At 43.6% G+C, this 545,236-nt stretch overlaps 4 protein-coding genes and 2 long non-coding RNA genes across 27 annotated transcripts; 3 read left to right on the top strand and 3 right to left on the bottom strand.

Moving 5' to 3' along the window:
• The first annotated feature begins 1,001 nt into the window (after positions 1-1,001).
• On the top strand, positions 1,002-9,469 carry LOC144310894 (uncharacterized). The gene is made up of 2 exons (XR_013376552.1): positions 1,002-1,104; positions 8,954-9,469. It is a non-coding gene; the product is annotated as an uncharacterized LOC144310894 (long non-coding RNA).
• A 12,724-nt stretch (positions 9,470-22,193) lies between these two features.
• On the top strand, positions 22,194-27,859 carry LOC144310895 (uncharacterized). 3 transcript variants are annotated; one of them, XR_013376553.1, is made up of 7 exons: positions 22,194-22,430; positions 22,671-22,841; positions 22,978-23,134; positions 23,314-23,450; positions 24,237-24,566; positions 27,253-27,463; positions 27,669-27,859. It is a non-coding gene; the product is annotated as an uncharacterized LOC144310895 (long non-coding RNA). The 3 variants fall into 3 exon arrangements; XR_013376554.1 differs by lacking the exon at positions 27,253-27,463; XR_013376555.1 differs by lacking the exon at positions 22,671-22,841.
• A 14,382-nt stretch (positions 27,860-42,241) lies between these two features.
• Positions 42,242-229,669, bottom strand: LOC144310896 (uncharacterized). Its single transcript, XM_077892587.1, has 5 exons — positions 229,582-229,669; positions 217,244-217,381; positions 205,276-205,398; positions 171,188-171,268; positions 42,242-44,626 (listed from the first exon to the last, which is right to left on the bottom strand). Exons 3-5 carry the CDS (start codon positions 205,343-205,345, stop codon positions 44,445-44,447), a joined length of 333 nt encoding a protein of 110 aa, XP_077748713.1. The 5' UTR covers positions 205,346-205,398; positions 217,244-217,381; positions 229,582-229,669; the 3' UTR covers positions 42,242-44,444.
• Positions 229,670-229,958: 289 nt separating this feature from the next.
• On the top strand, positions 229,959-250,641 carry ELAC2 (elaC ribonuclease Z 2). 2 transcript variants are annotated; one of them, XM_077892589.1, is made up of 24 exons: positions 229,959-230,219; positions 230,681-230,731; positions 230,894-230,964; positions 231,717-231,781; positions 233,535-233,592; positions 234,368-234,436; positions 236,001-236,108; positions 237,031-237,089; positions 239,255-239,313; positions 239,424-239,496; positions 240,055-240,167; positions 240,465-240,560; positions 241,455-241,593; positions 241,707-241,792; positions 243,401-243,519; positions 244,798-244,894; positions 246,399-246,537; positions 246,911-246,949; positions 247,084-247,193; positions 247,790-247,889; positions 247,966-248,080; positions 248,212-248,290; positions 248,707-248,851; positions 249,547-250,641. In XM_077892589.1, the coding sequence occupies exons 1-24, from the start codon at positions 229,987-229,989 to the stop codon at positions 249,781-249,783; spliced, it is 2,460 nt and encodes an 819-aa protein (XP_077748715.1). In that variant the 5' UTR covers positions 229,959-229,986; the 3' UTR covers positions 249,784-250,641. The 2 variants fall into 2 exon arrangements, with proteins under 2 accessions (XP_077748715.1, XP_077748714.1); XM_077892588.1 differs by having other exon boundaries at positions 229,960-230,219; positions 247,960-248,080.
• Positions 250,610-419,236, bottom strand: ARHGAP44 (Rho GTPase activating protein 44). Of its 6 annotated transcripts, XM_077892592.1 has the most exons (22): positions 418,766-419,236; positions 328,634-328,673; positions 328,132-328,236; positions 316,237-316,313; positions 308,923-309,034; positions 306,792-306,868; positions 299,175-299,292; positions 291,990-292,058; positions 289,491-289,572; positions 288,896-289,023; positions 285,192-285,303; positions 284,696-284,777; positions 281,778-281,858; positions 278,897-279,010; positions 278,171-278,262; positions 276,229-276,409; positions 264,775-264,792; positions 263,802-264,026; positions 259,739-259,896; positions 256,195-256,572; positions 254,304-254,354; positions 251,846-251,985 (listed from the first exon to the last, which is right to left on the bottom strand). In XM_077892592.1, the coding sequence occupies exons 1-21, from the start codon at positions 418,816-418,818 to the stop codon at positions 254,347-254,349; spliced, it is 2,310 nt and encodes a 769-aa protein (XP_077748718.1). In that variant the 5' UTR covers positions 418,819-419,236; the 3' UTR covers positions 251,846-251,985; positions 254,304-254,346. The 6 variants fall into 6 exon arrangements, with proteins under 6 accessions (XP_077748716.1, XP_077748717.1, XP_077748719.1 ...); XM_077892590.1 differs by lacking the exon at positions 254,304-254,354 and having other exon boundaries at positions 250,610-251,985; XM_077892591.1 differs by lacking the exons at positions 254,304-254,354; positions 264,775-264,792 and having other exon boundaries at positions 250,610-251,985.
• Positions 419,237-434,449: 15,213 nt separating this feature from the next.
• MYOCD (myocardin) lies at positions 434,450-534,415 on the bottom strand. 14 transcript variants are annotated; one of them, XM_077892606.1, is made up of 16 exons: positions 534,042-534,414; positions 531,411-531,564; positions 497,124-497,189; positions 492,869-492,895; positions 487,848-487,903; positions 486,336-486,411; positions 483,286-483,447; positions 469,445-469,620; positions 466,648-466,773; positions 460,718-460,965; positions 459,005-459,158; positions 449,468-450,412; positions 446,502-446,645; positions 445,367-445,498; positions 442,782-442,839; positions 434,450-440,296 (listed from the first exon to the last, which is right to left on the bottom strand). In XM_077892606.1, the coding sequence occupies exons 6-16, from the start codon at positions 486,349-486,351 to the stop codon at positions 439,743-439,745; spliced, it is 2,715 nt and encodes a 904-aa protein (XP_077748732.1). In that variant the 5' UTR covers positions 486,352-486,411; positions 487,848-487,903; positions 492,869-492,895; positions 497,124-497,189; positions 531,411-531,564; positions 534,042-534,414; the 3' UTR covers positions 434,450-439,742. The 14 variants fall into 14 exon arrangements, with proteins under 14 accessions (XP_077748732.1, XP_077748731.1, XP_077748729.1 ...); XM_077892605.1 differs by lacking the exon at positions 531,411-531,564; XM_077892603.1 differs by lacking the exon at positions 492,869-492,895.
• Between the last annotated feature and the right edge of the window lie 10,821 nt (positions 534,416-545,236).

Raw genomic sequence — 545,236 nt, forward strand, 5'->3', positions numbered from 1 at the left:
TCCGGGGTCGTAGGATCAAGTCCCACATCAGGCTCCCGGTTACTAGAGAGCCTGATTCTCCCTTTCCCTCTGCTGCTCCCTCTGCTTGTGTTCTCTGTCAAATAAATAAATAAATAAAATCTTTAAAAAATAAATTTAAAAAAATATAATGCTTATGACTTTTTAACATTCAACTTAAGACATACTAAAGCCTACTGTGGCATAATTTTCCCAAAAACCTCTGAGTAAAATTGGTACTGTAAAAGAAAGTATAGTAGTTATCTTGTGTCTGGCATGGAATGATCCTCAAGCTCTTTTAAAAAAAATGGAGTGCCTGGCTGCCTCAGTTGATAGACCAAGTAATTTCTTGATCTTGGTGTCATGAGTTCAAGCCCCACATTGGGTCTGAACCTACTTAAAATAATTAAAAAAAAAAAAAAGAGGGGGACAAAGGAAGGAAGGAAAAAGGAAAGAACAAATGGAAGAACACATGAAGTGTGTCCTCCGTTGATATCATACCATCAGCCTCCCAACGTGGAACCACTTTCTTTTGTGATATTCTTCTATTTCCGATATACATTTATTTAATATTCATTTAATATTTTCTAGTATCCTGTTCTGGGCTATTTTCTTCTAATTATTCAATGCCTCTCCTCTCTTTCCACTTCTTTCTTTATACTTGCATCTTCCCATGAGATTATATACACTGCATCATGTTAAAATATAGGTTCATCTATTTCATAATTCCTTATTGCGCCCTACTTAATTCAATGCCAAGGAGTTGGCTGGCCATAGAAATACAGCAACAGTCAAGACAAATCTCGTCCCTGTCCTCATAAAACTGAAGAATTAGATGCTTTGGGCAGTCCTTTGATTTCTTTAGACACCCTCTGTGTTCCTCTTCAGGATTATCATAATGGATATCACCAGAACTTTGGATCTGAAGAGTCACCCCTCAGCTATCACCCCATTAAATTGCCACCAGCTATTGAATCATAATTGCACATTCTCTGAAAATCCACCCAAAGTGCATTCTAAATTCTGCTGGCAACTTTCAAACATTCCTGTGTGCTCCTGACTGAGAAATAGTCCTACATCAGCAGAAGGTAGATGAGCTGAGCTCAGGTGAGGTAAAACTGAGAAAGGGATCCCTGAGTGAACATCCCTGTCCATAAACATAAGACCCTTCTCAAGACGTGCTTCCTTCTCAACGAAGGCAGGTTGTGTAAAACAATTTACATGATGATTTTCCCAGCTGGTAGCTGTTTGGAAAGGAAACCCTGCCATGCTATTTCTTTCTGAACTACAAATTATTTCAAGGGGCTCACTGTATTACTAGGACGACTTTTATCATTGTACTACAAATGCTCTCTGTAGCAATATTTGAAAATATAAATGGAAAAACAAGAGAAAGTTAAAATAAACTCGGGATAGCCACTGCCAGAGATACCAATATATTGGTGTAGATCCTTCCACATCAAGACTTCTAAAATTATGAATACATATTATGATTGTCACTTCATACTGTTTGGTAGGAGACCATAATACCCTACTATGTTTTTCCTCCTCCAATACATGACTATTTCCTGTGAAGTACATAGTTTTCTAAAATACAACAATAATGAGGAAGGGTTCTGCTACACCACAATTTATTTTAGAATGCCTTAATATTAAACACCGAAGCAGTTCTCAAATTTTTCTATTATGAATATTGATCTGATGAACTTTCTTACAGTGATATCATAACATAAATCGGTAAATATTTTCTTTGATAAATTCCCAGTGGCAGAATTTATAAGTAAATTTCTAAAGCTGTGTATGCACATTTTTAAGGATTTTGGTGCCTTTTCCCAAATTACTCCCTAGGAAGTTTGTCCTTTATTGCTATAAAAATATTTTGGGGGATCCCTGGGTGGCTCAGTGGTTTGGCACCTACCTTTGGCCCAGGGCGTGATCCTGGAGTCCTTGGATCGAGTCCCACATCAGGCTCCCGGCATGGAGCCTGCTTCTCCCTCTGCCTGTGTCTCTGCTTCTCTCTCTCTGTGTGTCTTTCCTGAGTAGATAAATAAAATCTTTAAAAAAAATTTTTTTTGATCAGGGCACCTGGCTGGCTTAGTCAGTAGACCATGTGACTCTTGATCTCAGAGTTGTGAGTTCAAGCCCCATGTTGGGTGTACTTCAAAAAAAATTATTAAAAATTTTTTCTATCTGATAAAACACGATAGCTCATATTTCTTTTGTGGATTGTTAATTATTTTATTCTACTAGGGTATCTGTCTTTTAAAACGTCTTTAAATGTATTATACACTATTTTGTTTTTATTCTTCTATATTAAAAATATTAATTTTTTCATTGTATATACATTGTAAGTATGTTATCAGATTTCTGTCACTTGAATATTAATTTTATTTACAATGTTTTGGAGGATAGCTATTATTTATTTTCATTATAGTAAAATATATGTGCTTTTTATGTTTGCATTTTATGTAATGTTTGGCTCTCATCTTTAATTCTTTCTCTCCAGAAACCTCATAAAAGAATTAGATAAATGGGTTTGTGTGTGTGTGTGTTTGTGTGTGTGTGTGTGTATTTTTAGTGTACTGGAGACTAGAGAAGTATGAATTCCATATGTTAGAATTTTCAAAATATATGATAGAAATATAAAAAATGTCTATAATATAGAATACAAACAAGATCACTTTGAACAAAGACCTGGGCAGGCAATGAATTCTACACAAATTGTGAGGAAATACCACAAATTCAGGTCTTAAGTGGTCCAATTATATATGTTTAAAATTTTGTCCCTTGTGTTTTCCAAATTTTCTTTAGGTAAATATGTACTTACATTGTGATAGAAACAAAAATCAGCAAAGTAAATGAGCAAGGTAGACCGCAGAATCAGCATGAGGTGTTTATGAAATAGGTCTGTGAGTAATGGGACTATCTCTTTACAGCAGAGGGGGTCAGGTTTGAGCAATGCTTATGCCTATGACTTTTATCTATATAGAGCTGTGGCTCTTAGGAGTGATTTTGTGCCCCCTCTTTCAGGGACACTTAGTGACGCCTGGAGACACTTTCAGTTGTCACAGCTGGGGATTCCACTGGCCTGAAGTGGCTAGAGTCCAGGGACAATGCTAAATATCCTATAATGCACAGCCATGCCTTCCATAACCCACAATTATTTGGCCCAAAATGCTAATAGTGCCAAAATTGAGAAACATTAGTGTGCAAGTTTTTAGATGAGTGATCTCTAAATTGGGGTGCAGGCAACCCAGGAAGTTGCACAGATAATACTTTAGAATGAAAGAAAAAATATTAAAATCTCAATTCATATTCATTTTCGTTCCAAAAAATCATATTAGTTTTTAATGATACTTGTGTAGATTGGCACTATTCCCCTCATGTAGTCTGAAGGTCCCTCCAGTCACACCTGGCATCCAGTCTGAAATGCCATGAGGGATGACAAAGGAACATAGCACAGAGAGGCTGAGTGCAGCACCCCATTTATTTGTTGACTTTCAGCCTGCCATAACGTTCTGCAGCTGACATGTGCCTCATCAGATACATTTATGGAGAGTGGTATGCAATTTTGACTGAGCTACCTATCACAGCATACACAAACACCATGAAAAGATCCTGTAAAGAGACCAAATTGAATGAGGACAGCATGTATAATGCAAACACAAGCCAACAGGAACATAATGGCTGATATCCATCTCAGAGCAAGCTCTTTGAGACTCACATTATAGTAAGAATAGACAATATACTCAGACTTATGCACAGCGAAGGGTGGGGAGGCCCTGTAAGGGACAGCCAATGAAGAGTCATTATCCCTTCTTCCAGGCTTCATTCCAAACTGTGAAGAAGGTGTGAGCCAATCCAAGGAGCCTGACTTTATTTGGATAGACTCTTCAGAGAACAATCAGTTGTCCCTAATAGCCCAAGGTAATTCCAACAGAAACTTTAAAAACCAGAAGCTTATTTGGGGTATCAAGCTAAGAAATCATGGAGGAAGAGCCTGCTAAAATCATAGTAATTCCTGGTGGTTTAGGGAGATTATGTGCATGCCGAGACTTTGTATGCCCTCTCTGCAACAACAGGAGTGGGACTTTCTCAGCTGGTAGTCAGTAGTCAATGGTCACATGGGATGATTGTGCTCCAGAACTATGCAAGCAGTCCTCAAGCCACATATAGATGCAATGGTAAAAGATGAACACCAAACTTACTCAAGGCATTTAACTTGGGCAATAGCTAAATGGAATACACTGGATGTACTAAGCAATAGAAATTTGGGGTGCCTGTGTGGCTCAGTCAGTTCAGCATCTGCTGTTTGCTCAGGCCATGATCTCAGGATCCTGGGATCGAGTCTCACATTGGGCTCCCTGCTCACCGGGGAGCCTGCTTCTCCGTCTCCCTCTGCCCCTCACCTAATCATGCTCACGTGCACGCACTCTCTCATAAATAAATAAATAAATAAATAAATAAATAAATAAATAAATAAAACTTTTTTTTTTTTTAAGAGTTTTAAATGATAGAAATTTATCTTTCCATAGTTCTGAAAGCTGGAAGTCCAAGGTCAGGTTACCAATAGGTTCAGATTCTGGTAAGAGCCTTCTTCCTGGCTTGCAGAGTGCCTTCTTATTGTGTTCTTACACAGCTTTTGCATGGTGTGTGCACATGTTGAGAGTGACAGGGAAAGGGAGAGAAAGAGAGAGAGCAAGCAAGCTCACTGGCATTGTTTCTTATTAGGGCACTGATCCCTTTGTGAGGGACCCCACTCTCATGACCTCATTTCACCCCACCCTCATGACCTCATTTCAATTATCTCTGACAGGCTCCATCTCCAAACACCATCATATTGGAGGTTAGGGCTTTAATATACACATTTGGGGGTAGGGGAGCACACACAAATGTTGAGTCTAAAACAGAGGGTTTAAATATAGCCTCTGACCAATCAGTGGCTGACTGATCAGCCAACTGATAGTTAAGCCATGTTGACCTGGCAGCCAGTCCCAGGAAACCAGGCAAATGTAGAGACACAGAAAGTAAATTAGTGGTTGCTCAGGGCTGGGCGTGTGGAAAGAGTAAGACAGCAGAAAATAAGTAGAAGGTTCCTTCTTGGGGTGATGAGAATGTTCTAAATGTTTAGAAGTTAAATTACGGGAATAGTTATACAACTCTGCAAATATACTAAAAGCCACTGAATTGTATACTTTATTTTTTTAAATAATAAATTTCTTTTTTATTGGTGTTCAATTTGCCAACATACAGAATAACACCCAGTGCTCATCCCATCAAGTGCCCCTCTCAGTGCCCGTCACCCATTCACCCCCACCCCCCACCCCCGCCTTCCTCCCCTCCCACCACCCCTAGTTCGTTTCCCAGAGTTAGGAGTCTTTATGTTCTGTCTCCCTTTCTGATATTTCCTACGAATTGTATATTTTAAATGGACAAATCCTATAATATGTAAATAACAACTCAAAAAAGTTGTTTTTTTTTTTAAATCAGATGGAATAATTACAAACCCAGATTCACTCCCAAAGTACAATTTAGTTAATTGTCTATATCACTGGAGAGTAAGTAAACTTAAAATTTTGACCAGGAGTTAGCATGACTTGATATGAGCCTAGGCAATTAAATTTGGCCATGAAAAGGTTTAACATTTTGAAAAGTAAAAATACTGAAATAAATGAGTGGATCCATCTCTATGTATAAAATTGTTATATAGGTCATCAGTGAAATACATGAACCTAAGTTTGAAGGTTGGTGGAATCAAGTCACAAAATTGTAGAAATATGTCTTAGAGGGGCTGGTAAGAGAATCATAAAGCCTATTATCAGTGCAAAATGAAAACAAGGTATGGAAGAGAAACTGCCTTATGCAGTGCCTATACATATCCATCAACTGGAAATTATCTATTAAAAGCAGAAAAGATTTTTTAAATATACCTTGACAGCAATACCTTCTCTCAAAGCTGATAGACTTCAAGGCTTTACTACAAAACTACGGTAATCAAGACTGAGAGGTATGGGCATAAAGCCAGACCCAGGAATCAATGGGATAGAACTGAGAGTCCAGATATAAACTTATGCATGTGGAGCCCATCAATTTGCAGCAACCGTGCTAAGATAATTCAATGAGGAAAGAGTAATACTTACAATTAATGGTGAATAGAAGAACCACATGCAAAAGATTGAAGCTGGACCCCTACCTCACACCATATGCAATAATTAACCAAAAATGGATCAAAGACCTAAATATAAGAACTAGGATGATAAAACTCTTCTAAGAAAACATGGATGAAAAATCTTTGTGACCTTAGGTTAGGCAGTGTGTTCTGGGATCACATCAAATGCACAGATAATGAAAAAAATTAAAAGGCTGATGACTTGGGCTTTGTGAGTACTCACTCATAGTATAAAGGTTGCTTTTAAATGAAAATATTTGAACTAAAGAACACACAGAAATTTGGGACACCTGGGTGGCTCAGTGATTGAGCATCTGCCTTTGGCTCAGGTCGTGATCCCAGGGTCCTAGAATCGAGTCCCGCATCGGGTTCCCTGCAGAGACCCTGCTTCTCACTCTGTCTCTGCCTCTCTATGTATGTGTCTCATGAATAAATAGATAAAATCTTTAAAAAAGAGAGAAGACCCAGAAATTGTTCTGAACTTCCCTTATCTGACTACAGCAGAACCTCCAGAAAACACGACTGCCAATAACCCCATGGGGGTTTCCTGTGAATTCAACTGTACCAAGATAAACTGCCCCAATCCATTAGTATCAAAAAGTCCAAAAGAACCTTCCATACTTCCTACTAAAGCTGTAAAAACAAAATAAAACTAAACAAAAACACCTTTAAGTTTTGCATATAACCCTTTTCTCTTGTTAATGAGGAAGATACTCTCCACGAGTGCATAAACCTTGCCTTTTCTCCTCTTAATCTGTCTGCTGCTCATTAATTTGCATGCCCAAACCGAAACATTTCCCTCTTAACAACCTCATTCAAAATAAAAATGTCTCCATTTCAAAAGACACTACTAAGAAAGTGAAAAGCCAACCCAAATAAGAGGACAAAATATTTACAAATCATATACCTAATAAGAGTCTACTATCCAGAGTATGTAAAGAACTCATACAATAAAAAGACAACTAGCCCAATTAAAATTGGCAAAATATTTGAATAGATATTTCTCCAAAGAAAACACACCAATGGCTGATAAACACCTGAAAAGATGATTATCCATCACTAGTCATCAGGGAAATGCATTTCAAAACCACAGTGAGATACCACTTCACACCCACTAGGCTGGCTGGAATCGAAAAGACAGACAAGTATATTTGGGAATGTTGAGAAATTGCAATCCTTGCCCACTGCTGGTAGGAATGTAAAGTAGCAAAGCTGCTAGGGGAAATAGGTTGGAAGCTTCTTAAAATGTGAAATAAAGAGTTACCATATGACACAGCCGTTCTACTCCTAGGTATATACCCTAGAGAACTGAAAATATATTTTTATACAAACACATATGCACTTACAAACTTGTTCATCACAGCGGCATCATTCATAATAGCCCCAAACTGGAAATAATCCAGATATCCATTAAGGGATGAATGGATAAACAGAATATGGTATGCCCATAAAATGGCATGTCCGTACAGTCATACAAAAGAATAAAGTACCAACATATGTTCCAACATGGATGAACCTTTAACACATTGTACTAAGTGAAAGAAAAAAACACAAAAAGCCACATATTGTAGGTCTTCATTATATAGTGCTTTAATATGGGTTTTATTATTATTCAGGTACAGTAGAGTTAAGAAAGCAAGTCAGCTGGCATTGAGAAAAAGAGTTTGTTCCTCACACTTTCCAGGAAGGGGGGAGACACCATACCTCAGGAGCCACAAGAGAAAACTCAGATGTGTCAGGAGGCAGAGAGAGGGTGGGCAACCATGAACCAGAGTGGTGGTTGAGGTTTCCATGGGAAGGAATGGAAAACAAGCTTAGGACTTGGTAGTGTGAATAATTCCAGCAGACCCCGGGGGTAGGACCTGTCACTAGTTGTTTGGTACCTGGCCCTGGGGTAATAAATGCAGGTAGATAGTGGTCCACTGTGTGAGGGCTCATTACAGGGGGTGACTGGAGGTGTGGTGTTCTGGATCTGTTGGTTTGCATTTGAAAAGCATACTCCCAGGTGAGTTGTTTACTATTTCTAGGAATTAGTTTACCCCTGGAAGAGGCAGTCCCTGGGTGGCTCCTTTGGAAAAAAAAAAAAAAAGAATACAGAAAATAAAAGGCATGACTAATCTATACAAAATGTCCAGAACAGGGAAGTCCAAAAAGACAGAAAGATTTGTGGTTATCCAAAAACTGGGAGTAGAGAGGATTGAAAAGTGACTGTTCACAGTTTCTTTTGGGGGTGACGAGAATATTCTGGTATTAGATAGTAGTGGTGATTAGGCAACTCTGTGAACATACTAAAAAACACCAAAATGTACACTTCCCATGGTGTACGTCCATGTTCACTTCACAATGGTGAACCTTGTGCTACATGAAATACATCACAATAAAAAAAAAGTTACAATGGCAAGAAAAGCCATGCTGTAAATTTATATAAGTGCCCCTAAAGTCAGCTCCTTTAGGAAAGCCATTTTTTTTTAACTTTCATTTAAGGCATAGGTGGTTTAAAACCACAGGTTTGGGATGCCTGGGTGGCTCAGCAGTTGAGGGTCTGCCTTCAGTGCAGGGCATGATCCTGGAGTCCCAGGATTGAGTCCCACATCGGGCCCCCTGCATGGAGCCTGCTTCTCTCTCTGCCTGTGTCTCTGCCTCTCTCTCTCTGTGTGTCTTTCATGAAAAAATAAATAAAATCTTTTAAAAAAAAAACAACAACCATGGTTTTAGGTTGGACTTTAAATAAAATATGGCTTTCGTGTGGAGTGTAATAGATATTCATTCCCCGTATTTTTGTTACAGAACTCCAGGTACTGAGAGGTTAACCATATCTCCAGTTTCAAAGGGAACATGTGACCTACAGCTGACCAATAGAGACATCATATTACCAGAGACATAAAGATTGATTGAGCCACTCAGACCAAATTTTCAGTTAAATGAAGCCACTCACACCCAATTCTGAGGTGCCTGCATGAAGAAAAGAGTTGCATCTCTTGTTAGTGGAATTGAGCCTGGTGGAATAAGAACTTAGAGAATAAGGTCAACACAGAGACAACAAGACATGGAGACATATTAAATCCTTGTGACACAGTTTATAAACCTGGATTAAGCCATGCCTGAAGGTTATCTGCAGATATTTCAGTTGTGAAAGATAACTTTTTAATTACTTGTTTTAAGTGAGTTTTAATTGTGTTTCCTGCCACTTCTCATCAAGTAAGTCCAAGAGGAAACCCCGAAAATGCTTTCAGGAAAAAAAAAATTCAAATAATCTAATCCCCTATATGATCATAAGGAAATAAATGAGCTAGTGTTTATAAATTGCTTAATGGCTTTATTTGATCTGATCCTAGCAACCATGTGCATTATTTTGCTCCTGTGTTATTAGCCACCTTTGAAGCATAGAGTTTGATATCTGTGACTACCATTTTTCTTAAACTCAGAATGAAAAAAAAAAAAAAAAAAGGATGCTACTGGGGAGGAAAAACTTTTCCTCTACCCTTTTAGGTTGGTGCTTGGAGTCCTGCAAATTAAATTGGCACTAGACAGGTTGGCAAGAGAACAGATTTTTACTCAGGTACATATGTATGCAGGAATTTACTAAAAAGTGGCTCAGGGGGTGGTTAGAATTGGGGGCTTATATACCAAATTAACAGGTGTGGCGTTAGGGGAAAAACAAATAACTTCTTCTGAAAGACAAATGGGCTCTAAGGAGAATGCAGGGGAGGTAGGATAGTTCTGTGACAGTGTCTGTTTGGGTGTGATACTGACTGCTTGTCTCAGAGAAGAGAAAATCAGAGTTGCTCCCGAAAAGGGGATTTATGACATTTGAGTTCTTTTGGGGGGCGGTCTCTGCTTTGAGGCAGATAAGGGATATTAGGAACACAAATGCCTTCAGCTCAAGATCATGTTTATGTCACAGTGGCTTATTCCAGATCCCTTCAATGCAAATTATTTGACAGTCACATAGCTAGTTAAGAAGCCAAAGAAAAGAATGAGAATCCACGTCCTCTGGCTCCAGTTATGAACCGAATAGTCTCCTCGATAAGCTAAAATCATCTCTTCTTAGCCTTAAAGCCGTTGAGCAAGTCCCCCCAAAGACATTCATTCAGCCCTTGGTTTCGCTTTGTAAAGAAAAAGAAAAATCACGGCCCAAGCATGAATGTAACAGCTCTCTGGGTCTTTAAGCTGCTCCCGAATGTCAGATATTTTGGTGTGTGAAAAGTTCCAGGCATTTATCTTATTATGGTCACCTTTTGCTTTCTGCTTTTTTTTTTCTTTTGGAAAAATATTTGAAGGAGGGAAAAATAGAGAGAGAGGGAAGGAGGGGAGAAATATGTACCTTTCCAGCCACAGCAGACTAGCCCTGGGTGTTTGTCTGCGGCCCTTGCTGTGGGATTGACAACCCCAGCTGTTGACAGGCTGCAGCAAGACAGGAGAGAGAAAATGCAATTCGTCAGGATGTGGGGCAAATGGGCATGTCTTAATGTTACCATTTTCCTTATGGTCATAATAACCCCCTGCAGAGCACACTTGGAATAATTTAACTGAGTTTGACCGATCAGTTGAGAAATTATTCAGAAAGTATGCACTGTCTCTTTTTCTGCCAGGGGTTGGTGGATTCAACAGCAGGCAGCCAGAGCATGCACTCCAACATGTGCAGGCATGTTGCTGCGAGGGGGTCACTATCATCCAAAGGGTGCCTTCCTGTCTCTGACCGTGGTAGCCCAGCCCCCGATCCTTTAGGCAGTGGGCACGAAGTTCACAGACCGGCTGCAACGAGGTCTGTGTTATTGTTTTGGTTTTCGATGGGGAATTCACTGCCATCACATAAAATTCAGGTGTTCACACTAGAAAGCTTCAATTCTGGCTTCTCTGGAAAGATCAGAAGGTTCTGTCCAACGGGGCTTCTCTTTTCTCACAATTGTTGGCTGGAGGTGGGTGGTGACTCTCATATTTAGACACGAAGTATGCCTTGCATGGTACATGGTCACCACTGCCACCTGACATCCAATTCTTGCACTTATGCTATTTGCTTGGGCACTGGAGTTATTTGAGTGTGCTCAAATTTCTCTTAGCCCTAAGAGAACTGGTCCAATTTCTCTTGGACCTGCCCTAGGTCCATATTATGACCAGTCGCTGCCTTTGGTAGGGTTGGAACTACTAACTGTTCATCTAGATGAGATTGTGGAATTGTTTCTAATTTCTTCCTCCACCATCTCTCTCTCTCTCTCTCTCTCTCTCTCTTTCTCTCTCTCTCGATAAGTAAGTAGGTTGGTGGGGGGAGAGAGAGGGAGAGAGAGAAACACACACATACTTATTTTTATGTCTTTCTTTTCGACTCACTGAGAAATACCCAACATCTAGCTTAGCAAGCCCACATCTGAAAGGGATGTTTGAAGCAATGATCAGTCATAGACTGATTCTTTATCTCAGTCTCACAAATGGAGAATGTTTCTTGCTATCTCCAGCCATGTGTTAATGGTTTCTCTGAGGTCACCTGTACAGATAGATCTTTTGAATTTCACTTGGAACACATGTGGTTTTAAGCTAGATGTTAATTGGAAACATTTATAGTGTCAAACATTTGATTAATGCTCTGGGTTTTAATTGAAAGGAATAAGCATTTCTTAAATCAACGCTTCACAGTAATGTAGCCTTAAAAAAAAAAACGATTCCTAGGATGGGTTAAACATTTATTTGACAACTAAGTAATATTAAAAAAAAATCTTTATCATGTATACTGATTTGCCATTAATACTGATTAAACAAGTATTTTGAGGACAGTTATTAGTTGATTGATGATTTAAAAAATAAGAGGATGCTAATAGACACAACACTGCTTTTGGCTGATGACCACTCAAAATTCAGAAACATACCGAAGGTGATTCTGTTCTAACATTAAGTTTTTGGTGTAATATAGAACATTCTACATCTATCACACTTTGAATAAACACGGTCTACAAGAGGGAGACCCAACTGTCTCCACAATGAGAGTTGCTGTGTGTGCCTGGGACCCTCTAAATTGAAACAATTAAGATGTGGTTTGGGGACTGAGCATAGGGTAATATTCTCCAGGTGTGAGAAGTCCAAAAGTGGGACTCAGTGGAGTTCAGAAGAAGGTACATTTTGACTTTAATTTTTGTTCCTAAAGAACCCAAATTGGGTCTCCAGATGGTGCCCTGTAGACATAATTAAGCATTGCAATAAATCACATGCCAGTGACATGGCAATTATTCTTGGGCTCTCAACCCCTCCCCTGTCAGGTGCTCAGAGAGGCGCATCCAGGCATTCCTTCAGGTGTTCTGGAACAACGATGTGCCACCTATTAGGGGCCTGAGGGGGGATGCCGCTGTTCTCTTTCTACTGTCAACCAGGGCAGTTAATAGGTGCAAGATGTAGTCTGGTGTGGAGATATTAGCTCTCACTGCTGCCTTGCTCTCAGTATAGCAGAGAATCCAATGGGGGGGTGGGGGTAGGGGAGGTGGGTAAGGTGTCACAAGGCCATACCTACATAATTGCCCTGTTTGAAATGGGAAAACTTAAATATGCCCACTAGGTCTTTGATTTTTCACATCACCAAAACAACTCGCTTTACTTTTTTTCTCCCACTGAATCAACTGACTGTTTTGGAAACACTTATTCTTTATCCCTTTGTTCATTCAATGCGTGTGTCTTTAAAAAAAAAAAAAAAAAAGGTTTTATTTATTTATGAGAGAGACACACACACACAGAGGTAGAGACACAGGTAGAGGGCAAAGCAGGCTCCCTGCAGGGAACCCAATTCGGGACTCGATCCCAGGACCCTGGGATCATGCCTGAGCCAAAGGCAGATACTCAACCACTGAACCACCCAGGCGTTCCTCAATGTGTGTGTCTTTCAACATCCCTCAAACCCGAATAATGAGGGACCCTCTCTACAACTTCCAAGAACCTGTTCCTAGACAAACCCGGGGATACGTGGGCATTGGCTTAACAAACGCTGCCTTCAGAACTTACACTCATACTCTATGCACATGTGTTATTATGAAGAATAATTAAAGCAAAATGGAAATAAATTTCATTTCTAAGATGGGCAAAAAATATATATTTTCTAATATTTTTAGTTCATGAAACACACAAGACTTCCCTAATGTTCTCTTTAGTTTGGGCAACTCCTGTTTTATGAAATACTTACTGTGTCTCAGATACCATAACACACCCTGGGCCTACAAAACTCATTATAAGGATTGCCCTGGTCTTCCAAAGGATAGAAAGAAGACTCTAGCAGATCATTGGTGTTCCTACAAAGCCTGTTTATGGCTCTGAGCCTCGGGGTCCCCTAAGTGGGGGGCTGCAAGGCTCCCCACTGCCTTGTAGGCTATTGAAAACAGAAATGAAGTTCTCAGATACTGGGGAGGACAAGCTGTAGTTATAGGGTCTATTCCCTCCAGTGTTAACTGGGGCCTCATATGAGTTTTCTTGTGGCTGCTGTTATTTTACAGCTATGGGAGCCAGAAGGCTGCAATCAGTTTCACTGGGCTAATGGCAATACATCAGCAGGGCTGGACCCTTCTGGAGGCTCTGGAAAACCTGGCCCTCACCTCCAGCTTCTGGAGGTGGCCTGCGTACACTGTCTTCCAATCCTTTCTTCATATCATTCAACCTCTTGCTTCCATCGTTTCATCTCTTACTCCCTCTGATCTCCTGTATTGCCCTCATGAGGACCCCTCAGATTGCATCAGGCCCACTAGGAGAACATATCTCAAGATCTTAAGGCAGTCATATCTGCAAAGTCCCTTTGTCCACTTGCTGTACATTCATAGATCTGGGGGTTAGGATGGAAACATCTTGTGTGTGTGTGTGGGGGGGGTCATTATTCACCCTACTGCAAATCCTCTGGGATCCAAACCCTTCTCCAGCCCTGACCTCTCACTGCAGGGTTCATGGCATTAGTCATACAGCTTGACTTCACTGTGACATTGCTTCTTGTGAACAAGTCCCAGGGCAGCTCGTTTTCTCTCCTCTAAAATCTGCCCCATGACTATATTTCCCTTCCTTTGGAACAACACTGTCATTCCACTTTTCTCATGGCTTTGAAATCCTTGTGCCAGTCCAAAAATCAGCATATTTCCTTTATCCCCTCTATGCTCTTTGCCTCTCAGGAGCCAACACTTGGCCTTTCAAATGCCCTCCCAATATTATCTCTTCACTCATCTCAGCTGCTACAGTTCCCTCTGTAGCAGTCAATGGTCCTGATAAGGACTGCATAACATTTTAAGTGAGATTCTTATAACTTTGGACCAGTGTGCTTTTGATTTAAGTTGATAGGACCCAAGATAGAATGAAATTTAGGTCAAAAAAAGCTTTGCCCAAAAATTGGTGGGATTTGTGATAAAGGGTAAGTGAAAAACGTTGGCATCATTTCAACTGCTCCCTCACTGGCTCCACAATCTTGTTTTTCTTCTAAAACGCCTTTGATATGGCAAGTGCACACTATGGTAGATAACTTTTATCCACTTTAGAGCTTCTTGACACTGACGTGTCCCCATTGTCCATTGTGACAAGTCTGAAACTTGCTCCTCCATTTCTATCCCGTGTGTTACTCACAGGCAGGCAGTGGCAGTAGGGGTGGGGTCTTCACATCTTCCACTCTTTTTATTCATTGACACAAAATATTAGCGCTCAGCTTCATTCTCATCCTTTTTAGCATGTAATTTTACCTCCATTGTTAAAAGAGCAATCTACAATAATTTCTGCCAAACAAGCTTTGCTCTTAATGAATCTAAGATGCTATATCCCTGCAAGTCCCATATGATCCAACCCCACAGAACCCTCAGAAACCAGCATTAAACATGGAATAGTTTAACAATTGTGATTTAACAATTTCTTGGTTGAACAACTTGTCTCCTCTATAAGGCTGGAAATTCTTTGAGGACAGGGACTATGGTCATACATGGTAAATACTATTGCACACTGAATCAAGCTAACAAGAAGCATTTGTATTTATGAGAACTTGAATCCAGTGTTGGTGAGGAAGCTGATCTCAGAATATATCTAAATTCCTACCAGCCATGAGCAAAACACATCTTTGTAAGAAATGGATTCTTACAAAATAACGTCCTTACAAAGTAACTCTCACGTACCCCTTTGAGCACGTAAAATTTAAGAGGATCACAGTTTTTCCATAATCTGCTCAACTTGGCTCCTTACTGCTCTCCTAACCCAGTTGCTGCTTCAGAGGAGTAGCACATAACTTTAATAATGAATTTTCTGTGTCTCAGTGTTATCTTTTTTAAAGATTGTATTTATTCATGAGAGACACAGAGAGAGAAGCAGAGTCATAGGCAGAGGGAGGAGCAGGCTCCCTGTGGGGAGCCCAATGTGGGACTCGATCCCAGGACCCTAGGATCATGACGTGAGCCACCCAGGTATCCCTGTCTCTTGGTTTCAATTCATAATCTTAGCTGCTGTATAACTGGAATGATGTACTCTGCTAACAATGGATTTCTATCTCTTTCTCACATAACAAAGAAATTAATGCCTTGGTTTAATTTTCCCTTTATTACCTAAGAATATACCTTGAATTTTTGCTTCTACAACCACAGGGATTTGTTCATTTCTCCTCATTGAACCACCTGTAAATATTAATTTTGAAAAATGCAACTTTGAATGCATCTCAGGATAGATTTCTATTCTAAGGGTATAGTGTTTGTGTTTGTATGTCAGGAAGCGGCAACGCATCCGACTTAATGCTTCGCTGATTTGGGATATCAGGTCTTCTCTACAGTTGGCTGAAGTGTAAGAATAATAGGTTTTACAGGAGCTTAGAGAGGTCTTCCCTTCCAAAATTCTTTTTAGGAAACTGATTGATATTTCCTTAAAGTCTTACAAAGCTTCAAATGAAAGAACATATAAAATTTTTTTTTACAATGAAAAATAAGAATAACATTGAAATTCTCACCTAGTACACCTCCTTTTGTCAGTAAGCTGATTTCTCTTCTTGTACCACATCATCCCATTGAGCCAAGAAGTCTACAGTCCTGGGAAGAAGTATAGGAGGTAGAAGGAATCTTGTTTGACAGGCAGTAGAAGTCTGGCTGCTTCCGGTCTAGAAGAATATAGCAAGAAAGCAACTGAGGTAGGGTGAGGAGACTTAAAGCCTCTCCTCCACACCCTTGGGGCTGATTTCTAAGGAGAAGAGGTTGTAGAAATGTCCATGTGGGTGTGGGGAACCCTAGGAGGTCAAGGCTAGTGGCCTCTTTCTCAGTTGTGCCCTGGAGAAGACCACACACTTCTAGACGAAAGGTCACCAATGGTGCGGCATTAATGGATGGAGACAACTAGACAAATGAACTTGAACCAACACTACTGAATGTGGCCCATGTCCTAAATACTGTTGCAGGGAATCCAGAAGTTTCTGCATCCCCACTGATAATGCCAAGGTGCTAAAAGGGTCAGGGCACTGCTGTCGACTTGGATTTAAAATGAAGACACAGAATGTTGGGAATTAGTTACTGGAGATAAAAAGCCAAGATCATAGACTATAGCTCTGGGTCCCCAGGAGGTAACCGAAATGCTCAAGATTCACCTACACACGAGACTAACCAGTGCAAGGGTCAACAGATGGCTCTGAGGCCTCCCCTCTCACAGCCATGAAGTCACACAGAGTCCTTATATGTATGGAAAAAAGTGGGTGGGGGAGATGGAACTCTAATAGAGCATCTATCCCTAAAAGAGCTAATAACTGTAAAAGGACTGTTTAAGGGATGCCTGGGTGGCTTGGTGGTTGAGTATCTGCCTTTGGCTCAGGGCGTGATCCCGGGGTCCTGGGATCAACCCCTCCATCAGGCTCCCCACAGGGAGCCTGCTTCCCCCTCTGCCTGTGTCTCTGCCTCTCTCTGTGTGTCTCTCATGAATAGCTAAATAAAACCTTAAAAAGAAAAAAAAAAGGGACTATTTACACTCCCGAGAACTGAACTATTCATTGGTAAGCTTAGATGCCACCTTCTGCCTTCAGGCAACATACAGAAGGATGAGGGCTTGTCAGAAAGATTCTATCAGTTATAGAAAATCAAAAAAAAAAAAAAGCTACCTTCTTTTTGTTCATTGAGCAGTAGAGTTTTGAATGTTTCTACCTCTCTACATACATGTAAGGTTTCATTTATGGCATTATTCATGCCCAACATCAGAACAGTATACACTGTATACACATGCTTAATAAATATTTGTGAAATGTCTTAGGAAGCCCTGTCAGTGATTCAGTGTTACCGAGGGCAATAAGTGCCAACACCTTCTCTTTTCTCATCAGAACCAAGAGTATGTGATTGGAGGTCTGGACATGATATTAGCACATTTCCACAGGAAATGCACATATACTTTATCTTTATTATCTCCAAATTCTTCTTTCAAGTTCTCAGTTCCAAAGAAGCATGCAAGATGGAAACTGATAAGCTCAAGACTCAACTATGGAGGGCAGATGAGACTTCCAGCCACCATCTTACCGGGAACTGTCTCCACTCCAGAAGGAAAAGGCGCACACATCAGAACGGTGGAAGCAGATCTTACAAGGGACCCTACAGACAGAAGAGAATCACCCAGGGATGAGTTCCTTGTCAAGAAGGCATTTTGGAACCCTCACTCATGAACACAGAGTCCAAAGAAATGGGCTAAGACGGCATAGATAATTCTTCAAGACAAGGACGGCGACCTCATGAGGATCATCCAGTAAAAAAGACTTCTCTCTTCTCTCTCTTACTTTCCAACCACAACTGGCGAGGAAGGAGGAGGGCAGGCAAAAAAGAGGGAAGGGGAGCTGTGGGAGAGCAGACCACCCAACCCAGTCCTTCTTCTTCCTAAGCCACCCCAGCCACAGGTTTAGCCCACCCAGGCAGGAGGGAAAAGACAGAAATTATTAGGCATCAGATTGAAGGCTTTAAATAAACAGGACCGACTCTTCAGAACTCAAATGAGACACTTCAAAAAACCAGAAGAGACTGAAAAGTCATAGACTCTAGCTGAGATGTCATTAAACATCCCTACTGCCCAGAATAGAGAATGTGGTTGTGGAGGTTATTAGAAAAAATAAAACAGTTTTCATGCTGGTCCCAGGAATCATTTAGATTCCTCAATAAACTGGTTATATGAGGCTCATGACTCCTACATCTTATGGTTGCTTTGAAATTTAAATGAGCTAATAATTATGAGACCAGTGCTCAGGAGACACTTAATAATAAATGCTACTAACATTCCTCTGTCCCCCCCTAGATGGCTTCTGATGTATTTTTACCTTTATCTAATTCAAGGAGATAGTTATTTACATATAAGTGTATAGATATAGAGCCATTTACATAAAAGTCCTAACATAAAAATATGTGATGATGCACATGTGCCCGTGTGCATATGACTGTGTGTGTGTGTGTGTTTAAAAGAAATGGAAACTTACTGTCATCCTCCTCTCTTTTCTAGGATACAAGCCTACATCTCTTTATCTTAACCCAGGAGCAACTTTGGTCTCAAGTTGCCTTAGGAAACTCAAAGGGAGATGGATCATTCTAGACCAAAAAAAAAAAAAAAATTATGAGTTGAGTCATGAAATTGGTAATGAGCACAGTCTCTTGGAGATGGATAAGAGACCCAATCAAACTAAAGCAGATGGTTCCCCCTGTGGTGGGTAATAGAAGACACCCAGAACTCCTAAAACTCCCTCTACAGAAAACATGGTTTAAAAAAAAAAAAACCACCAGTCTGTGCGGTGCCAAACCATCGGAATTTATTAAATAGCATGGTGGTTAGATTAAAAAAATCAGCATTCCCCAAAACATCAACTTGGTGAGAAGGTGACAAATGCCATGGAGGGACAGTGATTGCACTTGGTGGGGTGACTCTGCTTCCTACAGCTTCTCAGAGCCCTGGGACAGCTGCATGTTCAGGTCCATGACACAGGCCTCTAGTAGACCACCCAAGTCAGCAAGCTTGGTTACTTGCATGGCAGAGGAGAAAAATGTGGGTCCCCGTGCGTCACACTTCACACCTGTCATTCTTTCCCAACTGCTTGCTCTGCTGAGATCAGGCTCCAACATCAGAGCCAGAAGCAACACATGTGCATGCACTGCTTAACCAGCTCTCACCACATGGGCAAGTCAGATCCCCAGAATGAATAAACCCCTCTATCCCTCACCTGGAGTTCCTGCTTCGGTACCAGAAGCCTGGGTAGCGCCCCCAGCCACGGTGGCAGGTGGTAACCTCTGTTCGTAGCTAACGGATTCTAAGATCCTGGGGGGCCTTCCAGGTGGAGGTGTCCATTTGGACACAGAGGGCTGAGATTCAAGGGCGTAAGATCTCTTGATCCTAGTTTAGTCATTTTGGGGACCACACAGGGGCTGAGGCTGGGGGGTCACCCAGACAGAACCTGCCATGGGAAGGCAGATTTCTTGTCTTGACTGTTTCAGACTTAATCTTCCCTTACAATTCAGCGGTTGCTCAAGCAGTCTTGCTTCCCTCTCTGAAAGCAGGAAATACAAGGTAAACTGCTATGGGAAAGGGTTTGGGAAGAAAAGGAACAAGATTCACTGTGCTTTCAGGAGATGGTAACCTCCTCATGTCACACTGTGCATGTTCCATGTCATGAGCTATTCCATTCATCGAGCCCATCAATAAATATTGGAGTCCAGATTGTGCCAAAGCCCCTTTTCTTCGGTTCTCCAGTTCTTACCTGGCCATAATAGATTAAACCTCATCAATAGCTGACTTCAGAGCCAACGCCAGGCCCCACAGTGCAGGACACTCACATCTCAAAGGCCAATGGATAAATGACCATTAAACAGAGAAGACAATAGAATTTCCTGGGTGTGGAAATCCTAACCCAAGCAAGGGAACAGTGTGTGGTGGGAAGAAGGTGATAATTCATGCAATTTTGACTGAAGTCTTCTTGAACAAAACTGCCTATTACCTCATTAATTATCCCAACAGTTCTCCACCTTCCTCCCCTGCACACATGATGGATGGCATGTGGGACCCATTACCACAGGCAGGCTCCGTGTCATGCAGGGTTTCCAGGCACTCGCTGGAGCTCCGTACCTTTCTGTCAGGCTCATGGAAGTGTATTGGCATCCCAGTGAGAGAGAGAGATAGATAGATAGATAGAGAGATAGAGACCCACACACACACATATACATACATATATACATACACATATGTATGTATATTTTAATATATGTATCTTTAAATATATAAAATTTTTAGACATAATATATTTTTAATATATAAAAATCTTTCAAATATAAATTTTTATATATAAATTTTTAAATATAAATATAATGTTGAATCTACTCAAACATGTTTTTAAAAAGTAAATGATTGACATACATTAACATGAAAACACTATTATCGGCACCACATCTAACAGCCTGTTACAGGAGACAACACTAGTTGGCAACCCCCGGGGGAAGGGGTGCTGAGAACTGGTGGCTTATAAAACAGAAAACTAACCCTGTTAAGATTTTAGAAGACCACCTAGATTGCCAACTCAGCCGGCACAAGGTGTCCCGTTAACTGAAAGCATCCTGGGTCTGGATAGATCCTCACTGCTTTAGCAATTAGCCTTCCAAAAACACACGGTGGGCCCTTGCTGGCATCTTTACGAGACCCCCGAAGCACCTGCATGGAGAGGCTGAAGATACTGTTTGTTCTGGAAAGGCCAAACCTTGGATGATGAAACAGGCTTGCGTAGACGAAGCTGTAAGGAAAGCCTACTTCCCCATGGGCATCTGCTCTTGGCCAGTCCTCAATAAAAGTGACCATTAAAGGGCCAAATAACACCGAGGCTGACAGCACAGATGTGGAGGGCAGAGGTTAGTCACGTCCAGCTCACACCTGTGGGTCAGCTCCCCCCACCAGCCCCCGTGTGCAGAGAAACCAGACCCTCAGGAGTGAAAGATCAAAAAAACGCTCCCCAGCTCATTTCACCCAGTCCCAGGCACCAATGCCAGGGCTGCCCTCCTGTTCCACTTTGGAGGGTCTGGTGGTGTGAGTCTGGGGTGAGAACAGCCTTCCCTGGGATCATACTGCTGGGGCATTAGGAAGTCTTCATCTCCCAAGGGGGTAAAGTCGGTACTGTACAAACTGCAAGAGTTTTTAGATGTGCAAACCCCTTACTTTCAAGGGGCTCAAACCACTGTCTCTGTGTATACTCTTAAGGAAAAGAAAATTCTCGTGAAACAAAAACTGACTGCAGCTGTGTCTGCTTTCTTGGCCGGTGACATCATTTGTCGTCTGGGTAAATAGTTCTCTCGCTTCAGCCTGTTTTGGGGCATCTTAAAAAATGAAGACCCATCGACACAGCATGGATGAGTTAGCAAGAGGTCAAAAGTATGGATGTGCATACGTATATGAAATATCTGAATTGCTCCTAAATATGGGAGAGGGATTTTTAGTTTTCTTGGGAAGTCAGAGGGAAGACTTCAAGGATCTGATGAAAGGTAAGAGGGAAGTATAAGAAATATTTAGAGCAGTGGTACTCGAACTTTTGCTGAATGCTAGAATCAACTGGAAACCTTAAACATGCCGATGATCTCACCCCATGTGCCTAACTCTGTAGAGATTTGAGGGGAGGCACTGACCAAGCCATTTATATTCAAATGTTTTAACATTTAAAGGAAGCCAGGAGTGAGCAAGAGCTTGAGAATGTCCAGGCAACAAACAGTTGGGTTGTCCAGGCTACAAGGGGAAAGTGACTTTGGTGATCATGGTGCAGAAAATACAAAAACAGAGGGTTTCTGGGTGGCTCAGTGTTGAGTGTCTGCCTTTGGTTCAGGTCATGACTCCGGGGTCCTGGGATCAAGTCCTGCATTGGGCTCCCTGCAGGGAGCCTGCTTCTCTCTCTGCCTGGGTCTCTGCCTCTGTGTCTCTCATGGATAAATAAACAAACTATATTTTTTTAATTTTTTAAAAAAGAAAATATCAAACAGAAAGGATTCACACTCCTGGGAGCCCCTAGCGGAGGTGAGACGAGAGATTAGGCATTGTGAGCCTCAAGCCTAAATTCTTCTCACTGGATTCTAGAACCCCATGACCTGATGCTCACGCTCCGTCACTGCCATGATGTTGATTAAAACTGGAGCTCTGGAAAAACAAAACGACTTGGCATAAACCAGACTTGGCCTTCGAAGACTTACCCCTGGGGATGTTTATGTTCTAAAGTAGATTATTTATTAATGATCCCACGTGAACTCAGACTGTACGATCATTACCGATTAGCCACGTTTCTTGTTTGTTTTCTTAAGGGAAAGAACTTTGCTTTGAGGTGAGCAAGCAGGGGTAGAGACATAAAGAATATGAATGAACTTCAAGTGAAGTAACTATTGGCAAGTCACAAACAGCCCTGTTCAGAGAAGGTTTTTATTAAAACCATATTCAATTTATTATTATTTTTTTAATGAGTCTTTAGGCAAAACTGACCCTGGGTTCTCCAGTCACAATTTTTTTAACTTATTTTTTCCTCCTTCCTGGCCTTCTTTTTTTTTTTTTTTTTTTTTTTTTTTAGCTCTGTTCTGCAAAATTCACAGAAACCAATTTTAAATCTTCAGGATATCATGTGTTCTAAATTATCTTCTTTACCTTTACTGAGAACTGCGTCTACAGAGAAGCATGAAATCAAGCGAGGCAGAGATGAGATAAATGTGAAAGCATCCAACTCAGACATGGCACAGAGCAGGTGCTCCACAAACTAGTACTTCACCCACTGACAAACAAACATCCCATGTTAACAAAGCAATACTTTGTGCCTCTTTCTGGCTCTCTGCTAGGTTTTTATATTAATGTTCTCTGTATTTATGTTTAATTTTGTATAGCTTTTGCCAACATTTTATTCCAGAAGGGAAAGCTTTGCCAATGTAATGCAACCACGGAAATGATAAAAATATATAAAGAAAAAAAAAAGACTTTCTTCCTAACCTCTTTGCTTTCTGACACTTGCCTCGGTATCCAATGTTAACAACCAGATGCCAGGTAAGGAGGAGCTTGTTTTATTTTCTTTACCAAATTGGGTCATACTATATATTTAAATGTAACTTGTTTTTCTCCCTTAAAATATTCATCTAGGTTAATACATATGATCTAATCACTCTATTTTATTTTATTTTATTTTATTTTATTTTAAATATTTTATTTATTTGTTTGATGGACAGAGCATATGAGCAGGATACAGTAAAGGGAGAGGGAGAAGCAGACTCCCCCTAAATGGAGAGCCTGATGGGCTCAATCCTAGGACCCCGAGGTCATGATCTGAGCCAAAGGCAGACGCTTCACCAACCAAGCCACCCAGGTGCCCCTCTTTTATCATTAATGTTGTTTGCTTTGGCCATTACAGTTTCCAAAACATATACATGTACTTTTAGGTGTAATCATTGTAAATGTGGTTATAACAACCTGTTGAGAGATAAAAAGGAAAGAATTTTATTTTTGTAGTAACTACTCCCAGCTGTGCTCTGTCAGATTCCCCTTTCCACAAAACCCCCATCACAGTTTAGTAGCTTTTGTTTGATTCGACAGCCTCATTTGAGCTCAGAAGAGTCGATCTCTTCTAAAATTTGAATCGCACCTTTGAATCCAAGCTGTGCTTCCCGTCTTGTCCTCCCCATGTCCCAGTACAGGCCACATTTGTGTCGCCGGCCAACTGCAAGTGAATAATGTTTCCAGTGAATGCTGAGCTGAGAAAGAGGAGTAACTTAGCCCTTTTGATCTCAACTAGGTTTTAACCTTGGGAGAAAAAAAAGAAAGAAAAGAAAAGAAATAGTTACTCAGCCCCCATACTATCCTGGGAAATATCCTAAGCCCTAAGTCTCTTATTTCTGTAGACTAAATTTGCAGAGATATGCTGCTGGGCCAAAGGATGTGTATTTTTATTGCCGTTATTACTAGATTGCTTTCCTAAAATGCCAAACCGATTCACTGTCCCCAAGGCAGGGTTTCAGAATACTGTTCCCTTGTGTCCTGGCCATTGGTAGATGTTTATAATTTTCACTTTTATGCCAGTCATCTTGATAACGCATCAATACACAGTATGCTAAAAAAAAAATGTATTCATGGTTTCACCTTTGGACCTCTACAGGACTGAAAAAAGAATCAAAGGCATTGAATACATGGGCATGAGTCATTGAACAAATATTTAGTGAGATCTAGGTGTCTTGATTTACACAGTGAAGAAACTAAACAGCATGCCTTTCATTATCAGCTCTTGAAGATTCTGATAATCATGACTCTCCTTATGCAACTGGGGACTGCTTAGCCAAGACCCTGCTCCTGGAGAGTGAGCAAATAAACACGTTTATAAGAAACAGATGGTAGTACGGAGACTTTTCATTGTAACAAATAGTGTGTCAAGATGATGACTTTCTTCTCAAAGAATCGCAAAGAACTGGGATTTCCTTTGGTGTGAGAGGTAGGTGTTGCCAGGCATCAAGCAGACCTCCAATCTGAGTGCACAAATGATGAAGATAAGGATGGGGGATTGCCCACATATTTTAAATACCAACGGTAAGATGGTCTCCAGATCTGACTGCATCTGAAACGAGACTTACTCACGTTTCACCATCTTCCCAGTTTGGGTTGCATCTTCTTTGAGAGCTGATTGGTTTTCTATTCTCAGACGTCCTTTTGATAGATGTGTCACTTTGGAAACATTCTGGGTTTGAAAAGAGAAATCAGGGTATTTCTAGGGAGTTATACCAATAAGCTTCTGGTATTGATAGCAGTGAGGACATTTTTAAGGAGTTTCTAAGTACAAACAGTTAATGGGGGTCAGAATTATTTATGTGCCATTGAAGATGATTAAAACGCTGCCACTCATATAATTTAAGTCCCATCTACCCCCCTGATACATGGTCTGACCCCTTCCTTCATTTTCTTCCCAAGTACTGTGACCCAGATCTTAACAGTGGAAAAACCCTTTTTAGTGACAGTAGGAAAATCAGGGTTTCATCTTCATACAAATTAGAAATTTGGAATTTCATAATTACAGAGTACTGCAAGGGGAAGCTTCACCTGAATACCTAGGTTTGAAATTCCAACCCGTTCCAAGTATAGACTAAATGGACTACTTTTCCCACTCCTAAGCTTAAAAGGTACTTTTCTAGTGAGTTCTAAGAGGGTTTTAATCTCTGCTTTCAGTCTGGTTGCCATTCCTACCATATCGTCCTGCCACTTTGTAGGATTATTTTCATTCCTGGATTCTACAGGCATCGCTTACCAAATATATATATATTCTCTTTAATAACAAACCAAGAAAAAAATCACAATACTGGAAACTGGCAGGCAGGCATTTCTAGAGGAGTTTCTACTGGATGTAAGATCAATGGTTGGATTGAGCAAAAGATACTGATTTATTTTGAGGGGCACCAAGTATCTCTTAAAAAATCAGAGGTGACATGAAAGAGAGTGGCTCATAGTGATCCTTCCACCATTTTTTGTCCCAACATTTACGGCAACCAGGAATCAATGTAACTAATCTTCTACCTCGAGCATAGGAGATAGTTTTTGACAGGGCCCGACAAGGTAGAAAATACTTCCTACATAGTGGAAAGAGGCTGACTTTACAAAATCAATCAAAATATAACCCACAATGAAGAAAAGTGTTATGAGTATTTGGATGCTCAATCACAGACAACCAGTACAAGTAGAAAGCAAACACCAAGAAATTAACAGAAACATATTCTATGAGACTTTTTATGTATTTTTAGACTTGCCAGATGAATTGGACACAGAAAAAATAACATAGCAAAGCACATTGCTAATTAAGGATGATTATGTTTTTAATATACTGTATTATCTGTTCTAGAAATAAAGAGCATAATTCATTTCTCAAACATCTGTAGAACATTTATAAAAACTGATCATATCTGAGGACATTAATAAAGGCTTAATGAATTCCCAAAAGTGAAAAGTATACAGATTAACAAAAAGTACCAGAGAAATATTGGTTCATGACAACGAAAGGTTTAATTACAGAGGCTCTAACCAATGAAAACTTTAAGTTCTAAATGATTCTTGAGTAAAAGAAAGTTAAAAGAAAATACAACTGTAGGAAAAAGGGTCCCTGGGTGGTTCAGTGGTCGAGCATCTGCCTTTGACAGGTTAAAGAAAACCTATTTGGGAGCCTGAATTAATAAGGAATTCTCAGCCAAATTTGGGCTAAGGTAGAAAAAGTAACAAGGTTTATTTCTACAATTTTTTTGGCCTTAAAAGTCCTTGTCTCTAGTGATAAGGATGTCTTTTTTGCTGCTTAGTACAGTGAGGGTGACTTCCACATGGGAGATTTATTTCCTCCTTTAGGAAGAGAAGGATCTCATTGCCCTGGCACTGGCTGTTTCCCAAGCAGCTTTAGTGCAAAATAATCAATACACTATCGGGGGCTTGCCCTTGGTGCCTATAGTTGATTAGCTTGGAAGGTCCTCCAGAAAAATCTAATGGAGAAAAATAAAACCTCTTATTTATTTATTCATGAGAAACACAGGGAGAGAGGCAGAGACATAGGCAGAGGGAGAAGCAGCTCCCTGTGGGGAGCCCGATGTGGACTTGATCCCAGGATCCCAGGATGACACCCTGAGCCAAAGGCAGATGCTCAACCACTGAGCCACCCAGTTGCCCCAGGACCTCTTTAGAAATAAATAAAATGTGTATGGGGAGCATTGGGTGGCACAGTCAGTGAAGCGTCCTGCTCCTGGTTTTAGCTCAGGTCATGATCTCATGGGTTGTGAGATCGAGCCCCACATCAGGCTCTGTGCTCAGCATGGAGTCTGCTTACTTGGGTTCTCTCTCTCCCCTGTCTCCCTCTCCACAGTTTGTGCATGCACACTATCTCAAATAAATAAATAAGTTAATTAATTAATTAATCTAAAAAAACTATATTATTTTCTTACCTAATTTCTAAAGATTGTCTTCTTATTTTCTTCTTTCCTTCTTCTTTCCTGTCTTTTCTTTCTCTCCTCCCTTTTATTTAAACAAGCATCCTGCTTTGCCAGGTGTTGATAAGCAATATGATTACAGATGTGACATAGTATTTATACACATAGTCCTAATTCTGGGGAGTTAGCAGCAATTCATTTATGTGCCCATTCATTGTTTGACAGTTACTGACCGGATGCACACTGTGTGCCCAAACACTGCTCTAGATGCTGAGGATAAAAGAATAAAATCAAACAAAAGCCCCTCTTCACGAAGCTCACATTCCAGTGTAGCAACATGAACATCAAAGAAATGAACAAATCAATGTATAATAAAATGTCAGAAAGTGACCCTCAAATTGGCGAGGATTGCTTATATTAGAGATGCCAGAATATGGTGAGATTTCACTTCCCTACATAATGTCTGTCTGTAATATTTACATTGGATAGTAGGCATGTATTTTATTTGTACAAGATAAAAATAGCTAGGATTAATCAAAAGACCAGGATAAGCACTGTAGTTCCATTTTATAAAAATACAGTAAAGGTATTAAGATTAACTTTTGTTTTCCCCTTATATTCTTTTTTGAATTATCTCATAGATAGGATTATAACTTCTACCATCAGAAGAGTGCTTTGAAGCATGAATTTTGCATCAGAAAGACATCATCCATGAATGTGTAAGACAGCATTCACAGCTCCCTTGGTCTTTCCAGCTTTGAGCTAGCTTCCCAACTTTTCCCACTAAATCACTCACTACGCAGGCCCCTTATTTTACCTCATCATAAAGATCCTGAACCACTCTGGTTCTCTTTTGAGTGCACTTTTTTTGGTAATTTTGTTGTGGTGGTTAATGAGTCTTTTAAAAAGTTTTCCAAAATCAAAAGAAATGCCCCAAAGGAGTCCTGATGTGAAGAAGGCACAATAATATTATCTCCTAAAATTCATACAAATTCATTTGCCTTGTTAGTAGTGATAAGTCAGTGAACAAATAAGTGATTTACGCTAAGTCCTATTATGTCTGCCATCCTACCAAGTAAGAGTGGGATCCCAAGATGTTAACTGTCTGGAGTTCCGTTGTGCCAAATTACCTTTGGCCTGATTGCATCAAATACAATTGGTAATACTCAGCTAAAATGTGGTTAGAAACCAAGCCCTCTTTGGATGCCTGGGAGGCTCAGTGGTCGAACATCTATCTGCCTTTGGCTCAGGTCTTGATGCCTGGGTCCCTGGATCAAGTCCCCCGCGTCGAGCACCCTGCAGGGAGCCTGCTTCTCCCTCTGCCTGCATCTCTGCCTCTCTCTCTGTGTCTCTCATGAATACACAAATAAAATCTTTAAAAAGAAGAGAGAAAGAAAAAGAAAGAAAGAAAGAAAGAAAGAAAGAAAGAAAGAAAGAAAGAAAGAACCAAACCCTCTTGCGTAGCTGCTAATGTGGAAATGATCTCAGAACCATGGCTCATCCTCTTGTTTTCTCCACATCTAGGCAACTTGATACAAATCTCCACCATGTACAGAATTGGTCCTTTGACCAGGCCTGAGAAAATCTATTTCGCAACTCTATGGACCAATCATAGAAGCTCCCTTTGATTTTAAAAGGCATCAAGCTGATATTTTCCAATGAACCACCCACTTTCAGATTTACAGCTGAGAGCAGTTGGTCTTATTATAAGGCAGATTTATAAGTCTCAGTCTCCAATTTTTCCAAACTCTGGGGCCGAATTGGGATCCGTGAACATTTGAAAGCAATGGACTTTCCGTATTTTTCGAGACTCCATGACACAACTTGAAAGAAAAGAAGGGGAAAAGGGAGACTCTGATGAACTTAGCAGAATGCCAAAGAGAGAGAAATGAGGAGAAAGAGAAATAGGAATGTGTGCAGAATGATGAATTGACTCCACGTCAAATGAAATAGATTTTGAAATAACTGTGAAAAGTATAAAATGTCTGAGCATAAAGAGCCTGCCACTGACAAAAGATGAATAAATGGGGCACTTCAAAGCAAGAATTTCCCAGCTGTGACTCATGGGAATCTTCAAAAGCTGTTCCATATGAGATAGCAGGAAAATATTTTAGTATAATAAATAGAAACAAATAACGGTGTGTAGGGCTATCAGTGCAGCAGTCTGGAGAGAGCTGTCTCCTATATTACAATGGCCAGGTAGAGGGGATGCTGGCTGTCTTTTAAGACATTTATGTTTTCAATTCTTGTCCCTTCAATAAGTTCAGACAATAGGATCTCAAGTGGGATTTGCATGTGCGTTCCCAGGAGAATGGGAACTCTTCCATAGTGGTGGGGGGATACCTGAGAGACCACAGAGAAAGTTAGAGGAAGAGATAGCAGAGCACAAAGCACCCGATTTGGGCAGAAAGAACAATGTTTTTATGTGCTTCGGGATGAAAAGGATGAAACAGATCTCCCAAACATGAGCAGGGGCCCAAGTCCCTGAAACTGGATATGAGGTCTCAGTCCCGGATCAGGTGACAATTCATCTGCTCCCCTCAGTTCAGAAGATGATCCTTCCCTCTTCAAGCCTCTGCCTGTCAGGGCTGTGCAATACTCATCGTTCACGCAGCAGGGCCTCCACCCCCGTTCCTGGAGTATCTGATCACCTGTTGGAGCAGGAAATCTGTCCCCTGCTGGGGGCTGGCTTTGTCTTCTCCTTGTCAAGTGTATGCCCTCCACTGGGTGTTCTATTCCAAACCAGGCTGGCCGGTGACCAAAGAATGGCCATCTCCTTTGTTTTTCCTGGAAAGACTTTATGCCAAAAGCCATTCAGCTCGTTAGGCAGTCACACAGCCCCCCCCCCACCCCGTGCTCAAAAGGGGCCACCCCAGGTGTAAGGTTCTGCAGTAGTTCTGCTAATATTCTCCATAAGTTTGTCTTTGAATTGCTATTTTTTTAAGTGAAGTCTGATGGGGCCAGGGAATGTGTTCCAGGGAGTTGGGAGCATCCATTCATACTCGGTCTCACCACCCCCCAGCCTCCCAGACTCCCCAGCATGAGTTCCTGCCCTGTCTTCTCCCTCAGCCCTCCACCCATGGATTATGCCACCCAAGTGGCAATGCTACCAAGTCTACAGAGGGTGGGCTGCCTTTTACCATCACCTTCAGCCCCACTTGTGCCCTCCTGTTCCTGGGGAAGGGGTAAGGTGACAGCCATCCCCAGTCCAGGCAACTCCTAGGAGCTTCTCGTTTACCCCCAAACCAGGTATGGAGCATGTCCTAAGCTGCAGGCTGCCATCCTTCAGGAGTCATGCAAACACAGTGGATCCGGGCCGTAAGAGAAGGACATCTCTGCTCCTGGTGGAAGCCACAAAATGATCTAGCCAAACCTGAGGAATCCCCTCTACCACATCTTTACCAAATGGTCACTCGGTCTCTGATGAGATGTCTGCAAATAACAAGGAATGGATTACTTTGTGATGTAGCACACTGAAGCCCTGGGGAGTTGAAACTGAAAAGTGCTTTATATTAAGATGAAAACTGGGGACGTCTGGGTGGCTCAGTGGTTGAGCATCTGCCTTCGACTCAGGTCGTGATCCTGGGGTCCTGGGATCGAGTCCCACATTGAGCTCCCCGTGGGGAGCCTGCTTCTCCCTCTGCCTACATCTCTGCCTCTCTCTCTGTGTCTCTCATGAATAAATGAAGAAAATCCTAAAAAAAAAAAAAAAAAAAAGGGTGTGATTGCCACTCACAACCGCTAGTTCTGCTATCTAGGACAAGGCAAAAGGACTCTGTACACCTCATCAACAGAACAGCTTCCAATAATTGAAGAACTCACATCACTTTCTTCCTATTTTTCAAGTGGAACATTCTTACTTCCATCAGTTTGCTTAAATATATCTTGGTGTCAAGGCCCCTTTCCACCCTGGTTCAATTCCTTTGGAACCACTCTTGAGAAGGTCACCTCGAGTGATGTACAGCATGCCAGGTACCATTCTGACAAATATCTGGTTCAATAGGAAGATTTCTACCATAGAATTCACATTGTCACATGTAATAACAACCTTACAGTAATGGCCAACATAAAACTTGTAGTTAATTACAAGCCCGGGACCCACATAAATTCAAATGCACCCTCATTTTTTTTTTACTGAAACAACTTCATTTTTTTACTGAAACAACTGATTTTTTTTTTTTAACTCCGTGTGCTGGGCTAGGCTTCTATTTCTAGTAAGCTTTATGTTTCATGATTTGACCACCCTCTCTAGCCAGATGAGGACTTTTCAATCCTGATTTTATTTCTATTGGATTCATCCCTAGCTCTGTGTCAACAGCCCATTATAAATGTCTTTTCATATAACTGCCACATATTTATTCATCCAACAATATATTGAATTGCTCATAGGAGCCAGAACTGCACTGGGAGTCAGCAACGAGCAAAGACAGCAGAGGCACTAGCCTATGGAGGGTACAGACTAAACCAAGTATCACACAGGCTAGTGGGGTCCCTTGTGAGCAGAGGCCATGAGAACATACGATTGGAGGAATTCATCTAGGCAGGGAGGTCAGGGAAGTCTTCCCAGAGAAGTGAAGTCTGGGTACAGAACTAGGTCCATGATGTCCTGGAGAGATACAATGTGAGCCACAGACATAATTTTAGATATTCTACTAGCCACATGAAGATGAATGGGTAAAGAAGATATGGTATATAGACAAAATGGAATATGACTCAACCATCAAAAAAATGAAATCTTACATTTACAACAATGTGGATAGAACTAGAGGGTATGATGCTGAGCAAAATAAATTAGAGAAAGACAGTTATATAATTTCACTCGTGTGGAATTTAAAAAACAAGACAGAGAATCATAGGGGAAGAGAGGGAAAAATAAAATCAGATGAAATCAGAGAGGGAGACAAACCATAAGAGACTCTTAACTATAGGAAACAAACTGAGGGTCGCTGGAGGGGAGGTGGGTTGGGCGGACAGGGTAACTGGGTGATGGGCATATGGAAAGCACACGATGTAATGAGTACTGAGCATTATATGCAACTAATGACTCACTAAACTCTACCTCTGAAACTAATTATACACTATATGTTAATTAGTTAAATTAAATTTAAAAAATCACTGATGATGTTAGAATATCAAAATGATACTGACATTCTATTGAAGAATGTGACATTCAAATAAAAGCTTCAAGTACTATAAAAATATATTTAAGGTTTTATATATATATATATATATATATATATATATATATATATATACACATATATATTTATATATATAGTTTTCGACCCTTGGAGATATCCCCAGTTGTCTGGTACCTGGCCCTGAGATGATTACTGCAGGTGCACAGAGGCCTAGAACAGAGGATGAGGATGCGGTAAAGGAGGCTATGGGCTCTGATTGGCCGGTTTGCATTTGAAAGGCAAGTTGTTGACTGGCTCTAGAAATGATGAATCCTGGGAGGAGCAGTTGCCCCAGGATCAACAAGGCTGATGCTGTCAAAGCATCAAAATATAGAAAATTAAAGACATGGCTAATGCAGATATTTAGCATATTCCTCTACATATAGAGAGAGTAGGAGGGTTGGTGCACAAAATTGGGAAAGTCATGCTACTTTTCTTCTCCATTAAAGTAAATCTGACTTAGGAGCTCCTGGGTGGCTCAATTGGTTAAGCATCTACCTTTGGCTCAGGTCGTGATCCTGGGCTCCTGGGATCAAGTCTCACATCAGGCTCCCCAGAGGGAGCCTGCTTCTCCTTCTCTCTATGTCTCTGCCTCTCTCTGCGTCTCTCATGAATAAATAAATAAAATCTTTTTAAAAATCTCACTCTGCCTTCCATGTTTCTGCATAAATTATTGGTAGAAGCACCGAGTTCTATGATCAACCAGAAGCCTGACACTAATTACTGTTTAGACTGATGGCAACTCACTGAAATATAAGCTCCAAAAAGCCAATCAGGTCCACAATGCTCACCATAGAGCTGCCACAGGGTCGGCCTTCAATATGCATCTGTTGTATAAATAATGAATAATAACTGGGATCATCCCCAGTGGACCCCTTTCCAAGCACACATGGTTGCTGGAAGTCAGCTCAGCTGTTTCCATACAGAGCCAGTGGGTCCTTCCCTGGCGCTCCCAAAATCATAGGTTGCATTGTCCTGTCTCAGCCAGCATCCCTGACTCACCCCATAAAAGCTCTTATTTCCTTCTCCGGAGTAAAAGCTTCTGCCCCTTGCAAAAGAAATGAACAAACTTAAAACCATTAACCCCTTCAGTGTTATCAGAGCAACTCCCCCTTCCCACACCAAGTATCTTTTGTTTCAAGATTTGGGACACTTCGTCCTATTATATCAAAACCACTAATGACTCACTGAGATGAGACCAGAAATTCAGAACACAGAGTCCCCTTGACTCTCTACAGTCTCCCACAGAGCCAGGAAGGAAACACACATTAACATCTCACAGGTCCTCTGGTTGCCCAGGGGTAGCTCGTAACATCACATCTGATTTTCACACGTCATAGGGAACCTTGCAATGTGCAGGGGAGGTGCTGAATGCCTTGTACACATTTTCACTTTTGGTATCAAAAGAGGAGATATGTTTATATCTTTTCATAAGAAAAGTTGGGGGAAGGACAAAGATATTTGGAAAGCACCCATTGTATCTCATCCTCAAGAGCCAGTTTTAAGCTCTGAATATAGAGATCAGGGACTGAAGACAAAGCAACTGTGTTTCTAAACCAAGTTTGAGTTTCGGTCATATGCTTCATGACTCTTTAGACCCATTACAAGAATGAGACCTCATGGAAGAGGGTCTTTTTTTTTTTTAAGATTTTATTTATTTATTCATGAGAGACACACACAGAGAGAGGCAGAGACACAGGCATAGGGAGAAGCAGGCTCCCTGCGGGGATCCCAGTGCAGGACTAGATCCCAGGACCCCAGGATCACACCCTGAGCCAAAGGCAGATGCTCAAGCACTGAGACACCCAGATGTCCCATGGAGGAAGGGTCTTAACAAATCCTGCCACAAACCCCAGAGCCCTGGGGCCCCTGAGAGCCAGGAGAGTAGCCTCACACCTGCAGAGAAGCTGGGGTTGGTGGTGGGAAAGAGCTGGGCCATGGCAGATTCTTCCAGATGGTACTAGGAGCAGAGCCTTCAAAGTGGCCAACTGTCCCCAGGGTGACCAAGGCTGATGGACGCTCATCTGAGGCAACCCCAAAAAATAAGATTGCCAAGAAAAATATAGGACACTCATTAAAATTTCAGTTCTTGATAAATCATGAATAATATTGTGGTGTAAGACCCAAAATAAATATTATGTGCTGCCTTGACATTAAAAACTATAAGAATCTTCAATGGCCCACCTGCAAATTCCCCTCCTTGTTATGCTCCTGAAGATAACATTCCCTAGCCAGACAACCCTCTTCAGCATGGCTTCAGTTCCCCTCTAACTCATGGAATTATTCAAACAAGCCAATCACATCCCCCCATGGGAGCCAGGGGTCACTCCACTATCTTAATACTATAAAGGCTGCCTCCACAGCCCCTGTTCTGTTCACTCTGTGGCCCCATGTGGCCCTATGTGATGTTCAGTGTCCCACCCTGGGCTAGGAGTATACATGACCCATAAACTGCTGCCAATCTCAACTGTCTAGTGTCAGGTGTCCTACATCTGCCCCTTGGTAGGAATCTGATGGATTCCCTGACCCTGAGATAACCTTAGGATAATCCTGGTATGCGAATTCCACCATCCCCAGTGGGATGAAGAGGAGGTAATCCAAACGGATATCCCATTTGGAATGTACCTACACTAAAAAAAAAAAAAAAAAAAAAAAGAAGTTCATTGTTATCAGAAGTTCATATTTACCTGGACATCTTGTAATTTTTTTTCTTTGCCAAATCAGCCAACACTACCTGGAAAGTGCCAGAAATCATTGAGGTTGGGCTTCAGAGGGCTTGGAATCCCAATAGCCTGGCAGCTGGGGGCTCAGCCTTGAAGCCTTGAAGGGTTTTGGGTTTTAATACCACTCAGACTTCATTTGCACCCAGTCCTGTGACCTCTGGGAAATTTAGGTTATACTCACCTTATGGTCTTAATTCTTTCCACGCACCCCAAGGGATAGATGCTCTGAACTCTTACTGAGATGAGGAAATGTAGCTCATACTCACTTATTCATGGACTCCAAGTTGATATAAGAACTCCAGATTCCTAAGCTCAAATGCCCTTTCTCTTAATGACAACCTACTCAAAGCTGGAAGAGCTTTCACCTGCTGCATCTCATTGGAGCACGGTAGCTTCACACCAACCGCAGTGGAAATGGAACTCAGTGATAACCCATCTCCCATGTGCCCTGTCCTTTCTATGTTGTCACTATGCACTGTTTTCAAGCCTATTCCTACAATCGACCATTCTGAAAACATCTACGAGGCTAATTTCCCTAATGCTCACCTCTGAGTTTTGTCATTTCCCATCTCAAAACAGTAATTCACCCACAGAATAAAAGTCAAAAAAAATTTTTTTTAAGATTTTATTTATTTATTTGAGACAAGGAGCAGAGGGAGAGAGGGAAGCAGGCTCCCCACTGAGCAGGAAGCCCAATGTGGGGCTGGGTCCAAGGACCCCCGGATCATAACCTGAGCCCAAGGCAGATGCTTTACGGACTGAGCCACCTGGGTGCCCCAAAAGTCAAATTTTTTTAAACTGACATTTCAGATTTGGTAGTATCTGGACCCACAGTTTATAAATCCCCCAAATTCCTTTATATTCAATATAAAGGAACTTACACTCAATATAAGTTCCAACTGTTTGCTACAGGCTGTACATACTTTGAGTTCCTGTTTCGTGATTCTTCTGCTAGATTTTTCTGCACGCAGCTTTCACACTCTGCTCTACAGCAACACTGTCCATGATATCAGACCTCACTAAGACTCACCTTGAGTATCTCCATGGTTGAGTGAAAACTCTCTCAAGTGTGAGCTTCCAGTGCACTTTTTCTGCTCTTGTGGTTGACACCAATGCATAGGTCATGTGATGTCTCCATACATATCTTTCCCTCCCCACCAGATGAAAGCTCCTTGAGGCCCAGACCCACATCCAGTATCTCTTGAAGAATCCCAACACATTAAATTGGATTTGGTTTGGGTTTTATTTGTACTAAACATTTTTATGAAATTTTAAAACACTTTTTTTTTAAGATTTATTTATTTATTTTAGAGAAAGAGAGAGCATGAGCGGGAGGGGCAGAAGGAGAGAGAAAGAATCTCAAGCAGACTCCGTATGGAGCATAGAGTCCCAACTGGGGATCAATCTCACGACCCTGACATCACGACCTGAGCTGAAAGCAAGAATCTGACACTCAACTAACTGCACCACCCAGGTGCCCCTGAAAACATTTTCTTCAAAAATTTTCACTAAATAGTTTCTTGTTTAAAAAAAAAAAACAACAACCTAAGTACTTTATATAACTGTAGGAATAATAGTTGAAAATAATCTACACTTTGAAATTCCTGAAAATGTGTTATAAAAGAACTTACTGAGCATCTTTGGGGAGGGCCCAGGAGACAAAGCTCCAGCCCCCTCCTTGATTCTCGAAAATAGGACCCCACATTCCTCTGCTCCACTGGTAGGTTTCCTTTAACATTCTGTCTGTAAAACAAAATAGGGGGTCACCTGGGAGCTCAGTGTATTAAGAGTTTGCCTTTGGCTTAGGAGGTCATGATTCCAGGGTCCTGGGATGAGCCCCGCATCAGGCTCCCTACTCAGTGGGGAGTGCTTCTCCCTCTCCCTCGCCCGTCATCCTTGCTCATGCTCTCTCTCTCTCAAATAAATAAATAAATAAATAAAATCTTAAAAAAAAAAACCCAAAATGAAAATAAAACAAGAAATTCTTATTATATTCCGAAATTATTTGCAGAACACCAAATTAAAGACCCTCTAGTCTCTTTGTCTGGTGCCAATGGATGAGTCCAGATTTTCCTGAAGTAGTCTCTCTGGCTTTCGGTTCCTTCCTGATCAGAGAGACTCTCCAGGGCTAGAATGTTCTCATGTCCTCATCTTTGAAAGCCCCAAGCATTTTGTTGCTGTTGTGTGTTGGTTTGCCTTCTTGCCGGGCTAGGGGAAACACTTGGCCCCCCTTCAAGCCACTATCATCTGTTTGTTCAACACTTAGAGAAGAGGCTGGTGTGGGAGAAAAGCTGGAAGGATCTGTCTGCTAAGCACTGTCTCCTCCTGTTACTTGGTATAGTCAGTCTTGACCTGCAATTTGCACACTCTGGGCAGGCAGGAAGGAAGAAGAGTCCTGTAGGTAGCGGGGCATGCCCTTTTGAAAGGCAGCTAGAGCATGCTCTCAGACAGGTCCCTCCTCACCCCTGATAGTTTTCAAGCCCCTACCTCCCTGTTTCCGTCATTTTCCCGACTTGTATACATACTGTGTATTCTTTGGAGATGCGTGCTGTGCAAGCGTGGAAAAAGCACAACCTGTGAGTAGGAGGCCATATCCACACTTTGGTTCCCAAGGCTCTCAGCCCAGACCCAATTCCTGCCATGACCAGTGACTTGATGGCTACCTATTCCCAAGGAGGCACAGAGAAAGGCATAAAGCCAAAGCAAGGAAATGTGTTCCTAAGCTCTGTTCACTTTGTACTCACCGCAGAGACTCTGTCACCTGGATTTCTTCCAGAAACTTCTGACACCTTTAATTATTTCTGCTCGTCATCAGGACCAGGCCAGGTGCTACTAATGGAAGGCTCCAGGCTTTGCATTTGCAGCGAGCTAACGAAATGCCAGCCAGCAGATCTCTTGGAAGTGAGGGATTTGCTCTCAGCTGACCCGAGTGACCTCTGCCAGCATCTCCCCTCTGGAATGGTTGATGAATCGTTCATAGCTGAGATCTCATTTCTTCTCTTCCTCCTTCTTAGGTTTCAGGTGGGACTGGCATCTTCCCCTAAGTTTTTAGCAACAGCAAATAAAACTCTAAAATGGTGTCTGGCTCATGAGAGAGCCAGTTGGCCAAACCTTGTCATTCTTAGGTGAGGGGCAATCGTGGTGGTGGCAGCGCTAATTCCAGGGATATTAAGTATCATCAGGAAAGCAGGGTCTCCACTCCCCTCTGTTGGAAGGGTGGGAGAGTCATTGTCTTTGTGTTAAGAAAATTTCTAACCCTTCTACCCAAGCTCAGTTTACAGCATGTTTACATCTAGTATATTTGCTCCATTCCCAGTGAAACCAGTCAGCTTTGTTTATTACCAACCTTCCATTTTTAGCCGAAATGTGACTCTTCTGAGCTTTACAGCCTCATTACATGATATCCTGTCCGGTGCAATGCTGTAAAGAGGGATGAGATCACGTAGGTTAGAGGGTCATTCTAAGGAAAGAAATTATTTGTGTTAATACCAAGTTTATATTGGGCTCCTTTTTTTTTTTATTTAAGAATTTCAGAAAACAATCCATCTTGAATGCTTGGCAGGAATGGATACAGAAGCATCATGTTTCTTTTTCTGAATGACCCAATGAAAACTAAGCCCGGGATGTCTCAGGACATGGCTTTTGTAAAGCAAAAGTAGAATCAAATGCTATAAAATGTGGTTCCGTTTTATTTCACGGATATTCAAGTTTCGGTTCATAGGCGTCCTTCATTTTTCTCCCTCCCTTCCTCGTGAGATTGTAAATTTAGGGCCTGGTCTCCTGGAAGATTGCTGCCATGAACTTTTAAAAATGCAACTTCATCTCTATATCCAACTGGGCACCTGTGTGGTCTTCCTTTAAAAGTGTATTTTAAAAGTTCTTTTGTTTCAAGAGCTCACTTCGTACACATTGGTAGAGAACCAAATAGGAAATTTCTGAATTTTGTTTATAGGAGTAGAGGGTCAGAGTCAATAAACAGATCTCCAGCTCATGAATGAATCACGCTAAGTGTTACAGTGGAAAACAGAGTGGGAGATTGAATTAAGGAGCTCAGTCATATGCTGTAATTAAGAAGCAGCACAACGTGAGCCAAGAATGAACCTGAGTTACACGTCACGGAAGACTTTCCCTGGTCCGAATTTTAACTCTCCGGAATTTTGTTAACACGTTGTTCCATTGACTGGCACTTCATAATGTTTATAGCTTGTTCTTGGATGTAAGTCTTAGCTTTACAAACGCTGGGGGTGGCAAAGGATTTCTGGAGAATTTCCAGATGGGTCTGTCCCACTTTTATATTACAAACTTGCTACATTAATCAGGCTACAATACAGAAATATGCTCTCCTCCTCTCCCCCACTCTCTTGCTCCTTTCACCCATTTATTCACTGATTCAACAAATATTTGTTGGTACTCGAGTGAGTCAGGTACCAGCCAGTTGGGTGCCAAATGGACAGGACCTAAAAATTATTCATCATCTCTTAGGTAATATGTGTGAAGTCTCTACGTTTTCTGGAGTCTGTCATCTAAAAATATGTCCAAAATAATTTGTTTTCAGCTTTGAGTAAATTCACTCACCCTGTCCCACTTTACAATCACACTTTGGGAAGCCAAAACCGTCATAATGTTTGGAAGAACAAGGTGCCCTCCTCAGTTTTTCTGTCTAAGATTCTAGTGACCCCAGGGCTTAGATTCTAAGGCATTGCCTTTTTACCAAGCCTATGAATTCTCATGATTGCAAGTAAACATGAATGCTCTGAAATGACAAAGGATTTCTATGGGTTCTCCTGGGAAGGAGGTATCCAGAGAGAGGGTTGGCCTCAGACCTGGGTTGATCAGCATCCATAGCAGCATGTCTCTGCATATCTATCTATCACTTTTGCCTTCAAGCAAACAGGCTTCCAGTTGTGGAGGAATGATGACTGCCCCCAGGAAATCAGGATACACTTTCTAGTTGAAATTCCAAGAGAGGGGCACCTGGGTGGCTCAGTGGTTGAGTGTCTCCCTTCAGCTCAGGGCGTGATCCCAAGGTCCTGGGATCAAGTCCTGCATCCGGCTCCTTGCAGGGAGCCTGCTTATTCCTCTGCCTGTGTCTCTGCCTCTTTCTGTATCTCTCATGAACAAATAAATAGAATATTTTTTTTTTAATTAGGCATACATTTGAAAAAGCAGTTCCCATCAGAGCCAACCAGAGTTCTTTTGAAAAACACAAAATCCTGTGCCAAAGCCCAAGGCTTGCTGGGTCAGTCTCAAGGGGCAGTATATGAGAACATGCACTTTTATGGAGGTTCCCACTATCACTGATAATAACACAGAGGTTGAGTAAACCATCATTTAGTTTTCTGTGCTATTTTGTATATTGGCCTTCATTAAACCTGGTTCAAAAACTGTTATTTGTGGGATAATGAGTCCTTCATCCATTTTCATAAACAGATGCTGTATTTGTATATAAATTCCTGCCTGTTACAAGATCTGGGAGAAAAAGCACAGACGCAGGTCTCACATACAAGATTGTGCACTATGTGTTAATGTGTAATCATTGTTAATGTGCATGATGTGCTGTTATACCCCCCAAAATAAGAAGTACCAAATTAAAGTTGAGATTTGGTGAGATTCCGTCTTTATAAGGTCAAGCCAAGGAAGGGTTTTGGCTGAGACAAGATATTTCTGGGGGATACCTTGGAAGAAATAGGCATCTCAGGTATACTTGGCCAGCTGACTCTCATTTCCTTTGCAGGGCAACCCTTCTCTACTCATCTCTTGCCTTGCCTCAGAAAGCTCTGGAATGTTCCCTGTGATGGGAATATTGGAGAATAAGCTGCCACTCTGTTTCCCATGCTTCCACAGCTCTTCCTACAGGAGAGAAATCACTTTATCTGACCAGTGAAAGAGGACATTTATTGAATGAATGGCATGGATGAAGCTGGCTCTGGCTTGCAGAGCACATCTGTGGCACAGCACAGGAATGCTGCTCTGAATCTCTCTCTTTCTCCTTGTCTTCATCTTTCCATTTCTCCCTTTTGTCCCCTTTGCTTGTCTTCTGCTTGCAACAAGGCACAAGGCAAGCTTTGAATGTCAACTAGGGATTTTCCTGGAGAGTGGACATTTTGCCAGTGTGTTGTTTCCCCAAGGAAAGTGTCTATAGAATTAACTTTATGAATTAAATTACTCATTGATTTATCTTGAGATCTGGGTTGGGGCTGTACTGGGGAGAAGGAATTGGGAATTCCCATTTCGGCCTGAGGTCCAAGCCACATTCTGCAATCCAGCTCTACCAATGGGCGGGGGGTGGGGGTGGGGGGGTGGGGGGGTGGGGGGGTGGGAGGGAATAATCATATGATCAACAATGTGGGGATTACCTCATTTGTATTTATTTTTAACTTGTATTTTGACTTTTTCAAGCATACACAGAAGTAGAAGGGATTGTATAATGAACTAGGTCATTGATTCCTGTTCTAATCTAGTATTTCCTTCTGCCCGTGTGCTTTGGGTTTAGTTTGCTTTCTTCTTTCTGGATTTTTTTTAAGATTTTAATTATTTATTCATGAGAGACACACAGAGAAAGGCAGAGACATAGGCAGAGGGAGAAGTAGGCTCCTGCAGGGAGCCTGATGCGGGACTCCATCCCAGGATCCCAGGATCACACCCTGAGCTAAAGGTAGACGCTCAACTGCTGAGCCACCCAGATGCCCCTTAACTCACATTTTAATAAAATTATTGATATGGTTAGTTTTACATTTATTGTAATGTACTTACATTGAATTTACAAGTATTTTGCTCTTTTGATCACTGTCTCTTTAGGTTTTTCTATGTCCTTTGTTTTGTCTCTTTGTGTTAAATAGTTTTTTTTTTTAGTATATCATTTTATTATTTTGTTCTTTTATAACTAAATAAAATGTTAGTTATTTTCTTAGTATTCTCTTCAGGAATTATATATGCATCTTAGTTTGTCACAGTCGACTTTAGATTAATACAATTCAAGTTAAATATAGAAATCCGTGTTCACAGCTCCATTTCCTTGCCCTCCTTTGTGCTCTCATTATCAAATGGTAATTGATAATGTGCTGTCACTATCAAATGACTGCATCTATATATGTTATAAACTCAAAGCTACAATGTCATAATTATTGTTTTATGCAATTTTACATAAATCTTTAAACAAGTTAAAAGGAGAAAAAGAGGGCAGCCCTGGTGGCTCAGCGGTTTAGCGCCGCCTTTGGCCCAGGGCTTGATCCTGGAGACCCGGAATCGAGTCCCATGTCAGGCTCCCTGCATGGAGCCTGCTTCTCCCTCTGCCCGTGTCTCTGCCTCTCTCTCTCTGTGTTTCTCATGAATAAATAAACAAAATCTTAAAAAAAAAAAAAAAAAACAGGAGGAGAAAAAAAGTACAATGTGTATTTATACAATCTTTTATGTTAACCTCGTTCTTGGGTCCTTTTCATTTCTTAACATGGATTTGAATTATCATCTGTGACTCTTTCATTCAGCTGGAAAGATTCCCTTCAGTATTATATCTAAGGCAGGCCTGCTAGCAACAAATTCTTTTATTCATATTTTTGTCAAGGAATAGTGCTTCTCTTTCTAAAGATGACACAGGAGGGATGCCTGAGTGGCTCAGCAGTTGAGCTTTGGCCTTCAGCCCAGGAAGTCATCCCAGGGTCCTGGGATGGAGTCCCGCATCGGGCTCCCTGCATGGAGCCTGCTTCTCCCTCTGCCTGTCTCTCTCTCTCTGTGTGTGTGTGTGTGTGTGTGTGTGTGTGTCTTTCATGAATAAATAAAATCTTAAAAAAATAAAAATGACACAGGAGGGAAGACAACCAGTCTCCCTAAGTGTTAATATTTAGTTAGGAAGAAAAATAACTTTATCTATGTATTAGTTTAATTTAGAGCTATATTCATACGAAACACTTTCAATACAGTAATTGGTTATAGGGTGTAAGGATACAAGATTAGTGGTTTAAAGAAATATTTCAAAAAGGGATATTTTGTGGGGCACCTGGTTGAGTGATCATACCAGTTTGAAGAACCCACACTCTTCATTTCGGCTCAGGTCATGATCTCAGGGTCTTGAGATTGAGCCCTACCTCAGGCTCCATGTTCAGCACAGAGTCTGCTTGAGATTCTCTCTCTCATTCTCTCTCTACCTTTCCCCAACTCTTGCACGTACTATAAATAAACAAACAAATAAATAAATAATAAAATCCTTTTTTTAAAAAAAGATATTTTGTGTCAAATTGCAGTGCTGGTTTAGTTATTTGACCAAAGCATATGATTTTCAGAATCTTCAGAACAAATCCTTCCTCATAGCAGCTTAACCAAATTTCAACCAAGTGCCTCAGAAATATTCCATATAGGAAGACCTACAAGTGATATGATAGTATAATTTCACAATGTCTTTATTATATAATCAACAGAGCCAACCTTTAGCTCTGTGTGCATTTCAGATCATTTTTTTAAAGATTTTATTTATTCATGAGAGATACAGAGAGGTAGAGACACAGGCAAAAGGAGAAGCAGGCTCCCTGCGAGGAGCCCGATGGGGGACTCAATCCCAGGACTCCAGGATCATGCCCTGAGCCAAAGGCAGATGCTCAAGCACTGAGCCACCCAGATGTCCCTGCGTTTCAGATTCTAAACCAGAAAAGAACAAAAACTAGTAACAATCAGAGTAAATATAACTCTGAAATTCTATTGAAAAAAAAATCAGGAAAAAAGCTAAGAAAAACAAACTGAAATCATTAATCAAAATTAGAATATTAAACTGATGGTCTTATTTGAAAAGGTGTGTGTGTGTGTGTGTGTGATAAATTCAGGAATAATCCATGTGAACTATGTACTCCACTTTATGGGAATTACCTGTATTACAGATGCTGGATGGATTAATGGTTGTTAAAAAATCTGTTAGTTTTACTTCCTAAAGCTCATTTTTCCTTGTGCTGTCATATAATAGTTCATCTTCGATAAGTATCTGTAACTTGGGACAAAGGCCTCCAGGGGCTTGGCTCATAATTTATAACAATAATGGAAATGGCATGCTCAGTAGTGATAGCCATGGGACCCCTGCATATTTGGAGGGAAGGAGAAGTTATATCACCCATGAAAAGGCTAATGAGATAGGCAGATTTCAGGAGAAAATGATCTTTTCGTCCTGGCCTTAGACCTTGTCCTACCAGGGAAACTCGTGTCTGAAGGTAATGATTCCAGCATGTTCTTTCTGCATTTGAGATTATATGACATACGGCGTGAGCTACTCAGAAGTCGGAGCTTTCTCCAGTAAACGCCACTTTAATTGGATGCCTTCATTATGTCACCTCCACTCTCAGGACCTACCCCCAGGGACAGTTTGAGGACTGATTTTCACTTCAAAACATCAGTCTCTGGTCCCCAACTTCCAAGTCAGGCTTTCCTAACAGAAAGCTATTGTCTCCTGAAGCTTAGTATGGGTTTGGCAGTTGGAAACAGAGTCCTTGGGTCCAGGAGGGGTTGTGGGGAAAGAGATCTGGGAGTTCAACTACGTCTAAACAAGGTCGGCCTGTTTTACAAGCCAACTCTGAACCTCTTCCTCTTCTTTACTCAGCAGCTGGGAGTCTTGGAGCAGGTGGAAAGGAAGGATGCTATTGGTCGCCAACAATGACTTCCCTCTGTATCCAGATGTAGCAGTTCTGCACCGTTTCCAGATGACCAGAGAATCCGTTACTGCTGCAAAGTGACCAAAGAATTACTCTTCCAAGAGTTTCTGAAACCCAAGGATCTTAAATCCATTCTCCAAGCTAGCAAGGTACCAGCCAGGGAGACCCTGGGAACTAATCAGAGTAGAGGGGCATTTGGGATGCATTAGAAATTCAATATCAGCTTTGTAAAGTTGTTAATAATTAGCCACAGCTTTTGTCTCTATCCCTTCAGCCAGTGACATGAAAGTGATTAGGTCTCTAAAAAACAGATTATGCTTACTACATGTATGAGGCAACAAGGATTTTAATCAACAGTTTACTGATTCCAGCAGGACAGTTTTGAGAACAAAAGGCTCTGGATGCTGGGGGGCCTGATTTGTTGACCAGTTTACTGGCCACTACTTTAAAAAATCAAAGTAATAGATATTTGAGAGGAAATTGTGGAGTTGTTGTTTTGTTTGTTTGTTCCCTTTGGTAGTAACTCCAAGACAAGAAAAACAAGTAAACACAGGACTCAAAATGATATTCTGATATAAAACCAGTTTGGACCTCTCCTTTCTCCCCAGATTTACTAGTTTAGATAAAAGAGGGTAATGATGTGTCACTTTTAGAATTAGTACTCAATAAACACTTATAGAGGTTTCCAATTTAAAATAATATCACTGGGGGGAGCACCTGGGCGGCTCAGCAGTAGAGTGCCTTTGGCTCAAGTCATGATCCCAGGGTCCTGAGATCGAGTCCCACATCACGCTCTCACAGGAAGCCTGCTTCTCCCTCTGCCTGTGTCTTTGCCTCTCTCTCTCTGTGTCTCTCACAAATAAATAAATAAAATCTTTAAAAAAATATATCACTAAGGCAGCCCACCAGAACCCACTGAAACTTCAGAAATATAAAAATTTGCAACTATACTAAAAATGATAGGCATCATAATGCCAGAAACCCATAGGCAACGTAAGGTCTGAAACTTGGAAGGATTATCCTCTAACTCTGGGGTAATAGAACTGGACTGAGAAAGATGTATTCTGTTTTTTTCCACAGGAAACACACACCTTCTGCAAACAGGCTGGGGATCCGGTGCTATAATGAGAAGAAACAGGTAGCCACTTTCTATAGAGCGGGGGTTCATTTTGGAGGCATTCCCACCCCTGACCCCTACGTTCATCCTGGTTGGCTGCCTGCATCCATTCTGGGATGGCAATTCACAACATCTAGAAGTGGGAAGTGTTGTTACACTGTGTTACCTCAACCCAGGACTTAGGTGATCCTACCACCGGCAACAGGGGTTCCAAAGAGACAAAACCGAGAAGATGGAGAAGAAATGATCCAAGCAGAATTTTTCAGGGCTGAAAAGTCACAAGAGACATAAATGTCTCAGACTTAAAAAGACCTCAGTTTGTCACATAGGCTGCAATACAGACCCCTCCATGTATTTTTGAGAGGAAGAGAGAGCAGGAAATTTTGCCACTGTCGTTCTTGGCTGGAGTTGGAATTGTGACAGTCTTTGCATTTGCCATTATCTATATTTCTATAGTATTCGGATTTATTCTGACAGTGATGTTATTACCCCCAAACTTAAAATATTTCGATTTAAATATGACAAAAGACTCACTCTAAGAGACAAAGGAAATTTGGAGTCAGGAATGAGGCAGATATGGTATAAAAGGCTTACAGAAGGGGATGCCGGGGTGGCTTAGCTGGTGGAACATACAATTCTTGGTTTCAGGGTCCTGAGTTCAAGCCCCATGCTCGGTGTAGCGATTACTTAAAAATAAAATCTTAAAAAAATTCACAAGTAAGAAAAGGCTTTCTAAAGAATATAGGAAAATAAATAAACACAGGGGAGGGCCAGTTTGTCATAAAAGTGCAAAAGTAAGCATAAATGTAAAAAGTTATTCTTCAAAGAGAAAATGTATGATGTAGTAAATAATCCCAGATGATCTGAACTTTCTTTAAAAAAATGTATTAGACAGGGAAAGCAGGAAGAAAACACATAAATTGTTTCATTTCTCATCTTTTCTAAGGGCACTTGAAAATCTCTATCATTGCTTGACTCTGATAATAAGAAAAATAAAAGGTAGGCAGTGATTTGTCTTTAGGATTTCAGTGTCAGATATAATATATATCCTTTCCAAACAGTGACGAAGATTTAGGCAACAACAACAGATCCGTATAGACAAAGACATCAATTAAAGGAAATAATATAGTATATAGCAAGGCTGCAGAAGCAGGACCAACCCATTTTAATCATCAACAAATATTTTATTTTATTTTATTTTAAAGATTTTATTTATTTTTTCATGAGAGACACACAGAGAGAGGCAGAGACACAGGCAGAGGGAGAAGCAGGCTCCTACGGGGAGCCCAAAGTGGAACTCAATCCCAGGACCCTGGGATCACGCCCTGAGCCAAGAGGCTCAACCACTGAGCCGCCCAGGCGCCTCTCATCAACAAATATTTTAAACTTAAAAGTTTTCAGCCTCACTGGTCTTGGCCTCTTGGAAATACATGACATTACTTTTTTTTATTATTATTATTCCAGTGTCATTAACATACAAGCATACAGTATAGTGATCCAACACTTCCATTCATCACCCAGTGCTCATCACAATGTGTGGACTCTTCAGCCCCATCACTTATGCTCCCCATCCTCCCACACACCTCCCCTCTGGCAACCATCTGTTTGTTCTCTATAGTTAAGAGTCTGGTTTTTTGTTTCTCTCTTTTTTTTCTTTGATCGTTTGTTTTGTTTCTTAAATTCCACATATGAACGAGATCATGTGGTTATTTGTCTTTCTCTGACTGACTTATTTCACTTAGCATTATACCCTCTAGGTCCATTGGTGCAGTTGCAAATGGCAAGACCTCATTCGTTTTATGGCTGAGTAATATTCCATTGCATATACACCACATCTTCTTTATCCAGGCATCTGAAGTTGAAAACTTCGGCTATTTCTGTTTAGTTTGAATACTTGACATTACTTAATCTTTTTCCTCTTAAGACACTTCCCCCGCCCCTTGACTTTCACGATGTCACCTTCTCCTGGTAATTCTTTTTCAGATATGTCTTCTTCTTGCAGGCTGAAGCTCTAACATACAGACAGTAAATGCTGGAGTCCACATGGTTTGGGCTTAAACCTACTCTCAACACTACAAATGATGTGAAGTCAAAGGCCTACACACCCAAGCTCCAGCTACCATCTCTATAACAGTGTCATTCCAAAGCAGATCTTTCTCGTGAGTTCCAGACCCTCACACACCTGTGCCCACTTATCCTGTTTTAGAATGTCTTGAAGTCCCCTCAAACTCAGTGTTTGAAACTGAACTTCACTCCCACACCCACTGTTCTTCCAAGTCTTCCTCTTTCCGGGCATGCCATCACCAGCCCACCCAACAGCTCAAGCTCGAAACCCCAAATCATCCTTGATGCTTCTTGCTGGACTTGGTGAGACTTTCCTAAATATGCCCACTGCCACCATGTAGGTCATCGCCTCTCGCGGGGTCTCCTGCCCAGTCTGTGTTTGAGTCTTCTTACTTTCAGTCAGATCCTACTCTAAATGGGTCTCCAGGCTTCAGCCAGTGCAATCTTTGGAAAAACAAGTCTGATAAATTAGAGTCGCTTAAAACCCACCAGTGACTTCCTAATCTTTTTGGGACAAAGTCACAATACTTTAACATGGCCTACAAACCCTCATTGCTCTGCCTGCTGCCCTGCTTCCTTACCATCTTCCTTCTCACTATCTCCCTGCATTTACACTGGCCTTCTCTCATGAACAATTAGGGCCCTGGTCCTTCCTGCCACTGGGCCTTTGCATATGCTGTTTCCTCTGTCTAGCATGCACTTCCCTCATCCCTTCACTTCATTAAATATCATTTAGGTTTCTAATCAAATGTCATTTCTCAGCAAAAACTTCCTTGACCCCCAGACAGTACAGGTAAACTGATAAACACCCTCAAATAGCACTTCCACTTTCCCATTGAAACATTCATCTCTGTAGCAATTATATACATGTCTACATGTCATCAGAATAACATCTCTCTTCCCCCTATACATTGAAGCTCTCAGTGGCCAAGGAGCATTTAGGAAAGTGCCTGACATACAGTATGAACACATTGTGTCAAATGAATTTATCTAAATATATAATATATTCTTTTAACTACTTGTTCACTTGTGAAATGCTCTTGTGTTCCTTTGTAAATAGAGTAGGAGCTTGGACTCCATGTACTTCTAAATAAATCAGGATTAGATTATATTTCTTAAATACAATTTCTTTTTCATCCATAAACAGTTTTTGCAAAGGCAAGGGGATTTTGTTTTAAATGACTCTCTTCTCTCTGAAACTAGAGCAAATCAACAGCTGGAGTATCCATGGAGTCCTAGGGTCCCTTTGTTTAGGGATGGTAAACATCTGCCTTGCAGGGCTTCTTTCTACTTTATATTTGGGCCAGTGCCTAAATGCCTTATTATCCAAACACATGCCACAAATCAAAACCAATGGCTGTTTGGAGAGGTACATTTTTACTTTCACATCAGAGACCAACGAGAAATTCCCTATGGCTATCCCGGAAATGCAATTTGCAAATGTACCTTTGTAAAAATGAAGGACACCTCAAAAATGTGGTGTTGTCACCAAATGCTTTGAATCTTGCATTTGGATACTGTGGCCATGAAAAATGGAGTTTGTGCAACTACCTACAAGGGCCATGTTGGGGTCCTAGAACCTGTCTCTGACCAAAAAAAGTTGGGAAAAGCATATAAAAAACTAAGACAAAATTGATTGAATACTGTGTTGTAACATTATGCCAGCTTACTTTCCAGCTTAAAAAAAAAAAAATCCATGATAGCCTTCAGGAGCCATGAAGATAAAGGGAATGATTTCTGTTGTAGAAGAAACTACACAGTTCTATGGGATCCCTGGAGGAGCTGAGGCATTCTTTGTTGGGTGGAACTTATACTAGGTACCCTTCTAGTAAATCTGATAAAATATTTAGCATCACAGCTGACAGTAGAATGATTAAATGGGAGCTACAAAAATAGATCTTTTGAAAAAATAGAAATTTGTAAAATGCACATGTTGAAAATTTATTTAAATAAATATTTAATAATTTAATATAATGTAATATATACATATATATACACTTCTATGAAAATGTGTCACGCTATTATAAAAAATTAACTCCAAATGGATTATAAGCCCCCAAATTATAAAATTTTTAGAAGGAAATATTTGAGACTTGGGGTTAGGAACAAAATTCTTTTTTTTAAATTTATTTTTATTTTTATTTATTTATTTATTTTATTGGAATTCAATTTGTCAACATATAGCATCACCCAGTGCTCATCCCATCAAGTGCCCCTCAGTAGGCACAAAATTCTTAGGTAAAACATCAGAACTACAATCCACAAAAGAACAAAGTGAGCAACTGGACTTCTAGTATTTAAAATATCTGCTCCTTGAAAGATACTACTGAAAGAAAGAAAAGACACTGGGAGGAATGATTTGCAAATCACAGATCTGATAAAAGATTTATATACAGATTATATAAGGAACTCTCAAAACTCAGTATTGAGAAAATAAACAGCCTAATAAAAATCCAGGTTGGTTTTTTTGTGTCAATAGTTCATCCATTTTTATAGCTGGATAGTATAACATCTTTATTTATCCATTGCCTGTTAGAGGAGCATGAATAAAACTGCTGTAAACATTTGAGTGCAATTCTTCATATAACCAAATACACCTTCACAAGATCTTTCACGTGGCTTCCTAAAGTAGTCAAATCTAAAATTTACACTTCATTATCAGTTCTCTGAATAGAGTCACCCAGCTAAGCTGTGCCCAGAATCCTGACCCACAAGAACTGTGAGATGTTAAATGTGTGTTGTCCTATGCCCACTAAACTTGTAGTAAATCATTACTCAACAAGGGGAAATTAATACAATACTAAATCATGTATTCTTTGTGGTCTTTTACGATGTGTCATTATCATATACACTGTGGGATTCAGTGGCCACCTCTGGTTTCTTCAAGCCCCCAGGACTGAAGTGGCCTCTTACCTCATTAATATCACAGAATTATCATTGGCATAAATACATCACAAAGCAATTATGCATGCCAGATTGTGACTTAAAAAACAAAAGGAGAAAAAAAAAGGAGAGCTGGTGGTAGAAAAGGGAAAAAGTACTATTCAAAGATAAGAACAATAAAATGAGCAGAGAATTCCTATAAGGGAAAAAACCCAAATGAAAGGTTAAGTATGAATGATGCTCAGCCTCCTTAGTAACCAGGGAAATACATGTTCAAGCAATAATGAAATACAGGCTCACACTCCAAAGACTGGCAAAGCCTAAGAGTCTAACAATGTCAAAATTTGACATGAACAATGACAGTTCCAGGGGCACCTGGGTGGCTCAGTGGTTGAGCGTCTGCCTTCAGCTCAGGTTGAGATCCCAGGGTCCTGGGATTGAGTCCCACAACAGGTTCCCCACAGGGAGTCTGCTTCTCCCTCTGTCTATGTCTCTGCCCTTCTTTCTCTGTGTGTCTCTCATGAATAAATAAATTAAAAATCTTAAAAAAAAAAAAAAGAAAGAAACAATGACAGTTCTTGTAACTGATTATGGAGTACAAATCAGTTCCACCACTTTAGGAAGCCACATGAAATATCTCATAGACCTGAGAGTGCTATACCAATGACCCTGGTAATTTCACTTTTGAATATACAATCTGGAGAATCGTTCAGGTATCCACATAAAGACATAAGTGATGGTCAGTTTTAAGTGTCAATTCAGCTAATTATTCAATCCAAATCTAATGTCGGTGTTACTAATCTGAAGATACTTTGCAGCCATGATTAAAGTCCATAATCTGTAGATTTTCACTGAAAGAGACAATGTCAGGTAATCTGGGTGGATATAATTTCTTCTCTAAAGAAGAAATTTTGCCTGAGGAAAGAAGGGTCAGCCTGTAGCTGAGATCTCTAGTCTGCCCTTTCTGGCAACCTGCCTCAGCAGGCCCTACAACTGTGTAGACCAATCATTTACAAGAAATCCCTTAATATACATCTCTTACCGGTTTTGTTTCTCTGATTGAACCCTGATAGATACAATATACATGATGTTAATTTTAAGCCTAGTTTATGAAAAAGAAAGAAAGAAAGAAAGAAGAAAAGAAAGAAAGAAAGAAAGAAAGAAAGAAAGAAAGAAAGAAAGAAAGAAAGAAAGAAAGAAAGAAAGAAAGAAAGAAAGAAAGAAAGAAAGAAAGAAAGAAAGAAAAAAAGAAAAAAAGAAAAAGAAAGAAAGAAAGAAAGAAAGAAAGAAAGAAAGAAAGAAAGAAAGAATAGAAGGAAGGAAAGAAAAGAGAGGGGGAGGGAAGAAGAGAGAGGGGGGTAAGAGAAAAGAAAGAATGTCCTTGAAGGGAGAAACAAACCTAGCATATGTATCACTGAAAACTAGGTATCCAACCATACTTCAAAAATACATCTTTGAATGAAATTAGAAAATAATTAACATGGAATAGGATTTAGGTACATTTTCAAAACATTTAAAAATTGCCTATCACTTCAGTATACATAGATATCCAGGCCAATGGACTAGACCCATTCAAAGTCACAGTATTTGTTGCCACAATATAACAGAAGAAAGTAATTTCAACTGGAAGAATCAACAAAAGTAAAGAAAGGGGCACCTAGGTGGCTCAGTGGTCAAGCATCTGTCTTCAGCTCAAGGTATGATCCTGGGGTCCTGGGATCAAGTCCCACATTGGGCTCCCGGCAAGGAGCCTGCTTCTCCCTCTGCCTGTCTCTCTCTCTCTCTCTCTCTCTCTCATGAATAAATAAATACAATCTTTTTTAAAAAAAAATTGGGAGTTGAGTGCTATGCAGAGTTGAAATAAATCAGACACACATTCCTTCACTCTGAACATTTCCCAAAGTAGAAGCAAGGGCTTGCACACCCAGACAACCCAATGAATAAGGTATAAGCATGCAACCTGGGTTTTTTCAATCAAATTTAGTCAGGAGAGCCTTAGCAGAGATTTTCACAAACTAGTCAAAAAGAATTGCACCCATGGACATGCAGGGTGAGTGTGGCCAAAATACAAGCCCAGAGTCTGATTCTGGGGTTTGCTGAATGAGTTATAGGGAAGGTGGAGCTCATACCTTCATCATTCTCCTCATGCGGTGTCTACAGCATTTGCAGAGAGGATCTCCTGTGGAGTTCTCTTATTATTGCAATTTCCTTTGGCAAAAGTTAATAGAAAATTGTAGAAACTCCAAATACCCAGGTTTGCCAAGGTTAAAATCCCTTCCCCCCTTTCTTAAATGAATGTTTAGGTCACCCTCTCAGGTAAAGAATTCTGACAAAGTGAATGTTTACTAAGGCAAAGGAGGCCTGAAAGAGGTAGTGGAGGAAAGCAAACACATACAAACTATAGCTTCGTGATCACCGTCTACTCTTTGCTAGTTCCTATAGCACATGCTGCTGGTGGTGAATTTCACAATGTAGTATGTTGGTTACAAATGACTAAAAAATATAGTGATTGAGCTAGGGGAGGAATGACCAGCACCCAGAATGCCTATAACCTTCAATGCTCCCTTTTGGAAAAGATATTCAACTTTTGCTGATATGAAAAACAGTTGGATTATTTTAGAAAGGAGTGTGGTTCTTCTTCCTTGGACATATAAGCCAAGGGGTACCCTAGATGGGGCACTTTTATGTCCATCCAACATCTTTGCTCCTTTTCCACATTAAGTAATAACACCTTCCTAAGGTTGAGCCCAGAAATCACATGTTCATATTCCTTTGTCGCAAGGATTTAGACACAAGGTCTAGGTTTCACCAATTAGAACCATCCATAACACATTTGGACTGAGATGTAAGTATCAAGAAAAGGCAAAATTCATACCCACAGAGCCATCTGCTAGCAGGCATGATAGCAGAGGTATCCAGTTCTTCAAGGTAGCAGTATCAGAGACTTTGACACTTACTCTAGAATTAATTTTTAAAAATATTTTATTTATTTATTTTGTTGAGAGAAAGGGTGTTTGCACAAGTGAGGGGGAGGGGCAGGGAGAGAGGAGAATGAGACTCTCTGCTGAGCAGGAGCCCAACACAGGATTCAATCCCAGGACCCTGAGATCATGACCTGAGCTGAAGGCAGACACTTAACTGACTGAGTCACCAAGGTGCCCCTGGAGCTAATTTATTTTTACTAGAGCAGAATCTTGGCTCTCCTGGAGGTTCTGCAAGCTACTTAACATCCTTTTTTTTTTTTAAGTTATTTATTCATGGGAGATACAGAGACAGAGGGAGAAACATAGGCAGAGGGAGAAGATGCGGGACTCAATCCTAGGACCCCAGGATCACCTCCTGAACCAAAGGCAGATGCTCAACCACTGAGCCACCCAGGCACCCCTACTTAACATTTAGTAGATATTTCTACTTAAATTAAACATACAGGATTATTTGTGTACGAGTAAAAACTCTGAATTATATACTTGAATAACACACTCAAAAAAATAGAATGTACAACAGTTGCATTAGACTATGTCTTTCATTTTTAAAAAAAATTTTGTGTGTGACAAAATATGTCAACAATGAAATTTTTAAAAATCTTATGGAATTCTGAGTGATACTATTTTGTTGCTGTTTTGTTTCATTAAAATTTTATTAATATAATTATCAATTCACATAGACCTGTAAGAAATAATACAGAAAGAACTCTTCTACTTTTTGCCCAGTTTCCCCTAATCACAATCAGGATATTGACAATCACACAGCATGTAACCTTTGGCATTGACTTTTATTTTTTACTAAGCATAATCCCCTGGACACTCATCCAGATTTGGGAGCAGATCAACTGTCTGTTGCTTTTTATTGCTGAGTATTATTTCATGATATGGATGTACCACAATTTGTTTAACTATGCACCAGCTGAAGGACATCTGGGTTGTTTCCAGCTTGGGAATATTATAAATGAAGCTGCTATGAACATGCATGTACATGCCTTATACATAAATATCAGTTTTCACTTCTCTGGAATAAATGCCCAACAGTATAATGGCTGAGTTGGATGACAATTCTATATTTGGTATATCAGAAACTTTTTATCAGAAACTTCCAAACTGTACTCTAGAGGGACTATACCATCTTATGGATTCACCAGCAATGTATGAGTGATAATCTCCCCACATTTCATGTTGTCACTTTCTTATTTTAGCCATTCTGCTAGATTTCCAGTAGTATGGCATCATGATTTTAGTGTGCATTTCCCTGACGGCTAATGATGCTGAACATCTTTCACATATTCATTTGCCATCTGTATATCCTACTCATTACTACAGCCTATGGTTCAAGTCACCATTATTGCTTAACTAGATACATTTCTCATGCACTGGCTCATGTTTCTGTGTCTTGTTACAAGTCACCTAAAATCCATTATTCCCCTCCCAGTAATGGTAGGGCAGCTAATCACAGGTCAGTTCCTCTTCTGATATTAATCACAACCCCCTCACACACACAAAACAAAAGCAAAGAAATCTATTAGAAGTCTTAAGGGAGCTACTCAACCAGGATGTCTTGTAGGACCGTGACCTCAGAGAGAAGGGAAATGCAAAGATTATAGGACTAACATGAAGCAGTAGCTTTCCCTTCAAAGTCCTGGTGAACAACTCTAGATTTCATTGTGTTCAAAAAGTATGGGTAAACAAGAACTATACTAGCCACTAGTGTTCATACAGACTGGAGACTAGTCTTATCAGCTCAACCTCTGATTAGATTAAACTGATCTTTTCCTAAACTAGTTGCCTACTAGAAACAACTTAGTCCTAGCTGGAATAAAGAAATCCCATCCTCACAAAAGCTTCAAAATGTCTCTACAATACATCAGAAACCAATCACCACTCAATAACCATTACTCTACCAGGGGGCCAGACACAAAAGGCCAAAAAATAAGAGAGTGAAAAAAAGATGACAGATCCAGATATTGGTGTTATGAAGACATGGATTTATTTTTTTAAGATCTGGGAGTTCACTTATTTTTTTAAAGATTTTATTTATTTATTTATTTATTTATTTATTTATTTACTTGAGAGATCATGAGCCGGGGGGGTGGGAGGGGCAGAGGAGAGGCAGGGTCCCCACTGAGCAGGGAACCTGATGCAGGGTTCCATCCCAGGACCCCACGATCATGACCTGAGCTGAAGATAGATGTTAATTGGTTAGCCACTCAGGTACCCCTAAAATTTTATTTTTAAGTAATCTCTACACCTAATGTGAGGCTTGATCTCATGACCCCAAGATCAAGAGTCCCATGCTCCACCGACTGAGCCACCTAGGTGCCTCAAGACATGGATTTTAAAATAAATGTGATTAGTTTGTTCAAAAATTCCTACCTAGAAAGTTTAAGCAGATAACTGAAAACTATGAAAAAAAAATCAGTTAGAAATTGTGTAACTGAAAAAAATCATAGCTGACATGAAGAACTCAACAAATATACTTAACAACAGATTGGCCCAGGAATTGGCAAACTTTTTCTCTAAAGGTCCAGACAGTAAATATTTGAGCCTTGCAGACTAATATGCCTGTCAAAACTCCCCAACTTCACCCACTGCAGTTCAAACGCTGTCACAGGCAATATACAAATGAGTGGTCATACTCATGTTCCAACAGAGCTTTACGTACAAAATCAGACTACATAATCACAGTAAGAAACAAAGATGGAAAAGTCAGAAAAGATTCCAGGGGACCTATGATCCATGATAAATAGTTACAAAAAAAGAGCAGGGATAAAATGAAGCAGGAGCAATATTTGAAGACACAACAGCTAAGAATTTTCCAGAGTTTTTCCAAAAAACTTCAGAAGTTTTCCAGGAAACTTCAAGCTGAAGACCCAAGAAAGAATACAAGCCCCAAGCAGGAGATACAAGTAGGACAACTCACCTCTAAGACATGCTCCTCATCAGAGCCAGGGTAATTTCTAAAGCTCAACCCTAATTATGGCACCTCCTTCTGGAGAAACTTTCATTGGTCCCATAACAGTACTCAGGATCAGGTCAGCTCCTTAGCACACCCTACATAATCCTTCAGAGCCCAGCCCCAATGTGTCTCTCCAACCTCCTCTGTCTGTGGTCCCCACTCTGGACTCTAGCCATCATGAACTTTTAACAATTTCATAATTCACCCAGGGCATTTTCACTGGCCTTTAGTAAACGTTTTTTGTTGTTTTTTGTTGTTGTTGTTGTTTTGTTTTGTTTTGTTTTTTTGCAGAGAGAGAGAGAGAAAGAGTCCAAGTAGAGACTCTAGATCTGCAGACATCATTATTAAGGCCAGCTACTGTCCAGTGTCAACCACTCTGGTTATGGGCAGTACAGAGCACAGCAGGACACACACTCCTGAGAAGGGAGGGAATTAAATGGACAAAACTATGGTATTTTCAAATGATCTTCAAAATGAGACCAAGTGAGTAAAGCCTCTCCGCCCCCACTCACTGTGACCATCATCCCACAAAGTCCCTTAATTCTGTTCCTGTCAAATTTGTCCAAGATGGGTATGGGCTTACCATCATTTTACTAACCAAGAAGCTGAGGCCCAGGCATCTTTGACTAAGATCATGGCTAATCAGAGACAGAGCTGTGCTTTTGACCCATGTCAACCTGATTCTAAAGTCCATGGATTTTTGGTTTTGTTCTTGTTATTGTTTTGGTTTTTGGTTTTGTTTTGTTTTGTTTTTTTCTTTTTGGGGTGGCGAGGGGTTATGAGGGGTTTTCTTGGTTTTGGAGGGAGGTTTTTTGTTGTGGCTTTTTTTGGTTTGGGGTTTTTTTTTTTTTTTTTTTTTTCCATGCTGTCTTCTGCCCTGGAATTAACTCTCCTTGAAAACTGAGACGTAGCCCAGGCCACTGGAACTTCTTGAGCATCAGAAGCATATAAAACAATTCTCCATGGTTGCCTGTCTTGAACTGTGATACCATTATCCTCTTACGGATCGATTGGTGTGAAATCAGATCCTGCCTGGGAGTAGGAAAAAGAATAGAATGGGACGACTCTGGCTCCAAGCTCAGCAAGACACAAAACCTTACTGGAGTTCTACAGAGGTCTGTTCAGAGTCTGGGTATATACTGTCATTTGGCAAGAATTAAATAGAGCCTTGTGTCCTCTAAGATTATTCTGTTACCTTCAGGATTAGGTTACCTATCATTATATTCAACCTATGGGAAAGGCTGACACGAAGCTGTGCTAAAGATGTAATAGGAAGCATATAATAAAGAACCCTCATGTCAAAGAGATACAAATTTCCCACAGAGAGCTGGTGCTGAATGAATTCTTTCTGCTTCTGCCTACCATCCCTGAGGGGGACTCGGCCTCAGAGGCCCAAAGGGACACAAGAAAACCACCCCAGCCCCTCTGGACAGATACAGGTGCTCTGGTTTTATTCACTCGTGAGGTGACTATGCAGAGGGGTACAGGAAGAAGAGAGGGGACTTTAGAGCTGACCTTATCTTGCTTAATCTGTATGAATTCCAGAAGGCTCTGGGGAACCTGAGATTCCTAGACTTTTTGCCTTCTCATATTTCCTACTGGAAATCCCTCCAGCTGGTGGGATGCTAAAATAGGTACCATTTAGCTGGCTAATGAAGTCCATATGCAATTGTTAGAAATATAATTGACACTTCAGACGTGGGACCTGCATTTTGCTTTGTACAGTTTTCTGCTGCCCAGCGCGGCTGCCTGCTGGGAACGCTTCTGTTTTCCCAGTTTCTTTGCCCAGCTGGAATTAAAAGGAGACGCTTGATGTGCTAATGTCAGGTTATAATAATACCTATCTGTTATGCTGATTAAATAAAATAACATTTGTAAAGCAAAGTGCCAGACACACAGTGGGCACTCTCTAAATCATACCATTATTTACAACCTGCCCCCTACCCAATTTTTCCAGGCTCATTTCTCAAGACCCTGTTCCTCCCCGAAGGCCCAGCCCAGCACACCTTACTGTCTCTCGGCATTGAAACGGTCATTGTTCCCAGCAGACATTAGATCCCTTCATGCCTCCATGACTTCCCCCATGCCTGTTGCAGAGAATGTGCACTGGACCCAGGATTTATCTCCTGAGCAATAAAGTAAAGGTGCGTGAGGGTCAAAGAATAGTCTCCATGAACTTGGACCCACTCTGTGATATTTAAGTCTTTTGGCTTTGGGGACAGAGTTGGCACTCAATAAATACTTGTCAAGTGAATGAATGCATAAAGGAAGAGGATTCAGAATGATCTTGAAACATCATGTAAAAAATCACCAAAGAGGCTCGCTAAAATTAGTCTCTGCAGTGCTTTCCCTTACAGATAAGGGGCACAGACATGGGAAATTCAAGCCTCTGAGCTTTACATGCAATAGTGTTTGCATGTGCATGTAGGCACACGTGCGCATGCACACATATGCAAATTGATTAAATACATAAATATTATAAGCACCTATTTTTTTAAAAAAAATAATAGGGTAATAGTGTATGATACTGCAGAGAAAGATACCATTAGTTTTTGGTTGACAGCCTCCAATCACTGGGAGTTTAAAATAAGATCATAAGGATCTCTCCATCTTCTTTCTAGTCTACATATGGGAGACATTATACTCTCAGAAAGCAATAATATATAAACAGCAATTGTTTCTATCTAGAAACAATACTAAGGACTCTTCTTGAATTATGCTGTGACTGCTTACAAGAACTCTTTGAAGAGCAGGTAAGGTTACACATGTTTGTGTGTGTGTGCATGTGCACATGTGCACAGAAACCAATCTTGCAAGTAAACCTCAGAGAGGTTAAATAACTTGATTAACACCACAAAGCATCAAGTCCGGACTCAATCCAAGCACTCCCCACCTCCAAACCCTGCACTCTCCAACCACAATTCTCTGCATCATTTTCCGATGTTAAAAAGTGAGGCCACGTGTGGACAAGCCCCAGCTCACTCCAAGTAATTTGATGGGTTCCTCCACAGTTTTTAAATACAGTGGCCCAACTCCTTTGAATTAGAGCATGATCTAATTGTGAATTACACTTCATGGTTTTATGCCCAGATGAATTCTGTTCTCAAAGCCACCACAAACTGTTTACACCATCTGAGTGTTCCTTGGATTCATAGGGAATGGGAAAGAATAATGAGGAATAAGAATGCTCCCATACTGAGAGTTTACTATGTACAAGGAACAGAGCTGAATATGTAACATGCTGTGTCTCCTTCAATGAGAAAAGAATGAGTGGAAATACTGATCTGATAAGAACAAAGAGAAAAAGCTTCTTCGCTGCCTTATTCACACTCTTCACCTGATTTTCCTTAGAAATAAGAAAGGCATGTTTTATTGACAGAAGCTCATTTATAAAATGTCTCACATCTCAGAGGAGGTCCCTGAACTAAGTCCACACCCTCTGTCCTCATCTGTATGCTCCATCTGAAGATCCATAATTGCAGAATAGAGTCTTTGCTTTAAAGTTCCTATCTGCTGATAAAGTATCAACACCCCGGAGGACAGTAGAGTAATCTTAGAAATATTTTTCTGAGATCAGAATGTGTGACGCTAGAAGAACCCATCATGAAGTCTGGGTGCAGACCAGAGACTATGCAAGGCCACGACTGAGGTACCAGGGATGCCTGCAAAGATGCTGAATCACTCTGCCACATGGTCTGTTTCTGGTCCCAGGGAGAGAATTGTCCATTCTCATTCGTTCCAGACCTCCTCCCTACTGCCATGTTCTCGGCCCCCAAATATACTCCTAAAAAGTAAGTTAGTATTCTGAAGTGCCAGTTTGCAGACTGGGTATGGAAGGGCCCCTTGCGGGAGATTTTTGGAGAAATATACATTTGTGCACCCTGCCCCCAAATCCTTCCATCCGGTGGCTCTGGATGGGCCCTGGAAGCTGGGTTGTCAATAATTCTCCTGAATGATGCTGAGGCAGTACCAGCTTTGCAGCCTTGGGTGACCTTGCAAAGAGCAGTGCTAGAGAACCTGCTTCAGTCCCCTCGCAGGGCCCCAGAAGCATCAGTGGAGAGTCCTTGTTAATGTTTTATCTCTCTTAAATCAGTTTCCAAAAGACATAAAATATATATATTGGCCTACTGCACAGGGTGGCACCTAGGTGCACTAGAGCCTGGGTTTTGCTGCATTCCTTCCATCTGTCATCTTCCTGCCACCTGAAAAGCAAAGATATTATTTAACCACCCAGACTATCCAGCTTCCTGGGCTTCCCTGGTCATATTTTTAAATCATCCAGCCACCCTAAATGATCTACTAGTTCAGCCTCATCTTCTAAACTTTCTTCTCAATCTCACACCTTATAAACCTAGGCTCAGGGGCACCTGAGAGGCTCAGTGGTTGAACGTCTGTCTTCAGCTCAGGGCATGACCCCAGGGTCCTGGGATCGAGTTCTGCATCAGGCTCCCCACAGAGAGCTTGCTTCTCCCTCTGCCTATGTCTCTGTCTCTCTCTGTGTGTCTCTCATGAATAAATAAATAAAACCTTTAAAAAAAAGGAAATGAAAGAAACCTAGGCTCAGAGTCAGAGACACTCTCATCCTTCCTTTAGTATAAAATCTGGCATCTTTTCAAAGGGGAAAGGAAGCAGGTCCTCATACCTGGTTCTCCCAAACACCCTCTATTTTATTTGAAACCTTAACCTAAACAGACCAATGTTTCTGTTCATAGAGACACCTTACAATAGACCCCACAAGCTGGTGTACCCCAAACAACGTGGAAGATGGTAGAATGTATTTTGGTGCTCATCTATCCAGCAGTATCTTAGGACCTACTCTCACTGGCTCATGAAAGCCAGCTCTGTACATCTTCCAACATCAGTGTTCAGGGACATCATCTTGGAGCTTGAAGAAATACTTACATTATGATGATGAGCAAAATGCTACAGACCAGGACTTCTTGATTCAGAAAGCTGGTTTACCATCACATCACCACACAAACCTTCCAGTATCATCTGCTTGACCTCTTAATAACTCTTGTGTGGCAACCTTCAGAGTCAGAAAGCTGGGGCTTTGAAGACTCACAGACCTACTCTTCCACAAATACTCCAATCGTCACCGCCTCATTTTGTCTTAATTTGACCCATTTGTTGGAAAGCATAAATGCAGAAAACCATAACAAAAATTAATAAAAGGAAGCAAACTTTGGTGACCATCATCTGAGTCAAGAACTAGAATTTTGCCAATGATCCCTGAAGCCGTTCCATTGTGTCTCATCCCAATTTCAAGCCTGTGCTCCCCTCAAAAGTAACCACCATCCTGACTTGTACAGGAACTCCTCCCTGCATTTCTTTATTGTATTATCTCCCATGTATACATTGCACTCCCATGTATACATTGCACTGTACTTGCTAAGTTTTATAAAACTGATATGCCTGTTTTTTCTAATCTACCCCATATTTCTTCCTCTATTTTCCCTAAAACTGCTCTATTGAGGAACCTAAGGCTTTGATACGTAGATTTCCCCCCAAGCCCTGATTGTATAGATTGCATCCTCATGGCACAGATGGGCTTACTCCTTTGCTTTCTGTACATCTTGTACACTAACAGATGACAAAAAGTCTGTCAGACGAAGGTTTGATAGCTTTGACAAGAGGTAGGTGCTACCATGGGTTTGTTTTTTTGTTTTTTGTTTTTTTTTTGTGGGTTTTTTGTTTGTTTGTTTGGTTGGTTTTTGTTTGTTTTTTTGGTTTGTTTATCAGAAGACATGTAACAACTGGTTGGTCCTCCTCTTGCGATGTTCACCCACTGATTCCCAATGCCTAGATCCATTAACTTAATGGAGATTGCAAAATAGTGGTATTCTATTTCTCTCATTTCTTTTTTCATTAGTCAGCTGGGATATTATAAAGAGGGATGCCTCCTCTCACCTACTATTTGGTGACCTAATGGTACAGATCAAATAGGAGAGCTAAGGTAAATGGTTGAGTCTTTCCCTTTCTTTGCCAACTTTAGAGGTGAATTGATTGCCTATTTTCTTTTCTAATTAAAAAGAAAATGTAACTGTCTTATAATAAGTTAGTAAAATAGAGAGATTCACAGATACTAAAATATCCGTGAGATAGATATCTCAATCCAAAAGCCAGCATCATTCCTTAATGAAAAAATACTAAAAGAGTTTGTATCGAAATCAGAGATGATTTAAAAAAAAAGTCCATTGATGGTGAAAATGAACATTTATTTATCTTCATTCTGGAGGTTCTGGTCAATATCATTAAACAAGAGTGAAAAATCAGAGGTATAAATTTTGAGAAATAGGACATAAAATTGTCACTTGTAAGTGATATGACTGAGTTCCTGAAACATACCAGAGAATCAACCTAAAACACTGCAATATGAGAACAGAGTAAGTATACAGAGTAAAAATTAATACACAGAAATTAGTAACATACAGGTGGAAAACCAATTAGAATATATAATGAAATAAAATAGTCCATGAATTTTCAAAAGCAAACATAAGTAAATAAAATACATAGGAATATACCTAGGAAAATGCAATTTCTCTTGGGGCGCCTGGGTGGCTCAGTCAGTAAGCATCTGCCTTCAGTTCAGGTCATGATCTCGAAGTCCTGATATTAAACATCAACAGGATCTTATGAGGGAATTGGGCACTTTGCTTCAACAGTTAATATATAGGCAAAAAAAACAAGCAAGGGTAGTGAGGAAAATTCTGGAAAGGAAGACTAAGGCTGCAGGCAAGAGGCAGTACAGGAGGGAGCTGTTGCCTCACTAAATCACTAAATATTAAAACATATTATAAGCTTCAGTATTTGAAACGGTATTTTTCTTAAGATTTTATTTATTTTTTTCATGAAAGACACACAGAGAGAGAGGCCAAGACACAGGCAGAAGGAGAAGCAGGCTCCATGAAAGGAGCCCGATGTGGGACTCAATCCTGGGACAGCGGGATCACGACCTGAGCCAAAGGCAGATGCTCAACCACTGAGCCACCCAGGTGTCCCCAAAACAGTTTTTAAATGAGCAAAGTCTGTGAATAAACTTCAGAGAATAGGAAATACAAATGATTCTTAAAATGTGAAAAACTGTTCACCTTATTCATTGAAGTGAAATTTAAAACATCGCAGAATATTTCCATTCTATTTACACATCTAAATGTTTCAGATAGGGCATCTAGAAGCTTAGCCTGAGGTGAGGAGATTCTCATGATGGTGATTTAGGGGAAGAGGTGCTCTCAGGAGAAAGGGAGTCAGGGGAGAGGATGGGTTATAGGAAGAAAACGGAGTGAGGATGTGGTCTCAGCTCCAGACTGGCTTCTGCCTGGAACACAAGTCCCACCAAAGGTGTGGTCCCATCTCAAGGCAAGAAGGTGATCCTTCACATTCCATGTTAATCAGTCATTTACTTCTGGCTGCCTCTCCTCTCTGCCCCCCAGGGTAAGGAAGGACACCTTCCCCTCATCAAGATGCCCCCTCCACTGAGTATGGTCCCTGGAGAAAGGGCTGGTGTGAGCCATTAGGAGTCACCACCCACACTGGCTAATGATGAGGGACCGCCCGTCTAGAGAAGGGGATCTGGGCAGGGCACCAGCTGCATCCACTACACTAAGTCCAGCCTTTGCTCATCATATGGTATATAAAATGAAACATTCAAGTAACAATTAAAGAACTATAAATCCAGGGGGCATCTGGGTGACTCAGAGGCTGAGCGTCTGCCTTCAGCCCAGGGCATGATCCCGGGGTCCTGGGATCAAATCCCACATCGGGCTCCCCGCAAGGAGCCTGCTTCTCCCTCTGCCTGTGTCTCTGCCTCTCTCTGTATGTCTCTCAGGAATAAATAAATAAAATCTTAAAAAAAAAAAAAAAGAAGTATAAATCCAAAACATTTAGACACTTGGTTCACAAATGTTTGCTGTCTGGAAGGCAGGCAGAGTCCAGACTACAGACAATTTTAAAGCTGCAGCTCAGTTACTATGACATAGAAGTATCCAAGTTCAGACTAAATTTTCTCTTCTGTGAAACACATAGAAGTTTTCTAATGCCCATCTTATAGGATAGCAGCAAGGATTAAAAGGGACCATATATCAATATGTGGAGCATATTGCCTGGATATGAAACAAGCCCACAAATGTTAGCTAAGTGTTCCTTTGCTACTGTCTAATCCAATTAAGTTTGAACTTTTAATCAAAAGAGCAAAACAACTAGACAAAGTTCATGCCTAACAATATTGCTCCAGCCCCAGAGTTGGTGTTTTTCACTACAAAATGTCTTATCCCCTGCCTCATCCCCTTTGCACCTGCGAACCCCAAAACACATTATCTACCCCAACCCTGAAGCACTTCATTATAAAATAAGTGAAGCCTACTCATTAAGTATTAAAACATAATAGCATTTTCCAACATCTCTTATGGCCAGGATGTTATTTTAAAGGGAATTTGGAGGTACTAAGGTCCTTCCTTTTATAATGCTTGGAAAATATATTAATAAAATTACATTACTAATAATTTCCTCAATTCAAAAGCATTGTATATACATTGCCAACATTTAGAAAACACAAATTAGCAAAATAAAGCAAAAGTAATCCAAATCCCATCATGAATAAACACTCAATCTTATTGTTCATGCATATCTTTCTGGACCTTAAGTGTATAAATATTTATCACTAGAATATATGAATACAAATCGTACCCACAGTGATTATAATGTTTTGTAACTTTCTTTTATCATGTCAGAGGATTGCAAGTCTTTCTAGGTCATTCAAAGTTTTCACATCTCCTTTAAATGGCACAGAATACCAAAATATTAGATGCAGATCTAAATACAGATACAGTTATGGATCTCTATATAAAGAAATATATGTATAAATATATAGGTACAAATATATAATCTTATCTAATATATACGTATGGAGAGAAATGAGTTTATATATAGTATGTAAAACACAGACTTTATCTTTAAATAATCAAATCCATTCATCTTTTCTAGCTTTTCTGTTCGCCACTGTGATTCACGTCCTACACATATTTTAAAGTACAGAATGACTGTAGCCTTTTGAAAATATATTTTAAATCCATTTAACAACTGCTTTTGGCACCTGCTGGGTGAAAAGCATGATAGGTGTTACCAAGATGAATAAGAAACAGATGCTGTCAGATTCTCCCAGTCAACTCAGAGAGACAGGTGTGGGCACAAATAATTACACGAGTGATAAAACTTACAATTATGACACCCAATGCAGAAAAACACAAAAAGAAGAAAGAGATCATAACTTCTGAAGGTAAGAGAGAAAGATCAAGAAAGCTATCACAGAGGAAATGGCTTTGCATCAACATTTGCTGGGTGGAGATGGGGGGGGTGGTTATTTTGGCTGAGGGTAAACAGGAGATAACAGTGAAATCAGATTCCCAGGGAGCAGGCTCCCCATATGCACTCTCTAGCTCATTCCAAACGCTACACCAGAGCAAAGCATTTCCTGAGTTGCACTCGGTAAGAGACACCAGTTGGGCAAAAATCTTCCATGACATCTTTGAGATGTCCAAAGCCCCTTTGGAAGCTAGAGGACTCCTCTGACTATATAGCTTCTCTTTGGAATAAAAAGGTAGGAAGTACTGTCACCTATTGATTGATCCTCAAGCAACTGTAGAAACTGTCTTGGGTATGGGTGTGATTACTCTCCCCCTTACGAGAATAGCTGGACAGAAATGTGCTTGCTGGAATTCTCAAGCCATCCCGAAGTTCGGAGTACAACTAAATCCCCTATTAGAGAGCCAATTTGTTGTGAGGGAAATTAAGTTATTATTGCCTCTTGAATGTCAGCTGGCAGGCTCCATCTCTGGCTAATGCCTGTAATTATACAAACAGCCTTCTGAGCACAACCCGTATGGCAGCTGCATATGGCGTTTACAGTTGTTATAATAACACAACAGCCAGCCAAGAAGCACAACACAAGCGCACCTCTAACCCGCAAGTGACCTGCTAATTAGCAGCTGTGTGGGGTTAACAGAAAGAGCACCTTCATCTAGGGTGGTGTGTTATTAATGTAAACACTGACCCTGGTAAATGGGAAAATATATGCCAGGAGGAGCTTACTCATTCCCGCTTGTGTTGGTCAAACAAATGAGAAAAGCACACACTCGAGAGAAAGAGCCTGCAATATTAATAAAACACTGAGAGGAAGGAATCTGGTGTCTCTTTCCCACACCTCTCTTGCAACCCCTGAATTGCAGCTACAGAATTCATCTTTGGGTTTGGATCTGGGGGCTAAATGAGTCCTGTCTCAAGACCCCATCTCCGAACTAGTTCCGATGGCTTCTTCTCCCGAACCATTGGGTTCTTCCATTTGTGTTTTCCTGAAAGCTTCTCTCTGTTCCCCATGTGGAAGTTTGGTTTGTTCTGTTGGTTTCACCTTGGAAGGCTGTTGGTTAATTACACTATGATTGAGATCCTTAATGAAAAGTAAAATACCTCTAACACTTCTCTCTGTCCCATCCAACTGCTTCAAAAACCCATGTATCTGCTTTGGTCTAAGTCCCCTCTAATGCAGATTCTGCTCTAACCAAACATTTGAATGTTGTTCTTAGTAATTGTCACTTGCCAAGGTCATTTACATATAAACATATTAGGCAGAACAAACAAAGCACTTATGGGGCCTAAGGGCTGCACACAGAGCCTCTCTTCTCACATTTTCATTTTTATGTCTCATCCTCATATTTGTTATTCTTACTATTTATCCCTAAGAACGTTAAACTCCTTTCTCCCTTCTCTTGTACAACGTGTATCACTCATGATGTCACAAAGCGAAAGGGTGCCAGATTCAACGATTAGTAGCTACAAAAACAAACACTCTTTGGGTGTGCAAGTAATTCAATCTGGATGATGTGATTAGTGGTAACAGCAACATTTATTAGGTTATGACCATTTACAGCACTGTGCTAAACACTTTACACAGATAATCTCTTTCTAGTCTCATGACAACTGGACTAAGCATGTTCTATTGATCATTTTAAAGATGAGAGAATGGGGTGCTGAGAAATTCAGTGCTTGCTCTCAATCTCCCAGCTAGTGGGAGAGCTGGCATCCAACCTGACCCATCTTACTGCAAAACTCTAGTGCTTCTCCACAAGTCAGCCAAGAGCTCTCTGCTCAGAAACCTGGTCTCCTTGGATGTAAAGGAAAGGAATTCAACAAAATGGTCTCCCTAAAATAGGAGAAGACAGGCAGCCCCCGTGGCTCAGCGGTTTAGCATCGCCTTCTGCCCGGGGCGTGATCCTGGAGTCCTGGGATCGAGTCCCACATCGGGCTCCCTGCATGGAGCCTGCTGCTCTTCTCCCTCTGCCTGTGTCTCTGCCTCTCTCTCTCTCTCTCTCTCATGAATGAATAAATAAATGAAATCTTTTTAAAAAATAAAATAAAATAGAAGACTAAGAAATATCAAATGCAATCCGTAAGAGGTTCCCACCTATGAATCAGAAAATAAAGGCAATTGGGACGCATGGGTGGCTCAGTGGTTGACCATCTGCCTTTGGCTCAGGTCAGGATCCTGGGATCCTGGGATCCTGGGATTGAGTCCTGCATTAGGCTCCCTGCAGGGAGCTGCTTCTCCCTCTGCCTGTGTCTGCCTCAATCTGTGTCTTTCATGAATAAATAAATACGATCTTTAAAAAAAGAAATTAAACATAAGATTGCCAAAATATAATGCCAGTGGGAGGACTGGGAGGACTGGGAGGACAGAGTAGGATATTTCTACAAGATAGCTCAGAATGGCAGAGGGAGACAATGAAGAAAACACATTGAGTCTCAGCTCCATGAAGTTCAACATCTTACTAATGAAAATTACCAGAAAGGAGCTCGGAGAATGGAGAGAAAATTATCAAATATGAAACATAAGCAACCCAAATAAAAAGTACAAAAGTCTTCAGAATAAAAAGGCTGTAATGATCAAGATAAATGATAGCAGACCACATCTAAGAGACTATCATGAAACAAGAACAGCATGGATTTAACAAAATAAATAAAGTCTGAAAGCTTCCAGAGGAGGAAGAGAAATTCTATCTTCCAAAAAGGAATAACAATCTGATTTCTCATGAAGACCCACTGGCTATTAGAAGAAATTGCCTACAAGGGTGGCTCAGACATTTAAGCATCCAACTCTTGATTTCATCTCAGGTCTTGATCTCAAGGTCTTGAGCTGAGCCTTGCATTGGGCTCCATGCTGGGCATGGAACCTACTTATAGAAGAGGAAAAAGAAGAAGAGGAAGAGGAAGAAGAAGAAGGAGGGGGAGGAGAAGGAGGAGGAGGAAGGGAAGGAGGAAGGGGAGGAGGAGGAGGAGGGGGAAGGGATTGCCTTCAAAGTTCTGAGGACACTTTTTAAAAATGGTCTTTACTTTAGAACACTTGTACTTTGACAGACAATTTGGGAAAATAGTATAGAGAGTCCCTATAAACTGAGGACCCTGCCTCCTCCATTATTAGCAAATCTTACAATCTTACAATTCTAGAGAAAGAGAGAGCATGCAGGCAGGAGGGCGAAAGGGAGACAGAGAGAATCTTAAGCAGGCTTCACACTCAGTGCAGAGTCTAAGGCAGAGCTCGATCTCATGACCCTGAGATCGTGACCTAAGCTGAAATCAAGAATCAGATGCTTCATCAACTGAGCCACCCTTGGGCCCCATAATTTACAATCTTATATCAACATGGTATATTCACTACATTTAATGAACCAGTGTTGATACACACTTACTCAGATTTCCTTAGTTTCTACCTAATACCCTTTTGCTATTCCAGAATCCCATCCAGGGTATAACATCACATTGACTTGTCATGTCTCCTTAGGCTCCTTTTCACAGTGACACTTTCTCAGGCTTTCCTTATTTCTGATGATCTTAACAGAACAGTTTTTGAAGAGTACTGGTCAGATATTTTGTAGAATGTCCCTCTAGTGGAACCTGTCTGCTGTTGTATTCATGGTTAGACTGAGGTTATGGGTTTGGGACAGGAAGGCCACAGAAGTCAAGTGCCATTCTTGTCCCATCAGGAATAAATACCATCAATATGACTTATCACTGCTGTTGCTGCCCTTGACCATATAGCTTGGGTAGATGGAGGTCATATTTTTCCACCATAAAGTAACTTTTTTGTTCCCCTTTCCATATTGTATGGTGCACAGCTCACACTTAAGGAGTAGAGACTTATGATCCACCTCCATAAAAATAGAGTATCTACATAAGTTATGTGAAATATTTCCATATGGGGCCTTAATCTCTTCCTCTCCATTAGTCAATCATGTATTTATATCATTACAGACTCATGGACATTTATTTTATACTTTGCCACATTTTTAAAATAGGCTTCATGCCCAACGTGGGGCTTGAATTCACAGCCCTGAGATCAAGAGTTGCATCCTCTACCCACTAAGCCAGCCAGGCACCTAGATTTATTTTATACTTTGGGTTGTACTCCAATGCTGCTTTATTTTTGGGCCCAAATGGTTCCAGTGTTGGCTAAATTAGCTCTTTCGGTTGTCTCCTTTGTCGTAATCCTATCAATACATATTGGCTGTACTGGGGGGTTTTGTTTTGGTTTTGGTTTTGTTTGGAGCACTTCTTAGCTCTCTGTGGCTACACAATGTTCTAAGCTCATCTTGCATATTTGCTGCCCCAGTCTTAGAATCAGCCATTTCTCCAAAGAACCTCGCCTCTTTTATGGAAATGGTATTAGGAACCAAGATCTAAGTGCCAGGTGTGCTCATAGCTTCTGAGGTGTTCATCACTCCTAGGCTCTCAAAGCTAACAATACAAGGAAATATATGTGTGTATAGAACATGCAAATGTACAAATATCTATAAGTATTTCCTTTTTTAAGAGATTTTATTTATTTATTCATGAGAGACATAGAGAGGAAGAGACACAGGCAGAGGGAGAAGCAGGCTCCCTGCAGGGAACCCGATGAGGGACTTGATCCCAGGACTCCAGGATCACAGCCTGAGCCAAATGCAGACCTCAACCACCCAGGCATCCCTAAAAGTATTTCTCTATGTAAGCATCTGGATCCATATTAAGCTAAACATGATTTCATACTGATGTCTCTAACCATACTCCACTATCACATGGATTATTATAACCTCCTCCATTGCTTATCTGTATATCACCATGTCCACAATGAAAATCCTGGTTCCCACCATTTTCTGCCCATCTATATAATTGGTCAACTCCATGATACATGTATACAGTATCAGATTTGTTCACTCATACACCCATGGGAAACAACTTAGTCACCTGTAGTATGGCACATATGTGCAGTTCCTTTTGTCTTTAGAATTTCAGATTCTGGGGCACCCGGGTGGCTCAGTGGTTGAGCATCTGCCTTTGGCTCAGGGTGTGATCCTGGGGTCCTGGGATCGAGTTCCACATCGGGGTCCTTGCGTGGAGCCTGCTTCTCCCTCTGCCTGTGTCCCTGCTTCTTTCTCTGTGTCTCTCATGAATGAATGAATAAAATCTTTTTTTGAAAAAAAAAAAAAAAAAGAATTTCAGATTCTACTCATTCCCAGAGTTCCTTAGATCAGCACCTTTTCCTCTGGTTGGACTGTTTTTTATTTTGCATATGTGAAATTCACTCTGTATTGTTATATTCTATGATTTTGACAAATGTATGCCATCTTGTATCCACAATTACAGTATCATACAAAATAGTTTCACCACCCTAAAAGAATCCCCTGTATTTCACCTATTTGATCCTCCCACCTTTCAGTCCTCTGACATAGATCAGAATGACAGGCGTAGATAGAATGAAGAAAATAGATTGAGTCCATTCCATGCAGCTCAACATCTTATCACGGAAAGTTACTAGAAAAGAGATCAGAGAATGGAGAGAAAATGATCAAATATAGAATGAAAGACACTCAGAGATGAAAAAAAATACAAAATCCTTCAGAATAAAAAGACTATAATATAATGATCAAGATAAATGATAGCAGACCACATCCAAAAGATAGTCATGACACAAAAACAGCATGAATTTCTCACTGTTAAATATAATGTGAGCTTTGGGTTTAGGGTTTTTGGTAGATATTCTTTATGAAGTCAAAGTTCTCCTCTATTTCTTGTCTGCCAAGAATTTGTATCATGAGTGGGTACTGGATTTTGTTAAATGCTTTTCTTGCCATTGACATGAGTAAATGATTTCTTTTCCTTAGACTGTTGGTGTGGTGGATTATATTAATTTATCTTTTTTTAAAAAGATTTTATTTATTCATGAGAGACAGAGAGAGACAGAGACACAGGCAGAGGGAGAAGCAGGCTCCTCACAGGGATGCCCAATGTGCTACTGGATCCCAGGACCCCAGGATCACACCATAAGCCACCCGGGTGCCCCTTAATTTATCTTTTAATGTTGAACGTGCACGTGGAGTAAAGCCCACTTGGTTGTGGTGTATATTTCTTTCTAAACATTGCTGGATTCAGTGTGCTAACATTTTGTTGAGGATCTTCCCATCTATGTTTATTTGACATTTGCTCTCTAAAAAAAAAAAAAAAAGTTGTGCAAGTATTGGCACTAAAACAATATACATTTATTATCTTAAGTTCTAGAAGTCAGAAGTTTGAAATGAGACTTACAGGATAACATCAAGATGTCTGCAGAGCTCCATTCCTTCTGGAAACCTTGGGAGTAATCCACTTCTTTGCCTTTTATAGCTTCCAGGGGCCCACTGCATTCCTTGGCCATTGACCTCTCCCTCTATCTTCAGGAAATAGCCCTCCAACCTCTTCTTGTCACACATCTCCTCTCTCACTCTGACAAGACTGTCTCCCTCTTAGAGAGGGAATGGTTACATTGTGGTTACATTGGGACCACCCAGTTAATCCAGGGTAATCTCCTATCTCAAGGTCCTTAATTTGGTAACATCAGCAAAGTACCTTTTACCAAGTAAGATATCACAGTTACAGACTTCTGGGATTTGAATGTGGACATCGTTGGGGAGAGGGGCATAATTCTGTCTACCACCTGTTCACAAGAGACATTGCTCAGTAATTTATCTTTCTTCTAATGCTTTTGCATGGTTTTAGTATTAGGGTAATGCTGGCCTCATAGAATGAGTCAGGAAGTGTTACACCTCTTTCCATTTTCTAGAAGAGATTGCAGAGAATCGGCATTATACCTTCATGTTCGGCAGAATTCACCAGTGAAACCATCAGAACCTGGTACTTTCTTTCTTATAAGGTTATTAATTATTGTTTTAATGTTTAAGTAGACACAGGCCTATTTAAATTATCTACCTTCCCAGGGCTGTCTTAACCAACTGAGCCAGGTTGGCTCAGATCAAATCAAATCAGGTCTCCATTTCAGCTCAGATCATATCTCAGGTCATGAGATGGAGCCCCATGTCGGGCCCTCTGTGGGGAGTCTGCCTGAGATTCTCTCACTCTACCCCTCCCCCACTCATGCTTAGCTCATGCTTGCATGTTCTCTTTCTAAAATAAGTAAATAAGTCTTTAAATTATCTGCCTTTGCTTGTGTGAGTTTTGATAGCATATATCTTAAGGAATTTGTTTATTTCCTCTAACTTCTCAAACTAATGAACTAAAGTGGTTTATAGTATTTTTTTATCATTTTTTTAATGCCCCCATAATCAATTGCAACAATCTTTCTTTCATTTCTGTTATTAGTAATTTATGTTTTCTATCTGATTTTCTTGGTTATCCTGGCAAGAGGTTTATAATTTTATTGATCTTTCTAAAGAACTAACTTTTGGTTTTGTTGATTTTCATTATTGTTTTCCAATTCATTGATTTCTACTCTAGTTTTTATGACCTTTCTTCTGCTTGCCTTAGGCTTATGTTGTTCTTCATTCTCTAGATTCCTAAAGTGGAAGCTTAGATTATTAATTTTAGATTCTTCTTATTTTCTATTTTTTTTATGATAGGCACACAGTGAGAGAGAGAGAGAGAGAGGCAGAGACACAGGCAGAGGGAGAAGCAGGCTCCATGCACCGGGAGCCCGACGTGGGATTCGATCCCGGGTCTCCAGGATCGTGCCCTGGGCCAAAGGCAGGAGCCAAACCGCTGCGCCACCCAGGGATCCCTCTAAGTCCACCTTTAAATGACATTATGTTACTTCATGTGTAGTACAGTACACTTTATAACAAAGTGTTCTCAGTTCCTCTCTCCTGTCCATTATGAAATGCTATCATTCATTTTACTTGCCCATATGCTATAACTGCCCAATACATTGTCATGATTGTTGCTTTCAATAAGTTTACTTCAGATAAATTTATAATTTAAATTAATAAGGGTTATTATTCTACCTTCATTTATTTCTTCTCTGATGCTCTTCTTTTCTTGGTATAGTTCCAAGTTTCTAACCACACTTTCCTTCATTTTCCTTCTGTCTTCAATTGTTTCTTTTAACCTTTTTTTTTTTTTTTCAGGATAGTTACATGGATGATAAATTCCATCAATTTTCTCTAAAAAAGTCTTCATTTCTCAATTTTTGACGAATAATCTCTGGGTATACAATTCTCGGTTGGTGGATTTTTTCTTTCAACACCTTAAATATTTCATTCCACTATTTTTTGTTTTGCTTCAATGATAAAAATCCCACTGTAATTCTTATTTTTATTCCTCTGTGGGTAAGTTATTTCCTCCTCTCTGGCAATTTTTGCAAGATTTTTTTTTTCTTTATCTTTGGTTTCCTGCATGTTCCAGATTTGCGGGTAGTCTGGCCTGAGACCTCAGTTTTCTAATGGTACCAAGAAAGTAATGATTTTCAATGTGTTCAGCTCTTTTCTTGTTATAAGCACAAGATGACCTCCAAGCTTTTAAATTTTGGAGTTGAAATCAGAAATCCAGGCCATTTATTTTGAACTGAGATTCAATACCCAAGCAAACCACCAGTCAAATTTGAGAGCAAAATAAAGACATTTTTAGACTCCAAGTGGCTCAATTGGTTAAGTGTTCGACTCGTGTTTTGGGTCAGGTCATGATTTCAGGATCATGGGATTGGACTCCACTCTAAATGGGTAGTCTGCTTGAGATTCTCTCCTCCCCCTCTCCTCTTGTTCACATGTTCTCTCTCTCTCCAAATTAAAAATAAAATACATTTTTAGATGAGGATAGACTCAGAAATGTCCAATAATTAGTTCATTAATGAAATGACATAGAAAACAGAGAAACAAATAAAATATTAGAAGCCACTGGATCTAGGAAATAACAGATTCACCCTAGGAAGTGAAGATTGGAGATATTAGGATGACAGCTGGAAAGTCACTGGTCCATAGTGGAGCAGACACAAGGTTCCAGAGTCTCCAAAGAATGGCTGTGAAGGAAGTAGATCACATAGAGATATGAATCATGGGCCAAATAATTTGAGAATATCATAAGGACACACCATTCTCTTGTCAACAGGAGAAAATCAAGGCAATTAGAAATCCTGGTGCAGGGCCGGGAACTGTATAAGAAAGTCATGGTTGATTTCTGGTTCCAGTAATAACCTGCCTAACCAAGCAGCAACAAAATACCTTAAAATGATCATTTTACATGTGTTGCTGAGCTGGCAAGAAAATAAGGAAAATCCTTAGAGGCCAATTACAGAGCTAATGCATGAATCCAGTGAAGTGAGCTCTGAAGCTGCTGAGTGCCCAAAGGGCATCCGCATTACTCTGTTACCCAAATATTCACTTTTTACAATTGCCCAGGGAAAGGAGACTAGGTCTAGGAATGTGTTTCCTTCCCACAAAATGCCCTTTACCTAACAAAGAAGCGGTACAAAGTACAAAAATTCCTGTGGATCTGAGACATCTTCAGTGAAACAGAATCAGGAAAACCATCCCACCAAACAAACAAAAAACAACTAAGATCAACGCCACAAAAGGAGACATCAAAGGAAAGGGCCAATCATTACCTTGTCTTTGGGTGAAGAGAAAAAATATCTCGCTTCATAATTTGCAGCTCTGGACTGGCTTTGATACAGATTTGAGGTCTGAACTATGCAGTGGGAATATTCTAAAAACAAGCAAAGTAAATAATAAATAAACTGAGAAGTTCATTGAAAGTGATTCCCAGGAATTTACAATCCTCCAGGCAGGATCAAACACAATCTTTTTCAGAGGAACTGCCCTTAATGGAGACCACAAAGAATTCCCATTATCCTACTGATAAATTTCCAATAAATACAAGCTCACCATAAAAGCAAAACAAAACAAAGACCTAAAGACAAAGCATACAAGGCGAAAGACATCATAACTGAGAATAAGCCAATAAAACAAAGAGTGGAATCAGACCTAAAAATACCCCAGAGATTGGTTTTATTAGATAAAAAATATGTGTAAGAATGTTGAAAATGATTGCAGGAATCGTATGGAATTTTTTTCAGTATGAGTAAGGAACAAAAGACTAATAACAATGAGGGGAAGAAGGATAAGAAAAAGAATCAGCTAGAACTTACATAAGTGAAAAAAACAAAACAAAACAAAAAAAAAACACCAACCCTGATTTGTTACTTGATCGTGAACTGAGAGAGCTATTTTACTAAAGGTCTATAAACTTTGGGCACAGGAATTTTTGCCACGAGACATGGCAAATTAAGTTTAATGGGAGACTTGGTGGTAGCAGTGGAAACACTGTGCAAAACACCTAGTCAGCACATTCAGAAGAGTAGGGTTTGGTTCAAGCCAAGTTTCTAAGGAGCTGCCAGGGCCTTCGACCTGGTTTACAATTTTATTTTAGGATTCTCTTGGCCAGGGCAGTGGCAACTCTCTGGCTCCAGCTCCAACATTTCACCGATTGATGGAACCATCAATTTCCCAATCCCACTGCATCTACCATCTACTCCCAGGTTACTTTCTAGACCTGCAGTGCCAACTCCTTAATCATCCAGTCGTCTCTCAGCCACGTTTCCTATCTCAATGACATCACCTTCTCCAGTGGCTCAGGTCAGAAAGTTGAATCATCCTTCTCTCCCCTCTTCCTCCATCCCTAACCCCTCCTAACATAAATCATTCCAATGTTACCTATTATACTCTGCCTGGAAGAAAAGATGCAAGAATCAATTATGTCTTTCTTTTTCATTCTCACTGACACACCCTTTCTGGTCATCCCAATGAGTCTTCTTCAGGCAGGGTCATTTCAGTCCTTTGTCACCTTGGCTCCCATGCAGTTCATGGAGATCAGGAAAGTTTATTTCATGTGTCCTCACATGTGCCAGCCCCTTTCAAGGCTTGGAAGGAGCCCTGGTGGTATGTTCATATGGCCATGTAATTTACAAAATTTACAAAGCTAAGATGCTTTAACCACAACTAGTTAAAACTATTGTCTCTCTGCACCAACATCACCTACTGTCACATTTCTTCTTGTGGCAGGTGGGGCTGTGGATCAAGCTAGTGAGAAGTTGGGCTGAGATGATCCTTGGTTGGAATTCAGTTGGATCTGTGTACCTGGTTTTCAGTCTCTCTTCCGTATGAGAGTGAGTTATTATTTATTGCTTCGCTATAAGAATGAATTCCAGGGCCACCTGGGTGGCTCAGTTAGTCAAACGACAAGACTCTTGATTTTGGCTCAGGGCATGATTTTAGGGTCATGAGATCCAGCCCTGTGATGGGCTCCATGCTGAGCATGGAGCCTGCTTGAGAGTCTCTCTCCTCTTACTCTCTCTCAGAAAGAAAGAAAGAAAGAAAGAAAGAAAGAAAGAAAGAAAGAAAGAAAGAAAGAAAGAAAGAAAGAAAGAAGAAAAAGAATGGCTTCCAGAAATACTCAATGCCTACTCTCCTAGAATCATGACATAAAGCCATCAGAGACAAACTGGATAATTAGGGTCACCGATTCAAGAGTATTTATATTAGTAACTGCACAAGAAAATTTGATATGCCATCTCAAAATCTTATAGCTCATAATATGTGAAATAAACTTTTCAAAGTTTTCCCAAATTTTACAAACCTAAAAATGTGATGTGAGACCGCCAATAAATTGTGAAGATAAAAGAAAATCCTACACCCTCAATAAAAAATAAAATTTCCATTGACACTACTAAGGATAAACTACAGTATCTTCCTATTCCATCAATAGTAAGTGATATGACCAAATTATCATATAAAGAAGTAAACAAAGGGTTGATGTCTACAAACAGGGGAAGTGTGTTGGCAATAAATTAATAATATAGGTTGTTTTTCTGGATGTTGTGATTTTTCTTGGCATTTTTTAAAAAGATTTTATGTATTTATTTGAGAGAGAGAGAGCACAAGCAGGGGGAGGAGCAGAAGGAGAGGGAGAAGCAGACGCCCTGATGAGCAGGGAGCTTGACTGGGGGCTCAATCCCAGAACCCTAAGATCGTGACCTGAGCCAAAGGCAGACACTTAACCAACTGAGCCACCCAGGGGGCCCTCAGCATTTTTAAATTTCTAACTTGTTGTGGTCTCTTTTCTCATTTTAAACAAATAGTCATTTTCATATCTAATTAAGTACTTTCAAATTCATACTATTTTATTCTTAAAAAGAGACCCCCAAATTCCATATGCATCCTGCCCGCAAAACCTGGTCACACCACTGCTGTTATTAGAGGGATCATTCCCAAATATAAATTTAGTTAAGTCATTCCTCATACCTCCAGGATAAAAATCCAAATTCCATAGCACACTATCTAATGACTCACGATCAAACTCTGTCATACACTCCACCACCCCAAGATTGCCTCTATATTCCAGACGCTATCCTGCTCAGAGTTAGCAAAAATTGCAACTCGCCTCCTTACCCTGCATCTGTCTGCACACTGGGCATGTGCACACTCTTCTCCTTATCCAGATCTCCCCTGATTAACCAACCCATAAGCAGTGCATTCCACAATGTTCTTCCCCACCACATGTTTTCCTTATGCATCAGAACTTTTACCACATTTGTCAACATTTTACTTACTTGCTTTTACTTCTATTTTCGTGTTTTATATTTTACTCAAGAGACTCCAAACTCTCTGAGAGCAGAGATTATAACCCTCTTAGGTAGTGTATCAACCTGGCATAAAGGAGGGGCTCAGTAAGTATCTATTAAATGAATGAACGAAGAGTGACGTTGTAGCAGTGAAAAAGAGCATACAATGAACTGGAATCAAAGGAGGTTTATTTCTGGAGGAGTTTCTGAGCAGCAGGTGAAGATAAATACCCTGAATAACCAGTGGGCCAAGTACCTGTGATTTTACTATATCCCCAATGACATTGAAGAATTGCCTGGGGAAGTACCATTTATACTATTCAACAGAAATATCTATGTGCCAGGGTACATATTGAGGAATAAAGGAACCTAGACACAGGAATAAAGAAGACAAATGGACAAGAAGGAAGGAAGGAAGGAAAGAGACTAACAAATAAATAAGGTGGGGGACAAAGGAAGGAAGGTTATTATAGACAATAAGAAAACCCAGGTAGCAGGGCACCTGGGTGGCTCAGTGGTTGAGCATCTGCCTTTGGCTCAGGTCATAATCTCGGGGTCCTGGGATCAAGTCCCACATCAGGGAGCCTGCTTCTCCCTCTGCGTGTGTCTCTGCCTCTCTTTCTGTGTCTCTCATGAATAAATAAATAAAATCTTAAAAAAAGAAAAAAGAAAAGAAAATTCTAAGTGGCTACTCAAGCAAAATTACTTATTTCTCAACTATAAATCATGTGGATTTCCAATTATAAGAGCCAACCCCCATCACACATGTAGATTATACACACACACACACACACACACACACATATATGGTTGTGATTAATATAAAACCCTAAAGAAGAGAGAATATGGGACAAATGGACCAATATAACAACATACTACTATCTTTTGAATACATAAAAGTTTCAGTTTTGATTCTATCATTAACTCTGGAGCCTTAGGAAAATACACTGGTCATGCTACCCTATATTTGAAATCTCTAACATGGCCAAAGCCTTAAAGAGATGTGGTCTGCACTGATCACTACCCACAGTAAAATCTCCTTAGAAATACCTGCTATATCTTCAAATCTAAAAAGAACAGCTAGCTGCTATTCCAGAATCTTTGAATTTTCGTGTAGAAAGGACCATAAGAGGTGACCAGGTTCATTTCCCTTCCTACAAACGTACACAGTTCCCAGATCCTTGGCAGTGTTGCCTCAGCCCTACTGAGTTCCAGAAAAGTTCATGCAGTCTTGCTTGACAGCTTTATCAAGGATCACTATGATAATGCTTTCCCTTAGATTTCACTCACTACTCCATGCTATGGTTGGTTCCACCATTACGATAAATAAATAACCCAAAATGTGCAGTGGCTTTGGAACGAGGCAGTGGGCTTTGTGGAGCAAGTTGGTAAAAACTTCAAATGTTTGGAAGAAGCTGTTCATCTTCAAAAAGACTACAGTCAAAGGCCTGTGCAAAAGTGAAGAAAATCTCAGTGGACCTGGAGGAAGAGAAATCTTCACAAAAAGTGGCAGAAAGTGGGGGCCTCGGGTGGCTCAGTAAGTTAAGCACCCAGCTCTGGATTCGAGCTCAGGTCATAATCTCAGGATCATAAGATCAAGCCCCATATCAGGTTCTGGGCTCACTGCAACAACTGCTTGAGATCCTCTCTCTCCCTCTACCCCTTCCCCACTTGAGCGCTCTCTCTCTCTCTCTCTCAAAGAAATAAAGTCTTTAAAACAAGTAAACAAACAAAAAAAGAAGTGGCAGAAAGCTTAGCAACACTGTTGTCTGGAGTCGTGTAGAAAGTAGGAAACCTGCCTAATGAACTGGGAATGTAGCTGAGGAGATTTCTAAGCCAGTTGTTAAAGGTGTCACCTGTTTCTCTCTTGGTGCTAAGAGTAAGCAATTGTGAGAGAGAGAAACCGAGGAAAGGACCATTGCACAGAAATGAACCAAGACTGGGTGGTTTTGAAAATCCTCAGCTCCTCCCAAGGGCAAACGATGGCTTTAAAATTAAGTCATGGCTTCTGAGCAAAGACCAAACCCAGAGCACTTTCAGGATACATGGTACAAAGATGAAGTCAGTGAAAAATACAAAATACAAAAAAATATTTTCTTAAGATCTCAGAAGGATTAAAAATGATGTCCTGGTACCATTCGGTCAGAAAAAGAAAAGAGAAGGGATCCCTGGGTGGCGCAGCGGTTTGGCGCCTGCCTTTGGCCCAGGGCGCGATCCTGGAGACCCGGGATCGAATCCCACGTCGGGCTCCCGGTGCATGGAGCCTGCTTCTCCCTCTGCCTGTGTCTCTGCCTCTCTCTCTCTCTCTGTGACTATCATAAATAAATAAAAATTTAAAAAAAAAAAAAAAGAAAAGAAAAGAAAAGAAAGAAAAGAAAAAAAAGAAAAGAAAAGAAAAGAAAAGAAAAGAAAAGAAAAGAAAAGAAAAGCCCTCTAAAGAGATTAAAGGTATGCCTCAGTTTCTCTCAAGCAACCAATAAGGCTCGCCTTATCAAAGAGATTTATGAGTGTGATGTTTTATCTAATAGACTGTACCTCAAGAACATTTACTGAAGAGGCACCTGGGCAGCTCAGTGGTTGAGCATTTGCCTTTGGCTCAGGTTGTGACCCTGGAGTCCTGGGACTGAGTCCCTCATCAGGCTTCCCTGCAGAGAGCTTGCTTCTCCTTCTGCCTGTGTCTCTGCCTCTGTATGTGTGTGTGTGTTATGAATAAATAAATAAAATCTAAAAAAAAAAAAGGAACATTTACTGAAGATCCACATACTTCTTAAAAGACCAACCTACGTAGAAATATTGTCAGTTTGGACTGAAGGAGACAAAAGATAATAAATGATAAGAGGGCTTTGGGGCCACAGAATTCTCCCAGCAAGAAACAGAGAGAGAGGTGCTGAGCTACAAACACATGTGATCTCTTCCAAAAGAGGAATAACTACTCAGCATGAAAAGCCTTGAAGGAAGAGTCAAGAGCCATGGAAAAGGTTCCCAGGCCTTCAGACCTAATCAAAGACCTTCCACCATTTCCCTGAGGTGTCACAATTGCCACGGACCAGTAATTTCTCTGCATCTCATTTCCTTCTTTTGGGAATGGGAATTGATCCAATGCTTGTCCTGCCTTTATCTGTTCGGCATGTGGGGAGCAGATAACTGGTCTCTCTAGCTTTGCATGTCTACAGATCAAGAGAAACTGTAGTCAAGGAGCAGGACTCGAAGAATTATACTCCAGGAGCCTCATGTACACCTAGACCTGGTTTAGATGATGATGTTCTAGACTTTGAGATGGTCCTGTAATGAGATTATACTTTTCACGATGTTAGGAGAAGGTGAGTATGTATTTCTTTCTTTCTTTTTTTTTTAAGATTTTATTTATTTGCTTATGAGAGACACACAGAGAGAGGCAGAGACAGAGGCAGAGGGAGAAGCAGGCCCCCTGTGGGGAGCCTGATGTAGGACTCAATCCCAGGACTTCAGGATCATGCCCTGAGCCAAAGGAGATGCTCAACTTCTGAGCTACCCAGGCATCCAGTAAGTATGCATTTCACGTGAGAGGAGCCAGAAGCCTGGGAAAGGCAGGCTCTACAAGAGCTCCTGACAATTCCTCCCTCATAGTACTCACACCTTCATGTAATCCCCTCCCCTTGAGTGGGAGCTGAATGTCTTGATTCACCACCAAGAAAAAGAATATGGCAGAAGTAATGAGTAGACTCTCTTTCTCACTCTCAAATCTACCTGGAGAAGTCAGCTGCCATGTCATGAAGTCCTATAAAGAGACCCATGTTGTGTGGGACAGAGGTCCAGCAACAATGGTGTGAGTTCCCATTAAACCATCAGATGAGACCACACACCCAGTCAACAGTTTGACACAACCTCATGGAGGACTTTGAGCCAGATGTACCCAGCTAAGCCATGCTCAGATTCCTGACCTATTAAAAATAATGAGATAAAAAATATTTGTTTTCAGCCTCTAAATTTAAGGGTAATGCATTACATGGCAATAGATAACTAATATAGATCTTTAGAAAAATGTTAAGATTGTCTCTTCTGGCACATCCAGAATAGCTGTATGGCCAACAGAGAAACAAATGGGGATGAAGTGTAGAAGGAAAAGTCTGCTGTATCTCTTCCTCACCAAGGACATGCATGTGTGCACATTTACACACATACACACACACACACAATCACATATCCTCACTCACTATGTTCATATAACTGTAGAGGTAACAATAATTCTCCTCTCCACATAATCCAGAGAGTGGACACCTACCCAAAGTTACTTAGAGAATATGGTTGGGCACATAAGCGTAGTCAGGGGACAATGAGTTGAGGAACATCTTGCTCTGAGGGACAAATGAAGAGAGTGTATGGTTGTCACTCATGGAAGAGAGAAAAATGGGAAGAAGTGAGGGCAAAAAGGAAGAAAACTATACCTTGTTTAATTATGAGGGCCATGACACTCATGAGCTGAGGTTAAATTCATAGGAGAAATTTCAAGAAACATTTTCTAGAATATTCCATACGTCATGTGCATTAAATTGGTATAACAATCTTCTCAGGAACTGTCAGCAAACACATGGATGGTGAAGGATTGCGACCAGACTTAATGTTTTGTTCCTTGAGGTATAGTTCTGCATCAAGAATTCCAATGGATAGCGGCACCTGGGTGGCTTAGTGATTGAGCATCTGCCTTTGGCTCAGGTTGTGATCCTGGAGTCCTGGGATTGAGTCCCGCATTAGGCTCCCTGCAGGGAGCCTACTTTTCCCTCTGCCTAAGTCTCTGCCTCTCTCTCTATGTCTCTCATGAGTAAATAAATCTTAAAAAAAAAAAAAAAAAAAAAGAATACCAATGGATAAAACTGACTTTTTGGGGACAGCAAAATTGAACAAGTGGGAAGTACCTTGGGGGAACATTTGGTTTTATTCACTAGAGGAGTAAAGAAGGTGAAACCCAGAGAACTAAAGTTATACACCGACGTCCTCACAGCTAATGAGGGGCAGAGCTGGACAAGAGGAGTCCAGATAGTCTGACTTACTTTTCATAGGATCACTAGATCAGGATCACAGATTTGGGAAAAGAGACATTTTTAGCAGCAAAAAGAACATCAGGAGACCGGTTGTTGAAAATGGAGCAAGCGGCATGATTTTCTAAACTCGAAAGAGAAAAAAATGTAATTGCCAACATCATGAGGGTAGAAATAATAGATATTAAAACTCAATTTTACTCTTCTATTGATTTCAAGCAAGGGTAGGATGGTTTTCCCTGAGGATCCTGGCATTCAGGCTATGTGATCACTGGTATAAAGTAGCCTGTAAAGTAAATATTCATTTTGCACAAATTAGAAGAGAACTGATTCTCACTGCAAACTGTTTAAAAAAAAAAAAAAACAAAGAGGCTAAAATTCAGCATTAGTGCCATTAGCTATAAATATTGGCATTCTGGAAACCATGCAAATGATTGATAGAGCAAAGCCCCAAATTGGAATGTGCTCAGTGATGTGTTTAACATATTCTGTGGCTTTGCTTATTACTTCAAGGAAATGGTCAGCACATTCTAAGCAAATGGCTCATAGAGAAGCACATTCAGAATTAGTTTGGGTTTGGTTGCTATTTGTAAATTGCCTCGATGTTTGCAAATGCTTGTATGCTTATGTGTGTGTTCCTTGAGCACAAGATGGGATCAAAAAGACTGGGGACACTCCTGCCAGTCCTCAAACAGACATTGAACTTGAGATCAATACCACAGCCCTCTGTTTTACAGCCCCAAACAGAGAGATTGAACTTCAGCAACAGCATTGCTCAGCGGCCAGATTTCTGAGTCATGGATAAAAATCCATCTTTTTGTTTGTTTGTTTTCCTTGTTGTCTTATTTTTGTGCATTATTGAAGTCAAAAAACTGATCTTCTCCACATGGTTACAGGATCCACAAAAATGGTCACAGAAAAATCTCTTGAGGAGCATCCTCATATCAAAAGTCTGCAGGTTACTGAAATAAGTGAATAGATCTCAGGTGGCCCGAGTGTCTTTATTATTAGCTTCACGCCACCAGACAAGACACTCTGAGATTATGCATCTCCATGCCTTTGACAGGAGACCATTTAGTCTGACTATAGACTGAATTTCTCCAAAAACTGAGCAAGGGACGAGAGCCAGCTAACTGGAATATTCTGGAAACACATGCTTCCCCCAAAGGGTCAAAAGACACACAAGTGCTAGGAAAATATATCAACCAGGCTACCTCTTCAGGCCCCCAAATGTTTATTTACGTTTAGCATCTCACTGTTTTCATAATCGAAGCCCTAACACCCGTGTTGAAATGAGAAGAATTTGCTGGGGAGGATTGTCACAATAAGGCGAATTTTAACAGAAACATAAGACCTTAAAACTCCTATAAATATGCTGTATAGGGAGGTCAGGACAAAAGTAGAAGGAATGAGGAGAATTTGCCTGGCACGTTCCCTGCAGACAATAATCTCAAGTGGGACAAGTCTAGGGTATATTTCATTCTCTTGTGAAAAACATCGAATTGGGGCTCAGATAAGATTCTAAACAGACTTCATTTGACAGCTTTTGCAGTAGGCAAAATACTTCCAATTAATTAGGATGATGAACCCATGTGTGTACATATACAAAATGCAGATGTGCAGAAGTAAGTACCATCCTGGGCTGGCCCAGAGCCTTATGTGACCTAAAAACCTTCGTAATTTTAGTGGGCTCAAGTCTGGAAAAGTGATTAAGTATCTAAATGCAAGTGTCACTGCTCTGTGCCCCCCCAGGGGATGTTGGGAGAGAAAGGAAGGCTCTTATATCCTAATTAAAAGTCCAAGCTTTTGCCCCATGGAATGCAAAACGCCTTTGGATACAGGAAACTGTTCTTTATCCAGCTACACTCATAAAGCTGTCAATAAGTTGAGAAAGTGGCCTTGATGGTGTGGAAAAAAACACTTCTTTGAAAGCGCTGGCTGCTAATAAAAATCTTTTCTGTTCAATGAAGTCCAACAAATCATCTAGGATCATATAAATAGCAAATTTAACAGCAAATTAGCAAGGCTTATAAAATATATGACCACTTAGGCAGCCAGGAGAGCTAAAAATCAAGGTTGGAGAATTACTAGATTATGGTTTAAAAGATTTTTTTTCTTTTTATGCTTTACATTGGAAGACCTTAAAACTGTATTTTGAATGACTAAACTGCCTTTAAAAGGGGATATAATTAAACTAGCTGCTTCTGTGAGGGTCAGGCCTCTCACACTTGATAACCACCAGAAAATGAGTCATGATCTGCTCACCAAGAGGGTTCAGTACAGAAGATTCCAGCCTCGTCATATCTGGCATATCTAATCTTCGGGTTATCTGGTAATGGGTGTTAGACGTGTATAAATATATAGTGACTGCAGTTATAGGGAAAAAATGATCTTATCATCTCTACAGACCCTAATGCTTGCAGAGAAATAAAGTAGCTTTCCTTTGAGATTCTGATAAAGCTAGGAGTCAGGGTTTGCTTTGCAGAAGTCATTAATATCATCAATATTCAGCCTGTAAATTCACAATTGTCTTCTTTCTCCCAGTATAGGGATTCCTTATCCTGGTTGTGTCCTGGGACAGACATAGGTACTAAACTGGCACATTCCCAATGTTTCATAGAAGGTTACGCGGACTCCTCACTGAACGTAAATTCTCAGAGCTGGTAACTTTGCAGTAAAAAGTCCTTTTCACCAAATTTTGGCTCATGCAATCCCAGCTTGGCTCTGAAACATTTTTAGGAACATTGGAAAGCGGGGGGAAGAAAAGCAGTACTTTGGGAGTTTCCATCTTTACTAAGTATTAGAAGAGTTGACATGTTTAAGATGATTTCTTGCCTGGTAATTTAAAGCTATTGCTGTCCTGAACTTCTGTTTCTCAGGACGCTTTTTCCAGAACATCTGGATAGATGACAGCTGAAAATAAGCATCCCATTTTTTTTTTCTTCATCCTCCCCACCTCTTAAGAATTAAGGAAAGAGATAATCAGCAATGCAAAGCAGGGAAGAGACTGTGTGTTCTTCTCAAGCATAGAGACAAAGAAAGTGTATCTTCTGGGTCCTGCAGCCTTGTATTATATGCACCGGAAGTGGAGAGCACACCAGGAATGGAGATGGTTGGGAGATGAGCATAGAGGCTTCAGAGCACCACCGTCCAGCCGAAATACAATGCGACACAAACATGAGCCATGTAGGCAATCTTAAAATTTCAGGTAGCCACATTATTTTATTTTTAAGTAAAAAGCTGGTGAAAGTAATTTTAAAACATTATATTTAACACGAATATAGCCAAAGTATTATTATAGTAGCAACGTGTGATCACTTTCTAAAAATCATTAATGAGATCATTTACATTCCTTTTTTGACCCGAGTCTTCAAAATCCAGTGTATATTTTATATTTACAGTGCATCTCCACTGGACTAGCACATTTCAAGTGATGGGTGGCTACATGTGGGTACTGGTTACCAAAGTGGGGAACATGGATTTATAGGACAAATTCAACTACATCAGAGACCAGGGATATGAGACTTCTCCTTAAAACATCTTTTTTTTAAAAAAGATTTTATTAATTTATTCATGAGAGACACACAGAGAGAAGCAGAGACACAGGCAGAGGGAGAAGCAGGCTCCTGGTGGGGAGCCCCATACTTGATCCCAGGACCCCCCGGAGATCATGCAGATGCTCTACACTGAGACACCCAGGAGCGCCTCTGAGATGTTTTCTATAAGGGCATTAATCCCATTCACCCTCATGATGTAATAACCTCTCAAATGTTCCCTCCCCTTATATTACTACGTGGGGGTTAGGATTTCAACAGATGAATTCTGTGCAGGATACAAACATTCACTCCATGAAAAGGGGCCCTCAGAGCCACTCTCCGTTTTAATAATTCACTAAATGGACTCAATGAACTTCACTGAAAGCTGCTATACTCATGGTTATGCTTAATTATAGGAAAAGGATGCAAATTAAAATCAGCCAAGGGAAGAGACACATAGGGCAGTGTCTGGAAACTTCCAAATGCGGGGTTTCCAATCGTTGCTTCCCTGTGAGGTAATGGATGATGTGAACTCCTCCCAGTCACTGTGGGTGAGAGTATGCAGGGAGGGTCACTGACCAGGGAAGAAGTTCACCCCAGCCTTTGGTATCCTGAGTTTTCATTAGGACTTATACCTATACTGCCTGCATGGCGGACTCCTAGTCTCCAGGGCCTTCCAGAGGTCAGGTTAATGTTCAGCCCCCGGTCCCTCCAGAGGCCAGAACTGATCCCACAGGGCCCAAAGGGCCCCAACATCAACCAGAGTACTATAATGAACAGTGCCAAGGCCTCCAGGAAAACAAAGACAGTTCTATGAGACAGACTCTTCCAAGTGTCTAGAGATCAACTCCCAATGGCTTTGTGGACAAAAGCCAGGCATGTCTTTGGATAAGGTTAATTCTTCACTAGTCAGAGGGGACAGAAGTTGTCAGAATATGGGAAGATCAGTGTGTATGGGAGGAACTGGAAAGAGTAAGGGAGTTTTATTCAGTACTTGAGACATTGCAGTGAATTGAATTGTAATACAAATGGAGGAGCTTTAGAGACCCTTGATCAGGGGAGCAGGAAAGTGCCCAAATAAGAGTGTTTCTGAAGATGAGTGCAATTTTGACCTCTGCTTCTCTCTTTCTCTCTCTCTCCACTCTCTTCCTAGGGAATCATACCCAGTCTCATGTTTTTAATAAGGTGGTAGCATTCTAATTCGTACCTTCAGATTTGAACTCTACCTGGAGCTCCAGACTCAGATGACCTACAGTCTCCCTGATGTTTCCACTGGGATGTCAGATGGGCATTTCAGCATGTCCCAAGAGAACTTGTGATTTTTCTTCCCTGCTCTTAACCCCCTCCCTTGTCTCAGTATGGCACCACAGGTGGCCCAGCTGCTCAAGCAAAGACATCAGCCTATTTCTAATCCCTCTTCCTCTCTCAACCAACATCTAGTCCAGCAGCGATAATACCCCCAATCCTTATTATATCTTAAGTCGGACCACATCCAGCCACGCCTACTGCCTGTGGCTACCCTGCCACAAGCCAGCTTCATTTCTCATTTAGATTCCTCTGATACAACCTGCTCAGCAGCTGTCCTCTTGCCCTGCACAACCCACTCCCCACGCAGCAGCCCAAGAGATCTCTTTAAAGCCTAAATCATATCATGTGACATCTCTGCTTAAAGCCCTTCAATGGAGCTCTCCAACTCATTTAAAATGATATACAAATTCCCACCATCACCTTCAAAACCCTGCATGGTTCCACTGCTACTAACTTCAAATCACATGGCTCTTTCTCTTATTCTCTACCCTCACCAGCTTTTCTCCTGAACACAACAAGCTCCTTCCCATCTCTGGGCCTCTGCATGCTCTTCTCTCAGAATCTGCCATGGCTGCTATCTTCTTATCATTTCAGTCAGGGCTCAAAAATAAACTCCCCTGAGAGGTCTTCCCTGACCATCCAATCTGATTGGCAGCCACTTCTAATCACCATCAGAGCACCTTATTTTATTGCTTTAATATTATCACTTTAATATTATCACTCTCTTGACTTGATTTGTATATTTATTTTGTATCTGTTTACTTGGGAGGGGGGCTGTGTTTTTTTATTTTATTTTATTTATTTGAATGAGAGAGGGAGAACAAGTAGTGGGAAGGACAGAGGGTGAGAGAGAAGCAGACTCCCTGCTGAGCAGGGAGCCTTATGTAGGTCTCAATCCCAGGACCCTGAGATCATGATCTGAGCTGAAGGCAGACGTTTAACCAACTGAGCCACCCAGGAGTCCCTGTTTGTTTACTCTCTTTCTCTCTTAGAAGAATGCAAAACTCAAAAAAGTAAAATTTTGCCCATTTTCCTTGCTTCTCAATTTCCAGTCCTTTCCTCAACGCTGGACTCATAATATGCACCTCATCAGATACCTGTTGAATGAAAAGTAATGGGCTTCAGGATTTACTATACACATTCAAAATCGTTAAGAAGAAAAAGTCTGCCTTTTCAAGTTTCCTTTTGTCAAATTCTTTTGTGTGTGTATGTGTGTGTGTGATGCTTCCTCTCTAACAATAAATTATAATAAACTTTATCCTCAACCTTATCCTAACTTTTTCCTTCAAAGAAGCTAAGGTCCTATTTGTTCTTAAATATAAATGACTGATAAAGTTAAGGCTTTTGAAATTGGGATGAAGTGTGAATCTGTGATTTTTAGCTCATGGCATCCCTAAACAACATCAGATGAAGTTCTCAGTACTTCAATTCATCCAATTTTTCTGCTGCAATATTTTTTTCATGTTGAGCCCTCCAGAGTACACAGTCACCTAGTATCTTTTCTCCTGAATAATGCTCATACAAGTAACTTCACAGACAGGTGCAAGTGGAATGTAGTCCATCTCTAGCCATCTAGTGCAATGGTCACATTTCTAGCCAGCTGAGCTGGAGGGTCTGGGGTCTGGAAGACTTCCCCAGTGGCCTTAAAATAGCTACCCATTCCACCTAAGTATACAATAGCCCTGGTTTGAGAAATAAGAAAATAGAAGTACAAAGTATTTCAATATTACATGTGAGGGATTAGTGAGATCCTAACACTTTAGGAAGCAGTGGGAGTCAAAGGGATGAGATATTTTCAACAAATCAATAGCAAAAAGCAACTGCTTAGATATAGAGAGCAACAAAGAGAGTAAAATCTCAAATATGATGCCAAGATACTGAGCCTTGTTGCAAAATGAACAAAAGAAAGCCCTGATGAGAACAGAATTCTGGTAAGCATGTCAAGTTCGAAGTAATGGCAGAGTGGCTATCCTCAAATGTCAAATAAGCAATTAGCGAACTTGAGGATGGAGTTCTGTGGTAGTTTGAGGCTGGTGATCAGACGTTGGTAACCAATGGCCTCACTTGCACCTGCAAAGCCCCTAAGTTATATAAATGAGAAACTCCTAGGTCCTGAAAGAGACACAAAGGAAGATACCATAGTTTGTGGTATTGGCATCAAAAAAAAAAATCATTACATAAATATGAATCACCACGTATTTAAGGACTCAGAGCCCAGATATTAGGTTTGGGTGACATAACTTTCTGAGCAGCAGAATCACCAGAGTAACACATTATTCCTGGGTCCTGGTGTGCTTTTCTAGCAGGAGAAATAATAAAACTCTGGGAGTCCCTCATTCAAGTCTCTTCAGATCTGACAACTCTGAATAGCTGTCAATAGTCACCACTATCCTGGGTGCGTGTGTTCTCGTGAAATTAAAAAGGAAGCAACAGTGGGGACTGACTGAGACACAGCCTTTCTGTATACTGGTTTATTATCATCTTTTATTTTGAGTAAAGCTAATGAGTAGAAATGAAAACAGTCTCTGGTTTTGATTTCTAAGACAGTTAAATTCAGTGTGTGTTCTTCAGGATCCAAGTCCTAAGACACCGAAATTTTTACGTGAAAAGCGATGAGCCATTTTTATAGTAAAAGTAACAAAACATACAACCATCAGAAAAGAGACATAAGCAGTAAATCCATGCCCTCAACTTTCTAGATCTATGAATAGGCTCCTGCTAGCTGTTTGCTAAAATAACTCCATTCACATTGAACTCTGGCTATTTCTGATCTTTTGCTATTGGGGGCTTCAGAATGAAGCTTTTGGTTGCCTGCACTTTGACTTCTCAGTAACTTTACTGCCTGTTGTAGGATGATGATCGTCATGGGAGAATGTTCCTCTGATGAGTCCGCATTCTTCTACTGGAGACCAGGGTGGGTGTTCCACTCTCCTCATGGAAAGAGCTCTCTCCCTGAGTCCAAGGGTCAGTTCTCATTGCCTTTGCCACCCATCGGTGGAGCTGGAACCCAGAATTCATATTCCTGCAACTGCCCAGAAATTGCTTCCCAGACTAATTGTTGCTAACAACACACACACTTCCCCTGGCCTCCCTCAGAAAGTGGAAGATCAGGGTCTCAGTGGGCCAACATCCATGTACCTAGGGATAGTTCACTCTCCACACTAGAACCATCCCACTGGACTTTTGTTCAATGGTCCCTCAGAAAGATTATGAAACCACCCCTTGCCCAAGACCAAAGATCAGCCTCATGACTTGTTCCAGAACTAAGCACATTTCAGGGTAACTATGCAGTTTAAACAATGTCCTACACTCAGACATTGTCATCTGAATTCCTAGAACCTTGCATATTACCGCATAGAGGAAAAGAGGACTTTGTAGGTGTGATTTAGGATTTGAGAAAAGATTGTCCAGAGTTATCAAGACAGGACCTAAATGTGACAACATATACTCTAATAATAAGAATGAGGCAGAGAGAGATGACAGCTCAGAAGAGAGGAATCCAGGTGACCACAGAGATAGGAGTGAGATAACCACAAGACCAAGGCATGCCAACAACCACCAGAACCTCGAAGACGCAAGGAAGTGATTCTCCCTTAGAGTCAGTCTCTGGAGGGAGGGCAGCCTGGCTGACACCTTAATTTCAGCCCTGTGATACTGACTTCAGATTCCTGGCCACCAGAATGATGATGAAATTAATTTCTGTTGTTTTAAGTCACTAGGTCTGTGGTAATTTGTTACAATAGCCACAAAGAACTAATAAGGTGCTTGAAACATTAATAATATGGACTCCCTTCAAAGGAAATCCCCTCCCCACCCCTGCACCTAACCGAACAAATACCAAATTATCCAATACTTATGTATATATAGATATATATATCCCTGATACTTAATTTGCATTATTTAAGGTTTTCATTTAATTTTTAAAACTATATAGCAAATATAATTCTTTTTTTTTCAGATTTTATTTACTTATTTAGAGAGAGAGGGAGGCAGAGGGAAAAGAGAAACTGAGAGAGGAAATCTCAAGCCCACTCTGTGCTGAGCACGGACCCCAATTTGGGGCTCCATCCCAGGATCCTGAGACCATGACCTGAGCTGAAATCAAGAGTTGGACGCTCAACCAACTGAACCACTCAGGCATCCCTATGGCAAATAGGATTCTTATAAGACTGCTTGGTATTTAAGACGTTGTTTTTAATATAAACTATCTATCCACTACTGGCTCAAATATTACCCAAAAATTACTATAGTATCTTCTGATTACAAAAGCAGCATCTGTGTTGGAAACTACAGAAAGGCTCTAAAACGGAAAGTGGCATTATAAGTGATTTCTGTGCCATGAGATAAACCTACTTAATTTATTTTCTGAAATGTTTTCTTCTGGCCTCTGCATATATCAATATTTTTATTGCACAGTAGGGATTGTATAATACAAACTCTTTCATAATCTTTTCGTTGGAGGCTTAATAATTTTTCATGCTTGTGATTATTTTCCCTTGTCATTGACTATTCCTCTACATCATGCTTTTTATATCCACATAGAGTTTATCACATTTGGACGGAAAATGAGGATTTAAATTTTTATATAATCCACTGTCAATCCATTTACATATGTATTTGCCACTGAAAGTATACTTAGAAGCCCACTATATTCTTTTCTAGCATTTTATGGTGTCCATTAAGGCATTAATCCACCTGGAATTTGTTTTTTGTTTTTGTTTTTAAAGATTTTATTTATTTACTCATGAGACACACACACAAGAAAGAGAGAGAGAGGCATGAAACATAGGCAGAGGAAGAAGCAGGCTCCATGCACCGGGAGCCTGACATGGGACTTGATCGTGGATCTCCAGGATCACACTCTGGGCTGCAGGCGGCGCTAAACTGCAGCACCACAGGGGCTGCCCTGGAATTTGTTTTGATTTGGTATTTGGCAGGGGCACCTGGATGATTCAATCAATTAAATACCTGATTCTTGTTTCAGCTCAGGTCATGATCTCAGGGTCATGAGATCAAGTCCCACATCAGGCTCCACGCTCATCAGGGAGTCTGTTTCAGATTCTCTCTTTCCCTCTCCCTCTGCCCCTTCCGTGTTTGAGCTTTCTCTCTTTAAAATAAATAAAATAAATCTAAATAAATAAATAAATAAATAAATAAATAAATAAATGGTATTTAGCAGGCCAATCTAATCTTGCTTTTGTTCAGATGGCTCACTAGTTCTGAGTCCAAAAATTGTGCTATGACTTTTAAGGAATAATTGTTCTCTCCACCAATTTATCATATACTAGCATCTTATTTATTATTTTAGGTTTGGTCCTAGATACAGTGTTCTTTTCCACTGACCAGTTTTATTCCTCATGTGAAAAAATTATTGAAACTTTATACAATAGAGACCCTCTTTCCTCAAAATTGTTATTTTTCACAATCATCTCAGCTTTGCTCAGGCATTCAATTTTACCAACGTAAATATTTTCTTTTTTTTTTTTTTAATTTATTTTTTATTGGTGTTCAATTTACTAACATACAGAATAACCCCCCGTGCCCCTCACCCATTCACTCCCACCCCCCGCCCTTCTCCCCTTCCACCACCCCTAGTTCGTTTCCCAGAGTTAGCAGTCTTTACATTCTGTCTCCCTTTCTGATATTTCCCACACATTTCTTCTCCCTTCCCTTATATTCCCTTTCACTATTATTTATATTCCCCAAATGAATGAGAATATATAATGTTTGTCCTTCACCGACTGACTTACTTCACTCAGCATAATACCCTCCAGTTCCATCCACGTTGAAGCAAATGGTGGGTATTTGTCATTTCTAATAGCTGAGTAATATTCCATTGTATACATAAACCACATCTTCTTTATCCATTCATCTTTCGTTGGACACCGAGGCTCCTTCCACAGTTTGGCTATCGTGGCCATTGCTGCTATAAACATCGGGGCCCAGGTGTCCCGGCATTTCATTGCATCTGTATCTTTGGGGTAAATCCCCAGCAGTGCAATATTTTCAATGTTAAGAGTTTCATTGGGAAACTACAGAGGTTCATTGGGAGTTAACAAGATATATTTGCATATTTCATATCTAAGAGTAATTTTTCTAATTATTTATAAAAGTTCCCTTCTTTTTCCTATTCTCAAAAGTTTCCTCCAGCAATGATTCCCTCTCTCCTGCAGAATCAATGAATGTCCTCATGGATGATTTTCATCACCAAATAAACATGATCTAGTTTCTATCTTCCTTGGGGAAAAAAAAATTATCCCAAACCTTATATCCTCCTATCTCTCCTTCCCTCCACATTAAAACATTTGGGAAGAGCTGTCTGCCATCACTGATTATACTTAGCTCCCATTCACTATTCAACCTACTTAAATGAGATTCTTCTCATGATGGTCTATGAGAATGATGCCTCTAAGGATACCAAAAAACTCCCTACTGTAAAATCCAGAACATTCTCTAGCCTCCTCATTTCTGACCCCTCAGCAGTACTCACCTTTCTCCTGCCTGAAAACATCCCCTCTGTTGGCCCAAAACAGGTGATCTTCCTCCAACCTCACTGACAGTCCTTTTGGTGATCCTCTAGCTCATTCACTATGGTTGGTGTTCATTGGCATAAGCCAAGGGGTCTTGGGTCTTTTCCTTCTCCTCCTCTCTCAACATTTTCCCATCAATTCCTTCTGTTCCAATTTCACTAACTTGTCACTGTCTACAAAACCAGCCCATTAGCATCACAAACATGCTGTTATTTCCATCATCTTGCTTGACCCCATTCCCAATGGCAGCTACAACCACATCTTTCTTCCTTCAGATCACTGAGACATTTTTTTTAAGTCTTAATTTGCAACCAGCCATCTTCTGAACTTACTTACTAACTCCAGATGGTTTTAGTTTTATTTTTTATTTTTCAGGTATGCATCCTTTTATTGGCTGATAAATTTTCTCTTTATTTCTGATAATTATATCTTCTCCTGTTGATGTTTTCTTACTTCAGTGAATTGAGAAAAACTTTCAGAAAAATTGTGGGCAAAAGTGGTCATACCGGCATCATAATCTGGCCTCTGACTTGAAGAATATCTCTAGCATGACACCATTGTATGATAGTGTAGGATAGATGTTCTTTATGACATTATAAAAGTTGCCTTCATTTATAGTCTTTAATCAATAGTGAATGATGTTAATTCTATCTACCATATTTTGATATTCAAATAGAGGGTATCAAATTCAAAATCCTCTGATTTTGCATAATTATCAAGTATCTTAATAGTTTTTCTATTATTTTAAGTGGGCTCCATGTTGGGAATGGAGGGGCTTAAACTCATGACCCTGAGATCAAGACCTGCGTGATATCAAGAGTTGGATGCTTAACAGACTGAGCCACCCAGACACTCCTAGTTTTTCTATTATTTAACAGTCTTTGCAGTCTCATGATAAATCTCAGTCACATATCATTCTGCTTCAAATGTACTGGCATATTTAATTTGTTGGCATTTTATTCAGGATATTTGTTCTTTTATACTAATTAATCCTTACATCCTAGTTTTATTTTATATGTGTTAGGCTGTAGGATCAGAGTTATGAAAGCTTTTAATTTTTTTCCTAAAGATTTAGCATACTTTATAACATGAATAAAGGTCACACAAAAATCAAGAACTGCCTTGTAATACTGTCTGTGGTTAGCTCCTTTTTAAAGGAGGTAGAGGGTTTTTCCTCTATAAATATTTTCTTCTCTTTTTTCTATGGCTATCCAAGATTTATTATTGTGAATTTAAATTTTTTTAATTTGGCAACCTCTACTTTCCTAGAATTTAAACATTTCTTCAACACTGAAATTTACTGTCATAAAATGTTATGTTGTGTACTTTTCATTATCCTTAAAATCCTGTTTTTACATCCCTTCTTCCTATTGTATATTTTTTCTAATTTCTACATTCATACCACCTTAACATTATCTGTTTTATTACCTCTTTCTAAGAACTTTCTCTTTGACAATTTATCAATTCCATTATCTGGTTTATTCATTTCTGCTCTTATTTTATTATTCCCTTTCTCCTGATTCCTCAATTTACTCAGTTCTTAATTGCTGTTTTTCTAGTTTCTTCTACTGAACACTGAATTTTTGTTAACTCTTCTTATTTAGTAAGAACATGTAATAGTAATATTTTCGCATCTATTAGTAGGCTTTCTCATTTTTGCCCTTCTAAGGCATAGCATTCACTCCAGTCTCATTGAGGCATCCCACCTGCCTGAGAGGTAATCAGAAACTGCTGCAAAGTAAATTCAAATGAAAAGACTGAAGCCATGGACATTCAGCTTCTGACAGTGAAGGCTAGGATTTTTCAGCAAAACCTATGTCTGTCTTGAGAAAAGATTGTCTAACATCCTTCTTCTCCTCTCTTATCATATCAAATGATAGGCTGCAGGGTATTTAATAAAGATAGTCTTAGCTTACAGAAGAAAATGGAATAGGTTATACCTTTCCTGCCACTGGGAGAACAAGATGTGGCAAAAAGATGAAAGCAGTTGGGATGTGTCACCCACTCTCCCTACTTCTCACTCTCATCCAGAGAAAGAGAGATGGCTGGATAAAACATTCTTTTATAAAACTATAATTGCAGTTTTTACTTTCACATTCTAGTTAAGAAAATATTTTTAAATTTCTATGTATTTTTATTGTTTCATACTTGCCTTATCCATTTGTTACTCATTTCTTTTTTTTAAGATTTTATTTATTTATTTATTTATTCATGAGAGACAAAGAGAGAGGCAGAGACATAGGCAGAGAAAGAGGCAGGCTCCCTGCAGGGAGCCTGATGCAGAATTCAATCCCAGGACCCCAGGATCATGATCTGAGCCAAAGGCAGATGCTTAACCACTGAGCCACCCAGGCACCCCTTGTTACTCATTTCTAGTTTTATTGCAAAGTGGTAAGAAATTATGTCCTATATTTCTCTTTGCAATTTTTAAAAAATTTCTTTGAAGTCCAGAAGGTGACAAGACATTTTAGCATTCTGTTGGTGGCTTTTGACCTTCATCTAACATTTATAAAGTATATTGCGTTTTTAAATTCAGCAACCATATTTTTCTTACTAGAAAAAGTTCTGACCTCATGTTAGTTCCCATTCCTTCTTTTTTGTTGTTTCAGCTTCTATAAGGTATTATTAAACTTACAAAGATGAATTAACTTCTTTGATGGTTTTCTTTTCCAACAAAAGTCTAAACTTAGGTTCCATTTTGAAATATATTAAAAGTTAAGAGTATATTCAAACGCTTTTATCAAGATTACTTCATTTGCTCCTCCTCATGGTCTCATAAGTTTAACAGGGCAATTTATATAAGAGGTAATTTAGAAATAAATGGATTATCACAGATTTGATATGAATGAGCATGGTAAGAATTTAGGGAAATGAAAGAGGAAGTGAATGTATAAAGATGGAAAATTCAAAGTCTCAAAAATAAATGAATAAACTAAATATTGTGCCATTTAATAAAAGTTTATTGAATGGATGAACAAAACTCTTTTAGCTGTACGCTGGAACTGGCAGTTGGAGATAATTAAGCAATCAGTCCAGCAGCCTCATTCTGCCCTCTTATCTTGGATTAAGGGTCATGTGACAATTCTCGGGCAAGAAGCTGAAATTCAAAAACCCAAATGAATGTTCCAAATAGAATAAGAAATAATATTTCTTTCAGATTTTTGCAATTTTTTTTCTACTATCGTCTTCTTACACATCTTACTTATAACATTTGTCTTCTGTTTCATTTCTATAATAAATCAACTTCAATTTTTGGGCACACTGGACTTCACTGTCATCAATACTAGTTTTCATCTTTTCATTAACAAGCTTAAAGGCAACAACAAAAGCTAAATAACCTTCATCTTTCGATTAAAAAACTGTGTTGCAATAACCCTTCAATTTCAGGTTCATCTTCTCCTGCAATTCAGCAGCCAACCTGGAGAGATGATCATGGGTCTCCATTAGGGGTAGCCTGGAGGGTGGTCCACATGAGCAAGGTTGAGGTCATTGCAGGGGCAGGGTGAAAGGTCAGGCTTTCCCTCTTGCACCTGGAGGATTTATAAATGGGGATATTTTAGTCTCTAGCACAGGCCACTCCTTAGCCTGAGAGAGCACAAATATTTACAGAAGGAAAACCAAATAGGAACACTGCTGCATTGCCGGGCTGTGCCGCTGAACTTAATGGAGGGTTTCTTTCCCCCTATGGATTTCAAAGCAGCCTGAACTAAGGATCCTAAAGCAAACAGCATATCTGAGATTTAATGGAAAGGAAAACATGCACGTAGCATAAAAGCCCCATTATTATTCCTTAGGAGTTAATTCTAGGCAAAGTGCACTGCAGTGACTTTTTGATGTGACATTCTGTCCCCCTGCCTGTGAAGGAGGTCAGCTGCTTAAGCAGTGATATGGTTGGATGACATCCACCACGAGCCTCATCCTCTTGAGGACCAGGAAGCAGTGATGTGCGGCTAGATTAGATGGATTTATGGTGCAATGACACCTGTGAACAGTGCTGGGTGACAAGTCCTACCATCTGAGATGATCACTGGGAAGCTGTGTGCTGTAAAGGGAGAGGATAGGGCTGGAGCCAAACAGAACTGAATGTGAACCCAAGGTCTACCAGTTGTTCTGTAACCAGGGGCTTCAACTTCTTACTTTCTTTTCTCCTTCAGTGTTTTTGTTTTTTTCAATTGAGATAATCTGCAAATGGTATAAGGCACATGATACCACTATACAGAGCAAGGTAGAAAACATTTCAATCTCCCCAGAAAGCTCCTTGAGTCCTTTTGTCATTTCTCCCTAGTAACTAACTACTATTGTGATGCTGATCACCATGGATTGGTGATCACACCCTTTTGTGCTTGGGCCTTTTGCAACCAAGGTAATGCCTGAGATTCATCCATGATAAGGTGCATATCCATAGTTGAGTCTTTTTTATTGGTGACAGTATTCTTTATACAAATACATCACAGTCTATATATTTATCCATTCTCTTGGTGATGGGCATTTGGACTGCTGACAGTTTGGGCTATTACAGTAGAGGTGCTTTGAACCCGTTTTGTGCCAATATCTGTGGGAATGTATGTGCTGATTTCTCTAGAGCTGGAATTGCTGGATCAGGTAGGGTAGGAAAATGTCTAACTTCAAAAAAAACGTCTACACGGTTTTCTAAAGTGGCTGAATCAATTTACCCTCCCAATAACGGTGTACGAGAGCTTGTTGATCAACATCCTTGACAATATTTGGTCCTTTTTTACATTTTAGTTTTATTAAAGTGTATTAAAATTTAAACTTAAATTTTAACTATTCAGGAGGGGATGGTATATAGTAGTATCTCATTGGAGTTTTAATTTCCATTTCCTTGATGAGTAATAATGCTAGTCATCAATGTTTCATATGCTTTTTGAAAATTCAGATCCCTTCTTTTGTATAGCACTGGACTGAATCTTTTGCCCATTTTTAATTGGTACTTTAGTTTTGTTTTTAATTTGTAGAATGTAGCATTCTGATGAGTTCTTTGTTAAATATATGTATCATTCAAATATTTCTTAATTCTGTATGCTCATCTATAAAATGATGGTTAACATTGGTTATGAAGATTAAATGAGTTTATGTATTATGCCTTATGTCACTTCCATTTCTATCCTTCTGAACACATAACTTCCAGGGCAAACACCATTTGTTATAATTAATCAAAATCAAGTGATGTATGAGTGGGGAGAAAATTCCTCATTCCCAAAGCAGGAAATTAAGAGAAATTATCTTTAAAAATAAAGGCATATAGGGATTACAAATCTGTACTTTTTAAAAGTAACTGGTACAACGACATCTTTCCAATGCCTAGTAAAATCACCCACAGAACAAAAGACACAGACCACATAATGGTAGGTTTTAAAAGCTACAAAACCAGAAAATGTATTATGAAGTATATAACATAATTAAGACCAAATCTGTATCATATCATTAAATGAAATCTACTACATGCATTCTTCAGGCACAAAAAGACAATTCAGTTGGATTACAAAACAAATGTTCCAGATATAAGACACAGCTGAAACACGATTCAGCAAGATTGGCTATAATGAATTGGCAACAGAAGGAAAAGCAGTTTAGGAGTAACTCTTACAAACACAAAGCAAATTTATATTCACAAAGCAAAAACTATGAGAAAGATTATGAGAAATAAATAGAAATATATTGGAAGGATGCTTTCATTCATGTATTTCAGTCCATAAGAGAAAAAGTTGACAAATCATAAAATAAGAAGAGAGAAGACAAAGAAAATAGATCTTTCACGTGAAAGTAGTATTTTCAAAATTTGGCCATTTATTAAGCCATAAGAAAATTTCAATATATTTCAAAAAGATGAAGACTGCAAATTAATATCAAACCAGAAAACAAAAGCCCTACGTCTAAAAAATTTTCAAGCACTTCCTAATCAACTCTTAAATCAAGAGGAACTCTAACTTGATCTGTAGAACTTCAGAAAATGAACAGTGAAAATGTTACGTATCAGGCCCAATGAAATACAGTGAAAGCAGTGCTTGGAGGAAAACTGGTAGTCTTCAAAACGTGTTTTAAATGAAAGAATGATAATGTATGAATTAGGCATTTAACTCAAGAAATTATAAAAATTACCACCAAAAAATGCATAAAACAAAAAGGAATAAATTAAGATGAAAAAAGAAAATAATGAATTAGAATACAGAAAATGTAATAATTAATAAATAATTCCAAGATCTAGTTCTTTGAAATAGAAAATAGAAAATGAATTAACTTTCATCCAACTTAAAAAGCAAACTCAAATAACAAAACAGAAATAAGAGGAAACAATCACAAATACAGAGAGGAATTCTTTAAAAGACAAATAGCTACTTTCGTATAAATTCAGTTGAAAGCTTGAATAAAATAAATGCTTTCCTGGGAAAGTATGATTTATTAAAATCGACGCCAGAAGATATGAGAAGTCCAAACACATCAATAACACATCAATTACAGTAGAAGAAACAGAAAGAGTTGTCATGAGCTATACTCCACAAAACACCTAAACACAATTAGTTTCATAGCATAGAGCTTCCGAATCTTTAGAGGACAGATAACTGGAATTTTATTTAAACTGTTCAAGGAAAAAAAATTAACTTTTACGGGAAAAAGTGATAAATTGAACTACCTACAATCATAAATTATTGCATTAAAAAAACCATGAAAGTCAAAAGACAACAAATGGAAAAACACATTTACAACTCCTATCACTAATGTTATAAATTTCTTCCAATCAATATGGAAAGACAACAACCTAATAGAAAAGAGTAAAGTATGTGTGCACAGTTCACAGGACGTACATGTGACTGAAATACATTCATATATCCTTAACCTCGCTCATAATAGAAAGTTAAATTAAAACTAGAATCAAAGAACATTATACATAATTGGATTGGCAACACAAAGATTATAAACCGGTGAGGTTTACTGCTTGAGTAATGGCAGTCTGCCAATTAAAGGAATATTTTTCAAATATTGGATTAATTTATGTATATTTTAACAGATAAATAATCAAAATTTTAAATATAGTATAAAAGAACTGACCATAAAAACTCTTCCACCTGGGGCACCTGGACGGCTCAGTGGCTGAGGATCTGCCTTTGGCTCAGGTCATGATCCTGGGATCCTGGAATCGAGTTCTGCATTGGGCTCCCCATAGGGAGCCTGCTTCTCCCTATGCCTATGTCTCTGCCTCTCTGTGTGTCTCTCATAAATAAATAAATAAAATCTTTAAAAAAAAAGTCTTCCACCTAAACTTGGCCACCCAATTCACTTCCCCAAAGCCAACTATATTATCAGTTTCTGAGGTAGTCTTCCAGGACTTCTTTAATTATATTCATTCAGTCATGTATTTATTCAGTTATTCATTCAAAAACACTGAGCCGCTACTATGAGAAGGCATCGAAGGTTCTTGTAAACATAAAGCTTTCCTCAAAAGGATTTTGCCCTCCTAGAGTTTTCATTCATTCCAAGAGGGGAGACAGGAAAATATATTTTTTTTAAGTAAAATCATAAATAATGATGAAGAAAAACAATAAAATAGAAAAGCTGGATGTGAAACTGTGCTCTGGGAGTGGTCTGAAATATTAGAAATGCAGGTCAAGGTAGACTGTGAAAATGGCTTTTTAGTCAAGAGTTGAAGGAACCAGAGAAACCAACTATGCACCAGGAAGAAATAACAGGCAGAAAAACATGGAAAAAAGAACATGTCCAGCTTGCCTGATGGATTCCAGGAAGACCGTATGGCCATTCAATAAGAGAGAGGGTTGGGGGAGTGAAAATCCTGTAGGTCACTGTTAAGGACTCTGGCTTTTACTCTAAAGAAGATGGGGAATCTTTGAGATGCAGAAGAGGCATATAATCTGACACGCCTTTCAAGAAAAACAACTGTATGTTGACATTCAAGGAGCAAGGACAGAAGCAGTGACCCGTTCAGCCACACCTGTGAGAGATGGGGACAGTCTGAACCTGAGTGGTGGCAAAGAGGATGGCGAATTGAGTTGAATTCCAGATATATTTTGGAGGCTGAGCAAACACGTATGGATTCCCTGCCCCCAATCCCTTCTTAGTTCACAGATGCTAGTGCACCAGGCATTCTGTTCTAAAACAGCCTTTTGGGTTTCACACTAGAACTTGGTAATTTTTCCACTTGAATGAATGAAGAGCTTTCTCATCGTTCTTATGACTATACTGCATTCCATTCCATAAATGTTACCATAATTTATTTAACCAGTCTCATTTGATGGATGCTTCATTTATTTTCTGATCTTTTGCTCTTACTACTCTGCTGAAATGAACAATCTTGTATATGGGTCAATATTAGACATATGAGAGTATGTCTACAGGACACATTCATAGAATGGAATATGTTTTGTCAATGGGCAATTACGTTCATAATTTTCACATACATTTTCTCATTGCCACCCATCAAAATTGCTCAAGATGACACTCTCACCAGAATGCCTGGGAGCTGCTCTTTCCTCACACTCTTGAGGTTGGATCAAAGATCAGAGGTGTTCCTCCTACTTCCAACTCAACAACAATTTACCAAACATCACCCAGCTTTTTGCTCTGTATCTTAATGAAAAGTGAATATTTATGTATTATTGTAGGGGATTTGCTTGGGTACATACAAGAATAGAAAGGTGGTTCCCATTTTTAAAAGGTATTGGTCTAATAATTATTACTCCAGGTTTAACATTTGATAAAATTCAGTATTGGTACCCAACATAAAGTAAATCTTAACTCCATATCAAAGGCACCTTTTTATTACTTGAAAAGTAGTATCTTTTTGAAATCAGAAGTACAATTTTAATATGAAATATTAGAGGCATTCCCATTGACATCTGAAATAGGGCAAAACGTCCTTTATTACTGCTGCTATTCAACATTTCTCAGAGTGTCCCTGACAATGCAAAAAGTGCAATCAAGAAAGAAAACGAAAGCACAAATCTGTCATTTAAAAATAACATAATGACCTACATTAAAAAAAATAGCTACCAAGGTAAAGCTTTTGGAAGTTCCTTCTATAAAAATGGAAATATCTGACATTATTGTAAATTCTATTTGAATTAAATTTAAAAGTTAAATATTTAACACCAAACAGTTTAGCTTACAGTCATTATATGGAGAACACATTGAAATGGAGCACAGCACCATGGTGAAAATAATATGTTTGCTAAATTAAGAAATCTAGGAACAGAAATGTACTTGAAAATAGCTTTGGTGCACACATCATTTCAAAATTGAATTCAAACAACCTGTGGTATTCTATTAATTGAAACAGAAGCTATAGTCAAAATTTACCAATGTTTAACATAAGAAAATAAAAAGAGTCACATTAAAAAAATACTTTTGGGGGGATCCCTGGGTGGCTCAGCGGTTTGGTGCCTGCCTTCGGCCCAGGGCGTGATCCTGGAGTCCTGGGATCAGTCCCACATCGGGCTCCCTTCATGGAGCCTGCTTCTCCCTCTGCCTGTGTCTCTGCCTCTCTCTCTCTCTCTCTGTCTCTCATGAATGAATATATTTTTAAAAAAATCTAAAAAATACACTTTGGGGGCACCTGGGTGGGTCAGTGGCTGAGCGTCTGCTTTTGGCTCTGGTCATGATCCCATGTCCTGGGATCAAGTCTCCTATCCGGCTCCCTGCATGGAGCCTGCTTCTCCTTCTGCCTGTGTCTCTGCCTCTCTCTCTCTGTGTGTCTCTCATGAATAAATAAATAAAATCTTTCAAAAAAATACATCTTCAGGGAAATGTCAGTGATAGAGTATTAGAGAGAAGTCTAGAAAATGGATCATTTGAATATGTATCAAAATATTTATTCTGTTAATATTCATTTTAATTTTCAAACAGTCTATGCTTGTTCTGACCCAGAGGACTCCTCTCAGCTGTCTTAATCGCCAGATTTCTCCTGAAAACCAGCCACTCTACCATCTAGGATGTACCTTCATTAGATCCATGAATCTCCATGAATTCCCCACACCACGACCTTCACTATTTTTCAAGGTGCTTTTGGGTTTAAATACTTGGGTAAATAAAAAATGTGCAAAGGAGCTCAACAGACATTTCTCCAAAGGAGATACACAAGTGACAGACAAGCATATGCAAAGATGTTTGACATCATTAATCACCAGAGAAATGCGTATCAAAACCACAATGAGATAGATACTACCTCACACTCACTAGGATGAGTAGAATCAAAAAGTTAGATTAAATAAATGTTGGCAAGGATATGGAGAAACTGAAACCCCCACACATTTCTGTCCTGCTGCTTTGTAAAACAGTCTGGCAGTTCCTCAGATAATTAAAAATTGGGTAAATATATGAATGGCATTTCCATTCATAGCTATTTGCCCAAAACAAATGAAAATATGTATTCACATAGACACTTGTACATGAATGTTTATAGTAGCATTAATTCAAAACTTCCAAAAGATGCAAAAACCCAAACACCCATCAATGGATGAATGTATAAACAAAATGTAGTAAATCCATTTGATGGAATATCATTCAGCAGTAAAAAGGGGAAAGGTACCAATAACCCATTACAAAATGGATGAACCTTGAAAACATTATACCATGAATCAATTCTGTGAATATATGTTTCAAAAAACATTGAAACATAATATTTAAATTGATGAGGGGAGCCCGGGTGGTTTAGTCGGTTGAGTACCTAGCTCTTGGTTTCAGCTCAAGTCCAATCTTGGAGTCATGGGAATGTGAGCATGCCCAGGAGGGTCCAGAAGCCAATGGAAAGAGCACTCAATTACCGAAAACGAAACAATTTGTGAAATGAAGCAACTAAGTATTGCATTAGAATCCAGTTTAAAATCACAAGCCCTTACCAATATAAGCAAAGAAATGAATAAATCAACAAATAAAAACATGGAGGAAAAGAGAAAAATTTCCTTTCAGAAGAATTTTAAATAATATATGCAGATACTGCCCCCCACCGGGAAGGTGAAGTGTAATCCCCTTCCCAAAAGCAACTGATGAATTATTGAACACTACATCTGAAACTGATGATGTACTATATGTTGGCTAATTGAATTTAAAATTTAAAATATCAAAAAATAAAGAAATAAAAGTTAAAAAAAATACACTCTGAGATCCTGAATTGGATCCTGCATCAGAAGGACACTAAAGGAAAAACTGGGGAATTGCAAATATAATATAAACTGTAATTAATAGCAATGTCCCAGTGTTGGTTTCTTACTTTGGGTTAATGTACTACCATTATATAAAATATTAACAATGGAGAAACTGGGTGAGGAATATAGGGAAACTCTCTGTATTTTCTCTGTAACTTTTCTATAAATCTAAAATAGTTCATAATAAAAAGTTTATTAACAAAGACATAACAGGCCCAGATGGAAAAACATAGGCAAGTTTTTCCAAGCCTACGAAGAACATATATTCCCTATTTTAAAGGAAATTTCTAGGAAGTAGAAAAAGGCGGGGGGGGGGGGGGGACTGACTCATTTTATAAGGCCATATGACTCTGATACCAGGATCTGATTTAGACTGGTAAAGATTATTATAAATAATAATTTTATCTAATAATAAATAAAGATTTATTTCTTTAGAAAATAAAGAAAACAGTCTTACTTATGACCATGGGCTTACCAGTTATAAATAAATCCAATTTTGATGCAAACTATATCTCAAAATGTACAAAAATATAATGGCCAAGCTGCATATATCTCAGAAACAAAAGTATCTTTAACCTTAGAAAATCTATTAAAGTATACTATCAACAGATTAAAGAAGGAAAAAAAAAGCTTGATCATTTTATTTTTTAAGATTTTTATTTATTTATTCATGAGAAACACAGAGAGAGAGGCAGAGACACAGGCAGAGGGAGAGGTAGGCTCCCTGCAGGGACCCCGATCCCAAGACCCTGGGATCACGCCCTGAGCCAAAGGCAGACACTCAACCACTGAGCCACCCAGGTGTCCCAAAACTCGATCGTTTTAATAAAGAAAGAAAAAGCACTCGATAAAATTTAGCATTAATTTACTATTTTGAAGAAGTCCTAGCAAATGGAAATTATGAAGGGAATTACGAACCTGGAAGAGTATTTAACAATTATCAGTTATCATACGTAAAAATGAAATGTTAGAAACATTCTTTTACAATCAGAAATCAGACAAGGATGGCAGCTGTCACCCCTACAACATTTATCAATATGAACATTTATCAATAAGGGAACGGTTCAATAAAACAACTTAAAATCATACCAAATGTAGTAGTCATTAATTGCTGTGTAACAAATTACCCCAAAGTTTAATGACATAAGACAACAAACATTTCTTATGTTGTAATTTAATGGTTCAGAGATGAACCATTAAATTGGAGATGGCCAAGCTAGGTGGTTCTGGTTCATGGCTTCATGAGGTTATAGTAGGATATTGGCCAGAAATGCATTCTGGTGAAGGCTTAATGGGCCCTGAAGCCTCCCTCATTCACATGGCTACCAGACGGTGGTCCAGGATCCTCTGAACTAGGACACCTCCAGAGAACTGCTGAGTGTCCTCGTGACATGGCAGCTGGTTGTCTCCAGAGAAGGGGATCCAAGACAGAAGAGCAAAGAGGAAGTCCCAATGCCTTTGATCACTTACTTTATTACTCTGCTTTATTCTATTAGAAGAACAACACTAAGTCCAGCCCATGCAAAACAGGAGAGGAATTAAGAACATCTCTTGAAGAAAGAAGCATAGAAGAATTTGTGGGGCACCTAGGTGGCTCAGTTGGTGAAGTGTCTGCCTTTGGCTCAGGTCATGATCCAAGGGTCCTGTGATCAAGCCCTACATCAGGCTCCCTACCCAGAGGAAGAATCTGCTTCTCCCTTTTCCTCCAGCCCTCCCCACTGCTCATGCTCTCCTTCTCTGTCAAATAAATAAATAAAATTTTAAAAAAGAGAAAAAGAAAGGAAAAAAAAATAAAAAGATTGTGGACAATTTTTTAAAATACCACATTAGGTAAAACTATGTAAAAATAATCCTGTTAAACAAGATAACAATTCAAATGTATGGATATAGGAAGATACACAAGACATGTTAGGATTGTGCATACTTCCTGCATGATATCATTTATATTGAGTGCATATGTGCAAACCTCAAAAATGGAAGTACAATTTTCTTTACACATGTATTGTAGAAACATAGAAATATGAATCTAGAAACATCTAAAATGTCATGAGTCATCATCTCTGGTTCCTAGGAATGCAGTAGGATGGCAAATGATGTTCTTAATTTTATCTGTACTACTGCGTATGTTTTTTTGTTTCTTGTTTTAAAGATTTTATTTGTTTATTCATGAGAGACACAGAGAGAGAGAGGCAGAGATACAGGCAGAGGGAGAAGCAGGCTCCACGCAGGGAGCTCGATGTGAGACTCGATCCTAGGTCTCCGGGATCACGCCCTGGGCTGACGGCGGCGCTAAACGCTGAGACACCCGGGCTGTCCCTGATTATGTTTTACAATGAGAAAGGCATTCATGTATTATTTATACAATCAAAGATGCATATATGTGGTGATGCCTGGGTGGCTCAGTGGTTGAGCATCTGCCTTTGGCTCAGGGTGTGATCCCAGGGTCCTGGGATTCAGTCCCGCATTAGGAGCCTGCTTATCCTTCTGTCTGTGACTCTGTCTCTCTCTGTGTCTCTCATGGATAAATAAATAAAATCTTAAAAAAAAAACGCATGTATACATGTACACTCATATGTGCAAATAAAATTCATGGAAGACAGAATATACAGTGGAAAAGACATAGGATCATATAAAGATTGGGTAAATGTGATTGTGCCTTGAGGGTTGGATTAAATCCCAAAACTCAAGGGTCACTCCCAAGACTAAGGTGAATGCAACTAACTGTTCTTCCCAGGTGAGTCCTTCTGTCTTAACTCCTTTTCACAACTGGTTACCTACCATGCACGTGGGATAATGAGAGCAGCTTTAATAAGCACAGGTCTCTAGCAGAGCTCTCTCTGCCAACTTCAGGATGGGCCAGTCTGCCCCTAATCATGAATGGGCTGCCAAAAAGCACCTTCGGTGAGAAACTGACCAGCACCTCAACACTGGGAAGGTCTACAAGAGGTCAGCAAATCCAGTTGGCCAAACCAAATATTCACCTTATAGTCCTCCTGAGTGAGAGCAAAACGCATCCATTCTGTGGTCTCTCATCTTCTGAGCCTGGAGGGTGTGATGTAGTTAGGATTTTTCTCGTTTAGAAAAAGAGGACTGAATTCTTCTAGCAGAGTGATGCCGTTTATAGAGGATGCTTTCAAGGACAAGTACCAGAACACCCAATGACCACGGGCTTTAATAAATAAGGGTATCTTTGTCTCTGCATAACAAGTTGGCGATCCAGAGCCCCTGTGTCACTGGCCACAAATGAATCCCTTGGCAACCCCTGGGGCACAGGGGACTGAGAAAATTAGTCCTGGCTTCTCTAGATGCCATGGTGGAGCCAGCAGTGGAAGGGAGTGTCAAAGGTTAGGAGCCAGCGCTGCCTGCCAGAATGACAGACTCTGGGATCATGACCCGAGCTGAAGGCAGACACTTGAAAGACTGAGTCACCCAGGCACCCCTCTCCCAAGCCTTTCAAGAAGTCCTCCAGAAGATGCTTCATTAACTCTATCCTTGATGAAACTCTACTTCCAGGTGGATGCAGTCATATGATTTGTCTTGAGGCACACTTGTGGCACATACTCTCCGCTCAGTGCACTCAGTTTCACAGAAAAAGTCAGTGCTTCCTGTACATGAATGTCTTGTAAGACCTCCCCCACTTTTAACTGTATTCTGGTGTTCTCTATATAGTGGAACATGACCAGAGTGAGTGGAATGGTGGCCCCACAAAAGATACGTCTACATCCTAAGCCCCAGAACCTATGAATGGGACCTTAATTTGGAAAAAAAAAAAAAAGATTGGACCTTAATCTTTGCAGACATAATCAAGTGTCTTGACATGAGAATCATCCTAGAGCATCCAGGTGGCCCCGAGTCCAATGATAAGTGTTCTCATGAGATAGGATTGAGAAGACTAAGAAATGAATGCCACATGAAGACATAGGCAAAGATTAGCCACAAGCCAAGAAATGTCTAGAACCACCAGAATCTAGAACACACAAAGAATGCTTCTCCCCAAGAGCCTTCAGAGGGAGCAAAGCCCAGCTGTTAGCTTGATTTTGGACTTCTGGCCTCCAGAACTATGACAGAATAAATTTCTTTCATTTGAAATCACCAAGTTTATAAGAATTTGTTGTGACAGTCCTAGGAAACTAAGTGACCATCACACTTTTGCTTTTGCCATCTACAAAGTCAACAGATGTCCAGAATTTTATATATAGAACTTAGAGTTCAAGCCACATAAGCTATGGTTGTTCTAATTTAGATTTGGAAAGTTGATATGAGTCTTTTTTTTTAACATTTTACATCAAAACTAATCCTGAATTTTTCTAAGTCTATATGATATATTCCAATTTATCAAAAAGGAGCTTTTGTCCACTAATCTTCCAAACTGTGGATTCAGTTCCAGCTCATTTCCCACTCACTGATGCAGTGAAACAGCTCTATCATGCTGTTGATAAATTCCAAATTCACCTGAATTGTCCCTTTCACTGAACCTTCTTAGGTAAATTTTTTTTTTAATGATACCAAAGTGCATCCTTCAAGCTCCTTCTGAAAATTTAACTCCATACCAAAGAGGGGTGACCCAAGATGATTTGAACAAATTGAACATCCCAGTTCCACATTTGGTCCATCCCTATCTTGGTGTCTCACAGATTTTTTATTGAAGACAATAAATCACTAATCATTGGCTTTTTCAACCCCAACTGCAGGTTATCCCCATGATAGCAATACATCCTGAAATGGCTTTTTGAGTGAGAAGGAGAGACAGGTTACAGATGACACTTCAAAACCACTGATATTCATATAGAAGCATGTCACTGTGTGACTCCCCATGAAGTCTTCTTGAGATTCTCTCTTCCTCTCTCTCTGTCTTGCACCCACCCTACTCATGCATTATTAATTAATTAATTAGTTAATTAATTAATTCTTAAAAAAAAAGAACTTCAGTTCATGCTTGGTGAGTGGACTTCTGTGGGGCCACAGTCCTCCATATACCCTTACACTCCCAAATCTCTGAGGTTCTAGAATACTTCCAGCACTTCTAACATTCCCAACAGGACTACTATCACCCAGATGTTCGAGACTTACTTATTCATCAATCCATTCATTGATTTAATGTCTACAGTGTTGTAAGCAGCACAGCAGGTGACTTGGGTACAAATATGAGTAAGACCTGGACGCTGGCCTCAAAGAGCTTGAGATGATGCTAAAGTTGACCTGAATCACAGGTCGCATTTGAGGCATGGCAGAGAGGACGTTGGAAACATGAGCACTGGCCAAAGTACGAGGGACTCTCCAAGCCAAGTTGAAGCCAGAAAAATGGGCTGAAACAAGAGCCACTGAAGGTTTAAGACAATGAAATGATCATCCAATAGGAGGACAGGGAAATAGCCCAAGTGAGAAGGGGGGTATAAGCTAAGGCAGGGCCAGTGAGGATGGCATGTAGGGAATGGACACAAAAGTCTTTAACGGTGGAGTAGACTAGATATTCCTAAATGTCCGACAATACAATTAGGAAGACTTTGCCAGACTTTTTCCTCCTCTGCTGGCTGAACACCAGATAATCTGGAATTGCTGGCGCAGAGCATTAGGCTAACTCACGAGTGATGACATGACAGCTGAGACAGGGTCACGTCCAGCAGGGAGAGGAAATACGTGGCCCTGGGCTTCCACCCCCAGACACCATTCATGGCAGGCAACCCCGATCAATCACAACACGCCTGCTCATTGAATTCAGATGTACCTTCAGAGGCCTTGTCAACACAAGGCTCCGGGCAGAGAGGACCAAATCCATCAGGGTTGGTGCGCTAATTGAAACCTACTCACCAATGTTGGTGCTCAGCTTCGAAGAATGCCAAGAGACAAAGTTTGGTCATTATTCAATAGGCAACGGGAGGCTGCTGAGGGCTTTTGAGGGGGGAAGACTGATGTACAGAGGACATTATTTTTGGTAGAAATGTGAAAAAAAAAAAAAAAGGCTAGAGGAGTAAGTGACTGCAGGCAGGCAGATGGGTCAGAGCATTATTTCACAACTTTGATGGCTGGCAACCAGGAGAGGAGGAAATATGCAGGGACAATTGGGCCACAGTGAACCCTCATATTTGCCAACACATCTCTATTTCATGATGCCAAGGCCCCCATTCCTTGTTGAGTACCTTATCTCTGAGTTGCATACAAGCCGTGATTATGTTTTGCATCCGTCTGCATGGATGTACACACAGCACATGTCATATTCTATTTTTTTAATATCTTTTTTAAGATTTTATTTATTTTGAAAGAGAGAGAGAGAGTGAGCAGGAGGAGGGGCTCAAGGGAGCGAGGATCTCAAGCAGACTCCAAGCTGAGTGTGGAGCCTGACTCGGAGCTCTGCAGGTGGCTCTGCATGGGGCCCTCCCAGTGCTCACATCTGGCCCGACCTGCCTGCAGCTCTGGATCTGAGCATCTCAGGGCATGGACTTACCTTTCGCTTGCTGAAGTTGTCAGGGAGGCCATCCAGGGGGGTAAGAAGGATACGGAACCAGAAATCTGGAGGCACAGGCTCTAAGCTGTGAATCAGGGATGGATTACTCACCCTCTCTATCCCTGTTCCCTGACTTGGAAGATAGCAGCGTTGGAATAGATGTCTCTAAACCCCCTCATTTATCCCAACTCTCTGACATGAAAGACTAACATGGGAGTGGCCATCAGCTATCTTGAAGAGAAGAAAACATGTTCAGTAAAAAAATAAGACCCTCCAGAACGAAATTCTGGTCACCACTTTGCATTTAACATCTCCAGCTATCCCCAGACTGCTGGCCATGGACTGAACATTATGCCAAGATCCCAAAACATCTGGGGTCGTTCCAGGGCACTGAAATCACAATTTATATTCTTCATAAACAGTCCGTTCTTGGAGTGTGCCTACACATCTCCTCTGTCCCACAGAATCAGGAAGTGTTTGCCATCAGGACCTCCAACCTGATGAATGATGAGGCCTTAAACAATTTTTCCCGACTCTTTCAGAGCCTGTAAAGCAGTCCGTGGTTCATCCCACACTGCTCTATCACGACAACCAAATCAGCACCACATGGTGGATGAGACCAGATTACAGGAGACAGGGCCTGCCTTTGAGGACATCTGGAAGCTCTTTAATACATGCACTCAGAGTGACTTGAATGGATCATTTATAGCTGCTCCTAGGCCTGTGTGCTAGAGATACCATCACTGTGCTTTATCTGGCATGCAGTGGGCCCCCTTAGCTAATCAGAGACCTTCCCTTGCTCAAACTATGTTTTCATTTTGCTTTTATCATTTCTCTGTCTTAGAGAGTTTGGTGTTGCCTGGAATTTGGGATCTCTTTGTGGCGAGTAGCTCTGACCCCCCAAAATTCAGGGTCGAATGGTGTCCAATGTCCACAGTTGCATTAATGCAGACAAGAACTAGAAAGCAGTCTCAAGACATCTGGGGCCATTGATACTTACTGAGGTTTCCCCAATCAGGGAGAGAGTGAATCACAGAGTACATAAAAGGAGCCTGGGCACCAATAGATATAATTTAGTGTTCAAGTTTTTGTGGGAATTGGAAACTGGTACTCCAACTCGATGAGCATTGTCCCTCTGATTGAGGCGGTACACTTGGCTTTGTGCTCCAAAATTTTAAAGAACACCTAATTTAAAAAAAAAAAGATTTATTTATATCATTCTCGAGAGAGAGATAACACAAGAAGGAGGAGCAGAGGGAGACGGAGAGAAAATCTGAGCCCAACACAGGGCTCAATATCACAACCCTGAGATCACAGCCTGAGCTGAAACCAAGAGTTGTATGCTCAACCAACACTGCCACCCAGGTGCCCCTAAAGAGCACCTAGTATTTTACTCTTGCACTGGCCAATGTGCCATGAGGATATTTTGTGGACATATACACCACACACACAGGCCAAAATTCATAACTACTGTAAAAATAAAGACCAACAAGCGATATATCTCCAGAACCCAAGACTACCAAGACCATTAGTTCCCCTGTTACACCATTTCTGTGATAAAAGTAAAGCAGAAAATTCCTTAAATTTAAAATGAATGAGAAATATTTACTAAGTGCAATAGTAAACTCAACAATGCCCCTCAAAGATATCAGCTCCTAATCATCCCTGACACCTGTAAATGTTACCTACTGAGAAAAAGAATCTTTGCAGGTACAATTAAGTTAAGGATCCAGCGTTGGAGAGGTTGTCCTGAATTGTCCAGATGAGCCCTAAATGCAGTCAGGGCTGTCCTTTTTTTTTTTTTTTTTTTTTAATTTTATTTGTTTATTCATGAGAGACACAGAGAGAGAGGCAGAGACACAGGCAGAGGGAGAAGCAGGCTCCACGCAGGCAGCTTGATGTGGGACTCGATCCCAGGACCCCAGGATCAGGACCTGAGCCAAAGGCAGATGCTCAACCACTGAGCCACCCAGGTGCCCCACGGCTGTCCTTAATAATACAGAGGCAGAGGGACACAGGACAAGAGAAGGAGGCAGTGTGACCCCAGAGGCAGAGACTGGAATGATGCTCCAGCACAAGGAACACCAGAAGTCGCCAGAAGCCACCAGGAACTGGAAGAGAAGTAGATTTTCTCCTAGAGCCTCAGGAGTGAACTCAGCCTCTCGTACACCTTGATTTGGGCCCAGTGAAACTCATTTCACACTTCTGCCTTGCAGAACTGGGAGAGAATCTATTTAGGTTGATGTAAGCCACCAGGTTTGTGGAAATTTGTTACAGCAGCCAGAGGAAACAGATATGGGTACACCAAATTATTTGTTGTAAAGTAATACTCTTTCCTCAAACTGATTTGCCCAAAATGTACTGTGGCAGAGGGGATACATGGTTCTCTTGTATCACTTTCCTTCTTAGTAATACCTTCTTCCACTTTATAGAAGAAAAATGTATTTCTCACCTACCCCGAATTTTACTGTACTACCCAGGGCCCTAGGCTGGGAACACATCCCAGGGGACATTCAAAATGTTGGTGTCTGAGAAACTTCTCCTAATCAAGCCACTGTAAACATTCAGTTGTGGGATATTTGCCATCTTTGTACTATTTCTGTTGGAGTCAAAGCATGGTGCTCTGGCCTGTATTGAGATATTCCATATTCAGATATATTGTGGATGAGGCAGCAGGACAGATGGTCATTGTCATTGAATGACTGTACCTCTTCTATCCTCTGACTGTTATCAATGAATACATCACTCCCCAGGGAGAGTCTGGTGAGAGTCAAGTGGAGAAACTGTCCATGTGAAATACTGAAGGCAGTGGAATCTTAGTTTCACAAGGTCACAAACAGGTCAAGAATTCACCCTTATCTCTTTCTCTGTCATACTGTTAGAATAGCAGGGAGCTGTGCACATGCACACACACTCACACACACACCAGGGATACCCCAGTCACCTAAAGGCAAGTCACCTTCACTGCATCTCCAGTCCTCAGGAAAAAGAAAATATTTAATGACTGTCAGGTGTATATTTTGTATCATTTCAAGAGGAAGGAAGTGAACACTCCCGCTTCTCTCAGCAGATTGACGTCATAGCTTTGGGTGAAACGAGAATAGATCAGAAGCAACATAGAATTTTATCTTTTCTTGATTATTTACTCAGGCTCATGGGAGAAATAATTTTGTTGACTTTTGTCAAGAGGCTATTGTAAATCTATGTTTGTGCTTTACCTGGTGGCAGGTCTTCTGGCAACTGCTTTCCAACACCTCTTGTGCTTTTACTTTGGCATCGTGGTTCTCAGGTTTGTCTTAGCATCACTGGAATATAACACAGCACTTCACCACAAGCACCTGCTAACTTACTAGGGACCCCAGCTCTTCTTTATCTGTACTTTACTCCTACAAGTAGATTCAACCCGTCTTTTGCATAGAGAACATCCACTAATGAATGGATGCATGAACAAAGCATGCCAATGTGCAATCTAACAAATGCCCTTAAGTTTAGAAAACACCTTTGCTTCATCTGAAGTACTTTCACCTGCTAAAATTATACATATATACAAAATTATATTTTGATTCTGTCTAGTTGTTTTCAATCACAATATGAACTTGAGAATATCTGTGTGTGCACAAACAACTTCAAGTGTCTGGCTATCCTTTGTAAAGGTATTTTATCATAACATGAAAAATTGGATTTTGAAATAACACTGCCCACAGTCACATAGGAGGAGATAGGAAAACGCAAGAGATTCCAAATTTCACAGGGTTGTTTCAGTTCAGCTCCATCTAATTTTTGCTTTTACCAAAGGTGTCTATAAGTATCACAAGTAAATTGTATATCATCTGGTCAGTCTCAGCGAGGACATTTTTTTTTTTTGCCTCCTGGAAATTAAGAAGGAAAATTATGAATGATTGGACCAACACATTTTAGGTCAGAAAAAATTTTAGTTCTTGGGGCACTTGGGTGGTTCAGTGGTTAAGCATCTCCCTGTTCCTCAGGGAGTGATCCTGGGGTCCTGGGATCGAGTCCCGCATCGGGCTCCCCAAAGGGAGCCTGCTTCTCCCTCTGCCTGTATCTCTGCCTTGTCTCTCTTTGTGTCTCATGAATAAATAAATAAAATACTTTTTTTAAAAAAGAAAATTTTAGTTCTTATGGCTAGTAATTATTTATCAAGATTGCAATATGTTCATCTTTTTGATCAATTACTTGCTAATAACTATAATGATAACTCATTCCAGAATAAATATTTACTACTTAATGCTTTATAGTCAAAAAAGGAAAAAAAATTGATTTAAACATATATATATAACATATATGTAAATGGATATATAGATACACACATATACATATGTATCTGTATTACATCTGGTTTTTTTTTTAAGATTTATTTATTTATTTTAGAGAGAGAAAGAGAACATGAGCGAGTCAGGAGAAGGGATAGAGAGAGAGAGAATCCTGAAGTAGACTCCCCACTGAGCATGGAGCCCAACACAGCGCTCGATCCCAGGACCCTGAGATCATGACCTGAACAAAGATCAAGAGTTAGATGCTAGACCAACTGAACCACCCAGGCACCCCTACATCTATTTACATATACATTTATAACTACATAGATATATAGAGGTATATATACGTACACCCTTTTCTTTTTGCAAAGACATATGACAAGGTCATTGATAAAGCTTTCATGCATAAAAATATTATACTGCCCTGCACTTCTGGTTTCAGGTCCAGCATGTAAGAAGCTTAGAAGCCTTCACTCTGTACTCACAAGCAAAAAGTTGAACTGAAAAAAATAATAAACTCTCAAGTTTGTCACAGAAGTAACATCACAGGGCAAGCTAATAGTTCCATAATGAGAGAGACAGACAGGCAAATACGGAGAAGCACAATTTACCAGGGCAGAAACTGCAGAAACCAGCACCAGGACAGGAAAACGTAACCTATAATGATGAATGGCTGGAGGCTTTGCGTGGACAGTCAAAATGTTAAAATCTCCAGGGCTGCAGTCATCAGAGAGGACCCCATGTTTTTCTAAGTATTATGTTCAGGACCCTCATCAGGTGCATCTTACAAGGAAGATCAGGGAAAAATTGGAGAAAGTAACCATTTTTAAACATTGCAGAGCATTCTATTCTTCCTAGCAAGGGCTGGCTTCAAGAGAAACTATTTTCCCAGAGCCTCAACTCCTGAGGGTTTTTTCCAGAGCCTACCTGGCCTGGAGGAAGGAATATACCTAATTGCACCTCCCTCTAGTCTTCTGTGCATGAAAAGGGAAATACCTAATTCCAGCCCACTCTGGCCATCCTGTCCCACCTAAAGGGAAAAAACAAAACTGAAAAGCATGGGTGACATTCACAGGACAGGAGCACGAGCTCACTACAGAGCTGAGGCCTAATCACAGAACTATGGAACGCTTCCCATCCCTGCACCTTATTACCACATCACTACAGGCCTATTTGCTATAGTGCCCTTTAGCAAGCATGTCATGTCCAGCTATCAAGAAAAAATTAGGCACACCAGAGATGAAAAAAAAAAAAAAACAGCTCAAGAATACCCAAGAACTATGGGACAGGGGCACCTGGGTGGCTCAGTGGTTGAGTGTCTGCCTTCGGCTCAAGTCATGATCCCAGGGTTCTGGGATTGAGTCCTGCATTGGGCTCCCCACAGGGAGCCTGCTTCTCCCTCTGCCTGTATCTCTGCCTCTCTCTCTGTCTCTCATGAATAAATAAATAAAATATTTTTTTTAAAAAAGGAACTGTGAGACTACTGCCAAAGGTATAACATATATACATATACATAATAGGAACACCAGAAATAAAAGAAAGAGAAGACAATACAGAAGCAATATTCAAAGCAATGATGACCAGGAATTCCCTCCTAGATTAATGTCAACACCAAACCATAGATCCGGGAAACTCAGAGAACACTAAGCAAGATATATGCAAACACACACACACACACACACACACACACACACACACACATCCTCTACACCTATGCATATCATATTCAAACAGCAGAAAATCAGATAAAGAAAAAAGTCCTGAAAGAAGCCAGAAGGAGGGGGAGAAAAACCTACCTTATCCAGACAGGAGCAAATATAAGAGTTACATCCAACTTTTTCTTAGAAATCATGCAAGCGAGAAAGAATGGAATGAAACATTTAAAGAGTCGAGAAAAAAATCCCACCAACCTAGAGTTCTGCATACTACAAAACTACCTTTCAAAAGGGAAGGAGAAATAGGGGCACCTGGGTAGCTCAGTCGGTTAGACCTCTCCCTTCAGCTCAGATCATGACCCTGGGGTCCTGGGATCAAGCCCCACATCAGATTCTCTGCTCAGCGGGGAGCCTGCTTCTCCTTCTCCCTCTGCCTGCTGCTCTGCCTGATTGTGCTCTCGCTCTCGCTCTCTCTCATTCTCTGTCAAATAAATAAATAAGCCTTTTAAAAAAAGTGAATAAGAAATAAAGACTTATTCAGAAAAGCAAAAATTGAGAGCATTGTTTGCCAGTAGGCCTGCCTTGCATGAAATGTTATAAGAAGTTCTTCAGAAAGAGGAAAATAATGTAGATCAGAAAGTCAGATTTATATATAGAAAGAAAGAGCACTGGAAAAGGAATAAATGTAGAGGGAATAAAAACTTTTATTTTTCTCATTCTTAATTGATCTAACAGGTAACAGTTTGTTGTTTGTTCAAAATAATAATAGCAACTACATAGTTAATGACTATAGTTTACATATAAGTGAATATAATGACAGCAATGATATAAGGGAATTAGTGATTAGGAACATTTTGTTATTATATGGTACTTAAACTATTCATAAAGAAGTATAATATTTTTTAAAGTGAACTTGGAGGGATACCTGGGTAGCACAATCAGTTAAGCACCTGACTATTGATTTTAGCTCTGGTCATGATCTCAGGGTCATGGGATCAGGTCCCACATCAGGCTCCATGCTCAGCAGGGAGTCTGCTTGGGATTCTCTCTCTCTTTCTCTCTCCCTCTACCCTCCCCCCCCCGCCTCTCTCTAAAATAAATAAACCTTTATTTATTTTTTTTTAATTTTTTTATTTATTTATGATAGTCACACACACACAGAGACAGAGAGAGAGAGAGGCAGAGACACAGGCAGAGGGAGAAGCAGGCTCCATGCACCGGGAGCCCGACGTGGGATTCGATCCCGGGTCTCCAGGATCGCGCCCTGGGCCAAAGGCAGGCACCAAACCGCTGCGCCACCCAGGGATCCCATAAATAAACCTTTAAAAAAAAGAAAGTGGACTTGGATTAGTTTTAAATGTATACAGTCAACTCTAGACATTAAAACAAGCTTTTTAAAAGTATAATTGATATGCTAAGAAAGGAGAGAAAATGGAATCTTATAAATATTCTGTTAAACCCACAAAAGGCAGAAAAGAAGACAAAAGGAGGTAAAAAGAACAAAGTCAATGTATAGAAAACTGTAACAAATATGGTATATATCAATCCAACAAGATCACTAGTCACTTTAAATTCTAATGGTCTAAGACACCAATTAAAATAAGAATTAAAAGTCAGAGTGGATGAAAAAACAAGACCCAACTGTATATTGTCTACAGGAAACCTATTTTAAATACAAAGACCAGAAATCAAAAGTAAAGGGATGGAGAAAGACACACCATGCTAACACTAATCAGAAGAAAGCCAGAATAGCTACCCTAATTTCAGATAGAGCAAACTTCAGAGCAAGGTAAATATCAGGAATAAAGTAGGGTATTACATAGGGATAAAAGTTTCAATGCTCCAAGGAATCATAACAATCCTTAAATTGTTAATTTGACAGAGGGTCAAAATACATGAGGCAAAAACTAACGAATTGAAAGAAAAGATGTATTCACTGCGAATCCATTGAATGCATATATCAGCTGGAGACTTCAGAACCCTTCTATCAGAAAAAGAAGAGATCAGAAAGCAGCAAATCAGTAAGGAGATAGTTGAACTCAACGGCACCATCAATCAACTGGATAAATGGATGTCAATAGACCACTTTGTCCAGTAACAACCGAATACACATTCTTGTCAAACTCACATGGAACATTCACCAAGACAGACCACATTCTTGGCCATAAAACACACTTTGATGAATTTAAAAGGACAAAAATCACTCAAGTTTGTTCTCAGACCATAATGGATTTAAACTAGAAATCACAAAATTTTAAAAAGGAAAAAAAAAATAATGCTATGAAATTACCAAAATACTTAAAGATTAAAAAACACACTTCTAAATAACAACACATGGGTTGAAGAAGAAATTGTAAGAGAAATTTTTAAATATTTTGAACTAAATAAAAATGAAAGTACAACTTACTAGAAACTGTGGGACATAGTGGGATGCCTGGGTGGCTCTGTCAATTAAGTATCTAACTGCAGCTCAGGTCATGATCTCAGGGTCCTGGGATTGAACCTCATGTCAGGCTTCCTGCTTAGCAGGAAGTCTACTTGTCCCTCTCTCTCTCTTGCCCCTCCCCTGCTTGTTCTCTGTCTCCCTCTCTTTCTGTCTCAAATGAATAAATAAAATCTTTTTTAAAAAATTGTGGGACAGGGATCCCTGGGTGGCACAGTGGTTTAGCGCCTGTCTTTGGCCCAGGGCACGATCCTGGAGACCCGGGATCAAATCCCACGTCGGGCTCCCGGTGCATGGAGCCTGCTTCTCCCTCTGCCTGTGTCTCTGCCTCTCTCTCTCTCTCTCTGACTGTCATAAATAAATAAAAATTTAAAAAAAAATTGTGGGACATAGTAAAAGTAGTGTCTAGAAGTAAATTTATTGCATAGAACACATATATCAGAAGAAAAAAAAAGATTAAACTCATTCATCCAAGTTTTCAGGAAACTGGAAAACAGAGCAAATTAATTTCAAAATAGGCAGAGAAATTAAATAATAAAAAAATAAAGCAGAAATCAATGAAATTGAAAACAGGAAATCAACAGAGAAAACCAACAAAACTAAAAGCTGGTTGTTTGAAAAGATCAATAAAATTAATAGGCCACAGGGCACCTGGATGGCTCAGCAGTTGAGCATCTGCCTTCTGCTCAGGGCATAATCCCACAGTCCTGGGATTGAGGCCTGCATCAGGCTCCCTGCATGGAGCATGTTTCTCCCTCTGCCTCTGTCTCTGTCTCTCTCTCTGTGTCTCTCATGAATGAGTAAATAAAATCTTTAAAAAAAATTAATAAGCCATGCTTATTAGTCAGGCTAAGGAAGGCTAAGGAAAAAAAGAGAGAAGACATACATTACTAATATCTAATGAAAGAAAATACAGACTACATGGACATTAAAAAGGTAATAAAGGAGTATGATAAACAACTCTATTCCTACAAATTTTTTAAAGACTTTTTTTAAAGATTTTATTTATTTATTCATGAGAGACACAAAGAGAGAGGCAGACACAGAGACAGAGAGAGAAGCGGGCTCCTCACAGGGAGTGCAATGCAGGACTTGATCCCCAGACCCGGGATCATGCCCTGAGCCAAAGGCAGACACTCAACTGCTGAGCTACCCAGCATCCCTATTCCTACAAATTTGATAACCTAAATAAAATGGATCAATGCTTTGAAAGATACTGTCTGTCAGAACTCACAGAAGAAGAAGTACACCATCTGAACAGATCAATATCTCTCATGAACAGTTACCAAAAATCTTCCACTGGCAAATCATATCCAGCAACTATTAAAAGAATCATCCACCACAACCAGGTGGGATTTATCCTGGGTATGCAAGACTGGTTCTACGTTTGAAACTCAGTTAATATAATCCATCACATCAACATGCTCAAGAAGAAAAAAAAAATCACATGATCATATCAATAGATGCAGAAAAAACAAAGGACAAGACTCATCACCTATTCATAGTAAAAACTCTCAGCATGCTAGAAATATGAGAACTCTCTCAATGGGACAAAGAATATCCACCAAAACCCTGCAGCTAATATCATACTTAATGGTGGAAAATGGCTTTCTTAACATAGCTGTTGAGAACAAAGCAAGGATGCCCCCTCTTACTACTCTGTCAACATAGTACTAGAAAGCTATTAGCTAGGAAGCCAATGTAATCAGACAATAAAAGGAAATTAAAAGTATACGGAGTGGGATGGAAGAAATAAAACTGTCTTCATTCACAAATGACATAATCATCTATGTAAAAAACCCAAAATAACTAACAAAAAAAAAACCCTGGAAGTAATAAGCAATTATACCAAGTGTAGATATAAGGGTAATATACAAAAGCCAATCACTTTCCTATACATTGAAAATCAAAAACCAGAACTTGAAGTTAAAAACACATTACATTTACATTACTTTATAAATAAAATACTTAGGTATAAATCTAACAAGATATGTTCAAGATCTACATGAGGAAAACTATGATGGTCTTTTTTGGTTTGATATGTTGAATTGCTCAATTGATTTTCAAACATTAAACCAACCTTGCATTCTCAGGATAAATGCCTGTTGGTCATGATGTGCTATTCTTTTCACATATTACTGGATTTAAATTTTCCCATCCAAATACTAACCAGGCCCAACCCTGCTTTGCTTCCAAGATCAGATGAGATTGGGTGCATTCAGGGCCTGAAACTTTGAGAATTTTTTCATCTACTTTTATAAGAGAGAGTAGTCTGTAGCTTCCTTTCCTTGTAATACTTTTCTGTTTTTTTCATCATGGTAGCATAGGCCTCATGGAATTAGTTGTCTTCTGAGAGAGTCTGTGTGAGATTGGTATTATTTCTTTCCAAAATGTTTACATAATTCACCAAACAAACTAGAATTGAAGTTTTCTTTGTGGAAACTTCTTGTCCCAAATGACATTTCTTTAATTTATATAGATCCTTCTGAGCTCCCTATGTCTTCTTAGATAAATGCTGATGATTTGTTATTTCAAAGACTATAAAGTCAGGCCTCTTATCACAGAGAATAACAACAAAGACAGCCATGAACTTTTTTGCAGACAAGTTTATACCACAATCTCACTCACACAGCCCTAATTATCCTTGATCACTATAAAAAATGAGACACTCTCCTTATCCTTTCTGATACACTCATGTCCATATTGTCATATTCCCCACCACTATTCTCTCAACCCAGCATCTCGATTTTCTCTCAATAGAATGTTTTGGAGTGGTTTTGTTCGTTTTTTTCCATTACTTCAGGACACATTATTTGACCTTGTTAGGAATTAAATTCCTGGACTTTTTCCACATCTGCTTACTCTTTTAGCCTATTCCTGGTTCTTCTTCTCTCTGTATCCCTCCTCTGTCTATTGCTCCTGTTTCTTACAGTGACCATCTCAAACCAACACCATAGAATATGTATACAGTACACCCCCCTTCCTGTTCTCAATAGATGATTGACTTTCTACTTCAGTAAAATAGCAATAATAAGATGGAAACTTAGCTGCCATCCCCTCAGCAAACTTACCAGCATCCCTTAAGGTCATGTTCACTTCCTAATAGCTCAACAGGAGACCTGTCTCTCCTCCTGCATGAAATTAATCCCTCCACTTATGATCTTGATCCCATCTTCAACATTTTCTTCAGAGATTTAATTCTATCAATGATTTCCTTTCTCACCTGAAATATCAACATTGCATTCTATTCTGGTCTTTCCAATCAGCACTTAAATGTGTTTCATTCTTTCTCAAAAAAAAAAAAAAATTAGATTTAAGAACTCTCATGAATGCATGTCCCTCCCCTCATCCAAGCTTAATCACTTCGGATCCTTTTTGCAGATAAACATGTGGAAAGAGTTGCCTGTAGCAGCTGCCCACACAGCCCACCACACTGGGCACACTAACATCTGGCACACCCAAGCTGGTCACAAGAACTCTCTTACTCATGATTGTCAATGAACTACTTGTTGCCAGTTCGAGTAGACACATTTGTTTGTTTGTTTGTTTTGTTTTTATTTATGATAGTCACACACACACAGAGAGAGAGAGAGAGAGAGAGAGAGAGAGAGGCAGAGACACAAGCAGAGGGAGAAGCAGGCTCCATGCACCGGGAGCCCGACGTGGGATTCGACCCCAGGTCTCCAGGATCGCGCCCTGAGCCAAAGGCAGGCGCTAAACCGCTGCGCCACCCAGGGATCCCCGAGTAGACACATTTGTATCATAATTGACAAAGAGTTTCAAAAAGTTTATTATTGATAGAGAAGTCACAACTGAATTGAATATTTGTGGTTGCAATGGGATGAGATGGGATAGATTGATAAACATACAAAGTAAAAATTGCTTGTAATGTTAGTGGAAAAAATTAACAACAAAAGAAGTGGAAGGGTACCTGGGTGATTCAGTGGTTGAGTCTTTGGCTAGGTCATGAACCTGGGGTCCTGGAATCGAGTTCTGCATCAGCTCCCTATGGGGACTTTCTCCCCTGCCTGTGTCTCTGCCTCCCTCTCTGTGTCTCTCATGAATGAATAAATAACATCTTTAAATAAAAAGAATAGAAAATAAAATTGTATGTGAGAAAGGGGCTTGAAACCACGGATACAGAAGAAATATAAGTTGCTATGTATGCATTTACTAGTAGACATGATAATTTTAATGAAATAAATATTTTCCATCAAAAACTAAAGTTCTGGGGCATCTGGCTGGCTTAGTTGATAGAGCATGTGACTCTTGATCTCAGGGTTGTGAGTTCAAGCCCCACAATGGGTGTAGAAATTACTTAAAAATAAAATTAAAAAAAAAAAAACCCTAACGTTCCAAATTGACGCAAGTTTAAAGACAGAAATAACTACAAAAAAAAAAAAAAAAAGCTTCATGATATTAAAGAATCCCCAGATGATGCTGTGCGCAGGACATTCACCAGTGAGTTCTAGCTAACATCAAGAGACAGATCGTTCAAGCAGCATTTTAATTGTCCCAGAGCCAGTAAACTGACAGAAAGCTAGCATAATCCTGATACCAAAACCTGAAAATAATTGCCTTAAATCAATTTTTAGACATTTTTTTAGTTATGGATATAGACAAAGGGAAAGGGAAATATTAGCAAAGTGAACCTAGCCACATAGTAAATAAATCACACACAACAAAAAAGCACAATAGTCTTTCTCCAGAATTGCAAAAATGCATCAATCCTTAGGGGAAAAAAATCTATTAACATAATTAACTACATTTTTAAAAAATATTTTTTATTCATTTATTCATGAGAGACACAGAGAGAGAGAGGCACAGAAACAGGCAGAGGGAGAAGCAGGCTCTATGCAGGGAGCTTGAAGTGGGACTCAACCCCGGGTCCCCAGGATTACACCCTGGGTCAAAGGCAGTGCCAAACCGCTGAGCCACCTGGGCTGCCCCCATAATTAACTATATTAATGGATTGAAGGAGATTTTCTAAAACCTATAATCATACTTTTAGTTGCTAAAAAGACTTTTTTAATGGAAAATATGCTGCTAACTTCTCTAAAACTTTGGCTGTTTGTAGAATAAAACTAGAAGGATATTCAATGAATTTAAAACATGATATCTATCTGAAACCAACTGCAAATATCACTCAACTCTGGAGGCCTTCTATTAAAGTCTGTAGTGGCAGGATGGCAGCAATCTTGTTAGTCAAAGTAAATTCAGAACTCCTTGCAAATACAATCCGGAAGAAACATGTGTGTGTGTGTGTGTGTGTGTGTACATGAACATATTTTTAGGTAAATATGTGTATATGTATATATGTTAGAATTATGGAACATTATCATCATTCACAAATGAAGTGCTTAATTAATTCTTGAGGATCCAAAAGACCCAAATGAAAAAATTTGAGGGGTGCCTGGGTGGCTCAGTGGTTGAGCATCTGCCTTTGGCTCAGGTCATGATCCTGGGGTCCTGGAATTGAGTCCCGCATCAGGGTCCCTGCAGGGAGCCTGCTTATCCCTCTGCCTATGTTTCTGCCTCTCTCTCTGTGTATCTCTCATGAATAAATGAATAAAATATTTTTTAAAAAAAAGAAAAAAATTTAAAATAAATGATTTTGGTTTGGTCACTTTAACAGAGACCTATTATAATCAATAGATATTCTACATTCTATAATGACCAGTATGCCAGGATGGTTTTGATTGCACATGACTGAAATCATTCTGGACTAAGTCAGGCAAAAGAGACCTTTATTGGAAAGCTATTTCATAGCTCAGGTGAGCTTTGGTCCTTTGGTCTTATGAGATTTCATGGAACGTCAAGCACAGCTAAGAGCTCCCAGGCCTCTAATCTCCAAGCCTGGATGGTCTCTATCCACTTCCTATTGGTTGTGATCTGTGCACCAACTTTGTATGTTGCCTTGAAACTTGGGTTCCTCCACCTGGCTTGAGACATGGCATTCCCAACTCTCATGTTTTACCTCCCATGAGAGGGGTGGTGGGATTTACTACCAAAACAGACTTATTCTCTAGCTCCCAAGTTTCAAGATAAGGGAAAAGAGAGTGGCTATCCTTGCCAGGTGGGGGATGCCCACCTTTTGTCCAATAAACTGGACAGTGTGGTGTATTAAAACATGACAGTTCCTGCTGAATCATACAACTGGAACAGAGACGATCAGCACCCACCCCCTTGCAATAATAGAATGCAAACCCATAAGAAAATGCAATGGAAAAGAAAAGATTGACTTCAAAATAATAATAATATGATAAAAATAACAATAATGAAAAATTTAAGGACTTAAAAATCAATGTAAGGAATATTTAGAGGAACACCTGGGTGGCTCAGTGGTTGAGCATCTGCCTTCAGCTCAGGGCATGATCCCAGTCTGGGGATCAAGTCCCACATTAGGCTCCTTGCAAGGAGCCTGCTTCTTCCTCTACCTATGTCTCTGCCTCTCTCTATATATCTCTCATGAATAAATAAATAAATTAAATAAATAAATAAATAAATAAAATCTTTTTTTTTAATACATAAAATCTTTAAAAAAAAAAAGAAAAAAGGAATATCTAGAAATATCTGAAGATACCAGCAGAACCTTACAGAAGGGAAAGAAAAGAAGACCGGCCAAGAATTTTTCTTTATACAATATCATTACCATGTTAAAATGTATTTTAAACTAACAAAGAAAAAAGGTACCAATGAAGAAATGAGCAGATTAATAGAACGGGATAGAAAGTCCAGATGAAACAAAAGGGTTATGATGTTCATATATGAAAGAAACGGCATAGCAAATTGTATCAGGAAAAAAATTATATTAGGATAGTAAACGCACAAAACATAAAGGAAACCACTAATATATCTGGTTATATAAAATAAAAACATCTTGTGAACAGATAAAAAGAATCCAGATATAACTAACTCAAATGGTTAATATCTTTAAAACTAATTCCCTTTTAAGGCTGAAGGTCAAGGAGGTTTAGAACCAAATTTCCTCTGTAGCATCTTAGCTCTAAAATGTACAAACTACATATGTTTTTGGCCAAACTTCTTAAGCTGCCTCAGTTTCTCCACCAAAAAAACAATGGAATTAATCACTGTACCTACCTTATAGAAGGTGTGAAAGAGTTTCCTCAGGTGAGGTAAGCATTGCTGCGAGCCACCCAGAATGGGGTGTGGAGGACATTGAGGAATGAGGCTGGTGCATGTGTTCTGTTTCAATTCTCAGACACCATGGATTTTGGACTTTTGTCAGTTGTACCCTCCCCCACCCCACCTCCTGGAACACATCCTTCTACTTTGGACTGGAATAGACATATAATGTGACATCTGTTAGCTAAACAGCCAATCTTATAGTAGGTAGTTTAGCTCTGCCAGCACCAATCATAATTCCTACTAAACAATATATGAACTCATGTAACCCTGTGGGTTTTGCCTTTATCAGTCTGCCCTCTGCTCTCCCCAAATTAGGGCATTTGTGATTTTAGTCCCCTCTGTGTCTGCTAGATTACAGTCCCTAACATCCCAAATAAACACTTTTAGTTGCTTCACTAAAGTGTAAAGCATTGTCATCTCAACTGACAAAGGGTCCTAAGGCTTCGCAAAGATAATATGTGGAAAAGCCTAGAACGGTGTCCAGCACAGTGTAAATGCCAAACAAATATCCCCCATGTTAAAGTGTTAACCATGGGTATATAAAGGGTCTTTAAAACTGAGTAACCAGGAGCACCTGGGTGGCTCAGCAGTGGAGCATCTGCCTTTGGCTCAGGTCGTGATCCTAGGGTCCTGGGATGGAGTCCCACATCAGGCTCCCCACAGGGAGCCTGCTTCCCCCTCTGCCTGTGTCTCTCATGAATAAATAATAAAATCTTTTTTTAAAAAGTGAGCAACCAATGATTAAATACCCCAATAGAAAAACACAGGAACTAGTAGCTCACATGAACTAGTAGCTAGCAATGTTATAATAATCAATGAAGACAGTGATTTATCCAACCTTATAACTAATAAAACAAATGATGATGAAGTTCATAATAAAATGACATTTTTCATTTTAATATCTTTCCCAAAATTGATACGAACAGAAAGAAGAAACAACAGTGGTTGGTATCTTTGGAAGAGTAATTTTGTCAGAATACATGTTTTAGAATTTCAAAGTGTACACACCCCTCACTCTAGAAAATCCACTTTAAAATGTTCATCTAGAGGTGCCTGAGTGGCTCAATCAGTTAAGCATCTGCCTTTCGCTCAAGTCATGATCCCGAGGTTCTGGGATTGAGTCCCTAATTGGAACCTGTCCCTCTCCCTCCCCTCTTTCCCCTGCCCACTTGTGCACTGTCTCTTGCTTGCTGTCTCAAATGAATAAATAAAAATCTTTAAAATTAAAAAAAATATCATCTGAAGAAAGTAATTAAGCTTGTTCACAAAGTTTTATCTCTAAGCGTTCATAACAGCACTGTTTAGGACAAGAAATACTATTTATCTAACTGTTCAAAGACAGTGGAGGGCCCTTGGATGTGAAATGCTACACTGCTCTCACAATTAAGGCTGTGGAAGTACATTTCCTGTGTGAAAAGATTTTTCAAAATATAGATTTTAAAATGCAGATTAGAAATTTGTAACAAAATCCTCTTTTTAAGAAGCATGTGTGTGAGTAAACCTATGAATGGCAAGATACATACCAAGTAGTATTGTTTATTTATTCTCTTGGCCTATTTGTATTTTTCTTTGACGAGCCTATTCTGCTTTTGTAGTAAGGGAAAAAGGAAAAAAGACTAAAGATCTAAGGAATGGAATTCAAAGAAATAATTTCTATGGCCCATGTTACTACTGTGGCCAAAGTTTATTTTAAAGAGCAAGCTGTAGGGAATGCTGTAACCACTGTCCCCCCATTCACCAGATCACAAAGGGAGTTCAAATATGATGAACCTCAATTAAAAGCATTGTTACTGTTATAGAAAACCTACCTCTGTGCTCCAGAGCCGAAATATGTAACATGAAGACAGAATTTGGCTGTAAAGAAGGAAGACAGTTTACCACTTTCCCAGGCACAGGAGGCGAGAGCAGACTAATACCTCCAAGACTACAAACCTGCCCAGGGTAAAAGGCTGAGGAGTTTTATAGGAACGTACAGGATCTGGGCAGTTTCCATAGGAATCTGGAACATGCTGCCAGCCGTGTGTCACGTCTTCCAGGTGGTCTCACAACTAGCACTGCCACCTGCCATCAGAATCTCTTTACTATGTATATACACTGAGGTCAGTGAGGTGTCAATATCAATACCAAGTTCCAAGAACAAAGGATTCTACAGAAAAACAAATGGGGGGTGTTTCAAGAGTGAGGAAGAAAGAATCATATTCAGTTGAAAGTCAAGCCTTGCTGAAGCACTTGTATGTCCATCTTAATTTCCATCCGTTGTTTCTACAGTGGTTTCATGGCCACAATAAAACACAGAGCCACAGACACCAGGACTCTGCAGATGGCAGGGCATTTTATGTGTAGGCTTCACGCTCTCAACTGAATACATTCCCGATTCCACAAGCTCCCAGAATTGTTCAGCATGCACCCCTCACCAACCTTCCAAAACTTCCACCTCTTTTGAGTTTGAGAAACAGTATCTCTTGCTCTTTGAACTCTCTTGTTCTTTTTTTTTTTCTTTGATTATTTGGCTCTAAATTGGGGAGGAGGCAAGAATCCCAGCAGAGTTCTCTAAGAAATATCATTCCAATTAGACTTAACATTTTATGACACCAACCATTTGTTCTAAGTCATTGAAATCCACAGATTGAATGTTTCATATTTGTATCACCCTTTTAATGTTAAATGTTTCTCTGTAGAAGCAAGAGTTCTCAAGATACTTACGGAAAAGGTCGGCAATTATTTTTCCAAGTGGGGAGGGGGATGTTAAATGAGACTTGAAGATCTCCCTCTGTTGAGGGAGAATGTCAGTGTCATTAACACATAAACTGGAAGTGAAAGCTGAATTGCAGAAAGAGATGAAACCATTCAGTTGAGGGTAATGAAGTGGGGATGGGGGGACAGACTTCCAAATAGATTTTTGGGAAAGACAAGTAAGGATAAAAACAGAAACATAAGAGAAAGACTATGACCCTCCAAAGACTTGAGGTTACTTTCTGTATAAATCCATAAAAGTGGATGAAAACCTTAAGACAATGCATAGGAAGAAAGACCCCAAAGCAAAAGTTTGACACTGAAGAAAGTCTATGACCCAGTAGCAAAAGAAGAAAGAAGAGTCCAAGATGCCAAAGAAGGCCTGATCAGGGAAAAGAAATACACGGGGTAGACCAGCAGTCTCTAGATCCACAACCATTAATGAATAATATGCAAAATAATGTTCTCTGGTCAACTACTTGAGGGAAACCCAAGGGTGAACTGAATCAAGAGACTTATTGACTCCAGGATAATAAGATTTTATATGGCCTTACAGCCTGAGATTTGTCTGGGGTTTTAGAGCATGTTGCAGCATTTCCAAAACTGAGAGGACCACAGAACACTTATTCAGAGTGAAACCTATTGACTTTTCAGTGAAATGAGTGTTCCAAGATACAGAGTTGGGAAACACTGGTGTAAAAGTATGGCAACCAGAGGAGGAAACAATTTTAAGAGGGTGTGAATAGTCATCCCATAACCATGCACAGACATGCACGGCTTAATCGCTGAATGACTTAGAAGCCTCCTTACTGTCCAAACACAGCCAGAGTTCTTTGCAAGGTTAGTTCTCTTCCTCGAATGTCTAAAAGTCATATCTATAGGGAGAACCTCAACCTTTAAAATAGTATCTGAAGGTGTATTTGAGTAGCACTGGTCATATAGTAGTAACTGAAGTTCTCCATTTGCTTTGTAGCTAAAGCCCATTGTGACTAAGACATCTAGCAGCGACTGCAGTATCCTGGTGAAATTTGGATGATGTTGTATTGTTCCCAAGCCCTTTTCTCATGCAGAAGAGAAGAGAAAAATGGAAAGAAAGAAAAAAAGAAATGGAAACAGGAAGGGAGAGGGCGGGAAGGGTAGGAAGGAGGAAGGATGGAAGGATCGATGGATGAATGGAAAAGGAAGGAAGGAAGGAAGGAAGGAAGGAAGGAAGGAAGGAAGAAGGATGGATGGATGGTTAGATTGGTGGATGCATGCATGCATGGAAAGAAGGAAGGAAGGAAGGAGGGAAGGAAGGAAGGAAGGAAGGAAGGAAGGAAGGAAGGAAGGAAGGAAGGAACTAAATTTTTTTCTGACTGTAACCTGCATGCAGAGAATAATTTGTCCCCAACAAGTCTTTGTTGGTTACAAACAAACAAACACTTGAAGAGTTGGAAACAATGGTTACAGTTCCAAATGTCCACACATTTTGTTTTTCAGAGTTTTTCATTGTAGACCCCACGTAAATCTGATGCCAGGAGAAAACACGGAGAGAGGTCATACGGTCCCATCTCACCTCCCGGGCCCAAAGGCTGTGGCTTTCTCCATCCACCTCCCCCCCCTCGGATTTTCCTGGCACGTAATTTGAAAAGAATAAAACTCTCAAGGCAGATAAGTCAGGAAGTGTCCGCTGTGGTAATGGGCGGCACAATGCATTGATCTGAGGTAGGACATTGGCTGTCAAACTGCCACCGAGGCTGCAGAGAAGGCCAGTTGTCTTTGATATGGAAATCCAAAGGGTGAGACTCCTTCCTTGAATGGGCTTATACCCGCTCTGCTGCAGACAAAGAATAGAAGCAGAATCAATAAAGTCCTATTCTTACTCCTGGAAGCAGCTCAGAATTCAGCTTCCTGTGAGCCGGATCCTTTTGATTCTACTGACATCTATGGGCTGTGACTTAGCTGTGATTTTTTTTCTCTTCTTCACATACCCATTGTCCAAATGCGCCTATTTGTTAAGGTTTTATATGTAACTTTTTCAAGGCAGTGGCGTAAACCATTCAAATGGGGTGCTCCAAGGACTGCCTGTCCCTTCCCCATGGGCAGGTGAGGAGGAAAAAATTCTATCAAAAGCCACACCCCAAAGTTTAGGCCCTTCCAGTTCTTTCTTGGCAGCTGGCACAGTCCTTGAGGTAGATTGGAAAAGACTTTCCAAACTTCAATGATGCCCACCCCACTCTGGATTTGCCATTTTGAAGCACCTGACTGTTCTATGCTCTCCTGTCCTAACATCCCATTTCCACTGTCTTTGTTCCCTTCTATAGAGCTTCTGTTGCTTTTGTAACGAGGTCCCCAATCAGTGTCACCAACTCCAATTATAGACTCAGACCAGTGACTCTCCATCCCCAAAGTGATTTCCACTCCAGCCTGTAGCACCGTGCACGACTCGTGTACATCTGTGCTTCCAGCCTCTCCTGTCTTTGATTTGAGACCCCACATTTCTGAATGCAGCACACTCCACCCCGTTTTTCAAAAAAGATTTTATTTATTTATTCATGAGAGACACACAGAGAGGCAGAGACAGGCAGAGGGAGAAGCAGGCTCCCTGCAGGGAGCCCGGCGTGGGATTCGATCCCAGTACCCCGGGATCACAACCTGAGCCAAAGGCAGATGCTCAACCACTGAGTCACCCATGTGCTCCTCCACCCCTTTTCAAATGTGCTTCGCCACTTTTAACTTTTAACTCCACAAGGAAGAAGAGTATCTTCCTGAAGCAAAGAGCATAGCTTCTTTAAACGGCACTGGGTGTAGCATGAATCTTGCGTCTGAGGTAAGAAAATTAGCCAATCAAATATGTAAATGTGAAAATAGCATGTTTTAGTGGGCCAGGCCCCCCCTGAGAACTCCAGTGGCCCACAGCCTCTGATCAATGCTCGGTGATAGTCGAGGATGTGCTCGCCAAATGCGGAGACACTGACTCCTCTCCTTTCTGGAGCATTCTGTATTCACAAACAAGCACAACAAAGACTCAAAGGTAACTCGAAAGTAAACATGTTCTTGCTTTAAAATCCACCTAAATGAGAGAAACTATGGGACAAAGACGTGTGTGTTTTCTCTTTATTTGGAGGCATACTGTAGGAGAAAGATCACGGGCTGTGGGGTATGAGAAAGCGAAGTTCAAACCCTGGTTCTGCTGCTTACTCTAGGGGCGAGCCTGAGCAAATCATTTGCTTTATCTTAGCCTGACATTTATCAGCTGTAGAATATAAAAGACAAGAATTTGAACAGCACAAATATTTACATTTCTGACATAAGCCACACTTTTTACAGAGTCTCAAACTAGCCATCTTAGATCTTAAAATGTGGTTTTAAGGACGCCTGGGTGGCTGAGTGGTTGAGCGTCTGTCTTCAGCTCAGGGTGTGATCCCAGGGTCCTGGGATAGAGTCCCACATTGGGCTCCCTGCAGGGAGCCTGCTTCTCCCTCTGCCTGTGTCTCTGCCTCTCTTTCTGTGCCTCTAATAAATAAATAGATAGATGATAGATAGATAGATAGATAGATAGATAGATAGATAGATAGATAGATAATCTTTTTTAAAAGGGTAGTTTTACTAAGAAAAGGCCAAACCATCTTAAGACCCTCTGCTACATTCTCTGTGGGATCATCTTCTGCCCCAAGATACTCTACATCAGTGGTTCCCAAACCTGGCTGACCACCAGCCTTAAATGTAGAACTGTTATGATTACCTGTCCCTGAGCCCTACCCCTTGATATTCTGATGAAGTCTAGTTTAGGGCCAGGAATGTCTATCTCCAATAAGCAAGTACATGGTGATGTTGAATTCCAACTAGGTTTGGGAGTTACTGCCCTCCCTATAGAGCAATCTAGTAATTCTTTTGAGCTCAGGCATTTACCCCAATTCCCTTACTCCCAAGCTGCTAAAACAAGAAAACTCTCCATGTGAGACTGCCTCACATTTGTATATATGTAAGAAAAAACAGACTACCATTTATGGGTTCTCTGAGGTCAAGGGGTGCAAAGGAAATGTAAAGGGCTCTCTCCTCGATCCCTTAAGTTTGAATTTTTTTTTTAAGATTTTATTTATTTAGTCATGAGAGACACAGAGAGAGAGGCAGAGACACAGGCAGAGGGAAAAGCCGGCTCCCTGCGGGGACCCCAATGCAGGACTCAATCCCAGGACCCCAGGATCATGACCTGAGCCGAAGGCAGATGCTCAACCATTGAGCCACCCAGGTGCCCCTTGAGGTTGATTTCAAACCAGCGCTAAAGCCAATCATTGTCACTCAGGTAGGTTAACTGAGTTGTCAGTACAGACCAAATGTCATTCTCAATTCTTAGAGGAACATCGGGCATCCCTTACCTTAAAGGCCACATCCAGGCTTTCTGCTCAAGAAATCACAAGGTACTCCCCTCCCCACCCAGGCTAAGGGTTGATACACTTCAGTTATTTGCCAGCCAATTTCCAGGTGAAATTAGGTTCAAAACACAATCCAGCCTATACAAATTCTGGGCATCTGCTCTAGAAATAAGCCTCTCATTGAGGAAATACACAAAACATCCGTGTTCCAGCCAAGTAATGAGCCTTAGTCTTATAGGACCTGGTTTGGATTTGAAACTCAGGAGTCAGAAGGTTGGAATTTGGGACTCCAGAGTGTGTCTGTTACTTTTAAATTGTATTCCTATGCCTAGCCTCACACCAGGATTTCCACCGACGTCCCCAGAGATTAATTAATCTGTAACGGAAATACACCTTTTCTATTCTTTCACACCACGTTGCCTTCCTTCTCTCCCAAATAAATAAAGCATTAAAAGATGCTAAATCCCAGAGGACAATTTTTAAATGAAGGATTGTTTCAGCCTGGAGGGGAAAGGACGTGGCAAATATGTTCAATGTGAAAACTCTCCATCTCGAAAACTCAAAGCAGAATTGACTCGGTGTTGAATCCAGCCCCCTGACTTTGCTCCATACCACAGCCCCCCCTTCTCTCTTCTGGGCTGAGGAGAAGCTGACAGCTTCAACAAAGCCCTGGTTGAACAAAGGACCCTTGTAAGAGATGGGTCTGCTGCCCCTCACCCAGCCTCACCCACCCTCTGCCCCTTCACCCTGAGTTCCAGGAGAGGCTTATTTCGCCCAGAGGAAGAACTGAACTCCCTGGATGATGAACACTAACTCTTTAGCATCCATTTTTAAAAACCCACCATTAATACAGACTGACACCGAATCCCCTGGTAATCGGATTAGGGTATATTGCTCAAACTGTCATTCAGAACTGAAGCCCCTTTATCTCTTTGCTGATATGAAGCTAAGCTTCTTGACTCACTTTGCTGCTGTCTCTTTGGAGTCATCAAGAATCTGACTTCTTCAAGCCAACAATTTTATTTGCTTAATCTTGGGTGAAGAGATTAGCGATTTAGAGAAGGTTTTTCAACATCCCTGCCATTCCTGGTCAGAGGACCCATTCCTTCCTCCTGTACCCCTTCAGCCTCTGCCGACAACACACACACACACACACACACACACACACACACACACCAAAGCAACACAGACACTTGACACACATACCTCTAACACAATACACACAGAGATACAATACACACGCTCCCTACACACAACACACAGAGATGCAACACACACAACACACAAAGATGCAGCACACACACATCTAACACACCCAACACACCACAACACCCAGAGATACAACAAACACTCAACACAGTACACAGGTTGTTGCACATACAAAACTTAAGAGAAAAAAGAGGAATTCAGTCCTAATGGTTGTTTCATCAAAAAGTGGCACTTCCACAGATCTGGTAAAGCAATTCTGAGTCTAGGAGGTCATGGAAATCACCTGGCCAACGTAATGCACTTTTGTTGCAGGACCTGTGAACAATTAGGGTGCTTATATCTCTGATCTATCAGAGGTCAGCTTTAGCCAGAGCCTGGCCTTCAGGTGGAGACCTCAAGTATTGAGTAGGGGGTGGGGAGCAAAACTTCATATTCCTAGGGCCTGATCAGTAACACTCAGCAAATCCCCTGATACTCGTGGGTCCTTTGGTCACCATCCTGCTTTAGAATATGTAGTGCTGTATCCAAACCAAGCTCTATAGCTCCACTCAACCTCCATCCACTAAAGAATTAAACAACCACAGCATGAAAGATAAAATGCTCTCTTAACCTGAGGACCAGAGGTGAAATTTTTTATTCAAACTAGAGGTGATTCAGAGTAAAGGCACTAATATGGCTAAAATTCAATAAACCACATAAAATCACGTGAGAATCTGAGTCAGATGAACTCAAATCCCCCTATGTAACCCGGCACAAGTCACTTGTCCTTGCTAAAATTCAATTTCTCCATCTCTAACATGGAGATAATGACAGATTTATATCTGCTTCACTGTCCCTATGGAGTCATCTGTGGGTCAAATGAAGCAATGCATTAAAAGCTCTACACACTAACATAAAGACTGTTCATCAGGAATTTGTGTAATTATTGTGATCACTTGCAAAATGAAAAAGCGAAAGTTAATTAGGTGCCTCAGGTGGGGTGCCTGGCTGGCTCAGTCAGTGGAACATGAAACTTTTGATCTTGGGGTTGTGAGTTTGAGTGCTACATTGGGTGTAGAGTACTTAAAAATAAATGAAATCTTTTTTTAAAAAAATAGATGCCAGTGCTACCTTCAAAATTTAATCAGTTATGTGCAAGAGCAATAGATAATGTGTTAACATGCATTCAGGGGAGAACTAGTGTCAATATTCAAATTACAAAGAGGTGGACTTGAATTCAGTTCATCTGAACTCAATCCAAAGACCCCCTCATTGAGCACATTGCATGTGCCAGGCATTATGTTAGGTGACAACTTGCTTCCTAGGAGCACATATAAAGGGAAATCCTGGAGAAGAGCTGACTTTGATGAGATATACACAGTACATAGGACTTCACCAGGAATCCAGAGGGGAAAGTATCGTAAAGGTACAAAAGTGAGAAGGTTGGAGCTGGGTTGAGGAACAGTGACTCCTTTTGGTACAGTATCAGTGGGTATTTGAGGAAACAGCAGAAGGTCAAGAGATGAGACTTGCCAGGTAAACTGAGGCCAGTCTGTGACAGGTCTATACATAATGCTAAAGGTGAATTCTAAAGGCAGTGGAAGGTACTGGAAGCTTTGGAGCAAAGAAGCAATAAGATCAGATTTGCATTGAGATAACAGCTATTACCTATCACTTGCCCCTAATAAATACTAAGAACCCCAACCTGAAGAAGTCCCTGTGCCTTCAGCAGCCAACATACACATTTTCTACCCTGCAACCCAAGCCCCAGCTATGCTGGTGATCTCCCCAAAAAACCTCAGGTTAGGAAGATTGGACAGTATCCAGACTGAAGACCTGCAGATTGAGTAAGGAGATCAGAGACACGAATGAGCTCAAGGAAGCTCATATAAATATGTTTGTGGTCACAGCAAAAAAGGCTTTCCACTAAGAATGAAGAGTGCGAATGACATTTCTCTAAAATCGGTGAAAACTCATTTTCACTCATCCTCTGTGCTTAGTCCCACATCTGTTGAGAACAGTGTGAATGGTTGTGCCTCGTTGCTGACAGATGGCATCCTGAGCTGCACGTTGGCAGTACCAGCTCTGCATCTCAATGTTCAATTACAAATTCGTGGCTCAGTGATAGTTACCTCCTCAACGAACTCTGTCTCCCTCCAAGATTTGGAGTGGGGCTATCAGACATGTTGACTATGTAACCATATGTCACATAGTGCCAGGGAGCAATCCCCACCCCTCCCACCCCCCAAGCTGTGGGGTTCCATCACCCAAACACTGCCCGGGATAATGTTGTGCCAGAGCAGGCACTGTCAGCTTGTTATACACCTCCTGGTGCCTTCGTGCCTCAAAGGTATAAGAAAATGGTACTCGATTCCCACCTTGCCTTCCCTCAGCTGCCTTTGTCCCTCCTAAGCTCCCTTGACAAAGTCTCTATGCCACCCTGCTATGCTAAAGCACTAGCTCCTGTGCTTGTGTTTGAGGGGAAACTCATCTTTATATGATGGAATTTCAACTTATCAAGAGTTAGTGCTCATAATGGAAATGCAATGTGATAAAAGTCCTATTGGATGGTACAGCTGGGTAGCTCAGTGGTTGAGAGCCTGCCTTTGGCCCAGGGCATGATCCTGGAGTCCCAGGATGGAGTCCCACATCAGGCTCCCTGTGCAGAGTCTACTTCTCTCTCTGTCTGTGTATCTGTCTCTCTCTCTGTGCCTCCCATGAATAAATAAATAAAATCCTTTTTTAAAAAAGTGCTATTGGAGACTATTCCAAAGGGCTCTAAGATGCAGGAATAGGTGTTCAGGAAGCAGAATGAGCTATCACCATAGTATCTCATCCATGAGGATGGTTTCAACTGGCAGAAACAAGGACACTTAATTCGAAGCAACTGCAATAATATTATCTCCCAGAACAAGATGTCCAAAAGAAGCTATCTATGGGATTAGTGCAGTGGGCTAGCCATGTCTTTAATGACCCAGGCTCCTTCCATCTTTCTACTCTATCAGCATATTGACTTGATCCTGAGGTTTACCTGCTTATAATCACAAGATGGCTGCCACAGTTCCAGGCATCACACCTTCACACAAAGACATTCAAAGGCAATAAAATGGGCCATTTCTCTTTATACACCTCTGTTAACTGACTTCCCAGAATCTTCCCAGTAGATTTCCCTTTGATCCCATTGACCTACATTAGATCAAACACCCAAAATCTGGTATGCCTAGGTTTTATGTTAAGAGGTAGCCTCCATCATGAATGGGCAACCAACACTAGGGTGACCAACTCATTCTAGTTTGCCATGATTTTCTCAGTTTTAAAACTCAAAGCTCTGGGGGATCCCTGGGTGGCTCAACAGTTAAGTGCCTGCCTTTGGCCCAGGGCGTGATCATGCCTGGAGTCCCAGGATCAAGTCCTACGTCGGACTCCCTGCATGGAGCCTGCTTCTCCCTCTCTGCCTGTGTCTCTGTCTCTCTCTTTCTCTGTGTCTCTCATGAATAAAATAAAATAAAATAAAATAAAATAAAATAAAATAAAATTAAAAAACAAAAACTCGAAACTCCATGTCCTGGGACACCCCCTTAGTCCTGAGAAAACTGGATAATATTACCTATCTCTCCTAGTGGACACACACAAGGTGTTGGAAGAGTGGAACAGTGGGTAGGTGGATGCTTGTCACTTCAGGAAGTGGCTTAAGTTTTGCAAGAGGCATTTGGGAGCGGGGAGAGGGACTGTTCCATGAGCTTCCCAGGGAAGAATGGACAGGTCATGATTAACATTGGATGTGAAGTATGAAAGACAGCCAAGGGTCACTAATGACTCTGAGGTCCTATCATAAGTAACGATGGTACTCATTAATTACATAACTATTTTGTGAGTCAGCAATCTGAGCACCACATGACTCAGCTGGTTCTTCCACTGAGGGTCTCAACAAGGCTTAAAACCAAGCTCTTCCAAATTTCTAGCAGAAATCTGTTCCTCGTGATTGTAGGACTGAGGTCCCAGTTTCCCTGACCCATGGTTTCCTTCATCTTTAAGCCAACAGCAGTACATCCTATCCCGTCCCTGCCTGAAATCTTTGAGTTTATGTTTCCAGTTGGAGTAGGATTTCTACTTTTACAGGTTCATGTGATTAGATTAGGTTCACCCATTAATCTGGGATAATCTCCCAAAGTCAGCTGAGTAATAACCTTAATTACATCTGCAAAGTTGTTTTTGCCAAGTAATGTAACATATTTACAGGAATAACATGGGGGCTGAAGGTTGCTGGGAGTCAAAATTCTGCCTAACACAGATGGTTAGGTGGAACACTTAGGAGGTCATCAGTGACTTTTTGCCAGAGAAAGAGGTTTCTAGCAAGAGAAATCAGCCTGTAGTTAGACCAGCTGTCTTACAAAGCACAGAGCCCTCCACCCAGGAAAGAAGGAATTTGGAGCCATCTGGAATGCTCTTCAAGAAATCCCTGCCCTGAGGAAGAATAACAATGGATGCTTCACAAGATTTCACCTAATGCCACGATCCTACAATTGCGGTTTTCCAAGTGGAGAAAAAGATAGTATGTGTGATTAATGAGAAAGATGGAGTTTTCAGAAAAGCGAACCTTCCTAATACAGATGTTTTGACTTTCTCTGCAAGTGACTTGCAGTAAAACCTGAAAGCAAGGACCTGCAGAAATTGACCTTTCCTTTCCCATTTCATGGAGTTATTAGTTCTGCAAAAGCATGGAGACACTCAGAGATTCCCAGTATTGGCCCCCTTCGACTCGGCTCCAGGTGATCGGGTATTATTATGAAACACTCTCTGGAAGAGGCTGTTAGGATATCTCGCCAATGTGTCGTTTTAGGAACCTTTCCCCTTTAGGTGACAGCCGGAGTGCCGAAAGTGGAAACAGACTCTGGCCTGCCCTGAAACTGAGCTTTTATTGATGGTAAATGCAGGGAAGGGGCTGCAGGCTAAATGCAAGGAGTAGGGGATGTGGGGTCAGGAAGTCCACTTTGAAAAATGAAAATTCCCATGGCTCTAAAGCCTGTAAGATTGGGCACTTAAACAGAATATCTTCTTTGCCTATTAAGCAAACACTGACACTGAAGCCCGTTGAGGCCAAGTGTGGTAACTATGATTATCTGGTACTGTGGTCAGACAGCAATGTGAAGTAAAGCTGGGCAGGAAAACCACTGGTGGATATTCTTGAGGGTGGGTGAATCTGGGCTCACTCTTTACCTAGAATGGTGAAGGGGCCAATGTAGTCTCACTTCCCTGCACAGTTTTAAAAAATTACAGTATCTCATTCAGCAAAGCTGAAAAAACATGAGTGGGGTAGGTCAGAAAGTGCCCTGGGGATGGACCTCACAAAAAGGAAGCCCCAAAATATGCACTTTCTTCTGAGCAAGAAAATTAAGACATCATTTCTTCCTGAATGCAGCAGAGAAGGTCAGGTAATAAAAAATCAACAGAAAATGAAGGTGTAGAGGTTGAGGCAACTGGGAGAGGAAAGGGATTATAATAGTAGCCCCACTGTGCACCCAACAGACACTCCACTTATCATTTCATTCGTGCACATGCACCGGAGCACACACCAAAGCTATGAGTAAGTAACTTATCCATGATCCATGCTCAGCAGAGTTTGCCGAAGGCAGAGCCAGGACATGACCCACAACAGCTGACTGTAGGATGTACACTCTGAAGCATGATGTCACTGTAACACAACTTACACACACTGCATGACTCAGGGCTGAGCTCTTGGAAATGTTTACAGCTTTGTCACAACTACCTGTGCAAGACCATGAGGATCACTGGATCTTCATGCCCAGAGGGACCACAGCAGCCTGTTACTCCCAATCCCCTTGCCCACACAGGTTACCTTCTATGGCAGCATACCCGGATGACTCTCCTTACCTGCTGATGTCTGAAGCTGAATCTGCTTTACTCACAGACAGCTCATCCCACTTCCAGCAATTTATAATTGTTAGAAAAGTCAGTTCCCACTGCTCATCGTTCAAAGGTCTAGAGCTGTACAGAAACAGCCTAGCATTTCTCTAGATATAAAATCCAAGAGAGAGTTGAAGGCACCTATCACTACCCCAAATCCTCACTTCTCCAGGAAAAATATTGTCCATTCTTTCAACCATTTTGAAAGGAATGGCAACTACCAATTTCAACTGAGCCACTTCATCGACACAACTACAGCTGCTACCACGGACCCCTCAAGGGTGAAGAAAAAAAATGTCTTCAGATACATGAACATTTTAATAGGTCAAAGAAAGGCACCCAATAAAAGATTCAGGACAATTGTCTCACTACAAAAGCTTGATATAAGATGAAATGGAAGCTCAAAAGGTTTGAGCAGACGTTCACCAAAGAAGGTATGTGAATATCAAATACACGTTTAAGCATTACTCATCTGGGAAATGCAAATTAAAACCAAAATGAGATACCACTACTCATATACTAGAAGGGCTAAAACGATTGACAGAATCAAGTGCTGACAAGGATAGAGAGCAATCAGAACCCTCACACATTGCTGGTGGGAATGGAAAATTGTAGAGACAAGTTTGGAAAACATGTTGGCAAAACCCTATAAAGTATTAATGCACCTGTCATTTCACCCAGCAATCTCATGTCTAGGAATTTATTCAGGGGAAATGAAAACATACACTCACACCTACATGTGATTGTTTATTCTTAATAGCACAAAAATGGAAACAACCCCAATGTCCTTCAATTGGCTAAAGAGTAAATGAATTGTGGTACTTCCTTGCAATTTAACACTACTCCACAATAAAAAAGGACAAATTGCTGATTCACACACACACACACAAATGGATGAAACTTAAGTGCACTTTTCTAAGGAAAAGAAGCCAGAACCAAAAGCCTGCATATTGTATGTTTACATTCCTAGGTTATTCTGGAAAAGGTGAAACCAACTATCAAAAACACAGATCATTGGTTGCCAGAGGTTGTGTAGGGAAGAGGGGTCAGATACATTAGTTTAGCATAAGAGGACCGAGGCATAATGAAACTGGTCTGTATCACAATTGTGGTAGTGGACACACAATTCAATGTTTTTGTCAAAACCAATGCAAGAAAAAGAGTAAAGTTTACAATATGTGAGTTTTCAAAAACAACAATCAAGATATGGGAGTAATAACAACAAAAAAGGAATATGAACTGTAAAAAATGAATCTGATTGTATTATAAATTAATAAGGTAACCATCAGGGTACCTGGGTGGCTCAGTGGTTGAGCATCTGCCTTCAGCTCAAGTCGTGACCACAGGATCCTGGGATCAAGTCCCACATCAGGCTCCCCGCAGTGAGCCTACTTCTCCCTTTGTCTATGTCTCTGCCTCTCTCTGTGTCTCTCATAAATAAGAATAAATACATAAAAATCTAAAAAAAAATAAGGTAACTATCACAAAGGAGTCAAAGAGAAAAATAACCCAAGTAACTCTGGAAAACTATATTACTAGATATCTTCAAGCTAAAAAGGCAAAAAGAACCATACAGATATCCCTAGCTAGTAATTTTCCCCCTCACAGATGTATGGATTAACAATTCTAAAAATACTTGCCATGTATTATAGAGTTGAACAAATAAATATACTCTATACAATGAAAGCCAGGTTTGTTCTGTCGGTGAAGGAAGTTATACATAAGGAAAGGGGAAGGGAGGGTAGAATGATCCCTGGGGTGTTTTATTGGAATTAAAGGTATCAATAAGAACAGATGGGGTTTTTTAAAAATAGCTAATCTAAGAGAGACAGAGACAGAAAGAGACAGAGAGAGATTTCTGTTTAGACCTAGGTCAATATAGATTCATATATTTCCAATTTCTTCCCACTGAGAAGAGTCTAGAAGCAATGAAATCTCAGTTAGCAATGAGCACACCCAGTGCCTAGATCTTGGTTCCTAAATACCATTCTCTGTTATAAAGAGCCAAGATTTCTTGGAGAAGGAGCAACTTCCAGGGTTGGAGAAAGAAAAACACATGATGAACCCCAAGCATCCTGCAGTGCCACAAAGTAAGGTAAAATATGGAAGGAAGTTTAGGGCCACATCAAAAAGACACTGGAGCCAGTCTGAGAATGTTCCCAACAGCCAATCTTGATTGCTTTGAACAACAAAGTAAACAACAAGAATACTGGGTTCTAATCAATAGAATAAAATGAATATTCATGAGCCTGAAATAAATGGTAGGAGAGGGCCATTCCTTACAGCAGAATTCTAATTAACAAATGCAAATGAAATGAGTAGCAAAAAAAAAAATCAAAAGAATTAAGCAAAGAGAGGATACAGCAATAGGTGTTAAAAATTCCGTGGCCAAAGTTTGAGGAGAAACAGGAGTTGAATAGTCTGAAAGCATCTCCCTTAAGATGTAAGTGAAAGAATAGAATACACAGTAATGTCACTCTGGAGAAAGCTAGCAGATCTCAACCAAGTGACCCAAGTCAACATCCAACCAGCAGACATAGCAACATCCAGTAACAAGACACATCGACATCACGCATCCCCTGCACTAGGAAAAGACGCATCCCTTCCAGGGGTATGCTTGCCAAAAATCCATAGCCTCAATCAAATTATATGAAACAATCAGACAAACTCAGATGGGGGGCCATTCTACAAAATAACCCATCGGTACTATTCAATAGTGTGACAGCCCTCTAGACAAGGATGGATGGGGAAACAGGCCAAATTGGAGGAGGCAAGGAAACATGACAATGGGATCCAGCGTGGAGCCCAGGATTGGAAAACATCATTCAAAACACATGAAATCTGGCTAAAGCTTGTAGTCTACCTAACAGTGTCATACCAACTTCTTCGCTTCGAGAACCGTACTAAGCTATGTACGATGTTACATGACCTTAGCCGGAAAGCTCTGTACTAATTTTGCAACCGTCCTGTAAATCCAAAACTATTTCCAAATAGAAAGTTTTAAAAACCTGCAATCGTAGTCACTTTAGAAAGAAATGGTAATATTAAGTGATGCCGTGCAGCCAAAGCTAAACTCAAATCAAAATTTCTACTCTTAAATGATTTTATTATTAAAAGGAATGGACATAAAAGAACTCAAAATATGCATCCAGGAGGTTTTAAAAATATGAACATGCACATGTATGGCCACAAAAAGGGAGAGGAATGATAAGGATAAAATTGTCGATAAACCGGAAAAAAAGAAAAATAGAGCAACATTAAATAGATCGGAAAGAGAAAACACAAGAACATAATTCAAAGTCAAAGAAAGAGGAGCACGTGGGTGACTCAGGGGTTGAGTGTCCGATTTTGGCTCAGGTCATGATCCCAGGGTCCTTGGTTGGAGTCACACATCAGGCTCCCCACAGGGAGCCTGCTTCTCCCTCTGCCTGTGTCTCTGCCTCTCTCTCTCTCTCTCTGTCTCTTATGAATAAATAAATAAAATCTTTAAAAAATAAAAAGTCCAAAAAAGAGATACTTATAGCCATTTATAGCCACTTATAGCCATGGATAGAAACAATTTTTTAGAACACACTGAACACTACATATTAACTTTTTATTTAAGGAAATGGAAATATTCTAGGAAAACATAAATTATGAAAATTGACACAGAATACATAGGAAAGTCAAAAAGCTTAATGATAGAAGAAATAAGCAAAAAAAAAAAAAAAAAAAATCATTAGGGACCTAAATACCAAAGAATGCCTTAACTAGTTTTACAAACAAATCCTTTCAACTGCTTAAGGAATAGTTAACTCTTTCTTGCATGGATTAAGCTGCTTTGGAGCATAGAAAGGAACTCTTAACTCATCTTCCCAAATCAGAGCTCTCCTGTGACAAAAACATGGCAACGTATAAAAATTAAAATGCTCATGTTTTGTATATAATTACTATGGCAGAGAGTTGCAATTCTTTGGATTTTGTTGAAATATAGATTGACAAGTATGCAAAACCTAAAAAAAATAAATGTTAACAATGTCTGAGTCATTCTGATTTTTCTGCATTCTCTCTTAACTGTTAGACCACTCTCCCAGGGAGAAGCTAGACACACCCGTCGTGACAGGATTCATGTTGGGGACACATCTTAGAAAGCTTGTTTTCTGGACATTTTGTGCTAGGGCTGGGCACTTTGCTACTTTCCCACATTGATACCAGCCTGTCTTTTCCATCTGTTCGTTGTATTATGCCTCTCCTTGCATCTCTTGCAAGTCCTTTTAAAATGGGATTCACCAGAAAGTCTAGCCGCATTGATTTTTATAAATGTCTTCCCCTTTTCTTCATCAAAAAATCATTTGTAATTATATTGCACAAATTTAATTTTTGAGAGTATTTCATCCTTTGTAGGCCACAGTCCTTTATAATGATTGCAGGTTTGGAATAATTGCTCCTTTTTCTGAAAGCTTTTGAAATTTGAACACCACGGGGCTAGGACGCATGTCTGACTGATGCTTCTTTTTGGTGTCTGTGAGATGAGATGCTTTCTTTCTCCCAAAGCTTGCCTTCGATTCTGCTTAACCAATGATTCCATCCACGTTGATCAAAAAATAGCAGTTTCATTCCACTTAACTTTTTGGACTTTCCAAGAGGGGAGATTTCTCAAATCTCAATTTTTTTTTTTAAAGCCATCCTGTTCCATGTTTTCATGTATAAAGGAGGCCTAAGCTGGTATCCATTTTTCTTACACTTACACTAACAGCATTAAACAATTCTAGAAATTTAAGGAGTCTTGCTGGGCCTCAGGAAGATCTCTTACAAAAACCAATTAAGCTCAAATGCCTGTTTTCACTTTACCAGTTTGAGAGTGCCCCGCAGATATTTCTGTGGGTAGGAGAGCCATGACTGCACCCATTCCTCCCCCTCCAGGGGGCTCCAGAAAGCAGCAGGGTGCTCGCAGAGGTTGGGAGCTTTCCAGGGAGGATTCTTAAACATAGAGGCAACTGATCAAGCACAAACCTCTGGCAAAGTCCGCCTTTGAGGTCACAGAGAGCCCAGGAGGTCAAATGCCTTCACTGTGAAACTGCATCCCATCCTTGCAGGAGAGCAGATGCCATAAAACAGCAGGATGCTGCCAGGGAAATGGGAACAGGACATCAGGAACCCTTGAGCACCCAGAGGGAGGATGCTGAGGGGTGACCTCCCTGCCGAGTTCAGCCACTGAATTCAATTGAACCCAGGGAAGAAATGGCAAGGATGCGCCAGGATCATTAATTTGTATTTCTTTTTTTTTTTTTCCCTTGCCTTCTTCCTGCTCACTGCCTGCATTCCAAAGAAGTTGCTAAGCCTTTAGTGGTTTGTTTGTTTGTTAAAGTGTATTTAAAGTAGAAGAAAAAAAAAGATAAAGTGACATACCCAAGGTATCTGCTCTCCGGTATTAATAAATGTTAACTTTTTTGCTACTTTTGCTTCAGAGTGTTTCTTTAAACAAGAGAAATAAAACATTCTGGATAGGGGATGATTTGTTCCCATCTCCAGGGCTATGCCTTACCCTTCCCAGAAGAAATCACATGCAAGTGTGTGTGCGCACACACATGTGCATGTGTGCGCGCGTCTAAATGTACAAACATCATGTTTTGGGTTTTGTTTTTAGATTTTTATTTATTTATTCATGAGAGACACAAAGAGAGAGGCAGAGACACAGGCAGAGGGAGAAAAAGGCTTCCTAAGGGACCCGGGATCATGACCTGAGCCGAAAGCAGACGCTCAACCACTGAGCCACCAGATGCCCCATTTTATAGTTTTTAAGAAATCGTCATAAATGTCCCACATGGCACATTCCTCCTTCTTTCAGTCTCTTTCTACATATCCATTTGTATGCACTTATATAGGTATAGACCTTCAGGTATGTAAATATCTACACGTATACATGTATTTACTGACGGGCATTTGTGTTGTTTCCAGTTTTTCTCTATTACAAACAGTGTTTTCTGGGTGTGTCTTCTAGCACATATCTGTGGAAGTTAAGCATATATATCCAGAGGTGGAACAGCCCACCCAGAACAGAGGTCAGCAAGTCAGACAGCAGATATTTTAGGCTTTGCCGGCCAGAAGATGGTCAGTCTGTCATGACTACTCAGCTCTGCCTTTGGAGCATGAAAGCAGCCACAGACAATATAAAAATGAGTGAATGCCTCTGGTTTCCAGGAAAACTACCAACTGCTGCCCTAGAGCATGAGCATCTTCAACATCTCACGAAGCCTTCCCCAGAAGCCCTGCTTCCATATGTTCTGCCTTCATCATTCTTGCCTTGGAGATTTTTGCGGAGCTGAGAGTAGAAATTGCTTCAGGTGGCCAGATTCTTGTGGCTTTTAGGAGTCTGGGTTCATTGAAAGGATTTTGTGTTGGGGTCTAGAGAGAGAAGAGGGGTGTGTACATGTGAGAGAGAAACAAACAGAGAAAGATGGAGACAGAGAGAGAGAGGCTGACTCTGGAGGCAGGAGAAGGGAAGAGGTTTTCTCCAGATGTTGTAGGTTGATCCCTGGAGAAGTGGGGACCCGAGCAGCCCTCGAGGGCAGGATGCAGCCAGACCACGGTGGCACAGCTCCATCAAGAACCTCAGGAGACTGTGTAATAAGGTTCCCAGCCTCCAGGAAGCAGAGGTGCCAAACCACAATACCAGCAGAGGTGCCAAACTTTAGAAACCAGAGGGACATAAAGGATGGACATCCGAGCCACAACCAGAGAGGAGATAAAAGAAGAGAGAGGGCTCTCTCTGATGATCTGGCCAGATGATCAGGATTCTAATGTGACCTGGAAGAGGAGAGTAAAAAAGAATCCCCATTAAGAAATAGACTTGAAGGGATCCCTGGGTGGCGCAGCGGTTTGGCGCCTGCCTTTGGCCCAGGGCGCGATCCTGGAGACCCGGGATCGAATCCCACGTCAGGCTCCCGGTGCATGGAGCCTGCTTCTCCCTCTGCCTATGTCTCTGCCTCTCTCTCTCTCTCTCTCTGTATGACTATCATAAATAAAAAAATAAAAAAATAAAAAGAAATAGACTTGAAAAAAAAAAGAAAAGAAAAAAGAAATAGACTTGAACTTGGAAAATTATTCTCAAAGTCAAAAAAAAAATTCAATTTGCACATCTGAGCTTCACCTATGGAAGGGATTTTAACTAGAAATCCTCTCCCTGGTGTCTTGGATGTTTATTCAAATGAAAATCCCTCAAGGCTACGTTCCTTCATGTTTCCAGAAAGCCATCTTTGAGGATTCTAGCTATGGTTCTATCTACTTTTACTGAACATTTATGGGGATGCAGACTGAAATGATTAAGAAGGTGAACTCTGAATTACCTAGGACTGCATGGTATCTCTTTTTCCAAGTCGTCTTCTTCTTCTTCTTCTTCTTCTTCTTCTTCTTCTTCTTCTTCTTCTAAATGCTGTTGTATCATGACAGGGATTGCATTAAATCTGTTGATTGCTTTGGGCAGAAGGGACATTTTAACAATATTGGCTCTTCCAATCCATGAGCATGGGATGTCTTTCCATTTGTTTGTGCCATCTCCAATTTCTTTAAACAGTGTTTTATACTTTTTAAAGTACAGATTTTTCACCTCCTTGGTTAAGTTTATTCAGGTATTTCACTCTTTTTGGTACAATTGCAAACGGGATCGTTTTCTTAATTTTTCTTTCTGCTAAATAAATGTAGGAGACAAAAAGAAGCTCCAAGGAGTTGTACAAAATGAAAGACTTTTACTGGCTTAAGGGAGTGGGAACAAGGAAGTTATGTTTAGGGGTTGGTTATTGCAAGGTCACTCGCTTTAGGGGATGACCAAAATCTATCAGGCAGATGACCTAACTAGTGCTGACCAGACAATTCCTGATTGACTGGTTGGTTTGGTTTTTAAATATTTATTTATTTATTTTGAGAGTGAGAGTGTACACAAAAGAGGGAGGGGCAGAAGGAGGGGGAGAGAAAGTCTCAAGCAGGCTCCATACTGAGCACAAAGCCCGACACAGGGCTCAATCTCACAACCCTGAGATCGTGACCTGAGTTGAAATCAAGAGTGGGATGCTCAACCAACTGAGCCCCCCTACCACCCCCTGATTGACTGGTCTAAGATTCCATTTCTGGAATTGCAGACACTGTAATAAAGTTAGTCCTAGTTTGGTGATGTGGGACTTAGCATATATGACTCCATTTTGGATCTGTTGTCTTATTTTTAACAATGCCCTCTGGAACTTGGGCAATTTACTCAAGCTCTCTGAGCCTCAGAGAGTATGGGGCACCTGAGTGGCTCAGTTGGTTGAGCATCAGACTCTTGGTTTCTGCTCAGGGCATATGACCTCAGGGTCATGAGATCAAGCCCCACATCAGGCTCTATGGTGGGCGTAGAGTCTGCTTAAGACTCTTTCCCACCCTCCCTCTCCCCGTGCCCCTCCCCCAGCCCTCTCAAATAAATAAATCTTTAAAAAACATAGGGAGAGTAACAGAACCTATCTCATAGGGTTGTTGTGAGAATTAAATGATATATGTCAAATATTTAGAGCATAGTTATTTCCCCCAAGATAACTGTATCTATTATTATCCATTATGGCACTTACAATCTATAACACAACACATGCTTCGATATCTCATTGCATACTGCTGTGAGCGCAGTTACATCATTGCATTATGCGTGTGCATTTGTTCTTTCCCACTACCCTCTGAACAACTCCAGGGCAAAACTTTGTTTTATTCATCTTTTCATTTCTAGTACATAACACACAGTATTATGAGTAATAGTGAATAGTGACTTTATTAAAAAATTGACTCATGTTGCCCTGTGTTTTTGGTTCATGCATCAATCAACATAAGGGGAAAATAAAGATTTTTCAGAATTCTAAAGGTCTCAGAAAGTTTACATCTAACAAATTTCATCTTAGGAAATTCCTTGCAAAATAAGAGAATAAACTACCATAGTTAAAGCTATGGAATCTACAATGAATCTGACCCAGAAGAAGAGTAAAGACAATTTCAATGACAGTGTCAAGCTTAAATCACAATTCAGATGGACAATGATTCTGAGGAGGGGAGTTAGAGTATGAGAAATTGATATAATAATTGTTGTGGGGACACCTGAGTGGCTCAGTGGTTGAACATCTGCCTTCAGCTCAGGTCATGATCCCAGGGTCCTGGGATCAAGTCCTGCATCGGGCTCCCCACAAGGACCCTGCTTCTCCCTCTGCCTATGTCTCTGCCTCTTTCTCTGTGTCTCTCATTAATAAAGAAATAAAATCTTTAAGAAATCATAAAAAATAAATATGAGATCCTGTTCTAGGCAGCAGAGCTGACAGGGAGAGGATAGAGCACATCCTTTCCCACAGTGGAAAGTGATTCACTGGCATTTGACATTCCAAAGTAAATGATAAGATCGTGAGTTTTGCCGAGATCCTTCATATGCTGGGTGAAAGCTACTCTCTTGATCAAAACGTGTGAAAGAACTGACCCCAACACAAAACCTCTCCTCTGAGGTGGGGAGAATAGGAAGGAAATCTGCCTGAGACTCAAAAAAAAATAATTCTGGGTTGGGGTGGGGGTGGGGGGTGGCATGCAGAGCCAGGACTGAAAATGTAAGCAAGGGAAGCAGATGAGCAGACACAGGCCGGGCAAAGTCAGGTGAAAGCTGCCACCCACAGGTGGTGGGACCAACCAGGACGGACCACAAGTTGAATCGGGGATAAGCTTTGGAATGGGCTATGGCCAGGAATGAGAAGTCTGGCATTTCATAGTATGTGAGGAATTCCTCCTAAACTCCCTTTCCTTTCAATAAGCACAAGAAGAAACCACTGCCCGCCGTGTGTGTGGTCTCTGTGGCATACAGGAGTGAAGGTCACAGTCAGGATAGGGCAGGAGAAACCCAGAGGCCACTGGAGTCCCAGGTAGGGAGAGGAGAGAGGCAGCCTGCACTCTACTGGCTTCCCGGGAGCACTGCAACCTGGAGGCTCTGAGGCTGAGCCCTAGCTGGTGATGGGCATCTCAAAGCAGAGAAAACATTTGTGGATAGCAAGCATTTTGACTAGCAGTAAACAACACAATGCCTTTCTCCACCTGGACATTTTATTAGGGAGGGAAACACAAGAAACCAAAACTATGTTCGCAGCCAATGAGAAAATTGGCAGAAAAAAAAAGAAATTTAAAAAAGATTGGTGGGGCACCTGGGTGGCTCAGTGGTTGAATGTCTGCCTTCAGCTCAGGTCATGATCCCAGTGTCCTGGGATCGAGTCCCACATCGGGCTCCCCACAGGGAGCCTGCTCCTCCCTCTGCCTGTGTCTCTGCCTCTCTCTGTATCTCTCATGAATAAATAAATAAAATCTTAAATAAATAAATAAATAAATAAATAAATAAATAAAAAGGATTGGTAAAACTGGGTCAGAATCATCATCCTAATGATGAACCACTTTCATTTGCCTGGTGCCTGGAAGTTTGCAAAAGCACTTTGACATCTGTCCTCTCATCAAGTCCCTGTGAAGAGCTGTTTGCCTCCTTTGCAGAGGAATGCAGTCCACAGGCATTCTGAAAGGGTCCACTGCACAACAAAGGAGCCCACAAACTCCTGGTTTGTCCTCCTACCTTGTCTCCACGGTACCATCCAACTGAAAGGCCCCAGGACCAACACAATAAATCACTCTGATGCATGGTGGTTCCTGCCTCAGGAAATACAGAACACCCTCGTGGATTGGAACCCAAGATCTCAAGCCATTTACTGACTGGCAAGGAACCCGTACATATTAGGAACAAGAAATGAAGCCAAGGCCCTGGGTATTTATGGATTATTCATGCGCGCCTGCACGCGACCCACACCGTCCCTTGCTTTATGACATTACTGGAGAGTTCATAAAAGAAGCAGACTTTTCTTCTCAGCAGAGCTACGGGTTGTGCAATTACAAGATAATAAAGGGAAATTTGTCTGCAATTTTTCCTGGTCCCCACAAAGTTAAACTTTTGACACCAAAGTCACCTTGCCATTTGAACAAGGGAAGCCAGGTTGCAGTTGGTAAAGACAATAAGGTCAGTAGCAGATCAAGTAAAGCCTTCTTGTCTTAGCCCAGCCGAGGTGGTGAGCCCCTTAGCACCTTGTCAAACACTAAATTTAATCCCAGTTTTATTTTTGAATCGCTTTTTAAAAATACACTAACCATTAAGCAATGGGGGGAAAGGTCCTTTTAAAATGATTTATTATGTGTTAACAGCTAAAGAAAACCTAAACAATGTCTCCATAAAGACCCACGATCACGTTTTTAATTAAGAGCCACAACTTTTAATGGAAGGCATAATATGCCCATTCATTTCAGGGTACCGGCCGCAGTTCGGTAATCTGGCCGTCAGACTCGGGAGAGTAACAGCATTTGATTCACACCTCAGAGTCTTCTGTTAAAGAAAATAACAATAAAGTAAGATCCCTTTAAAACTGGGGTTTGGGAATTTCAACCCAGATAAAGGACACGTTTTGTTTTGGGGGCGCTTGTTACTGTGTCTATGCCCACAATAGCACACTCAGTGCCCTGAGGAACTCAGACTAAAACCCCCTAGGTTTTAATATGCAGCCAGGTCTTTCTAAATGTGCCCTGTGTGTGTGTGTGTGTGTGTGTTTGTGTGTGTGTGTGTCTGTGTGTGTATGAGAGAGAGAGACCTGGTAAATTCCTGCCCATACTCTGGGGAGCCTGTGCCCTCTCAGAAACAAACCATTCCTCTCTCTTTCTCAAATTGGTCCCTTAAATGCTTTTCCTTCTCTTTATTATTTAAGACCAGCATTTCGTGGTCTCAGAAAAACAGAGCCATGTCCATTTGCATGGTCCCCACAAGGAAAGATTCAAAATATCACCCAGCATTTGTTGGGGGCTTGCCATGTGCCAGGATCTGCAGGGGTTTGACAGTGTCATTTCACTTGATCCTAGCAATGATGGAGAGATAGTAAGTCTATCTGCATCTGCAGATGGGTAGCTTAGAGATGGTGAAAAAAATCACTCCAGTCACTAAGTGGCACCCCACACCCAGGGTAGCAGAAGGGTGGGGTGTGGTTGGGCTGATGTATTAGCCCCTGCTTCTTCTCAAAGAATTTTAGGTCCCCTTGGGAAGGGAGGACCTAAACACAGAGAAACACAACTAGCCCAACAGGACCCTAGCAGTAAGAACCCAATGAGAACAAAGGGACACAAATTATTGAAGAAGTTCAGAGAAAGAACACCTGCTCTGGGGTTTCAGATACAGAGGCATTCCATCATAACCTTATATTTTTTTAGGTTTTATTTATTTCAGAGAAAGAGAGAGAGAGCACACACAGGAACAAGGAGGAAGGGCAAAGGGAGAAGCAGACTCCCCACAGAGCAGGGAGCCCAACCCTGGGATCATGACCTGAGCGGAAGACAGATGCTCAACTGATGGAGACACCCAAGACGCCCCCATCTTGATCTTTAAGGAGGCTCAGAGTTTCCAAAAAAGTGAGGGTGCAGGAGGCAAAAGACAAAAGTAAATTCTGTAGGCCTATATTCACCTCCTTTGGCTCTGTCTACCACCTTCAAGATTTTTGCTTATTCCCATGACATCGGATACCCGAAGCACCACATTCCTTCCTAGACACCCTACTATCATTTCTCAATATTTTTCTTCAAACATATTTCCTTAAAACAAAAACAAAAACCAGAAACTTAGGTGCATTTTTATTAAGATTTTATTTATTTATTCATGAGAGTGACACAGAGAGAGAGGGGGAGGGGAGTGGCAGAGACACAGGCAGAGGGAGAAGCAGGCTCCACGCAGGGAGCCCGATGTGGGACTCGATCCCGGGTCTCCAGGATCATGCCCTCGGTTGAAGGCAGGCCCCAAACCGCTGAGCCACCCAGGGATCCCAACTTAGGTGCATTTTTAAAGGAAACTTGAGTATCAGTACCAGAATTTGAAAAGGAGAATCATGTAGTCAAAAGCAAAGAAGTAACCCAAAACAGAACATGGGATAAGCACAAAATAATGCTCTCAAGTTTAAAAATTAAATTTAGGACGGCGCCTGGGGGGCGTCCAGCTGAGCAGGGAGCCTGCTTCTCCCTCTCCTTCTGCTATTCCCCAGCTCTCTCTCTCTCTCTCTCTCTCTCTCTCAAATAAATATAAAATCTTTAAAAATAAATTAAAAATAAAAAATAAATTTAGAAATAATACTAGAATAAAACTAGAAATGCCGATAATCTGCACAAAGATAAAATAAAAATACATACTTGGAAGGAAACAGTCCCTAACTCAGTCTTGGCCAGGTAACAATGCGAAGCCCCAGACCCAGGCTTTGCTGACTTCGCACTGCATGCTGCATGGTTCCAGAAGCCTGGAAAGTGGGCTCCCCCGCCCCTTCCCTAAGCCATTGCCCGCAGCAGAGCCTGGAGGGACACTTGTTGGGTGGGGAACAGTTACATCAGCTGTAAAATATTGATGAGCCGGCAGAGATGAGACAAAGAGGAAGACAGAGATAATCATGTGTCTGGTGACAGAGAGATTAGAGGAGGGGAGGAGGGTGTGACAGTTAGGGACCAGGGACCTAGCCCCACGCGGTCAACACCACACACCTGCAGCGCTCCCCACGCAGAAGCAGGTTCCAGCAGAGGCTGCACACAAGCCGCACTTAAAACTGAGGCCTGGAAAAAAAAGTTTAAATAAAAAAAAATTAAAAAAAAAAAAAAAAACTGAGGCCAGGCTTCAAAAACCACCAATGAGCTGCCTGGTCGGCCTGCAACGTCAACCAATCAGAGCGAGACCCTTCTGACCCCTCCAGCCAATCAGGATGAAGCTTCCGCCCCCTCCGCTTATTAGCATGTTGGACCCCTGTGGGAATCTGGGGGGAACTTTATATAAGCAGAGCCTCCGGTGTGCGCCGGGAGGTCAAGTTCTCCCTATGTTGGTGCCAGGTCTCCCTGCAGCTTGAGCTGTAGCCCCAGTATGGCCTTGCCTGTGCCTCTGATTTTGGGGTCTGACCTGGTCGCTAGCATTGTGGGGCCCAGGAACCAGACACTGACAACAAAAGAAGGAAGAAAGTCAGGGAAAGGGAGGGACACCTGGGTGGCTCAGTCCCTTAAGCGGCTGCCTTCAGCTCAGGTGGTGACCTCAGGGTCCTGGCCGGGGAGCCCCAGTTTCACCTCCTTGCCCAGGGGGAAGTCGGCCTCTCCCTCTGCCTCCTCCCTCTCCTTCTCCCCTCTCCTGCCGTCCACCTGTTCATGCTCCTGCTCTCTCTCCTCTCTCAAATAAAAAAAAAAATTTTTTTTTTAAGTGGGCCCTCTGGGTCCTGGGAGCTCTCACTGCCTTGCTTATAGATACCAGAAATCCTGGCTGTTGCAACAGCTCCTGTTCTTAGGTACCCAGCAATGTGTTAGGGTATACTTCGTATTTTTTTCCAATGGCTTGTACCCAAAAGATCACTGCCTAGAACATGTCAGAGAAGTGACATTGGAACCAGATTACAAAAGACGAGGAGCAGTGTGAGAGGCATTGAAATGGCAGGATGTTCACCCTAAGAAAACATCCCGCATCTAGGAGGTCACCCACAGTGTCTAGGAGGTCACCCACAGTGTTTTCCACAGCTCTACTTTGTCTCCCCATAGCAGACCCTGCCTGCTTCACAAGATGGGCTGAACCAGGGTGGAATTCTAAGTTCAGTCTGTGAACCAGAGATGATTATTCAGGAAGCTCTGCAGAGCCCAGAACAACCTTGGCCAAAGTCCAGACAAAGCCTCATGCACCCATGTAGATAGCACCCAGTGCTATTCACAGCAGCAAAAGGTGGAAATGACCAGATGTCCAATGGATAAATAAAATGTGATATATCCATACAATGGAATATTTTACAGTCCTAAAAAGGAATGAAGTGCTGGGACATGGGTAAGCCTTGAACTTATTGCTAAGTGAAAGAAGCCAGAGAGAAAAGTCCTCTTATGCTGTCACTTATAGGAAATACCCAGAGTACGCAGGTCCATAGATGCAGGAAGCAGATAAGGGGCAAGATACATGCTATGGTCCCTTTGCCTCAGTTTCCTTATCTGTAAAATGAGATAAATACTACCCACCAAGGAGCTGAGGTGATAAGTACGTAAGATATATAAAATGCCAGGCATTAAAAAAAAAAAAAAAAAACCTTTAGGGTCTCTATTACCCTTAGGGACAAGATGAATAAACTTTTCAATTCAGGGGCACCTGAGTGGCTCAGCAGTTGAGCATCAGGACATGATCTCAAGGTCCTGGATCAAGTTCTGCATCAGGCCCTCTGCAGGGAGCCTGCTTCTCCCTCTGCCTATGTCTCTGCCTCTCTCTGTGTCTCTCATGAATAAATAAAACCTTTAAAATTTTTTTTCACATGGGTCATAGTTTTGACAGTCCGAACATACAAATGAACAATGGCCAGAGTGTATATAAAAATAGATTTCTGCCCTACAACCTGCAGCACCCAGCCCAGGAAACCAACCCCTCATCTCCAGTAACCAGCCCAGGAAGGCAGTCTGCTGTACGTGGGACTTGGGAGAAGTTAGACTATCTCTAGCAACAATCCAGGAAACCAAATAACTGCTGTCATTGTCAGCCCCAAATGTCCAGGACTAGAGTGATGACAGGCAGCTTCTCTCATTTCTGTCTCCTCTTCCAAGAAAGAAAGCCAAACATGCTCCCCCGACTAATCACTTAGGATGCCCTGCTCACCTCCAGCTTCCGCAGGCCAACAATGTCCATTGGGCACACCTGAGCCTTCCCCTTGTTCCACCAAGTGAGTGAAGCTCTCCCACTCTGCCAAAACACAGGTGCTGGTGGCCGACTCCCTTACAAGAGCAAGATCTGGGATCCCTGGGTGGCTCAGCGGTTTGGCACCTACCTTAGGCCCCAGGGCGTAATCCTGGAGTCCCGGGATTGAGTCCCACGTCGGGCTCCTTGCGTGGAGCCTGCTTTTCCCTCTGCCTCTCTCTCTCTGTTTCTCTCATGAATAAATGAATACATTTTTTTTTTTTAAAGAGCAAGGTCTGAATAAATGGCCTTTGCTCCTTTGGTTAGTCTTCACCCCTGTGGTTAGCATCATGGGAACATGATACGTTCTAAACTGCCTGAAAGCCATCTGTGTCCTTGTCAGGGACCACATCCCCCAGCTTCAGGTGAGATTGTGACTATATCTTGGTTTTGAGCACACTGCCCCTCTGCTTCTCCCTCCTCTTCAAAATTTAAAAGGCAGATTTCCAACCCAAGTCCTACGGTGCCTTCCCGAGAGTTCTCTGCATTAAAAATACAGAAGTTTGAGAACCATTATGACTCTAGCAATCAGAAGAACAGGAGGGGATTTGTCTTTCTCTGAATGACTTATTTTACTTAGCATAACATTCTCTAGCTCCAGCCACATTGCTGCAGATGGCAAGGTTTCGTTCTTCTTTCTAGCTGAGTAATATTCCATTGGGTATATAGAACCCATCTTCTTTATCCATTCATTAGTTGATGGACACTTGGGTTCTTCCTAATATTTGGCTATTGTGGATAATGCTGCTACAAGCACTGGGGTGCATGTATTCCCTTTAAATCTGTATTTTTGTATCTTTGGCGTAAATATTAGTGCAATTGCTGGATCATAGGGTAGTTCTATTTTTAACTTTTTGAGGAACCTCCATACTGTTTTCCAGAGTGGCTGCATGAGTCTGCATTCCACCAATGACGTAAGAGGGTTCCCTCTCTCTGCAGCCTTGCCAACAATTGTTTCCTGTGTTGTTCATTTTAGCCATCCTGACAGATGTGAGGTGATATCTCATTGTAGTTTTGATTTGTATTTTCCTGCTGATGAGCAATGTTGAGCATCTTTTCATGTGTCTGTTGGCCATCTGGATATCTTCTTTGGGAAAATGTCTATTCCCAACTTTTGCTCATTGTTTAACTGGATTATTTGGGGTTTTTTGGGTGTTGAGTTTTCAAAGTTCTTTTTGTATTTTGGGTGCTAACCCTTTATCAGGTACTCATATGTGGAATTTAAGAAACAAAACAGATGAACGTGAGGGGAAAGATAGAGAGGCAAACCAGAAAACAAACTCTTTACTATAAAGAACACACTGAGGGTTGCTGGGGGGCGAAGATGGGGGGGTGAATGGGGACACAGTGATAAAGATTAAGGAGGCCCTTCCTGTGATGAACACCTGGTGTCCTCCGTCAGTGAGGAATCACTATATTCTACACCTGAAATTAATTACACTGTATGCTAACTAACTGAAATTTATATTTAAAAAAACTCAAAAAGGGGGGAAATAAATAAATAAAAGAACAGAAGGGGAGAACCACCAGTTTCAACGAATTTCCAGAAGATCTAGAAGAGGTGTAAGGGTGTTGACAGGCGAAGCAGGTGGAGCACAGGTGGAAGCGGGAGCATGGGGCAGCAGGGAGGGGCTAGAGAGAAGAGGGGGCTCCCTCCGTGGGAACATTGCATGTAAAATGTGAAGCCAGAAACTGGAGTGGGGCGGGGAGGGTTCATGAAGTTCTGTCCTTGGCAGGTCTCTTGGCACCAGCAGCCCCTACCCCAAATGCAGAGCGCAGGCGGCTCATATTTATCCCCTGGGCAAAAGTAAAATAGTAAATCCTGAACATCCCTTTTTCTAAAGAAACCAAAAGTACTTGTCAAAAATATTAAGTATAGTCAAAAAGCGTCTTTAGAAAAATGATTGTTAAATATTCCTTAAGCACCCCAAATCTGCCTCACTCGCCTGCCTGGCAGGGGATGCTCAATTCTGCAAATTCCCTCGGAGGGGGTTGCATTTAAACAAACTGATGTTCATTTTAGGAAATGGGCTCTCTGTGATTTGGTCTGTTATCCCCCCTACCCAGGGATCTAGGCTGTTGTTATTTCAAGTTCAGGTGTATCCAAGCATCTGACACCATCAGGAGGCTGCTGGCCAGACGTGGATTTTTATGAAGCCCGAGGAGGGTCCTGGGGAGAATTGAATCGAAGGGACTAGTGTCCCAGAGACCCTATGACCCCAAGAGATGAGGACTTTAGATCCGAGGAACAGAAGTCGCGGTGAGTATTGTACAGCAAAATCGCTGTTCGTGGTCCAGTCCTAACTCACATCTTTAGAGAGGAACTGAAACCTTCAAGCTCTGTTGTCACTGGAAGCTTCCAAAGGCCTGGCGGAGGAAATGCTGTCAGGTTACCCCTCTAAGGAATGAGGTATCACTGAGGGGAAATGAGCCATCTCCCATTTCAGCTGCCTGAGCCCCGCCAGAGCCTTGGAGTGGTGGTGGCCGTGGCCGTGGCATGCAGGGCCACCCTTGGGGAGCACTGAGCTGAGGAAGCAGTGCTTGGAAGGTTCAGGAAAGCAGCAGGAAGGAAAAGTCTGGGGGATGCCACCCTGTGCCTGCAGATCTCTCCGGCTCCTCGAGTGCCTGGAGGAGCCCAGTTGATGAGCACACCCTACAGACCCCCCAGGAAGAGCTTCCAGTGCTAAGATGGGAGCAAAACCCAGCACACACAGGTATTAATTCAATTCTGTGAAAGGTGAAATCATGCGGGAGCCCCTTATGCCAAGGAGTTTTAAAATGGAGCCAGGAGGCCCTTAAGGAGGTGGGCTTTTATGCATGTCCTCTCTGGGATGGAACCATGGACTTTTCAAGTTGGCAAAGGACTAGAATGTTCCAAGGACTCTGCAGGAATATCTGCAGCTTGCTGTAAAGACAGATTTGTGCTTAGTGATCCTGTTAGCACCCATAAACAACAGAGGCCAGGAGGCTGTGGGGCAACCAGAAGCATTTATTTGGGGTGTCAGAGATGGCAACCTGGAGATATGGAGGGAACCAAAACTTGAAGCCACGCTCTGAGTGGGGGGAGGGGGCAGGCTTAGAAAGGCAGGAACCACAAGGTTGCATAACTTGTTTTGAGGGAATTATGACCCCTTGGTGTGTGCTGACAGTATCTAATCCACGATTGGCTATTTACCCAGCAGGTGTTGTGTTCTCTCTATTTCAATCCAAAGTAGAAGGATGTGGTCTAGGACCTGGACCAGGTGCAACTGACAAGTTGCAATTGACAAAAGTCAAAAGTCAGGATATTTTGAGAATTGAAACAGGAGATGCGCACAAGCCTCCTTCTGCAGTGTCCTGCCCGCCCATATTCTGGATGGCTCCCAGCCATGCTCACTTCACGTTGGAATCTTCCTTCTCCCATAAACTATTCTGTTTAGCCAAGATTCCTTTTCTGCCACCAACACCAATCAAAATTATTTATGAACAATGTATATAAGGTATTCCCTTTGGCTTTAAAAATGCTTCACATGGGTTGTTCCCTGGATCTATGCCCCCCAATTGCGAGACCCTCCCCCTAAATAAAAGCCTTTGTTTTATTTCAGTTCTCTTTTCTCCATCGAAAACTGATTGTTCTTTACATATACTATTGATTGATTATTACTAAGAAGGAAAACCTACCTAAGCCAGACCTGACTGCTCACTTATTTCCAGCGAAATCTATAATTGGGGTGGCTGGCTTAGTCGGTGGAGCGTGTGTAACTCTTTATCTTGGGGTTGTGAGTTCGAGCCCCATGTTGAGTGTAGAGATTACTAATTTTTTTTAAGATTTATTTTTTACCTATAATCAAATTCTCATGCTAAAAGGGAGTTTTAAAAGCCCCATTGAGTTTTATTGTGATTAAAGAAGTGAGTTCTGTTAAGAAAATAACTTTGCAGAATTCAGGTCTGTAAACTAGGTAATGTCTTCCAAATAAAAGAAAATGTTACATACTTCCACAAAATGAGTGTTTGCTATTTGTTTGTTAATGAGAAATGATTTTTGTTCTCTCATTGCCTTACTCCCCATCTCTATCATGAGCTCCTAAAGTCAAGTGTCAGGGTGAAGAGCAAGGCTCTAGACTCTGATGCCAGGACAAGAATCCCATTGAAGTCTTTAGGACCTCATTTGTAAAAGGAAGTTGAAAACACTCCCTTCATCAAAGGGTTGCTGAGAGGAGTCAATGAGCTAGTTCAGGCCTAGCACTTAGCACCTCATCACCCTAAAGGGTCAGTAAATGTCATCAGCATTATAGAAGTCAGAACTGATAAGTAGGTTTGGGGCAATCCAGCCCCTTTAACTATCAGCTGAGAGATCTAAGTTTCAAAGAACTGTTCCCATCCAGAGCCTGGACTTGCAATCATGTTTCCTTTCGTGCTTAACTGGAAATATGCAGGTAAAACAGAAAGCAAGAGTTGTTTATTCTGCTTACTTTAAAGGCTGTCTTGAAAGAATTCCAGTACAAAGGCTTAAAATGTTATTCTCTTAGGAAACAGGAGACAGACAGACCTCTTCATCAGGTCTATGGGACTGTGGGGCGCTGTCTCAGAAACCAGAAGGGCAGGAGATTTATATGGCCTCTGAGTATTACAGGCCCCTCTCCCTGCCCAGGGCTGGATTTACATTCAAGTGGGGATCCAAGTCCCAAAAGGCCTGCCCACCCAAAGTAAATCCTCCTGAGTGTTCACAGAGCCTGAGAACCACCGATTCTGATAAATAGTGCTGTTTCCTGAAGACCCTGATTAAGACATTGAAGCACCTCCTCAACACCACATGCCGCAACCCGAAGCTAATTGAACACCCGTAATCTATTACAAACTAATTAATTAAGTACCTAAGTTTATAATTCACTTTTTACAAAAATTAGAGCAAAGCCCAAATTATGCCAGTATAAATATTGGTGTATTCTGTTGTGCTTTTTCCAGCCAGAGGGAAGAGGAAGCATTACAGCTGGCAAGATGACTTCTTTCCTTCCTTCCTTCCTTCCTTCCTTCCTTCCTTCCTTCCTTCCTTCCTTCCATCCTTCCTCTCTTTTCCATGCTTTTCCCTTTGCATCCCTTCTCCACACAAGAGCAAGAGTGATCTTAAAATGTAAATCAGGGACACTCCAGTGGGTCAGCGGTTGAGCATCTGCCTTTGGCTCAGGGCGTGATCCCGGGGTCCTAGGATCCAGTCCCAAATCGGGCTCTCGGCAGGGAGCCTGCTTCTCTCTCTGCCTGTCTCTCTCTCTCTCTCTCTCTCTCTCTCTCTCAGGAATAATAATTTTTTAAAAATGTAAATCTAATTGGAACACTGCATTAGTTTAAAATTCAGCAATGGCTCCCCATTCACTTAGAAGAACATTTCAGCCATTTTCTGGCTCCCATTCCTCTCTTCTCTCCAGCTGCACCCCTTCCCACTGTCCTCAATTTCTTAACTCTTCAACTCTCTTTCCCACCTGTGAAAATAAATGAAGAACAATCAATGAAAAGCAGCAGAAGCTATTTATTCAGAGCTCACTCTTGCAGGGCGAGGGGGTGCTGGTCAGCCATCATCATCTGAATTTTGGCAGAGACCCAAGGCAGGCAGAGGGGTGGGAAGGATCTGCAGTGGGGAAGAGAGGAGGCTTCAGGGGTGCCCTATTGGCATGGGGAAGCTGTAGGTGGGCTCACTGAAAGTGGGGTATCCCCATGTGTTGCGTCTTAAGGGCTCAGGTTTGGCTTTCTCCAGTTGGTCTTAAATTGGAAGTGGGGATAAACCTTAGGGAAGCTCTCAGTTATGAATCAGATTTGGGCCAATTGTTTTTGCTTGGCTTTGCTAGAGGTAGTAAATGGTCTGATTTTCATACAGGGCTAACCTATGTGCCGGCTGGTTCCTGGGTTAGTTTTTGTTGATACTGCTTTGTTCATATGTATATTCAGTCTCTCATACCTCAAGGCCTTCGCAACTACCTGCCTTACATAAAGCTCTCTTTCCTCATTGCTCATGACGTATTATTTTTCCTCTTTCAGGTCTCAGACTAAATGTCACCTTCTCTGAGAGGCCCTCTCAGAGCACCCTATCCAAAGTATAACCTGTATTTTCCTCTCTACCTTGTCCCCATTCCGCTGTTGTTTTCTTTGTAAGACATACCGACATTTGTAATTTCATTTGTTTCTTTAAAAAAAAAAAAAGATTTTATTTATTTATTCATGAGAGACACATAGGCAGAGGGAGAAGCAGGCTCCCTGTGGGTTGGCCGATGCGGACCTAGATCCTAGGACCCCAGGATCACGACCTGGGCCAAAAGCAGATGCTCAACCACTGAGCTACTCAGGTGCCCCTATTTCATTTGTTTCTTTTCTTGATGTTTGTACCCCGATTAGGTTTGAAAATATGCCACCCCAAAATATATCATTTGGAGCTGAAGGTAATCTGAGTCAACTGATGTAGGAAGGGTTCTCTACCTTTTTTTTTTTTTTTTTAAGTAGGCTCCACATCCAGCATGGAGCCCAACGTGGGGCTTGAACTCACGACCTGGAGATCAAGAACCAAGTCAAGATCAAGGGTCAGATCCTTAACCAACCAAGCCATCCAGGCACCCCATTTAATATGGTCCCTGGGATCCTGGACAGTAATAAAAGCAGACTGACAGGGGAAAAAAGCACATGATGTTTATTCATATTTCATGCATGGGAATTCACAGAAAACAAATGAAATTCAATGAAGTGGTTAGACTCAGGGGCTCATATACCCTTTAAAAAAGAGGATGTATTTAAGTGGGGGGAGGGGCAGAGGGAGAGAACTTTCAAGCAGACTCCCCACTGAACGTGGAGCCCGACACAGGGCTTAATCTCACAATCCATGAGATAATGACCTGAGCTGAAACCAAGAGTCAGATGCTTAACCAACTGAGCCACCCAGGTGCCCCCCTCATATACCCTTTCAACAAAGGCAAGAGGATTTGAGCTCCAAGTGAAAATAAATTATAGGGAAGGGAATAGGAAAACACATAGAAATCTAATGGAATATAAGGGTTGCTCTAGTGAGTTCTATTTATGCAAACTCATTCTGGTGTTAAGTCCACATCCTTAATGATAAAATCTGCCTTTTGGGCAGCCCGGGTGGCTCAGCAGCTTAGCACCGCCTTCAGTCCAGGGCCTAATCCTGGAGACCTGGGATCAAGTCCTGTGTCAGGCTCCCTGCAGGGAGCCTGCTTGTTCCTCTACCTGTGTCTCTGCCTCTATATCTCTCTGTCTCAAATGAATAAATAAATAAAATCTTAAAAAAAAAATAAAATAAAAAAAGATACTTGGCTTGAAAAATGTACTATAAGTTATTTTTAAAAATCTGCTCTTTTCTGATATGGGGGGCAGGAGTGGTGGGGTGAAGTGTCTTACTCAAAGGGAGATTTATGCCCTGCTTTTACACACATAAGGAGCTCACTTAATCTGTTGATTAAGCAAAACTAGATTAATAGCTCTGATGCAGAGTCCTGGTAGTAACTCAAAGTGGAGAAATGAGGAGAGAATATTTCCTGGGTTTTAGGCACCAGGCTGAGAGATTTTAAGGAGACTTGCAAGGCAGAGAACAAGTTGGGATTGGGCAGAGTTTTTGGATTGGTGGGCACAGCAAAGGGAGGGATGTGAAGCAAGTCTTGATGAGCAAACTGTCACTACAGATAAGTATATAAGCACACAGTGTGGTTGATTCTCAGTGTTATCTTGCAAGAACAGATGTTCCTAGAGAAAGCAGCTTACTTTTGCTTGGTTTCTGTATTATTTAACTCAGGAATAAGAAACTATGTTGGCTTCAATTATCAGCGTAATTAAGTCAATTGGAAAAGTGTCCCAACAGTACTCTAGACACAAAACCCGGCCTGTGTTTGTAGATGTCCTTGATGAATTAATGGCCCCATTTTTCAGCCTTCTTGTATCCAAACCCTCTGCCCTGAAACTTTGCACTGCCCTAACACTGGGTATGAGGCATTAATTCTACACCTCTGAGCTCAGCTATGTCACTTGCTTTGGCCATCAGAATCTTAGCAGATCCAATATAATAGCATCTTGAGAAGGTCTTGTGTGGTTGGTTTTGCTCACTTTTGCTCTTCTACCATTATTCTAGGGAGGGCATGCCCTGGCTAGCTTGTTCATACCTGGAGCAGGTGAAGCCTGTGTGGTGGAGCTGCTCTAGCTACGGGGCCTCCAACTAGCCAGCCTAGAAGAGAGCCTTCAGCTGAGCCAGGAACAATTAACAAACCCAGATGAGGGAAGCAGAATTGCCCAGCTATGCCCAGTCCAGAACAGCTGAACCCTGCAGACTCTCAAGAAGTAACCATTTATTGTTATTCACCAGTAGTGTGACATAGCTGTTGTTATACAGACAGAGGTAATCCAGGATGCCTCCATCAGGAAGGGATACAACTGAGACAGACATTGAGAGGAACCCCAGTCATGAGCTAGGGCAGCATCTGCAAAGATGCAGACATGAGCTGGCATGCAGTACAAGCAGGAACCAAGTACTCATGTACTGTTGGAGATTAGGATCCAAAGTGAAGAGTAGGGACTTAGAGCTGATGAGGTAAATAAGGGCCACATTCATGAGATAGACCAATCACTGTCTCCCTACCTCAACCCATATTCACACAGCCTTGGTGCCCTGTTTGTTCTGCACCATTCTTCTGCTGTGCCCCAATCCTTGCTGGATGGATTGTCCATGGATCAAGCTCACTCACTCAAGACTATGAACTGAGAAATACAAAGATGGGGGAACTGCTAGTCACAAAGATTGGTGGCTGCACACTAAGGTGATGGTCCATGAACTTACAACAGCCTCCTAAAGCTATGCACACTGAAGATGTGGGTATTTCTGAGATCTGCACCCTTATAATCAAACTCCCTCTCACATGAACTTATTTTAACAGGTGTCTGTTTCTTGTAATCAAGATGTCCTGAATAAAAACAGGAACTGACACCAGGCAATTAAGTGGTGTGTTTAACATCCAGCTCTGGGAGAGGTGGTGGAGCCAGTAAAGAGCCTTGCTTTGTCACATTGACTGAACCCATCATGTAAAGAGTCCCATCATGGGCAATTTCAAGCTCTCAATGTGACTTCTTGAAAGGTGGAGTTGGGAAGACACATGTGTAGCCAGCCTTGGTGAGCCAGCATAAACTAGTATATTTTAGCTCTAGCCTTCTTCAGCATATTTGGAACAAGTTATCTGGTGATTGGTTCTTGATGTTCCAACAGGAAAAAAGATGCTTGATCATGTCCTGGTAAGATAGCTGTCAGATTTGATCTGGTTGGTAGTGAAGTGAAATAGAGAGGCCAGGCAAAAGTTGGCCGCGGCAGGCTTTTAATGGATGTACTCTTGGACAAGGTTCCACGGCCCCGCAAGGGAGTGAAGCTGGGGAAGTTGCAGGGCTGGGGAAGCCGTGCCCAGGGGAGTACAAGCGGGCTTTTTAAGGGGAGGGGTGAGGGGTTGTGTGTCTGTACGAGTTGATAGGTACTAGGGCATGTTACTGGTGGAATTGGTATGGGGCAATAACTGCTTATGCCCTTATATGGGGGTTTGGGTTAGGTGTGGTTCCTGTTTCCAGCATAGGTCCTGTCTCCCCATGATGATGTGTCCTTGGGCGGTCTGCTGGTGGTGGGAAAGTTCTGAGGCAAGGATAACAAGATGGAGGGTCTGTCGCCATTTTGTTGGTGCCTCCCCATCCCCTTTGACCCCGCTGGCCCAACAATAGCCATGAGCTGAGCTGATAATTTGAGCTGAAGAAGTTAATGATGACATTGTTACTGAAACCAAGTTCAATAGCTCACCACTCGAAAGCCAACATTTGAGAGAGGACACAATTGTTGGGGGGAAGGAAAGAAGGTTGCTTTATTCAGGAGGCTGGCAACCTGGGGAGATGGCTGACTGATGTCCAATGATTATCTCCAAGGTTCTAGGTTAAGGAGCAGGATTTGTAAAGGGGAAATTCAGGTTAGGTGGTTATATGCATATTGATGAAAGGGGTAGGGAAACTTATGATAATTCATAAGGAAAGATGGAGCATGTGCATCGAGCAAACACATATGTAACATGCCCCATGTTCACTTTGGGATGGAGACTTAACATCAGAACAAGGCAATATCCAGCCCCTCCTGATGTCAGGAGGTCACCTTAAGAGAAGGAGAAGGGGCTATGTGTATGCTCCAAGAGCTGGTATAAATTGGATGGGGTCTTGAACTCCTTATCTCTGGGAAGAAATGCAGGGCCTTGCTTTTTCTTAGGCTAGAATTGTATCAGTTGACCTTGAGTCCAGGCTTCGGCAGAGACAGCTAGTGGATTTGCTAGTGGGGTCCCTGAAAAGACACACTAGCTCATTAGGGAGAAACAGTTCTCTGAAAAATAGGCTTTAAATGTTCTGCTAGTTTCAACCTCAATAACCCAATGGGAACCTATTTCCCTTCCCCCTGAATTATGATCATCTAGGAAGTAAAGGGCTAGAAAATCTGATCTGAGCTTCCTCCAGAAGCCTTCCCAGTGCACCGTCCTTACCTACTTTGACTTATCCTCTTGCTAGGATGCTGTTAGGGTCTCACTTGTGTCTCACTTGTGTCTCCCAAGATTCATATGTTGAAGTCCTAACCCATGCCTCAGAATGTGTCCTGATTGGAAATAGGATATTTATGTAGGTACTTAAGTTAAAATGAAGTAGTAAGGTTGGGCCCTAATCCAATACAACTGATGTCCTCATAAAAAAGGGAAATTTGGAAGCAGATATGCACATGGGAAGAACACCATGTATGCATGAAGACAGAGATTGGGGAGATGCTTCTACAATCCAAGGAACACCAAAGATTGCCAGCAAGACACTAGAGGCTGTGACAAAAGCCAAGAACGGATTCACCCTCATGGCTCTCAGAAGAAACCAGCCCTGCTGACACCTTGATCTTAAACTTCTAGCCTCCAGAACATGAGACAATCCATTTGTGTTCTTCAAGCCTCACAAGTGTATGGTACTTTGGGACAGCAGTCCTAGCAACCTAATACAGATACCAAAGCATGAATGTAGGGTCTCTGGGCCTACAGAACACAATAAATATCCACAGAGATTTTATGAATGAATAAATGAATTGATAAATTAGAGAATGACGTCCTTTTGTGACCCAAGTCATAGAATGTCTTTACAAGATTTATAAAGAATATATGATGTTGCCTCCTTTCCTTTGCGGGATCATTCCTTTCCTACTTATTGTGCTTCTGACAGGATGGAAATCATGGTACCCACTGCCCTCTCACAGGGACAGGTGTGTGACCCAGGTGAGTCAGTCAGGAGAACCACTGGCTCTAGGGACTCATTCAGATCTGGGCATGTATCTCAGTCTGAGCCAAACAGGTTCCCACTAAGACTTCCCTGTTGGATGGAGTTCAGTAAGAGAGTCTGATTCTTGTCTCAAGGATCTTAATGTAGGAAAAATGGGCAATCGGTAGCCACCTACTCTAGGTGTGCGCAGGTCAACCACCCTAAGATAGGGCAACTGGCTAGTACACACTGAGAAGCATTGTCCAGGAGAGAGAACAGGAAAGAAGCTGAGGGGAAATGGATATAACGTTGGAGCCTCTGGTCTTTGTGGGGCCCAGGCCAGATCAACCACTGCTTCCTGCTTGTAAAAGTCAATAAATCCCTGTTTTCTGCTTGGGCTAGTTTATTTTACATTCCTGTCACTTGCAGGCAAAAGTGAATACTGGAGAATTCAATGTCAGGGCTTTTAAGAGCAGCTGTCTGTCCATAGACCGTACGTATCTATCACTGTACCTTTCTTAGTAAATCATTTCAGAAAAACACAGTATACCTGAGTTACCAACATTTTTTTTTTCCCTTCCAGCTAGTCTCATTCCACATGTGGTTCAAATGACACAGACACATTCCATGGTCCGGCGCCACACATTTTGTTTCAACCTTTGCTGTCATTTAATTAAGCGTCACACATTGAGATTCATGCAGATTGGTGGCTGGCGCCAAATAGTTCTAGAAAATAGAAGAAAACCTACTATCACCACCCTTCTTTGTCCTTCTTCCCATGGAACATCAGCACCTCTTCTAAATATACATGAAAGAATTCTGATTTTAAGAATGTCTCAAAGGGGCCACCTCAAGACACAGGGGATCTCGGGATTCGGTGCCCCTGTCTCCTGGTTGACCAGAGAAGGTCTTCTTTGAATTACTTTATATATTGGAATATAGAATTACTTAATACATGAAATATATTATATTTAAAAAAAAAACACTGCTAAAAAGGTTTCTTACGACCCTCTAAGGCAGTAGATCCCGAGTAAATATCTATTGCATTAATAAACCAATGGGTAGACACTCAAGAACTCAGGTTAGTGTCCCCAGCCCAGCATCTTCTGCCCATGTGCCAGCAGAGTACTGTGATTATGAGTCTGACACAGGTAGTGGGGCAGGGACAACACTGTGCTGGCTCAGAGCATGGCATGCCTAATGAATCCCAGCTCTGCTAGGAACTAATTACGTGACCCCAATTGGACAAGTTACGCAAGTATTTTGGCTCACTAGGCTGTCCTGTCAGATGGGGAAAAATTATAGTGCCTCCTCCCTCATAAGATCATCCTAACACTGAATTCCTCTAAATGTAGAAAGCCTTGACAACGGTGCCCAGCACACACAAAACCTGAGAGAAATCCAGAACATCCGGGGTGGTGGTCAGCCTCTCACACTCCACCGATAGCCACTCCGCACACACAGTGTGTTGGAAGAAGGACAGTAAGATAGGGTGTTGGGAAAACCAGAAGGAATGTCCATTGCGTACATCTGCAGTTGTATAGCATGGACAGGGTGACTCATTCCTCTGCACACATTTTCCATTTAAAAAAAAAGAAAGGAAGGAAGAAAGACTCCGGCACCATCCGGTGCATCTGTCCCCTGGGTTTTGCATGGAGAATGGCTAGCAATGACTAATATAATATCAGAGGTAGCTTGACAGCCAAGGACTAATTTATGAAGTGTTTAGTACATTCCTGACAAAAATCGGCTCCAAGATATGGACACACGTTCATTCATGCCTTATGGTTCCCAGCTGCAGGGCTGCAGCCATAAACACTCCTTGTTGAGAGGTTGGTGGAGGCTGCGAGTGTATTTCCAGGAATGGCTATTGCTTCAGAGAGGGCCAGAGAGCAGGAGCGGGGGGGACACCCAGGCAGCCCCCTGGCCCAGGCAGGAGGAAGCTTGAGGATTGGGTCTTACCTGTGAGAAGGGGTTCCTCAGGTTGGCCATCTCTGGAATCCAGTCTGGAACTCACTTTGGAAACAGGAATGCCTGCAAGGACTAGGAATACAAGGGGTGAATTTGTATAACAAAAGGTGTCAACTATTTAACAGGGAGGAAAAAACGTATCTTGAGGGCAATTTGGGATGGAGCCTCCTTCCGGCTGAGAATAGGCTGTTTCAGGGGGGAAATGTTAGTTTGAGTTACCCAAATCAAAAACCACTGTTGAGCATCTGGTGAAAGAACAAGTAAATGAGTGGATTTGTAAAAGTTGTTCTTTGCAGGGAGAATGGAGTGTTGTGGAAAACATCCTGGCCTGGGAATGAGAATGTAGAGATAGTAAGCTTGTGGATGGCATGTCCTTGTTTTGTGATGTAGGTCAAACTATTTGTCACCCACCATCCTCTGTGTCCTTTTTTTTTTTTTTTTTAATAATAAATTTATTTTTTATTGGTGTTCAATTTGCCAACATACAGAATAACACTCAGTGCTCATCTGGTCACCCGTCAAGTGCCCCCCTCAGTGCCCGTCACCCACTCACCCTCACCCCCCGTGCTCCTCCCCTTCCACCACCCCTAGTTCGTTTCCCAGAGTTAGGAGTCTTCATGTTCTGTCTCCCTTTCTGATATTTCCCACACATTTCTTCTCCCTTCCCTTATTCCCTTTCACTATTATTTATATTCCTCAAATGAATGAGACCATATAATGTTTGTCCTTCTCCGATTGACTTACTTCACTCAGCATAATACCCTCCAGTTCCATCCACATTGAAGAAAATGGTGGGTATTTGTCATTTCTAATGGCTGAGGAATATTCCATTGTATACATAGACCACATCTTCTTTATCCATTCATCTTTCGTTGGCATCCTCTGTGTCCTTAACCACAGAAGAGAACAATGTGTCCTGCCTGCATCACGGGGTGGTTACTCAGCTCAAACAAGACACTGTGTGGAAGCACATGGTCAACTGGAAAGCCAAATTCAAACATTAGGGGATGTGATGCAAGTGAATGGTGCCATCCTGTGGCTGTGGGAAGTTCTGTGTCCCCTGATGGCAGAGACCAAAATGCGGTGGGGGGGCGAGGGGGGGGTGCTATACAGAAAACACTGGAAAACATTGATCACCACAGAGGCCAAGGTGTAGATCATTGCCATGGGACAAGGACTCAGAAACTAACTAAGGCAGTGTTAGGTTCAAATAATGGTGGACCCCAGATCAAGTTTAAGGAAATGTTCATAAATCGTTTTAATAATGAAATGTAAGAAATCTACTGGCTTGGTGGGTATCAAGTGGGCATCAGAATTATAAGAACTGTGGATGGATGGTGGAGAGAGAGCTTGTCAGGCTATTATTAAATTTCCCCTTGCTTTTCACCTTGCTGTGTTTTGTTTGTTTCTTCTTTCCCTGACTCCTGATAAGGTTCTGTTGTGCCCTCCTCCCCCCCTCCCTTTTTTTTACTGGCAGACATCTTGGTTGTATTGGAGAATTTACACAAGGATATGAGACATATTTTTTTAAAAAGAAAAAGTGTCTTAGTTTAGGTCCCTCCTAAGTAGAGCCTGAGACAAGGCTTTGGGCACAAGTCATTTGGGTGTGATTCTGGGAGGCTCTGTGAGGATGTGTGGAGAGCATGACTGGGAAGAAAACCCAAGTATTTGATCCAGTGTGTCGCCATCCATGGTGAGTGACCAGATCTCAATCCTCCCGGGGACCTATTAAAGGCTGTAAGAAAGGTACCTCAAAATTGTCCATTCAGGAGGCAAGGAGGTTGGGCTATTTCACTACCTATAGCAATCTGTCCCTGCTTTGGTGACTCTCCTAAGAATTCACTCCCTGGTGCTTCTGGTCAGCTCCAGCACAGGCTAAGAACACACCAGAGTGAGATAAAACCCTTGGGCAGAGAAAGGCAAAGCCTTAAGAAGGAAGACTTAAGGTATACAAGAACCGTCCCCTGAAGGTACAGATGGAGGTGTGGTTATTTGTAGAGTGGGCCAAGGTCTGTGGGCAGGGCTGAACAGAGCGTATCACACCATGGAAGCAATCTGGGGGAAATAGTCATAAAATTATCAGTGGTATGGAGAACCTCATAATAACAGCTGGCCCCATCTATGACTTCAATGGTTCTGTAGAACGTGGAACCTAAAGCAAGAAGCTGAGGTTTAAAATACCCAATGGAGGAGGCTTTCTTCACTTTCTTTTTTTTTAAGATTTTATTTATTTATTCATGAAAGACACAGAGAGAGAAGCAGGCTCTCTACAGGGAGCCCAATGTGGGACTTAATCCCAGGAACACAACCTGAGCCAAAGGCACACGCTCAACCACTAAGCTACCCAGGTGTCCCACCTTTCTTCACTTTCAGCCCATGAGGGTACCTATTAAAAACCAACATTCCTGTGCCCACTCCAGGTTTACCAAAATTAGATCTGGGAGGTGGGGAGGTCTGGTGTATGCGTTCACAGCAAACACCTCAAGTGATTCTGAAAAACACTATGATCTAAAGTCAGATCTCCCTAAAATCTCCAGCAGCTCAGCAATCCCTTGGAGTGTCATCAGAGCAGTGGAAGATGGTGTCTGTGCAGAGGTACAACCCTTGGGACTTAACCCCAGCAAAGATGCCAGCCAAGGATGCCACATCCTCCTGATGGCTCAGAGAACCTTCCACCAGACAGGGGATGATGCCCAGAGACTCTTCACATAGCACCTTTGGACTTAGCACATCCGTCTCAGGGGTCTGTCTCCCACCTCTGCCGCCCTCAGGTCCCATCCTTGCTTCATCTATGGGCTGATTTCTTTATCCATCTACCCTGGTTCAGTGGGGAGAGGCCATGGAGATTAACCCATGGTGAATGATCCCAACACCTGTGATGGGAGGCACTTTGGAGCCTAGAACTCTCTAGTTCAGACATGCATGTTCCCAGGTCCACCTTCCCATCCAATAGGTGCTAAGTAAATGTTTGGGGAATAAATGAATGAGTCTCTGTGCCTATCTCATCCTCTCTTTCTCTCCCCACATTCTCCACCTCTCCTCCCTGACTTCTAGAACATTCCTCCTGTTTTCAGATTCCCCCTATCCACCTCATTCTTCTTTATATGGCTACAATATAGAATTAAATAATAAATTGAGGTGTTATTCTCATTCAACGTAATTTTATCTTTCCTTAATTTACAAAGCATGTAAGATATTTACGAAGACATTTACAAAGCATAAGACATTTCATGTCTCTGGAACTAGTCTATTTTGACATGTTAGTTCCAAGGTGTTTTCTTTTTAATATATGGAGTTTTCAATATGTTTTTCCCCAGTCACTGGACTTTAGTAGGAAACTAAGAAACTTTTCTGACTCTACTATTATCTGAACACACACGCACACACATCCAGATGTCTCAGGGGAAGTACCGACCTGGGTTTCCCATGAACTCTTGGTGTACCAACCTGTTTTTGTTTTTGTCATTTGCTCCAATTTCACATTTAACCGAAGATGATTAAGTCAAAAGATCAGATTGAAAGGATTTTTATTCAAACCCAGAAGAAATTTATGTTGCTTTTAAATTACGTGGGGAGGCAGCGAAAGAGGACATAATGATCAAGCTTCATTCCACATTACAAGCTTAATCTCCTCTGATAGGGACCCCTCACCAGGAGGGGAGAATTATCCTTTACCCACGTGATACTGCTGGCCTGGAATTTGATTTAAAGAATGGAACTTCATTTTAGAGACGTCTGTTTACAGCCCTTTTTTACGTAAAAATCCATAAATTAGAAAGGAGGGATCTGGGTAGGGGTACATGGGGTGAGTCGCAATGTCTAAAAGGATCAAGGCCTGAATCTTTGATGATTTACAGCTCATAAAACAAGAAAAGAACAGAGCTGGGAGGCCTTCAAAGGCCCTGCTGGCTCAATGCCCATGATGTGCAGCAGCTCGGAGCCTAGGGACTCTCTGGAGTACACACAATCCTTCCAAATTCATCCTTTTATTCAAGGAGGTGATCAGTGGGTACACCTATTTGAGAAATGGGATAACTGAGGATAATGGTGGTAACTCCTTGTAGGAGGTCTCCTGGGATTTACATTTACAAGCTAAATCCAGAACCTAAAACCACCAGGGCCTTAGTAGTCAGTTTATAAGGAGCAGCAAAAAGTCTTCTCTAGAAGCCATGAGAGGAAGAGCAGAAGTTATGGGAGGGGATGTGGATTTCCCTGGAACGTCTAGGGCCTCCTCCCCACCTCCCCAGGCCTCAACAGAGGAATGACACTGCAGTCCCTATCAGGGACACTACCTCCTCTCCTCGCATGTAAAGTCAGGAGACGGGAGTTGGGCAGGGGGAGGAGAGGTTTTACTGGACCAGCAGTGGTCACATGTCTATGACACCAGGGAGAGGGGTTCTAACCTTGGAGAGGCATCCTATGTCCTGTCCTGCTTCACCATGCAATCCTCCAGTGTCTATCAGGGCTGGAAACTAAGGTCAACACACGTACACGTGTGTCCACACCAATGGACCAAGAAAGCCTACACAACTTGAAGTGAATCATTCACTTCTTCATTCAACACACCTGTTTGGAATCCCTGATACATAAGCAGTGCCAGGGGTAGGTACTATGGAAGGAAGAGATAAGGACATTGTCTCCGGCCCTAGAGCTGATCTCAGGCTCAGTGTGACTCTCATGTAGACCAGAAAGAGTTCCCATATCCTAAACCCTGGTGCACTGCCTTTCCTGGCAAACCCCAACCTGAAATCCAAGGACTCTCTAGAGCCCCAAGAGATCCTGGATGGTGGTTCCATAGGGCAGCTCTGGTGGCCCCTAATGAAGACTTCTTTGCCAGCCCACTTCCCGTCCCATTAATAATATCTCTGTCATTGGGTAGAAGACGTCAGGGAAGGGTAGAGGAACCAGACGGGTGTGGAAGGATGTGGGAAGGCTTTCTCTGAGACATCAAGAACTTTTTAAGTTCACATCGCTCTGATGTGGTGACATGTGTCTTAGGACAGGGATATGATGTTATTTTTCCCCAAATTAAAGTCAAAGGCATCTCAGGAGGCTCATCCCTTTTTCTCTCTTGAGGAAAGCTGGGGTTTGTTCAAATCAAATACACCATGGATAGGGACACCAGGGAGACTCCAGGAATGCATTGGTCCCTGTCCAGGGGCCAGATGGCAGGTGCCCCAGCTCCTGAATCTGCCCTGAGTTTCCTTGGTCTCTGGTTTGCTCCCTTGCCCTAGGCTGCTCAGGTCAGTGACCTGAGCTGCTCGCTACCTCCTACCAAGAATCTTGCAAACACAGACGCTCCCCACATGGAGGCCAGTTCTATTACAAGCAGTGGGCACGTGTGGGAACTAATTCACACAACTTCCTGCCCAATCCTTTCTGATCTAAGCCACAAGGTCAGAGCTGTGCTGCAAGGAAATCAATTATCACATGGCATCATGTGTGCATCCCATCCTAAGCTCCCTAAAGCAATCCCTGCATGAGTGCACTCCTGCGCACATGTGTACATGCACATGCAAGGTGCCTTTGGGCACTTCTCTGAGATCTTGGCTGTGCTTTAAGGGGAAGAGTGGGTGCCACATTGGATCTCAGCTCCCTTGCCATTTTATTCTTGGTAAACCCCCGTGGCTTAAATATGACATGCTGGCTTGAAAGAGAAAGCCCATGAGGCAGGAGAGGCAAGTGGCTTGAGCCAGCAGATGCAGATGGGGTTACCAGTAATGCCACCCCAACTTCCCTCCAGGACGTCTTTCCTCCAAGTGAGTAGCTATGAGAAACGCACTAACCTGGCTTCCGGTCCTGGTCTGCCTGGTGCTGCAGGAGGGTTTGGGATGGTGCTTCACTCGGGTCCCTTCCAACCCTGATGTTTTATGAGTCTGTGATTACCTAGTATTTGTAAAACCAACATAGGATCTATTGTGTGCACAAAAAGGAACAGAACCTCTGGTTCGATGATTCCACCCCAAGGAATTTATCCTAAAGAGAGAATCTAACATGTGTGCAAAGCCAGCGGCTTAAGAATGTTCACCGCAGTGTTATTTATGGCAGCGAAGAATTGGAAAACCTCACTACCCAGCAATAAAAGACTGGTTGACTCAGCATTTCCCGCAAAGTGTGTTCTGTGATATGAATGGGTATGATTGGGGTGCGGGAGATAAAAAGGAAGAAGGTTTTGACATTCTGTGGTCAAAGACTTTAAAGAAATATCACCTCAAATAAAGAACAAAGTCAAAAAGATTTCTTTAATGTGGATTTTCACTGGCCTTTTATGCAGTGTATATTAGGCACTTAATAAAATCTGTTAAATGACTAAACAGAAAATATTTATAGTCAGGGGAAAAAGCTATTTGCTTCATTTTTTTTTTTAAGTCATGGAACATTGTGACTGTTGGTATGGTTTTCATTTATAGAAACTAAAGATAGAGGGTATATATATATATATATATATATATATATATATATTTGTTTATTTTTGTCTTTATTTTCAGCTTCTTTTCCAGGAAAAGAGCTAAAGTGGGTGAGCAGGATTATACCTTATAAAGTTCCTAGAAGTCGAGGGATCCTGACTAGGCCACTCTCTAGATACAGGACCCTAGGCTGGACAAAGAGGCAAGCATATATATTCTCCATACACCTGTCCACAAAGGCTCTTCAGTTTCCTATAAAAAATGATTCGTTCAGAATGGAAAGATATATTTGTTTGGCATCTCAGATCTCAGAGTCTTCAACTAGCACCTATGGATGCTACCACTTTTCACAGGCAGTGTATCCATCCTAAATAAGACAAGGGATATTGACCTTATTTATGACTACAAGCCTTCCTTTCCAGGCTCTTCTCCAGAATCGTGTTCCTGGTGAGCCGGGCGGGACCACATGTGAGTTAGAAAGACCTCTTTGTCTTTCTGGCCCAAGACTTAATCTAAAAGTAAACATGATATGGAGCAGAATCAAGAGTTTATAAACATCTTAACAGGTTGGAGTATAAGACCCAAAGCAAAAAATGCTGTTGGCCACAGTCATGCTAGTTAACATTTATTGAGTGCTTAGGGCATGCCGGCATTGTTCCAAGTGGCTTTATGGGGATTAATTCATAATTCTTACAGCAATACTACAAGGAAGGCTAAGGAACAGAGAAGTGAAACCACCTACCCAAATACACACAGCTAATGATAGAACTAAGATTTAGAACCAGCAATCTGGCTACAGAATCCATGCACGTACCCAGCGAATGATGCTGTCTCTTAACTGACCCCAGATTAGTAATCTTAAAAACTGTTCTCTAGAAAGATAGCAAATGTATGGTACAATCGGTGAGTTTTTATAAAGTGAACATACCTGATTAGCTACCACCCAGATCACAAAAGAAAACCTCAGCTACAGTCGAGAAACCTGCCTGATTATTCCTCTCTGATAATCACTATTTTGACCTTTATCACCATAAATTAGTTTTACCTGTTTTTGAGCTTTATACAAATGGAATTGTAACATATATGCTCCTTTTTTGGAAAGCCTAAAATGTTTACTATCTTTTTTTTTTTTTTTTAAGATTGTATGTGTTATTCATGAGAGACACAGAGAGAGAGGCAGAGACATAGTCAGAGAGAGAAGCAGGGCCCCTGCGGGAAGCCCGATTCGGGACTCGATCCCAGGACCCCAAGATCATGCCCTGAGCCCAAGGTAGATGCTCAACCACTGAGCCACCCATGTGTCCCTCAAATGTTTACGATCTGACCCTGTACCAAAAAAATTTATGGAACCTTGCTGGAGGATGTTTGTGTCCCCAGAATTTATATGTTTAAATCCTAACCCCCAATGTGATGGTATTAGGACTTAAGGCTTTTGGGAGGTGATGAGTTTGTGAGAGTGGAACCCTTGTGAATGGGATTAGTGCCTTTATAAAAGAGCCCCATCCCCAGAGCTCCCTAACCCCTCCCACTATGTGCAATTATGGTGAGAAGATGGACAGCTAGGATGCGAGCCCTTGCCAAAGACCAAATCTTGCAGTACCATGATCCTAGACTTCCCAGCTTCCAGAACCATGAGAAATGAAGTTCGTTTATAAGCTATTAGTGGTAATTTGTTATAGCAGCCTGAATGCACCAAGACACCTGCTATACAGTGTTCCACGGTACGAATGAACTATCATTTATTATCTCTTCAAGTGTTGATAGGCATGTTGGGGGGTTTCCAATTGGGGGCTACAATAAACAGTGATGTCATGTACTACATTCTTGTACATGTCTTTTGATGCACACATGTACACATTTCTATTGGCTTACCTAAATAAACATAGACATGCTAAATAAGTATTTATATGTTTAATTTTATTAGGTACTTTCTTTTTTTTAAGATTTTATTTATTTATTCATGAGGGAAAGGCAAAGACACAGGCAGAGGGAGAAGCAGGCTCCCTATGGGGAGCCCGATGTGGGCCTTGATCCCAGGACCCTGAGATCATACCTGAGCTGAAGGCAGACTCTCAACCACTAAGCCACCCAGGCATCCCTCATTAGGTACTTTGACACAGTTTTCCAAATGAGTGGCCCAATCTACATCGTCACCAGTAACATAAGTAGCAACTTTATTATAAATCAGGTGATTTATAATCATGTGAATCTGTTTTGAACCCTTCATTCCATTTCATTGATCAATGTGCCTATCCTTATATTAGGAAACCACAGTCTTTATTACCATAGCCTTTAGAATGTTGTAAAGTTTAATGATCTTTATTCTTTTCTGATCTTGGCTATTCTTAACCCTTTGCATTTCCACATAAATTTGAGAATCAGTTTGTCAATTTCCACAAAAATAAGATCTGCTGGGATTTTGGTGGGGATTGCCTTGAATACATAGATTGGTTTCAAGAAAACAAGATACGGTAACAACATTGAACCTGCCAATCCATAAACATGGTATTTCCTTCCATTTACTGTCACTAATTATGTGTCATCTTCAATGCAGTAGTTTTGAATGTCTTTCTTTGGGGATTTCTTAGATATTTGATGTTTTGATATTCTTTTCAACCACATCTCATCTTGAATTCCCCAAATTCCGAACCTCTTTGATAATCCTTTTGACCTTTCACACCATAAATTAGTTTTGTCTGTTTTTGAACGTTTTATAGGTAAAATATGCATGAAGCTCACAAATACAATGGTAAGTGGAAGAAAGCCAAACCGAAAAGAGCATACACTTATATAAAGTTCAAAGCAGTTCTCCTCACTGGTCCCCGAACACTTTTAGAACATCCTTCTCCACATCTTATCAGTCCTGCTCTTCTGAGATGTCCTCCTTGCTTTTCCCAACTACTCAGATTCCAATTACATTTGAAATTCAGGGAAAAAAATTCATCTTTTTGTTGAAATCCTTACAGACGTCTGCAACACTGCAGTAATGCCCCATGGCCCTCAATTTGTGGCATCTGTAATCTGTGTTGCTTATTTACTAATTGATAATCCTTTGATCTTTGACCTCTTTTGGAAAAAAAATCAACACACGATTTTTGACATCTCCCCAAAAGTCCACATTCACTGAAGATAAACATCAATTATCTTTTCCTTTTAGCATTCTTCAAGCATTGTCATAGTAATGTGTTCAGGAGGAACTTAATGCTAGCCCCTTATTTGATTGAACCCTAAATTCATTTCCCTGTACATAGTTTCACTGGAGATTGATGCTGACCAGTTATTCATTTCCTATTCCTTCTGTAGTTGACTCATGCATTATACACATAATAATTCATGGATTTAAAATATTTTAATGCTTTAAAGCTAAACTTTTCAGTGAATTAAGAGAAGCATATTTTTTTGTTTTCTTCTTTCTTTCTTTTTGACAAAAGATGGAGGCAGCTAGGTCAAAAAGAGATTTTTTAAAAAGCACTTTATCATTTAGCCTTTTCTTAGCTTATGAAGTCCCATTGAATGATGCCATGAAGTTACAGAAGATGCAAATCCGTTATCCATAATTTGCAGTTGTTGACATGCGAGACCCCCCTATGTATATTAATAAATCAGTTTTCAAAATGCCAAGCGGCATTTTTTTGGATTACAAATAGCAGTAGTGGCCTGTATGACCCAAATAATTTGTTTCCTCAATTGGGAAATCCTTAGATGTAGCCAGGCAAGTTTAGAAAAGAGAAAAGCAGAAATACAGAGAGGGGGAAGAGGGAAATGACCAGATTTTGATTGGAACCTATTTTACTCCCGGAATGGCTTCCATGAATTGGGATTAGGCCAAAAGATGAGGGTGGGGGAAATTAGAAAGATTGAGCTTTTGACAAAGGGGATTTTGTGGAGAGTCTATCCACAGATCATTTGGGGCTTATGTTTTGTTTTTTAAAAAAACATCACACCACAACAACCAGACTGATCCCTCAAAATGCTCCCAGCAGCTGGCTCCTAGAGATAAGGCAGAGGTACTTCACAGTCTAATACTAATCATATTTGAGCATTTCAAGTTAGATTGGACCATACTTTTTTTCTCTCTCATAATATTTACTTTTAAGTTCAAAGCAGGGACTTGCTATATATATGAAAGAAACTCTCAACTCTAAAATACAAAACAGAGAGAAGCAAGGATGCAGCACAAGGCAGGGGGTAGGAGTTAGAGAAAGCTCGCATCTCTCTCCAACAGAACCTGGTCATTAACGTTGGAATTCTTATAAAAAATCCAGACTCCCCCAGCTGATACCCACATGAGGGGGGAGGCTGCTCCCAGGGCTGCCAGACCTCTGGGGTAGGGAAGTAAAGTTCAAAGACTAGCAACGTCCTAGGATGTTCTAGGATGTCACAAAAAGGAGGACCCAAGGGGGACAAGACACGTTTTGAATCATGATGATCAGCTTTATTCTTTTGCCAGTCCTCCAGATCACACATTCCCTTCAGGAAGCAATCCTGTAACTCTACATACTCTGTGCAACATTTCCTTGGACCATGATTTGGGAGAAAAAAAAAATGAAAAAACAAAAAGCAAACTGTAGTCTATGCTAGAAGGATTCATTACTGATTAGTTTCCTTTTCTTGAAACCATATCTTCCCAGTCTTGTTCATGTTATAGGTATCACGTTTTCTTTCATGTGCATTAGACCAGGTATAAGTCAATGACTTCAAGCTAAAGACAAATTCCCATCCTTAAATTAGGTCAGCATGCAGGTAATGGTTGGTCATCTTTCCCACTCTTCTAGCTTTTTCTCCCAAATCCCACTCTCCAATCCCAAACCCACATGAGCTCAGAGGATGAAAAAAACCCTCATCGGCTAATCCACTTTACTGCCACACAGATAAAACGTCATGCTTTATACCTTTGTCGTGATTTTCCCTTTGGAGTTCTAAAGAGCTTTCATTCCTATTCCTGCCTGTTGAGCTCCTAGTTGTTATTCAAGAACCATGCCAATCATCATCTTCTCAGTGAAAATTTCCCTAAAATTCCTAGGAAGAAAAATCTCTTTCTCCATTTCTCCTTTCGCCTTCTCCATACGCCGTAATTGTGATACTTGGCAAATAATCTGATAATTATAAATCCATTCAATGTCCACTCCTACCAGACAATTAGCATAATAGGAGGAAAGTTTTTTTCAGGGACATTAATGCATCCATAACTTCTATCTGTAGTTGGCACATGGCAGATACACAACACAACATTGGCTAAGTGGGTGGGTGTGTGGGTGGATGAGTTGTTGCTTAAATGGAACTAGAGGAGCATTTTTGTATTGGTTTTGCATTGTTAGCAGGACATAGAGTGTAATTACATTTTTTTAATGTTTGCTGATGTTGTTCAAGCATTACACCCACCCTATTCCTTTTCTTCCCCACACCTTGTCACCCTGAAAAAAAAATGCCTGGGTGCTCTCACCTTTAATGTTGATGAGAAGACCAAACCATGCATAGGAACCCCCTGTCCCTACCTCCTAACCATCACGGAATCTACACACCAGTGCCCTTTCCTTGCTTTCTCAAGCCACTTTTGGACTTGCTTGGGAATTATCCTGAAAGCTTCATTACATGAGTAACAAACTTTCTGTATGCTTTTGGTACATGTGACATAATTAGTTTTGACATGTGAACTGGATTTTGGGTGGGGGTCCACCCTGTCTCTGAGGGGTGCCTTTAACACATTGTCACAAATTACCACCAACTGAGTGACTTAAAACATAGATTTATTATTGTTGAGTTTTGTGGGTCAGAAGTCCAACACAGGCCTCACTGGGTTAAAACCAAGGCACTGACAGGGCTACACCCCTTCTAGAGGTTATGGGAGAGAATCCATTAATTTGCCTTTCCCAAATTCAAGAGGCTGCCTGGATTCCTTGGCTCTCAGTCCCTCCTCCACCTTCAAACATACCAGCAGAGCATTTCTCTGACCCTGACTCCATCATCATATCTCTCTCCTTCTGGTACCACAGCTAAGGAAGGAAGGCTTTTCACTTTCAAAGACTCATCTGATGAGGGGTAAGCTCTCCCCAATGACTCAGGATAATCTTCTCATCTCAAGATCTGTACCCTTAGTCATATTGGCAAAGTTTACTTTGTCATATAATAGCACATTCACAGGTACTGGAGATTAAGGTATGGACATCTTAGGGACAGGAGTGTGCGTTACTCCACCCACCAGAGCAAGCTAAAAAATACACATATAAATACTTATCAGCCATTTGCTGTTTCTAGGGGGTGGTCTTTATAAAAATAAAGCAAAAGTGAGACTGGGAGAATCCAGGTCAACAATTACAAAAGCTCAGAGAAACTGAATCAATGGTGTGGATAGATTTATTATGAGGCGTTATGAGTCTCATGTGATTATGGAGGCTGAGAAGTCCCACAGTCTGTTGTCTGCAAGCTGGAGACCCAGGAGAGCTGGTGGTATAATTAGGTCCAAGTACAAAGGCCTGGGGACTCCAGGGAGCTGACGGTGGAAATCCCAGTCCAAGGGCAGGAGATGACTAATGTCCCAGTTTATCAGTCCAGCAAAGAAAAAGAATTCAGCTTCAGCTTCCCTCTGCCTCTTTGAGCTATTCAGGGCCTCAACAGATCCGTTGATGCCCACCCACATTGCAGAGGGCAGTCTTGTTTACTCAGTCCACCAACTCAAATACTAATCTCTCCTGGGAACACCTTCATGGACACTTCCAGAAATAATGTTTAGCCAAAAACATTCTGGGCACTGCATGAGCCAGTCAAGTTGGCATTAAAATTAACTATCACAGGTAGCACAATGGAGTCGGGATTTAATGGTAGTGTTACTTTTCATCAGGGATTATAGGTCAGTCCTCAGCCTCTGTTTCTTGTCACTGACATGTGAGAAAGTTGGAGATGGTAGGGCCCAGTCTTGCTTGGTAAATTGTTGAGTAGTGATTGCATCAAACCAGTGCTACTGGCTTCAGAGGGATCACGGGCAGCCAAGCCAAAGGATCTGCACACCTGGTCCATCGGATTCCTACCTGATGGCAAGCACAGCATTAAGTAGGTAAATAGGCATGGCCTCTGTTTACCTTAGCAGATTCAAGAGTTAGATATTCTAACATGCCAATTTTAGTGCATAGATTAGCACGGTTAAGTAAATTACCCAAGGCTACTCATTTACTAAGTGATATCTCTGGGATTCAAACCAAGCCCCCTGACTCCAAAGATGGTGCTTTTCCCCCACACTACCATGGTGTTAGAAGACATTTCATGCACTCCACAGTGTTGGAGAGTGATGAGAGGGTCTGGGCCCTGAGTTCAGATGCGATGTGTTGCAAAGCAGACCTCACCACGCTAAGCCATTTGATGGGCTCAGTTCCAGAAGTCAAGGTTCTGCTCCTTGCTCTGTCACTTTTATTTATAAAACTTTGGGTTGCACTTGTTTTCTGGAGGTGAGGCCTGGGGACGTTGATGCATCATTGATTTCAAAGGAGAAGGCCATGTTAGAATATTTTTAGTTCCTTACAGCTCTAGGATTCACTTTCCAGAATCAGATCTCTGCTATATACTAAAGGCCCTAAATCACATCCTTTTAATTGTGTGGTCTCTACTTTAGAATTTACCAAAAGAGGAAAAAAAGGCTTAGAACAGGGCACCTGGGTGGCTCAGATAGTTAAGCATCTGCCTTTAGCTCAAGTTCCTGGGATCGAGGCCTACTTCAGGGTCCTTGCTCAGCAGGGAGTCTGCTTCTCCCTCTACCCCTCCCACCTACCCTGTACTCTCTCTCTCTAACTCTGTCTCTCAAATAAATAAAATCTTAAAAAAAAAAAAAAAAAGGCTTGGAACAAATTCTCACAGGGACCCACTCCATCTGGTTCAGTAACAGCCAGGAGGTCAACATGCTTTGTAAGAAAGAGCACTGGAGGGATCCCTGGGTGGCGCAGCGGTTTAGCGCCTGCCTTTGGCCCAGGGCGCGATCCTGGAGACCCGGGATCGAATCCCACGTCGGGCTCCTGGTGCATGGAGCCTGCTTCTCCCTCTGCCTATGTCTCTGCCTCTCTCTCTCTCTCTCTCTCTGTGACTACCATAAATAAATAAAAAATATTTTTAAAAAAGTTTAAAAAAATAAAAAAAAAAAAAAAGAAAAGAAAGAGCACTGGACCATAAACCAAGATACCTCCGCTCTATCACTCCTAGGCTGTGTGCTCTTCAGCAAATTACTTAGGCTCTCTGTGCTTCCATTGCCTCAACTGTAATATGGGGATAATATTTGCTATACCTCTTTTTATTTTTTATTTTCTTTTTTAAAGATATCTTTATTTTAGAGAGTGAGAAAAGGCACGAGTAGGGGCAAGGGCAGAGAGAGAGAGAGAAAGACAGGAAGCAGACTTCCACTGAGCATGGATCCTGATGTGGGGCTTGATCCCAGGACCCCCAGATCATCACCTGAACCGAAACCAAGAGTCAGATGCTTAACCGACAAGCCACCCAGGCAGCCCTACTGTACCTCTTTTTAATATAAAATAGAATATCCTCATCAGTGTGGTAAGCAGTCCACCCAGCCTAGAAACCTGCTACTGGATGAGAGTCTGGGAAGAGAGAAGGACAAGGATAGGATCAGAAGTGGGAAAGTTATACAAATTCAGAGAAAGTTAATATTGCCTTTGTTTGTACCTTGAGACAGCAGTTTCTTTCAGTTCTTCATTTTGTCCTGTCTTTTCCCAGCCAAAGCCATATTTACTTTATTTTTGTTTTGCTCTGGTAAATATTATAACGATGAATATTAACAAGGCACGATTGCCCACCTTCCCTACTCTGGCGGCCTCATGAAACCCTCCAAGACTTTTAAGCCATAAAAAGCTATACAAATGTAAGTGATTTCCATTATGATGATTATTAGGATTATTGCTATTATTTCCATGATTATTACCACCTTCATGAACATTATTAGATTCAGAACAATGTGATAGAGTAGTAGAAGGAATGCTGAGCCAGGTACCAAGAAGGCAATAATTAATTGGGTGATCATGGGCACATCAGCTGACCCCTCTCTGCCAAATGTTCTCCACATTCATGTGGAGAGTGGGGAGTCAGACCATGTGACTTCTTGAGTCCCTTTTAGCTCAAAAATTTTAGTCCACAGCATTGAATCATTACTTTCAACACATGCAGTGGCCCACCTAAAGTGCTGGTTCTCGATCTTGTGGCCTGAATGCATTTTCTGTCCCCAGTTATTTTTAGCTCTGGTGGTCTTTTTGATGTGTTTGTATCCACAGAAGCACATGTTAGGAGCAGCTGCTCTCTCCCGGGCCTGGCTTCTTGATTAAAAGAACACATCAAGCGAGTGCATATCTCCATAACCATCGTTTTGTTGCACTGAATGCTTGTGTTCAAAAGACAGACGGGGTCACTCTCAAAAAAGAATGTCCAGGAAGTGTAAGCATAATATGCAAAGAGGAAGGCTGCCTTGATGACTCAGTTGGTTAAGCATCTGACTCTTAATTTCGGCTCAGGTCTCAGGGTCCTGGGATTGAGTCCCACATGGAGCTCTTTGCTCATTGGGGAGTCAACTTGAGAGTCTCTCTCTGCCCCTTCCCCTGCTCATTCTCTCTCTCTCTGTCAAATCAATCAATCAATCAATCTTTAAATAATATGCGAGCAGGGGAACTAGGGTTTGTGTCCTGCCCCCTCTGGTATTGCTTAGGAGATACCACACCTCCCTGAAGCCCTGGGCCAAGACTGAAGAATGTGGAATGATGGGACTTCACTCACTTCCCTTCATCTTATTTTATCTCTCAATAACCCTGTCTGGGTTTATAGACCTTTAGGTGTCACAAAGATGAATGATATGAAGGGAGTCCTTGAAGAGAGAGGAAGAAGAAAATAGACCACCCACTTCCATTGTTCCTGGCCACTGCACCCTAAGCCATTTGATGGGTTCAGTTCCATTATTTAGGGGTTTTGCTGTGTCACCCACAAATACAATGAGCCTAAAATCTCCCTTCAAACTTGGCACAAGTAAAAATGTCCTGTAGGACAGAGCCCTGTGTTTCACCATTAGAGACAACTTCACTGATTGATAATGGATCTAGATGCTTGGTAAGGTACAGTTAGTCTTAATTACATTGGTATTCAATCTACAGTTTCCTATCCACGTGGAGAGATTTGGTACACTTGCATCAAATACCTCACTCAAATTCAGTGAATTAGTTAAGCAAGATATCAGTTAAGAAACAATAGGAATTGCGTGAAGGTGGCCCAGAGGTACAAACATCAGTTGTCAGATAAATAAGTTCTGGGTGTGTAATGTATGACATGATGGCTGTAGTTACCAAAATCGTATTGTATATTTGGAAGTTTCTAGGACAGCAGATCATCAAAGTTCTCATCTTAAGGACAAAAAAATTGGTAACTGTGAGGTGATGATATTAAGTTAATTTACCATAGTGATCATTTCCCAAAATACTCATATCCAATCATTATGTCACATACCTTAAACCAGTGTTATATGTCAATTGTATCTCAATTAAATGGAGGAGGGCGCAGAAAGTAAATACATAAATGCAAATGTGAAAAAAAAAAAAAGCCCTCAAAGATACACTAGAATTGGGGCATCTGGCTGGCTCAGTTGGTTAAGTGGCCAACTTTTGATTTTGGGTCAGGTGGTGATCTCAGGTTGTGAGATCAAATCCTGAGTCAGGCTCAGCACTCAGCAAGAAGTCTACTTAGGATTCTCTCTCTCCTTCACACTGTTCTCTCTCTTTCTCGAAAGAAAGGAAGAAAAAGAAGAAGAAAGAAAGAAAGAAGAAAGAAAGAAAGAAAAAAAGAAAGAAAGAAAGAAAGAAAGAAAGGGAGAGAGAGAGAGAAAGAAGAAAGAAGAAAGAAAGAAAGAAAGAAAGAAAGAAAGAAAGAAAGAAAGAAAGAAAGAAAGAAAGAAAGGAAGAAAGACAAAAGATACACTAGAATTGTAGAACTGCTGCACTTCCTCGATAAAACTAGTTTAGTTAATTCCATCCAGAAAAGAAAGGGGTTCAGTCTGGAATCACACTCATAAAAAACAAGGTTTTATCTGTATTTGATTGTATTTTTTCTGATTGTATTTATTATGTCATATCCAGTCATAAGCACTCACAATGCCATCAAACATACTGTTTAGGCCTGATCGAAAGCTGACAGAGGGGCTATCAGGGTAACAACCTGGGTCTGCACATGTTTAGGCAATAATTGCTATCTGCTCACAGGTCAGGTTGACTGTTTGAAACAATGAAAATCAGGGCCTCTTGCCTCCTCTAGCTTTCTACTTTTCACTCATGTCCCACAAACCCTCAATGCGTTCCGGTGGTAATTCTGTTTCAAACATCACTAGGGGGGATCCCTGGGTGGCGCAGCGGTTTAGCGCCTGCCTTTGGCCCAGGGCGCGATCCTGGAGACCCGGGATCAAATCCCATGTCAGGCTCCCGGTGCATGGAGCCTGCTTCTCCCTCTGCCTCACTCTCTCTCTCTCACTGTGTGCCTATCATAAATAAATTAAAAAAAAAAAAAAAAAAAAAAATCACTAGGGCTTTCAGAATAATAGGCTAAAGTTTCAGAACAAGATCCACTTCGAGCTCTTCCTAGGCTCCCAATCAGGAATTTTGTATATAAGGACTGAGGATTAAGCGATTCAATCCAGGAAGCCAGGCAGTAACAACGGAATTTTTAAGAGACTTATCCGGTACAAAATGCTTTGCACAGATGTAAACACTGATCGGATTCACATGTTAATGATCCAACTGGCCACTTCTGTTTGCTTGAATCTTCTCAAGATGTCTCCAGTTCCAGGCAAGGAGATAGGATTGCCTACAGCTTGGCACACAGAAGCCTAATGCCTAGGACGGCTCCGGGTACAGCTAGCTTCTTGGTGATGTTAACCAGAGTTGGCTGCTGGGATCTTAGAGGATCAAAAGGAATTTTAAAAAATTGTGCTTGAGCCCAGAAGAAAGCCTGTAAAATCACTTCCTTGTGTCTGTGGGTTCCACCCATTAATGGCCTGCCAGACCCAAATACCTGGGAAGAAAACAGGGTGCAGAGAGAAGAAAGAAGGAGAAGCTGATTCTGGAGGACAAATGAATCAATCCCAAAATCTGGATTCAACAGTGAGTAATGGAGGCCAAGGGGGTGCACTCTTTCTATGTCTATCATTCATGTGTGATTTCAGGGAGAGAGCTATGTAATCTTCTATTGCACTAGCTAACGTTCTTCATCAGTGTTTTAAGTCCACCCAGCATGGAAACCTACTGCTGAGTGAGGCTCTGGGAGGAGGGAAAGACAAGGTGAAAAGAGAACAAGGAAGAAACAGAGCTAATTCAAAGACCATAAATATCTCCATTGTTTCCACCCAAAGGCAGTAGGTGCTTTCAGTTCCCCATTTTGTTTCCACTCTTTCCCAGCCAAAGCTCTTTTTTACTTCCTTTATCTTTGTTTGGCTCCAGTCAATATCATGACAATGAATATAAACAAGGCATGATGGTGTCCCTTCTTTTCTCTGCCAACCTCATTAAATCAGCCAAGAAGAGCTCTAATTTGTAGCCAGGCTACTTCAAATTGACCTTATTTATTTTTTTTTATTTTTAAAAAAGATTTTTATTTATTTATTCATAAGAGACACACAGAGAGAGGCAGAGGCATAGGCAGAGGGAGAAGCAGACTCCCTGCAAGGAGCCCAGTGCAGGACTCGATCCCCGGACTCCAGGATCATGACCTGAACCAAAGGCAGATGCTCAACCACTGAACCATCCAGGAGCCCCTCAAACTGACTTTAATCAGAAAGTTGCCTCCTCTCAGTTTGCCTCCCTGGACAACCAGCCACCAGGCAAGTGAAGCAATTAGCTCCAGGGTGCCTTCGTACCTTTTCGTGAGCTGTTCCCACCACTCGCTTGCCTATCTTCTCTTACCTACCTGGTATCCTAACTCACCCAGCACTCACACACACCGTCTCTACAGTCCATCTCCTTCCCATCCCTCAAGGGGCAGGCAAGGCTCCCACCTTCCCTGACAAGCCTATCTCTTTCTATGGTCGTATAACATGTGTGTATTGTTCTGGTAGAAAGCTCCTTCATGTCTGGCTTTCTCAAGTCTGAAGAACTCAAGGGCAAGATCCCCATCTTAGTCACCCTTTTATTACTAGCAACTCAAAAGTGAAAGAATGACCTTTCACCAGAGGAAGGTCACATCCCATCAAATCCTGCACTTCATTCTTTGCATTAAGTGAGGACAGATGGTCCATACATAGAGGATGGGAAGAGTCATGATAATGGACAGGACTATGCCATATGCATGTGTGTGGTTCTGGGGGCGGGGGTTTATACAATGAGCGTAGATGCAAATATCCTCCATTGTCCATTCATTTATCTGTCTCTTCCCTCTTTGTCACCTAACCAACACCATGGCCAAAATGACTACAGTAAGAATTGAGGCACATAAAGAGCTTCAATGCATGCTCAGCATATGATGGTAAATGAATTAATTGAATGATGGGATAAATGAATAAAAGCAATATGATTAGGAGCAAGTTCACAAGATGTTGGAACAATTGCCTACAATTGCCTTTATGGCGCATGTGCTGAATAAGGCACAAATGCTTAATAAACATTAGTCATCATCACCATCATCATCATCATCATTAATATCGTCATTGAGTGCCTGGTATTTCTACTTAGCAATGAATCTATGACTATTAAAACCTGATGCCCATCATTATGATTAATATTTAAGGTTCTGGGCATTCCAGCCAAGTGCAATCAAGCAAGCAATAATAGCAGGCCGTATGTGCCAGGTATCGGGCTATGTGCTCTACAGGCAACGTTTTGTTTAATCCTCAAAAGATCCTCGTAAAGTAGGTATCATTATTTCTTTTTACAACTGAGTAATCTGAGCCTCAGAAATTGGGTAAATTGCAGAAGATTTGAGTGAGTAGGTGGTACAGTTAGAATTTTCACCAGGTCATGTAAATGTTTGAAATAGCCATGCTTTTCTAACATTATACTATATTGATCTATATAAGAAAAAGAGGCAAACATTCTAAAGATCGACACCCATTTCTTGCAAATAAACGATGATCTCTTTGCAAAGCCCAAGATCCCCATCCTACATAAAACAACATAATAAGACAGCAACTAAAAGCTAATTACGAAAAAAATGCTCAAAAATTTTGCCTTTCTATAGACCCCTGATATTTTGTTCAAAAATGAAGTGGTATTCAAAGGTCTCATTCTTGGATCATGTGGCTGGCTCAGTTAGAAGAGCATATGACTCTTGATCTTGGAGTTTGAGTTCGAGCCTCATATTGTGTGTAGAGATTATTTTAAAAATAAAGATCTCATTCACAACAACAATAAAAAGATCAAAATATTACATCATGTGCCCCAGTCCAGAAGATGTGCTTTCTTGTGGTGCCTCCCTGCCCCAGAAGCACCCTGCCCCAGAAGCTAGGGCTTCTTTATCTTGAGGATAAAAATTTAACCACCTTTTTGGCAAAGTGGGAGTGAAACTTATAAATAACATTCAGGACCTATATTAAGAAAACAACTGAAAAACTTTACCAAGAGATATACAGTAATGAGAATACATTAAAAGACATACCCTATTACCTTCTCACTCTGGATGAGAAGATGTAATATTGATAAAATATCAATTTTTTACAAATTTAGTTTTACCTTAATGATGCCAGTAAAAACTCTGACAGGACTATTTTTCTGAAACTTCACAAAATGATTTTAACATTCATATGGGAGAACATGCACAGTACAGAAGCCAAAAACATTTTGGAAAAGAAGAGTTTCAAGAAGGACTTACCACACAAATATTAACATGTAATATATAGCACAATAATTAAAGCAATATGTTACTGGCATGAAATTAGGAAGACAGAGTAATAAAAAATAGAATAAAAGTATAATAGCAGACCCAAGTGTGTGTGTGTGTACATATATGTAATATTTGATAAAGGTAAAATTTGAAATCAGTAAAAGAAAAGAAGAAGAAGAAGAAGAAGAAGAAGAAGAAGAAGAAGAAGAAGAAGAAGAAGGAAGGAGAAGGAGAGGGAGAGGGAGAGGGAGAAGGAGAAGGAGAAGAGGAAGAAGAAATAACTCAAGAAATGGTTCGGGGAAACTGGCTAACCCATTTAGAAAGTAAATGTAAATACCAAATTCACACACACTATACCATAGATATAAATTCCAGATGTGCTACAGTTTTAGGTGTTTTATGAAAGTAAACTATAAAACAGAGTAAACATTTCTATGTAATTTTTAGCAGAGTAGAGCCAAAGTGTCTCATCAAGGGCAGAAATCTAAAAGGAAAAAAAGAAAACCCAGAGATTTGACTAAATATAATTTTGCAGTATTTGCAAGTGGAAGAAAAAAATTGAAGAGCAAATGGAAAATCCAAACTATCCAACTTATAAGTTATACGGTAGAGGCTTCATTCCTCCACATGTAAAGATCTTACATGAATCAATTAGAAAGGGATAACTATGGCTTTCACTAAAAGTTCAGCAAAAGTAAGTTACAAAAGAAACACAAACAGTTGTAAACTCTACCAGAGATCAAGAATTGCACCACAAAACATCTTTGAGACGATGCTGCTCCAGCGATCAAAAGGGCAATGATTTTCTGAACCGTTATTTAGATTTGAGGAAGAGGCACTTTCACGCCCTGCCTGTGAGGAGTATAAATTTATGCAGGCTTTCTGCATAAATTTTATTCATTTTTATTACAGATGTGAAAAAGACCTCAAAGTAATAGTAACCTGCCCTTGAAATAATAAGAAAGAAGTTAACCACACATGCAAATAAACATTTAGCTTTTAGAAATTTTAGCAAATCATTGTTATGGTCATGACAGACCGGACATAGTTTGAATTTCAAACTTTAGAGAAATCATTTTCTTTCTTTTTTTTTTAAATTTTTTTTAGAGAAGTGGTTTTAAAAAGTGGTTGTACATTTACGCCATGGAATATTGTACAGATATACGAATGTATAAAGAAGATGCAATATATGTGTATTTATATAGAATATATAACAATCTATTGATAAACAAATATATTTAAACATATGGTGAAATTATTTATATATATTGTCTATAATGGAGTATTGCTAGGTCATAGAAAAGAACAAGATCTTGCCTTTTGCAACAACACGGATGGACCCAGAGGGTGCAATGTTAAGTGAAATAAATCAGAGAAAGACAGATATCCTGTGATTTCATGTGCATGGGGAATCTGAGCAACAAAATAAACAAATAAACAAAAGTGGAAACAGGTCTGTAAGTACCAAGAACAAACTCACGGTTGCCAGAGGGGCCTGAGCAAAATGGGTGAAGGGGAATGGGAGGTCCGGGCGGGAATATAGTCAATGGTATTGTAAATTGTATTGTGGTGTGACAAGTGGTAGCTGTGCTGGTGGTGAGCCCAGCATATCATGCGGAGCTGTCCAATCACTATGCTGCACCCCTGAAACTAATGTAACACTGGGTGTCATCCATACCTTGATTTTAAAAAGTGATCATACATGTGCCCAGGAAGACTATGCTGCCATTATAAAGGATCTTGTGCTGTCGTATTTTAAGCCACAAAAGAGGGACACCTGGGTGACTCAGCAGTGGAGCATCTCCCTTCAGCTCAGGTTGTGATCCTGAGGTCCTGGGATCAAGTCCCGCATCAGGTTCCCTGCATGGAGCCTGCTTCTCCCTCTGCCTGTGTCTCCACCTCTCTCTGTGTCTCTCATGAATAAATAAAGAAAATCTTTAAAAAAACAAAAAGACAGAAAAGACATTCTCCAAGATGATATATTCTGTATCTGCAAAGGCTCGACAGCCACATGCAGCTTTTGAGTGTTTAGAATATGGCTGGAGCTACTGAGAAACTGAATGTTTACTTTTGTAATTATTTTAACTATTTCTAATTTGAACAGCCACATGGGGCTATTGGTTGCCACAGAGGACCATGGGGATCTGGAGTTTGATCCTATTTTTATCTCCATATATACATGCGGTGGTAATATGGGAAAGATGTATACCCGAATGTAAGCAGTGGTTATCCCTAAGGACTGAGACTGTTGGTGTTTTCTTTGTTTAAATATGTTTACATTTGTTTTAATATTGGAAGGGGAGTTATTTGACAAATAGGAGCATGAAGTGCTGTGAAGTGCTTTGGAAACACTTCTGTGTGTGGGGAGAGTGGTGACAACTTGGGGCCTCTCACGCGGGTCCCCGATGGCTTTGCCTGGCCACCCAGATGGATGCGTATTTAATTGGAGGTCCCAAGGCCACCGCCTGTCTCCCTGAACACCGAGGATCACTCCCCCCCAGAGTCATGGCCCCAGGCATCGGTCAATGTCACTTTGCCAACAGCTTCCTTAACTGATGGGCAGAGAGTAAGAAAAACTTGCGTGGATGCTGGGACAGAGGAGGCCTGGTTTTAATAGAAGCCTCGCCGACGTTGCGGAATCAGCCGAGCTGCTCCCAGTCTGCAAGGCTTATCTCATCCACTGTCAGAGCTTTTCATCACATCATGCACCCCAATCCGGGGAGATTTGCTTCTCATTATGGCTCCCAGCCCAGCTCCCCATCCCCGGAGGCAGGCCCAGGCAGGCCTCCAGGATGAAAAATTATCCAAGCTGCTGGGTGTTGGGTGTATTTAAGAACCACTCTGGTACTGAGGGAGTCAGAGCAAGAGCAGTCCTGCCAGATGCCCGGACCTGGGGCTCCTCTCCAACCCTTGAGGGCGGTCACGTAACACTCCTTTGTCTTCACGTGTGTCTGCTTCCCCACAAGACCAGCCCAGAATAATCAGGCACAAATGCAACCCTCTCCTTCCGCGGGCCGTTCATTGATCAGTCCCAGGGAGGACTCAGCATCCTTCTCAACACATCGAGAACTGACACATCAAAAGAAAGCCGTCTGACCCCCAGAAATTAAATTTTGTTGTCAGATTAGATTGTTCAGTGATAGCGGAGCCCCTGTTGAAGCCAGAGTCTATATTTTTGGATATTTGCAAGCAAAAGGCAGTGATCTCTTACATCCGTGAACTGCTTGACCATTTGTAGAGCACTCTCATGCACATCTGAAAATCTCAAGGGCCCTATGAAATAGACCAAAGGTTCCTGATTCTGGCATTTTCCTCCACATGGCATTGCTGCTCTACTCAGCCAGGAATAGAAAAGCCCAAAGAGACCCAAGCCTGTCCACACCCAAAAACATACCAGCGGAGCGGTGGATGCTTGGTCCCATCGCCTAGCATTGGGCTAAAACTTGGCTTCATCACTTACTAATTAGGTGACCTTAGGTAATTTCTCAACTTCTGTAAATATCAGTTACCCAGCTATAAAATGTGGATAGTAAAATCTTCTCCCCTGTAGAGTTTGAAAAATCAGTCACGTTACCCACTGCCTAGTCTACTGTAGCACTCAGCAAACAAAGGTTCCCTCATCCATTGGGTTTTTACCTAGGCCTAGGAGGACAACCCCAAAAACTGGCCCGTCTTCCAGTATGGGAAGAGGATCTTTGTACCTTGACCCACCAAAGCAACTGTGTAAAAGATTGACAAACCACCCAGAAGAGAAGGCTTGGGATTTGGACAAAGATGCAGAAGGAAGTAGTTGCAAAGTTATTTTTCGGGTTCCTCTTGAGGTGGACTGATTGGCTTATAACCTCGGGAGGATCAAGCCTGAGGTCCCAGGACTGAAATGGCACCCAGCATGCTCAGAGATGGGTGTGATAGAGATAACTGTCTCTAGTAGGGCGCTTTTAGACCATTCCAGCTCTCTCTGGACTGTGCCAGTGAGCCACTGCCTCATCTCATGGCCTCTGCCTTATGCCTGGAAGAATGAGCCTTCTCCCCCAAAGAATGTGGTTCCTGACAATGTACCATCCCATGGCCACACGTGGTAAGCACAGTCTTATGCTGGCCAGAACCTTTGTTCCAGAGGGTAGTGGGCATTCTTCAGAGTGAGTAACTTCTGGGCACCTGGGTGGCTCAGTGGTTGAGTGTGTGCCTTTGGCCCAGGTCCCGGGATCGAGTCCCACATCAGGTTCCCCACAGGGAGCCTGCTTCTCCCTCTGCCTGTGTCTCTGCCTCTCTCTGTGTCTCTCACGTATAAATAAATAAAATCTTCAAAAAAAAAAAAAGAGGGAGTAACTTCTTAATCTTATAAAGATGAAGTTTCTAGGAATACTTTGTGGTGGAGCGTGGAGAGCATTTATATCCTAGCTATTGTTTGACGGCATTCCCCATCATTTCTACAGCAGCTGGGGAATTTGTCACTGGGAGACACAATTTACCACCACCAAAGACCCCGGGGGAATTTGTCACTGGGAGACACAATTCACCACCACCAAAGACCCCAGGAATGCCAAGAATTTGAGATCCTGACCCTTGTCTGCCTGGTCCATTTCTCAGGGCTGTTTGCAGCAGGTCGCCTTTAGGGATGAAGTACCATGGGCCCCTAGCCAGGGAGCAGACCTATTTACCACTCATTCGAAAAACAGTCCCATCCACGTAATTTGGTGGATGGAACTGGAGGGTATTATGCTGAGTGAAGTAAGTCAGTCGGAGAAGGACAAACATTATATGTTCTCATTCATTTGGGGAATATAAATAATAGTGAAAGGGAATATAAGGGAAGGGAGAAGAAATGTGTGGGAAATATCAGAAAGGGAGACAGAACGTAAAGACTGCTAACTCTGGGAAACGAACTAGGGGTGGTAGAAGGGGAGGAGGGCGGGGGGTGGGAGTGAATGGGTGACGGGCACTGGGGGTTATTCTGTATGTTAGTAAATTGAACACCAATAAAAAATAAATTAAAAAAAAAAAAAGAAAAAGAAAACCAGTCCCCCAAACTCGGAATTCCTCTTCCCTAATACAACTCACTGTGAAAGCATCATTCTAGCTCTGTATTACCCCGCCCTCCCCCATGAGACATCGGAGTCCCAGGGAACTGCCAGCAGCATGGAGCTCAGGCTACCACCCAGGCTCTAATAAAGCCTTTTGTCTCTGACCCAGACCTGTCCTTCTCTGATTCATGCCCTCTGCCAACATCCAAGAAATAAAAATAGGTTAGGCAATAGCTCAGAAGTAGGATAAACTCCCCAAACCTTTATAGTTCTTGGCACATAGACGTTGCCTCTTAAACAAAATACAGCATTTCATTGGGTTCTGTCTCGGATAGTTTGGGAACTGGGGTATATTGTACTAGACAGGACCACCAGAGCGCCTCCAAGCCAGCACCCTCTTCTAAATGAGGCCGTCCGGTGAGGTAGGCCAGGTGACTATCCCCACTCTTAGCGACAGCTAATTGGACCTGGAACGGGCCCTGGAACTGAAAGCGGCCAATACATGAGCTGGCCAGCAGTCTGTGATGGGTTTGGGCCCCAAAACATGACTTGGGCCAGGTTCACTGCTTCAAGAAACACACAGCCAGCAGCAATAGCTGAACGGAGGTGTAATTGCAGTCATTGGCTGAAGCTCTAAGAAAGCAGACGCTAGGAGTGAACAAAACCAGTGAGGCAGACAAAGGATACAAAGAATCAGGGGAAGAAATAAACCGGTTAGTGATTAGACAGCTCACCAGACCTGAGCTGTGCTGAATTACCATCAGTGGTGCAACACAGAGCAAAGACTCACCAGCTCCAGCTAAGGAAGTCCACTGAGGCATCTTGGACCCAACCCCCCCACACATTTTGGGGTCCCTCCCCCGATGTGTCCAACTGACACTTGCCTGCATTTCTATCCTGGGGCTCCATTGACAGGGGTCCCCCAGGGAACCAGCAAACCCTGTAAGCCTTCTAGCCTTTTTTATTACTTCATGGTAAACCCTGGACAACTCTCAGATGCAAAGCAATATGGCACCCATTTAACGTAAAGGAAATATAGCACATCTCTGTGAAAACTGTGTCTTAAGCCAGTTAGAATAGAAATATGTAAATAAAGAAAATATATAAATAAAGAAAAATAAATTTTAAAAAAGAAATATGGAAATCATCTCATTAAAATTACAGTATTTCTCAGGGCACCTGGGTGGCTTAGTCGGTTGAGCCTCCAACTCTTGGTTTTGGCTCAGGTCACAACCTCAGGTCTTGGAATAGAGCCCCACATTGGGCTCTGTGCTGAGCATGGGATCTGCTTGGGCTTCTCTCTCTCTCTCTCCCTCTGCCTCTGCTTCTTCCTATGCTTATGAACTCTCTCTAAATAAAAGCAATCAATCAATTTACAATACTTCTTAATACTTGCTTTTCAAGTTAATATACAGTAAGTTTGTGTGTGCATACGATTCTCTGAGTAAGTAAAGATCTGTGCAAACAACAATACAGTAATGATGTGGAATAATTGTGCCCTCTCACAAAACTCCTCCGTGCTGCCCCACCTCACCAGTTACACCCTCACCTCAACCCTACCCATCGGCATGTGCTGGCCTGTCATCATATACGTCTACCTTTTTTAGAATATCATGTAAATAGACTTATATAGTATGTCACTTTCTGAGATTGGTTTCTTTCACTCACATGAGGCCTTTTAAGTCCACCTATGCTGCTGGTCATACCGATAATTTGTCACTTTTTTCGGTGGATAGTATTATTGGTGAAGGTTCTATAGTTCGTAATGCATTCACCTTGCCAGGGCATCCTTCCAGGTGCCCCCTGTTTTTGGCCACCTACTGTCTCCGATCAGCTCAAGGAAAGAGACAACTAGGACAGGAAGCCTTGTGTTGGGGTGTCTGATTCTCGGGGTCATGCTGCCTCCTCCCTAGAGCTTGCTTCTGCACCACTTCTTTTCCCAGATACTGCTATTTCCACAGTGAGGGACCATATACTCTACATACTATTGCACTTTGTACTTGTTTCTTCCCGATTCTATGTGCGGTCCTGTATACATGAACTCTATTATGGCTTCTCTGATTTCCATGTTACTTCTCACCTTTCAGATTAAAAAATAGTAATAAAATAAAATAAAATGGATAGGATCAACCCGAATAGTAGCAGCATACGACACATGATCCACATAATATCAACGGACTTTTTTTTTTCACATTCTTGTTTTCCTCGTTCCCAGGCTTCTGTCCTACATTTAGCATCATATATGACAAACCACATTGGCACGATCCAGTCCAAACCACACGTCACTCTGGGGGAAAATTAATAACAGCCTGAAGAACAGTAATGCAGGGTTGTAACAGTAATGCAAATAGCTGAGTTTAAAATAAGTTTTAAGTCATCCCAATCGAGAGAGTCAGTAAACCATCAGGTGAAATCAAACCCAGGAGTCTGTGAGGAATCAGAGCAAATGATGTGGCGATCATATTCTAGAAATGGGAACAAATGCTCCAGGTCAATCATAGTCCAGCCCCATCCATCATGCAGGTACCATCTGTTGAATACAAAATACTCTTCCAAGCACCAAAGAGCACAGTTAACTTTTCAGGGCTGATGCTGACGGTGTTTTGCATTATTCTGAATCACCTCAGTTTGAGATTTCTATTATTTTCTGGATGGCTCGACCCTTATTGGGTGAGCCATTTGCAAGAGAGGCAGCATGCTCTTATCTCAATGTCTCCAAAGCTATCAATTTCTCTATGAAGCACATTGTCTCCACCAAATGAGTTGTTAGAAGGTTTGATTGATGGTGGAAGCAAATCAAGCTTTAATGAGCTGCCACATAATTAAAAAACAAAACAAAAACAGTTATACGCATTTAACACTCCCACATACTGACAAGGACTGAGCAAAATTCTTCTTCCAAACCCATACTAGTTCCCCAGCATTTTAATTAGGATGAAACAGCCCGGTTTCGTATCAGATTTCTCCTTGCAAGGGATCCAGCTTCTGCAGGAGTGAGTCTGTGTTTTATAAAGTCTCCTTTCCCCAGAAAACACTACTTATTTTCATACACATTATGATAGGCAGCATGGTGGAGTTACTATTCCATTAAAAGCAATTTTGAAAATTAGCCTCTGGAGACACTTACCTGAGTTCAAATCCTGGCTCTTCCACCAGCTAGCTGTGTAAACTCAGCCAAGTTATTTAATCTCTCTGGCTCTCAGTTTTCTTGACCCTAAAATACGGACAATTCTATTTGCCTCGTAGGATTGTGGTGAAGATAAAATGAGTTGTTAATGTAAATCACTTAGCTCAGTACGAGGCACATGATGGGATGCATTCGGCACATATTAGCTACATGCTGCCCAGAACATTCTTCCCTGGTTTTACCACCTTGTGCTCAGGTACACTCAGACCTCAGGAGATCACAAAGAAGCATCTTCCACTTGAAGGAAGTGTCTCATTGGTTTCCCTGTCTGTCCAGTGGAGGTTCGTGGAGCCCCCAATGTCCAGAGAGAACTCCACACGTGGGCTAAGCCTACTGAACTTGATGATAGTTGGCTCTCCCCTAGATTGGCTTCAGAACTGCCAAGACTGTTTCCGGTCCAGGAAACATTCTTCGTCCCCCTGGCTGATATCAGGGTGCCACCAACTCCACTCAGTCTGACCTTTTGTACACTCAATTTTTTAATTAACCTTGGATCAGCAAAGCAATATCTGTTCTCCAAATACAGTCATATTTTATGCAAGCAGTGACAAGCTAATTAAGTTAATTATTATAACACCTATCTGTATAATGAAACTAAGGTTGGATGATCCCAGCTGCTTCTCCTTAAAGTGCATCCCAGTGATGATTAAAAAATAATTAATATTTCACCAAAGACAGGAACAAGAAGTTAATTAAAAGACGGAGGTGCAGTCTTAATGAAACATATCCAATTGTGCTCACCACTGCACTCTGCAGCCAAATCCCTCCTCAGAATGTAGATGAACACCAGTGAACATCAAGCCTTTCTTGAGAGCATGTAGAGATCATTAACATCTCCCACTTGCCCCATCCAGCAAACATTCTAGAAATTTCTCTTTGCCTTTTAATGAGGTAAAGGCAACTCTTTTATTTACTTGGGCAAAGTCGATTGGCTTTGAAATGAATTCCAAATCTGAACCAATAATATGACATTGGGGGATGCTACTTCCTCAAAACTGTCACTTCTCTGACAGTACTGCTGACACTCAACTCCACAGGAAAGCTCTCACTAGTCCCATTTTTATCTAGCTGATTGTCCTATCTTCAAAAGGGAAAGATTAAATTAAATGTCATGGTTGAGAACATATAGAATTTTCCTTGGTTCAGCTAGTTCAACTTACATCTTTTGTATTGTAGGCACTGGTTTTCTTGCCAAGGGGAACAGAGAGATGCCTGAGCCATATCCATAGCCAATCAGATAGCTTGTTTGCTGGGCCCACATGACAACGAGGATAGGGGTGCCACAAATATTTTGGTTGGCAGAGAATCCAGGGCCCGGGCCACACTCAGCCAAATCATGCTGAGGCTTTAGGAGTTGAGATTGGAGTCATCTGTAGAGGGGATGGGGACTGGCAAAGTTCTATTTCAGCCAAAATTAGAACCAAAAGTAATCCTCCTCAAAATTGGAAGGCCACAGTCCCAGTCATCATTCAACCACTGAGCGATTTGGTGTTCTTGGATAAGAGACTTTGCCGCTTTAAGAATCTGATGTTTGTTTAATAAAATAAGGTGATTGGATCTGAACTCTGGTAATGGCATCATTCGTGAATCTAAGATGTCATCTGAGGGAGTTTTTCAAAGGTTAAAAGGAGCTAGGACTGGTATTATTAAACCTATTTTATAGACAAAAGACCTCCTACTCTTATAACTTCTAGAGATTTGTCAAAGTGACTTTTTCTCTGAACCTCAGATTTCAAACTGAACACCAGACACCCTGATTTGTCATTCAGTGCCCGACCATTGGTGCTGAGAGCAATGCATCCACCAGCACCGTCCCAGCCTTCTTTTCCCATAAGGAAACCCCTCCTTCAATCTGGTCCCAAGACTGAGGAGACACCATGGTGGATAAACCAGCAGGGTCACAGCTCAGCAGCAGAGCCAAGAAGGTGGAGTCTGCTCCACTTGTTTCACTGTGTTTTGTTTTCCCATTGTGGGATGCTCCCTTGCAAAAGGGGAAGGGCCACATCCATAAAAAGCAGCTTAATGTAGTCAATCCATATGGGACTTCGCTCCAGTAACGAACCCTGTGGCGCTCATCATTAACACCTCATTTGCAACAGGCTCTCATGGTCTTCCTCTCAGGAAGCAATTACACACACATGCCACCCCCGCCTTGCCTCGAAATTGTATCCTGGCCTGGGGTGGCCGGGCCACTAGCAAATCCTGGAGGGAGGGGGTTCCCTTCTCATTTATTTGGAATGGGGGATTTCGCAGCTGGTGTCTCGTGAATGTGAAGACATTTTAGAAAGGCCTTTGGTGCCTGTAGAGGGATGGGTGAGAAGAAACAGGGTAGGGGTGGGGGGAGGCTGTTCAGTGGGGGAAACCCAGATATCTAAGTGGGAGTCTAGAGGTCTGGGCTGAGCCATGCCATTGTTCCGGAGGGGTCGGGGGCAAAACAGCCTGGTGTCCTTAAGAGGGGCTCTCTGCTGCCCATCTCCTAGGGCTGCTTTCTCCCTGTTACAAAACCACCATGAACTCCTTCCCCTAGGCGCTGAGAAATCATGCATGTGTCTTGGGGAAGGAAGAGCTTGTAGAAAAACATCTTCTGTTTATGGGCAGAAGTCAAGACTGGGTGGGCATCCCTTAGCTGCTACCCTCCCCACCGTGTGACTCGACAGTGGTCACAACAGAGAACATAGAACTTTTCAGACATTACTTCTTACTGATAAAATTTTCTCATAGCCACCGTCTCATGTGAGCCACAGACAAATAAAATGGCTGCTACCATCATCCCCATTTTACAGATGAAAGAACCAAGGGCCAGGGAGGGTAGGTGGCTTGTGGCTAATGGTACATGGATCCTAAGTGGTTCAAGCATCTCTGTGGAGCCCTCACCTGCAAACACTCCTCTCCCTTCACCCACTAACCCTTTCCCCCCAACTCCCCAGAAGGCTGCTCCTTCCAATGCAGAATTCAAGGCATTCAAGTTCCTTTAGAAGCAACACTACTGAGTCAGTTTGGCACCATCCCTGTACCGGAGCTTAAGATAACTGGATATGTCAGAAGTGAAATTAAGGGGACTTGAGAATGCAATTTAGCTTCCCTAAGAAACCCACGCCTTCTTTTCTGAAAGAAACCCAAGCCCTCTCTATCCTCCTAGGATGCTCTGTGTGTCAGCTCTCCCGTTTTGTGCACTTTAGACTTTCAAATGGTATGAGGCAATTCAGTAAGCATGTGCCAAGCAGGAGAACCCTGCTAGTGGAAAGGCTTGGGCTCTGGGGTCAGACCTGGGGTTCCCATCCCAGCTTCCCCATGCAACACATGGAATTTTGAGTAAGCTACTTCACCTCTCTGACCCTTGGGGTCCTCCTCTGTAAAAGGCAGGTAATAACACTGCCTGCCTCCAAGGGTCATTCAGAGCTAGATCCCATGCAGACAGATAGGATTAGCACATCATCTGGCAAACGGTAAGAGCTCAATGTTAGCTATTGCCATGAAATTTCCATAGCAGCATTTAGTATGGTGCCTCACTGAGAGATGGCTAAGTCCTGCCTTCAGGGAGCTTATAGTCTAGTGGCTAAAATAACATACATCACAGGACACTAAGTGTGGGAGAGAAGAGCAGTTCTTCAGACTTGTGCCTGCACCAGAATCCCCTGGAGGGGGTGTGAAAACACAGGGCTTTCCTGTGTTTTGATTTGGTATTAGAAGCTGGGCCTACTCCCAGAGTTTCTGTTTTAGAAGGTCCAGAATGGGGCCTGAGAGGTTCCCAGGTAATGCTCCCACTACTGTTCTGGGGACCACACTTTGAGAACCATGGGTCTGGTGAAAAGAACAGGATCTGGGAGCACAAAATCCTGGGCTGCCCCCTATTAGATACGTGAGTTGAAGCAGTTGTATGATGCCACTGAGCCAGCATGTCTTCTTCTGGGAACATGGTTGAAGGGTGGACGGGAGGAGGGTACGTAACTGAGCAATCAGCATGTAGGAAAGATGGGCCTTGCTGTTGGGCCATAATTGCCTTGGCCAGCTGGGCACGAGGTAGCAGAAGCTAGAAGGAGGCCCCCGTCCCAGCTGGGATGGAAGGAGGGAAGTAGAGGACAGGGAAGTCTCAGGGATGGGATGAAATTAGAGTAGAATCCTAAACATTTGGAAATCCTAGGATGGTAACATAAATGCTTTGAGCCCCTGAGTAAGACGCCCTGGGGTATTGAGTAAGGGAGTGATTAGAAGCCTATTTAAATCTATCTTGATAGACTTTGACCCTTCTGGACTTTGAAATAGAGTGATGGCAGATGGCCAAGAGGCACCCAATCCTCTCCACCATGATCTCTGTAATAAAGGCTTCCACATACTGTGGCTTCTATGTGACATCAAGATGGGATTTATAGTCTATGCGGCAAAACACCAGAAACAGTTGTGTCAGACCAAAGGATTAAAATAAAACGAGCAACTTCTGTTACCCAAGCTAGTTTGCTGTTGGCACTGTGATCCATTCATCTCACTCACTCATTGTTACAATTCAACACTTCACTCACTCGCAGTTTGAAAATGTTGATGTAAAATGTGGCAGACATTTCCTGAACACACCAAAAATTTGACAACCAATTCCCAGGAGAGCCATTTGAAATCGCTCAACGTACTACTCACCCACAACAGAATCCAGGGCCCTGCGTTCACACTGAGTCTTGGTGGTTACGATCCTCTCCTTCGTGGACATTTGCCTGGATCTCGAAGCCGCAGAATATGAAGCAATTTGACATCTGGCAGCTCCTGCAAAAAGCAAAGATGCAGGGTGGAAGAGGAGCTGGAGGGTTCAGAAACCCAAGAGAAGGAATTGGGGCTTTGGCTATATAGATTGACAGCTTCCAGAGGGAGCCAAGGGAGCCCAGCCTGGAGGGGAGGTCCTGACACTGGACCCAAGCTGGGGATGCTGGGGGGTGGTGGGTGGGGGACTGAGGAGGGAGGAGCTCTCAGCTTCATACCTAGGAGCCCAGACATAAACAGCGGAAGAAATATGCAGCCTCAGTTTTCCTCCACCCATGGCCCATCCGATAGGTCACTGCCTATAGGAATGGTCAGCTTGGTTGTGTCTGCCTTCAGGAGCAGACCAGGGGTTTCTCCAACCATATTCCCCAAAGTGCTCATAATCAAGAGGCACTGGGAGTGCCTGTCCTTTGAAAAAAAAATCAGTATCGCTGTCTGTTTCCTTGAGAGCAACCTCAAACCAGATGTCTGCAGGCTGCTACTGGCAGGGTCCTCTGTGTTTCCAGACCCTTCCCAGGCCCTTCCTCCCACAGCCATCACCCCTCTCTGGTCTAAGTTCTCCTTCAGTATGTATGGAAAGGGAGCATGCAGGTAGGAATGTTCTGGTTGGTTGGTCCTCATCAACTTTCCTTGCACATAAACCACATAGCCCACGACCACTACATAAAATAGGCGGTGCTGAGTAAAAGCATGAGTTAGTAGATACAGTACTTCCCAAAGCCTGACATGCCTAGGACTCACTTGGGGCCCTTGTTAAAAGGCAGACGCTGATCCAGTGGCTTTGGGAGGGGGGCCCGAGCTTCTGCTTTTTGGACAAGCTCTCAGGTGATGCTGATGCTTTTGGTCTGTAGACCAGACTTTAGATAGCAAGATCATAGGAAATGTATTCAAACCAGAGCAGAAGGGTCCTATTATTCTGAGTTACCCAATGGGGTCAGTGGGGGGTAGAAGGTGGTGAGTTAAAGGTATGAATCTCACCTTAGCGATGGTTTGATGCAAATAGATTTTATTTGTGCCGCAACTGCCCATTATCATCTTCAACTTAGGGATTCTGGATGCTACTTGGTTGGATTTTTGGAGCATATTTGCAGTAGAAGGGAATCATGGGAAATGACACCACCCGGGGTAGGGGGGGAGAAACCTGAGCTGGCCTGGGAATCAGAAGACCTGGCATCAGCCTCAACCTGTTCCCATTGCCAGGGCGAGCTCCACATGTGGCCATTGAAAAATGGGAAGAAATCGTAATTGCCCTACTTAACCTAAGAGGGCGGCTTTGGCGATGGAGCTAGATGAAATATGGGAAATTTCAATGCAATTTCAAATGATCAAGTACTGACAACCCCGTTGGGCTGAGTGGAGTATTAGTGAGTCTGGGATGCAAAGTAACCCTCTTACAAAGAAGGCTGCAAACATTTTCACTGTCACACATAGCAACGCCTTATCCTAAATTGCATTTTAATACGCTACCCCATTTTATTATCCTTCTTACAGGATAATAACGGTGCTTGCAGCCAAAGAAGATGTTGTATTATCATTACAACATTCACATAAAACAGAAAGTGATCAAACATCCCGGCTCGTTTTCTTAATATCGTAACAGCGAGATTTATACAAGTCTGCTTAATTCAGGCTTGGCCAGCTTTCCAAATGAACTGTCTCCAGAGAGTGGCCTTTCTGAAAAATGGCTCACTTGGGCCCCATGTGAATTCCTTTCTGATGTCAAGCTCTTAAGGAAAGCATTACTGAAAGTGTCCCAGCCAACACATCCAAATGTTCCTCTCTGCTCGCGGGAAGATGTCACATTCTTGGACACGTTTCAGGAGGACCACAAAAGAAGTTAAGTTTTGAAGTTTCATTTTTTGAAATGGCCACCTAAAAAAGAAGCCCATCTTCATGAGGCTGAAGCCCGGTCAGAAATGAGGTCTCTATAAAAATAATCATCCCTGGACGAGCGCTTGCCAATGGGCCCGAGCTCCTGCATCCAATTTGTATCACATTGAGACAAGTGATGTTCCAGTCTTGGGTCTGTATATTACACAATTATAGAAATGTGATTTTCATTATGTTCCTAAAGTGCTAGTTGTTATTACGTTGGCCATGGGGCCATACTCTCTGCAGATGTTCTTGGAGCCGTACTGTTGTTGCTGCCACCACTGCTGAATTTCCCGATCTCAGTGCCACATTTGTCCTGTGAATGTAGAATCCTGCTGGGGCTCACAGGAAGTCCTCCTCAGCCCCCTGGATTGTTTCTGATTGGGCTCAACCTCTGGGAGAAACTGGACTCGTGCAAAGCCCAGCCGAGCAAACCGAATTCTCCCCTCCCGGTCATCATTAACCCTTTTCTCGGCAGGCAGCAACTCACACAAATTTAAACCAGATGGGTGAGACAGTCTTTGCAAGAGGGAGGAAAACACACTTTTATAGGCTCCACATGGAAAATGAATAGGGGTGTGTTTCATGCAGTGGCCGTATATTTCAGGAAATCTGTGTTGAGTATTACTCCAAGTTGGAATCGGCTGAAGGTTCCGACCTAGTGGGGGGAAGAGGTCTTCACCAATCTCGGGTAGAGAGATGACCCCACTGGCCATCCCAATAGCCCTTGGGACCAGGATGTTACAGGTCACTCTGGGTCAGTCGCAAATCAAAACTTTGCTTGATACTATCAGCTTAATCACTCAGCAACTATATGTTTGTATATTCAGCACAGGAGGGTCAACAGGCTTTAGACAGGGTTCAGCCCCAGAAGTTTAGGACAAGGTCAGAAGACGTCACCTCCTCCAACTGAAGGTAATGAGAAGTAGCATGGGACTGAAGCAATTAGCCATCCGTAGGGGTAAGCTGCCTTTTAGCATCGCCTTACAGATGAGGTTGGGATGTTCCATAAATCTCCACCTAGAATGGAGACCTCTGAGGTCTTCATGGCTGTTCAAAGAGCCAACCTGAGGACTATACAGCAGCTATTATTGTGAAGCTCAGGACTGGGGGAGGAGCTGCCCTGGCCATGCTCCTGGCAGATGAACATCTCAGAATCCAAAGGGGCAATTTATCTAGTTATCCCACCTTGAAGGAAATAACACACAGGAAAAACCAACGCCCTTTGATGAATTTTGTACTTGGCAAGCCAACTCTCCCTACTGACACAGGAGAATTACCCCTATCAAAACGGATCCCACAATGCCCTAATAAACCGAAATTCCAGTAGGCAAAACTCACCTGAATTTGTGGAAGAAATCACACTAATGAAGCCTGAATGTCCCTGGGGGAGATTTTCTAAAACTGAACCCCGAACTAGTGAGGACCATACAAAAGATTACCCATCTATCCATTCATTCAATCATATATTCCATGAACTTGCAATAGTGCCATTTCCATCCTGGATATTGGCTTAGTCATTGAAAAAGTCAAGGAAATTTCAATGTTCCTGCTTCTTAAGAAGCCTCGAGTACATTACAGTGTTTTAGCCATGATTTGTGATCAAGTAGAGAGTTATGAAATCAATTTAGCTGGTTACAAACAGCACTTAAAAAAAAAACAAATTGAATAAGATGAAAATTAATAGAAGAGAATAGAAACTATTAGCATATGTTGGTGTTTGTCATTTTTACACCGCTGAAAATACCAATTCTCCAACTCTCTGACACCAGCCAGTGTCCAGCAATTCAATTCAACTCTGACGAATGAGTTGAATGAGTGCAAATGCCACATGTTAAGGGCTCAGGTCCATTTCAGATGCCAACTGCAAAGGGCAGGGGTCTCCAGGCCCCTGTATTTTTTTCTGCCTGGCTGACTACTAATTTAGGGGTTCCCATGACACCCCTCAGCTTTGATAGTTTGCTAGGACAACTCACAGAAGTAAGAAAAGGCTTGATAGAATATATCAAGGATATAAATGAAGAGCCAGATGAGAGGTACATAGGGTGGGGTACCCTCCAAAGAGGGTCCTGAGTGCAGAACCCTACATCCCCGTGGTGTTGATGTGGACTTGGGTGTGCTCACCAACCCAGCAGCTCCTCAAACTTCATCACCCTGAGTCTTCTACAAGATTTCATTATGAAGTCACAATTGATTAAATTGTTTTCCATTGGTGATTAGCTCAATCTCCAGGCCCTCTACCCTCCCAGGAGGTCAGAGGGTGGGGCTGCCAGCTGTAACCTTGTTCACAGGTCAGTTCCTCTGATGACCAGCCCCCATCCTGAAGCTGTCTAGGGAGGCGCCCAATGGAGAGTCACCTCCTTAGCACAATGGAATGGGTTGTAAGGGGCTCCTTGTGGATAACATAAGACACTCCTCTCAGTCAGGAAATTTCAAGAATTTTAGGAGCTGCTGTGCCAGGAACTAGGGGTCAAAGACCAGGTCCTTTTCACTGTATCACAGTTGCACATAGTAGGGATTAGTGTTGCTTTGTGGAAGTTTTTTTTCTCCCATGTTCATATATGTGTATGTGTGTGTGTCCTACTGGAGGATCCTCCTACTGGATCTCAATAGAAGAGGTATTTCTTACTATGGATTGTCATGAAAAAGTTTGAAAGCTCAGGCATTTAGACGCATATGCTTCCCAGAGTGCCCCATGAACCCTGACTCATACTCTGTGCTAAGGCTTCAGGGGGGTCTGACCATTGATGTTTCCCTAGTCCTTAAGCTCCTCTTTCTGGACATTCACTTGCCTGGTTCCTCCTACAACACATAGGGTTCTGGTCGTCTAATGAATCCTGCGTCCCATAATGTGTTGGTTTTTTATAATGATTTGTGTCCATGTCTTGGAATCCCACTGAAACTTGTCTGCGCTTCTTTGTCTGTTGTACAAGGAGTGATGTGAACAGGTGGGAAAGGCTCTTTCGAAGCAGTAACATTGACCGTGGTCTTGAAAGCCAAGCGGGCTCCCCACCAGTGTTAATGAGAACATTACTCATGACACTTGTTGAAAATGATAAGGAAGCCTTTATTTAAGGGAAACTATCTAGATAAATGTAGGGACCACTGCAGCTGGGGAGGGAGGCTAGGCTCAACTTGAAACATAAGAAGGAAAAGTGGGAATTTATCGCCAAGGAGCACGGCAGGGTCTAGTGGATGAGAAATTACTAAGAGGAAACATCATTGTATTTGATGTTAATGTTTTTTACGTACATGGACAACTTCCTGTATAAGAAGTGGAGATCCAAAGGCCTGAGAGCTTCTACACCATTTCGACCAACAGCGGTAGATCCATTGTGGAAACGTGAATGAGCATCTGGCTGTTCATTCATACCTTTGAATATCTTTTGTAATAATAAGTAGTCTAATAAGTAAACTGAGACAAGACAAAGGAAATGGGGCGCTAAATTGTGAGAAAGTGAGTAGAACAAATATGGGAGAAACAAAAGGAAGATGGGGATCATTTTAGTGGGTTTGTCTGTACAGATTCTTCTCAGAGTGGACTCCCCGGCTCTGGTGGCAGGGTTCTCCTCTTCCCGGTATAGATACAGGGAGGGGAGCTCTCTGAGATATGGTGATTTATAATAAATACATAGTTTGGTCTCTGTTCCTGCTCTCAGCTTGTAAATTGGGGTGTCCTAGGAGATAAGAGTGATGGGAGCATCTTTTGCCATAATATTTGTTATCATGTCCTCAGTTCCTGAAATCATTTGAGAGCCATAAAGGTGATATAGGTAGGTGTCTTGTTATTCATAACCAGCCCCTTTCAGCCACACCTGAGTCGAGGTCATCAGGTGGCTTTTGGAAATCCCCTAAAGATAGGGGATACTTTGCCAGGGGAAACAGCCACAGTTAGAGGGTTCGAGTTTTCAGGCCCACCCCTGACTGCCAGGGAGGGGGGAGAGCTACAGGTTTTATCAATCCCTAATGATCAATGATTTAATCAACCATGCTTCTGCAATGGATTCTCCATTCAAACCCAGACGTAGAGTTCAGAGAGCATTCAGATTGGTAGGCCAGAACTCATCCATGTGCTAAGCCTCCACATGGACAGAAGCTTCTACTTTCGGGACCTCACTCTACACATCTCTTCATCTGGCTGTTCATTCACATCTTTTAATATCCTTTGTAGTAAACAGTAACCTAATAAGTAAACTGGTTTCCTGATTTCTGTGAGTCGCGCTCTCAAATTAATCAAACCCAAGAAGGAGATTGCTGGAGCCCCACCCCCCCACCAGGTCTATAGCTACTAGGTTAGAAACACAGGTCTCTAACTTACACTTGCTTGGCGTCTGAAGTTGGGGGAGAGGGTAGTCTCATAAGCCTGAGCAATCTCCATGTAGAAGGTGTCAGAAGTGATGTGAATCTCAGGGCGCCTAGTTGGCATCAGATAATTGCTTGAGAAACTACCGATCAGAACTGGTATGAGGATCATACTTCCTCGTGGGGAATTTATGACCTGCTTTAAGGTAGAAAGGGGGAGATCAGCAGTGAGCCCTTCCTACATCTGCTGATTCTCAACTGCCTTCAGCTCAGAATAATCTGCATGCCAACATGGCATGTGTTGGGGTGGCAGGTTCTAGAAGGGGCAGTGTGTGTATGCGCGGTGGTTGGCAGGAGGTACCCCGTGTAGCTGTGTGTGACTGGGATGGCTCCTTATGTTTCTCGTGTCTCAATTTTCTTTCTTTCCTTTTTTTTTTTTTTTTCAGATTATTTATTTATTTATTTATTTGAGAGAGAAAGAGAGAGAGTGCAAGCCAGTGGGGAGGGGCAGAAGCAGGCTTAGGAAAGTGTTTGGCAAAATCAACATTAGCTAGTATTAGTTTCATTTGAACAGGGACACAACCTTCTTGGTTTGTGCAGTAGAAGTTCAAAGCCAGCTAGGACTGAGCTGGTGGACGTGGGCCCCGTGTTGGAGGGCTGACCTGGGAAGCTCAGGTGCAGGCTTTGAGGTCCTTCCTGTGTGGTGTGAGGGTGTGGGCTGGAGAATAGCCCCCCAAAAAACGTCCACGTCCTGATCCCCGTGACCTGTGGCCTTCCACGGCAGAAGTGGCTTTGCAGATGCAATCACAGTGAAGACCATGAGATGGGGAGATTGGCCTGGATTATCCAAGTGGGCCCAGGTGAGTCCCCAGGATCCTTATAAGACAGAGGCAGGAGAGTCAGAGAAGAAGATATGAGGATGGACAACGAGATCCAAGTGGCCAACGACATGGGCCGAGGCATGTGGGTGCCTCTAGAAGCAGGAAGGGACAAGGAAACAGACTCCCCTCCCTCCAGAGCCTCCGGAAGCAACACAGCTCTGCCAACCCATATTAGACTTCTGAGCTCCAGAGCTATAAGAGGACAAATCTGTGTTGTTTTAAGCCTCGAAGATTGTGGTCATTTGTCACAGCAGCCACAGGAAGCTGACCCAGGGAACCAAAGGGAGAAATGTGGCTTAAGACGCATGTGTCAGGAGCTGGCTGGGGCCAGGAGGAGCTGTGCCCAAGAAGGGGCCCCGGGGGCCATCAGGAGAGATGTAAACCCTCCGTGTCCTGATGCCAGCACTGGAATCTCATCAGGCTGCACTCCGAGTGATTGGGGGTGGGGGGCCATTTCTGCCTGGGAATTATCATTCTATAAACTGGAGAGCCAAAGTTTTCAAAAAGCAAAGTGCCTTCCATGTGTCCAACTTGCTCCTTCTCTCTATTCAGCAGAAAGGCAAGAGCGCAGGATCCTAAACTTTTCCAGGAATTGGCTCCAATGTCCACACTCCACAGGAGGCCCAGGGAGACGAAAGGACATGCCCCAGGGCCCACCTCGTTCTCCCCGAGCAGGGGCAAGAGCTTAGTGAACCTTTTGCTTCCCATGCAGGGCTCTTTCCCCCGCGCCCCTGCCTCTCCTGGCTGAGGCTGGGACACCCGGGAAGGGCAGGGAGGGGAATTAGCGATGTCCCTGCAGGGAGTGCTGCCCATTTTTCTGCAAACCTAGAACCTTCCTGGTGCGCATGCTCTGTCCAGGAAGAGAGGAGTTACAAAAACAAAACCGATCTCCTCTCCTGAAATTCCACTTCCCCAAGTCAGGGAGGCACCTGCCCCCTATCCCCCATCTGAGGCTCTCACCCTTTTACCCAGCAACCCAGTTCCCAGCTGCAAAGGGCTTCCCCCTACTTATGTGAATTTGGCCACCACCCTAGCTGGAAAGTCCTAACCTCTGGAAGAGTAAAGCAGAGCCTGCCTCAAGCCTTGGTACAATTTTCTGTCATCTGGAAACTTCCACCCAACATCTGCTTTGCAGGACCTGCTCTGTGAAGAACTCAAAGCCTTTTTCATTTATTTTCCTGCTTGTCCCGGCAACAACCTCAAAAGGCAGAGAATGGCAAAGAGCCATCTCTTAACTTTGCAGATAGGCAGGGAAAGGTCAACACAGAAGAGGGACTATAGGAAGTCCCAGAAGGTAGAAGAGATAGGAGATGAGCTGGGGTCAGCCTCTGAAAGCCAATCACTACCCTTGTCAGGTTCACAGGAAGCCCTGGCCACCCCCAGAGTGCTGTTCCAGAAGCTTCCACGAGGAGAAGGGAAGAGGGTGGAAGGCTGGGTCCCCATCATGCCAGGACCTCACATGGTAAGACATCACAGAGCAGGTGCATGTCCCACCCCCAGCCGGGCATCCACAATGTGTGATGAGGAAGCCATCACTTTGCATGACGGTGTCGACAGAAAGCTGTGGACTTTCTCCTATGAACCAGAAATGGCAGGTGGACACAGAATTTGAAGTTCTAGAAATTCTTTTGTTTTAAAGATTTTTATTTATTTATTCATGAGAGAGAGAGAGAGAGGCAGAGACACAGGCAGAGGGAGAAGCAGTCTCCCTCCCAGGACCCTGGGATCCTGCCCTGAGCCAAAGACAGATGCTCAACCACTGAGCCATCCAGATGCCCCGAGGTTCCAGAAATTCTTAGGGGTCTTTGCTATTACTTAGTCAAACTGTTGATGACATCCGGAGCGCACAGGAGGATGGAGAGAAGGTCCCTTAGCACCACCGCATGCAGCTCCTCTGAGCAACCTCTAGGGCCAAGGCAGAAACATGGGGGCGAGCTGGGAGTAAGCATACTCTGTAGCCCTAGATCCCACCTGTTGGTGTCATGATGCTGTCATGCTGTCAAGCCCCCCTCCCCGTCCCCCTCCTTCAAAGTCCAGCTCATTCTCTTTTGGCTTCTCAGCAGAAAGTCACTAAGTCTAGCATCCAGAATGAAGAATTGTTGCCCAGCATCTTTAGACTCTTTCAACATAGCAAAGGATGCAGTTAGGAAATGCTGCCATCACCAAGCGGTGCTGTTGGCTTGTTTTGTCCAAGTCTGTAGCTGAAAGCAAGCCTCCAAGACTTTCTGTGATAGAGGCTCTGGGGAGAGGGCCCAGCTGCATGCATTGCACGGAGGACTCCTGTCCACTGTGGTTGGAGGACCCGGTGCTACAGACTTGCAGCCTTCCATCCCCCGGAGATACAGGCCCCTTGGAGAATCTAACTCAGGCCAGGAGCTCTCCCCATGCAAAGACTTTTGCAGACAATTTTGGGAAAGGGAGGTGAGGTGGGGGGTGGAATATTTAAAGACGACCATAAAGTTCAACCACAAAAAGCCTTCAGCAACCGGGGAGGTGGCCCAGAATGTCCATTCGGCCTAAACATCCTTAACGTTCATTCCAGCTCTTAGGACCTGAACCCAGACAGGTCAGAATGTTGATCATATTTCATTCAGGCGGCTGGAACCACCCTGCCAAGCCCCTCACCCTGCAGCAGAGCAGGGCCTCAAGCCTGGCTGTCATTACACACCCCACCCGGGCCTCTATGAAACCTTGCAGCACTGCCTCCCATCCTCGGCTTACTCGCTTTCCAGAAGGGGGAGGAGGAGGAGGATAACCATAGGACAAAACCTTGTCTTAACAATATATTTTTTGGAGATCAAAATGCAGATTTAAGAAAGGAGGAGAAAGAAGTTTGTCCCTTAGGCTCCAGGGGCGATAAAGCGTGCACCAACCCCTTGCCACCACTAGATGGCGGCCAGAGAAACAAACGCTCCACAGGCCAGACATTCCTAGGAACCCAAATTTGGCTTCCACGCATCTCTTTCTTGGCCTACGGAGTGTTTATAAACATTTCCGGGAAATTTCACTGAGAACAAATCTAGATTTCCAGGCTGATTTGCAAAATGATCCCTAGATCTGGCACTCTGCAGGCCTGCATCCCTCCGGGCAACAATCCCTGGGAACTGCCCCAGGCTTCTGGATTGCCCTGTCTTCTCCTGGCCCTGTGGGTCATGCATCCGCAGGATCTGCCCGGACTCTATTTCCACCCCAATGGCCCGATACCCCCTAGCAGGGTGTCAGGTGAGGTCCACGAGTAGTTTGCAGAGAATTATTAATTCAGAGCAGGAAAAGGAAAGTTGAGAATTGCCTTGCCTGTATTTTTCTGGTCTAACATTTTACCCTTTGCTCTGGTTTTACTGCCTACATCTGCATTTCCGCTCCCATTCCCCAAGCTGAGTGAGGTGCCCCTGGTTTGTGCCCTCAGAGGTCCACAGTGTCACTGTCTCTCCCATTGGTATGTAAATTCCATGAGTGCAGAGACCAAAATAATCTTGTACCTGGCTCTTCAAAGGAATTCAGCAAACAAGAAAAGAAAGAAAGAAGAGGGGTGGAGAGAGGGAAGGCTTTACTCAAAAGCATTGGTTCTCTACCCTGAGCAGGCATCAGTATGCCTGGGAGGATTTGCTGTAGCACAAGAGGGCTGGGTCCCACCCCTGAGTGTCTGACTCAGTGGGTCCAGGGTGGAGCCTGAGAATTTGCATTTGTGACGAGTTCTTGGGTGACACTCATGCTGTTGGACGAGGATCCACATTTTAAGAACCTGTGCTCTCAGAGCCACTTTTTCAGAAGACCAGCTTCTGTGAATAGTTGGCAGCTTTTTAACAATTGTCTCATCTCTACCTTTTTATTTTGGACTCTCGCCGGTGCTCGATCAATACTGGTCCAGTGACACACTGATGCGTGGCTTTCGCTGCCTCTGCCTGCAGTGCCCTGGAGCAAAGGGGTCACCAGGGTGACTTCCTTCTATCTGAAGCTCAGGACCAACAGGGCAGAGAGATCGTGTGTATGATGAGGAAGGCTCACTGTCCTTCCCCGAGCAACAGCTTTCAGGATGCAAAAATGCAGGAAAAAATTGGGGTGGAATGGAGGATATAAAACGATGCAGATCCAATCAGGATGTCATATAGCAGATAACTTCCTACCGCCCTTTCCACATCCCGTGGTAAAGTATAAGGGTAGCAAATACCCTTATATTGACATTGTCAATAATCAAGCATCACATTGCTGCCTTCTGGGCCTGGGCAGTAAGGACCTCAGAGTCCTTCTTTTTACTTTTTTTTTTTTTTCTAATTAATGGATTTTTTTACATTTTTAAAAATTTGAATTCAATTTGCCAACATATAGTATAACACCCAGTGCTCATCCCATCAAGTGCACTCCTCAGAGTCCTTCTTAACACAATACTCATTGCAGGGGCTCTGAAGCAGTCCGAGTTGAGGCATGAGATGCAAACTGCTTTGTACCTGAAAAGACACTCTTTGCAAGGAGAGTCCAGAGGCACCTGGTGGCTCAGTGGTTGAGCATCTGCCTTCATCTCAGGTTGTGATCCTAGGGTCCTGGGATCAAGTCCCACCCTCACTGGGCTTCCTGTAGGGAGCCTGCTTCTCCCCCTGCCTGTGTCTCTGCCTCTCTGTGTGTCTCTCATGAATAAATAAATAAGTCTTAAAAAAAAAAGAAGAAAGAAAGACAGACAAACAGAAAGAAGAGTCCTGGACCCCGTGTAGAGCAGAGAAGATGGACAAATCCACTGTGTCCTGGCCAGAAGCCACTCTTCAGCAAACAGAACATAGAGTATCCACGGAAGGTTTGGTTACCTTCAGGTTCTTGGTCACAGGAATGCAGTTGGCAAAGGAGTTCCGCGGACGACTCAGTAATGTATGTCAAGTGAAGCCCCCTGAGAACAAAGTCCCAGACTGACTGGTAGGAGCTGGTCCCCCTCCTGCGCTGCTCAGCTGCAAAACAGATGGGAGTGGGGCAGCTGCATTCTTCCGCACAAACCTCAGGCCTCAGACGGAAAAAAAAAAAAAAAAATGAGCGTACGCTGCCACCAAGTGGTCAGGGCTGATAACAGGCTGTAGCTAAGGAAGGAACAAAAACCGATAAACGTCTAATGAATGGACGCGAGAGGAGATAAAAATTGTAATGATTTTATTTTAGTCTTTTCCAGTGCACTGAACACGCACCCCTGTTTGTGTGTGTGTGTGTGTGTGTGTGTATATATATATATATAAAACCAAAACGCTAGTATCCAAGAAAGAGAGTCAGAACCTTTTAATATCCCAGCCCAGAAAGAATGGATGGATTGGGAATTCAATTCAGGCCCCCTTGGATCCCATCCAGATGTTCAACCAGCTGGTCACAGAGTCCCCTCCAGTCAATTACTTTTCTTGATGTTTCTAATCAACAGTATTATATATGTGATGCTATAAACTTTTATATTTAATATTAGCTCATAACTCAGGTTCCTAAACCAGATGTTTTGGGTGAGAAAGACATTGATGACTTATCAGTAGATTGAACCCAGGCCACTGGCTGCTCTCCAGGCATCTTGCCAGCTGAGCTGTAAAGCAGACTGGTTGCTACCAGTTCCCTTTAGGTGGTAGTGGTGGGGGGGGTGGTGGAGAAGGAACAGGAGTATGAACATAAAGCTGCATCCAAGAAGATCTTTATGAGGTTTTTTTTTTTTTTTTTTTTGTCTCTCTCTCTCTCTTATAAAACAGGAGCTTGTAGGGTCGTCTTAAGTAAATGATCGTCAGGTATTTGCAATCCTGTGCACACAGCCCTCCCGTCTCCTTTACAGCATTATGACACTGGGGAAAACAGATGGAAGGAAGAAGAAAGGAAGTAAAATATGTGGCCCAGAGAAGGTGATGCCATTGACTCTCACGAACCAGGGGCATTACATCTTTACGTTTTTTAATGTAAGAGATTGCTGCCCCCCTTGCACTTCCCTCATCTAAAACAGCAGGGACCACTTGGGCAGGGGGTGGGGTAGGTTAGGCAGACTGGGGAGCAGAGAACAAAGAAACCTTCTGGGCTCTGGTTTCAGGACCCTGAGGAGAAGAGGAATTCCTGCCCCACCAACCCTCTTTTTTTTTTTTTTTTAAGATTTTATTTATTTATTCATGAGAGACACAGAAAGAGAAAGAGGCAGAGAAATAGGCAAAAGGAGAAGCAGGCTCCCCGAAGGTAGCCTGATGCAGGACTCGATCCCAGGACCCCAGGGATCACAACCTGAGCTGAAGGCAGATGCTCAACCTCTTAGCCCCCCCCCCCCCCGAGGTGTCCCCCTACCATCCCTCTTGAGAAATATCCTCCAATCTGTGGAGAAGGGACCAGAATTACTGGTTGGCTCCCAAGAAAGAGGTTCTGCAGCTGGCTTCCTGGGTCAGAGTCCTGGTGGGGAGCAACAGAGCCCACACAGGGGCCTGGGTGATCCCAAAGGAGCTAATCCCTAAAACAGCAAGTGCTCAACAGGGTTCTGGGTACACAGCAAGTGCTTGATAAATTGCAGCCCTTACTGCTCTTATCCAGGTACTTATAGTTCAGATGCCTTGATAATCAGCAAAGACAAGGCCCCTGTGAGATGTTCCCCTAGCAAGGGACAGTCAGCACTCTCCCCATTTCCACCTTTCTTCCTAACATCAGCCAAGACTTACTTTTAATTCAGGGTCCTAAAACCAGCCAATCTAAACCAATACATGATAGTTAATTTGATGTGTCACAGGCCACAGGACCCAGATATTCAGTCGAGCGCTATACTAGACATTTCTGTAATGGTGTTTTCTTAGGTAAGAGAACATTTAGATCAGTAGACTTTGAGTAAAGCAGATGATCTTCCAGAATGTGGGTGGGCCTTGTCCAATCAGTTGAAGGTCTGAGCGGAAAGAAAAAAAGAAAAAAAGACTGAGCATCCCAGTCCCAGAGGAAGAGGGAATTTTGCCAACACGTGGCCTTTGGATGCAGCTACAACTCTTCTGGGTGTCTGGCCTGCTGGCTCGCCCTGCAGATTGTGAACTTACCAGCTTCCATGATCACATAAGCCAATTCCTTCAAATAAATCTGTTCCTTCTTCCACACCCACACCCAACCACACACAAACACACACACACACACATGTGCTCTGTCCTCTGTCTCTGTTGGTTTTTTGTTTGTTTTATTTTGTTTGTTTGTTTGGTTTGTTTTGTTGTTGTTGTTCTTTGTTTTTTGGTGGTTTTTTTTGGAGAAGCCTGGAGAAGCCTGACTAATGCCCAATGGTTGCACAAAAAAATATTTTGGAATCCACCTAAACGGTTTTCCTCTGGGCCATACCACTCTGGTGCAATATCGGGAGGACAAATATCTCTGAAACTCACTTGCATCTTCTACCAAACTAGGAGATGGCATTATATTGGGAAAGGCAAACAGATTTAGTTCATGTGCCATCTGTAACCTATGAGCGGTGGTGGCCAGAAACAGTGTTAAGAAGGGTTCTGAGGTCTTGTCTGTGGCTGGGGATGGGTGTGCCAGGATCAGCTGATGGCAGTGTGCAGAGTGGGGACAATGCAGCCACTCGTGGCCTCTCCTCTGTTCTGGTGGACCTTGACCTCTAGGTATTTGGCAGCTTGAATTTGCCCTGTGGGTGCCTCATTCTCAGCCTGCTTTACTGGATCTAGCTCCTCTGCTCTGGTTTTTGGTTTTGGGAATATTGCTGTGTCTCCGGGTTGAGGCCGCATATTATCTATGGCCTGAGATACTCACCCCAAGAGATCTCAGTGAGCTCCAGGATTTTTTTTTTTCCAGATTTTATTTACTTATTCATGAATGATACAGAGAGAGAGAAGCAGAGACACAGATAGAGGGAGAAGCAGGCTCCCTGCGGGGAGCCCGATGTGGGACTTGATCCCAGGACCCCAGGATCACTACCCGAGCTGAAGGCAGATGCTCAACCACTGAGCCACCCACACGCCCAAGCTCCAGGGTTTTAAGGAACTGCTCACTAAATCCATCTACGATTGGCAACCCAAACATAATGTGATGCAAATGGGCCTCTCTCTATTGACAGTAAACCTGCTGTCCTCTGCCTTCCACCACCCTGCAAAAAGCAACACCACCTGCCCACGTAACCAGGCTAAAACCGTGGAGTTCCCCTTGATTCCCAAATTTTCTTTATCCCCCCTCCACCCTGCATCCATCAGCGGATTCTGAGGATTCCACTTCAGACCACGGCCTGGTGTGGGCATTCCCTCCATGTGCACCATCCCTACCCTGAGCCAGGCCATGCTGCTCTGCCTCAGGCCTCCCTGCACCCCTTTGAGTCCCCACCCAATGTCTTCTCGCAAAGGCTAGCGGGGAGACCAGGGCAGGATGACAGGCCGGGGCAGGGGGGGGGGGGCAGGGGGGAGGGAAGGAGGGAGAGCAAGAGAAAGGGGAGGGAGGGAAGGACTAGGAAGAGACCACCATGCATCAGGCCTGTTTCAGGCCTTTGCCTCTACTGCTTCCTGTAATCCTCCCTGTATCCTGGGGAGCTAGGTCCAGACCACCTACAAAACTTGCCCCAGAGGCACCTGGGTGGCTCAGTTGGTTGAGCACCTGCCTTTGGCTCAGGTCATGACCTCAGGGTCCTGGAATCAAGCCCCACATTGGGCTCCCTGATTGGCGGGGAGCCTGCTAATACCTCTGCCTCAGCCTGCAGCTCTCCCTGCTTGTGCGCACTCTCTCTCTGTCTCTATCAAATTAATAAAAGTAAAATCTTTGAAAAAGAAACTTGCCCAGGTTACTTGGCTAGGTAACCCAAGCCAGGACCCCAGACTCCACAGACCCCTGTCGGCACCATGCTGCCTCCATAGATGCCAGCTGTGCCAGGGGCACCCCACCTCCCCAGACCACTCCTGACGCCCTGGGCCATAAGCAGCCCCCACACAAGGCACACCTGGGTCCCCAGCATCTGGCCTCTGTGTCCATGCCCCCCGCCTTAGGATCCTGCTGTGGTGTTTTTCAAATTGAGTGACATGAGGAACCGCACTGCACAAAAAAAATTATCTGGAAGTCCCTGAGAGTGTATCCGACAACCCCAGTGTGGGCTAAGAATTAGATAGTGAACCTTGGTCCCTTGGGAGCTGCCCTGGTGCCAGCAGGACCAGGACCAGAAATGCAACTACAGGTGTGGAAGTGTGTGGCCAGCCATTCCTGAGACCTGTACTGATTGTGTTGATCACTTCAGAAGAACTTCGAAGGGAAGAGGGCCAACTGAAGAATTCTTCTGCATGTCCCAGGCCCCCCATAGTAGATCAACAACCTTTCCGGGATCTGGGAACCCCAGCCCGAGTAATCCTGGCCTGCAGCCTAAAGTTAAAACGCCAGGGCCCTCCCCTCCATCACCTGACCTTTGCTGGCTTCTAGGCACACCTCCTGGCCCTGCTCCTTCCTTCATTTATGCCCAGTCATGGCAGCCATTTGGGGGGGCTAAATAGTGAGGTGGGGGGATGCAGATGGGGGACACAGAGGACCTGTGTTTGCAATCTAACTCCGTTACTTACAGGCTTTGTAATCTCGGGCAGGTAATCCCTTTGTGCCTCAGTTTCTCCTCTGTGAAATGGGGACGATAATAGCGCACAGCCGGCGGGATGGTTGTGAGGGTTATGTGACTTATAATACGCTGAAGTTCACAGAAGTGTGCCCAACCCGGAGTTGGCACTCAGTGAACCACATGAGTCATGTTCTGGATACACTCCTGCCTTTCATGTGTCCGGCCCTTTTGCTTGGCTAGAACGGCTTTCCTTGTGTTGCCATTCTAGAAAGCTCCCACTAACTTTCCCAAAGCCTTTTGCGAGAAGCCTTCCCTGACACCGTTCTTCTGTACCCCGAGCACACCATCACTGACACCCATCCTGCTAACCTATTCTAACACCCATCCTAACACCCAACCATCAAATCAGTTGTTTCCTGGTGGTCTGGATAGGATTCCCAAACAAACAAACAAAAAAAAAAACATTCAGCCGTGCAAAAACAATTCTATTCCTCTCGCCTTCCTTTGAGGCACTGTGCTGGGTTGGCAGAAAATCCAGACCTCATGGTTTCAGGTTCCCTAGGGCTTCCCAAGGGCCATGCCAGGTTCCCGTTAGTCTGCTCAGGCTGGAACAAAATACCAAAGATTGGGTGGAGCTTCAATAGCAGACACGTATTCCCTACAGTTCTGGAGGTTGGAAGCCCCAGATCCGGCTTTGGTTTCTTCAGAGGCTTGCAGACACTTGCCACCTCGCTGTGGCCTCGCGTGGACCGTCACTGTGTGAAGTCATCCTTGTGGTTCTTATTTCTTCTAGAAATAGTCAGATTGGATCAGGGTACACCCCCAAGGCCTCATTTTACTTAATTTACCCTAATTATCTTTGTTGCCGCATGTCTCCAAATGTCTGGGGCTTACACGGGGTGAGGGCTTCCACCCTAAAATTTGAGGGGAACACAATTCAGTCCATCACATGGGGTAGAGATGAAGGTGACACATTCATCATGGCAAATGGAGGGGGGACCATGATGTGCCCAGTCATCAGACCACAGGGATCTAAGATGCTTATCATCTTGGGTCAGAAAGACCTTGGTCCCTCTGCCCAGATGCCCCAGGTCGGCACTCCTGAGTCTTACAGAGGTCCAGGGACATTGGAGGTAGCTCACTAGTGGGACACCTGGGTGGCTCAGTGGTTGAGCGTCTGCCTTTGGCTTAGGGCGTGATCCTGGGGTCCTGGGATTGAGTCCCACATTGGGCTCCCCGCAGGGAGCCTGCTTCTCCCTCTGCCTGTGTCTCTGCCTCTCTCTGTGTCTCTCATGAATAAATAAATAAAATCTAAGAGAGAGAGAGAGAGAGAGAGAGAGAGGGAGGTAGCTCACTAGCTGCTTGAAGTGAGAGAGACCCAAAGTTAGAAGAAAAAAATCTCTAGATAATGTGCCTCACTTTGTTTGAAGTGTATAAGAGTGACACAGATCGTTGGAGGGACAGAGGGCTAGCACTGGGTGGATGGGTCACCAATGTAGGTTGGAAATTCCACCAGTCGTATAAACTGGTGAGGGCAAAATACTATGGTCACATTTGCCAGCCGCCGGCCAGTTCACAAGCTCCTTGAAGGGTGCCTTCGTGCCTTCTTTCTACGGCGAGCGGTGCTTAGCACTTGGTGGCGCTAAAAACAAGCCCTAAAACCAGGTGGAGGCGGCGGGTCCGGTGCGCCCCTTAGTGGTCAGGGCGGGCATCGCAAGCCTCGGGATTGTTTCCCTGTGACACCTGCAGGCAGAGCCTCAGGGCCAGCTGATTGGAGGAGCCACCCAGACAATGTTTCACTGAGGATGTGGGACGGATCTAGAAGGTGTGCTGATAATCAGAAGACTTCATTGCTCCAGCCTAGGGCCAGCTGGGTGCACCTGCTAGGTCTGTGGAAGGGCTAGCCTCCCTGCACGTGAGAAGACTATTCCAATAAAGCGGGGAGAGAGAGGTGCCCCACGGCCTCTCGCCCTGCCTCTAGGCCGGAGTCTGAATCCCCTCATTTCAGACTGTGGTTCAGGTTTAGCAGCTGGGATCTCACGGAGAGAGGGCCCCCAATGTCCTTCCTTCTACTGTGTGGGGCAGGGGTAGAGTGAGCTGCTAGGGGCTGAACTGCGCCCCCCTCAAAATCCAGAGGTTGCAACCCTAATCCCCAGGATTTCAAAACATGACTGTTTTTGGAGTTCTTTAATGTGACTGTTTTGGAGTTCTTTTGGGTTCTTTAACGATGGGATTATATCTAAATGAGGCCCCTACGGTAGGCCCCAATCCAACACAGCTGGTGTCCTCGTATGAAGGAATTTGGACACACACAGAGATACCAGAGACTCACAGAGGGCAATCCATGGAAAGGCACAGAAAGAGGGCGGGCATCTGCAAGAAGAGAGGCCCCAGGAGAAACCAGCCCTGGTAACCTTGACCTCAGACTTCCGAAAGCCTCTAGAACGGTGAGAAAATTAACTTCTGTTGGCCATGCTCCCCCGACCGCCCAAGTCTGTGATGTTGTATTGTGGCAGCCGGAGCAGATGGACACCAGGCAGGCCCTCTGTGCCTCCAGCGGACACTTACTGAGCCCCTCCACCCCACCTCAAGTCCTGGGCACTGTGCTTGACACCGAGGATCCAAAGAATAAAGCATCGGAGGCACGAACCGTGGCCAAACTGAAGCCTCTTGGAGCCTCGGACAGGTTGAGTCCACTTCTCTCTCTCTTTTTTCCTCTTGATATATTAATATATATGCCAGAGACTTAAAGACGGTAGTAGTCTCTTTTGAAATCTAAGTACAATTAACATAGTGTGTTATATTGATTCCAGGTGTCCCATATTGTGATTTGACAATTCTATACCTTTCTTAGCACTCATCAGGCTAAGTGTGCACCTAATACCCTTTATTTCACTCATTCCCCCCATCTTCCTCCCTTCTGGCAAAAACGGGCAGTATTCTTGAAAACACAAGAGGTATTTTTAACACACAATGATGCAACAGCATGTTGCTATGCCCAAGATACCTACAAGATTTATTTTAAAAGTTAATCTATAGTAGGGCAGCCTGGGCGGCTCAGCAGTTTAGTGCTGCCTTCAGCCCAGGGCGTGATCCCGGAGACCTGGGATCGAGTCCCATGTAGGGCTCCCTGCATGGAGCCTGCTTCTCCCTCTGCCTGTGTCTCTGCCTCTCTCGCTCTCTCTCAGGAGTAAATAAATAAAATCTAAAAAAAAAAAAAAATTAATCTACAATATAGATGAGGGACACAGAGAGGCAGAGACACAGGCAGAGGGAGAAACAGGCTCCCTGCGGGGAGCCCAACGCAGAACTTGATCCCAGGACCCCGGGATCACAACCTGAGCAGAAGGCAGATGCTGAACCACTGAGCCACCCAGGTGTCCCATGCCACCAAGCCTTTTCTTGTTGACCTGTGGTATAGACCGTATGATCCAGTAAGGGCACCCAAGTTTAAAGTTGTATGAAAAGCACTTTCATTCAATCCTGCTCATGTATTGACTGTGTAACCTCAGATAGAAATACTATCAAAATTTAAATTTTTTATTTATGATAGTCACAGAGAGAGAGAGAGGGGGGCAGAGACACAGGCAGAGGGAGAAGCAGGCTCCATGCACCGGGAGCCCGACGTGGGATTCGATCCCGGGTCTCCAGGATCGTGCCCCTGGCCAAAGGCAGGCGCCAAACCGCTGCGCCACCCAGGGATCCCACTATCAAAGTTTAAATCTGAGTCCCTCCCTGAACGAGGAGCCTAGGCCAAAACATCTGAATCCTATCCCTAGGCACTGATAAGCTGGCTTGGTTAGGCCTGCAGGCTATGATGTCTGGCAGGTGTGTAGACCATAAGCAAGTCATTGAGTGTCTGAGCCTGTTTTAACTCCTGTGAAAGGAGGTTATGATTACATCCCAGCAGATTTGTGAGTAGTATTAAATGAAGTGACGCACACAGAGGGTTAGATCAATAAGCAAAGCATGCCGAGGGCTCCTCCTGCCTGGAAGGACAGCAACGTGACTGCCCTGGAGCACAGAGCTGGGAAGCTAAGGAAGTCCTGCTTGAACTGTTTCAAAGTTCCTAGTAAGCAAAGATAGGTGGTTTGGAGAACCTGCTGAGCAACTTGAGGGCAATATAACTGGTCTTTGGAAGACTATAGGATTTGTTTCAAAATAACTTTTGATTCAAAAACTATCTTGTGGAGTTGTCTGGGTTCCAGGGATCTAAAGCAGGAACACCTGAGTTAGACCCAATGAAGACAAGAACATCATTGACGGTCTACATTCTCTTCTAACATTTTCCTCTGCCCTAGGGCCAGGCTCCATCCCAGCCCCCAAGACACCAGCTTTTGGGTGGCAAGACTGTGTCAATCCTGTTCTGATCTGTACACCAACAGTATCTAGGACCTAGTAGCATAAGCTCCATGTGTTGATTGAATAAATTTCAGGAATCAGTGTGTTTTTGAGGAAGGCCAATGGGAGCCTCAGGTCCCCAGAGCAGGTGTCCTTTGGTCAGATCAGGAGAGCCTTGGGAGCCCAGGGTTGCCTCAGCTTTGTGGATGCAGAAATTAAGATTGGTGAGATACACAGAGAGATGGCTGGGCGAGGGGACCGACTCATGGCAACCATACCTACAGGTGTAGATACCAGAGAGCCGAGTAGTAAGTTACATATGCATATTTGTACATCTATGGAAACCCACACCAGTGTTCATTCTGCATGATGGCCACGTCTTCACGGAAGCTCACAGGGCGCTCAGAGGGCTCTGGGGAAGCACAGGCTCTTCATTCCTGGTGTCTTTCTGCAGGGTCTTTGATTCTTCAACTAAGGGTGGAATCTGTAGCCCCTCCCCTGGAATCTGGGTGGGTCTGATTTAAAGATCTACTCTCTTAGTAACTTTCGAATATATAGTATTGTTAGAGGCACCATGTTGCACCTTAGATCCCCAGAACTTATTCATCTTATACTGGAGTCTGTACCCTTTGACCACCTTCACCCTCCACCCTCAGGTAACCACCAACCTACTGTTTCTAGTTCAATTCTTTTTGAATTCCATTTGTAATTCAGATCATACAGTAGGTGTGTCTCTGACTTATTGCACTTAGCATTATGCCCTCAAGTCCCATCCTTGATGTTGCAAACCCTTGTTTGCTGAATAGTGTTATTTATGTGTATATGCAATAATTATAAATGCTACATGTATTACATATTGCATAAACGTCTTACAAACATATATTCATAGTTATAAATGTGTATATCTATACAGAGATATACATGCATATCTCCCATTTTATTTACCCATCCATCAATGTACACTCAGGCTATTTCCAGGTCTCGGTTATTGTGAATAATGCTGCAGGGAACATGGGGGTGCATAGATCTCAAGACAGTGAATTCATGTCTTTTGGAGATGTGCCCAGAACTGGGATTGCTGGATCCTATGGTTCTATTTTTTTTTTTTTTTTTTATTCATGAGAGACAGAGAGAGAGAGAGAGAGAGAGAGAGGCAGAGACACAGGCAGAGGGAGAAGCAGGCTCCATGCAGGGAGCCCAATGTGGGACTCAATCCTGGGACTCCAGGATCACACCCTGGGCCAAAGGCAGGTGCTAAACCACTGAGCCATCCAGGGATCTCCCTTTTTTTTTTTTTTTTTTTTTTTGTTAAAGGAACCTCCGTATTGTTTTCCCTAGCAGCTACAACAATTAGGACTGCCAACAGTGCCCAAGGATCCCTTTACTCCACTGACACTTGTTTGGTCTCTTTGCTAAAACCATTCTAACAGGTTTGAGGAGGTATCTTGTGGTTCCCATCTGCATTTTCCTGATTAGTGATATTCAACACCTTTTCATGCACTGATTGGTCATTTATATGTTTTTTGGGAAGGGGGAGATGTATTTCTTTGCTTTTTTTTTTTTAAGATTTTATTTATTTGACAGAGAGGGAGAGGGAACACCAACAGGGGAGGGCTACAGAAGCAGAGCAGACTCCCAGCTAACAGGGAACCCCACACAGGGCTCCATCCTAAGATGCGGGTATCATGACCTGAGCTGAAGGCAGATGCTGAACCGACTGAGCCACCCGGATGCCCCCTTGGTTCATCTTTAAGTCGGGTTTTCTTTTCTATCGACTTGTAGTTCCTTACCTATTTTGTATACTAGCCCTTTAACAGACACATGATCTGCAAATCTTTTCTCTTTCTGTAGGTTGCCTTTTCATTTCACACATCAAGTACTGTCTTTTATTTTGAAAACCTGCAGGAATGGCAGCGCCATAACTTTGTGTGTAAGCCCTCTAATGGGTGTCCAGTAGCGAACGTGTTTTCCTGACCCCCAAGAGGAAGGTTACTCCGAGTACAGAACACTTTTTTTTTTTTTTTTTTAAAGACTTGAGAGACGGCAGCCTGGGTGGCTCAGTGGTTTAAGTGCCTGCCTTTGGCTCAGGTGGTGACCCCGGGGTCCTGGGATCGAATCCCACGTCGGGCTCCCTGCGTGCAGCCTACTTCTCCCTCTGCCTATCATGAATGAATAAATAAAATCTTAAAAAAAAAAAAAAAAAAACTTTGGGGGTGCGGGGCAGAGGGAGAAGGAGGAGCCCGATGCAGGATTCGATCCCAGGGCCCTGGGACCACGACCTGAGCAGAAGGCAGACACTTCACCGAGCCCTCCCCACCGCCCCCCCCCCAGGGGCCCCAGAAGGCATTTTTGCAGAGCTGCTGGCTAACCTTCCACCAGCCCCTTTCCCATGAGTGGGGCTTCCAGGTAAGTCGCCCTCCCTAGGGAGACAGAACATGAGAGACTCCTAACTCCGGGAAACGAACCAGGGGTGGTGGAAGGGGAGGAGGGCGGGGGTGGGGGTGACTGGGTGGCGGGCACCGAGGGGGGCACTTGACGGGATGAGCCCTGGGTGTTCCTCTGTGTGCTGGCAAACTGAACACCAATAAAAAAATAAATCATAAAAAAAAAAAAAAAGTGGCCCTCCCCGGTTGAGATGCTCGCCCAGCACGTCCCCGTCAGCCGTCTCGATACATCTCACGTGGCTTGAAGCACTTTACTTCCTTCTAGTTTTGCTACCACTCACTGAGCGCCTCTTCCCTCCCCCTGAAGGCGCTCTGCACAGCTCCTTAGGAAGGACCTTTAACTACAAAGGCCGTAGAGCGGAGATACTATCACTCCCCCTCCCCCTCCCCCTCCCCCTCTACAGATAAGGAGACCGAGGCTCACCGGCCGCGACCGTCCCATTCGGGCCCCTGGGTGGCTCAGGCCTGAAGCACCGCCTTGGGCTCGGGTCCTGGGCTCGGGCCCGCCCGGGCTCCCTGCTCCTCCCTCCCCCTCTGCAGCGCCCTCGGCTCCTGCTCACTCACTCTCTAAAAGAAGTAAATAAAATCTTAAAAGAATTTTTTTTCTTCAAGATCACCCAACTGGTGAGCCGAGACCCTGCTGCTGCAGAGCTTGCTGCCCTAACCCCTCTTCCTGCCTTGCTTCCCCAGCAGACGGCAGAAGCAGTCCTCGGAAGCGTGCGTTCACGCTAATCGCACCGGGAATAAAACCCGTCGAGTCTCCCACGCCACGGCTCCCTCTAATCCACCCCCAACCACCACGCCCGCAGAGAAGAACCAGAGCTCCGGGGCCGACTCGCCCCAGCGGGGCCCAACACACCTGCGGGAGACCGACCTCCAGCGCCCTCCGCGCACCCGGAAACGCCATGCGTCGCGCGCCGGGACCGCGCTTCCGGGCTCCGCCCTCCCGGAAGTCCCGCCCCACGCGAAGCACAGCTTCCGGCAAGAATCGTCGCCAAGGAAAGCCGGAAGGAGGCCAGGGGCGGGGCCGTCCGGGGCGCTCTAGCCGAGCCCCACTCTGTGGCCGTCGCCCGTTGACAAGCCGCGAGGGGCAGGGCTGCTCCCTATTGGGCGCGCGGCCTCGAGGAGGCGGGCGGCCCGGCTCGCGGCGCGCTGATTGGCTGGGCCCGCCACGCGGGGCGGAGGGGCGGGGCGGAGGGGCGGGGCGTGGGGCACGAGGAGCCGGGTGACCCGCCGCGTTGGGGGCGCGGGTGGAGGCTGGTGCATGTGGCTCCTCCGCTCGCTGCTGCTGCTGCGCTCGGCGGCCGGGCGCGCCATGTCGCAGGGACCCGCCCGCCGCCAGCGGCCGCCCAAGGACCCGCTGCGGCACCTGCGCACGCGGGAGAAGCGCGGCGCGGCGTGGGAGCCCGGGGGCCCGAACACCGTGTACCTGCAGGTGGTGGCGGCCGGCGGCCGGGACGTGGGCGCGGCGCTCTACGTGTTCTCGGAGTACAACCGGTCAGTGCGCCGCGCCCGGGGGCCCCCGCTGCTGGGGCGCGACCCTGGGCCCTGGGGGTGGGGTGGCGGGAGGTCCCCGGAGCCCCCGACTCGGGGATGCGCGCGTCCCCCTCCAGCCCGGGCGCCCCAGGCCCCACTTGCACACTTGGAGCGCACTCCGGCCCGGGCGCCCCGGGACCGGGGGGCCTCATGCTCGGCATGCGGGGTATCAGCTCAGCTGGCAGGTACGTGCTGGGGGAAGGGACCCGTCTTGGCACCCCCCCCCCCCCAGTCCCCTGCTCTCCTGTCCTAGGGAGGCTCCCCAAGCACCATCCCGATGCCCAGAAACGCAGCCCGGTAGCACAGACAGGGGCGTTTCAGGTGTTTTCTGTCGTGCACAATAAAGCATCTCCAAAGCGTGGCAGGAATCTTAACAGAGTCCCATCTTCTGAGATTCTTGCGTCATGTTTGTCCTGTTGCAGGTACCTCTTCAACTGCGGGGAGGGCGTCCAGAGACTCATGCAGGAGCACAAGTGAGTCAACCATTTTTTGGGGGCGGGTGGTGGGGGGGGAGGCAGAGATGCTCACGGGGGCTTGAGAGCCCAGGGTGAGGGACAAGATGTTTTTATAGCAGAAGAAAGGGCCACTAGGGGGTTGACCTGTGCTGTCCTGCTCAAATGTTTTGTCATTCTTAGGTTGAAGGTGGCTCGTTTGGATAACATATTCCTGACCCGAATGCACTGGTGTAACGTGGGGGGGTTGTGTGGTAAGTATATTCCTTCCAAGGTCAGACGCTGGAGGGAAGCCTCTGGGATTCCTGAGAACCTGCCTGGTTCTTTTTTTTTTTTGGTTTGTTTTTGGCGCATCTTCCAAGTCTAGAGGAGCTGGAATCCTCTTTTCTGCTTGCCCTGTCAGCCGCAGCTTGGAAAGCTGTGACTCAGGACAGATGTGAACATGGATGCTGCTTCTCCAAGCGTTGTCATCTACTCTGTTTATTGAGTTGCCGGACCGGAGATACGTGCCAGTAAACTGGAGGGTGTAGTGGGTGATGGTTACAGGATGTGCGTATACCACTGAGATTATTGGCAGCTACCCACCATCCAGCTCACCCCATTATTCATAACCCAACAACTAGGAAGGTTAAGATTGTGTCACTGCCAAATTCCCCAAGTTTTGTGACATGGTTAGGAAGGAGTGCAACACTGAGACCAAGGCAAGGCAGTGAGGTGCCTACACTGCAGAACTTTAAGCCATCCCTTCATTTGGTGTGATTTTTGCACTCCTCATGCCTCTCTGCCTCACCCCAGCCTCAGCCCTGACCATTCTGGAGGCATCTGAGGAATATGTGGTGTCCCTTACATCTGCAGGAGGAGTCCCTTCTGCCCGGGGTCTGGGATCACTGTACTGAAGCAGGAATGAGGACAAGTAGACTTGCGGCTGGTTAAGGAAGGAGTGCGCCTCCCAGTGGCAGCTACGGGGCCTGGTGATGAGACAGCTTGATGTTCTTTCTCCTTCCAGGAATGATTCTTACCTTGAAGGAAACGGGGCTCCCCAAGTGTGTGCTTTCTGGACCTCCACAACTGGTGAGTACTTCCCCAACCCCCACCCCACTGACTCAGCTTTTCCAGCTGACCCCTCCTTTTTTTTCGTGTCAGTGACCAGCATTTCCGTTTTCTGCAAATTTGTCTTTCGCCCTCCAGAGTTAACCAATGGTGGAGCCTTTCAAGTGAAAGAGACCTGAGTCCAAAGCCTTATTAATTGTACGACTTTGCACCAGTTTCTTTACCTCTTAGAGCCTCAGGTTGTTCATCTGGGAGATGGCTATAAATTCCTAAAGATGCTGAGGATTACATGAAGTGCACATATAAAACAGGCCAACTTATCCCACGTTGGGCACCAAGGAGGCGCACAGTGGATGTTAGCATTTATTCTTAGTAAATTTCAGCCATTTTCATACTTTCCAAACCAGCTTCTTAACACTATTGAGAAGTTGCATGCACGTTGTTAACACCACTGGCTGACAGTTTACTTCCCAGTTCTACAGATGAAAGGCGACCCAGTCGCCAAGTACTATTAATTCTGTCTCCGGGGCAGCCCCGGTGGCGCAGCGGTTTAGCGCCGCCTGCAGCCTGGGGTGTGATCCTGGAGACCTGGGATCGAGTCCCACGTCAGGCTTCCTGTATGGAGCCTGCTTCTCCCCCTGCCTGTGTCTCTGCCCCTCTCTCTCTGTCTCTATGAATAAATAAAATCTTAAAAAAAAAAATTTTTGTTTCCAAAGTAGTGCCTCAGATCCACCCATTTGTTTCCCCTTAAGGCATTTCTTATCTGTGTCTCCTGCCCTATGCTCCTATGACAGCTGCTTATCCCCCACACGGTGGCCAGAGGGGCCTCTTTAGGGCACATGTGTAGGTGCATCACACCCAGAACCCTTGGGGCTTCTCCACTGCAAAGGAGCACAAACACCATTTGTTGTGCCTGTGAGCCCTGGGGTCTTGGCCCTTGTCCATGCCTGGCATCTGTATCCAGTCTCCACACTGGAGCTCTGTGGGCCACTCTTAGCTCTACCCAGAATCCCTTCTCATCCCAAAGCCTGCCTTCTGAGCCTTCAGGGCTCCGCTGAAAGGATGTGCGCGCGGAAGCCCGCCTGACTCTCCAGACAGGGTGTACCCTGGCCCTGGTGTCTCTTGAGCTTCTTGCAGATGCTTAGCACAACTGCTGCTACCCGTTTGTTCGTGCTCATTTGTTTCAGTTTTGTCTCCATTGCATTTTAAGTTTCACGAGGGCGAGGACTCACACCCTGCTCACTGGTGAGCGCTTGGCACCCAGCATATAGTGGACACTCAGTAAACATTTGTGTAAAGGTGATTCAAAATACTAAAGTTCACGTCAATGCCTCTTTTTAAAAAAAAAAAATATTCATGAGAGACACAGAGAGGCAGAGACACAGGCAGAGAGAGAAGCAGGCTCCCTGTGGGGAGCCCGATGCGGGACTCAATCCCAGGACCCTGGGATCACGACCTGAGCCAAAGGCAGACACTCAACCACTGAGCCACCCAGGCGCCCAAGATTTTATTTTAGAGCAAGTGCACATGTGGGTGAGTGGGAGGAGGGGCAGAGGGAGAGAGAATCTCAAGCAGAATCCCCACTGAGCACATGGCCCAGCACTGGGCTCTATCTCACGACCCTGAGATCACAGCCTGAGCTGAAATCAAGTCAGACACTCAACCAACCGAGCCACCCAGGCGCCCCAGTGTTGATGCCTGTTGATAATTCTCACATACTGCTGTGTTCTGTGTTTGTACAACCATAGCTGCTGCTTTTCTTTTTCTTTTGTAGGAAAAATATCTAGAAGCTATCAAAATATTTTCTGGTCCATTGAAAGGAATAGACCTGGGTAAGTTCCTGACTCTGACTCCTAATCTACCATTTCTTCTTTATATCTGCCCCAGTCTCTGAAATGAGAATCCGTAAAAAGTAGACTACATTAAACCTTAAAACCGAATGCTTCATCAGTGAGATGCGTGTTTAAAATACTGCCTGTGGCCATTTCTGTGCCCCCACGTCTTGCCCCCACGTACAGGCTAGAGATGGTCTCAGATGGATTGCCTCCAGGTGCCTGTGGTAGGAAGAGGGGATGTGAGCAGAGGAATCTAGAAGCTTGTCACTGTTTACCCTGAGCCTTGGCTCTGGCTGTGCTGGGAGGCCCGCGGCCTCTTCCTGGGGCCTCCGTGCTGGAGTCCACATGCATCCCCAGTTTATCAGTGCTCCTCTCTAACAGAAACACTGATATTTTATTTCAAAATGAATGCCAGCTCTTACAGTCTAGCTGATAGATTCCCTGGCCTCACAATGCTGTGTGTTCACTTATGCCTCTGAAATTTGAGAATTGGTTTCTTTTTTAAAATTTTTTCAAAGAGTAGTGATCACAATCTGTTTTTTTGTTGTTGCTTGTTTAGTGTAGTAAATGCTAATGGCTGGTGAATATATATTGGTCTTCTTTCCTAAAAATTGTCATTTAACTCTGAGATTCTGGTTTTAGTGTTGATTCCCAGCAGAATTCCAAGGCAGGTCTTTTGCTCGCGGTTGGTGATCTGGAAAGCTCATCTCCCCACCCCCCACCCAGTGCTTTTGTCCAGTGCAGTTCATTGTCCTTGGTCTTTTTCCCACAGCCGTGAGGCCCCACTCTGCACCAGAATACAAGGATGAGACCATGACTGTCTTCCAGATCCCCATATACAGTGAGTATGCAAGCCTCGTTTCCTAGGAGGAGGGAGCAATGTCGGTCCCAGGCAAGGAAAATGGTGGGGTAAAGACAGAAACTGCTGGAATACCGGCTCTGTTTACCCAGTTTTGTGTTCTGAAGGAGGTTAGGAAATTTCACTGAGGAAGTAAGACACAGTCCCTGCCCTTAAGGAGCTTCTATTTTTTTTTTTTTTAAGATTTTATTTATTCATGAGAGACACACAGAGAGCGAGAGAGAGAGAGAGGCAGAGACACAGGCAGAGGGAGAGGCAGGCTCCATGCAGGGAGCCTGATGCGGGACTCTATCTCAGGACCCCGGGGATCACACCCAGGGCCGAAGGCAGGCACTAAACTGCTGAGCCACCCAGGGATCTCCTGGAGATCTTACACAGTTAACTCCTATGTGATGATCGAGGTCACGCTTTGGGATGTTACCTAATCAAGTAGTGTCAGACGACAGATTGCCCTCAGATGTGCACGTTTATTGCTTGGGGTTTATTTGCCACAGATATTTGGAGAGAGGATGCTGGAGAGGTTCACGTTAGTGAACTTTTTTTTTTTTTTGTATTTTATATAAATATGCTGATGGAAGTGTTAGCTGGCCAAGTGGTCTCAGGGCCAGATGATGTGGTTCTGACTTAGAGACAGTCTGTATGTTAGGCCCTGCCACATAAGAGTCCATGCGCTTGGCCAGTCCCACTACACACCAGGTGTGCCAATGGTGAGAACACAGGACACTAGGGACATTTCCTTGACAGCGTTGATGCCTGCCCAGGGCTTGAAGAGACACAGACGAGAGCCCCCAAGGAGGGGCAGAGAAGCCCAGCACCGGCCAGGAGATGAAGCTAGCATGGTGCCCATGTAGGGAAGCTGGAGGATGTGTGGCTTGAGCAGAAGCAGACGTGCTGGGGGGAGGGGGGCAGTGAGACGACCGGTCACATCACAGCTCGCCCTCCCTGGCTCACTCCTGGTCCGATGTCTCCTCTTCCCTGACCCCTGCTGACCCCCAGGCCTGATTCGTGTCCCTCACTCTTCCTCCCTTCCTGGCAGGTGCTAGGTTGCTTTAATAATGTGTGTGGCCGTCTGTCCCAGCACCCAGAGGGCCATAAGGAACGAGAGTGCATGCACAGGGCAGACAGGTTTCTGAGACACGGCAGCCGAGCCAGCCTTTTCCTGCCATGATGGGGTTTCATGGCCTAGAGACTTAACGGACTGTGAAGCTTGGCCCCCCGAATGGCACCTGTGGTGCTGGGTAACCTTAGGCCTAGGTTTACCTTTTGAGGGTGGTGCCGGTGCATCACCCAGCCTGCTGCCTGAGTGTGTGTTAGCCCACCAACACCATCGAGTTCCTGCTGTAGCCAGGGCTCTGAGCTGAGCAGAAACGGAAAGGGGATCCAGAGGTCCTGCGGCCCCAAGACCAGGGCAGGGACGTCACTAGCTGTCACAGTAGCAGGCAGGCTGCTTTAGTGGGCACTCTGCCGCGGGTTCGTGCGAACACCTGAGCTCTGGCCCAAAGTTCCCCTCCGGGCCTGGGGTCTGACTGTTTTCCACACTAACCAGGTGAGCTGAAGCGAGCAGAACGCCAGCCATCTCAGAGTCCAGAAAGACTCAGTCCAGGGCAGTCTTCGGATTCTGGATCCGCCGAAAACGAGCAGCACCTTCCAGACGGTAATGCTGTTTAAACAGAAACAGGGCGCTGTCAAGAGACTTGTGGTTTCTTAATCTACGGCCCTTCTGTTTTTTTAATCTACTGCTCCAGATTGGAATTGTTATCATGGGAAGCCTGTGTATGAAACGGGTCCTTCTTCCTCGGCATGCTGTAGGACTCAGCCCGTGGGCAGAGTGGGAAGGGTTGCCATGAAGGTGGCAGTTTGATCCCCAGCCCTGGTGGGGTTTCCCCGGAGGAGGCCAGGGTCTGGCAGATTGGTTCATTCCGAGGCTTTCACACTTTTTTTTTCCATTAACGCAAAGCAATTTTTCACAAATGCGGAAAACTGCTAAGCCGACCCATCAGATCCGTGAGTGGATCTTTCCTTCTACAAGGATGGCCTGCTGAGTGAGTTAAAATCCCAAGATGTGTTGGAGGACTTGGACCACTGAAGGGTCTGTTCTCCAGTGTTGAGCAGGGCTGATACGTCCCTCCTGCCGGGATCGTGTCTGTCTGAGGACCGAGAAGGACAGACCCCGGGCCTGTCCTTCCTGGGATGGCCTAGCTGAAGACCCACACCCGCATTTTCTCTGCAGGCCGTTCCGGCTTTGTGGCGTTTCACATAAGCTTGTTTATAAAGAATGTTACAGCTTATTTTTTCTGTCTCCTCCACATCTCAGTAAATTGTGTCATTTTTCTCAAACATCTCACTAGTCAGTTCTAAAGCTTTTCTGACTGGCGATTTGCATCTTCCATTTACTCTGACATCAGCGTGAGGAGGAAAAAGAACAGGTCCTGCTGGGGAAGGAGCACCAGTATTTCCTTCGACCTTTGTCCGTTTCATTTGGCATGAAGCCGATTTAGACCTCAGGGCATCATCAGTCTGTGAAGCCCGTGAAGCTTCACGTTTGCCTTGTTACAATCAGATTTGTTTTTGCTCAGGTATTGGCCAGAAGAAGAGCGGCCGGGACCCCACCTTGGTTGTAGCTTTTGTCTGTAAGGTAAGCAAGCACCTGTCGGGCAGGCGTGTGATGGTGACGTCGCTTAGCTCTCATCCAGGGATTCGAAGTGAGCGCCTCCTAAGTCCCTGGTGCTGAGAAGAAACACACCTGTTTCTCCTTGCATACTTTCAAATGTTCTTCAGGCAACAGAGCCAGTCTGCCTACATGCTGCCCTATGTTTGCTTACGATCGGCTGTCTTGCACTTGAGAAATAAAGGCAACCTCGTTAGCCTTCGCCTGAGCCAGCCTTCACCCAGACTCGTTCCACTATGCTTTAGTTTGTATCCTTTTACTGTAGCTGTTCAGCTGCCAGCACTGGACTAATTTTAACTCTGGCTAGCATTCCCGGAGGCCTGTGTCCACAAACCTGAAGTCGGTCCAGTTCTGTGAAAATTCTATTACCTTAGGGCATTTTAAAAAATTTGACTGATGGTCTAGTTTTAATAGGGCTCTGCACTAAAATTTTATTATCTGCAGCAAACGCTTTAACCTGCGGTAAGGCTCAACCTTGGCCTTCTGTGGGCAGTGATTTTTATTTTATTTTATTTATTTTTTTTTTTTGAGGAGTGATGTCGACTGTATGTCTACAGTTCTTACCCAAGTCCTCACACCAACCGGGGAAAATGCTCCCGGAGGGTCAGTCGGAATAGTTACTAGTCGCAAGATCATCATCATCAGTATCCCTCCTGTCAATTTATTTCAATAGTAGTTTTAGAAAAGTCAAGGACGGTTGTTGGTAGGTTCGTTACTTGTGTATTTCTCAGTTTTTAGGCAGCAAAATAATTTCTGAAGTAGGTTTCTGTGTATGTCTGTAATTGTGTCCAGTCCTTTTTACCTCCCTCAATAGAGGCGGTGGGGCGTGATGGGTTGTGCTGTGTGTGGGGTAAACCCTGGCTGTTCCGGGCCACTGTTCCCAAGGCTGCGGCAACGGCCTGGCCCTTCTGAGCGCTGCTCTCACTGGCTCAGTCTCTGGGCCCTTGATCCTCATAGAGCTAGTGTGCTGCTGCTCTGCTGAGGGCTTGGAAGGCAGTAAAGCTGAACTCGTCCCAGCTCTGGGAGGTCAGAGAAGCGAGGGCCTGAGATGCAGACTGCCCTTTGCTAGGAGAGGCCCTGCGTGCCAGCCTGGGGCCTCATGGGATGGCGTTCTTTGTCTCTTCTGTGCTCCACATGTTCCGCATCCTCAGGTGGGAACAGCTTCTCGTGGGTTGAGCTCAGCTCATCATCAAGGGAGGAGCTTTGCCCACCTTTGGTCTGCAAGTTCCTGTGAAACATTAGCGCATGTAGTTTCCCACCTTGGGTCTGTGGAGGGAATGCTGGGTCACAGCAGGGTGTGCTAGTGTCCGTCTCTGAAGAGGTCATCCAGGCTCATCATCTTTGCCTCATACGCACACACTTAAGCTGTAAGCCCTCCTGTAGGGTCACGTTTGCTGAGCCAGAAAATTCTAGAATCCTGGTAAGGCTTGATCCTACATAATCATTCTGTACTTAAAAGTGTATACGTGTTCCAGATCTCCTTCCAGATCTCCAGATCTCACATATGAAATCATATGTGAAAATAAAAAAAAAATCAGAAAGGGCCTAAAATATTAATACATCTTTGAGTATTGAATTACATTGTTGTTTGCCCTCCTAACATAATAAGAGCGTATTGGGGATTTCTCATTACAATTTTCTCCAGGGTAGAAGCAGCATCGTGTCACAGGTACGTGAAAAACTGTCCATGCTTTTGCAACCCCGTCACCGTCAGTGCACTATTGTGTTGCACGGGGATTTGCGTGATCGGTTCTTTGAGGCCACACACTTGTCCCGTTCTGTTAGCTCTTACACAGTGAGCACAAGTGCTTCTCAAGGAGACGCAAAGACTGTTAATCCATTTGGAAATGGAGCACGTTTTATTAAATCTGTAACAAGCTACTGTCGGGAAAGAATGCACGGTGTTTTAAATCGTTGAGCTTCTAGTCCTGAAGTGTTTCAGGATAATCAACTTCCTGGGAATGTAGTGTGGAATGTAGCCTACTTCAATCGCAGAGCAGTGACCGGCCTGCGTTTAGGTGAGCGGTGACAAAGCGACATTAGAGAGTAAAAGCACTTGGACGAAGGCTGATGACGGCCGAGCTGCCTCCTCCCTCCTCGCTGAGATGGCCTTTCCCTTCTCTTTGACACAGCTTCACGTGAAGAAGGGCAACTTCCTGGTGCTCAAAGCCAAGGAGCTGGGCCTGCCAGTGTGAGTGTTGGCAGGGTGTGCTGTCGGGGCCCTCGGGGAGTGGGGTGAAAGAGGGGGCCCCTGTGTCCCCGCCGCACCCTGCCTCACGGATGGCTGGCCTCTTCTTTCAGCGGGACAGCTGCCATTGCCCCCATCATTGCTGCTGTCAAGGACGGGAAGAGCATCACTTATGAGGGCAGGGAGGTGAGACACCCTGTTATTGTGATGTTTCAGCTGTGGTAGCCGGGGCCCGGAACAGAGTCGCTGTCTGGGTCAGGCCCTCCCGACCTCACCATTAGGGGAAATGGAACAGCCCTGAATTCCTTCACTTGGCCAAGGGATAAGATGGGGTCTCTGACCGGGACCTGTCCTGCTCACCCACGCTGGCTGTGGATCTGCAGGGGGTCTTGTTAGCGCCTGAGGGCCCTGCTCCTGGTGGGATGGATGCTTCCTCCTGCCAGGCTGGATTTAGGGTCTGCGGCCCCCGAGGAAGGCCACCATGTTGTTGACTGGGATGTTTCCTCCGGGGTCTAAGGATGCCCGGGCCAGTGGCTGCCAACCTGAGGGACCTTGGTTCCACGGCCTCTCTGGGGGTGCGGGCCCTCTGCAGGCCAGCTGGCGGCGTGGGGGTGGCCCTGACCTTGCTTCTGTGCTTGTTCAGGAGGGATCACATAAGGCTGGCCGTTGACCTGAAGCCGGTCAGCGTGTTTGCGGAGCTGGGCCTGGCCCCGCGAGGGAATCGTGACCGCCCTGATTTTGCAGATTTTGCCTGAAGAGATCTGTACTCCTCCAGATCCTGGTCTTGCTTTTATTGTGGTAGAATGTCCGGACGAAGAATTCATTCAGCCCGTGTGTGAGAACGCCACCCTCCGGAGGTAAGGGGGCCCCGGGGCGTCCAGGGGGTGCCTGTCTGACCTGTGGCCCTCCTGGCACGCCGGGCCGTGTCTGCAAACGCCCGCGCTCTGAATGGCCTGGGGGTGCCGGGGTCACGCTCCCACTGCAGGATTTACGGAGGCACCGGCACTTTGGGGCGGGGCTGGTGTGCGCGGCCTTGGCAGTGAGGTGAGGGAAGCTGGAAAACCCGAGAGCAAGCCGCGGTCGCCCTTCGCGGGGGTTCTGAGTCTTCTGAGTCTGGGTCAGCGCCCGCCGCACAGCTCACTCCTGCCGTGCAGGTACCAAGGCGATGCCGATGCCCCTGTGGCGCTGGTGGTGCACATGGCCCCCGAGCGTGTGCTGGCGGACCCCAGGTACCAGCAGTGGATGGAGAGGTAGGACCCCTTTGCTTCTGTCCCATTCCCTCTGGACGCGCTGCCTCCTGGCTCTCCCTGGGCTCCCCGCCCCGCCCAGTGTGGGGAGCAGCTACCTGTGCCACTGTGCAGAAAAGCCGCCACTAGGTGGCGCGGTGCGCAGGCCCATGTGGCTTGAGTGGGGCCCTGCGGGGTCCAGCTACTCCAGGCCAGGGTCTGGATGAGCGCCTGCGTCTGCCCCCGATGATCCCTGATCCCATCCTAAAGGAGAGCCTCGTCAGTGTGCAGTGACAGCCTCAGTTTACGGGACATCGGGCGTGTGACAGGCAGTGTGTTGACGACTCTGCATCTCCACCCATTTCCTCCCCTCTTCCCACTAGCCCCGTGAGGCAGAGGTCTGCTAACCTCAGGGACAGAAGAGGTCACCCTGCCTCTTCCTCGAGGCCCCAGTGGCAGAGCTTAGCAGCAGCTGGGAGGGAGGATCAGAGCTGAACTCTGAGCACATGGAACCTGGGGGCGGTTCCAGCCTCTGCTCCTTCCTCATGAGCCCCCAGGCTCCTGCTCTTCCACGCTCCTCACCCCCCCCTCCCTGGAGGGCCTGAGTCCTAACGTCCATGACCGTGCCTCCTCTTCTCCCGCCCTGTACTCCACTTTGTTCCCAGCCCCTGGCTGTGGGCTCCTGACATCTTGGTCTTCTGGGTTTTTCTGGGGCTCCTTCCAGCACAGCCAGAGGTGCTTGGGTTTGGAGGGGACACAACGCAGAGGCAGCAGAGCGGGACCCTGGGGCCCATCTCTCTGGACCTGCCACTTACTCCTCTGAACGCTTCCATCTACCTTCTTTGCTCCTGGGGTCATCGCTCCCCTTCGGTGGGAGGCCTCCCCGAGGGATGCTGCAAACGCGCTGTCTTGTCATAGGTTTGGGCCTGCCACCCAGCACCTGGTCCTGAATGAGAGCTGCTCCTCGGTCCACAATCTCCGCAGCCACAAGATCCAGACGCAGCTCGGCCTCATCCACTCTGACATCTTCCCCCCGCTTGCCACCCCCCACCGCCAGGTAGTGTCACCTGCAGCCCCCCAGCCCCTGGCCCAGGCCCTCCTCCACCCCGCTCCCCCACCCCCCCCCCGGCCTTGTCCTCCTCTCCACAGAGTGTGACTTGTGTCTTCTAGGAGGAACACACCACCTTCCGCGTGCCCACGGTCCGGGGCGAATGTCTCCTCAAGTATCAGCTCCGTCCACGGAGGGAGTGGCAGAGGTCTGTGTGCGACCCTGAGCTAGCAGAAGGGTCTAGATCGGGGGTTGCCAAGCTCCTCTCGTAAAGGGCCGGGTAGTAAATATTTCAGCCCCAGCGTGGAGTGTGTCCCGGATACTGAACTCTGTCCGCCCCTGCCCCAGACGGAGCCTCGACCACAGGTGAACAAACTGGTGTGACTGAGTTTCCGAGCAAAATCAGGTCCCCAGTTGAGGTGGGAAGAGGCCAGTGATTATTCCTTCCTAAATGTGTTTTCCCTCATGATAACAGTAATACATGTCCCTTGTTTTACAGAGAAAGTGTTTGATGGAAAAGATTAGCCACCCTTAATCCTGTCGTCCGAGATAAGAGATAACGATTGTTAGCGTTTTGTTTCTTAAGTTGGAGCACGTGGCCATGTGTGCTTGTGGCCTGTCTGTTCTAGAGTCATTACGTGGCCTTCAGTAAGGAGACTTTCGTGGGTACTCCGGAGAGGGATGTTTGCTCCTCTTAGATATTTCTAGGTTGTTGTTTTAATGAAGCATTAACTGTTTTGTGTGTCAGTGATTGAGTGGAACTCTGTCCCCTCTGGGTGATTCTTAGATGTGGGGTTACTGGGTCGGGTGTGACCTGTTCTAAGGCACCCAGTGAACGTGACACTGCCCCCAACCCCGTTGATTGTCCAGCCAGTAAGCTGAGAAGTGCTTCCTGCTCCACCACGTCTTTCAGGTTTTGAGTGAGTTGGAGCTTCCTGTCTACTGCTGTGTCTGTGTTAGTTGTTCCTGAATGATGAGGCTCTGCTGTTGAGTAGCTGGGTTTTCCAGGAGACCACATGGTCGTGTTACTGGGGCCCACGGAGGTGGGCTTGGGATTTCAGAGCCTGCTGTCAGCACGTGCAGGCGGTTTGTGAACTTTGATACATGAGCCTGGCCGGGTTCACCTTGACCTGGGCAGAGTCCAAGTCTTGAACCTCACAGGTGAGAATCTGGGCAGCTGGGCCTGGGGAGCTGTGTGAGCTTCCGGGTGAGTACGGTGTCCGGTCAGGGTGGAGAGCCACAGATCCGAGGCCTGCCTCTCCATGTGGCTGGGACCAGCCACGTCGTAGCATCGGGGCCTTGCTAGAAACGAGACACCAAATCAGGGCCCATGTGTCCACAGGGCTCTCGGGTGACAGGCTGTGTACGTGTTAGTGCGGGAGCTGCTGCTCTTTGGCTATGCTTGTCAGCTGGGACTGTGTGACCCTTCCCTCCCTTTCTCTCGCACCCAGGGGACATGAGGCAGGGTCTGGGGACATTTTTAGTTGTGATGGTCTGGCAAGGGTTGGGGGTGCCAGGGGCATCCAGCAAGTAGAGGTCGGGGGTGCTGCATGGGACTCTGCCCCAGATGTCAGAAGCGCCAAGATTGTCACATTGTGAGCCAAGATGTCCTGAGGGCTCCAAGACCCCTGCTTACCTGAGAAGGGTTCCACATGCAGGAGAACAGCAGTGCCCAGGGTCACTTAGACTTCGGTCTTGATCTGGAGAACCTTCTGCACATTGTATCCATAAATTGATTCTGGGTACCCAGATCCGTGTTTGCTTGAGGCCACGTGCCCGCCCACTTGGTCACCTGAGATGGCTTTTTTCCCTGCAGGGATGCTGTCATTGTCTGCAATCCCGATGAATTCATAGCTGAGGCCCTGGAGCTCCCCAATTTCCAAGAGAGTGTGCAGGAATACCGGAAGGCTATGCAGGACGGCCCAGCCCCAGCAGGTGAGCAGAAGACCACGGAGCGACCTTCCTCTCTTGGCTGCTACCCTCCTGCGGGTATTTTCAAAGCACTAAGTAAAACGTCCCCCTGGCACCATTGAACCAGGTCTAGTTACATAATCCGCTGCTCCTTTATTCTCCAGGAGCACCTGTGCCTGCCCGCCTGCCCTCTCCACCAAGACCAGTTCAATCTGAACGTTTGGCGATGGTGCCCAGCTGTTCTGTAGCAGGCGTGCACCATGTGCAGCGGGTCTGGGAGCCCCTGCAAGACTATAGAAAGAACTTTGCACCAAGGCTCAGTCAACTCGGGATCTAGTCCTGCCTTTGCAGATAGGGATCCACGGAAGACCTGGCCACGTCACTAGCCTTGCTGGGCTTTTCCTCTGCCCTATCAGGAGGAGTCGTTAGGAGCTTGGGGACCTCTGCTCCAGGAGCTGGTTTTCATAGCGTGCTTTTCAGCTCATGCTAGAAGCAGGGAGTGCTGGACTAACAGTGTGTTGGCATGAACGTAGCCAGGTGGTCTTTCACCCAGTTGCAGGTTCTCCCTGGAACTCTGCCTGGGTTGGTGCGGAGCCTCTTTCAAAGTAGCCTTCCTGTCTGTCTGGGGAAGACTGACTTCCCTAACTCACCTTTGGGGGTGTGACACTGGATCATCAGGTCTCTCTGGCCCCAAGTCCTGGCTCTGCCTCTTCCTCTCTGGAGGGCTGGCCCTCGGAGCCCGTTTGCACCCTATAAAGCAGGGGGCTTCCTATTCAGCAGGGCAGTATGGCACCCACAGGAAGTACAGGTCTGGTGGTGACAGCTGGACGCCAGGTGGATGCCAGTCCCTTGACGTAAATGATTCATATAACGTGGAGAAGTGCCCTGTGGTTTTTTTTGTGGGTTTTTTTGAGATTTTATTTATTCGTGAGAGACACAGAGAGGCAGAGACACAGGCAGAGGGAGAAGCAGGTTCCCTGCAGGGAGCCCGATGCAGGACCAAATCCCGGGACTCCAGGATCACACACTGAGCCAGAGGCAGACACTCAACCACTGAGCCACCCAGGTGCCTGAGAAGTGCCCTGTGGTATGTAAGAGCCTTAGAGCAGCTCTCTGGATGGACAGGCTATGGGGTTTACTTGCCCTCTCTCCCAGACAGCCATTTACCCACAAACAGCCTGTGGCTCTGCCTCAGAGGAAGAGGTCCTCATGTAAGGACACCTGCGGGGGCATCTCCAACCTCTCCTGGGAAGCCGGATGCTGGCTCACTTTTGATCCAAAGAAATGGACTCTTTTCCACAGAGAAAAGAAGCCAGTATCCAGAAATCATCTTCCTCGGAACAGGCTCTGCCATCCCGATGAAGATTCGAAACGTCAGCGCCACGCTTGTCAACATAAGGTACTGCTGTTCCCCAAGGGGGCCTCGGTCCACCGGGGAGCCTGCGGGTCCTGCCCCCCACCCCCAGCCCAGGCTAACGTGAAGATGGGCCAGTGTGACTCTGCCTGAGTTTGTCACCTTGGCCAGAGCATCTGGAAGAGGAGTCGTGGGTGTTCACGCCCCTAAGAGGCTCCAAGAATGGCCAGACTCCATCCCCTGTTCTCCTGCCGAGGGAAACAGCGGCTCTGCTGTAGGTTGCACCTCACTGAGAAACCACCTCACTGCGTTTTCCCAGTAGTCCTACGAAGCAGTGACTGCCTGTTTCCTTGATCGGTGAACTAACTAACCTTCCCAGAGGTTGCTCGTTCTCACAGCTGGTTGGGGGCAGATCTGGAATGTGAGTTAGTGTCTACACTGCTGTGCCACACCCTGTCCTCGCTGGTCACTGCCGGTGTGGGGACAGCTGCTGGGTGCATGCGTTTGTCTCATGTTCAGGCCCTGGACTGGGGGCTTTTTGGTGGACTCTGGGGTTTGCGTGGTGTCCTTGCCAGCAAAGAAGAGAACCCAGGGCACCGTGTAGCATTCACGTCTGCAGACGCCTACGTGAGGGAAGACAGACCAGGACGTAGCAGGCTGGCTTTCAATCTGCTGTGTCAGCTCAGATGCTGGGGGTGGATGAGGACAGCACTTACAGTGCACTGTGCTAGCAGAACTACGCCGTCTGGGACACACTTCTCCTGCCACCAAGGAGATGCAGGAAAGCACCTCGGCAGGCCTGTCCTGGGGGGCCGCGGGGCCCAGTAGAAGGGGCTTCTTCCGGAACCCTGGGTGGCAGAGGCTTCCGCAACACAGTCCGTCTGCAGGAGGCCCTGTGTCCGGACTCAGGTGTCTCCCTGGAGCGCGGGCACACTGCTCCCAGTCTGGTGGCTCCTCCAGAGGGGGACAAAGGCCGGCAGGAGACTCGCCTCTCCTGTGGCGCCGAGGCTCTGTGATGGGCCATGGGGATTGAAGCAAGCTGAGCCCGACTCACTGGCAGCAGCAGGCCTCCCCGGGGCACTCCCCTGCAGGGGTACCCGCAGCCTGTCCTGCACTAGCCCGTGGGGTGGAGAGCAGGCCAAGAGGCTCAAACTCCTTGACTAGGGCAGCAGGTGCATGGCAGCCAGACCTCCCACGTCCACACACGGTGCCCGCAGCTGGTATCATCTATGGGGGGTGTCGCCACGTTCATTTTAAATAATCAGAGATGCAACCTCAGGGGTAAAGGGTTTCATCCTCCCGTTCCCCAACTGTCTCTGTGCCAGCCTTTGTGCAGCGCTGGGTACTCCATATAGGTTCAGGGTCTCAGGGTTCCGGGGCTGATCGGTTCCTTTATGTGATGAGCTCAGACGCCTGAAACCGCCTTTGTGTGTAGAGACGCTTCTGAGTGAGCACGAGAGGTTCTGGAAGGTATAGGAAGTACGCGACTGCTGCCTCCTCTTCTCCCTGAAGCCTCTCCCAGCAGCCTGACTGTCGCTCTTGCCTGCAGCCCCGACAGGTCCCTGCTCCTGGACTGTGGCGAAGGCACGTTCGGGCAGCTTTGCCGTCACTACGGGGACGAGGTGGACAGGGTCCTGGGCACCCTGGCTGCCGTGTTCGTGTCCCACCTGCACGCGGATCACCACACGGTGAGTGGTGGGGGACGACCCCATGGAGGGCAGGTGCTGTCTGGGTCCGTGCGCGCCCCCAGCTGGCCTTCAGTGCTGCGCCCAGACGCACCAGGGCCCCAGCTGTTTCACCGCTGCAGTCGCTCTGCTGGGGGAGCCACCTTGTCCCTCCGTTCGCGTCCCCCATCCCACAGCAGCGGGGCTTTGGCCTTCACGGGGCTGGCCCCGAGGGGACCTCAGCTGGGTCCCTAGTCACACTGCCCATGGCCACCCTGTGGGATGGTGGCCGACAGGGAGGGAGGAGCCACTGCACAACAAGGACTCCAGGAGGGGGACGCGGGGCAGAGAGCCAACTTTGGCCACGGCTGACGTGTGTCCCCTTCCTCGCCCCCAGGGCTTGCTGAATATCCTACTGCAGAGAGAACGAGCTCTGGTGAGTGTGGCACTTGATTTTGTTGCCATTTGAGTTGGTTGGCTGGCATGTCAGCAGCCACACCTCCTGCCACTCGGAACTGCTCCCGTCGAGACGCCTGTCGCTGACTTGGCGCTTGGGTGTCCTTGTCTCAGGCATCTCTAGGGAAGCCGTGTCACCCTCTGCTGGTGGTCGCCCCAACCCAGCTCAAGGCCTGGCTCCAACAGTACCACAACCACTGCCAGCAGCTGCTGCACCATGTCAGGTGAGTGTCGGCACCTGGGCCCCCGGGCTGGGTGTCCACAGCGGGCGGGCCATGAAACCCCGACACCGGGGCAGGCAGCCTTCCCCGGGACTGGACCCCAGATGGCGTGGGGGGTGGGGGTGGGAGGAACGCTTCGACTCTGGGGCCGAATCCAGCAGCTGGTACCCGTGTCCATGTGAGGACCTGACACATCTCTGCTCAGCCCTCCTTCTGGTTCTGTTCTAGTTTCTAGATTCCCGCCAGCTCTTCTCCATGGAACCACTCCAGGGCCGAGCACCCGACCAATGGCTGGCAGAGGCCCGCCCCTCCTGCCCCAGAGAGGGGTCTCTCTGTGGGGGGTCTGCCCTGGCCTGCAGGGCGGGCCTCCCCTTCCCCCACCACGGGCAGCACTTCTCCGCCATGTCCCTTGCTGTGGTCTTGGGTGTTGATATTCAGCTCTTTTATTAAATTGACTATTGTTTCCTCTTAGTGACTCATTCCCGTCTCTTTATGACAATGAGTTTGGGGTTTGTTCTTCAGCCAGACGCTTGAACTTTGAATTATATTAAAAATATTTTGTTTCACGTTTGCCCTGGAACCACTTTGTGTCCTCACAGCCTGATTCCTGCCAAGTGCCTTCAGAAAGGAGCGGAGGTCTCCAGTCCCGCGGTTGAAAGGCTGATTGCGTCGCTGTTGGGAGCCTGCGACTTGGAAGAGGTAAGGGGGCCCCCCGCAGGCGGGGAGAGTGAGGGGGCCATGGCTGCAGGCCGCTCACCTGCTCCTTCAGTTTCAGACCTGCCTGGTGCGCCACTGCAAGCATGCTTTCGGCTGTGCGCTGGTCCACACGTCCGGCTGGAAAGTGGTCTATTCCGGGGACACCATGCCCTGCGAGGCTCTGGTCCAGATCGGTGAGTTTAGGTGGCAGTGGCAGGGTTGTGGTCCTAGCGGGCGCACAGGGCAAGACACAGCCGAGGACCCAGGGCCAAGCATGTCTCAGGCCGGGGACTCTGCTCCAGTGTCCCTGCCCCTTACTCTCTAGGGAAGAACGCCACCCTCCTGATACATGAGGCCACGCTGGAAGATGGCCTGGAGGAGGAGGCCGTGGAAAAGACACACAGGTAGGGGAGACCCTCGGGCCACCCACCGCCTTCCCCCAGGTGACACTCAGAGCAGCCTGGCATCAGCCCCGTAGGGACAGACTGCTCTGCAGTGACCGTGACGCAAGGCCGGCCTGCTCCCCGCCCTGGGGGTTCCTGCCTTCATTTCTGCAGCCACCCAGGCGAGGTGCTGGCTGGGGCAGGTGTCTGAGGGTGTTGCAGATACACTGGCACACACGGTCCCATGTCAGGGAGCTGCCGGGGAGGGGGCTCAGGGACAGGCAGGGCAGGCAGCTCACTGACAACCCGGCTCTTGGCCCTTGGAGTCTGTGTCAGGGGGAGCCCTGCTGACCCCCCCGGGGGGGTTCATGCGGGAATCTGGGGGCTGGGGTTGCCCCATGCTTAGGCGTCAGCCTTACGCGGCCTTCTGCTGGCAGCACCACCTCCCAGGCGATTGGTGTGGGGGTGCGCATGAATGCGGGGTTCACCATGCTGAACCACTTCAGCCAGCGCTATGCCAAGGTGCCTCTCTTCAGCCCCGACTTCAACGAGAAAGTGGGGATTGCCTTTGACCACATGAAGGTCTGTGCCCCTTGGGTTGGTGGGGCTGGAGACTGCTCCCAACACGGGGTGCTGGGTGCTCGGGAGGTGTCTGTCCATCCCCCACCACGGCCAGCTGGTCCCACCACGGCCAGCCCATGTGTGTCCCCCCCCCCACCATGGCCAGCCCGTATCCCCCCCCCAACCACAGCCTACCCTCCCCCGCCCAACCACCACCACTGCCAGCCTGTCCCCCATCACACCACCTGTCCCTAGGACAGACTGGAGTGTTGCAGCTGCTGGGAGTGACGGGGTGCAGGGAGGGGGGAATTCTCCCTGCGGTTCCCACAGCCACATGACCAGCACCTCAGCACTTGGTTGGGGGGAGGTGGGTGCTCCCCTCTCTGGCCAGGGAAGTCAGCCAGCCTCGCCCCCTGGCCTCCCTGAATGAGGGCAGGAGCCAGGGTTTGCCTCTGAGGAGCTGGGAGTCCAGAGTCCTGACTGCCTCTCCTTTCCGGAGGCCCGTTCACAGTGTTGCCCCCTCGGCCAGGAGTGGGGCATCTGCACCCCTTCTGGAGAGGGCTCCCCCACTCCCCCACCCCCCATCCTGTTTTTCCCCCACGGCCAGTGGACACGGAGGTGGGTGACAGAGCTTCCTTGGCCTGGCTCCTGCCGCGCCCCCCCCCCCCCCCCCCCCCCCGCCCCTGACGCAGGTCCTGTTCCCCGCTGCCCTCCAGGTCTGTTTTGCGGACTTCCCGACGGTGCCCAGGCTGAGCGCCCCGCTGAAAGCCCTGTTTGCCGGCGACATCGAGGAGATGGAGGAGCGCAGGGAGAAACGGGAGGTGCGGCAGGCGCGGGCGGCGCTGCTCTCAGGGGAGCAGGCGCGCGGCCCTGATGACAGGACGCCCCCGCAGAAGCGGGCCCTCGTGGAGCAGCCTCGGAGTCCGCAGAGCAAGAAGGTCAGGGCGCAGTGAAGGCCTGGGAGGGACCCTGGGCTCGGAAGGCGGCGTCCTCGGCTCGGCTCACGGGGAGGCACCAGGGCGAAGGAGGGCGTGAACGCGGGCCTGGGCTGGGCCCCTCCGCAGGGACAGACCTGCTGGATGGGTCGTACCGCCGCCACCTGGCACGGCTTTGGACCCGAGGCTGCTGGACGGAAGAACAGGGACAACTGGGAGTTGGTACTGACCATTTTTAAGGAAGCTGCACGGAAAACGCAGCATGGCCTGCCTGTTCCAGTCACGTGCTCCCTCTGCACACCCGCGCCAAGCTGGGTCACGGGACGCTGGGTCGTGGACACAATGTCAGAGTATTCAGGACTCCGGGAATAGCGTTGCCAGAGGCAGGCCTCAAGATGCTGCCTGGAACCCGAGTGTTGTGCTTTGCCCCGGTGCCACCTGTGAGTAGGAGCCTCCTGCCCTGCGGCACAGTGCTCCCTGGCACCCACGGTGACCTGGAAGCCGGCTCTGCTGGTGGTGGTGAGGGCCTTCAGAGCCTGTCCCCGGAGAAAAGGGGGGAGACCAGGGATGGGTCTCTGCCCCCCAGTGAGATCTGGCCCCCCTACTGCCCTCAGTGTGTTGACAAATCAGTCGTGGATTGGGCCCTCTCGCCCTCCCTTGGGGATCTAACAATGGAGAGAATTCCCGGTGGATCCGTATTTGTTGGTAAGAACAGAGCTTTAAAAGCTCAGGTGACTTAGAAGAGATGGTTCGAGGACTCAGCCTAGCCCAGCCGTGACCGCAGGTGTCCTCCCGAGGAGTGTCCCCCACAAGCTTATTGTCGAAACAAGAAGATAGGCCACGCTCAGGGATAATAAATCTATTTTAATAACATTACTTTTGACAACTATTTGTACATGTATTTAAAGGTATCTTTCGACCCCTGGGCTCCGTTACAAATTGGGTACTGACCCGTCCTTGCCAGGAAGTGAGCAAAGCTGTTAACACCAAAAGTTGGCAAATCCCACCATCAGGGCAGGGTTATTTTACACTGTGTTGGGAAAAAATAACTAAGCATTTAGATTTCTCATTGTACACCTATACATTGGTTTAGTTTGAGTGGCTCAAATTAAACAAATATAGATTTCATATGTACAAATATTATATCATGTATAGGTATATCGCATCTATTTTAAAAGGATAAAATTGGAAAGTCTGACTTGGCATGCATGACCCGAACCTGTGTCTCGCTCCCTTCATCCCCAAGTGTGACTGGGCTCCCCAAGGACAGACGGGACACCCCAAGGGCGGAGAGGGGGTGATGAGCCACTGCTGAGCGAAGCCCGCCGCGCTGCAGGGCCGGTGGCACCCGCCTCGGGTCTCCACAGGCCGCCTTCCCATCCTCCAGGTAACAGGTTTATTGCTAGTCCCTGTGGCCGCCCCAGCCCAGCGATGAGCCCGTGGAGACTGCGGAATTACCGTCGGTGGAGGTTGCTGGGGGTGGGGGGGGTGCGATCTTTGGGCCCCCAACACCCTCGGGACTGTCTTTTAAATTCAGAAGTAGAAAAAGGAGGTGGTGATGACAGGAGCGCTCGGTCACACGGTCAGGGAAAACTCAAACCATCAGAAAGTGGAACAAATTTTGTTTTAAGCCATTGACTTTAGAGCCCACGCATTAAGGGCAGCCTTGAAGATTTACACGGGGTGCCACCCACTCCCACCCCGACTTGTGCAGCGGGCAAAGGTCAGGGCCCGAACTCTGCGCTGCAGGTGGGACGAGCGATCGGCCTCCCTCACCCTCCCACGCACCCCCAGCCTACACCCGCAGAGGACCTTGCTGACACGAAGCCCTGGGGCGGACGGGTGCCGCGCCGCACGGAGGCTGAAAGTAGATCAAAATAGGCACAAAGTCAAAAGGCAAAGATCAAACAAAAGGCCAAAATCACCACCCCAAGGGAACAACAAGGTCGGCCCCAACACGGACCACGCAGGCCGGAGGTGACAGCGATCCGCACGGCGTGCAGGGCTCCAGCCGGCGCGCGGCCAGCCCAGGGGGCAGGGGTGGGGCCCAGTATGTACACGCGGGGCGGGGTGGCGCGGGTCAGAGGGCGGTGCTCTCAGACTCCTCCTCCGAGTCCCTCTTGTCTGTCACCGAGTGTCGCCGCGCGTGCTCCAGGGGGCTCAGGCGGAGCGGCGGCCCCAGCTCTACGTGGATGGAGGGGATGTCAAAGTGGACGAGATCTGCGGGGCGGCAGAGAGAGGCGACTGAGGGCGGCTGGCGGGAGGTGGTGGCCGCGCAGTCACCGGGGTCGCCGGCCAACGCGGACATCCTGTCGCAGGGTCAGGTGGGGGTTCGGCTGCCCCGAGCACCCCAATCCCATCCCACCAGGGAAGTTGGAGGAGGAGCGCTGGGACAGCTCCAGCCGCGGCCTCTGTACACCCTCCAGCTCTATGCCCAGGCTGCTTTCTGGGCGGGCCTCAGGGACCCCTGTCCGGAGTTTCAGGGCTGCATTTAGTTCCCTAGTGTATACGGGGACAGGGCAGGAGGCCCTGGGAAGGCACCCCAAGCCCGTGAACAACCGGGGAGTCGAGCTGGTGCCTGCATCCTAAGACCCCAGACAGACCTTTCTTGTGGCTGCTGGAGGCAGGCAGGCAGTGGGCCTCTGCTGGGAGGGTGTTGGTGGGGGGGACCCACCTCTCGGCACCAGGGCAGCTGCTCACCTCTGGGTGCATCCTTACTGTGGCCACTAAAAGGTCATTGTTTCTGGGAGATGCTCAGCAGACTGTGCTCAGCATCTGAAACTGGGACCTCTGCGTGACAGCAAAGGCTGGGCCACTGCACAGGGTTGGCAGCTCCGGACGGGCAAGGCCACGCTGGAGGCGCAAGTGGTGGTGGGAGCTGAGCTCCTGGACCCTGGGGGAGTGCGGGGGGGCTCCAGAACCAAGGACCCTGATGGCGACACCCCTTCCTTGGCCTGCTTCCTCCCAGGCCTCTAAGGGCTTAGCCTTGTTGTCATCCTGGGCCCGGACCACAGGGACGTGTTCCTGGAACGAGGGCAGCCCTGGGCCAGCCTGGAGTCAGGCATGGGGTGGTTTCTTAGTCTTCAGGAGTTTTAGGTAAAACCAACATTCACACCATACCAGGTGGACAGACAGACATTGGACACGGTGTTAAAAGACATACAAACATGGAAGCTGTGGGACAAAGGTCCTTCTGTCACTCCCCAGCCACCACCACCCCCAAAGACGGTCCTCAAAACATCATTCCTGCCTGTCTCCATCCCACTACCTCGGAACGGAGATGGGGTCCCAGGCTCGGCTCTGCCAGTGGCACTCGCTCCCCCTGCCTCAGGTGACAGCTACGGGATGCAGCCTTGGGCCACCCGCCCCGCAGCGTTCTGCTGGGCACCGGCCCTCCCTGCTGCTCGGGCTTAAAATCCCGTCCCTGGCATTGCAAGTGTGGCCTGGGGCGAGTTTACCCTCCCACCAGCGTCCCAGCAGATTCCCCAGAGGGAATCGCAGAACAGGAGGGCAGACTTGAAGGGGACTCAGCCGGTGCGACCCTGACCCTTCCCTTCGACCCCTCGGGGAAGGCCACTGACGGCCAGGAAGCAGGATCTGGGGAGAGAAGCCCCCACCCACTGCCGGGATCAGAAGCGCCGGGGCGGGGGGGTGGGCACGGGACCCCCTTGTGCGGTGCCTGCCCTGAGTCTCCAGAGGACCAGAGGCTCAGCAGCTTTGGGGGAGGCTCAGGAGGGTGGGGATGGGGGGACCCTCCCCTGGTTTCTCTGCTGCCCCTGACTGCCACCAGGACACTTGATTCCCCCCGGCTTCTCTCCTGCTCTTCCCTCGGTTTTCATTTCGAGCATCTCCTCCCCGTGGGCAGAGCAGACAGGCCGAAACCGGAATATACGTGCTCCCCAAACACCGAGAAAGGATCCGGGCGGGAAATAAGCTCCGAGTGAATCCTCGGTGAATCCCACCAGCGTGGGTTCTCCCGGGCTCGCCAGCTGGGTCGGCCCAGAGGAGGAGGAGAAGCGCGAGCCCACCTTGGAAAGCGGGGGTCCCCTGGGATGACCCTCAGGGTCACTGGGAGCCCACCCGCCCCTGCAGGTGGAGGCTGTGCCCGCTGTGACCCTCCTGGGGACACCCCCCGAAGCCAGGGACACAGAGCGAGCGGGCACCGGGCAGCTCGGTCTGCGGCAGGCGACCAAGGACAGAGACGCCGCGGGCAGCACAGACCCGTTAGCCCTGAACTTCCAGACCAAAGGGGGAGGCATGGGGGGGGTGCTGATGGTGGGGGCTCAAAGGCCAGGGGAGGAGGGGGGGGAGCCTGCTTGCGGACCTCCTCCCCTCTCCTAGCGCAAAGCCAGCCGGATGCCAGGCGGCCAGTGATCCCCCAAAAGCCAGATGAGTGGGGGGCCCGGGGTGCTCCCCGGAGGCCGGGGTGGGGGAGGCACGGAGCACAGCTGCCATGCTGCGGGGTGGGGGGGATGGGGGGTCCGAGCCACATGCAGAGCCGAGCAAGCGCCGAGGCCCGGCGGGCTGGGGCCGCTTACCCTGAAATCCCCCTCACACGTATCCACAACAGCGGCCCTCATGTCACACAGCTGCAGGAACACCACGCCAGGATTCGGAGAAAGGAATAAACACGATGAAACGAGCACAAGACAAAAAACTATGCCGAGTGTCACAATTGGGGGGGAGGGGGGACACGCACCAAAGCGTCACAGATGCTGCACTGGCCGACATCCGGCCTGTGTGGATGGACAGAACGACAGTCTGCTGCCAAAGAACACGGACACACCATGTGCGGGGGCCAGGGCGCTGCTACCACGGGGCGGGGGGCAGCCGTTCGGGAAGGCGGGGCACCTCTGCTGCCTGCTTTGGGCCCAATTCCTCCTCCCGTGGTGTTCCACCACCTTTCCATTCCTCCCCGGGGACACCTTGTGCTCGCTGCTTCCCGCGTCCACACTGCCCCTGCCCCACATCTCTTCCCGGGTGGCTGGATGTGCTGGGAGGAGCTGCCCCGGGGTGACCTCGAGCTCTTGGTGTCACCCGTGCCTCCGGCCCCCAGGCTCACAGGGGATGCACACATCACCCCGAAGAACTACCAGTGGGAAGTGGTGCTCACTGTCCATTTTGGGGGAGGAATTTCCTTAATATCTTATAAGCCTCAGGGTAGATGTCAGCAGCTGTACCTTCAACATGAATCATATCCAAAACTAAAGAAGCCGAACAGCCAGAGGCAGCTCCCCACGATATTTACCATGTGACTCATCCATCACAATCCCTCCAATTGGATGAGTCTGATCCCAGGCATGAGAGGCTGAACCCCACAGGCTCCCCCTTCCATCCGATCAAGGGGAAAAACCTCACTCCTGGGCCAGAACACAGGGGTGCAAGTACAATCACTGTCCGAAATCCCAGCGGACCTGAGGACCACCCCGCCCTTTGAAGCACGTGGATGTGTGGGCATGTGCTCGTATGTGGTGCAGTGCAGGGATGTGGTATCTGCATAGGTGTCATGTACTTGTGTATGGTGTGTGCATGCATGTATCTAAGGGGTGTGTGTGTGTGGTTTGCATGCGTGTGAATCTGTGGTATCTGTAATGTGTGTGCAGGGAGGGGGTCTAGGTGTGTGGGGGAGTGCACACACCTGTGTGACATCTGTGTTGCGTGCCTGTGTCTGGGGTGTGTGTGCTGCCTCACCTGCTACTTGGGACAACCTTGGGCTCCTGCCACAGGATGACATGCAGGGCTGGTTCTAAGCCAAGACACAGTCCAAGGCTTTGCCTACCTCCCTGAACGAGGAAAATGCTAGAATGACTTCAGCGGTCACCACAAACAGGCCCTGAGTCTCTAATGTCGTGTGGTCAGAGTATCTGGGGAGACATTGCAAAAAAACATCCTCTTCCTCCAACCAGCAAACGGTTTTTTGCTAAATGCGGTGTCTGTGATCTTGCGCTTTTGCATTTTTGGGGGGAGGAAGCAGCTCCATCTTTGACTTTTAAACTTTAAACTGAGTAGTTGTGAGCTTGAGCACTAACCTCCTCAAAGAACCAGAGGAACACGCAGCTTTCCTGCGACTGACCCTCCTGTCAATATTGCTGGAAATACATTTTTCTAACAAGGTTCTCCCATTAGTAGGAAAAAAAAAAATGTCTTTGGTTCTTAGGCTCTTTTCTCGAGGTGAGGGCGTGGACCTCGGTGTCTGCCTGGACTCTGCGCAAGGAAAGCCGCAACCGCCTCACCTGTGCTCGGATGCCGCGGCCCCTCCCGCAGCACCACCCCAAAGGCCTCCGACCGGTGCTCGACCCCCCGGGTTAGGAACAGAGTCAGAGTCCTGGGTGGGCAGCGGGCATCCCACTGGGGGAACTCCCGGGGCTGCTTTCCAGCGGCCTCACGCGGGGGGAGCGGGGATGCACCTGCGGGCGCCGGCTGCCTTACCTGTAGACATGCTCTCCCCGGGGGCCATGCCGTCCAGCACCGGGTGCTCCGCGGACTGCGGGCTGGGGGCGGGCAGGCCGACGGTGGGGGGCTGCGGGGGCGGCAGGGTGGGTCTCTGTCGGGGCTTGGGGGTGGGCCGAGATTTGGCGGCGGCGCCCGCGAAGCCGGCGGGGGAGGCGAGGGGAGGCGCGGCGGCGGGGGACAGCTGGCCCGAGGCCAGGGCGTACCCCTGCGGGTAGCTCAGTCCGTAGGGCGACGGGGTGCTCGGCGGGGTGGGGGACAGGCTGAGCGGGGACGGCTGGCCGGCCGACTGGTCCGTCCCTGCCCCCGGCTGGCCGAAGGGGGCCTTGGGTGGAATCGGCGCCAGCTTCTTGGAAACTGGAAGAGAAAACACGGGGAGCACAGGGGCGTCGGCTGCGCCGGCTGTCCCCGGGCCCTGGCCCTGGCCGCACCTCCCACCCGCGCCCCCTCACCGCCCCGCCAGCAGCCCAGGCGGTTTTCAAAAATTTCACCTACGACTGCGAGTTTTCATGTCTTCCCATCTGTTCACCAATCCCTCCTCCTCCCCTGGGCCCCCACCACGGTCTGCACACGCTCCCCGGCACCGGCGGTGGCCGGCTGCCCAGTGTCCTCGCTTCACTGCACGGTGGCAAAAGGCATCAGAGGCACAGGCCCAGCAGGGGTGGAGGGTGGGGGTCAGTGGCTCGGAGGCTCAGGGAGCTCACCTGGCCACACCAGAGCGGGGGCCGTGGTGGGGAGCACGCCAGCACAGGGAACTCTGACTTTTGGCTGAACCTGCCCTCCTCGCTGGCTCCTGGATCCCTGAGAGCCACACATGACCAAGTCCCGCCTCGACTTCTCTCTCCTGCCCCGTCCTTTCCTCTGAATCCTGTGTACTTGCACCCTGCATGTTTTTCCTTCCAGACCCATACACCCCCCCGGTGTAGACTCTGCAGATGTACTGTGTGTTACTTTGCCTATCACTGCCCCGAGCCCCCCTGGCCCTGCCTTCATTCCCCTCCTTTTATTCACTTGGTCCTGCTGCAGGATGACACATACTCTACACCTTTAACTCAAAATGAGCTGGTAAGAATGACAAAATCGGATGCCCGGGAGATCCCACCGAGGCACAAACATTTTGAGAAAGCGGTCACGGGGCAGCCCGGGTGGCTCAGCGGTTTAGCACCACCTGCAGCCCAGGGCGTGATCCTGGAGACCCGGGATTGAGTCCCATGTTGGGCTCCCTGCATGGAGCCTGCTTCTCCCTCTGCCTGTGTCTCTGCCTCTCTCTCTGTGTCTCTCATGAATAAATAAATAAATCTTAAAAAAGAGAGAGAGAGAGAAAGCAGTCACTAACGTGTCAAAATTAAGTGAGGGCTGCTGTGGACAGCACTAAGGCCAGAAGAAAGTATCTGTTAGGTGCTCAAGAAGGCATCAGGGACTTGTCTCCCACCTCCCACAATAGGACAAAATCCATTCGAACAATGCTGCATGAGCTCCCTGGGCTCCGTCAGTGTGCAGTGTGGACAAGGACATGGTCTCTCCAATGTGACCTCAGGTCCCCATCTCGCCTTAACCACTGGGTGCCCCAGCGGGTGATCTAAACCTCTTCTCTGCAGCAGGAAGGTAGGTCTCTTCTCCAAAGGGTTGTAGCAGTTAGCATCGTGCGTGGAAAGCACCACGGAATCATGACCCGCGATGAAAGCACTTCTCAGCTCTACACCCCGAGGACCGGGCGGGCTTTCCCAGCTCCTGGAGCTCAGGACAGACAGTGGCTGATGCCGGGATCACTCACCGGGGGGGGGGGGGGGGGGGGCAGCCAGCCAGCGGAGCCCCAAGCCACCAACACTCCAACATGTCTTCCCCAGCACAAGCCAGAGGAGGTGTGGGTGAGGGGGGCAGCACCACGTTAAAAACCTACAAAAAGTGAAGCGCCGGGCAGTGGTGGCAGCTGGAAAAGAGATGGTACCTCCCAAAGGAGGACTCGGAGCTGCTGCTGCACCTCTCGGAGGAGGAGGGACCTGGGTCATTCTCGGCTGTACTCCCTGCCTACGTCCACCGTGCCATGGAATGGCCTGGAACGGGAGGGTCAACCTCGTAGGACACCGTGGCTTGGGCATCACCTTGCCTCCCAGGGCTTGAGGGAGCCTTAAGGGCTTTGCACACAAAATGGCCAGAAAAGTGTGTCCGGGCCACAAAGGTGACCTGCTGGCTTTGGATGAGAGAACTGGAATGCTCAAGTTCCACTGCCACTGCTGTATCCCACCTCGTACGTCTGGAAGGGAGTCCCCGCGTCCCTGCCACGTTGTCCCGGGGCAGGGGGTGGCCCACAGAACCATCGTGTCCTGGTTCTACACCTCCTTCTCTGGAGAGGCTGCGCCCGTCGCTCTGTTATACTCTCGATGCCCAGCACAGGGCTCTGCACAGAGTAGGGCCTCAAAACTTATCTGTAGGCCGTCCAAGGCATGACTGGGAATCAAGGGAGATATGAAAGGGCCTGGCACTGCCCCTGCAGCCCAGAGCCAGGGAGCCCAGCGGGGACCTGCTGCAGAGCACGTGGGGATAAGGCGAACCACTCTAATTCTGAAAATCCTGAGGCTGAAAGCTGGAAAGGCCTCAGCTGAGAACATACTCAACAACCTGCTCAGGATGCCTGGGTGGCTCAGCAGTTGAGTGCCTGCCTTTAGCTCAGGCCGTGACCCTGGAGTCCTGGGATCAAGTCCCATATTGGGTTCCCTGCAGGGAGCCTGCCTCTCTCTGTCTCTCATGAATAAATAAAATATTTAAAGAAAATAAAATCTCATTAAAAAAAAAAAAACCCTGCTATTCCAAGTTCGAGACTTTGCTAAGAGATAATAGAACATGAAAACAAACGAGAAAGCCTAAGTACAGAGCCTAGACAGCTCCCCATTGATGAAATGTGCCCACAGAGCAGGTCTTTCACTTTTGGAGGGTCTCACTTCAGGGGGGATAAATAGGCCTCTGGGGGGGGGTGTTCCATGGCAGATTCGGGGTCGGGCGGCCCACGGGTCAGTGTCAAAATTCTCAGCCTTCCAAAACAGAAACATCGAAGGCAAGGACTCCTGTAGAAACAATCCCATTTCCCTCCTCTGTGTCACCCTTCTAGAAACGATCCCAGGAGGCAGCCACACCAGGCTGTGGCTCGGGGCAGGGGGCTCCCACACAGGACTCCACATAGCACCTTAAGTGGCAATGGTGAGGGCCTGGCGGGGTCTGTGGACGACACACATGTCATCCAGGGCAAGCACACTTGCACGGAGGTCTAGGGGTACGGGAGGCAGCGTCCCACGTACACCCCACCCCGATTGAGCCCGCTGTCCAAATGAGCGAGATGAGGAAGGAAGATGTGGTCCCTCTTGCAGCTGGCTAACTTCCTAAAGCTCTAACGCCCAGCCTAGGGATTTTTCACGAGTCACACGGGCTCTCAATGTCCACGCTGATGGAGGGGAAGAAGCGTGCAGGCAGCGTGAAGAGCTCTCCCCCGGCCCAAGACCGGCGTGAGGGGCCACGGTGACGTACGCACCTTTCCGAAGAGTGTGAGGGCTCTGGTCTGGGGGCGGCTGGATGGGGCTGGCGCCTGCTTGTGCCCCTGGCTGCGTCCCTGCACAGAGCGTCCCCTGGCTGGAGCCTGGACTCCCCTTCTGCCCAGATCCTGGAGAAAGCTCCTTGCTTTTAGCAGTGCTGGAACAGAAGCACACAAGACAAGAAAGCCCCTGAACTCAGGCAGGCACAGCACCAGCCCGTGGGTTGTAACCCCACGGGCTCCTCTGGGCCAGCTCTGGTCTGCCCCACGCCCATCAGAGATGCTCTGGGAGGTGACTGTCCCCTCGTGGGCCCCGGGGACCTGGGTTCTGCTCCCATCTCCATGCCCCTGGCACTCTCTCATGGCCAGCTCTCTCCGGCATACCAGAGCCAAGAGGACTTCCCAGGGTCACCGAGCTATGCGAGGGCTCACTGCCCGGTTTCGTGGCCGCAGCTCTCTGCTGACCTGTACCACAAGCAGGGGTGCACCTCTGGGACCCATCCTGGATGTCAGTCCCAGCAGGCAGGAGGGTTAACCCAGTCCCCCATGGGGCTCCCAGATGTGACCCATTCAGGTCCCAGCCCTTCAGGCTTGGGGGGGGGGGGCGGACATTGGTCAGGGCCAATGGCAAGGAGGGCCTCTGGTGTCCCTTGAATTGACAAAGGGACACCCTGGGTCACCGTGTCCCAAAGGGGATTCATCCTTCACTGCTGCCTCTCTGCCAGGAGTCCTAAGGACACGGTACATGTTAACAGACACCCTACCCCACTCCACAGAACAGGGACAGCAAATATACAGCCACGTCTTCACTCCCCAACATCCCTCCACAGCAGACATTGCTAATTGAGTCCCCCGGGCCCACCCCGAGCCCCCAGAAGTTGCTTGCTCTTCCTCCCACTTATGTTCTAGGCAGCCCCTGGCAAATTAGGATGAAAGCTACCTGCCGCCCCTGCTGGAAACCACCTGGATTCTGATGCCCTCTAGTAGGGCATGGGGGGGGGGGGGGGGGATGGATAGGAACCTAAATCCTTTGCAATGGCTACTTCCTTCCCTATGAAAACATGCAGGGCCTATTTCTTCCCTAAATTTACCTAGAGGCCCCAGATATTAAAGAGCTAGAGATATGCCGCCCCTTCCTGGCAGGGTATGGGGTATGGCAAAGGGGGGCGGGGGAGTAGGGACCAGGACTGGGGCAGCCAAAGCCAAAGTTCAATTAGTTTTCCCCTAAGTGAAGGAGTGAAGACAATGTCACGTTCAAGGCCGCAATAAACTCTCTCCTTAGGGTGAGCATCAAACCACACCTGGGCCACTGCCCCCTCTCTCCCCAAAAGCCATTTCATCCAGGGGGTCTGGAGAGCGACTCCTTTCTCTGTGCTGTTCATAAAAAGCAACCTGTAGGTCCAACACCTGTCTTTTATTCTTCCTTGGACCCAAAGTCACCAGGCACCCACATATTAAAGCTGAATATCTATCTACCCTTCCTTCCGCCTCTACCACCATTGAGAGGTAGTTAAAACAACAAAAAATACAAAACAGCCACCTGGGTGGCTCAGTGGTTGAGCATCACCTTTGGCTCAGGTCATGATCCTGGGGTCCTGGGATTGAGTCCCACATTGGGCTCCCCCACAGGGAGCCTGCTTCTCTCTCTGCCTCTCTGTGTCTCTCATGAATAAATACAATCTTAAAACACACACACACACACACACGCCACAAAACAAGCAAACAGTAAAATTTGCTTCTTGTGGCCTACTAGATTCTTCTTCCTTCCTCAGGATTGACAAGACTAGGAACCAAGAGCTCATCCTTTTCCTGCCTACCTGATGCAAGCCCCCCACCAGAGAAACAAGTATTTCCTTATGGAGCCTTGCTGTCTCTCCAGCATCGGCACAGCTGACCCGGTGGGAGAGGTGGGGTATACAGGGCTTACCAAGGAGCACTCGATGGAGGAGGCTCAGGACATGCTTGAGGACAGGTCAGTTCTGGGGACGGGTGATTCAGTGAGCTGGGGTGCAAAGGGGCAGGAGGCAGAGTTCGGGGCAGAGTTAATGCCAAGCAGAGGAGTGGGATGCAGAGGTTGGGCTTGGCTGGAGAGGGCTGCCAGGCCTGGGTGAAGAATGGGGAGGCTGGAGCAAGCCAGAGGGAAGAGAGGACCTACCATTCTCGGGGGGCGGGGGGGATGCATAACAGGCAGCCAGGAACTGGAAGAGACATCATCTGACTACAAATGTCCAGAAAACAGAAACAAAACCAAAAAAAAAAAAACAATGGAACACCCATTTGTATTGGGAGGAAACCATATGGGCAGAGAAAAAGAGTGGTAGAGGAGAGACAAGAACGTGGCCACCCAAGGGAAAGCCTCAGAGCTGGTGAACCCAAGAAAAAGGGACAGTATGAGCAATGGGGATGACTCCTAATTACTCTGAGCTAGCAGGTGGTGCTCCCTGCCCATGAGCGACTCTCAAGGCCAACCACCCGGGAACACCTTTAGCAGCTGGGAAATCCATCTTTGAGGGCCATTTTCAGAAATAGCTTTTTTTTTTTTTTTTTTTTTTTTTTACATCCAATCATGTTTAGCACCAAGTGTTGACTGCAAACCAGGACAAAGCCAGTAAGGGTGCAAAAGCAGAAGGGTCCCAGCAGGTCTCCTACTTGTTCACTTCCTCCTTGTCAGCCTCTCTGAGCCACAGAGATGATTCTCTGCTGAACTTGCTCTCCCAACCCTGCATCATCTCCCAAGTGGGAATGAAGCCTAGCGAACACCCAGCCAGGGCTGGCATCCTCTCGCCCTGAGCTGGAGCCATCAGCAATGACCCAAGCACATCCACTATCAGCTCCCACCTCCCGAACTCTGACTATCCATTTCCCTTTATCATTGACCCATTTCATGGGGAAAGTACCTTCTATTCATTAAAGGGGGAAAAAAACCCCACAAATGCCCTACAATCCCTTCATTTAGGGAGTTGGTATTTGTGTGTGAGTGTATGTGTACAAAGATTGGGCAAAGGGGCACCATTAAGTGTCTGAATCTTGGTTTTGGCTGAGATCGTGATTTCAGGGTCATGAGATGGAGCCCCATATTGGGCTCCACGCTCAGTGTTGAGTCGGCTGGAGATTCTCTCCCTCTCCCTCTGCCCCTCTCTCTTGAGCGCGTTCTCTCTCTCTAAAATAAATAAATCTTAAAAAAAATTAGATGAAAAGGTTCAGTTTCCCAAAGCCTCCAAAGTTTTTCCAGCAGGAGCCATGGTGGGGAGGGGGGGCGCGGGGATGCGGTGTCGTCTAACAGAATGCACATCGGCATCTGATTTGAAGTAGCTTTTCCACTTCTCCAAACTGTTTTAGAGCAGATAGAAATACCCAGCAAAGTAGTGCCGGTCATCCCACGTCCAGGACGTCCGTTTGGAAGAAGGGCCAGACATGGCCCATGCTCCCTGTTATGTGTCAGCACGCATCTACACACTGGGACGGGCCCTCTGTCACACCTTGCATCTCTGGATGGACTCAGTCCTCCACAAACATTCACTGAACTAGTGACACCACGAGCTTAGCTTGCTAGCTTTCTTCTTCCCTGGAAAGAACGGAAACACAACCCCGGGGGCAGACTGCCCAGGTCCCCAGGCCACCCCATCCACGACCACATGACCACATGACCACCACTCCTTTCCTGATTTGCACCCATGCAAGCAGGGGAAACAGCTCCTATGAATCTAAAGGCAGAGCAGGGAAGGGGAGAAATTACGGCAATCCTGGGTTTTCCTGGATTTCAAAACGGGGAAGTCACTGCAGGCAGAGGAAGGGGCGCCGGGAGCTGGCAACTTCGCACACTCACGGCTTTAGCGAGTTTCCACCTTGCACGCGTGCTGGGGGATGCTATTCTGGGAAGCTGGGGCTCCATCTGACAATCGGGGGTGGGGTGGGGGCTGCAAGGGGAGGGGCTGGGAACCACTAGCTCCGTGCCAGCAGGATGCAGAAAGCCAAACACGACGCGTGGAAGGGGCAGGGGTGGTGACGGCATCCACGAGGCCCGGAGGGGGCGCAGCCAACCCCCCGGCCGGGCCCCGCTTACCTGGTGCGCTCGGCCCCGGGCTGGAGGCCCAGGCCCGACGGCGACAGCGAGGGCGCCGCGGGGCCGTCCAGGGGCTGCTCCGGGAGGGGCGATGGCAGAGGCGCGGCAAGCTCGGTGGGCGGCGGCGCGGGGGGCTGCATGGTGGGCGGGGCGCAGGACGCCTTCCTGCCGGCCGAGGAGCCTCTTCGAGCCACCCAGGACGTGTCCATGACCCTCACGCCCATGCTGGCGAGGGACACAAAGACACCCGCTTACCCACGCGTGACGAGGGGCAGGCGCCCTCCCCCGCGCAGCGGACACACTCAAGCACGGCCGCCGGGGAGCAGCAGCGCAGCCGCAGCCGCAGCCGCAGCCCCCTCCTGGGCCCCGGGAAGCGACGCTGCTCGGCCACCGCCGCGCACCAGCAGCCCCGGGCGTGCGCGGCTGGCGGCTCGCTTCCACCCTCTGCCCAAGCCAGCTGGCCTCGGGATCTGCGCGTGGAATCCAAGCTGTGCCCAGAGCAGGATGCAGCCCCTCTGGGAGCACTCCCTCCCTCCCCCAATGGGGGGTGGAGGAGGGCAGGACTGGGGGGGATGAGGAGGGGAGGGGGCCAGGGAGCAGCATCGCACTAGAACGAGGCACTGATCAGCGGGAGACAACTAAATATCCATCCTTTTTTTTTTTTTTTTTTTTTTTTGGCACTTGGGGTCCAGAGCACAGGCCCCAGTCGGTCTCCTGGTCTCGCCCCAGGGCCCTGGCCAGAGCTACAGCCTCTGCAGGCCACACCCGCACATCTACCCGGCAGGTAGGGGGCTGACCAGCCCTAAGGTCACTCCGCGCTGCGATTGTTTTAATGATGGAGACACAGCTTCCGCTAAGTCGGCCAAGCAACCAAACACGGCACATTCACTCTCTGGCAGAGCTCACTAAGGCATGGCTTGCTTTGTTCTCAAGAGATTGAACATGGCCTCGTAGCTACCCGAGGATACTGTACCTTTGGATTTTCCTAAGGCTGCAGGGACAAGAAACATACAGATATTAGTGTCAAAAAAACTATGCCTTCCTTTGGACACACAGGTTTTCTCGTCAAGGTCAGGGTCTGGGCCTGGGGCTTTTCCTGGGCCATGAAATTGTTCCAGTGTAGCTGGCCTCTCTAGTTACAGGGACTTTTCTGTTGGGGCGAAGGGGGTGTCCTTTATTCCAAGGTGAATAAAGAGAGAAGCTGGAGCTTTGATATTGGGGTGTGTGGAGATGGGGGTTGAGGAGTAGAGGGTGTCATAGTGGACAATTGGTTGAAATAGCCACCTGCTGGCTTCCACGTTACATGATTTAGGAGGCTATTAAGTCTTTCCTCTGGCCTAGGAGGTAATGGTACTGTGAAGTCAAGATCTTCACTAAGCCAAGACCTAACGTTTCCAGTCCTAGAGGTGACACGGAGAGTGAAACTTCCCAGCGTCGGCGTCTGTCGGGTAGAGGCACAGTGGGAGCGTGGGTATGAGGGCGATTGGGTGCTTACTTCGACCCACAACGGTCAGAGGCACAGAGCTAGACACTCTGAATTCTGTCCACCCTCACGGGCATTTATTTACCTTAGAGACAAGTGGCAAGATTCAACAAACAAAAAGCGTTCAAGTTTGGAGACTGGTTGGAGCAGCCAGGATTTGAGTCCTTTAAGGAAATAAGCAGTGGGATGCAGCCTGCAGCATGGTTCAGAGAGGTTTGCACTAAAAGCTCAGCATGCGCTAGGATGGGGACAGCCCAATGACACTCATGTCTAGTGTCATTGTCATTGCTATTTCTCACCTCCCTTGCATAGCTCAGAAGAGACACCTGGGGAGCTGGGGGGTTTCGAGGGCTGGGTCTCTCTTTCCAGGACCCACTAGCATTCAAGTCATCTTGCATCTGAGGACTCTCGGACCATAAATAAGCATCTTCTACAGTAGATCCAGAATCATTCTTGGAGGCCAGGCACAACTTGTGGACGAGATCCAGTTGCATCCCCTGACATGTGAAGGGACTATAAAACTATGGGCTTCAGAATTTATCAGGAGAAGAAGTGCAAGAAGCTTAATATTCCACGTGGGGTAGGGACCAGATAGGACTCAGGTGCAGTGGTAGGCGAGGAAGACACGCATGCATAATGCCTGCCACAGCGTCCAACAGAAGGAGCCCTAGGGGAGGTGGGTATCACTCCATTTTCCTTACCCTATGCTCCTTCACTTAGACCTTTCCCATTTGGGGAGGGGGGTGCGGGGAGTGCGGGGCAGGCATGGGCTCCGGGATCAGGGCTCTTGGGGGATGGCATCTACTTCCAAGGGCATCTTCAAGCAGCAGCAACCTAAACACCAGGCTCCCCGGTGATCTGGTTTACCAAGCGAAGCGGCCAGCCGGGGCATGAGGCATGGACTGAGCAAGACCTGCTAAGTTATCAGTGGCCAGAATCAGCAGCTCAGAACTAAAAGCTGAGCATACACTTCAGCTTTCACAAAGAGACCGCTGTGCCCTGTGCAATCCCTACTCTCCCAGCTCGAATTCCTTTCTTAGGGAAGGCAGCACCTTGCGTTCACAGCACATGTGCATCAAACATTCGCTGATCTCTTCAAAAAGAAAATATAAACCTCTACACAGTGAATCAATCACAAAGGCAGGGCTCTTGGTGGAGCATTTTTGATTTAAGAAAAAAAATTGGTATAAATACACGGACGTGGCGATCCCTGGGTGGCTCAGCGGTTTAGCGCCTGCCTTCAGCCCAGGGCGTGATCCTGGAGTCCCGGGATCGAGACCTGCATGGGGCTCCCTCCACGGAGCCTGCTTCTCCCTCTGCCTGTGTCTCTGCCTCTCTCTCTGTGTCTCTCATGAATAAATAAATAAAATCTTTAAAATAAATAAATAAACAATGAGCACTGCCTTTATACTATATGTAGGCAAATCAAACTTCAATTTAAAAATATATTTAAAAAATACATGGACTATTTAAATGTTTGAACATCTCCATAAAACTCACCCAGAAGACAAAAGTTGTAAAACTGCTTGGCACCACTGCCAAAGAGGGGAAGCTCTCCGAAGATGGAATACAACCCAGAGGTTATATAAGTTTCTGCTGTTTTATCACATGAAGAAGCAACAACAGCCAGAATCAAGAAACTGTGCTTATCGAGAGAGGGCTGAAATGCAAGTGCAATTAATGAAGAACAATTCGCTCCATCGGAAGTCACTGCCCAGATACCTAGGGCCAGTTTGGATGTCAAAGATTTCCCGTGGCCCACTGCTTTCTAGAGAAAACTCAGAGGAATTGGTTTCAGACCCCTTTAGAGATGAATCCAGGGCACAGCAAGAAGCCAGAGGCCAGGATGCAGCTCTAAGGTGCGAAGGGTTTGGAAATTAAGAAGCAGGAGGCAGGAGCGTGTGCCAGAATCCTGGTGGGCACCTTGGGTGAGTCTCTCTTCTGGTTTCTTCTGGGTCCTGTGGGAGGTGGGAGCAAGGGGGCAGGAGAGGAGTGCCTGCATTTGGCCCTGAGATGCTTGTCTCCTACTCCTGTCTTTTAGGGTAAAGAGCCAAGAGGGCAGGGAATTCAGCCGCTCATCATTGGGATGCACACGGGGTAAACCCGGTGACAATTCTTCACCCTGGCAAGGTGGTCCTACTGAGGCATAATTTGCCCTGTTGAATTCCTTCTGGTCTACTGGGACCTTATCGTTGCATGGAACTTATCACAGGACATACTTTGTACCTTTCGTAACAGACTGTATCATAGGATAGGTTTTGGAATCATCCATGTCTCTAGAACCAGTTAAACCATTCATTGACTCAGTAGAGCTCTTCATCTACAGAAAGAGGCTAATACCTCCCAGTCCATTTCCAGCATTGCCATGAAGGTCATTTATCAGTGCCTGAGTGGTAAGACATGTATAGCACACTCTTGGACCTTTACTTGGGGGAGGAAGCTACGTGGCCACGTGATGGGCCATGGTGGTGTGTGAGGAATGGCAGACACAGGGTGTGCCCCCTAAGGACTCTGTCTAGCTATGCAAATGGCATTTATGGGTTGGCAAGTTGGGGACACAAAAGACATCTTCATGGAAGGAAGAAGATAAAAGCTTGGTAGGTGGATTGTGTGGAGTTGGAGTGGCAGCTGGGCAATGGGGTGACCCCACTCCCTGTCCAGCTCACCCCAAAGCTTCAGGGGAGTAGCACAGCCCAAGAGTACAGGCTTTGAAAGGAGGGATTTGAAGTCTGAATCCCAGATTTTCTCATTACTGTGTAATATGGATGAGTTCCTTAACATCTAGTTTCTTCTGATCATTTTCTATAAAATGGGAGTAATAGTGACCCCTTCTCCTTAGAGTTGTAGAAAACAAGCAGAACACTGTATACAATATACTGGGCACCTACTAAGAAGCCAACAAATGGTAGCCTTGACAACGATGATGCTCTGTCCTTGTAGGTGCCAGGTACAGATTTTTTTTTTTTTAATCCTCATGGAGAAAGAAATAGAGATAGCGAACCTAAGCCTAAAACAGGCTGACAAGAGGGGGACAGAAGCATAATGTGCCAGCGAATCAAGCCAGTAGGAGATGGAGATATTGGGAAGACCCCATCTGGGTCATGCTATCTGGATTTCCAGGGTTTGCCATAAGACTATCTTCCCTTCCCAACAAAACACCAAATATTGGGGGGAGGGTAGGTTCTCTGATAGAAGTATGGGGAATGAACAAGGAATAGAGTTCCTTGTTGGTAGGTTCCTGTGTCTTCCAGGAATTTGGTGAGATGGGCCAGCATGGGTTTCAGAGGAGGGGAAAGCCTACTTGGAAGACTCTAGGCTTAAGCATAGAAAAATAAAGAGGGGATCCTCTTCTTTCTTTAAGTCTTACTGCCCTTGCCCAGGTCACATGGGTGAGAAAGAAGGGAAGAAACCAGAAAGGTAGTCTTGACTGGAAGGTTCTTTGGGAAATGAAACCTGCAACAGGGAGCAGGAGACTCAGGCAGAAAGGGTCACAACCCTTCACTCTCCAGACGGCCTTCTACATCACATTACAGGGAGTCTCCTGCCACCTTCCAAGGTCCTCAGCCAGTCCATTTTGGCTTTTGTGTATTCTGTGTTTGCAGAATGAGCTCAATAACCCGTGGGTGGGTGGAGACAGACAGATATTCATGGTGTCTTTTAGTGGCACCATGGCAAAGAAAGGGACTGGTCAGTGTGCCTCATGGAGAAGTACACCCAGCCGTGTTGTGATCTGAAAAACGGACAGTGTCACTCAAAACCCTAGTCCATGTACTCAAAGCAGCTGATGTTTACCCCATGCGGGGCAATGTTCTAAACACTTCATAAGTAAAACTTTATTTACTGATCAAAACAACTCTCAAGTTGATGCTCACTCTTAGGTCTCTACTTTGCATAGAAAGAAATCGAGGCATTCAGAGGTTAAGTACCTTCCCAAGGTCACGTGGCCAGAATGTGAACTCGGAGAGCGCCTGACCCCAAAGTTCATACTCTGCAATGTTCATAGGGTTCTTTCGCATGAGGAGCTTCTTCTCCCACAGGGTACATAGAGAAGGGAGTAGAAAGGTCAGACCTATACTTGTCTCCTTGATGCAGAAAATGAAGTGATTTTCTTGTTTTAAAGTCTGTACTCTGGTAGGCCACACAGGGACACCATGAGATCCAGACCTTAAAAGTTAAGAGAGACAAAGGGCTGCCCCAGTGGAAGGAGGGAGGGAAGAATAAAAGCCCAAAGCTGAAAGATGGAAGATCCAGCTGCAAGAAGAACAGGCATCTACAGAAAGAATGCATTTATCGTGGAGCAGAAGGCTGCCGTGAACCGTTCTAGGGAGTGGACCGCCAAGGGTTAGCAGGTGCTTTTTGCTTTTTCTCCCCCCTCTATAAGGGCAGACATCTGCCACGCCTGCTTTTGAATCCCGGTCAGGAACAATCTAGCCAGAGGTATTATCTAAGACATGGTTTTAAAGTACTCAAGTCTATGGAGATCTGGAAGGTTTTGATTTCTGTTCTGAAAAGCAGTTACATTTGGCAAAGGCCAGCCAAGAGAGAGGAGGCAAGAAATGCGTCTGCATCAGATGGCAGACCCTGGAGAATTTGGAAAGATCCCCAAGCATCTCCTGAAGACTTGTAAGTTCAGGGAATGTTTAGGATAAACTTAGGGGCCAGGCAGCAGTGGCAGGGGCTTGTGGGGTCACCAGATGGTGAGTGTCAGGAAACCTAAAAATCAAAAGGCTCATTTTTAGCCTTGCCTACACTCACCTGGGAAAGGCCAGAATCAGGTAATTTCCAGTTCTTCCAGGGATAGATAATTCCTTTCTTAAATATATAACAACAAAATTCCTTAACCTCCCCAGTACAAATAAAGGCTGGAGTCATCTGGCCGCATTCCGCAGACTCAGCATCCATAAATGCATAAATCTTGGCAACTTGGAAGCTGAGTGGGGGCCCGGGCCAAGAATATATCTCTAAAAAGGTCCACTTGGCCCAATGCAAACCCAAAATAGGAGTCAAATTTCCCACTGGTACCCAGGATGACTTTCTAGATAAGCTTGTCTCTGGACAGGTTCAGGTTCCACCTGAAATAAAATTATTGCACCAGCTACCTGAGACGACACGTCTTTTCGGGGTCACGGTCTCTGTGTGCTGCAAGATCTACAGAGCACCCTGCAGGATCTACATCCTCCCCTGCAGGATCTACAGAGCACCCTAGTATCTGCAATTACAGAAGTAAGGCCTTAAACCCCTAGTTCTGGCTGTCAGGTGGCTACAGGCTTTCTGATTTAATAAATTTGGGAAACGAAGCATGCCACGGCAACCTTATGAAGATCTGTGACACGTGACAATGTGTCATGGACTCCAAGAAATCATACACTCAATTACCTGATTTGGGTGCACTGAATCATGTGTTTTAGGAGCCGTTAGATCCCAGGTTTCTGTTCCCTCCCAACCCAATATGACCAGTTCCACTGGTATTCCATAGGGCACCATTCACATTGCTCCCAAGCCTTCCCAATTAAAGGCACCTATTCCAAATTACTGAACATCCAGATGAAGGTCCAGATGGGTGGGACAAGACCCATTACAGAGCTGGTGCCAAGCACTGGCGAAGGATGCATTGCACACCGAACTGAGCTCTAAGGGGGAACGCTGGCTCTGGTGTAAAGGTCCTCATGGATTTTTTGGGTGGCTGTCAACTGGCCCTAGTAGAGCACCTCTGAGGACCAGACCACTGTGGCACAAGGGAAATGGCGACAGGCAGGTCAGGTTTCAAGACTTGAGAGCTGTGTGTTGGTCTTCTGGGTATAAAGAGCCAAGGCCACTGGGATTTCTGTGGACAGGCTGCCATCCTGCTGGGACTCAAGAGGGTAGGTCTGAGCAGGCATAGTGGGACTGATGTCAGCCAGTAGGGTAAGAATGGAGAGCAAGGGCCGGAGCCAGAAGGCAGCAAATGGGCAGCGTATGGAATGGTGGTGGCGGTACTGGTGAGGTCTCTGAAGTGTACAGCTGGCAGCAGGCAGGGAATAGAGGCAGAAAGGGGTTGAAAGGGGAAGACAATAGCCATTGGGTGGAGATGTGAATGAGGAATGAGACTCCATCACTGGCATAATTTCTTTTCTTGCCCTTGGGCTTGTCCACTGGCTTCTCAATCCCAACTGAGTTTGTTCACACTGCCAGGGACACAGCCAATGGAGGCATCAGACAAATGCTTAGGGCCCCTGGGTCCCTCCTGACCAACGGGCAAGAGAGTGTAGACATCTTGGCCAACTCTTTAGGAGGCAGTAGGGCTCACATAAAAAACTGTTGGATGGGACCAGGGATAACACTCTGCCATTGACAGAAAAGTAAAAAGGATCTGCAAGGTTATTTTCATGTATTATTTGGGACAAATGATCCATGAAACAGATACTGCTATTTTATAGAAAACAAAAAGCCAATACAAACAAAGCATTAAAAATACATAGTAACCTGTACCCTAAAATTTCTCAGCTGGAGCTTACACAGGGTACACTGGGTGACCTAATCAATACTTTGTGGCTTGGAGTGTTGGCAGTCAGGACAGCCCGTATGTCACACCAACACTCAATGACTAGTGTAGGAAAGTTTTGAAAAGTTTTTTAAAAATTATATCCCTGCCAAATTCCTTACTCAGAATGGCAAAATCTTTCTGCAATTCACTGCTTCTTGACCCGAGAAGAACCACTAGAACCAGCTAGGACACTTTTAAAAAGCACCAGTGCCTGAATCCCAGCCCAGGGCAATTAGAGCAGCCTCGGAGAACCGGGTTGGGGCCGCAGGACAGCAGCCTTCTTTCTTTAAAGCTTGTTCTCGCTTTTGTTGTGTAATGAGCCAGCCTGGAAACGAAGCAGCTTATTTATCTGGGTCGCAAATCCACACTTTTGGCAGAGTTGGCAGGCACAGCTCGTGTACTGTACCCAGCACTAGCTGAGGTGGTTCAGCTTGGCGAGAAGGATTCCAGGACCGTTCCCTCAGAAAGCTGGTAAGTGGGTGCTGGCTGTCAGCTCAGTGCTCAGCTGGGGAGGAAGGCCAGGGGCTTTAACTTCTCTCTGAGCGGCTGCCTGGGCTCCCACATAGGGAGGAACTGGGTTCTAAGAGTGAGTATTCAAGAGACCCAGGCATAATCAACAAGGCATAATCTTTGTGATCCAGCACATTCCTTCTACCACATTCGGGTAGTTAAGTAAGTCACTGAGACCAACTCAGTCAAAGAGAGTGTGGTTAGATTTCAACCCTCAGTGTGGCAAGAACCAAGTACCTGCTGCCATATTCACCATGAAGCTTCTGGTGTGCGGCTGCGGTGGAGGGATGTATTAGGTCCCGGCAGCTGCTGTAACAAGTACTGCAAAATTGGTAAATGACAGAAATCCATTCCCTCGCCGTTCTGGAGGCTAGAAGGCCAAAGTCAGTAGCAATGGGCTACAATCAAGATGGCAGCTGGGTTGGGTGGTGGTGCGCCTGGGTGGCTCAGCTGGGGAAGCATCTGCCTTCGGCTCAGGTCTTGATCCTGGCGTCCTGGGATGGAGCCCAGCGTCCGGCTCCCTGCTCAGCTAGGACTCTGCTTCTCCCTCTTCCTCTGCCCCTCCCTCCACTCGTGCTCACTCTCTCTTGCTCTCTCTCAAATAAATAAATAAAATCTTAAAAAAAAAAAAAAAGAGGAAGGAGGGCTGTGCTCCCTCCAGAGGCTCCAGGAGAGAAGCTGGTCCTTGCCTCTTCCAGTCTCTGGTGGCTTATATTCCTTGGCATGCTGCCACATCTCTAAATCTCTCTCTGCTCCATCTTCACATTTTTCCTTCTCTGCATGCAAATGTCACATCTTCCTCTGCATTTTATGATACGTGTGTCTGTATTAGGGGCCACCCTGGTAATCCAGAGCGGTTCCCTGAGTTCACAGTCCTTATTTTAATATCTGCAAAGACGCTTTTCCCAAATAAGGTAATATTTACAGGTTCCAGGATTCGAGACCTGCTGCTATCTTTGTGTGTTGGGAGGTGGGGGGAGTCATTAATCTGCCTACCGCAGTAATGAGAAAGGTCGATGTGAGCTCCAAAATCTGCCTCCAAGTCTTGCTAAAGAAACTCCGTTTCCTGAGTCATCCTGAATCAAAGGCAGCAGTACCAAAGCCTGGAGCTGGGATGGGAGTGAACCATTTTGTACGATGAATGACGACGTAACAGCCATCAGCCAGGAAAATGTTGCTGGCACTGATGGGGAACCTACCATTTCTTCCAAATTTGAGCCAGTTTTTCCTTTTTTTTCAGGTAAATCTATGGATATACAATTGTTTTGTTTTTTTAACTTGACCAAAGTGCTTTCAATAAGCGAGCTTTGTCAGTGTTTCAAGAGGGTAATTGGAAGACTTTAAAACGTGTCTCATAGATTTTAAAAGCTCAGAAATGGGATAAATGCAGAGAATTCCCCTACTGTTGCTAAAATAGCACAGGGACTTCAGCTGATGCAAATTGCTTTCTTCTCCCCACAGACACTTATAACTTCCGATTTCTGTTTCTGTGAAAGCTGGTTAGAAACTGATCATCATCCATCAGCTTACTGTACCTGAAAGCACCTGTGCCAGTAACCAGACAACTGAGCAAGGGTTACCCCACACCAGTAAGCCCTCCACATGTCTAATACAAATTTTAAAACACACAAACTATCCCCATTTAGTGTGCAAGAATAATTTATGTGGCACATCCCCTATACCCTTAAAGTAGATGGTGGCAGTTTCAGCTTTAAATCCAAACAGTATGCGGAATGAGCAAACCATTTACAAAGTTCTTGAATGACCCATCGTCATCAGAGAGAAGGCAGTTGCTTAAAATGTCATCATTCAAGAGGCATCTACCTTGGGGGCTCAGTCGGTTAATAAGCATCCAAGTCTTGATCTCAGCCCAGGTCTTAAACTCAGGATTCTGAGTTCAAGTCCCACACTGGGCTCCACACCCAGCATGGAGCCTACTTAAAAAAAAAAAAAATCATCTTTCAAGTTTTTGCATCTGCCTGTGTACTCTGCAGGCCGGTGAACTTTGCTCCAAGATTCCACAGCTGTAACATTCCCGTAGATGGCATCTGGATCACTCTTCACAGGGTTCTGGGAATCCGATGGGGTCTGGCTGGAAGGACAGAGCAGCACACCTCAGATGCAGAAACACCAGGACCAACGGAGTTCTCCAGAACCCAGCCGGGACTGGAATTCATCCTCCAGGGTATCTCCTTGGCTAGACATACTTCTCAAAGGAACAGAGCTGCTTAAACGGAGATTAAAAACAAAATCCGAGGCACTTGCTAATATGTGTTCCTCTCTGTCTTTCTGTATTTCTCTCACAATGTAAAGATTGGATTCTAAGTATGCTCTTTTTAAAGATTTAAGGAGGGGCACCTGGGTGCCTCAGTTAGTTAAGCGGCCCACTCGATTTCAGCTCATGACCTCAGGGTCTTGGGATCAAGCCCAGCTTCAGGGTCTACACTCAGAGGGGAGTCTGCTTCAGGATTTTCTCTCCCAATGCCCTACCCTCCACTCACTCATTTTCAAATAATTTTTTTTTTTTTTTTAAGATTTAAGGAAATTTCCCCTTACTCTCCCTAACTTCTAGGAATTTCCGTTCTTCTTTCTGCATTAGTTAGGCAACAATAACCAACAGCTCAGAGCGGATAAACAACCCCTTGGGCTGCCTCACACAGCAAGTGTCTCCACTGGGTAAGGGGACAAGCAGGGATGCCAGCCCTTGTGAACATGCCTCCATTGTCCCAGGACATAGGTCCAGGTCCCCAGTGCCAGCTTCCACTCAGAAACCAAGAGCGGTGAACAAGTAAGACTCACGCACCTCTACAATTCTTCGTTTTCAACCTTCCCTCTGACCCTCTTCAGACCATAAACCTTTGGAGCAAGCAGATCTTTCTGGCTGCCTCGTGATGCTTCAGGGAGGCAGAAGGTGGTTGCCTGAATCTCCAAGATTTCCATTCAGTGCTTTCTGCTCCTGGCCCATTTTGAAAGACCAGCTGTTAAATTTTATGTTACAGCAACAATTTTTAATTATTTTTTTAAGCACTTTTTAATTTTTAACCAGAGTTTCCTCAACAAACTTGCTGGAGCACACAATGCAACCCATTCCTTTCGGAAGACACATTTGCTGATGCCTTCTGGTTGGGGGTGTTCACAATCCCTACACTGGTTGCCATGGCTGATGCTCACTGCGAATCAGCTGTGCTGTGTTTGTTATGAAACATGTTTATACCCATTTTATTTGTTTCAGGAATCACATCATGCAGTTACACGTTACGTAAACTGATTTGTATGGGAACTTCGAGAGGGTCGTTCTTGTGCAATATTAAGTTGAAGGCATTTATGAGTCCCCGGGGTGATCGCATACTAATAGGTGTAGGTGTCAATCAGAAAAGATGGGGGGAAAGTCTTAAAACCTTGGAAGGATTTTAAATTCAGATTGCTTCAAGTTTTAGGTTTGTTGTTTTAAAGAGACGAAACCTGGAGATGTTTGATTATGCATTCAAAGTGCTGCTTCTGCACAAATTTTGCTGAAGAATGCCAATGAGCAGAGCCATTGTCGGTGAAAAAACCCTTGGGGATTTGAGAACTGACATACATTTATAAATTTTGAGTGAAAATAGTGTTCACATATTTCTTTTAATTTCCCTTGCTGACCAACTTTTTTCTTCTTTTTTTGCTTTTGATGAAAAGTAATTAATATGGATCACAACCATTGGCTCAGTAGGCTGCACTTACCTCTGCCCCTAGAGCAAGGGAAGCAAGCCAAGGGACTCAATCAAAACAGCACAGAGGAAACAATTTAATTGCTACAAATCGCCTAAACCACTGCTAGAGAGTGCAATTTCCCTGGCAAATCCAGTTTGGTATTAACTCCCCACCCCTCCCTTCTTGACCCCCAATGCTGAGAAAGGGACAGTGGTTCATACCCATCCTTTTTGTAAAACTCCAGCATCATGTTATCCGTGGCGACACTGAGGGGCCGGCGGGCCTGCTCCGGCTGGCGCCGGTCAGCAGGGTCCATGTCTGGGGAGGGCATGGAGCTGTAGTTGGCGTTGTGGTTTACGTGCACGGGACTCCCGTAATTCCCTGTGATGTTGAACTCTATCTCTGCGGGGAAGAAAGAATGAGTGTATGTGATCTATTGGTCATGCCTTTCTTAGCCAGGAGAAAGCTGAGCAGACATGGCCTGTCCTCTCACTTCACCCCTAGAAAACTGTGTCTGGTGCTTCAACATTAGGTCACCTGTTGATACGAATTTATCTTAATATAATTCATCATGTTAGCAGATGAACACAAGTGCTCACCTATCACATTAATATGATGGGAATTAAATAAGGCATTTTCTATTTGTGATTAAAAAAACAACTTAAGGGATGCCTGGGTTGCTCAGCGGTTAAGCATCTGCTTTTAGGTCAGGTTGTGATCCTGGAGTCTCATGATCGAGTCCCACATCAGGCTCCCTTCATGGAGCCTGCTTCTCCCTCTGCCTATGCCTCTGCCTCTCTCTTGCTTTGTGTCTCTCATGAATAAATAAAACCTTAAAAAACAAACAAACAAACAGGAACAGATGGGTACTTTCTGAAAAAGACAAAATCATCTATCTTGAACCTCAAGGTTACAAGTGATAACACCAAAGCAGTCTTAATGAAGTCGGGGAAAGGGTCAATGCCCACACCCACGACTGTTATTTAACACTACTGGAGAAGCGCTGGCCAATGAAATAAGTCAAGAAAAGAAAATAGGAGGCAATATTATGATGATAGATGATGATGTTATTTTTCTGGAAAACCAAAGAAAAAATTTAAAAGATTGGAAACTAGAGATTTCACTAAGGTCATTAGGATTGTTAGCTATCAAGTAACACTCAGAAGTATCCCATCCTTTCCTAACCATAACCTGTCTATCTGCAATGAAAATGAAATCTGCTCATTCACAAACTTACAGATTGATGCCTTAAATTCCTATCTCATTTCTTTATTCTGATTTCACCCTCTCACCTGTCTCATCACAACTCTTAGGACATGAGCAGTTAAGAGCCTTCTTAGTCAAAACACATGAAATCAAGTAAAGACAATTAAATTTTTCGATGTTAGATCAGCACTCACAGATTACCTCTGATGGACAGGGCACAGAATTATTAATATTTTATCCTCCCATGAATGAAATGGTTTACTGTTGCACCGCCAAAAGCATATCCTTGATTTTTACTAAACATAAGGTAAGTACCATGTTTTTTTTTTTTAAAGCAAACATTGAATTTAGCATAACAACTACTGTCACCTGAAAGCTGTTACCTTTGAGAGTCATATCCTTATGCAATGATGCTCCCATGGCTAGAAACACTTACTAAGCACCATCTGAGGGAGCAGCCTTTACAGACTAATTTTGAACTGGATACAAAAAAGAATCTCATCACCTTTGAGCCCCACCTTTACATGCCAAGAGCAACTCAAAGGACACACAAAAGGAATAACAAAAGGATGGCACCCAAGGGATCCGTGAGCCCTGAATCAAAGTCCATCTAGGCCAATGCAGCATTTGTAAAAGCACGTGATCTTTCTTTTCTGTTCTAGCATTTCATGATTCATAGGCAGGAAGATACCACGGTGTGGATGTTAGACCAGTAAAATCCACTGACATGGTTAGTGCAGGCAGTGGACACCTATGGCCAGAATGTCACTCAGCCAGGGAATAGACAGTAAGAAACCACCATGACTCTATACCCTACCTGAATGGTGTGTGCATGTGTGAGAGTGTGTGTAGGAGGATTAATAACAAGCACCTTTGTTTTCAGAAGTTCTGAGCTCACCGTATCACTCTTATTCTTTCCCCAGCACCCCACTCCCACACCTCGAAGCCACCACGTACCCCCAGGGAAGAACCAATCTGCATGCTGGATGATGGGTTCGATGATCCCAACGATCTGCAGTGAAACTGTGGTCATCATCTCTGTGATATTCCTGTGAGCACAGAGCAAAGGGGGATAGGGCCAGGTTACCAGCCCAGGCAGCAGAGAGGCACACCTGACCCCACAGCCCCGAAAGGGTCCCTGGAGCAGACGCCTGCCAACCTAGGTCTGAGAGTAGGCTTTCTCTTTGGAAGGATACTTCACCTTTCTGAACCTCTCTTTCCCTTGTACAGAATCAGGTAACCATAGAAGCCCTCCTTATAGGAAGCATGTAAATGAGTAATATACATGAAATCACCAAGTATTGGACACCTTTCATTGTGAGGTATGATTCTCACAACTCCCAGACTCATCTGCTTTCCATCTCTGTTCTTTCTTTTGAAACAGCCCTCCACCCCTGGATCCAGATGCTGGGACATATGCTCTTCACAGAGTGTCAGGAAAGCCAGGAGGAGCTCGCCTGACCACTGCTGACTTAAATTAGCTCAGAGAAGACCCTCGCTGCAGACTCATATCTCTGAGACCATCAATGAGAAAGATCTGCAGAATTTTGGGTCTTCTCCTGAGCTTAAAAAATGAGGCCAAGAGAAATAGGACTTGACAAACAAAAGAGGCTGATGATTTATCTGGGGCCCTGGCTGTCCTGCCCATGCGCTACCCATACATGCATTCCTCCCTCTACTCACCCTTCCGCTTGTGGCCACAGGAGGTTGGGTCCTAACACAATTGCCATGTTACTGGGAGTCATCTTGTTTACATCTTGATATTCTGATAACTTGGACAAAAATTTGATCAAGTATCTGAAAGGGAGTCAGAAGGGCCAGGTTTAACAAGGGCTCAACCCCAGCCACGTTCTCCTAGCACAGGGTAGAAGTTTCTCTCCTAGAGCCCATCTCACTGTCAAGATTCACGTACCCGGCATTATAAGGAAGATGCATCATGTGTTAAGCAATGAGAATGGTTTAAAAACAGACAGACTCAGATCTCACTTGGCTACCATCAACATCTGCTTCCATGAACTCTGGCCAGAGAAATTCCCCTTCTTTCCTTTTGACTCAGTATCTACTGATGGAAAGTTCCTCCTTCTTTTTAAATCCCAATCATTTGCCACTCTCCCTGTGTGCAGAGGTGAGAAGCAAAGTGTCCAGGTGTCATCAGCGGGGACCTCTACATGCTAGGTGTGGTATCCCCTGGGATGAACCTCAGTGGAGCTTTGAAAACTAATGGGAAAAAAAGTTAAACATAGATTCAGCACATGAGCCAAAAATTCACTCCTAGAGCCCTACCCAAGAGAAATATGCCCACACACAAACTTGTACACAGACGTTCACAGCAGTATTATGAAAGCCAGCCAGAAAGTGAAGACCACCCAAACGTCCACCAAGAAGGGAGGAACAGATAAATAAAATGTGGTCTGTCCATACAATGGAATAATATTCACTCAGAAAAGGAACGAAGTACAGACACTCGCTACACCATAGGGATGAAACTTGACATTATCCTAAGCGAAATGAGCCAGATACAAAAGATCACGTGTTGTAGGACTCTACCCAGGTGAGATGTCTAGCAGAGAAGGTAAATTAGTGTTTGCCAGGGGCCAGGCTGAGGGACTGGGGAGTGATTGTTGATGGGAACCGGGCTCCTTTAGAGGGTGATTAAAATGGTCTAAAGTTGGTGGTGATAGTTGTGCAACTCTACAAACGTACAAACAACCATGAAATTGCACACTTTGGAGGACACGATGGTATGTGAGTTATATCTCAAGGAACTAATGAGGAAACCATACATTAAATTGCTCTTGGGATTTTTTTTTCAGTTGTGCCAAATATACATGACTACTTTAACCTCTTAAGCATACAGTAGCATTCAAGTCAGCATCAAGCACTTTCCCATTGTAGAGCAGCCATGGCCACCATCCATCTCCAGCTCTTTGAGCTTCCAGAACAGAATCTCTCTATTCATTGGGGCACCTGGGTGGCTCAGTGGTGAAGCATCTACCTTTGGCATAGGGGGTGATCCCAGGGTCTTGGGATTGAGTCCCACATCGGGCTCCCTACGGGGAGCCTGCTTCTCCCTCTACCTCTGTGTGTCTCTCGTGAATAAGTAAATAAAATCTTTAAAAGATAAAAATAAAAAAGAATCTCTCTACTCATTAAACTCCCACCTCCCCTCTCATGCTCCCTTCCCCCAACCCCTGGCAACCACCTCTCTACTTCCTGTCTCTGTGAATGTGATGACTCTAGGGACCTCACACACGTGGAATCATACAGTATTCGTCCTTCTGTTTCTGGCTTCTCTCATTTAGCACAATGCCCTCCAGGTTCACCCATGTAGAAGCAGCATGTGTCAGAACCGCCTTCCTTTTAAAGGCTGAACATTGCATCATATGTATGTTTCGTTTACTTACCCAATTTTTGTTTATTACCCAACATTTGGGCTGTTTTTACCTCTTGGCTATTATGGATAATGCTGTCATGAACATTTGTGTTCACATATCAAGTCCCTGCTTTCACATCCTCTGGGTATATACATGTTATATTTATATATTTATAAATTTGTATATTTGTATATACAAATATATACATAATATATTTGTATATACATATTATATATATTTGTATAATACATATATACCCAGAAGTGGCATTGCTGGATCATATGGTAATTCTATGTTTAATTTTTTAAGGGTCCGCCATACCGTCGGCTGTTAGAATTTTTAACAGGAAACCAGAAATACTCAGGCAGATGGCAACAGGAGCTGGAGCTGACAATCTGTATCTAGGGAAGCTCTGAGGAGAGGTGGCAGGGCCAGAAGCAGTGCTGGCAAGCGGAAAGGATGAGGAAGCAGAGAGTGTGAAGGAGCAGAAAAGATCTGTAGAGCAGCGGGAAGTAAAATCCCGGGTGGCAGCAAGGAGAGTGAGAGAGACAGACATGTGGAAAGGAGGTGGCGAACGGTAGAGCACTGGAGGATACTTTCCTGGCTCCTTCTCCCTGCAGACTAGCTCAAGGAGACCTCTGCCACCAGCTCCAAGTTTGGTCAGCTTCCCGGGTGCCCCTGAACACCTATCTTTACAATAAACCCACAATATTGAGGCATCAGAGTGGCTCAGTTGGTTGGCTCAGGCTGTGATCCTGGGGTCCTGAGATCAAGCCCCGTGTCACACAGGGCATCTGCTTCTCCCTCTCCCTCCGAGCCTCCCCCCTACTCGTGTTCTCGCTCTCTCTACTCTCTCAAATGAATAAAAAATCTTCAAAAAAAAATTAAACCCACAGTATCTTAAAAATAGCTTGCATTAATTTTTGCTTCTTGCAAATCCCAGAACTTTACTGAATTAGCCAGTGGCCTTCAAAATCATATAGAGCCTTTTGTTCTGTTTCTTCATTGGCAATGTAGTCATTAACAACCTCGCAGGGTCATCTGAGGTTGAAAGGAGACCATGCACATTAACCATGCTTGGCATGCCATAAAACGCCATGCACACTAGTTACCATGACCTTTAGCCAGGAAACCGTGTGTCCGGGGCTTAAATAACCCTGACCCCATGTCTCCAGGATCCATCCACTTACCGGATGTTGTTGTGATTGGCCTTGGGCAATTTTTCACAAGCATTCCACAGAGCCTGAAGCCTCTTGTCTTGCTCCTGAATACTGGGGAATAAATAGGAAAGCCATTGGTTGAGGATGAATCAATGAGATCTCCCTGGCAATCACATTAACCAGCCATTGCATTTTGGAGAACGAGAAGCCAACTGTTGCAACTGACCGTACGAGTGTGCTATGATTATTATTCAAGTGCTGAGTTATTACTATTTCCCTGCTTTGTCCTGTAAACTTCCCCTGCACATGTTACATGTCTCAAGTGAACATAGGCCAGGGGAGCAGGTGGGGGCAGGAGGGCAGAAGCCAGACACCTGGTCTAGGGCAAGACAGGGCCGTGGTGCTGTTCAGGGGGAGATTCTGGCACAGAAACCAGGATCCAACATACCAGTGGGAGTGCTCAATCCACTTTCACACCATGGGGCAGCCTACTGTCCAGTTCAACAGATGTTAAAGTTCCTTGGCTTCTGACACATAAGAGGTAGTCAGTAAATACCTTTCGAAAAGGCAAATAGGCATATGAGGAAATCTGACCTTCCAGATCTAATTTCGAGATGAATACTTTCCATGAACCAAAGATTCTCCACTCTACAAAATGTCTGCTCCAAGGGTTTTTATTTTTTAATAAAGCCCCTAAAAATTAAAAGAAGTTACTCAAAGGACTACATTTTATATATGATTTTTATGAAAATCTATAAGGCATACATGGTTAGGAAGGCCTTTCTGCTCAAAGAATCTCTTCCCCAGAAAAATTAATAGGGAATCATCAGTTGGATGAGGCCCCAGCTTTGATTCATTAACCTGGGGCCCAAGGCAAAGTGTGACCATCACCCACACTTCATTGCTGTGTACCCATAGGTCCTCCCACAGATCTTCACAAGGGGATAAAAATCTGTCTTTTCCCTCAATTCAGCCTTGAGGAAGAGGTAAGCATTCTCCAAAACACACTTTTACTAGGACTTTGTACAAACCAAATATGTCATTTAGAAATGGAAAGGTTAACAGATTTTATTTCCGAAGTGGCTGCAATTCGACCAAAGGTTGGACGGAAATGGTTTTGTGCAGGGAGGCCATGGAAGACCAGTTCCATCCTTCCCATGATCTCGTACCAACTACTGAATCTCTACGCAACCTCACTTCCCTCATCTGTAAAATGGGTTCATGGGAGTACTTCCTGCCTGGAGTCCGTGTGAGTGGTATAAAGGAGCAACAGTACAAACAGCTCAGTATTGGGGCCAGTTCATCTCAAGCTCTCAATCAGTGTCTTAGGGGAAAGGGCAGATGCTGCTAAGACCCAGCTAGATCCAGGATCCCTGGGTGGCGCAGCGGTTTGGCGCCTGCCTTTGGCCCAGGGCGCGATCCTGGAGACCCGGGATCGAATCCCACATCGGGCTCCTGGTGCATGGAGCCTGCTTCTCTCTCTGCCTGTTGTCTCTGCCTCTCTCTCTCTCTCTCTCTCTCTGTGACTATCATAAATAAATAAATAATTTAAAAAAAAACTACTTAAAAAAAAAAAAAAAAAGACCCAGCTAGATCCTAAAGTCTGGGTTCCTATATCATCAAGATCACATATACAGTCCAGAGAGACAGTTTCTATCAGAGGATACGATCTCATTTATCTTCATCCCTAGGATCACAGGATGGCTCTAGAGAAGTATAAAGAGTTGTAGTTACACACATGGGTTCCTGAACCAGACCCCCTGGACTTGAATCCTCATTCTGTCATTTATTAGATGGCAGGTAACCTGCTGTCATGTCACACACCTGCTCTAGGACTCGACGTCCTCACCTGTAAGCTGGGAAAAACAGCACAGCCCATTTTCAAAGGTTTACTTACTGTGACAATTAAAAGAGTTAAAGGTGTATAATGAGCTAAGAACAGTGACAAGCCTCTAATAGATAGGGCTCATGATATTGTGATGTCAATATCATCACAGAGGTCACACCCATGCTCCACAAGGAGATGTAAAGATGCCAGATAATCAGCCAGGCTTTTCCGATGCATAGTCTCTACTCCATCTTGGAAAAAAAAAAAAAAAGCAACAACAACCCAGCACCATGTAACATGACTGGAGCTAGCTTTCTCTAACGCCACATGTAGAGCCTGGCTTCCCTAGTAGGTCAGCTGGGCTCTTCCAGGGTCCAAAGAAGCACATACATTTTCGAGCATTCCTTCCGACAGGTTAAGCTTGGCTGTGTTTTGAGACTAAGCCCACGACTAGAGATTTCTAGAAATCATGCCCCTCCTCCGGCACCCAGCTAAGGGCATCATGTTTTTATATTAGCTATTAATGAATCATTATTAATATATTTGTAATGGTTACAAATAAGAGTCAAGACCCTATGATCACTATTCTATTCTTCTCTCTAAAAAGAATTACTACCTGCTTGTGTGAGCCTTTCCAGAACCTTCTATGCATTTATGCACACAGAGGCCCTCCTGAAATTGTATTGTGTTGTGCTTTTAAAAACAAAACAAAAAAAATAGAATATCACATGTATCCTTTTTAACTTGCTTTATTTCACTGAAAAGTAAGGCTTCATATCTTTTCGTGTTAGCAGGAATAGCTCGACTAGTGCTTTCAAGTGCTACAGAGCATGTCACAATATAGATACACCATGATTAATTTAATCACACACCACAACCCCCCCCCCCCCCCCCACCAATGAACCTTTAATAACCTCGAGGCTTTTGCTACTCAAAATAACACCATCATCAACATCTTCGGGTACACGCCTCTTGGGGTACACGTATGAGCAGAAATTTCTCTATGATATGTACCACGATGTGGAGTCATAAGATCATAGGTTCCACGCTTTCATAATTTCAATAAATACTTCCAAATAAACTCCGCCCAACAACGTGCTCCAAAACATGGTGTACTCACTTGGAAGCCTGAATCCACTCGTCATAGAGTTCAAAGGTCATAAGAGGTTCCGGCAACTCTCGGAGGTAAGATTTCAAAGCTCCTGGACATGAACACAATATTGGCCATGAGCCACCTTACGTTGGCACGGTCATGTTCTACCAGCCAGCATCACCCGTGGGGGTGCATCTGGGGATGGGTTCCTCAACCCGCACACCACAATCCAATGGTGGTGGTCTCCCATGTGAATGGATCAGAGGCTCTGGCATGGCAGTGGGACCCAGACGGCCGATCACATTGTTTTCTCTCGCTATTTCCCACCGTCACCTCCTCTTCTCTTGGTACATTGGGGAGATCTCCAAGGGGCCCTAGCAATCCAACTTGAAACTGAGCCTTGAGTGGACTCATCTGAAGTATGTTGGGAAGCCACTGGCTCAGGTGTCACGTGACCACACGCCCTTTGTGTGAGCCTCTACAGCACATGGTGGCACCTCGCTAAGGGGCCATGGGCACCCACCTGCAATTGCATGGGGATCTGCTGAGTATTCCTGCACATCAACCACGCAGCAGTCCAGGGCAGCTTTCAGCTTCTTCAACTTGGAAGCAGATGGTGCCACGCGGAAGAGTCCCTGCAACGGCACAGGGAGTCAGTGCCTGGCCCTGCAACTCAAAGGCACGAAAGCAGAACAAACACAAAGTCTCCCCACTCCCTCCCTCCGGTAACTCCTCGAGGCATGTTTCCCGATACTGTTTCCCAGGATCATAGCTGCCCGCTCTCTAAATGTCTCCACCTTTAGACGTAAGCAACTTTTGAGCAGGAACTGGGCCTCACCCACTGTTGCGTCCCAGAGCCTAGGATGGGATGACCTATCATTCTGTTTTGGTAAGTATCTGCTGAATAAATGAACCTTGGGCACTGCAACTTCTTGTGTATTTAAGATCTTTTTGCAGAAGAAGTTGGCCAACACCTGGTCAGACATGGGGTATCTACGAAGCTGGATCTGAAAAGGTCTAGAGGGTGAGCACATGTGTGTGTAATAGAAGACACAGGGCTCTACTTTCAGAGACAAAGTCTATGTCCTCAGAGGACAGGCAAGCTAGGGGTGGTCTGTAAGGGGGAGATGCCTCCTTCAGCCACTCCATGTTTCATTCTTTTTTTATTTTATTTATTCATGAGAGAGAGAGAGAGAGAGAGAGAGAGAGAAGGCAGAGACAGAGACAGAGGCAGAGGGAGAAGCAGGCTCCATGCAGGGAACCTGACGTGGGACTCGATCCCAGGTCTCCAGGATCACACCCTGGGCTGAAGGTGGCACTAAACTGTTGAGCCACCCAGGCTGCCCCCAGTGTTCCATTCTTAAGGCTCTCTCTGAATCACTGCCACCTCTTCTAAGCCAACCCCTGTACCTCATACAAAAGTGAGCTCTGAAGAGAAAGAGAAGAAGGAGACAGGGGTGTATTAAGGAGACGATTGCAGATACAAGTTAGAAGGGAACCCCCAAGTCACAGGTGAGTTAGACACAGTTGAAGAGCTACCGGCTGGTTTCATCTTCTTAGCTCCTGGTATTCTGTGCTGCAACCCACAGACTGAGAGACAGGCTCGCAGAACAGTCTTTGCTCTTTCAACCTGTTGTGGTTATCACTCGGATCTCCAAGTTTCTTCAGAAGAAAATGTTCCTGATCTGGAATACTGAGTGTCTGGCCTGCTAAGATCGCTCACTCCATTCTAAGTAGATAGATGTCCAAAGCTCTCTGGCACATATGTGAGGAAGTGCCATAAACACGTTTGGGCTAGTGTATAACTAAGGCTGCTATGACCAAGAGCAAGCTACAGCACATATCAAAGGAGTGGGCTGGATCCTCATAAAACCTTGTCACTGTCTTACAGGAAACCAAATGCAATGGCATTTGGTGATGGACAAGACCAAAGAGAAGAGAGTACACAAGTCATATAGAAACCTGTAGATTTTTTACTGTGTTACTGAGAAGGCTGTTTCACTGAGTGATGTATAAAAACCAAGAGGAGACAGAAAGGATTCATATAACAGCTAGTGAGTCCAGTTTGGGGGTGTCCAAGGAACCTGTGCACATATTGAGGAAATGGTGGCACACGTGCGAGTGGAGACCAGAGGAAGGGGGAAGACCCCAGATACTCACTGAGGGCATGGATAGAGTGGTGGTGCTGATAATCCCAATGCCGCTGGCAGGGGCAAGAGGGGGATCAGGGAACCAAGGAAGGTGCTAGTTTCAAGAACAGCTATGCCACTAACTTCACAGGTGGTAGCATGGCCAAGACAGCTGCCCTGAGTCCTGGGATTTGGCAAGCTGGAGTCCCTGGGGACCGCAGAGACAGGTGTGGCCCAGGCGTGAGGGCAGAGCGGAGCTGCAGAAGAGTGAGAGGGGCTAAGGGTGCAGGGGAAGCACATGTGGAGGGTTCCTATAAGAAGCTGGATGACACCAAACACAAAATCAAAGGGCTAGGGAAGGAGTAGGAGGTTGTAGTTGGGTTGGAAAAAGATATATTTTTTTCCAGCCTAGGGACAACCTGTGTACTTGTTACTAAGAGGAAATGAGCTGGTGCAGAGTAGGGAAAAACAGGAAAAAGAGAGAAGAGAGAGACAGAGACAGAGAGAGGCCTAGCAAGAGGTGGAAAGAACCAGTTGACATTAATTAGATAGCTGAAGATATTAACAAATGACTTTTCCTTTTTGTTTATAATGTTTTTATGTTCCATAGAACATATAATTACAATTTATTCCCTATCTTTTAGAGAAACGTACTGAAGTGATGCAGATGAAATGACACAATGTCTGGGACTGGCTTCCAATTATCCAAGGCAGGCGTCAGGGCGGGGGTAGGGAGGTGGGGGCAGGAATGGAGGTAGAAGGGAAGCACAACTGTCCATAAGCTGGTTATTTTATCATTATTTTATCTTTTGTGTGCAGTTTTTCTGTAATTTTAAAGAGTGACATTGGGTGGGTGGGTGGGGGTGTTGGTGAGGCCCAGTGCACTTCCGTCTACAAAGCTCTGACTCAGGGATTGTAAAGATCTCCTCATCTAGTCACTGACAACAGACACAAGAATGCCCGGCACTTAAAATGTGGTCCACAGGGACACCTGGTGAGCTCAGGGGTTGAGCATTTGCCTTCGGCTCAGATTGCGATCCCAGGGTCCTGGGATCGAGTCCTGCATTGGGCTCCCCGCATGGGGCCTGCTTCTCCCTCTGCCTGTGTCTCTGCCATTCTCTCTCTCTCTCTCTCTGTTTCTCATGAATAAATAAATAAAATCTAAAAAAAAAGAAAAATGTGGTCCATAAAACCACATTTATCCCCACCCCTTGAGAACAGCCAGCACGTCAACATGTCTGGCATCAAAGCGGAAGCCAACATGCATCTGAACAATCCTGGCTTCCTTCTCAATTAGCTCTGCTTGTCGCACATGACCCAGGGCTCACTTAAAGACTTGTGGCTGTTTTGAATTAGTTGGGGACATTTGATAGATGCTAGACATGTATCCCCCCGCAAGTTCAGAAGCCACCATCTCCTCCATGAGTACTTGGCTCAGCGATATCGGTACATCCTAAGTAAATATCGACTGGCTGGCTGATCAGATCAAGGGAAGATGGAGCAGAGATTTTAAAATAGCTTAAAGAAGACAACAATCGCCAGGTCCACCTCCCAGGAAATGGTTTACACAGCAATAAAACCACAGTCGCCGACTTCCCAACAGACATCTTTACATGTGGCTCTTAAAAAGGGCTTGCTAATGTCTCTATCAATCCTGTTTCCAGGATCTCTATAAAAGAGTTATGATCAAGAAGGTTAAAAGGTCTACTTGTCAAAGGAGGGGGCGTATCAAGCACAAAATGAAGAGGAGGAGGAAGGTGCAGAGGAAGAGGAGAAAGGGGATGAATGGCGATGGGAGCACCAGCAGCAGAATCAGCAGCAGCATGACCACATCTTGTTAAATAGGAAGACAGGCTGGCTGGAGGGTGTCTAGAAGCTCCTCAGGGCCAGTGGCATCAGCCTCCCACAATCCTTCCTCTTTCCCTTCCTGAAAAGTGAAGGCTCACAGAGAAAGCAGGACCGACATGTGTGCTATAGGATGGGGAGCTGTCCCACACCATGATGTGTCTGGGTCAGTGGGGAGCTGGGGACAGGAGGAGAATCTGGGGCCTGGAGCCGACATCTGCTGGGGACTGGGGTCAGCCGTCACTGGACCTACCTCCTCCTGCATCCCACACTCGAGGAGCATCGTCACACAGGCCTCAATGGGGAAGGCGATCTCCCGGCCGCTGATCATGAGGTGCTCCTCCAGGGGCTTCCCGAAGGAAGGCTTCTCGACCCAGGCCTCTGAGTGGGGAAGCAAGAAAGGGGTCTGTCAGCGGTGAGAGAAGGGTGCTCGCTCGTGCTGGAGTATTTCTTTTCCTCTGGTCAGACCGATTTGCCTGACTATGGAAGACAGGGAGGCCCAGCTGAGTCTCCGTTCTTGTGGTTTGGGGATGAGGGAGGAGACTGGGTGGGGCAGAGGGCTGGCTAGCTGCATCCAGACCTGCTGGACTTCGTGCTGCATATGCACCAACCACACACACCTGTGCCCACCCTCTGAACTCAGCCTCCCGAGGGGGCCAGTGAGTGTGGGTGCGCTGTGCTGCCCTCCACCTGCATCAGGGGACCAGCCTGGGAAGTTCTAGAGGCTTGTTTACGTGGGGCCCTATTGGGAGAGTGTGAGGGTGGAGGAGATATAGGGAGCAGGGGTCTCATCCCAGCAGGCAAGCAGCTCACCCACTTCCCTACTCCAAGGAAGGTCTCTCACTTACCCTGCTGTGCTTTTATCTGAGGCAACACAGCCTGCAAGAGTGTCAGTGACTTCCTGTGGTACTCTGCTTGCACTTCTATGAGCTGAGGAGACACAAGGGTGAGCATTACCCTTTGCCAGAGGGTGGGGAGCCCGGCTCCTGTGCCCGGGGTGGGGGTGGGGGCTCTGCATGAAGGTGCTACCTGGCTCCTGGGGAAAGAGGGGGAGGCCCCTGCTCTCTCCCAGTCCACCGAAAATGATGCCTTGAGCATGCTTCCTCCTCAGCCTCTGGAGCAAAGCAGTCACCACAACTGGATGTTTGGGAGGCAGGAGAGCCACTAAGGATGAGGGGACCTCCCCTGGCTGGAGCCTGACACAGATGGCTTGCCTTCACTGCGAACCTACCTTGCCTCCCACCCCATCCTCAAAGCTACGCAGAGAAGTGCAACAGGAAAATATAAATGGGGAACACTCAGAAATCCGTTTGCCTAGGGGTACCTGGGTGGCTCAGTTGGTTAAGTGTCTAATTCTTGGTTTCAGCTTAGGTCATGATCTCAGGGCTGTGGGGTCGAGCCCCGTGATGGGCTCTGCACTTAGCGTGGAGTCTGCTTGGGATTCTCTCTCTTCCCCTCTCCGCCCAGCCCTGAGTGCACACATGTGCACTCTCTCTCTCAAGTAAATAAATAAATCTTAAAAAAGAAAAAAAACTGAGTTTGTCTAGAAGACAGAGCTAAATGCTAGGCTGTATATGATCTTTGTTTCTGCAAGTGTGTTGAATATATGTGATCAGAAAATGTGTGGCTTGATCCACAATCATCAAGTACTTTGGGAATTCAATTGTTCTGACTCTAGTGATGCAGCCTGAACACCCAATTCTCTCAATTAGTCTGTTTTGATCATCTCACTACTAAAATAGCTGCTGAGGGACGCCTGGGTGGCTCACTGGTTGAACGTCCGCCTTCAGCTCAGGGCATGACCCCGGGGTCCTGGGATCGTGTCCCACATCGGGCTCCCCACAGGGAGCTTGCTTCTCCCTCTGCCTGTGTCTCTGCCTCTCTGTGTCTCATGAGTAAATAAATAAAATCTTAAAAAAAAAAAAAAAAACAGCTGCTGAAATGTTAACAAGAGCAGATGAACCCCAGTAAGCAACAGGTCTGCCATTTCTGTTCAGAACCCCCCCCCCATAACTGGGTGCGTGTGAGGGAAAGGGGAGGAAATCGCTCTGTTTAAATGCTTGGCGTGGCTTGTTTACAGTTATATCTAAGTAAAATAACTAGAAACTATCAAGAATTAAACCAAAAAAAAAAAAAAAAAATCGGAGCACTGAAATAAATGGTACATAAATGCCAAGCCGGCAGTCCAAGAGAAGACTTGGAATGTCAAAAATGTCATTAGTTCCAGAAATTCTAAAATATTATCTCTGTAAATATACCCAGTGGAATATACTTGAGAAAGTGCTATTATTTTAAAACAAACTTTCCGGGCTGGAAGGAATGCTTATCAGTTCTTTTTTAGGGTCAGAGGAACGTCTCTGAAGGTCTGGACCACTCACTGGTCACAGCACTGGGGGGACTATTACCAGGCCCAGGGCACTTCTGCCACAATTATAATTTTAAAAATTTTCAGGATTTCTCCTCCTTACTTTCCTTATCCCATCACTTCCCCAGTTCATGTAAGGTTTGAGTTTTGTCTCCAGCTTTAAAGGCAGGTGATCTTAACTGGATTTTTAATTTGTATTTTTTTCTCTCAAGTTATTTATTTATTAGTTTTTCAAATTATTGCTGGCTTGGTTTGGTTTGGTTTTTTACTTGCCTTGCACTTTCCCTGGTAAAGAGCCAGGGTCTTAATTATTTGGACCTGATTATTCAAGTATGGATGACTCAGATCCTGTTTCTCGACGGTCTAAATCTGCTCTCATCAAGGAGAGACAGGCATACAGGCTACATTAATCATCCTTTACTTACTTGTCCTTGTCTTTGGCCAAAATCGAAATGAGAGACAATTACGGACTGCGGGCGGGGTTGGCTTCTTCTCCCCAAGTTTCTTGTTTATGACAGACCCAGGTTTTTTAACCTCGGCCCAAATGACATTTGGGACTGAGTCATTCTTAGCTGTAGGGGACTGTTCTGTGAATTGTAGGATGGATACTTAACAGTGTCCCTGACCTATTCTCCCTAAATGCCCTTCCCCTAGTGGTGACAGCCCAAAGTGCCTGCAGACATGGCTGAAGATCCACTGGAAGAGAGGATAAAATCACCTCTGGTTGAGAACCACTGCCACAGACCACAGAGTGGCAATAATCCTCATGGATAGGTTGAGTTTTATTATTACGTTTGTAGAGAAATCCATACAAGGAGAAGTAGAAGACCAGATTTATTCAGACACAAAACAGTTAAAAACTGTACTCTATCCCATGGCTTGCTCCACCAAGGGCCATTCGGTTCCATGCCACATTCTTTCCCATCCACACCCTGGCTCTTGTGAACAGACAGTAAGTGCTCTTACCTTCCCGGACCCTTACCGTTTGAAAGTAGTTTGCATAGTCAATTTCTTTGGCCACAAAACTGTACATGTCTGCCGATAGCTGGTCCTGTGGAAGGTAAAATGCACAACCAAGGTAAAACACAGAACAATCGAGCCGCTAACACATGAGTCTAGACATCACAGAAGCAAGAGGCTTTGCTGCTGTTTAATCTCATTTTTAATAAGTCCCAACATGTCACAAGACTTTTCTCTTGGACATTCCCATGTTTCCCAACCATGACTCTGGGGAATGAGTAAGTGTGGAGAGAGCACCTATGCCAGCAGTTTCCCCTGGGGATTGTAACACATGAACCACGTCCAGAGTCAGGAAAGCTGGTGTGGGGGAGTGATGTGCAAATTACTTCCCTACGTCTCTGCATCCTATGCTACCACTCCTGAAATGGTCCACCATTTCCTCTCCTTGATGGCTGTACTGCTTTGCTGTCCTTCATCCCCAGTACTGAGTGGCCAATCACAACCATGTGGGAAATAGGTGGAAACACACCAATTTGGGGAAAATCAGATAAGAGATGGGCAGGTTCAAAGGAGGGCTGCTGATTCATAATTTGGGAAAACCAGGATTTAGTCAAGGTCATGGGCAAATTTCCTGGTGTTAACTGTCCTCCACCACCCAGCTCTCTCTGGGATCAGGGAGGCAATGACATAACATGGCATCTGAAACTATTCCTCCGAAAATAGTTTGGTTTCATGTCCATAGCGAGGTCCAATAAAAGTACATCCTGAGAAGGATGTAGACTCTGTCACTAACCATGTTTCTTGGCATGCCATGTCTTGGACCTTGTTGGCACAAGTCAGGTGATCCCTAAATGTCCTCCCTGTTTGGTAGCCTAGGGCAGGAGATCTTTATAAGGGATGCTTCGTTGAGAAGAATCTGTGATGTAAGAGTTGAGGAAGATGTGAGAACAGCACAAGAAAGCTGATCCAGATGTTGAATGAATTCAAGCAAGCAACTACACACTTCAGGAGGAGCCTGATTCATGGAACCCTCAAACATTCTGCACCAACCCCATAACCCTCAGCCCCTCCAGCTGCCAGTGTGAAGCTATTCTCAGAGCACTGCGATGTGAGCAGCAATCTGTTTACTTTTCTAGTATCCTTGACAGGTAAAGAGTGGGAAAGAGTTCTTGCACCCAAGGTATGGAGTTAAAAGGGAAATCTGTTCTCTGGAGAGCTTTAAGCACAGGTTAATCAATGCTACACTTGGTCCAGTTTCAAAGAGAGAAGAAAGAGGGGGGAAAATGAATTAACATTCGTTGGGAACAGTCTAGGTGCCAGGCACAATGTTACATGGAGTTCTCATCTAACTCTCTTAGCTTAAGTGCTGAATTCCCAATTAGCTACCAAGAGTTCGAGGATCTTATCAGGTCTGGCCTCCACCATCTTAAATGTGTTTCGCTGTTGTAAGAGATGAAGAAACACAGGCTCAGAAATGGTACCTTTCCCTAGGCATAAAATGTGTTCTAAGCCTCAGCTCATCCTCACTAGAGCATCCCTGCAGTGAAAGCCTTTGTTGGGCTGCTAAATCTAGCAAAGGTTCTAGAGGAATCAACTTCGTCTGTCATCCCCACAGCCACTTCGGCCAGGAGATATCCATCACTAGCCATTGTGAGGGAGGTATGTCAAGTCAGGGAAAACACAAAGGGTCAGTATGGCTTGGTAGACGGAGAAAAGGGAGGGACTCCCCCCACCTCGAAAGACTAAATGTCACGCTAAATACACTGTCAATGACTCAGCATTTGAGCTTTGCCAAAAGATGATCTTAGAAAAGTCAGACAGATTGTCTTGTCTGTGAGTGCCCTCAGGAACACCAAAGGGTTTTTCAAAGGTATAATTAGATTACTGTCTTACTGAGTTAACAATATGGATCCCAAATAAGCTGCACTGCAAGTCAGAAATAAAAGTGGACACTAAATCCAATTTCCATGTCTCTAAATCATTAGTGAATTTTCTTTATAAAGAAAAAAAAATGACATCAAGAATCACCAGAATTTAATGTGTTTCAAAAATCATCTGTTTTGTGATTTTGCAACTAACCTACACTCAGAAAAAGAGAGTAAATAATCAAGTTCACCTGCAACCCCATCACCAGAGATAAGCTGGAAACACCAGGATGTCTGTTCATTTTGTATCTATTTTAATCAGTCATATGTTTCATATGATTGCTTGGTTTACAAAAATCGAACCAGACTGTTTTGCAGCTCATTACCCCCCCAGATAAACACTCTTTCTAGTGGTCACATGATATTTAATATGTGGCTGGATCATGTGTCTATTGCTGGATATTGGGTTTCTAATTTTTCAGTATAACAACACTTGAAAAGCATTTGTTCACACAGGTGTGCATCCATCTCTTGATTATTTCCTTAGGACATATTCTGTAGTTTAAAATGAATTTTGGTTATGTATTTCCTTACAGTTAAATTTAAAAGTATTAGCAAGATAATAATGACTTGGGAAATTAGGGCTTCTGGTTAAAAAAGAAAAAAACATGACACCTGGGCATATCATATTCAAACTTCAGAAAATAAAAAATAAGGAATATTGAAAGAAGTCAGAGGTTAAAAACATTTACCAAGAGAAAAACAAAGATGAGAATTACATCTGACCTCACCTCAGAAACCATGTGAGCCAGAAGAGGGTGGAGTAAAATATTTAAAGTGTTGAGAAGAACAACAAAACAAGAACAAAACCCGCCAACCTAGAATTCTGTACCCTACAAAATTACCTTCTAAAGGGACTTGAAGAAACTTACAGAATTTGTTGTCCATAGAGCTGTCTGATGAGAAATGCTAAAAGAAAGTTCTTTAAGGTAGAATGCAAAAGATATAGGTCAGAAACTCTGACCCACACAAAGAGAGGCAGAGCATCAGAGAATGGGTAGTGAAACTAGGATAAAACTTTTTTCTTTTTTGTCTTTTAAAGATTTTATTTATTTACTCATGAGAGACACAGAGACAGAGGCAGAGCCACAGGCAGAGACAGAAACAGGCTCCCTGTGGGGAGCCCAATGTAGGACTTGATCCCAGGACCCCAGGATCATGACCTGAGCCAAAGGCAGATGCTCAACCACTGAGCCACCCAAGTGTCCCTAAAACTTTTATTTTTCTTATTCTTAATTGAAAAGATAAGTTTATTGAGAATGATAGCAATAATGTATTCACATATATGTCAATGTATCCATGTATTCAGATACACACACATGAATATATTGATACATTCATATAAACACACCTGTCCTTATGTCTGCTTATGTACAAGCCAGTGGAGGGAACCAGGGATATTTTGTTACTAAAAGATACTTGCACTATATATGAAATGGTATCTAGCTATTCCAAAGTCCACTTGGCTTAGTTGTAAATGTATACTACAAACTCTAAGGCAACCACTAAAACAAAACAAAACAACAACAACAACAACAAAAAAAAAGTATAAGTGATATGCTGAGAAAGAAAGAAAACCATATGAAATGCTAACATAAAACCTCAAAAGGTAGAAAACCTGAAGGCAGAAACAGTAAAGAATAAGGGCAACAAGTAGAAAACAGGAACAATTATGATAGATATTAATCCAACTACATTCAATAATTGTTTAAACAACAATAAAAATCCACCAATTAAAAGACTGAGATTGTCAGAGTGAATCAAATACCACAGCCTAACTATATGAGAGTGACAAGAAAACCACTTTCAGTGTAAAAATATGTACAGATTAAAAGTAAAAAGATGGAAAAAGAGGGACATTTGGGTGGCTCAGTGGTTGTGTGTCTTTGGTTCAGGTAGTGATCCCAAGGTCCTGGGATCGAGTCCTGCATCGGGCTCCCTACAGGGAGCCTGCTTCTCCCTCTGCCTATGTCTCTGCCTCTCTCTCTGTGTCTCTCATGCATAAATAAAATCTTTAAAAAAGATGGAAAAAGACAGTCTGTTAACACTAATGAAGAGAATGTGGGAGTGGCCTCTATGTCACAGCAACTGGAATACAGAGCAAGAGAAATTATCAGGAATAAAGAGGGACAACATCAATGCTAAAGGGATCATTCTACAAGATGTAATAATCCTTTGTGTGTATGCACCTGACAAGAAAGCATCAGAGTACATGGGGCAAAAGTGACAGAACTGGAAGGACGAATACAGGAATCCATTATCATCGTTGGAGACTTGAACACCATCCATCAGAAATGGACAAATCCAATAGACAGAACAGTGGTTGTGGACATAGCTGAACTCAACGGCGCCATCCATTACTAGACAGAGCTGACAACCACAGACTACGTCATCCAACAGCAGCAGAATACACATTCTTCCCAAGCTCACGAGGAATGTCTACTAAGAGAGATCACATCATGGGCCATAAAACATATTTTAACAAATCTAAAAGAATCGAAATCATATGGTGTTGGCTCTCTGACCACCATACAATTGAGTCAGAAATAAAATCACAGAAATAGAGCTGGAAAACCCCCCAATACTTGGAGATTAAACACCCCAATGCTGAATAACAACCCACTTTAAAAGTGGGCAAAAGATCTGAACAGACATATCACCGAAGTATAAATACAGATGGCAAGTAACCATATGAAAAGATGTTCATCATCTTACAGCATAAGGGAAATACAAATTAGAATAATTTGCACCCCTGCTGGAACGTCCCATAGTCAAAACACAGACCACACCAAATGCTTTAACCTTAGTGGAAGATCCCTGGAACCATTTCCCATGCAAAGGAATACATGCATATAAACAAGTTTTTTAATGGCAGACATCAAAAAAGTGACAAATAGCAGACTCGAAAAAATGATCTGCAACACGACAGACAGAAGAACGTGTAATACCCCAATGCAGAGAACTTATATAAATTGATATTTAAGAAAAACAGAAATGTCAGTCCAGTTACCAAGACAAATAGGCAATTTACCAACCTGGCAATGTCTATGCATATCTGAAGACTAGCCAATAAAGACACAAAGGTATACTCAGCACCACTAATATTCAGGGAAATTAAAATTACAGTAGCATAGAGATAAGATAGCTTTATCCCCTCCCCCCCAAAAAAGCAGACTGGCAAAAGCTGAAAACAGGTACAATATATGTCACAGAGAAAGATGTGGGGAAACGTGCAATTCTGTATATTGCTGGTGGGAATGTGAACTGGTACTTCCTTCTTAGGGAAGTGAACTGTCACTATCTATTAAACTTTAAAATGTAGAGTCTTTGATCTAAAAATATCACTTTGGAGCAGCTATCATATAAAAAAAATTACCAGTGCATAAGAATATAAAGATGTTGACTGTATTATATTACTTCTGGTGATGGCAAAAAACAAAACATACTAGTTTGAGTATCCATCAACAGGAAAAATGTTACACAAGTCGGGTGTATATATGTCCCCACGATGGAATAATATGGACTTTATTAAAAAGATTACATTAGATGTATAGCTACTAACCTGGAGAGATATCCAGGATGGATTGAGAAAAGCAACTGGTAAATTAATATGAACAAGAGAACTAACTATTCTATAAACACACATACAAACAAAACAAGTAACTGGGAAAACACTCGACGAGTGTGTATGTTATGAAAAAAAGAGGTGGGAGTCTACAACTGGCCTCCTCATCTTTTATGGCCAATGGGCATGTAATAGAGTGGCACCATGAACAATAATTCTGAACCAATATTGGTGAGGAGGGGTATCTGGTCATCCTCTCTGGAAACAACCCCAGAGGGGTTGCTGGGCAGGAATGGGGGGCTATTACTGATATTTTTCTTGATATATTTTCATACTTTTTCACTGGTTATGGTGAAATGCATTACTTTTTTAATCTGTGAACATGTTTTTTGGTAAAGATAGCAGATGTAAAAAGCTGCAGAACAGTGTATTAAACTTCCGTTCTGACGCACTTGGAGAGTCATATCCCGTATCCCCTCTAGACCACTGTCTCTCGTCTGTTACAGCATAATTTTCTAAGAAATAGAATTCTTAACTAAAGAACACATGGGTAGACACCACATGGGTAGCATGGATAGACACCACACAGAGTAAAAGTGAAACTGGTGTGATTGTTACACTTGGTGAATGGCACCAGCTAGGTATTTGCCATTGACACCACAGCTCAAATGATAAATCAGCTGTACTCACGATGAATCTTGGATCTGATGAAGTGTTTCGAAGTCTTACTTTGCCTGATTCCCATAGTACCGTAGGCGGAGAGGTCATGAATTCTTTACCAACTTGTCAGTGTTTCTAATTCTGGAGAGCAATTCTATCAGCCCCTGAATGTCACCTGAATGCAAGGCTGAAGCCACTCATGCAGAGATAAGCCAGTGGGCAAGCTGACAAGATCAGAAAAAGCCACAAAGAACAGAGATGTGTGCACGCAAAGTGGCTCTGCTCTTTTAAAACCATATGAGATTAAGACAACAGGTGGGTACCCAGCCGACTTCCAGAAACAGGAATTGGATCTCCTCATTCCTTGGATCTAAACAGCAACAGACATATGGATGCACGTACACACGGGGTATCATGAATGCTATCTTGCTAGTTTTGCTCCATGCAACATCTGTGGCCAAGATGGGAAACATCTGAACAGGTGCAACAAAGGGCATCTGACATTCCTGAGTTCAGAGCCATGGATTTCTTAGAATGAGGCAGTTCTCTCTTGACAAGTGGGAACTCCTCTTTTCCCTATCTCCCTGGTCAGCATTTCAAGTTCACAGCTGAGGACGTCCCCAGAGGCAAGAGATTGGTTAAGGGACTCAGGGAATATTACGAGGTGAACAAAAAGATAAAACCATTTACCATCTACAGAGAGTCAAGGCTGGTCTACTGTCTAAATTCTCGACTGTTCTGACTCCATTCTGTGGGACTCAGATGCCTTACAAAAGCTTCACAGAGACACTGAGGCCATTTCTTCTGTGCCTGCCATGCAGGAACCCTGGTGCTAACCCACTGCTGCACTCCCTACTCATTGAGGCCGCCTCCAAGCCCCAATTCTTAAGGCTCATCCCAGCCTCTGGAGATGCTAGTGGGCAAGCTTGGTGACATTCAGCTCATCCAGAGCTCACGCTTAGGGTTTTAGTCCAACACCAGTGAAGAAAGAAGGACTCTTTCAGTGCCACCCCTCCCCATTTGTCCCGGTAAAGAGAAGCAAAGAGGTGGGGGGTACCCTGCAAATCTCCACTCTGTTGGCAGCCTCTTCCATTTCTTCCCTGAGGGCATCGGCTTTGGCACCCGCAGGTTGTAAGCCACTGGACAAACCTGAAGATTTGGAAGTCTGCTGCCACCTGATGGAAAACAGGAGGAAAAGAAGAGAGGCGTGAGACAGGTAGAGAGCCCCCGGAGCACTGTGGGAACAGGAACGGGGGTTACAAACATTGTCCAGGGGGAAGGAGGGCAGCTGTGGCTGGACGCAGGGGCTCAGCTGTCCCTTGGGATGGAGCAGGCATCCCCCCAGCTTGCCATCAACATTCCCTGACCGTCCCGTGGGCTCTGAGTCTAGAGACGCTCGCCAATCTGGCTGAATCCAACCATGGGTACCAGCTGAGAGGAGCAGAAGAGAATGTAAATTAATCTGAAAACTCCAAAAATAATCTCCACTGGCCAGCACAAAAAGCCTCCTATCAACATTCAGATACTGCATTTATCTTATTTCCTTCAACTTTGCATGGAGAACACCGGTCATTGGAAGATGCTGCTCTGGAAAGTTCCATGGAGAAGTACAAATGCAGGGATCCACAATAGGTTCTGGTTACATGGAGTCTGTAAATTCAACGGCTCATGGGGGCCGTGGAGTAAGAGCACTGAGTCAAATGGGTCATTATCTTAAAAACTAGTCTACCCAGGGTCCCTGGGTGGCTCAGTGGTTGAGCATCTGCCTTTGGCTCAGGTCATGATTCCCCCTAGGATCGAGTCCTACATTGGGCTCCCCACAGGGAGCCTGCTTCTCCCTCTGCCTGTGTCTCTGCCTCTCTCTGTGTCTCTCATGAATAAATAAATAAAATCTTTAAAAAAAAAACTAGTCAATCCTTTATTTCTTACTTGTAACTGGGATATGAGATGCACAAACACTTCATGGCCCTAAGAAAAACAATAGTGTCACCAGGGTGACAAAGGGCAGCTAAAGCTAACACCTGATTCCTGACTGCAGGCTCTGGAAGTCAGGAGGGACACTGAAGGGAAGTGGAAGGGGACCCTGGTGCAGGTGCTGCCCTACCTCAATTGATAAAAGAAGCTGCGAACTGTCATGTGAACCCTCCTGATGAGGGTTTGCTATTAGCAAAAAAAGAACAAAATAAAGGATTCTGTGTTACTTAAAAAATATATATTCACAGTGGCAGAGGGTGGGCACCTGGGTGGTTCAGTCGGGTACACTTCAGACTCTTGATTTCGGCTCAGGTCATGATCTCGGGGTCATGAGACTGAACCCCCCAACCCCCTCGCCCCACCCACAGGATCAAGCTTTGCACTCAGCAGGAGTCTGCTTGAGATTCTCTCTTTCCCTCTGCTTCTACTTATACTCACTTTCTCAAAAAAATAAAATATTTTTAAAAAATGCATTCACAGGAAAATTGCTTAAAAAGGCTTTGGGATGTCATGCTGGCTTGAAGGTCCAGAGATGGACACACAAGTTTTGGGAACTATTCCTCATCCGAGAGAAGAATTCAGGGCAAATTAGCAAGGAACTATTCTATTCAAAGATGCTGGACACTCTAAACTCACAGATATGGATTAGGAAAAATTCCTGGGTAGTTCTTTCTCATAATGGTTTGCCAGTCAAAAATGATATACTTAATAAACCTCGCAGGTTTAGCCATTTGAAACAAAGTATTAAAGTGTTGTGAAGACTTTGTGTGTGTGTGTGTGTGTGTGTGTGTGTGTGTGTCAAATAAAACAGAAGATGCCATGGCTGTAATTTAGATTGCTGATAATGAACATGGTAGATTATGAGATGAAGCTCAGGGGCGCCTAGCTGGCTCAATTCATAGAGCACGGGGCTCTTGATCTCAGGGTCACGAGTTTAGGCCCCACGTTGGGCATGGAACCTACTTAAAAACAAATAACAAATTAAAAAAAACATTTAAAGCTATAACCACCATGTAGCTCATACTACCTGAAGAAAAAACAAGGAACCAACATATATGTGAAAAAAATAAAGTGACCACAGATGCTGATTTTTATGGCTTCGAAGATCTGGGCTTGATTTAAAAAAAACAAAACAAAACAAAACAAAAAAACCCACGAATATACTTAAAATGTGTCTATTAAGACATCTTCCCAAGTTATTCTTTTCTTTCCTATTTCCCTCTATTTCCCCCCACCCCCTGAATTCTACTCCTTAGATAATACCTTGGTAGTTTAAAAACAGGTTTTTCCTCTCCCTTTAAAGGGAACTTTTTTTTGCAATAGAGAAGTAACCTACTTTGAGGTTACAAAATAGTGATGAGATGCAAAATGAGATCATGGAAATCAAACAGTAAAATAGCAAGGAAAATATGGAAAAATGTGTATGGATAGTAATCTGCTGAGAAAAGAGACCTCCTTAATCATGAATTTCAAGGTATGGTGGCCTTGTCAGACATCTATTCTACAAATAAACACAAGGATTTTCCTGTTCCGTCAAGAGAAGAAAGAGGGATTCCTCACCAAGATGTCTGAGCTTTAAAATTTGCAGAACAGAAACTTCTGGGCATGAAGGAGGGCATGGAATGTAAGGAGCACTGGGTACTTTGTGCAACTGATGAATAACTAAACTCTATCTTTGAAATTTGTAAATAGTCTATGTTAATTAATTGAATTCACATAAAACAAAATAGTACAATAAAATAAAACGAAGAAGAAAGTTCAGCTCTGATGTGACATCATCATTTGCAGGGAAAGTTGCCATTGCTACAGGACCTGGGGGACGTGGAGATGGAATACCACCTTTAATAAAGGAGAGAAAAGGGCCAGAAGTAAGGGTATGGAATTTTAGGGATCAGGAAAAGGGTCAAGAGGGCAAATGCAAGAGGAGTTCAGGGCAACAGGAAGTCGAAAAGAAGAATTTTTGGAAGGCAAACAGGAAGGTTCCTTTAGAGGGACATTTATTATTTCATCTGTCCAGTCTCCTTCCCTTTGTCATTGGCATCCTCTGATCTGTGAGGCCTTGCCCTACTCATACTCTGATGTGTGGGCAAAAGGGAGCTGCTCGGTTGGGTTTTTGTTGTTGTTGTCATCGTCATCATTGTTTAAGATTTATTTATTTGACAGAGAGAGACAGAGAGAGCAGAGTAAGGGCCAGAGGGAGGGAATATCTAAGCAGACTCCTGCTGAGTGCAGAGCCTGATGCGGGGGCTTGATCTCATGACCCATGAAAGATCAGGACCTGAGCTGAAAGCAAGAGTCAGACACTTCACCGACTGAGCCACCCAGGCGCCCTGGGAAGCTGACAGTTTTGCATAATCCTCACCTATGAGCAGATCAGGTGAGGGTCCCTGATGCAAACCAAGCCCATGCTCATCCTTCATCACCTTGACCAACGTACAGGCCATGGAAGTGGCATGGAAGCAAAATCAAGGTACACGGACCCTCTCCTCTGTACTTTCAGAATCAGAACATAAGGAATAGGCGTTGTGCTGGGGAGCTATGAGCCCAAGGGACCATGAAGACACTGGATCTAAGATGTCTGTATGCAGAGAGGCAGGAGGTGGAGAACGGCTTGTGACCCAACAAGATTCTGCTGTCCATCCCAGAGGTACTTAAATCTGCCACATTTCCAGAATTCACTCCTAATAAGCTACTTCTTTAATTCCACGAGCTGCCCAGTATCCATCCCCAAGTGCTCCCATTTTATTAAATCAGTTCACCTGCTTCCAAAGAAAGCAGGTGTCTTAATCTGCTCAGGCTGCCATCACAATATACCATAGACTGGGTGGCTTTAAGCAATAGAAATTCGTTTTCTCACAGTTCTGGAGGCTGGAAGCCCCAGATTGAGGTTCTGGCAGGGTTTGGGTCTGGTGGAGGCTCTCTTGCTGCCTCCTCACTTGTCCTCACATGGTCTTTCCTCCAAGCGACTATGCAAAGAGAAAGAAATCACTCTCTTCCTCTTATTCTAAGGCCACCAATCCAATTGGATCAAGGCCCTACCCTTATGACCTGACTTAACCTTGATTACTTCCTAAAGGCCCTACCTCCAAATATAGTCACATTAGGGGTGAGGGCTTCCACCTGTCAATTTGGGGAGGAAGGGCGAAATTTAGTTCACAGCTATTCAGCAGAAACGTGAAGTATCCTGGACCCAGAAGGGTTGATCTTGAGATATATGCTCAGAAAAAAAGAGAGACAGACTTTGGGAAGGAAGGGGGCTCCTTCTGTAACCACTCCCAAACCAAACCTATCACAGAAAAGACATTTGTGCTATAACAGAAAGGAGGGAAACTGAGTGGAGGAAAAATTAGAGAGGAAGACAAACCATAAGAGACTCCTAACTCTGGGAAACAAAGGATTATGGAAGGGGGGAAGGTGAGGGGGTGGGGGTGGGTGATGGGCACTAAGGAGGGCACTTGATGGCATGAGCACTGGGTGTTATACTGTATGTTGGCAAATTGAATTTAAATAAAAAAATTTAAAAATAAAAGACTTTTGTGTATCATTCAGTTCAATTCAATTCAATTCACAATCTTTAATTCAGCATAAAGCTTGAGTTTTCCTTCAGCCTCCTTATCTATTATTTCTCAGCTTTTAAGCTTTGGTCTTGTCTGAGGATATTAAGGCTGGTATAATTGGCTTTTCAAGCAGGCAAGCCAGATTTACTCAAATAGAAGCAAATATTACACCTTGGATTCAGACCTAATTAAATATTGGATTAATGATCTGATTTGACAGCATCCACCCAAGTTGTAGTAGAATTCAAAGATCCAGTCATAATGATCAAAAGCATGTCTCCACCTGGGATACGCCATTTAGTTCTGGAGAGGGTGACTCGTGGAGGGCAAAAAAGGACGAAGGAAACATTTGGTGATCCCACAAAGAACACACACTAACGTGTGCTGACTGACCACAATGGGAAGTGGGGTGGCGGTGCTGGGTAGGGAGAGCTCAACTGTTCCAAAAGAGCAGCTGATGATCCTTGCTATTCAATAGCACAGCAGTTGGTCTTACAGTCTCTGCTGTATCTCGAGATACAGTCCTCATGTTAGCTGGAGGGGGAAGGGTTAGGGGAAAGGCAGGAAATTGGGGTGGGATGGCTTCTGAAAAGACAAAGGTTGTCAAGGGTCTCAGCTGAAGTTTAGGAGCATCAAAATCTGGGCAGAGATTTCCTTGCCAAATCCCAACATACAAGAGATGATAAGCTGAGAACGCAGAAGAATTCATTAAAATCATGGAAGACACGTTTGGAATGATGCTTCTCTATGGTTTGGAATCCATACGCCACTTAGTGTCACCATTAAAAATGCACCACATGACTAGATGGATCATGACTCCTGCCTACTTTCCCTCTCATAAGGAGACTGAACAGGGGCACCTGTGTGGCTCAGTGGTTGAGGTTCTGCCTTCAGCTCAAGTCGTGATCTCGGGGTCCTGGGATTGAGTCCCACATGGGGCTCTCCACAGGGAGCGTGCTTCTCCCTCTGCCTATGTCTCTGCCTCTCTGTGTCTCTCATGAACAAATAAATAAAATCTTTAAAAAAAAAAGGGGGGGGGAGGAGACTGAACAAAAATAGGTACATAGAGGTGGCAACAACAAGCCCTGATGCTAGCATCTGGCCTTCTGACCAGAAGCTCTGTTGCTGGAAATTCAGGTTTCCCTTACAGAGGCAGAGCGATCTCAGAGATAAGAACCAGGTCCCCATGGTGAAGGAAATCACTCTACAAACCCAAGAGCAAGGTGACCACCACCATCCTAACAGTGGGACAATCAGCAGGTCTTTACTCTTCATGTGACTCCGCAGATGTGGGCCTTGAATGCTGACATCATGGAAGGCAACCAGACGTGGTCCGAGGGTGCCACAGTCAGCGATACCAAATCCCCACGCCCCATGAAACCTGCTCTGTCTTCCTCCACAGGTGCTAAGGAGAGAGCTTCAGTCCTGAGTCAGAACTCTGACACGTTCCCTCCTCCTCTTCCTCCTTCACAGAAGGAGATGAGCTTCGGGATCACAGCCCTCCTTCCATAGGCAACAGGATGTAAAATCCATCCTGTTCACTTTGATGTGTACCTGGCATTTACAGCAAAGGGTAGTGCTTTTCACCTTAGAATAGGGCTCTAAGATTCTTTAAATGGATTCATTTTGAGGAAGCGAATCAACTTTTTGTAAGAGGTGTGGGTTCAGATGTCCAAAAGTACTAGGGCAGATCGAAGTTCCACAAAATTAACTAAAGAAATCTTTGTTTTTCTGTTGACCTAACCTGTTCTATTCCCGGTCTTGGGGGAAGTGCCCTATACTTCATATCAGTCCAGATGCAGAATTCCAGTTAGTTAAGGCCCAACTAGTTAAGGCAGCAGCTTCTTTTTGTAAAGCGCTTGGGAAGTACTGTGACGAATGTGACCTCAACTGACACTCAAGAAAACCTCCTCACGTCCACCCACCAATGGCGCTACTACTTGTGTGCAGGTGACTGAACTGAGACTCTCAGAGGTTGACTTGACAAAGCTCACAGGTCTAGGAAACAGGTGACCTGGATCTCACCACCTTTCCTTCTGACTCCCAGTTCAGGACTCTACCTTATATCTCTCAGCCCCAATACATCCCTATACTCTGACTTTATTACTTATCCTCAGGAAAATTAAAAAGCAGTAAGGAGAGGATTAAGATCGATGTGCAAAGAGCCTGTGGTAAAACCAAAATGTTCCTTCCATATTCTTATTCAGGAACCTGCATTCCTTCACTTTGCACACCCCGCTGCAGAATTTAGAAAGTTATATATGCACCATGAGGACATGTGGCGGTCAGAGTCAATGGCATCTCAGTGCCTCTGGCGACCCCCTTGCTGTAACAGGTACTTTCTGGAGGCTTCACAAAGAGAGCAGCATAGCTAGAATGCTGCTTCCCTCATAAAGGTCTCAGGCTCAGAGAGCGGCTACAGAAAGGGGAGAGATACATCACTGGCTTCAGGTAAAGGTGGGCAGACCCCAGAATCAGAAAATTGCCCCCTTCTTATAGACCCAACACCCCACCCACCATGTCTCTTTGATCTCAGCTCCTACCATGTCCCCTGTTGGTTCCTACCCTAGCCATGCTGCCTTGGTGCTGGACCCTGAATATAGCAGCCTGATCCCACCCCCGCCCCCCCCACACACACACATGCCATGGGCCTTTGCATGTGCTGTTCCTGCTATCATGGAGAGTTCTGCACTTGAACTCTGCATGGCTGCCTCCTCGTCATTTAGGTCTCAGATCATGTGTCATCTCTAAGAAGCCTTCTCTGTTTTAACCTACCTAATATTGTTGCTTCCCTTTCTCCATGAATGTCTTCCAAAACTGCACCATGCTACCTTCTTTACAGGACTTACGGCTGCCTGAAATCGCCACGGGTTCACTTGGCCTAGGGTCTCCCATCTCCCGCACTGGGCTACATGTAGTCCCCTTGAGAACAGGGACCGCCCCCCCTCCCCCACCTCTGGCTCACGACTCTTACCTCCAGTGCCTGGTACTTTGGGGGTATTAAGAGAAACTTAGTGAATAAAAACACACTCAACAAATGCCCCTCCCCACGACCTGCATCCCCCCCCCCCCCCCCCCCCCACCAAATACGATCACTATTCCTTCCAAGAAGGCAAGAGGAAAGCAAAGAAACCTTTCTGTACCTTGTTCGTGAAGAATCCATGTCCAGCACCAACTTGGCTAAATGTTTCCTCTGCTTCTGAATGTTTGGGATTTCCACCTGTGGTTACAGGACAGAGTCAAATCCAGATAAATTCTTAAGGACTACTGACAGCCATCCAACAAGTATGCTGGAGGCTTCCGAGTCCTTATTTCCAGAGGAAACCCTCAAGTCTTTGGCCTGAACTAACCTCTGCTCTTTCTTCGCTGGATGCCTGCCAGGCCTCCCATCAGCCAGACCCTGTTTGGGGCTCTGCACTCCTCTGCTCCCTAATGCCTGGCCTCATTCTTGCTCCCACCTCAGCCAGCAAATACAAGCCCCATCGCAGCTCTGCCCACAACACCAGGGCCACAAGTGGGGAGAAAAGCAGAAAGGACTGACACACAGACCTAATTCAAAACATACAGCAGCGGGATGATGGGGCCTAGTCTCAGGAGACCTGAGACCCAATGGGGAATGCAATCAGGATGTATTTTTATCGAAATAAAGTAAGACTTTTTTTTCCAAAATAAATACCAAATAAACATTTCCATGGCTCTGCTCAGTTATGACAAGTTCTTCCACAGTGGCTGTATGTGGATGCTCTTTTTATATTTTTATTTCTAAAAATGACTTCCCTGAACATCCCAGTGTGGGATTTTTGTGTCCAGGCTCAGCCCAAGCAGGGCAGGAAGTGAGAACTTAAAAGGGAACACTGGCTGTATGCTAAAACCAAAATCATCTCAGGGCACGGCTTTTATATAGAAGGAAAAAGCATGAGGAAGATCTTCTGAGTGGGGGTGAATAATGTTGTAGAGGGTAACAATTTCTGACAAGGAAGAGAAGAAGTGGCTCCTCCAGTCATTGGAGAGCCCAGAAGCAAAGCTTGGAGGGTCACCCAGACATCTGGTTGGTAACCAGCAAGTCTCAGCACCCAAGTCAAACACATCCCTTGGGTTTGCGTCAGGCTTTGCCTGGGGCCCCAGACCACCTTTAGGAAGAGCAAAGGGGCTCTCATGCATGCTCTTGGCTGGGCAATGGCCAGGACGGCATCTGAGAAGTCTAGAGCTGATCGCTGCCAAACCATCATAAATAGAATTTTCTCCTTGAACACCTTTAGGCACCTTGGTTAATTATTTGCCCATACATCTTATCATAGAAATTGCACCAGGGGATGTAGAAGTGCTGGGGGCAGTCTAGGAAGGAATCCAGACATGGTCTAGGGCCATGCTGTCCAATATGATAGCCTCTAGCTCCCTGTGGCTACCCCATTTTAAATTCGAATAAAAAACATTAAATAAAACTTAAAATTGGGTTCCTCAGTCACACTAACCACATTTCTAGAGCTTAACAACCACAGGTAGCTAGTGGCTAGCAAACTGTGCGGATGCTGAGCATCTTCATCACTGCAGGCTGTTCTATGGGACAGCACTGGAGAGGTCTTACATGATCGATTCAAGGCAACTGGCAGGAGGTCCAGGGTTCAAGGTAAATAAAATCCCCAAACCATTTCCATTCTTAACTTGACAAAATTTCACTCGGTTGAAGCTAGCCAGATCGTCACATCGACATCAAGGTGAATTTGTAATAACATAGTTTTATTCGGTATCCTTTAAGAATCAAAAGTGAGGGGGGATTAAGAGTACGCTTGTTGTGTCGTGTTGAGCACTGAGTAATGTATGGGGCTGCTGAATGACTATATTATACACATGAAACATAATGTGTTACACTGGATTCAACATAAAAAATTTTTTTAAATAAAAAATAATACAGTAAAAAATAATAAAATTGAATTAAAATAAAGAGAAAGGATCCATGTACACATAAGCTGCAAGAGGCCCTACAGAGAGGCCCTTCTGAGGAGAGGCTACTGTTCATTTCACGGATGACCAGAAACAGGGGCAGGGCAGGGGTGGTATAGCATGCAGACCCTGGGGGAGAAGGAGGCACAGCAGCTTTGCATCGAACCGCCCCCCTTGCCAAGTGCCAACAGAAAAGAGTGTGGGTGACAGAAGGAGCTGGCAAGCAGTGAGGGGGGCTGCCCATCGGGGGATCCCAACCATGCACATGGGCAGTAATGATTCCTAATGAGAAGCAGTGTCACAGGCCAGGGTTGTCTCATCCCTGCGGCTTACCTCGGCCAGCAAAAACAGGGGTTCAATCACGTCTCTCTCCACCTGCAACTCAAAGTGGATCAGCTCCTGGGCCAGCTTGTCCTCTGTCTCTCCGCAGAGCTTCAGCATCTTCCTGCAACAGGAGGGGAAAAGCCACGCTGAAAACCCCTCAGAGCAAGAGGTCACCGGCATCCACAGCCCCCGGCTGGGGAAGTTTTCAGGAGACAGTGTTCCTAAACTGGCCCATTGCCGTGGCATCCCATTACCCAACTTGTTTCGTTCATTCTGATTTCCGAAATTAAACATTTTTTAAATGATGTGAAGGACCTACCGGGAAGGGAATGTGTAAGGGATTATGAGAGGTGTGGGGAGAACAGACTCCTACTTGCTGAATCTACAAGCCCGTAAGACCCAATGCTTCGATTGCTTCCTGAGTGCTAGAAAATTAGCAATAATAGACACACAAACATCTCTCAACTCATCCCAAAAACTCAATCAGGAGGCTCTCACAGAAAAAAAGATAACTCCTCCTCCTGGGCCATGGCAACTTACCTTGTATAGAATGAACAATTATCCAGTGGAAAACTGGAGTGGAAAAACCATTACGAAAGTGTATTTGTAATAAGCAAATAACAGAAGACCTGAATGTGTAGAAAGCTCTGCCATATTCTGAGACGAGAGGATGCATCATTTCAAAGACGTTAAACCCCCAAGTGGGTACATGGGTATACAAGCAGCCCTCCTTTTGCATGGTACCAGGCTAACCGAAACTCATGTAAAAGGTTTTTACAAATCAATAAAAAGTAACTGTCACTGTAATTCCAAAGCCTTTCCTATTCTTGTGTGTACACTTTTACAATCTATATAAGTGTTCACATCCAACAGGTAATACCGATACTCAACGTTCACATCAGTGGATTTTCACTGAATCTATCCTACTGCTGGCTTTTTCCATGCATCATTATCTTTGGGGCTTATGCATCTCAATACACACAAGGTTAAACCATTTTGGTGTAGGGAAGTCCATTCCACCATTTATTAAGCCTTCTTCTCATCACCAAGGCCCTTACGTCCAGGGCCGTGGTCCATGTGTGTACGGTCTGTCTGCATGTGAGAATTTTTCTGTGCAAAGGAGATGAGATATGCATCCCCTGAACCTTACTACATACTTGTTCTCCAAAGCAAAACCCAGCTTTGCTCTCAGCAGCACAGACTAGAGTTTCTAATGCTCCATGCTCTTGCCAACCTCACTACTGGTAAGGTATTTAATTTCTGCCACACTGGCGGATGCAAAATATTACCTCATCCTGGATTTAATTTGCATGTCTTGGCTACTGGTGAGACTGAATGTCTTTTCGTGTTTCAGGCCATTTCACGATCCCTCCTCCATGATGTGCTTGGTCACATTTTTTTGACTCTTTTTGAACCAGGATCTCTCTATTTGAATTTACTTGTTGGGAGTTCTTTACATGTACTTAAAAATATGTGTGTACATGGAGACGGGATTCAAATTCTTTTTCCAATTTTCTACAAATGTCAACTTCCAGGTTGTGGGCTTATCTTTGTTCTTTTGAAATGGTGTCTTTTATCTGATTCATCTATTACTTACCTCCATGCTCCTGATGCTACTTGTTAATCTCTGCCTTTTTTTTTTTAATTTTTAGCATTAGCTATTGACTACCAACTAAGGAAATAAGAATTTACCTATCTTTACACCTGCCCTCCCTGCATTTATTTATATCTTTAGTATTTGCACTACATTTTGACCCCATGTGCTATTCAGAGTTAGGCTGGTCAGATATTGTGATCACCTATCTTTCCCACACATTTGTCCTCTCTGGTTAATAACTGCCTTGCTTTGGTTAGCTTGTTTAATTATCTATAGACCTGACTGCACCCCAAATCCTCTGCCACTATTTTGTATTAAGGATACTGAACCACATTTGCTGTGAATGAATTCCATCCTGAATTCTTCTCTCCTGGATGCGTGTCGATCTGAACGACTTTTCCTTTGATCCCTTGGCACAGTCATCTTCCTGTACACTTCCTTCCCCATTTCCTGGGATTTTCTCTTCCTCTGTCCTATACTGGGTAGATCTTATTTCCTATATCCTGTGTCTACCTCTTTCTTGGTCACTCCACTGTGAAGCACATCTTGCTTTAGCTGCCTGCATGATGCCAATTTTTGACACTCTGCATGTCATGACATTCCCCTCTACCCACACATTGATTGATAGCTAAGCAGGATATTTAATTCTACACTGATCACATTAGCCAGAGAAGGTGGGTCTTACTTTCCTATGGGGCGCAAGAGTGGAGGGGAGAGATGAAGAGTCTCAGCATCCAGTAGGCATTAGTCACGTTAATGCATGATACCCTTACACAGTGTCCAGAGTCTGGGGACGCTTTGCTTTATGCTCTCCAGAGAAAAAAAGCTCCAGACTTTTATGCTGGGTTGGGGTTGAGGGCATGAGGGTCTCCCAGAACTGGGAATAAGAGCTGGGTTTGAGGGGTGCCTGGGTGATGCAGTGGCTTAAATGTCTGCCTTCAGCTCACATCACAATCTCAGGGTCCTGAGATCAAGCCCCACATTGGGATCCCTGATCAGTGGAGAGCCTGCTTCTCTCTCTCCCTCTCCCTTTTTCTCTGTCAAATAAATAAATAAATAAATAAATAAATAAATAAATAAATAAATAAATAAATAAATAAATAAAATCTTTAAAACAAAACAGAGCTGGATTTGAGCTATCCAAGTGGTTCTGGACTAGCTTGTGACACACATTCATAACTTCGATCACCTCACAGTCCCCAAAGACCCACTCGCTCTTCTAGAGATCCCTGATGCCACCAACCTTGGCCTGCAAGCATTTCCAGGATGTAAATGATGTTGGCTGTCTGCATATCCTACTTCTGGCTCCAGAGTCCCACTTTCTGAGACCAGCTATGTCAGTTACCTATCATAAGCTTCACAGCTCACAAAATTCTGCTTTCTCTCCTGTTTTCATGCCTTTCTGGGTTTACGTCTTTCAAGGGAAAAACATTCCCTTTATCATAGTGGATTTTGGAAGGGAACAAAATTATTTTTTTTAAGATTTTTATTTATTTGAGATAGAAACAGAGAAAGAGTACAAGCAGGAGGAGAGGAAGAGGGAGAAGCAGACTCCCCATGAGCAGGGAGCCCGTTGTGGGGCTTGATTCCATGATTCGGAGATTGTGATCTGAATGAAGGCAGATGCTCAACAGACTGAGCCACCCAGGTGCCCAGAAGGGAACAAAATTAGATGCTTGTGCTCAGTCTGTCATCTTTACCTGGGTGTCCTTCATCCCTTCACCTTTAGCCTTCCTGTGTGTCACTATGTTTTAGGTGAGTCCCACAACCAGCGAGCATGTTTCTCTGCCCGTGATTATATTATGAGCAGTCAAGTTTGCTCCATCCTTTACAACTGCAGACATAGAGCAGTAATTGTTCCTACCTTACACCTTCATTTTGTTTTCTCTTTGCTTGCTTTTTGCTCTTTCAGTCCCAAGGGTTTTTTTTTTTTTTCCTATGTTATTTATTTCTCTTTTCATCCTTTTACTAGTTTCGAAGTGCTGCATTCTATCCCTTCTGTGGTTGCTCTTGCTTCTCTTCAACCCACACTTTTACACAAAAACACACCTTTATCTTTCTTTCCAAAAGCAAAGAACCTGAAACACCGATCCCCTTCCCAACACTATTATTTCCCAGTATTTGTTTTGCTTTGCTTTAAAGTCTTTCCAAATTCATGTTTTAATTCAATGCTTATTTATATTTCTTTACATCAATGGGTAGCAGACTATGCCATCCCCAAAGAGCCACTTTGGCATAAGGATTATTTTGAGCTGAAGGCAATCGAGAAGAAGCAGATACAGGAAGCAGATACTCCCCTCACCCTAAACGCAGGACCCAGGCTGTAAAGCTGGTCCTCGTGCCCTCTCTACCAGGAAGGACAGAAGTCAATCACCAGACAACCCTAGAGCCTCCTCCACCAGAGGGCATCACAGGAACCTACCTAATAAACTTGACGAATGAGCCTTCACTTCCATTTGCTCCCCCATATATCTACCTTCCCACAATCTGCCACCCTAGGAACTCGCATTTCTTCTCGTTTGCCTTGTCACTTCCCTCAAAATTATTGCTCTTTTGTACAAAGTGGTACATAAGCCCAAACTCCAAACAGCCTCTGAGTTACTCATCACCAAGTTCCATCTTGTGTATGCACTGCACCTGTTAATAAAATGTGTGTGCTTTCCTCTGTTGATCTGTTTTGTCAATTTAATTTGCAGGGCCCCACTCAAAGAACCTCAGATGGGTAGGGACAAAGAGAATTTTCACACCCAACACCGTGTTCACTTAACTTTTTTATGCTCCCTGGCTACTTGCATTTCATTCCTTCCTTCTGGACATAACCTGTTTCACACACCTTAACTAAAGTTCTTTCAGTGAGAATATGCAAGTAGTAACTTTACCTCTTTGCCTGCAATATCTTTATGTTTCCTTTATTCTTAAATCACGGCTTAGTTCATCGTAGAATCTAGGTTTCATATATTTTCACTCAATACTTAAAGAGATTGCTCCACTACTGCCTGCCATTGATTTTGGTTGATGAATGGTCTGCTCTCAATTGAACTGCTCTTTAAAAAAAATAAAAGAGTAAGATTTACTGGGATGCCTGGATGGTGCAGTGAGTTGAGTGTCTGACTCTTGGTTTGGGCTCAGGTCGTGATCTGGGGGTCATGAGATGGACCTACTGCCCCCCTCTGCTCCCCCCTGAAATAAACCATAAAAAAAATTAAAATAAACCTGAGAGTGGGAGCAAGAGGGACAGAGAGGGAGAGTCCTAAGCAGAGAGCCCAATGTGGGGCTCGATCTCATGACCCCGAGATCACAACCTGACCAGAAGTCATGAGCCAGATGCTCAACTCACTGCACCATCCAGCAGTCCCCCAAATTGCTCTTTTATATGTAATCTTTTCCTCTGCTTGATTTTAAATTTCTCTGTTTTTTTTTTTAAATAATCAATCTGTAGTCCTATTATTGTGTGTCCAGGCATAGATTTCTTTTTGCTCACCTCAATCAGCACTTTTTGTGCTTCTTCAATCTAAACGTTCATTTTTTTTTCAAGTCTCGACTGTAACTTCTCCTTTTCCTCATTCCCTTCTTTAGGAACAACCCCCGGGAATGATTTACATTCTATCATCCATGCTTCTCTGTCTCAGGATGCTACCTCCCTGTCTCTTACATGTCACTCTGCTCATCCTAGGTGGCAACATCATGTCTGTTTGCAAGCTCACAAATTCTTTATGCACAATTTCAATTTATCTGAAGTGTGTGTGTGTGTGCCTGTCTGTCTGTCTTTAATTTCCTATGCTGCATCTTCCATCGCCATGACTTTTTTCCTAACTGAAAGCCTGGATGCCCCCTGCCCCTTCCTCTCCACCCCTCTGGCCACCATTAGTTTGTTCTCTGTATTCACAGATCTGTTTCTGCTTTTTTTGTTCATTTTTTTTTTCAGAATCCACATATAAGTGAAATCATATGGTATTTGTCTTTCTCTGATTTGTTTCACTTAGCATAATACCCTGTGAGTCCATTTACTGTCCCAAGTGGCAAGATCTCATTCTTTTTATGGCTGAGTACTATTCCATTATATATAAAAACTCATATATACACAGACAGACACATGTACCCCTTATCTTCTTTATCCATTCATTTATCAGTAAATGGACACTGAGGCTGTTTCCATAACTTTTGCTATAATAAATAATTTTTCAAGCATATATGCAGGAGTGCATATATGCTTTTGAATTAGTGTTTTCATTTTTTTTGGGGGGGGTGGTAAATACCCAGTAATGCAATTGCTGGATCATATGGTAATTCTATTTTTAACTTTTTGAGGAACCTCTGTACTGTTTTCCACAGAGGCTGCACCTGCTTGCATTCCCACCAATGGTCCACGAGTATCCTTTTTCTCCACATTCTCACCAATTGCTTGTCTTATGGCTTTAAATTATAGTAAGTATGACTTGAATTTTAAAAAGTTCTATTTGGGGCAGCCCTGGTGGCTCAGTGGTTTAGTGCCGCCTTCAGCCTGGGGCGTGATCCTGGGGACTCGAGATCGAGTCCCACATCGGGCTCCCTGCATGGAGCCTGCTTCTGCCTCTGCCTGTGTCTCTGCCCCTCTCTCTCACCGTGTCTGTCATGAATAAATAAATAAAATCTTTAAAAAAAAAAAAGTTCTATTTGGTTTTTCTTTGATTTCATTGTTTATTTTTTTCCCTATCATTTGATTCTTTTGTCAAGGATTATTTTGTTTTTACTCTTAAATTCAGGTCTGTAATTGACATATGACATTGTAGTAGTTTCAAGTGTACAACGTAATAATTCAAATTCATATATATTATGAAGTGAGCACCACGATATATGCCTAGTTAACATATGTCACCATATATAGTTACAACACGAATTTTTTTCCCTTAAAAATATGGAGTGTTGGGGCACCTGGGTGGCTCGGTGGTTGAGCATGCTCGGTGAGGGCGTGATCCCAAGGTCCTGGGATCGAGTCTTGCATCAGGCTCCCTGCAGAGAGCCTGCTTCTCCCTCTGCCTGTGTCTCTGGTTCCCTCTCTGTGTCTCTCATGAACAAATGAATAAAATCTTTAAAAAATATATATATATGGAGTGTTTCACACACTGGCCTGTCACCCACGTTCAGGGGCCAGGCTAATGCCTACTATTCCAATTTTAGCATATGTCCTGCTAAAGCCAGCACCGCTCTTACTTAATTTTTAAATTTCATTTAAGCATAGCTATTTCATACATATTGATATCTATTATTTCCTATTTTCTTTCATATTATGATATCATTTTTAGTTCCTAGGGTACTGCTTCTCCTGCTGATCCTGCCTGCTGATCCTCCCTCACGACGATTCTATTTTTAGTTTGTTTTTATTGTGAGCTAACGCTGGGCCAGGGTTGTTCTGGGAATCCTATAATTTTTGACATCTGACAGGAGAGGTTTCTCATTTGCTTCTGCTGGAGCCCTGGGGATTTCATTTGTCCTTGAACAGTTTATTGTGTTTATTATGCTAATTCCCCCCCCCCCCCCCGCTGGGGGGAGTTGCCTCCCTACACAGCCAGTAGGACTTTGGCACCTGGGGATTTTGATTTTTCTCACCAGCAAACCTTTTCTTCTTCCCACCCAAGCCCCAGCCAGACTTCAAATGTCCTTGGTGCATCCCTGAGAAGTTCTGGCCCCCTTCTCAGGGATGGGGGCTTACCTAGATTTGGCGCAAACCCACGCACGGTGTCACCTACCCAAGAAGTGTGTCATCTCCCAGGATAGCTGACCCCTCCATCAAACACTGAGCCAGTGTTGTCAAAGGCAACTTTTTCTGAAAAGGAAAAAAACAAAACAACATTGTCATGAAAACTATTTCGACAGCCACCTGCTACCCTAAAACAGCAAAAAAATCAAGTATCTGCCTAGATACTGTATTAGCTAAGACATAGACTGACCTTAAAGTATGTTCAAAACCTAAACATTCATAGCATACAAGGACAGATTAGACTCAAGAGAGGTCAAAATTCAGAAAATCCAAAACCAAATTATATGTGCCAATTTGGGAAATAAGGTTTACAGGCTGCATTTTAAAATAAAGTGGAATGGGGCATCTGGGCGGCTCAGTTGATTAAGCATCTGACTCTTAATCTCAGCTCAGGTCTGGATCTCGGGGTGGTAAGTTCAAGCCCCATGCAGGGCATGGAACCTACTTAAAAATAAAATAAAGTGGGACAGTAGCAAGGAAAAAATAAAAAAAGACAAGATTTCAAAATTACGTTAACAAAGAATTGAACAATGCTTTACTTTCCAAAAGTCAATCTTTCGGGAGAAATGCCTTAGCCTTATTTTTATAAACAATCCAGCTTATCATCGAGAGAGAAGAGATAGTGTTCACATACAATAACAATGCAAAGTAAGCATTAAAAAAAAAAGGCATGCTCTAAAGGAAGATATAAAATGGCTGACAAGCACGGGAAAAGACACTTAACCTCATTAGTTATGATTTGGAAATCAAGCCACAGTGAGATACCACCTCACACCCACTAGGATGGCAACAGGAATAATAATAATCAGAAAATAAGTATTGCCGAGTGCACGGACTATTGGTGGGCACGTGGAGAAACCAGGATCTTCATGTGGTGATGGTGGAAATGTTTAAAATAGGGCAGTGCTGTGTGCTACAGTTTGGCAGTATTTCAATAAATTAAACAAAATTACCATATGGCTCAGCAAGTCCACTCAATCCCACTCAAAATAATTGAAAACAGATGGCCAAACAAAAACATGTGCATGCACATGAACGGCAGCCAAAAGGTGCAAAGAGCTCAAGTGTCCATCACAACAGCCAAAACGTGCAAACAGCTCAAGTTTCCATCAACTGACGGAAATGGATCGATAACAAGAGGCATATGCATACAGTGGAATATTATTTGGCCATAAAAAGTAAGGGAGTGCTCACACAAACTACGACATGGATGAACCTTGAAAATACCATGTTAAGTGAAAGAAGCCAGGCACACAGGGCATGTACTATATGATTCTATTTATAGGAAATAACCAAAATAGGCAAATCCACAGTCTACATGTAGCAGGGCCCATTCCCTCCTTACTAAGTACTGACAAGCCTTCTCCCTACTGAGCCTAACTACAATACCATACACAGAGCTTTTCCACTGGACTACACATAGCCCAGAGCCTCCTGTGTTACCACACAAAGATCTTCTGCTACTCTCATGGGGCATATAGTCTACGTGCAGAGAAACAAATAATAAACAAGCAAATTATAATGGGGATCGTTTCAATTGGAAGTGGTATGGACAACAGAAAGCAGGACAATGGGGAGTAGGCTGCAGCAAGGTGTGGGGCCCCAGTGAGAGACTTCTAGAGGGGTAACATTTAGGATGCAACCCAAGTAGGAGAAAGAGTCAGCCATGGCTCAAAAAGATTTGAGAAAGAATAATCCAGGTAGAGGGAACTGCATGTGCAAAGGCCCTGAAGCAGAACTATCGTGGCTGGCCTAAGGTCCTCAAGGAGGTCAACGCAGCTGGAGCACAGTGACTGACAGGGAATGAGTGGAGCCTAAGGCAGAGGCCAGATGGTAGAAGGCCTTGTCTGCCAGAGGCAGGCACTAGGGTCTCATCCTCTGGGCATCTGGTGATCGCTGGAGGGCTTAGGATGAGCACGATCAGATGAAAATAACTCAGTCTGAGAAAGACACGACTAAATGGCCTGTCAACAGGATTAAAGGGGAAATCAAGTTTTTAGGGGCAAGGGGGAAAAAAAAAAAGACAAGATTTCAAGCTCATGTTAATCAAGATTTGAATAATGCTTTAATTTCCAAAAGTCAATCTTCCACTTCAAATTAGGAATCGGCTTTGAATACCTCCCAGAGATCTGCATGCTCTAAGGTATCTCCAGGGAAGACGTGGGAGGGAGGTTGGCCCCCAAGAGTGATTTGGAGGTTCCAGGAAGCTCATGTGGTTCCAGGGAAAGAGAGCCTGAGACACCTGTGGGGATAAGGCCCTTCACTGGGTCTAACATGTTTTCCCCTCCCTGCGCTTAGCCATGTCTCCTCCAGTGAAGTCAGATGCCTTTCCCTCAAGGGATCAACTCATTACTCATCACTTCAAATAAAGTGGGACAGTCTTCTTGGTAAAAACTACACCATGCAACTCAGTACTAATGCATCCAAATTTAAACGTCACGTTCTAGTTGTCCTACATAAGCCACCCTGTCCACATTTCTGGAGACTTCAAGGTGCAGTAGTAAACAGTATGTGATGAGAGTGGGTACTCCCACGTTGTCTTTTTTAAAAAGTTAAAAAGCTTTTTAAAGCACATTTTTTTTTTAAAGTATCTAATGTGGTTAAAAAAGAAAAGAGTTTGGCAGGTATTAATGATATATGCTTGCAGAGGAACCATGCCTTAAGGTATGAGTTCTTAATCAGGAGTGATTCTGCCCTCTTGGGAACTTTGGCAATGTATGGAGGTATTTTTAACTTGTCACAACATGGGGAACATGACTGGTATCTAATGGAGAGAGGCCAGGGACACAGCTAAACATTCTGTTATGCACAGGACAGTCCTCTGAAATAATTACCAGTCCAAAACATCAAGAGTGCTGAGGTTGAGAGACCTGGTTTAAAGAGAAAGGTCTTCAATATGGAAACTTCTAAAATATCCCAATAATGAACTAGTGAAGATTCACTGCCTTAAATGTCAGATAGAACATGATACCATCACGGTATGGGTCAGCTCACACAAAGAGATCATTTTGGTTTGTGCTGGGCATCCCAAGTCCTGCGACTCCTGCCTTTAGGGCAGGGCCTCAGCTGTTCAGAATCCTTCTTTAAAATTTGACAAGGAAACAGAATTGGAAGGACCATACCTAGAACAGACTAAAGGGGACTTCCAATAGCCTAAGTTGACATCTTTTGGGTAAATATATCTACTGGTTGATGACTCGAGTTTTTCTAAATATGGTCAAAGATGAGCTCAAGTAGTCCTGTTAATAGGTGGAGCAGGGAAACTGTGCCTGTGGGTGGCTAAGGCCTGAGGGTCAAGATCAAGAGAACAAAAACAGCTGCTGAGGACTGCAAGGCTAGCCAGTGTTGGAGAAGGATGGTGGGGACAGCCAAATGTCTGTTCTGTAAACTTCACACTAGAAAAAGCAGCCCGAAGTGCAGGACTTTATTATTTTCCACTCATTATCTTCCACTCATCTAGTCACTTAACACTCTCACTAATGACTCTGAGATGCTTTCAGGTGGCAAAGAGGGTAACATTCAGTGGCAAAGTATCACAAAATGAGTTCTCCTGTTTCAATGCTCTTGTAAGTCTTATGATTTGAACACGGAGAATATCCTTTCTCTCACTTGTTCTGTGTCCTAGCTAGTTAGCTACCTGTTAGAGGACACCCTGAGAGCATGTGATCTTTAAGTGAGCTGGACTTAGGCAATCATTGGTTCCTTGCCCTCTTACCTTGTCCTTAGAACATTCATTCTACTTGCCTTGCCAAAGCTAGAAGCTGCCCTATGGACACCAGCCCTCGGAGAGTAAGGTGCTGGTGAGACCACCTGGACAGTATATGTGACCAAACCCAGTTAAGGACCCCCCAGTTTTTTTTTTTAAAGATTTTATTTATTTATTCATGAGATACAGAGAGAGAGAGAGAGAGAGAGAGAGGCAGAGACACAGGCAGAAGGAGAAGCAGGCTCCATGCAGGGAACCCGATGTGGGACTCAATCCTGGGTCTCCAGGATCATGCTCTGGGCTGAAGGCAGTGCTAAACTGCTGAGCCACCCAGGCTGCCCAGTTGAGGTCTCTTTATAAACTTCTAAGACTTGGCGAGTGGGTGTGATGACCTACCAATCTTGTGACCACCCAAGATGAACCTCATATATAAGCTCCTTTGCTTCTTAAACCTGCCACCTACCAAACCTGGAGTGGTCTGTCTCTTCTGGCGGTCTCTCCTTGCCCTGTGTACAAAGGCCAGTTTGGGAGACAACACTCTAATGGATTAATTTTTGACCAGGAAATACATGCATATGGCCCAAAACTCAAAAGTTACTAGAAAGTTTACAGCAACAAGTGTTCCTCCCACTCTTGACTTGTCTCTTGGATACCTAGACCAGACACCATGAGGGTGACTATCTTTTGTGTATCCTTCCATAAATACTCTAAGTGGATCCAATTATACATATGTGTACATCTGTTTTTAGTGGCTACTTTTCTCCCCACAAATGTTAGCATAGCACCACTCTGTGCCTTTCTTTCCTTTTTGTTTAGAGATACTGCTTTTATCATTTCCCATCATGACAGAGCTGTTCCATTCTTCTTTTTTTTTAATGGCTACATAGGTCACAGAACAAAGATGACAAAATTTATTTGAATAAGTCCTCAACTGATGGTGGAACTGTCACAACCCCGGGCCTGTGCTCGTAGCACAGGTGGCTCTCAAGAGGAAGAATCCCCTCTGGGACAGAGGCTGGGGGTGCATTTGTGTGCTGGGATTCCAAGGACAGGAGTGAAGGGGGTTAATTGGACAAAACCTTGGTGGAAATTAATGATTTGTTTTTATTTGTATAGATGCTTTTGAAATCAAAGAATGAGAAGGAAGTTGGCAAACAGAGGAAGGAAGAAATGAATCCAAAGTAGTATACCTTCATGTCAGAAAGGGAATAGTGACAGTCTGTAATCAAAGATGGCAGAAGAGGGGGCACCTGGGTGGCTCAGTGATTGAGCCTTTAACTCAGGTCATGATCCCAGCATCCTGGGATCGAGTCCACATTGGGCTCCCCGCAGGGAGCCTGCTTCTCCCTCTGCCTGTGTCTCTGCCTCTGCCTCTCATGAATAAATAAAATCGTTAGGAAAAAAAAAGATAGAAGTTAATGAACTGTAATCCTCAACAGACTACAAATTACTTCTATTTCTAAAGAGATTTCTCTGAGACTAAAGAAAAATTGAAGGCTCAGTAGATGGCAGGCACATGACTGCCTATACCCGAGGTGTTATCTGCTTTCTCCCCACCTTCATGGAAAAAGATATTGAGTCTCTTCATGTGAAGGATGTAAAGAAGGATTAAACTGCCCAAAGATCTACAAAAGGAGCTGAAATTGGTCTCCCTCCATGAACAAGGATCTAGGCTGAGAGCCACCCGATGTTTGGGGAGATAGTAATGCCTGGGTAAAAAGACCTAACTTAGCAAGCTTCAATCAGGCCAGCGATTTTTCAGATCAAAGAGAAGGTATTAAAAATAATCTTTCCCCTGATTCTAGAGTACTGAATTAAGGTTGGGGAAGACAGAATGTTCCAGGGTTTGGAAGTTGTCAATCTGACTTTTCTGAGATTGACTGTTCTCTCTAAAATATCTCGGGCACAAGTAACACAGTTTGTAGGATGACTCAGAGACAAAAAGTCTGATCCTAATATCCACTCTGTTTCCCCAACAGGCGCACACAGCTCCCATACCTTCTCATTCTGAAAACTGCTATCTACTCTCTTCTAATTCTGAACCCAGGCAAGTAGCTCTCTTGTGATTCACTCCCCAGAAGACACAGCCCAGACGTGCTGCTCAAGGCTCAGTAGTTCCCAATGGTCATCTCAGCTGAATGGTGGAGCCATAACAGGTTCTACTTCTTTAATATTTACTTACGTTAAGCAATGTGCTAGGCGTTTACATGGACTACCTCACCCAACTCTCAAACAACCTCACTGGGTAGGAATTCATTACTGTTATTACTGTTTCCCAAATGAAGACACAAGGGCCTACAGGACTAGCAGACTTGCCCAAGGTCAGGTATTATCAGGAAGCAGGGCAGCTGGGCTTCAATCTTAGGCAGTCAGCCTTCCAGAGCTTAAATGTGGAATCATCATGCTAAATTGCTTCTGTAGAGAACAGGAAAGATTCAAAGTGGCTTGCTGACACATTAGGCAGGTTCTGTGCCTAAAATACTCATGGGCCATCCATTCATGACACAAATGTATTTTTAGCACTGCCTACCCTGTGGCAGGCCCTGTTCTAGGCATTAAAAATACAGCCTTGATGGAGAGACAAGATCCCTGCTCCCATGGAACTCACTCAGCAGTGACGAGGAAAAGGTCACAATGATTTCAGTTCATGATACACACTCTGAAAAAATAAAAGGGAGTGATGTAATTGGGGGGAGGAATGGAACAGACACATTACATGGAAAAGGAAGCCATCTGGAGAAAAGGAAGCTGGTTATTGGAAGTGAAAAAGTTGCAGGCATGTCCATGTTCCGTGAGGTCAGTGCTTGGAGACAGTGATGACAGGGGGTGGGAGCAAGAGCTGAGCTCAGAGATGAAGGTGAAGGCACATTGTTAGGGTCTGAGGGTCAGAGTAAGGGGCTGAAATTTTACTCTACAATGGGAATCCTTTGGTGGGATTTAAGCAGGATGGTGGCAACATCTGATCTCTGGTGTAGAGAATGGATTATGAAAGGGACACGGTCATGGTAGAGTAGAAGACCTGCCAGGAATGGCCCTGTTTGGGCCAGAGATGATGCTTGTATAGACTAGGGTGAAATACTGAAGCCAATGGAAATTGGAGTAAGACATTCTCATTTGGGACATTCTCAAAGTCTGGGTGTGGAATAAAACAAATACAGGGTGATGTCTGGGAGTCAGAAGTAAGAAGGAAGTGGATTTCTGGTACGATCATGACTGTTCCATCTTCTTTGCTAGATCTTCCTCCCGCTTAAATGTTGCAGGTCGGGACGCCTGGGTGGCTCAGTGGTTGACTCTGCCTTTGGCTCAGGGTGTGATCCAGTGGTCCCCAGATCGAGTTCCACATTCGGCTCCCTGCATGAAGCCTACTTCTCCCTCTGCCTCTCTCTGTATGTCTCTCATGAATAAATAAATGAAATTCTTAAAAAAAATAGATAAATAAAAAATAAAATAAAATGCTGTAGGTCCTGGGGTTCTTGATTCAAGGGCCATTTGTCTCCTTAGGTGATCTCATCAAATCTTATAGAGTCAAGATTCGTGCAACCCAGAGACCCTGAAAGCCCTCTCCACTCCTAAAACCCCCACATCCACTCAAGTCCAAGAGGCTCTACATCATGTATCTGCCGCTTCTGACGATTTCTCTCCATCTTCCCTGATCCCAGAACATCTTGCCTCTCACCTAGATCGCTTCCATATTTGTCTCTAATTTCCACCACAGCCTCTGCCCCCACTTATCCATTTTTCACACAATTGCCAATAAATCAGATCATGCCCCTCATGATTAAAACACTGGCTCCCATGGCTCTTAGGAATGAAGTCCAAATCTTTCCCATGCCCTTTAAGGTGTGATGGGGTCCCCACGCCGTCCATCTCCATCTTCAGCCCTCCTCATCACTGTCCATATTCCAGTCACTGGCCACCTTCGGGTTTCTCAAAGATGCCCCTGACTCCCTCCTGTCTCTGAAAATTCTGCCCATGTCACCCCATGTCCCAGAAGCACCTGTTCACCCCTTCTGGTGCCATTACTTCCTGCTGTCCTTAGAGGCCACTTCCTCACAGAAACCTTCTATTGTTTAATTCCCAGTGAGTGCTTCTTCTGAGTCCTGAAACCTTATCTGAGGAACTAATGACTCCATGGACCGGCTGCTTCCCTGTACGGACAACTGTGAGCTTCCAGAGGATGGGGATCCTTCTGGGTTTGTGGAGCACTTGGCAGGTACATGGGCTCACATGGCGGATATGACACTTTCCAAGCATTTATCAAGGAGGTGGAGGAGGACTCCCGCTAACAGTGTATTTGCTGCATGTGACTCCCCAACAAGAAACGCCAAGGATGGTGAAACACCAAACATTTTCCTTATATGGACAGTCTTAAAACCGATGAATTAACCAGTGATTAGCCTGGACTACAGGAAGCAAAATGGAAACCTAGTTCATATCCTTTCTATTCTCCATCCCACGTAAGGAATCCAGTTTAACTCAGTGCTCACCAAATGATCCTGCTCTGGTCACTCAGGTAGTGGCAACAAAACTTAGAGTCTCTGTCGGCTCCCATGTGACAGTCAGCCCCAGCTTTCAGAGCCAAACTTTTAGAGGCATAGGATAAAAGCTTTGGTGTTGGAAACTGCACTAAACTGCTAATGAGCTTGTTTAAAAAGAAGTGACAAGGGGCACCTGGGTGGCTCAGTAAGTTAAGCATCTGCCTTCGGCTCAGGTCATGAGCTCAAGTCCCACACTAGGTTCCCTGCTCAGCGTGAAGCCTGCTTCTCCCTTGCCCTTTGCCCCTCCCCCTGCTTGTGCTCTCTTGCTCTCTCAAATAAATAAAATCTTTAAAACTACATAAATAATTTTTTAAAAAAGTGACAAATAGCAACAACCTGCCCTGCACTCCAATAAAATGCCGAACACTAGCTCTTAAATGTCTCTTCCCATTCTGAGACCCTAGGACTCCACTTGGTCACTTCAGTTGACCTCACTCCCTTGGAGAATGACCATCTCTTCACCCTCTCTTGCTCGCTCTTTTTACTGAAGTACAGATGACACTCGATGTCACATTAGTTTCAGGTGTACAACACAGTGGTTTGACAACCCTGTGCATGAACGCTAGGCTTGCCATGAGGGTAGCTCCTATCTGTCACCATACAATGTCATTACAATACACCAACTATAGTCCCTGTGCTGTGCCTCTCATCCTCGAGACTTATTCAATCTGTAACTGGAAGCCTGGACCTCCCTACTCCCTTTCCCCAGCATTTCACCCATCCCCACATGCTCTGCCCTCTGGCCACCATCAGCTTACTCTCCATATTCACCCCTCAATCCTCTCTAAACACCCAACCACTCCTTTTAGTCTTTGTTCCTTACTTATCTCACTCCCACTTTTCTCATTCTATTTTTTTTTAAGTTTCTCATTTTTAATCTTTTTTTCTTTTCGCCTGTTCCTTGGATCTTGACACATCTCCATACCTAATAATCTCTAAGAACTGAGTACATATTTTAGGATTGAGGCAATTAGTAAGTGTCATGTCTCCTATTAAATCCCTTGATGTGTTACTTTAGAAAAAATGGAAAAATGTATTTGAGTTATGGCCTTAGAAACTTCCTCCTGCCGGTCTATGGCTGTTAAATATTTAAAAGAGCTCTCTGACTTTCTTTTTAGCCGGATCATATATTCAGTTCTATGAGGACACCAAAAGACTGATTGGCCCGAGAAATCATTGACCCCAACACTGAAGTCTGTGCAGTGAAATCACTGACCTTTACATACTTGAACACCTACATCCAGCACAGACTTCCTGCAGGTCAACCAGATGGGTGTCCAGTTTGCACTATGATCAATGGAGGAGTGTGGCTACAACCCTCAGGGCCTGACCACTGCCCCTGTGGTCTCCCTGTCAACAGAAGCCTGATCACATGTGTCCCAGCAGGTGCACCACAGCCAACCATGGCAAACCCTTTTCTCTTCGACACATATTCACCTCCTCAGCCTTCCTTGTAGTTAGGGAGACATAAGAGAAATGTTTCTGTGAAAGACTTCTTTTCTCCCTGATAAAAGCAACAACAACAAAAAAGCAGGCAAAGATAGTTCATCCTCTTGCCACACTCATGCTTTCTGCCTCTGATGCAGTTATGTGAAGACGTGATGCCCGGAGCTGCAGCAGCCACATTACAACTACTGGGAGGAGCCAGAACACTGCAGAACTGCCGACCCAAAGCTGATGAATACACCTTGGGACCCGCTACTTCAGAATTTCAAGTGATATACTAAGTGCCCTTTTTGCTGAAGTCACAATTACTCCGTGCGTTCACGATGTCTTGGTATTCTGAGGCTTTGACATCTGGTGTCTTGCTGACCCAGGAAGGGATCGCCTCTGCCAGGGTTAGCCAATTCTTAGAGACAGTCAACAACTCACCCATGTGGGTGCCTTTCAAATGCAAACCAACCAATCCACAGCCTACACCTCAACTACCTCTTTTATGGGAGCTCTCATTCTCTGGGCCACCGTCCACCTGCCCTAACCACTTCAGGGCCAGGTACCAGACAACTAGAGATGGTCCTGTGTCCCAGGACCTACTGAGGTTGCTCAAAGCAAGCCAATCCTAAACCTCTCTACACTACCTCACCCACTCCTCCCAAGCGAAAGCACAATTGAGTCTCTTGCCCACATTTTCCTCCTTCTATCCTGAGTAATCCTGATGCTTCTCCATGTGGTCCTACACACAGTCTGCTCTGCCCTCCATCAAATTTATGTCAGTGATCATCTTATCTGTTGGCCTCACCATATCTTAAGTTTTCTATTAATATACTATATTTTAGAACATGTGCCTCCTAACTGATATAGCTTACAAGACCCTCAATTCAATTAAAACCCAACAAATCTAGGTGATTTTACCTCATCCCAGAAAAAACGATGCTAGTAGTAATCAACCTACCAACACCGAAGGCCAGTTTCAACCCTCTAGTGGTAACACTCAGTTGATACTGCTGATACTAAAATATTCTGTATTGTAGACCAGTCATTTTAAAAACAGTACTTCTTAGAACAAATGAAAGGAAGTGGGTCACAGGCAGGCCTGGCAGCAGGCCCCTACCCAAATGTCTATCTCCTGGAGTCCCACCTTAGGTGTTTGTTTAATTAATGGGTTTCATGACTCTCCCTTTAGACTATTCAGGCTCCCCTGGCTGAAATTCCTGATACACACAGAATTACCTCCATAGATATTTTCCAAACCTGTGAATGTTTTATTTCTACCATACGAAAGAGATTCCTGCTGGGAATATTAATAAAGAAGAGACCAGGGCTGGGAAGAAGACAGGATGATTGACAGGGCAGGCAAAGCGGGTTCTTGTAGTGCAGCGTAAGACGGGGATGAAGTGTCAGGACACATCACGTGCCTGTCACTAGAAATAAGGCCACAGGAGCTGGGGGTGTCAGGCTCAGAGAGACCACTGGGAAGCAGAAGTCAACAGTAACTCCAGGTCAGAGACAATCAGACACCAAACATGTTGACTGTAAACTCAAGGAGGATTAAAACATCCTGAATGGCAGATCCCTTGTAATAAAGCCAAAGGAACATCTAAGACTATATTTTAATCTTTGGTGGAGCTGGGGGCAAAGGAGGAGGTCAGGAGGGAAGTGAGCCAGCAATGATTGTTTCCAGCCAGAACCATTCAACAGAATCACAATAAGCAACACCTGTTATTACTAATGTAGGTTACATAGAAGACGTTAGGATAACCTTCCTTCAGCAGGCTCCCTTTAACTGTTTTGTTACAGGGAAAATAATTTTCCAAGGGTCTTTACAGGTCACCTGTAACCTCCAAAACCATAGTATCATTTTTTCCATGAGATCTTAAGGTACTATGGAGGTACATGGAATTTATGAATGAGCTGGAGCAGAGAAGACAAAGGTTGAAGCTTCCCTAACAGTGGAGTCCAAGGAGAACAAAGAGAGGGACCATGTCCAGCCTGCTCAGGATGGGGGATGTTTCAGGCAGCATTAGAGGGCAGGACGAGGGAGGAAGGGGCTGCCACACCATGGAAACACACCACTTGTAAATTCTCAGACACAGAAATGGCTGAGACACAGTTACACCAAACACAGCCCCAGGAGTGGGTCCCCTGTCCTCCGTAGGCAAGTTTGAAGCTGCCAGCGGGCATTGGGTAGAAAGGCACTTACAGAACGCTTGTCGGCCTCGGCCCCTTGCTGGCCCTGGAGACATGCAGTGAGCTTCTTGTGCGTGCTATGGGAAACTTGCTTCACCAGCTCCAGGCGCTTCTCCACCTGCAGACAGAGCAGTGGGTGGCATAAGCAGGTGAGGGCAAGGTCAGCAGAGGTGGGGCCATCGTCTGGATGACTGTGGGAAAACTGTCTGACCCACGCTCTACAGAGGCAAGCACTGCTGGGGGAGACAACACGCAATGCTGGAGAATAGGAGGAGGAGCGGTCGCTGACTGAGGGGCTCTCTGTTTTAACCCTGCAGTCAAATGACTGCCATGTCTCCCAAATACTCTTCCCTAAATCAGTATTTAAAAACCATAAAGGAGAAAAAGTTATGTCTACAGAGACTGCACAAGGAACAGTTTGAGCAGCCTGAACAGCATTGGGAACAGCATTGGGCTCAGTTTTAATGGGAAGACATATTTGGTTTCCATACACGAGTGGCCGGTGAAGACCTTACCTGAAGCAGGTCTTCACTCAGAACTTCAGTCTTTTCTGCCCTAAAGAGAAAAAGAGAGAAACGTATCAGAAAAAAAAAAAAAAAATTGGAACACAGTTTCATACTTATTCCCCACTTTCTCTATCCATGGCAAAACTAGAAAAACAGACATCAGTAGCAGAGATTTATATTAAAAGAAAATACAGACAATACTGGGATTTACTGGGAACCTTAATAACCTCTGGCAAACAAGATCTTCCAAAAAGCCTTCTGCTATACACTTGAACCTAGATGAAGGACAGCAAATATTTCTTTCTTTCCAGATATTCTTTAAGTAACAGGATGAAGCATGTTCCCCAACCTGAACCCCATGGCCTCTGCTAAACAAGCAAGTGAAAGTAACAGAAATCTGAGCAGGGATCAATAAACAGCAAAACAAGGGGGAAAACACTGAGTCCTGGTGACCAACGCAAATGTCACCATTGAGATGTGTCCCCACCAGAGAGTGGGGGGCTGGATTCTGAGATTAACACATTCAAAGGGTAGAACTTGGACGCTGGCTGAAATTGCCCCAACCCCTGTGTCACATCAGGGGAGAATGAGGATCTTCTTTGGGGCAAAGCATTCTCAATTTATTGTCTGGAGAATCTCAGAGATAGGGTTCAGTTAATGATTTCTCTCGCATACCTGTGTTCTCTGTGTCTCTGAGAGTCTCTCTCTCTCTCCTTCTCATGCTCATACATACAAACTACAAATTCCCATGAAAACAAATTATCAAAACTAAAGATACAGAGAAGGGGTGCCTGGGTGGCTCAGTGGTTGAGCATCTGCCTTTGGCTCAGGTCATAATCCTGGGGTCCTGGGATCAACTCCCACACCCGGTTCCCCACAGGGACCCTGCTTCTCCCTCTGCCTGTGTCTCTGCTTCTTTCTCTTGTCTTTCATGAATAAAATCTTTAAAAAATAAATAAGTAAAAAATATAAAAATAAAGATACAGAGAAGAAGAAACAACTTATAGAGAGCCTGAAGGACTTCGATGACCAGAATCATCAAAGACTGACATATGTACAAAATGTTGAAGAACAAATGATACATTCAAACACTAGTATGAGGACCTGTGCTTCTGGGAGGACAGAGTGAATACATTTCACCTATTTCCCTCACTAAGTGAAAACAAAACCCTGGAACCTTCCATATAAAACAAAAAAGAAAACTCAAGGTGGACAGAAGACAGACTGGCTAGCTACCACCAGGCCCGATGAATGGCATGGTGTGGTGGGGAGTTTTGCTTCATGTTATTCCACACATGGAGCTTTAGAAGTTATGAATCAAAACAGCAGTGAGAATAGACAAAACAAGCCCAACAAAAACCAGATCTCTGTAGCCAAAGAATCAGGAAAGAAGCAACCTGGCAAGATAGAAAATGTTCATAGACAGTAATTGCTCACTCTAGCCAAATGCTACAGAAAGTAACAAAAAAACAAAAAACACAACTGTTGTCCTACTCCATCCATATGAGCAAACACTGGGAAAGGAGCCTAGCCTTCCATACTTACCAGGCTGTATAACAAGGCACCAAATCCCACTCCCCCCCCCCCACCCCCATCTGCCTGGCTAGTGTAGCATCATAGGCATTTGGAGGTGGGACATTTATCACTGCTGGGCCATAACACTGGAAACCACATGAATGGTCCACACATCTATCCCTCACACTCCCTCAGGAAGTGATGTAGCAGGAGGCAGAAGAGAGAGTCAGGACTTTTGTCAACATCCAGTAATAACAAAACCATTCTCTGCCATGGCATCAATGCAAGTCACGTGGGGACCTATAATGAATCACTCTCACCCCTCTCAGCTGGGGAGGTATCAATGAAGGCCTAACAGGGAGCCAAAATTCCCACTCCCACCCAGCAGTAATGAGCAGCACCACCCTCTAGGGGGACTGGGAGCCAGTGAAGGCCAAGTGGCAAAACCTGGACTTCTATTTCCAGCTGGCAGAAACAAAGTAGAATTCTCCCTTCCCCTGCTGGAATGATAGGGGGAAAAAAATCAGCTAAAAGAGAAAGTTTCAATAAAACCTAGAATTTCGGGCAGCCCCTGTGGTGCAGCGGTTTAGCGCCGCCCGCAGCCTAGGGCGTGATCCTGGCGACCCTGGATCGAGTCCCACGTCAGGCTCTCTGTATGATGCCTGCTTCTCCCTCTGCCTGTGTCTCTGCCTCTCTGTCTCTATGAATAAATAAATAAAATTTATAAAAAAAAAAAACCCTAGAATTTCATAATATAAAACAATACTCAAATTTCAGGAAAAAATTGCTTATCATATCAAGAATCAGAAAGATCTCAAGTTGAATGAAGATAATCAATAAATCCCCACAGCAGAATAACAGAGATGTTTGAATTATCTGACAAAGACTTTAAAAGTATTTGCTGTGAAAATGCTTGGATGAGCATTTATGAACATGCTTGAAACAACAAACAAAAAAACCCAGTCTCAGAACAGAAGATGATTTTAAAAAGAACAAAATGAACATTTTAGAGTTGAAAAATGCAACGATAAATTTAAAAATCCCAGTGGACAGGTTCAACTCTAGAATGGAGGAAGCAGAGGAAAAATTGGTGAACTGGAAGAAAACACAAGAAAAATTTCCCAGTCTACACAACAGAGCAAAAGTAGACCAAACAAACAAACAAGAACAAGAGACCTGTGGAATTATAACAGAGGATTAAGTATTTATGGCATCAGAATCCCAGAAACAGGATAAGAAGGTAGGGCTGAAAAATAGTCAAAGAAATAATGGCTAAAAAGTTACCAAATTTGGCAAAAGATGTAATACTCAAAAAGCTGGGCAAACCCAAACGGGATAAACACAAAGAGGTCCTCACCAAGATTCATAGTCAAATTTCTGAAACTAAAGACAAAGATTTGACTGCAGAGAGACAAAAATGATACCTTACAAACAGAGAGGAAACAATTTGAATTACAGATTTCTGATGGGAAATTACAGAGGACAGCAGGAAGTGGCACACCATTTCTCAAGTACTGAAGGAAAAGAACTGCTAACCTACAATCCTACATTCAGTGAAAATATCCTTCAGGAATGAAAAAAGTCAAGATATTCTCAGATAAAGGAAGACTAACAAAATGTGCCATAAGCAGGCCTGCCTTAAAGAATAGCTAAAATTTCTAGACAAAAAACAATAAAAAAAGAAATGGTAAAAGAAATAACCTTGAAGTATCAGGAAGAAAAGAAAACACTATCATGAAAAATAGTAAATAGTTTTTTTTCTCCTCTGGAGTCTTCTAAGTTGATGGTTGAAGCAAAATTCATAACATTGGGTATGTGGCTCTAAATGTATACAGAGGAAATATTTAATACAATTATATTATAATTGGGAGAGGGTAAAGGGACATAAAGGGAAGTAAAGTTTCTAGATTTCACTCAAACTAGTAAAATAATGGTACCAGAAGACTGTGATAAACTTTGTATATGTAATACACCTTGATCCACCACTAAAACAGATACACAAGGAGATACACTCAAAAAAGCTTTAGAGAAGTCAAAATTTAACTCAGGAGAAAGAAAGAAAAGGAAAACAAAACAATGAAAAACAAAATAAAACAAAAAATGAAATGGTACACAAGTCTTAAGATAGCTGGACTTATATTAAATATAAAAGGCCTAAATACACCAATTAAAAGACAGAGATTGGCAGAGTGGATTAAAAATACATTGTCTAGGAGCACCTCAGTGGCTCAGTCAGTTAAGCATCTGCCTTGGTCTCACGTCATGATCTCGGGGTCCTGGGATCGAGCCTCATGTCGAGCTCCCTGCTCAGTGGGGAGTCTGCTTCTCCCTCTCCCTCTGACCTTTTCCCCAATCATGCTTTTTCTCTCTTTCTTTCTCTCAGGTAAATTAATAAAATCTTTGAAAAATATATGTTGTCTAAAAGAATCTCACTTCAAATATAATTATATAAGTAGACTGAAAGTAAAATTGTAGAAAAATATACTATGTGAACATTAGTCAAAAACAAGCAGGAATGGCTATATTAACATATTAAGTAGATTTCAATATAGAGAAAATGACCAGAGACAGAAAGTAACCTAATGTGATGATAAAAAGTCAATCTACCATGAAGACACAGCAATCCTAAATGTAAATAAACTAAACAACAAAACTGCAAAATGTGAAGAACTTCTAAAATTAAAAGGAGACAAAGACAAATTCACATTTACAACTGGAGACTTCAATATCTCCTTTCTCAACAATTGACAGACCAATTAGATAAAAAAAAATTAGGGAGAATAAGAGCACAATAACTCCATTAATCAATACAATTGAATGACATTTATAGGAGACTCCATTTAACATCAGAATACACGTTCTTTTCCAGCGCTCAAAGAACATATACCAAGACAGACAACATGTAGGGCCATAAGACAAACCTCGATTCATTTGAAATAACTGAAATAATATGTGATGTACTCTCTGACCACAGTAGATTCAAAATAGAAATCAGTAACAGAAAGATAAGACAGAAATACTTGTAAAATCCAAATACTTGGACACAAAATAAAAACACTTCAGGGCACCTGGGTGGCTCATCGGTTGAGCATCTGCTTTTGGCTCAGATTGTAATCTCAGGATCCTGGAATCAAGTCCCACAGCAGGCTCCCTACAGAGAGCCTGCTTCTCTCACTGCCTATGTCTCTGCCTCTCTATGTCTCTCATGAATAAACAAATAAAATCTTTTAAAAAATACTTCTAAATAATCCATGGGTCAAAGAGAAAGTCTCAAAAAAAATAAATAAAAAGTACTAGACTGAATAAAAATGAAAATACAATGTATCAAAATGTTGGATACAGCCAGAGCAGTGCTAAGAGGGAAACTGACAGCACCAAATCCATACATTTAGGAAAAGAAACATTCTCAAATTAAAATCTCAGTTTTTACTGGAACACCTATAAAAAGTTAACCAAAACATATCCAAAATAAGGTGAAAGAAGGATATCATAAGGGCAGAAATGAATTAATTTAAAACAAAAGATGCTAAAAGAGAAAAAAATCAATGATAGAGTTGGTTCTTTGAAAAAAATAAGTAAAACTGAAAAACACTATAGCATGACTGAAGAGAAAGAGAAGACAAATTACCAATAATTGGAGTGAAACAGGACATATCACTACAGAACCCTATAAATTTCAAAATGTCTTCAAACAACCTTACACACATAAATTTGACAACTTATATGACATGGGCTAATTCTTCAAAAAACACAAACTATCATAATATACCCAAAAGGAATAGATGACTTGAATAGCCTTATAGCTAGTAGGAAACTGAACTTGTATTATTAAGTTCCCCCAAAAAAACCTTCAGATCCAAAAGGCTTCACAAAAGAATTCTACCAAATGTTTAAAGACATTAGTTTGACCTTGGGTTAAGCAATGAGTTCTCAGATATGATATCAAAAGCATGATCCATGAAAGAAAAAGAATTGGTGCATTAAATTTCATCAAAACTAACAGCTTTTGTTCTATGAAAGGCAGTGTTAAAAAATGGAAAGACAACCCACAGAAAGAGAAAATATTTGCAGACCAGATACATGAAAAGAATTACAGCCAGAATATATAAAGAACTTTCAAACTCAACAATAAGAAAAAAAATCCTATTAAAAAACAGGCAAAAATTGGAACAGAAACTTTATCAAGGAAGATACATGGATGGCAAATAAGCATAAGAAAAACCTCTCGACACAAAATGATAAAACCCCTATGGAAAACAGCTTGGTAGTTTCTTATGAATTTGAACATGCACTTGCCACACAACCTAGCAATGCTACCTCAGAGAAAATAAAATTTACATTCATACACACACTAATACAACATCTCATGAATGTTCACAGCAGCTTTATTTGCAATAACAAGAAGTTGGAAGCAACCCAAACCGTCAACAACTGAATGGATTAATAACAGAATACTACTCAACAATATAAACAGGATGGGAATACTGATGCATGCCACAAATGGACAGATCTCAGAAACATGCTCAGTGAAAACAGCACTCTCAGAAGGTTATACCCATACTGAATGACTCCATTTCACCTTTAGCTGGAAAGGTGAAATGATAGAGATGGAAAACAGTACTGAGTGACACCAAATGGGGTGGAGGAGGGTTTGCCTCCAAAGGGAATTTAAGGTAATGGACTGCTCCATATCCTGTTTGTGGGTGGTGGTTTAAACAAAATTGTATGTGTTAAAACTCCAAGAACTGTACTGAAAACATGAGGCTTACTTTGTGTAAGTTTTTAAAGTAAAAAGAAAAAATAATTTTCAAAGATTTTACTTATTTGAGATAGAGACAGCAAGAATGGGGTGAGGGGCGGCAAGGGAGAAGGAGAAGCAGACTCCTCCTTGAAAAGGGAGTTGGACACAGGGCTGGATCCCAGGACCCTGAGATCATGACCTGAGCTGAAGGCAGACAACTACCTGAGCCACTCAAGTACCCCTTAAAGTATATTTCTAAAATAACAGATAACAGACACTAGTCAAGTCAAGAAGGAAGTCTGACTGGAGTCAAGTATTCTAAGCTCCTAGTATTGATTGTTAGAGGTGGTAAAGTGATCATTTAGATTTTGTTAGGCTAAAAATTACATGATAGGGCAGCCCGGGTGGCTCAGCGGCTTAGCACTGCCTTCCGCCCAGGGCGTGATCCTGGAGTCCCAGGATCAAGTCCTACATCGGGCTCCCTGCAGGGAGCCTGCTTCTCCCTCTGCCTGTGTCTCTGCCTCTCTCTCTGTGTCTCTCATGAATAAATAAAATCTTTAAAAATAATAATAATAAAATAAAAATTACATGATAAACATTTGAAGGGCAGCACTAAAAGAGCAGAAATCAAGTATGTATCTTCCACACTAATAGAGGGGAAAATACCAAAACAGCATAACAATCCACAGTAAAAACTAGATGAATCAAAACAAGGGGAATAGACAGTAGCAGATGAAGCAGTATAGGAAAAAAAAAAAAAAAGAAAAAGTAGCATGAAGTAAAATGGCAGCCACCAGTTCAAATATATTATTAATAAAAATGGATAAAATATGTCAGTTAAAAGCTAAAGATGTTCAGTTTAGAAATAATAATAAAATAATAAAAAATTTTAGCTCTATTCCAAATTCTGTTTAATTCCAAATTCTAGCTCTATGCTAATTCCAAAAAGTGAAACACAAAGAATTGGGAAGATTAAAAAAACAAACACACAAACAAACATACCAGGCTATTTCCAATTAATATTACTGTTGGCCAAATAGACTTCAAAGCAAAAAACAAACCAAAAAACTACCCAAAACCAAAAACCAAAAGAAGATATTATAAAGGGAGAGGGGATCCCAATACAATGAAAAAGTCTACCTCATAAAGAGCCTGTAAGAATCTGAACTTGAATGTACCTGATTAGAATCACAAAATATATAAATCAAAACAGATAAAACTTGAAGGAAGCCCTACAAAAATATATCATAATAAAGTGTCATCATTCCTCTTTTAATTAATGAGAGGTAAACACAAAAAAGAAGTTAGTAAAGATATAGAGGAAACATAAGTTCACAGATTTGACAGATATAAATGGAACCTTGAATCTAATCATTTCAGAATATAAATTCTTCTCATTAAGTGCACATTAAGTATTCATTTCCAAAACTTAACCACTTTATTAGTCTAAAAAGCACATCTTGGTAAACACCATACAATGTTCTCTTACCCCAATGCTATTTAGGTTGAAATAATTAACTAAAAAGTTAAAATTCAAAACAGCACACATACAAGATTTGGAAACCTTAAAACAATTCTAAATAGATTAAAAAGAAATGCTTAGAAATTTAAAATATTTAGAATTGAAAAACATTCAAAATCTCAAACTTGCCAGCAAAGTGATACTTTCAAAAAAATACAAAAACTCAAATGCTTATTTTAGGAGAGGCTGAAAATATTGAGAAATATAAATACAATAAAATTAAAGAAATGAAAAGGAAGAAAATAACAAAGAGAAGACATTAGTAAAATAGAAAAAAACATAATAGAATCACAATAGTCAAAAGCTAATTCTTTGAAAAGGCTAACAAAATAGTAAATATTTATAGGATTTATCCAGAAAAAGACAAAAAAAAAATGAGAAAAGGAATAGAAGAACAATAATAGGAAATAAAAGTGGAATATAATGAGTGATACTGCAGAGGTTAAAAAGATAAGTGAAAGTTATGAACAGCTTTATTTTGAAAACACACAAAATGGCCAAATAGCTAGAAAAATAAAGCAAGCCCAAACTGACTCAAGAATAAATAGGAAGGCCAAATACTCCTATAAACCTTTAAAACACACACACACACACACACACACACACACACAGTAAAACAGTAATTAAATAACTTTCCACAAGGAAAAAAAGAAGACCAAGATATTTAATAGGAAAATTTTCAACAAATGTTTCTTTCTAAACTTGTACAAACTCTTCAAAAGAATAAAAAAGCAACACACACAGCTCATTCTAAGAGATAAGTATAACTTGTGACCAAAACTAGACAAGAATGCACAAAGAAAATTACAGATTGGTCCTACATTAGCAATCATAACAAATATTCTTAAAAAAATAATAAATTAGCACATTATGAATAAATTAGATTAATTGCTAGAACACAGAGTAGGTTTTTTTAAAGAGTTTTTTTAAAGACTTTATTTATTTATTCGTGAGAGACACACAGAGAGAGAAGCAGGCTCCAGGCAGAGAGCCTGATGCAGAACTCAGTCCCAGGACTCTAGGATCATGCTGTGAGCTGAAGACAGATGCTCAACCACTGAGCCACCCAGGCTTCCCAAAAAGATTTTAACTAATCTCTGCACCCAAAGTGGAACTCGAACTCAAATCCCTGAGACCAAGAATCACATGCTCCACCAACTGAGCTCCCAAGAGTAGTTTAACTTTATATATCTGCAAGTATAATCACATTGACTTCAAGGATAAACCATACTATCTCAAACAACACAGACAAAATATTTACTAAAGCACAATGCCTATTCATAAAAAAATCCTTACCTTTGTTTTTTTAAACATATCTATAAAACATTATTCTTAATGAGAACATGTTAAAAACATTCCCTTTAAGGTCAAGAATAAGACAACAATGCCTACTATCACTTTCCAGTCAGCTCAGTAAGACTTAAAAACTGAAGAGAAAGAACACAAACTGACATAATCTATAGAAGTTATTAAAAATAATGAAAGCTTAGAATGATAGCTGGATATAAAAGCAATATAACAAAATCAATATAACCAGGAAATACTTAGAAAATCTAATTTTAAAAATCATTTAACACAGAAAAAAGGTAGAATAAATTTGATAAAAGATGGGCAATATCTTACAGAGGAAAAAATTAGTAAAAGACATTTACAAAGACAAATTGAGAGATGTACTGTAGTTATGGATAGAAAGAATTAACTTTATAAAGATAAAAGTTCTCTTTATATCAGTGCAACTTCAATAAAAAATCCAAATAAGGACTTTTAAAAACTAATTTAATGAGCTGAATCTAAAACTTATATGAAATTGCAAAGACATAAGAAAAAAAAATCATCCTTAGAAAGAATAGGCTAGAGGAGTTTCACTACCAGATACTGAAACTATTTAATAAAGTCAGAGCAATTAAGACAGTACTCTATCAGTGTTCACACTGAACATGAGAACTGAAGAGAGTGTCCAGAAATATACCTAAACACACAAAAAAATGACAGAGATATTATCCAAGGATTGCGGAAAAGGGGTGTGATTCAGTATGTAGTGCTGGGTCAACTGCATATCAAAAAAAGGGAAGGGAAGGGGAGGGAAGGGAAGGGGAGGGAAGGGGAAGGGGAGGGAAGGGGAAGGGGAGGGGAGGGAAAAGGGGAGAGAAAAGGGGAGGGAAGGGAAGGGAAGGGAAGGGAAGGGAAGGGAGAAAAGAAAGAAAGAAAGAAAGAAAGAAAGAAAGAAAGAAAGAAAGAAAGAAAGAAAGAAAGAAAGAAAGAAAGAAAGAAAGAAAGAAAGAAAGAAAGAAAGAAAGAAAGAAAGAAAGAAAGAAAGAAAGAAAGAAAGAAAGAAAGAAAGAAAGAAAAGAAAGAAAAGAAAGAAAGAAAGAAAGAAAAGAAAGAAGAAAGAAAAGAAAAGAAAAGAAAAGAAAGAAAAAGGAAAAGAGAGTTTTACCCAAAACCATGCATAAAAACCAATCTCCAATGAATTAAAGACTTAAATTTAAATCATAAGACACTAAACTGGGAAAATACATATATAACGTCTTATATTTCTGACCATGGAATGAGACTTTGGAGAAACAAAAGATTAACTATAAAAGAAAGGAATAATAAATATATTTACATAAAAATTAACTTCTGTTACAATAGTTGAAAAAAAATATAAAGAATCAGGAAATGGAGGAAGACATATGTAAAAAAAAAATGTTTAACTGCCAAAGGATTAACATCCATGTTGTATCAGAAACTTCCAAAAGTCAATGAAAAAAGAAAAAAAGGAATAACTCAATAGAAAAATAATCTGAAGACCAGCATTTCTTAAATGAGAAACTTCTAATCATTAACAAAAATATTAAAAAGTGGCCAACCTCATTAGTAACCAGGAATATACAAATTAAACCTGCACAGAGATACCATTCTCTACCAACCTGACAAAAATGTATGTCTGACAATTCCAAACAATGAAGATAGGGAGTAAGGGAAATCTCTACAAAGCACTACCACAAGTATAAATTGTTAAAAAGCACTGTGGATAACAATGTGTCATTATCTTGTACATCTGACACTGAAACTCAGTATCCAAACAAAACATCTTTTAACAGCACGGACGCAGAATATTTACTCTTATTATGTCTGATGTACTCTAACACTTCTATTACACTCACTAAATTGATTCCATTATCTCTAATGGGTTGGAACCTGTATTCAAAAAACACTATCCTAGAGAAACCCCCGCATATGTACCAGGAGACATTTACAAAACATTCCTACCAGGTTTTTTGTTTTTGTGAAGTTTTTTGTAAAATAAAGAAAAAAAATAGGGGAAAAAAGTCCTTCAAAAAGAGAATAAAGATGTACCAGAAATAATAAGATACTGAGGAATAAACCTAACAAAGAGGTCAAAGACCTGTTACTCTGAAAACTATAAAACAATGATGAAAGAAATTGAAGATAACAAAGAAATGGAAAACCATTCCAAGCTCGTGAAGCTCATGGATTGGAAGAACAAATGCTGTTCACATGTCTATAGTATGCAAAACAATCTACACATTTAATCCTATCAAAATACCAATAGCATTTTTCACAGAACTAGAACAATCCTAAAATTTGTATGGAACCACAACAGACCCCGAATAGCCAAAGCAATCCTGAAAAAGAAAAGGAAAGCTGGAGGCATCACAATTCCAGACTTCAAGTTATATTTCAAAGCTGTAGTCCTCAAAACAGTATGCTACTGGCACAAATACAAATACATGGATCAATGGAACAGAAAAGAATCCAGAAATAAACCCACAATTACATGGTCAATTAATTTTTGACAAAGCAGGAAGGAATACCCAACAGGAAAAAGTGTCTTGAACAAATCCGGTTGGGGAAACTGGACAGCTATATGCAAAAGAAGGAATACTCAACCACTTTCCAATACCATACACAAACATGAACTCAAAATGGATTAAAGACCTCAATGAGTGTGAGACCTGAAACGACAAAAATCCTAGAAGAGAAGACAGGTAGTAACTTGACATACCTTCTTTCAAGATACATCTCCTGAGGTAAGGGAAACAAAAGCAACAATAAACTATTGGGACTTCATCAAAATAAAAACCTCTGCCAAGTAAAGGAAAATAATAAAACTAAAAGGCAACCTATGGAATGGGAGAAGATATTTGCAAATGATAAAGGGTTAGCATCCAAAATATAGGAGGAATTTATAAAACTCAACATCCAAAAAACAAATAATCCAATTCAAAAATTGGCAGAACACATGAACAGACATTTCTCCAAAGACATACAGAGGGCCAAAAGACACATGAAAAGATGCTCATCATCACTTATTATCAGGGAAATGCAAATCAAAACTATAATGAGATATCACCTCACACCTGCTAGAATGGCTAAAATCAACAATACAAGAAACAACAGGTGTTGTGAGGATGTGGAGAAAAAGGAACCCTTGTGCACTGTTGGTGGGAATGCAAACTGGTGCAGCCACTGTAGAAACAGTGTGGAGGTTCCTCAGAATGTTAAAAATAGAATTATGTCATGATCCAGTAATCACAGGATTGGGTATTTACCCAAATACAAGAATACTAATTCAAAGGGATACATGTACCTCATGTTTATAGCAGCATTACTCGCAATAGCCATGACATGGAAGCAGCCCAAGTGTCCATCAACTGATGAATGGATAAAGAAGATGTAGTATATATACACAATAGAATATTAGTCAAAAAAAGAATGAAATCTCACCATTTGTAATGACATGGATGGAGCTACTGGGTATAAAGCTAAGTAAAACAAGTCAGTCAAATACCATGCGATTTCAGTCATAAGGAGAATTTAAGAAACAAAACAAATGAGCAAAGGGATAGAAAGTAGAGAAAGAGAAATCATATATAATATATATAAACATTTTTTTAAGATTTTATTTGAGAGAGAAAAAGGGAGAGAGGGAGAAGTATACTCCCTGCTGAGCGAGGAGCCCAATGGTGATTCTTGAAAGCAGTGTCGAATAGGTGAAAAAATAACAGAAAGACTACTTAAATTATACCACTTCCATAAAATTCAAAGCTAAACAACATACTGTTAAGGGATAAAACAGATGTAGCAAAATGAAAAGAAAGCAAAATTACAATTGCAAAATTTCAAATAGTGGTTATCTCTGAAAAAAGATAGATTGGATTGGAGGGATATACAGGTGGCTTCCACATAATTGGTAGTGAGTTTGATTCTAAATTTGTATAGTAGGTTCATGGCATATAGGTAATCTGTGTATTAAACAATAGATAATATAACAAAATAACAAAAGTCAACCGTTAAGTATCTAGCATAAACTTTTATAAATGATTACCACAATCCCACAAAAACCAACCAAAAAATTACACCCATTGGATTCTCTATATTTTGGTTAAAAAAAAAAACATACACACATATACCTCACATATACCTTATATATACACATAATGTATATATAATATAAACATATCATGTTATTAATTTTATATATAATTTTTAACACATACAAATTTTATATATGTAAACATCTTTAAAGTTTTTACTTTTTGCTTAAAAAAAAAAAAGAGTTGAGTTATAGGATCCAGACAGTTGTTAGCTACAGCAATTACAAACACATTAACTAGATGCAAACCAAAATAACCAATAAAAACATTGTAGCTACCCCCTGATAAGAAAACTACAAGTTCTGGTTCTCTGAAGGAAAGTCTCTTGTACTGGAGACAAATTCTGCTCAAGCTTGTTCTTAAAAATTTGGGGTCATAAACTTATTTGAAGAGCCAAAGGATTTAAGAAAGTTCAAGAACACCTTTTATTGAGGGAAAGACTCAACGATATTGAGTTGGGAGGAACAAGGAAGTCAACCCATTTTCCACTCCTCTGAGACGAATTCCTTCCATCACTCTTGAGGCATTTCAACAGAGCATGAGACTGACCAATGGACGGTTATCTTCAAGGAATAGAAGTGGGCTAACAGGTGACGCTATTTTTAGGAAGCCTAGTATTTTTGGCCTCATCTTTGTAAATGAAAGACAGAGCATCATCCATTATCAAGACAATGAACACTACCTACCATTTTCAGGGGATGAGTCATCATCCCATGAGATGACAAGCACTGGGTACATCTGGGTACAAGTCATGTCTTTTTTATTTTTCACATCAACAGACTAAAGCAAAACAGAACTCTAGCAAGCTGGTCTAAAAATTGTGCATTGTTCTACTTATGAGCTTCAGGAGAACAATCAACACCACCTACAAAAATCTTGATTGTCAGTAGCATTACACATGAGCATGTTCAGTCATGGTGGCATTTCCCAAAATGTGTTCCGTGAAAAAAAGACACAGAAGAAAAAGGTCCTATGGACAACTAATTAAACACTGGATACTGTGTTCTCCATTAATGGAGTCTCATTAAAATGTTAGAGGTTCCAAGAAGTCCTACAGTAAATAAAATGTTTTAATGTGAGCTAGTCTATCATTCCCCGGCTGTATAAAAATAAGCAAATATATCTCTTATGACACCAAGTGCCAAATATACTCTAGGAATAATGTGAAGCAGAAGGAAATATTCACTACGCTACATCTTGATTCTGGAAATCTCCCCTGATATGCTACCTAGGAGTTATGGCCTCATCACAGAAGGACCTTTGGTGGGACCAAGAGCTAAATCAATCAGGACTTGCCAGCTGCCATTACAGAAGTCACTGAGCAAGGCAGCGAGGCTGCTTTTCCAGCAGAGAGAGTCTCCTTACAAACCATTTCAGATATGAGGTCATCAACTTGCAACACCCAAAAAGTTGCCAAATCCCCTTATTTTCATATCACTAATATTTTTGCAGCCCCTGTGGGCTCTCTTTCTGTTTGGATGGTCCCAGGCTAGCCCAGTAAGGCTCAGCCATGAACTGCCATCAGATCCTCCCAGTTGAGGTCTGCATCTCCACCATCTTCACCCTCCCATTCATCATTCACACTGTCCTGAGACATCATGCAGAGGAAGCAACAGGACCAGACAGGGGGGGCAAGGAGGGTAAAGGCAAAATGTGGGTATCAGCCTCTACTGTGGCTTTCCCAGGAAGGAATGGGGGTCGCAAGCCACTGAGCAGGTTTAGGACTGGATCATTTGAGTAATTCTGGTGGGCTCTGGGCTATCACGAAGGTCTCTAGATGTCCAGGACCTGGCCCTGGGTGACTTAAGGCAGGGGACAGAGTCCAGACTGCAGAAGCCTGATGCAAGGTGGGTGCAGGTACGGATTTAGGATTGGTGGGTCTGTGTACCAAAGATGTGCTTGCAGGCCAGTTGTTTGCTATCTCTAGAAATTAGCTGGCCCTGGGAAGGGCAGTGTCTGCTGGGTCAGCGAGGTTGCAGATGCCAAAGAGCACCAACGATCCAGAAAATATAATTCAGTCACTCATTCCTTTAAAAACCTAGAAGGTATTATTCTACCCATTTAAAAAAATGTTTTTTAATTTTTAAAAAGATTTATTTGTTTGTTTGTTTGTTTGTTTGAGAGAGAGAGAGAGAGAGAGAGAGAGAGAGAAAGACTTGGGAGTGGGAGAGGCAGAAGCAGATTCTCCACTGAGCAGGGAGCCCCATGCAGAGCTCAGTCCCAGGACCCGGGATTATGACCTGAGCCAAAGGCACATACTTAACTGACTGAGCACCCAGGTCCCCCTATACTCATTGTTTTTTTTTTTTTTTTTTTTTAATTTTTTTTTTAATTTTATTTATTTATGATAGTCACATAGAGAGAGAGAGAGAGGCAGAGACATAGGCAGAGGGAGAAGCAGGCTCCATGCACCAGGAGCCTGACGTGGGATTCGATCCGGGGTCTCCAGGATCGCGCCCTGGGCCAAAGGCAGGCGCCAAACCGCTGCGCCACCCAGGGATCCCTTTTGTTTTGTTTTTAATGAGAAAATGAGGTTACTGTGCATTATCACTGCCTCAGTACAACAGGCAAAGGGTAGTCCCTAGACTTACAGCATCAGCATCACTTCGAAATTTCTTAGAAACGAAATTCTCCAACACCAGCTCAGACCTACAGAGTCAGGAATTCTCTGGGAGTGAGGTCCAGCCATCTGCATTGTAAGTAGCCCTCCATTCTGAGTCTGAAGCACGCTAAGAAATACTGTTGTACGGAATAAAATCTAAAATCCCTGGTCTGGAAAATCCCATTCTGAGTCAACAGATTTAGCTCTTCAAAGTCCTCTATCCCCATCCTTCTACTCCCAGCCATCCTCCCACTGTTCATTCCATCTGGCCTGCCTGATAGACCCTACGCTCCAGGCACACCTAACTTTCACTGAACAAGGCCTACTGAGACTCAGTACCCCCTGTACTAACACAGTACTGAAACAAAGTGAGTGCAGGCTTTCCTTGTTATCCAAAACGACAGCATTCCTGAAGATGAAATGAGGTAAAGGGAAGAAGCATGAATTTATACAGAGAGATGTTTGAGGCATTCCCAGACCGAAAACAACTTCTCTTAAATTTTTCTGATACCTTAGGACACATCTTGCCAACAGATGCACAAAACAATCAAGAGGAAGCACAGATGCCCATGGATGGGGTTCAAGGCTATAATAGCTTGATGCCAAAGTGCTTGCTAAGTGTAGTTTCTAGGAAGGAGGTGGCAGGGTCACACGCTGCTTGGGGCGTGCACTGCCTCTCTAATGGCTTGCTGCAAAACCAACGCTGAATGCTATTTTCTTTTTTCACCTTCTCCCATAAATGCAAAAATACTCTTTGGATTTCTTTCAGTTAGCAAAACAGGTACTAACGTAGGTCTCTTGTGAAAGCAAAGTGGAACAATGAGAACTTTCAAATGGTGGGGGATGCCCACATTCTGCACATGCCTATTAAAATGAACCTTGATACAAGTGGGCACAACGGTGTTTGCTCAGTCTTGCCCTGTCTTGCTTATTATGGTAGACTGTGCGACCTGGTTCACCCAAAGCCTCTATGCACCACTGTCTTCTTTGCTGCCTCCCATTATAGAAGGTAGAAGGCCAATACTGTTCCAGTGCCCCCTGAAATTAGGAGTACTCATTGGATATGGTCCCAGACCATGAAACAAAAGCAGAAGTGTGCTACAGGGTCATTGGGAAAAGCTCTGCTTTCCTACTAAAAACGAACAGGACACAGCTGTCCAGTATTATCACTTCTTCCTGTTTTGAATGCAGATATGATGGCAAGAGTGGTGGCAGCCATCCTGTAACCATGAAGGAGTGGCAAAGAGAAATGAAGAAGGGTGCCTGGGTGGCTCAGTTGGTTAGCTGTCTGCCTTCAGCTCAGGTCATGATCTCAGAGTCCTGGGATTGAGCCCTGCATGGGGCTCCCTGTTCAGCAGGGAGTCTGCTTGTCTCTCTGCTCCTCCCCCTGCTCATGCTCTCTCTCTAAATAAAATCTTTTTAAAAAGAGAGAGAGAAATGAAGAGATGATGGATCTGACTCAGTGATGTCAACCACTGACCCAACCACCATGTACACACGGATTTATTCCTCAGAGTAATAAACTCTATCCAATGCCATCCTCACTGAGAACATTGAGGGGGTAGCATTGGTAGGCACTGAGGGCTGGATACGATCTGCTGGGCAGAGACACAGCAGAAGGTCCAAAACGGTGGAGCAGCCACCACAAGCACTCCCTTAGTGCAACAAAAGACTATAAAAATAGAGTATTTGGTTAAAGAGAGGAAAATTTACTTTTGAGAATTCAGGGCCAAGAGAGAAGTGAGGAACAACAAGTGGCAAAGTCATTCTAAAGTTGGGACAAATCTCTATTTTCAAAGCAACACGATAGCTGCACTCTTTTGAGGCACAGAGAACGCTTACAGTAAGAATCTAAATAAATAATAAATATGAATATAAATAAATTAATTAAATATATATGTGTGTATACACACACACACAAATACATACATATTACTAAACTAGTTTCTTATGAGACTTTCAGGAAGAAAAAGATACCTATAAACCAAAAATAGGATGCTATGAAAAAGAACACTTAGAAGACAGGAAAAACTTGTTAAAGTAAATTATAATACAAGTCCTCAGGGGAAAAAGATAGAAAAAAAAGGGGGGGGGGATTTTTTTTTAAATTATATTTTTAAGTAATCTCTATAATCAGCATGGGTCTTGAATCCACAATCCCAAGATCAAGAGTCACATGCTCCAGTGACCAAGCCAGTCAGGCACACCCAAGAATGGGAAATTATTCTGAGACAGACAGAAATTTTCCTAGAACTGAAGAGGCACGCAAGTCCTCAAAGTGCAAGGATCTGAGCTGTCGGGCACAGACTGGAAATGAAGAAGAGATCCCAAAAGGCTGGAAGAGAGGAGGAGGCCACCAAAGCTACAGCAATCAGATCAGAAGTAGAAATGATAAGAACTGATGCTAGAATAAAACAGAACAGTTCCAAAGTTCTCAGTGAGAACCTATTTGAATCTAAAAAAATTGTACTATGGTAACTTGTCAGTCAAGTAGAGAAGCAAAACAAGATGATTTGTAAAAAGAAGAGAAAAGAAAAGATCCTCTCCTTTTCTGAGAAATCTCTTCGAGGACACACTCCAGAAAAATCAGGGTAAAACTTGAACCCAGTAAGAAATGAGAGCACTAAGCAGGACGAAGCCCAGGATTCCAGCCCTGCAAGAGACTAAGAAAGCAGCAAATTCACATCAGATTTCAGTAACCTCTAAGGTGAAGAGCACAAACAAAATAATACATGGAATGAGTAAGTTGGAAGGTATGAAAGCACAGGATTCTCCCACTAGGAAAAAAGGAAAAAAGCGTAATTCATACAATTCCAGGGGGAAAATGCCCATAAAAGATAGGACTTGAATATGAATCGAAGTAAAGTGATTCATAACTGAAGAATTTGGTAGCCTGTAAGAAAAGAAAGTCCACGTAGACGTGGAACTATTCTCCTCTATGTGAACAGATCTTCAGAGCAAGAAATGTAATTGACATAGTCCTGGGCTCTGCAATCAACAACATTTAAATAGCCGTAGTAGAAGAAGCACTTGATTGACTTTTGCACTTTTAGAATCAACCTCAGGACGAAGCATGGGAGATATAATGATGATGATCCCACAAGAAAAGAAATATAAAAGAGAAAAAGAAGAAGGGATGAAGGTAAAGAAAAGAAAGGAAAGAGGGGTGCCTGGGTGGTTCAGTTGGTTGAAGCATCCAACTTTTTTTTTTTTAAGATTTTATTTATTCATTAGAGACACAGAGAGAGACAGGCAGAGACATAGGCAGAAGGAGAAGCAGGCTCCCTGCGGGGAACCCAATGCAGGACTCAATCTCAGGACCCCAGGATCACGCCCTGAGCCGAAGTCAGATGCTCAACCACTGAGCCACCCAGGCATCCCAAAGCATTTGACTCTTGACATTGGCTCTGATCACAATTTCAGCATCCTTGGTCAAGCCCTGCGTTGTCAGGTTCTGCACTCAGCAGGGAGCCTACTTGTCTCCCTCTCTCCCTCTGCCCTTCCTCTCCCCTGTTCTTTCTCTCCCTCTCTTAAATATTTTTTAAGGGGGGGGGGTAAAAGGAAAGAAAGAAGAAGAGGAAAAGAAAACAGGTGAGAGAAGCCAAGATTGAAGAGGGAGAGGTGAATTAACACTCCTCACACACACCAGTCAAGAGAAACTGGACCGAGGCGCCTGGGTGGCTCAGTGGTTGAGTATCTGCCTTCGGCTCAGGGCCTGATCCCCGGGTCCTGGGATCAAGTCCCGCATCGGTATCCCCGCAGGGAGCCTGCTTCTCCCTCTGCCTGTGTCTCTGCCTCTCTCTGTGCATCTCTCATGAATAAATAAAATATTTTTTTAAAAGAGAGAGAGAAACTGGACCATCTACGGCAGAGAGGCTTGAACATAATAATAAAATGGCATTACGTTGACTTAAAAATTGGGTACGGAGGGGAATGTGGGTGCTAGAATCAAAGCCTCCTCTCCCCAACAGGAAGTCCATGGTGTGTAATGTGTGGATATGTGGGTATGAGCAAGAACTAGCAATATAAGCCTTTGTTTAGGGATGTGGGAGGCAAACCACCAGAGGTACTTAAAAGAGAAACCATTAAACACAATTGCCTCCAGAGAGCAGGGCTGGGAATGGCATCAGGGTGGGAGGGCTGATACCTTTTCATTCCAAGTCCTTCTCTACAACTTGATTTTTTAAAACCACATCCATCTATTATTATTTGTTTTTTAAGGAACAATACGCAGGATTACTGGAGATAGAAACCAGGCAGGCACATCCACAGCTGCTGGAGTCATTAAATGGGCAATTTGGCAACATGTATTAAAAGCCTAAAAATGTAGAAAACCTTCCTCTAAGTAACCAAAATGGAGGAACTCATCCTGGAGAAACAACTAAAGGTATAGACAGAGGATTAACTATAAGAAAAGGTCATGAGAGGGCCATTTATGGAGGTCTACATTTCTACGTAATCTTCAGTCCCCAGCTCTTTGCTATATGGACATATTGGGGGGGAAATCCAAAGATTTCCCCCAAAATCTAAAGGGGAATGTTTAAATAGACTTCCATGTGAATTTTAAAAATGAAGCATATATTGTCATGTAAAGTTATTGAAAATATACTAAGGGAGAGAGTGGGCTATAAGCCAAAATGCACAGTAAAAAGTTACATGTATGGATAGACAAGGGGAAAAAATACTTGTTAAGGTATGTATCAAAATGTTACTACTTATTTCTCTGTTTTTTCTTATTAAATCTTCTAATTCCTCTACAATGCACACAGTAAGTATTCTAAGTATCCCAAAGGTAGTTGCCAGGGGTAGAGAGAGGGGGTACGTTACTGTTTCATGGGGACAGTTTCAGTGTTTGCAAGATAAAGGGGTGGATGGATGGTGGTGAGGGTACCTTACCAATGTGTAGGAACTTAATGCTGCTGAGTTACATATTTAAAAATGGTTAAGATGTGGACACCTGGGTGGCTCAGGGGTTGAGTGTCTGCCTTTGGCTCAGGGAGTGTTCCTGAGGTCCCAGGATCGAGTCCCACATCGGGCTCCCTGAATGGAGCCTGCTTCTCCCTTTGCCTATATCTCTGCCTCTCTCTCTTTGTCTTTCATGAATAAATTAAAAATCTTTAAAAAAAAAAAAAAGGTTAAGATGGTAAATTTCATGCTGCATATAATTTACCACAATAAAAAAATCTGTAATATCTAAGGCAGTGAAAATACAGGACATTATAATGTTACATGATATTATATTGATGAATATGTATCATTACATATTTGTCCCAAACCATGGAATGTACAACACCAAGAGTGAGCTCTAAGGTAAACTGTGGATTTGGGGTGATTTTGACGTAGGTTCATCCTGGTTTAAAAAAAAAAAAAAAAAGTGCCATTCTGGTAAGTCATGTTGAGAATCGGTTAGACTATGGGCAGCCCCGGTGGCTTAGCAGTTTAGCGCCGCCTTCAGCCCAGGGCGTGATCCTGGAGTCCCGGGATCGAGTTCCGCATCAGGCTCCCTGCGTGGAGCCTGCTTCTCCCTGCCTGTGTTATTGCCTCTCTCTCTCTCTCTCTCTCTCTCTCTCTCTTTCTGTGTGTGTGTGTGTCTAATAAATAAAATCTTTAGGAAAAAAAAAAGAGAATGGGTGAGACTATGCATGTGTGGGGGTAAGGGTACGGGAAATTCTATGCCTCTTTAGCTTTGTGGTAAGCTAAACTTGTCCAAAAAAAGGAAAAAAGAAAGAAAGAAAGAAAAAGCCTTTTAAAATTAACATAAATGTATTACAAAATAATGTAAACTGGATTATATGCCACATATGATAAATTTATGAACAAATTATGTTATAAAAATGTCTTAATATTGCTAAGGTTAACCAAATAAATACATTTGTTTTATTTGTAAGATTTTATTTATTTGAGAGAGCACAGGTAAGATGGGGGGGAGGCCAGAGACAAAGGGAGAAGCAGACTCCCCACTGAGCAGGGAGCCCAACATGGGGCTCAATCCCAGGACCCTGAGATCATGACCTGAGCCAAAGGCAGATGCCTAATTGACTGAGCCACCCAGGCACCTCCCCCAAATGAATACATTTGTAAGAGGAGTTTTAGAAGTACTGCATATATTTTACATTTTCTCCAAATTATATTTTCCCTAGTCCCAAAAAAAGGAATTTTTTTTCTGCTCCCAAAATATCCAGGCATTATTTTTTAATCTTGAATCCAAGCCCTACCAATTCTTCATTACTTCCTTTCAGTCCTTCCAAGAATATCAGTCCTTCCCAAGGGCATTTCTGAGTCCCAAGATTACTACTCTCTTCTAAAAAAAAACAAGACTTTTAAACCTTGAATGCCTTAACATTCATTATAGTAAGATTTTAAATATTAATTTCTTATATCCCACAAATAATTTCATGCTCCATTAGGGTAAGAATATGTACACAATATATAATATTTATCTTATATTATTTGATAATGTTAACAATATCAAGTATTTATAAATACTTCTATTTTTATGCACATAAATGTGAGTTTTTTTAAAATATTTATTTTATAGAGAGAAAGCATGAGCAGGATGAGCAGAGGGGGAGAGAGAGAATCTCAAGCAGACTCCATACGGAGTGAGGAGCCCGACACCGGGTTGATCTTACAACCTGAGATCGTGACCTGAGTTGAAACCAAGAGTCAGAGGCTCGCCTGAGTGCACTAGATGTGTTATTTTATTTGCTCTTAAGATTTATTTGAGAGAGAGTGAACAAACATGGGGAACATGAGCAGGGGGAGGGGTAAAGGGAGAGAGAGATGCAGACTCCCCACTAAGCAGGGAGCCAGACATGGGGCTCGATCTCAGGAACCCCAGGATCATGAGCTGAGCTGAAGGCAGACACTTAACTGACTAAACCACCCAGACACCCCTAAATGTATTATTTAAACTTTTTTTTTATTGATCTCTCACAATTCATCATACATGATGGACCAGTGTTGCACAGAATGGGTTCCCTCATGATTTCCAAAGTGGTTTTGGGATGTGGTCTTGATTCTATCTGATCTCTGAATTTCTAATGGGCTAAAATGTGCCCCCCACCCGCCAAATTCATATATTGAAGTCTACACCCCAGTACCTCCAGAATGTGGCAATATTTGGGGATGAGGTGATTCACTCAACATCATTAGTGGCCCTAATCCAACATGACTAGGGTCCTCCTAAGAAGAGTTTAGGACAAAGGCACAGAAAGAGGAAAGACCCCGTGAAGATAAAGGGAGAAGGTGGCCATCTGCAAACCATGGAGTGAGGCCTCAGAGGAAATCGGTCCTGCCCACACCTGTATCTTAGACTTCTAGTCTCCAGATTCATGAGGAAAGGAATGTCTAATTTTGAAGCTCCCCATCTGTGCTGCTTTGTTCTGACAACCCCAGCAGTCTATGCATCTTCCACCTGAAACCTCTCTTTGTCATTGTCAATTCCAAGAATTTGGGGACCTTTGTGGTTTTAAAGGTAGATCATAACGTGATCTTGGAGATACAGAAGAGCGTAAAAAGTGTGGCATACACTAATCGCTTTACCCCTCTGTTTGTTAGAGACCACAGTGCTATTCTGGTCTGGTGACCGATGTGTAAATAGGAGAAGGGCTTCCTGAGGACAAATGGATTCCTTTAGAGCATTTTTCTTGATACCTGCCATTGCAGAGAGGTCCTCTGGGGTGGAGTTTACGTGTGATTCTCCCTGAGGTTAAGGACAGACTCAATGTCTTGCCAAGGTCTTTTTCTGGTCTATGGTTCTGGGCACAGTTTTAAAAATAAACCCATAATCCAGTCCAACGGAAAGTGGCTTGCAAGTATAGGTCTCCAGCATCCAAGTCTGTGACACTGAAAATACCTCGTACACAGTTCTTGTGTGACATGCAGGTTTTACCCAGGTTTGGAGACAACACGCTACAGCCACAAATGTGGACTTACTCTTCACTAGCCTCCTGCCCTTGGCGTTTCTGCCAGACAGAAACGCTATGAGAAACGCTCATTTCATTGCTATGAGAGAGCAATGAAATATTATTTTGCTAAAAAGGGTGCTATTACCTGACTACCTCCATGAATAGGGAGAAGGACACCCCCCATTAGGTAAAACATTGGTGTCCATGCTTGTAATGTCCTTTCTCATCCCTTAGAACCCCTTCCAGCAACTGCTCTGTTGTTCCTTCTTCTAACTGTTGCCTGGTCTTCTTTCCTAGTCGTGAGAGGTGCACATTCTAGATCTCCCACGTCCTATAATCCCACATTCTTCTCAAGTGTGACTCAATCTCCAAGCCACACTGGGAAGGCTCCTGGGTAGATGTGCAGTCAAACATGAAATTAGGCAGACCAGGATCTAGGCTGACGCTGTGGAGGGCAGAGCAAGGGTACGGATGACGCTCTCAAGGTGAGAGTTCACGGAGAAAACTTTTCCAGGCAAAGTAATCCAAACCTAAGTTTGTCTTGGGTCAAACATATCAAGGTAGACAATGAGTAGATCTGCAAGCTTTCTCCCTGACACAGGATAACTACCCAGGGAAGGAGAGGAGAACCCCAATTCAATTCATAAGGGAACTTCCTATCCCTAAAATCATAATTGAATCCATGTGTCTCTATTAACATATCAGAAGATATTTCACTTCCTCACTGCTCCCATGATCCATGAAAGGAATAATCTAGAAAATGTTTATTTTTCCAATCACCTTCTCCTACTCCCAAATCCCACTCCCTCATTCCTGAGTTTGGTTGAGACCTGACTTCAGGATACTGTTATGTTTTCCCTTTACAGTTTGTCTGTTTTGTTCCAAGAATCATGATTTAACATACACTATAGATTCCTGGTAAGAAATGATCTCATCTGTTTAGGCTCAACTATAAATTCATCACAAGATCCACTGCTCACCACTTGTCTGCACTCTTATCCTCTGGTTTTTGGAGATCTCCATCAGATTGGCTATTTTGTTGACGTTTTCCCCAGCTAAATGACATGGATAGTAAACTCTGAGGCTCCCATGCCCATGATAAGTAATGTAACATGAGTAATAAACACATAACACATGAGTATAAGCTCTAAGACTTCAACGTGCTAACCTTGTGAATAAGTGGTGATTGCATTTGATACAGAATTTCTCATCACAACCATTTTGTCCCAAAGTCACAGACATTGTCCTAACTCAATACCTGTAGCCTAACCTGGCATTGTTATTTTAAACAACTAGTTTGGGAGTGGTCTGTTAAACCACATTAGATAACCAGAATACCTACCATTTTGTTAACCAAGCTTTTCCAGACAAGAAACTAAGGACATGGGGATGCATGGGGGGCTCAGGCGATTAAGTGTCTGCCTTCAGCTCAGGCCATGGTCCTGGGGTCCTGGGATCGAGCCCCACATTGGGCTCCCTGCTCAGTGGGGAGTCTGCTTCTACCTCTCCCCCTGATTATGCTCTCTCTCTCAAATAAATAAATAAAATCTTAAAAAAAAAAAAAAATCAAGGACAGATACTCAGACCAACTCCTCCCCAGAACCCTCTAGAATTTAGACTTTGATGCAGAATTTTTGTAGTTCTTGAGGATTTGGCATTGTCTCCAGATCTCTGTTTGGTCTTAAGGATGGCTTTACAAAGACTCTAGAACCTCCATTCCTTTAGCACTACAATGACTGTCAGTGAGAGATAAAATGGGAGGAAACTAGGATAATACAATAACTTTATTTTATAAAAATATACTTAGCAAAAGAAGACATGCTAAATGTTATGTCAGTTCTCAGGTTGAGACTCAAATATCTGGAATTATCTCAGTGAATGACATTAGATTTTACAAATTTAGGGGAATTCATTTAACTAGGTCAAGGAATTATAGAAATGTGGTATAATGGGATTAGCGATCAGAAGTCCTTGTTTTCTCAGGGCTGTTTCAAAGCTGTTCATTCCCCCAGTGAAGCTTCTCAACTTTTCCGGCTCTCAGGTCTCTCATCATTTAAAAGTGAGGTACTTGGGCTCAATGACCTTTCAAAGAATCCTGCCAGCTCAGCCATTCTAGAGAAATGTAATGAACATTCATAACATAGATACCAAGAACGTACTTGTCCACCTGACCTCACCATTTCACAGGTGCAGGAATTAATGAGAACCTGAGATGTTAATAGGCAAGTGAGAGATTAGGATCCAGGGGATAGGAAGAAACAGAATTCTCACTCCTGAAACAACATGCTAACCATGAAACTCTGCTCATAGGGTATCAATCCAGATGTTCCCAATCTATAGCTGTACCTCATGTTCAGAAGAGCAATAGAAGAGGGACTCGCTCATGGTCCATTTTTGTGATCTTTGCTCCTCATCTCACAAGAGGAGATACATAATAACATCCCAAATCAATGACTAAAAATTCTCAATGGGCTTCAGTGGCCTTAAGGACACCATGAGGACATGGCTTGGCTCCTCTTACCATTCAGGTCTGCTCTGTTCAGCATGTGCTCCATTCTTTAGCAGCCTCTCCCCACCCGGTTTCAAGACAGCTGACAGGGGCTCAGGTTTAAAGCCTATCTTCTCCCAAACGCCAATAGAAAAAGTTTGTCTTCCCAACAGACCCAGCAAATGTCGCAGAACTGAATCTCAGCCACTGTGGTAGGCGGATTCCTAACCCCCTAAAAATGTCCATAGCCTAATCCCCAGAACCTGTGAACATAGTCTCTTACATGGCAAACTTCTAGAACTTCACAGATGTTATGAAGGATCTTGCAATGGGGAAATTATCCTGGATTATCCACGCGGCTTTAAAGTAAATCAAAGGTCCCTAAAAGTGGAGAAGGAGGCACAAGAGCAGATCAGCAGAAGATGGGACTACAGGAGGGTCAGAGATGCAATGTGAGAAGATCCACTATTGCTGGCTTGGAGGTGGAGGAAGAAGCCACTTGCCACGGAACACAGGTGCACTCCAGAAGCCTGAACAGTCCAGGAAACTAACTCCTCCCCTACCCCAGAGCCTCCAGAGAGGAACAGTAACTGCCCTGGCTACACCTTGATTTTAGCCCAGTAAGACCTATATTAGGGGTGCCTAGGTAGCACAGTCAGTTGAGCATCCGACTCTTGGTTTCAGGGTCATGTCAGGGCCATGAAATCAAGACCCACATTGGGTTCAGCACTCAGCATGGAGTCTGCCTGAGTCTCTCTCTGCCTCTCCCCGCTACTCCTCTATGTATTAAATAAATGAATAAATCTTTAAACACACCACACACACCTGTGTCAGACCTCTGACCTCCAGAACTGTAAGATGATAAATTTGTGCTGTTTTAAAGTCACCACATTTGTCATCATTTGTTATGATAACAACAGGAAACTAATAAACTAATATGCCTATGGACTGGTCCAATCTGGTTCCCCTGCTCTGCCTGAACCAAGGATTTCAGCTGAACTGGAATCACATCTCACCTTAAATATGAGGGTGAGACCAACCCCACTGATAACACATGGACCCAGAGCAGGGAAGGAGGGTGTCCTGAAGAAAATCACGGCTTAGCACCAAAAGGACAGAGACAGAAAATAAACAGGAGGGGAAAAAGGGGGTGGTGGTGGTGGTAATCAGTCTATAAGAAGACATGGGACAGACAGAGGAAATCCTGAATGTATCTCTGAATGCTGGAAGTTCTACAAAGAAAACTGAGCCTCCTGGTGGCATTTCAACTTTGCTTTCCTGTCATAGCTTTCAAAGAAAGAAGAAACATAAATTAAACAACAGGATCCGTAAATGTCTGGTGTTAAATAACAAGGCTGGAGTTTTTGGACAGTCTTTTGACAAGAGACCGAGTATATCTTGCAAATGCTAGAGAGAATACATTTGTCAGGAGGCTTGTTAACTTATCAGGGATTCTTTAAAGTGTAAATTGGAGGGGGTGGAAAGAGCCATTAAAAAAAAAAACTGTATCACTGGATAATGCATTATGTTAACTACATTCTCTTTTTTTCTGTATTCTTGATGCTCTGACATTTGGGGTCTTGCAGACCATAACCACCATTCCCTGGGTTAACTAATTCCTAGAAATAACAAACCAGTCACCTACCAGCATGTCTTTAACAGGCAGATCAACCAATTTGGAGTCCATACTACCCTCCTCCTCTTTTTATTAGACTTCTGACTTCTGCAGTCAGGGACACTATACTTCAGCCCTGATCGCCCCAGGAGCAAGACCACCCCCATAACCCAGACCCCACCAACATTACCCAAACTATCCAGTCACATTTGTACTGCTTGCTTACCTTTCTTGCCCATTTTTCCCCTCTTAAACTGAAATAAAGGCTCCTGCCCACAGTTCCCCTCTTTCTCTTTGCTCACCTTGCCTTGGTGCTTCCCTGTGTGGCCCTGAATGGTGTGCTAGGACTCCTGTCCCTAGGGAGCTCTGAATCTAACAAAATAACTTCTTCCTGCTTGACAAGCATGTTCATATCTGCATGTTTTACTCCACCTGCTCAAAACAAGCTATGGCAGCACCAGATAGAACTCACAAGAACAAGTGGAACTCTCGGAAAGCATTAAGAAAGAATAATAGGAGTCGAGAGACAGTGTTTTGGTCCTGGGTGCTAACCCAAAATGTGGGCAGGAGAGCAATCTGGAAGTTTTAAGTGAGGATGGGAAGACAGTCCTCTAGGTCTGACCCAACCTGAGGAGGCAACAGGTTCATGCCAGTAGAAGAGGCAGATCCTCTTACTGGGACTTAGGACAAGATCCTGCATCATTTTCCTGGGACTTTCCCAACAAAGTATCACAAATGGGGTTGCCTCCAGAACAGCAAGGTATGGATTCCTGGTTCTGGAGGCTATAAATCTGAAGTTGAGCTGTTGGCAGGGTTGGTTCCTTCTGAGGACTGTGAATGAGACTCTCTCTTAGCTTCTGGTCACCTCAAGTGTTCCATGGCTGGTAGATGGCATTCTCCCCATGTCTGCGCACTATTTTCCCTCCACACATCCCGTGTGTGATTCTGTGTCCACATTTCCCACCTGTATGAGGACACATACACAAGGCTCACTGGATTAGGGCTCTCCCAAATGGCCTCATTTCAGCTTGAGCACGTGCAAAGACACTATTTCTAGGTAAGGTCACATGCTCAGGTACTAGGGTTAGAACTTCTTCTGAATGGGGACACACTATGACTCAACCTCTAGGAGTCCCTGTCTTTGGTGTTCTTTTTTTAGTTCCTCCCAATGCCCCCCTCTTTGCTTCTTCCAAAGTAAAACCCAACAGGCCAGGATCGGGGCCCTGGGAGGACTGTTTTAGTCTGATCTGACACCAGAGCCCTCGCACACCTGTAGGGTCCCAGCTAACATCATCACACACCTGGCCAGGAACTCCATTGGCTCTCCTAGTCTTCCCTCCTGGACACCTAAAGAATTGCTGAGTGGAAGACTCTGCTTGGGCATGGGGGATTCAGGAGTCCCATCACAACTAAAAGAGGAGGGCAGGAAAGGTAAAGGAAGGCAATGAGACATGGCAGCTGTACATACATTTCCTCTATACGGTTGACACGGGTGTTTTTAGAATAGCAGACTTGGTTGGAAGTTTCCATTCAGAAGATTCCTGTGCCCACACACTGTGGGCTAATACATAGCCAAAGGCTTACTACAGACTTGGCATAAGACTTACTCCCGTTCCTCCTTCCAAGCCGGAGTAAGTGCTGTCGTCTCAAAAATACATAGAAGGGAGAACCTGCAGGGTCCCACGCACACATAATAACAGCAATACAAGGACAGACAGGGTAAGTGGCAGAAAACCCCAACCTACTAGCAGTGGCTGGGTGCGTCGTGCTTATCAGTAACCCCAGTCCCAAGAGCAGATCCATCTGAAACTGGACACTGTCTTTGGCAACATCTGATGATATTTGCTGAATAAATGTGCAAGTCCCTTTTGGTGTAGGGCAGGATATAAACAAGTACGTAACATGAACAACCAATGCAAGTAAAGTTTAGCAGATAGGGCATCCTGTTATAGAAAAACACGGGGCACAAGTCATTTCCTAGAAAAGGCGGCTAGCTCCAAACTATTCTATCATTATAGAATATCCTCACCAGCACAGCTACATGAGAAAGTCTTTTTTTTTTTTTTTTTGTCCTCCACAGGAATATAAATCCACCCTTACTAATAGAGAAACCACTCGGAGAGCAGACCCTCAATGGCAGGTCTCCATCCCCCCATCTATCTAAGTCCATTTGGGCCATCATAACCAAATACCAGAGCCTGGGCAGTTTATCAATTACAGAAATTCATTTCTCACAATTCTGGACGCTGGCAAGTCCAAGATCAAAGTGCCAGCAGATTTAGTGTTTGGTGAGGACCTGCTTTCTGGTTCACAGGCTGCCATCTTGGGGGGGGGGGGTGCGTGGGAGCTCTGTGGGATCTCTTTTACTTAAGGGTACTAATCCCACTCATGAGGGCATTACCCTTATGTACTAATCACCTCCCAAAGGCTCCACCTCCAAATCCCATCACACTGGGGGGTTAGGATTGAACACATGAACTGGAGACACAGCATGGTACCATCTGTGTAAGAGGAGAGGGGACAACCTACTGTTTCTTATCTGGCCTTTGGCCAATTCCCACACCTCCTGGTCCCCAGTGTTCACAAGGAACTGTGGATTGAGCATTGGCCACACTTTGGCTGAATCACAGATGGCTGGGAGACTCCAGCGGCTAGAAGGAACACCAGGAGCTGGGGCCATTCATTCCATGGCATATATCTGGCTTTCTGACAAAATATTACTTTCCAACTCTCTAAGCTGAAATTCTAATAATAAATATCTAATCTGTCCTGAATTGTACATTTTCCAAATCTTTCTCTAACTCAGCAGTCAATGAACCCAAGTGGTCTATTTAGGGTCTCGCCAACGCAGGAACCAGAATAAGGATAAACTTTCCTTTTAGGATGGGGGCTGGATTTTCATTTAATTAAGCTCCTGAGTCCCATGTGAGGTGACTTTTGGTATTTCAAGGTAGTTCATTCCTGGCCTCTGCAAAATGCTGGGGACCAATGCCTAAAATACCACAATGAAATAGTCAATCCTTTGGTGGCTTAAGATGTTATCCTCTTAGACACTGTCAGCCACTCAGGGCTTGGCAGGAAGGATTTAACCAGGTCCTTGTAAGAACAAGCTTCCATGGGAAGTGGCAGGAAGTGGATTATTAGGGGCTTGGGAAAAAGAGGTCCGTTCTCAGATTCAGAAATGGCTTTGCTGCTAATTAGCAGCATGGCATTGAGGTTCAGAAAAGCAAGGTAACTTTTCTTTTTTATATAGAAAATCTGCCAAGAGGTGGGGAAAGGAGATTTTTCTTGAAAAAGGTATATTCATTATTCTGCTTCTAATGATATGTTATATTCAGAATACAATTACAGGAAGCAAATGTCAAAATCTGGGGAAAGCACAGGGATACACAGAAAATGCACAGGGAATGGATAATCATGGGCAGCGTCCTTACTCATTAAAAACCACCAAATGAAACCCTTATTAAGCCCTCATAAATACCCTGCGGTGTGCTAAGACTTGACCTTCATTTAACTTTCACAAAACCCCTGAGGTCAGGATTATTAATAACATCATTTTATTGATGGGGAAATTGAGGTTTAGTGAGTTTACATAACTCGCCCAAGGTCACAAAATTTAGAGAAGCAGATGATAACCCTACTCTGAGCTCAAAGCTCACAGGCAGAAGAACCTCTGCATCATCACAGCTTTTTAAGAAGTTTAGAAATCCTGGCAATCCCCGAAGTGGCTTCCAAAGAAACTTCTACTGTGGAAGACAGTGAGGGTGGAAATGCAAAAAATAAACCTCACCTACTTCACAATTGCTTAGGGCTAGCTTTTGGTATGTTTCTATATATAGCCTGGCTGCTTTTGAAAAAAAAAAAAAAAAAAGGCAGAAAATCATAGCTCTCAGGAGACCTATAGGGAAGCAGAGAGGAAGGACCTTTATCTGCCATGCTAAACAGTCTTCTGGTCTCATCTGTCCTAAAATCTTGGGAAGCAGCCACCCCACAGACAATGTGACAACCTCATGCCTGCAGCCAGAATTGATGGGGGCGGTGATGGTGAAGATATCAGGACTAAGTCAATTTTCTTGGGATTTTTTTTTTTAAAGATTTTATTTATTTATTCATGATAGACACAGAGAGAGAGAGGCAGAGACACAGGCAGAGGGAGAAGCAGGCTCCATGCACCGGGAGCCCGACGTGGGATTCGATCCCGGGTCTCCAGGATCGCGCCCTGGGTCAAAGGCAGGCGTCAAACCGCTGTGCCACCCAGGGATCCGTTTCTTGGGATTTTAAACAGGAGAGGACAGTTAGCTGGGGCTGGACCCATCAGGCCCGTGGCTCCAATGGCCCATCTGTAGAGAAACTTGCAGCAACAGAAATGGGGAGGGCAGAGAAAGGCAGGATAACATGGTGATGTAGCCTCTTGGCTCCCAATGGCAGCTTATCTCTTGCTGCCATAACATCTATCAAATCCCTAGGGGTCAGCATCACTGAGTGTGCCTGATGCTGGGAACTTAAACGAACTCCCCTTTCCTGAAGGTAATTTGGGGGCTTTTTTGGTCTTGCTTTGTTTTGCATTTTGCAATCTAGAGCTTTGCCCAGAGCATTCACAAAAGTAGGGCTTTCTTACCCACACACCTACCCCACGCATTTCAAAGTCTTATAGCCACACTTCCTTATATTTATTTATGGTTCTTTGCTATAGCTGCCTCTTCCATTTAGTGCCCAGACTACACTAGATAATTCATCACACAAGTATCTCTGCAGTCTTCAGCATCAATGGGCCCCTCTATCCGGCTTCTGTAGACACAAAGACCCCCAACTGTGGACAAATTTTAATAAGCCATCCAAATATTTTATCAAGAAAAAAAAAAGAAAACAACGTATATTCAAAGTAAGAAAGGCCTTCCCTGGCACGATTCCAAATTCAGAGATCCTACTGTGAGAAGGTTACATGATACAAATTTCTTAGAACTACTATAGGAAAAAAAGACATGACAATAAATGACAAATGACAGGCTCAAAGAAAACATTCACAATATACATAATAAAGGACTGATTCCTCTTTGCAAAGGTTGCCATGGCATTTATAAAGCACAGGGTGAAACACGAAAGATCTTTCTCCCCATCTACCATAGTCTGGACCTCTGCCCTGGAGGAACCCCTGAAACCTGCCCTTCCTGTTCTTTTTCTATGTATTATTATTTAAATTGCTTCCAGTGTTTCATATTATAAATGACATGCTCATAACAGCTTGTCCCTTCACTTTTGTGCATATGTCATAATACTGTCAAGTGGAGAAGAGGTTACATTATCTATATATGATATTACCCTAACTTGGTTTTAAAGACAACTACACACATAGATACAGAGAAAATCAATTAGAACAAATATGCCAAAATTATTACAAGGGGATACAACTTGGTAATTGAACCAAGTGACATGCTTCCTTTAGACTCCTGGGGTTTTTAATTTTTGCACAATGAACACTACAGATAAATCACCAGAAAAAAATAAGTTTTCATAGGAGTTAATAAATTCCAAATGGCAGCATAAAGGCATCATTCTTGGTTTGTAATAATGATTTCAATCAGACGCCTTTCCCACTTAACTTCTGGGTTCTCAGCTGTGTTCTTCTAGAGGGTAGATGTTACAGAAAGAACAATCTCTGGGTAAGAACAGATTCTTGTGTACATTTATGCATCTTGTAAGAGTTAAGAACCGAAGAGCTCTGATGGATCATCCAGTATTTAGTGCACCTGTTACCACAGGAAGTCAAACATAGGAAGAATGGCTGCTCTCTCAAGCAAGGATGAGGAGGCTGTGGTCTTTGGGCAAAGTAAAAGGTCAAAGCTGAGGATCCCCAAAGGACCAGAAGGGAGGTGCAAGCTTTAGCTTGCAATACCTGAAGAAGGTACCATAAGCCTTCTTGAAACTGGTCCCCTAGGAACGAACCACTGTCACTTACCCCAAAGGTGAGGGAAATGAGATTATCAGGAAGTAGTCCTATTAGGGCTGTGGAGGCCTTAAAGCTACTATGTTAATCATTTGGACACTATGTTCACTTCTGGGGTTGGTTTATTTGTTTAGTCAGAGTTTCCTTCCAACACCACTCTACTTCCGAACTCCTATCTTCCCCACCATCACTCCTGCTCCTCTAGAAATGTCTAGCCTCCTTGCTCCCTCCCAGGCTTTGTACATAACTGAGCATGCTCTCAGGCTGGGACAGCAGCAATGACAACATGTGATGATGCCCAGTCATCGTTTAACCTGTGGTCAACAAAGCAAGATGGCGGTCATGGCTTGGTAAAACACTGCTTAGCATCTGAATGACAGATTCAGGGCACGTGGCCTGCCAATGACAGTTTTCACAAAGGTCATTTTGCTGGAGACTAACATGGCCAGAAAATGAAAGGCTGGGAAGCCCTACTTGGGGCATGCAGACAGGGCTTCCCCTGGACAAGGCAAAGACGACTCAGGAGCCTGAGATGCAAGGCTTACTGAACATTCTTCTGTGCATAATCCTGGGGGGTGGGGGTTCCATTACCTTCAAATCCCTCTGCCGAAGCCTATCTCCCGTACTTCTAGATCATTAGCTCCTTGCCAGTCTCCCAGCCATTAGCTCCCTAAATTCCCATTCGGGGATGCCACACACAGTGGGGGAAGAGGACGCTGCAGGTCAGACCTCTGTAAACATATGCTGACTTTACCCCAGATCCCTGTCCAGGAGCAGCTAGCAGTGCTGTCTCCTTGCCTGCTGACACTGCACAAGCTGTTTAAAACCTCTGCCTCCTTCCTCCCCTTCCACTCTCCCTCTGGACTGAGGCCATCTGGTAAAGGCTCCTGCCTGCCTGCCCACCAGCACCATGGCACACTGCATTTGCTTCTAAATCTAGCCTCTTGCCCTTGCTGTACCCAGAGGACAGGGAAGGGGGTTGCCTCCTCTCTGCCCCACCCCTTGGTACGCCAGACTACGGGCAGCCTAAAGAGCAGCAAAGGATTGCATGGCCTGGGGAGACTGAGGCACGATTAGTACAGATCAGAGGGCATCAGCAGTGGTAAAAGAGGTCAGGGCTGGGGGATGGCATGAGTGGGGTCAGAACACAAAGGAAAATGGGAGATGAGGTGGATGAGAAGCCAGGCAGACAGAGGTCAAAGCCACCAGGAGAGGAGGGAGGCACGCAGGCAGGCAGCAGAATGTTGATCTCAGGAATCCGGAAATCTGGAGCGAGCAAAGGTGCCGAACACAGGAGATAGGCCTGCAGCCCTGCGATGAAGCTGCCTTGCTAACAGAGGACACAGAGGAAACTCTTTGCTCACCAGGGAGGAGTCTACATCCAGTGGATTTGGGTAATTAACACATGACGCTAGGGTTTGAAGGTGGAACGTAAAACAATTCCTGATGTGAAGTCCTTCTTTTGCCCTGCTGCCTTCAGCTCCAGGTTCCTCCCAGCCCTCCTCAACATTTGGACTTCTGTCCTGTTTCCTCCAAACTGTTCTCACAGATGGCTCACCTCTACTTTCTCAATGCTCATTCTGCTTCGTCTCCTCCAGTCTATATTTTATCCCTTCCTGCCCCCTTGTATAAGTGACAGGAGCCAGGCCCCAGGCAATTCATTATTCATTTTAGTTAGGCCCTCTAGTGCTTAATCCATGGCAACAAAGGCTCTCTTTCCTTTAAAAAACAGAACAAAACAAACTACCTGACCATTCAATCCTACCTATTTCTCTCTCAAAAACAAAACAAAAACAGCAGGATGAAATCAAGCAGAACAGAAAATAGAAATAAATATAAATGTATTACTAATGAATGGATATATAAACACATATAAATGTATTACTTATATTTATATAAACATAAAATAAAAAAAGAGAATATAAGCAATAAGAATTCACCAAAGCTAGCATGGGCTCTTAGAAAAAACATGAAATCAACAAGTCCCTGAAAAAACTATGAAAAACTGAGCAAGGGCACAAATGACAAGTATTATGAATGAAAAAAGAGTTTTTAAAACAAATTTCTAGAAACGGATAAATGACTCAAACAAAAGAAAATCTTCAAAAGCAAAGACTCAACAGTGAAATAAATTTAATCATAATTGAAAATTCATCCCCCTATATGATCACCACTCTGTAACACAAAACAAAACATTGCAGAAGCTTCAGATAGTCTTGCAGGCAAGCTGAACATCCAGTCAAGAAACAGGTAATTTCAATCTTACCTACTCAAACTACTCCAAAGAACAGGGGAAAGGGGGAGGGGACCCAACTCATTTCTACACGCTAGAAATCGCTAGAAGCACATAAAGGATAGCATAGGAAATGGGATAGGACAAGCTCATTTCTAGAACCACTGATTTGTAGCAGGGCACACTGTCACCACGCTAAAAGATCATAGACCTCAACCTCCCTCAGACTTAGGTGTGGTCATGGTCCTTACATTAGGCCAAGGAGATGCAGACAAATGCATATACAACTTGATTTCTAGAAGTTTTCTCCAACAGACTTCATCTATTTAGTCATTCTCTTCTACTTAGAATTGTGAGGATGACCGTGTGGGTGGGGGAACAGTGAGGAGAAGTCTGTAGTGAAATTTTAGGTTCTCAAGAGCAGGTGCAGCCTTCCTACCAGCCGGACTTCTCTGAACATGAAAAACAAGCTCCTGCCTTTGTCAAAGCCTCCATTTTGTTGAAAGCTCTACCACCTAGGATTTTTCTGTTATAGGCAACCCAAGCTAATTCCAATGGCTGGAGCTTGGGCCAACTGAGCAGGAAAGACCCAGAGAGAGATAAGAGTGAAGCTCCAGCCTTGCCCATGTGCAAAGAAGAGCCCTGCCAGGCAGGACCTGAGGAATTCAGGCTTGGCTACTCGTGGTGCTGATAAAGCTATTCAGAGTCACATTATGTAGATTCTTGAGCAAGACAGTGGAGAAGGACCCAGCAAGTCATCTCATCTAACCTTCTCAAATTCACTCATAAGCAGAGCAGAAATGACTCAAATTGATACATTGATATAATTCTGATTTCAATTCCAATGTATGGTTTTTCCCATAGCAAAAAGTACTTCTCCCCAACACCAGCTGAGGGTTTCAGAATTCACCTCAATTCTGGCCCTACCTGGAGAGAGAGTATCAGATCCCACAGATTAAGGGCTCAATCTTATAAGACTGCAGCCCTGCCCTGAACTTCAGACGCCAAGTGCAAGTCTATATTGTTACTTGTGCTTCCAATCAACATGCTATAGATCTAAGGTTCCCATGACTCCCTTCTCAGGTTCCATTAATTTGTTAGAGGGGCTCACAGAACTCAAACATTTTACTTACTAGATTACTGGTTCATTTTTTATTTTTTGAGAGACACAGAGAGAGAGGCAGACACACAGGCAGAGGGAGAAGCAGGCTCCATGCAGGGAGCCCAACGTGGGATTTGATCCCTGGACTCCAAGATCACACCCCGGGCGAAAGGCAGACGCTAAACCGCTGAGCCACCCAGGGATCCCCTAGATTACTGGTTTAAAGGATATAACTGAGGAATAGCCCCACAGAAGAGATGCATAGGGCAAGGTCGGGGGGGGGGGGGAACTCAGAGCTTCCACAGTCTGAGTGGTATCTTCTCAGTCCCTCCAGAAGCTCTGTGAACCCAATCCTTTTGGGTTTTTATGGAGGTTTCAATACAGAAGCATGGCTGATTAAATCACTGGCTATTGGTGACTGATTCAACCTCCAACCCCTCCCCTTCCCAGAGGTCAAGGGAGTGAGATTGTCCAATCGCACAACTGGTTCCCCTGGCAACCAGCTCCCACCTTCTAGCACTTTCTAAATGTCACCTCATTAACATAGAGTCAGGTGTAACTGAAAGGGGCTTGTTATGAATATCAAGACACCTTTACTGCTCATCACTTGACAAATTCCAAGGATTTTAGGAGCTCTATGCCAAAAATGGGGATAAAAGCCAAATATAGATTTTTTATTACAAATCAAAATATTACAATTGTTTAAGGACTAGGTAGAAAACAAAATCCAGACCTTCTGATTTTCACCTAGGTTCCAGGCTGTCAGTTACATGCATGATTCTCAGTGGTTACAAGATGCTTCTACTTTGAGCCAAACATTCATTTATTAAATACTTACTGAGCACCTGCTATGTACCAGGAACTGACCTAGGCCCTAGGGACACAGTAGAGCCAGCTCTTTGGAGTCCTGGAACTCTGTAGTGACCCCGTTAGATGAAGTTCAGTGCTGATGTCCCTAGGCAGACACTAAGTGGCAGTAAGGCTGGGTATGCTGGGGAAGGAGGGTGAGACAATATGGAGCTCTTGAGCTCTCTTTCTCTACTTCTTCCCATTGGTAACATGCAAGCCAGCAGAGGGGTGAACTTCAGAGCACAAAAGGCCCCTAATGTTCTCCTGATCCTTGTCAATGGATGCACAGGTTCAGACAAAGACAGCCTGACCCTACTACATACAAGAAGGCAAAAGATCCTTTAGAGGTCAGTGAAACAGAGTAAGGCAACCATAATTTCTAAAAAAATTTTGCTCTAATCCATGTCCCTTTAGATTCCATTAATATGTAACATACACAGTGAAAAGCAACTAGCTACACACAATTGTGTCACTATGAAAGCCTGACTCAGTCCAGGCTCTTTATCAATCAGCTCTGGGTTGGGTCTTGGACAATTTACTTCATCTACCTTGGACTTCATGTCTTCAGCTGTAAAATGGAGCTGTTTGGAACATGCTTCTGAATTCTCGACTCTAAAATTTGATCCTTTTATATTTATATTTGATTTATCCCTCGACAAGTCTTTATATGTCAGTGACATTCAACTTTGGCAATGCTTACCAACTTTTATCCTAGCAGGCAAAAGTGAATCTGGTGCCTTGAACTGAAGCATAAGGAAAATCTGAATGCTCTTTTATGGGCAATTTTTTTTCAGTCTTGGATAAAATGAACATTTCAATGACAGACAAACTGAATCATCACCAAATCAATCACTCAAACCAACACTTCCTGGACAGCTATATCATGCTCAGTCATGCACCATCAAATACTGCCTGAAAAAAGGCAAGCAAAATTATAAGTGAAAAAATGCTATATCTCTTTTATAATAAGCATCATACTATTTCTGGACCCGGCAGGGATTAATATTTGAGAAAGCCAATAACTAGCACATACTGTTGAGCTTTATCGTCAGAACCTTTTAGAGTCTACATTTGGGCAATGCTTACTGATTAGCAAAAGCAGGATTAACTGGGGTCAGACACATCCAAGGTGAGAACACTAGAGCCTAACAATAAAAAAGAACAAAAATCAGAAAGACTAGGTTACTTGACTAACGTCAGAAGAGATCAGGTTCCAGGCAGCAACCACAATTCAAACCAGAAACAGAACATCAGATTCAGGCTAATAATCCAAGCCAAGGTCACAAACATGTATAGAGAGTGTCAAGCACTGCAAGCCTCATGCACAGACTCACAGACTGGTATGGGGTCAGGCTGTAAAGGCAGCGATGAGCAAGAACAGAGAGAATGAAGGGCACAGGGGCAGATTCAACACTGGATTATATAGCCCTGTTCACCCAAATGCTTTCTTTCTTTCTTTTTTTCTTCCTTTTTAAAGATTTTATTTATTTACTCATGAGAGACACAAAGAGGCAGAGACATAGGCAGAGGGAGACGCAGGGTTCCCTGTGGGGAGCCCGATGTGGAACATGATTCCAGGACCCCGGGACCATGCCCTGAACCGAAGGCAGACACTCAACCACTAAGCCACCCAAGCATCCCTCACCCAAATGCTTTCAAACAGACTCTGAAAAGTACATTACACAGAATATGAGAAGTGTACACACAAACAGGCACACACACACACACACACACAAATCTCAGGAAAGATCTCTGACATGTGGACCCTTGAAAGGATTCATTCTCAGACTTACATAAAAGATGCATTTTTAACGATCTCTGCACCTAAATTCCAAATATTCTTTTATGGGCTAGAATCCATATGCTAAGATCTAGTCGACATTTAATTTAATAAACAAACATGTGTCTTGTGTTCCTTTTAAGAACATATGATACTGACTAAAAGAAATGGTTTCTGCCCTCAAGGATCTTAGAAAGAATCTGCTAGAGATGGTGAAGTAAATCAGGGATTTCAGAGGCAAAGGAATGCCCCAGCACAGATTAATGAACATTTACACAGAACTTGGAAACCAGTGTCCAGAACTATTTTCTGACAGGATGGGGAAAAAAAGTGCTAGCTTTGGCATCAATTATAGGAAAAATGTATTACCAGGAATACTTGAAGGATACTCATGTTTCATACCCAATCAACAAATTTAATAAAAAGTGAGAAATGAGTGGGCTGATACTGACAACGTGATCGAAGCAGCACACAGTGTTTCTATGCAGAAATAATAAATCACTTCAAAGGCTGGAAATCTACACCAAATATGGCAGGAAAGGAAGTCCAGGAGAGATGGCAAATTGAAGAGTGGCACTTCTACCCTTTGATTCATAGTTATTAATAATATCATGTTCAACAGAAAGGTATCTAGGCTACACGTCACAAAAGAACATGAAAAGAGTTTTCACATTTTCCATTCTATTCTTATATTCCACATATCCCATTTCACCCTATTCTTGTAAGTAGCAGATGACAAGAAACAGACTGAAAATTGTCTTTATTCGAGATCACATTTTAAGAGATACCTATATGGTTGTTTCATCCCTTCAACGTTATCCATAGCTATAGGACACAGATACTCCTGCTATCTGTGATATGTATTCTCCTGAAAACCAGTCCATATACAACATAGCACACTAAAAAGAAAAATATGGTTCTGGGTAAAACAGGGTTGGGCCAGCTTATGCTGTAACCAGAGCATTAACACAAGCAACAACAGCAACCTGAAAAAAGACACTAGCAGGATTGCAAAGTATTACTAAACCCAAACTATTCTTTTTCAAAAATATAGCCCAATTAGGTCTTTACCTTAAAAAAAAAAAAAAAAGATGCCTGGGTGGCTCAGGAGTTGACTGTCTGCCTTCAGCTCAGGGTGCAATCCCAGAGTCCCAAGATGGAGTCCCACATCAGGCTCTCTGCATAGAGCCTGCTTCTCCCTCTGCCTATGTATCTGCCTCTCTCTGTCTCTCATTAATAAATAAAATCTTTAAAAAGAGAGAGAGAGATGAGGCGCATTGGGTAGCTCAGTTAGTTAACTGTCCAACTCCTGATTTTGGCGCAGGTCATAATCTCATGGTCATGAGATCAAGCCCCATGCTGGGCCCTATGCTTGGCAGGGATTCTGCTTGAAATTCTCTCTCCCTCTCCCTCTCCTCCTCCCCACTCTCCTTCATGCTCTCTAAGATAAATAAAATCTTAAGAAATAATAACAACAACAAAAAAAAAAACCAAGGTGAGGGAGCTTGAAGGAAGGGGTAGGTGATGACTTAGCTCACTAAGTTATGGAGAAAACAGTGAAATGCACAAAGATCAAGGAGGACATGCTCTCCTCTACAGTACTCCCACCCAAGCCCTTCCAAAAAGACAGTTTACTTGGTTCAGCTCAACCAAAAGAAAAGAATGGGCATCATGACTAGTAGCTTATTCTTCCTAACCTAGGTATGTTCAGCTCCAGTTACTTGGTATAGGAAAATATTAACATGCTGGGGAAACCATCTTTGAAATAATGCCACTTACGCTTTGGACAGACATCTTCCTTCCATCTACCAATCACTTGTGATCCATTAGCATTTTTTTTTAGCATGTCCAAACAGACTTGGTAGCAAATCAGTTTGTAATGTTATCCCTAATTATTACATTATATAAAGATAAACAGATAAAGAGATTAAGAAACTTATATATCAAATTAGGTCAAACTGTGCTGCATTAATGCCAAGCTAAAGACAGATTTTAAAAAACAAAATCAGAAAGGGCAGAGGCACCGTTAATAGTGTACCACTTCAACAACTTTGTCAGCACAGGTTGCCTGGTGGGTTAACCTGAAACAACCTAAAAATGCCATGAGAAACTCAACTCCACTCCAACACCATAAAGGTTTTCCCCTGAATGAGTGATCATTTAAAACTACTTTGTAGCACAAGTCAACATTATGACTGACATGCAGTCAAAAGGAATTTCAATTGCCTTGTTAAAGGAACAAAGGAAACAAGTAATAAAAGTGTTCCCCAGTTGAAATCACTGTAAGTACTCTATGATCTAGTCTTTTCATTAATTCCAATTTTGTCTCTTTTACTCATATATTCGACTCCAAAAGTGGCATTATGAGAGATGCCATGGATCTGAAGATGTCTCAGGTTGTCAAGGTAACCAGAAACACTGCAAAAATAATTTTCATTACTATTTCTTTGACAGATGTTTTTCTAGTCTCAAATCATTTTGTGTCAAAAGTATTCTTCTGTAGGGAAATGAATAAATGCATTGTTATATATCTGTATAATAAAATACTACACAATCAAAGAAGCACAACACTTCTATATGGGCTAATACATGTTAGTATGCATAAAGCTGTACAGCATGTATCCACATATTTTTCAAAAAGGAGGGTACACACGTGTACACACACACACACACACACACACACACATATGTAGAGCAAATGGAGTATCCTAGGTACTGTTAAGGGTGCTTGCCTCCAAGAAGGGAGACCTGGGAGTTACAGAGTTAGGGAAATGCTACATTTTTAATTTGCACTACTGTGAAGAGTTACCATGTTTGTGTGTTTGTTTCCCAATTTAAAAAGGTAATTAAGCAAAGCAAAGTTAATTAATTTCTAGGTAAGTAGATCTAAGTCTGCATTCTCCTGAGATTGATCTATTTACCAGCTAAACATTTTCCCTAGAAAACACTCTTCTAAAAAAAAAAAAAAAAGAAAAAAGAAAACACTCTTCTTCCTAGATCATATTCTTAAAAACAGAGTGAAAAAAGTAAGTTCAAAAGTTTTCACTAATCTATTTTTAAATATATTTTTATAAATAGATTTTTTAAACCAGGAACCTTGTCTTTGATTTGTTTTTGATGACCTCCTAAACCTTGGATTTTTCCCCCCAATATATAGGGATATAATAAGGACTAGCTCAATTACTTTTACAGAATAAGGATTCCATTGATATTTGCTGCATTGAAAGAGTTTCCATGAACTACTGAGTTAAGTTGTATGTGTGCTGCTGGGAGTAGGGAGCCTAAGTATCTGTAACTGCAGCTCTTAATAGTTACATTAGGAATTAAAATGTCACAAATGGAGGGATACTTAATTCCAGCCTTTTCCAGGGATAGATAAATATCCTGTGACTCAGCAGGACGGTTCCATGAAGCATTAACCAACTTAATAAACACTTATTGAATCAACTGTATCTCAATAAACTGAAAAAAAAATTAATGAAAGCTTACTTTGTTTAGTGTTACAGAGCATAAAGTAAAGAACAAGACAATGTCCGTGTTTTCACAGGTTTCTGTTCTAGCAAGGAAAGGCAGATTATAAAAAAAGCAAACAAATGCCCAAAAGAATGTCATAAAGTGATAAATGCTGTGAAGAAAAGAACACTTGGGTTAATAGGATAATCAGGAAAAGAGGGTGTCAAGGAGTACTTTATTTTTTTTAAGGTGGTAATCTTCAAAGCCCTCCAAGATTCAGAATTGAACAAAATCTCTCAATTCTGAGGACAGAGAAAAGTCGGAATGAACTGAATCTGAGCTCAGCTCTATGAAAAGGTGGCCACCAACTTCGTTTTATTCGATTCTTGGCAAATCTTATGAAAGTATATGTCAATTCTGCTTCTGGTAGACCCACCTTCCCACGGATAACTATAAGCTTTTGACAAAACAATCAATCAAAAGATGACCTGCAGGCACTGGAGAAGGAGTAAAAGCAAGCAGAAACAGAAAATTCAATACTTGAAAGAAGGAAATGGAACCAGATGAGTTTCTCATTTTATAGCTTTTTGCCTAAAGACAGGCCACAATCCACACCATGAAGAGGCAGCTAAAACTTGACAGAAATTGTCAGTGTTCCTGTCCTGAAGAACCACAGAACAGAGTTCAAAGCACCCCAGGAGCTGAAAAGAAAGGAGGGAAATGATAGAATCACAGCAGGGTATCCCCACTTCTGTATATAAACTATCCAAATTTCTGGCTGACTCCTGAACTATGTCAGGCCTACAGTAGACTCCAAAGAGCCCCACCCACTAAGACTAAACACTCTCAGTAGAAATTTCAACTACTACCCACTGAGGGAAGATAGAGTTTTGAGTTTGAATTCATTCACAAATGCCTAAAAAATAACTGACAATCAATGAGGCAATATTAATAGCATCCACAGTTGCTGGAATATGGCATTCACTATATCCAGGATAATAATCAAAATTACTAACAGAAGAAACAGGATGTAACTCAAAAGAAAAGTTAAATAACTGAGATTGACCAAGAGATTAACTCAATGCTAGAATAAGCAGATAAGAATTCTAAGGAACTCTTCTAGCCATGCCCAAAATATAAAAGAAAAAAATGTTCTACATGAATGAACAGAGAGCAAATCTCAACAGAAAACAAGAGCTATGGCAGATGCCCCAAGTCCGAAAAGAAAAATGGTGGGAAACTATGATACTGCAATTATAATACGAAATACATATTTAGTCTTCCTTCTAAAACCCTTCCTAGTCTCCTCCTCAGTGATGATACAGAGGAAGGTGTCTTTCGTCATATTAATCAGGTGGCTTGAGGACCCCATCTAAAAAAAGGAGGCTGGTTGCCAGGGGAACCAACTATGTGATTAGAGGATTGGAACTTTCAGTGTTGGGCTGGACCTCTGGGGAGAGCCAATGGCCAATGATTTAATGAGCCATGCCTATGTAATAAAGCCTCCATAAAAATCCAAAAGGATGGGGTTTGGAGACCTTCATGGTTGATGAAAACAAAAACATGGAAATTTGAGGAAGTGGTATACTCAGCACAGAAGCTCTGAGCCCTTTCCCACATATCCTCCCCTCTGCATCTCTCCCACCTGGCTGTTCCTGAGCTATTTCCCTTATATAATAAACTGGTAATCTAGTAGGTAAAATGTTTCTCTGAGTTCTGTGGGCTGCTCTAGCAAAGTGATGGAGCCTGAGGAGGGGGTCATGGGAATTTCCAATCTATAGCTCGTCTGAAGCACACGGGACAACCTGGACTTGTGACTGGTATCTGAAGTATGGGGGTGGGGTTGAGAGGGACAGGAGGCAGTCTTGTGGGGCTGAGCCCCTCACCTATGGGATCTGATGCACTCTTCAGGCAAACAGTGTCAGAATGCAGCTGAGTTGTAGGACACCCAGGTGGTGTCATACAAGTTGTGAATGTGACAGTAGTGTGAGTGTAAATGAGAAACATGCTGGAGAAGCCAAGGGAGCTCAATAAAGGCAGCAAGGAGTAGAAGGCAAGCCACCAGAAGACAGGAAGAAGGGTCAGAGTTAGGAAAAGCAGGAAATGTCAAGGCCAGCCAAGTCCCAACATACCATCCTGTACCCAACAGCCATGACTGGGCAGAGAGACATTCAGATGTTTTCTGCGACACACAGCATTTCTTCAAACAAACCTCTCACAATGGGCATTTGCTGAAAACAGGGCTGAGGTCAGAGAGGAGAGCTGTATGAATGGGATACATAGCAAATCCCCCCCTACCCCCTCATCCCACCTCCACATAGAATCACTGCTTTGGCAAAGTCTTGAAGTTGGAAGAAATTCTGCCTTTCTGCATCTAGGGGTGATGCAGTGATCAGATGCCTGGGTGGCCTGTAGCATGGTGTATGCTCCTCAGGGTGCTAAATCCACACACCACATCACCCTGTGCTGTCACACACTAAGGGTTTCATATACATTAATTCCTACCCACTGTTACATTTGTAACACTTATTTTTCTAAACTTGTTCTAAGGCCTTGCCGTGTCTTTGTTCTTAGGGATGGACATTTGGGGTTTGGTTGGTATCATGTGTGACCCACATCAGCTAGGCCAGTGGTTCTCCAAATGTGGTGCCAGCCCTCCTGCATCAGCAGCACCAGAACATGTCAGGAATGCAATTTTGGGGTTCTCTCCGTCTAGATCTACTGAATAGAAACTCTGGATATTGGAGTACCAATGAACACAGAACCAATCCATGGTCTCTCAACCTTGGCAGCATATTCAAATCACCTGGGGAAACTTTAAGAACTCCAGAAGACAGGCTGCACCTCCTATCAAGGACATCAGACACTGAGGGGTGAGATTTGGGCACTGGTACCAGCAGCTCCCCATATCCTTTTCATGTTCCATCAAAACTGAGCACCATGGCTGCACCACACCACCCTCTGTATCTCCTCACCCCAAGGTCCTTGCAAAATTATTTCTATCCCTCTGAAGTCGTTAAGTGGTTTCAAACTTCCTTGGTTTGTTCGAACTATTCCCTTTACCTGGGATGCTCTTTCTCCAACATGTTCATGTAGCTGCATTTGGAAATTTGGCAGAAGAACGAATTTTTAAACCTCATGTTTTTCAAGAAGCTTCCCAACCCCCTCCAAATCACATAAGTTTCACGCCTTTAAAAAAGTGAATCTGCCTCACTGGTCTTCATCTTAAAAATGAAAAGCTGCAGCTCAGAGAGGTTAAGCAGTATGCCCAGGATCACATGAGCTGGGTAGGAGACATGAGAAGAACCCAAGTGTGTTGCTGCAAAGACCACATTTTGAAGAAGAATCTAAAAGTCACTGGCAACCCCATTGCCTAGTTCTGGACCCTTACTCTCGAGGTCAATTTCTTGGTAATATGTTTGCACCAAGTTGTGCTTTCCTACGTACAAGCAAGACAGCAGTAGCTCAGGATATGCCTTTATGCAAAGTGGAAACGACACCCTTTCCCCCAAGTAATCTCTTTTCAGGTTATTATAGAATAGCCTTGCACAGGGTGAAGAATTCTGCTGGGGCAGTGGGGAGAGGAGGGGGGGGAGGGAGGGAGGGACTTCCAGAATTCTGGTAATGACAAATGGAAGTGCCTTCTCTGACCTTGGCTCCCTAGGCCAACATCAAGAGGCCCTTCAAGAGGCCTGTGGGTCATTGGTCATGCAACGAATTTGCCACTCCTTTTACATTGAAGATGAGGGTAGAACCAAGACATGGGAAGGCCCATATGACAAAGCTAAGAACATAACCCTGGAGCCTTTGGGGCACAATAAACTGCTTACACAGCCTCACCGCATGCACACTTCTAGACTGAAACAGTGAGGGGCACCAACACTTGTGTTACACAAAGCAACAGGTCATTAAAATAGAGCAGATCATATTGGGATATAGAATAAAATATATTATTAAATTTTCTGAACACACACACACACAATCTTGATACCGAAAATCTAAATTATGAAAGAGTGATTAAGATACCACATTTTCAGGGATCCCTTGGTGGCTCAGCGGTTTAGTGCCTGCCTTCGGCCCAGGGCGTTATCCTGGAGTCCCGGGGTCAATTCCCACGTCAGGCTCCCTACACGGAGCCTGCTTCTCCCTCTGCCTGTGTCTCTGCCTCTCTCTCTCTCTCTCTGTGTCTCTCATGAATAAATAAATAAAATCTATTTAAAAAAATACCACATTTTCATTACTATACCTGCAACAAATGACAAGATAGGAAAATTCATGCTGGTGTTTCCATAAAAAACAGTGAACATGTTTTGCTAAAGTACAATGAAGAGCTGGAGTAGGGCAGATCTCAAATTTCTGCAATTGTTTGGGGAAAAAAATTTAAATAAAATAAAATTTTTGCAAGACAATAAATATGCAAGTGTAAATGGTGGTTAGGTCTTGCCCTTTGTAGGTGAGTTCTGATCTGGGTCACAGGATAAAGAAAATGATCATATTATTTACCTATACATGTGAGGGCTTGACCTATTTCATTTCTGGGTTAACATCTTAACTGTGTTTGGAAATGAACAGGACCTATGTGGAGATGAGGTCTAATCTGGAAACAGAAGAGGAGCCACAAAGAAAGCAAATAATAAAATCCTTTCAATATAAAGTACTAAATTCTAAATTCTTTAACAACAACAGCAACCAAAAGCTATTTTAAGCCTAAGGACATTGGTGAAATACCTCTACTCAATCTTTGCAGGTTTCTTCTGTTCACCTGGTTTGAAAGACTCAGAAGCAGAATATAACCCATCCAAGAATTCTACAAGTAATTCCCAGTACGGTCAGGCATGGCAAACAAAGATGTGTAATGGACTAAACCACTGTACCTCATTTTGTTAAGCAAACTGGATTCCACTGCTACTAATAAAGCTCACAGGATGTGGGAGAGAAAGACCCAGAAGGTAACTGAGGAGAAAACCAGTCCGGCTTAAAGAAACACCACTTGAGAGGGCCAGGAGCCACTTGAGGAGCACGTGACATAAAACAGCATGCCAACAGTCCTCAATTCTGAGATGGGAAGATTATCACCTTCATAAATGTAAGCCCCTGGGAAGGAATAAGGTGCTCTGGGCCAGATGGTAACAAATGGCCAATCTTTATCTAATGAGCTAGCTTGTAACTGCTGCATAGACAGCCAAGTAGTGGCCTTTCTGCAGCTGTCACTTCACTAGTAGAATTTTCATAGAACATGATTAAAGAAAGCTTGGTGGAGGAAACATAATAAGGAGCCTGGTACATAGTTTTAAAACTATGTAAAACTAGTTTTAAAAGTTGGAGCTGGGGACACCTGGGTGGCTCAGTGGTTGAGTAATCTGCCTTCGACTCAGGGTGTGATCCCAGGGTGCAGGATTGAGTCTTGCATCAGGCTCCTGTGGGGAGCCTACTTCTCCCTCTGCCTATGTCTCTCATAAATAAATAATCTTTAAAAAAATAAAAGTTGGAGCTGGAACAAAATGGGAAGGGTTGGGGGGCTAAGTTTCCCAAATCCTTCCACATCTAAACCTCCAACTCAGAAGGAATCTTATTCATGAGACTAATCTACTTCCAATTCCTACACCCATGTGCCCATAAAAGGACTCATTCACTTTTATTTTTCTGATTTTGTCTGTCTTATTTTTCCCTTTTCCCCTATGATCTTGTTTTGTTTCTTAAATTCCACGAGTCAGATCATGATAATTATCTTTCTCTGATTGACTTCTTTCACTCAGCATAATACCCTCTAGTTTCATCCACATTGTTGCAAATGGCAAGATTTTAATTTTTGAGTAATATCCCATTTATATATATTATATATAATATATATATAATACACATACACACACATACATATATATATATATCTCACATCTTCTTTATCCATTCTTCTGTCGATGAACATGGCGGCTCTTTCCACAGTTTGGCTATTGTTGCAAATGGCAAGATTTTAATTTTTGAGTAATATTCCATTATATATATTATATATATATAATATATATATAATACACACACACACACACATATATATATATATCTCACATCTTCTTTATCCATTCTTCTGTCGATGAACATGGCTGCTTTTTCCACAGTTTGGCTATTGTGGATATTCCTGCTATAAACACTGGGATGCAGGTGCCCCTTTGGATTACTACATTTGTATCTTTGGGGTAAATCCCTAGTAGTGTAATTGCTGGGTCATAAGGTAGCTCTGTTTTCAACTTTTTGAGGAACCTCCATACCGTTTTCCCGAGTGGCTGGAGCAGCTTGCATTCCCACCAATAATGTACAAGCGTTCCCCGTTATCCACAACTTTGCCAACACCTGTCATTTCCATCCAGCTAATTCACTGGAAAATAGAGACAGCTAGGGTACTTTCTAAAGTTGAAGACCACTGATCTCTGGTGCAGGAAGCACATGATAGTTAAAGATGAATCTATGCAAAAAAAAAAAAAAGTTGACACTTGGAAAACACAGGAAATAGTCAAAGGAAAAAACCAACATCTGAAAGAGTCACACTTTCTCTTAACTTCTGGAGGTATTTTCTTTCAGACTTTTGATACCTAACACATAGAATTTTGAAGACGACTATGAACATACCCACACCAACATAAATGTGTTTCCTACTTTTTCCTCTAACTTAATATTGTCTAGGGAAACATACCTCACCAGGTCTTGAGACAATTCTAGGCATTATTCTTAAATAAGATGTGCAAAAGGATGGTTTTCTTATAAAAATTTTCTAATACAATGTTTATTTTTTTTATAAAATGGTACTCAAAGTGTTTATTATGATGAGGGAATGAACAATAAAAAAAGAACTATCAAGCAGAGATGGAAAGACAGGAACAATGTGCCAAAAAGCAGGCAGCCGTAAGGTGACGGAGAAATGGGAAAATCTGTGATTAGGATGAGGATTCTGGAAGAGACAAAGGATGAGTTCTGAGTGGAACACATTAATCATCTTCAAATGAGATTATAAACCTGATTATTTACTCAAACCATCCATAAACAAGGCAGGGCCATAATAGCACCATACCCTGAACCACCCTACCCCTCACCTTCCAGAGAAGTCCTCCACATAAAATAAGGTATTTTTCCAGTTACCACCCATTCTAATGAGACCATCATCACATGCATCTCATACTGTCAACAGAGTCACGGTCAGCTCCTGTCAAAACCATCTACATTCATCAGCTCTACCATGTGCTCATGTCTATAGGCCTAGTGGCCTGATTTTTTTAAAAAAGAGATTAGCAACCCCTAACTTACGTTTACTCTTCACAGGCTAGCTCCTAATGACCACAGTTTCCTTTGCTAAATTTGTACAAGTCCACTCTTTCTTTCATTCATCTGAGTGTCTTGCTTGGGATTTGAGTTAGGCTTGTCAACCAACTACACATTTAAAAAAATCTACCCTCTTTTCTTTAGAAGGAAAAAAAAAAAAAAAAGCTAGCATGACTTTGTTCAAATCTGCTTCTTCGAGCATTTCTGTCCTTAACTACCAGTTCTTTATACCCCAGCATCTAGACCAGCACCTGGGGCACAATAAACATTTGCTCTATGGCTGGAAAAAAAAAAAAAAAAACTGCCAGTCATTCTCGCTTCTGGGTATCTATCCAAAAGAATTTAAAACCAGGATCTCAAAGAGACTTCTGCACACCCATGTTCACAGCAGCATTGTGCATAACAGCCAAGAGGTGAAAGCAACCCAAATGTCCACCAACAGATGAACAGATACACAAAATAAACAATAAGCCTTTAAAAAAAAAAAAGGAAATCCTGTCACATGCTCCAACATGGATGTACTTTGAGGGCATTATACTAAGTGAAACGCTAGGCCCAACACAGTAAGACAAATGTTGTTACTCAGAGCTATGCAGACAGTAAGTAAATGGTGGTTACCAAGGGTGGGCAGGAGCGGGAAATGAAAAGTTGTTTAATGGGAAGAGTTCCAGTTCTAAAGGATGAAAATATTCTACAGATCTCTTGCAGAAAAATGTCAGGATACTCAATATTCCTTAACAATAGACTTAAAAATGGTTAAATGGGGGCCCATGGCTGGCTCAGTCAGTACAGCATTCGACTCTTGATCTCAGGATCATGAGTTCAAGCCCCACATTGGGTGTGAAGCCTACTTAAAAAAAAAAAAAAAAATTAAGATGGTCAATTACAGGTTTTACAATTCAAATTTTTAAAAATTATTTAAAGAAAAATTTCCCAGCCATTTTTTGGCAACTGGACCAGGCTAGTTGACAATGGTTAAAATGAGGTAAGTTTCTCTTTAAAAATCTGAGGCTTTCACTCCAAATCGCCAGAGCTCATTTTACCCCTTTAAGTCAGAAGATCAGTCTTTTCAGGATAGAGTAGCAAAGAGTAATAGAGAAGTCTACTTGTCTCCTTTTTTTCTTTTTGAAGATTTTATTTTTATTTATTCATGAGAGACACACACACAGAGAGAGAGAGAGAGAGAGAGAGAGAGAGGCAGAGACACAGGCAGAGGGAGAAGCAGGCTCCACACAGGGAGCCGGACATGGGACTCAATCCTAGGTCTCCAGGATCAGGCCCTGGGCTGGTGGCGGCGCTAAACTGATGAGCCACCCAGGCTGCCCTACTTGTCTCCTTTTTTATTCACCAACATATGTCATCATTCCCAACGAATTGGCCTAGCTTTTCTACTCTTCCTCATGAAGCTCAGAAACTGGTTATTTTTTCATCTTCCCCTTGAACACCACCAGAAAGATCCTACATGCAAACATATGCCTTTCTTATTCTTAAGGGCTTATGGGCTTTAAGTTTTCAACTACAATTCATACAGATTAACACCATTTGGTCATTTATTTACACACTAGGTGAAAATGTTTTCCCCTGGCTTGATAGGTCCTCTCTAAATCAAACTTGTCAAAAGACTAGATCCTAAAGCCACAAGGGTTACTTTGGAATGTTCTCCTTCCTCCACGTCACACTGAATCTTGATCTTATACACGATTATCTGGGAGGAGGGAAAATACATTTAGTTTTTCAGATCACTGATTAAAATCCATCCATACTACTTCACTTTGGTAAAAGTAAATAATTTGGAAATTTAAAAAAATCACTTGGAAATAATGGAAGACAGAATAACAAGAGGCAAGCAGGGAGTGAGGCTTGGGCTGCTGGGCTAGGTCACTGAGGAGCCGTAAAACTTCGAGATGTTATCCCAAATCTGTAAAAGGAGACACTACCCCCCAATTCACAAGAGGGGCTAAAGAATGAAAGGAAGTGAGAGAAAGCATGAATGTAGGATCGCATCTGGAATATAGTAAACAATAAATAATTCATAAGAAATCTAACAGGAATAAACCTCTAGGAGGGTTCACTGAAATAGGGCAGGTGAACAAAAAAAGAAAAAGCAGCAGCAGCAGCCAGGGGACTGTAACACATTTCAAGAAACAACTGCAAAGTTAGAAGATGTGTCTCCAAACAAAATCAGCTTGATCTGCACCTCTCTGCTCTGATATATGGGATAATATCCCTTTAAAATCACCTAACCAAACCACTTTCTGAAAGTGGGTAGTTGCTAAGTGTTGCCGAGGGATACAGGATAAAGCTTGTGCGTAAATTAATCACTGTGTGTAAATTAAGCAAAACACCAGATGAGAGCTGTCTGGAATAGCTCCCTATCAAAACAAAACAAAAAAAATTAACATATCTCCTAGATTTTTGTTTGCTTAGCTGAAGGAAAATAATTTACAGGGCACCTAATCTGACTCTCACATTTTACAGAGGGAAGTCTTAAACCTCCAGAGGTACAATGACTTGTGCAAGGTGTGACAAAGCAATGAGTGGCTAGACTAGACCTAGAAGCCAATCTGATCACATCTTCCTAATGCCTCATGGTAACCGCATAAAAGAAGACAACACAGGGGTGGGGAATACATGATGATGACACGGTGCATGAGGCATTAGATTGCAAGCAATCTGAAAAGTGAAGATTTTATAGTCTGAGAAATCAGTCCTCTCCCACTACAATTCATACAGATGAATTACCACCCTCTACCACCTTTAAAAATCTGAGGCTTTCACTCCAAATCGCCAGAGCTCACCACTACCACCACTCTCCCCCAATGTATCTAAAAGGGACACAGTTGAGAGGCTGAGCCCAGACTTTCAGAGAACCAGGGATGAACACGCAGCAGCCCTCTTATCAATAGCACCAGACAGCATACAGGAGAATCTTATCAGCAAAACATCTAAAGACAAGAAATAAGTTCCTCAGCCTAAGAGACTTGCCAATCAGAGCAAAAAAGACTTACAGCTCTTTTAGCCAAAGAAGAAAAGCATTTGATTACATATTTAAGAAAAGACTTCACTCTCCTTGCAATCCCAAGCCCCCAGGGTTTCTATAGGCAGTATCTCTTTGCTTCCACACAGTGGTAAGAAGCCTAAATTGCAGGGCAAGTTCTTGAAAGCCGGTTTATTTATTCTGATATTGAGAGTCCCAACTATGTTACTAATTTTTTTCTAAAGATTTTTATTTAAGAGAAAAGGAGCAGGGGCAGAGGGAGAGGGAGAAGCAGATTCCCTGCTAAGCGGGGAGTCCCATGAGGGGCACAATTCCATGACCCCAAGATCATGATCTGAGCGGAAGGCAGATGCTTAACCAACTGAGCCACCCAGGTACCCGTATGTTATTCTCTTAGACACCAAGATACATCAATGAACAAAAGACTAAAATTTCTGTCTCTGAGGATCTTACATTACAGGGGTGGGGGGCAGAAAAAATAATATATATGTACAGTGAGTAGGTGGTAAGTGTCACAGGGGAAAATAAAGTAGGATATGTAGGGAGGATTGTGAATGCTGAGATAGAAACTGCAATTTTAAACAGGATGGTCAAGATAAGCTATACAAAGAAAGTAACATTTGAATAAAGATTTACCAAAGATAAGAAAATGTCTACAGATACGATGAAGAATATTCCATGGAGAGAAAAAAATAACAGTGCAAAAGCCTTAAGTAAGGTGAGAATACATTTGGTGTGATTATAACAATGAAAAGGCCAGTGTGACCAAAGATGAGTGATATAATCAAATGATCACCAACAATGAGAGCTTATAATAAACTCCAGGCATTATGTTTGAGGCTTAAAATCTAGGTTTGTGAGGAGTGGCCCATGGAGGGCTCCCAAACACTTAAATACACCTACACCTACATAAATATACAGTGTAGGTCATGCTAAGGATTAAAGAGTGAAACAGACAATAAATGCTATAGGAAGCCAAAAATAGGAGGGCTGCTAGAAGGGTGGTGATGTTCAAAGAGTGATTTGGGAAGTACTCTGGTCCTTGGAGGATGAGGGTGAGATAAATAAAGGAAAAGGGAGTCACTAGGTCAAGAAGAGCAAAAGATGCATTCTGAGACAGATACAGGAATGATGTGCCACCTTTATTAGAACATAGTTTAGACAGGTGGTTTGGACCTGTGAAAATGAATAAAGAAAACCTCATTTAAAGTGGATCAAGAAGCCCTGAAGGGAGAACTCTCACTACACCACTTGCTACCCTTTGCAGACCCCAGCAGGAGGAAGTGTTTCCTACACTGGAAGAAGCTTACCTTACCACCATGAAGGTGAAAGGAAAGTTCTTCCTCGCCCAGCAATAATTGAGCCATGAGAATAAACAGGACCAAGCCAATGAGAACCACTGCCACCCAGCCAATGAGACAATCGCCAGAGCCCCCAATTCCCCTTCTCCTCCAATGGACTTTTATTCCAACAGTCTCTCCCCTAACCTTCTTTCCTCTGTAAAAGAAGTCTCCTCTCCTTTGTTCTCTACACTTCGGGATGATTCTCCATAGTCTCTGCATGTCTCCAATTGTAATTCCTCTGCTATCACCAAATAAACTCATTTTGCTGGCATTATTTTTAAGGCTGACAGATTCCAAGACCCAATAGTTTTTAGGTGAGCTCCTCCCTTGAAGGAACAATTAATCCTTATCTTATACATATTGTTCCAGAAAATAGATATGAAAGATGCCAGACTCACTTGGTGAGACTACACTTTGCAAACTTGATTTCTATGCCACAAAAGGATTTTAAGAAAATATAGAGCTATCAACCAGTTTCCTTATGAATGTGATCTAAAAGCCCAAAATAAAATATGAACAAATCCAACTGCATATTTTGAAAATGTATCATTATCCCAGTAATGCCAGGATGATGCAACATAAAAATCATCTATCAATTTCATGGACTACATTTATATATAATAAAGGAGAAAAAGGATATGACTATCTCTATGGATACAGATAGACCATATGATATAATTCAACATCTATTTGAGATTTTTTTTATTTTTATTTTTATTTATTTATTTTTTAAATGAAGTTCTCACTTTGTTTTTGTTTTTGTTTTTTTTTTTTAATTTTTATTTATTTATGATAGTCACACAGAGAGAGAGAGAGAGAGGCAGAGACACAGGCAGAGGGAGAAGCAGGCTCCATGCACGGAGAGCCCGACATGGGAGTCGATCCAGGGTCTCCAGGATCACGCCCCGGGCCAAAGGCAGGCGCCAAACCGCTGCGCCACCCGGGGATCCCGAGATTTTTTTTAAATGAAAATATTTCACTGCAAACTAGGAAAAGGAACTTCTTAAACTTGATAAAGTACCCATGAACCAAAAACCTAGTACAAATATAGATAACAGAAAAGCTCTACAGTACTGATTAACAATGCTATTTGATATGGTCTAAAACCTCTAAAACATCTAGAGCAAGAACTATAAGGTATAAAACAAAAGGAAAAAATTACTATTATTTACAAATAATACAATCATTTTTTAATTTAAAAATAAAAATATTATCATTTTTAGACTGAACTCTTTGAAATTAGTTTTTGTAATGTTGTAGGCAGAAGTGGTCAAATATCAGTAATATCATACAGTTCAATGTAATATTAAGTAAAGTTCAGACACAGCCAACTACGAGAATGAATAAGAGACTACATTAAGGTTGCTGACATAGCATGACCTACATAGCATCAATCTCATTACTCTACAGCAGCAAAATCCAACTATAAAATATACCCTAATATTATGTCAATCACAAGAATGATATAAACCATGAAATATACAGAAATTAACCAATATATTAGAGCTCTACAGAGAGAAGTATTAAACTCTCTGTAGAGAGTTTTAGTTTCATACTCTGTAGAATATTAAATTAACCAATATATTAGATCTCTACAGAGAGAAGTATTAAACTCAAATACAGAGAAAAATGCAAATAAAAGAAAAACAGCAATGAGAAGCACTGCAGAGCATGTTCACATGGTTAGATCTGAAAAGTGGTGAGATAGATAGATAGATAGATAGATAGATAGATAGATATTTCATGTAAATACCCAGAATATCCAAAATGACAATACACAGCTTATAAGGACATAGAGACTTTTTAGTTTTTACAATAATTCAAACTCTATGGAGAAAGAGCCAGAAGGGAATTAAATAATGATATATGCCATGATCTGAAAAGTTAGTTTAACTTAATCCTCTGCACTAAAGGTCCAATAAAGCAAATAAGGTTTGAATATATATCATCTGTAAGGAGGACCACCAAACTAGTTCCAAAGTAATGACTGAGTGTTGGGAGTTGGGGAGAAGAAACTGTACTCAAGCTAATACTTAGAAAGGTTCACCTGCCATTGCTGGCTACAGCAGACTGAAGCTGGGAGAGTAGAGTGGTAGTAACAACTAATAATAAATTTGTTGTTATGTGCACACCTATGAGGGCTTGTTGGAAGAAATGGAATAAAAGGATCAATTTTGAGGGACCAAATTTTCAAGAAAGAACCAAGAGAATCTTGTAATTCAATGCGAACAGTGGGGGTGGAAAAGTCAAGGATGACTCCAAGCATTCTTGTCTCAGTGTCTGGCACCAACGACAGAAATAGAAAACTCTGGAGATGAGGCCAGAGTAAGTTTGGTTTTAGAAACAGAAAATGCAGCATAATGTACTTCTGTAGCCAAAATGGCCAATAAAATTGAAGAGCATTGGGAAATAAAAATGCAATTATTTCCTCAAATAAAGTCATGGTCCAGTTACATGGGGACAAAGTTGGCTCTGGCTACTACACCCAAGAAAACAGGAAAAAGACATAAAGAGGAAGATCGGAGAAAAGCAAATCCAATGATAAAGTCAAATGGCTGATAAAGCTTCTTTAGGAGACTCCTTAAGAGAGTCTGTAAATAAACAAGCTAAGAAGGGTACCTGGGAGACTCAGTGGGTTAAGCATCCAACTCTTGATTTGGGCTCAAGCCACGATCTCATGGGTTGTGTTGGATCAAGCTTCATGTCATGCTCAGCAGGGAGTCTGCTTGAGGATTCTCTCCCTCTGCATCTCCCCTCCCCCTGCACATACTCACTTGCTCTCTCTCAAATAAATCTTTTTAAAAAAAAGGGTTAAATGAATTATAAGGAAGCAAATTTGTCAAAAATCAGATATATTTCTTGTGTCAAAAAGTGTTTAGCAACAAAATATTTTAGAATTGGGCAGCCCGGGTGGCTCAGCGGTTTAGCGCTGCCTTCAGCCCGGGGCGTGATCCTGAAGACCTGGGATCAAGTCCCACGTCAGGCTCCCTGCATGGAACCTGCTTCTCCCTCTGCCTGTGTCTGTGCCTCTCTCTCTCTGTGTGTGTCTCTCACGAACAAATAAATAAAATCTTAAAAAATATATATTTTAGGATGAACCCAAAGAATGACTCTGAAAACCTGTGCATTCAAGTCACCAGTGTTGGCTGTAGGTAGAAAATCTAAAACTCCAACATTCTCAAATCCATACAATTAGTATTTACTGAGAGCCTTCTATTGATCATACAATGTTGAGCTAAGACAGACATAGTCCCTATAATGGTTAATTTTATGTGTCAATTGGCTAGGCTATGGTATTCAGTTTTGAGTCAAACATCAGTCAAGCTGTTGCTGTGAAGGTATTTTTTAGATGTGAATAACATTTAAATCAGTAGACTTTAAGTGAAGCAGATTACCATCTGTCTTGGTCCACATGGGCTGCTATAACAGAATACCATAGACGAGGTGGCCCTATAAACAAGAGAAATTTATTTCTCACAGTTCTGGAGACTAGAAGTCCAAGATCAAGGTGTCAGCAGATTCCATGTGTGGTGAGGGCCCACTTCCTGGTTCAAAACCGCTGTCTTTTCACTGTGTCCTTAAGTGCTAGAGAGGTGAGGAATCTTTCTGGGGTCTCTTTTATAAGAGCAATAATCCCATTCATGATGGCTCCACCCTCAAATCCAATCACTTCCCAATGGTTCCAACTCCAAATACCATCACACTGGGGAATAGGCTTCAACGCATGAATTCTGAGAGAACACAAACATTCTGCTGACACTACCCTCCATAATGTGGGTGGGCCTCCTCCAATCAGTTGAAGGTCCCTTAGAGAAAAGACTGAAGTCCATTGAGGAAGAATGAATTCTGCCTCCAGACTCAAGGCTGCAATATCAATTATTCCCTAGGTCTCCAGGCTACCAGCCTACCCTACAGACTTCAGACTTTCCAGATCCCACAATCACATGTGCCAACTTCTAAAATAATTTGCTGTCTTGTCTATATACATACACCCTATTGGTTGTTTCTTTGGAGAACTCTGATGAAAACAATCCTTCATATGATAAAAAGATAGTAATCAAATTACTCTATAAATGAGTATGTATTTGAGAACTAAGATATCTTATCTAGTCCACAAAAAGAAAGAAATCTGGTTCTATAAGAACAGATAATAGGAGAATCTGACCTAAACTGGGGTCAAGTGCTAAGGGCAATCTTCACCAAAAATGATACTTTAGGGGATCCCTGGGTGGCTCAGTGTTTTAGCGCCTGCCTTCGGCCCAGGGCGTGATCCTGGGGTCCCGGGATCAAGTCCCACATCGGGCTCCCTGCATGGAGCCTGCTTCTCCCTCGGCCTGTGTCTCTGCCTCTCTCTCTCTCTCTCTGTGTGTCTCTCATGAATAAATAAATAAAACCTTTAAAAAAATGATACTTTAGCCAAGATTCTAGAACAATAGCAGATACATTGGCAATAGCCATCAGGGTGGCAGAAAGCAGTGCAAGCAGAAGGTAGAGTAGTACAGAAGCAAAAGGAGGGAGGTAGGAAAGGACGTTTCAGAGGTACATCAAAACCAGACTGTAAAGAATCTTATGGACATAAGGAAGAATGTAGTTTTAAAAAGCACTTAAAAAAAAAAGTTAGCCTGGGGATGACACCAGATCTGCATTTTGAAGACTATTAAAGCTACTGTCTAAGAAACAGTGGAAGGAGACTAGAGTGCATGATGGTGAATTGGAAGGAAGAGGTAGTACAATGGTTTGAATGTCTATGTCCCTGCAAAATTCTTATGTTGAAATCTTAACTCTCAAAGAGGATTAGTGTTAGGAGGTGGAGCCTCTGGAAGGTGCTTTGGTCATGAAGGTAGAGCCTTCATGAATGAGATTAATCCTCTTTTAAAAAGGGGCTCCAAAGAGATCCGTAACCCCTTCCAGCAGATGTGGACATAGCAAGATGGTGCCGTCTATGAACCAGGAAGAGGGTTCTCACCAGAACCTAACCATGCTGGTACCTCGATCCTGGACTTACAGCCTCTAGAACTGTAAGAAACAAATTTCTGTGGTTTATACACCACTCAGTCAATGGCATTTTAATAGTAGCCCCAACTACTAAGACAGGTGGGGTCAAGGTATCAGACCAGTCCAACTCAACAGATGGTGATGGCAGACCCTGGAAAACCCAGGTAGAAGATAATGAAATATCTTCCACTGGAGATGTCTCCATGACTTCTTTTCTGGATATGAACCTTGTTAGAGGTTTCCCTGCTTCAACAACTGCCTATTGTTTATTCTGCACACAGCAAAAAAAAAAAAAAAAAAAAAAAGAGTGATCTTTTTAAAAAGACAGTTAGGTCCTACTACTTTTTTTCTCAAAAGTCAAATTCTTTTCCATGGTACAGAAAGTCCTGTGGATCTACTATTTGCAGCGCAAAGAGGACTAGGAGAAGTGTGAGTCATCTGCACAGAATGATCACTGAAGCCAAGGGCATGAAGGAAATTGCATAGGGAGAGATTATAGAACGATCCATGAGGAAATCCATTATTTCCTGCAATGGAGACAGATAAGGAATGGCCAGAAAAACAGGAAGAGCCCCAGCAGAATATGGTATCACTGAAGCCAAGGGGGATAAAAAAGCCTTTTGAGAAAGAGTGATCAACAATACCAAATGCTGCTGAAAAAATAATGAAGACTCAAAGATGTCCGTGAAATTTAGCAGTATGGAATATGCTGCCTTTTTTGTTATCTTATGGAGTTCAGCCAGAATGGTCCAGTATGTAAGGAATAAGGCCAGAAGCCAGATAAGGTGGGATACAGAGTGAATGTGATGCAAAGTAATGGAGACATTGAATACAAACAAGTCTTTCCAAAAAATCTGGAAAGGAGAGGTAAGGGGGTTGGAGAGTGTCAAGGGAGATTTGTTATTGATATGGAAGGGACCGAACACATTCAAATATAACAGAATCAACTACTTGAAAGAAGAGTTGAATATACAGGAAAGGGAAGGGATACTTGCTAGCATGAAAAGGTTCAGGAAAAGATATGACCCAGACAGAGATGGAAGGACAAGAAGACAAAAGAAAGAAGGATTCCTCCTCCATTAGGAAAAGAGAAATGCTTAGAAATTTAGGTGGTCTTTGACTTCAGAGTGGAAAATTAGATTATCCCATCCATCTAATAGAGCTTCAATTCCCTCTAGAAAGTAGATGAGGGTAGCCATGAGAGAAAGTACTGGGAGGTGGAAGTTTGAGGAAATAGAAAAAAGAAAGAAATGCCACTGTTTTTAGAATGAGAGAATGAACGGATCTGGCAAATGGCAGGGTTCACAGGCACCAATGGGGGCCCATTTGAGTTGAGTGGTAAAGAACTCAGTGGTACCAACATGCCTTCCAGGACTTACCTCCTCAGGGTCAGGCAACCAAATCACAGGAAGTACTTCAAGAGCATCTGATGGTCAAGTTGATTAAAAGTATTAAGGGAACCTGGGACTGTGAAGATTCATTTCATCACAAAGATGATCATTGCCCTCCCAAGAAACAACCTGTTGGTGATTATCCATTGTCAAGAGCAATTGCCAGACAGAGCAGTGCTCTATGTTACAGAATCTACACCAAGTTGTAGATTTCACCAAGGCAGATTTCTGAGTCAAGAGATGGCGTGGATGAAAGAAGACAGAAAGCAAAATCTGTCTGTGTAGTGTAGCATATGTTGTTATGAATAAAGAGTGGTACGTTTGTTGCAGTTGATGAACCTACAATGACACATCATTAGCATTCAAAGTCCCCACAGTCCACGTTAAGATTCATTCTTGGTACCGTATATTCTGAGTTTGGACAAAGGCCCAACTCAATGACATGTATCCATCATTACAGTAACACACTGCATTCTTTTACTGTCCTAAAAATCCTCTGGGCTCTGTGTATTCATCCCTCCTCCTCCTCCAAATTCCTAGCAACCACTGATCTTTTTACTGCCTCCATAGTCTTGCCTTTTCCAGAACACCATATAGTTGCAATCATAATCTGTAGCCTTTCCAGACTGGCTTCTTTCACTTTTTGGCTATTCTAACAGGTATGTAGTGGTATCTCACTTGTTGTTTAATTTACATTTCCCTAATGACCTGCGATGAGAAGAATCTTCATATGCTTATTTGCCATCTATATATCTACTTTGGTGAAGTATATGTTAAGATCTTTGGTCCCATTATTTAGCTGGGTGGTTTGTTTTCTTTATTCTTGAATTTCACAAGTTCTTTCTGTATATTTTGGATAACAGTCCTTTATCGAATGTGTCTTTTGTAAATATTTTCTCCCAGCCTGCAGCTCATCTTCTTGTTCTCTTGACATTGTCAAGATAATAAAAATGGTAACTGGCATTTTGTCAAAATTAAATGCTTCTGTTCATCAAAAGGCTTTAAGAAGGTGGAAAAAGCAAACAACTGGCAGAATTCATTCTTAATAATGTAAACAAAGGACTTCTATCCAAAACATATAAAGAACACTTATAAATCAATAATGAGGAGACACAGAATCTAATTTAGGTATGCACAAAAGATTATACAGATATTTCACACTACCAAAAGAATTTCTGCACAGAAAACTTTAATTTTCATGAAGTCCATATTATCAATTATTTCTTTCATGGATCATGTCTTCAGTTTTATACCTACGTAGTCACAGGGTGCCTGGGTGGCTGTTGGTTAAGCATCTGACTCAATTTCAGCCCAGGTCATGATCTCAGGGTTGTGAGATCGAGCCTGGCATCAGGCTCTGTGCTCAGCACAGAATCTGCTTAAGAGTCTCTTTCTCCCTCTCCCTCTGCTCCTCCCCCCATTCACATGCATTTGTGCTTGCTCTCTCATAAATAAATATGTACATAAGTAAATGAAATATTTTTTAAATAAAAATAAAATAGCCATGCCACACCTAAGGCCATCTAGGTTTTCTGTTATCTTCTAGTAGTTTTATAGTTTTGCCACCTTACTCATTTTTGTGTTTTCATGATAGTGCCAGGCACACAGTATAGGATCAACAATAATTGAATAATCCATTCCCCGGGTCATAATGTGAAAGTAAGTCTTAAGGAAAGTCTCCACCTCCCATAACTAGTAACTTTCTTTTCTTTTTCTTAGTAAAAGTTTCTTAAATGTATTATGAAATACTGAGTAGTTACAAAAGAATTATTTAAAACATGTAAAAGATGGATAAAATACCACAGAAACACAGTCCAGAAACAGACCTGCATATACTGCCCTTGACCTGGGGCAGAGAGATTAGTGTAATACAATGGGGAAAGGATAGGCTGTTCAATAAATGGTGCTAGAGAAATTGGGCAGTCATCCGAAAAGAAGAGAAAATTGACCCTTTATGTTATAATACTCTTGGGTACTTGTTTAATGTAGATTATAGACCTAACTATGAAAGGTACAATAATTAGCCATGAGAAAATACCGAAGAATATTTTCTTCTATGGGATAGGCAATAATTTCTTCAACACGATACAAAAACTACTAATCATACAAGAAAAAAAAATGGTAACAAGTATTTTCTTAAAATCAAGAACTTCCATTCACCAAAAAACATTAAGGAAGTAGGAAAAGCAAACAACTGGCAAAATGTTACTAATACAACCCACAAAAGATTTCTATCCAAAATATATAAAGAACACCTACAAATCAATAACAAAGAGACAAGGAATACAATTTAAGTATGGGCAAAAGATTATGCAGGCATTTCACAAAAGAAGGTATATGAATGCCCAATAGCTCATGAAAAAATTTTGACATTTTTTGTTAAGGAAATGCAAATCAAACCCAGAATGACATACCACTGCCCACCCAGTGACAAAAATCCAAAGGACTGGCAATACCAAGTATTGACATAGGTAGTAGAGCAACTGAATTCAGATATAACTAGTGGAGAAAAGGGATACAAACACTTTGGAAAAGTGTTTGACAGTTTTTTATAAAATTGACCAACATTTATACTTGTGGGTATGTATCCAAAGAAACAAAAGCTTATGTTCACAAAAAGACGTGTATAAGAATGTTCAGAGAGTATTTTTTCAGAAAAACCCCAAACTGGGAACAATCCAAATGTCCACCAGTAGGTGAATAATAAACAAATTATGGTTATATTTCAGCAACGGGAATACTAAAGAGGAAGATACATACAACACGGATGAATCTCAAAAATACATTGAGAGAAACCAGACACAAAAGAGGACACACTGCATAATTTATGTAAAGTCCAACTGTTCCAACACAATTTGCTAAAAAGACAATTATTTCTCCATCAAACTACCTCTGCATCTTTGCCCACAATTTACCAAATTTGTGAGTCTTTTTCTAGATTCTCTATTTTATTCAATTAATCTAAGTGTATGTATTCATCAATACCTCAGATGATGATTATAGTAGCTTTATAGTAATTATTAAAGTTGGTAGTATGATCCCTCCAATGATATTCTTCTTTTTCAAAATTATTTTCAATAGCTCCTTTGCCTTTCCATGAAAATTTTACATTTAGATTTTCTGTATCTACAAAAATATGTTGGTGAAATTTTTATTGAAATTGTATTAAACTTATAGATCGATACAGGAAGAACTGACATCATAACTAGATTGAGTCTTACCATCTCAAATACAATCTGTCCCCACCCCCATTTACTTAGATCTTTAATGTCATCATTGTTTTGTAGTTATACATATCCTGCACACATTTTATTATTTTGTTTGTTTTCTAAATTTCACTTCCAGTTGTTCACTGCAAGTATATAAAAATACAACCGACTTTTGTACGTTCATTTTGCAAATTGAGACTTTGATAAGTTTACTTACAAGTTCTAGAAGCTTTTTCATAGATTCCTCAGTATTTTATCCATAGGTAATTATGTCATCTACAAATGGGGCAGTTTTATTTATTCATTTCCAATCTATTTTTACCTTATTTATTTTTCTTATCACATTGACTAGGCTCACCAGTAGGAGACTGAAGTGAAAGAGAACATCCTGAAATAGTTCCAACCTTAAAGGAAAAGCATGCAGCCTTTCACAATTAAATATATTAATTGTAAGATATGTATGTGTATACATATATATATACACACACACATATATACACATACATCATATATACACATATACATATGTGATTTATGTATATCAGATTCAAGTTCCAATATTTCTAGTGTAAGAAGAATACTTAATCATTAATAGATTTTAAATTTTGTCATTTTTTTTTTTTTGGTCATATGCTTTTGTCTTACCAGTTGATATGAGTATTTGTTTTTTCTTCTTCAGCCACTCAATGTGGAAGGCTACGTTGATTTTTATTTTTAAAGATTTTATTTATTTATTCATGAGAGACACTGGGGTGGGGGGCAGTGGGAGAAGCAGGCTCCATGCAGGGACCCTGATATGGGATTTGATCCCAGGACTCCAGGATCACACCCTGGGCCGAAGGCAAGCCCTAAACCGCTGAGCTACCCAGGGATCCCAGTTACATTGATTTGTGAATGTTGGATCTATCATATATTCCTGACATAAACCCCACTTGGTCACAGTGTATTATTCTTTTTGGATATAATTCTTTTTAGATATTTCTACATTTGATTTACTGATATTTTGAGGATTTTTGCATCTACATTCATGAGGGCTGTGGTCTGTAGTTTTCTTGTAATGTCTATGTCTGTTTTTGTTATCAGGGTAATGCTGAATCCTTCACGAACTAGGTGGCAAGTGTTCTCTTCTATTTTCTGAACAAAATTGTGTAGAACTGATGTTATTTCTTTAAATGTTTTGTAGAATTCACCAGTGAAACCATCTGGACCTGCAGTTTTGTTTTTGGAAAGAATTCAATTTCTTTATACATGTAAGACTATTCCAGTTATCTGTCTCTTTGGTGAATTTTGGTGGCTTTCAAAGAACAAGTACAGTTTAAGTTGTCCAAATTATGTGCAGAGTTGTCTGTAGGATTGTTTAATCCTTTGACTTGTCGAGTCTGTAGTGATATCTTCTTTTATCTGTGATAGTGGTCATCTCTGTCTTCTTTTTTTCCCTAGTCAGTTTTGTTAGATCAACTGTATTGATCTTTTCAGAACATCATCTTTTAGTTTCATTTATCCTTTCTACTGTTTTGCTATTTCATTGATTACCAATCATCTATTACTTCTTTCTGTTTAATTTGGTTTTATTTTGTACTTCTTTTTCTGTTTTCTTAAGGTAAAAGCTTAGATTACTGATTAGAGACTTTTTTTTTTTTCCTTTTTTGTATCCAAAATCTGTTTATTGGGATAGTTTCCCATTCATGTTGATTCATGGCACTGTTACTTCTACTTTCATCTGAAGGAGTAGCCTTCTGTAAGCCATGCTTTTCCTCCTAGGGGCTGGTAAAGGACAGTGGAGCAGCCAACACAAATCACCATTTGTGTGTGGCTAAAGATGGTGGTGACTTTGTAACATCCCAGGCACTTTACTTCCATGAAGTAGGAGTTGGGGCTCTTTCTCCACTAAGCATTTCTTGTGCTTCCTCTTCTCCTCCAGGATCAGATACAAGAGGTCCATGTTCTCATGGGGGAGGTCATCATTGCTGGAAAGTGACTGTTCTTTTCTAATGTAACCATGTAAGGCTATTAATGTCCCTCTAAGTTTAGCTACATCCCCAAAATTCTGATCTGTTGTATTTTCATATTCATTCAAAATATTTTTAAATTTCCCATGAAATCTCCTCTTTGGCTTACAGATTGTTTAGAAGTATATCGTTTAAAATCAGGATTTTCTAGTTATCTGTTACTGGTTTCTAGTTGAACTCAATTATGATGAAAGAACATATTTTGTATGATTTCAAATCTTTTATTTTTTTTTTTTTTTTTTTTTTTTTTTTTTTTTTAAAGATTTTATTTATTTATTCATGATAGTCACAGAGAGAGAGAGGCAGAGACACAGGCAGAGGGAGAAGCAGGCTCCATGCACCGGGAGCCCGACGTGGGATTCGATCCCGGGTCTCCAGGATCATGCCCTGGGCCAAAGGCAGGCGCCAAACCGCTGCGCCACCCAGGGATCCCTGATTTCAAATCTTTTAATCTAAGATTTACTTTATGACCCACATATGGTCAACTTTGGTGAGTGTTTCAGGGGCACTTGAAAAGAATATGCATTCTTGGAGCACCTGGGTGGCTCAGTTGGTTAACCAACTGACTCTTGATCTCAGCTCAGGTCTTAATCTCAGAGTGGTTAAGTTTAAGCCTTACATTGGGCTCCATGCTGGGCATGGAGCCTACCTTAAAATTAAAAAAAAAAAAAAAAGACTATACATTTCTCTGTCTCTCTCATGAATAAATAAATGAAACCTTAAAAAAAGATATATAAAAAAATACAGGCAGGATAACAATCTTAAAAATTAAAGAACCTACAGCAGAGTCCTTTATCCTCACTCTTCTGTAAAACTGGGAGATATGGAGTAAGGACAGGTGGGAGGGGTTTTTAACACTTATTGGGTGGAGTGTTCTACATATATCAATCAGTTCCAGTTCCTTTATAGTTGTTATTTGGTTCTTCTATATTCTTGTTAATTTCCTGTCTACTAATTCTATCAACAACTGAAAGAGTGTTGGAGTCCCCACATAGAATTGTGGATTTGTCTACTTCTCTTTTCAACTCTCACTTCTTGCTACATGTATTTTGAACCTCTATTCTCAGGATGCATACACATTTAGGTTTATTAGGTCTTATTTGATGAATTGAACTTTTTATCATTATGTACTTTTTGTATCCCTGAAATTTTCCTTGATCTGAAGTCTACTACATCTAATATTAATATATTTACTCCTTTCTTTTGAATGGGGTGATCCTGATATAGTCTTATTATTATTTACTTTCAGGATTTGGGGGTTTTCTGCATAGACAATCATATCTGATAATAATTATACTTTAGAGCTTCTTTCAAATTTTCCTTGCTTATCATATTCAGGAACTTATTATGACTTATTTAGTCTCCTGAGAGTGACAGGGATAGATATGTGCCATTGCTACCCTAATACAATTTTTCATCACATTCTACTCAAGTTACAACTTGCTCCTCTTTTAGCCTAAATGCTTACACAGCAGTTTTAGCAAAGGGCTATAGGGTTACTTTTATACCTTATCAATTGGAGAAGGTTGTAGTCCTTGCTCAAATGCACAGCTTTGGGATAAATAAAAGAGATACGGTGACAAAGAAAACTATTACCTAGCTGCCCAAATAGGCCTAAAAATCCAGAGACTCAACCAGATTTGCGTTCCATTCTCTTTGTTGGCTCCTTCATTTTAGGCTGCCTCTTTTTAATCTACCCATACACAGCAGCTAACATGCTCTTCCCAAACATACCTATTAAGTTCACTCCTCCATTTTGAAGGCTGCAGTAACTCCTCATGGCATAAGGACCACATTCTCAGCCCCTGGGCTTCACTTCCACGGCTCCTTAACATCAGTCTCCCCCAGCACCTGACTTTCCACCAAGCTCCATCAGACACACTCCCTTCTACAAAGCCCTCCATTCCCACTCACTGTGCAAACAACATCTACTCCCATCTGCTATGCTTGGTCCCTTTCCTACGGACTGTCTGCTCCCCTGCCTATTTAACTCTGAACTACTCTCAAAGGTTTCCTTTCAAGTTCCACCTCCACGAAGCTTCTCAAGCAACAAAATGAAAGGAAAGAGAGTTTCAGAGCATTTGCTATGTTATTTGTATCTGGCCCATGGCCAGTTTGGGACTGGGCAGTGCCTGGATGAATTGGGTTCTAGTGTGCCAAACTTGGGGAAATCTCTTACCTTCTCTCGCCTGATTTGTGCTCCTATAAAATGGGAGTCGTGAGGGCTCAAAATGCACTGAGTTTACACATTTATCATTATCCTTGTAATCTTTCCACTCTCCTACTCGAAGTCTTTCTGACCATTTACTCAGCACCTCTTGGTTGCATACTACATTCTCTTGTTCACCCTTCTAGCCAATTCTACCCCACCAGGACTATTTCCTTATTCTTCTCAATATTGGACACAATAAACATTTTCTGAATAGAAGAGGAAACTGCTTATTTCTCTCACAGAATAGGTATGGGGTATGTTTGCAAGGAAATACAACAGGCATATTCTAAATGCCTCGGGGATAACCACAAAAGGACCACTGATTCTCCTCCCTCCTCTATTATATTCCACAGAATCCAAGGAGACTAGAGACAATCAAGACAGGCAGGACAGGGGCACCTGGGTGGCTCAGTGGTTAAGCATCTGCCTTTGGCTCAAGTCATGATCCCGGGGTCCTGGGATGGAATACCGCATCAGGCTCCCCGCAGGGAGCCGGCTTCTCCCTCAGCCTGTGTCTCTGCCTCTCTGTCTCTCTCATGAATAAATAAATGAAACCTTAAAAAAAAAAGATATATAAAAAAATACAGGCAAGACAACAATCTTAAAAATTAAAGAACGACCCACAGCAGAGTCCTTTATCCTCGCTTTTCTGTAAAACCGGGAGATACGGAGTAAGTATCTCCGTAGGGGGAGGGGTTTTGCTGGAAACAGAACCAGATTTTCCCATGCAGTAGGGGTATGTGGGATGGGGAAGGAAATTGAATGGCTTTCTGACAACAATTTGACCCTATTGGTTAACCATGAGTTAGAATGTCTACCACTTTAAGATTTTAGAAAGTAAAGGAGGTCTTTAAAAAAAAAAAAAGGTAAAGAGAAAGAAGAAATCAAAAGTCAAAATAAGGAAAGAGTGGGACATAATAAAGGACTACAGAAAACAGGAGGGGTAACTAGCTGGAGGAGTGTACCAGATGAAAATGATTAATATGCACATGTCTATGCACATATTCATACTTATATATGAGCTTGTCTTTTACTCCAACCTCTGTATCTGTTCAAGGTACAGAAATGTTATTAAAAAAACCTTTTTATATGATTTTTAGACATTTTATATACCTTTTATCTATCATATTTTTATATGACTCAATCGGTTGAGTGTCTGACTTGTTCTCAGATTTTGATGTCAGGGTCATGAGTTCAAGCCCCATGCTGGGACACATTGTGGGCATGGAGCCTATTTAAAAAAAAAAAAAAAAAGGCAAAATGCAATCAATCACTCTGATAGAGAAGAAAGTAACTGCTCTTCTGAATATTGTGGAGAAATCCCAGAACCTGACACCACAGAGCTGAGGTCTAGAGACTAGTGAGCCATGGGGAGGAGTGACATAAATGAGCAAGTCCCATCCCACACTGACAACCTCAGCTTACCTGTGCCAGGAGAAACGCCAGCTTTTCTGTGGCATTTTGGAACAAACTTGCCCACAGGAGGGTCCTGGTGGAGGAGGGCCCACCTTCCTGTGACCATGCTTTTGTGCACGTTAAACTATGAGTGATGGTCTCCATAGTGATGGCTTATAGCATGCAAAGCAAATCCACATCACAAGACACAGAGTGAGCAGAAAGGTGCACTGCAGCACAGAAACAGATGTGACCGCAGCATTGGTCAACAGCGAGAAACAAGGAAGCCTAATCATCCAGTGAGCCAAGGGCCCAGGTCTGTTTGCATGAAACTCTCCACTGTGTGATGAGTGGATTGAGAAAACCGATTCTCCAGATACACTGGGAATGTTCTAGAACACAGTCATGGCTGTGACTCTTGTCAAAGTCTGTGGCTTTTGTTAAAAAGAAATGAGGTATTTTAAAATGTAAAAGCAATGTCAATTAGAATAGTAACTTAAGTTGAGAAAGAGTTGAGACTGGCTCACACGTGCAGGGAGAAATGCAGTCTCCCTCTCTGTTCCCAAGAGGACTGCTGGGAAATTTTTAATATTCTTCTAGAGATGTTGTAGTATTTATGAGTATGGTATCTGGTTATATTTGGGAGCTTATTCATCTACCATACACTAAAAAATTAAGTTGAATACCACCCGCAGTGTTCTGTACCTCGTTCTTTGCCCTTGTCGGCGTATCATGGAGATGGTTGCATATTGGTGCATTTTAGATTTAATTCACAGTGTTCCATCTGTGCAAGTCTCTCAATCTAGTTAATGAGTTAATAATGTTGTGAAGAATACACTCTATATGTGCATCCAGATTAATATCTTAGATTTGCGTGTCCTCTTTGCTGCTGCGCACTTTACAACCTTCAAATTCATTTCTATTGTGAAATAGCCATACAGGCAGGACAACAATCCTCAGCTCCATCTGTCAGAATCTCATGCTTTCTTGCAGGGTCCAGCTTACATCACCTTGAATTCTGATTTATGACTAAAGCCATAGTGACTGTCCCATCATCCCAATCATTCTAACATTTATACAATCTTCAGGTATTCCTAACAACCAGCCTCGAGTATTTGCAATGTGTTCCTGTCTTACTTTCCCTACCAGAATATAGTAAGCCCCTTGAGGGCAAGATTATCTGGCTGACTTATCTCTATTGGCCTCAGGACTCCCACACCACTGTGCTTGGCAAAAAGCAGACAGGAAAAAAAAAATAGTGCTTGTAAGAGAAATGTGTGCTTCATGGATGTTATGGGTTGAATTGTGTCTGTCCCCTTCTTCCCTCAGAAGATATGATGAAGTCCTAACCACAGTAACTCCAGAAATGTGACCTTAGCTGGAAATAGGGCTGTTGCAGATATAGTTCCAATGAGTTTGTACTAGAGTAGGTGGACCTTAATCCCCTATGACTGGAGTCCTTACAAGTAAAGACAAGACATGCAGTGAGAAGGACATGTGGTGATAGAGGCAAAGACGGGAGGGACGTGACTATAAGCCCAAGAACACCAAAGATTGTTGGCAACACCAGAAGCTAAGAGAAAGTCCTGAGTCAATTCTCTGATACCAACTAGATGTCCTCCTGTTATTTCCATCCTGACACTTAACTACCCAGGGTTAGCCCAGACCCCATGAGTTAAGGACAAAGTACTTCCCAACCTCAGATGCCAGCCACAAGTTTTGGGTGGCCTCAAACCATCCATGATCCTGCCCAGATGGCTGCAAATTCAGGGCTTCCCATAACCCTGTCAGGTCCCATAACTCATGAGAACGACTCACAGAATTCAAAAGCACTATATTTAGGAGTATAATTTGATGTACATGGATAAAGGTTACAGCTCAGAAACAACCAAATGAAAGATTTGATGCACAGGGCAAGGGCAAGGTCAAGGGTGGGCTGAGGAGATATGTCAAGCTTCCATGACCTCTCCTCGTAGAATCCAGGAGCCCTTCCAGCACCTCAGTGTGTTGCCCAACTAGGAAGCTCTACTAAGCTTCAACGCCCAGAGCTTGTATATATAGGGTCTCATGACGTAGGCATGATGGAGGAAGTCGCTGGCCGCCAGCACTGAACTTTGGCTCCCCTTGTCTCCCCCAGAGGCTGGGCTGGCCCAAAGTTCCAACCCTTTAATCATGTGGTTGGTGTTTCTGGGGACTAGTTCCCATCCCAAAGCTCTGTAGGGGCCCTGCCACAGAGTCACGTCATTAGCATAAGAAAGCACAACTATCACTCTAGAAATTCCAAGGATTTTTGAATCTTTGTGCCAGGACACAAAGATCTAAGGACAAAGAAGAGATAGTCTTTATTACATCACAGAAAAGAACAGGTTCTCCTGGAGAGTCTTCAGAGAGAGCAGCCCTGCCCCCACCTTGATTTTGGCCTTCTGGCCTCTAGAACAGTGAGAAGATCCTTTTGAGTTGTTTTAAGCCACTTGGTTTGTGCTGTTACTGAAACTATAGGAAACTAACACAGCAGGTGGAAAAAGTCTTTCCCTCTGGGTAACACTCTACCTTAAAATGGGAGCTACCAATGGACCATCTAGTATTTCCTCCACAACCACCACCACCCTTAATTCTTCAGCCCTGGGCTCTTCTCAGCACTCCCCCCATTCCCAAGCTTCAGTTCTGCCTACCCACTGACATCACATTCCCAGCTCCATCACCTCCCAGACCTCTCTCCCAAGCTCCAGCCCCTCATCCCATCCTTCTCAATGACTGGCATCCACATCCACATTGCCCAAACCCAAAGTTCAGCAGCTGCTTATCTCCTGCCACTCCCTCCAAGTCCTACTAAGGTCCCCTGACTCAAAGTCTTCGATATCTCTGGAACCTCTGCAGATCTGGCCTCCTCATGGCTACAGATCTGCTCCAGATACCCATCACCTCACGGGGACTACCAGCTAGTCTCCTAATCAACAGTATCATCTCCTGAATAGAGTCTGTGCACCAGGCTTGCCCCCTCGTTTGATTCTCCACTCTGCATCGCATTCCAAAACCCAAATCTGACCTTGCTAACTCCTCTGTTCAAAGTAACAACAGCAGTGTCTCACACCTTTGAGGATTCGCTCCTTCCCAGGAACTATTTTAAGGACTTTATTGTATTAGTTCATCTCAAACAATATCATAAGCCAGGAATGATTAAAATCCCAACTTCGCAAATAAGACAACTGAGGCTTCCCAAACCTAAGTGACTGGTCTACAGTTTTGCAACTCATATGTGATGGAGGCATGATATAAACCTATGGGAATCTGACATCAGGACCCAAGCTCATAATCCCAAAGACCATGGGGAAAGGTCACATGATCACTTAGCAATTTACCATTGGCCCTTGGATAAAATCCAAATCTACCGAATCATGTCTTAGAAGTAGGGTAACCATAAAGTTTGCTCAGATTTGTACCTGCTGCCCCAGCTCTACCAATTCTGTAAGGACTCTCAAAAGTATCCTTGTTTGGGAAAGACAGTCATTAAGCCTCATTCCTTTTCCCACTGACATGCTAAACAGAGAGAGAGCGCTCACTTCACCTCTTCCTTGAAGGAGCCACCCCATACATCCCTTGGCATTCGTACACATCATTTCTACTTTCCTTTTCCTAACAGCACCTCTCCCTTCAGATGTAAGCATGCAGGACTTCCTCCCAAACCCCACTCCAGCCAAACCTAGTTATAGTCTCCTGGTACTGCCAACAGCTCACCTCTGGTCCAAGCCACTGCTCCTTCTTGTAATGGCTTTACTTGCTCTCCTTCTCAAGCTCATGCTTCTAGTACAAGATCTGGCACATGGTTGGTACAACGGACACCAGGCTCCCCTTCAGGACTGAAGAACCAGTTCTCCAGTGGCAAGGGAAGCAGCCAGATGACCACCCTTGGCTGTCTACCCCTTTACACTGCTTTCAAGGGAAAGCCCAACTCCAATGACCAATCAATGCAGAAACAGAAGAGCTCTGTCTCTTCTCCCCAACTCAGGACAACTCTGAAGAGACACCCAAGCTCCAGCACCCCACATGGAACCAGCTGAGGCCTTTGTTGGGTCCATATAACTGCTTACCTTCTCCCTCTGCCCATTCCTTTCGTCTCTTTCATAAGTGCTGATGCTAATAGCACTTCCTAATAAACATTCCGCATGTTATTTTCAGTATCTGCTTCCCAAGGACCCAACCGGTGACAGTAGATGGTCAACAGGATTCCTGTTTCATGAATGCCACTTTTTCTTTTAAGATTTTATTTATTGGTTGATTGATGTGAGAAAGAGAAAAAGAAAGAGAAAAGGAGCAGGGGCAGAAGGAAAGGAAGCAGCAGACTCCCCACTGAGCAGGAAGCCTGACATGGGGCTCAATCCCAGGACCCTGGGATCATGACCTGAGCCAAAGACAGACATTTAATCGACTGAGCCACCCAGGTGCCCTGATGAATGCCTTCTTTACTCACTAGGTTGTCACACCTTACACATTCCTCCTAGTATATGTCACTATGCAGGTATTGGGCACAGGTATAAAACCATTGGTCTTTGCTGCTCATATCTATGGCTAGAGAATCATACTTTCGAATTGAAGGCGATTTACACCAGGGACTAATCCTAAAGCCCAGTCCTATTTTTGCTAACATGATTCAATCTTAGGAGACCATCAAACCATCAAGGCATGATTACAAGCCCACAGCTAAACAATGAGCATGGGAAACATCAATTTTGTGGTGATAAAAAAAAAAAAATCCATTCTGACACCTGTTTGATTAGCACACACAGCCTCATTTCCATCACCCTGATGAGGACCAGCTCCTGCTATTTGCGAAGTATGGTGGACAACACAGGACACAGAAGAGTAAGCCCTGGCCCCTGTAAATACAGCTCCCAGTCCAGCGAGGAAAATGAAATCAACAACAACTAGAAGTCAAAGCAGGGTGAAAAAAGGATAAAAGAGGATAAGCACAGTGCCATGGAAGCACAGAAGAAGAACCAACAGTGGGAAGAGGCAAGACGGGCTGTCATCTAAGCCGAGCTATGAGCATGGATTTGACAGGCGATTCTTTTTTTTTTTTTTTTAAGATTTATTTATTTATGATAGACAGAGAGAGAGGCAGAGACACAGGAGAAGGGAGAAACAGGCTCCATGCCGGAAGCCCGACGCGGGATCGATCCCGGGACTCCAGGATCCCAGGATCGCGTCCTGGGCCAAAGGCAGGCGCCAAACCGCTGAGCCACCCAGGGATCCCCTGACAGGCAATTCTTAAGTCCCTTCCATATTCCGGGCACTGTGCTGGGCATCTACAGGCTACCTGACTACAAGATTACAATACAAGGACTTATGCCAAACTGTAACTAGAATACAATGTACCAAGTTTTGTTTTGTTTTTATTTATTTGAGAAAGCGAGAGAGTGTGCATGAGCACACAGAGAGAGAGGGAGAAGCAGGCTCCCATTGATCAGGGAGCCCAACACAGGACTTGATCCCAGGACCCTGGAATCATGACCCATGCCAAAGGCAGACACTTCACTGACTGAGCCACTCAGGCACCCCCAATACACCAAGTTTTATAAAACAATATGAAGCAGTGCTGTGGAACACAAGAAAACAGTTCTGATAAACAGAAAGGACAGGCAACACTTGACCAAAGGTGAAGGAAGATGGTGCCTAGATAAGATTCAAACTTTATTGACTAAGATTCCCCGTAACATTCTACAAATTCCAGTTTAAGGACTGGATGTTCCACGCAAAACAGTTTTCATGCTCAAAATGTTGGGTGGAGTAAGCTACGGTGGACCCAGAATGCTTCGCTCCTCCCTTCTGAACAGAATCTGATTTTTTTTTTTTAAAGATTTTGTTTATTTATTCATGAGAGACACAGAAAGAGAGGCAGAGACACAGGGAGAGGGAGAAGCAGGTTCCCTGCGGGGAGCCCAATGCGGGACTGGATCCCAGGACCCAGGATCACGATCTGAGTTGAAGGTAGACGCTCAAACACTGAGCCACCCAGGTGCCCCCAGAGTGAGATTTTTGTCCAGATATCAGTTCCATCCCCAGGAAGGTTTACTGACTTAAAAGAAGTTCCCCTCCCCACCCCAACTCTAAGAAGGTTCATAATGGCTCCAAGCCAGTCCTCATAATCCTACCTTCCCTGCCAGGGACTAGTTCAAAGACCCAGGCTGGAGGCCCAGCAGCATCCCTTCCCTCCCACCTGTGTTAATGGCCAATGGCAAACATGACAATGAATTGGCTTAGCTTGGAGGAAAGGACTCTTATCTTATCCCATGACTAGAACCTTGTGGATAACTCTTCTTGTCTCGATCCCTTTGAGCTGATCTAACAGAACATGGTGGACCAGATGGCTTATAAACAACAGGAATTTATTTCTCACATTTCTGGAGGCTGGAAGCCCAAGATCCAGATGCCAGCTGATCTGGTGAGGAGTTGTTTTTTGGATCTTCACAGTACCTTTGTGTTCTCATGGTGGAAGGGACAAAGGAGCTTTCCAGAGCCACTTGCATCAGGGCACTAATCCCATTCACAAGGCTCCACCTTCACGAGGTGGATACAAACATTCTAACATCAGCATCTCTCTTGCCTCCTGTTGGGTTTATAAGCATGGAAGCTCATGACGTCAGCTGCCACTAACAGCTGTATTCTGAGCAGGAAAAAAAAGCCAAGGCCACTACAAAGATAAAGGCAAAGCAAGGGAAAAAAGAACAGAAGACACCAGGTGCCCCAGCCACAAGGCAGCTGGACTCTCCCTACCTCTGGAAGCCCTGTCGTTTGAAATAAAGTTACCTTATATTTTAAACTGCTCTGAAATGACACCTGCTACTTTAATTCAAAGCATTCTAAGTGACACAAATGATGAAGAGTTTTCTTTTCTGTGGATCTTCTCAGAGCCTTAAACACAAATGCGGATTGTACAGTTCTAAGATGGATCAACAGTGTGTCACACTTCCCACAGTCCTAGCATTTCCCCTGTCCCCACCCCCACAGAGCAAAACCTGATGAAGAAGGAAAATGGCATTTGTCTGTCCATGGATTCAAAAATATAGCCTGGCCAGAGTTGCAGGAAGTCAGAGAGGAGAGATTCAAGGCAAGAACACAAATGAAGGGCACTGCAATAGTCAAGGGTGGAGACTATAATTAAGACTCAGAAATGAAAAAGAAGACATGGGTAAATATAATCTAGAGACAGATTCATAGTAACTGACCAGATATGTAAGGGTGGGAAATGACTTCTCTGAATACCAGGAGCCACATTCTCTAGATTACAGCTAAGTTTGGACATCTCTGGCAAACCGATGAAGTTAGGGTCTTCGAGTCATTGACTAGAGGATGGTCAACATCTTGGTGTGCTAGACAGCCACTCCCTCTTTCTGGTCCTTTGAGAAAAAGCCTTAGATTTTCCTTTTGGGGACAGCCTCTGCCCCCACTGCTGTCTTTGGGGACAGGCAATCCAGAGAGCTGCCTACCCTACCATTGCCTGGAGGGCAAGGTCAGGTCACACGCTCCAAACTAAACCAAGGGAACTCACTTCTGTGACTGAGATCACCTGAGTGATCCAATGACAAATAACAATGGGGAAGCAACCTTTCTGAAGGTGACCTCTGAAGAGCCTGTCCTGTTGTCCTGCTCCAGGAACGCCACTTGGTCATTTCAATTCTGTGAACCACCCCCATCCTTTCCAATCTTCTCTTCTGGTTGGATTAGCCACAGTCCAGGGGCACCTGGGTGGCTCAGTGGTTGAGCGTCACCTTTGGCTCACGTCGTGATCCAAGGTCCGGGATGGAGTCCTGCATCGGGCTCCCTGAAGGGAGCCCGCTTCTCCCTCTGCCTGTGTCTCTGCGTCTGTCTTTCATGAATAAATAAATAAAATCTCAAAAAAAAAAAAAAAAAGAAAGAAATGAAATTAACCACAGTCCATTTCTGTGGCTGCAACCGAAGAACCCTGACCTGTCATGGGGAGCCACTGGTCCTCAGCCCCGTGTCAAGCAGGCAAAGTTTCAAAATGTTATGGGTCTTTAGAATTAGCAACCCTAAAAGGCTATAAGCATATCACTCCTAATGGCAGACTGTTTTATTCTATAAAATGAGATCTGACATCCTTTCCAGAGCATAAAGATAAGAAGTTTCCCATGTTTGAAAAACCAAGGCTCAAGAGAACTTCAAGCATATTTTTTTCAAGATTTTATTTATTCAGGAGAGACACAGAGACAGAGGCAGAGACAGAGGCAGAGGGAGAAGCAGACTCCCTATGGGGAGCTCGATGAGGGACTCGATCCCAGGACCCAGGGTCATGACCTGAGCCAAAGGCAAACACTCAATCCCTGAGCCACCCAGGCTCCCCAATCTTCAAGCATATTTACTTAGACCTTTCAGGGCCCTGAACTTAAAAAGAAATTCCAGCTACATTTTACTTTTGCCCCCTTTTGAGTCCCAGTAGGAATTTTTTTTTTAATAAGCATATAAAATACATGTTTAAAGAATCTGGAAATTTTTTTTAAACGTACAAGCAGCAAGAAATCAAACCACTCATAAGCCTGCCCAGAGATAAATACTGCATGCAAAGCCTTCCAGTCTTTCCAGATTTCCTTCCAGTCTTTTCTATGCAATTTTTTTTTAACACTGTGCAATCTCAACTCTGTATGCACTTCTGTATCCTGTTTTTTTCTCTCAAACATTTCTCTCAAGCCCTTAAACTTTTTAAGTGTTAGGAAAACACTGAGATTGTTACAAGTGTACAGATGTGCCACAGTTAATCATTCCACTAATACAAGATGTTTAAATTTTTCTTTCTCCCCTACTACAGTCATTAGAGCACAGTGCTAAAGAACATCGCCACTTGAGCTGGGGGGGTCTGGGAGCAAATGCCAACTTGCAATGGGGTAGACAGCAGCAACAATGCACATGCTTTGAGGCTGGGGCAGGAAGTAAAGAAATTTCACAACCTACTCAGTGAGTGTGTGAGGATTAAGCACCACCATCTATAAAGCACCCCATGAGTATCTGTCACAGGGCACACTCAGTAAAGAGCACTTAGGACAACGAGTGAGTATACACGTATGTCTGCCATCAGAGCAACATGCACCAGGAGACAGAGCTAACAGCCCTGTCTGCTTCACATATTCCTTATTTTTTAAGGTCTCTTTGCTTTACTATGTCATGCGGGAGGCTGTAAGGGCTTTGGCATTTACCCACAGTGCTTTCTTTCCACTGAGAGCACAGAGCTAAAATAATAATAATAATAATGATACTTTCAAAGGGCACTTCTCTTACCCTTTCTCTGAAACTGCAGTGAACACACAAAGTGAAGAATTTTCTATTGGCAGAAATTTCACTGCATGCTCTTTGTGGTTAAGGCTACATACAAGATACCCATTACCTTAAATGAATGTGACATTTTTATTTTTATTCAAGACAAGAGCAGTTAATTAGCATTTGCAAAACCACCTAAACTGAAGTAACTGGAGGGACCCCGAGGCTATCAAGATCCACTGTTAGGGAAAGCAGACCAGAGGAAGCTTCTGCCTGTGTATGACCTACTTAGGACCCTGCTGGAATCTGGCTCTGCCCCTTTCTTGGTCTGCCACTTCTAGCCTCCACTCCCTACCTATAAAATAAGGCTATAAATAGCACCCAATTCATACAGATGTTGCAATGAGTCCATAAAAATAATGCCTATGAAGTACCCAGCCCAATTCTTGGCTACAGGTGACATAACTGTGGCTTTTGTGGTTCTATTCTTTCCGGGTCCATGTGATTGTCTTTGCCTGCCCCTGTTTCAAGTGAGGTATGGCCAGGTGATCTACTTTGGCCAATGACATGTCACTTCCAGAAGAAAACACCAGGAGCCAATGCAAGACTGACCACATCTTCATTTACTGCCTCTGTCATCAGACAGGCAGGTGTGGAACAGAGCTATGGCAGCCTGGGTGCTGGGGAGACTACTTGCAGTCGCTGCCAGCGGGGACATACACTGCTATGACATGGAGGGCTTCTGTCATGGGGGCATAACCTAGACCACCCCAAGTAATACAATAACTATTAGTGAGTATCAAATGAATGGGGCCATGAGTATTATCTATACCTCCAGATTATTTCAAGTTTGTGACTAAACCCAGAAAAACTGGACTTGGTTTGGGAAAATAAGATAAATGGGTATGAATTTCAAGCTGTAATTTTCAGGTATTTAGGCCTAGAAATAAGATCAAAATGAATGCTTCATGTCAAAGAGACTTTCAGCACAGCAAGGAATAGTGAGAATACCTACCACTTATTGAGGGCTTATTATTTCTCAGGGACTATGCTAAGGATATTATATTTATTATCTTATTTAACCCTGGCAATAATCTCATAAAGCAGGTCATGTGACATTCCAGTACAGCAAGATGAGAGAGAATTTCTGTTCTCATTATTCTCCACACTGTAGGAAGCACTAAAAAAAAAAAAAAAAAAAAAAAAAAACACTAATCGGTGTGCCTGGGTGGCTTAGTGGCTCAGCATTTGCCTTCAGCTCAGGTTGTGATCCCAGAGTCCTGGGATTGAGTCCTGCATCACGCTCTCTGCAGGGAGCCTGCTTCCCCCTTGGCCTCTCTACCTCTCCCTCTTTGTCTCTCATGAAGTGAAATAAATAAAATCTTTAAAAAAAAAATAATCTTGGCATGAAAAATAGTGGACAACAGTAAGTTTGTTAGCCTAAAAATGTTCCTCTGAAGGATCTCACGGTTTCCTACAATGAATGATAAGAATCAACAACTGCAAACATCCATGGTGGAGAGAAACAATGACTGTCTCATAGGCACAAGTGTGGAGGGCAAAAGAAAGAAGAAAGAGAAAGAAATGCAAATTAGGAGCTACAACTCTATACTCAAAGAAGATTCTATTAAATTTTAAAATAATAATGAAATGAATGCCTTCCTACAAACTATGTTACTAAAAATGACTCAGGAAAAGACAGAAAATGTAAGTAGTCCAATGAATAAATTGGGAAAACTGTCAAAGAACTATGTCCAAAAAATGCCCTGGAAAAGTTGTTTCCAACCTTCAATGAACATGTTAATTCCTTAACTCACTGCACAGAAACAAAAGGAAGTGGGCAATTCATTTTACAAGGTTATCAAAATTTGGCAGGTTAGTAAAAGAAAAAAATTCAGATGCTCTCATTTATGAATACTGAATGCCAAAATCCTAAATAAAACAACCACAAATTAAATCTATGTGTATTTTTAAAAATTAACAAATCATAGTCATAAGATTCATTGCAGGAAGGCAAGGAGAGTTCAATATTAGAAATCTGTAGGAGGTCAAAGTCATAAAACATAAGTTTTATGGGTAGGAACTTTATCACTAGTGTATCTCCAATGAAAACAACATGCAAAATATAGTAAGTGCTCAATAAATATTTATAGTATAAATTACTCAGTGAATATATTAGTTAAAGAGAAAAGATATGATGAACTTTAAAGACCATGAGAATATAATTACATCAAATTTAACTCTGGCACCAAAGAAAAACCAAAGTAAAATAATAAAATTATATAATAGGTAACAAAATTTCTCAAGCCAATTATCATGCATTTCCATGGAGAGTAGTAAGAAAACATGGAAGCCTACCTATTGCCCCAATATCTTAACACTATTCTAGAAGTCCTAGACAATGCAATTAGACAAGAAAGTAAGTATAAATACTGGCAAGGAAGAAGTAAAATTATTATCTGCAGAAAATATGAAGGTCTACCTGGAAAAGTCAACAGCTTCAATTACTTTGTACAAAGTATTTAAAAGTAATGAGATTGTTTATGACAGTGGTTGTGAAGACAATTACACAAAAATCAGTAACTTTCTTACCACTTACTTATTCCACTAATAAAAAGTAAAAAATAAATAAATAAATAAATAAATAAATAAATAAATAAATAGTTTCCAATCACTAAGGCAAGAGTAGTGACAATGACAAATTACCTAAAAACAAAAGCAAAATTGTGTACGACTTAACCAGACAAACACTATCTTACAGGATCATAAACAAACTTGAATAAGTATACCCTATTCCCACATGGGAAGAATTCTCAGCATACTCACTAGCATAAAATTGTCAATCTTCTCCATCTTAATACACTCACTTTTTAAAATGCTGAGGAAAAAATAAACACATAAGCAAAACCAAGGAAACACAAGCAATTCTAATTTATAAGGGAATAATTTGTAGATTAGCTGTGGTGAAGGCACAACAAGATCCTCAGGCAAAGCTGCTGAGTTCTAATTGCCAAGTCATGGAGTTGCCCTGGATGAAGCTGAGATTTGGGACTAGACCAACTCCACTGTTCCACCCACCCAAACCATGGGACATCAACCCACTGCTGCTCACCTGGGCAGGTGGGCCTAGCTCACATTCCTGCCAACTGACAGGTAAAGAGAATAAATTTGAAATCCTAGAAACAAGGGCACCTGGGTGGGTCAGTCAACCAGTTAAGTGTCTGCCTTCAGCTCAGATCATGATCCCTGGGTCCTGGGATCGATCCCCCCCATCTGGGGTCCCTGCTCCTCAAGGAGCCTGCTTCCCCTTCTCCCTGAAACTCTCTCTGCTTATGCTCTCTGTCTCTCATCAAGTAAACAAATAAAATCTTAAAAAAAAAAATCCTAGAAACAAATCCAAGTAGATGAATCTTTTAGTACATGATGATATTTCAATACAGTGGGATTGAACTCCATTATTCAATTTGATGGTAGAAAAAAAAAATTTGATAGTAGAGTAACTACTTGGGTTTTTTAAAAATTTTTATTTATTCATTTGGGGGGGAGGAGGAGGGACAGAAGGAGAGAGAGAATCCCAAGCAGACTCCCTGCTGAGCATAGAGCCCAATACGGGGCTCAATCTCACAACCCTGAGATCATGACCTGAGCCAAATCAAGAGTTGGACGCTCAATCAACTGAACCACCAAGGTACCTCTACTACTTTTTTGTTTTTAAAGAAAAGCTAAATGTGACACCCTAGTCATGCCATACATCAAAATTAATGACTGATGAATTTAAAATCAAATGGCAAAATTAAATGTATAAATGGTAATGAAAGCACATGAATATTTATGTAATTTCAGTCTGGGAAAAACATTTCTAAGCATAATATTTAAGCACAAACCATAAATTGATAGATTCAAGATCACAAATTTTAAAAGACATAAAACAAGACATATAGGCAAAAAAAAGTACAGGGAAATGGGTGGCATATGATAAAATACATATATGTTTAATATATTAAAAATTACCTAAAATCAATAGGCAAACAGTTATGACATGACTTTAGAAAAATGGGCAAGAAATATGCAGGCAATTCAGAAAAAGGTAAGAAATGTCCAGTCAACATAGAAAATGTTCTACCTCATTGGAAAATGAAAGAGAAGCACAGGGAGGTGTTTCATTTGTGCATTAACAAAGTTGTGATATCACTTCCTAAGAGGGTTCAGGGGAAGAATTTGGTAATTCTGCAGAGGATGTAAATATAATACGTGTGTATGTTTGTGTGTATAAAATATTCACTCACACGGTCTTAAAAACTCACAGGCTCTTTGGCTCTGAAATTCTACTTCTAAGGCTTCATGCTGGGAAAGCAAACCAACAAAAAGTATTTGCTACGTGATTAGCAAAAGGAAACTGGTTGATTGAAATGGAATACTATATACCCTTGAAAAATTATACTATAGGTACACAGTTGTTGTTATACAGTTGTTGACAGAGGTGAAATTCAAGATGTAGTACACAGAGGGGGAAAAGCAGATTGCAGAAGATTATATAGAATATGGTCTCTCTTTTTTAAGAATATATACCTATTAAAAACTTAGAAAATGATATCTATACTATTAAATGTGCTCCCCAGGTAGTGAGATTACTGGTCATGTTCTTCCTTCTTGCCCATCTATAAGTTTATAACTTCCCTATCATAAACAAATATCATTTATGTAACCAAAAAGAAAGTTAAAAAAAGTAAATTGAATTCTGTGGGAAAATAAACATTCACTCTAAAAATAAACTCTAAAGTTGGAAAATGAAAGCAAAAACATCTGCTTCCCGGACAGAAAGGATAGTTTTAAATTGCTAGATGGCCACACACTTCTCAGAGGCAGTGGGGTCCCAGGTGCCAAGCATACTCAGATGCCCAGCGCCCAATGGGAGAGCCCCTGGCTTGTCTGCCTCTCCCAGCAACCTTCTCTCTGGCCTACACCTGACTCGATGCAGAGCTGAAGGACAATTTTAGGACTTGCTGTCATTATCAACACAGCATTTGAAATCAATTTTTCATCATTATTAATAAGAGGGATGCCTACTAATCCCCTCGAAATGGGACAATCATAAATGACTGTTTGACTCACACGGCTACTGATTCACTTTCTGTGGAGATTAAAAAAAAAAAAAGTAGTCCTTATAACCTATTACGAAAAACATTAATGAATAGAGACATTTCTTTGAAAGAGGCTAAAGTGAGAGGGGATGTCGTTAATTGCTGGTGAAGCGAATGGGTCTCACAATGACTTGCAGGTCTGGGATAACAGATTTTCTGCAGGACGTCCAGGCAGTCAGCCTCACGCGGACTGCTGAGAGCAGCCCAGCAGACAGCTGAGAGCCGGCAGATCTGCATAGTAAGGAGCTCAGAAGACACAGGCAAAGAATATTCTTTCCAGATTTGCTAGCCTGCTCATCAATTGGTGAGTACATTCTGTTATCTCACAGATACGCACCCAGAGCAGGTGGCAAGACATTAGCTTTCATAAAACTCTAATGGAAAACTTCGCTCTGAAACCGAGTGAATGTGCACAGTGCTCCCTGGGGGATGAGTCTGGGTCTGCCCAGCCCTGCTTGGGCTGAAAGGAAGACGTGACATGGCCTGTGTTGGGCTGACAGGTCCAATTCACAAGGCATACATAATAGGTGGGGAATGAAGCAGTCTGAGGACTAATTTAGAACTGGTTCTGACTTTTTCCTGATGTCCTTATTGATTGGGTCACGGCTCTTAGGAGGTGGGCTGATGGGCAAAGCCGTGTCTCAGAGAAACCTTCAAGGAACGGATCCTCACTGGCTTGGCTGCTTTGACCTCGAGGCTCTGCACCTTCAGCCTCCAACTCCACACCACTGGCTGCTGCAGTTGCGTCCTGAGAGCTGCACAGCAGCAAAGATGCTCAGCCAAGCCATGCACCAGAAACCAAGCTCACTCGGGGCTGCATGCTTAGCAGTCTAGGAATGGAAAGTGGGGCTCTAGACAAAACTCTATCTTCTGCACCCAGCTCAGAGCCTCCAAAACCAACTAATCCAACCCAAATGCCCTGCTCTTGAATTTGCATGCTGCCCTCCGGAGCTTCCATTGCTCCTTGCCTACTCTCAGACACCGTGAACAGGACCCGTTGTCACACAGGGGCACAGGGCCCATTCATAGCCACCACTGGACAATGGCTGTCACAATCTAAGAAGCCTTTCGGAGATCAGGAGGATTGAGTGAGCAAGAGGAAGAGAGGGACTGTAAACTTCATCAACCATTTGCTTGGCATTTGATGTAAGCCAGCCTCCCTTCAACCTCATAATGGTCCTCTAACGTGGAGGCCAGTGGGACCCTCATTGTGCAGACTTGGTGGGGGGAAAAATAGCTTCCTCGCCAGATCAAGGTATCAGTCTTGCTTCTTGTCTCTTCCATGTAGCAGGTCTCTAAAATTCCATTCAGGGCTTTATTCCACTCAACACAAACCAATGCTACTTCGAAGAAAAACACTCAATGCCTTGCAGGATGCTTCTCACCCCAGACATTCTGGAAGGTACAAAATGGCATATAAATCATGTGTGAACTAATCCCCCCCCCCCCATTAAATCTTGTCCTGTCTTTCCAAAGCCCAGCAGGGCAGCTGTGCCGACTTCTCTGGAAATCCATTCCATCACGACACTGAAAGGGGCATCATGTCAGGACCTGCTTTGCCCGATTTCTATGATCCACAACACTTGGACCTTCTGCTCACTTGCTCATTCAGTTGTCAAAGAATTTCACAGAACCTACTCTATGCCAGGCATTAGGGCAGTTAGCTGTCCCTACCATCAGTGAACTTTAAGTCTAGAGGGCAAAACAAGTAAGATACAAATTGTAATATGGTGCAACTACAGCACATCTTTAGAATACAGATTCCAGGAGAAGAGGGATTTTTGTTTTACTCTGCGTTGTGATGGCTGTGATGTCTTCTGAAGCCCAGCAGTGCCTGGCACATGGCAGGCATTCAATAAATATTTACTGAATGAATAAAGAAACGGGTGAACATATGAATGCATGCCACAGCACACGTAACCTAGGATTGGTTATAATTTGTCCAAGGATGCCTACTGCAGCTACTCTTGGTTCAGCATTTCCTAGGGTGCAGCGCAGAATAAGGCACATTGGGGGTGGGGGGGTTGGCATGCTTCCCAGGGGATGGAGTGAAATGAAGACACTGAAAGTGGAAAATTCAAAGCAGAAGGAACCTGTGCAGGGATTGGAGAAGCACATCCAGAAGAAGAAGCTCTTCCCAGTTACGGGCAATGGGTTTTATAACCTCTCTTCCCAGCAGTGGATGCCCTTCTCTACTCAGATGCAAGCCCTTGGAGGGAAAAGGTTAGTGACTCTGGAGAGGACACTAAAGCACGGCAACAGCTACGTTGTTAAAGTGACTGGAGCCAGTCCCTAGCGGTTCTAGATTCAGAAGACTTCCAGGACCTAACAACTTATGGAAGGCGGGTGGGTAAAGAACCGTGGGGAGGAGCGATCCTCGTGCCCATTGCTTGTCACCCCTCAAAGACGGGAAAGAAAGTCATCACTTACCAGACACCCAAGGACAAGGATGCAGTGGCTTACCAAAGCAACTCCATAAAATGGTCTACCAATCCCAAACGTTCAATCCAAATGTTTCCACGGATTCAAGAAATTTAAAAGGACATTAGGACCCTGACTCACTGCAGTCTCAGTAAGTAAATACTACCCCTTTGATTTACCAGTGTGGGCCCTACAGTGAATGGTTTTAATCTCTTCAATAAGGGGCACCTGGGTGGCTCAGTGGTTGAGTATCTGCATTTGGCTCAGGGCGTGATCCTGGGATCGAGTCCCACACCAGGTTCCCTACAGGGAGCCTGCTTCTCCCTCTGCCTGTGTCTCTGCCTCTCTCTCTCTGTGTCTCTCATGAATAAAACCTTTTAAAAAATCTCTTCAATAAGCATGAACTAAGCATCAGATGTCTATAAGGCATTGGGCTTCAAACATCGTACAGTGGCGATTAATACATTCTACTGGAGGCAGACAAGACAAGAGCCATGACTATTCCAGAGCGAGGGGCGCAGTGACAAACATGACCAGGACGAGGGGCTAGAAGGCAACTGGGGCAAGGCAGCCTCTCGAAGGCCTCTGAGCTAAAACCTGAATGATGAGGAAGAAGAATATGGGCAGTGCACAGCCCAAAAAGGAAAACAGCAAGAATAAAGCCCCCAGATGGAAATAAGCTTGGTGCATATGGGTCCAGGAAGGCCACTGAGGCCACATCACAGTGAATGAAGAGCAGGTGAAATAGAATGAGTACGGAGAGAGAAAGAGGAGTCAAGTGGGTAACATCCGATAGGCCACCGGAAAGATCTGGGATGCTAAGTGCAAGAATATGCCAATGGAAACCCTTAGGCAACAAAGTAACATGAACTGACTTTTGCTTTAAAAAGTTCCCACTATGGGATGCCTGGGTGGCTCAGCGGTTAAGCATCTGCCTTAGGCTCAGGGCATGATCCTGGAGTCTCGGGATCGAGTCCCACATCGGGCTCCCTGCATGGAGCCTGCTTCTCCTCCACCTGCTTCTCCTCCACCTGCTTCTCTTCTGCCTGTGTCTCTGCCTATCCCCTATAAAAATCTTAAAAAAAAAAAAAGTTCCTACTAAAGATCATCAAAATGGATACATGTCAGTGAGACGCAAGCAGGGGCCCCCAGGGAGGGGCCCCCACTTTCCCTGGCACATGACACAACAAATGCCACCTGACAAAGACAGCACTCATCACCAGAGTCCCAACAAACAAGTGGAAAGTACCTCTTGCTAACAAGTTGCTTGGACTTCCAAGAATGCGCTTTCAAATAAGTGCACTTACGGCACCTGGGTGACTCAGTCGGTTAAGTGTCTACCTTCAGCTCAGGTCATGATCCTGGGTCCTGGGATCAAGCCCCGCCTGAAGATGGATCCCCGCTTGGAGAGTCTGCTTCTCCCTCTCCCTCTGCCCCTACTCATGCTGTCTCTCATCTCTCTCTCAAATAATAAAATCTTAACACACAAACACAAATAAGCACACATATTCTGAAACCCGATTTCCCCTCTTTGTCATTCCCTCTGTGGATGAGGGTTTAAAAAAAAAAAAAAAAAAAAGGCTTTATGCCTAAGGCTCATAAATCTTCCCACCTTGAAACAAGTCCTGGAAAGAGAAAGAGTTGGTTGGTTTCAGGGGCGCCAGAGAGAAAGCCTGAACACCTTCCTCACATTTCCATTCGGGCACTGAACTGAACCCCAAAACCAAGCGAGAGGAGCAATCCAAGTGTATGGCCCTGATCGCTTAGTTGGTCTGCTGTGATGCCTGATGCCAGCCCAGAGAGTGGTGCAGAAATCAAGATCTTAAAGACAGGTCAGGTTGATGGTCATCTATCTGCTAAACGACCAATACAGGAAAACACTATTTTTCAGTGTCCAACATATCAAAAAGCAGCCCACGTGAGGCTATATCCGTGGCGACACCATGCCAGAAATCTGGGCTAATCTGACTCTGCTATTCATAAATTCTCCCTCATGTTAAAGCACATGTGTTTGGGAAAGGGAAATGAATCCAAGTCAATTTTAGATATTGTTACTTGGAAACCATCTGGAGTCCCCTGGAAGCGTAAGAAGCCACCGCATCCCCTGCCCTCAGATGCCCACTGTAATTAGGGCAGTATGCTTACCTGGGACCTCAGTGTCCCCTGTCTCCCAGGGATGTCCCCACCCCCACTCGACCAGAGGCCAGTTCGGGCTCCACTTGCCACCCAAGAAAGGTATTTGGTTTCCGCGTAAACCTAGCGGAGAGCCCTCCATGTGTGGAGCTCGCACTTGAACTGCACCCGAGGCTGGGCTCTCTGCTTTCCACTTTGCTTTAGCACCGCACACCTGAATTGCTCAACCCCAGCAGCAAGGGAAATCCCTCCCCAGGAGCAGAAGTTTCGCGAAAAATCCCCTCTACCTAACAACAACCCTGAGTTCACGGCATGCCTAGCCTTGGAAGAGACCCACCAGAATCCTTATGTAACGTTAATAGATGTTGGCACCCTGCAGAGCGCGGCTCCCGGAGACACCAGCCCAGATGCAGCCCATTTTCACGGCGGCGATGACAGCAGGCTGGGTCCCGCAGCCTCCTAGGGCCCGGCTCTTCCTGGCCAGAGGGCCTCTCTGTTCCCCTCCCCTACCTGGCTGTGATCCTCTGCTTATCTCATCTTCCAGAGGAGTTGGACCTCCCTCTCTGCAGCCTCCCTCCCTCTACTGAAATCAGTCTCAGGACCAAAGCCGACAGCAGCGCCATTCCAGCAGCACCTTCCCTGCCCCCTCTCCCCCTCACCCCTTCCGATCCCCTCTCCGACACCTACGGCCTTCAGAAACCCGGCCAAGACAGGGGTCCGGCATCTCGTACAGTCACAGTCCCCGGAGAGCAAGCACGGCGGGAGGGGCAGGCTCCGCTCCGCCGAGCCGGCCAGGCCCAACACTTCCCTGCCCCCCCTCCCCACCCCACCGCACCCCACCCCGGACCCCCCAGCAGCCTGAACTCGGCGCAGGGGAGGGAATCGTCGGAGAGCGGCTGCGGGTCGGGAGCCTCTAGCACAATCGGAGCAAACACCTGTTTCCAGCAAGCCGGGCGGCCGCGGGGTGGGGGGCGGGTAGGGGGGCAAGGGGCAGTCCCGGGGAAAGGCAGGGAGGACGGGGCGGAGGGGCGGCCGGGGACGCAGGTGGAGGATGCGTCACACTTTGCGCTTGGCAGCCGGAGAAGGGCTCCCGGGGCGGGGAAGTTCGGAGAGGAGGGGGCGCGCCCGCGAGCGGCCCCGGAGGGGCGGGCTCCATCACCTGCGCGCCCCGGGGCACCTACCTGCCCACCGTCTGGTTGGCCAGCTGGCGCATGCGATTGAACTGCTTCTTCATCGTGGCCCCGCTGCCGCGCTGGCCCGGGAGCTGGGCGAGGACGGAGCAGCCCGGAGCCCGCCGCGGGTTACATGGCTCCCGCGCGGAGCCTCCCGGGCGACGGCGACGGCGGCGGCACTGCGGAGCCTCGGGGAGCCTCCGGGAGCCGTCTGGCCCGCGCGCGCGGCTCGCTCCCAGGGCACCGCCGCCTACTCCTCCGCCCGCCGCGGCGCCCGCTGCCGCATCCTCCTCACGCGCGCCGCCGCGCCTGCATGCCGACGCCCGCGGCCGCCCTCGGCGCCGGCCAGGTCCGCCCGGCCGCCCGCCCCCAGCCCCTCTCCGGCGCGGGGACCCGGGAGTCTCCGCAGGCTCCTGGCCGGCGGGCCGGGGTGGTCCCCGCTGCGCCTGTGCGGCGGGCGCCGTGCATTCTGGGACTCGTAGTCCCGCGCCCCCGCTGCCCACCTTTCCGCGTGCAAAGTTTGCGCGGACGGCGGCGTCGCCCGGGGGTGGGGGCGGGGGCGGGGGCGGGGGCGGGAGGGTGGCGGCCGGAGAGAGAGGGGCTTTGCGCTGTAGCACTCCGGGGAGGGAAAGGTTTCGCTGCCTTCGAAATAGCAAAGTGAAAGCAGGACTACGGCAGCGAGGAAGGAAAAGCGAGCATCTGTCTTTCATTGTATTTTAAGTGAATGTGAGGCACGCTGCTGCTTTGAATCCACAGGAAGGGAATGTATGCCTGCTGGATACGTGGCTCAAAAAATTGCACGAGGCCACCTGCTCGTTGTTGAGGGGACCAGTCAAGCTTGGGGCCCCGGGCTTGACCGCGCATGGCGTGCATCCCAGAAGTTTCACCCTTAATTTTTGCCAAACCCAGGAGGTAACCAGAAGACAAAATAGAAGAAGGGTGTACATAATAACAGTGGCATCGTGTCTACGGAACCAGGTTGACTGGGACAACTTTCGTGTATTAATTAGATTCCAGTCTCATAGCTGTTCCCATTTCCTTTCCACCTCCAGGGGATCGAGGGGCATCAGCTGCGGCAGGCCTGGAGCGTTCTACACAGCAGTTTCCCATTGGCATCAGTTGGCTCCTTGCAAAGGGGCCCTGACTTTCCTTGCGCAGCCTCTGTCCTTTGGAAGAGATAGGTGATTGCACTTAGGTTTCATCACCCCCTGTCAGGAACAGCATGGTGGGGTGGTAGGGGCTTTGGATCAGATAGGAGTTCGTATATTAGAATTCCAAATACCAATTATATAACCTTTGGGAAAAAATTACATAATCTCTCCGAGCCTGAGTTTCCCACCTCTAATAGAGAAATGATACTGCCCAGTAGGCAGCAAAGTTAGAGAACTATTGGCTAAATCACCACTAATTAAATAACATGCATTTATTCCTATGCAGTACATTGTCATATCCGTTTACTACAAATATGATTATGGTTAGCATAATAGAGCAAAATGCCATTCCTGCGACAGAATTACTAATCTGATAAATGAAAGAACTTTTTTTGAAATGGTATATTTTGCATATGTTGATTACAGTTGCAAGATGTCCTAAATATGGTTCTAAGTATCTTGCTGGCCAGCTGAACAAAAGATGGTTTGAGGCAAGTCTTGGCTGAATGAACATGAAATCTTTAATTAATTGTGAATTTAGCCTCTGCTTATTAGGTCAGGCAGCTCCAGCCAATTAATAAGTGAAGGCATGGTTTTCTCTTAACCAACTGTGCTATGCTTATAATGTCAATATAATCTTTAGACAAACTGAAATTATTTCCACTTTGAGATATTTTTAAAAACCAAGGCACAGCAGGGTTTTTAAATGTATAAATGAAAGAAAGATATCAGAAGTTGCTGTATGACTTGTAGCAACACTGTCTCTGCTAACATCTAGAGCTGCACTATACACTACAGTAGCCACAACTGCATGTGGCTATTGAAACTAAAATTAATTAAAATTAAATGAAATTAAAAGTTTAGTTTCTCCGTCATCCTAGCCACGTCATAAGTGCCTAATAGCTACACAGACTGTATTGGACAGTGCGGATATAGAACATTCCTATCCTCTCAGAACATTGTATTGGACAGCACTAGAACTAGAGAACTCTGGTAGACAATTCCAAAATCATGCCAGTCTCTGTCTTCAGTCTGGAGACATTTCAGTTCTTTTTCTTTTTTTTTTTTCTTTTTCAGAGACATAGGTAGAGGGAGAAGCAGGCTCCCTGCGGGGAACCCGATGCGAGACTTGATCCCAGGACCCCAGGATCACACCCTGAGCCAAAGGCAGACGCTCAATCCCTGAGCCACCCTGATGCCCTGACATTTCAGTTCTAAAAGGGACCTACTTATCCACACACACAGCCAACCCTGCTAGAGTGTATGTTATTAATGGATGACTTCCTTATATATTTCCTGTTCTCCTCTAAGCTTTTTTCCTCTGTTCAGGAAGCAGCTCATATTTTTCTGCTTCCTTCCCAGGGACGGGATGACAGTGCAGAAAAAAAGAGAAAAGAGTGTCAGGTCTACTGATCCCATCTTTCAAGGCAGGCTTCAGAGACATCTGTGAGAATAGGCTCTTTAAAGAAAAGCGTTTTGGGTTTCAAGGATACAGGCTTTGGAACTTTAACAGTTTATACCAAAAATGGTTGAGTTTGAAAAATACACTATCCTGCCTTTTCTAGACAAAGAACTCCCAGGCTATGAGGTTTTGCAGATGATGATAGCAGAATGGAAGGGGAGAGAGGGAGAGGAAAAGTACATGATGCGTGTACAGATTTGATTATTGTTTAAAATTTCACTACCTATACCTATGATAAGGATTATACTTCACCTTCCCAATGAGGTCAAGATTGAGCATGCGATTCTCTTTGGACATAGAATATGCACAGAGTGATTTGTGCTACTTCTGAACAGATGTTTAGGAGTCATTTGTAATTCCCCCCAACTCCTTCCTTTTCTTACTCTGCCTTATGGCTAGCAATGACCCAGTTAAGGGCTGCCATGGATCAGAGTCATAGCCATCCAGCTGCGGTGAAAAATAATACCTTTGTTGTTGTAAGTCAGAGGTTTGGGGATTGTTAGTTACAGCAGCATAATCAAGTCTGAGCTGACTACTACAGATCCTGTCTCCAGGGAAGATCACTTGCTCCTGGCTCCTTCCCATGGTCAAATAAATCTCCAGTTGGGTAGAGGTGTGCAGGTTGGAGGCAGCTCGACCACAGAACTGTAGCACAGGATCCGTGTACCAGTTCTTCTGTGAAGGCTAGCAGTGGCAAAGCTCACAGACATCCTGTGCCTTCTAAGGCACAGGGGTAGTAAAGAAGACTCCATGGAGGGACCAAAGTGCCTAAACCACAGTCCCTTGGTGGCTCCAGAGTTCCCTGCACCATGCCATGTGCAAGGGTTTGTATACCGTGAGGATCTACAAAATCACTTGAAGGAGCTGGGTGTTTTTGCTGCTGGAATAGAAGATGACAAGAGGGCAGAAATGGCCTGGGCCACAATGTGGAATAAAGAAGCCATGCATTACCTGAAATTAAATAAGAAGAGACTTCAAACTGAATGCATTTGAAGGAAAAGGAGGGGAGGTGTGGAGAAGGAAGATAGAAGAGGGGAAGGAGGAAGGAGGAGAGAAGAAGAGAGGGGAGGAGAAGGAAAAAGAATAAGATTTTATTATATACTCAACTTTGATCTATGGAAGGATTCCACTTCCAGCTCCATATTGGCCTTAAGTTTGGCCATGTGACATGCTTTCCCCAACCAAATATAGGCTTTTTATGTCGGATTCCTTTGGACAGCTTTGCTCTGTAGAGCAGAATTCAGAACACAGGATCCAGCAGAACAGAGAAAAGTAATAGCAAGTGACGAGCTCATTATAATCACGGCCAGTTAATTTATTTGATCTCTCCAGGCTACTCTCCTCACCTACTGCTTGGGAGGTGATAGTACAGAACCTCTAAGGCATAAATTTGGGGGAATCGATGAATTGACCAAACTCTTTGTTCAATAAATTGCTTGTGACCTCAGTATGCCTAAGCCTTCCAGCCTTTACTACACCCAAAATAACATTCAGGGGCCCCTGGGGGGCTCAGTTGGTTAAGCATCTGCCTTCAGCTCAGGTCAGATTCTGGGGTCCTGGGATGGAGCCCCACATCTGGCTCTCTGCTCAGCGGGGAGCCTGCTTCTCCCTCTCCTCCTGCCTGCTTGTGTTCTCTTTCTCTCTCTGTTAAACAAACAAACAAAATCTTTAAAAAAAAAAATAACATCAATGCTACACTATAAATAAAAGATATTGTTTATCCTTGTCAAATCCCAATCATCTTTATACCTATGGGTATAAAATTTAGACCATTTAATGTATCTGCTAGTCTAAAGATTCTTTGAAACATGGTGATCGATGTTCTGATCTTTGGGCAGTATCAGCTCCAATTTTTCAGCTCTTCTTGGATCTGTAGCTTTATCAGAACCTTATCACGGCCAGAGCGTATTTCCCTACCTCGTAACGTCAGACTTTGACTATGACTGATTTGGCCAATGGCATGGGGGTGGAAGTGACATGTGCCACCTCCACTCTATGCATTAAAGAGGCTTTGTACCTTTTCCTCTTCTTCACTCTTTCCACCAATGTAAGAACTTTGCTCAGGTGTGTGCTGTCTCTCATGTCAGCTCCCTAACGAATACTTGTGGAGCAGGCTTTGTCCAGTGCCCCCCTGAAATTAAGGAAATAATTGATACATTCACTTTAGAAGAGGTTATTTGAAGAGATGGATAAAGTGAATGAATAGATCTAAAGAAAGAGAAAGAGAAGCAAAACAGACCCGTGACCTTAGGAACGAGAAAAAAGATTTAGTCACAGGTGCAGAAAATAAAAAAATACTAAAATTACGAGAGAATTTTCCTTTTTATGTTGACAGGTTTTAATACAAGCTCTGTTTTCACTAGAGAAATAGAAATCACTACAGGTGTTTCAAAAGTGAGTGGCAAGAATGAGTAGACCAGGAAAGCTGAAGAAATTGGAAACATCGTCACAGAATAACACTCCCCAAAGTAATCAGGCCCAGATAGTTTTATGGGGAGCTGTTTAAAAGATTCAAGGGACAGATTAATTCCTCTGCTATTTAAAGTGTTCCAGAACACAGAAATAGAATGAAAGCAACCCAATTCATTTTGTGAAATTGGCTTAACCCTGTTACCAAGCCTAATGAACCAAACACAAAAACAACATACCAGCATCACTAACAAAATAAAAATTGTGAATAAAACTAATTCACTAATAAAGTGTTAATGAATAAAATCAAACACTATATGTGTGTATAAGTGCGTTTTAATGGTATTTATTGAAGAATAAATGATTCAGATAAATTCAAAAATGAAAACCATAAAAAAAGAGAAAACCATGCATATTGTCGCTAACCAAGCTAACATTATGAATTTATAAATATATTTCAAAAATGGAATCACACTTGTTAGGTCAATATGTTCTTTCCTGTCTTCTGTTATTCTAAATATCTCTCTGATTAACACATTGGTGGATAAAACTGCACACATACTCATTTCCTTAAGATCAAAATTGAAGCATTAGTATTTTCTGTCCTGTGTTTTTCAAGCTTCTTATTGTATTGCCAAATTATTCCTCTAGATAAAAAATGTAAACATTTTGCAGGCCCACTTCTTGTGCATAAATTTTCGATTTTCCCCACACCCTGACCTACACTATTACACTTTGTTTTTTAATTTTTTATTTATGATAGGCACACAGTGAGAGAGAGAGAGGCAGAGACACAGGCAGAGGGAGAAGCAGGCTCCATGCACCGGGAGCCCGACGTGGGATTTGATCTCAGATCTCCAGGATCGCGCCCTGGGCCAAAGGCAGGCGCTAAACCGCTGCGCCACCCAGGGATCCCCACTATTACACTTTTAATAATCTTGCCAGATGAGTACATGAGACATAGCATGATAGTGCTGTTTTAATTTCCATTTAAAAAAAAATCACATTAAAACATTTTGCCCACATGTTTCATGGCTATTTGGTGTTTCTTCTTCAGTTAACTTCTGACTTATTCATGTCCTCAGCTCATTTTCCTGTGATGGGGTTCCATATTTTCTTATTGATTTTTTAAGGCTTATGAGTTACATTAATGATATGATTACTGTTGTGTCTTATGGTAAAGGCTTTCTCCAGTTTGGCCTCTCCTTTTTTTAAGGTTTCTGATGTTGTTTTTTGTCTTCCAGAAATTTCATATTTTTAATGTGATCAAATCCATCAATCTCTTCCTTTATGTATTAGGCCTTTGGTTTGATGCTTAGCAAGCCTGCCTTATTCCCAAACGATATAAATATTCAACTGTATTTTCACCAATACCTTTCATGTGTTAATTCTCTTTACTTAGACTAAATTTTAAATTCAACATTCGGGACCAAAATGTTAACTAAAGCCAATAGCTTTCGACTCCTTTCTCCCTCCAGTGTCATTTTGAAATAACTCATCACAGATAATAGAGAAATTATTTGTCACTCATAGAAATTAGAGAAAATTTCCACTCACAGTCTTGGCAGAGAATGGTATGGGTGATCTTTAAGGAGCACAGTACAAGCTGAATTTACTATTCTATGGTGGGAAATTAAATGAAGGCCTACCCCATCTCTGATAGACCACCTCCCCCACCAACCCAGCCACCAAAATCTGGACTAAGCAGACGCCTCTATGTGAGAAGGAACAAAGAGAAACAAAGACTCAGTAGTTGAATATTATAGTAAAGATGAGGATGGTGGAAATAAACCATACCCCTAAGTACTAGTCTAAGTACACTTACCCTTTGAACAACTTAAGGGATGAGCACCAACCACCTACGCAATCAAAAATGCAGGTGTAACTTTTGACTCTCCCCAAACTTAACTTCTAATAACCTGCTGTTGACCAGAAGCCTTACCGATAACATAGTTGATTAGGACATATTTTGTATGTTATATATAGTATACACCATATTCTCACAATAATACCTAACTTTTTTCTTTCTTTTTGATATTTCAAGGCTACACTGTTTTGCGACTTTTTTCAAATTATCATAAATCCCCAAAAACTTTTCCAACATATTTACTGAAAAATAGTCACGTACAAGTGGATCTGCACAGTTCAAACCCATGTTGCTCAACATATATGATCTCATTTAATCCTTGAAAGAAATCTGGAATGAGGGTTTTATGATACCCATCAAGTCAAAACTCAAGAAGATTTAGGTGAATTCAAGTATCACAACTGTGATTCAAACCCAGGTTTGTCTAGTTCAAATGCCTGTGCTTTTACCGTGTGGGCTACTATTACCTCTTTGAAACAGAGAGGTTAATCTGAGAATTCAGAGAAATATCCCCCAGTGAAAAAGTTAAGTGGGAAGTAGGGGAAATATAGTTTTAAAGTCTAATTTACATGCTTGATGAAAACTGAGAAAACGTTGCTTTGATATAACAAGAGCTGGCTGCCATGAAAAAAGAATCATATTAAACAAGAAAGAGTACTTGGATCCAGAAACACATGATTCCCAAATTCATAAAATGCAGTAGAGGCAGGAAATAGCAGACATGGTACTGCCCAATATGGAATGGATGCATTAGATGATGGGCTGGAAGAATGTTCCCAAAATCCAGAGGAAAAAGTAGGTAATTTAATAAAATGAAGGGGAAAAGGAAAAGAGACATGGAATCTTTTTCAGAACATTCAAAAAATATGTAATAGAATTTCCAGAGCAGATGATGAAGAAATAAATAAGCATAAAAAGGTAAAAAAAAAATTGCAGAGCTGAAGAAAGGCTCAAGTCAAAATTAAAATAATTCACCAGTTCCAAAATATATTACTACGAGGAGGGAAGGGAAGAATACACCTATCTTTGTAAAACTTCTGAATTTCAAAGATACATCCTGTGTTGTATATTTGAAAGTTGCTAGAGTAAATCTTAAAAGTTCTCATCACAAGAAAAAAATTATAACTACACATGGAATGAGTATAATCAGACTTACTGTGGTGATCATTTTCCAATATATAGGTATAGCAACTCATTATGTTGCACACCTGAAACTAACATAAGGTCATATGTCCATTACATGTCAATTTTTAAAAACAAAACCAGCAACAAAAAAGAAAGATACAAATGTATATAGGTACTACTCAGAGAAGAGAAGTTCGTCCTGAAGAAAAGAGAAGCTGATTCTCTTGGTACCTGCAACACTCAATAGCAATAAAATTTGGAGCCACATTTCCAGAGCTCCAACAGAAATAGATTGTGGCTCAAGTGCAACTCAAAAAGTCTGTATCTGGTCCAACATTCACAAATACAGGCAAAAGAAAGTTATTTTTAAACCTGTAATGACTGGAAAGGTTTATTGGCCACTCATTCTCTAAACTGTATTACTAAAAAAATCATTCTTTCCAAAAGAAGTAAAAAAAAAAAAAATCAAAATAAAGAGCAAGACAGAACGTTTTCTACATGACCTCGAAGGAGACAATGATTCTTGAATATTACCCTAAAAACTCGCACCTTAAAGGAAATATTGGTAAGTGGGACTATTTCACAAATAAGGACTTTGGTTTATCAGATGATACCATTAGGAGAATGAAAATTTAAAAATCATCCTCGGAGTGCGAGAAGTTATTTGTAACATACAAAACAGTCAAAGGACTCAACTCCAGAATTTATAAAGGATCTTACAGTCCAATAGGAAAAAGGCAGAAAACCTAAAAGAAAAAATGGAGAAGACTTGAACAGCCGCTTTACTGCAAAGACAAATCCCAAATGGCTAAAGAATATATGAAAAGTTGCTCGGTGTCATTAGTCATCCAGCATATGCCAACTAATATTACAATGAAACACCACAACATGAATAGCTATGATTGAAAAATACTTGTAGAATGACATATGGTTGAGGATGCAGAGCAATTGGAATTCATATATTTTGGGCAGAGGAAAATTAGTACAAGCACTTCCGAAACCATTTTGCATTATCCATTAAGACTTAGCAGTATGCACACCCCCCATATCCCAATAACTTCACATGCTCTACAGAAATGGGTACATATTGGCAACAAAAGGCATGCTCTAGAATATCTGTATCAGCAAAATTTCTAATAGTCAAAAATTAGAAACAATTAAAATGTCCATCACCAATAGAGCAGATGGGGCACCTGGCTGGCTCAGCAGTGTGTGGCTCTTGATCTTAGGGTGGTGAGGTCGAGCCCCACTTTGGGTACAGTGATTACTTAAATAAATAAACTTTAAAAAACAAAACAAAAAGGATGCCTGGATGGCTCAGTCCGTTAAACACCTGTCTTTGGGCTCAGGTCATAATCCCAGGTCTCCCTCTCCCTTTGCCCCTCCCACCTGCTCATGCTCTCTAGTAGATAAATAAAATCTTTAAAAACTAATATATTAAACAGCAAAACAGAAAGAACCAGTAAAGCAGATAAATAAAAGGTGGGGGATCCCTGGGTGGCGCAGCGGTTTAGCGCCTGCCTTTGGCCCAGGGCGCGATCCTGGAGACCCGGGATCGAATCCCATGTCGGGCTCCCGGTGCATGGAGCCTGCTTCTCCCTCTGCCTGTGTCTCTGCCTCTCTCTCTCTCTTTCTGTGTGTGTGTGTGTGTGTGTGTATGTGACTATCATAAATAAATTTAAAAAATAATAAAAGGTGATACATTCATACATTCATACAGTGGAATACTTTATGACTATGACAAGGAAAAAGGATACATTCACCCAACAGTGTGCAAAAACAGGCATGAACCTCACCCAAAAGGCTGAGCAGAAAAAGGCAGCTTCAGAAGAGTACTTTTTATTTGATTCCACTTTCAAAAACAGGCAAAAACAAATTGATGGTAATAGAAGTCAGGATAGTAGGTACCTCTGCAGGGGGAAAAAGTTATGCTAGAAAGATGTGAGACTGGCAGCCTGGTCCCTGCATCCTGTCAGGTGAACAATTGGGGATAAGTGAAAGTGAATGGGGGTTCTAGGTCTTTCAGGTGGCTAGGTTTAAGGTGACCATAGTCTTGATTTGCCGGGGACAATCTTCGATATGCCTGTTGTCTTGGCCTTCATTTGGATAGAGCACTTGTCCTGAACAGAAGTGTTCTGATCTAGATGATAAATTCCATGGTCACCCCCATGGGACCCTGTCTGCATGAGCTCTCAGCAATTTGACATGGAACAGAAACACAGAGGATTCAAATCCTGCCCTGGGCTTGGAAGAATCACAAGAATGCGGGATTTCAGCATGCCAACCTAGAGGGTCTTGTTACTCAAAGAACACCAGTTCTCCACCCTGGTGAAGACCAAGCCGGCTGTGGCCTGGAGGGCCCTTGGCTGAGCATGATAGCAAGAAAGTGAGACCACACTTTCTGAAGAGTCCCTCAGGCTGATAGCAGTATTAAGTGGAAAGTCCCTAGACTTCCCTCTCAGCAGCTGTGGCTCCAGTTCCTTGACCTGGAGGCTGGGAAGTGCATAGGCCCATCTCAAAACAACCCATCTTAGTTGATATAGGATCCTCCGGTCTCATAGAATATAGGTTTGTATTCCATTTTACAACAAATTCAGGAACGGTAGGTGCTTCTTTCCGTTATTGCATCAAGGGCATTTCTTGACTTTTGGAGGTGATATGGGCTTTAGAATGATGAAGCCCTATAATCTATGCATGTGGGGAATCAAGATTTCCACTTTCAGCCAGAACGGAAGATGATTATTCATCTCCCCTTAATGATAAATGTGGATATTCATTTATGATGCTGGTGATGACGACAACAATGTGATTTTATTATTAGTAGTAGTATTTGGGATGGTTACTCTAATGTGCCAGTTTGGCTGGATGAAGGGATGCCCACATAGCTGGTGAAACATTATTTCTGGGTGTGTCTATGAGAGCGTGTCTGGAAAAGATTGCCTTTGAATCAGTAGACTGAGTAAAGGAGAGCCATATTCACCAATATGGTTGGGTGTCATCCAATTTGTTGAGGGCACAAACAGAACAAAAACGGGAGGAAAGGAAGGACATATTCTCTCTCTCTTCTTGAGCTGGGACATCCATCTTCTCGAGCCTTGGACTCTGGGATTTATACCACTGGCTACCCGGGTTCTCAGGCTTTCAGACCTAGTCTGAATTACATTATTGGCTTTCCAGACAGCAAATCATGGTATATCTCAACCTTAAAAATTGTGTGATTCCCAAAATAAATCTAGATAGATGCCATACATTTGTGTATGAATATCTATATAGGTTTCTATATAGAATATTTATAGATGTGTCTTTATAGTTTTATCTGTATTTTTATGGAGATACACATATCTAAAGATCTTTTAAAAATATTTTTTTTATTTAAATTCAGTTTGCCAACATATAGTAATACCCGGTGCTCATCACCTCATGTACCCCCCCCTTAATGCCCATCACCCAGTTACCCCATCCCATCACCCACCTTCCCTTCTGCAACCCTTTGTTTCCCAGAGTTAGGAATCTCTTATGGTTTGTCTTCCTCTCTAATTTTTCTCCACTCACTCAGTTCCCCCCACTTCCCTTACAGCCCCTTTATTCCTCTATCTCTATCTCTATCTATCTCTATCTGCACGTATCCTATCAGTTCTCTTTCTCTGGAAAATCATGACTAATGCAGTATTGAAGCAATATTGTATTAGTCAACATCAATTGCCTGGGTCCACTTGTAGTTTCTGACCCACCTCTTTCTGCCTCTAATCTGTCAACCATACAGCTCACCATTTTACCTCTGTTTTAATCATACCCTCAATTACTCAGTTCTGTTTTCTTTCTTCCACGTCTATTCCTGCAGCATCCTTAACTTGGCTCAAGGCACCTCTCTGCCTTCTCTGCTTCTGCTGCTGGGCTGCCGATGTTGTTAATGGAAAGTCCCACCATTGTGCAGAGAAGGATCTCTGGCCTCTGGCTAAGTTTTCCAATTGTGCCCTACCCATCCTTCTAGATATCCTGATCACTTCTTGCTCTTTCTGCTGCTCTTACATCAGCTTCCTCCATTTTTATTAAAACTTGTACTCCACTTTTCTTCTCCCCAATCAATGCACGCTGTCTCTTCCTCTTGTTTTAAGTATGAAATAGAAGCCACCATATGACAACTCCCTTGGTGTCTTACCACCACACCTGTCAACACACCCACATCTCCACCCACCCTCTTTTTTCTTTCCTGCCACGATAGACATTTCTCCCCTCTTCAAAAGGCAACTCAACCTCAATACCATTCTCTACCACCTTCTCTCTTGGGTATACTACATATTTCATAATAGCTTTTAAGTTAGCTCAAAATCTCTCCTCTTGAAAATCAGTCCTTTAGGGATGCCTGGGTGGCTTAGTTGGTTAGATAGCTGCCTTTGGCTCAGGTCATGATCTCAGGGTCCTAGGATCGAGCCCTCTGTTGGGCTCTCCACTCAGTGGGGAGTCTCCCTCCCCCTCTCCCTCTGCCATTCTTCCTGCCTGTACTCTCTTGCTTTCTCTCAAATAACTAAATAAAATCTTTTTAAAAAATCAGTCCTTTGACTGGTTTTGACTCTGCTATGGCCATCTTCTTCCCCACATCACCATACTTCTTGAAAGGCATGCCTGGATTCCTTGTGTCTACTTCCTTACCTCTATTTAATTCTTCAGTCTATGCCACCTCTCTTCACCACAGCCCCCAAGATGCTCTCAACTTGATTAACAATCACCTCCTTATCACTTTATCATGCAACAGCCTTCTACCCTTATCTACAGAACATGGCAGCATTCGATATGATTAAAGATTCCTTCTTCCTTGAAATTTTCTCCCACCTCAGTGTCTGGGGTATTGTCAGCTCCTGGTTTTTCTCCTGGTTTTATAGCAACTCTCTTTCCTCTTTCCTTTGCCAATATCTTACACATTGGGCTTCCTTGGCACTGCTTTTTTCTTCTCACTGCACACATTGTGTAGGTCAGAGCCATTCCCATGACTTCCACTATCTCCTGAATATGGGCTACTCCCATATCTAAATTTCAATGGAATGGCACTCTGAGGTCCAGACCTCTCTAGTGAAGACTTTTGACATGCGCATGTGCCCCAGACACTAGAAACTCAGAAATCAAATGCACAATTTTTCCTATCAAGTAGCTATTCCTCGCGCTGGCCTTTTGTCTATGTGAATGGAATTAATATACACTCAACATCCAACATCCAACTATCCCTCCCATTCCAAATCCTCTTCACTATCCACATCTGATGATCCATCCCATACTTCCATTTCATTAACAAGTTTCAAACAACCTTCATGTCTCTATTCTCACTACCATTTTCTGAGTAGAGTTACTATCTACCTGTTGGCTAGTTTATCACAACAGATTCTTAAGTTGCCACTTTCACTCATACCCCACCCTCACCCCATCATTATTCTAAATCCAATATATTGGGTTACTCATCATTTCACTTTAAGTTCTCAGGGCACCAATGATTTATCAGACTTAATTCACACGATGACTGGGCTGCCTTTCCCTTATCCTACCATTCCAATTCATTTCCATGCTGTAGAATTCTCTTTCTAAAGTGTGTAAGGATTATTATAGCAATTCCTTGCTTAAAACTATTCATTGAGGCCCTATGGGTTTAAAATTCATTCATTCATTTATTTATTTTAAATATTTTCATTGATTTATTTGAGAGAGAGAGTATGAGTGGGGGGAGGGGGAGGGACAGAGGGAGAGAGAGAAGCAGACTCGATCCCAGGACTTCATGACCTGAGGCAAAGGCAACCACTTCACAGACTGAGGCAACCAGACTTCCCTAAAGTTCATACTTTTAAAGCTTGTAAGTTCATGTTCTTCAACATTTGTTATCAGGCCCTTCATGGTTTGGCCCCTATTGAATTACACCAATCCCCTCTCCAAACTCATATGTTGAAGTCCTAATCCCTGCTACCTCAGAATGTGACCTTATCTGAAGAGAGGGTCTTTACAGAGGTGATCAAGTTAAAAATGAGGTCTTTAGGGTGGGGCCTAATCCAACATGACCAATGTCCTTATAAAAAGGGGAAATTTGCTTACAGAGACGCAGTATAACAGAAAGGAAAACAACGTGAAGATTCAGGGAGAATGCGATGTGAACACAAAGACAGCCATCTGTAAGCCAAGGTGGGAGGCATATAATGAATCCTTCCTTTGCAGCTCTCAGAAGAAACCAACCCTGCCAACACTTTGACTTTGGACTTCTAGTTTGAGATGATAAATTTTTGCCACTCAATTTGTGGCATTTTGTTTTGCAGTCCCAGCAAACGAATAGAGCTCCTCCCACATCTCCACCCTGAAACCTGCCTTCCCCACCTTCTTGCTTCAATAGCTAGCCAATCTGAACTTCTTATAGCCCCTGAATATGGTAAATTCTCATTTATTTTCAAGCCTTTGTATAGCCTGTTCCCTCTGCCTGGAATGCATGTAATGCTTTTGCTATGTCATTAGTGGTCTCCTCTGGAGAGTCCTCGACCATCCTGTCTACCTAAGATTTTACGAAATGCCTATAACACATTCTATATGGGAGTAGTATGCACTTACTCCCATGTAAGCACTTACCAAACTATGTTGTCATTCTTTATCACCTCCGCCAGATAACAAAATTCTTGAAGGTAGGGATTGTGTGTTGGAAATCTACAGTTTGTGCCTCTTCAGCACCTGTTCCTCCTTTTGCTAATAGCAACTCAATTTTCCCTTAGAAAAATCTCACTTTCTCTACTGCCAGCCCATGAGATTCAAATGATCCCACCCTACAGCTCAGGGATGAGTGGGAGATCCAGACCCTGTGAGTGAATGTGTACCTCATTCTCAGGGCCACAGAGATGGATTCCAGGATGGGCCCACTGAGAGAGAGCTGTGAGATTTCTGCTGTGACTCTTAGGAAAGAGAGAATCTTTTTACTAGAATTGCTAATCTGAAGGATGGACATCTAGGACTTCTGACAATCTGTGTGTCCTTCTTGCTTCTACATGGGGAGAACCCACCAGAAAGTAAGAGCAGAAAAAAAAGTAAGAGCGGAGCAGGGAAGCATGATCAAAGCATGGCATGAAGCAAGATCAAATACTCTAAATTAGGGCTTAGTATCCCCATTCCAGGGCTCTTTTCACAATATATCAGTTCCTGCACACAGTTTACATATTCACTGATGGGAAAAAAAAAAAAAACAGGAATAAATTGAGGAAGGTAAATCAAATAAAAACTGAGCCTTACTTGGGGAGGGGGGTGGTCTATGTGTATCTTTGATGCCCCATTCATTATGCATTTGCTACACTGATGAAAACATCGAGTTGGCTAAGTTGTGTGTGCTCATGTATTTTTACAGCATGTTTGTGACAGGAGAGTCTCCTCCTTTCCACGAAAGTCTTCATCGTATTAGTGTCAGTAGTAAATACAAGTGAGACGTGTACTGTTTGAGATCAGGGGTTTTGGAGAGAAAAACATTTGGCTGCTGGCTCTATATTTCAAGTATAGAACCTTAAACAATTGGCTGAGCCACTCAGAGCCTCAGTTTCTTCATAGGTAAAATGGAAATAATAGTAGTTTCATGGTGCCATTGCACACACACACGATATAGGACCCGTGAAGGGTGTGGCATAGTGCCTGGTGTATCATACAGTCAGGGGGAGAAAAAAAAATCTCATGTCTTTTTTCAAAATAAACATTTTATTTAAAAATATATTTATATATTTTTTAAAAGAACACATGCCAACTTTGATATCTTAGCCGTTGCTTCTTTTCCTGGCAATCCACATTTCTTTCTGGTATTGTATAGTTCGGTAAAGGAGACCAATGTGAGCACAATACAGAGGTCCCCACAGAGAATAAATGCTGGCTTTTTTTTTTTTTTTCTTTTCTTTGCAAAGCACCTCTTTGGGTTTCTCCAAGGGAGAGTTTCAAGCACCCTTTTTCCTCACTGCAGGACCACTGGAGGGGAACTCTAGGAGGCAGTGTGGGTTCCCTTCCTTTGGAAAACGCTAGAATAACATCCAGGATCCCCATCATTATACTTTCCTCTTCCGTAAACACTCTGGAGATGTTAAACCATTTATAAAGGAAACTCATGTGATCAGTGTCCATGATGGGAGGTGATGAAAGAAGCTCAAGAGATGTTCAGGAGTTTGTTGGTCCTAATCCATTGGGGGGAAATCACCAAATCCTAGAATCAGAAGGAAGCTTACTTGTATGTTATCAGCTCTAGTGATCTTATTCCAATTTCCCTGGTAAACAGAGGAGAGCGAAATTCCTCCCAGATCTCTCCCTATCTTGAAATCATCTTCTAGTGCCTAGTCTCAGCCTAGCCAGGGGTCCTCTGAAAATGTGGATTCTAGAATCAAAGCCAGCTCCTTAACACAACCGGAGCAGCTCTTGGAACCATAGGACCATCTTGTTCCAGAACCATCTAAGAAAGAACTAGAATTTCAGCAGCTGAAACACCCTGCTGGTTTAGACTGGATTTATAGGAAAACAAAGACCCCAGACTCTTTTCACTTTGAGTTCTCTCATCCCTGACAGCAAACTGGGTGCCAGCCCTTGTGGGCTTCCCCAGTGGCAAATGAAGGCCTGGGTGGGGGGCAGGGCAGCAAGTGCTTTCCTCCTAATGGCTCATGTGGGAACTCTTTCCCCCCCAAATGTCCCTTTTGCATAGAGACCTAGTTATAAAAGGCAAAGACAGGGGCTGGGAGCAATAATAATAATAATAATAATAATAATAATAATAATAATAATAATAATAAAAGCTTCCTTCATCTTTCCCTGATTTTCAAGGTGTTTCTGTATCTGGCAATGAGAACAAACCCTAAAGCTCTCACAGATGGTTTAAGTGGTGGGGGAAATGGAGAGAACTCCCAAGTGCTATGCTGCTGTTTGACCCCAGAGACAAGCAAAAAAAAAAAAAAAAAAAAAGTTACTGTGGGTGATAACTTGTGGCAGAAAAAGGGCCTTCTACTCTCACTTCTGGAAAAATGAAGGATTTCACACACACACACACACACACACACACACACCCTTTTGTTTTGTTTTGTTTTGTTTTAATTAGAGCTAAAGGTTTCTGGTTTGAGGACTGGGAGATTCCCAGTGTTCTTGCTTGTAGGAAGCACAGCTCCCCCATCACTGAATTTGAACCATGTGTATTTTGTCAGGTTAGTAGTGGATGTCTGGTGTGCCTGGCACAGGTCAGACATCAGGTTAGTTGTCCATTGGATGAGGAAACTGGATGCCGGAGCTTTCAGTGGGCCAGCATTTGTTTCTGGAAGAGCTAATGGAGTTTAAATATATTTTGAAAAGGACTGTCTTGAATGCTTGGGATAAGTTTTTTGAGTGTTTTTCCAGATTAGAAATAAATGTCTTTTAATCGTGAAAGCCACCAGTGCACAGACCCTTGACTATTCAGGTGGAAAGTCTCTTGGCTTCCCTCTCTTTCTTTCCTCCTTCCCTCCCTCTCTCCATCCCTTCCTTCTTTCCTTTCTCCCCTCCTTCCTTCCCTTCTTCCATCCTTCGCTTCCTTCCTTCCTCCTTCTCTCCCTCTCCTCATAACAGAATGAGTGTTGTCTTAATAATATTGTTAGAAGCAGGGCTACTGCTAATGAGCACCAGCTTAATGAGAGCATTTACACAAAGGCATTTTCTGACTCTGTTGGGTAAGTTTGAACCCATGGGGCTGCAGCCACATTGGGATTGGTACAAACTCTGTGTAGGTCTGCTTCACCACGGTGTGTGTGTGTGTGTGTGTGTGTGTGCATGCACACACGCATGTGCACTAGGAGCCTAGAGAAAACAATGTGTGGTTATCTCCAGGCTCTGAGAGCATTAAGAAACTCGAACGTGGCCATCTTCAGAAGTCTCTGTGCATCTCCCAGTCATGCCCAAATGATCTCCAGAAAAGAGGATGCACTTAAGAGTTTAAAAGTACTTAAAATAAAAACGCCCAATAGGAGACAGATGAATTAGCATGGTCTAGCTGGTCCACTGGGTGCAGCCAACTTCTTCAATTTTCTCCCAGGTATCCCTGGTTTGATACAGTAAATCTCCCATCTGATCTATGGAGAGACAGAGTGAATATCATACGTGGAGCCTGTGGGTGGGTGGGGGCTGAGACCAAGAATCCAGGGGTCCGCTCTGTGCTAAGTGTGTCAGATGGCAGTAGCAATATCCTTTGTTGGCTGTGATGTGTGTGTGTCGGTGCTGGTAATTCCTACAAAGGTCTTAATGAAAATGCACAGTCTTAAAGTACAGCATCCTCCCTACCAAGTCTAGTCCTTCTGCTAGAAATACCTCAGGTAGGGACACTACAAGTTTGTTTTCCGAAGGCAGCAAGGTGAGGGGCGGGGGGAAGAGCATAAAAATTGCACAATGTGGCACATGAAAAATGTACTGACCAGCAAGCTTCATCAAGATCCAAGTAAAGCTTCAACATCAGAGGGACAAATGTGAGGAAAGCGTTAATAAGATTTTCTTCCCCGTAGCCTCACCTCCATGGAAAAGACTGGTAATTCTTCCCTCTTGATTTTTGGTTCTGATGAATGACATAAAGGCAAAATGAAAAATGTACCATGTGAATGTCTGAAAGCACAACGCAGGTCAAGGAGTGTAAAACCGGGTTTCGTGTCTCTTTGATGCTTTTCTACGAGAGACTGTATTTACCATTCCCAGCAACTCATGGTGAAGCTGTTCAGTCATTCCACATCCATATCCCTTGTCAAGATGAGCGTGTTCATGGGAAGCAAGTGGCTGTGAGTCATCAGGCTAGAGTCGTTAGTCATACACAGAGAGGCAACATGCAGTCTGTTGATGAATCAGGAACTCATAGTGAGAAAGGCCGAGTATCATTTCACAGCAAATTGGGGCTTGAGGGCTTTTGGTATAGAACTCTCCATAACACTGCATTTCAAGACACGTACAAATATACACACGTGTGCAGACCTACACATATGCACATATATATGCACACATATATACACACATACATATGCATATGTATATCTCTATACACACACGCATACCTGCCCCCACAAAAGACTGGGCAGCTTTCAGAGCAGCAGTCCCCCCCCAAAACACTCTGTGTTCACACATGTTTACAAGCTAACAACGGAATGACTTCTGAATCTTTGGTTTATCAAAAAGAGAACTTCTAAAATCACAACATTTTTGGTTATCTTCTCCATAAGTGCACAGTGAATATTATTATTATTTTTTTTACAAAAGAAGAAAACAGTGCCTTAGTGATTTAAATTAAAAAAAACCAACAACAACAACAAACCAACCAACCAGCAATAGCTACTTTCTACAGCATGCAACACTATGAGACGGTGAGTTGGAGCCACAGTGAGCTTGAGAGAGACCGTCCTGCCATTTGAGTTTTTCAACTCCCAGCAAAAGCACGAGGTAATGAGGAATGCACACAAGACCATCGTCTTCCTTCTTTCCTTCGTGTTCCATGCGCAACCGTGTTTTCTTTTACTGACTCAGACCTGAAACACTCTCTCCTTGTAAGTATAATTCAGATCTATCTTTACAATGTAATGGTTTCCAATTTCCCCAAAACCACCCAAATCAATGATTGCTATGAATCAAAATGGGAGCAGAATGAGCTTTGAGAATGATGGGCCACGTCACCAGTTTTTTTCCCCCAAGGACATTCTTTCGGCCTTTTTCTTTCTTTCTTTCTTTCTTTCTTTCTTTTTTTTTTTTCCAGCAAATGATGCATACGGAGAATGAGTTCTCTGGGAGAACCTGGTGTTTTAGCCTTTTAAAATATGGCTTTATTAGGGGTATGGCAGCTTGTTAGATCTGAGGAGTCCCTCTTGATATTGGGGCAGAAAGAGTTTCAAAAGAAGAGCAAGAAGAGATTGGTATCTTGAAAGAAAAGTGGGAGAAAGATAAACTGAAGTAGACCACCAACCCCCTCCCCCCCCCAAAAAAGTTGGATCTCCCTAAATAGTTATCCTGTTGTACTAATCAATGGTACTTATTCTCATGACACATGAAACAGTGATTTTTAGGCCTGTCTGAACGATTCCTGGTATGGCTTCCTGAAGCTAGAGATAGTCTTCTCTTCTGCTTATGGGGTCACTTTCAGTCTTTGAAACTAAAGGGGGTTGTGTTGGGGAACCTTCAATGGCAGGAGGCTTTGAGTTTTGTTGGAGTTTTGGTTCTTGACTGTTTCATGGTACTTATCACCACAGAGACAGTTGGAAGTGATCTAGCTACTGGCTGGCAAAGAAGGGAAATTCTGGGTAGGGTTCTTTGGACCAGATATAGGTTAGTTGTTATCTGGGATCACACAGAGTCCTGGGTTAAGGCCTGGAACCACCCCAAGGGGGCAGCTTTGCGGCCAGGGGACACTGAGTTGACTTCCTTTCCCTGGGAACGGACTGGTTCTGTCTCTCTACTTTACCTCAAAAACCTAACTGAAGTTGAGCCTGACTTCTGTTTTGAGAGACAAGGAGGGAAGTGATAGGAAGCAGCCTCCACCACGAGTATATCTTCCAGAAACAGTGATGGTCATGCTATAACCCCTAGACATCTTTCCATAGTATGTCTCATAAATTCACGAGAGAGGCTTACCATGTGAGATCTTGCCCGAACCATGCCCGCGAAAAATTATGGGCCACGAGAATATTGGTGTTTGAAAAGGCAGTGAAAGAATTTCTTTTTGGGGGTGGGGTGGGGGTGGGGGCATTCTTGATCTGAGAAAGCACATTCTGGAATGCATTGCTGAAATCATTAGCAGTCACTGACTGTTGGTGAATATTACATTATATATATAAAGACTCCTATTTGTTCTCGCTGATGGTCACAGAAGTCTCCACGGTTTCTTTGCAATTCCCTTGTCCTCTTCCTCTCCTCCTCCTGCTTTTGGATGGTATGAGTGTCTTTGGTTGTGTGCTGTCCCCCGCGGGACTCCCAGCGGTCTTCCTCAGCGCCCCGGCCTCGGGCGCCCTACCATTGCTGTAAGTGCAGGTCCATGGGGGAATTCAGGTTGAGATCCGTGACATCCAGGAAATCAATGTTAAAGATGCTGGGGCCGCCCGTGCCGAGGGAGCTAAAGCTCGGGGTGGAGCTGGGCGGAGTGAGGTCCAGCCACTCCATGGTCTCCCACGGGGATTCGGTAAAGCTGAGCTGCAGCCCGCTGCTGTCCACAGACGAGGGCGAGAACTGAGTCTGCATTGGGGACAGGGGGCCCGGCAAGATCTCGTGTGCGCTGAACAGCTCCTCTGCAGCCTTCCCGGACAATCCATCCACGATCCCATCGAAAGGAGGCTCCTCGCTCCCAATTTTGAGAAGGGCGACATCGCTCACCTTTCCTAAGGGGCTCTGGGAATTTAATAAGACTTCAAGGTGCTCGTCGCTGTCGGCGCCGTAGGGGTCGAAGGAGAGCTGGGCCCCCGAGGACGAGGGCTTGGCGAGGGCAGCAGTGGGGCTCCGGGAGGACCCGGCTATCTTGGGGACTTTCTGAAGACACGAATGATCCTCTCTAGCGTCGGCTGGCATTTCTGGTGGCAAAACACAACGGGAACTGTTAAATGGCTTCAAGTGGAACAGGCTACATAGGATGGATCTTGGGTGTGTGTGTGTGTGTGTGTGTGTGTGTGTATTTTAAGATTGTATGTATTTATTCATGAGAGACCCAGAGAGAGAGGCAGAGACACAGGCAGAGGGAGAAGCAGGGTCCGTGCAGGGAGCCCAATGTGAGACTTGATCCCAGGACCCCAGGATCACACCCTGAGCCAAAGGCAGACGCTTAACCACTGAGCCACCCAGGCGTCCCTACATAGGATGGATCTTTGGAACAAAGGAGTCACATTTAGACATGAGAGATGGCCTTTCTGGTCACTGCTTCTTCACCCAGTCTCATCCTCGAAAGTGCTCCTTCTGTGCCCAGTTCTTCTCTCCCGTCCCTCCCCAAACACTTTCTATGTGGCAGTTCCGCTCTCATCAGCCACCTCTCCAAGAAGGTCCCTTGACCTGCTCCTTCACTGACACCTGGCTGTCCCCAAGGACACTGCATCCTCCTTACAGTCTCAGTGGGGGAGCCAGAGGTGAGTCATCAGGCGCCACACCACTGCCACCTTCTGATTGTCACCCTCGGCATCCTCCTGCCAGCTCCTCGGTGGTTTCGGTGGTTTTGAGGGTTGCGCCGCCATCCCCGCTGGTCATCTCCGGGTCCCCCTCCCACAGGCACTGAAAACCCCATTCCCCAGTTCACTGCCCTTCCCACTTCAGCTCTTGTCCTTCTCTGTGACTTCGGCATCCTGGGAAGGGGCTGAGTGTCCAGTGGCCTCCCAGTGCCTTGACACCCTACCGCCTCCACTCCAGTGCTCCCTCCATTCCCACTCTGTTGGACACCCTAGAGCCCCAAATACTGCATCCCCTGGAAGCTCAATCTCAAGCAAAATCTCCCCTCTCCACCCATCCCCTCCCATTCCTCTAGTTCATTTATTAAGCACCCTGTGATGACAGTTTCTCAGCCACTTGGGGTCACTGCAGTCTAGACTCTAGTACTTTCTCCATCCAGCAACCCCCTTGGCTCTCGCTTCTTTTCCTGCCTAGCCAGAATGCTCTGCTCCACCATCATAGCTCCATCTTATAAATATTCTCAATCCCTTTGCTCTTTTCTCCTTGCATCATATTCCTGTGGCAAAACCCCACACCTAGGGGCACCCGGGTGGCTCAGTCGGTTAAGCGTCTGCCTTCAGCTCAGGTCATGATCTCCGGGTCCTGGAATCAAGCCCTGCATGGGGCTCCCCACTCCATGGGGAGTCTGCCTCTTCTTCTCCACCTCTCCACCGCGCTCATGCTTGCTCAAATAAATAAAATCTTTAAAAAAAAAAAAAAGCCACACCTGGATGAATCTTGGTTGCAAGAGAAAAATGACACAATGGAGCTGACTGGTCTCACTTTAGATTCATGATCACAATCCTATCAGTGGCACTTAATACAGCCTAGAACTCTACTGTGCTTCCCCAGAGAATTCATTCATGAGGGATTTATAACTGTCCTTGAATGGTTCTTCGGTCCTCCAATTTCCCATGCTCTCCTCCTGCACCCTTACCTTTGCTGATCTGGCCATAGATTTTATTAAAAATATAGGGTGTCTGACATCACCCTCTCCTCTGTCTGCTACAAAAACTTACAAAGATACACACACCCATGCCCATCTTTTTCTTCTTCCTCTTGTTACGATGTAGGAATTACCTGTTCACTTGCCTGTTGTCCATCTGCCTTCCCAGACTGCAAGCTCCACAAAGGTGGGGACTTGGTCTGGTGCGGCCCTGAACCTAGTACCATGTCTGGCCACTCCTTCCCCAAACCTTAAAGTTCTTATCGAAAGGCTTGGCCCTGCGGTGTGTTTGTTTGGTTTTTCCTATCTACATGTTCTCCTTATATGATTTTAATGCATCTGTGTGGTTTCAAATTCTGGGCATATGCCATGTAATTCTTTTAAAAATAAAGGAATGACCAAAAAGGAGGCAAAATGAACATGCTGATCTTTCTTTCTTTCTTTCTTTCTTTCTTTCTTTCTTTCTTTCTTTCTTTCTTTCAAGCCTGGAATGACATCTGAGCATGAATGGACCATCCAGCAGGAGATTACTAATTGAATTTCATTTTGGGTAGGTAGCACAAAACTTGCTTTGTCTGCTCTCTTCTTCTTCTTAACAGGTTAGGGAGATTGGGATTGGAAAGGCAGAGAGAAATGGGAAGAACAAGAGGAAGCGCTCAGGGAAATAGTGATTGGGTTGGGAATGCAAACTGGCACAATGATTGGTGAGCAAGCTCCTAGGACAGAGGGACAAAAGTCGCTGAGGGAGTCAGCCGCTGTGCCTGGACGGCGAGCTCATGTGAAGTGACACCGTACCTGTTCATGGCTTTTGGCTCTGACCTCCAGTGCACACCTGACCTTGGTCCCAAGGGTTTATGTGCCCCCAGAGCACATGCAGGTGCAAAGGATCCCAGGGGGCAACACATAGGCAGTCTTACCTCCACTTTCAATGAGGACATCGAGGAGCTCATCCATCTGCTGACTCCGAGTCATTTGCTGTTGCAAAGTAAGCAGAGGAGAACAGAGAAGTGAGAAGGTGGCCTACCTCTTCCGTGGGAGATCTTGAAGCAGGGCTACAGAATTTCGAACTAGGTTTGGTTAAGGAGGGTTTTCTTCTTAATTGTGGTAAAATACACACAGCATTAACATTTATCATCACAATCATTTTTAAGCATCCAGACATTCACATTATCCTGTGACCATCCCCATCATCTGTCTTCCAGAACTTTATCATCTTCCCAAGCTGGAACTCTGTCCCCATCAAACATGAACTCCCCATCCTCCTCCCGCCAACCCCCGACAACTACCATTCTGCTTCCTGTTCCCACGAATCTGACAAATCTGATACCTCCTAGAAGTGGATTCATACAGTGTATTTCCTTTGATTACTGGTTTGCTTCACTCAGTATAATATCCTCCAGCTTCCTCCATGTTGAGACATGTGTTAGAATCTCTTTTCTTGTTAAGACTGACTAGCATTGGGACACCTCAGTGGCTCAGTTGTTGAGTGGTGGCTCAGTGGTTAAGCATCTACCTTTGGCTCAGGGTGTGACCCTGGGGTCCTGGGATCGAGTCCCACATCGGGCTCTCCGCAGGGATCCTGCTTCTCCCTCTGCCTGTGTCTCTGCCTCTCTCTCTCTGTGTCTCTCATGGATAAATAAATAAAATCTCAAAAAAAAAAAAAAAAAAAAGACTGACAGACTGACTAGTATTAATTCTGTATTTTTTTTTAAAGAATTTATTTATTTATTTGACACACACACACAGATAAAGCACAAGTAGAGGAAGCCGCAGGCAGAGGGAGAGGGAGAAGCAGATTCCCCACTGAGCAGGGTCCCCCCAATTCGGGGCTCCATCCCAGGACCTTGAGATCATGACCTGAGCCAAAGGCAGACGCTTAACCGACGGAGCCACCAGGCACCCCTTAAATCTATGTATTCACCCCATTTTGGTTAATCATTCATCCATCGATGGCCACTTGGGTTGCTTCTCCCCGTTTGTGAATGATGCTGCTGTGAACATGACGATAATTGGCTGATCACACGAATAAAGCTCAGTGTTCATTTCAGACAGGAAAGCTCCTGAAACAACCTATAGCAAGAGAAGGGGAGAAGGACGCAGAGTGCTCCCCACAAGAGTCCTTCAGAGTGAGTTCGGCTGAGAGGCTTCTATCCCAGGAGCAGGGCTTCTTAATACACAGAGAGTATAGACGTCTTTCTCACTTTGAAGTGACAGATCTGCCTCCTGTTGGGGGGCTGTGACTCATGCTTTCCTGGTTCCTCACTGCAAGGGCCTATGGAACCTGTAGACACTTGTAAGGTATATGCTCCTTCCCTCTGGCTCATCTGAGTTGTATGGTAGAGTCTTATTTATGGAAGTCCACTTTGCTTGATCTTTTCCTTTTCTTTTGAAACCATAAAGGATCTGTGGATGCTTCACAGATACCAGAGGCAGAAAATGGGGAGAAGAGGGGCACATACCGATCTCTTGCCCCTGAGAGCCCACTCCCGGTACACAAAGGCAACAATAATCGATACCACGGGAGCGCTGCTCAGAGAACGAGTCACCTGCCAGTCCAGAAGGCATTAGATGTCTACAGGGTCTGGCAGGTAATGGAAATGAGCCAAATATAGAACAGGATAGAGGGATAGAATGCACAACCAGTGCTGTGGTTCAAGGAGGCAGTGGATACTTTGTCCTCCCATAGAAATGTGGCTCTGCTGTTGCTAGATCCTCTCATTTTTTTCAGAAATGAGAAAGCCTACTTTTCGCCTAAAATCTCCTGACATTTAAAAATACTCTTTAAGCCAAGTGAAACCTAACTGCAAGCTGAATTTGATCTGTGGGACACCAGCATGCAGCAGCTGACGTAATCCTTCCTTGCGAGGTCAGGCGCATACAAAGGGCCATCTGATTTTTTTTTTCCAAGCCCAGACCATTTGAAACAGAAGATCATTAACTGCTTTCCTTTTTTTTTTTTTTTTTTTTTACCTTTTATTTGGAAAATTTCCCAACATAAATGACAGTAGAGTCATGATGATGACGGTCATCAATACTTTGCCAGGATCACAGAATTCTGAAACTAAGAACGAACCTAACAAAAGTATCACACTGACACAACTGCTCCCCTCTACCTGAGTACCTACTTCCTGCCTGGACAATGGGGTAAAAGTGCTACACTCTCTAGAATCCTTACAAAGTAGATAGGGACCCTATTTTATATCACAGAAGTTGAGGACTTGTCCAACCTTATTGACAGTGGCAGCTGGTACAGCTGACGCCGAGTCCAGGGGCCTGGATGCCCAGCGGAACCTCTTCTCGGCCTGCCTTGCACACCTTCTGTGCACTGTGCACCCGCAACATCTTCCTGCAATTAGCCTTCCAGGCCCTTTGCCCATTTTCATCGAGGGATTCCTGACTCACTCAATGTCACCATCTACAAACTGCATGAAGCTCAATGATGAAAAACAATGTCTATTTAGGCCACCTGCTTCTCGACAGAGGACACATCTTGCAAAGTTACCTGCTTTACGGCATCTTCATAGGATGGAGGCTGGGTTATCTCTGGAACTGCTGAAGTTGACTTGGAAAAAGTTGGGGATGGAATTGAAAACTTTGGCCCTGTCTTATCGGAAGAAGAGTGTAAACCAGCCATCTGTGGGGGTACAAGGCAGAGAGAGAGTCAACTCATGTGTTGGAAATGGCACGGCTTCTGTTTTTATAAACTCCAGGCTCGATTTTTGGAAAAATTGATATGAGGGGAAAACAAAAGAGTTAGGGGTTAGAAAACAGCCCTGATATATTGACAGTAGTTCACATCATGGGCATATCATAGGTGGATCATAGTCCATATCTGAGGGCACGTTAGGATGGCAGATTCATTTCTCCCTCTAGGATGAACCCTCTTTGCCTGGGAGAAAAGGATATAAAGTAAGAGTCCAGTTCAACGCGAAGAAGCCCATAACCCCAGGAATTCCCAGAGTACTTTACTGCCTAGGGCATTTCATTCCTAACGGGGTGCATGCATCTGCAGAGAGGGGGAGGCATTGCTGGGGTATCTCTTTAGGAACCAGCCTTGTGTATTATGAGTGTTCTACGGTGTGCCTGGGGCATCTCAGGGTCTCTGTTCCCAAAGGACGCCTTGTGGCAGGTAGCGCTTCTGCATCATGGCCATCTTGCTTGTCTTCTTCTTATCACCTCCGCATTAGTCTGTGGAACTCCCATACCCTGGTTCTCTCCCATCCCTAATTTTCACCTGCTGGTATGTATCACCTTGTCTTTTTCCCCACTGAGACACAGCACTGTGACTCAAACTCTCTGCACTGTTCTAGACCTTTCCACAGATCCACATACCTTCTGCTTTCTCAGGCATTATTTTCCCATGTGCCGCTATCCCAATCTTCAACACCACAGAAACTGGTTGGTTTGCCGTGTTCTTTCACAAACAAACCACGCTAATTTTAGTGCTCGTGATTTCTAGGACAACCCCGGGAGATGGCTCCGTGGAACACCCTATCTGTACATCCATGTCAGCCTGTTCAAGTAGATTTGTTTTTTATCTAACATGTACTTGTTTCTGCTTTTGAACCTCCTCATTTGGAGGACAAAGCCGCAGAAGAGGGGAGAGGCAACATTTACATCTTTTCCCAGGTGCCTACCTTTGGCTGGACACCTGGGCTTTTGGGACGAGAGCTGCCCCCAGCACCATGACTGCTGTCTGCCTGGGCTCCAGAGAAAGGCGGGTGGAGGCTGGAAGGCTGGGGAGAGAAGCTTGCAGGATGGCTCTCATGTGCCCCTGAGTTCTGAAAGGAAGAAACAACCAATGAAGTGGCCTCCAGCTGCATATTTGAGGGCTTTTGCTGAGAATCCTGTCCCTACCCTGGGTCTTATCTTTGCAAATCTCCCTAAATCTCATTATCAAAGTCTCAAATCTGGCTTTATACACACCCACCTATTGCTCAAAAACCTTCCATGGCTCTAGTCAGCCACAGCATTGGGTCTCCCCCTGTAACCACTGTTCAACATGCTTCAGGTCAGGTCCCACTCCCTTCAAAAGCTTATGTTCTACTAATTCCTCCCCAAACTTCCCTCAGCATGCCTTGCACATCATACTTCCCTGTCTTTCCCCACACAGAATGCTCTTTTACCAGGACACCTGGGTGGCTCAGTGCTTGAGTGTCTTTTTTCAACTTAGGGTATGATCCTGGGGTCCTGGGATCGAGTCCCACATCGGGCTCCCTGCATGGAGCCTGCTTCTCCCTCTGCCTGTGTCTCTGCCTCTCTCTGTGTGTCTCTCATGGATAAATAAATAAAGTTTAAAAAAAAAGCTCTTTTCCCTACTCTTCCTTTCTTTTTTCTTTCTTTCTTTTTTTATTTTTTAGCTCTACCCTTCTCATTGAGTCCAACCCTTTTGCAAAACCTTCCTGAACAAACAAAAACCAAAAAACCAAAAAAAAAAAAAAAAAAAAAATCAAAACCCTCCTGGACCTTTCTAGTCCTTCATGACCAATCCACTTCCCCCACCCTCCCCAACACTTCATGCAGCGTTTGATGCCAGAAGCACACATCAGGCATGTTCTTCTGTATTGCTCTTTATCTTTTTACCATGTAACTTGTCCATGTTCTCAGAGAGTGCTTTGTAAACTATGAATCACTGCACAAATGTTAGTTCTTCTTGAGAGCATCCATAGCGTTAGAATGGTCTTAGGGTCCGGAGCTGTGTTTCCAGAACTATTTTTACCTTTGTTGCCTAGGACACTGTGCTCTCCGTAAACGTTGTCAACAGTGATGCTAATCCAGGCGAGGTCCCCACCCCTCCCAGAGTGCCCACTCAGGAGTGGACATAGTTTGCTTGAATGTGTTCCTCTGGCCAGTGCATAAAAGCATATTCCCATTATCTATGGCCACACCCCATATTACCAGAGTCCATAACATCCAGTGTGTGAAAGGCATGTCCTTTAGAATCAGCTAACCCTGGGTCCCTGTGATCCTGGACACCTGGTTTAACCTCCTTGAGCCTCATCTTCCTCAGTGGCAAATAAAGAATAAGGAATTGGAGCTCAGAAAGCTGTGACAATTAACGGGATCACTCAGAGGCATACCTCTTAACACTGGTCATGTGGCAGGATCCAGTGATGGGGGGTATGTTCCTATTTCCTTTCCCATAATGTAGATTTCAGAATTTCTGATGATATCACTTTTTTAAAAAGATTTATTTATTCATGAGAGACACACAGAGAGAGACACAGGCAGAGGGAGAAGCAGGCTCCCTGCGGGGAGCCCAACACGGGACACGATCCCAGGACCCCAGGATCACGACCTGAGCTGAAGGTAGATGCTCAACCGCTGAGTCACCCAGGCGTCCCTGATGATGTCATTTTCTTTCTCAGAGAGGCTTAAGTAGACTTTCCTAATGACTCCTGAGCTACGTGGATAAGGAAAGTGTCTCATGATCGCCTTGGTTGAGTCTTTGAACTAGTTACTCCCGTAAGCCGTCTCTACAACTGCCTCCCATTCTGCTCCAGCCACATAGGCCTTCCTTCTTCTTCTTTTCTTCTTCTTCTTCTTCTTCTTCTTCTTCTTCTTCTTCTTCTTCTTCTTCAAGATTTTATGTATTTATTCATGAGACAGAGACAGAGAGAGAGAGAGAGAGAGAGGCAGAGACACAGGCAGAGGGAGAAGCAGGCTCCATGCAGGGAGCCCAATGCAGGACTCGATCCCGGGTCTCCAGGATCACGCCCTGGGCCAAAGGCAGTGCTAAACCGCTGAGCCACCTGGGCTGCCCGGACCTTCCTTCTGATCTCTGAATATTCCACACACAACCCCCACCCTGGGGCCCCTGTGCTTAGGATTCTTCCTTTACCCCAAATATTCACCAGGCTCTCTCCCTTACCTCCTCAAATGGCCCTGGATTTAAAGTTTTTGATTTAAAGTTGCAAATCTGAAAATGTCCTGCCACCAGCCCTCTCTGCTTTCTCTCCATAAGATCTATCATCTCCTAATACATCATATATTTCACCTGTTTATTTTATTTGCTGTCTGTCTTCCCATGAGAATAGGGATTTCTGTTTGGCTAGTACAGCACTCATCCCCAGAGACGAGAGCAGGGCCTGGCACACAGGAGGTGCTCAGTAACTCTCTGCACTGTGCAGACCAATAGATGGAGAGAACAGGAGGGGCTGGTAACTTCCCCTTTGGCTCTCTTGAGGAACTGGTTTGGCCTGTGGTAAGGCTTTATACCAACGAGTCCTGAAAAGGGGGGTTGGCAATCCGGCCCACCACCTGTTTGGATAAATGAAGTTTTACTGGAGCACAGCCATTTGCATTCCTTTACAAGTTGTGCACATCTCTGTTCATGACACAAGAGTCCTGCTGAGTGGTTGTGACACAGGCCCACACGGCCCACGAAGGCACAATAGTCATCATGAGCCCTTTACAAGACAGTCTTGCCAACCTCAACCTCAGAGAGGGGAGTCTGGTCTACCACCAAGACGGGAAGTTGCTTTTGGGCTTCTGGTAAACCCTTTCCGTTAAAACTTCCAGTGTGGGCTCTGGAGGCCTCAGCAAGCCACGCCCCACATCCAGAAAGCAGGGGTGCATGGGGGGCATGGGCAGGAGTTCCTACCTGTGCAGTACACACCTGGCCGCTGACAGGTGAGGAGATCCTGTGCCCTTCTCCTTGGGCGCCTGAAGAGGAGGGCAGGAAGTAATGGTTGTTGGGTGATGGGGGCAAACTGATGTGCTGCGGGCTTTTGACAGCCCCCAGGGGCGAGTGCTGAGGGGAGCACTGGGGGCTGAGAAACGTGGAAGGCAGCGCGTCGCTGGGCCCCGAGGAGGCCTCGGCGCAGGGAGCAGGCCCCAGGGGCCGGCGCCCAGCCGCTTCGCAGGCCTGCGCTTGGCCCTCTGAGCCGTGGCCTTGTCTCTTCCCAGATCTCTGCTGGGGCGCGAAGGGACAGCTGGAGACGGCGTCCTCCTGCTTGATGGGGACGGCCAGGAAGGGCGGCGGTGGCGGCTTCTCGGGGCAGTGGCTCCTTTTCTGCTTCTGCAGCTGCAACCTCAGCTCCTCCACGTGGCGCTGCTCCTGCTGCAGCTTCCAGGTGAGCTCGTTGATCACCTTCTGCTTCTCCACGAGCATCTTGTCCTTCTCCGAGTCCAGCCCGTCCAGCTCGGGGGCGAGGGGGCCCCCGTTCAGGCTGCTCAGGAGGCTTTCCTCGGTGCACGCGTGGACCGGGGACGGGTGCAGGCAGAGGGACGGGGACGCGTCGTTGAAGGTGTCGGGCAGGGACCCGGCCCCCGACAGGTCGGACGAGGCGGGCGAGATCGGGGGGCTGGAGCTGGTGCTGCCAAAGTGGTAGAAGCCGTTGGATAAGGCGCTGGTGGTCGGGGAGGACTGGTAGCCGGGCAGCGAGCTGCTGGGCGTCACGGGGAAAGTGACCGTGGTTATGTCACCGAAGTTGGCCACGGGGTTCCCAGAACAGTCCTGGAAAGGCCGCAGCCGGTCCATGAGGGCCGTCTTGGTGCCGGACACCGGCAGCCCCCGGATTCGAAGCTGCTGTCTTAACTCAGAGACCTGCAGAAACCGGGAGTGGTGAGTGCACCGTTTTTAAGGACTGTCTTTAAAAACACAAAAAGTATTACATCAGCTTTAAAACATCACAGTGGGCTTTTACAACATCCGCTTTCCTATTACTTGGTGACCCCCATCCCTGCCCTGCCCTTGATAGCAATAGGTTTTGCACCGTGCTTTTTTTTTTTTTTTCCCCCACGATCCCAGAATCCTAGAAATGTATAGCCCACGTGAACCACAGAGGTCACCTACTCTACTACTTTCCCACCCCCATCCTGGTCCTCGCCCCATCTTACGGCTGGGAAGACTGATCTCTGCTTGGGTTTAGCCATCAGCAGGTCAGGCTGAGACTCCAGGTCTTCTGCTCCTAGGTCACCCCTTTCCCTGGCAGGTTCTTTCTGTCCTGAGTTCTCCAACTTGAACAGGTGAGGGAACCTCAAGCCCCCAAAATATAGCACAGACAACCCAGCCCAGCCCTGAATTTCTGCTTCAGTGGGGCTGGGGTGGAGACTGAGAGTGTACATTTTTAATGGGTTCCCAAGGGATCCTGATGCCACTGGTCCTAGGATCAGTTTTTGAGAACTATGGTTCTCCATTAACACCTATATCTTGTTTTTTTTTTTTTCTTTTTTAAGATTTTACTTATTTATTCACGAGGGACAGAGAGAGAGAGAGAAAGAGAGAGAGGCAGAGATACAGGCAGAGGGAGAAGCAGGCTCCCTGCAGGGAGCCTTGCAGGACTCGGTCCCGGGACTCTGGGATCATGACCTGAGCCAAAGGGAGATGCTCAACCACGGAGCCACCCAGGAGGCCCTGTTTTTGTTTTTTAAGGATTTATTTATTTATCTTGAGCGAGAGAGCCTGATGCAGGGCTTGATCCCACCACCCGAGATCATGACCTGAGCTGAAATCAAGAGTTGGAGGTTCAACCAACTAAGTCATCCAGACACCCCACTTATGTCCTAATTTTTTCCCTTTTTAAAAATTTAAATTCAATTTGCCAACAGATAGTATGACACTCAGCTTACATCCATATTTTAATAACTGGTTAGATAATAGTCACATACTGAGAGAGAGCATGCCAGGATAAGACCATCGGTTCAAATCCTGACCTTGCCTCTTACTAGCTCAGTGATCACTGTGTGTCCATTTCCCTTCTGCAAAACAGAGACAATCATATTGACCTTATATGTTTTTGTGAGGATTAAAATGGCTTAACAATTGTAAAGTGCTCGGAATAGAGTCTCACAAATGGTTAGTGTGGTATAAGCGTTTGCCATGATTATGTTGATTTACATGGAATAATTTCATCCCTGCATTTTTTATAATTTTCATCAATGATAAGCTACAGATATCTAAAAGTATGGGAACTAAATTAATCATACCGTCTATGAATGATGGAATACTTAAATCCATTAAAACTGATGCTAAATACATTTATATATTTATTTATTTGTTGACATACCATAATGAATAACTGTTTATGGTATATTTTTAAGTGAAAAGTAGTTTGAATGGTTGATTCTATTTTTCTAAGAATTATATAAATTTGTGTGTATGTATATAGGTATTTAAACCTATGCTTGCAGATGAAAATATGTGGATAAACATAGGCTAAAGTGTTAACAATGCTTCTCTCTATCTCTGCATCCTAAACATTTCACATATTACTTTTGTAATTAAAACAGGAAACATTAAATATCTAAGAGTCAGTAATTCCATAAAACACCTAGAAGAGCATATAGGGAAATATTCTTCTGATATTCTGCAGGGAAAGTTCTTTTGAGCCTAAAAGCAAAGAAGGTGATCCTAAAAATACTGACGACAAAAATCAAAAACCCCTATAAGTCAAAAACACCAAAGGAAAATGCAAATGCTGATAGCAGCCTCAGACAAAAATAATTGCAGGACAAATAATAAAGTGTTAGTAAGCTCGATGTACCAAGTGTGCCTAACAAACCCCTGAAATAAATCAACACAAATGGGAAATGGGCGTGGTCACAGATGAAAGATACATTTTTTTTAAAACGGCCAATAATGTACATGTACCAGCAGTAGTAATCCAAATAAATAAGTATAGACATATTTCTGCACTCATCAGATTGACAAAGGAATTAATTACACTTTGCATTATTGAAACAGCAGCAAAAATGAGCAAATAAAAATTTGTTTTTTAAAAAAGTTTCTTAATACCTTGTTATTCCAGTGTGGTCCTTAGACCACCAGCTCTGACGGCATCTGAAGACGTGTTAGAAATGCAGACACTCAGGCCTCCTCCCCACATCTACTGAATCAGAACCTATATTTTACCCGGAGCCCCAGGTGGTTTAGTGTGTACATTCATGCTTGAAAAATGTTGCCTCAGCACTGTTTCTGGCGGTAGATTGGCACAAACATTCAGGACAGAAATTTTTACAATATGTAACTCTTTGGCAAGAATTTTAGTATTTTGGGGGGACAAAATCGCTGGGTGGCTCAGCGATTGAGCGTCTGCCTTTGGGCTCAGGGCGTGATCCCCGGTCCTGGGACCGAGTCCCTCGTCGGGCTCCCTGCACAGAGCCTGCTTCTCCCTCTGCCTGTGTCTCTGCCTCTCTCTGTGTGTCTCTCATGAATAAATATATAAAATCTTTAAAAAAATTAAAAAATTAAGTTTACAAGGAAATATATTCTGCAATGCTATCTGTGGGTCAATTATCTTTTAAAATACTCTTTATTTCTCCCTATACTATCATGTTTCAATAGTAAATAATTACTTTATAATCACTTAGAGGTTATTTTAAAAGGATTATAACAACTCACTCTGCCGCAGGTGTAAGCATACCATCACCCCCTTCGTCTTTCTGGTATTGTTTTGTCATTTTCTCTCAGATTTGCTGGGTTGAAAAAGTGAAGAATGGCAACTCATTATTGTTTTAACTTTGAATTACTTAAAATTAATGAGTTCTATGTTTATTTTTAGAATATGTTCTGACACTGAATATTTTAAACTACATCATTAAATAATGAAGCTCATATTCCAAAATAACCTGAATAATTGTTGAATTTAGTTTACCTTACATTTCAGAGTATTATGCTGTGTGGGCTTGCTTGGGACAAAGGTTTGTGTACACTCACTGATGTTTTTTAATTGCCAATCACTCTTTCAACTGCATATTATGGAAAATGTCGAACATATATAAAAGTTGATAAAAAAGTATAACAAACCCATGTACCCATCAACCAGCTTCAACAACAATCCATCCATGCCCAGCCTTGATTCATTTAGACCTCAAACCACTTCCACTCCATTTCCTGAATTATTTTGAAGTACATCACACAATTTGATCTGTAAATATTTTGATATCTTTCCTTAAAAAATAAGTGCATTAAAAAAGCATGGATCAAAGGCCATTATCATAACTAAAAACCCACATGAACAATTATTTCTTAATATCCATCATATTTTTCCCAGTTTTTACATTTCCCATTATTTTCTTGTTTCTCCCTCATGCTATCATGCTCTCTGGCTCTCCAGTTTCTTAGATACATGAAAAAAAAAAAAAAAAAAAAAACCAACCACATACTACATTAGTAAAAAAGTACATATACTATGATGTTACCACGTATACATAAAAAAAAAAAAAAAAGATTTATTTATTTATTTATTTGAGAGAGAGTGAGCAAGAGTTGGGGTCGGGGCAGAGGGAGAGGGAGAATCTTAAGCAGGCTCCCTGCTGAGTGCGGAGGCTCCATCTCATGATCCCAAGATCATGACCCTGAGCCAAAACCAAGAGTTGGATTCTAGGGACACCTGGGTGGCTCAGTGGTTGAGCGCCTGCCTTCAGCTCAGGGCATGACTCTGGGGTCCCGGGATTGAGTTCCACATTGGGCTCCCCACAGGGAGCCTGCTACTCCCTCTGCCTGTGTCTCTGCCTCTCTTTGTGTGTCTTTCATGAATAAATAAATAAAATCTTAAAAAAAAAAAAGAGTCAGACGCTTAACTGCTTCACCCAGGTGCCCCCCACGTATAACTTTTAATGAGAAATCAAACTCTTTTTCTCAGTGCTTTTCCCCTTTTACTCTTTTTAAGTAAAACATAAGCATCTGGGGAGAACAACCACCTTTGATACCTTATCTTTCCGATTGCCTGTTGTAAGGGTCACCTTCATTAATTCCTCCTATTTCTTCCTTTTCCAAGGAAGGAGGTGGTTATATCACTTGCTTCCTTTATTCCCCTTCTCTCCTTCCACCCTTTCCACTCTTTCCAATTGCTCTCCTTCCATCTCTTTCAGTCTTGTGGCTTCAACGAACCACCCTACTTTCCAGACGATTCCAAAATTTCTGTGCCTAGCCTGACAACACAGTTGAGCTGACCTAGGTTGGTATGTTTCTAACTGCTTGGAAACTGGATAGACTTTCCCTCTTGGTTGTCCTGATGGTACTTATGACTCAATTTCCCCAAACTGAATGCCAATACCCCTTCAGATCACTTCCCCATTCTATCCTCCTGTTTCCTGCCCCTGGTATCCCAATCCTGAGTGATACCTCTCCTCATTCACCCAGTGGCCAAGTCCAATTAAGGTTTCTCCATCTGTCCATCCCCTTTTCCATCCTCATCTTGAGTGACAAAAGAAAACCTTTGAGATCACTCAATTAAAAATGGAACTTGTCTCCAATCCAGTAATCATACGACCGGATATTTACTAAAAAAAAACAAAAACAAAAACAAAAACAGGAATTTAAAGGCATACTTGGATCTCTATATTTAGAGCAACATTATTTAAAATAGCCAAATTATGGAAGAAGTCCAGTGTCCATTGATAGATGAATGGATACAGAAGATGTGGTATATGTATACTGTGGAATATTACTCAGTCATAAAAAATAAAAAATCTTGCCATTTGCTATAACATGGATGGAGTGAGAGAGTATAATGCTAAGTGAAATAGGTCAGTCAGAGAAAGACAAAATACCATGTGATTTCGCTCATATGTGAAATTTAAGAAACAGAGCAAAGGAAAAAAGAGAGAGAGAGAAAGAAATCAAGAACACGCTCTTAATTATAGAGAACTAATGGTCACCAGAGGGGAAGTTGGTGGCAGGATGGGTGAAATACGTGATGAGGATCAAGGAACACACTTGTTGTGATGAGCTTTGGGTGTTGTACAGAATTGTCAAATCGCTATATTGTGTACCTGAAACTAATACAACCCTGTATTAGTTAACTCTACTGGAATTTAAAATTAAATAAAATAATTAAATTAAATTAAATTAAAACAAAACAAAACAAAATCACTCACTTAAGTTTAAACCCCAGCTTTGTCATCTATAACCTGGTTAATTTGCATAACCTCTTTCTGGCGGGGCGGGGGTGGGGGTAGGGGTAAGCAAGACATTTATACAGTTACCATATGACCTCAGTGAAACTTGTGCCTACAGTATAAATGGTAAACTCACAACTGATCACTAAAACTTTACAACATGCAACACATGTAGGGATGTTAAGTTGATATGATAAATGTCATATGTCTCCCAAATATAACTCCAGACTTCCTACTTTAATTTCTTAAAATACACAAATCAGTGTTACCAGAGAAACTAAAACTAAATCCTATGAATTTACCAAACTTATTCATAATTTAAAGGTTCTTAGGCTTCTACAGGATGAGATCTAAGTCTATTTTCAGATGTTAGCATCCTGGATTGACTTGTGGGTTCTGGAAACAAGACAAAGTTGTCAAATGATCAGATCAAGGTGAGATGGCTTCTACAGGTCTGAGGAGAAAATGTAGAGATAAAAGAATCTCTTTTACATGTTAACCTGTGTCCTCATAGAACTAACATATTTCCCTCACTTCTCTTACCTGTGCCATTAGGGTTGATGTTAGATTTATTAACAATATTTTTCTCCTAGGGGTACCTGGGCGGCTCAGTTGGTGAAGTGTCTGACTTTGGCTCAGGTTGTGATCTCAGGGTCCTGGGATCAAGCCCCGCATCGGGCTCTGTGCTCAGCCGGGAATTTCCGTCTCCCTCTGCTCCTCCCTCCACACATGCTTGCTCTCTCTCTCTCTCAAATAAATCTTTAAAAACAATAAAACCTTTAAAAACAATTAAAAAATCTTTAAAAAAACAGTATCTTTGTTCTATATAGAAAATCATTTTATAGCATTCATGATAAAAGTAAGTATCAAAAATATTTGATATGGTTTATGCCTTACTCATTTGATAATGAGTTAGACCTTATTCATTTAGCCTCTTTGAGGTCCTGATTTTTATGTTCATATTTAAAACCTATTCTGCAGGGTGAAAATGGAAGCAAATCTATACAGCATGGTCAACTGATAGTTTACACTAAAAAAATGTCAGTTGCTGCTATCATCATTTCCCAGAACCTATGCTAATTCTAACTCTAGCCAGCCAATTGTTCTGAGCATGTGCCATCAAGGAAATCATCTTTGGTGGCTCTGCCAGATGGCACATCACCCATGACTATGGGTGGGACTATGTTGTCTGGGGTAAAGGAAGCTTCAGATGGACATGAACTGGGCTCCCATCCTAAGGTAGGCTGATTTTTTCAAAATCTTAAAAAAAACAAAAACTTTTTGAAAAAGATTTCTCACAATCCTGAGATCAAGACCTGAGCTAAAATCAAGAGTCAGATGCTTAATCAACTGAGCCACCCAGGAGCATCTAAAAAATCTTTTTTATTGTGGTTAAAGATGTACGGGCATCAAATACACTATTAGCACTTCTAAGTATGCAGTTCAGTGGAATTACTACACTCACACTGTTGTGCAAACATCACTATTATCTATCCCCAGAACATTTCCCACATTACAAGCAGAAACTGTGTACCCATTACACACCCACTCCTCTTTCCTCCTCTCCCCAACCCTGGCAGTCACCATTCTACTTTTTGTCTCTTTGAATTTCTCTAGGTATCTTATAGAAGTAGACTCATATGATAGTTGTCCTGTTGTGTCTGGCTTACTCCATTTAGCATATTGTTTTCTAGATGAGAGGACCTAATTTAATACCTCCATGGATTTATGACCTGGGGAGTGAAGGTGGGTGACTTGCTCTGGAGGGCATTATCACAGGCCTATGAGATCCTCTTCAGGTCTGTGGATGCTAAATTGGAACGAGCTCAATGAAAACCTAAGCATTTTTATTCCAAGTGGAAGGAACAGAGGAGCTTTTGATATCATAACCCAAGATACATTTTATTGACTGCAGTTGGCCATTGGCAGCCATAGAATTAATCTTCTTTCATTTGAAATAATCCCAATCTCACCATTCCCCCAAGGCAGACAATGACCAAAGACGGGGAATGGGAATAGAGAGTGACCAATAAAGGCTTGAGAAAGCCTGGCACGGTGAAGACCATGGGGATCTGTAGGAATTTGGCTTTTCAGGGACAAATGATAAGGTCCTTTGGGGAGGAGAGTAATAGGTGGGTGGAAACCAGATAAACAGTTGGAGTCAAAGACAATGGGGAGGCATTCAGGGGAGCAGGTGTGCTCACACATTAGAGAAGTCAAAGGCACCGCCACTGCCTCCTTCAGTTCTTTTGTAAATAGCGGATGGATGAACATGCCAATCATGAGCCCCGCTCTGGAATGTGTGAGGCTCAGCTCAAAGCCCAGGGTCATTTCAATGAACGGAAGTCCCTGAAGTCCGTGATTCATCCTAACTGCTCCCAGACGCAGGTAGCACTCGACACATTGTTGTCACATGTCAAGGCCGAAGTTCTCAGACTTGGGGATTTCACAGGACAGTATGTTGTTTCAAATTATGCAGCGGTCACAGGGTTACCAACATTTCATCTTGTTACACAAGACTAACATCCTTATTTAATGATAGCCCTACTTAATACGAAGAAAAAACTTAACTCTACCAGAAACATTCAACTTCCACCCACGATTATCATTGTTTCTACAGGATCTTTCTTTAGATTCAAAACATCGGGAGGAAATAAATACTTTAAATGAAGTGCAGTCAGGTATGCTGAACACACTTAGATTTATGAAAAGCCCTTTACGTGGTTCTTGTTTTTCACCAGAGATTGGTAAAAAGTTCATCACGGAACTGACTGCTGGTTTAGAGCATTCTGGAAGTCCACATCAATCTTATAGCACCCTCTATGCTAAGCTCTACCATGTATATGCCATTCCACTGGGTTCTCACAAAATATCACGTATGCAAATAAGCAATCTAAGATGCAGAAAAATTAAGAAACTAACCCAAGGTGGCACAACCAGTGAAAGAGCTGAGCTAGAAGCCCAGGGTCTTCTGCTGTATGGGAAGGGGCGGGGGCTAAAAATGTTAAAAATCTACTTACGTATTTGTTGGGGCACCTGGCTGGTTTAGTCAGTGGAGCATGCAACTTTTGATCATGCAATTGTGAGTTCGAGCCCCATGTTGGGTGTAGAGATTACTTAAAAGTAAAACCTTAAAAAAAACTACTGATGTATTTGTTGAAAGATGGGAAGGAAGGAAGGAAGGAAGGAAGGAAGGAAGGAAGGAAGGAAGGAAGGAAGGAAGGAAGGAAAGAAAGAAGGAAGGAAGGAAGGGAGGAAGGAAGGAAAGGGAAGAGAATCACACCAAATCCTATACCTTCAGGTCATCTAGGTTTGATGGCAGTGGGCCTGGTTTGAGAGAAGAGACACCAGTTTGTCCAGAAAAGTTGTTTTTGACAGGAGACAAAGGGGTATTGCTCAGTGGTGTTGAAGCAGAGTTTGGATTTCTGACCATCTGTTCATTCGGCTCCCTGAAAAACAAACAAAAAGGAGGCACTTAAAATATGAGCCATATATATATATGGGGGTGTAGTACTGTGATCTACGAGGAACTACATATTGGGTCCTTGTCCCTCTTGTTGGCACAGAACTCCTAAAATCCTTAGAATCTCCTTCAGTGATGAGAGCCACCGAGGTGTCACCTGTTATGTCAGTGAGGCGACTTTGTGAAAGCCCCTAGGTCACCTAAGGATGGGGGCTGATTGCCTGAGAACCAACCCTGTGGTTTGAGATTGGGATTGTCAGCCCCACCCTCTGACCTCTGGGGAACCGGGCTGGAGGCTGAGTCATTCCTCAATGGCCAATGATTTAATCACTCTTGCCTGTAATGCAGCCTCCACAGCACCTAAAAGAATGGCGTTCAGTGAGCTTCCAGGTGGGTGAACACGTGGAGAACGAGGGGAGTGACCTGCTTGGAAGGGGCGTGGAAGCTCCTCACTTTCCCCCCTTACCTTGCCCTGTGCATCTCTTCCATCTGGCTGTTTCTGAGTTATATCCTTTTATAATAAACCAGTGATCTAGTAAGCAAAGTGTTTCTCTGATTTCTGCGAGCCACTCTAGCAAATTAATCAAACCCAAGGTGGAAATCGTGGGAACCTCTACTCTATAGCTGGGCTCAACCGAAAGCCCAGGTTACAACTTCTATGTAGGGCACCCAGCACCAGAGAATTGCTTGGTGCTGTGGGGAAAGGCCCCTACCCCCCACACATTAGATTTGGGTGGCCAGAACCCTTCATGGGTAGCTTGTGTTTAGATCAGGTCACAAGCTAATGGCCTGCAGGGATCAGGCAAGAAATAAATCAGCAGAAGAGGCAGGGTGAAGAAAACAACGGTGCGTGCTCAGTGGTAAGTGACAAGTGACACTCCAGCTGAGACCTGGGAGGACAGAGGGGAGCCATAGAGCCTTTGGCATAGGGGAGAGGGCATGGCCAGCTATGGCTGAGCAGATGCGCTGTCCTGTGGGCACACGAGCTCGCCTGGTTAAGCCCGTCTACACTCTGCACTCAGCATCATTGCCAACCCGACCTGAGGCTGAACGGGGACAGGTAGCAGAACCCACATCCCAACTTTAGAGTTGAAGCGGATACCTAGTTAAAAGGTGACCCACAGTGAGGTCACATGCCTGGGTCCCGGAGTCAATTTTCGGGGCTGGTACCCAGTCACCCAGCTTTGTTGCTTCCTAAAGCATAGGGGCTGAGCAGATCCAAGAAATGGAATCATTCTTAGATGGGTTTTCTTTTCTGCTTCTACAATTCAATCTGAGAGTGCTAATCCTTTCTCTTTTCCCAAAGATACCTCTTACGAGGACATCGATTTATTTGCTACCCCCCAACCCTGGGCTTTCTGTTCCTGGAAAGGTGGGCATGGTTTCTAAATCCAGTCCCATTTGAAACCTATCAGATGAGGATGTGGTGCAATCGGGGACTCACTGGGCACCCAGGCGCTGGCCCCCTGAGCCTCAGACACAGAGGAGGCCTCCCCAACTGGTCTCTGCTCACCACTACCGCTGCCCTGGGCTCTCCCGACTTACTTGAGCTGAGCTTGGTGAATCCCGGGGTAGCTGAGCCGGTGCTGCTGTTGCTGCTGGCTGAGGATCTGGAGCTGCAGGAAGAGCTGCTGCTGCTGGAGCAGCCGGGCATAGGCCGAGTCCATGGGCGGAGGGGACTTCTCTGCCTTCTGGTCCGGGGGGATGTACTGGTGATATTTGAGCTTCTTCACCTTGGGCTTGGGGTCCTTGGGCTTTTTGTGGCGGTTCTTACTGTCGCTCAAAGATTTGGACTGCAAAGGGGATGAAGAAACAGCAGGTGCTTTAGGGGTGGGTAGGCATGGATGGATGTCATGGCTACATCACGAGGAGGTTCTGTTTAATGAGCTTTCTTGAATCCCAGAAATACAATTCAGCAAAGGCACAATGCACAAAGAGGTCCTGGGGCACTGAGGTATCTGTTGAACAGATCTATTGCAAGTGCCTCACCCTAGAAAGGGGGTTCATGAATCTTAGAAGTGGCTCCAGGAGCATTTCCTTCCCAGTGCAGAGTAAGATGTAAGCCTGCATTTCGCCTAGAATTCTTTCCTAAGCTAAAACCAACAGATGGCCTGATAAAGGACTTGGTCTTGATATGGAGTCATAAGAAAGTTCCTTCCTATGGATACATGAAATCACCTTTGGTGATGCACTTAGAACAATGACTTATTAATGACATCATCTTGGATGAAATTAAGCTTGTCTTTAATGTGGCTTTTTGCTGCTTTGAGTGGAAAAGTAAGATAGCCCCCCCTCCCACCAATACCGCCAATACTGGTATAACCCCAGGAACTGACACCCTCTGAGATAATGATATTTGACTCACTATGAGAAGGGTCAGCCACCCACTGAGGTCCTTCTAGAAGCTTCCCATTGCAGAGCGTGACTTGGACACATTGAAAAAAGTCAAAGCTATAGGCCAGGAAGTTAAGACAAATTTCTGAACACGGTACAAATACTTTGCTACATCTCATCTGAAAATTGAGGAAAATATTCTTACTTTTTATCTCAGTGACCAATACAACGATGCTGAAAGATACCAGACAGATCTCACAGGACACTGTGGTTATACCTATGACCTGCTCCTGAAATCAAAAGGCCTCCATATTTTAGGAAACAGTAGTACGTACTGTCATCAGTTGAAAAAAATTAATTTTCAAGCCCTGACTTTAATTAGAGAAGCCTGAAATGAAGAACATGGATGTCATGACAAGTGTGTTGAGGATTTGCGGCAACCCTGCAAGGGGGGACGTGTGGTACCAGCAGTGTCCAGAAGAGGGGGCCCCTGAATAGCTGGCTGGCAGGGTCCCACTGGGCAGCTTCCCCATTTTAACCACAAAACACATCTGAAAGTGACCCATCCAAGCATACAACTTCCATTTCTCTGCCTCTGCACATCCCACCACTGGAGCCTCTTTTGTGTTTTCTCAAGGAGGCTTCTTCTCAGAAAGTAATAAATGATGAACACAAGAATTCCCTGTGTGCTTGGTGGCTGGATTTCTCCTTGTTCCTTCATCGATTTGTGTTTGAGTTAATTAATCAGTCTTCTGCACTCATAAGAGCATTTCTGCAGGGCTCCTGCCATCAGCCTGGCCCTGCTTTGCTCCACCTCAGCTTCTGTTCCTGCCTCATCCTAGGACTTGCCTCCTCATCTGGGGGAGCTGCAGGCCCGGATTTAGCAGGTCAGTTGGGGTTGGGGAACTTTGCCTCCATGTTGCCTTGGTGCAGGGACTCTGAGCATTCCAGAAGTTACTCAAATTGGACTGTTTTCTCTGGAGAGTGGAAGGCAAAGGCTATTGAACCTGTGGAATTCTGATTCCACAGGACTGTAAAGTTTCAGACTCATTTTGTTTTTTTTTTTTTTTTTTTTTTTTTTTTTTTTTTTTTTTTATTTTATTTTTTTATTGGTGTTCAATTTACTAACATACAGAATAACACCCTTCAGACTCATTTTGAAACCAGGGGATACAAGGTTGTAAGTTTGTTTTTTTGCTTTTGTTTCTATTTCTGCCTAGAACTGCATGGCCCATGGGAGGGGAACACATTCGGCTCTCTAAAGCAGAGGTGGATACAACATCCAGTGGTTTAAGACCCAGGCGTGAATGTGTAAAGCAGGTTAGTATAATGCAAGAGGGCACGGCGCGGTCTGTGGGTCCATGATTGTTTTGCAAGAAGACATTCTATTCAAACCTGCTCACACCGTGGGCCTGCCCTGCAATGCACCACCCCAGCAGCCTACAATCAGTTTGCCTGTCCTGCCCTGCAAGACAAAATCCAAACCCCCTCTGCCAAACAAGACAGTTCACCCACCTGCATGACTCCCCCACCCCCACCCAACAGCTTACCCCTCCAACCTCTTTTCTTTGTAATTTCCTGCTGTCTGCAACTCCTTCTGCACCTGTTACCCAACTTGGGCTCATCCTCTGAGTCCAGCTCACACTCCAGATCCCCTGGGAAGCCTTTCTCCACTCACAGCAAGAGGCCTCTCATCTGCAGGTCTCATATGGCATTTTGAGGCTGTCTGACAATGGTCACACCACTGCATACCCCGCTCAGGGGGTCGGGGAGACTGAAGTCCAGCCCCTGTTCTGCTTCCTACGCTACTGGCCTTGATGAAGGTGGTGCCCATCCCCTTCAGAAAGGGGACCCTCTTTCTTATTGTGGTAAAACACAAATAACAGAAAAATCACCCTGGTAACTATTTTATTTTATTTTATTTTTTTTTAATTTTTTAAATTTTTTATTTATTTATGATAGTCAGAGAGAGAGAGAGAGAGAGAGAGAGAGAGAGAGAGGGAGAGGCAGAGACACAGGCAGAGGGAAAAGCAGGCTCCATGCACCGGGAGCCCGATGTGGGATTCGATCCCGGGTCTCCAGGATTGCGCCCTGGGCCAAAGGCAGGCGCTAAACTGCTGCGCCACCCAGGGTTCCCTGGTAACTATTTTAAAGTATACAATTCACAATGTTGTGCAAGCGTTATCACTATGTAGTTCCAGAATATTTTCACCAACCCAAAAGGAAACCCCATACCCATGAAGTAGTCCCTTCCCCTTCTCCATCTTGTGATTCCAAGAAAATACTCATCTGCTCTTCATCTCCATGGACTTACCTATTCAGGATATTTCATACAAATGGAGTCATACACTATGTGGCCTTTTGTGTCTGGCTTCCTTCAAGGCTCATTTCTGTGTCAGGCCTTCATTCCTCTTTATAACTGAATCATATTCCATTGTGTGGATATACCACATGCTTGCCCATCCCTCAGCTGATAGACATCTGAGTTAGTTCCAACTTTTGACTATTGTGAATAGTACTGTCATGAATATTCATGTCCAAGATCTTGTTAGAACACCTCATATGTACCTTACAAAGTCAATCGGGCAGAGATGTTTCCCTCGAGCTAGATTGCTTCCGTCTTTGAGAAGCCCTGTAGTATCCTCTTAATTTAGAGATGATGAATATCAAACAACTGAGAATTCATAGACATTGATCAGCAAGTATTTTCAATTCTTTGGTGGCATATACCTCAGGGGAGGAATTTCTGGGTCATATGGTAATTCTGTGTTTAATATTTTGAGGAACCACCAACCTGGTGTCTGTAGCAGATGTACCATGTGTGAGAGCTCTGAGCTCCAATCTCCACACCAATACTTGTGATTTTTCCATTATAGCCATTCTAGTAGGTGTGAAGTGATATTTTGTTGTGATTTTTGAGTTTAATTTCTCTGAGGGCTAATGACACGGAATGCCTTTTCATGTGCTCATTGGCAATTTCTTTGGCAAAATGTCTATTCAGGTCCTTTGTCGCACATTTTTCTTACCTGGTCACAGCACTGTGTGGGTTAGTGGTAGCTGTGATACTTAATTAGACTATAGGCTCATTAGTGCAGGAGTCATATTTAAATTTTTTTTCTTTATTTTGAGAGAGAGAGAGAACACAAGTGAGGGGGAATGGTAAAGGGAGAAGAAGAAGTAGGCTCTCCACTGAGCAAGGAGCCCAATGGACGCGTGGCTCAATCCCAGGACCCCAGGATCATGCCTGAGTCAAAGGCAGATGCTCAACCGACTGAGCCTCCCAGATGCCCCAGGAATCATGTTTTATTCAGATATGATAATTTATCTTCTAGGAGCCTTCACTGAGAACAATTTTCCCTTCGTAGGATTTTATAGTTTTCAGGGTATTTATTCTTGTGCATTCTCTCAGTGGCCTCATATGTACCTTACAAAACCAATAGTGCAAAGATGTTTTCCCCAAGCTAGGTTGCTCCCTTCTTTGAGAAGCCCTATCATATCCTCTTAGCATAGAGATGATGAATATCAAACAACTGAGAATTCATAGACATTGACCGATCAACAGGGATGCTGGCTCTTCCACAAACAACCAGTCCTTCTGGATCAGCTGTGTGTCAACCCTGCTCTTCATTGAAATTGACCTTCCCTTCCTCTGAGCAACTATCACATTTCCTTAGTGCAGTGAGGCTGAAGGCAGTGCTAATTTGACTTAAGCAAAATTTAAACACATTGGTAGAAATATTAACAAAATAAAATTTCTCTTGGTATACAATAGAAATAATATGAGCCATCTCCTTCCTCCACCTGCAGTGAACAAAGTTCATCAACAGTCATGTAATTCCAAAGCTGTTGAGCTGAGTAAATTGTAAAGCAAGGTTTAAGCTACTTAGGGAGTGAATTTTAAATGAGGTTTAGGGAGATTTACAGGGAGACTGAAATTTCTGCCATCCACTTAGAACTGCTTTTGTGTATATGCATGCAGTGGAAGGGACTCTGGGGCTGTTGCTTTAATACTGATGCTTAACTTATGATCTTTTGTTTCATTCATTCATTCATTCATTCATTCATTCATTCATTCATGACAGACACACAGAGAGAGAGAGAGAGAGGCAGAGACACAGGCAGAGGGAGAAGCAGGCTCCATGCAGGGAGTCCAACGTGGGACTCGATCCCAGGTCTCCAGGATCACACCCCAGGCTGAAGATGGTGCTAAGCTGCTGGGCCACTGGCGCTGCCTCATTAACTTACGATCTTTTGAAAGATGTTTTATAAGAGATATCTCAGCTTTCATTAAGTGGTTGACCCTAGAGCTGAGATAACTTGCTCCCAAACTGATGAAAAGTTATTTGGGATAGGGGAACCTGGGTGGCTCAGTTGTTAAGTGTCCTACCCTTGATTTTGGCTCAGGTCAAGACCTCAGGGTTGTGAGATTGAGCCCCTCTTTGGGCTCCATGCTGAGTGTGGAGCCTGGTTAAGATTCTCTCTCTCCCTGTCCCTCTGCTCCTCCCCCGCCAAACAAAACAAAACAAAACAAGTCATTTGGGATAAAATATTATGAAGAAGACCAAATGATTATTAGTAAGAGGCAGTTAATTGGTAAGAGGAGAGAGCCCTCTGTGAACTATTAAGTATAATGCAGAGAAAAGTTAACCAAGAATCTGCTATAATGCTTGTACTCAACTGGGAAGGCAACCCGTCCCTTTATCTCCAAAGGGAGACAGGCTTGAATGTTTGAGGTTTTATATTATGCAAGGCCTCGATCTGCTTCCTCTGCATAAAACCCAACTCCTCTCTACCTGTTTGTTGGTATTACCATCAGCTGTGCCTGTCTCTAGGCTGACCTTATGAAGTCTTTTAAGTCAGGAACATGCTGGCTGAGTTGTGATTGCAAAGAAATGCAAGCACATGGGTTTCTCCTCCATGGGGAAGATCCCTGCTGTGCCTACACAGATAACAGACTTGATCCGCACACACGGATGGCACCTTAATCCCCTCCTGACTTGCAATGCTCCCGGTGGATTGAGCCTACACATGGATCCATGTGACTCTCCTCATGTTGCCACACCTAACTCAGAGAGCTCTGCTCCCAGCTGGCTCTATGAGAAAGCACGCAGGCAGGTACTGGGAGGCTGGCCCGTCCCTACCTTTACGGCGGTGTGTACAGCGATCGGGTTGCCAAGAGGACCGAGCCCCTGCTTCCCTGTGTCTGACTGGTTGCTGGGCTGTGAGGCTGAGTCTTTTCTGTCATTTTCTGAGCCAGAAGAATGATCCTGAAAGCCAAATTTCAGCAGATTAGGATGCAGGAGGAAAAACTGTATGACAGAACCAAAGTAGAGGCCCTCCTCCTCTACCACATACATGGCTCTGCTTTTTCAATCTTAACTTCACATCCAAGTTCATATCACATTACCTCCCCAGGGAAAGGAGTCACATATGTAAGTTGTCAACCAACTGAGGTTACATTTGAGAGATAAAGGGGTCATCATTAATAATTATTCCAGAAGATAGGAATAGAAATGGCCTGTTGTAGGCCAACCCAGACAGCTGGTTACTCTGTATGAGGGTTCCACCTGTGACAATGTCTACTTGTTGGACTTGATAATGAGATTGATGAAAAAAGGAAGAGGGAGGAGTAGGTGTAGGAATTTAGTGGAACATAGGATCAAAAGACCTGATAAAAATGGTGTTAGCAGATAGAGGGAAAGTGCCTGTATGTGTGTGTTTCTGGATATATATGTTTGTATGTATGCATATGTGTATATGTGCATGTACACATTTGCATGTGTGTGCATGTGTGTGAGTCTGCACATATGTGAATGTGTCTGTACATATGTGTGTATGTGCATACATGTATAGGTATGTACATGTGTGTATGTCCAGATATATGTGTGAATGTATATGTGTGATGTTTGTGTGTATATGCATGTGTTTATGTATATTCATATGTGTATATGTGTACATATGTGGTGTGTGTCTGTGTACATATGTATATGTATGTGTGGTATGTGTATTTATGTATATTTATGTGTGTGTATATGTGTGCATATGTGGTGTGTGTCTGTTTATGTATATTTATGTGTACATGTGTATATATGTATGTGTCTGTGGTGTGTTTATGTACATTTACTTGTGTGTGTATATATGTAGGTGTACACGTGTGTATATGTAGGGGTGTGCATGGAGTGTCACAAACAACCTTTATGAGATACATGTTTCTTATGTGAAAGAAGTGGAAAAACAAGTAATTATCTTGTCCCTCTCCTGCAATCTGATGCTGTGACAAAAAGGGACAAGGTCTCCTCCTGGAGCATCTCAGCCCTTTCCTGAGCCTTGGCATCTGTAAAGGTCTGTAGAGCCCTTTCCTCTTGAGATTCAGTGTCCTTATCTCACTGGAGCTGCTAGGTGCAGGGACAAAATGATGCACTCAGCCTGGCATCATCCTGCGCTCGTTCCCTTCCACCCCTTCTTCTGGGTTAAGCAGACGAGAATTTGTCTTCTCCTGAAACTATTCTTAAATCAGAAGCCAAGGAACTTGCCATCAGAATCACAAATACAAAGGATCCAAAATTTCGTTTGCTGTTATCAGAGAAGCTCGGCTGTGAAGACCAGCTGCGGCACACAGGGGAAGTGAACACGCTTTGATTCTAAAACCATGCACGATACACGTTTGGATGTTTCAGCTCTGCTTTAACAAGAGCTCTCATTTTCCTCCCATTCTACATTTTCTCCTTGCCAGTCCCAGCTTTGCTCACCTCGTGGTGTGAAGAAGGGCACGATGACAGGTAAGTAGCGGGGTTTCCGGAACAGGGCTCTGGATGATAATTAGCAAAGCTGTCCCTGATACCCATATGGCAATTTCCAGTGTAAACATGGTTTCAAATATAACATAATACCAAATTTCAACCCATCACATAATTCCCCTGAGGCCAGCAGGACCAAACTCTTCCTAAAAGGGAGGTTCTCTGCAAAGTCTGTGGGTGGAAGGCCCACGTCTTGCTGCCACACTGATGCATCTCTTTCCTTGTGTATGAATGTGTGCGTGTGCCCACACGCATCTTGGCCTAGGGGCTGCATGAATACCCTCGTGCTAGGCTGAAGGAAGCCCCCAGCAAGCCTCTGTGTGGTTTCTAGAGGTGGAAGCTCCAGGGGGTGGGGAACCTGCAGCGTCTGGAGACCATGCAGCTGCTCAGCCTCACAGAGCCTGGGTTCCTCCTCCATCAGAAGGGACACAAATGCTGCCTGCCTGGAGGGCACTGTGGCACCTCAAAGAAAAATGCTTGGAAAGTGCCTCGCACGGTTTCTGGGAGGGACTGAGCACTTAATGCATGCAGCAGCTATTGCTAATTATTTTTCTTACCAATGTGCTTTTGACAGTATTTGCAATGTATGTTCCTTACATTTCAGGAATTTGAGGATTTGTCCAGAAAGGGGTGAGTGCTGTTCTTGGGTTGGGCTGGATATGGACCTTGCAGGGGTTTGGCAGGGAGAAATCTGTAAGGATAGAACCATCTTGGGGCTCCCTGCTGTGTAGCCAATCAGCACCTCTGCTCTGCACTCCCCCAGGGCCCTGTAGAGATTCCTCAGGGAGTGGGAAGTCTGTGGGCTTTGAAATTGGTCCTGTTCTGGCCCATTCTATCTGGGAGATCATTGGTGAGTCATCTGGTCTCAGGGAGTCTCTTTTCTATCTTGTCCATAAATTTGGCAGATAAAAGATACCCACTTGGAAGAGTAGATGCTTAAAGAGTAAGTCAAAGGGTATAGTCCTGAGGATTCTCTTTCTGGAGGTTTTGGCCACCACACACTGATCCCTGAACTGGATAGGGGGTGAAGAGACACGAGGTTGAAGTGCCATCAAGAGATATTTCCAGGGTCTCTAAGCAAAGGTGGCAATGTGCTTTTGAGCCCATGAAGACACGACAGACTGAGGTGTGATTTGTTTACCTGGACTGCCCCCAGAGGACCTGCCAAAGGGGTCTCTGAAGCTTTAGCGTCTGCAGGGGATCCCGCTGAGCCCTGGGGGTCTTCGCTTCGAGTCTGGTCCGGAGAAAGCCCATCACTGCTGCTGTCCTCTTCAAAGGCAAATGCATCTGCAGATTTGGAGAAACTCACCTGGTTACCTGATGGGGTAAAATCCAAGAACTGGATCAGTGGCTTGGGCACACCAAAGCACTTTCTGGAAATGCTTCACCGTGTTATCCCTATCAGGAGCACACATCTATCTCCTTCAATCTGTTTCTGGTGCCAGGTACAAGTGAAGACAGGTTTTAACTTACGGGGCGCCTCTTCTATTTACTCTAAATGGGAACTCATCTTTATAAAAATGGTACATCTGGCAGGGAAGAATGCAGGACCTAGTAATGGTCTCTCTTGGCTTGTAAAAGTCTACCTTCAGGTTTGTCTATTCCTGCACATTTTCTTTTTTTTTAATATTATTTATTTATTCATTTATTCATGAGAGACACACAGAGAGAGGCAGAGACACAGGCAGAGGGAGAAGCAGGCTCCATGCAGGTAGCCTGATGTGGGACTCGATCCTGGAACTCCGGGATCACGCCCTGAGCAGAAGGCAGATGCTCAACCACTGAACCACGCAGGCATCCCTCCTGCACATTTTCTATGTGAGACTTGCATCTTTTTGAAACAAATCAGGGAAGATGAAGAAAAGAAAGAGGCCACCGGATACAGAATTAGGCCAAAGGAGAGCACAGATGGAGAATGCCCGTCTCCCTCAGGTTTTATGACGCGACACAGAACCGAGATGACAATTGCCCTTTGCATCGTACTCAAATAAAAAGCAGGGCACACAGCACAAAATGTTTAGGAAACTTTGCAAATCGGGCGAAGCCAGAGTGCTACTGAGTCTAAATTCCTAAAGGTCAGAATTAGCTAATGTCACCAGTATCACAAAAAGCCCCTTTCAACTAATGCACAGCTGTTTATAAAAGCCATAAATATGTTCCAAAAACTGCAGCGTGATCTTTTTTTTTTTAAATTATTATTACTTGGATTTTCTTTGTATTCCTCGTATCTCTGTGTCTATTTTGGAAACCTTCAACAGCTGGAAAAGCAAAAATTCTTCCTCGGTAGCCTGCATGGCCTTTGGAAGGGACCAGTTCATCAGCTTGGGGGGGAGGGACTAGCAAATAGGTGGCATGACAATGATATCCTTCCATGTCCTTTATGGATTTTGTTGTTGTTGTTGTTGTTGGTTTTCTTTTACAGTGCTGAATTGTATCTGGCTTATTATCCGGCTGCACGGTATAAAATGTGCTCAGGCCACATAGGCCCTCCTGACCCGATCCCAGGCTCGGCTCTTCTAAAGGCATTTAGGTATTATCAGGAAGTTTCCCAGCCCGGTATTCTGCAATCACACAGACAAGAACTTTTGACTCCTGCTTCGTGCAGATAAGAGAGGGGGAGCTTTCACGGTGGAGATTGGAAAAGCAGCAAGGAGCTGCAAGAAATGGAACGAGTATGGTTTGGGGCTTGTCATCACCACCACTGCTGGCATCTGTCACGGACCCTCACTCAGACATCCAAGTGTCAAATCAGGAAAGAGCCGGACAAAGACAGGGCAGGTGGAAATTCCAGCTGCCGCCGCCCTCCTCCTCCCGGGGCACCCCACTAACCTAGAAGGACTTAGGGACCAGCATGGCTGCTCCAGCGCTTCGAGGACTGTTTATAAACCTTTATAATATTAATCTATAATTTATCCCTAGGATTTTCTATCCTTAGGTCTAATTATTTCTTTAGAGGCAACCTCATGATGCCTTTTCTGACTGTAAATGTAAGAGTTACTTGCCAGAAACATTCATATCATGTGAAGAGGCCTAACCTATACATTCATCCCATTTTCTGTTCACGATTTTGTGTCTCTTCTAATTTTTTTTGTTTTTTGGTGCCTCTTCTAGATTTAGTTCTGTGCATATGACAAAACACACACACAGGCACAAAGTATTTCATTTGGATGGGACTGGTGAAATACACCTTCTGAAACTTGCTTTATTCACCCTACAATGTTACTTAGAGTCCTTTCCTTGGGAGCACGCAGAGATAGTATTCAATTAAAAACATTTTTTTTTTTTTTTTTTTTTTTTGGCAATAGCTACACAGTACTCCATTGTATTACTGGAAACTTTTATTTTTCAACTTCTATTTGCAGAGGTGTCCTTTTTTTTTTTTTAAACCAGAAAGAATTTGAAATAAAAAACACCTGTTTGGTTTTTTTTAATGTAAAATAACACCTGTTTACCTATCACCGGAAATAAATAAGTTCTAGCCTTTTGGGATATTTATGTCAGCAACCCATTTGTTTTCTAAGAGAGAGGTTTTACTGGGGATTTGACAACTGCTGACTTATTTCTTTGCAATCTGGGGTAGCTCTTCCCCCTTCGGTGCTCTATTGTAAGAGTCCAGGGTTACACCCTTCCTTTCTCTTACAGGGAACCTTTATTTGTCATTGAAATTTCAAGTCCTACTTCTGTTGGTTGAATTGAAGGCACTGTCCCTGTTCGAAGGCTTACCTTCTGTGTTATTAAGGGCCAGGCAGATGTGGGAGGGTTGTGGGGAATGACAAGCCTTCCCCACCCAGGAAATCACAGCATTTTGTTGGATTTGCTCGACACATGCCCTGAGCCAACACCACTTCCATCCTCAGAGAGTCCTGCATGTGAGTGCATTAGGTCCTTGGGGTTCCCAGTCTTGTCTGCCGGACAGGACCGTCCACCTGAAAGCTTTATGATATCCCCTCCCGACTGCCCTCAGTCTAACTGGGTATAGAGCTTTTCCACAAGATCTGATTCTCTACAGGGCAGAGACACCTGCACCCCACGGGCCCCCCACCATCTCACCCACACCCACACCCATGCTGAGTATCACACCCCAAGTGCGCATACATCAGAGGAAGTTCATCACATCACAACGGTGTCTGAATAGTCTAACATGTGAGTAGAAATGTTACAAGAGGCAGACAGAGAAAAAGAGAGAGGATGGTTCCTTTTCTCATCTGCAACATCCCACTTGCTTTCAAATGGAGTGACAGCAAACGATAAAAAGTTTGTATCAGGAGTTTATGTAGTAGTAGCAGCAGTAAGAAAAAGCATCCACCTTTGTTGGGTCTCATAATGGTCCAGTAAGTCAGAGCAGGGGCACATTTTCTGGTTGCTGTTTTGTGTCTGAGGACATGCAAGCTCCGACACCCCGTCGCATAGGGACTGAGCCAAGACGGCAGTGTGACTTCAGGGCCACCAGCAGACGGGTGGGCAATGAACATCCATTACTCTCCCTGGAAGCCACCAGCTGGCGGCATGTCCTTTAGGGAACACCCACTGGGTAATGGAAGAGGACATAGTAGAGCAAGCACCTCTCCTTTTTCTACACATGTGCTTTAAGGCTCTCTCCATATTCCACAGCACCTTGTACTTGAGTTTTTGAGGTTTAGGGGACTGGTGATGACACTGCGATCATGAGGACGGAGAAGGCGGGACATTATGGGGAGGGCGGTTGTGATGAATTGCATGGGGGACTCATCTCAGAAAAGGGGCTGGAAGGATTCCAGAAGCCTCGCTGTTGTCACCAGTTATTCAGCATGCCTTTCCTGCATTGACACCTGGCATTTGGTGACCTAGGAGCAGGGCAGGAGATGATGGGGAAAAGCCTCAAAGTAGAGTGTCTGGAATAAAGGAGTCAGAATCAGGCCCACTTTCCCCAGAGCTGGATAGAGTACTCTCTGGTTATGGTGTCCCCAGCCAGCCTGCACCCTTCAGGAGAAGTTAGAGACGCAGAAGGAAAATCAGATACAACTCGAGGAAGAGCTCATCTCCCTGGGACACAGTTGGAGACATTGGGCAAGGACTAGACTGCCTGGCGAGTGTGGAGATGGGCCAGGATACCGGGAGGAGGCAAGACTGGGTTGAGCCTGAAATGACCGCCAGCTGTGGACAAGACAGACAGACAGACAGGGCGCACCTGACATTCCCGGAGGGGGGGTAGCAAAAGGGAAGCTAACGGAGTGGCCAACAGCAGAATGGCTGTGGGAAGGGGAGGAAGAGCTTTCCCCTGGCCGGGGGATGGGACTATTTTGGAGCCAGTCCCTGGAGAGACACAGCTGCCAGGAGTCTACTGGATCAAGGGACGAGCAATCATTTAAAGAGGTTTGTCAGTCTAAGTCAATGAAGAAGCCATGTGCGTTCGCGCAGCCAGGTTCGGAGTGGTCGTTTACACCTGGAGGAGCCAACGGGGTGAGGGCGAAGGCCCCAAATAGGACTCCTATTTGTCTGATCTCTAAAAGGCACCATGTGCCAGGTCAGAACGTGCTATTGAGGCCACACAGTTACATAGAGACCCTGCTCTGGGTCGGGGAGGAGGGCTGCCCATCGCCACCGCCTCAGGGCTGCAGGTGGCTTGGCTCGGTGACCAAGTGGCCCCCACATGGCTGCACACTCAGTTCAGCCCCTGTCGGCAGGAGAAGCTAAACAGAGAGGCACTGGGAGCAAAAGGCAGTGGCTTCCTTTTGGGGATGATGGATGATGTGTTTGTTTAGCGCGGCCAGTAAGGGCTTCAAGTCTGGACTCGGGCGGTTTTGGTTTTGCTTCTTGGTCCTTTTACCACTTCAGCGCTAGTTCTTGTCGGCAAGTTACTGAACCACCCAGAGCCTCAGTGTCCCCGTCCCGAAAATGAAAGTAACAGTCCTCATCACCTCTCCAGGCTTTGAGGATTAAGACAGCGTCACCCGTGCCCAGCGCCCAGCCCAGTCCCTGAAGGGCAAGCGCTCAATCATTTCTAGCCCTGAGGATTGTCGTTGCTTTCGTTAGGAGTATCTGCTTGTGGCAAGTCTGCCTTTCTCAAAAAAAAAAAGAAAAAAAAAAAGACCACCCAAGAGGCAGTGGGTCCTGCAGTCAGTTTTGCAAAGATCAGCACAATTCCAGAGTCTTTTGCTTTGTTTTGTTTTGTTTTTTAAAAATGGTTTGTCCTGAGGGGGTCGTCCTAGGAAAGCCAGACAGACAGACCTTCCCCCAGGGCCAGTGAGTCACGGGAAAGGCTGCTTGTCACTGCCTCTCCCTCCTGGCTCAAGCCAGGCTCATGTGGAAAGGCACAAAGGTCATCTTATCGGCCTGCCTCTGGAACAACCAAGTCTGTGGGCTTTGTGCTGTGACCCTGGGCCTCCTCTCCAATCTCCCCCCATCCCCCGCACGGGGCGCCCTGGATGCTGCTGGAGTGGGGTGCGCTGGCTATTGTCCCTGTACACACGTCAGGTGGTGCGGTGACAAGGACCCGCTTTGGGAAGCCCTGACATCATCCCCCCCCCCCCCCCCGCTATGCCCACGGGGCTGGCTCTGGGCACCGGCCCCTGGGGGATGTGGGCCTGGCGGCTCTGAGCTTTCCCTGTCCCTCTTGGAAGCAATTAGATGAATGAGTCAGTTGTACTTTCTTTGCATAAACATTTAAAAATCCAAGATTAAGTGAGATAGCTGGAGCCCTAGGTACCTTTCCGCTAGGACCCGCCCCAGGGGCAGGAGACCATGAAGTGGGACCGTAGGAGAGCTATTTTAATTCACAGACAGACCATCTCTTCTTAATGCCCTCTTGGAAGAGACTGAAGTAAAATCCATTTCCAAAGGGATGTGATCCCTGGGGAAGTAACTCTGGTTTAAATGTGGCTCTCGCCTAAAGATATTTTAATACACGGAAGATGCCACCGTCTGTAGAGGATGGACGGCATCTTCCAACAAAGGCAGAACCTGCTGCTCTTGAAAGGGATTAGATAGATGCCTTTATTATGGAATTGGATGTCAGTGGATGTTTAGAGGAGCGACCACTCCTTTTCTTCAGATTCCTGGCAGTTTAGAAATTTGCCTTAAGTCTAAGACATAATGCTGGTGCTAGGACCACATGAGTGGAGAACGACAGTTCACAGGACTCAACCTGTGTCAGAGCTTGAGGTTAATTCTCAAGGGACGAAGGAGACCAGAAAGTGTGTGAAGATACTTGAGCCTCGTTTCTTGCTTCCCTTCTACCGGCTGCCCCATCAGAGCTCTCTCAGGGGAGCAGCACCTGTCTCCAGCTACAGGCACTTCGTGATGCCAGTGACCGCTTCATGGGGCAGCAAAGGCCCCCAGCACAGAAAACTATTTTTCACATATGCCTCAAGCCCCCCTGCCCCCTTTCCTCAGGATCGGGTGCATTTCTGAAATTATTTCTCATTATGGAATGATAAATTCTGTCCACGAGAAAGTTTTGCCAAAACAAACCTATTCTTCCCCCTCCTCCTCCTCCTCCTCCTCCTCCTCCTCCTCCTCCTCCTCCTCCTTCTTCTTCTTCTTCTTCTTCTTCTTCTTCTTTCTCCTTCTCCTTCTCCTTCTCCTTCTTTCTTCTCCTTCTCCTTCTTCTTCTTCTTCCAAAGCAAACGACTCTACCATCTGGCTCAGGGCCATGATTATTGTCTATTTGCCTTGAAATAAATGATCAGAGCGTCAGGACTTCCAGACACTGAAGAATGACCGGATTGTTAGTAAATAGGAATTGTTTTCTTTGGTTATGAAGTCTGCAGCTTGGGGATGTGAGTGAGCAAAGACTAGCATCAGATCTTTTAGAAATGGAAGTGACAGCTGTAAATGGATGTCTTCCAGACCAGCCCTGGTGGACTAGAAATACTGCTCCTTATGTTAAAGGATTATAGTGACACAAAGAGCTAATTTATCTTTGACAACAGTCGCAGTTTCAAGTCTTTTTTTTTTTTTTTTTTTTAAAGTAGCTGAGTAGCTGACTTGGGCATTCAGGTGGCCACCTGGGCCAGACCAAGGGAAAGGTGAGGACACTTTAGGAGGAGGAGTTCGTCTGTTAGAACTGAAAACCAGCATCCTCCCACTGTTTGAAAAAAACCAGGAAAGGCAGCAGGGGTTCTGTTTCACTTAAGCAGAAGCCAGGCCTCTGGACAAGAAGCAGCTTCCTTGGAAGCTGAGGGATGTTTCTCCTGTCAAGTAAAGACTCAGATGGCCAGATAGAGAATTAACAATCTAGGAGTAGGCTCCCAGGGGTCTCAAAATGAAGGATCTTTAAGTAATAATGACCCACTAATCAGCTCAAGGAGGCCATGCTAAACTCCAGTATATAATTTCTGTTCTCATAAATCCTCACTCCCCTGTAACATCATATTTGGTGTTTTGTTTCAGGGTTCTGTCCTGAGAGACTCTGGCTGTTTGCATTTGTGATATGGTGATTTATAGTAAGAAATGTATACTTGGACTTCGACCCCCTTTCTGGCACAGAGCTCTGAAAAATCCTTGGAATCTTCTAAGTGATGAGAGCCACAAAAGTGTCATTTGTTATGTTAATGAGGTGGTTTCTGGACCTCACCTAAGGATGGGGGCTGGTGGCTAGGAGAACCAACCATGTGATCAGAAGGCCTGGAAATTTCAGTTCCAACCCCTGATACCCAGGGAGAGGAGAGGGGCTGGAGATTGAGTTCAGTCACCAGTAGTCGATGATCTAATCAATTGTGACTGTAATGAAACCTCCATTAAAAGCCCAAAGGGATAGGGTTTGGAGAGATTCTGGATTGATGACCATGTGGAGATTTGGGAAGAGTGGTATACCTGAAGAGCATGGAAGGCCCTCACCCTTTCCCTATACCTGACTCAGACTTTGCATCTCTTCTATTACTGGGCTATACCCTTTCATAGTAAACTGGTAATCCAGTAAGTAAATGGGTTTCCTGAGTTCTGTGAACTGCTTTAGCAAACTAACTGAACTCAAGGGGGGCAGTGTGGGAAACTCGGAGCTGTAGTTAGTTGATCAGAAGCATAGGTGACAGTGTTTGTGACTGGTGTCTGAAGAGGAGGGTGACCTTGCAGGACTGAACTCTTTACCTGTGAGATCTGATGCTATACCAGGTAGGTAGTGTCAGAATTGAGTTGAATTATAGGATGCCCAGATGGTGTTCTGCACATTGCTTGTTGGTATGGAGAATCCCTTCCCCCCATATGTTGGAAGTGGGTGCTCAGACCCCTTTAGTGACTTTCTAGGAAGAGGAAACAGGGAATCAGGTGCATACTCCTCTGAAATGTGGCCATGAGGAGGCCTAAGCTTCCTCCTGTGGAAGTCAAATCAGAAAGTCAAAGCAATCTTGAAAAAGAAGACAAAACTAGAGGTATCACAATCTCCAATTTCAAGATATACTACAAAGATGAGGTAATCAAAATGGTACTGATACAGTATGGTACTGATACAAAATAGACACATAGATCAATGGAGCTGAATAGAAATCGCAGAAATAAACCCACACTTATATGGTTCATTGATCTTCAACAAAGGAGGCAAGAATATGCAATGGGAAACAGATGGTCTCTACAACAAATGGAATTGGGACAATTGGACAGCTACATGCAAAGGAATGAAACTGGACCACTTTCTAACACCATACACAAAAATGAACTCAAAATGGATTAAAGGACCTAAATGAGAAATCTGAAATCAAAAGTCCCAGAAGAGAGCTCAACCAGTAATTTCTCTGACATTGGCCATTACAACATTTTTCTAGTTATGTCTCTCCTGAGACATAACTAGACAAAAATAAACTATTGGGATTTTATCAAAATAAAATGTAAGAAACAATCAACAAAAGTAAAAGATAACCTATTGAATGAGAGGAGACATTTGCAAATGACATATCTGATAAAGGTTAGTATCCAAAATATATAAATAACTTATATAACTCAACAACCAACCAAATAATCTAATAAAAAATGGCAGAAGACATGATAAACATTTCTCCAAAGAAGACATCTAGATAGCCAAGAGACACATGAAAAGATGCTCAATGTTACTCATCATCAGGGAAATACAAATCAAAACCACAGTAAGATACCACCTCACACCTGTCAGAATGGCTAAAATCAACAACACAAGAAACAACAGGTGTTGGTAAGGATGCAGAGAAAGGGGAATCCTCATGCGCTATTGGTGGGAATGCGAACTGGTGCAGCCACTGTGGAAAACAGTATGGAGGGTCCTCAAAAACTTAAAACAGAATTACCATATGATCCAGTAATTCCGCTACTGAGTATTTACCCAAAGAATATGAAAACATTAACTCACGAAGATATATGCACCCCTATGTTCATAGCAGTAGTATTTACAATAGGCAAATTTCGGAAGCAATCCAAGTGTCCATCAATAGATGAATGCATAAAGATGTAGTGTATAAACAATGGAATATTACTTAGCCATAGAAAGAATGGAATCTTGCCACTTGCAACAACATGGATGGATCCAGAGGGTATAATACTAAGTGAAATAAGTCAGAACAAGATAAATACCATATGGCTTCACTCATATGTAGAATTTAAGAAATAAATAAATTAAGGGGAAAAAAAGAGACAAACCAAGAAACAGACTTTTACTATTGAGAATAAACTGATGGTTACCAGAGGGGAGGTGGGTGGGAAATGAGTGAAATATATGAAGAAGATTAGGGGTACACTTATGATGAGCACTGAGTCATGTACAAATTGTTAAATCGCTATATTGCACACTTGAAACTAACATAATACTGTATATTAACTCTGCTAGACTCAAAATTAAAAAGTAAAAATTTTTTAAAAATTAAAAAATATTTTTCTGTGTTGGGAGAAGTTCTAGATTAGTCGGGGGTTAGAGAGTACTTGGTCTTTACTAAAACCGGGAGGAAGACAATGACCAAGTGTTCCACCCAGAGCTTGGTGGAAACATAGAAACCCAGCTGTAGACAGTGCTGGAGAATCTAAGTACATCTGGAAAACCACTGGAGACTGGGAGAAATACACAGACCCCAGAAAACAACCCACAATGAACCATTGCCAAGTCACCATTTCACCATGGGGAGATGATCTGATCACAAGAAGTGATGGGCAGAAGAGGGGGCTGGGTGATCACCACCACTAGATGGGCCACTCCAAGTGCTAGATCTACAGCTGGTCTTTGAGTAACTCTTAGGTCTTTATGACATTTCGTATGATGCCATCAAAACTCTTAAGCACATCGAAAGATTATTGCTACAAGGCTAATGCTGGGATCAGTCTCCATTACTGGTGCTGGATTTTCCTTGGTTTGGTCAACCATATGCTCCATCTCTTTCTGTGGCCATTTGTCCCCTTCATTTTCATAGCCTCCCTACCTCTGTCTTAAAGATCACTGCCTGGGAGCCTCCTAGACCTCTTCCCCTTTTATACATTCTCCATTCCTCCCAACTACCCTCTAGCGGGCACCCTTGATTCCTTCAACCCTATACTACCTTCACTTTTACATCATTTATACCCTTTAATTATGATATATAATTATTCATTACCTGTTTGTATACTACCCACCTCTTCCGACTGCACTAGAAGCTCTGTTGAAGCAGAAATGTTCTATTCACTAACATACCTCAAGCATTTAGAATCATGTCTGACATAGAACATACTCCATAGATAGAAAGTGAAGAAATAGATGCATGAAAAGCCAACCTTATCTAGTCCATTAATTTATATACTCAAGTCTCCCAAATCTGTAATTCTAGGTCAATATTCTCCTGCATTCTAGTTCAATAGAGCACATTACTTAGTCCCTTGCCCTTGGATTTTCTGTGGGCCCCTCAAATTCCACAGGTGAAACAAGAATCCATCATCTCACCCCAAATCTGCTCTTCTACTCATGGGCTCCATCTTGATAAATGGCTGCCATTTACCCAGTTACCTTAAAGAGAAACCTAAGTGTTATCTCTTGCCTTCCCTTTGTCTCAATTGATAATTTTTTTTTTTTGCTAGCCCTCATGTTTATCCATTTCTGCTGACCATACTCCTGCTCATGCTCTCTGACTCTTCACCTAAATGGAGGCATGTTGTTTAACATTCCCTCTGCCTCCACCTGTCCCTACTGCACCCAAAACTGATGAATAGTCTTGACCCTCAGCTCTCCTCATGGAGGTTCTCCTTCTTGATGACCTTGATGCAAAGCAAAATTAAATGAATCCAAGTAAGAGACCAGAAACCAAAACCCACAAAACAAATTCACAAACTGCTTTCTTGTGATAATAACCGACTAAATAGAAAGACTTTTAGCAAGTGCGATGAAGGAGGGAAGAAGGGAGTAAATAAACGATTTAACAACACTGCATTGAAAAATACAACAGAACCCCTGGTTGAGAGCAGCTTAGAACAATTCTAAGCCAAGACTTTATACAACTTTAGGCTGATAACTTTGTAAGTCAGTGGAATAATGAGAATTTTTTGAAAAATGCAAATTTTAAGGGCACCTGGGTGGTTCAGTCGACTGAGAATCTGACTCTTTGATTTCGGCTTAGGTCATGGTCCTGGGATGATGAGATTGAGTCCCTCATTGGGCTCCTCATTGGGTATGAAGCCCACTTAGGATTCTCTCTCTCCCTCTCCCTCTGCCCCTTCCCCTTCTGTTTCTCCCCCTTCTGCAGTTGTACAAGTCTTCTTAAGGAGAAAATTTGAATACATGAGTAACTATGGACAAAACTAAAGGACAGCTATCACAGGACTACTGCTAAGGGAAGTACCGGAGCCTCTGCAAATTTAATAGGCAATCTTTTCAAACAGCTGATCATTGGGGTCATATTTAAACATTTTCCAAACATGGAAAAATATGGAAAGATAATTATAACTTATTTGTGAAGCATGTATAATCTTGACACTTTAAACCTGACAAGCATAAAACAACAACAAAGACGGTTATTTTTTGTGAACACTGTAGCAGAGAAGACTAGCTATCCATCAAAATTTATGTTCCACCTTTCATGGTAGAGAGACATTGCCAGAAAATCACTGTTCAGCCAGAAAACAAAAGGTTCCCCAGCCCTACCCACTATTTTCACAGTGGAATAGGAGCAGAAGTGATGTGCTTATTTCTAGGTAGAGGCCTTTAAAATAGGTGAGTGGGTGTTTCCATTCCTTTTTTCCTCTCACTGGCTAGGTACAGAGGATGTGAGGGCTGTCGGGTACAGGTTGACAAATTATGGCCCGTGGGCCTGCTTTTGTAAATAAAGTTTTATTGGAACACACCCATGCCAACTTGTTGACTTATTGCTTAGGACTCTTTGCACTGCAGCAGCAGAGCTGAGTAGTTGTGACAGCTTAAATCGCTTCCTTACTGTCCAGCCCTTTAAGAACAAGTTTGCTGTCCTGCTCTAGGGAACAGTGGAACAGCCAGGCTGAAGGAGCCTGGGTGCCTGAAAGATCTGCCATTATGGAAAATCCTCCCTGGACTGTTTATGAACAAGATATAAACTTCTATTGTTAAACTGCTGAAATGTTGCGGTTTGTTTAGCAGCAACTCTTACCCTAATAAAATAGATGCAAATCTCAAATAAAATATCAGATATTTCTAGAAAAAACATTCTACATAGGATTTTTCCAGAAATGCAAGGTGATTAGGAAAGAGGGCAATGCATATTCCTAGGTCAAAGAAGAAAAGCCATGTGATCATCTTTCTGTGCATGTTGAAATTATTTAAGAATTCAGCATCTGTCTTATACCCTAGTCTTAATAGGATAGGATAGAGAAATGCTTCCTGGGATCCTTGGGTGGCGCAGCGGTTTGGCGCCTGCCTTTGGCCCAGGGCGCGATCCTGGAGATCCAGGATCGAATCCCACGTCAGGCTCCCGGTGCATGGAGCCTGCTTCTCCCTCTGCCTGTGTCTCTGCCTCTCTCTCTCTCTCTGTGACTATCATAAATAAATGAAAAAAAAAATTAAAAAAAAAAAAAAGAAATGCTTCCTTAGCATACCTAAAAGCTAACATCATATACAGAGGTACGTGAATAAAGAAATCACCATTTATGATAGAAACAAAAAAATTGTTATCAACAAAACAAAACATAACATATATAAAATAATATAATACTGATTGAAGCACTGGCAATGTACAAATAATGATGACTTTCTACTATGTAATATATTTATAATTATTAAATTGCATTTTTCATTATAGAATATGAAATAACATAATGTGCTTTATATAATTCATATCTATAATTTTATATGATACATAACAACATATAGATATCTTATATGTAATAAAATATATATTAAGTTGATCTAATATAGTATATTGTACACTTTATATAAAATTCATATAATTCACAAATATGTAATGTAAACAAAACATGAAAATTCTATATAATTTATACTATGAATATACTATAATTTTTTAGATGATGCTAATTATATCATATACTAATAAAACCTTGATGTTGCTTTTCAAGTATCAGCCAGTGCACCAAGGCAGAAAAAAAATGAGGTGGGAGACAAATTTTCATTATTTGTAGGAGATACGATTATGTACCCAGGCAGTCTAAGATAAATTGAGAAACTCTTGGCCCTATTAAGAAATTCTTCAAAGTTACAAATCAATGTGCAAAATTAATAGATTTCCTATGTCAACCATAATTAACATGACTTTAAAAAAGCATGAAAGATCATTTGAATACGTGGAAAGAGAAACTCTATTCCTGTCTCCAAAGAATTAAAATATTTTAAACATATAAATTACCCATCAACTAATCTATAAATTCACTGCAACCCCAAACAAACAGGTGAAAGGATGAAGAGTGTCGCCCTCACTCCCAGGACCTCTGGGGATGGAGACTCTGGGACAGCGACACCCCACCATCAGGACTCCTGTGCAGTTAGAGGCCCCACCCCCAGGACCCCCAGAGGCCCCGCCCCCAGGGCCCTCAGCCTGTCAGAGCCTTGGCTGCCCTCAGATCCCAGAGCACAGAGGGAAGCCTACCATGGCTTCTAACTACCTTTTATGGCCTCCTTCACAGCAGAATCCACAGGGAGTATATTCTTCTCCACCAGCTCCAGGGGCCCTGGCCGGAGAGCGATCTTTTCATTAAGATCATCTGCGAGTCGGGCTCTTTTCAGCTTCATCTGAGCAGTTGGGATGGACCTCTCTGCAGTGGAGGCTAAGAGGTCGAAACAAGAAGAATCGGTTCTAGAGTTCTGACATCATTTTTGGCTTCGGTGCTGTTTTTTGCTTTTGTAAGCGAACCATTGTGTCGCACCCTAATGATTTTTCAGTGCGATCATGGTCATTTCACATGGATTAGCAGCAAAGACTAGACACTTCCAAATAAAGGCAAATCAAGACGCACGGAAGAGTTAGAGAAACGTGCTTTGCGCCGATTCCTGGGGAAAAAAAATGTGCATTTTGGCAATTCTGTGAGCAGGAAGTCCATGGGGCCTACATTGCTTGTTGACCCTAAACTACAGCATTTGGATGCACATCCTGCCTGTAGGTTGCTTGGCAAGGGCTGGGACTGCCGCAAATCCATCTATTATTATAATTATTTGCAGTATCACTTTCTTAAGGGGTTTAGGTTTGGTGACGTTGTGACACTAAATTATGCCAAAGTCAAGATCCGTTGTAAAAGAAAAAAAAAAAAAATCCCTTTGAGACAATTACGTATTAAACAGGGGAAATTTAAAATTCAATTCATCCAAAGGGCAGCTTCTCATCATTTGGAGGGTGATAAAGGTTGCTAACAAGCCCCGAATCACCCGTGTATTCCTCTTTCTATTACTCCCAGAATCTGTGTAAGAAATTGGAGGAGAGTCTAGTCAACCAGTTGTTGCTCTAATCAGAGCCGTTAGGATTTCGTAAAACTTTGTAGCTTCAGGCTCAACGCTGTAGGTTTAAAAGGGGAGATATTCACACACCAGCCTCCCAGCCCTGTCATTCTATTATTAGCAACCCACTAACCCAGACCTGGTGTCTGGTGGCTGATCTAGAAATCTCCATACAGGAGCAGTCCAGCGATGTCGTATGGTTGCAACAGGTCAGATCTTATTGAGACAAAACATGCGTACTCTGAACCAAAGAACAGGTTCGAATCTCAGTTCTCCCTTGAACTTTCCCTAACGTCCCCTCAGGTCATGCCAAGGGCTTTCTGCTGGGTCCCCTGCCTCAGGGATCTTTTGGATTCATCCTGCACACCAACACAGGATTAATCTTCAAAAAATACTCCTCCCTCAAAACCCCCTGCATGATGCCACTCTGGCTGCACCATGAACGGAGATTCCATCCCCAAACAATCACTCCAGGGGCCCTGATCCTTCCTTTTCTGTCTCTCATGTCCTACCAAGTTCACCTTTGTAGCTTTGCTTAGTTTCCCCACCCTCGTGTGCTTCCTATCTTCTCCCCACTACCAGCCCAGCAGCCTATTCTTCAGGTCCCAGCACGAAGTCTATCTTAACGTGCCCCTTTTGCTTGTCTGCCTCTAGTACAGAGAGCCATGTTCTCCCATCTTATACTGCTGCTTCCAAAACTAGACCATGAACCTTTGCAAAGAGGGGTCATTTAGTATCTGACAGATCTGTGGTGTCCTACGGTGCTAATTCCCAATATCTGTTGGGGAGAAGAGAGGATCCCACGGGAACCACCAGAGACATGCAACTGAACTGGGGGTTGTGGCAGTTCACAGCCTATTTCAATACAAGACTGTGATGATGTAACAAATAACATTTCTCATGCATTTTTTTTTTTTTTAAGTAGGCGCCATGCTTAGTGTAGAACCCACATGGGGCTCGAACTCATGACCCTGAGATCAAGACCTGAGCGGAGATCAAGAGTCAGATGCTTAAGTGACTAAGCCACCCAGGCGCCCCTTTCATGCATTTTTAATTGTGGTATTACTACATATTTGTCCATCCTAAGCATGGAAAATGCTAAAAAAGTATACAAAAGATGAAAGAGTCAAGAAACTCCTCACTTTGAGTCAACTGTTTTTAATAGGTGAATGTCTTTCTTAACTATTTATATTTATTGTTAGGGTTAGGTTTTTGATTGATTGATTGATGCATTTATTTGTTTCAAGATTTGTTTTTAAGTAATCTCTATACCCAACATGGGGCCCGAACCCACAACCTGAGATCAAGAGTCGCACTCTCCAACTGGGCTGCTGAGGCACCCCTGGACTATGTTTATTTTTTTCTTTTCTTTTTTTTTTAAAATCACAGAATTGGACTACAAATACTATTTATGTATATGTTTGTCCATCCCCGAATCAGACCATGAATATAGCTTTGTTTTCTGTTTTTTTTTTCACTCAACGTCATCTTGCAAGCCTTTTCTCATTATATCTTTTTTGTTTTAAAGTCTCATTTGGAGACACCTGGGTGGTTCAGTGGTTGAGTGTCTGCCTTTGGCTCAGGGTGTGATCTTGGAGTCCTGGGATCGAGTCCCACATCGGGCTCCCTGCATGGAGCCTGCTTCTCCCTCTGCCTGTGTTTCTGCCTCTCTCTGTGTCTCTAATGAATAAATAAAATCTTAAAATAAAATAAAGCAAAAATAAAGTCTCATTTGTAGTGGCTGCAAGGTATTCAATCATCCAGATGATGGATAATTAATTCAGCCAATCCTCTAGTGTTGAACATTTCACTGTTTTCAATGTTTCAACATCAAAAATAACTCCTCAATCAACACCGCTGTATATACATTTTTTGTATGTATGTATATACACTTTTGTATATACGTATATATATTTTTTGTATAAAAAATAAAATATTTTCTTCAGTTAACATACTAGAGGTTCATTACTGGCTAAAGGGTGGACACACTTCAGAGGCATCCGATACATGGCAGGGAGAGAGGCGTGCTCAGGGAGGTTCAGGAAGTAGCACAGCTGAGACTGGAGCCCAGCTCATATCTTCCTGATTTGACTGTCTCTAAGGCCCTAGAACAACTCAAATGACCACTCTGGAATGGCAGGGGACACTTTTTAACAGGACACACAGAGGGAAGAACTCTGGCATGTGGCCCACTCTTCTGGCTTATGCCTAGGTGCAGACTCACCTTGGAGTATGTGCATATTAACCACGTCGGCGCGGTCGGGCCTGTTTCTGACCTTGTGCTTCAGACCGTCTTCAGCCTGCAAGCACAAACACAGGACATATTCCGCTGGTGACCTCACACAGTTGACCTGCCTCATTTTACCTTTTTAAAAGAGCCTCGGTTTCTCTCAAAGGGGAAAACAGTCCTTCTTTTGGCAAATAGGACCTGCGCGTTATCCCCGGCCTCCTACATTTTGATGCAGGAACACTTAACCAAAGCTTCTCTGGTAATTTTGGGATGGAAACATTCAGTAAAGAGGTAAGAACCCCTGCACCCTAAAAGGCCAGGCAGGTGCATGTTAGTAAAATATTAATAAACCTCCAATGATGCCACACTGTTTGTGTTGTAGTCTGTTCTAGTTCACGGACTCTTAAAACAGCCACGAAACTGACTATGGTTAGAGACAAAATGTACCCCAAGTCCATCTGGTAAAACACGACAATGTACTCTCCCTTCCAAATATTCACCTGCCTTCTCTCTTAGGACCTATGAAGATGTAAATTCAGGAGTATTGTGAACAAAAAGGGCACAGGGAGATTGTTGACCGAATCCCACTGTCCTCTCAACGGTGGAGCTGTCTGTGGGGACGATGTGGGCTCCAGCAGAGCCACATCTAGACCTTGGGCCCCAATTTCCAGGTCTGGGTTTTTAATCCCACTATAATGGATCTCCTATTTGACCCCTGAGAGAGGTCTGGAGATCCCTCCCATTCACTTGAAAGACAATTATTATCCAGGCAGCAGGGACCACAGCCTCACAGGGGCAACTTTGAAGAGGTACCGAGCTCTGCTCCTTTCTCCACCTGCTAAGTAGTTGCAAGGCCATATCTCATAGGCAGAGAGATCCCAGGAGAAAGGCATCCCCTTTGCATTTCCTTCTCATAGTTTTTATGAGTTTTTATTTATCCTCTAAATAGTTTTTATGATATTATTGGTCAGTCAGTTTGTGGAGATCCGCTAAGAAGGTAGAGAGTATATGCCAATCCCCCCTCTAACCTAAAATGCTAAACAAACAAACAGAGAGAGAGAGAGAGAAATAAACCCGCCTTTTGCGGGTTTAAGTAACTTCCAATCAGCTCTGCTTTCACAGACTCCTACCTTACTATTAAATTGGGTTTTTAAAAACCTGATTATAAGAAAGGGCTGTAAGGCTTTTCAAAGTCTCTCTGACTTCTGCGGCACCCTTGCAATGATCTTCCCAACATCACAAAGATTGGGGATGTGTTTTTCTTAAAAGCTAAAAAGTAGATTTAAAGCTAAATGTGTTCAAATGCATTTTCTAAAGTTTTTGGTTCATAGGAGAAAGATTCCCTATGGTGTGGGTGGGGTTGGCGGGTCGGGGGGTGGTGGTGAAGGGGGCATGTATCAAGTTTGTGGTAGAAATTTCACCTGCTTTAGCCAAAGCTGAGCACTCAGAGATCTATACCCTGGGGTCCAAGGTAAGAAAGGGGGCAGTTTGAAAAACAAAAATTACCTTGTCACTATCCAAATGTTTTCTTTGCTCATGGAATTCAGTTGGACTTTTCAGTGCTGCAAGGAAAAGACAGGGAGGTGAGCAGAGGCAGGCTCAGGGCATCGAGCAGCGAGATGGGATTTGCTGGTGCGCTTGCTGAGCGGTGCGCAGACAGGATGGACGTGAGCGCCTTTATTAGGCCACAAGCAATTGAAGACGAGAGGCCTGGAGGACACCAGCTTCCCTGAAGCCAGAGGGTCCAGAGGAAGGTGGAATCGAGGGTGAGCACAGGAGGAGAAGCAGAGGCAGACGTGCGACAGGGGGAGAGGTGGTGGAGACAGGGCATTCCGAGATCCTGAGAAGGCACGGGGACCCGTGGCAGACCGGATGCTGACCCAGAGTGAGGGACAGGGGCGGATGGGGTGGCTAACGCCCTCTTCCACTTTGCTCTGCCCCTGGGTGCAGAAATCCGGGAGGACGCTGCAGACCATGGGGGATGCGTCCCACCTGCAGGGAAGGGACTCGAGCTTTGGATGAGGTCCGTGACTGCTTGGACAGGAAGGCGCAAACTGAGGGTGCTGGGGTGAGAAGACAGAACCAGACTTCGAGGGCCAGAAAGGGGCCTTGAGATGGTGAAATGAGCTCCCGCCCTGGGGAAACTGAGTCCACAGCAATTGGCTGAACTTGCCCAGGGTCACAGTTTGGGCTCAGGGCCTAGGTCCTTTGACAACTTTGCTTCTTTCGGTGTGATGTTCAAAACATCAACACCCGGGAGACACAGGCATTGGTCAGCCAAAGCACACGCAGCCTGAACCGCCAGGACCTAGGGCCTCCTCCATCCTTCTCTCTTCCTCCTACTCTCCAGTGGGGAAACCTTTGACTCAGCAAAGCAGCAGAACGGTGCTGGGCAACATTCTGCATCTCTTATGAGCTTTCCTGAGCCCCCCTGAAACCATCAGTCAGGAGCTACAATCACTTCGCATCCTAAGCGATGAGGTCGGTCAGAGGGCACAGACCTGCACTGAATGCCTTTCTAAGCCTGGGCAAGCCCATGACCAACATGATCTGGGGTCCAAGTGTCACTCCAGGAGTTGTCCACTCTTAAGTGGCAGGCAATGAGATATTCTTCCAAGGTTTGGCCAGCTTAAAAATTGGGTTTCTGACCAGATGGGCCCTTGGAGGTGTGTGTATATGTGTATGTGAATGTGTGAGTCTCGTTCCGTCTTTATGGTAAATTCTAAATTCGAGCACAGATTTTCAGGAGGGCTTGTTAGACATCCAACAAATGGCATTGTAGTCCTGGCAGCTGGTCGACCACCTTATCATCCTCTAAGGCACGCTCCTTCCTCCTCAGCCTCCTTGCCCCCCTGGGATGGTCCCAGCGGGCTGCCTTGTGCCAAGTATGCTGGGCGAGTACCTGCCTCCTCACCCTGAGCAGACATTAAGGGGCTTCCTTTCTTATAGGAAGAATAATGGAATGTGTAGCTTGAATATTACATTTCCCATCAATCCAACATGTCTCTCTTTGTTGATTTCACTCCTAAAAGGGGCTTCTGGGGAGCCTGGGTGGCTCTGTGGTTGAGCATCTGCCTTCCGCTCAGGGTGTGATCCTGGGGTCGTGGGATCGAGTCCTGCATCGGGCCTGCTTCTCTCTGCCTGTGTCTCTGTATCTCTCTGTGTGTCCCCATAAATAAATAAAGTCTTTAAAAATGGGGGGTTCTTTGCAAAATCTTCCATTTCCAATGTTCCCCCTATACAACATCCCCCTAAACACACACACACACACACACACACACACACACTTGTCCCCACTCAGTAGCTCTGGGAAATCATATGGAGAAATGTGCCATGCTTCTGCATTGCTTGTGCATTTTCTCTGATTTGGATCTGGTCGCCATTCCTTGTAAGGAGGCTTGTGTTTTCCTGTATTTGATCACAGCTGCAGTCTATACTGATGGAGCTCTGAAAGCAACTCCTGATCCCAAGGCAACCAGATCCTACAAGTCTGCTTGAAGTCCAGGGGAGCCCTGGTCAATCTGTACAATCTGACCCAATAGGTCTTCCCCTCCATCCCTTAGTCTGGTGGCCATCTAGTTCGGGATTACATATTGGTGTTGGCCAAATCACTTACATACTCTGGAAATGATCTTTGTGTGGCTGTCTTAAGTGGTTAAAAAGAATTAACACATCCTTTTCCTTAAGCAGCAGCCCTAAGGGAGCAGTATGAATCTCTCCTGATGTATCACTTAGATTCCAAACTCAATTGTTTTTTTTTTTTTTTAATTGTGCTTAGGAATTAGGAGGAATTTATCTAGTTCTCTTGCCCCTGAGACTCTTCAATTCCTATTAGCAGAGTTTATTAATTGTTCTAAGAAACAATGCATTCCCTGTATCTTAGCTTTGGAGAGCCATAATTCATCACTTCTTGGTGTTAATAACTTGTGAAATGATTTGTGCAGTCCAGGTCTCTGATGCCAGGAGCACAAAGGTTCTGGAACCTTCTATCACAGAGACAGAGTGGGAGACACTATGTCCATTTGGCAAGGACTTGGGAAGAAAGCCAAAGAGGTCCACACACTGTGTTTTACCACACGCTGTTCTCCTCAGGGCTTTAGGGATGTTATAAGGGGTATTGGCTTGGGGTCACACCACGGAAAACTATCCTGCCATGGCCCTGTGATTGACATTTGCTTTTTCCATGACTCCAGAGAATGTGGGGTTTTAGCCAGCTCCCCTGAGGGCCAGCGAAAGCCATTAATGCACCCCCCCAAGTTGACTTTTTGGAAAATACACAAAGGGCCTCTTGCCACCAGCCCTGGGAGTATCAGATGACAAAATTTTGTGTTTTTGGGGACGCTGACATTTAAGATTGAAAAGGAATTTGGATTTCTAATTTAAAAAAATAATAAGTCAACGGGATTTCAAATTAAAACATGGTTGTAAATTCAGTCAGCCACACATCTGACTTGCTCCCCCTGGAGGAAGATTAATCACTTCTCACAAGGGAATTCATGTTTTCACCTCAGTTTAGCTACGGCCTATTCCTATTTCGGTCCCGCAGCTCCAGCTAATTTGGGTCAGCTGTGTGTATAAACATTTGCTTACTAAAGCTCAGGAAAGAGCCCCAGGAAAGAACAGGCCTCCTGCGGTCTCCAGCTCTGGACTCTAACCTCATGTCTCCAATGGGAGCCCAGGGAAAAAAAGAATATAGGCCCTAGGGCCACTGAGACATCAGTGAAGGGGACAGGCTGACTCCTCAGTGCAGGGTGGAGGGAGCCTGTTGTTGGCAGCAGCTCTCACGGGGTCGCTCCCTCCAAGGCTTGTTGGACAGAACCCAGTTCCCTCGACATCACAGATAAGGAGGGTGATGCAGAATCATAGGGCTGGTGTCCCAGGGCGGCAACCAGGACAGTGGTTCTCAACCTCCTGGACTGGCATCTTCGGGATGCTAGCTTGTCAGAAATGCCAATTCACAGGCTCTACCACGGGACCCTTGGGGGGTGGGCCCTGGGGATCTGTGGTGGAAACACAGCCGTCCTTGCTGATCCTGATGCCCCAGTTTGCGACTCGCTGCTCTGGAGTTCACTAGGCCACTAGGTCCCACTCTAGGGTCCTCAGGAACCCAGGAGTTCCAAATAAGAGAAGTGAATTTCTAGGATTTTCAGCATTTCAAAGAACTAATGAAAAAGGGAATGTGTGCCTGGAGAAAGGCTGATTAGCCTAAGGGAATGGTCACTTTTCATTGTTGCTGCCTAGGATCCTAACGGAGTGCTTGGGGATGGCTGTTCTCACCAAAAAGCACAGGCTGGTCAGTTTTCAATGCCAATTAATTAATCAAAAACAGATATATGGATCCTTAATTCATCAATGTGGGCTTCTTTGGGTGGGTGGGGGGAGGACAAAACAATTTCAAACATAGTGTGGAGTATAATTAAAATCGTCTTCAGGCGCCTGGGCGGCTCAATGGTTGAGTGTCTGACTTTGGTCCTGGGATCGAGTCCTGCATCGAGATCCCTGCAGGTAACCTGCTTCTCCCTCTGCCTGTGTCTCTGCCTCTCTGTGTCACTCATAAATTAAATATATATATATATATATTTTTAAATCTTTAAAAAGAAATCTTGGGTGACTGAAAATTTGGGAACCACCCGTCTTGGCTCTTTGTCTCCTCAAACACATGTGAGTCTCCCACCTATAAAATGCTGGTCTATCTGTTCACCTCACTTTTAAAGACCAACCAGATTGTGAATGGCTCTCTTCTGAGCAGGTGAGGTACATGCTCTGTGTAACTGTGAACGCTTTGGAAATCACATTCCTTCTTAGGTTGGCAATGAACTGTTTATTTGGCACCCAAAGAAGAATCCCAGGTATCCAAAAAGGTAGCTTTGTTATACTTAAGACCTGGCTGCATACTTGGGAGAGTTTAATGCAACATACGTGATACGTTGGCAGTTCTCGGAAGAAGAGTTCAAAGCATGCATGTCATCACTGGCTTACTAGTTTCTAAGGAAGAAGGAACCAGAAGGTAGAAGGAGGGAGAAGACAACATTTAGGATTCTAGACCCCCATATTGGCTCGGCATGGAAATTCAGAGTGCCTTTGCCTGTCCTGGAACTTGATATGTTAGAAAGGAAGGGGGTGCCTGGGTGGCTCAGTTGGGTAAGCCTCTGCCTTTGGTTTGAGTGATCTCAGGGTCCTGGGATCGAGCCCCACATCAGGCTCCCTGCTCAGCGGGGAGCCCTCTCCCTTTCCCTCTATGCTCTCTCTCTAATAATAAAATCTTTTTTAAGAAAAGAAAAGAAAGGGAGGAGGCAGACAGATTAAAACCCTCGTGCCGTGTGCTGCTCAAACAGCCAACAGTGTGTGTGCTAGGGTGCTGGAGGGAGAAGCCAAGTCAGATGGGTGCATGGAGAAGAGGAGGAAAGACTTTGCAGAGTCGACTTCTCAAAACTATCATGAAGCTGCATGTGGTGTGGGAACAGGAGTGTGCCCAGTCATTCTTGCTGCTATTCAGGAGAGGGACCACAGAGAATTCGGGGATTTACCAAGGCTTTGCTGTGGCTGGGATTAGTCTGCAAAACAAATAAGGTGGCACCGTTCATAGACAGCTCATCGTATTTTTCAATTCATTTACTCTGATCAGATCAAGGACCCAAGCTGCCCGGCACTACGTTCTGGCCAGAGGCAGCTTTCTGGAAGTTTCTGTGGAGACGCCGCAGGCTCTCTGGGGCTCCAGTCTACTGCAGTTGTCTTGTTCTCCGTATTTGAGGACAATAAGCTACCTGTTCCCTCCTCTCTCCCCTGGGTTCCAACGTCACTATTTGGAACAACAGAGCAGGGGTGATCTGGGGCCCCTTCCAGACCATCTGTTTCAGATGAAACAGAACCCATGCCTGACCACTCTGTGTTCCCCAGGGTCCTCCTCACAGCAGTTGGTCAAAACACTACTGAATTGCTGTGATCATTCGTTGCACCTGCTCCATAGAGCTGATCATCCTTTCCAAGTGGTTGCAATAAAGTGGTGGTGTTTTAGTTTCCACCCAGGAGAATGATGCCCGAGGAAAAGAATTGTAGTGGAGAAAATCCGCATGAGAAATGGTGAACAGATCCAAGCCCCACAGGTCAACAGGGGAGGCTGGCTCTGTCCTCAAGCCATGAGAAAACAGAGAATGGAGATGTCTTTTGTGGCCTTGACCCCAATAGGGAGGGGCAGTGATATGCTCCCTTTGAATACTGGCTGGTGGTGGCAAAGGAGGCAACTTGAAATCTTCATTTAGAGATTCAGAGGTGGGATTTTTGGAGACAAGTCCAAGTAATACATTCTTAAAGTAATATTTCTGAGCTAATTTCGAGAGGGTATTTCACTGAGATTTCATGGCTATTTTGACAATGTGAATTCTACAAATTCTACAACGGTATTATAAATGTGAAAGCAATCTTAGAATCTGGTTAGGCCCCAAGCTCCTGGTCTGAGAACCTCTCCCCACTATTGAAAGTTGTTCTAGGGGTTCCCTGCTGGCCTCAGCACTCTGCCCTTCTTGACTAAATTCAAGGAACAATGACTTTACATTCATTCAAAGCACCTGGTGGGGGAGAACCCCAGATCCATAATGGACAAAAGTGAGAAATGAGTAAATTCTTAAGAGAAGTGATTGAGGGGGATTATGAAAGAGAATTTGTGCCTGGTTGCTGTGGCCTTTTTGTTACTCATCAGGAACTTCAAAACCTGCAGGATACATGCCCAAGAAGAAGGAAGGAGTTAAATTCAATCCACTTGGACTAGTTTCATCAGTCAACTGAAATTACACATGGCTCGGTTCATTGGAGTCAGTAGGGAGAGAAACTTCAATGATCAATTTGATGTGCAAGTGAAGTAAGATCTGCATGGCTAATGCAGTGGAACTTTTTCTTCACTCTTGGTCATGGTGAGGTATAGATGATGGTGGAAAACCTGACACCATCTTGTTAAAGCCATTGGGTTCTCCTTGGCATTTCCACATACGTATATTTTTGACTTCCCTAAATTCCAACTGAATTTTTTGGCCACAAAAGGCTTGAGAGGAACTCAAGGAAGTGCTTTCAAAGTCCAAGCGATTCCTTTGGAAATTTTGAGGGAAGAACTCTACACAGGGACCAATCCCAACATAGGTTCTAGCTCTGCCACAAGAGGGGTGGCAATGCCTTTGAGGTTTAATCTGATGTAAAACCCACGAGGAATTCTGCCAAAGGATAGCAGGTGTTTTTGTGGACCTGTTAGGAATAGTGATGCTATGCAGTAATATCGGGACAATTAATAGTTCGCTTGGCGATTAGCTTTCAAAATAGCCATTTTATGACAGGCTTTAAAACCTGGTGGGGTGGGGGGAGGATTGCAGTTATTTCAAACTTTATGGGTAAAGTGAGATTGTATTAATAATTATGTAACAAATTCCACCTTGAATTTTACTACTGTGGGTTTCCTACCACCTCTTCCTCTAAAATCCTGAATCTGCTCAAGGAACATTCCTGCTCATTGTCCCTACAGGGCCGAGCACACATCCTGCATACAGTCTGGCTCATAACAAAATTTGGAATTTGACTGAATCGATAGGACCCCTGAGACTGCCTGTTCTCATTTCCTTCTCCTGATGGGTTGCCTTTACACACATCCCTAGCGGTACCCAAGCAAACACATGCTGCTCGGCACTGCATTGAGATGGCATGTTTAATCTCTAGTTGGGCTGATGAGGCTCATCATCTTCACCTCTCTTCCCCCCCCCCCCCCCAATCTCTCAGCAGGTGAAAGATTTGTCCTGGATCTAACTTTCTGAGAAGAACTAAGTAGTCGAGGTCTGTCCAGGCTGGGCTTGCTGTGTGCACCTGCTGTGGCTTTGACATTTTTCCACAGCAGAATCTATACCCTCTGGAAGCCTAGCTAAGAGGTGCTGGCTGAAGACTAGGGAAAATGGATGACACTTAATTAATCTTTATCATTTTGCTGAATTAGAAAGGAAAAAAAAATCATTTCGCTCTCATAGGACTTTTTTTTCCCCCCCGGTAATTAATGTTCGACGGACTAAGGATGCAAAATTTCTGTCAAGCAGGACTTCGTTAATAGGTATGCTATTTGATTCTGGAAATCCTGGAGAACAAAATGTCGTAGCCCCACTGGACCCCACTCTACAAATGGACATTGAATTGACAAAACGTACATAGAGGCGTTATTTTCAAGTGTTTTATAGGGTTCATTCCTATCTTCCCTAGGTGTTCTTATGGATTCTCAGAGATTTAACCTCATAAGCCTCAGAAAAGAAAGGGAAAAAAAGTTTATTTTCAACCAAATGCTGGCTGCAAGACCCCAGTTTAGCGTACTTAAGCACACAAGTCGAGTTTTAGATCAGCTGTGAACAGCTTGAGTGAATTGAGACGGCCTGGGTCTCTACTCCATGTGCCCTTCCAGAATCAAAGAAAAGAAACATCAGTGGGGCAATAGATTATTTTAATACTACCCAACTAGATGTGCTCCTCATATATTTGAGGGCATGGGCACAGATTGTGGCCCACAGGAAGGATCCTGGTGGAACTACACACTTCCACTTAGTGAATAATTCTTCTAGATGATGCTTAACCAGGTCAGCTTCTACACATGTGTAACAGGATTCTGAAAAAGGCTGGTCTGGTCAGCTGTGAGTGAAAATGTACCTATCTGACCAGAAGTCTGTAGACCTTTCTTCTCACCTGTGTTTTTAGCACCTCCACTAGTGGGCTGAGATGAAACAGGCCATTCAGATGTGATCCTATGGTTTCTCATCACCTCTGTACAAATTGTGCAAGCAGCTTGTAAATTATGGGGTGAGCTGTTTCTTTTGTGCTTATTAGCAAACCTCTAAAAATGTTGCTCTACTATAAGGTCACCTGCTGTTTACTGTATGGAGGGCTTAGCCATTAACAAAGAGCTATTTTTGAATTATAATGGAAAAGGCTTTGAAACATTCTCAGTCCTGTTCTGGCTCTGGAGCATGGACTATATACTTAAAATTTTAGACCTTGGGTCATGGGGCTCTAATATTACTAACCGCAGGACATTATATCCAGGCCAAACTGCTTAGTGCATGCTAAACTCCAAAGTAATAGGACAGATCTGGATTTCTGCAAGAATCATGGATTTTGACTTTTACATTTTATTGGGGAAGAAAATTTAAAAATATGACCTAAAGGAGCTTGAACTGTGACTTCATTCATTCGGGGCACCCCTTCTGTGTGTTTCTATAGGCAATCAAGAGTTAGCTTTAATTACTAACTTGGTAGGAAATTTGAAATCTCTCTACTAAAAGATACAATCCTTCTTCTTTGACCCAAATTATGGCCAGTAACTCAACATTATACCATTTATACTAGAAAGCCATTGCTTCTCTGTTCCAGGAAGGAAGCACTTGGCAACATTAAATTAATTGTGGACTCAAGTACCCCAAACAGAATTGAAACCGAGGTGGTAAGAGGATGCATACGTGATTGATGCTTCTGGAAAGAACAGTGACAACATCCTAAAAGTAACAGAAGGGTGAGGGGTGCCCACAGTGAATTACGTTTACTCTAAAAACAAACCCACCAATTGGAATTTTAGCTACCACCTCTATCATTAAAGGGAAGCCCCTGCAGCTGAGTAGCATCTGGGGCAAAGCATTCATATGTGGAGTTTCTGTCGACATGGAGTCTATGAGGCTCTTGGGAGACCCATCCCCAGGCTTAGGCTCAATGACCCCTGAGGTACTTTTCATCTCCCACATCACATGGTCCCGAACAAGAGATACGGCTACTCACGTGGTGTTATGCCTTGGTTAGCCAGCTGTTCTTGGGTCCTTCTCTGTTGAAGTCGTAACTGCAAAACTTCGAAAAGAAAGTGTTAGTTTGTAAGTTGGGCTGCATGTGATTATAGTCATTTACATTTACATCAGAATTTTCACCCAGCTCTTCTCATTTTAATCTTATTTTTAAAAAGATCTTATTTATTTATTCAGAGAGACTGAGTGCTTGTGCAAGGGGAGGAGGGGCAGAATGAGAAGGAGAAAAAAATCTCAGGTAGGCTCCACACTCAACGTGGAGCCCGACATGGGGCTTGATCTCAAGACCCACGAGATCATGACCTGAACCCAAATCAAGAGTTGGACACTTAAAGGATGGAGTCACCCAGAAGCTCCTCATTTTATTTTTAGAACAGTCTTGAACATTTGTGTGAGGTACATTTGTATTTCTGTTGCAGATGTGGAGAAAGAAAAGAGACCCTGAGGGGGTTGCAGGGATTTTTAGGAAATCTGTGACAAGTTGTAACTGTAACACTCCTCTCCTCTTTTAGAGTGAATGTTGTCCTCACAGCACTATGCTCCCTGTCTCACTATCATCCACTTTGGAGATAAACACCAGCCGATTCTGCTGGGAATTTGCCTGCATTTTCAAAAGGGCAAATGAAGAAAGCAATAAATAGACTTTGGAGTGGGTGGGTTAAAATCTTATCTCTAGCCTCTTCAAAAGATGGGAGTTGCTTAACCTTAACCTTTCTGATTCCTGATTCCCTCACCTGTAAATGGGAACAATGCCTACCTTGAGGTGTTGCTATGAAGTTTGATAAACAATATATGCAAGTTGCTTAGCAGAGTGGCACAAAATAATTCATCAATAAGCAGGAGCATTCTGAGCATTTGGGATTCCTTTGGAATTTCAAAGATGGACTACTCCAGTCATGCTTTGCTTAGAAAAGTTTGAACTTTATAAAACTTTGTTGCTATCCATAGCACAAATATATTATATGTATCATATACATATATACATATAAATAGTTCTAAAAACTATATTTAAAATTATGAGTGTAGCATTTGTGATTTTCTCCTACTCCCTCTCTACTTTCCCCCTAAAAATTCTATCTTTGGGCATTTAGCCTCTCCCTTATGGATATTCCATTTTCTCAGGGAGATTCTTCTTCTCCTTCTCCTTCTAAAGATTTACTTATTTATTTGAGAGAGAGAGAGAGAGCACACATGCACCCATGTGAACTAGGGGAGGGGCAGGGGGAGAAGGAAAGAATCTCAGGCAGATACCCCACAGAGCATGGAGCCTTACGTGGGGCTCTATCTCACAACCCTGAGACCATAACCTGGGCCAAAATCAAGAGTTGGATGCTTAACTGACTGAGCCACCCAGGAGACCCGCTTAGTAAGATTCTAAGTTTACCCTCTTGGCCCTGGCATTTAAATTGCTCAGAATAAGGATAGAAAGAGCAGAAGTTTGCAAAAAGAGGGATTGGTCTAATCAACTTATAATGAAAAGAGAGAACAAGAGAACTGTTTTTAGGAAGAGAAAATTAGAATGGAGAGAAGAAGGGCAAAAATAGGAAGGTATGTGGGCTGACTTTCAAGTTTATTTAGTATCTTGGAGTAAAGCATCAGAGCAAATGCAGTCACGATACTGAAAGAGTAACAGGGAAAGATAATTTTTTAAAGTTCTGCTATGGTTTTGAAATGGATCCCCATCCATCTTCTTTGAGAGAGATCAATGCTGCTGAATTGCTTTTAATGACTTTTGGTTGCTAGACTGTGCTTCGCCATAGCCTCATTTCACTCTAAGGTAGGATTAGACAATAAAGACCAAAAAAGAGAAAATGATATGAGAGTTTGTTTTTTAAGACCTCCTTCAGAAAAAAACTCCCACTAAATAAAATCTGTAAACTCTGAACAAAATATGAGAAATAACAACCCAAGGATTCTGAACAGGAAACAAAGTCAGGTAGATTGCAGAGAGGAGTTGAAGCTTGGAGAAGTAACTTGTATGGGGTGAGTTTCCCATTTGGGGGAAAACTGAGGGTGACCTGCAGTCATGAAGTGGCAGGTCACAGGCAACTAAGTCTCTAATAGAAAATGTGCTCATCTTTCTGGCCAGAGGAATCAGAGAAAGGTACCTGGACAACCATGGCTGATGACCATACACTAATGAGGAGGACATCACAAAGGGGAGAGAATTAGAGAGGGAAGGGATCCCCTAACTATGTGTAGAACCCTTGCAAGTTTCAGGTTGATCCCTTAATGATGTTTCCATGGGGCAGACTCAAAGCAGCAGGGCAAAGGTTTAAAATTAAACTGAAATGTGAACCTCTGTGCACATAGGCAAAAAAGGACCTACTGTTTGAATCTACCTGGGTTAATTGTGTGCTGAAACAAAATGAAACAAAACAAAGCAAAACAAAACCAGCATTCTCCAGAGGATTACAAAAGAACTAAAAATTTATGTAACACAAGGCAGAATGTCCAGGACACAATCCAAAATTACTCTACACACAAAGAACCAGGAAGAACCAGGAAAATATGATCCATTTTAAACAGAAAAGACAATTAACTGATGCTAGCCTTGAGATGATCTAGATGTTGGAATTATCACACTAAAGCCTTAAAGTAGTCCTCCTCCTCCTCCTCCTCCTCCTTCTTCTTCTTCTTTCTTCTTCTTCTTCTTCTTCTTCTTCTTCTTCTTCTTCTTCTTTTCTTCTTTCTTCTTCTTCTTCTTCTTCTTCTTCTTCTTCTTCTTCTTCTTCTTCTTCATCTTTTTCTTCTTCTTCAAGATTGAGAGAGAGAGAAGGGATGGGCAGAGGGAGAGGGAGAATCCTATTATGCTAGGCACGGAGCCTGACTTGGGGCTTGATCTCACAACCCGGAAATCATGACTTGAGCTGAAATCAAGAGTCTCAGCTATCCAGGTGCCCCTAAAGTAGTTATTTTCAACTATGTTCAATGAAGTAAAAGAAAACAGGCTTGAAATAAGTGATAGGAAATCTCAGCAGCAAAATAGACACATAAGAAGAAACCATAAAAAATCAAAACTTAATGTTAGAGTATCTGTAATAATCCATGAATGAGCTGAATAAAAGAATAAACATCAAGGGCACTTGGGTAGCTCAGTTCGTTGAGGGTCTGACTCTTGATGTTAGTTCAGGTCTTGATCTCACAGTTGTGAGTCTGAGCACCATGTTGGGCTCCACACTGGGCATGGAGCTTGCTTTTAAAAAATAGAATAAATATCAGAGGGAATGAATCAGTAAACTTGAAGATAGATCAAAATAGAGAGGAAATTAATGGGAAAAAATGGACACACGAATAGCCTCATGGACCTGTACCACAATATCAAAAACTCTAAAATCAGCTAATTAGAGTCCCAGAAAGAGGGCAGAGAGAAAAACAATAGCCCCAAACTCCCCAAATTCCATCAAAGACATGAATTCACAGATTCCAAAAGGTCAATAAAACCCAAACCAGACATATTCACAGACAACCACACTTAGGTACATCATAATCGAATGGCTGCACCAAAGACAAAGAGTAAATCCTAAAAGTATCCAGGGAAAAACAACACATTATATAAAGGGAAACACTGATTCTTATCCAGAAAGCATGGAAGCCAGATGGTAAAACAAAAACAAAATGCAAAACACAAAACACGAAACAAATGTCAACACCGAATAGGAAATGTCCTCTAGAAACGAAGATAAAGATGTGAAAAGGGAAAGTAAGATAATTTGTTGCCAGCAAATTTTACTACAAGAAATGCTTAAGGAAATCTTCAGGCTGAATTGAAATTAAAGCAGAAAGAAATCTGGATATTGAGGAATAACTAAAGAGTATCAGAAATAATAACTCTTTTGGTAAATATTAAATTTTTTCTTTTTCTTCTTAAGTTTTAACAGAATGTATGTAACTGTTTAAAGAAAAGTTATAATATTGTCTCGTGATGTTCCTAAGGCATGTAGACATACTACAGATTACAACAATAACATAGAAGGTCCTTTTTGACTGCAAGATTTCTACATTTTACATATTATGGTATATGGTATAATATTAACCATAGGTAGCCTGCAAAAGATTAAGGAAGAACAACTAATGCAAATACAAAGAGGAGGTGAGCCTGGGTGGCTCAGTCAGTTAAGCACCTGACTCTTGATCTCAGGGTCATGAGTTCAAGCCCTGTGTTGGACATGGAGACTACTTAAAAAAAAAATACAAAGAATAGCTTAAGAAAAACCCAATAAATTAAATGAAATGCTAAAAAAATATTCAAACAATCCAAAAGAATGCAAAAAGTAGGGAATATAGAAACAAAAAACAGTGGATGAACAGAAGATAAATATGAAAATGGCAGAGATCCAAAAACATTAATAATTACACTAAATTTCAATGGTCTAAACCCTCAAATTGAAAGGCAAAGGTGAGCAGAATGAATAAAAATTCAATATGCAATAGTGTGCTGTCTACAAGAAACACACTTTGTATATAACAATTCAGATTGGTTGCAAGTAAATAGATGGGGGGAAATATACCTATAAACAAGAAGCATAAGTAAGCTAGACTAGTTATCCAATATAAGATAAAAGAGATTTCAAGCCAAAGGGTATTATTGGAGAGAAAGAAGGTCCATAGCACTTGCCAGATTCCCAAAGAGGTCCAAAGCCTCCAAAATTTAAATCCCACTAATCCAGAAATTTGAAATCCAGGGTTTTGAGAGCATGCACTAGAGTCAAGTTATAATGAGGTTGACAAAGAAGTCTCAGGAAAAAAGGATTAGTTTAATTTTAAACAATCTGAATTTTAGGAGTCCCAGTAAATTATAATGTTTCTGATATGCAATTTGAGAAATAGGGCTGGAGAAAGGCTTAGGGGTCAGAGCTGATTTGGGATATTGTCTCCAAATAAGTGGCCACGAAAACTTTTAATCAGAATTCCTAAAAAAGACAGGTATGCGATCAGAGGAAAGATAAAATGAAAATAGGAATAAAAATTATCTGACAAATCAAGAAAGTATAACATTAAAAGGAGCTGGTAAAGGGCATAATTAGTGTTGGGTGTGTAATGTGGAGAAATTATTGCACTATTTGACATCAGTCATTCCATACTCATCACTTTTTAGCTAAGCATTTGCAGATTTTCATGTTCAAAAGATCAAAAGCATGATTCGTTATATTCCTTCAACCTTTCAATAAGTATCTGATCGTTGGCTCTGTGAGAGACATGCTTGTTACCAGCCTAACTGCTGAATAGGATGGGCAGTTACCATTCTCAGTGTTTACTTCCCGGCTGGTGAGATCAACACAATTTTTCCTGAACACATAGTTTTTTTATTCCTTTTTGGTTTTTTTCCTATTTTATTTTGCCTTTTCTGGAATAATTTCTTTCCCCAAAGAAAGAAGAAGCTGGTCTTCAGGAGCTTTTTTTCATTCCCTGAACCTGTATACAATGTACATGCACATGCATATTTTTGTGGATTGGCCTGTGACTTCTGTCAGATTTTAAGAAGTCTCTGGGACCTCCAGAAGTTAAGTGCCCTCAATTCTGACCTAGACTAGATCATCTCACATCTATTCCAGGAGGCCCTCTCCTTATAGTGCACCTTACACGTGTAACCAAACTAATTTCCCTGAAACTCTATTTTCGGATGATTCCTTTGTGTAGTATCCTCGAGTGGCTCCTGATTCTGGGGTTTGAGGTCTTCTCCACAAGCACAATTCCCACACAAACTCTCTCCTCCAGTTTAGTTTGTTTCTACCTGAGTCCAACATCTACCAAATGTTTACACACCTTGCCTTGGATTATGATATACCCACCAGTGGAATCTGGTGTATGGTTTGAGGCTAGGCCATAATTTTAATTTATTCCAAAGACTTTGTGAACTATATATACCTGCCATTTATTTAAAAATTTCCCTTTGTCTACTGATTGGTAATGTCACCTCTGTCATTTACTAACGTGCTGATGTGAACTGCGAGCTAATTTATACTAACTTATACTTTTGGTCCTTCCCTCTTTTTGAGCAGCAAAAGTAGGAAATGGTTCCTGAGTCCTATAAATAACAGAAATGAGAGCTGTAAAAATCTATACTTGCCCTGAAAAGACAAAGGGGATTCTTCAGTGGATCGAAACTGCAAGTGATCTTTGGGAGATAAACAGAATATGGCATTAGATTGGAAAAGTACATCATAAGACATAGGCAAGTGAGGAATAGAAAGCCTTGCCAAGTGTCCACCTTGCCCAGAAGCACAAGTGAGTGTAAAGCTCCCTCTAACAGGGCTGTTAGATAGGGTCCCCAAGGAAAAGATCAGTCTCCACCATGTCCTGAATCCCTCTCCACATTGGACCAGGCATTGGTAATGGGAAGGGGCTCTCAGTGTCTAGGAATGAGCAGCAAATATGGTATCTGGGAGGCACAGGAGTGGACTCCAGATTGTTGGCAATACCCAAGAGGTTCAATAACCCTTTGTTGCCTGAAACTAGCTACTGAGCATTCTGTGCCTCTCTCCTAGTCCCTGAAATCAAATCAAAGCACACGTGTCAGCAATGTATCTTTTTCCCCCAGGCTGTGCTCACCTGTGCATCAGGTAGTCTAACAGGTTTCCAAAAAGACACAGTATGAGGGTGCAATTAGAATCACTTACCCTGGAAGGAATGTTGGTACCACAAAGGGAAGACCCTAAACATACAAAAAAAGAACATATACTCAAGGTGACAGTGTGAACAAATGAAAACATACTTTTCTCAGAGATAGACAAGAGAATGTTCATTAGTTAATAATAAACTGGGGAAGAGGCAGAAAAATAGAATAATCATCTCCTCACACCCATTAGGATAGCTACAATAAGAAGAAAGGAAGAAAGAAAGAAGAAGAAAAGAAAAGAAAAAAGAAAAGAAAAGAAAAGAAAAGAAAAGAACAATAGTTGACAAGGCTGTAGAGAACCTGGAACCCTTGTCTGCTGCTGGTAGGAATGTAAAATGATGCAACCATATGGAAAACAATATGGCGGCTCCTCAAAAACTCAAAGCTAGAATGACCATATGATCCAGCAATCCTGCTTCTGAGTACATATCCAAAAGAAGTAAAAGCAGAAACCTGAAGAGATACTTGTACCCTCATGTTCATAACAGCATGATTCATTATAACCAAAAGATGGAAGTAACCCAAGGGTCCATCAACAAATGAATGGACAAGCAACATGTTGTATACACTAGAGTCTTAGCCTTCAACAGGGAGGAACTTCTGGCACATGCTACAGCATGGATGAAACTTTGGGACATTACTCAGAATGAAATAAGCCAGTCACCCAAGGACAAATATGAGGTATGAGGTTCCTCAGGGTTGTCAAATCCACAAAGGCAGAAAACAGAATGGTGATTTCCAGGTGATGGGTTGGGGGAGGAAGACATTGGAAATTACTGTTTAATAGGTATGGAGTTTTAGTGTTGCAAGGTAAAAAGAGTTCTGGAGACAGATGGTGGTGATGGTTGTGTGATGATGTTAATGTGCCTAACGCCACTGAACTGCACACTTAAAAATGTTTGAGATGGTAAATTTTATGAGCGTTTTATAAGTAAAAATTAAATTATGGAAATAAAGCAAACATTGAGTAACGATTAAGATAAACTCAATGAGTGGCTGAGTATTGGAATGAATATTGGAACGAATGTATTTAAACATGAATTGCTAAGCAAGGAGATGAACTGAATGGTTCTCTTAGAACATAAGACAAAGGGCTAAAAGACTGGAAAGCATAATTGGTATGTACTCAATGTAGACACATTGCTAAATAGAGAGAAGCTTCCAGAAAAAAAAAAATCTTATTCCTGAACTAGAGCTAACTATTATTCATGTCTGATTCCTGTCCTTGAAGTCCCTTTTTCCTAGATATTTATGTGGGGTCACATTATAAATTTTTCCTTCCTTAGCTGATTTTTATTAGTAACACATCACAGATATATTTCCAGATCATTTCATATCCTTCAAAAGACATTTTGGCAGCTGCATATTTAATTTTTTGGTTATTCTGTAGGTCATTGAACTGAATGCCTACTGTTAATTCTTTACTTTGTTTCTAGTATTTTTACTACAGTGGGCACTCTTTGTGGTTGATTTAGGGCCACACCCTCAATATGGTTTTAGGATATACTCCTAGAGGTGCAACTGTTTGGGTACAGAATGTGTCAAATTGAAAGCCAGAGGGCCAAGGCCAGGAGGATCCTGGGACTGCAACTCATCCCTGGGTGGCTTTTTGTCCGGGTCTGGCAGATTTCTGATGCTGGAGGTGGGAGCTGAGTGACCACCTCTATTTTTGTGGCTGTTTTCCTGCTGCATGTGGGGGAGTCCTGATGGGTTGGGCAGAAACCTTGCGATTTGGTGAAGCAGGCTTTCCCTGTGGGCACAGCTGCCCTTGGCCAGCACTGGCCTCTTTCCTGAACTGCCTCTGCGTGCTTCCCTGGGCAGTCCCTCCCTTCCTCCCCCTGCTTTCAGCTGGCTGGGGCCTTTCGTGTCCCCAGAGCTCTTGGCAAACATCCATTGATCCACCGTAGCTAAAAATACTCTAAGCAGAGGGTTGCTTTTTGGCCCAAGCCTCCCCCCACCCCCAACGCCTACTTTGAACCACCTACAAGTTACAGGTATTCATAAAGTGCTCTCTCTTCACCTCCTTTGAGGCCACATGGTCATCTTTGACGGGTGAAGGAAGGGATGTTCTTAGTCTCTGTCACCTCAGTATGTTCTCTTACGGTTCTGGCATTTGGGTGTCAATCTTCCGTAGCTTTCACAACCAAAGCATTTGTTTTATTTTATTTTTTGCATTCTTTTGGCCCTTGTCAGAATTGGGAGTCATTTGTTTGCACTCAAATTGCTTCTTTCCTCAGAGGTCCTGAGCTCTCAAGTCTGATTTCCTCATCTGTCTGGCTATTCTTGTCCACAGTACCACACTATTTAAGTTATTGTAGACTTTCCATAGACTTTCATCTAATACAAAGAATCTTCTATTGTCCTTTTGAAACAAGTATTTTGTGACCATCCTAACCTGTCTTTTCCCCCTAAATAAACTTCAGGACCAGGGCAGCAAGTTCCACTCCCCCCACCCACCACATCCTCCCACCAAAGACTACCTCCCTCCAAAAAGAATATGTTCCTTTATTATTTTATAAAGTGTGAACACCATCCAGTCAGAGAAACAGCCCCCTGTTTAATGACGATTAAGGAATACATAGAAACTTCTGGATGAAGTATAGGTCAGGACTGGGAATAGTTGCCTTTATGCAGCTGGGACTGGATACTCGATTCAAGAATGGGAGCTAGAATATCTTTACACACCATGAAGCTGCAACCAGACCACGTCACTTGCCTGGGCCCAGGAGAGGAAGCAGTGCCACCCAAGAGACAAAGGACTAGATACAACTGCGAGGGTCTCTTGAGAGTTTCAGGTTGAAGAGGCAGGAGATACCAGAATGGATGGACATTATGACATTTTTCTTATCACCCAGGCAGCCACCTCTGCCACATGCCTAGCGCAGGAGGGCAGGCCCTTCTGGATGCAGAGGGAGGCAGCATGATGGAGTGAGGGGGTTGGGAATGGAAAATAGAAGACTCAACTTTGACTCCACCATGCTGTGTGACCTTAGATAAGACACTGTGTCCATGAGTCCTAGCCTTCTCACCTGTATACACAGCAATAGTCCTATGACTAATAAATCATAATAACCGGGGATCCCTGGGTGGCGCAGCGGTTTGGCGCCTGCCTTTGGCCCAGGGCACAATCCTGGAGACCCGGGATCGAATCCCACATCGGGCTCCCGGTGCATGGAGCCTGCTTCTCCCTCTGTCTATGTCTCTGCCTCTCTCTCTCTCTCTCTCTCTCTCTCTCTGTGACTATCATAAATAAATAAATAAATAAATAAATAAATAAATAAATAAATATCATAATAACCAATTGCACAGCATTGTCGGGATGGAGGTAATGAGTTAACTACTTCCTAAACTAGACAAGGCTGTCAAATGTCTTTCTGTGTTAAATTGATAAGGGCAGCTTCAGGAGGAAGCCCACCTGTTTGGTTCTCGTTACAGACTCTGGATGAGAAAAGGGAATCATTTGCAGTGGGAATAATAATGTAGAACTTTAAAAAGTCATGCTGCCTTAAACACTGGCCAGGCCAAGGCTCCAGGCCCTGCAGTGAGAGGCAGTGCAAATCGGGAAGGAGGAATCTGAAGGAATCTTCTACAGAATCTACCGAAGAGACAAGGATTCCACCATTTGTTGAGTGAGGTGGGGGTGGCAGGAGTAGGACAGAAGAAACTGAGTTATTAACTCATCACAGAAGCTTTTATAGACATCATCTCATCAGAACCACCTTCTAAGCCTGTGGGACTAGAAATTATCATCCCATGTTGTAGCTCGTAAGACTCAGAGGGCACAAATAACTCCTCCAAAGCCATGAAGTTATGAAATGAGGGAAGCACATTTCAAACTGATGGTTTCAGACTCATGGGTACAAATTCCAACTGGATCCATGTTCTACCTTATGTTTTAATGAATTTCAAATGAAGGAGCAGGAACCACTCATAACATGAGGAATACATCTCACACTACCTGCCACCTATGTAACTCAACATAAGGACCCTCGGCTCAACAGCACTGCCTACAGTGTCTCCATAGCAACAGTCATGTAGGGTACCATTATCTTTCTGGAGCCAATAGGCAGTGGGGTGGCTCTTCTAACCAACACAGGTGATGGGCCCAGTTAAGTCTCTGATTAGGATGAGGCTCCTGAATGAGCCCGTGCTCTGACGGCATCACACAGAGTTGTTGCCATGGTTTTGGTGAGAAGTATTGCTTTTCTGAGGATTGCAAAACACTTCATGTTCCAACCCCATGCTCGTTCATTCCTGACAGAGTGGAAAATGTGTCTCCTTGGCTGAAATGTTCCTCTTGAGTCCAGCCCAAAGATGACATTTTTAGGAAAGTTTGAGAAGAATCCTGTGGCTGTTACTGAGTCACGATAGAGTGGAAATGGATCTTTTCTATTTAAAGAGTTTTGTGCTACTGTTTGAAAATGTCATATTGCTAGGGAACGGTGGAAATAGAAAACTTTCCACTTGCCATCAACAAAGAAATATCGTTACTGAATGAGAAACAATGGAGTGAGTTGAGGAGATGTTTTCTTACCTGTCTGACTGAAGTAATAGGTTGCTGGGAGTTTAATTTAAGAACATGAGTCTAAATAAGCTTGGTGTTCTAGAAAGGGATCATTCATCTGAAATCCAACACATGTGATTCTAGACCACATTCTGCTACTACACAGTCATTACTTCAAACAGGTCTCAGAAGCTTTCTGGATCTCAAGGTCAATATAAATCAAAAGAAAAGATCAGATTAGATTCCAATTTCCCCAATTTACCTGATCTTAAGAGTCATCTAGGGACTGAAAAAACAACAACAACCACTTCTTTGGTCCCTTTCCTAAAGTTCAGCCGGTTCTGGGATCTATTGGAAATATATTTTAACAAACCTGCCTGGAAATTCTGAGGAAAAAGTAGGTTTGAGAAATAGAACTATGCAAATACAAAGTGCAAAACTATGTTTTTATGGGCCTTTGTACCTTGCTTTTTCACTGGAAATAGTAGGGTTACTTTTCATGTGGGTGTGTATGTATAGACTCTCATTTTTTAATGGCTATATAGTATATCGCCATGTTTCAATATCTGTTTACTCCCTTTTTATTGTCCATTTGTTGTTCTTTTCTTCAGAAATGATATACTACTTTGGATTCTTACTAGGACTATTGGAGGGCCCCCATCTCACTACCCCTTGTGAAAGAAAACTCCAAAGTGCAGCAAGCACTGCTAAGAGAGTCTTTTAGAACAGGATGAGGAAGACATTGAAGAAGGTGGCTTGTGTGCATCTTCTGTCTCAATTTTTGGAACACCCTGGACTTTTGACTCCTGTCAATTGTGACTTGTCAATCGCACCTCCACCATGTCCCGGAACACATCCTTCTACTTTAGACTGGAACAGAGATAATGTAGCATCTGGTCGCTGAATAGCCAATCATGCAGGAGATAGTTTAACTCTGTCAGCACCAATCATAATTCCTTCAAAACAAGTTATGTAACCTCGTGGTTTCTGCCTTTATAAGCTTACTCTCTGCTTACAATTCGGAGTACACTTTTGAGTTTGGTTCCTTGCAATCCCTAAGATCCCAAATAAGCACTTCCGGTTGCTTTATGGCCTCTTCTCCTTGGTCAACACCATTTATTAACAATGGATGCTATTATTTAGGAGGAAAGAAGCTTTGGTAATTTGATAAGTAATAATGGTATCCCATTACATTTCTTAATTAGTCGAACATGCATTCATAGATTTGTTGACTATTCATATCTTTTCTTATGTGAATTGCCTGGTAACATTCTTTGCACATGTTTTCTTTTTCTTTTTTTCTCTTATAGATTTGGGAGAGTTATTTATACCCCCTAAAGCACATTAAATATAGTCGTCTATGTTGTAAACCTCCCCTGGCTTTCGTTTGCCATTCAATCTTGTTTGTGATGATTTTGGCATTTAACATTTCTATATGCAATCTTTCTAAAAAACTCTTAAGAATTCTATCTTTGGTATACACTTAGAAAGATCTCCATATCCAGATTATATATTTGCTTAAATGTTCTTAACATTTTTATGGTTTTAGTTTTGCATTTGACTTTGCAATGCATCACATTTTAGTATACGGTATTAGAAAAGTCTCTAGTTATTTTTTTCAAACTGTTAACTAGTTTTTCTAACATAATTTCTTAATCAAAGAGATTTTAGATACTGTGATTGTCATACTATAGACTTGCATAACCTTGAATCTGTTTCTACTCGTTGTTTTCTGACCTCAATACTTTGTTTTGTTTGGTGGCAAGCTGGGTTTATCTGACTTATTAAATATCCACTTCATAGGGTATAGGAGTCTAATTTGGGATAATTTGAATCCCCCAGTTACACAATCCTAATTTAGATCTTTCAAAACAAGACTTCAGAATGCAAACTTTTAAGGGACCAAGAAGTGGAAAGTAGTTTCTACCCACATCAGCAGCAGAGGCAACTTAACACAATAAGATAGTAGAGCTAGGTATTTATTTATTTATTTATTTATTTATTTATTTATTTATTTATTGCTAGGTATTCATGTAAGTGTTTAACATGCAACAGGTAGGAGTTTAATCCAATGAAATTGGCATAGGAATCAATTCTGAATGCCCTGAGGTTTTTCGGGACAAAGAGAAGCAGACAAAAGGAGAGAAAACAAGAATGGAAGAATGGTATAGAAAGAGGTAGTAAAAAAGAAATGATGGTAGAAAACAGGTTTAATTTTTTTTTTTTACTTTGAGAGTATTTGTGTATAAATATCTATTCCAGTGAAGACTATTAATTCATGTGTATTTAATAGAAAATGAGAGAGGTGTTAAATCATCACACCAGGTTCTGCCCCAAGTGGGAAGTAAGAGGCCAACTATGCTGGCAGGACCCTGGGTATATAAAGCTATGCTTTTGGCCTTTTCATGGGATGTCTCCCTAGCTAGGCTCAACACAGAGGTGATTCTAAGGAAGGGAGAAAGAGGAAAGTAAAGGATAAAAAGCAAAGAAACAAAACCAATTTTCACATGAAAGATATGCTGTAAGAATTTCAAAATGATTCTATTTGCTCAACTGTTTAGATAATTTGGAAGCAGGAAACTAGGGGCCGGAGCGATGGAGCTATGCATCTTCCTCTAATAAACAGAGTTACCACCCATCCATGCTTCAGTTTGGCCTGCCCTGGCAAAGCTGGCAGGTCCACTGAAACCCAGAAATCTCTCTTGCTTTCATGCAATGTGCAAAACGGCTGTTCTTTCAACTCCATTGGGTAGAGGAGACTTTCCAGTGCTTCACTAGGTATATCTTGGTGTTTCTCAACTCTTTGGCAATTGTTACGTCTTGTTTATATTACCTTCCATCTAGAAAACTCCGTGGGCCTAAGAAATTGTATCATCCAAAGAATCACAAAGGAGTTCCTGGGACCTGTGTGTTAACCTTGTATTTGGTCCATGTCAAGAAGCCATCATTGCTAAGAGCATCATCCTTACCCATTACTTGCCATAGATATGCTGCCTCCTTAAGACCATCATATTATTCATATTTGATTGAGTTTCTGTCCTACATGCCCTCCACTTAACTGTTCATTTCTCCCTACAAAACCCTCATTTTTTAAAGCCAATTCCCCATGGTCTCACTTGGCCCGTGGTCTCTGTGCACTCTACTCTCTAACCCCTTTGCAAGCCTCTGAGCACGGTCGTATTTTGTAAAGGAACAGAATGTGTAGTCTAACAAGATTCTTTTTCTGAATCATAAATTAATTTGTACTTAAATTTTACCAAAGTCATAAAATAACTTACGTTTACTCTATAGTTAGTAAGTCAAGTACTTTGGAGGGGCGAAATAATTCTAAAATTACCCCCAAAATGGCGCATGATAAATGAAAGATGTGTACTTACTGTACCAACCACATATTCATCATTCACAGAATCATCATCCTCTGTTTCTTCCAATGTGCCACGATCTTTAGTCCCTCTAGGAATGGCTCTGCCTTGACTATGCAGGAAGGTGAGAATAATGTTCCAAATTCTGAGTGAACCTAAGGATTACTTCCAACACTACTACAAAGTAATAACACAAAGGAACCCCTTTGGGTTCCAGCCTCCTTACCCTGAAGAAAAGGATGGACTAGGGCCTCTCAAACTTAAAAACAACAACAACAACAACAAAACACTGGAAACATTTTTAAAACGGAATCTTACATGGAAGGAAAAAAATAGCCCAGGGGCAAATGATAAAAGCAGAACCTCACAAAATGTCATGGCTCCATGGAGCAGAGTTTGAAAAATCATTGGATTGGCTCATCCCTAAGTCCTTTCTAAATTAAATGTTATTTTTTTGTGATTTCTATCTAAAAAAGTCTCAAATCACCTAAGAGATGCTGCTTAGGAATAGATAGGAGTGATTCTATTTAGGAGGAAGAAGTGAGGGGTGGGTTATGGTGCCAACGCACGGAGGGAACCCTGTTCCCCCAAAACATCTTGGTCCTTTGAGCCTTCCCTGCAGGATGGTGAAGGCTCGCAGCACAGGAAGGCTCCCGATTCCAGACGAGGATCAATCCCAGATCCCTTAGCAACAGCACCAGAGCAAAGCTTTCTTTTACACCAGCAGGTGGTGGTGGGCCCTCGCGGCTTGGCAGCACCTTCTTACAACGGACTCCTGGTGACTATTAGAATCTTTTTTGACCCTGCCTGGCAACCAGCACCCCTTGGTAACATAGGAGCCTTCATTCCATCAGACTCTACGATTGCTTCTTGTCTCATCGTTCTATACCTTTTCCACATCCTGTATATATAATATGCTCTGCATCTAAATTCAAATCCTTTAAATATTTTGTATATTGGAGGACAGATGCCAAAGTCCAGAAATTTACAGAAAAGCAAAATGGATTATATTTCAAAAATAACCTGCCTCTGTATTTGACTTCTGCTGTGCATACAAGATACCTGTGGGTAGTGATTAGAAGGTCATCCAAAGCTTTGTCTGCTGCAATAAATCAATGTGATGTCCCCTGTAAGTCACACAAGAGTTCAGGAGACCAGGTCTTATTCTTCCCACTATATAACTATGTGACCTTGGTCTAGACACTTCACCCTCAAGCCGTAGTTTCTCTTCCTTCATAAAGCAAGAAAGATGAGCTGATGATCACAGAGGCTCCTCGGGGTGCTAACATTTCATGACCCTTGGCTTCATTTTTGACCAGGGACTTTGCATGTCTCCAAGGTCAAACCTCTGGGATTTTTACTTAATCCCTAGAGTTTCCCCTATGAGATCACAATATTCCTTGTGATAGTTCTTAGCATTGTGTTCAGAGTGCAGGGAAGGGCTGACAAAGACCACAAGGCAGTACGGGTTCTAAGAAGTCAGAAACACAGGGTCCCCACGTGACCCTTGTGGTCGGAAATGGGAACAAGAACAGCTAGAGAAATCTTCAGGATCACCAGGCCAGTCTGGTGATCATGCATCCATGCATCTAGCTGCCAATTTGGTCTCTCAAAAAGTATTTAACAGTTCCTTGCTATTTGCTGAAGCATTTGTAGAAGCGGGGGGGGGGGAGGGGTAGGATACAAAGTAATAATAGGAATAATCTAGCGGGGGGAAGACAAGACACACACACTTACTTGAGTTAGATAAATAAAGCGTTAGCCACAGGTGACTGGAGAATAAATCTTCACAGGAGGCTACCAAGGGTAGAAGGGGACCTTTCCATTTGCAAGGGAGAATCCTGTGGGGATGATGGTTGACACAGGGCATTCTTGACCAAGGGAAGAACACATGTACAAACTTGAACATGGGATAAACATGGTGTGTCTTGACTGGGGCTTGCTCTGGGAGCATATGACCTGTGCAGCCAGAGTCCCAGGTTCAGCAGGACCCCGTGCTTGGCTCAACACAACGCTGTTGCCAGCTGACATTCTCACCATTTTTGAGTGAAGGGCGCCGTGCTATTTTGCATGGAGCTCCACAATTTATGTAGTGTCCCCTTGAATACTGGCTTGCTCCATCCTATCATGGACTGGTAGGAGATGAAACTGGAAGAGGAGGTGGGGATTCACACACTGAGGGCCTTACATGCTGTGATCAAGTGTTTGGATTCCATCCTGTTCAAGGAGGCAGTATGGGCATATGGGCATGCTTTGAGCAGTGGAGCAACACGGTAACATTGAGATTTCGGGATGACTAATTTCATGCTAACACAGAGAGGGGAGACAGGACTGGTTTGAAGACCCTTCCAGACCCATGGGTAAGGCAAGAAATTCCACTTCCATGTAGGGGGGATGGGGAAGAGAGGGAAGATTTGAGAAACAAGTGAATCACAAGGAAGAATTACTCTGTCTTGTTAATGAAATTAGGGAAAGATGGAGAGAGAGAAAGGAAGGAATCGGGGTATTAGTGCTACTAGGATTATTGGGACCAGATTGGTAGAGTCACCGGGAGCCTTTGGGGTCACACTTGCATCTGGGAACTTGGCAGTCAGGTGAACACTTTAACATCATTCATTCATGCACTTCATTTGTTCAACATTTATCGATCACCTACTACTATGTCCAGGCACTGTTCAGACACTAAAGATCCAGCTGGAAATAAAGCTGTCACGAGCTCTGCCTAGATAAACTTTGCAGTCTAGGGGAGGAGAAAGACAAAGAGGCTAAGCAAATGTTACAACTATGGGCATGCCATGAAAGGGAAGCTCTATGTTGTCTGGGAATCAGAGGCGGCTTTTCTGGTTCTTTCTCCCGAGAAATTTAAACAAACAAATAAATGAAACTGTTAAGCACAAAACCCTTAATTTGTTTCATGTGTGTGTTGGGGTTGTGGCGGTCATTCTCATTTCCTGAAGACTAGGCGTGCCTCCTGAGAGAGGGAGATATGGATAGCCAAGTTACGGGCTGTGTGAGGAATAAGAGAACAATCCGAAGCCTCGCGATACCTTCCCTTTTGAATGGCTCTTCTGAATGGCTTTCCACGGGATTCTTACAAAGAAATGCCTTTTTGAAATCTGCTATGGAAGTGGCTTTTAATGCAGCTAAGATGTTCCCACTGAGCTGCCTCGCCCCCGGATCACAGCTTTTGTTTAAAGAACAGGTATCGACCCAGTCACACTGCACTTGTCCCTGGGAATTCTGGATATCGGACTGAGAGGGAGCAAACTCAGGAGCTTTTGGGGGGTGGCTGTTGTCAACCATGTGAACTGAGAAAATGGTGCAGGTGGCTGATGGAGAGGGCAAGATGCCGTATGGGCAGGAGCCAGGGTCAGTGGCCTGCAGGTGCCCCAGTCCCCAATTCTAGCTCTTTTTCCTCCAAGTATCAAACATATCCCTGTGGCTGAATTTCATGAGACACCCAGGTATCTTTCTAGTAAGTGCTTCTTTTTGCTCAAGCTTGTTCAAGATACTATTATCTGATTCTCTATTGTTTGCAAACAAGGAGGTTTCCCACTGATGACTGTTGGGGAAGAGCATCCAGGGGTGGGGATGCTATGAGCCCAACCAAAGAAAATGTTGAGATCTGTTTTTAAATCATGTTTTACCAGCCCAGACTCCTAGGTGTATGGACTCAGAGCTTGGAAGGTAGACTCAGAGCTTGGAAGGTGGCCAAAATATGCCAAGGTCATGCCCAGGAACCTGGGTGACACAGGTTACTCAAAGCATCTTGGGTGGCTATAATGCTGCAGTGTCCCCTCTGTACAGTGCCAGGTAAAGACCACAAGCCCTGGACACAGGAGAGCAGCAGCCAGCTGAAGGTCCTTCCCTCAGAAAGGGCAACAGTCTACGCCCATAACTTAACCCTTGAGTTTAGCCAGATTGATCTTCATATATGACCCATGCCTTTGACATTTTTGTTTTTAGGGCCACTGTCAGGCAAAGGACATTGGGAGGCTGTTGGCCACTGTTGGCCACTGCTGGCCAAGCAAGACTACTCCAGGAAGTTCTGGATTGCGACCAAAGCAGGAAGTCGATACTGTGGGACACATTGTAGATACAACCTCTCCTTTTGCCCAGTGGGTGGCCCACCCACAAAATTCTTTCTTCCACCTGGCATTACCCAACTCTGGGACAAAGCTACCCTTCACATGCGCAGGTGAGTCACTTGCGGGTCTGACATGTTCTTCCTTGGGGGTACGTGCAGGCAATCGACCTGCCTGGGTCAAGAGGAGACTGTGGATCCACTGTGGATGGACAGCTGGGAGAACATGGCCTGATGTGCAGGTTGCCTATGCTGTTCCTGTCCGGGTCCTGGCCATGTTTCCCAAATAAGGCGCAGAGCCAGGACTTATTTTTGTGTGTAGTTCTGATGCCTGAGCACACTCTGCTCCTTGCCTTCTGACTCCAGGTACCAATAATAACTATTCCCTGGCCAAACACTGCCCTGCGTCCTGATGCATGGCCAAGTGACCCCAGTGACCAAGAATGACAAAGGCCCCATAGTCTACCCATTCACTGCTGGGAGCATCCAGAGAAGAGAAGGTATAAATGATGACCTGGTTTGTGGTCTGGGGCAGGGGGACAAGGCGAGCCTGGGGAGGGGGCTATTGGACTGGCCTCAGTGGCCCTCACAGACAAGCAGGCATGCATGCAAGAGTCTGGGACCAGGCACACACTGTTCTTTCTTAATCCTACGAGATATTCTGACTCCAGGTTCCTTTAAGGAGACCGAGAGACATTAATTCAGACCGGTTTCAAGCACAGGGCATTTGGAGGGTAAAAACCGAGAGGCTATTCAAACCCAGAGAGCCAAACTCGGCCTTGCCATACTGTTGTTTCAATGATCAAGCCTCATGGCTGGGTGTAAAGTGGTTTTAGAAAGAGGTCTGTTCACACAAACACCGTGAAGCTATTCTTTCCCAAGCACCACACTCAGTTTGTCAAAACATTTGAAGAAGACTAATTCATGCCTCAAAAGGAATTCTCGCTCACTCACCAAACTGCCAGGTCCATGAGCTGAAGGCTTTTTGTGTGTGTTACAACAGCTCAAGACACCACAAGGACTGGACCCTGGACCTAATGCCTTGGGTTTTTACCATGTCACTAAGAGGCAGAATCACGGTCTGCGCGGTCTCTGGGAGGATGGGTGAGAAGTCAGGTGGCTGAAGCCAGTCCTGGCCAGTGCTGTGTGGATGAGACGCAGAACAGGGGAGGAGTGAGCACATGGGCTCCGAAGCCTGGGGTGCAAGTGTTCAAGTCCCACCTGGTCTGTTTGGACCAGGAAACTTAAGAAATGGAAACTTATGAAATGGAAACTTAAATTTCCTTCAAGATGCTTGCATCTCTTCATGTGTGAGTTTGGAAGTAGGGAGGGGTGACACCTCCCAACTGGTTGTTGTGAGGATGAAAATTAGCATGTGTTCCATGCCTAGAGGAGCATCCAGCACCCAGTGAGCACCAGGTAATCCTGGGGGCACATGGAGTCTCCCCAAAGCCCACCTGTGTCAGGAGGACAGGTGAACAGCTCCCCACACCGTCCCCAGAGTCGTCCCTCAAGGGTCCCTGCTCAACGGCAGGGAATACTCTCCACCCCCCCATCACAAACAGGTCCCAGAAGCACAGAACAGAAACGCGGCGATTGACATAAACAATTTCAAACAATAATTTCAGAAGACAGATTGTTCCATTTGGGCATCCAGATTCCTCTCGGAGGCTTTCCCCACTTGTTTATGTATTCCGTGGCACAGAGCCATGAGTGAATTAAGCAGACAGCCTGCACGCTCCCGGGCCCAGGAGCGGTCTGCGGGGGGAAGCAGCTTGCGGTTTGACCTGCTTTCCTTGAAAGCGATTGCTGAGGGAGCTCCTGGTGTCCACCCACTGGCCGGAGCGGTCACCAGGTCCCAGGCCCGGGGTGGGGGTGGGGTTCCCGGTTTGAGCTCTGCTATTTCTCTACCTGCATGAATTAGAACAGGTGATCAACCCTTGATCTAACCCCTACAAGGAAGATACTATTATTCCCGCTTTATGTACCCAGAAGGAAGGTATCCTTGTACCCAAAGTATAGGGAATTGCAAGGATCCAACCCCGACTCCATGAGCAGTGGTAAATTACCACAGGGATATGAACAAGGTCAAGGGAGCTGTCCAGTGGCTTCCTGGAGGAGAACTGGTTAACCAGGGGGAAGTAGAGCCTGGAACAAAGGGGGTGTTTTAGGAGGCCGAGGTAAAGGACTGCTTCCCAGATTAAGAGAAAAAATTTCATTCCACGTTTGCTAGATTCTCTGAAGGTCTATTTTAGTTCTTTTGAGATCCCGAGTGATGCCAGTGGTGTACTATACTTAGAGCATGAACGACCTTTCTGGTCATAAAACAAAGGCATATTCATTAGGGAAAACTTGGAAAATGTACAAAAGTTCCAGGATGGAACACAAAATTAATGGTCATTCACGTCTTTAACACTTGCTGTGATACACCTGTCGATGTTTGGCCTTCCTTCTTCCAATTCATATGTTATACGCATAGATATATTATTTCTATTCTACAGTTCTACCCATATTCTAAAATACCTATTCATATTCTAAAATATCTATATTCTAAAATATCTATTCATTTTCTAAAATATCTATTTTCTAAAATATCTATTCTACAGTTTCTCAGGAATTGGGATCACAGGATGTGTAGGACACTGAAACCTCTTTCTTGCCTTGTAGACAGCTTTCCTCCTCATTAGGTATACTTTGAAAACACCATATTTAATGGGCATGCTACAATCCCATTTTCAGTGTATTCAAACATTCTCCTTTGGTTGAACATTTCAGGTTTTTCTTTCAATTTTTCTGCAGCAGATAGAAGACTACAAATACAAAATCTCTGTCTTTCATATGATATGTATAGTGTACACATACATATGCAATAGACAGTATAAGACTATTCCTTATACATGCATGCTATTATGTTTATAAAGTGCTACATATTAAGATATATATGTAGGTATATATATGACTCTACATGAGTATATACATGTTATATATACCTTAGGCCTTTCATTAATATACTTGTACTGGTACCTATCAAGTTTGGAAAAATAGTAAATGTAGATATATTAACATTTAAAAAAATGTTAGAAAGTAATCTCAGCCCTGCCATTAGGCACAAGATTTTGAAGCAACCAGACATAACATTTAGAACATTTTCTGTGTCTGGGACATTCCATGGTGTCAGGCTCTAATCTATGTGTTAAGACCAGAACCCGTTGCAGAGGCTGGCATTCCACTGAGTCAGAGGTTCCTCTGCAAACCCTAAGACTCATCCTGTTCTCGACTCCCAGCCAATAGAGCATTTGGCATGCTGAATCTTCCCGTCTCCTGATCTCCAGCCCTTCCATTCTGAGGCCAGTACAGATGGCTACTATATGTGAAGAAAGCTTTAAACAGGGGGATCATTTTGTTGAAAGAGCCACTGGTTTCCACACCAGGTACCTGCCTATCTGAACACTGTTTGTACTTCCCCTGCCAGCACATTCCTCTGTGGGATCACATGGTGAACTTGATGCTGGAGGCCCAGAGATGAAAGTTCTGGTTCTAAATCTACTGGGTGACCTTGGACACATTTCTTAAGGTCTTAATGTCTCCTCATCTGTACAACCAGCTTTGTGATCTCACAGAGTTGGTATGAAAAAAAAGCATATGGACTAATAGGATTTTTTTTGGGGGGTAGTTAATGGACCATAAAATACTATATGTATATAATACTGCATATATATATGAATATACATAATACTGCATATATATCATATATGTGAGTAATATATACAGTGTTCCACATACATAACATTGCATATATATGTAATATATAATACATATATTATATACACATATACATTATATATTATATAATTTTACATTATATGTAAATATATGTATTATGACATATAATGTATATTAATATATTATATGTAATACATATATAAATACATATAAATGTATGTATAAATCATATACATATGCATATATATACATATATAATATATACATATATTATAATATATAATGTAATATACACTATATATGGTATATAAAGCTGACTGTTCCACTAGCTCTGTGAGCCTCAAATTTTGCTCCCTGTGGAGAGTGCTTTTCTTCTTGGTTTTATTTTTAGACAGAACAGTATTTTTGATTCTAAGAGCATAGGATTTGGGTTCTCAGTACTGCCTGAAAAACAGCCATGAGCCTTTGCTAATCCTCATAGCCAGTGGTAACATTGTGGTCCCAGACAAGGCCTCGGGCTCTCTTGAGATAACACCGAAGGACCTAAGCTGGATACCAGCCACCCCTCTCTGGGAAGTGAATGTGACAAGAAAGCCTTCTATAAGAATTTTCTTGCAAGGGAGACGATAGGTGACACCGCGTATACAGAGCACTTTATAGAATACAGTGTACATTCTATAGTAATGATAATTATTGTCATCATTCTTAAACACAGCTTGGGGTATAAAAAAAAGAAATGAGAGAAGCTAGTGGCACACCTTAAGAGATGTTCACAAGCAGCTGGTGGTTGCGAATTTAGAAACAACATGTTTTATAATGCCATTTAAGGGGTTTTAAAGTATTGTAAATTAATACACCATATCTAATATATACATGTTAATCTAACAATAATATAGAATTGATACCCATCTGTGAATAAAACTGCTACAATTTATTGAATATGTGAGCACATCCCTGAACTATGTCAAACACTTCTTATATGGCTTTTCACTGAAGCCTCACAGAATCTCCAGGGGGAAGGCCTCTCTATTTGTAGATATGGCAACAAAGATAAGTGGAGATCTGAGAACTTAAAAGTACAGGCTTAACTTCCTATAACCATGAAGAGTGGAGCTAGGATTTGAACCCACACCAGCCAGGCCGTGGAGCCCATGCCTCAATACATCCATTTACAATTTCTGATGGGGTCAGGGGGTTTTCGGTCTTCACAGACGAGCAAAATTTTTAGGTTACTTTTTTTTTTTGTTTTGATTTTATTTCTTTGAGAGTGAGAGAGAGAACATGAGTAGAGGGAGCGGGAGAAGCAGACTCCCCACTGAGCAGGGAGCCCAACACCAGGCTCCATCCCAGAGATCATGACCTGAGCTGAAATCAAGAGTCAGACACTTAATAGAGCCACCCAGGCACCCCTAGGTTATAGTTTCAACATGAGCATGCTTTAGGACAGGTGGAGAATTTATTAAGAACTTGCCCCTGCTGGGTGCTCAGCCACTTCCAGATTTAGTTCCTCAGATAAGATCTCTGTAATCCCTGCTACTCCATAAACAAACAATGCTCACTGCTAGTTGATTTATTACCAAACTCATTCCTGATTATTGTAGAAGCTCAAGGAGATACTGAATAATCAAAATAAAGAATATGGGAGTATAAGAAAGAATATAGGGAAAATTAATCATTACTCCCAATCTTACCACCCAGAGGTAATCACTTCCTAGGCTTTTTTCTATGCATATGCTTCAACGCTTTTGGTAGGTTTGTGGTCTGTTTTGATTCCTAACTCATGGAGCTTAAAATATTTCAGCTTTTAAAAGTATTTTCTTTTAGGGACGCCTGGGTGGCTCAGCGGTTGAACATCTGCCTATGGCTCAAGTCGTGACCCCGGGGTCCTGGGATCCAGTCCCACATTGGCCTCCCTGCAGGGAGCCTGCTTCTCCCTCTGCCTCTCTCTGTGTCTCTCATGAATAAATAAATAAAATCTTTTAAAAAAGTAAATAAAAGTATTTTCTTTCAAAATTGCCTATGGTCAAGAAATGAGCTTGATATTTTAAATTTATTGACATTTCAGCATGTGTTGTGTTGGGGGTGGGCACTGAATTTAAAATAGTCTTCTAATATTCTAGGTCATGTCAGAGGTTTAAAATATATAGTCAACTTACCTTCAGTGCTCATATCCTACAAATGCCGATTTGAATTTTTGTCTATTCAATTAGGCTTACAGAAATGTGTTGTTTTCCACTTCTATCATGATGTTGCCAATTTCTCTTTATACATTGTCACATTTAAAATTTTCATAGATACCATTCTTGTTCTAAAAGATTCTAATGATATATATATGTATATCATTAGAATATATATCATATATATATATATCTCTATCCCATTTTTATATATACACATATATATGATAACATTTGTCCTCCTCTTACCCCTGGGTATCACCGTGAACAGTTTGAACTTCTATTCTTAAGATTTTTTTCTATGTATTTATACCAATTTTTAAAAAACAAAACTGCAAATATACTGCCTGGTTGTTTCATAATGTGCTTTAAAAAAAATCTAAGTGTATGTCTTGGAGATCTTTCCATGTCAGTTCATACAGAATTTTATCTCCTTTTCCTTTGCATTTTATTGTCTTTCGTGAGTGTAGCGTAACTTAATTAACCTTGCCCTCTCTAATGGATGTTTACGTTCTTTCCACTCTTTTTGGCATTGTAGTTTATAATGTCCCATTATAAATTATAATGCCCTGAAAATCCCTGTACATACAAGTGTTTCTTTCAATTAAGATGCCTTAATGTATCTTGGTTGATGGTGAGCTCATTTAAAATGCAATAGAAATTGTCCAACTGTATCCCTTAAGCCTTTCAGATGTGCTCACTAAAGAGATTAGATGCCTATTTCTCCATGCTTGCTAATATTGATGTTATCAATATTTTACATTTTTGCAAATCTGATGTTTGAAAAAAATGCTGTCTTTCAATCTGCATGTTCTTGAATGTTAGTGGGTTGAATACATTTCATCCCGGCTTATTGAAATTCCCTTGAATTATCTTGCTCTTTAGGTTGTGGGCTTTTAATCCCATTGTTTACACAAGTCCTTTTAATAACTTTGTCTGAATACACATTTCAAGTGTTTTCTTTCAATCTACTATTTGATTTTTAAATTTCTTTTTGCTGATTCCCCCCCCCCCCCCCATGTAGCCTTTTAAACTTTTTAAGTGGCCAAATACATCAATTTTTATTTCTTCTCTGGCTTCGGTATTATGCATGGGAAGACAGTTCTTACTCCAAGATTATAAAACTGTTCTTCTTTCTTCTAATATTTTATAGATTTTCTTAGCTCTTTAATCCATATGAAATTTTTATTTTTAAAAAATTATTTATTTATTTATTCATGAGAAACACAGACGCAGAGACACAGGCAGAGGGAGAAGCAGACTCCCTGCGGGGAGCCTGATGTTGGACTCGATCCTAGGACCCCAGGATCACAATCTGAGCCAAAGGCAGGCGCTCAACCACTGAGCCACCCGGGTGCCCACATAAGGAGTTTTTAAGATGTTTTATAAAATAGTTGAATTAATTTACTTCCAAAAGGATGTCAATTTTCCCAACACTCTTTCATCACATATTTTATTGCTAATTTGAGTAGACACCGTTATTATTGGAATTTAATAGAGAGTAAATTCATACATACATGTATACGTTACACACACACACAACTGTGATCCACTGGTAGTATGTTTTACTCCTAATACTAATTACTACATGGGTATGCGTTGCTTTTTTCTCCTTCATTTTATTGAGGTATAATCGATAAAATTATAAGAGTGCACAACATGATGGTTTGCTATTAGACGTTGTGGAAGGAAACCCACCACTGAATTAATTAACAGGGCTTTTATCTCAGATATTTACCTTTGTTTGTTTCTTTGGTGACAACACTTAAGTTCTAGGCTCTTAGCAAATTTCAGTTATACATACAATGTTATCAACTGCAGTCACCATATTATACATTAGATCCATAGACTTTATTCATCTTATAACTGAAAGTTATAAGCCTCCCTATGTCTCCCACCCTCCAGCCCCTGGCAACCAACATACTCTCTGGTACTGGATATTTCTTTTTTAAGCTATATTTAGTGTCTTAGGGCAAGCCTATTCTTGTTACTATTGGTTTTCAAACATTTCTTGAACTTTTATTCTCAAACTGAGATTTAAATAGCTTTCATCGAAAGTCCTAAAATTCCAGGAGAATGATGTGTATAATTTATAGATTAATTCATACTAGAAACAGGTCTCTTGATAAATCACTGTTTAGGAAATCAAGGATAAGAATGGTAATTGGGTATATGTCTGGTGTTGTCATCCAGAATGAAGTATTTTAAATCCACTTGGCCAGTGGACATATATGTTGGAGTGGGGGGGGGGGGTTGGAGTAGAAGGAGGGAGCTTTTAGGTCGTAATAGCTATGGTCATCCTGGCACCAACCTGATCAGATGTAGCCTCAACAGCTTATTGGTTACAGTACTCTGAACCAGTTGCTTAACATCTTTGAGCCTCCACTTCTCCATCTATAGGTGTCTGACAACATTCCCTAAGGATTAAATGAGATCATAAAAGTGCTCCATTAACCCCTAGCCCTCTGTGCTTCTCCCTGATGAAACATCAGTCCTATCTGGTAACAGGTGATCCCCAAAGAGCAGGTCACACAGACATTTCCAAAGGTATCAGGTAACTGTGGCTCCTTATCCTTTTTATTCTTGACTGAAAAGGTATGAAAAGCTTCCAGAACATCAGTCGCCAAGCTGACTCTGAGCCAGTTCTATTACAGGGGCAAGCATTCACTGGCATATGGCAATTAGACTAGGGTTAAGCTTGGTACATCGTGGGTGCTCCAGAAATATTAGCTACCAAAGTGGATCTTAGAGATTCATAACCATTATTCCCACACTTGGATATTTACTCTAAACAATGAGTATCCTAGAAAACAATCCTGGGGAATAAAAGACTATGTGCATTAAGATTTTTATAATGTTGTTTGTAATATAAAAATAATGAGGCTTCATTTTCCAACCGAAAAGGAAAAGGTTTAGCAGATTACTATGTACTCACTTGATAGACTTTGATACAGTCTTCTAAATAAGAATGTGCTACGAGCACAGCAGCTCAGAAAATGATTTAGGATAATAGGCTCATGGGCAAAAACACTATCAACCTATGTATACACCCTGTAACTTTATAAAAATCTTTACACATCTGGACAAGGACAGGAAGGAAACCCAAAATAGTAAAAACTTTTAAAGTATTGACATGATCGTTCAATTAATGTTGAGTAACATTTTCTGGATCTGGCCTGGTTTGGAGCCTTCCTGCCCCTTCTGGAGCTTGAGTACCAATAAAGTCCCATGTGGAACCTCGGACAGAGGAACCAGCCCAGCCAGTCCTGAGGAGAACAAACCCGAATGACTTCCAGAAGGAAGAGTGTTCCCAGACACAGGGAGGGCAGAAAGCTATGGGAGATATTCCAGTCATTTCTCTGCATCTGGGACTATTTGACTTTGTTTCTCAAGAAAGAATTGATGACTTTGTACCACTTAAGGGGCTGAGAAGAAAGAGATGTAGACTGAGGACAGAAATCTCACTTAGATGGTAGATCAATTGGGCAACCAGACCAGGGGCGCTAGGCAAGATGTCCTAAGTATCTGAAAGGTTGTAGATCTCCTCTTTATTGCTACACATATGGAGTGATGGCTAAGTTTCCACACAGGAGGGAAGCCATTGTATACATTTTACAATGTCACAGTAGCGCAAATCAGTATTTCTACTGCTACTTTCTACTATTTCTACTACTAATCTCAGGGGGCTCATCTAAGATGGCTGAATACAACAATTGTCAATTAGGGTGACTGACATGATTAAACTACATGCTTCAATAGCATCTATGGGGAAATGAAAAAATTTATCTTCCCTTGACTAACAGGAGAAAAGAAAGAAATTATTCTGTTTTCAGTGGTTCCAGAGGGCATTGACCTAGGCCCAGTAAAATAGATAAATAAAGCCAGGCACCTGGGTGGCTCAGTGGTTGAGCATCTGCCTTCAGGTCAGGTCATGATCCTGGGGTCCTGGGATCGAGTCCTGCATCGGGCTTCCTGCAGGGATCCTGCTTCTCTCTCTGCCTGTGTCTCTGCCTCTCTCTCTCTGTGTGTCTCTCATGAGTAAATGAATAAAATTTAAAATAAATACAGTCAGGAATTGCCTTATCTATTCTAGATTTCTGGGAATAAAGGGCACATTTTAAAAAGATTTTTAAAAAGGATTTTATGTATTTATTCATGAGAGAGAGAGAGAGAGAGAGAGATCGAGAGAGAGGCAGAGACACAGGCAGAGGGAAAAGCAGGCTTCATGCAGGGAGCCCAACGTGGGACTCGATCCCGGGACTCCAGGATCATGCCCTGGGCTGAATGCAGGTGCTCAACTGCTGAGCCACCCAGGCATCCCCCTAAAAGGCACATTTTAACAGCACTTGGAGATCCTCAGTTTATCTAGGAATAAAATCTAAAACTGGGTAAGTTTGACTTACTACTTATTCTAGGTGACATCAGAATATAAATTAGTGCACATTACTCATTAAAAACAAATGCTACCTAATGATAAAGTTGAAAATCTAAGTCCTAGAACAGCACTGCTGTAAAACTATTACTTGGCTAATTGCTTTTGTTGTTTTTTAAGTCCTATTTATGTCCATCAAAGGCTTTGAACTACTCCATGTTTCTCTCGTGTGCAATTCGCACGCCACTGCGTCAAGCTGTCCCTTCCCATATGGGGATGGGGACCTCTTTCCATAAAAAGAAACCGTCAATGATTCTACAAAGGTCTTTCCCTTACAAATGGCATGCATCATTTTATCAGGATGGAAACAAAAGCCAAGTGAGCAGGGCTGACTTTCCCAAGGTCATCGGCGGGAATGTGACGGGCTCCGCCCATGGCCCTGCCCATGGGAGAGCATGAGTGAGCCCAGGAAGGCAGACCCCTGTGAAATGCACCTGCTGGCTCCTCCTTCCGGATCTGGGCAGAGATGCATGATAGTGGGTCACCATCTGCTAGATGGCCAGTGAGTTCTTGCTAATAACATGGAAAAAAGGCGATGAGAGACCACTTTGTGCTCTAGCATCTTCTATTCATGTCTGGCTTTTCTGAAGTATATAAAAGTCGAACCCTGAAGCTGAGCACCTCTAGGTCTGGCCTGTCCATCTGTTACTCTCCGACTGGATTCAACTAGATTAGAATCCATTCAATCTGGTTCAATCCAACCTGACAAAGTCTTCCTGATTGTGCCTGACACATACTATAGCAGAGAAAAGATGAACGCTACTCTTTCTGGTCTTGAAAAACTTAATTTCTTTAAAGCCCTCCAGGCACACGAAACTGGACTCATTATAATCCTCGATTCATGTTGCATTGCCACATATCATTGAGCCCTGAGTGAACACTGTTCAATTAATTTGCTTAATAAACACGCAGACACCCACTGCCTAACCTGATTAAAAACACCAGCAATGGTTTCCCTAGCCTAGGCTACACCCTTACCTACCTCCTTACCTACCTCCTTCCCTAGCCTAGGCTACATCCTACCTCCTGACCTCCTTAACTACTGTTTCCTTGCTCCAGAGGAACTACTTTTCTGAATTTTGTATTTATAGTCTTTTCTACCCTTGCTGTTCTAGTTTTAATACACAACATCTATGCCTAAAAATACATAAAACCAGATTATTGGGGCACCTAGGCGGCTCAGTCAGATAAGCATCTGCCTTTGACTCAGGTCATGATACTGGGGTCTTGGGACTGAGGCCCAGATTGGGCTCCCTGCTCATCAGCGAGGAGTCTGCTTCTCCCTCTGCCCTTCCCCCTGATTGTGCTCTCCCTTTCTCTCTTAAATAAATAAAATCTTCTTAAAAAACCCACACAGATTGTTTACTTTTATTGCTTCTGAGTAGTCTTCAGGGAAAGAATAAAATATGTTTGCAACACATATTTAATGGTGTCTTTTTTATGCCAATTATGATTTGACATGCTAGGGAATAAAGCAGGGAAAACAAACTAATCAACAAAAATCCTGGCCTGCGTGAAGGACAAAAAACAAACAAGTAACTAAGTCAAATGTTTAATATAACTGATCACTGATAAGAGCTATGGATAAAAAGAAGGCAGGTGGGTGGTAGGGGGCTCTTGCCCCAGTAATGAAGATGGTAAGGGAAGGGCATCTGGGACAGGAGTAAACCCCACACACCTAGACAGGAGGGAACAATGATGGTCTCAAGCAGGTGGCCTGAGCCAGACCCTGAATGTTCCTTTTGCTTTGAAAAAAAAAAAAAAAAAGAAAAAAAGATTTTAAATTCCCATTTAGGAATGAAAATGCATTCGCCCTTTAAGGTCCAGCTAATTGTGTTCTCATGTGGACTTCAGAAGGCACAGTTTTGCTGGAACCATGCACAGAACATTAGCAGGTCTGCTCTAAGGTTCCATGTGAGGATGGGGAAGGTTTCTTTCTTACTCCCCAACTGTATACTCAGCCCCCTAGCTTCTCGTAACATCTACTGCAAGGGAAACCTGTTTGGACATAGCTGTCGAATGAATGAATGAATGAATGAATGAATGAATGAATATGTAACTCACATACAGTATTTTCCAGGTCAGCTTCTTGAGGACAGGGTTCCAATCCTACAGAGATTATCCCTGGGGTGGGGAGCACTCATGCCTGATACCAATTAACAACACGGACGCCTGGGTGGCTCAGCAGTTAAGCGTCTGCCTTCCGCTCAGGGCGTGATCCCCGGGTCCTGGGATTGAGTCCTGCATCGGGCTCCTTGCAGGGAACCTGCTTCTCCCTCTGCCGGTGTCTCTGCCCCTCTCTCTGTGTCTCTCATGAGTAAATAAATAAAATATGAAAACAAAAACAAAACAGATTGAAAGAGTGAAAGGGTGAGCTGGCACCTAAGCAAGCAGCCAGGAAGGAGAACCATCAAAGTAAGTGCTTACCTGGGGTGGGGAAGGGCCTGCCAGGAACCTACATACAGAAATTCACCCCATTAAAGCATTCACAGTTGGAAACTGTGAGCTTCTCTGTCCAGAGCAGAATTTTCCATAACACATTTATCCAGCTAAACCTGCCCCATGAGATGCTGTGTGAATAAAGGTGAAACATATTGGAGAATCACTACTTTTTAAAAGTCCACAACCTACATCAGAACTAGTAAAGTCTTCCAGAAATCCTGAGGTTAAAGATCTGGTGTGGCTTTTCAGCATCCTCCGCCTCACTGTTAAAAATGTCCTGCCATGTAAACGTCAATGTCGTGTAGCATCAGTCTTCTGTGGACCATCGTGGTGGTGGTGGTTGGGGGGCATTAGGATTATGGCCATGTAATCCAGATTAAGGGAAAAATTCTGCAGAACAAAGTCTGCACAACAGAGGGATTGTGGGGTTAAGGAGGTGGGAATAACATATTAGAACGTGGGGTCACTCCCCCGCCCCCCAAGATGTCCATGTCCTCATCTCTGGGAACTATGAGAAGGTTACCTCCCATGGTCTTATAGACTGAATTGTGTCCTGCTCCTCCCTTTCCAAATCCATATGTTGAAGCCCTAAACCCCAATGCCATGGTATTTCCTTTGGGAAATATTAGGTTTATATGAGGTCATGAGGGTGGGCCTCCCCTAAAGGGATGAGCACCCTTGTGAACAAGAGAACCAGAGAGTTCACCCTCCCTATGTCTCCCCTCTTTCTTTTCCTCTCTGTGCCATGTGAGGACACAGAGAGGAGGTGGTCATCTGCAAGCTGGGAGGAGAGCAACTCGGACTTCCAGCTTCCAGAACTGTGAGGAAATAAATTCCTGTTGTCTCGGCCCCCTAGTCTAGGATATGTTGTAGCAGGCCATTCGGACTAGTAAGACACATGACACTGGGGATATAATTCGGGTTGCTAATCAGCTGACCTTAAAAGAAGGAGGTTATCCTAAATGAGCCTAATGGAATCACAAGATTCCTTACATGTGCAAGTTAGAGATTTGAAGATGCTCCACCGTTGTCTCTTGAAGGGATCATGAACCAAGGAATGCCAGTGCCTCTAGCATCTAAAAACCAAGATAACTGATTCTTTTGTAGGGTCTGCAAAAGGAACACAGGCCTGATACCACCAGGATTTTAGCCCAGGGAGACCCTTCTCAGACTTCTGACCTCCATAACCACAAGACAATAAAGGTGCATCGCTTCAGGCCGCTAACTTTGTGGTAATTTGCTATAGCAGCCACAGGAGGTGGATGCCACTGCTGCTGAGTAAGGAATTAGTGGCAAAGAAAGAATTAGTTCAGCTAGGAGAAGTTTTCACAGACACCCAGAGTGAGAATTAGCCCTTAGCTTCCTTTCATTCTGCTTCAACCAGTAGAAATTCCTGAAAGTTCCCGATAGGATAAGTTTTCCCCAAATTTTAAAAATAAACCAACTGGTCATTTCAATAGCAAGGTGGAATCGAGGAATGGGTAAGATATTTGTGCTCCAGTAGGCTTCATCTGGAAAAGTGGCCTTGAGTGAAATACTGAGGCAGCATGTGAGCACATGAACAATTATCTTAGAACATCGTGTTAATTATGAAGATGACAGGTGCGGATTATTCATTTATCCATTTGAGAAATACATATTGAACACCTACTGTATGCCCAGATCCCTGAGAATGCAACAGTCTGAAAATATCGTGGTAATGGTTTCACGAAGCTAACAGTCTTCAACTTTTCGGCCATTCATTTTGGGGGAAAAACCAACACCTCAAGTCTTAGAGATGGAAACGATTGCAGATTCAACCAAACAGAGTCAGCCACTACTTCTCTAGCACCTGCTTTGCATGTGCCTTGGCTTCTTTCAGCTGCAGCCCCCAGTCTGGGAGCCCCTGCACCTGAGCACCAGCCAGCTGGTCTGCTGAGCTTCTCGCCCTCTGCCTCCCCAGAAAGCCCGAAGAGATGCTCCCATGTTTTTCCTCAACCTACATGCTGGCTCTACCCCAGGTGACGCAGCATTCATACTCCTGACACCTCTCATTTCATTTCAAGTCTCCTCTTTCATGCCTAAAATGCAAGTTTTGCATTTTGAGGAGCCTTTGGACACCCAGAGTCTCGAGAGCTTGATGGGATATTGGAGGGGGTGGCAGAGAGTGCTGGTCAAGGTGGCTTGGGTTGAAGGCAGGGTTTGCCGGAAAAAACACAGAAGGACTAGTTCGGTTTGGATTTCAGGTAACAGTATGCCCCTAATTTTGCAATAGGTTAAAAAATTAATCCTTGTTTACCTGAAATTCAAATTTAACTGGGCATCCTGTGTTTTTTTTTTTTTTTTTTTTACTTATTAAATCTGATGGCCCTAAATTTGTGCAGGGGAAAGAGGCAGGATCACGGTGGATACCAGAGTCTGCCTTTGCGTGGAGTGTTTGAATCAGAAGAGGAGACAAAAAGCAAAAGAAATAAGCAGTTCTTTTGAAGGGAAATCTATGAATGGCCCTCGCCCTCTCCTTTTGATCCTTGGTGCATGGTGTGTGTTTGCATGTGTGTCTATATCCATATATTAGAGTCGGAGTTTTGTTGCCACGAGGATTATGGTATTGAGGGAAACCACTGACAGTGATACTGGTTAGAGATCTTGACAAAACAAGCGAGAATTTTTTAAGAAGGTAAAAATATGATCAGTCTCAAAGGAATATTACTTATTGCACTTGTATGAAAAGTCTACCACCATTTATGTCCAACAGCTACATAGCCCCATCACAATTTTGTTTGTTCCCAGTCTTTGTGTGCTTTCATAAAACCACAAAATGTTATGAAAGGGTCTGCGAGATCACCTAGTCCAAACCTGACACGATGTTAAGGAACCAAGACTCAGAGGGAGGAAGTGACCCCCCTAGGGTCACACTGTCAGAACAATATTTTTCGAGGGCTTACCAAGTACCAGGCATTTTTAAAATGCCCTGCTTGTGGTATCACAGTCAACCGTCACAACAACCCTATCACCGTTATTTGGGTGAAGTAAACCACGGCAGAGGGAATTATGAAATCTATCCAAGGTCAAGTTTATACAGCTCGAAAGTAGAGGCACCTGCAAAAAAAAAAAAAAAAAAAAAAAATCCAATCCTGAGCTTGGCTCAGGATTCACACACTCAACCATGTAACCCCACAACAGCCTCTCAAATAAGAGGAGTTTATAACGTTAAATATATTAACACATGTAAATTTTCCCACTTTGCTGCTCCTGTAGCAGGATTTTATCCTTAATACCAAGGTCACTCGAGCACGGTTTACAGAAAGCCGGTTGGACGTCGCTGCCATACACACCAATTTCAGAATCAAAATGGTCATCTGCTCACTTTTAAAAAGGCCCTACAGTATGGGGTGCCTTGCTGAGATCAGAGAACAACTTACTTGCATTTATTTTTGAAATAATTTGCCTTGCTGTGGCTTAGTCCCATTTATTTTTTGAAATAATTTTAATTAAATAAGTAACACCAGGGTTTATCATCAAAGCAAACACTGGCAGGAGAGTTTAGTGAATTTATATTATGAGTAGCTCACGAAAGAAAAGAAAAAAGCCAGGAACACAAATCAAAACAGAAGAGGCTTCCCTGCCCACGGTTAGCCACAAAATAAATGGAGTTTGCTTGGGAAGAGGCAGGCCCTCTTGCTAGCAAGCAGGCCGTCTAGCCAAGGTCTGAGGTGGTGCAGCTAGACTTGCAATTATATCCAGGAAGAATCATCGAGGTCTGCAACACTGCATTACTTAGCCGCACATGCTGCTCGCTTTTCTGCTTGTGCAGATTATCAACCCCTTGCATCTCCAATGACCAAAGCACTTTGTCCACCTCCAGACCCCAGTTTGGCCGATTATCAAAAGGTGGAGGGTTAAGCATGTTCCTATCTGCATGGATATCTCATGTTTTCCTGAAGCTACTCTTCCTGTGACACAAAAGCCTGTCCAAGCTCAGGAAAAAAAAAAGAAAAAGAAAAAAGAGAAAGCAAGTTGGCAACTGGACTTCTCTGAAGCTCCAGGGTGTCTACCTAGGAGACACCAGGACTCCACTGACCCACAGACAGGAATTAGGAGCAGGGAAAACACGGTCTTCCTTTTCCTCTGCACTTTCCCCCCCAAGGCAGGATGCCTTGATTAGTTCCAGAAGTCGGTTTTGCGATTTTACTATCAAGTACTTCAAATCCTTTTAGAGGCAAACCAGCCCCTCCCCTACCCAAGAAAACTGCCAAGGGTGCAACTGAAATGAGCAGTGGCTTTCCGCAAAACAAATCCGTATCCTCTCTTTCTCAGAAAGGTGGCAGTGTTGCCTTGCGGTTTTGACCAAATTACAAAGCGGCAGAGTCTCTAGCTCATTAAGAGATGACCAACCAGCCACAGAAGCTCCAGAAGGGTCATCTCCCTGCAACAGCGTAGAGCCTTAGGAAACCTCCAGTGGACCCCACGGACATCTAAAAGCCAGAAGCGCCCAAGGAGGTCGCAGACCACCCTCACTCTCCACACCCATGCTTCTCATTTTTGAAACATGAATCTCAGGTGAAAGTAACACCGAGCGGTCCCATTTACAAGAGCTTTGAGAACATCCTAAACGAGGCCCGCATCCTGCTAACACCTGTTACAGGGAGTGTTCGGGTAGGAATGTAATCCACCTTCTGGGTAGAAATTTTGCCATTTATTGAGTGGTTTGCCACCACTTTTATAAAACCAGTATTACACACTGTGCTACTGAGATCAAGAGCTTAAGGCCGCGAGTGTCTCCCTGTCTAAATGGGGAGACCCACACGCTGGTACCTTCTGTGGGCGCCTAAACCAACCCTTGGTGGGGAGCCGCTGCACTTCCCGGCTGTCCCTTCCACTCACCTTCACCCGGCGACCTCTCTGAGAAGTTTCTCTGTGCACCACTAACACAGAAATTTGGGGGGAAATTCTCCATTTATAAATATCAGATGGTTTGGGAAAAAATATTTGTGGCACTGGACTTTTTTTTTTTCTACAGTGATGTCATCCTAAATACTTGGTGTGCTCCAAATTTGCTATTTTTACTTCCCCCAAGTGACTTTTTTGGGAAATACATTTGTTTGGATTAGCTACATTTTAAGTGACCCTGTATCTATTAATACACAGCATCAGGTTCATCTTCTCAGCGGTTACAACTGATATTATGTAGCTCTCAAACTCGAAATCCCTTATTTGTTCATTTTCAAAGTTGGCCCTTCCAGAGGTACCCTTCCAAAATTTCTATTCACAGATATGGGGTGCGGGTGGGGGGATGAAATAAAAGAATTTGCCTTTTCACAAATCAACCAAACAACAACAACAAATCGCATCCGGCAACTCAAAGCATCGACCACGGAAGACATCAAAGTCCCCCACCCCCTCCTCCTCCCAACCCCAAAGTCAAATAAAAGTCTTCACTTTCGAAAATGTGCTCTGGGAGGACCAAGTGGCAGGAGCCAAGCGCCGGCTCCGAGACGCTGGTTGGAAAGCAGTCCAGGGTGGCGAGGTGCGGAGGAGGAAAGTCAGCAAGGATTTGCTAAGTGCCTTAGCCCTACCTGATCTGAATTTGCTCCTAATCAGCAAAGAGTGCTGAGACCCCAGGAGTGTCATGTTGAGGCTCAGCGAGCCGCTGGTCCCTTGGCCAGACGCCCCCTGTCTTCCACCGGGATCGGGCTCCCGGGAGCCCCGCTGAGCGCAGCTAACGACCCAGAACTCATCCAGCTCTCCGGGAGCGCCCGGGGCAGGAGGACCGGGGACCCCGCGTCCCCGCAGAGCCGGCGGCTCCCCCCTCGCTGCGCGGGGCTAACTGACTCCCAGCGGGCGGGACCCTCCTCCTGCTCCGAGGCCGCCCGGCCGCGGCGGCATCCCAGGCGTGCCCGGCTGATGTCATAGGCTGCCAGCGAGCGCCGAGGATCGCCACCGCGCCTTTATGAAGGGCCCAAGTTTGCCATCTGATACTTTTTTACTACTGACAGCAGCTCAGCCAATCAGGGGCGGCGAGCGGGGCCCGGGCCGCCGGGGGAGCGGCGGGAGCGGGGTCCCCGCGGGTGGGCGGCGCGGGGGGGGGGGCGCGGGGTGGGTGCGAGGCCCCCCACCGCATCCCGGCGGGCAGGACGGGAGCGCGCGGGGGAGCGCGAGGGGCGCGGGGGGCGCGCGGGGTGGGTGAGAGCCCCGCATCCCGGCGGGCAGGACGGACGCGAGCGCGGGGAGCGAGGGGTGCGCGGGGAGGGAGGCGGGTGGATGCCAGGCCCCCCACCCTATGCCGGCGGGCAGGAAGGGAGGGCGCGGGGGAAGCGCGGGGGGCGCAGGGGGCGCCGGGGGCGCGCGGGATGGGTGAGAGCCCCCCACCCCATCCCGGCGGGCAGGACGGGCGCGCGCGGGGAGCGTGGGGGGCGCGGGGGGTGGGTGCGAGGCCCCCCCATCCCGGCGGTCAGGACGGGCGCGCGCGCGCCTCGGGGCGCGTGGAAGCGAGCGGGGCTCCGGGCGCGGCGCGCTCCCAACTTCTCCCCGCGTTCCCGGGCCTCGGGGCGCAGGCAGAGGCCAGCGGGCCGCGGAGCCGCTGAGAAGCCAGCCTTGCGTTTTCCCGGGATGCGCACTTTCCGGGATGAACCCGACTCTGTGGACGCGCAGATCCAGCCCGCGACGCGAGGCCCTCCCTCTTGGGTGGTGGGAAAGACACATTAAGGAACGGACGCCCTGTGCCCCCCACCATCCCGTAGGGTCTTGGGAGCAGGGGATGTCAGGGCGGGGTCGGGCTGTGCTTGCAAAGGCTCTAGGCTTTTCCTACGCATGAATCCCTCCTTGGAGGGGGTGGGATGGGGTGAGGTGGGGGTAATCGGAACCCCAACTGAATTATTGGACATCTAGGATGTGCCAGCGGTTATAAGCTTTGCCTGCTCTGAAGGGGCTCCAAATTAGCAAAGAAGGCTCCTGGGGAGTTAAAATGAAGACTCTAGTTTCAAGAAGCTTGTTCAGTAGGTGGTAGCAGCAAAAACAAAACCCAAACTGTGTACCTATGTGATGTTGGGTTGAATTTACTTGCAACCTTCTATGCGCCTGGGCCCCAGGTCTCCTGGATCACATACATGACTGCTTAGGTCTCAGGAGAACGCAACCCTTGAAAGGTCAGTGGGTGACAGGTGAAGACCCGATAGGACAATAGCTCCTAGGACAGATTCCAGCACCCTGAGTTCAGACCTCTGCCAGAATTCTCTGAGCCTCGCCCTCACGCTTTGGATCTGACCAGTGATTTGTGTACAGAAGGCTTTCTGAGTTAGGCCATTCAGTTCCTGCCTCAGAAGGGAGGCAGAGCTGGCCGCCTGGGGGGCTCAGTGGTTGAGCATCTGCCTTTGGCTCAGGGCATGACCCCGGGGTCCTGGGATCGAGTCTCACATCAGGCTCCCTGCAGGGAGTCTGCTTCTCCCTCTGTCTGTGTCTCTGCCTCTCCGAGTCTCTCATGAGTAAATAAAATCTTAAAAAAAAAAAAAAAAGAGGGGGGAAGCAGAGCAATCCCACTCATGCTCCCATTGAGAACTGGGTCCTGGAGGCAGAGGGGGTGGCTTACAGGATGGGGGGAGACACAGGAGCACCTGGGTGACTGGTACTTCCATACACACAGTGTGTTATTTTCCTAGTCCTGCGGTAACAAGTGACAGCTTTAGTGGATTAAAAGGACACCAATTTATTACCTTGCCGCTCTGGAGGTCAGAAGTCTGAAATGGGTTCTCGTGGGCTAAGATCAAGGTGCTGTCGGGGCTATGTTTCCTTCTGGAGGCTCTAGGGGAGAACGGTTCCCTACCCCGTTCCAACTTCTAGAGGCCATGCATGTTCTTTCGTTGGCAGTCTCCTTCTCCCATCTTCAGAGCCAGCAGTGGTGGGGACAGGCTCTCGTCCTGTCGGAGTAGCTCCGATCCCCACTTTAAGGATGCTTGTGATGAAATTGGGCCCACTTAGGGAAACCGTGGTGCAAGGTCAGCTGATTGCCAACCTTAATTCCACCTGTTACCTTAATTCCTCTTTGCTGAGGAGTGTAACAGACTCCTGGGACTGAGACGTGAACAGTGGGGAGGGGAGATGTTATTTGGCATGACATAGAGTGAGCCCTCCTTCTGCCAGCAGGTTCTTATCCCCAGTTGAGCCCTGGGGCTCCTGGTCTTCAATGGACAGAAGCCAAGGGGGTGGGGTGGGGACCCCAGGAGCCTGGAAAGATTCCAGTGCCTTGGAGCTGCCCATGGCACAGAGGTGCTCCGTAGGGAAGGGACCAGTGCCACGGCGAATATTGCAAGATGAACTGAGTAGAGAGAGAGAGAGAGAGAGAGAGAGAAAAAACTGTTCTGGGCAACATTTAAAAACAAAACAAAACAAAACAAAAACCCCAAAACAAAACAGATTTTTATCCTGAGCGCTGCAGGGCCGAGAAGAGGTCCACGCAACCTGGCAGAGAATTCTTTTTCAGCGAAAGTTGTGAGGGAAAGAGCTGAAGCCAGCATTGAAAGTAAGGGTCTGTGTGACCTAGGGAGTTGGACAGGAATACATTGTTTTTCCCTCCGCGGGTCTGAGTGTGTGTGTGTGTGTGCGTGTGTGTGTAGGGGAGCTTGGTTTCTTTTTTGAGTGAGTTTGGGAAATGCTGGTAACCCAAACGTCAATTTTCCCATCACAGCGCAGAGCTGCTGACGTCTGCCCTCTGAGACTTATGCGCCACCCCCCCTCCCCCCGTGTGGAATATCTCTGGATATAAATATGCTCATATAGAAGCTCATCCTTCCCTGTCTCTATGCAAGCTTTCTTTTGGGAAAAAAAAGGGACAATTTGGAGAGGATGTTCCCAAGGGGAAAAGATCTCCGAAGCGGCTAGGAGAGCAGCAGGCCAAAGCTGCGATGGCATGCCACCAAGCTCTGTCCTGCAACTTAACCACCATGGTGGCACTTGTCCCACATTGTGCGACCCTGTGACTTCTCTCCCGAGCCCGTGCTGTAAGGTGGTTGAGCTGCCTGCATCAGGGAGGCCTTCATCTGACTCGTAGCTCCCTCTGTGACCTGGAGTGAGTTTTCAATGTCTTTCTGTAACATGGTGTTGCACATATTTACTTCCAGAAGGGCTGGGAAGTTTAACTGAGATAGGACACGGGGAGCACCCAGAACAATTCTCCTTGGTGTGTTTTAGGTCCCTCTCTTTACCATCCCCTGACCTCCAATCATTCTTGATGATTCCAGGCAACCCTGGAAGCTTTTGTTACAGCTTTCCTTTACTTCACCCTGAGTTATCTATGAGTGTGTAACAAGTCACCGCAAGTGGAGCAGCTTAAAACAGCACACACGTGCTTATTCTCTCATGGTTCCTGTGGGTTGGGATTCTGGGTGTGCCTTGGCTCAGGATTTCCCAGGGCTGCAGTCAGGGTAGCTGGCTGGGGTCGCGACCCCGTCAAACGCCAAGCATCCTCTTCCAAGCTCACTGGCTGAGTAGAATCCAGCTCCTTGCAGCTCTAGAACCCATCACAGCTTGCTCTGCCAAGGCCAGCAGGAGAATCTCTCTTTCACAAGAGACCCTTAAGAAGGACTTCCCTGATTAGGCCAGACCCACCCAGGATCACCTCCCTTTTGGTGAACTCAAAGTCACACCATTAAGGAACCTTCATGGTATCTGCAAAACCCCTTTACATTTGCCCAATCACATAACCTAACCATGGCCATGTCATTTGTCCCATTTCACCGGCCCCTCCCAGGCTGAAGGGAGATGGCTCTACAAGAGTAAAACTCACTGAGTCTTATGCTCTTCACAACTGTGGTCCCAGGCCTTCAGCCAGGTGGGAGTGGTTGTGTCTGGAGACGTGAGTCCACTGCACAGCTCAGGGTGGTCAGCTTGAACCTGCCTTGTGTGGACCTCCTCGTGATGCAGGGAGGGAGCAAAGGAACAGCTCTCTTACGTGACCTCAGGACCTCCAGTTCTCTTCTTAGCACAATCCGCTCGCTCACCAAAGGGCATCACTGTCTTTTTGGATCTCATCATGTCCTTGTCCCCAATGCCTTTTCCCAGTATCATCTGGTATCTGTTTTCTCTTTTTTTTCTTCCACGTGTCTGATGAGCATTTGTTCCTCTTTTATCCAGTCATTGAAAGTGCAAGTAGGGATCTGTGCAAGCCATTTTGGCGAGTGCCCTCCTGGTAGACATCCAGCATGCACACGGGTTTGCAAACTCACATGATTCGAGCAAGGATAGGAGAGCGTGTGGGGGGCGGGGGTGTCTGTGGCCGACCGGACACACAGGCCCTGTCCAGATGGGGCAGCTATGACCTAAAGCTCTGGTTGATTCTGCCCAAACAGAAACTGATTGCTGTACCCTCCAGATCAAACAAACAGAGAACCCAGGGTAAAATGTGACATGTATTGGTTTCTGAAAATGTGAATGAGTATTAGTAACTTCAAAAAACAAAGACAAACAAACAACAAAACCAACTCTTAAAACACCGTATGAGTCAACCACGGGCAGATTCAGGATGTGGGACCTGAGCCTTATACAATATGAGGTGGGGGTGGGGCTTTAAAAAAATGAGTGCAAAATCAGAAATGTGATGGTTTGCGAAAGTGTGACTTTTGGCCAAAGTTGAGAAGTTGAATGGCAACTAAGGAAGGCATGGAAGATTCGGATCCTTCGATCAACTGACCAGAAATGGCAACGCGGAAATGCTTCCTAACTGCATCCTGGCTTCCCTTCCAATCTAGAACTCTTTAGAATTTCCAGCCACTCCCAGCACCCACAGGGCCCATGTAAGTGGGTGGAGGGAGACCTGAAGCTGAGGCATCATTAACTTCATGGCAAATCTGTCTCTGGAGCCAATCAAACACATGTGCAAGCCAAACGAGGCTCACATACCTCTGGTCCCTAAAAGACTCCATGGCCCCAGGAAGTAAACTCTGTGCTGCCAGTTTGAGGAATTACCTGTGTGAGGACCACAGCCTCAGCCTACTGCTTTGTTTCAATTCCAGAAGTATTTATTAAGTACAGACTGTGTTCTAGCACTGCAGGGGTCATAATGCAGCGGTGATCCTGGGCCTCTAGAGGCTAAGGTCACAGCGGCAAGGCAGCCCCAAGCTCCCCATCCAATGACATTATTAGGCTATAGTGGGATGAAATCTCAGATGGAACTCATGTGAGCCACCCTATTAATGTGACCTGTTTTCCTTCATCAAAGTGAATGTAGAAGGACTGTTGCCTCAGTTGAACATTCTTTAAAATGTAAAGGAAGTGGATTCGGTTGCAAGTAGGTGTCACAGCTCGTGTGTGTGTGTGCGTGTGTGCGTGTGTGTGTGTGGGGGGGTTGGGGGCACTGCCTACCAGCAATGCTTCCCACCCTGTCCCCCTCTCTTTGCACGTCTCCATCCTAGCTTGTGGCCAGGGAAAGGCAATGTGATTTGATCATTCTGGGTTAAAGCCACTGGGTCGGGCCGCATTCACTAGAGGGCAGGGTCACTGCGCTAAAAAGTCATGCATCCATGTGCTGCCTCTTCTTGGGCCTCCTTGTTGCTATGACTGTTGAGAGGGCAGGGAGGAGCATAGACCAGAAATAAAGAATGTGCATTCCGACACTGTGAGTATTCCTTCAGCTAGTTGGCCTCGAATGTGTGCAGTGACTGTTTCCTTGGGGTCCCGGGTACCTCCAACGGGCCTGTTGCACAGCTGGGACTCGCTTGCCCTCAAGAATACGGGAGCTGGAAGTGCGTGTTGCACAGAGTGGCACCCATGGTTGTCCTTCACTGTTGGATACATGGAATTTGCTTGATGCCAATTCTTGGGGCCACTTCCATTTGTTTTCTCTATATGTGGAGGGCACAGGATGTGAATAATCTTTGTCCAATAGCACCTTTTTAAAAAAGATTTTATTTATTTATTCATGAAAGACACACACAGAGAGAGGCAGAGAAACAGGCAGAGGGAGGAGCAGGCTCGCTGTGGGGAGTCCAATGCGGGACTCGATCCCAGGACCCCGGGATCAAACCCTGGACCGAAGGCAGATGCTCAGCTGCTGAGCCACCCAGGGCCCCTGTCCCAACGGCACTTATTAGTGTTTGTGCTTCTAGATTCTCTTGAGGGCCAGGCATTGTCAATCCTTTCCTTTCTCTCAAAACTCCTTCCACCTCTGTATTTTTTTCTGAAATTGCTCCCTAACACTCTAGACCCATAGAACCAAATGCTTTCTCTGCTGTACTTTCCCAAAGGAGCCCTGATGTCCATTGCAAGTTGAATGGATAAAAAAGATGTGGTGCATACACACAATGCAAGATTCCTCCGCCACCAAAAAAAAAAAAAAAAAAATTGAGATCTTAACATTTGCAACGACGTGTATGGAGCTGATTTATGATGCTAAGCAAAGTAAGTTTTGTCACCGAAGTGATGTTTCTGAATCACAAGCAGGATCACTTTGCTTCCTACCTAAATCCTGCCGTGGCTCCCAACTGCCACACTCCTGAGGGTGCCATAGAAAGCTCCATATTGTTCGACCCCAACAAAGTCTACCTTAGTTCCTGCCCCTCCCATTTTATTGTCTGTCTACTAGCAATGATAAATAGTGTTATGAACACAGAGGCTTTTCTCTGTTTTTCTTTTCCTAAGATGTTTCATTTTTTCCCCGAGAATGCCTTCTTTTCTCCTATGTCGAAGCATCCTTCTTATATTTCACAGCCCAACTCAGATGACCTTATTCAGGAAATCTTCCTTGACAGCTCAGGCCGGCTCCTCGCTTTGCTACTTTCCTATCTCCTATGCACTCCTGTTATTGTATTTGTCAGGGAGGATTATCGATACTTTTTAACACAAAAATCCTTCCAGGGCTTTATGGGCCCCTGGGGGACAGAGACGTTGTTTTCATTCATGTCCATAACCCACTATCTATTTTCCCTTTTGATTTTATGTTGCTAGTTCCCTGCATGACTCATCTTGTAATAAACTGTCCTTCGGCCTAATTTCTGATTGAATTATTATATATAGACGGGTGTTTCTCGTCTTTATCTTCTCTTCTACAAAGAGCTTCTAAACTTCTTGAAGGCTGTGGCTACATCGTATTATTCTTTATATTCACCAAGGTGTCTTATAACAGGGCTCTCAAAGAGTAGTTGGAACAGGGGGTGGTGAGATGATGCCTGGGGTGTGGGGACTGTTTTGTTCTGATTCACTCCATTCACGCTTTCCAGAGATGACGAAACTGCTTTTGGTTCATGTGGTCTGATCTGGGAGTTTGCTTTTCCAAACCAATTTTTTTTTTTTTTTTTGCTTGGCAACTGGTCACATTCTGTTTTCCTGACTCCTTACTTTGCTCAGCATCCCTGCTGTCTCCTCCGCTCCCCAGAAAACAGAATGGAAACCCATAAATCCCCGACCTGCTTCAGATGCCCTCACAAATCCTGCATGCCTGGCCTCCTTAACCTGGGCCGCCTATTATGGCTAAGGAATAGTGAAGCACTACCCAGTGTGGGGTGGGAGTATGAGGGTTTGCAGGCAGCCGTACGACTCAGTGAGCCGCAATCACTCGAGAGCATTCCAAACTGCTTCTTTACTTCATCCCACGTCTCCAGAGCTGTGAATGAGGCAGGAGAGTTCTGGGGGACACCGTGTGTGGGAAGTATTTCCCTCCCTCTGAAAACAACAGGGCCCACTCAGGGAGTTAGAACATGCTAAATAAAGCTGACATCTCACTATTGAAGTCAGTCCATTCCAAGTAAGAACGCCTGAAAAGGGCAAAATCCAAGTGCGATTAAAACCAGTTAATGATAGCAGGAAAGAAAATTCAGGGTGGGGCCGTGTTAGCCAACGACACCCTCACTCATCTCAGGAACCTGGTGTCCAGTAAAAAGAAACTTAAAAAAAAATCATTCATGGGGCACCTGGGTGGCTCTGTTGGTAAAGCACCTGCCTTCACGTCAGTCACGATCCCAGGACATGATCCCTGCATCAGGCTCCCTGCTCAGTGGAGAGCCTGCTTCTCCCTTTCCCTCTGCTGCTCCTCCTGCTTGTGATCTCTCTCTCCCTCTCAAATAAATAAAATCTTTTAAAAAAATCATTTATTTCAGCCAAAGGCCAAGGGATATTTGAATCCACTGGATGTTTCTGTAGCAAAATTCCTTTTTATGAACATACGTTGAATGGATGTGTCAGTTTTATAGAAATTGACCCAGGCATCTCTCAGACTTAAATGCACAGGGTGTTAAGACGGGGGTTACAACCCTTAGCATGACTCTTCTTGTAAGTTTTTTCTTTTTTCTAAATCAAGACTATCTTTTTTAGCACAGTTCTGGATGCGCAGCGAAACTGAAAGGAAGGCACAGGGATTTCCCATACACCATCTGCCACCGCATGCCCAAGCCTCCCCTAGCCAAATGGTCTGTTATAACTGATGGACCTATGGTGATATATCAGAATCACCCATATTCCAGAGTCTCCATTATTGCTCACTTCTGGTGGTGTATGCTCTACGGGTTTGGATGAAGGGCTAATGACATGGATCCACCTTATAAAATAGTTTCACTGCCCTAAAAATCTTCTGTGTTCCATCTCATTCACCACCCTCCCAGAAGACTTTTCCATTTTACAATTGTACTATTTTCCCCAAGCTTCAATTCAAATGCACCTTTACCTTGTCGAAGCCCTTCTGAGTATTTCCCTTTGTGATCCTCATAGCCATCCTGTGAGGTATTGAAGACACTTAAAAAATATTTTATTTATTTATTCATGAGAGACACAGAGAGGGAGGCAGAGACACAGGCAGAGGGAGAAGCAGGCTCCCTGAGGGGAGCCCAGGATTACGCCCTGAGCCGAAGGCAGACACCCAAGTGCCCCTGAGGATACTTTTTGATGGCTGGAGTAGCTGCCTTAGAAAAGAGGGGCACTGAGCCACCAGAGGTTGTCCCTCCAGGTAGAGGTGGAGCTAAGACCAGGTCTTGGGGCTCCCCGCTTCTGTGGGACTGCTCTTTGTAGGAGCTTTTGCAGCCTCTGCTTTGACAGTTGACTCAGAAGCCTGCTTGTTTCCCTCTCTGGGTATCCACATGCCCTGCCTTTGACAGGTGGTTTTTTTTTTTTTAATTCCTCTGGGTGGTCAGTATTCAAGTCAGGGAAACTTTAAACATCTCAATGCAACTTCCTGGCTCATGCAGTATTTTCTTACAGTATGTTGCCAATTCCTGTTTTTCTTCTGGAAAATCCTTTATTGTGAACTGACCTTGGTGCTGACCCATTCCATTAAAACACACACACACACACACACACACACACACACACACACAATGAAAAACCTCACACACACTCCCAGGCACACACAAACCAGGATTTTGTTACATTATCATGCAAAGCTGAAGAATAGTAACTGTGTGTCCAAGGCTTTCCAGTATCTTCCAGTCTTGACAGAAAATGTGTTAAAAGTGACCAAAGGAGGATCCTGGAAGATTCAATAAAATTTATGTGTCTGCTGATGGGTTGAGTTTGGAATGAAGTTTATTGAAACCTGGAACTGTTAGCAGTATAATTCTTCCCCTTGTGTACAGGGGCAGTAGTAACACAGGGACTACTTATGGTGAAGGATGTGGGTTCCAGAGCCAGATGCCCAAGAGTAATTTCAAGGCTCTACCTTTTATTACCTGTGTGACCTCAGGCAAATTAGTTCTCTGTTCCTTGTGTCTCAGTTTCCTTGTCTGCAAGATGAAGATGTCTAGGTCATAAAGTCATGGAGAGGATTCAACAGATAAATATGTATAAAGCTCTTAAGACAAAGCTGGGCATGTGGGAAACTCCCCCCAAAAAGGAGAGCCATGATGATGACCATAATGGTAGTGGTGATTTATGCATCAACCAACCCATTTGCAGGCAAAGCGATATATATATATAAAGCTACATATTAGGATCTGTGAATAGTGACCCCTTGGGAAAGAATTATTTTCTGTGGTAGAAAGAGTCAGAGCAATTCCACATGGGTGGCAAGGTCAGCATTCTTGAAACAGCTTTCAGTAACATGAAACCAGACTGTCCTTGCAAGAAATCAGTGCCTCCCCCTGGCCAGGTGGTGGTATTGCAGGTAGAGGAGCATTGGCTGGCATCTGAGTTTTTTCTAAAGATTCCACAGGAGAAATACAAATGTGGAATGATCCTTGCTTAAGTTAATTATAATAATGGAAACAGTGATATTCGGTTTTAAGTTTTATTTTTGTACTACGTTTTCTTTTTTAAAGATTCATTTATTTATTTGAGAGAGAGAGAGAAAGAAGGAGCAGAGGAAGAGAATCCCAAGCAGACTCTCTGCTGAGTGTGGAGCCCAATGTGAGGCTCGATCCAGGACCCTGAGGTCATGACCTGAGCAGAAACCAGGAGTTGGATACTTAACTGACTAAGCCATCCAGGCGCCCCTGGTTTTTGCCCTACTTGAAAAGGAAAACCAAAACCCTTAAGACTAATACCTACTTGGTAGAAGTTTGAGAACTTAGAACTAATGTGTCTAAAAAGTTTTGTGTCCTTTTTTTCTTTGCTGTTGTTACTGTATTTGGGTTTGCTGATTGGCAGTTTTGTAGGCCAACACACTATTGTACCTGCCAGAAAATAAAGCCATATGTTAAATGCTGATAGACATGACCTATCATCAAAAAGTTTTTTGAATCTGGGCTACAAAATACTTATTTAAATGTATGTATTTAATGTATGTATGTATGTACAAGAACACAACAGCATTAGCTAACATCAAGTAAATTCTAGGGATATGAATGGTTTTGTTATTTCA

This window comes from Canis aureus, chromosome 3, assembly GCF_053574225.1.
Source record: "Canis aureus isolate CA01 chromosome 3, VMU_Caureus_v.1.0, whole genome shotgun sequence".
Taxonomy (NCBI): Eukaryota; Metazoa; Chordata; class Mammalia; order Carnivora; family Canidae; genus Canis; species Canis aureus.

What these genes read in the sequence shown, in the direction of transcription:
- LOC144310896 (XM_077892587.1), bottom strand. Translation starts at nt 205,345, where the DNA reads ATGTCCACGAAGGAGAGGATCGTAACCACCAAGACTCAGTGTGAACGC. An exon ending in GGCCCTGGATTCTGTTGTGG is followed by an intron (nt 171,269 to 205,275) that starts GTGAGTAGTACG and finishes TTGTATTCCTAG; the next exon opens with TCCTTGCAGGCATTCCTGTT. An exon ending in TGAGGAACCCCTTCTCACAG is followed by an intron (nt 44,627 to 171,187) that starts GTAAGACCCAAT and finishes GTCACTTTGCAG; the next exon opens with CAGTAACGGATTCTCTGGTC.
- ELAC2 (XM_077892588.1), top strand. Translation starts at nt 229,987, where the DNA reads ATGTGGCTCCTCCGCTCGCTGCTGCTGCTGCGCTCGGCGGCCGGGCGC. An exon ending in AAGGAGCTGGGCCTGCCAGT is followed by an intron (nt 239,314 to 239,423) that starts GTGAGTGTTGGC and finishes CTCTTCTTTCAG; the next exon opens with CGGGACAGCTGCCATTGCCC. An exon ending in CGAGGCTCTGGTCCAGATCG is followed by an intron (nt 248,081 to 248,211) that starts GTGAGTTTAGGT and finishes CTTACTCTCTAG; the next exon opens with GGAAGAACGCCACCCTCCTG.
- ARHGAP44 (XM_077892590.1), bottom strand. Translation starts at nt 418,818, where the DNA reads ATGAAGAAGCAGTTCAATCGCATGCGCCAGCTGGCCAACCAGACGGTG. An exon ending in AGTGTGGGATGCAGGAGGAG is followed by an intron (nt 285,304 to 288,895) that starts GTAGGTCCAGTG and finishes GTGCCGTTGCAG; the next exon opens with GGACTCTTCCGCGTGGCACC. An exon ending in AGATCCCCATGCAATTGCAG is followed by an intron (nt 284,778 to 285,191) that starts GTGGGTGCCCAT and finishes GTTCATGTCCAG; the next exon opens with GAGCTTTGAAATCTTACCTC.
- MYOCD (XM_077892596.1), bottom strand. Translation starts at nt 534,096, where the DNA reads ATGACACTCCTGGGGTCTCAGCACTCTTTGCTGATTAGGAGCAAATTC. An exon ending in GCCAGGTGTGTACTGCACAG is followed by an intron (nt 446,646 to 449,467) that starts GTAGGAACTCCT and finishes TCTTCCTTTCAG; the next exon opens with AACTCAGGGGCACATGAGAG. An exon ending in TGTCCTCATTGAAAGTGGAG is followed by an intron (nt 440,297 to 442,781) that starts GTAAGACTGCCT and finishes TTTTGCCACCAG; the next exon opens with AAATGCCAGCCGACGCTAGA.